Here is a 527500-nt window from a genome sequence, read left to right as displayed (position 1 = left end):
GCCGTGAACTGTAAATCAAGAGCTGCGCTGCAGTGATGTGCTGAAGTAAACCACTGAGAGGTTAAATCCTAATATGGAGGTCTAAAATATGAATGAGCTCCTCACACACAGGTTAGAGTGTTGGAGTAAATAAATGGAGAACGTCTAGTCTAAGATTAGACTGTGACTGGGAAAAAGTTCAAATAGAAATGATCTCAGATGAACTGACCCTCCATTTGGTCCTTGGCAGATTATTTTACTTGTTATTGTTTATTTATGTTATTTCTTGGAATAATTGCATTTATCTGCAAAACAATCTTTCACTGGATAAAATGACTTAAAGCATGTAAAGGAAATAAAGAAAGAGATGAAATAATCTCATAATATTTATTCATAATAAACATGTATTTATTTTATTTGTTTGTTTTGTTGTGTTTTTTTTTCTCTTTTCTCCATACCCTTTGTGAGCACTTTGTTAATGTGTAATCTAAATTGTGGCTATTTTTGTGTTTCTATGTTTTCTCCATCACAGTTGGACAGCCATTACTACACTCTCACGAAAAAAGGTCTCAAACTGTTACTGGGCCAGTGCCCCTCTTGTCACTGCAGCAATACCTTCAAGGGTACATCTCAATACCTTTAGTCAGGGAACATAATTGTTGTATTAAAACATCGAAATTATATTTTCTCATCTCCAGGCTTTTTATTTTATTGTTCTGTTTAAATGAGAAAAACTTAAAACCACTATTGTACCTTTGGGGCTACATTTACATTGTTCGTCCCTTGATGAACAAAGATGTACCTGCACAGAACCTTTATTTCTAACAGTGTATCACATGGTTGATGTATTATTACAATTAAAGTCTCAATAGTCCTCTGATAAGGAGGGCTGGTGGGGAGCCCCTCAAAAAACATATAAAAATGTTACAACACTGTTATAATGAAGAATATTGGCTATATTGGCTAAATTTAAGCTATTTTTATTTACTTAGACATCACTTTTTGCATTGTATGTAAACACTGCACTGTCACTCTTTAACACCAAGCCTTAAATGTCTCCTGTAAGCTCAGGAGGACGTAGATGTACACAGAAGTGAAATCAACCCTTTAGTTCTGCTTAAACTTACCCTGTGTTTACAACCCTTTAAAGCCTCTCCTAACAGTGCTTTTTGGAATTTGTTGGAGGAAATGCTGAAGGCCTTTGCTGCAAGCTGCTTTTTTCTGCTTCTTAAATAAAAGTGTGTGATGTTGATACTATTCTGCAAAGAACATTCTTACGGCACAGGAAATGTGTGGCTAGCTGCAGACATGTTCCCCTAGTAATGTTCTGTGTGTATTTGGAGTTGAGCATGAGTGGGAAGCTCCTGTAGTGTTGGACCAGGTTGTTACCCCTGGCAGTGAAGTGCTCCTCCAAGCACTGTTTGTGGCACTAGCTCTGTCCATATTTAACAACTAATATAGCTGTCTGCTTTGTTTGCCTGGTTTAGCTTTATAAGGACATTGAAGTTGCAAGCACTCGAGGAAGACACTTGCATGTCTCCAAAACAACTGCAGTAATGGATAAACTAATGGAATCATCTGGCTGAAGAACTCAACCGCAGGCCCATTCCATTGTGTATTGCGCCATACTTCCCATCATGCAGTTTACGCATTTTGTCATTGTGCTTGTTTATGATGGTTTTTTTCCCCAATGCAATTTCATGCTAAATTACAGTGGATTTTGCCATGTAATGCAATGTTAAACGACATTTTTGAATGTCACAGTGTGTTCATTGTTGACTTTGCCTATTATGACTTAAGATAAGCGCTCCAAAGCCTGTTTTAATGACTTGCTAAATGTCATGGCAACCTAAAGGCCAATATGTAGGCCTATGCTTCAGTTCCTCACTCTCATAACTTCATAACATACATTTTGTGTCTAAATGGCTAGTGAATAATTTATAGTAGTCACTGAATACATTCTAAGATTAATAACTGAATAACAGGTGTAGAGTTAGAGAGGAATTCTAAAGATTTTTTTAACTCTGCATAATTAAACAGTTAACAGGATCATTCAGAATGGTTTGATGTGAAATGCTCCAACTTGTGGAGTCACAGTGTTGATAAGAGCCAGACCTCTGAAGCATTTAATGCCTCTATAAGCTCTTTCACAGAAAGTTATTATGAAATGGTTATAAATATTTCCTGATGTCTGAAAAAGTTGGCCTTCTGCCCGATGACAGCTGGGATAGGCTCCAGCACCCCCGCCTTGACCCTGAGGGAGAAGCGGCTTAGAAAATGTGTGTGTGTGTGTGTTGGTTATGGCATTCTTTTTTGCAGTGTAAAATGTAGCGAAAGGAAACTCGTTATTTCAAATTTACTGCTATTATACCATTATCAACACTACATATAAAACCAAGAAGACTTGTGTAGGTTCACTGGTCATTTTTGGATCCTAAATAAATTGCCTTTATTTGCACTGTAGGCATTGCAACCCCTGGTTCCTATCACATCAAAATAGTCTTGTAGTTTCTCTACATTAATTATTTCACATGAAATCACACTGACTGACTTTGTTTACATCTGAACAAGTAAACACATCTACTGAGGATGCAACAGCCCTGACTCTTCACACTGCCCTCTCCCATCTGGACCAAAAGAACGCATATGTGGGGGGTGCAGTCGTGGGCTGGAGGTTAGGGATCTAGCCTCGTGACCGGAAGGTCGCCGGTTCGATCCCCAGAGCCGACAGCACATGACTGAGGTGTCCTTGAGCAAATGCGGAGGTGAAATTTCCCCGTTGTGGGACTAATAAGGGTCACTTAATCTTAATCTTAATGTGAGAATGCTGTTTGTGGTCTACAGCTCAGCATTCAACACAATCATGTCCTCAAGGCTCAACATTAAGCTTCGGGATCTGGGTCTGAACAGTTCTCTGTGCAGCTGCATCCTGAACTTCCTGACGGGACGACACCAGGTGGTAAGGATAGGCAGCATCACTTCCCCCTCATTGACCCTTAACACCAGAGCACCTCAGGCTCAGCCCTCTCTTGTACTCTCTGTACACCCACGACTGCTCAGCCAAGCACAGATCCATTGTCTATTGTCATCAAATTTGCAGATGTCACCACGATTGTGGGCCTGATCTCTAATGACAAAAAGGGGCCTACAGAGAGGTCATTAGCTTCCTGATATGCTTGTGCCAGAAGAACAACCTCTCTCTCAGTGTTGACAAGACCAAGGAGCTCATAGTGGACTTCAGGAAACAAGAAAATGTGCACACCCTCATCACCTTCACTGTAGAGAGGGTCAGCAGCTTCAAGTTTCTCTGTGTTCACATCACACAGGTGGTGAAGAAGGCACCTCTTCTACCTCAGACATCGCCTCTTCTACCTCAGACAGCTGAGGAGGTTAGGCACGAACCCTGCATTATTAGAACATTTTACACATGTGCTGTGGAGAGCGTTCTAACAGGCTCCATTACCTCCTGGAATGGGAACTACACTGTCATTGAGTAGAAAGCACTGCAGAGGGTCCAGCTCCCAAACCTCCCAGATTTATAAACCAGCTAAAGGACTCAACACACCCAAGCCACTGCCTGTTCTCACAGCTGCCAAGCAGGAGGAGGTACAGAGAAGCATATAGACCAGAATCAGCCATCAGGCTGCTGAACAGTAGCGCTGGTGTATCAATCTATCGGCCTTTCACTGCACCTCAGTACATATCAAATCAAGTCAAATCAAATTTGTACAGCGCTTTTTACAACTGACTTGTCACAAAGCAGCTTCACAGAATTCCAGAAAAGACAAAGTTTTAACAAGAATGTAAAAACCCCCAGGTGAGCTAGCCAGGGGCGACAGTGGCAAGGACAAACTCCCTCAGAGCTGAGGAAGAAACCTTGGGAGGAACCAAGGCTCACAAGGGACATCCATCCTCCTCTGGTCAAACTACCTACAAATGATTATACTACTAATATTAATAGCAGTAGTATTAGTAGTAGTAATAGCTAGGAGTCTATAACATAGTATATCATAGTTTATCTCATGACCTATTACAACTGTACATTGGAAATAGTGCAATACTAGTGTATATTGTGTATATGTGTATATTTCTATTGTAATTAATTTTACAAGGGGGATTTTCACTCATCTTGCGGCTGTGTAAATGTGATGTGACAATAAATGTGATTTGATTTGATTTGATTTGAAATTATGCAGATGTTTTGAAAACTCAGCTGAGGTCCCCTTATAAATGAAGCTAATAATGACCACACAAGATATTCAAAAACAGCATTATACTTTCCAGTGAACAAAGTACAGCAACTGAAAGCCGCACTGAAGTTAAGCATTCCTTCAATGACTCAAGTAAAAGATGTCAAAAATGAACTTGAGTAAAAAAAGCATCAGGTTCAAACTAGTATCAGTTCCCTATAGGCCTACAAGGGAACGTCTGACAACATGCAACAACTGTCAGCATAGAACCCGAAGTTTGCTGGGTGCTATTCCCATCTTTTTCATATCCTTTTGGTCTAAAATAAAATGACCACTTGAGTGGTGTCTACCAACAGAATAGAACAGAAAGCAATCAAACACAAGAAAAGGAACTAAATGTGAATGATTTAAAAAAACAACTGAGGAAAGTTAATTCTCCTTTTCACACAAAGATATTTATACTATGAGTATTTGTAGAAGTATTATAATGTTAAAATACTTGTGTAAAAAACGTACACGTCAGCTAAAACTCCACTCTAAGTATATACAGGATAACCTACCACACTAGTTTCTATCCACCGCAGTGAAATATTGAAATTGGATTGAAATAATCTTCAGGTCGGCTGTGCTGTCATGCACACAGAGGAGACTTGGAGAGGATTAGAAATGTAACCCAATGCTAACCAGAGCCCTGTCAGGGCCCTCTGCAAAACCAATGGCTCATCTCCACATCTCACTCTTCTTAAAGTATTGATTTGGATTCATTTCTTAATAATGAAATGATGCCATTTTCTTAAATATCAAAGATTTGAAAGATCTGAATTTGAAACTTGAATGATGGTTGCCTACAGTTTCATCTACATGGATGAGGATAACGAGCTATGGGAATGACCATTTAAATGTATTTGATTCAATTAGAATCGGTAAGTGAACTTCATTTGCTCATTTGTGTCCAAGTAAATGTAGTGATCGATTTACTAGTCAGTTTTTAATTAGCAGGATGCAAATAGTTAGTGATGCTATTTTACAATGCTATGGATAGCTCAAGGCACATTTAAGACTTACTATTCAGTAATTGCTGCAGCCCTTAAAATGCTGCCCAGTTATTTTAATTGCACTTGTAGGGGACAGTTTAGACATATTTGTGGTGGGTATTTTGAAGGCCTTTGCTAAAGAGGGATTAGTTATAATTCCACTGACATATTTAAATAATCCTGTCATAGTTTTAGGCAATGGTGAAAGTTCCATGAAGGAGATTTTTTAAATATTCAAAATAAAAGCCAATAGCATTTTCATAATACATTGACCAAATGGTTTACAATGCAATGGTAGTTAGAGACTAAGCCAGTGGTTTTCAGGTCTGTGTCTGGGTACACCTGCCCTGGCCATTTTAACACATTTCCTGTTCTGATAAACCCGAAACAACAACTTGGGCAACTAATAAAACTATCGGAGTTGACGTTGGGTGTATAAGAGCAGGGCTGCTCCAATACCACAGCTGGAAATCACTGGTTTAATGCTCCTCACCTTACAATGTAACCACTGATTGCTCCATCAAGCCACTGACACTTTTCAATGGTTGTCAGAAACTTTACATTTGTGAATGAGTGAAAGTGGTGTCTTGTAGCAATATATAATTATGTGACATGGCCTACACTTAATGGGATCATGTCAGTCTTCTTCTTAACCTTAATCCCTCTATCACTTGTCACCAGTGAACCACTGAACATGTCTGGAAAATGTTGCCTTTTTGATGGAAATTTTGCATTTACTATTGATTAGTGTTTCTTGATCCTCCACAGAGACCCACTGCCCTGGCTGGTTTCAACAATTCCTTGTCCTAACATCCCTGATTCAGCTCACGAAGGACTTGAGTTTATCTATACCATTTTATGCTGAGATCCTATAACCTAAGAATAGCTCAGACAGTTTTCATTGAAGCCACTGTAGTTATTGAGTAGTAAGTCTTAATATCTAACCTTGGATTTTAAGGGGTTAAAGAAGCATCTGTTAAAAGGTTCTTTAGGAAACCAAATGTGATTCTTCTACAGCATTGTGCAAACTACCCTCTTTGGCATCTTTCAAGATTGCACCTCATGGAACTGGCTTGCAACTAAGTTAGTTACACTTGCATACTTACATTCAACAGGTGGAAGATTCTCACAAGGGCCTCTATTAGCAGTCAAATAGCTGTTGATTCTTCAAATCAGCAGTGCTTTGCATCAGTCACATCTTGTTAGAGTATAGATGCACAGCTTTTTCATACTGAAACTCACATCACATAACCTATGTAGCTCTTCTGGACTATAAAATAATTTGAGCTGTTTGATTTCCTCTTGGTCCAGAACTATGTGAAGACTGAAATGAAGATACCTCTGATATGACAGTGAGTCGCCTGCAGACTGCGGCAACTCACTCTCTGTGCAGCTGAGCCGTAGCCTTGAGATGCAACGGCAGCTCTGTGCCTTCTACAGTTTACCTCCAGAATGGGCCGGCAGCCGACACCAGAAACTTAATCAACGTACTTTTTCCCACAAATACAACCATGTCTCCTACTGCTCCACCTGGCCCTTCTGGGCCTACATAGTCCTGCTGTGCTTTCTCCTCTTCCCTGGTTCCTCTGTTGCTATCTTCCGGGTTGGAGTGGTTGGGCCATGGTCTTGTGACCCCCTCTTCGCCAAGGCCTATCCCAGCACAGCAGCACGACTAGCTGTGAGTCGTATCAACCGGGATCCCTCCCTGTGGCCTGGTATCACTTTTGATTATGTCATCTTGGAGGAGGACTGCCAGACATCACAGGCTCTTTCCCGCTTCCTCAGTTACTACACAAGGGCATCCGGCTTTATCGGGCCAGTCAACCCAGGCTACTGTGATGCAGCATCCCTGCTGGGGAAAAGCTGGAATAAAGCCGTGTTTAGCTGGTCATGTTTTAGCTATGAGCTGGGCAACCCTCGTAGTCATGCCACCTTTACCCACACCATGCCCCTGCCTGCGCTGGTGCTAGTGCGTTTCATGCGTCACTTCCACTGGGCTCATGTGGGCATTGTTGCCTCAGGTGATGACGTCTGGATAGAGACTGCCCATGAGCTGGCCAGTGCTTTGCGAAGCCACGGCATGCCTGTGGGAACAGTGGTGTCCACTGGGAATGATTCAGTCAGCATGCGTAAAGCCCTGGCCAAGGTCAAGAAAGCAGAACACCTGCGCTGTGAGTTGAACTCGAACCATAACTTTTCAAAATAAAGATATAAATAGAGTATCTTTATAAATAGGAGTATGAAACCTTACGTTTAGTTTGTTCAAAAGCTTTACATTATGTTTAGGCTCTTTAAGTTTTAAAAATGATCTTCATTATAGAAATCTTTAAAGATCTTTCAAGAAGTGTCAATTTGAAGGTTGCTTATGTAACCAAAAGTAGTTCTTCAGGTAACATTTAATTTTTATGGCTTAGTAACTACTGTACTGTAGTGTAGGCTGAGCAACTACCTTAAAGTATTCAGAAATTAAAGTAGTATGTAGTAAAGAGAATGAAAAACTGAGTTTGGGCCCAATTCAGATGCTTACGGTTTAGAAGCTAAATGAGTCCCTGAAACAAATTTAACTGTAATGTTTAACAAATCAAATCAAATCATGTTTATTGTCCCATCACATTTACACAGGTGGAAAGTGAATGAAAATCTTAGGTGCGTAGCCCCATTATACAATTTATATACAAAAATATATAAATATCTAAGAAGAAAAAGAAACATGTATATACACCAACTCTGAATATGCACATATACACAATATACATTAGTATTGCACTATTCCAATGTAGTTGTATAGTAATAAATTATGAACTAAAACTATGAAGTGTGCTGTTGTACACATTCTGTATGTGCAGTTAGTTTGAGGTAGAATACTGATATAGAAATCTTCCAGACTATACAAGATGGATATGAGATGTACAAGATGTCAATTTTTATGTGTAAGTACAGATTTGCTAGAATGAAGGTGCAGTAAGATCAGAGTGAGTCTGATGAGATGCAAAAATAGTCATAATATGTCAGAAGTTATACTTGACATCTCCTTTTCATCTTTATTCTCTTATTTTTTCTCTCTTTATTTCCACGTTGCTTTTCTTTCATTATTTCTTCTCTCCCTCTATCCTTCCCTCCCTTTAGTGGTCATCCTCTGTATGCACTCAGTCTTGGTGGGGGGCACGACTCAGAAGCTGTTCCTGGAGATGGCACATGACATGCGGATGGTGGATGGCTCCCTGGTATTTGTTCCCTATGACACACTCCTTTACAGCCTGCCCCACCACCACCTGCCCCAGCCTATCCTGCGCAACAACAGCAAACTGCTGCAGGCCTACGATGCAGTGCTCACTATCACTGTGGAGTCTCCAGAACAGCACTCCTTCATTCATGCCTTCACTGAGGCACAGGAGAGTGGAGAGCTGCCCGACAGCTTCCAGCCCCACCAGGTACAGTGTGAGAGGGGGATTAAGAAGTGGCCTGCAGTGGTCAAACCATCGGGAAATGTTTATATTAGTATTTAAATGGGGACATTGTTGTAGCATCAGAGGGATTTCATTTTTTGTAACATGTAAACACAATTTAAAAAATGTAAAAACAACTTAGAGAGCTATTCATAGCATTTCCAGCCTCATGTCTTCCTTTGATATACACTGCCCATCAAATATTTAAGGGCATCGTACCTTCTTCTGAAACTATTATTTGATTGTCCATTTTACTTTTCAGTGATTTAAGATAGATGCAATATTTTGTTAACAATAGCTATTAACATACAGCTGTTTACTAATATTTCTGATATATTTTATAACACCTAGTTTCATTTTCATCAAAAGTGTCTTCTTTGCAATGAGCAGCAGGATTTACTGATTTGACAGTTTTGTTTTCCAAACTATTGTTAAAGGTTTGCATGAGGTTTGCATAATGATTCATGTTCCTCACTTTTTGAAATAAAAGGGTTTGGCATAGTATGTAAACATAAATTCATAGAGTCCATATCCTGTAACTAGGATGCAAAAATAGTCTGTTTTGAATTTATTATTTTTGTTATATCACAAACACCAACACATTTGCATCTATCAGCCTATTCAGACAAAAATATAATATACAGAAAAATATATAGGCCCTTTAAAGGAGATATTTCAAGAGATATTGAAAATCATTTGTCTCAAAGTATTTTTGGTTGAGTGCTGACATTACAGGAAATTATTCTTTACACACACTTCTGTCAGTTCTTCAGTTTTGCAGTAAGTTTCTCTCCTCCACACCAGGTGTCTCCTCTGTTTGGCACTATCTATTCCTCCATCCTGTTGATGGCTCATGCCATGCGAGGTGTGCAGGCTGCAGGGAAGTGGGTGTCTGGGGGGAACTTGGCCCAGCATGCCCATAATTTGACTTTCAAAGGCTTTAGCCACACTGTCCGTACTACACAGTCCGGCTCAGCACTGCTAGATTATGTGGTGCTGGACACAGATGGATTTACTTGGGAACTGAAGCCTTCCTACCGCATAGATATGGAGACGGACATGGTTCACTTTCTAGGTCACTCCATTCACTTCCCTGCGTGGGGTCCACCCAAGACTGACTCCAGTTGCTGGTTCACTGATGGGATCATCTGTAGCGGAAGTGAGAAAGACACACACATACAACCACACAGACAAACTGCAAAAAAAGCCATTTACAAAAACTATTGAATATAACTATTCAAACGTATTAAAAAAGAAAAGTAAACGTTTACATTTACAAACAACGATGGCAGCTCTACACCAGAGCTTTTTACTAAGAAGACTCACTGTAAAAACAGGTCAACTGTATGATAATGTCTGGTACAAGCTACAAATGTCTTTGATTAATAGAATCAGGCAAAAAGGTTATAAAATATAAACAATGCAAAAGTGTTACCAACACTAAGGGCCTAGCACTAGTAATCACAGCTCATCAGTGGTTTTCTGATGTCCATGTACAACCAGACTGAACAGGTGAAATCTCTGCCCACATCACAACTCTGACATAACACTGACTCTTTTAAACTTGTCCTTATTCTGAAAAAATACACAATACAGATATACAGCCCTTACAAAAACATTTGACTGAAGAATTCTTGTAGTGTTCTGTATAAATACATACAATAAACAGTCACTGATGAAAATCAGCAGCTAATGATAGACATGTGACATACGACTTACGCTAAAAACGTTCTTTATCAGGGATGGATGTTTTCCAGCTGATTGTCATCTCCCTCAGTGTCTTCCTTCTGGTCATATCTTGTATTGCCTCTGCTTACTTCATAAGGTAAGCTATAATAAAGTCTAAAGTGTTCTTGACTTACACAGTTGCAATTAAATTGAGGTCTAATAACTGAAGAAAATACCAGTTGTGGATGCAGTTGCTTTACAAAGTCTGCTCACACTCTTAAAAAAAACTGCCAAAACATAGAAGAACTGCTTTTAGTTCCCTAGAGACCCGTTTAGTCATTTTTTTCTTTAAAGAGTTTTTTGTAAATGAGATGTGCAAGAGAATTTCCACAAAATGCCAGTTAAAGGTTTTTCATAGAACCATACAACCAAGGCAAGAAACCTCTTGTGTACAAACCTCTAATTTTATGTCTTCAAGGCGACGAATCAACCAGATTCGTTTAGTTCGGGGCCCGGATAAAATCTTACTAACATTGGAAGATGTCACCTTCATCATCCCATCATTGAGTAACAAGGTAATTTCTTCAAGCGTCCATGCACATATAAAACTGACAGCAGCACAAACTCTAGTAATCTTCACTAATGACTGACACGATTTACTGAAAACAGAAGTTGAGTTTCGATGACTGCAGGACCAGCGACACCAGGAAAAGCTTCTCAGAGCGCAGCAAATCTCCAATGTCGAGTCAGTCACCGGTCACCCATGAGAACACAAACGTCGCTGTCTATGAGGTAAAAGACTCTCACTGTGCTTTTCACACAGAAGATTGGAGCATAACATGACTTCTTTCTCTAGGCTCCCAGAGAAAAGCACATTTTTAATTCTAGGTTTTAATTAATGTTGTCGCTCTGTGGTGAGCTGCTGGTGAACAATGAGGGGTGAAAAGCAGGTGGTGAGAACCCCCTTCTGTCAATTTACATCAATTAAGGCAAATTACACCTCTCCCCAAAGATGGCAGTGCAAAGATAAAGCAGACAGTACACTTCAGCTTTCTTGAACTCAAAAAATGGGCCTCATTCACCAATCGTTCTTAAGAATATATTTCTTCGTAAAACCCCCTCACAAAGATTCTGACATTCAGCTGTGTTTTCTTATTAGGGATTTGTTCGATTTGTTTGTTGTTTGATGTGTTTTAAGAAAAAACCTAGGAAGATATTGGTGAACTGGTGAAGTGGTGATATTGGTGAACCCAAAGTGCACAACTGCCACATTAAAAACAACATTTAAACTCAATTCAAGACTTATGAATGATGTGCACATGCTGCTGATCTATGAGGACGAAAATCCAGTCTGTTCCTGGTTTTCAATCAAAGTTTCTTCCATCAACATTAAGCCTAGTTAAAAAACTGAAGGGCCTCCAAAACAAGCTGATATAATATATAATGGCTGCTGTAAAATGGGTTCAAATGGGTTCAAAATGGGTTAAAATGAGGTTTGTTAATTCTTCCTCTGGTTCTGCAGGGTGATTGGGCTTGGCTGAAAAGACTTCCTGATGGAAACTTTCGAAGCATCAACCCCAGCACCAGTGATGTGTTTGAACTGGTTGGTTGCTTGTACATGTTTCCATTACTGAAACACTAAATCCAGATAAAATATTTGCTTAGCAAAGCCTTTCCCATTTATCTGCTGGAATTCATAGTGTCCTCAATCGTTTACGGTTTCTTCTTCACTTAGTGTCCCATTTTTAATTTATTCATATGACTATTGAGAATATCAAGTGCTTAATAAAGCGAACTAATCCTGATCTGCAGATGAAGGATATGAGGCACGAGAATGTGAATCCTTTCATGGGCTTCTTCCACGACTGTGGAGTCTTCGCCATAGTGACGGAGTTCTGTTCCCGAGGTAGCCTGGAAGACCTGCTGCTTAATGATGACGTCAAACTGGACTGGATGTTTAAGTCTTCACTCCTGCTGGACCTTATTAAGGTAGTGCCCTCTGTGCTAGGACTGGGGTCACGTTAAATTGAAAGTTTGGCATAAAATCAAATTACACAAATAACCCCTTGCCCCAAATATAGATTTCAGCCAAGACATGTTTAGCGTCTGATTTTACTTCATTAGTCTTGCGCTGGAGCTACAAGGCAAATAAATCTAAAGATAGTGGACACTTGTGGCCATATAGCATTGTGTAAACTGCATACAAGCAAGTCTCTCTGAGATTACTTAAAGGTGAGTCATTGTTTTTGGTGGAAGTTAGCTGTAGTTAGTGTTTTTGTTTGTTGTTAGCTATATTAGGCTCGTAGCTCCAGTGCAAAATTTAAAAAAACAAACAGCATTTTGTTTAGGTTTGTTTTTTTATCTTTAAGCTACTGATCTCTGTAGGAAGACTTTGACTAGGATAGGCATTAAAAGGTTTAATACATGTTTGGTTTGTTGAGAAATGTTGGCTTATTCTATCAGGTTTCATGTGATAAATAAAACAGGCTATGAAGAGTTATCTACATATATGAAGATATATGTACATGAATGTTTCTGGCATACAGGGTATGAAATACCTACACCACAAGAACATATGTCATGGAAGGCTAAAGTCCCGGAACTGTGTGGTTGATGGACGTTTTGTACTTAAAGTGACCGACTACGGTTACAACGAAGTGCTAGAGGCCCAGAAATTCCCGTATGTCCGGCCACCAGCGGAGGGTGAGAGCATGTATCTTAACGTCTTTAAACTGGCCAGTGGGTCTAATGCAGAGTTTGTTACTTGTACTGATTTCTTTCACACTTAATTAGCTCATTAGTGGTTTGTGTTTTGATTGCCAGTATCTATGAAGATCAGTGAGAGCTTCTGCTCCTCTGTAAAGTGTCTTGTTGTTAAGTAGCTACTATATAAAAGAATTACTATATAAAAGAGTTACTTGTGTTGCTCATATCTGACTGCTCCACAGAGCTGCTATGGACTGCTCCTGAGATCTTGAGAGGTTCATTCCCAGGGCTGAGTGGGACCCTTCCAGGGGATGTGTACAGCTTCTCCATTGTTATGCAGGAAGTGGTGGTTCGTGGGCCTCCGTTCTGCATGTTAGAGCAGTCTGCTGAGGGTAGGTCACGTAAATAGGTCCTTCTGGCTAGATCACCTGAGGGTTATTTTGACCATAACCAATAATAGTTAATGCTTTGTTTTTGTTTACATTTTTGCTGTCTAAAGAAAAATGTGCCTCCATGACAGTAACATTACAGAAGAAAGTAAAATGTTTTTTAACTCATTTAATGTATATTTAATGTTATTTATTGTAAAGAGGTTTTGTTCCAATTTCAAATGATGTAGCAAAAATATAACAAAGATGAAGATACATTTTTTATTGTTGTTTTTTTTTGGCTGATATTCTTGTACCTATCTGTAAATAAGAACATTCAGTATTGGCCATGGCATGTATTTAGCACAGTATCCCTCCCTTTACAGGTATAAGTGATGTATTGGTAGGTTTGATATGGCAGAGTTTACAAGATTCCCACATTAAAGAATGTACAAATATACCAAAATCGGGCTCCATGTTTGAAATCTATCCTTTTCCATGTATAAATGTATATTCTGTTAGAATCCCTCTCTTATTCCTATAGAAATTATCCAGAAGGTCATGAAGCCTCCACCATTATGCCGGCCTGTTGTATCTGTAGACCATGCTCCAGTGGAGTGTATCCAGCTGATGAAGCAGTGCTGGAACGAGCAGCCTGAGAGAAGACCCACCTTTGAAGAGATTTTTGATCAGGTGGGCCTTCTTAAAAATGACTAAATGACTAAAAAAAATGACAAACAGTCCCAGGAAAAGATCTTTAAAATAGTTCCCTACTATGGTTATGAGTCCCTATAAGGAGTGGGGCTATTTTCAGAGACAATTCTTTTTTATGGCATTTACAAGTGTTAATTTACCAGCATGCACTAGGTGCTTTTGATCAGAAGGGTTTGGAAATGCTACAATATTTGTTACCTCTTCCCTTTTTCAGTTCAAGAATATAAATAAAGGGAAGAAAACTAACATCATAGACTCTATGCTGCGGATGCTGGAGCAGTACTCCTCTAACCTGGAAGAGCTGATCAGAGAGAGGACAGAGGAGCTGGAGGTTGAGAAGCAGAAGACAGAGAAACTGCTGACACAGATGCTGCCACCGTAAGTAGAATGCATCCAGACTCACCTGCAAGCCTGCATAGGCATAATGCATGGGTGCACTCATACTGTGTGTAATCAGTGCTGCCCAAAAAAACCCAAAAAAACATGTATGTCCAAAATGGTAAAAAAGGCTATTTTTACTGGTAAATTCATAATGAAATGTTCAGACAATATAAAAGGCAGTTGCTGTGCTCAAATGGCTTAGAAAAAAACACTTGTGTCTACAGTTTTGGCCTAAAATGATTGTTTGATGAAAATTTATTCTGTTTCTGTTACATCCCAAATGTAGCCCCAAATGATTTGCGGCAAGAGTTGGATGATTTAGGTATCCCGTTTTCATGATGCTAATTAGTAGGATATAAGCTCCTATTACTTTGGCACATTAGCCTCATAGCATAATTAAGGATGCAAAGTTCAGTCTTTGCTCAACTAGATTTAAAAATGATATTTACATTTTTGGTTTTCCAAACTGTTGCTTGAAGCATATACATATTGTATGTATTGTTTTCCTCTGAAATCCTACACTCCTAAAGTTAATAATGTATTTGCTATTGTTGTTCTAGGTCAGTGGCTGAGGCTCTGATGCTGGGCACCACAGTGGAACCAGAGTACTTTGACAGTGTTACAATCTACTTCAGTGACATTGTTGGTTTCACTACCATTTCAGCCAACAGTGAGCCCATCGAGGTGGTTGACCTTCTGAATGACCTGTACACACTTTTTGATGCTGTCATCGGCAACCACGATGTGTACAAGGTATGTGAGACAGCTGCATGGCCAGTGAATGAGAACATCTGGCTCAGTGCTCTCCTTCATGGGCAGTATGTCACCACTGTTACAGTGCACACTAGAGACGCATATATCCACACAGTGCATGACGGCAACCGGTGTAACGCCACCCTGCGAGAGCCCATTTCTCCACCTCCCTGTCACTACCCATGTTCAGCAACTCAGCTGCCTGGGTCAAAAGTAATGTGTAGAGAAGCATCCTCGCTGTGTAACAGGGGGCAGGGCCCAGGAGGTGGGGTTCAGGACAGTCTCTGTGCCTTCATGCCTCTCATGGCCGGCACTGTCGTCGTGGCTCGCAACTCAGAATGGAGCTCAGGCTTTTGTGCTCCACCCTCCACTCACTCGTGGTTCTTTCACCTGCCGTCCTCGCTTGCAGTTCTGCCAGCTCTCATGGCCGTCATCAGGGCCCAGGGGAAAAGCGTATGCCACAATCCTCTACAGAGAATACACTTAAATGTGGCACTTTTTTTCGCACAGGCCACATTTTATGTTTAATGTTTTCCAATTTGTTGTGGTTTTGGGGAATTTGACTTACTGTGAACTATAAAAATGCACAAAACTTCACCATAGCTGAATACTATGGATGTTTATTAGCAAACCCTACTACAAAAAAATGTTTTGGATGCTGATATGCTGGTCAGCCAGCAAGACCATGCTGTGTGACCAGCTAAACCAGCACCAGACCAGCAGGAGACATAAATTAGGATGGAAATCATGTTGGTCTAAGCTGTTTTATTCAGTCTCGTAGCTCTTTAAGAAGCAAAATATGGACACCAAACATGTCTAGGCTGATCAACAAGGTCTAGGAAAAATATAGTTTTGCTTTTTTGCTGAACTATTCCTTTAAAATTTGTTGTTAAGTTGCTACTATATAAAAGAATATGTAAGTTATGTAGTTGAGATTAGTAACTAAAGTGTGGGCTTACATACATTAGTGTTTAAAGGGTTAATATCATATAAACTCTCTGAGTTCAAATTTTCTATTTGCTAATATCCAGGTGGAGACCATAGGTGATGCCTACATGGTGGCGTCAGGTTTACCTGTGCCCAATGGAAACCGGCATGCAGCTGAGATTTCCAATATGGCTTTGGACATCCTCAGTGCTGTGGGGACATTTAAGATGAGACACATGCCTGATGTCCCGGTCCGAATACGAATAGGAATTCATACAGGTCAGAAACGTTCTTCTTTTTCAGTGAGTGTTGTGTCTCATTTCATTTTTAAAAAATGCATTATGCTCCAAAGATTTGGAGTTGACCCCTTAATATTCCTTTGGCTCAGACCAGCTTATAATAAAAAAAGGAAGATTGTACTGTTAATCATTTCTTTACCATACTTTTACATATTGTCCAGATTTACAGCTAAGGGGTCTGTATGTGTGTATGTGTGTCCTCTGTAGGTCCTTGTGTTGCTGGTGTTGTGGGGTTGACAATGCCACGGTACTGCCTGTTTGGAGACACAGTCAACACGGCCTCTAGAATGGAGTCCACAGGGATGCGTGAGTCTCTCAACTACTGCCATATCATAAAATGTTTCTTCATCCCTTTGAACTTGTTGAGGTCTGTTTGTCTTCATAGGTTTTGTTCATGATTTAACTTCTCGGATTCCTATAGCCTACCGGATTCATGTCCACTCCAGTACAGTTAAGATTCTGCTGCAGCTGAAAGCCGGGTATAAGGTGCAGTTGAGAGGCAGGACTGAAATGAAGGTAAGACTTTTTGTGAGCCATTTTGCCCAGGCAGTCAACATGAATGAAATAATTCATCAGTTTGAATGGCTGAATGCTGGAGAATGTACTATTCTATATATTTGTGTATAAAACAGTTTCAGTTATAAAATCTGACTGGCTGTGCAATGTTTGAAGTCATTCTTAAATACCACATACAGTCCTGACCACAAGCATCAGTTGAATTTTGCATTAATGCCGCAAGTATATGCTGAATAATAATCATGTTCATCATCATGTTGCCTGGCAACCACAATCTGTTAATCTGTGTGATTAATAGTAGTTGAATGCATTAGTACTGCTGTATAAGTACTTTCATTTTTTCATGACTTTACTGACAAAGCAAAACTAGAACTATTTATTGTTCCTCTAAAGATAGGGTACTTTGGGGCTCCTTACTGGTACAACCATCTAAGCAGTGGCCCTATAATTGGGGGACTGTGAGTTGTGATCACAAGCCCTGCTAGAAAAATCAGCCTAGACCAGCTTAACCAAACCCAGCACATGTTGTGTTTTGGGTGCTGGGATGTTGTCCAGCCAGCGTGACCACTCTCACCGTTCTGGCCTGGTAAAAAAAAGAAAGTATCCTTGAGTTTACTTAACAACTTGACACAGTTTGAAGCAAACATGTGATGTGATGATTTAGGCATGCAGTTTGCACACTGCTAATTTTAGTGGCTAAAAGCTTCCATTACTTGTTAGCTTCCATTAGCCTTGTAACTCCAGTGCAAAAACCTCAATCTGCAAACGTCTTGGCTATGTCAAGAGTATTTGGGTAAGGGGAAAATTGTGTGAATTCAGTTTTTTGCTGAAACATCGCAAGACAATTCATGAAGCAGAAGGACTGATCTAGGATCTGTTCCTGTCAGTAAAGTAATTACAATTAATAGAAGAAGCTGATCCTAGATTAGCACTCCTACTCTGAAAAGCATTGTGAATGCAGGCCAATATGGCTAAAAGAAAGGCTCAACCAAATGAGAAAATGGATCATATGTGGATGAGATCCTGTTTACTTCTGGTCCCAACAGGTTACATTTCACCCCTTTCACCCCCTTATGTATTATATACTTGCACGTTTCATTTATTTCCCATTTTGTTTTCTAAACAGACAGCTGAATTAATGGGTAGATACTGATGCTCATGTACATGGGGATGGTGTATTTGGAGACACAGCTGCTTTCATCTTTTCTTCTCCACAGGGCAAAGGCACAGAAGAGACCTACTGGCTCATTGGGCAGGACAGCTTCACCAAACCTTTACCCATTCCACCTGAACTCAAGTCGGGGTAAGACAAGGTCGTCCCACAACCTGCGGCCTGTTTGTGTGTATCCCTGTGTCTTTTTCTTTATCCTCTCCAATATATTTTTACAGGCAAATGGCACATGGCTTGCAGCTGGAGGAAATAGCCACATACAAGAGGCGAAAAGCGGAGAAAGAGCTTGCAAAGAAGAATAACTGAGGTAATGTTATGCATGGAGAATGTATAACATTACTGAATGTGACATTTGGGATGGGTGAGGGGGGGACTGGAAGGGTTTGGCATGGGTCACAATTAGTACATCTGTGCCATTATATTTGGATTACATTCTCCAACAATGAAATAACTCAGTTCTTCTACTTTCAAGTTGTGTTTCTCGTGCTTTAAAGGAATACTCCAGCATTTCTCAACCTAATCTCTATCTGCTGCATCTGTAGTGCACAGTTCCAGAACAATAATATCAAGTTATTGAGCTGAACCTGGAAATAGGTCATCTGATGAAAGGCCATCAGATGTATCTTGAACCAACTGCTCATTGGCATCTATCGTAAATGAATTTTTGAGGTAACAAGTGTTGTTACTGTTTTCTAAATAGAGGGGAACGTGTCAAAGTTATTGTTTTTGCCAGTCTACAGTTAGTCTATAAGGTAAACAGACAAATGCTCATGCTCTATTACTTTAGCCAACGCTACTAGCCCAGTCTTTTTCTTTATTGTACCTTTTAGCTGGAAAACAGACAATTTGTTAACATATGCCAAACATGATTAATTCAGTAAACTGATACTGAATCTTTTATTCCATTAAGTGTATATGACTAAAGTACAAAATTAGCTTGATAAGCTGCTTTTAAACTTTCTTTGTGGTATAGCTGCACCTTGTACTACCTGCTATATGTGATGCTACACGGTAGTAGTGGTGTGTGATGGCCTTCTCTGACACTTTTTTTCATACCACCCAGCATGTGGTAAGAGCTTTGAGAACTTATTTTGTGTGTGTGTGAGTGTGTGTGTTTGTGTATGTGCATTTATTGATGAGAATGAAGGGATATTGAAGCCAAAAATGCTAATGATGCTGACAGTGAATGAAAGTGAATAGCCAAAAGTTAGCACTATGTAAACAACATCATGCTAATTGCTAGCTTCTGTTCTTTGCTAGTCAAATTAGCATGTGTGATAAAGCTATTCCTTTAATTTTGAACCATAAATTCAAACTCCTACAAAGATACAAGCAATGACCTTTCTTGCAATAGAACAAAGTCTGTAACCAAAAATCCAATTAAAGTGAAATTAAACTAAAAACACTGATGTGATGTCATACTATGGGAAACTTTAGACCCTCCAGTTTTGGAGGGACATTTTTGGACTGGGAAGACTCATGACTTGTGAAGCCAAAGATAGCAGTTATACATGCTCTCTCCTTTCACATGGCATGGCACTCTTCTGGATAGCTGCGAATGTGGTCAGCTTTTGAAAACCGGATGCCTGGCTATGTTTGGCATGCTGATGTGTGTCTGTTTGCGTATTCTGTCATGCTCTGCATGTCTCGTGTCTTCCTCGTGTTTCATGAAATCAAGATCTTAACATTGCTTTAATTGGAAAAAACATGTGGCCTTTTTGCCAACCCAGGAAAGTGAACGATCACAAAACGTTGCTGTATTAAATAAACCAGGCTGATGGGCCACTCTCTGTTGCTGTGTGGTGTTTTGCAGGCCTGAACCCAAGGACTTTAAGTTGATGCTTCAGAAGGCTGTGAGGAAGATCTCGGCTGTGCGTCAGGTGACCCAGCTTACTATGGCAGATGAAGGCAATGTCATGATACACCATCACTGATGACCCTTCACCTCTGTCTTTTTGACCCGTGCAATGGAGACTTGGGCTGGTCTGTCTATAAGATTAGGAATTCTTAATGGATCAGGTGGTAGAAGACATGCATCATGTCACTGGAAGCATCAAATCTAGTTTATTTGATTGATTTAGACCATGATCTCTCTTGGAAGTCTTCTTAAACTACAACAAGTGACAAGCAACAACAACATGCTCAACACATCCTTCCAGTTCCCATTATGGTATATTCCAAAGATACCTCTCAAAAAGCTTCCAGCTAAGCCTGAGGAAGTGCAAAGCGAAGCCTCATCCTGTTTGTGGAGGGACATGCAGACCTGTTCTGAATATGAAGTACCTGTGACACAAGCTAAAGTCACATGAAGAACTGAAATTATCCCCTGGGAATCCATTACTCAGCGAGAGAGGGATTAGATCTAAGAGAGAGAGAGAGAGAGAGAGAGAGAGAGAAAGAGGAAAAGGTTGGAGGATAGAGTAAAGGATGTCAGCTCCCTGTTTTCATGATATGTGATAACAAGTGACTAAGTGTAAATGATAAAATGGATGAAATAACTGGGGCTGAATGGAAGTACATATAGAGCAGACCAATGTTCTGATGCATCTGACGTTGGTTACCAACAGGCACTATGCATTATGCAGCTCTCGATCACTCTCTCTACCCTGAGGAAGACTTCTCCTCATCCTCATCCTCATCCTCATCGTTCATGCAGGTATACCTTAATGAGGGGTATGTTTAGCATGGACTCCCATGGATGTCAGTACTACACAAACTTTTAGTGATATTCTCATTTTCACTGTACAGCAAAGTGTGATTTCAAATGTTCAAATAATTCAAATGTATCTGTTTATGTTTGTGGTAAAATAACAGCATGTCATAGTTATATAATCTGCTAACTAAGTAAGATTCTCTATGACAAGACTGTATAAAGAGAAACAGAATTTTGAAATGACTAAAAATATTAGATATTTATGTTACCATAAAATTATTTGGAGTGTTTAGTTAGATGTTTAGCTGTAAAAGTTCTGGTACTTTAGATTAGTTGGATGTGAACTGGTGTATTTACCTTAGCTATTTTTAGCCTACACATGATCCCACGCTAAGAAAATAATTGATGTTAACCCACTGAATCAATTATATCAAAATTATAACATTCATTTTGCAATAATGAAAAAAATAATGTTAACAATAAATCTGACTTTGTTTGAGTGGACGTGTTCCTTAGTTTTACAATAGGCTGAAGTCCTTGATTTAAAAGCAGACATACAATGAAACAACGCCCTTTTGTGGTCATTGCTATAAGTGCAGCAGATGGTGACCTAGATGCTGCATGGATTAGGCCAAAGGGGTAGCCTGGCTCTCTATAAGAAGGACACAGTGAGGAGGTCATCCTTAACCAGATTACACATCTCTAAAGCCTGTCTGTCATTTTACACATAGATTATAACTTAACCACATTCTTGAGCATGTCGTTATAGTCATGTGTAATTATGCCTATTAAAAGACTTTGCTAGCCCTGTCAATCAGAAGAGCAGACTGGTAAGATGTATGTTCGTCAAGAGACAGTCATAATGTATCATCTTAAATTTCTTACATGTACTGAGAAGAGTCAGCTTGATTCCTGAAGTGAGTGTAGAGGTATTATTTAAGGCCCTCTCCATCCATAGCTCTGTCAGCTGTATACATTCCTACTCACATCCTACAGCAATGCAACAAGAGTTTCTTGAAGAAATGTTGTGTTTTAAAGACTTCTAATGATGTATTTTGAAAGTGGGAATAACTTTTGAAAAACCACAACAGCTTTAGGGTTGATTTTGTGGGAGGGAGAAATGACTCAACTTGGATGTGTACAACAGACTGTCTTCTTTTCTCCAAATGAAAGGGTAAAAAAGTTTTTTAAAAAGCTTGGCTTGAAAGCAGGATTGGTTGACACCACAGGGATTACCCGTTTTTGTATGCTGTATTTGCATAATGTATACTGCATACTGTAGTGAGAGAACATTTAAAATGAAAACATGAAAACAATATTAAATTATGACTTCTGTCAAGCTGATGAGACTGAGGCATACTGCGATGACATATATTAAACATCAGCTTTTGGCAACTTTACAAGTTTGGATATTAAGTGATAACAGTCTAACTTATGAATTTGACTGTTTCTGTTGTACATTTAGGGTGTAGAGTATGCAGACCCAGTGTTGATTAACTATAGGCTGCAATACTCTTAATCTCAACAAACCCAGCTGTCAACTGTTTTGCAGTTGTATTTGTATTCAGTCTAATTTCTCTATGCAATTTACTGGAGACAGTGTGGTTGGTAGATTGTTCAGGTTGTTTAATCAAAGAAAAAAATGACTTGTATTCCAAATGTGCTGCCCAACAATATTCACTGCTGCATGGAGCCTTTCGATCAGGTCATAGACACTTGGAAACTGAGGCTACAACACCCCTCACCCATCACCTTGGCATTGTGCTAGGAAGCAAATCACCAGATGCAAGACTTTTAAAATTATGGTTGATGATAGGCATCTATAGTAAATACACACACACACACACATTTTCTAAGCCGCTTCAGGGTTGCGGGGGGTGCTGGAGCCTATCCCAGCGGTCATCGGGCGGAAGGCAGGATACACCCTGCACAGGTCGCCAGTCCTTCATAGGGCAGATGGACACACATACCTTTAGTAAATACCTTTTTTTTTTTATTTACTGATTGTACTAAAATTACTTCTGTGGATTGATATGATTTTTTTTATCAGTTTCTATTGAAAGCAGGCTTGAAGTAATTCACATTGTGCACCACTTGAAGGAGCAACTGAGTCATCACTGATGTACATATATTGGCCTTCATGCAGCACTCCTAGATTTGAGTAACCAGGCTGTAGTGAACGTACTGATTAAAGGTCTGTTCACATAGGGCTGCACTGTATGGGCAATGTAAGTCAAATATTTACTGTTATATATTGTGGCTTTAATAGGACAAGACATATGTAAACAGTAGAGATTTCCAGGTTCTACAGTTAAAAACAGCTTTACAGGATTATAACACATTATGTACACTGTAGAGACCACATCGCTGCTTATGACTACCTCTGAGATTTTGTGCATTTACATAGAAATAGAAATGTTACAGTGCGTATTTGTTGTGTACATGTTTAACAAACAATACAGCGTGCAGCCCAGTAATCCACATTACTGTTGAGAAACAATCTGTTCTTTTGACAGCTTAAAGACATTAACCTGCTACTACTGGTTTTCAATCAGGACAGCTTATTTTATCAGGAATTATATGACTACTGTGTCCACTCAAAAAACCAGGTATACTAACTTTTAGAGAAAATTCCCTTGATGCAGACAGCCAACACTATAGACCTTTATCCTGCATAGAATACAGATTTGGGGTTTCATTATTATTATTACTATTATTACTATCATTATTATTATTATTTGGTGGGGATACTATATCCCCATGTAGCATCTTGCTAACCAAATACTAACATTGGTAGCACTGTATTTTAATAATCCACCATAGATGCTTTGTAGATGCTCAGTCTGCCTTTAACTAACTTTCAACAAAATATCTATTGAATGCACCTGGAATTGAAAACGAAAGATTATGTTAAACCTAACCTTAACCTTAGCTTCAATCCAAAACCTAAACCAACTCCTAAACCTGACTCCAAACAATAATGGTGTTCATCATCAACTGAGTATTACCAGACAGTTTGTTAATAAGTATCTGTAGACTTTCTCTAAGGAACCACCAAAATAAAGTGTGGCCCTAACTTTTACAATAAATTTTCACTTTGTTCAGAAAAAAATCCACTAAATGTATTTCCCTACACCAAATACAAATGTGAGGCATTCTTAGATGTTTATGGAATGATACGTTTCAGAGAATAAAGCCTGAAAATGTATTTGTCCAACACTTTTACTCAAAAGGCAGCTTCCTTTTTGAAAGGCTTTAGTGGAGGACTTTCCTCATGTAACAACACAAACACAAAATTTTACAGAAATCTTCACTTGCTGTAGACCAAAAAATTCACCATTATATGTGTTTCGCTCGACATAAATCACAGTAGTGTACTGCCCCTTGTTCCATGTCAGAAAATATTGTACGTTACACTCTTCATGACGAATTATGTTCCACTTGCTTGTAGATTGGCACAGCTCACAAACCCTAGGCATAGTGGGCAGCGCTCTGAGTACAGGACGACCAGCTATGTGTCCACATTTGCAGTCCAGTTGCTATGCAAGTGAATACCTGGCTTGAACACAGCAGGGTATGAAAAATTTGGAATTCTGTCTTGATAGATGCAAACACAGACAGGACAGGCCTAAGTTTGGACTGATGTGGCGTGCTCATGCCACCTAGATAACATGAAGATCAGGTTTCACAAAATTGCAACACTAAGCAAGGAATTTATGGCTGCTGTGCAGGAGTTGAGATGCTGGTTATAGGAATCATTGCTCTAGGGGAGGTTTTTTTTTCAGTTTTTGGATCTTTTTAAACATGCCTTGGAAATGGAAAACTATTATTGTTATGTAAACCTGTACATGCAAGATAAGATCAGCCTACTTTTCACTCAAAGGTTAATATGTACTAGCAAGTCATCAAGTATCACTGACTTGGCACCATAGTGGTGCTTCCTGCAATATCAAATTGCATACATATGTACTACTGCATTTAAAAGTGAAACCTGATAAATCCAGAATATGTTTAAGAAGTCTAATGTTCCACCAATGAAGTGATGCAATGCTCTCTACTAGCTATGCTATTGTTCTCATATGGCAAGTTCTAACAAAGACTAGAACACTGGGACTATTTTACTGATTCAAGCTTGTTTGAAAGGTCAGTGGTGTGTTTCTATGTCACTGACTTTCTACTTTTCTACCTCTTAGATGTAGAAAAATGATAACTGCATGTAGCAAAGCTAGAGAACTAGCTATAGGGCTAATACATATATGATTATCCTAAATACTTTTGGGCATTTAAATACTGATTCATAAATCATATTACAACCCAGGGATATGATGCCCCTGACCTACTTTATGCTCGTGGTTGTACAAGACCATTTGAAACTCTAAACCGAGAGAAGATCCATGTCTTATAGAAGGCTATGAAAGGTCATGTGTACACTCTATTCTAATAAGCAGACATTTGCTCCAAAATAATCACAAATATCTCTCTTAAAAATTCTTAAAACTGGAAAAGAATTGTTTTTTCAAGAAAAATGTCAGAGGTAGCTGAGCGTTTCATTTGACAGGTGGGGATGGTGCCAATGGGAGATAAAACGTGGTGCACACTGATGTAAGACATTTTAGACACCTCGATCAAATACTATGGCTAAACAAGAATTTTTAGAATGTAACATGACCAGGAGCAGGAGAACAAGGTGTGAGCGGTCCATTCTGATTTCAGCTTGGCTTTAAAGCTAAACCGCATCTGTCTCAGGCTACACTGTAAATTTAGAACAATACAGTGGCAACCCTGCTGCCAAACTGAAAAGGACTGCAGGTCCTTCCCCCCCTCAGTAAGTTCACAGACAGAAATACGCCAAGGGCTGGTTTCCCAGGCATGATTAAGCCTAGACTTGGACTAAAGTGCGGTGTCAATTGTTCATCTCAATTGGAAAACCCTTTTAGTCTAGTCTTAGGTTTAATTTGGCCAACAGATACCAGAAGTAACGTTAATCGCAGCTGAACACAGTAAATACCTTTGCTTCGTTTACAACATGATTTTTGCATGTAGTGCAATTTAAAAAGCTTTACACCGGGACTGGGTTAGTTATTCTGGGGAATTTAATACGAACCGTCTTCATAAATGAATGTAAACGGGGTACATTATATGGTTTTTATTGATAAAACTCTGAACACAAGTTGTGAATCACTCAAACAGGTGGGAAGCGATTCGCTACAGATTTACAGACTCTTTCCGAATAAATCAGGCCTCCTGTCGGTCACACTAGTTGCTCACTTAGGGGCAGTTTTGCATTTTGGCTAAAATAAGGCTGACCAACCGGCAGGGCAACTTCAAGTGCTAAGCATTTTCCCAGATACCCGACTCCTCTTTCCCACGGTCTGTGGACTCATTTAAAGAAAATACTGCGAACCCACCCACCCAGGAAACACATCCCAGCGACACTGGCCGCCACCGTGTGAACTTGACACATGGCTTTAGCTTTTTAATGTGTACTGATATTCCTGTTAGATAAGGCTGTGTTGCTCTGGAAAGTGATCTGCTAACGTTACATGATCCACTGCCAACTAGCAGCGAGCTAACGTTAACCACTCGGAAAACTACTCAGCAAACAGCTGCACTTCACTGGTGGCACAAACGTGAGTAGCTCAGCTTACTCGCTAACGTACCAACACCGTCACACCAAAAAACCCGCTTAATGAACAAACACCGCTGAATACGGCTGCTCGAGCTGAAGATCCCAAGCGCTCTGCTGCTCGCCTCTAAGCTTAAACGCCCAGCTCGCTAGCGAGTCTGCAAGCAGGCGAACACCCACCACAGGCAGCCGACCCGCCGATACAAAATAAAAGCAGTCTCAGGAGCAACTATGACTGGACGGAATCGACTTCATTCAAAACGCCCATCCACTGAATGTGGTGCGACTGGGGGACCCCTAACGCCTTCTGTCACCCTATTGGATCACCTAGTTGTCAATCATAAGCGCGTGCCCCTCTCAAGTTGAATGAAACTCCGAGCGCCATCATTGGTCAACCGTATCAATGACGAACGCGGCCGCTGCGCCGTGATTGGCTGAAAACCGCGGTGGACGCTTTCAATCTCACGGCTGGACCAATCGCGAGCCGCGTGGTCTCAGGGTCCCACCTACAGACAAATGAGGCAGAGGTCACGTGTTGTTTGTGCTATGGTCCGTAGAGATGTGTACAGAGGGAGTGAGAAGCAGACTGGCAGCCCCGCTATGAGGATCTACCGATAATAGAAACGGGTAATGCGGTCATGTTGCAGTTGCTTGTCTTGAATTCGGCTCGCACTGGCTGGATATCCGTTTTCATGAAGCGGCCTGCAGGAGCTCATCACTGGAAGGAATAAACTGCGCCGTACGCCGCGCTGCTGTTGCTGGAGACGCGATTTCACCCCCTCCACCCCCAAAAAACAAGAATGGGGTCTCAAATCACAACACTGCAGCTAAGATAAAGTGGCCTTGCGCTTAATTCCTCTAATGGCAAATTTTGCAAGTTACCAAGAGAGCAAAGGCGAAATGTTGATGCTGGAGCCGCAGCAGCAGAGGGCTATTGGGACTAAACCGGCGGCCAACGGCGACACCTCTGTCGGGGAACCCCCTTCTTCTTCTTCCCTGCTCAGTAGCGGTGTAGCTCGCTTCCATCAACACTTACCGCCTCCTCACCACCACCACCACCACCAGGCTACACAGCCGAAGGGACAGCAACAGCCGTCGCAACACCACTACCAGGCGCAGCCACATTTGGATGCCGAAAACCAGCAGGAATCACCGAGGTCCTCCTCGTCTTGGGTTAACCCGGTACACGAGGCCACCGCTGCTACTTCAAGCCACACACAGGCTACCTCAGCTGCCTCTGCTTTAGCTGTGAACGCCGCTGCCGCTGCTGCTACGGACGGAGTGGATGACATTAGAAAGTGCGGTTACCTGCGGAAACAGAAACACGGCCATAAGAGGTTTTTTGTCTTGCGGTCGTCGAGTCATTTAGGGCCGAGCCGACTGGAGTACTATGACAGCGAAAAGAAATTTCGTAGTAGCCTTCGCTCCGCGGTTGCTGCCACCTCATCTGCCGGGGCCGCGGCCGCGGCCACTGCCTCTCCTCCCAAACGGGTGATCTATCTGTACCAGTGTTTCACTGTAAACAAAAGGGCGGATTCAAAGAACAAACACCTCATAGCTCTGTATACTAAGGATGAGTACTTTGCAATTGTGGCTGAGAATGAGCAGGAGCAGGAGGACTGGTACTTGGCCCTGAGTGAGCTAATGAGTGAGGGCAAAAAAGGCCACATGGAGGCGGATGAGCTCGATGACAGCTACGGTGTGGTAACCCCAGGCACCGTCTTCAAGGAGGTGTGGCAGGTAAACGTAAAACCTAAAGGCCTAGGCCAAACAAAAAATCTCACTGGTGTGTACAGGCTGTGCCTCTCTGCAAAGACCATTCACTTGGTGAAACTGAACTCTGAGACCCCATGCGTAAACCTGCAGCTGATGAACATCAGACGCTGCGGCCACTCGGAAAGCTTCTTCTTCATAGAGGTTGGGCGCTCCTCCTCCATCGGCCCTGGGGAGTTATGGATGCAGGTGGATGACTCTGTGGTGGCTCAGAACATGCATGAGACCATTTTAGAGACCATGAAGGCGCTGAAGGCCTTTGCTGAATTCAGGCCGAGGAGTAAAAGTCAGTCTTCAGGCTCCAACCCTATGGCGTTCATTACCACACGCCGCCACCTGGGCAACCTTCCTCCCAGTCAGACCGGACTCCAGCGGCGGTCACGGACTGAGTCTGTAGTGGGCACCCCACCTAGCAGTAAGAGCAGTGGTGCGAGCGGCTACCGGTTTCGCACCTCCAGTGAGGGCGAGGGCACTATGAACCGCCCCTTTCGGTCCGTAACAGGCAGCCTGATGCACCTCAATACAGCCCGTGCCAACTTGAGCAGACAGGAGAGCAGCAGTGGTGGAGCTGGCAATCGATATGTACGAGCCTTACCAGGTGCCAACTACCACGCACGATCAGCCTCTCTTCCAGTCTCCCACTTCCCCTCCACCACCAGTCCAGTTAGTGTGTCCAGCAGCAGCGGCCACGGCTCCGTTACTGACACAATCACGCGCCCTTCGAGTGCGTCCATCTGTGGCTCACCCAGTGATGGAGGCTTCAACTCCTCTGATGAGTGTGGCTCCAGCCCAGGAGACTTCCGCTACTTCAGAGTACGTAGCAACACCCCTGACTCGCTGGGCAACACACCGCCTATCCGTGAGGAGCATTGTCTCAGTGACTATATGGCCATGGGTTGGAACCGAGACATGTTTGGTGGAAGTGCTGGGGAGGCTTCTCGTGATGAGAGCACAGATGAAGATTCGCGGACAGGGTCATTCAGAAGGCGAACTCCCTCATTCACCAGGCAAATCGGGGGTGGCGGCGCAGGTGGAGTCGCTGTTTATCAGAAAACAACTCAGACCAACTTCTCGCTGGACGAGGCTGTGGCTGAGGGAAGCTCACTGGGCAGCAGTGGCCAGCCTGCCTCCACCTCCTCATCGCTTCGCTCTGACTACAGCTCCAGCTCTGAACACAGCCAGGACCGCCCTCCTGCTATGCGGGCTGCGGACTCCTTTAAAGATGATGGATACATGCCTATGATGGCTGGTGTCGTGCCCTCCCCACGCGACACAGACTACATGCCTATGCAACCTAGTGCCCTCCTCTCTGCCTCCCCACAGATCCACTGCACTGCCTCCCAACATGTAGACTCACAAGGCTACATGATGATGCTGCCAGGTGGGAGCGGTAGCACAGACTCCTCAGCACCAGCCAGTCCTCACATCAGTAGCAGGGGTCTCAGTCAGAGAGGTGCTGAGCGCCCTGAGAATGGAGAATACATGGACATGTCCCAGAGCAGGCCCACAGCAGGTGGACGAAAACTGTCTAACGACAGTTACTACACACTGACCACTCCTGAGATGCCCAAATCCTATAGCCCATACTTCTCCCTCCCACGCTCATACAAAACCCCAACAAGAAATCGGAGTGAGCATGATGAATATGTTCCCATGAGCTCACCAGCAAAACCCATCTACACCCCTCCCACTGCCACACCTGAGCATAGTGGTAGGTGCTCCTCTAGTGATGTGCTCCAGCACAATGGCTGTAGTGATGTGCATGTGACAGATCGCCGCGCGGTACGCCCCAACCTCCTCCCCCTTAGCCGGCGCAGTCTCCAAGGGTCGTTCAGGGTTAGCAAGGACGTAGAAGGCCCCTCCAGTCCTGGAGAGTACATTAACATTGAGTTTGGGGACCAGGCCACTTATTCTGCCTGCCCACTCACTACAGAGGATGCCTCTTCTGTCCACAGCACGAGCCAGGAGCGCAGGTGCTCGCCCCTCCCCCAGGACTACATGAGTGTTGAGGTGGACAGCCTTCCACCTAAAAGCCAGTCTCCACGGCCTTCTCTGGTGGCTCCTTGGAACCCACCTACATACATCCGCCCCATGACTTCCTCTTCCTCCCATGGCAGTGGGGTCAGTGTGGGTCGTCAGGATGATTACACTGAGATGAGCTTTGTTCAACGGGAGGGGTCCAGGAGCCATGCAGCTATGCTGCCACACCTGCGTGTTGTGGAGCAGTGTTGTCCAAGCTCTAGTCCCCCTCCTGAGCCAAAGGTGATCCGTGCAGACCCTCAGGGCAGGCGGAGACACAGCTCTGAAACCTTTGTCATGTCTTCAGAAGTAACAGGTGGGAGTGGCCCAAACAGCAGTGCCCCAGTGCCTAGCGGTGCCCCTCAGGTGGGGGGTAGCAAGTGGCAGAGCTCGCCGTCCTTTGACAGCGTGTGGATGTGTGTAGACAGTATGCCGGCAAATGCAGTGGAAGCACCTGGCTTCTCTTCAAACCGAGCTGAAGCAAGTACCTCTTCCATGAGGACTGAAAGGACTCAATCTGCGGAACACCAGAACAGCCTCAACTACATTGCCCTGGACCTGAGAGAGGACCCCCGGGCCGGGAACACCCTCGAAGCCCCTCCCTTGTCGCCCTCTGCTGTGCCCCTCCTGGAAAATGGGGCCTATGCCAGCATAGACTTCACTAAATCTGAGGGAATCACTGCAGTTTCTAAAGGTTAGTGTATGACATTTACTGCCTCACCTCTCTTTGAACACGTGTACGTTTAGGCATTTATATACCTAAGGCTAGGGTTTGTTGCAAGGCCTCAGAGCTTGTGTGTTTTTACTGTTGTAATCTTCTCTTACACAGTCATATGTAGAAGTTTTGGTGCCCCTGGTTAAATTAAATTTTTTGCCTTTCTAAGTGAAAATATGTTAACACATTCTACAGAGAGTACACTTCTGCATGAATTGTGCCCTGTGAAAAAGTTATGGCATATCTTATTTTATTTTTTATATTTTTGTTTTGTCTTTATTTTTTATAAATAAAAGAACCTTTGCACTACAATTTGCAGAAAAATGCCCTACTTATTTATGTGAATGCTGTAAAGGATGTGCTAACTTATTTTTACTTTAAAATTAACCAAAACCTTGTTCACACTGCAGTGAATACTTTAGTTAGTCTTAAACCGAATTCCCTCATAAAAGTGAGTTTATAGGGAGAGTCTTGATCAATTTCTGGAGCTGTTCAGGAAAGTGTTATTTGCAGGAAAAGGGCTGGAATTAGCTGTGATGGCATATTAAGTTAGATATTGAGTAGATGAGGTCAAAGACCCTGTGTCATTGTAGTGTGTGATGTTGTCTGGAGGCAGTGTTTGTTTGCATTGGTTATGGCGACCTCTTTCCACTCACTAGAGATGACACAGCAGGTTGTCTATTCCACACTCTTGTTTCAGTAGCTGCGCTGACCCTTCTCTCAGCTTGGTTAATGCTTGACTTTTAAGCAATTTAAAGTTTGATAAAGAACTCAGAACATGATGCTGCTTTTTCAGTAGTTGCAGACTTTAAAGTGATACTCATTTTCTAGTGGTACAGTGTAGTATTAGATATCCTTCCCTTTTTTTGAGCCATCACTTCTGTCTGACTGTTCTTCTATCTCCCCCATGTCTAGTGCTTCCTGGGTCTGTTGTGTGCTTGGCAGAAAGAGAGACTGTGTGTGTGTGTGTGTGTGTGTGTGTGTGTGTGTGTGTGTCTGAAGAGTGAGCAATAGAATGAGGGGAGAGTGAGTCAGTGTTCTCAGCAAGCCCTGGCTGACTCATTTGTTTATCGTAGAGTTGAGACAGAAGAGAGCGTGAGGGATAGGGAGAGAGAGGGAGAGGCAGCACCTGTGTGTGAGTGAGGTGGTGGAAGGGTGTGTAAGAGTGGGAAGGAATGCGCGTGTGTGAGCGTGCTATCGCATGTGTATAGGAGTGAGTGATATGCTAAAAATCACGATTGGATATTTTATATATGTGTGTGTGTGTGTGTGTGTGAATGAATGTATATGTATGTGTGTGAATGTATGTGTATGTATGTACGTGTGTGTGTGTGTGTGTGTGTGTGTGTGTCCTTTCACCCTTTTCATCCTTTAATTTACTTCAGGCTGAACAGAAGGTGAGGGAATTAGCATGTTTTGTATTGTATGTATTTTTTGTGCTTTATCTGTGTGACAATTGTGGCATACCGGAAAAACATACTGACAAAGCAATTTCCACCTGTATACCAGATGCACCGATATATATCACCTGCTGCTGATCACGATGCTACTAGAACATTTTCACAATTCTCAAGAAACGTCACAATATTATGCTTTTCTGAGATTTTAATAAGTTGGAACAGACAAAAAAGAAGCAGGTTTTCAAAATATACTGCCATCAACGATACATTCAACAGGCTGGAGCAAATGAAGTACTCTTAAATACTGATTATTCTATATTAAGTATAATAACAATGGCTGCAATTTACTGAAGGGCAGCATTTATAAGGCTACACAACACTTGCATAAGCCTGACAGTTGATATAGATCTACATATTTTCAGAGTTTTCAGAATTTGACCATTGTCAACATGTAAAACTCATTAATGTTCATATACACTATATTGCCAAAAGTATTCGCTTGTCTGCCTTCACACGCATATGAACTTGCGTGAGATCCCATTTTTAATCCATAGGGTTTAATATGTCGGCCCACCCTTTGCCCACTTTTCTGGGAAGGCTTTCTACAAGGTTTAGGAGTGTATTTGTGGGAATTTTTAGCCACTCTTCCAGATGTTCATTTGTGAGGTCAGACACTGATGGTGGACGAGAAGGCCTGGCTCGCAGTCTCCTCTCTAATTCATCCCAAATGTGTTCTATTGGGTTGAGGTCAGGACTCTGTGCAGGCTAGTCAAGTTCTTCCACACCAAACTCGCTTATCCATGTTATCCATGCCCAACTCCTGGAAAAACAACCCCACACAATAATTCCTCCTCCACCAAACTTTACACTTGGCACAATGCAGTCAGTACAAGTACTGTTCTCCTGGAAGCCGCCAAACCTCGTCCATCGCATTGCCAGATGGAGAAGCGTGATTTGTCGCTCCAGAGAACACGTCTCCACTGCTCTAGAGTCCACTGGTAGTGCTTTACACCGCTGCATTTGACGCTTTGCATTACGCTTGGTGACGTAAGGCTTGGATGCAGTTGCTTGGCCATGGAAACCCATTCCATGAAGCTCTCTACGCTGTTCTTGAGCTAACCTGAAGGCCACATGAAGTTTGGAGGTTTGTAGTGATTGACTCTGCAGAAAGTTGGTGACCTCTGCGCATAGTGTAGTGTATGACCTGCGCAGGGTCATAGCATCCACTGACCCAGCTCTGTAATTTTACATGGCCTACCACTTTGTGGCCGAGTTGCTGTCGTTCCCAATCACTTCCATTTTGTTATATTACCACTGACAGTTGACTGTGGAATATTTAGTAGTGAGGAAATTTCACGACTGGACTTGTTGCACAGGTGGCATCCTATCACAGTACCATGCTGGAATTCACTGCGTTTCTGAGAGAGACCCATTCTTTTACTAATGTTTGTAGAAGCAGTCTGCAGGCCTAGGTGCTTGATTTTATACACCTGTGGCCATGGAAGTGATTGAAAAAACTGAATTCAATGGTTTGGATGGGTGACTGAATACTTTTGGCAATATGATGTAGGTTATGTCTGTACATTGGAATACACATGGCTATACATTGCAGTCCTGTTTCCAGCCACTTCTGAGTTAAAAAGTTTCTCTACAATGAACCATTTAACATCAGACCACTCAGAATGACTTTAGCTTTCAGTGACTTATTTATGTAGAAATTCAGAAAATTTGGTTGAGTTCAACAGTACATGTATGGTAACTTGTTTACGTTAAGGCACTTGTGTTTCATAGTAGCAAACTGTAACGTAATATATTAATACAATTAGTATTTCATCGTATTGTTGGTCTGTATATTTTCTCTGTCTTTTTGCAGGAAACAGAACAATTACTCAAATACGTATTTTTAGCATTTGAAGGCGGGCGCTTGAAACAGTAAACCAAACATATCCCTATCTCTATATGTGTGTGTGTTTGTTAGGCTTTATGTAGGGGTTGCTTTTTTCATCCTTTTTAGTGGCAGTAGTCATGAACTGTCAGAGTGCTCATAAACTGTTAACTCTTACTCATCCTCTCTCTCCTTCTCTTTCTCCTTCCCCCTCTCCCCCCTCCCTCTCCTGTACCAGGTGGGGGTCTGTTTGTTTTAGCAGAACAGGCATCTGCATGTTTTGCTGACTCGTCCTCTTCTTTCTTTGATGTGGGCTAATTGGCCCAGCGTGCTGTGGCACATGCTACATGTTACAGGAAACACATCAGTGTTGAGAAATGTTACAGTTTTGCTTCCTGTCGTGCTGAGCTTACACCTGGACAGGCCTCGACACAGGGGCAGCACATCTGCTAACGGTACATTTTGGCAGGCTTTGTGTAGTTCACTACTCCTGCTAAACCTCTCATATTATTCGTCTAGTTCGCAATGCCGTGCCCTGACGACAGGCTATGAACTCTGATCCTGCGGGCAGCGTTACTCTGCTGTGTTTGTGGGCTGTTTGGATGCTGCTGCAGTGTTTTGGCTATGGCAGTGTGACAGCCTGTCTGGGTTTGGGGTATGTGTGCTCTTTGTGGTGTTGGAATGTAAATTAGCGAGCGCATAGCTACACAGGAATGCGCCTCCATCGCCACACAGTGCTTTTCACTGCTGACTCCCTGGCTTTCAAGCGGCCTGAGGTAAACAGGCTAGGTGGCAGAGAACAGGACAGCGTATTCAGACTGAAGTGCAGGCTTCTGCCGAGGTGAAAAAGGATAGAAACTAGTTATTTTTAGTTCTGGCCGTGCACCCAAGACGGTTTAATCTGGAGCTGGTCTTGTGCTCTTTTTTCAGGTCGGTAGTGTGCCCTGTGTAGCTTCTTTTGAGCCATTTTGAAGGTGTCTGATCCTGTGTAATGTTGGAAACCCCAAACAAATACTGCACTGGGGCACAATGGGAAACAGACAGCAAGGGGCATGGACAAGCAATCAGTAAGATAAAGGAGGGAGAAAGAAATGACTGAATAATTTGGCATTTACTTGTGCTAGATGATATTTGCGCTACATTGTTGGTGGCCAGTGGGGCTGCATATTGGATAAGCAGTGTTAAATTAATTTATGTTGTTTGAGTCCTGCATTGCGCCGAATTAGTCTAGATCAGACTGACAGAAAGCAAAGCTTGTGGATAAAGCCACAATCGGGAATCCCTGGAACTGGCAGGCGAATCTTTGGGACTGCGACAACAACAGAGACTCAGTGTGGCACAACAGGCTAAATTCCTGATTGGTAAACAGGCAGAGCCACACTGTTCCTCGCTGCAGATTAGACAGAGGCTGAACCTCTGTGCATAAGCAACATGCCCTCTTTGTAGAACGCATAATATCTATATTTACTGCTTTGTTTTAATAGCAGCCGTGATTTACCACTATGACATGCATGCTAATCAGTTCTTGTCTTATAGCAGGAAATGACTACAACAGGTAAAACGATCCTTTTTCCTGTGGAAAAAAAATGCACACAGGCACTCATAAACACACTCACTCCCTTAGTCATGTTTGGACACTCATTTACTTGGTGGGCTTTCTAACCCTTCCATAAACCTTATAATGTGCATGACAAACAACATGAAACCCAAACACTCATGTAAGCACTTTCAAAATAGCTGGAAAAAAACACACATATCTCATGTGACTGACTTCACTGCAGTTCCAGAGTGATCCCTGATGGATGCGTCAAACAACCAACCATATCCTGATATCCTGCATTTTAACCCCGGATTTTCTTTTGCCACTTAAACAGTTTTGTGGTTTCATGTACCAAAACAATCATCATTTATTTTTATTTGACCATTTTCCAACCTCTCGTTTTCCCTTAGAAATAAACAGTTTGTGGAGGCTGAGATACAGTTACTGTCAGAACCAAACCTTGTATCTCCAAAATGGTAACTTTGTTTTTCCCCTCTTCCTGTATTCTTAACTTGTAGCGGTTTTTGCACAACAATGAGCATATGTGAAAATGTAGGCATACACTGATTTGGGAACTGTTGCCAATATTTTTCACGTGCCTATATGCCACTGCCAAAACATAAATATTATAAAAAGAACAAATTGAGAATATAGCTACCTGGATAAGCGTTACAGAGCAATGTCACGTTTATTTCTGTACCGTCATGAATGCAGTAAAATGAATAAAATGCAGTTATGTAAAAAACAGACAAGCATCACCTGCACATTCTGCTCTTCCACAGTAAAATAAATACATCATCAAATATCATTTTGAAATATTGGTCATATCTAAACATCTGTCTGATCTCGTTATTTGTTTTGTAAGCAAATATCTGCTGATACAGATATGATTCAGATACCATTATACATCCCCTGTGAGATGGCCTCTGATTGGCTATACTGACCCTATATGGTCCCTAAAACACTTCTTATAGCTTCAGCGTGAATGGAGTAGTTAAATGCTTTAGGCTGTATTGAATATATATTGAAATGTTGCTTTTTGTGACTGCATAAGAACATTTCATTCAAAATGGGCTGTTTTTTGTAAGATCCATATATGAGTCGTCTGGACTTTGGAGTGATTGGTATGTTTTGAAACCTTAGTAATGCTTATATAGTACTTAAGGCTTTTTTATTTTATATAAAAACAGCGGGGAAAAGTTTTCTGTGATATGGGCCCTTTACATGTCCACGTAACATAAGAATCTGTACAGGCATACTTTCTCGGTTGTTGTCAACTTGTTTTAGTCTGTATTCCATGTGCAACTTGAAACTTGCGCGAGTTTACTGGCATCCTGCGTTACCGATATGCACTGGAACACAGTGGAACTTTGACCCCCCACCCCTTGCACGCACACACAAACATATTTCCCCTCCCTAAAGAGACCTTGACTCCATGTTTGTGTATACAGTGATTAGTGGACCCATGGCAGTTCTAGAGTTGTGTTTTCTGCTCATTACACATGCACACATACGAGCATGCTTTCCACTTCTTGGTCACGGATTCATCATACCAAGCGAGAAGTTACTCAAAACAAAACAGGGGAATATAGGGTGCCTGCACTGACGTCCAGCTCAAACCAGCAGGGTGGATTAGACGGTGTGTGTTTGGGTGTGTGTGTATATGCACTTTTGTGTGTGTATGTGTGTAAAAGCACACAGCCCTGTTCTTAGAAAATGTTTTGCGTGAGCTTTTAAAAACCCGTGACCCCGTATTGAGTTTGAGGGTGACAGGAACAGGTTGGTTCAGAACACTGCGTGCTGTGCTTGCAGGTGTTATACATATACACCAGCACGTATGCACGCCGCTGTGCGCACACACACACGCAATTGCATACACACTTTAACACTCACTTATTATTTATTCAAGGTTTTCAGAAAATCACTGTCACTGCAATATCCTGAGCTGCGGTCACTTCTTGTTATTGCTTGTTGTTCAAAGCCTCACAATGCAGTGCATTAGAACAGCTGTTTAGAGTCAGTATGACACGTTATGATCACCTCATTTCATAGAACAGTTTTCAAATGTTTGAGTGATTGTATTGAATGTCTGAATATTTTGTACATACATGAGAAGTTTAAAAGCAAAGACTCATGCTAGTATACAGTGTTATATGCTGTTCTATTCTGACATTATGAAGGGTTCTTTTCTGGTGTTGTGAATATATATGATGCCTAGTTTAAACTAGGCATCACCTGTTATGAATTTTTATGGCTGATTCTGATTTCTCTACAGCCAAACTGGTCAACTGCTAAGTTTTATTAGCTATTTTTCAACCTGATGTATACACTCTGTGGGTTAAATCAACACATGAAATATTTTTTTCTAATAGCCAAAGCCTTGATATAAATAACATTTATGTGGTCTTTATGGGTCCACTCAGTGGCCATCTGGACAGCACGCCCAGAAAGCCATTACCTGTTCTTACAAGACCAGTCCTATGGCTTTGAATGAGGCGAGACCTACAAACTCAAAACTGAAAGTCACATTATTGTTTCAGAAATTGCTGCTAAAATTTGACAAAAATCTAGTGAATAGTAAATAATACAAAAAGGGAGCTGATTGTCTCCTTTTATTGAAGGGAGGAACTTTCCCATACATAAATGGACGCTACGTTGAGCGTTATGAGCTCATTCATTTTTTAATCAGTATGTTGTTTTCTCATTTTTATGATATCTCTAGGCAAAATAGCATTGTAAATCATTAAACAAAAAGTCAGTTACATATTTAAATGACATCAATGAAATAAAGTGAAAAGTTGAAAAAACAGGCAACTGGCTGTTTAGAACCATGAGTGATGAATAATTATGCTATGATATTTTGGCACTAGTGCGCTTGGCGCTATGGTGTTTTACATAAAATTACTAATCGACCAAAATCAAAATAGTAAATTGATCAATTGTTGACTGCGTATTTGGAGCTGATTCCAATTGTGTGCACTTAGTTGAAACTTATGCACTTGTTCAAACATTTACCATGTTCACAGCAGACTTTATATATTTTTGTCATTCCTGTTCGAGGACTGAGATACGTCTGTAATAAGCTGACTTTTTTAGAAAGGTTTACACTGATGTTTAGCTCTTTTTGCAAACATTAATTGTTTTTGAAGCCATGTAATTGGTTTTTAAGGAGCTGCTGTTTAGTGAGTGAGAGTCAGTAAGAATATTCCAGGTGTGGCAGCTGTGAACAGTGACCCCTCAGATTGACCACCCATCACAGCTCTGTAGCTCTTATGTTGCTCTGCACCAGGTCAGTGGTTTAACTCTAAATCAGGCAATAATAAGTAAACACTGTCTACAAACCTCAGTTTAAAAAAAGTTGAGATTACTCTGTTCCGTTTTCTCTGTTTTAAATTATAAATAGTGCAAAAACCTGTTTTATTTTATTGACTTTACACTTTGTTTTTCAAATGTGATGTCTGCAACACATCACAAAAAGCTGACAAAAGCCTGTTTAGCCTTATGTAACACCACCTTTGCTTTAACAACATGTTTGAATACCAACTTTTATCAGCCAGTTTTGAAAGCAGAATTTATTTTGCCATTCATCTGTTGTACCTGTCTTTGGCAGCTCAGTCATATGGGGTTTTCGACAGGTCTGGACTGTAGGCAGGCCAGTTTAACTTCCATACTCTCTGGTTATGTCACCATGTTGTTGTAACGTGCAGAAGGCTTGGTTTTGTCTTGTTGAAATAAGCATGGACATCTCTGAAAAGATGTATTTTGACCGCTAGCATATGTTGCTCAGAAATGTGTGTACATATATCTCTTCTCATTTGGCCTGAAGAAGACAGTATGTTGCTCACCAAAGGCTTTGACTATTCATAGTACAGTCTTAACCTAGACTTAAAGATGCAGCGACTACTTGTTTTTATTGACAAGGTTTTGTAAAAGCATTCCCAAACCCATGTGGTGGTATTCATCAGAGATGCATGCTGTTTTATTATGCAGTACTGGCTAAATGGATTGAAGGTCACAATCATTTAGTTATAGATTTTGGTCTTACCTTTTGCACACGGACATTTCTCTGGATTGCCTGAATGTTGTATATTGTTGTGTATATAATGTTGATATTTTACACAGTAGAGGATGAAATACCTAAAATCCTTGCAGTTGAATTGAGGATGGTTGTTCTTAAATTGTTAGATTTATTTGCTGATGCATTGTTTGCTAGAGTGACGAGCCTCAATTCATCTGAATGTGCCTTTTAATTTATTTATTTATATATATATATATATATATATATATTTGTATGTATGTATGTGTGTGTGTGTGTGTGTGTGTGTGTGTGTGTGTTTTTAAACATTTCACAACATTTACTTGTGTTAAATTGCACTTGCCCCAACTTTTTGGAAATTTTCATATTGAAAAGGTGGCAGTTCAGGAATTAGTGTACATTTATAAAAAACAAACAATCTTGATGAGGTAAAACATTAAATATGTTGTCTTTGCACTCTGCATTTAAATACAGCTCAAAGTGGATCTATGGATCACTGCTTTCAGGTTTTGTTTCCATTGCACATACTGTCCAAACCTTTTTAGAGTTGTGGCTTATAGGTCATACATACAGTATGTACTGCTATGGTAAAATCAGATGGTTTAGTCTCTTGCCACATATCATATCAGTTCTTGGAGATGACAAAAAGACAATTAACACAGTCAGAAATAACATTCTGATAAAGCTACCATGTTACTGAAATGTCAAGTACATGACAACCTGCTGGCTATACCACTGCAGCATTGCCATTTACATTTAGGAGATGGTTTTCAGCTGACTTTCATGATCTGATCTATTATCCTAGGTAACTAACAGGACAAACCAAAGCAATGGTAGATACTGTGTAGTCAGTCTTTGTACTTATCTGACAAGTCAGGGTTATTTTATTTTCTGCCTTTGGCAATAGTTTGCATTTTAAAACCGGTTCTTACTGTGCAGGAACCGGAGGAATTCTTTGCTGTGTTTGTGACCGTATAATCTCAGATCCTTACGTCTTAGTATGCATTAGCTAGAGTTCTGTCTGGTACACAGAGAAACTGCTTGCCTGTCTGTGGTGCACATGATGCAGTGGTGTGTTTGGCACGTTGCTGAGGAGCATGTGCTGGGTGGTTAAAAGGTGTAGTAAGTTGTGGAGAAAGGTGAGGTTGTTTCAGGTTCTCTAGGAATGTCTTATTCTTCAGAGTAAGTGTGTTAAGTCCCAGAGGCTTGGCCTGCTCTGACACTCCAAAGCCCACACCGAGGCCTCCCTTGGCCCACATGCAGCCTGTGCCATGACTGCATGCTGCTCCTTATCACATCACCTCCGTTCTATTTTATGGATGAGGAAAAAATAAAACCTCTAAAATGTTGGGGAGGGGAGTAATGCTTGTGTTTCCTTTGAATGAAATCTCATTTGTGGTGTAAATGATTCATTGATTGACTGTTGACCATCAAATTAGCAATTGTTTGGCCAATGCTATCAGAGTTGAAAAAATGAATTGTAAATTTTTAAATGGGCAGCTGGCTCTACCAGATAGACCTACTAAAAAAATAAAGGGCAGAGCTAAAAATATTGGTGTTCAGGGCCCAGTGTACCGTAACAAAAGCAAACATCTGCAAGTGATAAGATATTTCGTCCATGTTCTCTGAGAGTGTGTGCTGGTTGGTTAAGAAATCACACATAGTGTGCAGAATTATAGAGAAAGGCATTTTAGGATTTCGAGAGCTGCTGAGGTACATTTGTGCCAAAGCTACTCCTTGTTATGGCATTTATGTCCTTATATATTCCAGTGATTTGTCATCAGTATTTTAGCTTTTGGTCATATAATCATAAACATGTAGTTGTCAGCTCCTCAGTTTAAACAGAACTGGGTGTGTTCATTATTGTTTCCAGCCATTTACTATGTATGCATGTTTAAGCTTGGCCTAATACTACATTCCACAGTCCACAAAAGCAACACTTTTTAATATCTTGGTGCATTTACGCAGAATTCAGTTGATGTGAATATATCAAGTGTTTTTATTATCAGTTTTATACATGGTGTTTTAATGGGTCCTCTCCCTGATTTTTGGCCTGCTGGTTAACTACTAATTGCTGACTAATGATGATCGGCAAAAAGCATTTTCCAAAATTGATGTACTTGAATCTCAGCAATTGAATAATATGAAAAATATTTGTTAGCAGTGCTTCCAGGTTTCTTTGGTGAGAACTGACATAATAGGCTACACATTTGTGCTGTATAGAGCAATCATTACTGATCAAATGAGCAATTACGTTTTCTAATTACTCTAGCCAAACCGTTTAAATAACTTATTCAAACAATAGCAAATCATGCAGAGCCTTTCAAAGACTCCAGAATACTTAGATAAACTAGGCAAACTTTAAAAAGCTTAAACATAGAACGGTCTGGGGGCAAAATGTATGCCAGTAAGTGTCAATCAGGCTGTTTCACACTGTAAGAGAAAGCAGTAGGAGAACTTAAAATATGGGAAGGAGTATGAAACTAGCAGCTTAACAGTTGTAAGTGGAGCCAGTTGTGTCCGGTTAAAGCACTGAGCTGCTCAGCAGCAGGTGTTGCTCTTGGTCACTCAAGGTTTGTGGGGGCTACTCCCTTGATCTCGCTATAGGATTAGAGGGGATACACTGGACAGGAAGAAGTGGTCACCTTTCAAATGCGATGTGGTGCGTGACTTCAGGGATAGTCTCTTGATCTTTGTTACCAGAAATATCTGTTCCCATCAACTAAAATTGTGATCCTTTTTTAAATTGACATTAAGGGTACTCTTAAAAAAAAATGAGTGAAGTTAGATCCTTTTTACTCAGCTTTGTGAACATTGTCTGCATGTGAGTGTCCAGGGTGCACTGACGTGGAATCTGTGAGTTGATAATGATAATGGATAATCAGACACAACACCAATAAGAGCTAGTATAGTCTTTTTTTCATTTTTAAAACAGCTTCACTCTGTAAGCCACATGTGAACTCAGTATAAGATTTAAGCTAAGGTTAAAAGATGATGATAATTGTATACATACTCAGCAGTTGGTCTTAACGAGAGCAACTATTTTGCTTTCTATTTCATTGAGTGTGAAATTAATGGAAACCCCCTCTGCTAGTGTACCAATTTGGCAGTGAGTTATAGTAGTAGGTGCTATAGCCAAAAATGTATGTCACCTCAAATTTATATCATCATATTTCTGGCAAATTAAGTGGTCCATCACCTGCTATACCACACAGAGGTCCAGTAATATACAAGGTGCCCTTTTGGCTTACTTTGCCGTTTAAGAACTTGTGTTGCCCTGTGGTTCTTCAGCTTTCATCACAGGCAGATGTTCTGTGATGCGAAGATAAGGTAAAATTCCTAATGACGCTCATTGCTCAGTTGACAATGGAAAGAGCTCAGTGCTGTCAAGGATGCAAGGGGTCAGCTTTCTGTCATAACAGATTGTGCTGAAAGGGTGCATGGTGTGCCAGAGAGAGTGGGCACTGCCAATAGGGTCAGGGGCAAGCCCAGTGCCTCTGGGTGGAAACGCAGGCCCTAAAATAGTTTCTGAAGTGAAGACAGGGTGGTAGGAGTGTAGTCATTGTTCCAATTATAGTGCCACACTACTGTGGCATTGCTCCATGATGTACTTATTGTGTTCCAGGGGCTTATTCAGTGATGTGCTGGAAGCATGTGTCCACATGTGAGTGGTGACACAAGAATAAGTAAGACAAGTTTAAGTTTATGGGCAGTAAAGGGTTTGTTATGTACAGTGCAAAGGTTGTAGCATTTAGGGATGCCCAATCATATTATAATCACATCCATATTTGCAGACATTGGCTGCATCTGTACCCCTCTCCAGATGAGTTCCAAATTCTACATTTTATTATTGGTATTGTTTATGTTGATATTGGCACTTATGTTCATCAATAATCTTGGATAATGTTTTCACCTTACATTTCACATATTTATGCATCCCTGCACTCATTGGCTATTTTATGAGGTTGTTTTACTGACCATATAGGTTTGGTTTATAGTTTTGCAGTGACTGTTGCCCATCTGTTGCATAATGTGTCAAGTCACGTGTCCCTCAATAGAAAGGGACACCCATAGGACCACCACTGACCAGACTTGAGTGATCTATGAATGGCCAGTAATTATGGATGCATTATATGTCTATCAAGTAGATAGGCAGGTAGTAGGCAACTTGGTGTCAATGTCAGCAGTATAGAGGATGTTTACCTGCATCTCTGTGACACCTGTCATGGTGCCCAGCTCTTTCGTAACCTTTGGCCATGTTGTTGTTGTTGTCTTGATTGCTGGCGTGTGGTGTGGATGTTGTCACGCGTGGTTATAGTAGGCTGGGCCAGGCCGGCCAGGAGGAACTCATGGACCTGTGGTGCCTCAGCAGAGCTGGCCATCGCTCACACAATGGACCAGCAGCATTCTTCCCGCTCCAGACGGCCACAGGCCTGATCGCTCTAAAAGCACCCACATTGTGCCCCCACCACCATTGTTTTGTTAGACAAAGCCTTTTATCAAAAGCATTGCTTGTCCACACAGGGGTCAACCGAGGCTAGCGCATGACCCCTCTGCCTACCAGAAGCAACAGGGCAAGCGAAAGGAATGGCAGGGTAGGCTAGGGGTTACCTTAGGTCAGGGAGAGGTAGAGCAGGTCTGAGAAAGGTAGGATATGTTTGGCTGAAAAAGGTGAAATGAAGTCATTAGTTCTGTTGACCTGTGTAGAATGCATTACTTTAAGTTGTCAGGTAAACTGGGGTGAAGCTTGATGGTCACCTCACCTCCAATCAACATCATTTTGTTCTCAGTATGCACTGGTGGTCTAACCTTTGCTTTTTATCTCTGTTTTTATCTTGTTCCATTTAATCTAGACTGAAAAGCTGCTTGGCTGCATTTGAGTGAATTGAAGTCCCACCCAGCTACCGATGGCCCATCACGCTCTCTGCAGAAACAACACCAGGGGACCCCCACTTTGATTTCACTTTATGTCCTCCCTTTGAATTTATCCTATTTAAAACAGAATCATATCTTGGATCGGTCTCATATGAGTTCAATGCTTTTATTATTTTGCTTGTTTTGATTATTTTTGATGTTGGATTTCTTTTCCATTGCTGCATTAAAAGGGAGGTTTGCTCACTGAGGTGCAGGGAGCCCAGTACCCTACACAGTCTCACCTGGGCAGGTACACCATCTGCAAGCATTAATACGGACTAAGTCTCATTCATTTGCAACTTAGATTTCAGGTGCATTTCTTATGAATTTTAGTGATTTTGTTTTTTTTTTTTTGCTGGACAGAAACACTGCAAGATACAAGTATTCATTTTTTCAGGGGTTCACCTGTGAAATATTATGTTTTTTTTTTTTTTTTTTTTTTTTTTTTTCTTCTTGTGTTTGGAAGTTTTTGGTTTAGTGTTATGCTCACAGCTTGTGTGTTTTGCCAGCCAAGGAGTCCTCCACTTCACACTATCAGCGCTATCCCATAATCCCAGTGCGGTTAATGACGTGTTGGGGTTGCGTCAGCCCTATGCTGGGCTCCTGGTGTGACGTGCTGCACATTCTTCATATGTGACACAGTCTATATGTCCCCTCCCAATCCTTCACTCCCCCCTCTCCTCTCTTCCTTGGTAGGGAACACCCTGCCTCTTCTCCTCTCTGCCAAATATGCTGGATGGACAGAGGGGGAGGAGTAGAGTGGAAGAAAAGAGGAAGCGTCTATTCTGGGACTAAACAAAATGCCAGATGAGGTCTGCTGCAGTCTCTGAACGCTAACAGGGCCAGCATAGGGTCACGGATAGCATTGCCATTATTGACACGAATGAAAACAGCTCTTTGAAATGTTCCCTCAAAGAGGACCTGCAGCGAGAAGCTTTAAGGCCTAAACATGCACTAATTCTGCTATTACCTGAGAATAAGGCGACATTGTGTTCAAGTGTTCAGTATCCGACGACACTTTAAAAAATGGTGTCGTAGGGGGTTCTTTGGAGTGATGTCATGGAAGAACACTTTGGTTCCTTTCAGTGGTTCCTTAAAGAATCAAAAATATTTTTTTTAAGCTTGGAGCAAAGCTCTACATAAGGTAAAATTTCTATACCAATTAAAAGCTGTCCATAGAAACCTTTTTTTAAGAGTGTAGCCTGCACATTTTGATGAGGAACTCCACTGATTTTTTTTTCTTTCTGCATAATTCAGTCATTGAGATGGAGGCAAAGTCGTTTTGAATGGTTTGATGTGAAATGGAGCACTATAGAGAAACTTAGCGAATCAGATTTCTGTTTACAGTGAAAGTGATAGAAACCAGGGATCACGATGTTTATTCAACACAAACAGTTATTTAATTCCCTATTCAGAATGACCAGTGAACCTGCATGGGTCTGAGTTTTTATTTGTAGTGTTAATAATGGTAAAATACTGATAAATCAGAAAACATTTACTTTTGGCCTGCATTCACCACTTAACCGCGGATGGTTAAAAATGCATTTTAGGCCAAAAGCTTGTCTTAAAATGATTTGTAAAACAATATCACAGGCATCATGAAGTGTACTTGTAACCACTTTGTGTAATACCTTCTGTGAGGGAGATTTTAAAAGCTCTAAACCCTTTGGATGTCTGCTTCCTATCACCACCACTGTGAACAGTTTTGACTCTTAAGTAGAACAGTGCATTTCACATCCAACTGTAAATGACTTTGTTTACATTTTAAAGGTTTAATAACAGCATTATTGAGAAACTGACAGAAACTGTTGGGAAGCTCTCCTATCCAAAGGCAAACCTGCCATAGGTACGCTGTTCTAATAAACTCACCCTAAAAAGCCTACAATGTGGGGAAAGGGGTTCTTCAAAGGAATGTCTGAACTGAGATAAAAATCTTTTTTCCTTTATCAGCCAGAACAATTTTGGTTGGTGTTTTTATTTTTCCTTTCAGTATTGTACACATGGTGTGCCATGCTTCGAGTGGGTACTTCCAGTAGGAAGATGTGGAACAGGATTAAAGCTGAATCTTTGCCTTACTGTTTGTGATTTAATGTTGTCTGTGTCAACCTTTTTTATGAAAGCATACTGGAAGAGGGAGAAACAAAGAAAGACAGACGGTACATTATCTAAAGCTTGCAACTGACTTGTTTTGGCTTGCTAGTTGGTACATTAAATAAAAGAACTTTATTTCAGTACATTTGATATAACTGAACCAAATGTGAAGCATTTGAATTGATGCTTGTAATGAAAATTTAAGAAGAGATATATATGAAAAAGAATAGAGATATTTTCATGGTGTGTTGTACAATTGTTGGTACGGGATGTTAAAGAAAATGTGAAAAAAACTCAAATCCTTAGTTGTTTCAGTCCCTTCTGGTTAAGGGCGCTCTTCCTCTGTAGCCCCCCTTCTTTTGTATCAGACCCCTGTCTTAAAGAGCACAGCCCAGAGCATTCAACTGTAATTCAAAGAAATCCACACACTAACAGGCCTTATTTAAGACTGCTCAGTTCTAGGTCTTGGGCACAGTAATATGTGATATAGAGAGAAAGACCACAGCTGTACTTTGGCATATCATACAAATGGTCCAGTATAGCAGGAAAAAATGGGAAAATCAGCTGTTTGCTGTTGTTTTTGCTCAAGTACTTTCGCTTTGTACTGTCACAATTTCTGTTCATTTACCACATTTAGAGAAATTACGATCCAGATATCAACAGGTTCCAATGATAACCTAAACACGATACACACAGATGCACATTCATATGACATTAATATGCAAGTTCAGTTTAGTTTTTGTATGTAGTTTAAACAGCTGAATTGATTTTTTTTTTCCAGAATTGTATGGAATTGGTTTATTGATTATTGGATCATTTTCCGAATCATATTCATTTGCAGGAATTTGGGGAAGTTGGGCGTTCCCTAGGGTGAATAGGCATTTTTTCAGTTTTGTAAAAGATGTTTTTGGTACAGTTGCATTTTGTTTGCTGCTGTGTACAAAAAAATGGAGAAAAAAAAAAAAACGAATGGTAATCTTAATGATGATGATGACAAAGCTGTCATGGTATGTGTGTTTGGTTCATTTGAATGCTGTTATTGGCAGAGTTGAGTTCCTTTATGGAGGAGCTCACCTCCTGTGATCATTACTCTGTCGTAGCGCCTGAAAGGGAAAACCAAGAGAAGAAAACATTTCAACAACTGTTCATGGCTGCGTCCATTGTACATACTGTTGCTTTTTTTTCCATGTTGATTTTTTTTTTTTCCTCTTTTTCTTCTGGGGGGAAAAGGAGAGTGATATCAGATACATTTTCGAGCATTGCATAGTGTTTATATTTATCAGATTTTTTGCTTTCAATAGAGCTATTGCAATAAAAATGTGGTAATGTAACTGTGGCTCCTTTGTAGTCGTCTTTTTGGCCTCCTGTTCTGTGTGTGTGTGTGAGAGAGAGTTGGTAAAAGAGAAGCTGAACTAAAACAAGTCAGAGAATACGAGCCTCCGCTCACTCTGGACTTTGGTGTTTGTTTTTTAAAGCAAATTTAGAGCAGTAGTAGCACATCAATGAGAACACAACAGCAGCAGGTTTCCATTACAGGTCAAATGAAGCAGTCTAATAGAGTTTATTTGTGTTTCATATAAAAGGTGGCCTTAAGGACATTAATGCTTTTTATTACTTTTCCTTACAGATGACATGCCATTGATAATGAGACAGTAATTAGTCTATTATTCCTGCTCACAGCCTTTAAAAATGTACTAATTTTGCTTTTAACCAAGGCCCTTTCTAAAATTTTTATGTCCCCAAATGATGTGCTGCCTGGGGGCCTCCACACCACTCCAATGATTATTTTATGTGTACAGGTGAAAATATGATTGGAAAAAGCTTGGTGAATACTAAGCATTTATAAGAATGTAACAATGACTTGTGGAAGACATTGCTTCTGTCAAGAACCCAGATCCTTTTTTTCCTCTGTGGTCCCCTTATGATGTTTATGTAGGTTTATGTGCCAAAAATAGTCATAGTTAAATTTTACATGACCATTTTGAACCTTTCTTGTTAGTGTGCCTTTAAGATTGATATGATGACCTATTTTCTGATTGCTGTCCTGTACCCTGTATCGCAGTTGTCTGAGCTGAAGTCTCTCTCTCTCTCTCTCTCTCTCTCTCTCTATATATATATATATATATATATATATATATATAAAATATATAATATAAATATATATATAAAATATAAAACCAGGGTATGAGTGATGGGGGACCATTACACGACGGTTTATAACACCATAAAGTTTTTATCTCTGAGATATCAGGAGGAGCACCAGGTGTGATTGTTGCTTTTCCATTGCCTTACATCTCACAGCTTAAAGTCAGTTTGGTGCCACCTATTGGCAACCCTGCCTGACAACATCAAGAGGCCAAGGTCCAGTTTTAGGATTAAACATCCTGCACAACAGAGTGAAGTCCATGACCAGACCAACCAATCCGCTGCATTTGCATTTCTTAGATCTGCCGCTCAGAGGCATTTCAGGTTGTTCAGTAACAAGACTGGTGAATTAAGTCAGGGGCCATCCAGAGAAGGAAAACAATGATACTGTTGCTCTCAAAACTTTGTAATGCCACTTTTTTCCTGGTTATTTATTTTGTACATCATTTTTTTGCCAGCTGCCCTTTACATCACATGAGCATTTCATAATAAAGGGACAAATGAAAAAAGGTCCAGAATGACTTCAAAGTAACAAATCTTATTACATCAACATACATTAAAGTAAGTTTTTTTCTTTTCATGAGATGTTCCCTATTTGGCAATAGGGCCATTCTACCATTGTGGTGACAAATGGGGCATGAATGCTGATATACAACCTAACTATGCAGCAAAAACACTGAATGTATTAAAAAAAAAAAAAAACACTGTTGACCGATATCAGTAATGCTGTAGCTGACCAAACAATGTCACAGGCCACTGACAAAATGACTACAATCTGAGCTTTTCTAAGAAACAGTCTGCTGCCAGTTTAGAGTAACACTGGTGACACAATCTTTTCGCAGTACATGAAGCTGTCTGTGTTCAAAAAAACCAAATCTAAAGCCAAATCTAAAAAAGGGATTTCACTAATCCTGGACTTCTCAGAGTCTTTTTATCCTTTGAGATCCTGTCAAAAAAGATTTTTTTATCTTTCTGTAACACCACTAACAAAATACCTAGATTTATTATCAAAATAAAATGATATTATATGTTTAAAGTAATTCACCATATGATAGACAAGAATTTTGATCATAATTTAAACAGAACAGCAAGCTTCAAAATTGTTGTTTCAGATGAAATGAATGCTCCTGCATCTGTGAAGTCGCTGGTGTGACAGGCAGATTTTAACACACAGCATGACTAAAAATCACTAAAAATACAGGTCAATTCAGGAATAAAACAAAGATCACACACACGTCAACATTCTGTGGTCCAGTCTTGAGCTCATTTTCATGGTTTTAGAGGGGCATGATTTGCCTCTGCAATAGCAGAATGACGCCAGACATTACACTGGTAGCAAGAAAAAGAAAACAAAATGGTTCAGTTGTTAAAGTCTTTAGACCATAAACATCATAGTAGCTTGTTTGACCCCCAGTTCAAATAGCAAACTACACTACATGTTCTTAGGTTTCTTTGCTGTGCTTTTGTTGTTGCTGACCTTTAACACCATTTACCGCTTGATCAGCCTGGGCTTCTACAATGTGGGCCTCCTGATTCCTGCTCTCTTTATCAAGTCAAATAAAGATAGAAGAAGATTGTCAGCTGTCTATTGCCTTTTTCCTGTTTACTAAATGAAACAATAAACCAAACAATGCAATTCCCACACCTGATTCGGTCTCATTAGATACACAAACAAACAATGTTTGTGCCAGCAGTGTGAGTAAGCGGCTTGAGGAAAGCGGATGACTGGTCACTGTAAATGAACTTTTGAATGGAGGTTGGCCTTTCCCAGAAGCACTGCGCTTATGCCCTGTGCGCATTAAGCAAGGCACCTCACCAGGGCAGCCATTATCTCTATAAAGGGATCCAACTGCTGCAGAAATCTGTTAGCCAGCTAATTAACAAGCTGACTGGTTTTCAAAGACAGAAGCCCTGCTCCGGTTTCTCAAGCAAGTCATTCCAGCTGCTTCTCAAAAAGTCAAGCATTCAATGATATTTGAATCTTGAGGACAAGCTATTTGTGGCCAGTTGTGGACACAAGCTGAAGCTTCAAACATAATTTCTAACATCTCAAATACTGTAGCTTTATATGTGAATGTAGAACTGATGGCTGCTGCTCCATAAACAAAAGCCACTGCAGGTTTGCTGTGGTGATGTGTCTACTGTAATTCTCCCTCATGTCTTTGTTACTATGGCAGAACGGTGAAAAGAAAAAAGACAAAGTGAAGCAAGTCTAAGGTAGAGCTTATTTCTTTATCACAATGATTCATGATTACAGTTATTAATCCTTAATCACATTAATGTTGGTCTCACTTAATGCTGTAAACAGAAAAATCCAAAATGAGATTGTTTAGCTCTAGATTGGTGTGTTTATGATTGGTTAGGCTGAGATTGGTCAACCTGTGATTAGTTGACCCAAGATTGGCTAGTCTATTTTTGGTTAGCCTCTGATTAGTTAGTCTGTGATTGGTTGGTCTATAATTGGTTAGCCTATGAGTGGTTAGCCTGTGATTGGTTGGTCTGAAATTGTTAGGCCTATGAGTGGTTAGCCTGTGATTGGTTGGTCTATAATTGGTTAGACTATGAGTGGTTAGCCTGTGATTGGTTGGTCTATAATTGGTTAGCCTATGAGTGGTTAGCCTGTGATTGGTTGGTCTATAATTGTTAGGCCTATGAGTGGTTAGCCTGTGATTGGTTGGTCTTTAATTGGTTGGCCTATGAATGGTTAGCCTGAGATGGGTTGGTCTATAATTGGTTAGCCTATGAGTGGTTAGCCTGTGATTGGTTGGTCTTTAATTGGTTGGCCTATGAATGGTTAGCCTGAGATGGGTTGGTCTATAATTGGTTAGCCTATGAGTGGTTAGCCTGTGATTGGTTGGTCTGTAATTGTTAGGCCTATGAGTGGTTAGCCTGTGATTGGTTGGTCTATAATTGGTTGGCCTATGAGTGGTTAGCCTGTGATTGGTGGGTCTTTAATTGGTTGGTCTATGAATGGTTAGCCTGAGATGGGTTGGTCTATAATTGGTTAGCCTATGAGTGGTTAGCCTGTGATTGGTTGGTCTATAATTGGTTGGCCTATGAATGGTTAGCCTGTGATTGGTTGGTCTATAATTGGTTGGCCTGTGAGTGGTTAGCCTGTGATTGATTGGTCTATAATTCTTTGGCCTATGAGTGATTAGCCTGTAATTGGTTGGTCTATAATTGGATGGCCTATGAGTTGTTAGCCTGTGATTGGTTGGTCTATAATTGGATGGCCTATGAATGGTTAGCCTGTGATTGGTTGGTCTATAATTGGTTGGCATATGAGTTGTTAGCCTGTGATCGGTTGGTCTATAATTGGATGGCCTATGAGTGGTTAGCCTGTGATTGGTTGGTCTATAATTGGATGGCCTATGAATGGTTAGCCTGTGATTGGTTGGTCTATAATTGGTTGGCATATGAGTTGTTAGCCTGTGATCGGTTGGTCTATAATTGGATGGCCTATGAGTGGTTAGCCTGTGATTGGTTGGTCTATAATTGGTTGGCTTATGAATGGTTAGCCTGAGATGGGTTGGTTTATAATTGGTTGGCCTATGAGTGGTTAGCCTGTGATTGGTTGGTCTATAATTGGATGGCCTATGAGTGGTTAGCCTGTGATTGGTTGGTCTATAATTGGTTGGCCTATGAATGGTTAGCCTGAGATGGGTTGGTTTATAATTGGTTAGCCTATGAATGGTTATAAATTGGCTAGGCTGAAATTACTTGAACAATGGGTGGTTACCCCACCACTCGCACCTGCTCTACTTTTGGGAGTCAGAGCAAATCACTAGCTATCTAGCTGCAAATGATGAAGGAGCTGTGGAGGAGATATTTCTGTCCTTTTAATAAACATGCCAGATTAAAAGCTAGGTACATTAAGGACAAAAAACAAACAAAAACCCCAAAAACCAAACCAAAACAAATAAGTTGTAAGATGGAGTTGATAGCACAGGTTGATAACACAAAAGATAACCTAGACCAAACCCTGCCATCAGCCTGGTGTGACCCTTTTGTCATCAATACCTAGAAAACTGTGAAAAGACACCAATGCCTTATCAAATTACTTGGGAGGTCACCCTGATCTTCATCACTGGATAATCAAAGGGGGTGAGCCACTACTTGCGTACTTGTGGACAGATATTTCTGCGTCATTAAGAGGCCAGTGTATATCCAGCTGGCTGTCCACTTCAGGGAAGGGAAAAGAAGAGTGTGAGGACCTTTGAGCCTGTATTTGGTGCCATACGATCAGTGGCAGCATGTGATAGCTGTCTTTAATTTCGAACATGGCTGCAGAGTAATTAGTTGTGCTCCTCTCCAGGGATGTAGTATTTGCTGTAGTGGACTTGAGTTTCAAAACAGTCTGAATGGGCATTTGCCTGCATGGCACTCTCTCTTAACTCATTAAAGCAAAGGTTATGAATGAATGAAGTTCTTAGTTTATCCTCCGATGCCCCAATCCCTGGAAACACGATGGACAACGGCCAAAAAAACTACCCCTCCCCAATTCCACCCTCATTAGGCCTGATCTCCAAACAAACCTGACTAAGCTAGGGTTTAACCATAAGCCCTTCAGTCAGCAATAGCTCTGATGAGGGCCAAGCGCTCTGACGCAGCAAGTGACCTACTGTAAGTTCAGAAGTGGATGCTTTTGGAGTTGCCTGACTATGATATGCATTGCATGTGGGTTTAACAGATACCAGATATGAACTGTGACCAACTGTGTATTAGTGGCACTTAACTAAGTGGAAAGGTTATCTTCCCTGCTAGAACAACCATCTCAGGCCAGCAGAACCAGCAAATGTTGTGTTTTGGATGCTGGTAGGTTGGTTGGACCAGCATAGACTCAGCTTTATCTCTTTTCTAAAGAAAGCTAGATATTTTCTTCTTCACTAAAGCACCTATCTTACACTATATGCCATTACCTTGGGTTTTGGTAAAAATTAAAACAAAAAACAAAACATACAAACTTTAACTCTGCTGTCAGTATGCAGAGCAGGGTCATAATCAGCCACATATTAATGTTAAACAATGTTAAAGTTTATTAGACAATTAGACTAACACTTTTAAGCCTTTAGTTGAACTTTTAGACTTTCTCTGTCAGAATATGTACATGCATATCTGTTCTGTATATAAATCTATCCCCATGTTTTGATCTGTTGTGTAATCTGCATGGTGCTTTCTGCTTAATTCAATGTACCTGCTGCACCTCTTGCACCTCTTGAGCGTCCACTACAACTGTCCATGTCACTCAAGTGGAAGAGATGCGATCCCTGACTGTGAATAGTCAAGCACAGCAACTACTGTTACGCTTGACCCACTGCTGCAGAGGCTGCCAGTTTGGAAAAAAAAGATCATCCAAACAAGTCAAGGCCCTAAACTTGCCCCCCAGTACAAATCTAGAAAATTAAGGTAACATTGTGTTCCAGCTGGCAGCTTTTGTTATCAGGGGATTTTGTTTTCAACAGTGCTGCTGTCTGTCTAATGTGAGTATTTTACTGTTGCTATCAGAATCCCACAGGCTAAACAGGCCCCAAATCTAATATTATAATCAGAACATGACGTATGAATAATAATTTTAGATTAATCATGTGGCGAGCTCTTGTGCAATTGGGTAAGAGTCTCAACACTATGTAGGATTAGGATCATTTCAACCTGAGCCGCTGCAAGCTCTGTACCAGTCACAGCTAACTAATGTCACCTTCCTCTGGATAACTGACATTGGAGATTTCAGATGGTGGGCAGTATCACAAAAATATGATAGCACAGTACTTGAAGACATTTTCATACGATACACGATACGTATCAGGGTACAATACGTACCATTCATTTGAAATGAATGCTCAAAAATATTATTAATAATTCTGAACTTTTCCAGTGTTTCTACAACTACAAACTACTCAGTTTTGACTGCTCAGTTCTTCAGAAAAACAGTAAACGCACTCTTTTGGGACATGCTTACTACAACAGAGTGCTGTGGTAAAGACATTTTAAACTGTTTGAGCATGAATGTTTATACGAATAACATGGTCTGTAATGTTACCTTTGATAGACAATGCATAATATATTAGAATTTAACATGAATATGATTTCATTCATAACACATAAATTAATCTGTTTGACAAGGAAATGTAGAAAACCGCGAATGTGAAGATATATTTACTTTGCTTTTCAATAAATCCAGAGACACCTTGCTTAGGATTTGGCTTATTTTGCCCATGTTGTTTCCACTGAAAATAGCATCGTTTAAATTACATTTAGTAACAATTAATGTGAAACACAATATGTGAAAATGTGTTATTAAACTAATAAAATATTTTCTCTACATCATGCAAAACATGCATTTGCTTGAACTTTTTCTCTTAATGTTAGTGCACATTTTCTATTTAACTTAACATATAAAATAAATAAATAAATAAATAATACAATATAAAATTCACCATACCTTTTGCACAGGCCACATTTTATGTCCCTCAATATCCTATATTCAGCAGAAAAACTGTCCATTAAAGACTAAACTGTGCAGTCTTTTTGTATGTACCTTTGCAAAAACCTGTATACCCAAAAATCCACTGCCAGGACCTAAAAGTGCATCCTTTACTGTGCATCACAACATCCAGTTAAGCAGAACCAGTTAAGCATGCACCCTGCTGTTATCAGGAGTCAGACTGAGTTGAGTGTAACCTTACAAGTCCCTGTTATATCTGTTTTTACAAGTGCTGATGATCAATATTTCTATGCTGATAATATCCACTAATATTCTCATAAAAGCTTAGTGTTATATAAGTTATCAAGATCATTTTATATCGTCCACCCCAACCAGATTTCAGGCTAAAATGGGCCTTTATTAAGACCTCTGTTTTGTTGAGTTGATAAAGACTATTATCATAAGCCAGAGGCTAAGAGATCACTATCCCTGCTTCATGATCCTATTGATGGATTAGCAGCCAAATGTCATGAGCAAGACTCAGTCAACTGGCCCTTCTACAGATTATTAAGGAGCTGCTAACCTCCCTAAGCTCATGGCTTAGTCTGCTTTAGTCATGAACCAATCTGTGGAAGGAAGCAAAGAGAGAGAGAGAGAGAGAGAGAGAGAGAGAGAGAAGAAAAGAGGGGAATAGACAGCGATGACCAAAATAAAAGGTGAACCTTGACATGAAAAGTCAAAAGCGTGATCTGCTCTTTCCGATGCTTTGTACACATCTACTAGTTGAACACAAATCATCTAGAACAAGGCAATGGCGTCTGAAATGTCTGTTCATGTGTAAAGGCTGCACTCTGAAACAGACATTATGTAAAGAAGTGCCTGGGTTGAGGGAACTTGTCTACATGGCATTGTGCACAAGTAAGTTTGAAGTAAACTTCCAGAGACACGATCAGTCAGCAGGACTGTATTGTGTTGCATCCAAATCCTTGTTGACAGAGAGATTACTAAAGTCAGTGGTAAGGTTAAAGGTTAAGCCTTTAGTTGCTAAACAGCAGTCAGGATAAAAAAATCCTTTGTGTACTACAATTAAAACATCAGTACCCCCTCTAGTGGCTCTTGAATGCAAGCACGTTTCTTTCAGCAGGACAGTTCTATGCTAAAGTTAACAACGGTGATATGTTCACTTAGAAAAACAACAAAACATCCCATTTGACCAGGGATGTTCAAACTTTTGACTGTATCTGCCAGTCAGAAAAAAAATTTAAATCAAAATGCAACACTGGCAAGTTACCATGACAACATAAAAACTTTATTGGCCATGCTGTTTGCAGATACTGCAGAGTTTTTGAAACAAGGCAACAATGAATACTGTAGAAATGTTTATGCTGACACAAACATATGTGGACTTAAGATTTTTTTTTTATTTCAGTCTCTTAAAAGTTTATAACAACTTCTGGATAATAAACATAAAAAACAGTATCTGAAATACACATTCTTACACCTATGATGACTCAAATTCAAAAAAGATTTGAAAACAGTCAAAGGAATCATTGTTTCTCTCGTTCGCCATATGTACAATATAAACCACACTGTGGTGCACGGTGACATAAGACCCAGTAGAAACTAAACAAACTCACATTACTAATATTCTACTGATTTTAACAAAGCGTGGTTAACTTATATCTGGATTAGAACAGTAATGCGTGCTTGATCAGGTGTTTAAAAACTCAGTGGGCTTCTAAAACTGGGGAGGAGGCTTTCAAGAAAAATTCTGTCCACTCATATTCAGTAGTTTGTATAGGTACCTGATGATGAGAATGAATTATGATAAGAAAAAATACACAGCCAATTCAAGCTTAGTTACATATATATATATATATATTTGTATAAATATATATATAATAAAATACTGTTTCATTTGAAGCATGTTTACTTTGTACAAATATTTGTGTAAGTGAACAAGTGAGCTAGCATGTGAGTTATTGCGTAAGTAAATGAACACGAGCCAAAGAACCCAAAAATTCATTATAAAGTACCACTTAATGTTTTACACTAAAAAGGTGTTTTACACAATATACACATTTTATTACTTACAAAAAGAGATAAAAGTTCTATAGTTAAAATTCTTGGATATTCAGTGTTAGTACCACCAAGAAGAGGGAAAAAGAAAAGAGTGACGGAAAAGAATGAAAGAATTAAAAAAAAAAAAAAACGCAGTCGCGCTAATGTAACTGTTCAGTGCATTTTTCTCTTTGATGTTCAAAGTGCCGATTTGGTAACAAGGAGACAAATCCACTCCTGAAAGAAAAAGAAAAAAAGAGCACTTCTCTCCAACACAAAAGATTATCTGCGTACCAACATCAAAATTTGATCAGGAAAACAATTTCTTTTGAAGAAAAAAATCTCCTATACAAGAGAGAAAAGAAATGCACTTTTTATCACTCATCCGTCATAGCACCTTTCTGATTTCTTTTCCTTTTTGAGGTACTTCTTTAAAAAAGGAAAAAAAGAAAAAAGACTAGTTATTTTTTCAGTTTTTTGCTGTGTAGAGTTGAAGATAAAGCACCATTGGAATTCCACCTGTTCTCAACATAACTGTTGCAGTTGCCACGGTGATGGCTGATCCCCGGCAAGGGGCCACGTTAGTGGTAGCGTAAGCCTAAGCATCACTATGTTACGTCGTCCTCTTCATACACACAATACAGCGGCTCACGCGCGTCTGGAGGTACCCTGCTTTCAGCGTCTCTGACTGCGGCTTCCTGATAGGAGCAGATGAGGACGAGTCAATGCACAGATCCCAGTGTTAAAGGGGAACTTCACCAATTTTTCAAAATTTCTGCTTTATTCAGTCTCTGAGATGTAAACAAAGTCATATGAGATGATGCACTGTAGAGAAACTCAGCTTTCTTCAGTGTTGGCGAAAAGAACTATGGATCACAATTTCTACAATAATATATCCAAAATGACCAATGGACTGATGTGTGTTTCTTTGAACACTACTGTTTACATGCACTTTATGAACAGCTGCTCTACATACTTGCACATGTAACTTTAATTTTTTTTTTCAACTTTGCACATAAAACTACTTTTTTTACTATTGCTTTTAGTGTTATTCTTATATTTTCAATTTTTTTCTATTTTCTATTAAGATTATATTAAGATTATATTTGGTGAATGGAGGAATCTCTCCATTACAGCTGAGACTAGCTTTTCTCAAAACTATTGTAAAACAATGTCTCAGGCTTAAGGCAGCACATACAGACACCTGGATCCTATCACCACTGTGAACAACTCTAAAAAGGTTTCTCTAGAACAGAGTATTTCACATCAAACCACTCCGAATGACTTTGTTTCCATCTTAAAGACCTACTTATGCAGAAAATAATCAGTATTACAGATGAAGTTCAACAATACTCGCTTTACTGATCATCTGAAGAACTTAGTCTGTTTCTGAACATAAAGTCTACATGCCAACTTTAACCATAGACAAAAGGAAGGAACAGGTAAGAAATGCATGTGTTGGCATCAAAGTAGCATCAGATCTTACTTCTAACTTAAATATGCATTATAAATTCTGCTCCAATTACAAGTGCTGATGTAGGAGCATGTTTTCCTTGCTACCCATACTAGTATCTGCTTCGTGACACAAAACACAGCTTTATTCATCAAAGTTGCAGGTCTGGTAGGAGTGTGTGTAAATTTGAGCATTATACTTTAATAGCCTTATAAAAGCTTGTTTTATGGTTAGATAGTTATTGTCAACAACATCAATGATATCAGCAATAATAGTAGAAATAGAAGATAATGATAATGCTAATAACTGTGCATCCAGAAACCATAGTACTAAAATGGATGCATTTCTTATGTGCACACTTATATTAATAAATGCCAGGCCTATAAGGACTTTTGCTTCACACAACTGATAAACTTGACCTAGTACAGTACAATAAAACACTGCAGCCACATACGACACTGCAACATTTTTGATCAAGGAGCCTGTTTTTTTTTAAATAATCACATTACTCTACCATCTGAAAACAAAAGCTGCAACATGTTATTCATTGTCTGCTTTATTCTTTTCAATTGTTGTCAATTTTAAACCATAAACACATTTAAGGTCTGGCCAGAAGGTGAGGCAGTGCTCCTCCTACTCAACCTCAAACTCCACCTATGAGTTCATGGGTCTGCTGAATACTTGCAATAAATTAGGAGTGTGTCTGCTTCAAATAAATGGGTGCTTGTTTCTATGCAGTGAAGCTGAGTCATCAGCGGCACTTAAATTATCGCTTGTTTTTTTTTTGTTTTTTTTGTTATTATACAACAGTTTCCAGAATCAGACATGGAGTAGTTTGTGCATCATGGTTAAATGTTAACTTGGTTCTATGCAACTTTGATGAATAAGGGCTCATGAGCTGCACAGTGGCAATCAGCTTATTTTGCATCTTATTGGCTACCTGAACATTTCATTCTTGTCAACTGTGGCCAGCCAGAAGCTGTAGGAGTTGCCATAGTAGTTGCAGGTTCCGTGGCCATGGCACTCGATGAAGGGAGACGAGCGGAAATCCTCCAGACAGGAACCAGGAGAGGCCAGGGCCTGACCAGAGCCTTCTGCACCTGCACTAGTGTGCTAGAGAGAAAACAAATGGCAAATAAATATAAGATCCATCTCTGTACAGATTAACTGAACTAAAGAATTTTTTATTGATTTTTGTATAGATTTTTACTATAATAAGCTTGAATTGCATACACTTGGAATTTATTTTATTTTTTTGCAAATTACTGATATGTCTTAATAATAGATTAGTCTAAAGAGAAACATTAAGGCTTGGTATTCCCGGGCAAATACTAAGCCTATTCCTGGACTATGCACACTTCTCCGTTTCTCCTTTCAGAATACCATGTAGGTCAGGAATATGCTTGAAGCCCTATCTAGGAAACCAGTACTAAACAATGCCGGAGGTTTCCAGATTTCCAGCTTCTTAGATTTAAAAAGACAAAATCATATTTAAAGGGTGGTGAAGGATGAGAATGTGTTGCATACCATCATGAAGGAGTAGCCAATCCATAGATCGATCCAATTTTCAGGACACTCTGGCACTTGGATGGTCTGGCTATGCACTGCAATCACCATGGCTGGGGCTTCACATACAGTACATCTAAACACATTCAGTTTTGCTTACATGTAGAGCCTTCTTTAGTAAAGAGACAATAGCATAATAAGCTAATCTAGTAGCAGATTCCATTTGAGCCCAAACTTGTACTGAGGTTTGTTCAGCCCTGCATTCATACCTTAAAGGGTTAAATTCTATTACGCGTAAGTATTCAAAATGTTTGTATATTAAAATCAGGAGTCAACTAGCACTGAGTGATCGACTTTATAGCTGCAGTAAATGTAGAAAATTATATTCTGCACTGATTAAGTCTAAAATGTCACCATCATCTAGTAAATAGAGAGCAGGGTTCAAAATATAATTACATTTTAACACTTTCATGAGAGTGGTTCCAGCTATTTCAGTAACAGGCTTATGTTCCCAGGAAATATGTATACATGTGCTCAGAATGTGCCCAGAACAAAACTGATGCTTGGAACAGGAAACCAGACCCTCTCTGTAACACCTGGAAGACGTATGATACACTCTGTGTGTGATTTTCTGTAAGTGAAGCTCTTGTTACCACTCTGCACTTACCTGCTGATGAAGGGTTTGATGCTCTCTCCCTTGATGGGGGCCATACTCATGGGCATAGGCTCAGGAGTGGACAGCCAGTAGGAGTAGTCGTTCCTTGAGGCAAAATTGCACACATTGTTGATGTTGCAGAACATAAAAGGCATGGTGCTGAAACGTTTTAGACAACTCCCAGCAGTACCTGAGAGAGGAAAAGAGGGGCAGAGAATAAGCAAATCAGTAAGACAAAGAAAAAAAAAAGGGCATAGTAGGCAGTAGTTTAACAAGACATTATAGATGATTATAGTTTCTAATTGTGTTACAACACCCAGGCTTGAAGATGCACAAAAGTGGACCAGACAATTATTATTTGTCTGGATATGTTTTTTTTTAACAACTTTTTGTTAAACATTAGTCCACATTTGTAATAAGCCCTGATATGTTTAGCTTTAGAACATTCTGTTGCAGAAAGAAACGAGACGTGGCCGTGCTTGTTAAACTGATGAAGTTGTACTGCAGCCTTCTAAATATGGGGGCTTAAGAGATTCTTAAAAGTTGAGATTACATCAGTTACTGAAAAAAACACAGCACATAGCTACAGTAACAGTGGCTATTTATAGCCTGTAAACATGCAATAGCAAAATCTGCAAAACTACACCACTACAGAGAACAAAGTTAGCTTCTAACAATATTTCCGAACACAAACAGTTTAAGCACGAAATCACATTAGCATTGTCAATCGATGACAGCTACTGGGTGTGATCCAAATCAAACAATGGTATATTGCACACAATATCACAAGCCTACACTGTTGTGGAGGTCTGTAAAATGTGTAGCAGACCTGATCCTGCCTTTCTGTTTGGAATAGCATCTAGTATATGTGTGTTTGTGTGTCTGTGTGTTATGAATGTTTAGTTAATCCTAGCAAAGGATGAATTTTCAGTTCTCTCACCCAGGTCTTGGCCATGGGCTCTCTCATTGCCCTGCACATAGAGCAGAGAGTAGCCATTGTAGATAGGTGTTGTACCATCTGGGCATCTGGGCAAATCTACACTCTGGCTGTGCCGTGTGATCAGGAAGCCATGTGCAGCTGAGACAAGACCTGGAGCGCCTGGAGAACCCTGAGGGCCTTCTGCACCAGCAGGGCCCGGGAAACCCCTTTCTCCTGAGGATGGTTACAACATGGGGGGATTAGAAGAATGACAGAAATGCAATAAATTGTTGGTGATATAGATATTTATACCTTCTTCACGAGCAATGCTGGTTTGTCAGGATATGACTAAAGGCTTAATGAAACAGACCAAAACGGTCCTTCTTTAGCATGAAATACATGTAACTGCATTACAGTAAATTTGACTGATTCACTGCACATGCAAGACTGATCTATAATACAAGCATCATGACTTCATGTACGATCTAGCCCTTACCTGGCAGCCCAGGTGGTCCCCGATCTCCTTTTCTTCCAGGTATGCCACTCTCTCCTGATTGCCCCTCAGGACCTGGGTCACCGGGGGTACCAGGCTGACCTATGGAAATGATGTGAGATAAGTTACAGACTTAGGCAAACTGTCACTAGTCATGTTGCATTTACTAATATACCAACATTCATTAGGTGCTGCTTGTGACACTGACCTGGCAGTCCGGGCAGCCCTGATGGTCCTTGTGCACCTCGGACTCCTTGGAGGCCTGGGGGACCTGGCGGTCCTTGCTCACCTTTTACAACAATGGGGGATGGAGCTATACCTGGGTTACCAGGAGAGCCTAGCAAAAAATAAAAATAAATAAATAACAGAAAAACATCAGAGAAGCCATTTGGTAAGAAGTAATGATGGCTTTACAAAGAATACACAAGGGTTCACCCACCTGGAGGACCGGGGTCACCAGGCTCACCAGGGGGCCCCGTAGATCCAGGAGGACCAGACAGACCTTTAGGTCCTGCAATGGGCATACATAAAACAGATAACCTTATTAAAAAAACCTAATGCTGTAGATGGACACGGGAATTCACTGCTGTAGTTTGACATTTAGATCCGACTGACCTGGGAATCCACGAACGCCTGGAAGACCTAAATCTCCTTTAGTTCCAGGATTTCCTGGGAGGCCAGCAGGGCCCTGTCCGGAAACAGAAGCCAAATGTTACTTAATTCATGTCAGCCTGCAGTATTTTTAGAGATAACTACTACTGAAACCCTATCAAAATTAAGTTATAAAACTTAACTTAGTCAGTTTTACAAAGTCAATAGCCTCATCCCCACTAAACATTTATCCAGTATCCTTTATACTCATCCTGTAACTCACTGGTGAGCCTGGAAACCCAGTGTCTCCTTTCTCTCCAGGTAAGCCAGGTGATCCAGGAACTCCTTGAAAGCCTTTCTCACCCTTCTGCCCTCCACTTCCTGGAAATCCACGGGGACCCTCTGGGCCAGGAGAACCTTTACAGGCATCATGATAGAATTGGCGTTTAACCTTCTGCTCAAAATTAAATGGCACTAATGACCTGTTTTAGTTTCATGTCAGAACGTCTACAAGTGCCATAACTTGCAGGCACGCAGACAAATGATCAAAATCATACAAACTACATTTTCGTGTTTGATTGCATATGTCTGTATTGGTCTGTGTGAGTAAATATATGTGTTTCTGTCAGTTAGTGGTGTTTGGCAGATCGTGGTTAATGAGTGCTTTATAAACCTCGTCCTTAAAAGAAAGAAAGTCCAAACATTAACACAATGAATGTATGTCCATGCCACATCCCAGACTCTAATATGATAAAACTGTGTTTTTAAAAATAAAAAAGTGCAGAGAACCATAATGTTGGACATCAAATCAAGGAATCTAACCTGGAGGACCTATATTGGTTTCAAAGGTCAACAGGTTCCCAAAATTCCAGAGAGAGACAGAACCCGGCAGCAAAATGCAGATTTAAAACAAGGAGGAGCAAAAGAGCAAAGGTTAGCGTTGCAACATAACAAAAGTGGAATTCCACTGATTTTTCTAAATTTCTGCAAAATTAAAGATCAAAAATGTATACAAAGTCATTCAGAATGATTTAATGTGAAATGCTCCTTCCTATAGAATTGTTCATAGTGATGGTGATAGGAACCAGACATATCAAGGGTTTAATGCCTCTATAAGTGTCATGGTTGGCTCCTCCCACTACTCCATGTGCTTTTTCTGTTTACTTTCTGATCCATGTTCAGTCCAGCCCCCTTGTTGTCTGACTCCACCCCTGATTGTTACCACCTGTTTCCCACCTGACCCTCATTAGCCCTCTTATATTTAAGCCCTGTGTTTTCCTTAGTCTAGGGCTGGTCTTTATGTAACATGGAGCGAGGAGGCAGACGCATGTGCTGAGATAAGTGACTTTTATTAAGGGCAAATCCAGGGTCATATAGCCGACATGAAGAGCAGGAGGGACAGACATAACAAATATGAACACAGAACTCCAAACAGCATAAACATAAAGCAAACAGAACAATCAAACAGTACAAAGACCAGCGAAAACAAAGGGCAAACACAGAGATAACAAGGGAAGCACGTGGAATAACACGTGGAAGATCAAAACAAAGGGGCACATGGATGATCAGAAAGTAAACAGAAAAGGCACATGTTGTACTGGTTTCTATCATCTGAATTATGCAGAAAATTAGAAAAATCAGCTCCATCATTTGGGGTAAACACAAACTGCAAAAAAGAGAGAATTTTTGTTTTGCCTCCACTGAATTGCCTCCAACTTCTTTCACATGAACATTCAAAGTAATCAAACATCACACTCATTTTACATGGAGATTCAGTTAATACATGTTCCTCAAGAGTGGTTTAAATCTAGCTGTACTCCAGATACAAAAACTGAAGAAAAACCCTAAAACATTGACATTCCGAACCACAAATAATTGTCTACACATAAAACAAATTGACTGATTAAAGTCCTGTTATTACACAAAATGTGGGTTGAGATTCCTTAAATTGTTTCCACAGCTCATCTCATGGCAACACCTGAATCAAACTTGTGTAATAGCAAATCAACAAAGTTCCTAGCATGATCTAATGCAGCGATAAGGCTAAAAATTTAATAAAAAAATGGGGTGCAATTGCAGAACAGAGGTCACCAATCTTATCCATGAAGGGCTGGTGTGACTGCACGTTTTCATTCTACTGAAGAAGGAGCACAATTGATTCCTCTCAGTCTTCAAACAACTGATGAGTTATGTGAGGTGTGCTCCTCCTTTGTTGAAATGAAAACCTGCAGCCATATCGGCCCTTTGCAGTGACCCCTGCCATGATCAATTAAGTTATTTGACATGCATGCAAGAAAAATTTATCAATTTATCTCAACATCTTCCTGAAAAAAGAAGGTAAGTATCCAATCATGTTCTGTATATAACAGCAGGAAAGGTTAGTGCTAGACAAAAATGGCTAGACATAAGTCCTGTATTATTTCCACATCAAAAAAACATCAAAAATCAAAGAATTTGTATACACTGAAGAATCTGACCTGCCAGGCCTGTCACCACCAGGAGTCATCAGGATGGAGTGAAGACATGCCGCAGGAAAAAGGTACATGTCATACCCAGAGTGCATCTGAGTATATATTTAGCCAGACACATACTACCCAAAACTGGGCTCTTTTTAGGCTCATTTTTTAGGGTCATTCAACTATTGCAGAAGCAAATTTTCAAGCCATGAAATCGAACACTAGAAGGTTGATGTCTGGGCACTCTTTGTTCTATTAATAATTAACCAACAAAAATGATGAAATGTCTTTTGACTAATGCAGCTAAAAAGAGATTTTTAGTTATATTATGTAAGAAAAACTACGTCACAGTAGTGACTTCACAGATGTTGATGGATTATTATTATATTAAAAAATTTTGATGCTTGTTTTTCAGTTAAATCATAAAAACGCACTTAAATTATTGTTTAAAGTATGTTAACTTTATTTTAATTGTATACAAGATTTGTTTTGGTTACTTTATAAATGTTTTATAAAGATTTTCTTGTCCCAAGATTTTTTTAGAAAACCACATACTTCAGAACAAGAAAGACTAACTCTAAGAGAGTTAGCAGAAAAGTGAAATAACTGTGATGTATTTTATCCGCGTTCGTCTGCGATTCTGTCCGCATCACAAACTGCTTTTGATTACTATAAAATTTGGCTAAAACACTGACAGCTTCATGTGTTACGAAAAGATTATCTACATAAATTGTGACTTTGAAACTAAAATGGCAGTGGACTATATTTTAGAAAAGCTCTGATTTAAGGATTTTTTTTAGTGGTATTGCAGCTTCACTGATGTTGCTCAACATAACATTTTACACTTGGATTATATATCAGCATTTGCACCCTGTTTGCCACTGCAGTGGTAGAAGGACCTGTTTATTAACAGTTTTATGTACTTTCATAAAAAATAAAGATATTTTATCCAAAACTGTTTTGACAGGGAACCAATCTATCCATTAGAGCCCATTAGAGCCCATGAAGTTTAATATTTTAAGTCTACTTCTTATCAGATCACATCAAACCATTATTCTAGTTCATTTTGAATGATGGAGCCCATATTGGACAGTTCTGTGATGACTTTAAATTTCTTAAACATTACAACACAAAACACAGTTCCCATGCAGGTGAGCACACAAACATACATATGCAACAGTTGACATCACATAATTGGTGATCCTGTTTTTAAACGACGAATTTCAGTGTTACAACAGACAGAGACAAAACCCTGTAGAGGCACCATGGAGCTTTCATTCCCCAACAGCAAAGAGGGGGGGAGGGAGTGAGGACACATAAGGAGGGATGGATGAACAAATACACAGAACAAGTAAACAAATAAACAAAAGCGGACACCGTGGATCAATCCATGCTTATCGGGCTGTGGTCAGGCTTCTGTAAAACACACTGGTGCGTGCAAACCCCTCAACCTCACATACATTTCTGAAATCCACAAATAATGAGTATGTGTGCACTGGAATGAGTGGAAAGTTGTGTAATTGTGCAGGACTCTTTGATTTTGTGCTCTCTTTGTTTTGTGTGCAGTGACATGGACGCAAAACACTTTGTGCTGATTTGTGCAACATTCCATGCAAATCAATGACATGATTAAATACATTCAAGAATGCCACTCTACTGTCTGGTTCAATTTATCCAACTAAACTGTTAATTAAAATACTGTAATTTTTAAGGATTTTTGAAGCTCAAATCTACGGTGAGCAATATCTACAGCAAATGCAGAAAACACTTTCGTCAAAATGATTATGTGAGCGCTGCATTTTACAAATGCGCTTCAAATTTATAGACTCAGAAACCACTTTCATCAAAATGACAACACTGACTCTACGTTATATAAACACACTACAAATACAGCAAACACATGCAACTTCAGATTTGATAAGTAAATCACAACACAACAGAGGTGTTTCCGGAGGACACTGAAAGAGGACGCTGCCATTCAGACTTTTCAATTCCTTGCAGCCTAAACATTCAATGTTAACTTTTACTTGAGCAGACTACTACTATCACTGTATCGTAATGGGAATTAGCTGTACAGCGTAACTGTAAAAGTTAAAATATTACTACCAGAGAACTACCAAAGCACAGCTATGACATGTCAGATAGCAATCTAGCCAGCCATATTAACCATGAACTTGGGATGTGAGTGTCCGCAGTTTTATATACTTCTGTCAGTAATTTTCCATCATAGATATTCCATCCACTTTGAGTCTTCCAGTAACATTTCCATTGTTTTGTAGCTCACTTCCATTGCGTTATGACTGGCTTTTGCAGCGTTTCTGAAGTTGCATGTGTTTTCTTAATTTGCAATGTGTTTGTGAAATGTAGTTCAGGTATAGTTATTTTGATGAATGTGTCTTCTGTGTCTGCATCTCATTTATGACTTTGTAAAGTGTTTTTAATTGTACTTGTTGGCCACCGTACACATCTGTCACCAGAAGTATATAAAAAGGTTTACTACTGGGAGAACCAGACTGCAGAGACAATTGACAAGGACCACCCTGCTCCTTGAGAGTTACAGAACACTCCAGGAGCAGGACTGCAAATTCCAGAATGTGTAAATTATATAATAGGACAACTTACCTTGTCTTCCAGGTAGACCAGGAGGACCTGGACTACCTTTAGCTCCCTGCAGGGACTGACCAGGAGGACCAGGAGGCCCCTGACCACCAGGAAGGCCCTGTGGGCCAGGGAATCCTGCCTCTCCCTTTAATCCTGGGTATCCAGGGGCACCAGGCAGTCCAGGTAAGCCAGGGTCTCCTTTTGAACCTGTATTATAATAGAAAGCCTTAGTGAACTAAATTATACACCTTTGTTAATATCAATCTCTTGAGAGAAATAGACAAAAAAATCATGGTTCACTGGTGATAAATCTACAGTTTAGTTTAGAACTGTGAAATGCTTTACCTGGCAACCCTGGATAACCAGGTGAACCCGGGGCTCCAATACCTGGTGGACCTAGATGGAGAAAAAACAAGAAAGGTGCAACAAAATCATGACTAGGTTACAAACAGGTAGATGCAGGCAGGATAATTAACATGTGATTTCTACATCTCAAATAGCTAAACTATTTCATGTTTTGGTGTATGAGCTACTTTGTCTTAAATTTATTATAATACAAATCTTACTATGGCAATCTTACCTGGGTCTCCCTTCACTCCAGCAGGTCCAGGAATACCGTCACGACCAGCTTGACCCTTTTCTCCAGGGAAACCAAGTGAGCCAGGTGCACCAGATTCTCCTGGCCTACCAGGTGCTCCATTTAGGCCAGGTGCTCCTGGGGCTCCATCCAAACCCTTAGGACCAGGAATACCAGGCGCACCTACAGCCAAAAGCAGCATTACACTTTTGTTATGTTGATGATATTCACTTATCTGAGAACAATGTATTATAAATTTAACCAGAGCAATGTATTGCTCTGTAATGTATTTGGTTACACAGCACCTTGTAGTCCTGGGAGGCCAAGATCACCCTTTGATCCAGGGCTACCAGGTAATCCAGGAAGACCTGGAGGCCCTTGCAAACCTTTTGGCCCTGGGGATCCAGGGAAGCCAGGTGAGCCAGGGTCACCCTGTCCACCAAGGGCAGAGAAGTAAAATACCATCAGATTCATCTTCTTTTTTATATGCACCCAATACAAGAAATTTTATGGTACTGTTCAAACACAACAGATTTTTCTTACCTTGGGCCCTGGAAGTCCTGGTTGTCCAAATCCTGGAGTGCCAGGCTCTCCTTTGGGACCGGAGAACCCTGGTGCTCCTGAAAAACCGGGCTGTCCAGGTTGTCCAGGCAAACCAGGGCTTCCTTTAGCTCCAGGAGGGCCTATCATAGAAGGGACAAACTCAGCCTGGCTTCACCATCTCAAGATGCCAACGCCTCTTAGTGTACTTTATATAGACCTGTGTTTCAGGGAAGACCTTACCAGGCAGTCCCATCTCGCCCATAATGCCTTTTAGTCCTGGGGTGCCAGGTGCTCCATGTGCTCCTGAGAGTCCAGGGTCTCCTTTTGGGCCTATGGTTAAATAGAAGATGTTTCTGAGAACTTCCTTGAATATACACACACTAATCTGGACTCTTGCAAGGGCAGAGAGAGGTTTCTTAATTCATGTGAAAGAAAAAGTTACCTGGGGGTCCAGGTAAACCAGGACGTCCATCCAGTCCAGCGGGACCTGGGTCTCCTGGGAGACCAGCAATACCTTTTGCTCCTGGAAAACCACCAAGACCTGGAAGAGGTGGGGAGTGAGGTAGAGAGAGAGAGAGAGAGACAGAGAGGGAGAGAGAGATAGAAAGAGAGAGACAGAGGGAAAGAGAGAGAGAGAGAAAGAGAGGGAGAGAGACAGAGAAAGAGACAGAGAGGGAGAGAGAGAAAGAGAGAGACAGAGAGAGGGAGAAAGAGAGGGAGAGAGAGAGACAGAGAAAGAGACAGAGGGAGAGAGAGGGAAAAAAGAGAGAGATAGAGAGAAAGAGAGAGACAGAGAGAGAGAGAGGGAGAGAAAAAGAGAGAGTGTGTGAGAGAGGGAGAGAAAGAGAGTGAGAGAGAGAGAAAGAGAGACAGAGAAAGAGATAGAGAGATAGAGAGAAAGAAAGAGAGGGAGAGAGACAGAGAAGGAGAGAGAGAGAAAGAGATAGAGAGAAGGAGAGAGACAGAGAGGGAGAGAGAGAGAAAGAGAGATAGAGAGAAGGAGAGAGAAAGAGAGAGACAGAGAGAAAGAGAGACAGAGAGAGGGAGAGAGAGGGAGAGAAAGAGAGAGAGTGAGAGGGAGAGAGAAAGAGAGGGAAAGAGAGAGAGACGGAGAAAGAGAGAGAGACGGAGAAAGAGAGAGAGATAGAGGGGAGAGAGAGACAGAGATAGACAGAGACAGAGAGACAGAGAAAGACAGAGAGAGGGAGAAAGAGAGGGAGAGAGAGAGACAGAGAAAGAGACAGAGAGGGAGAGAGAGGGAAAGAAAGAGAGAGATAGAGAGAAAGAGAGAGACAGAGAGAGAGAGGGAGAGAAAAAGAGAGAGTGTGTGAGAGAGAGAGGGAGAGAAAGAGAGAGTGAGAGAGAGAGAAAGAGAGACAGAGAAAGAGATAGAGAGATAGAGAGAAAGAAAGAGAGGGAGAGAGACAGAGAAGGAGAGAGAGAGAAAGAGATAGAGAGAAGGAGAGAGACAGAGAGGGAGAGAGAGAGAAAGAGAGATAGAGAGAAGGAGAGAGAAAGAGAGAGACAGAGAGAAAGAGAGACAGAGAGAGGGAGAGGGAGAGAGAGGGAGAGAAAGAGAGAGAGTGAGAGGGAGAGAGAAAGAGAGGGAAAGAGAGAGAGACGGAGAAAGAGAGAGAGATAGAGGGGAGAGAGAGACAGAGATAGACAGAGACAGAGAGACAGAGAAAGAGACAGAGAGGGAGAGAGAAAGAGAGAGATAGAGAGAAAGAAAGAGAGAGGGAGAGGGAGAGAAAGAGAGAGAGAGAGAGAAAGAGAGACAGAAAGAAGGAGAGAGGGAGAGAGAGAAAGAGAGGGAGAGAAAGAGAGAGGGAGAGAGAGAGATAGACAGAGAGAGATAGAGAAACAGAGAAAGAGGGAGAGAGAGATAGACAGAGAGAGAGATAGAGAGAGATAGAGAAAAATAAAGAGAGACGGAGAAAGATAGAGAGAGACGGAGAAAGAGATGGAGAAAGAGAGAGACAGCGAAAGAGAGATAGAGAGAGAGACAGAGAAAGAGAGAGAGAGAGATAGACAGAGAGAGAAAGACAGACAGAGAGAGGGGGAGACAGAGAAAAATAGAGAGATACAGAGAAAGATAGATAGAGAGAGAAAGAGAGGGACAGAGAGAAAGAGAGAGACAGAGAGAGAGGGAGAGGGGGAGAGGGAGGGAGGGAGGGAGGGAGAGACTTTTGATTATGAACAGGTAAATAGTGAAAACTTGATATCCAAAACATATGATCAAATACTGACGTCTTAATGAGCCTGTTTGCAGCTTGCATTAATATGTGTTTTGTGTCTGTGTCATTTCAGGATAAACACTGACTGGATTCCATTTACACTTTTTACTAAAATGTGTCTCCGGTTTGAGCAGATGAGATCTGCTTTAACCTTTTATGCATAAAAAGCATGTCAACAGAGAGGTCATTTCTGTTTGGACAAAAGTGGCCTGGGTGCACTCATTGGCCCAGAGTATATGAAGACACTTGGTCTGGGGTTATGTAGTTATATAGAGATATGAAAACACAGTCTGTTTAAACTAGTGTTAAATGTCAAGATCAGTCTCTGACCACTTCTGAATGTAGTTTGAGTCAATCGTAATCTGCTCACAATGTGTCCTGGGAGTGTTTACACTTTTCATGTGGCCAAGCAAAATCTGAATGTGATCTGATCACCATTTCATGTTCTTGCTTCTGCGTGAGTTTAGAAAGTAGAGGGAAAAGGGTGCATATGCAGTGCTAACTGTAATCTACTGTCTATACTGACTGTACAAGAAAATTGCAGGCAAATGTCAAGTAAAATCATTTGCAGTCACCCACACTAATACCTGGCTTTGACCAAGGAAATTATTGGATATGGACTGAGATTTGAATCTTTGTGTTTCAGGATACCTTGCATTTGCCACACAGTTTTACTTGAGCTCTGGCCACTCACCTGGAGGTCCTGGTTCTCCCTTGGCTCCTTTTGGCAAATTTTCAGGACTGATGAAGCCAGGAGGACCTGGTATACCTGCATCACCTTTGTCTCCCTTTGTTCCTGGAATACCTGGACTCCCTGGCTGTCCTTGGAAACCATCATCACCTTAAATTACAGACAAATCATGTGAACCAGGGGTAAACTTTGGATTATGGCTTTTAAGAGTTGGTAATAGAATAAGATATACCTTTCGGTCCAGGGAAGCCTGGGACACCAGGGTTGCCAGGGTTACCGGCAGGTCCTGGAGCACCCATTACGCCCATGTCTCCCTTTGAACCTTTAGTTATGGGTGATGGTTAGAGATTTTAGGGCTTACAGCAATTTAATATTGGCTACAAGTGATATAAATGTGCTATTACAAAGTAAGAGATATAAAAAAAAACAAGATAGCAAATAAACAAATAAATGTGTACACTGTGGATCAATCCATGCTTATCAGGTCCTGGTCAGGCTTCTGTAAAACTCACTGACTGGTGCGTGCAAACCTTTCAACTTCACATACATTTCTGGAATCAACAAATAATGAGGAGAAAGGGGTGGCAGAAAGGCATGCATGCACTGGAATTAGTCGGAAGTCCTCTTTTCCACTTGACCTTGAACAATGAACCTATAAGGAAAAACTTTTTAGATGAGATGGTAAACAGTTCCAGGCTTATTTATGTATTACCAGGGAAACCAGGTTGTCCATCTTGGCCAGAAGGGCCAGGGCTTCCAGGGGGACCAGGGGTGCCTGGGAGACCAGGGAATCCAGGATTTCCTTGGTCGCCAGTCAGGCCTGGGATGCCCACACCTGGGGGGCCAGTATCTCCTTTATCACCTTTCACACCAGGGAAACCTGTGGTGAAGAGAGGGGCACTGAAACTGACAGCATTTCATGTATATTCACAATAAGGATAGCTAGACAGATCAACTACATGTGACCCAAAAAATAAATGTGATGCAAGTAGTTGGTATTTGTAGTTGGTGATGTAAGCAGGTGGTATGTTTCCCCAGGTCTTACCAGCCTTGCTGCACTCTTCATTTGCAGCCTATGAAGGGCTACTGTGGAGGGCACTTATTTTCTTACACACTTACCAGGAGGACCCACAGGTCCAGGAAGTCCAGGGGGGCCAGGGAGACCCGGTAAACCAAATCCTGGTTGGCCTGGAGGGCCAGGGGGGCCCCGTGCACCAGGAAGCCCAGGATCACCTGTGGCAAAAAAGTAAGGTTGTCAATAAAGCTTTATGTGTTTTTCCATATTTATGATATCTCCTTAACTTTGAGAAAGACTAAAACACTGAGATTACTACAGGTATATAATGTAAAAACCGAGCTAGTGTTTGGTCACAGTTTATTTTGTATTGTACCTTTAGATCCAGGAAGGCCATCAACACCTGGTCGGCCAGGGCCACCAGTGCTTCCAGGGAAACCAGAATCACCTTTAGGCCCAGATGAGCCTTTAAAGCCTTTGAGACCTGTGGGCCCCTGAGGGCCAGGGATTCCAAAGCCAGGTTCTCCCTGTGTGCACACAGTTAGTATTTTTGAGGCTTCGCTCAAAAAAATTTGTCTCTGACTTAAATTAGGGATGCAAGACTTAGAGAAAATTCTTACTTTAATTAAATCTTATTTTAAAGTCTTATTAATAACTATTAATAATTAATTAGTGACAGTTGGCAGTGTCTAAATCACTGAAATATATAGTTGCAGTAAATTCTAGGTAAATACCAGGTAAGTGTACTTTCAAATGATGTCCTGCGTGATTTGTTTCCTAAGATTGATCAGTTAACTCATCTTTTTGCTAACTGATAACTGTATGTAATTAGTTTTCTTTATTGTTCACAGTTTTCCTTTCACAGATGCTCACCTTTGCCCCGGAAAGTCCAGGCTGACCAGGCAGTCCATCCACACCTGGTGGTCCAGGGAGGCCAGGGCTACCAGGATTGCCAGCAATACCTGGGAATCCTGGGAAGTGTGTTTAATAGCGTTAATGGTATGTACAAGAGCTCATACTGGATGTCTGGACTGGCTGAACTTATGAGTCTATAGTTAAACTTTGATTTCCTCTTTCATTATTCCTAGCCCTATATCTAACTAATTGTACACTTCCAGTTACGGTGCATTCTAACTTACTGTTAAAAGCAGCTTTATTGGGCTCTCAAAGCTTACCTTTAGCTCCTGGGGGTCCTGGCAAGCCTATACCCGGAAGACCAGGTTCTCCTTTTGGTCCAGGTAACCCTGGGAAACCAGGCTGTCCAGTTGGACCTGGGTTTCCTGTACAAACAAAGAAATAATATTCAATTAACAGACACATCCAACCTTGTTCTGTTACACCATCAGGTCGATATGTTTGTGGTTATGTAATTTTAGATTTTTTTCTTTTCTTATGGGTTTATGCATAATTCTCAGTTTTTCAATGTTTATTATTAAGAAATACTTTGCAATTTCATTACATTTAAAACAACATTGAAATGTTCCAAATCTAATTACTGCATCAAAACATTTAGAGTAGGCCTTTTTTACAACAAAGAAATATAGCCAAAAAAGTCACAGATCATAACAATGTTTATTAAGAATTAATTACGATAGATTAGATACGTTTAAGGTACCCATTGATGTCTCTGTGATACTGAGAAAATTTTTCACTCAATTTTAACATTACCTGTCAAAAACACAGGTGACATCAGCAAATCTTAATATTCCATATAAAGCCTTTAGCCTCTACTGTACAAATGGTAAAATGAAACACTAGAGAGGGAACTAACCAATTGTTTTTTTTTTTTAATACTCACTGCACGTTTTATTTATAGCAAAGAGAAAAATGTTAGCTAACGTTTATGGTGGCCACTGAGTATACAATTTTGTTTAATGCTATTAATGTTGTCAAATTTCAGTCAAATTTTCCATTTATGTCAAAGCAAGTGGACCTGCTCATCTCTGTAAATTCAGCATTTTAAAATAGGAAATAATGTCTGTATAATGGACTGTATAATTTTCAATAAATCTTGTATATTAATTTTAGTAGTTTTGAAACTTAAAATAGTGCATTTCACTGGTTCCTCAAATTAAAGAGAGGTTTTAAATCTTTGACTATTTACCTGGATTTCCTGGTGGACCAGGCTCTCCATCACGTCCAGGGGGTCCAGCTGCACCTTTCTCAGAGATAGACTCACCTGGTTGACCTTTCGGACCTACCAGATGATGACAAAGATGATCATGTCACTGTGATGATGCAAAAGTGAGTCAGCACAACTAAAAATCAAGCAGGTCATATTTTCTTTTTTTGTGCCAGAAAAAAATATTTACTATACTTTCAAATCCAGCTTCTTGGTTGCGCCCTGAATCTTATCTCACCTGGTGGTCCAGGAACTCCTGGTCTTCCTGAAACTCCTTGGATTCCTTTCTCTCCTGGTTGCCCCTGAGGTCCAAATCCAGGGGATCCTGCGGGGCCTCTGTCTCCTGGAAGACCCTGGGCACCTGGCTCACCTGGAGGGCCACGTTCACCTTTAATCTGTAGAGAACCCTGATGGGGACAAACAAGGAAGGATGCTCACACCTAAAAGTACAATAACATTTTTTTCAACCAACAGATGACCAATATAAACTACTACAAAAGTCATAAAAATCACAGATCACAGTCCTGACCTACAGAAGATTTATGTATCTTTTGGATACAATAAAAAAAAGAATTATTTCATTGTACATATTAAGATAAAAGTACCTGCTGTTGATCCAGTAATACTGGGGGAGTATTAAGTCTTGACATTTATTGACAAAAACACAGATGGCATGAGCTAATCTTAATATTCCATTTAAAGCTTTTATCCTTTACTGTACGAATGGTGAAATGGAACTCAGGACACAATTGTCCACACTGCATTATTTTTGTAAATGATAGATTTATACAAAATGGACTCCTTGTTCCTAGTAAAGAGAGGACTGTGGGATAATGTTATTGGAGTTATTGAATATTATTTTGCTTCAGGCAGGATTATTTTGTAGCAGCACATTTCTCTACAACACACAAAGACAATGTATCATGGCTGGCTGCATTCCTGTCAAAGTATATGGATCGTCATCCCACTGAATGATGGAACTTACGAGACTCTGGAAAGAGGGAGTGCAGCAGTGTAGTGCGATAAAAAATGAAGTCACAAAAATGTTTACTGCTGCTCATTGGGGTTATTACAGTTGATGAAAAATATTACTAAAACAAAAACTAGCAGTGAAAATATACACTTCTTAACTGTAATAAAAATGTAATATTTTTTTTCAATTACATGAATGCCCACTGCATCACGAACAAAAACAAAATAGTATCATGTAGAAAAGTATGTCAAAACATAAATAAAGGTCTGGAAATATTTGAGTAAATATTGCAGTCTAGCTGAGCATAATCTACTGCTGCGCTAATTTAGCATTACTGAAATGACAAAAATAGTTGTAAATAAAAGACAGGGTCCAATGACAGGGTGCAGTTTCCAAGAGAGCACTGGCCATTACCCAAAAACCAAACTGAAATAAAGCTGAAAATTACAGAACTGAAAGTTACAAAACTGAAACTAAAGCTATAAATGCAAAAAGTCAAAAGTAAATAAAGCTAAACTCAAATTTAAAACAAAACAAAAAAACAATTAAATTTAAAAATTATGAAAATGACAAAACTATAATAACCTTGCTACTTCTCATATAGCAAAAACACTGAAGGTAACTGCTGGATTTTACTGCAATCCTGCACCAAGAATTATATATGGATCTGTATCTCTCAAATAGATGTGTGTTATAGCCTAGGGCAAATGTAAATCTGTAATATGTCATTGTGAACTTGTTGGACATTGTTCAAGAAATTTTTTATATTTTTTCAGCTCTCATCCTCGTCCCCAGTACTTTTCAATGCAAAGATACATCCATGTCTACAGCTGTTTCTCAAGAGTAAGACGAACCTTGTTATCAGAATCGGTATATCAGTATATTATTTTCAACAGATTCATCTCAGTAACTAGTTCTGCTAATGCAGACAACTGGTGTTATTATCTATAAAACAAAGAAATAATCAAATAAAAAAGCACACTTTTTTCAAAGGATGTTTATAATGTACTGCTCTGATCAGTAGACATAAATACAGATACTCACTGGTCCTCCTTTTGGACCAGGTGATCCGGGATAGCCATCACGACCAGGTCTTCCTTCAAGCCCAGGCAGACCGGGAGGCCCAGGGAAGCCTGTGTCTCCCTTCTGTCCCTTCATACCATCAACAATGATAGCATCACCGGGATCACCTTTCTCACCAGGTTCTCCAGGTATACCCTGCAGTCCTGGTGAACCCTGAGGAGAAACATGAGCGTATATGAACTGGGCCAGCTCTAGTACACAATTTAGACGATATAAAGAACAGTCATGCATGACTTTTCTGGAGTTAAATCAGATTCTCGTCTTATGTTTTGTCAAAGATGATACCAGAGTCATTGATTAAGGAATGAAGCAGAGATATATCTATTTTAAACCCTACTGATCATAGTGACATGATGAAAAAACTTACACAGCATTAGCACAAACTTTCCACCTCAAACTAGATTTGCCTCAGATGAAATCTAGCCAGCATCATGAAACATACTGTTGTTATCCAAAAAAAAAAAACCCTCGATCTGTCCTTTACATGCCAAATTTCATGATGAATCGACCAACAGAAATGGTCCAAAATTACTTCTTGTTACACCTACACTTGACACTTTTTTCAGACAGTGTTCAAACAATCAGATAGCATGAAAAATGTTTACAGTTGACTTGGATAGTCAACATATCTTGCCATCCTGTTTCACATAATAAAGCAAAATTTACTACAACTGAATCTAAAAAAAATTAAATACTGATCCTTCACACGATACTCAAAGGCAGCTGCTCTAGCTTTGTATGACAAACCTGAAGTACAAAATCTGCATGTGATCTTAGAGTCTAAGCTCTGGTTTATCCCGCATGTTTCAAGCAGAACTGATTGATGTATTGCTCTTCTTACAGAGCTCCCTAAGAAAACAAGACATTCTGTACAACTTGTACAAAATGCAGTAGAATGGCTTCTAACAAAAACAAAAAAAGAGATCATATCACTCCTGTTTTTAAAGAACTGCACAGACTGGCTGCATTGTTCAGGATAAATTTTAAAATGTTTTTACATGTTTATTAAGGCTCTAAATGACCTAGCACCCATTTATTGGTGCATTTAGCACCCATCTATGTTGCTATTATTAATTATTATTCTTAAAGTTAGACTATGTGTTGCAGTTTGAGAAGGACCAGACTGACCTACTACGAGAATATGAAGTGCTTGCTTTTCTGTAGCTTGCGTGTGAGTGCAGACCGGTGCAGTGTAAAGTAAAATACTCAATATTGAAGATGTTTTGTGACCAGGTGCTTATGGCTCACAATTAAATAAACTCATGCTGCTCAAACTCAAACTCTTTTCTGAATTTTGTCTCCGTCAAGCCAATTGCAATTAAACAAACACAAGTCAAGCGCCGACCCCAACACCCAAACATGTTAAAGCATCTAGCTTTTTAGAGCTTACTTCTCATCACTATTAAAGAACACAGTAACGAGTTTCTCATTGTTTTCCATAGCAGCATGACCTTATAAAGATAGATATATATAAAGTAACAACACTCACTGGTGGGCCCACGAGGCCAGGGTTGCCTGGGTATCCTCTCTCTCCCTTAGGGCCAGGTATACCAGGATTACCTGTAACAAACACATCAAAACATTCAGCATCAATTTGAGTTCAATCTGCAGTTCTTGTTTTAGCTGGGTAAACAGTTCTTAAAGCTTTCCTATATGTGATTGATGTGTTAACTTATTTTCATGCAGGAAAATCAACAAAAACATGTAATCTGACCAGGGGCACCAAAATAACTGCAAATGACTGTATGCATAACAGAAATACTGTGATGTCAAAAATGACCCATTTTGGCTATGTAGCCTAAGTGCAATCCTCCACTACAAAACAAAAGAGATCATAAGGGACAAATGATTCTTGCCTGGAATTCCAGGAAGTCCAGGAGGGCCCTGTGGTCCTGGGACAGGGTTTCCATTTAACAAACAATTCACACATGTGTCTCCTTTTTCACCTGAAAGATCAAATCAAGTACATGTAATGAAGTTGTTTTAAGCTTGTGAAATATGTGCACCTTTCCATTTCTATCTTAAAGAACTGGCGCACCTTTCTGGCCTATCTCCCCTGGGAAACCAGGGTCCCCCTGAAGACCTTGAAGGCCCGGTAGACCCGGTTGACAGGTCCCATCGCCACTGGATATTCCAGGGGGTCCGGGAGGTCCTGGTGGTCCTTTCAAGCCCTGCAGACCAGGTCTTCCAGGTGGACCTGGTAAAGAGACTCCAGACTGTCCTTCATCTCCCTTCTGCCCTCTCTCTCCAGGGAAACCAGGGGGACCAGGTCCGCCAGAACGGCCAATTCCTATGAGATAATGCAAAGTTTATGAACACAAACACAGACATATTCATGATGCCAGTACTATAGAAAATGTAATAAATTACATCAGTTAATTTGGGCAGAAATTTGTCTCTCACCTGCAGCACCTGGCTGACCGGGTGGTCCTGTGATACCTGGGAGTGGTCAAAAAAAAAGCTTTCAGATTGTATAAAAGAGAGATTTAGGCTGTTTTCATGCATAGCTAATGTTTATTAGAATACATTTATACTACCTGTAGAAGTCTACCTGTATCACAGTCAAAGCAACAAAAATAAACTTTACTTGACTGCTTTGATTGATTTCTATGGCAGTTTTAATCAAATCAGGACACTGATACCTGATCACACCAATCAAAATAGGTTCTGTGGCTATTATAAACAGCAGAGTCTTTCAAGAGTTAAGTGCACAGCCAGAAAAAGTGGAACGCATGCTCTGTTATTGGGTTCCCTGGTTTTGATGCAGAACATCTTAAAAAATGCCTCAAGCAACAAACTGAAAAAGGGATCACTGGCAACACCCTTGATTTTTAGTGGATCATGGTCCAGTGGTCTGCATCCAAGAGGACAGTGTGATAGTGCCCATAAGGTCCAAAGGCAAAATCAAAACTACCTCTATGAGATGTTTTATGGTACTGTAAACTAATACACATAAATACAGTCTATATATATACAGTAGGGACTGGGGCAACATATGCTTTAAAAGTATATTCTGGAGACTTATACCTTGTGGTCCTCTTTCTCCTTTTCTCCCAGGAGCTCCAGGGGGACCGAGGTCTCCTTTGGGTCCTTCATGACCCCCATTTCCATTTAGGCTATTGATCACCTAAATGAACAATAGGACAAGAGGTGAGATCTGATCCTATTTCATTTCCAATTAGAACTTTACAAAGAATAAGAAACAGCAGTGAACATGCACCAGTATGGCTTCTATAGCATCTGTTTACATAAATGACTTTACTAAAAGGTAGCTCTTCAGTAGCTGTAGTTTTGATAGTGAAATGTTTTCTGTTCTTGTTTGATATAGAATTTCAACTGCTCAACAGTTCAGGGTCACCTTTCGGGCAACTGGACCTTCACAAGTTTTACTGCAAAAAATGTCAGAAAACTACACAGAAATACACCAGTGAATTTATGACATACCCTGCCTGGAGGTCCAGGAAGGCCTCGCTCACCTTTATCACCCTAAGAGAGAATGACCGTCAGTACTCAATAGCGTAATTACACAGACCACAGTACTACTTACTACAGCAAAAAAGTAAAAGCCTCATAACACAGTAGCACACTTACAGAACAGTGCACCTAATTATTACTGACACATACTTTTCAAATCATGGAATAAAAGAACCATCTGATATAAAAAAAAGAAATATATGGCCTGCATAATCTTACTCTTTCACCATCTCTTCCTGGAAAGCCAGGACTACCAGGCTCTCCTTTTGCACCCTGAAAGTGGAAGAAGAAAACCAAAAGTACTATTAGCTTTACAAGAGATTTTCCAGTCATGTGCTATAGTATGTTAACTTGATCTGAAGACATATCTCACTGGAATTCCTGGAGGACCAGGGTCACCATCTTTACCGGGCTTGCCCTATGAGAATAACAAGCAATATGGTCAGAAAACAAATTATATATGCCACAAATACAAACACACTGTCTTACTATCTATTATCCCTCACCCTCTTTCCGAATTCTCCTGGCTCTCCCTTTTCTCCTTTCTGACCGCCAGGTGAACCCTGTCAATCAAAGCCAGCCCCATCAGAGCAGATTATTTATCTGCAGTAGCTTCTCATGCACTCAAAAACATTTAGTTTGACTCTTAATATTCTTATAATACAAGAAAACAGCTTCAATTCACGTACAATACAGAATCAGAATCAAGCTTTATCAGAATCAAACTTTATTAGCCAGGTATGCTACACATACAATAAATTTGGTTTTGGTTCCAGGAGCTCACAGTGCACAGTATCAGACAGACATTCACATGTAAACAGTAAGACAAAATAAATATAAAATATAATAAGATAAAAGAAAATAAAACATGCATTCCTACCATCACTCACTCAGACAGACAGACACACACACACACACACACACACACACACACACACACACAAACACACACACACACACACACACAGAGTCATACCTGTAAACCTTACAATGTGCAAAGTATGAGTCTAAAGTTAAAATGTGCACTTGCAGAGATTAAGTATATGTTTAATATAGATTATATAAGTCATTAGGAGATGACAGAATACATACAGGTGGTCCAGGAGGGCCAGTATATCCTGGTGGTCCAGGTGGGCCACGATCACCCTAAAATTCAATTTAAAAACAGTGATTTTTAGAGACCACACTGGAAAAAGTCTTCAGACTTTTTGTGCTATTCCTGACTGTTTCTGTTTTTTTAAATGTATGCATTGTTACCAGTTACAAATAACTGACATGTGTTACCAGAAAGTTTCTGATGAAAATATGTATACATATGGAAACAAAAACAAACAATGTGTGTGTTTTATAAGCTCTACACTTGTAAAGTTAAAGTGCTTCTGTCCTAAATGTCCTGTTTCCTTGTGTATTTTTTATAGTTCCAAAGTCTACACTGTATACTGAAGAACAGAACAGGGAGCGTTAATGTTGCCACCTAGTGGCTCATGTAAAAACAGTATGCTCTTTGCTGTGGTGCCATCTGGTGGTCAAATAAAAGAACACAGTCAAGCAGTAGTACTTCCTGCAGAGGGCTGCTGAGGAGAGACCTTCTCTCAGGATTTGCAGTTTTTATAGAAAGTGCAATGAAACATCCCTAGATTAAGTGTAAAAGGTTTACATTTATGCAGGTTGCTCAACACAATAAGATCAAAGCTAAACTGATAACAGCTGTGCTGATCTTTTTCTGGCCAGCACCTAGTCCATCAAGAATAAAACCGCACTTAAGTAACACTGATATGTCCTATCATTAAAGGCCTGATCTTTTCACCTACCAGAGGTCATTTACTTTTACCTGAGTATTACATGTCTAATGCCCTGCGATGGACTGGCGACCTGTCCAGGGTGTATCCAGCCTTCCGCCTGATGACAGCTGGGATAGGCTCCAGTACCCCCCCGCGACCCTCACGGAGAGGCGGCTTGGAAAATGGATGGATGGATTACATGTCTAAATTCCTTTGCGTGCTAATACTAAGGTAGATCTCACTGCTCCCTAAGCTGAATAGCGCTTTGGAAGGGTGATAACCTAACGCATCTAAAACGCATCTTCTTGGGGAAAGAAAATACTCTCTCAGTCATAAAATGAACCTACTACTCCAAACAGGGAAAACCTGATTGACTCCAGATGCCACTTGATGATCACTTGTGGCAGAGCATCCAGGATATGACAGACCGCAAAGGCATGACCAGCTTCTCTGGTGTTTGTGATGTCTCCTTATCAAGCACACAAAATGACTTGTTGTACACTAGCAACCTGCTCTTGCCCACCAATGAAATTATGAAGACAGGAAGCTGTTGGGTCTGCTGGCAGTGGTCCTAAGGTAAATCATTTTTGAAGGATTTAAATAAATATCTTAGACATGCCTCAAATAAACCACCATAACAACATGTGCTTAAAACGTTACTGACTACTTACTAGAATACCTACAAGGCCTATCACCGGCCTGACTGACTACCGTCTTGTTACTCTACTGCAAGGATCATCAATTCCATTACTGGAGGGCCTTCAGTTTAGTGATTTATATTTTCAGAAACATTTGATCCATCTTATCAACTGAGCCCCTCCGATGAAAACACATATACTCACCATTCCACCCTATTTTAATCAGTTATTTTGTTTTGTATGTTATTTGTATGCCTTATTTACATGCGGCTCCTTCCTGTACTCCTTCATCAATGACTTTGTATGAACTGGTTGTCAACTTTCAGAGATACTGATTTTAACTTAATGTAACTACTGCCATTTTAAACACACTCTGATGACTCCTATGACATTTAATGAGCCATTTGTACTGTCTATTGTCTACTCCTGTTTAATGTTTGTTTTTGCACTGTCTTTTTTATTTTTAATATGATTATGTCTGTTTTATTTTTAATGTCTCAGAATTAAATCCAGTATATGCCCTGTTTAATGTCTGTGCTTGTTGCTTAATGTCTGTTACTGTTTAAGTAGTTTTCATGTCTCATTTAGGACTGCAGACTCAGGATAATATTTGGGTTCTATTCTGTACACATGTGCCATAGATGCAATAAAAAAGCAAACTCTGATTTAAGCATTACTATACCTTCTCTCCTCGCTGAATCACTGTGTCCAGTTGACTTGAAAACTCGCCAACCTGCCCCGGTGGCCCTGGAGGCCCCTTCAAACCAGGTTCACCCTACACACACAAACACACTGAAATTGCTGCCCAAAAGAACTCCAATTCAATCTCATTTTTTGGTAGTTGCTACTATACCTTCTCTCCTTTCGGCCCTTGGAAATTCAATCCCATATTGCCCTATACAGCAGAAGTGACATGAAAACAATAAGATCCATATTTTAAGTATGGTCATCTTTAATTTGTTCATTTAAAAGCAGTATTTGGTCAATATCCATTAGGGATGCACAATCAGAATCGGCAGATTCAAGCTTCAAACTTGCAACTGGCCAGTTGTTTATTTTTATTTTGGCACATCTGTGCTGTAATTTTATGATGTAAATAATGTGCTGTAGTTCACTCATGCTGTATTTGAGTGCTGTTGCTACACTTTTATCAAAATGTCACTGCACTTATTAATTAATTAGCACTTATAATTAGTGAGAAGCCTTTTATGTTTAATGTAGCAGTTTGATTGATACTGTTTAAATTGAGAAGTGTTTTTTCACTCAAAAATGCAAAATATCAGTTTGGTCCAATAAAGAGCAAATAATGTTGTATATGTTGCAGGTTTGGCTAAAAAAACATAGTGTAAGCATAAGAGCTTCAGTGAGCTTCAGTTAAGACTAATTGACAACTTGTCTTAAAAGAAATCGGAATCAGAATCCACACATTACACACATTGACTCTGTATAGACAGTTTATGCTCAGTTCGTGTGTAGCATACTAGTCATGTAGATAACACAAACAAATAAAAGGTGAAAACGAAGCTTACCTTAGGCCCCGGTGGGCCAGGAGGACCAGGAGGACCCTAAAATAAGTAAAGAAAATTGAATCTCATCTGTGTTTTATTGTGCTTACTTGAGAGGACACATTGCTATTGAACAAAAAGTAGTTGGATACAGACAAGCATGACTGATAAGAGTGAGAATAAGAAAAAATAATATCCTACCTGGAAACCTCTCGTGCCAACAGGACCAATAGGACCAGGTAACCCAGGAGGTCCTGGAACTCCCTAAACATGCAGCATCCCACATATGTGTGTCAGTCACATAATTCAAGTGCAAATGCAACAAATTCAAGATGCTTGGTAGATTTTATGGACACATGACTGTGATTAAGGACAGAGTTAACTCCAGAACAATGGAGGACTTGATCTGATATTCAGGCTAAAATCAGGTGAAAACGCTGGATCACGTATTGAAATAAAAAGACAAATCACATCTCATTTTGTAAGAAAGCTAAACTGTAACATATACTGAATTGCCTGTGGCACAGCATAGTATACAGTAAGGTAAGTTATGTGATAAAAGTAGCATATAAGAACAAGTAGCTAGCTTGTAGTATTGTACTAAAATAATAATTCATTTATTTTAAATACATTTTACGCTGTAAGTGATATTTCTGTGTTTTTTGTGGAAGAGTTTAATAAGACAAAAAATGCTGCTTTAAGTGGATCATGTTAGGTGAAGCACTTAAATAAAATGTCACTTTTAAAGGCTTAGCATTTTTTAAAGAAAAACATCAGAAACAGGAATTCAGTCAGAAAAAGTAAGAGGTAAAATGTGGGGTACGTACTCTGAAGCCTGGTCGGCCGGGGTCTCCAGGTTCTCCTGGCACTCCAAACTGGTCTACAGAGATGATATCACCAGGATCTCCCTGTAAAGGCAAAGACAATGAGGCTGAGATAACAACACGTGACCTGGCTGTAAGAAGCTAAGAAGCTTTTTTTCCATTTTGCTTCTAATTTGTGCAATACTGCCTCAAGGTGTTTGATAGCTGTCTATATGGCTTAATACTACAGAGGAATAGGAAGCGTTTCCTCTCTAACATATGGACATGCATTTCTAGTGAACATGTAGCATTCCTGATCAAGTACTGTTAACTATGAGTCATTTTACCTCACTGAAATGTCATATTTACATTTTGAGTATAAAATCAAGCTGATTTAAAAGCTATTGACTCATAGCCTTTTTTGCTTTCTGTAACCATGTCTGGTTGGGCATGGCTTACTACTGCATTGTGAGAAGAACTAATTAATAGAATTTGTAATTAACACGAAAAATTACTGAAAAGTTCCTGGTGTCTGACACCACAACTTGTGTAACTGTCTCATGTATTTCAGTGTACAACTTTCAGATGAAGGCTTACCTTCTCGCCTTGCAAACCAGGAGGACCCTGGGAAGGAGAGAAACAGAAAAGAGAGAAACAAAAATGGCAAAACACAATTTAAAAGACTGCACATGGACTTGAGATAAGCTTAAAGCTTATATGTGCAGGAGTGAAGTATTATCAAGAACAATGGGTATATAGCTGTTTAGGAAAGTCCCTTGAAAGGGAGTTTTACTTACTGGATGACCAGGAGCACCTGGGGTACCTGGACCTCCTGAAAGACCTCTCTCACCCTGAGCCAAACACAACAAAGTTCAAATAAATTTACAATCATTTGATACTGTGCTCAGAGTGGTTTATGTTTACCTTAATGAATGGGCTACCTGTCACTGCTACTCACTATATGACCACGGGAGTCACTGTTCGACCATATCGCCACTCACTTGAAGTTTAGAGCTTTCTACTCCTCTCTGTCCTGATTTTTAATGGAGTATTGGTGGAATTTGTTATTAACTCTGTCTCGTCTTGGTTCCTACGACACTGCCAATGAGCTGGTTCGACAATAGAATTGTAGGGCTATTTCTAACAAGAATTTTCACTGATTTCCATAATTTGATGACGCACCTTTGTGCCGTTACACCCTGCAATTCCCTTCGGACCCGGTGGGCCATCTTGTCCTGGAATACCCTGTTAGCCAAAGATAAAGGACAAAAACAGTCAGAACCACTCCAAATCAAGAAATACAGTCACATGCAAAGGCATGGGCTTTACATTTAATTGATTTTGTAAGTGAAAATAAGTTAACACATCCTCTACACATATTTGAATCCACAATTATTGAGTATTTTCTGCATTTAACATATTGTGGAAAAATAAAACATAAAACGTCACCAGTTCTAAAGTTATGGCACATTATATTTTGTGCACTAAAAAAACGTTTAAGCATTTTCCTTGTGATGTGCACAAAACATGCAAATTGATCAGGGGTGTTCAAAATTTTGCATACTGTATATGCAATTTTAGAGCACGGATCTAAAACAATTTCCAATCCAAAACAGTTTCTAAAACAATATGATAAGTGCATAGATTCCCTGTGGTGGCTTCATACTAATCAAACAAACTAACTCTAGGTTAGTCAGCTTAGATTTATCTGTGTTGTCTGAGCTATTGTTTATTACTAATCTACATACAATCACAAATCACTACCACTCACTGGAATTCCTGGTGTCCCTGGAAATCCAGGCAGCCCGGGAGGTCCCTGTAGAAAGACACACAATTAGTTTGCATGAGCAGAAGACAAATCTAGTTTTGGCTTTATGGGAAGCTGTGTGCAAAGTCTCACTCTTATTCCTTTAGGCCCAGATGGTCCAACAGGTCCATCATCACCCTAGGTGAAAATGAGGATGAGCATATCATTAATACATTCTCTTACTCACTATTAGCCTAATCAATAGTAATCATATAAAACCGAGTAATGAACAGTAACTGATCCATGATTATGAGAGGAAACTGATGAGCAATGTGATACAGAGTTGATCCCTGACCTTGTCTCCACGAGGTCCAATTGGCCCTTCTGGTCCGGGAAATCCTGGTACACCTGGCTGACCCTGCAGTCCTGGGAAACCCCTCTCACCCTGTGTCCACAAGTCAAAAACAGTATAAATGGCCATTTTTTGAGAAAGCAGGTACAATTTCAGAAAGAAAAGGGGGTGAGGGGGACCAGAACAATAAAAGGTGAAGGTGTTGAGGAAAAGGTGAGCTTTAAATTTACAATTTACAAATGCAGTCGTTGAGATGTAAATTAAAGTCAGCCAGAGTGGTCTGATTTAAAATGGTTTACTATAGAGAAACTTTCTGACTCATACTTTTTTATAGTGGTGGTGATAGGAACCAGGAGTCACCATGCCTAGAATACAAATATAGCCATTTTGTTTACTAAGCAAAATAGCCAGTAAACCTAAATGTGTCTTCTGATTTTTATATGTAATGCTGAAGACGGTACGATATATTTTCTCTGCATTCTATTTTGCCTTACAACACCCTGCACATATCTCTCCACTACAGTGGATTTGAAAAATGTTTTAGGCCAAAACCTTTTCAAAAATGTCATAAAACAATGTCTCAGGGTTCAAACAGCGTAGTTGTAACCCTTTTGTGTAAAAGGTTTATGTGAGGTAGCTTTTGGAGCTACTAAATGCTTCAGATGTCTGGTACCTATCATGGCCACTTAAACCAGAATTAGACCTGAGAGTGCAAGATGGTGAGTAGGGATGCAGAAGCTCAGCGGGACAAGGCAGATATATAAATGAAAAGTAGAACTTCATATTTAATTTGCTGAGAAAAAGAAACATGTGGCAGTCACTGTAAATTTAGCACCATCATTTTAAAAATGATGGTCAGAGATGCCTAGGCATGTATCTTGTGGTATGTGCATTGCAAAATATATAAAATAATGTAATGGAACCAGCCTCGTGACCGGAAGGTCTCCGGTTTGATCCCTAGGGCCAACAGCACAAGACAAGGATTGCGTTGCCCACCACTCCGGGCAAGTGTGCTCACTGCCCCCTAGTGTGTGTGTGCTCTCTAGAGTGTATGTGGTGTTTCACTTCACGGATGGGTTAAATGCAGATGTGAAATTTCCCCATTGTGGGACTAATAAGGGTCTCTTAATTAATTAATTAATTAAAAAACATATTTAAAACATTTATTAGTGACCTGCCAAAAGTCTATCACAACACAGCGACTGCAGCAACACTGGCTGGAAAAATGTTACCAAGAACATTTGCATTTTCAAGCTGGGATGCTGAGGGGCTACTATTTCTAACCCCCCAGACAATATTTTAATAATGTTTTTAAAACTAAAATAAAACAACCAATGTAATAAAGTCCCATATTCTGTACACATACATTGTTTTAACCATTACAAAGTCATATACAAAAGTATGAACAAAGTTTGGGAAATTTTTTTTGCCAAACTATAACCTACTATAACATATAATCTATAACTATGACCTACTTATTCTTAGAAAATCAACAAAACATCTAATTCAACCAGGGGTGTTCAAACCTTTACGCACAACTGTATCTCCAGCTTGGTGTGCGCTCAAATATTGAATCTCAGCATGTGGCTTGAGTGGACATGACACAATCTGTTTCATACCACATATCAACAATCTGACTGGTCACCACTCAGCTCATTTAAAGTTTGTCCAGAAGGACACAGTCAAATGTTTATCAGAGGTTTGCTGTGCCAGTTATATGTGTATATTGTCTTCTCTTGTCACATTGCGTCAACACACTATATTTGAAGCAAAAGATAAAAATTAATGATGTAATATTGCGTGATGTCACTGTGAGTTTAAAATTTCAGCACCACCAACTTAAAACACCTTCCCACATGCCTACTTTAAAAACTAACTGCATGGCAGATGGAAATCAAACATCTGAGATATATTATTTATTTTTCTGTGACAATAATTAGTTTCTTATTACACTAAGTTGGCAGACAACAAAAGAAAACAAGAGTAAAAACAAGGGAAAGTCCATGCTTAGAAGCACTCATCTTGAGACATTAGAGTAAACACATGCTCTTGTACACACATTAACACTACACTGGCACTAAAACAGCACAGGAAGAAAACACTCTCCTGGCAGCAAGCCAAAACAGTCAACCACACCTCTTCAAGTTACCTAGCCGTAGGGTACAGTAGTAGGATAAGAGCTTTGCTCAGTCATGCCTCGCAGGAGCTGGAAGGGAGCTCTTCTTATGTGATTTTAACTTAAAGAGTGAAACAAGTGACAAGTGAAAATACAGATGACTACCAAAAAACAGGTTTTCAGATTTAAACACAATCATGAGTGGAAAATGTTAAATAAACAACAGTGTTGCATTGGCATGACATCTGTACCCACATATCACTGTTAATCCTAAAGGGCACATATACTGCCCTTTTCTTGCTTTTATTTATTTCCCTGAAGTCTACATCAGCAAAAAAGTCTATAACTGGGCAGTTGTGGGCTGGCGGTTAGGGAACTGGCCCTGTGACCGGAAAGCTGCCAGTTCGATCCCCAGCGCCGACAGTCTATGACTGAGGTGTCCTTGAGCACGGAACCTAACCCCCAGTTGCTCCCCAAGCACCGTGGATAGGGCTGCCCACTGCTCCAGGCATGTGTGCTCACTAGAGTGTATGTGGTGTTTCACTTCATAGATGGGTTAATGTGGAAGTGAAATTTCCAAGTTTGTGGAATTAAAAAGTGTCACATACTCGTGAAATCTGTAAGGTTTTATGTAATTCATTTTTACATGACTGCTTTCTAACCCCTCTTCTTTTCTTTGAATCAAACAGGTTGTTTTTGTACCTTTAAGACTATTCTATCTAAATGTCCTCTGTTACAACTGGCAGCATTGGTTTTCATGACATGACACACATTTGTGCGTAGAACATATGGTCCGGGGAGTGAATGCTATGTTTAAAAATCTTTATAATGTTTATACACTACATCAATCTAAATAAAATCCAAATTCAGTTTTCTATGACATATGCCCTTTTATTTATAATATTTTCTAATCATATAAAAGTTAGATCTTTGACGTGGTTTTAATTGTTTTGTCATAGATTGTGACCTAATCTGCAATTGAATAATAACCTCCAGCTATTTAGTCACTTGATTTGATTACCTAATAACTGACAGAAAGCGTGTGTGTTTGCGGTAAATGCTCACTCACCTTCTCTCCTTTCACACCAGTGCAGTCGCACTTTGATCCCGTCCCACAGCCATGACATGCCTGAAAGGAAGAGCAAGAGAGAGAGAGAGAGAGAGAGAGATGGATAGAGAGAGAAAAAGATAGAGACAGAGAGAGAGAATGTTAGACATATAAGGATACAAATGTTATTTTGGATACACTTGAACTAGTAATGACCAATTCTGATTAAGGTTTCTTTCACAATATTTCTACATTTCCACAAAAGAAACTTACTATTTAGGCTTATGCATTATTCTTTCAGCACCCACTACATTACATTTTATCACAATTACATACTTTGCGTTGAGTTTTTCAATCTGTCAAAGCTATTTAATCTAAACATTTGTATTGCTGTGTGTCATCAATATTGGTATAACTGTATAGGCAATATATCACTCATGCCTAAAATGATAAATGTCACCAACTGTGCCCCAAAATATTTTAAGTTCACAAATGCTGAAACATTAGAAACAGACTCTGAGTGATACAGATTACTTTCTACTGTAAATTAATAAAGCGTTTGCCTCCAGGATGAAAAATTCTAATATTTTATAACTTGCAAAACAGCCTATGAACATCCTGTTATATGATACTGATCATGTGAAAGTAAATGGGCATTGCCCAGGGAATGTTACAATTCTTGCCCACTAGATGGCAGTGTTTGTCTTCACTCAAGACACTTTAAATATTAAATATATGCTGTTCTGCTTTACAGCATAATTAGTTGTATGCGTCAACCAGGGGTGCAAAATTATGATCTGATATTGTTATAAATATTTTTACCTTATAAAGTACACTAAAAATAATAAATATGATGATGATTATGAAGAAAATACAAGGACTATTAATAACTATTCCTTCATATGATATAACAATCACAGCAAAAAGGTATTGAAACAATTCCAGTGTACTTATTAACACCCCTTATTGCTTTTATTATGTTGGCTGTTGCTCAAAATAACCATTTTATGGACCATGATGTTTTCCTGAAGAGAGTGTCAGTGTTTTGTTGGCGTGCTGTGGCAGTGCATTTGAGCAGTTGTTCTTAATCAGTCTCTCAATTCAACCATCTCCGTATCCCTCAGCGATGAGCAATACCGCACATAACAAGCATAGGCTGACACCACAACAAAATCTAACCTTCATCGTAGCAGAAGAGACAGCACTGGTCACAGGACAGCATGAACTTACATCAACACTGAGTTCTATGCAAGAGACCTTTTCTGTCTGTTGTGTTGCCTTGTTTTTTTTTTTTTTTTTACCAGTCTTCTCTTTTTTTATACTCACTGGCCTGACAGGACCCTTCCAAAATGCTTGAAACAAAACTCAGTCAAAGTCCAGTACAGCAGGGTGGGTACTGAAGGCATTATGATTGAGAACCTCAATGAACAAACAAGGGCCTAAAGCAAGAAATCGATGAGAATGTGCTTATAAAGGCAATCTGACCAAAACGGAATAAAACTGTGGCATCATAACAAATCTAATGCAAACATTATCCTGACAGAGTGCTAATCAAACGCCAAAAAGGCAGATGATATAAGATGATTGGAAACACAAGAAACGTGTTGCTTTATCAAACTATATTCAGTTACAATGCTGGGTATCTTAAAGACAGCAGAGACAATAGCTGTGTTTGAATACCATTATCAAATGTTTCCCAGTTATCAAACTTTGCCAAGTATTTGTACTGTACTTTCACACCATTACGCTATATTCAAATTGCTTCCTTCACCCTTTACTTCTGTTTTCCTTCCCTGCCTGCCAGGTTACAGCCTCTGAATGGGTCTGTGCAGGTTTCTGGCAGATGCTGAGGTTTTGAAAAGGCCATTAACCTCTATTATTTTGGTATGATGAATAAATAAGTATGTTATGAATGAGGTTTTTTTAATCAAAGGACCAGACTTAAGATGGTCATCTAAAAGAGCGAAGCTCAAGCCACTCAACCTGTACAAACCTGTACTGGGTATCATATTGGAGCCATCTTTAGTCAACAACACAAGCTAAGGTTTCCAACTGAAAATGCAAGTAAAGGTACAGAAGGAAGAAAGCACGAATGTGACTTTTTCAGAGTACTGATCAAAACCCAAACAGCTGCTGTCTGTGCTATTAGGCCAAGTGAGTAACCTGAACTACACCTAAGATCTCCACAGCGCCACTTTCTCCAAGTGATGGCTTGTCCAAATGCCAGCAGTATCACATTGATTGCAGTGAGGTATACAGAACAGAACTGCCATCACTGACAGCAGGCACAGCACTGAACCCTGGATTGCTTCCCCAACTAACACACAACTGGATTACAGCATCGGCTAAGGCTAAACAGTTTAGACTAGAAACATACCATCTGCATGTACAGCTTCTCTCTATAGAGTTTGCTTTAGGTTCATGTGACTAGTGAGGATGACAATGTCTAAATAGAACCAGTTTATTTCAGTCACAATGAGCAGAATTTAACACATGGAGTAAAACTGTAGAATAGACAGACATACAGTACTGTGCAAAAAACTGTGGTGATGGTTCATCTTTTATTGAGACCACCCTTTATTTATTTTTACCATCAGGAAAAAATTTAAACAACCTGACAACATACATTCATAGAAAATTACACAGAAGCTTCAATAATTAAATACAATGCGATTTCAGTATTTACTGTGTCCACCCATAGTTTTTCTTTCAGCTTCCATTCTTTTCAGTAGACTTACTTTTTTGAATAGAAATTTAAAAATAAGTGTGCTCTCTGATTTTTACATGGCACTGTACACCTATGGTGAAGCCTCTTCCTCCTATGTAGCAATATGACCACAATATGGTGTTTGTCTACACTGTACTTAAATGTCCAGACGATGAAAGAATGATAGTGATTTCTCTTCTGCTTTACAGATCACTGCTCCCTTAAAGTGCCTCCAGACTTTATTCTTCCCTTCCCCAGCACTAAGAAAAACACTGTGCTTGCTGTTTTAGCCTGTCTGCCTGACTAAGTCCAGCTCTGTACTTCTGTTCTGCCTTAGCCCATTCTAAGACCGCTCTAAGACCCCTCCTTCCTCAACAGAGCAGCCAATGGGTGCCCTCAAAGAAAACAGTGCATTCTAAAGATTAGGTGGTTTTGTTGTGATTCAGAAGAATGGGTGCTTCTGTTGATACTGCAGCTATGTTCTCAAAAAGCCAGACTTCTGACTATTGCCAGAGAGTCTGGTAGGTTTTCTGTCACTTAACCATCAGGGGGCAGTCGTGGGCAGGATGTTCGGGAACCAGCCCTGTAACTGGAAGGTTGCTGGTTCAATCCCCCAAGCTAACAGGACATGACAGAAGTGCTCTTGAGCAAGGCACCTACTGCTCCCCAGACACTGTGGATAGGGCTGCACACCACTCTGGGCAAGTGTGGTCACTGCCCCATTATGTGTGTATGTTCATGAGTGTGTATGTGGGTGTTTCACTGCACAGATGGGACAAATGCAGTGGTAAATTTCCCCATTGAGGGATTAAAAAAGGGTAACTTAACTTGATAGATGATGACGAGTCAAGTTTCTGTTCCATATCTAAATGGATAAATAAACATATTCTGCCCATTTATATTTTAGAGAGCTCACTGATTGGTGGTGTGGGAGCTCATAGCTGGGGCTAACAGAAAGAGGAGGGAAACTGGAGGAAGAAATAACCTAAAAAAAAACTGAGCATGGCAGTAGCTCAGTCACAGCAAAGAGTATCAGGACTGCATATTCTCTGCACACACCACAGAACATCGATTTCAGCTTTCATTCCAATACCACTAACTCAATTTTGTGCTTTGGGATTCCAAATGTAACTGCTGCATGGTTTAAGTTGGAACGTGAAAATTTTAACAAGAAGTTGGCGAACAGGAAGCCCACTTCAGCATCGTAGAAAACAAACTTTTTTGAGCCCAACCAAAGCCTATTTATGGGCTATAGGACATAATAAATGACATCAAAAATATCATGACTATTATAGCTCTTCTTCTCTGTCAGTTGTTCTGTAGATGGTTTTTGATTTATTGAATGATGTCTTGATAATCGTACACTGTGTTCACTTATTTGCTAACTGTGTAAGGTGAACTACCTCTGAAATAACACTAGAGAACAAAGCAAAAAATGTTATAAGTGACTTCATTCATTTAACTTTTTTTTTTTTACACAAATACCTTCATATACCATATACCCTGGTGAAATCTCTGACAGGTATTAAGGTTAGCCTAGCCAGCACCAGTATGATAAACATAAAACCTGCTTTATGGATGTATGTACACATGGACAGATAGCCAATTAGAGTGTAACTGCCAAAATTTAGACAGTTTTGATCATCTTAGCATATAATAGATATCAGATGGTCTCTGTGTAGACCTCATGTGACATGCTCCAATCCTTACAGGCCAAAACAGTGCAGACTTTGGCACAATGCCTTATTAAATACAGCTGATTCGTCTCATCAGATAATTAGCAAGACCTTCAGGAACTGAATTCAGAGTGTTAGGTGAGGGTAAACGTTAATCTCCACCGCACATTAGCTTCCCATAAGGTCCCCAGTTTGAAACAGAGAGATCAAATTAGTTGGGGGCCACCTAGTGGTATGGAAGAATTTTGCCGTCGATGAGCCAAAGGTCCACAGAAACCAATGTAGTAAGCTGTAATGCTCTCTCTCTTTATAGGCGTGACTGAGTATGGGTGTTTGCACAAGCTCATATTAGCCATGGTCTGCTGCCGATGGGTTCTGTCTGCTCCCAGCACTCTCTAGCCCTCAGGCTATACTGGATCAGCGTGCCAGCTAATCCTCTGAGTCCCAGATATTCAGACACACATACACACTTGCTGTGCAATGCCTGGCGGCTGAAATGCTTACAGAAAACAGGCAGCCAACAAGTGCAGTAGACAGTGGAGCAGGTGGCAAGAACATAAGACTTGCTGACATCCAGTTAGAACTGATGGGGCAGCTCATTGATGACCCTCATACAGCCTGGCCACAGTGAGATTCATGTACACTACAATACTACCCTAGGTATGCCACACAAAAGACCTGTTTTTACACAGAAATAATCACTCATCACACACAAACACTACATCGCATTATTACATCACCTTACTACTATTAGCACACAAGAGAAATCAGAACAATAGCCAGTGTCAGCCTGAAAATATTATCTTCCACTACTGTTACTGTGATGCACATGGTTCTTTACATATGCTGGGTGAAGGGGGTGGGGGTGAGAAGGAGAAATAAAGATAGCAAGGGGAAGAAACACAGAGAAAAATAAGAGCTAGAAAGACAGAGAGAGACAGCAGAGAAACAAAAAGCAAAGAAAAAGAGAAAGGGAAAGATATGGAGAAAGAAAATGAAAAGAAGACACAAAGAGTGAGACAAGGAGAGTGAAAAAATTAGAAAAAATGAGAAACAGAGAGAAAGAGTGAGAGAACAGATAGACACAGAAAGACAGATTTATCTACAGATAGATAGAGAGAGATGCCAGATGCCAATATCAGACTGCTCCTTTCATTCCCTTACAAAAGCAACAAATATACACCTTCAGAAGTAAGAAATGCAGTTGCTGACCTCTGAAAAATTATTTTGTCATAAAAGAAAACCACAGTCCTGGAATATAATAAATGCAACTTATTTGACAATTTGTTTCCTAACACAATTACCTTTTTTCAACTCTAAACTTTTCATGTCCAAACGTAGGTACAGATGTGCCTGCACTTCAGAATAAACAAAGTAGCATCCTTACACAGCTATTCAGTCTTGTGGTGTGTAATCACTGCTCTGGGCCCAAATCAGCCATAACAGCAACAGCGGTTCGTTTCCCTGCCCCGAGCACTGTTTGTATAGTGCTGCTTTAGTGCTTTCATCACTGCTTGACATTTTATGGCTCCAAGGTCCGTTAAGAACTGAGAGAGAAATACGACATCCAAAACATCTTCCCTGTGAACCGTTCTGGAAAACAACGCTATTGTTGTAAGCCAGAGCTATCAAGTGAGTGACCCCAAAAGGCCCTCCTCAGCGGGCGTGGGATGGTTTGGATCTGGAAATCCTTTTCATTCCTATTCCTGCAGAGCTGAAGCAATGATGACCTTAGGCCTCAAACAACTCAACAGCAAAGCTAGTAGTGGGACGAAGTGCTTGCCCATGGCCTCATGGGTAGTAAAGAACAGACAACAACACTGGCCACTTCTCTTTCTTTTCTAATCTCCCTGCAATAGGCCTTTCTCTTCCAGGGTTTATGTTTCTAGAACAATCTGGGCAGCTGGTTCATCTGGTGCCAGGTGGGTGAGGCATCTGATTTGCAGGGTTGGAGAACAAGCTGATGTAGCTGTGCTGCACAGGCATACATGGAAAAGCCACTAGCAGTGGAAAACACCTATCTACTACAGCCAGGAGAGAAGACAAGAGTCAAATGCAAAACACAGCAGACTAAACTGACACAGACTAAACTGGGTCAAACCAATCAGCAAGACAAAATGAGTTAGACTGGGACTGTTGTTATTGATTATTTTAGCAATTAAGTAGTCATTTTGAAAAAAGTTTTTAAAAAAGACCAAACTATAAAAATAGACCATATGTAGGCTTTGATTTAAATACGTTCTAGAACAAGAACAATTAAAAAGAAGACAATAATCAAAAAAGATATAACAGCGCTGTGACAAAAAGTTTTCAGGCTCTGTTTACAGTAAAGCAAAGCAGTAACAGAATTTAAAATGTGCATTCTCATCATGCCACTTAATTATTTCTGATTCATCAATTTAGCAAAGATTTGCGATAATACCACAATCATAGCCATATTGGCAGATATTTACTTGAAACAGTATGGCATTGGACAGATGTTCACATTCAATCGATATTTATAGATATGTTTACTGTACTTCAAAAGAGCAGATTATGTCATGCAACTCTACAAACAAATAAATATTTTTACATTTCACATCTTTTTTTTTATTTTATCAGCAATCGGCAGATAGGATTTTGGTATTGGCCCACAATTTAGTTAGGGCTGAAAGATTAATAACTTTTACATCAAAATCACAATTTGAAAGAGGGCAATTTTCAAATTGCAAGAGCAGTTTTGATTATAGTCTAGGAGTTATCTCAAGAAGGTTTAAATTGGAATTTTGAAATTCAACCTAATAACACAGAGCCTGCAAACTATCTGTAGACTAGTCAGACCAATTGAAAGCAACCAAACACCAATGTGCTGTGACATCACATCCACAACTACCAACCAGTCCAGCGCACTATGTTCAGCGCTTAAGCCTCAAGACACAAAAGTGGACATGCTACTCTACTTAGCCAGAAAGCAAACTATAGAAAAAAAAACTTTCAATTGCAAAAATCTAATTGAAAATCACAATGAGATATTTTGCCCAAATTGTTTAGCACTGACTTCCCCCCAGAAAGATAAAGCATAATAAATTATACTGTAGCATAAGGTTACAGTTAGTGTTTAACTGCATGCAAGCTGAGCTGTTTTAGGAGAATGAACTGGATTTGCTGTTGACAGACTGGAATGCTGCAAACATGAAAACAATAAATCTTAGTTTGCAGGTGAAAGGAAGCCACACATCTGTGTTTTTCTAATAACACTTCATTGAACTCTCTCTCTCTCGACACCTGGTTGCGTTCTGTGTGTATTTGGACTCAAAGCGTGGGAGAGTTGTCTGATTAACTGCAGTTGCTTCTCACTCTCGTCTACTTCTCAATTGTTGACAGGCATAGACACTCTAGACTCAAGATCACTGACACTACTCCTTCTGCACTTCCTCTGCTTCTTCTCGTCCTGTCTTCAGTCTCATTCCCACCAATCTCTTACAAATTAAATTCTTTCAGCTTTGGATCCTGACTTTTCGGCAGTCACACCAATTGTATGGATTTGTTTAATTTAACAAATTAAGGACTAAAATAAGGACTCATTAACCAAAACAGGTATTGGATGATAATTACAATTTATTCATGAGGACATGTTCAGAAATGACTAAATGAACACACTGGCATACATAAAATCACTACTTATTGTATCAATGTTATTTGTAGGGATGCACTGATATGGAAATTTATGGGAGATGCGTATATCTGATGTTTTTCATGTACATATCTGACAATGCCCACAGATAAAGTTCTACAAAATGCAGACATTTAAATTACATCCACCTGGATTAGTTTTATTAAGAAATGTAACACATTTGTAAAGGGTTATAAATTTATATGTATTTAAATGTATTTAGCACAGCAGTCCAGCCTAAACATTCTGCCTTTCCAAAGTACAATAAATATATCATAAATCAGTTTGAAATATCAGACAAATCTAAACATATGTCCCATGACAATTTTTTAAAGCAAATACCTGCACCTCTGATATCATTGTGTATCCCTAGTTATTTCTATGTATTCTAATATTAATGTTTTCTGAGCAAATAAATGCTTCTTGTTCATGTAAATAGTGTTTTAAAATATTTTTTTCCATAGCTGCTTAAGACTTTTGCATATTACTGTGTAAGTTCAGCTTGTTTGCTTGTTCTACAAAGAGAGGGAGGACATTTCTTTCTTGCCTCCTACATTTCTCATTCTAAAACCTTCAGAAAAGCTCCACAGGAGAGAGCTGTTTTATGTTTTAGATTAGTGTGGAAGTCTCCTCTGCAGTGAAGGAAGCAGGAGCTCAGCTGTCCAGAGGGAGATCACCTTTCTTACATCTGTTCACCCTTAAACACTGCCAGAACTCACATGTGGAAGCACTTAGCACAGATACACAGTGAATATACTAAGATATACAATACTGATATATTTACATCTATAGGAAGTATATATTGCATGCAAAAAGTACAAACCATCACATTTTACATCTGATCTCAGTGGTGACTTACAAGCAACGTAGGGCTTCCAGCACTAACTTTGTGAAGTTTTTATCTTCACAGAAGATGCAAGTATGCAATTTTAACTGTGCAGAAACTGTTTTATCGAAGCTCAGATCTAAACGTTTTTAACATTATTGCACTGAAGTAGCTTCTTCAATTCTACCTGATATGTAACTATGGAAATATTACTTTTAATCAAATAAACAGATTTTGACATTTCCTAAAACAGAAATAAATCAAAGTTTCCCTGCTTGAACACACCCATTTCAACTCAAGTAGGGCTTGTCTATTAGCTGATTAATTAATTTAGATGGGTTTAAGCAGGGAACCACTAAAACACACATTCAGATTCAGATTCAGATTCCTTTATTGATCCCAGGGGGGAACTGCAGTTGTTACAGTTGCAGCCATTTATGTAAAAATAAACACTTTACTAATAATTTAAGACAATATAGAGAATTTACAGTATGTACACCAGATTTAAGTACTTATGAATATAGTAAGGTGGCGGTGATTGTGATAGTAATGTGAAACATCAGGTATAAAGCAGTTACAATTATTGAAATTATTTAAATTAAGTTAGTGTCCCTCTAAGTTATTGCACACACAATTGTTATTATTGCACATATGAACAGTTTCGTATTGAGTTTGTGAATCACACACTGAGGGAGGAGTTATGGACTCCATGAGCAGGTCCAGAGCAGGTCACAACCAGACTTCATAAAAAACTTTCCTGTCTCAAATTTGCTTAATACTTTCTCAGGAAATAATGTCACAGTATCCAAGTAGACAAAGGCTTGTTCTAGTTTCTCAGATTTATAGGCTTTAAAGTCATACCTTAAAGTGATAAGTAAATAAATGCTAAAATAATAAATGCTAGGCAAAGAGATGATACTCTGATAAGTCATTAATTTCAGACTTTCAGACTAATTAAAACCTCTATGTCTCAGAAACTAATGAAGGCTGAAGCCAACAATCTTGCACGCTGCCTATTTCTGAAGAGTTTTTAACAATTCTGAGAAGGTCAGTTTGCTGCAGAAAGACCTTCAAATGTGATTTTAAATGGTTTGAACCTGCTGCTGACCCTGATGTTCTTTAGGTGAAGGTCTCTTCCTGATTCCCGCAGTGCCAAGCATAATAATATACATGTCATAGAGGACCAGGGCTGTACCACACTAACACTGATCCTGCCAGCTCTCAGCCTGCTGAGGGCACTCTGCTACAGGCTAAAACAACACTGAGGCAAGAAAACACTGAAACACCTCGTATTACCTCCCGGTAGCAAAGGGGACTTTCTTCATTAGAATGAGAAACCTGAGGAACACCTGGTACTTAAATTGAATAGTGCAGTTAAATGACAATATCTTATTTATACAAAGGCCTAGTGTGTAGTATAATAGTACCATGTATATGTAATCCGAGTATGCTGACTGAAATAAAGACACCAGGATCAGACTGAGTTGAAAATATTTTTTCACAGCAAAAATAAAAGCTGCCTTAGTTGATTGAGCTCTACACCCACACCTCAACACATCTCTCCTCTATACGAACTTTTTTAACAGGACATGGTGTTGAAACAGAGTGAGATTGCTTGCAACACTACACTATACAGCTAATACAGCCACAACATAAGCTTGCTAACTCATCTGATGTATCTGCATATATCTGCTAAGTGAACAAGAGATGACACAAGACCACTTTTTTCTGATACGGACATTGAACTCTTGAGTATCAACCGATACCAATACAGCTCTGATATTTTTTCTTTAAAAATGACTAAGCTTTAAAAAGAGCTATTTTAATTGAAGCACTTCACTTAAGATGATCATCTAAAAGTACACACGTAGAAATCTTCAAGGGTTCTTTAGTGAAGAAAATGGCTCTGCATAGAACCAAGAACATGTACAGAACCCTTTGCATGAAAGGATTCTTTGCATCATGAAAGGGTTCTTCAGATTGATGAAGAATGTGTTGAATATGGTTGAATCAAAGGTATCCACCTAGCACCAAAAAGGGTTCTTCTCTTGTGTTGATGTCAAGCTTGTAATAACAGAAGAGCCCTTTTTGGTGCCTTATAAAATCTTTTCAAAAAGATTCTATATAGAATTATATTCAACACATTCTCCATCAGTCTGAAGAACCCTTTCATGATGCACCATTTTGTTTACTAAAGAACCTTGAAACTTGAAAAACCATCATTTAAGTAGAATAAGTATACAGACTATCATGCTCAAACTACTCAAGCACTCAACTATCCCACTGGGCAAAGTACATAGCTAACAACACGTATGTGTGCTATTTCAGGACAGATTTGTTACAGTATTGGATCGGATTAATTTGTTTTTTTCCATCTGATATATGATCCAGCATTTTCATTATGCTCATGCATAACAATTTTTTATGGTGAAAAAAATCTGTAACCAGTACAACACACCCAATAACAGAGATGAAACAACTTTCATAACAACATGGTGACAATATGGTAACTTTGCTGGTGATCAGCATTGCTGGTCTATGTTGGTTGTCCAAGCAGAAGTAATAGAGGCAAAAATGAAGGACATTAGCTTGCTAGTCATGTGTAATAATTTTGCATTAATTATTTAGTACACAGGTAAAAAAACAAGCTCACAAAAAATAAACCATCTAATTGACTATTGAGCTTTCATCATATAAACGCAACTGGGACAAGACACAAAAGCACAAAAGAATCTGCATTATAAACTATTAATGACACAATACAAGATATTTATAAGGCCAACATCTTCTCCATTTCAGTTTTAACAAAATGGAAGAGTTCAGTAGCAGACAGGAAGTTTAATAGGACAAAAGAGCACAAAACAAAACAGTAACTCAACAGAATTAATTGACAATTTCAACTTTTTCACACACATGCACAAACTACTTTGTAGAAAAAGTATTGCCAAAACAAACACAGTCCTATATGGTATTACAAAAATATGCAAAGTTTTACGAAAACTGCAATACAGAATTACAGAATTACAACACAGATTAGACCCTTAGACTTAATAAACTTTGTGTGAATCAAAGGCCCCAATTCAAGGTGCTCAAAATGAAATGTGGCCCTAAGGGCTTCTGCATGTGAATCCATGTCAATCAGTCGGAAGCAATAATCCTCTCATCCACCCAAAACACAAGAAGATAAAGTAACACTGAAAATGTGTACAGCTGCCATGGGGAGAAAGTGAAACCTTCAGGAATTTTCCCTTGTAGCACAGAAGTGCAAGCGGGGTAATGATTACAGAGCAAATTAAACAAGTAAGGTGGAGATAAATAAAACACTTAGGCCTGTTTATCACATTCAGATACGAAACATACCGCAGAGCTTATCTAGGCTCATAATTTCTTCCTAAATATTTGAAGGCTCTTCAACGAGAGCAACTAAAACTGAAGCAAGTTGCCTGTGAGGTACATGTAGTAACCATACTTGACCACATGATGGCACACCCAGAATCATGGTTTGTTTAAATATAACTGCTGCATTTAGATCAGTTTTAATACTGAGTTCTGAATTATTCAGCCACAGAGAGCTGACTTTAGATCTGTCATTAAGGGGCAGAAGGTTCCAGACTAGCACTCAAGATGAATACGAAGCATGTTGCCTCCTGTGCTGTGAGCTGCAGATCAGATTTTATCTTTCATACATGTTGAAACCTGCAGGCCTACTCTGGCTCACGCTTAGGAGCCCTGCACTGCAGAGCTCAAATCAATCAGGACTTCTTGGAGGTCTCTTAAAATGCTTAAAATCATGTTTTTTCAGTTCTTCATTATTCTGACTCATACAAAGATGTTTACAGTCAGTATAGTTCATTAGCGTAACTCAACCAGTACAGTTCATTGAACTGAACTGAAAAAGGTCAAACAGACTCCAGGAGTCTTACAAAAGAGAGAGATGGTATTTAGAATGTCAATGGAAGGTAATGCCATACAACTGTTTCCTTTGTTTGTCTGGCGACAGACACATGTCCGAAATTTCCTGTGTTGTTCCAGGACAAGAGGAGGCTAAGCACTGAAATGCCTCAGATGCCTGAGCGATGTGGGAAAAGCAAGAGCAGGAGAGGTATCCCAAGCAGATAAAATATCTTTCCTGCACTCACAGATTTGTAATTTGCCATAAAGTCTGAAGGAAAGCTTAAAGTAAAACACCTTTACTTCAACTTCTGCACTCCCTAAAGTAAACACCCACGCAGTATGATATGTGATGAAGAACACAGGAAGTTACTATGAAGTTGCATCCCTGTAATGTACACTCCATTAAACCAGTGCTTTGGAGTTCTCTGGAGGACGCTGTGCAAACCTAAACACAGATGTTTTTTAAACTATACATCAAACTCTCTATAAGGCAAGCAGGATAAGCCAAATAACATGAGAGCAGTAGAGCATCACTCAGCTTGAATCAGGCAGATGCTTGCAAGCTTCTTAAGGTATAAACTGTCATACTGTGAAGAATATGCTTATGTGTACAGAAAATAAGCAGTCCTAGACAACTGATACATAAGGACCCAGCCATAGCGACACCCTGACCACTGTTTACAGGAAACAGAATAAATATTTACCTCCTTTCCTGGAGAAAAGAGATCATCACTGCCTCTGCAGCCCCCATGCATGCATTACACGCGTACACGACCAGATTTCCCAAAGTAGCATAGGGGAGCCCCCAGCTCTCTGCTCTGATAGCAAAAGCAGATGAGGGAAATGAAATGAAAGAGTAAAATAAAATCCAGCAGAGGGACAGAGAAATCAAGTAAGAAGAAATTAGTGAGATTCTTTTTCTTTTTGATAGAAGAACCAAAGGCAATACTTCCACAGTTCTGACAGTAATACCTAGCTTCTACATATGGCCAGAAAAGATGACATTGCTACTTATTCTGAACGCATTATGACATGCTGGTCACATTTGAAGCGGTTGAAAAATACATGATATGCTCAGCACTACCCTTTCATTTATTTAATTTCTAGTCAAAATGGCTAAAGCACAATTATTAATTTTTCAGTGTTAGAAAAAAGCAGAAATCAAGAGCCTCAACAAGAGACAGTGGTCAAGAAATGTGTTCTTATTGAGTACTGCATGTATAATTAGCCACATAATTTTGAACCTGGAATGCTTTATTGTTCTAGTTACAGTGTTTTATTGCAAAGGTCAACATGCAATGGTGATTAAAAGCTAATTTAAGTTGATTGATTTGTCTAGACTGATTTTATGCATCTCGCTAAGATCAGTGGAACCCAAGACATCTACACATCCAAACATCAACAGTGGAATAAATAATTACTACCCACATTAAAAGTGGTCTAGGCAGCCAAACACCAGAAACCAGGTATTAAAATGTGACTTGACTTCTGACGCTTGTCGCTCTCCCTGTACAGCTGCGTTGTCTGTTAATGGTAGACAACAACTGTCTAAAATCACAAAGACCCAAAACTCACTATTGTACAGTCAATTTTAAAAGCAAGAAACAACAAGGAATTTAAATTCCATTCCAAAGTGTCCATATAGACTGAAAGCTGCTTGAAGTGAATGCAATAGCACATGGAACTGTACTTAAAAAACACTGAGCAGAGCTAGACACAACAATAACACCTGAAAGTCTGTGTTTGTTCTCCAAGGGAAGAGGTAGAGGAAGGTTGCTCAATCATGACATCACTTCAACGAAAGGACAAAGAAATCAAAATAACAAAAGTCAGCAAATACACTTTAATCGACAAGAGCAATATTTGAACTATTAAGCCATTTTCTTTGCAGGAGAGTGAATAATCAACTCAAAGATCTAAGAGAGAGAGAAAGAGAGAGAGAGAGAGAGAGAGAGGGAGGGAGGGAGGAGATCTCATCTTCTCTCCTTGCAGTTTCTCCACAAGCAGGGCCAGACAGAGGAGGGAAATGACAGACATCTAGATCAAGGTCAACTTTTGACTCCACTCACTACCTGTTCATCCATCCAACAGTTTGTTCTTCAGCTGGCATCTCTCTTTCATTCCTGTTGGGAAAACATCCCAAGCAGTAAAATCTGTGATTCTGATGCCTGCAGTAAGTGCTCTGTCATACGCAAAAAACAAAGAACAAAAAGAGCCTTTTATTTATGCTTTTGAATAAAGTGTAAAAAAAACTATAAGTTAACAATGAAAAATCCTCATCATTGCTGCTAATGTCAATCATTTCAGTAGGACAGAACTGAGCTGATGACAAATAAACAGTTAACATAAAATTAGCTTTATATAATTATAACGGTTCATACACTAAAATAGCCAACATGCCTGTGATATCAATGTTGGAGTTGTTTAGCATGTTTGCTATCTTTTAGCCTGTTGGCTGGCTGACCAGCCTAGTTCTAGTAAATAAAATGTGTTTTCAACACCTCAGTTTAAACAAAAACGGGTTCTTACTTCATCAGTACACTCAGTAATAATAAGGCTGGGGGGAAAGACAGAAAAAGAGGAGAGAGAGAGAGAGAGAGAGAGAGAGAGAGAGCGAGAGAGCGAGCATTGCTAAGCACATTCTGAAAAGAAGTCATGCTGGACCATTAGACCAACTGACCCTGATTCCTGGATCCACTCTCACCAGTCTCTGAATAGCTGATAGCTACACAATATGACTGACTGAACCTCCACACAATGCCTTATGTACACTTATCAGCTCTAGACCTGAACCCAGACCAGTATCCCACAGCCTTCCTCCCAAACGCCTGATTCAGCATTGCTCTGCAGTCAGCCAAAGACAACACTGCCACTATCACATCAATCAGGAATGTGCTGGAACTCCTGTTCTGTCTGCCCGGCTCTCCTCATTCTCATAAGCTGGCAGACCCGATGCTGTCCTGGTCCTCAGGTGAAGCCTCGATGCCAACCCCCTCACACCTTTTCAGACATGTCAATGCACCTTGTCTCAATACCCAATTAACCTACCAGTTTGTGGAGCACCAGAAAAGCTAAATTATTTACATTAACCCATTTAAATCCCAAGGCTTCTACATGGACACTTGCTTATAAGGGGTCCTCCCTCTTATAACTACATAACTTTGACCAAAACATTACGGTTGACCTCAATAATATGAATTCTTCAGTATTTGTTTGTTACATTTAGAGTGACCAGTAGCCGAGGCAGGAGTGGTGAGCCAGCAACTGGGAGGTTGTGGGGACTCACATCCCAGGACTGACTGAGTATTAGTGGTTGTCCCCATGGACAAGGCACTTCAACCCTCGCTCCCCTAGACTGGGCATAGTTAGGTAGCAAAATGACAAATTTCCCTTGTAGGATCAATAAAGTATAACATAATGGAGTTATTAATTTCTATATTTAGTATTAAGATGCTTCACCTTAAGCCACAAAAACTATAGACTAAAATAAATTTCATGACCAAAGGCCATGGGATAGAACAGTTATTGTTAATGTATGGAAAACATTAAAAATGCATGAAGAATTGCTGGTTGAGCATCATAATAGCAGGCAACCATGCTCACTCAGAGTGCAACAAAGTACACTGCTTTCCATGTGGCCACTGAAGCTAAAAGACCAGAGTGGGAGCACAGCATAAGTGATGCGCAATCGACTGCATATCCAACTCAGTTCTGTCACATAACTGCTTCAAGCACAACAAATTAGCTCTTTCATGTCCGTTTCTTTCATAATCACAAGTTTTTAATGCCATTTGAGTCAGAGAAGAGTAGCCAATGCACACTGTTCGCACAGTACCGGAGCTGCAGGGCAACAAAATCACAGCATTTTATTAAATTCTTTTCAATTTTCTTAAATCTAGCTGATACATCTCTTATTTCTCATGTTGAGATTGTTTGAAGCCTACTGTAAGATTACAGTAAGGGCTTATTTCTGGATATTTTTTACTTGTTTTATCAAGTAAAAGTATCTCAGTATATTGGCAGATAATTCTACTTTTTCAAGCATATTTCTTAAAATAACCAATATTATCTGCCAAAATAATTAAAAGTAATTCACTAAGTAATTATAAAACTGCCAAAAGTCTAGACATATGTTAAATAATCTTCTAACAAGCTTAGAACATCTTCAAAATGAAACATATTATATATATCAACTAGGTAGAGAATTTCACTTGCTGAGGTACCAGGTTTTGCAGCATGATGAAATGTAGTTCCTTCAGAAAGTGTTTTCACTGTGAGATTACGACTCCATTTTGCTCCTGGGGTGGAAGTCATTAATAGTGCCCATTTCCAAACCCTGAGACAACTACATTTATACTAAAGGATATGTGGATTTAATGTGTAGCGACTGATCTCATGTCAGCCGCATACTGAGCCTTCAAACTAGCACCCAGTATTCACTGAGCTATACCTGAACAGACATGTCTGAAGTGCTTTAAAAGATTTCATAGCCATTAATGATGCCCAAACACAGCATGCAAGCATGCATGGTAGCCTTTCCATAGCTGTGCAGCTGTGGCTGAGAAATGAACACAATACAAGCGCAGTACAAATACAAGACCTCCAGTGCAGATCTTTGATAAGGTTTGAGGAAATAATTTATTGGAAAAAATGCAAACTTTTCATCTACCAAAGCTGCAAAGAATGCTCAAAGTGCAAAATATTCTTCTAGCATGTGGACGGCATAAGAATGGGCTGAATGACACTACAGAGATCCCCTCATGTTCAGAGGAACATGACCCAAAAGAGACATTTGCCTGAGGGATTCACCTTAAACACTGCCTAACAGCTCACCAGGTGCAGAACAGGAGAGGGTAAAGAGCTGTGTATAATAAAATACACATCTGGAAGTGGTTAAAACAAGTAAAGTGCAACTCAATGTTAGTCTCCATAAATGTCAAATGATAAGGCTATAAAGGTCTGAAGATTGGAGGGCTTTTTCTCCTTGAAGCATGAAAGGGAATATGTTCGTTGAGGCCAGTAATCAAACAGAATTCCTGGATAGAAACAAGTGTCCAATACCCCTCAGCAAGCAGACATAGGCGTATGTATGGAAACATTGCCATGAGTCATCTCAGTTACCTCACCTTCACTTAGTCGCTGTCAAAGCAAAACCTTTCAACACAATCTTTTTCCATTTTTCACACCTTTTGAAAATGTTAGCTGCTTTTACATTGTATGAACATTTCTTGATGATGAATGGACCAGTAAAAACAGTCCAGAATTACTAAGAATCTAAAGCTTAATCAAAACATTAACATTTAAGACTGACACAGAGGTGTTTTATAACACTGTTTATGATCTATTTGTATGTTTTTATAGCATGTTAAGAAAGTATAGCGTAAATGCATCAAGGCAACAGGCTGAACTTGGAGTTTGGACAGCAGACAGATCAGTGTTTATGGATGAACAGCATTTTCAGTGAACCTGAAAATGTACAACCTTTAGCAAAATTTTTGTTTGGGAGGAGTGCCTGATCTCAGACCAGGACGGACAGGCTTCAAGGGACAAGAGTGGAAAAGCAGAAGATAACAGAGACCCTTATGTCTGGAGAAACAGAGAAATCTCTCTTATAAACCCGGATGCTACAGAGAATGGGCACTGCGCGTTCCTGTACTCTGAGATCAGCAGAGATAAGGCTCAGCTAAGAGATTCAACTCACCTGCAGCTGTCCCAGAGGAGAACAAATAAAAAGAGAGGAAAACCTGACTGAACATCTGGTTTGAAACTCTAGGTTATGAGCAAATGTTTATTAAAAAAAAAGAAAAAAAGAAGCTTCTGACAGTATGTGCGCCCCACCTCCACCACCCCACCCTTCACATTCCGCAAACATAGTTCGATGACCTCTTAATCTGTAGACCAAACAGTGCAGATGTGTGTGTAGGGTAACAAACCACCCACTTACAAACACCCAGTCTGTCAGTTTACTCCTAAACCAGGCTCAGGATAGACAAACAGACAGGAAGGGGGGTGGGAGGGGTATCTAGAATGTGAATGGAGAAAGAGAAAACAGAGAAAGAACTGAGAAATATAGATTGAGAAAGAGAGAGAAAACAGATAGACAGAGAGAGAGAGAGAGAGAGAGATGGAGAGAGAGAGAGAGAGAGAGAGAGAGAGAGAGAATGGGGAGAAATAGACAACAGAGACAAAGAGGGTGAGAGAGTAAGATGGAATGGGGGAGAGGGAAAATGGAGAGGTAGAGTTGAAGTTGAATGTGGGAGTAATTAGTTAACTAAACACTACGGGTTTGTAAAAGAAGATCACTGTCCACCTGCTAAGACTAAGTGGCATTTGCAGGCCATTCACACCACACCGTAAGAACCCCTGCCTAACATCCACCCACACTAGTACCCTGGATTGAGTCTCAGCCCATTTATGTTATTTGTTGCCACTAAGACCATCCACAAACACAGCCACACAAAACAACTAGAGCTTAATGTGTGTTACTGCTACTGAATTACAGACATTTAGTGGATAGACAAGGAATTAAATAGACTTAACTGTTTGCTTTCTTGAGAAAACAAGTGGATAAAAAGCTAATGTCACTTTGTATATGCATGCACTGAGTGAGTAAACATCTGAGTATACACAAGTGTACGTGTATGCATATATATCTCCAAGTTTGGGAAGTGTGCAGTGCATTTGTAAAGATATAAACTTTAAGGTAAGATCCTGATATCAATAATCAATTCCATTTTTGATATTTTATGCATCCATATGTTCAAAACTGTCCTGATTTTACAGAGCTCTCAAAATGATATTTGCTACACAGATCACACTGGACCAGAAATATATAATTTGTACATTATAGAGGTCTTATAACTCTAAACAATACAAAAACCTGAACTGCCATCATATCTCCATCTTCAAGTGCCAAAAAGTGTAATATCAACATGTTACATGACAATGGCTTCCCCAGATGTTTACAATTGGCTCATACTGAAACTGATTTTTGGTGATGTATTTAGTTTACTCTGGAAGAACAGAATGTTTAGGTAATGCTGGACTACTACATTAAAATATCTGCATTTGTAAGCCTATAGGAAAAATCTTGTATTTGTCTGTAATGCTAATCTAGGTGGACGTAGTTCCTGATATCGGCATTGGCATCCATACCAGTTTCAATGTTCATTTGTATCTTAATTTTTAATTTTCAATACCGCATTGAAAGTGTATTTGCAATTGAATGTAAAAGGATGTGTAGCTCATAAGGGTCTCTGACTGATGATACTGGTTATCCCAATATAAACAGAGGGCAGGTGAGCCATAAAGGACGTTCCATCTCCACACGAACCTGCGCATGTACTGCTTACACTGTGAGGGACTACAGTGTACCACACACAGTACACACTCCATAAACACATTCCAACTAAGCTTAGGATTAAGCAGAGCAAATGACGTGGAGTGAGGAAGGTCATGGCAAGAATCAGCCAAAATCATACAGTCTTTCAAAACTGAATCAGTAAAATCCTGCCTACATAGGAACAAAAAAGTTGAAAAAGTTGAAAATCATCAAAGAAATGTATGGTCTTGAACACACTATTGACACAGTGAATACATGTTTGAGGAATGTCAGGGCTTGCGAGGCTGTTTTGGTGGAACATGTTCCCTGCATGGATAGATGTGAAAAACAAAGACCCTTCCAGCAAGTGAGAAAACAGCGGAATTTACTTGTTCTTCAACATAGAGAAGTAAAAGGCAAAGAGAAATAGAGATGTATAGACACAGAGAAATAGAGGGAAATGAGAGAAAGAGAAAGAAAGAGTCTTCGCCAGCTGCTTGGCAGCACCACCATAACCTCTGCCCCCCCCCCACTCCAACACCCTAAGCAGGGTGTTCCCAGCCCTGTCTGTCTGCTCTAGGTGGATATCTCCAGCCTGAAAGGATGTTGTGGCTATGCACACAGATAGCTGATGGTAGGGCTGGATTTAAGGACAGGTTCATTCCATCAGGACTGTATGTCATGTACAAGTGACAGTTCAATCAAGAAAAAAGACAAATCAGACTGAACTCATGATCAGAGCACACTAGGGGTGGGCAATTTAATATGTCATTGTTAGAAAAAGAGAGCGATGTCACTGTTACAAGGGGTGGGCAACATGACAATATGTCATTGTTACTATGGCTGCACGATATGACGACATGTTATTGTTACTGTGGGTGGGTGATATGATGATATATCATTGTTATTCAGGCTCGACAAAAAAAGGATTTGTCATTGTTACCACTGGTTGGCAATATGGCACCATTACTAGGGGTATCTAGGCAACAGTCAAATTAAACATTTCAAGCCACAGCAGATAAATAGTGAAAATTAAGACCATGTGAAACCATTTCACAGTTTTTATGAGGGACAACAGATGAGTGATTTATAATCTAATGCCGAGTATTGATGGGGTTCAACACTCAAGAACTTCTCCATTACAGGTTCGATACCACTTAAAAACACAACAACCAGCTTTATGCACAGAATACTGCGAAACAAAAGAAGCAGAAAGGAAAGTCCCCACTAACACAGTGGCGCAATGTGAAGCCTCAGTGTTTAAAATCATTCTGAAATTCCCAAAAGACAGTGCAAAAGTGCAAGGTATAACTAAACAGTAAAGGAATTCATTGCCTTGGGTGACCAGCTATTCTCCATTGTCAAAGACATTTGATTTTGTGGCCCATACTGCAGCCCACATAGTGGAATAATTTTAGCAAAAGATTTTATGTAAATTGTGTTTACTTAATGTCAGCCTTTTTGGTTTTCGGTCTCTTTGCCATTTTGGTCCATCACTAAAAAAATTTCAAAAACTATAAATACAATTATTATTATTCAACGCTTCACACACTGCACTAGTTTAGTATTCACCCCTAACTGTTACTCTGATAAATCAGAGAAAATTAGAGAGAAATGAGGGCACAATGAACTTTGTTAAGAGCAGCACAGTATGCAAAATATTGTATTTAAACATATTCTCTGCTACTTTTTGATAGCATTTTTAAATATGGCACTGCTGGCTACATTATTTCTATGTGTATGTTATGTGATATCTTGATAAATACTGTTGTATGTATCCAACACTTGACATATACATCTACATACAAATGTGCACCCACATTCATTCAGAAAATACATGCATGTGTACACACACATATATACACTGCTGAGGAGAGGAGGTTACAGATTTCTTCATGAGTGACAAGTTCAAAGGAGACCCTCATGGTGTACATTACAGGCAAGCTCCTCTACCTGGCAGCCCAAGATTTCTATCACCAGAGAAGTAAGAAACTCATTTCTAACCCCAAACATCTCATATTACAAGCCTAATTTGCTTTAAAAGCCTGGTCTATAATACAATAAGGTCTGAATGGTGTGAAATCTAGAGAATGAAAAGGTCTTGAATAAAACATTGCACTTTTCTGTCCACACAAAGTTGCCCTTTTTCAGACCTCTAGCACAGAATTCCAGGTCACGTGCTGACAGACTCAGTGCCCACTAGAGGGTGTCGTCTCATGAAGGCATTAGGCTGGAATCATAAGCGGGCATTCCACACTAGGCTGAGTTAAAAGGCTTTGACATTCCAAAAAAAACGGGGGAATTATGTTCCCACACTGTGGGGTGATCCTCACTGGTGGAGAAGGTTGAGACACCATCTCTCTAGTTGTAACAGGACACAGATCCCATAGTTTTCTGAGCAACATCTCTCAATACAAAACATTGAACTTTTCCACTAAGTTCTAAGGGCTTGAGAAGATAGTAGCTTAACGAGTCATCTTTTTTGTTTATACTGCTGCACTTTAAGCCATTACACTTCTGAACATGATAGACCAGAGCTTTCATTTGCAATACATTTTGCTTATTTTTTAAACCTTGTGGGCCTGTCTACTGATCCCCACTTTAGTTCCTCGCTCTCATACTTACATGACATTCGTACTAGTTTCATTGTAGTTACTGTATAACAAGTCTGAATAATGAGTGTAAGAGGTTCAAGAGGTTAGAGCATTCTTGGTTTCTATTCAAGTGATTGCATCTCAGTCTGTTAAAAGCAGGAGTAAATGCATGCTTCACTTCCACAGACTCCAAGCTCCTTGCATGCCTCTTCAGAAGAGAGGGGCCTCCTGTGGTTGCAGACAACCTGAAGTAAGCTACAGTGTGAACAATGCCCGGCACCACAAACTGTCTCCCAGATAACACACACTCATGTCATGCAAACATGCATGCACGTACTTGCGTCGGTATGTATGAAACGGGGCCTTTCTTGGAGGCCTTTAGGGGTCAAGAGGTTGCCTGGACAATAGATAGTGTCTTAAGTCCTTCATTGAATTGACCTGAAGGTCTTGCACTCCTCCAGCTGGGGGATGGGGGTGGCTATGAACCTATATGCCTCTCCCTGTGGGTATTTAACTCCTCCCTGATGAAATGACAAATCTCAACATCTTCAACTGCGAGATGGGGTGGAACCTTAGCAACCTGCAAAGACGCCTGCAGATTCCTAAAGATTTGGTGCATTCCAAGAGCCCATCAACAATGAGGGCTGTTCAAATTACATTCCAAGTCACTGTTGGGACGAGTCCACTACAATGCCCACTGGGAAATGTAGGCATGTATGACAGGATACCGTTTAAGTTAGGGTCATTTTAACAAAACTGTCCCTGCCACTACTGAAACGCACATTAATGCCTGTGGCAATGGGCGCTTCACAGAACATGTTCTCTCCTGTCAGTCTTGCTGTTGGCTAGCCTGACAGTTGGAGATCAGGTCAGGCATTTCATGATAACGCGCACCAGAGAACCAACAGCTGATCATAAATATTAATGCAGAAGTCAACAGATGTATTTTTTCTTCCAAAGAACATTGGAGAAAACTTGGTGGCCTTTCTTTTCCCATCATCAATGACCTCTGGTAGTGTGTCAGCTATACTGGCTTTGTGAATGAAAAAAATTTCAATCAATCCATCCATACACTAAGAATGACATGCACTGACTTGTTAACTTCCAGAGACAGTGTCTGTAGCTGTGTTCTCAAACCAGCACCTCAACTGCACACCACTTGCAGCCCATTCAGGCCACTATAATTTGTCAAACTATTGCTTCAACGTAAAACCATGCCCAGAGCAAGTCATTCAGAAAAAAAACAAGTGACACTTTTCACTACTACACAGCCTGCATGCAGCTTTTCAGCATCCTTCAGCATCTGGCTATGTAAGACCTGCCAACAACCAAAAACAAACTAAACACAACCACCAAAACAAGCTTCTAACTCTCCGTCCAAGAACTAGATGAGCTCCAGGCTCCAGATTCGCGTTCGCTTTTCAGTAAAAACGCTGGAGATAGCGAGGGTCAGCGGGTTTCTACAGAAGTCGCCCCCCTGTAGAAGAAAACTCCGAAAAATGTGATGCGAGTGAGCACCAAGCGCGCACGAGACGAGTTAGCGCGAGGAATCCTCCGCGAGGACGGGCCGTTAGCCGCGCGAGAGACGCCGCGAAGAAAGTGCGATAACGACTTAGTCACAAAACCGAAGAAAAAACCAACAGTGCGGCGCTTCGTTTTAGTCTAACCACGTCTGTTTATAAACTAAAGCCGGGACGCGTGTGTGTGGAGCCGCGGAGACTCTGAGCTAACAGCCCAACTCGAGTTATAACCCACGGCTCTTAACGAGCACCGAGTCGCTCCACGGAGCAAGTGCACGAGTGCAGGAGGGTACTCACCGCAGCCTGGGAGTCCTGAACCCCACAGGAGAGCGTAATGAACAGCAGCACCGCGACAAGCTTCAGCAGACTCTTTAACTTCTTATTCATTCTTCTGTACTGAAAGAACCTGCCCTCTCAACGTCGACAGTTAAGGCTATGAGGACGTATGTAACTTCTCATATTCCTCTTCTAACTCTGTGGTGACTACAGAAGTAGTTTTTTAAAGGTAAAGGCGCATATTCTTCTACAGACTCCAGGCTGCCTAGTGTTAGGACCGTTCACTAACCTACTGGAGCAGCCTTCACTTTTTCTCTTTCCCCTTAACCTGCGCGCCGGACTACTTTCAATCCCTCCGCCTTGGGACAAAATAGTCCCTCCAAAACTTTAGACGACGCTTAGAGTAACTTTTCACAATAAACAAAAAAAGACTGTCGCGCAGTAAACTGGTGAGCTGTGTTTTTATCTATTGTCTTACTTCACGGAAATATTTTGTGTAAATATGCGGATCTTCCAGAGTGAAAAAGAGGACAGTAACTCAGCGTCAGTGCAGGGTAGGACCGCATCACACCCTGTTATCAGGGTTTCCCCCTACATAGCGCGTTCAATTTCTTGGCGTGCCAAATGAGATTTTAACGTCAGTGTGGTCTCGGTTTATGTTTGTACTGCATTGTAGAACAGTTTATTAAATGGGGGAACTAAATAAAGCATTTATTTACTGTGTGGGGTCTAGACTTTTGGACTTTCGTTTTATGTTTATTCGATTTGTTATTACTTTCTGACACATTGGGTCTAACTCATGCGTCTTCAATTCCTTTTCTGGAAAAAAAAATCACCCGCCTTAACTTTCTTATTGAATAAATCATAAGGACAAAAGATCATGGCTGTTAATAAATCTCAGCAGGGCGTTTAGATTAATCATTATTATATGTGGAAGACCATAGGAGCTGTTGTCTGTGAGCCTTTCTACTCTGTTACACTTTTTGCACTCCCACCTGTGAGATTCATTCGAGTCGTGTACTGAAGCTGAGTGAGCCGGTGTGATTGACAGACCGAAGCCCCGCCCCCTGCCCTGCTGCTGAGCGGACTCGTTGCGGTGCGCGGAGTCGAGTTGAGCGCGGAGGGAGCCGTTTCACCGCAGCGTTACCGTGAGTTCAGCTTTTCTCACATTCAGAGCCACTTTAATGCCACGCTGCATTAAAAAGCCGTGTGTACTTTGAGAGGGCGCTAACGTGCTGGTGTGTCTGTGTTGTTGTCGGTGCTGCGGGCTCCGCTCTCCCTCTCTGTCCTTCTTCGTCCTCGAAGTGGATGAACTCGGCGGGTCTGAAGCCGGAGGCTGGTGGTGAAGCGAGGGGAACGACGGAGAGATACAGCGCCTGAGTGTTCCTCCGAGGTGGCACGATGAAGCTCTGGTACGTCCGCTGTGATTAATGTGTAGATAAGATTCATTCCCCCTGCCTGTGTATCTGTGAATGGACTGTGCTTCGTTAACTGGAGAGGTTTAGAGCTGCAGTGTAAAAGTTCTGCGTTGTGCTGAGGTGAGTTGCTCTCCGTGTAGCCTCATGAGCTGATACATGAAAGCCTGTCTGGTTCATTTCTGCAGGATTTGTGTGCTCGCTGTGATTTGGTCGCTGCAGTCTGCACATGCGGTGAGTGCAACAAGTCCCTGTTTCTCATTCTCTCAGTGTGTCAGACTGTCCGTGTCGCGTTTCATGTCTGAACTGTTCTTATAACTCTGGGTAAAATGCTTTTAAACAGTGTGTAGCACTCTCATACATTCTAAAATCACGCCGATCCCGAAGCGCAGGCTTGAAATTGCGTTGTCCCTTTAGTACCTCACACTGTAATGCCTTTACTTGGTAAAGTTTGTTGAACTGGTGCTACTGGTGTCCGGCCACTGGATGTAGGAAAGCACCATAGGCCTGTACCTTACACTCATATCCCACACGCTAGTGGTCACGGACTGTGGTAGGGATGAATGGATTATGTATTTTTAAATCCTGAAAATAAGTTTCATTACCACGTGACCACGTTTTTGACGTTTATGTTTTTGGTGAAGCTCCTAGATCAGGGGTGCACAACTCAGGTCCTGGGGGGTTATGTCTAGCACTATTTGGAGGTTTCCCTACTTAAACACACCCACTAAACCTGCCAATTAACAGATAAATGCAATCAGGTGTGTCTTAGTAGGTAAAACAGCGAACTGTGCTGGACCCTGTCTTAGATGTAGGCTTTGAATTTTTTTTTTCTGAGGGAATCATACATTAATTTTGAAGCTAATACAAAACAGCAGCAGAATATTATTAAAATAATCCAATAAAAATTGTTTAGGAGTTACTTATTTACTTCAGTCTCTGCTAATTTTGTGTCCAGACTGAGATGATTTTATAGTGAGAACAGCCTCATAATAACATGCTTTCATGAATATTTAAATCTAAGTTTAGGACACACCTACTTAGTGATTAGCTGATCACGTGATACTTAGACATACTTAGACAAATGAACTCACATTTTAGCACTGCAATCTCTTTCAGTGGTGTAAAAGTCTTCAGACTGTGCAGTTGAATAATTAATGAGCTTCTAATCTGAAATAAGAAACTAACTTGTGTTATTAAAATGTAATATCTGTAGATGTTAGATTATGACAGTAAGAAAAGAGAAGACGCCACATTTCTTGCTGCAGAGTGTGCAGTTCAGTGGCATCTGGGCTGGAGGCAGTGTTCATTCAGTTGTCAGCAAGGTGCCTTACTTACTATGGCCATGTTTTCTGAGTGCTCGTGTTATAGGTCACTGCTGCTGGTCTTCAGGGGCTAAAACTGTAGATCTAACAGTAAAATCCACTTGTGTTTAGACTGTGTACATATAGTAGGGCATTTTCCCATAGGTCAGGCTGTGGGTGCATGTTCATATCACACTGTTGCTCTTATACAGGAACACAAGGAAACACTATTTAATTCAGACATTTAATTTTGTGCTTTGAAAGGGTTAATTATCTTTGATTGAGAGCCAGACAGTGGTATTGAGTCAATGCTTTAATGGTAACAATAGTCAAGGTGGAGTTCAGAGCAGAAGTGTGAAGAGAACAGCATAGCTTGTTAGACACAGTGAGATGAATGAAGAACACTTAAAAACATCATGAAGGATCATAAAGATTAAGACTTGTGTTTATCATTATAGAAGGGGAACGTTCTAAAGGCTGTTGTGGGACGTGTTTATTTATTTATTTACAGTATAAGTAACCTATCATAGATAATCTTGAGGTTTCCAGTGATAAAGTAAACAAGTCAACACGTTTTTCTTTGAAGTGAACAAGAATGTAAAAAAACACTATCTCATCTCAAATCTCATCTCAAATCTCATTTCACCTCTCTCTCTCTCTCTCTCTCTCTCTCTCTCTCTCTCTCTCTCTCTCTCTCTCTCTCTCTCTCTCATAGCTCTGTCCCACCTCTCTTCTCGCATACTCTCTTTTATCTTTCTCTCCATCCACCAGTCTGTTCTCTCTCAAACTCTCTCTCTTTGTGTCTCACAAACACGCATACTTTATATCTTTAGCAGTGAAAGGAGCTGAGGCATAGTGAAGCTCTTCCTTGTCTTGTTCAGGCACTTGAGATGTTTGCACTGTTCCTGTTGATAAGTGTGGCCTTATCTCTCACTGTCAACAGAATCTCACACACGTGAAAAGTACCATTTATACTATTTTAAATTGACAGGATTTGTTTCATATTGGATCATATATAATTCATATTAATGATCTTTTTTATGCTGTCACAGAACTTGTCCTAATATGGCACTTTAAGTGACCACATAAGAAACATGATAGATAATAAATATGTCTGTATATCATGTCTTTAGAGATGTTGAGGGCAGTAAAGTTGGCTTGAGTAGCTCTAAAGATGTGTTTGGTCAGAGTATGGAGATATGAATTCATTATTGTTAAAAGGAAATCTAGAAAGCGCTCCAGTGTGACATAGCTGTCTAAGGCTTTGCTGTATTTTTGGGAGATCGTGAGTTTAAATCTAACAGCAGATCTAGGGCTACTTAATTATAAGTGGTGCTGCACAGTAAGTAATAAACACAGCTGTTGTACTCAGAGCTTTTGATAGTATTTTTAAATGTGGCATTACTGGTACACTGCATCTCTTTATAAACCCCCAGAAAAATTAAATATTGTAAAACTTTACAAACAGTATTGTGATATTGTATTGCAGACTTGTTATTAACCTTAAAGACTAGTAAGTTCTTTGAGTTCTTTGTTTGTGTGGAGTAAATGAACACATAAAACACACTAACACATTTCCGGTATGTGTTCTTAGCCAAACTTGCTAAATATATATATATATATATCAGTTATAAATATATTAATCACCTATTTAATTAAAAAAAAAGTGCTACATTGAAAGTAAAGGGTAACTGGCTATGTAGAAGCAGCATTCAAATAAAGTGTGAGTTTACTTACCTGCCTCACATTATTTATGGCATAAACTACAACACAGGTCTGTCAAACCAAAAGCCAATGAATTGACAGACTTTGTGTTGTAAGCAAAGATGCAGATTTTGGCTGATTACAATTATGCATCCCTAGTTATTTGGTTCCTGCTATAAACCTAATATGTAAGTCATGGAGTTCTGAGAGTGAGGAATTCATGTGTGGTCTCACATACAGGCAATTACAAATTAACCCTCTAGTGCCCACGCAAAGAAACTGTTAATGTAATCGTCTCTTATCTTTCAGTGAAATGATGTCTTACTGTGATGTCATTTCATTTTGATATGGAAAGTTCAAACCAAATGTAAAGAGTTTTTTTAGTTCACAAATAACCTTTTTAAACAAGCAAATGTGAATAGAAATACACTCTAAAAATAAAGGGGTTCTTTGAAAAAATGCCAAAGAAGACATTTACATGGTATAATTCTTTAAAGTATTGTTTTGTAAATGACCTGCAAGAGTGTGAAGAAGCTTTGGAAAGTGGGAAGAACCTATACATAATGTAAAGGTTCTACAGCATTTTTTTGAAAAATCAAAAGTCAAAGAGGTGTTAGAAGTGTGCACTTCTCACTATAGTCACTTTTTGTTGTTATGTGTATCTAAAAATAAAGGTAACATTGTGCTACTTATATACAGTGATAGGTAATCACAGTCACACACAAAAAGCTCCAGTTCCACATGCACAAGTACTCTGGGCCAGAAGAGTTGGAGAGAGATCAAAGAAAAAGACTCTGAATTAATTGGTGACGGGACATCAGGTTTGATAGGTTTAAGATGCTCTGATGAAGTGCGCCTTTACAGTGGAGCTATAAAGAATGCTTCTCTTGCTTTTAAACAGACCGTTGTGTAGCCTCTCAGTATATTTGGAACAAGTCTAAAGTGCCAGACTGCTTTATGTCTTTTTGACTGCTTCTTGAAAGGAATTGTTTACACAGTTGTCTTGTCCTAATGCTATGAATAATAGCTGAATACTTGTGCTATTGCCTTGCTTTTTGCACGGAAACAAGCAAGACCATATGATGGAAGTTAGGCACCACTGTTTATTCAATCTGAATCCCATTCTAAATAAAAGTGCATGTGAATACTCTCCACAGTTGCCCACCCACACACACCTGCTCATGTGCACAAAGTTAGTGAGCAGTCTGTTGAGAAAGCCACAGTTTAAGGAGGAAGAGGAGAGATAAATGCAAACTCGTAACAGGAGTAAACTGACCTGCACTTATCACCTACACAAAGGCAGTGAGCACTTTCTCTTGGGAGAAAAATAATTGATTAAAATGTTTACGTAATTTCCTAATGAATTAAATGCATTACATCACGACAACTACTGCAATTGAGAAAGTGAAATAAGAAAGTGTTGATGTAATGTACATCATCCATGTGTAAATGAGAATAAATTCAATCCATCTCCTGTTTCAGTCTCTCAGACTTTGTGTGTGTGTGTGTGTGTGTGTGTGTGTGTGTGTGTGTGTGTGTGTGTGTGTGTGTGTGTGTGTGTGTGTGAGACCTGCTGTTCTAACTGTTTATCCAGTGAGCTCTTATCTCTGCAGGCCGTCCTCCCCCCATTCACGGATGAAAAATTCCAGACCTACCTGGCAGAACTTGTTGAATTCTCTCTCTTGCTGCAGGTGTAACTTTCTTAAACGTTCCTCCATGTCAAGCCGAGGCGCTATGATGGCTATGTGATTTGTTAGTGCCACTCTTTGACTGAATTTACTTTTGCCCTAAGGGTACAGATTCTGTTTGAGGCTGTTTTTGAACTCCACCCATCATCCCAGCCACCTAACCCTGGGGGGTAGCTTTTACAGTCCTCTACTTCAAATTAGATTAAGTAGTTATTAGAAATGTAAATCCCTGATCTCACGGTGATGCATCGTAAATCAAATTTCACCAGGATTTGATTTGACTAACTTGGTTTATGATACAAAAATACAGTGAATATTTGAATGTGAGTGCAGGCACAACAGTGAAATATAGACTTTCAAAAATAGTGATTCAGTGATCCGATTCATGGATCAGTACGTGGTCAGATGTGACAGATTCACTATAAATGCTGTTTTCTAGACACCATACACATCAGATTCTCACTTTGTGTTTCATCAGTGGAGCTAATTGCTTCACATACAGTTAGTAATTACTAATGATCACAATACACGCAAACCTGTTTATTTAAGGAGAATAATGTTTCTTTAATAATCTTTCAGTGTTTCTTTGCAATCATGAAATGTGCCATGTGTTTCTCTGCAGAGTCCCTCTTCTGGCGATATTTGTATCAATTTAATATAGGCAAATTGTCAGATTTTATGGATAAAAGGTGATAACTTATATGTCTATAGTGCATTCTTAGGCCTAAAATAACAACAAAAACAACACAAATGACTTTTGGGGGAGGGGTGTTTAGGAAAATATCTTGAGAATTTTATTTTGGCTAAAAATGAGCATGAATTTGAAGGCTATTACCCTTGATCATAATCATTTACATCATGAATGCGCTGGTTTGGGGATGAAGGTGGCGATTTTTGGTGTTGATTTTAAAATGGGTTATTTTATTAGTTAAAGTTCATGCATTTTTACGCCTCTCGTGGTTAGAGCTAACAGCCTGTCAGCTGTGCAGAATTGAAGGTTCTTAATGGAGAAGCAGATTTTCCCTCTGTTTTTCTGTTAAGCACAATTTGAGCCCTGATTTCTAAGCAGAGGAAATCCTTACCTCAGTGCCTTGCTACGACTGGACATTGATGAATTTCACCTTCTTATTCTCTTGCTTGCTCTTTTCCCCCACACATTCACATAAATGTCAGAAGAATCCCTTTCTTTCTCAAACTTTCACTGGATGTCAGCAATAGAAGAAAACCAAAGAGACAATCCTCTGTTTCTCTCTCTCTCTCTCTCTGTGCTGAGAAAGGCACATATAGAGAGCAATGATGTGATAGTTCAACCTCACTGAAGGGCTTTTCCCATAAATGGTTATGTTCTTGTAGAGCTAGGAGAAGGGACAAGATAAAGCTGTAAAAAAAAAGTTTGTGGTCTTTCTTCCTTTCAAAGGGGGGCCTGTCTGTCTCCTTGTTTTAGTTAACTAGGGTCAGATACAGCAGTAATCACAAGCTCAGTGACTGTTGGCTTTTAAGTTTAGCTGAAGTTTTAAGGTTTTCAGGTTTTTTGGTCAGGTCCTCCTGCAGTCAGGCTTTTCAGAATCCCCAACCTTGTTCTACTCTGTTCTTCTTCAGTTTCCCTGTCTCTCTCTCTCTCTCTCTCTCTCTCTCTCTCTCTCTCTCTCTCTCTCTCTCTCTCTCTCTCTCTCTCTCTCTCTCCTCTTTTTCTGTGTCTTACTCTTCCTGGTTATAAAATGTGGGAATCTATAACCAAATTGTCACTCTCATCAGTAAACCTCTTAAATATATGCTAAATTTATTATTTAATTTGAAATTGTCTTGCTTGTGTTCGTTACAATGCAGTTTTTAAACATACCATTTTTCAATTTTCAACAAAGTTTGTGTGACTAAGACATCTCCGTCACTCCCCAACCTCACTGTCAAACTAAAGCGAAAGTCAAAGGGCAACTCATACAAAGGAGATTGGAGAAAGAAGAAAAGCGGTAGCAGTGACAGAAGTCGAAAATTCTTTACTAGTTGATTTATCACACTTGTAAAAAACCTTTTTAGGGAAAAGAGAAAGGATATAGGATTCCTGCAAAGAAAACAGGAGCATTGCTGGAGGAGAATGAGAAGCTTCTAATAAAGCACTGTGCAGCAGAAAAATTAAGGAACAAGCCACATATTTGTCATTCTCTAGTTGTTGATTGTGATAATGAAGTTTTCCATCACAAACAGGTGTTTGTGGCTTTTGTGCCTGGCCTTTCATGGGGACTGAACAGCACAATGATCAGCACATTCCCTCCTTCTCACTCCCCCACCTCTTAAAAGAGACAGTTCAACAACTGTCAGCTCCTCTCCTGCCTCTGCTGCTCTGTTGATCACCTACTGCTTACAGCCCCCCCACCTTTTAATTGATACAGTATATGCATTATATATATATATATATATATATATATATATATATATATATATATATATATATATATATGTTTGTGTATATATATATATATATATATATATATATGTTTGTATATATATATATATATATATATATATATATTTGTGATGTCATAAAAACATCACTTTCATATATTCATCTTTTCAGCCTACAGTAGTTTAGCCCTGCGCATTCACACTGAAGTTATAAGGAGTGTTTCAGCTTAATTTATAAGGAGTGTTTCACTGCTTTTTGAATGAAGCATAAGGTCAGAACAGATGTTGTTTACATCAGTCTTAAAGGCACAGTAACTGTAATACTCAGACAAGGTTGTCAGATGCACATGCAGATAGTCTTTTAATAAAGTCTCTAGATCAAAAACAGCGAATTAACAGGCAAAGAGTCCAGGGAAAAAACAGGAATGCCCAAAACACAGTGAAGGTAACTCGATAGTGACACGGAGAGTGGCAATACCTCGCAAGGAAGCAATGTGAGAGTCTGGGTTATAAAGGGTGCTGATGAGTGGATTGTAGGCAGGTGTGTGTGTGTTGGGAGCAGTCAGCCTCTTAATACTCCAGAGAAGCTGATCTCTGGATGGAGGAATGGCCAGTAGGCATGACAGTAACAAAAACAGATGTTTCATTGTAAGGAATAAATAGAAGTTGGAGAATGAAAATGTAAACATGAGTTATTTAAACCACACAAACATGGTAAGTGGACCTCGGGGGAAAAAATAAAATGCAAGAGTCATGAGAGTAGGTTATAGGCCCTTTAAAAAAAAAATACACAAATAACTTTTAAACTTTTTAATTCTCTTGGAAATGGAAAAAGCACAGCACCTTTGTAAATAGTGCATTATAACATTCTGCAGTGATGTGTCATTATGTGTTGCCCTGTAATTGAAAATCCCACTGTTTTTCCATCCACCTTTATCTTCACCTCCCTCCTCTTTCCCTGTATCCCTCTGTCATGTACACATACTGCTCAGTGGATCTGGAGATTTGTTGAAGCTGTTGCCAAGTGGAATGATGCAACTTCTTTACCTGAGCTGTGTTCAGATGCATGCCTGTTCAGGTGATACTGCACGTTTTATTACAAAGACTGTGCTGGTAGAAATTGGCACTCGACTGAGAAGGAATGTGCCCTCGAAGGGTCTTTCCATTGCACTTGCTGTAATTTGTCACAGATATGACACAACACGGGTTGAGGCATGTGTTTCATTTATTTTTTGAACAACGGGTAAAGTTTTATCACATATAACAGCTAAAACCTTTCACCTTTCATGTTCCAAATTGTTCTGCTCATTCTTGCCGGCTGATCCATGTGTATCAGCATTGCCAGATATATATTTAGTTAGCTTTCATTCCGTAAATGAATGAAATGAATGATAGCCTCTCTTTCTGCTTTCATGGCCAGAAACGAGTAATTAGCACTGGTTGGGTGTGCATTAAAATGTGTGTTGTGCTGATGTATTATATTCAAGCTGGATTTTACTGCTTAAATAGCCTATACAGTCAGGCACAGTAGTGCTTATAGGATAATATAGCCCGGTTTATTATAATGTCCTGGTACTAGCTTAAATCATCATTATAGTTACAGCTTTATTTTGTCTGTAAACCAAAATGTCCATGGTGGTTAAAGTTTCAGTGAAGTCTGTAAAATTTAAGCACCTCTGTGTCTATGTAGTGTTCATAAGGAAGCAGGGTTTCTGAGGGGCTTTAGGCTGGAATGAGGGCAGTTAGGCATTTTCCCCCACAGGGTTAAAACCCTGCAGACACACATTCCCGTGATGGTATTTCTAAGATGGCATTCTGAGATGTGTGACAGGGGCAGGTCTCAGCTTAGTCTGCGACCTTCAGCAATTAGCTGAAGCTCACCTGTGCATTCCCTGCATCTCATTTTCCCACCTCTTAAAGAGAGAACTCAGCAGCTATTTGCTCTATCCTGCCTCGCTGCTTCTCTGTGAGTCACCTCCTGCTTATAATTTCCCCTGTCCCCTTCAAAATCACCTGCCAAGAGAGGAACACACAATGTTACACCAAACTAGTTTGGTGAAAAATCAAGTGTACAATGTCTTCCTGGTACCTCAAATGTAGTGTATTGGCCAAGAAATATACTTCTTAAGTTTAGCATCAGAGTTGTGAGGCTAAAGTAGATAAGCAGCAGTGAGGAGCCCTCAGGGCAGGGCTTCTTACTGAAGAAGTCACTGTAAAACTGCTGCAAGGTAAAATACATGTTAATATGTTTGTTACGAGCTTTAGATAGCTGCATTTAATCAGGGAGAGAAGAATGTTCATGTGAATTGCCATTAGCTTACTGCTTACCAGCATCCCATAAGGGCGCTAGCAAAATGTATCATTTTTTCTTCGTTTTTGGTATTTATGGCTTGAACTGAAGACCTAGCCATAGGCCGTCCTGTTAATATGCAGTTATTTATGAGATTTTACTAATCAGGTCACATTGTGAAAACTGCATGTCTGCACACTTGGTTTAAACCACATTAAGCATATGTGGTTTCTGACACTGTATCACTAATTGTTGTGTATAAGTATGTTACAGAGTTAAGAACAATAGAGCCATCTTGGTGCATGAATTTTGTCTGCTTTTGTTCATTGTAGTCAGTTTTCGTCTATGTTTATAGATCACAATATGTTATACAGTGTCAGAAAAATTGTGGAATTTGTGGAAATTGTTTTTTTTTAATAAACTAAAACTTTATCATCTCTTAATTTTACTCTGAAGGTAGAATACTTGACAGTCTCTCTGACCTTTGAGACACCTCTCTTAGCAATAAATACTGGGACAGCCTTACCTGTCCTGCTCACCTGTTCTCTACTACCCTTCTGGGCGGGTGAAACTAAGGCAGCTATAATAAGCATAAATCGTGACATTTAGATGATGTCATCGACAGGAATGAAAGAAGGAAAGAGAGGTTGTAAATCAATCAAAAGAGAATGATAAATCTCTCTAACCCTGATGTTTTACTAACACTCAAAGCAGTTATTCCATAGATATTTAATGCTGACCGTTCTGATATTTCAGCTTTTCTGATAAACACAGTAGCTGATTTTCCTCACATGTGTTTTTACAGACAGTTGAAATGTAGTACCCAGATTCTAATAATGACCAAGTTTGCATCAGGTCAGGAGATGTTCGTCTCCTCAGTCCTGCAGGAAGGACTACACAGATACACAGCTGTTCCATACACCAGATCACATCTGTTAGACCCCTATTTTACGATCTTTTCACCATGCTTCTCATCTGTTTTATACCTTTCTTTCTTGTTATCACCAGCATCTCTCTAGAGTAGGAGGAGTGATGGGCCTCAGATAGATGATCTGAGGTATTTCCTCAGTCTTATCCCCGGGACCTCTTTGGGTCTGGTGGGTTCTTCTCCATTGTTGTTATTCAGCAGAGTTAAGATCATTAAACAAACCCTCCAAATCCAGTTCCTTGTAAAGTTCTGGGCCTAACCCACTTTTTATTTGTAGTTCATCGTTTGAGATGAGATTAAGGGGACTGAAAGTTTGTCACCTGGATAATAAGATACTGATAAATTGTGGAGCATTGACGCAAGTTTTTTTAAAAGCGATTTGTCCTAAAGAGATTACCATTTGTTAGGGCAGCCCAATTGATTGTCATGTCCAAATTATTACAGTGATGGAAGTTGTTTAGCATTAAGTGTATATAGTCAGGAAGTGTATAGTTAGAATGAAGTGCATACAGCTTGCCTGCCAATGTTCTCCAGATTTATAAACACACTACTTAGTTTAAAACCTTGAGATGGATGTTTTTTTTCAGAGCGAATCTACACATAAATTAATTGACATAAAAATTGTACCTTTTCTTTTTAAAAGTGTAAAGTAAAGAAAATTTTGTACAGTAAAAGTTTATTTTGAGAAATTTAGTGACTATATATTGAAGTTATTCTCAGTGAACAAATTATTTGGTTATGCTAATGTGTCTTTTGAGCTCTGTAAAGTGCATCAGAACCTTGCTTTTAAAGTAAAGGTTTTGTTCCAAAATACATGACATGCCACTTTCATGTTTTTTGGGGTTTTTTTGCATGTTGTTGGGAGTGGGAATTACACCAGTAGGTCTTTCCTAATTTACTTTGACCAAGCCCTTTGATTTTTTTCAGATACATTGTTCACATTCTTTATATTGCAACAATGGATCAACAATGTGTGTTACACCCATCTAGGCCTTATTTATTCCATAAATGATTGCACCTGTAAAAGCATGATCAACAGAAGTTCAGTGGGTCATGGCTTCAGTTGATTGGTTGGTCATTAACACACTTAAAGGAAACATTGGCATATCTAGGCATCAATTCCTCACTGTCGAAAGTACATGCCATACATAGTTTAACTTATTTTGTAGTTTCATAGTCATAGTTACTGAATAATTTGTAGTAGTAACTGAATAATGAGTCTTAGATAGAAAAGGTTAACATCTCCACCAATTATTGCATATGTAACCACCCTTGTTTTACACTCCCATTTTTTCTGTCTTATGTCCCTCAGAAAGACAGCATTTAAGGGTAAAAGGTTGGCCTCAACTTGGGAGGGCTAGTTAAAGAGAAACATTTGTTACTTGTTAACAGTGCCAAGTGGTCCATTGAACTGCTCCAGAGGTTGAGAGTCTCCTTAACAGTAATACAGTCCTCGAAAGCTTCATTGGACTTCTAGATTCGCAAGAGCTCCAATTGGTGTTTAATGCTTCTCCTCTGAGGGTGCTGAATTCTTTGCCTCCCTTTACTGAAATTCCTAAAGTGATGTTGATGGAGCAGACCTCCCTTATCATGAACCTTTTGAGACTCAGCAGTAGTCCAGCAGGTTGGTGTTGATTCTAAATGTTCCCCTTGGATTCTGTCCCCTGCTCTGGTTCTTTACTGGCTCCCTGCTTGGGCTTTGAAGCCACAGTTTTCTCCACTGCTGAGGGGTAGTTTCCTGTAGTTCCTACGATGAAGGACGGCTCTTGCAGCGGGTGGCCCGTTCAGCTCCATTTCCTGAGGTCACCATCAGAGACCACAGCTGTGTGCCTCGGTGCTCACAAACATTGGGCAGTGAGTGTTTACGACATGCATCATATACAAGCATGTGGATGTGACCAGCAAATACCATCATTGTTATGTTGGTGTATAGAAACATAGTTGCACAGCACCATGCATGACATAAACAAATGGCTCGCTCTTTTCATATGCACTGTTGCTGAGATGTTGACATATAAAAGTGCTAGTGTACTTTCAGAAGGTTTTACTGAAGAGATTTGTAACCTTTTAACCAGACCTGTGTTGGCATGTTGTAACATCTCGTGATTAAGTTTGGGGAGCCAACTGTCTTGTGGAGGTCAGTGGTTGTCTTGGAGACGGTGTCTGTGGACAACACAGATTCATTGCTTTCCAGTAGTGTAGGCTGAAATCTGTCATTGCTCACTTCTCTGCCATTGTTCACTTCTTAACTGCTTCCTTACTCCTCACACCAATGAAAGAAAGAACGAAAGAAGCGAAGAAACAAATAATGTCTTTGAGACTTATGTGTAGTTGTAATTGGCAGTATTGTTTTAGATAATTGAGTTAATGTAGAACTCCCCACTGGCGACCTGTCCAGGGTGTATCCTGCCTTCCGCCCAAAGACTGCTGGGATAGGCTCCAGAATCCCCCCGCGACCCTGACGGAGAGGCGGCTTAGAAAATGGATGGATGGATGGATAGAACTCCCCATTTTTGTGCTTATAATTATAGGTTTATTCAGATCAGTTTGCTGTGAATTGTTGCATTGTAGGTAAAATTATTTAGGCCTACATGTTTTTTGCAGTGATGGTGATAGGGACTAGAGATTATGATGTCTGTAACTCAAATATAGCCATTTTATTAACTATCCAACACCACCAGTGAATATACTCCTGTCCTCTAAGTTTAAATATATTATGTGTCACTATTTTGATTTATAAAAATAGTGGGCTGTCTTTGTTTTAGACCAAAAGCTTACTGCAGAACTACTGTAAAACAATGTCTCAGGCATTTGATTGCATAAGCTACGGTTAAGTCTACTAATATTCTGTGATGTAACTTGTAGACATCGTGTTCCTATCACCACTGCTGTGAATACTTCTGACTCAAACTACTTTGATTGGCTTTGTTGACATCTGAACCATTTAATTATGCAGTTTTTTGGAATTTTTTAAAATTTTGCTTTAAATGTGGGAATTTTTTAAAGTACTCTGCAAACATCAGTCTGTGTCTGACTTGAGCAATTATTACAATATTTGTACAGGTATACTGAATGCAGTTGAAGGATTATCTCACCCAAATCTAAACTGAACACAGCTCATGATGAGATAGTAGTCATTGCAGGATTTCTGACTGTATAATTATCAACTAACTCTTCACTTTTACATTTTGAAACTTTATTCAGTTGGATGCACTTTAAAAGTTGAATGAAACATTAATTTCCATTGAAACCATTACAAGAAACAACTAAAAATCAATAATGTATGCACATTCAAGTTTTCCAGTAGTTATATATCATATTGTTCTAGCTGTGTATAATCATCTGCAATTTATTGTTTAGCCTACACTTGCATCTTGTGTATTTTATTTCAAGGGAGAAGAAAATAAATAATCAAGTTATGTAGATCATGATAGGTGAGAGGAGGATAACAAAAATGCTGGCATAAGTAGATATTCAAACAGCTGCCATGTTAACATTACCTTGCAAGTTAATTAGCTAATTATGTAACTGGTTACTAGAAAATTACCTATATTCTTCCAAGAGACCATAATTTTGTTGTTTTGTCCATGATCTGTTGATTGAAATCAATAGGTTGAAAGAACGTTGTTTGACATGATTATATGTTTTGTGATCAGCTTTTTGATTGGCTGTGTCATGAAACTTTTCACAATGTTGAAACGGTTGCGAGTGTTGACACTGAGTTTCAAACAAGCTTCAAATGAGTTGCAGGAGGCTGTCTATTATGCAGTGCAAGTGAAAATTTTGTTTCATATGTTTCCAGAAACTAAAGTTGCATGCAGTTTTTAGCTTAAATTACTGAGCATTGGTATTATTTAATTTCTTAGCTCAACTCAGAAATTTATGAAAGAAGAAAGAAAGTATTTCTTCCAAACAATGACATTGCCCTGTGTATGTATAATTCATGGAACATTTTACCATCCAAGACAAACTCCAAGTAATATTTACATGGCAACTCTCCATATAAGGTATTCAGAGAGTGCTGAAGTTGAGACCAACTCTTTCAGTTCCCATAAAACTCAGTCCCAACCAACTCCCACCCAAGCGGTCTTTATGCCTCCCCAAGTCCAGTCTCCATAGTTTTAGTCATTTTCTACTTTGACACAGGGCTGTGATACTGCTGTGGCTTTCAAGTGCTGCCTTCACACTGGCCAGCCAAGTTCTTCTGTGCATACATCGGCCCTGTAGTCGGCTTGATAGAGGGCACGCCCCAACCTGCCATGACCTCCTCCAACAAAAGAAAATCATCCGGAGGTCAATGTCTGATTTCACCCACCGCAGTGCTCCCCCACACTTATATATGGGGTGATGCAATGTGAGGAAAGATATTAATAACTTCATCTGTCGATGTGTCACTGTTGCTCTGGTTGTCTTGTTGTCTGTGTTTACTAGCACCTGATGCAGTCTTGGTGACAACAGTGTTTATAAGATGACAATATTAGAAACATTATCCTATTCTCTCTCCTGGTGTCTCATCTTCCTGTGTTAGTTGATCTTTCTCTATATCTGTCTTTAGGACTATAATCACGTATGCACTTTTGTCCAGTCTATTTTAATTCCACGTGTTTTTTTGTGACACCAGCTGGGTGCTAAAATTGTGTAGTATTTATGTAAGAAGGCACATAAAGCTGCTTTATATAAACCATAAGGTTCTTATTTTTTAGAGAACAAGAGGTGAGACAAGGACGCTTAGCTTGTAACATACATCAACTTGATAGCGCTTGCAGTGGCCAATTCCACAGCTGATTGTTTTCGCTGTGGCCTTCAGGATTTGGTCATGGTGTCAGCAGTACCGCCCTTCGCCCAGGGCTTTCAAACAGCAGCTGAAGATGTGTTCCAGGGTCCCCCTCTTCAGGCACAGGTTGCAGGCTGGTCTCCACCAATACCCAGCTGAACAGATTGGATGGGCTCGGTAGTACATCGTAGACAGCCTGGATCAGCAATCGTATACGATGGGGTTCTGCTTTCCACAGCTCCACCCTTGAGACTTTGCGGTCCAGTGCATGCTCCCATCTTGCCCATGCTCCCTGCTGCCACATTACAACTGTCCTGCTGGCCAGCTCCTCCTCTACTGATGCCCACACCTCTCGCTGCACCAGTGCTCTCCTGTCCTTCCCCTGCGCCTTATTGTAGCGAGATGTTGTACTGCTACCCAGGCCAGCTCTTCCATGAGTCACTACTCCCACCAGTGCCTTGTGACATATCTGTGACTCAGCCTCATCCACAGCATCTGCTGCCTTCCACCCCTGTCCTCACTTTGATCCCAGCCTGGGAGGCCTTCGGGTCCTCTGACTCTCTGTATCGCAGCACCTCCCTGGCACAGCTTACCTTGAACGCCTCACTCAAGCTGCTGATGGGGAGCTTCAGCTTGTTGTTTTGGCCGTACAGGGTGAGGTTGCTCAGGCTCTGAGGTAGACCCAGCCACTTCCATAGATACCTGCTGACTCTCTTCTCAAAGCCCTCGATGGTGGAGATTGGAACCTCATAGATCAGGAGGGGCCAGCGAATCCGTGGGAGGATGCCATGTTGGTAAACCAAGGCCTTAAACTTGCCAGGTAGGCCTGACTCGTCCACTGTGGCTAGCCAGGCTTCCAGCTCAAGGTTGGTTGCACGTATGGCTGCCATGTCTTTCAGGCTACAGTCGAACACCTTTCCCAGGCTCTTCACTGGTTTCTCAGTGATGGATGGTATCTGGGTAGTGCCAAGTGTGAAGTGAAACTTGTTGGTGACCTTTCCTTTCTTCAACACCACAGATCTGGACTTTTCTGGCTTGAAGCACATGCAAGCCCAGGTGATCATCTCTTCCAGTCCCTTCAGGATCCACCTGCTCCCTGAGACGTGTGGTGTTCATGGCGAGTGCGAATAAGATCACTGAAATGGTGCATCCAGTGATGATCCACTTCTCAGGCCTGTGCCAATCTGATTTTGTAGACCCAGCAGAGACTCTTAGACTGAAACTGTCGTAGTAGTCCAGAATGAGGTCTCTAAACTTGTCTGGGATGTGGTTCTGGTGCAGGGCCTCCTCAACCAATTTGTGGGGTATGGACCCATAGGCGTTTGTTAGGTCCAACCACAGCACCACCAGGTCCCCCTTGTTCTCTCAGGTTTCCATGATCAGCTGGGTAACCACATCTGTGTGCTCCAAACACCCTGGCATTTTTGGGATCCCTCCTTTCTGGGCCGAGGTGTCAATATACGAGTTCCTCAGGAGGTAGTCGGTCAGGCACCTGGCAACAATGTTGAAGAATATCTTTCCCTCAACACTGAGCAGTGAGTTCTGAACTGGCTGATGGTCTTCGACTTTTCCTCCTTAGGAATCCATACCCCTTCAGCAAACCACCACTGGCCTGTGGAATAGCTTCGGGCAGTTCTTGTAAACCCTGTAAGTTACCCCACTTGGTCCCGGGGCTGAGCTTGTTCTGGCCTTCTTGATCACATCCTGGATCTCCTTCCAGCTGGGCTCCTTCCCATCGAAGTCCAGCGTTGGTGCAGCTCTTGCCTCAGCTGGTGGATCTTGTTCGCCCTGTTGTTCATGGTGTAGGGGAGGTTCCCTGCCCTCTTCTCCTCCAGTCCAAATCTCTCACCTGCTAGGCTGACGATGATGGTGGTCATATTCTGGAAACGTCGATCAGCGTCACCATTGGCTATTGCTTCCAAGATGGTGTCTGCGTCTTCGTCAGACTGGAGCCACTCCTTCTCCTTGTTAGCTTGGAGCCATTTTACCCGACAATGTTCTGATATTCTGCATGGGTTTGGGGCTTGTGTCACTTGGAGGTTCTGGGCACTGTGGTTTGGCTCCGGGCCTAGCCTAGCTTGAGTAATTAAAAAATCTCAGACATTTTTAAATTTAATGCCTTATATTGTCTATTCTATTCTATTCTATTCTATTCTATTCTATTCTATTCTATTCTATTCTACTATTTTGACATAATTTATTGCATCTTTTCCCCCAGGGACACGTGATATTAGTTGCTGATAGAGCATTATGCCATTAAATTATGTTGCTATAACTTGTGCTAACCATACACTAGACACCTACTCATATCTAAAGACAGTGTGATGGTTTTTAGTCACAGACTATGATTGTAGACTAGGAATCTTGCAGTGTCACTATTTACAAGATTGCAACTAGATTTTTTAAATTATTCCCCATCAAGCACCTAGTTGAAATTTACAAGCAGATAAACACTTCTCCTTCCACTCTACAGTGGTACAGATGGGAAGATACATCAGCCGGGTGTGCAAAGATCTAGAGCACAGATTAATTCACTATAGAACTGTATATACTGGCAGATCATCACCCAGAATTTTAATTAACCTGAAAATGTACAGATGCATTCTTATTTAACATACTGATTTACACATCAACACAACATGCAGCGATTCAGCATTGTTGATTGGATGCCATGAATTAAAGCATAAGAAACAAACAAAATAAGAAACCACTGTAACAGAAAACAGAAAAAAAAACATTTATGTTCTTCAGTAAGGCATTCTTAAAGTCATCTGCACATTTCTATACGTGTTACAGGCTCAGTGAACCTGAAATATCAATAACATTAATATTAACAGTTTACATTTTAAGTTCATATCTCTCTCTCTCTTGCTTTCTTTCTGTCTGTCTATCTGTCTCTCTTTTTCTTTCTCCCACTCTCTTGCTTTCTCTCTCTCTTTCTCTCTTTCTCTCTCTGTCTTTCTCTCTCTGTCACTCTCTTTCTCTCTCTCTGTGTATCTATCTCTCTCTCTCTCTCTCTCTCTCTCTCTCTCTCTCACTGTCTCTCTCTCACTCTCTGTATTTGTCTACGACAGTGAAATCGCTTTAAAAGTCGTCTGGTGTGAGGCCTGCATTAAGGATTGTTGTTTGACAACATAGAGTAAAACCCCTTTAACCATGGCAAAATCTCTGCAATGTACTCATGTAACTTTTGCATTTGTAAAATGGTGACAACATATAAAATTCTCAAATGATGGCAAAATACAGTGTAGGTAGGCAATATGGCATATATTTTAAATTATAATCTAATACATTATGCTCTCTTTCTAGTGAAATGTGCAAGTGGTGTTCTTCAGGTCCTGACAGTATCCACAATATGCCTTTTATTGGACTTTTAATGACTTTTATTTACATATTTGCTGTAGTCATAACAAATAATTTTCCTAGTAGATTATTGTTGACAAACAATGCAATGGTCAAATGTAATTCCATAAACAGTAGTGTTTTATCTGTTTTATGAACTTCATAAACATTCTGCTAAATTAGGTGTGGGATGAGGCCTGTGTCTGCATGTGGTAGAGTTAGAGAGACACTTAGAGAAGGCAGTAGGAGTGAATAGCATTATGTTGTTCTCATAAGAAAACCTTGAAACTCTGTTGTTTTCAGTTTTTGTTTTTTCACACAGTTTAAAACACCATCTGCCTTGTACGTTGTGTTTCATAACAAATGACAAATAGCCACTACAAATGATTTCCCAGTAATTTTCCATCGTTGTTAGTTTTCACAGTCTTATCTTTGTATTACAACAAACAGAATGTGAATTGTGTGCATCTTAATTAAGTGGTTTAATGGCAAGAATTTGTAAAGAAAGTCAAAAGCACATTTATTGAGCCACATCAATGGTCTTACAAAAACAACAAAGCTTTTAGAGGGCAGCACTGAGTTATGTTTCTTAGAAACTAATGTTTTTTGTCATTACTCAAGAATCTGAACAAATATAAACTACCATCCTTGAGTCAGTCAGGAGGTCACCTTTTCACTCTCCCAATGAACTTTGCAACTCGTGCAATTTATTGCAACTCAAGTGCAATACAGTAGGGAGATGGGGAATAAGCCTCAGGCATGGGGAAGGGTACAGAGAAACTTTGGGAGGTGTTGGAGGTAGAAGGGTGTGGCATCTGAGGGTCTGATCATGTCTGTATACAAGGTGGGTGTGGGGGAGGTGACAGATGTGGGCTCCTGAAAAAAGGGAGGAATTTGGGAGAGGATGAGAGAGAGACCGTGAGAGATAGAGAAAGAAGATTGTAGTTGGGACATTGAGTGCATGTTACTCAAGTACACCCATGAAGGGTATGCCAAGACTTGTTGGTAAAGGTTTGTCTGTTTGTCTTACCTGAGCCTTTCCATCCATTCCTCCCCTCTCTCACGTCATCCAGCTATCATTCGGCTATCTCGACTTAGTTTGATGGACGTATCTTGTGGATTGACATGCTGTGTAGACTCCAAACACCCACTGTGCACTTCAGCTTAGTAGTGGCTAAAGTTTGAAAGTAAATCTCACAACCATATCATCTATTGTAAATATTGATGTTGCATTAGTCTTGAGGCAGTGTCAGCTTATAATACATGTGAACTTGCATGCCACTTTTCTTGAAACGGCAAACTGGTATACACATGGAATTTATTCCCTGAATAGATCACAGTAGCAACAACCTTAAGAGTAAGTTCAGTAGAACTGCAACAACATATGTAGATGTGTCAATTAAATCATAATTAAATGGTAGACACTTAAAGAGGATGCTTGTGCTGAAGACTAAAGGAAACAGTAAATATTTCACCAAGTAATTTTGTATTTCAGAGCTTGTTACTTTTACAAGTGACTAAGGAGAACACACAGACTAGAACTTGAAAGGGGCTATTTTTGAACTACATCAAAGCATGCAAAGGGAAAGCTATACATGTCTTGTATCTATTTAGAGACAACTACATCTCCACTTAGCACTGCCACTATGTTAGAACCTTTCCAGCCACGCAAATTTAGAGCTTGCCCTAAAGCTGAGACAGTGAGCAGAGCGACCTTCCCTGAAGACAATTGGAGCTATTGTTTCCATCTCCCTGTTTGAATATGAAGAGATGGGAATACCCCATTTTCACACCTTTTTCCTTTTGGCATCTCAGTTAACATAGTCCTTGTTCATTACGGATGCACCAATATGAGAATTGTCTGCCAATGCCAATATCCAAGTTTGTGTAATCAATGCCAGTTCATTAACTTTTATACAGTTGGAACTAAATCCCTTTAGAATAACATTACAGAGAAGTAGCACACTTATTTGGATTATAAATGCATTACAAGTAATAAAGCGCAAAACCTTTTGCATAGTATCTTAGTATGGCTGTCAATACCATTATGAATCTGATATCATCGTGCATTCCAATTGTTCATACCTAGTATTGATCCGTCTCTTAAAATCTGATCAGAAGTGTAAAGCAAGAGTTTTACACTGGAATTTCCATGTGTCTTTAGTCTGCTTATGACCGGATTTTGTGACTAGAAGTGTACAGCACACTTTTGCTATGCACATTTGCTCTCGAAAAATGTGCCATGCGAGGGCTGTTACAGATCACATGAATTGCTGATCACATGAATTGGGACACTTTAGCGTATTTACTACTCTGACATAGCCAGTTCAACACAGGAAGGGCAAATTCAACACAGGAAAGGCTGGTTAATTAGCCTCTTAGTTGAACCAGATGTGTTAGAGCAGGAAAGAATACAGCATATGCAGGGCAGGGAATACCCAGGAATAGTGCAAGGAACCACTTTATTAGAGAATCATGGAAAATAGTTGGTTAGTTTTTGATCTGGTCACTTTGTATGCCAGTTCAGTCAAAAACCAATTACTTTATGCACTTATGACTTTAACTGTTTAACCACTGTTTTTCTATAGAGGTGATGCCACAGTTGATTCTCTTACTAATGGTGTAGTATATCAACATTCCAGATTACTTCACAAGAAAAAATAAACTAGGAAGCCTTCTTTGACCCCTTACATGATCAGGGCCCACCAGCAGGCCCAAAGTTTTATTATATGCTTCTGTAACCTAAGAATAGCTCTGCCAATTTGCATCAAAGACCATGTAGCTACTAAATAATATGCTTTTGTATGTGATAATAAGCCTGGGATTTCAAGGGGTTTAGCAAGGAGTAAAATATTGGTTGATTACATATTCATGATTTACTAACATTTGAGCAACCCGTGGTGGGTGATTTTGTATGCAGTTTTCTTTGCCTTTTAAAACCAGGTGTAAATTTGCATTAGGGTCTCAAAAGACACGGTGTTGGGAGACGGCATGCATTATCATCATTGCTAACTTATCATTGCCTATTCATTAAGAAAGTAAATCTTAATCCTTTTTTCAAAGTTATTGAGTAACTGATTAAGTTATTAATCAGTTCATTCTGACAGCCCTAGTCTAAAGGTGTTTGTTTTTCAAATGTTTTGTTATGATATATCTTGTCCCTTCCATCATCCATACATTGTCTGGTTGATGTTAACTGATGTCAATTTTTTTGAGACACTTACTGGCATGCTAAATATTTGTTATTAGCCATTTTCAGAGATATTTGTTATTTGTTGCTGGTCAATAGGCCTAAATGAGTCCTACTTTCCCTTTATGAAGCTATGCAGTACATGCAGACTGTGTGATAAATATACATGTGCAGTAAGTATTTTAAGGTCTCTGCTTTCTTCTGCATGACTCAGGATCTGAATATGGCACTTCTGATTCAGTGGAGCCAGGCTCTTCAACCCCGTTCAAGACCATTTTAGCAGTGACCATTAAATCAGAACTAGATCATTAACACTGAATTAATACTGAGGACGCTTATTCAGAACACTAAAGGTGTCAGTAAATATTTCACCAAGTAATTTCATATTTCAGAGCTTTATTTTTACATGTGGCTAAGTATGGAGAACACATAGAGACAACTTTTGTTGTTGAACTTGTAAAAGCGGACTTATGCGTTACTTCAAAGCATGCAAAGGGAGGGTAAACATAAAATGGGCAGTGTGGAACTTAAGATTCCTGATATGCTACTTAGATTGATCTGGGCAGAAAATGAGAGAACTCCATGTGTGAGACGGGACTGTGAAGCGCTTCTGGCTAACATGCAAGCGCAAATGCACACCATCCTTGAATAGATTTCTGGAAATTATTGCTTAAGAGAAAAAACCGAGAGATGACAGATCAGGAATATGACCAACTGAACAACGTTCTTTGTCTACAATAACATGGACATACACAGAATAATCCAGGCTAACGGGCTGCGCAGTGATAAGCTTACTTACCTGCCATATTACATTACTTATCTGAATGTTACCCCACTTACCTGTCATATTACCCCACTTGTCTGACTTTCACCTCATTGATCCCTGCCACTATCCACTGTCCTTTAACTGCTGCTGCACTTAGCACTTTAACTTTAGATTCATACTTTGCACATTGTAAGGTTTACACATATGAATGTGTGTATTTCTAAGTGAGTGATGGTAGGAATGCAGGTTTTATTTTTTTTTATCTTATTCCCTACATGTGAATGTGTGTCTGAGACTGTGCACTGTGAGCTCCGGTAACCAAAACCAAATGCCTTGTATGTGTAGCATACCTGGCCAATAGCTTGGTTCTGATTCTGAGTTATTTGACAGGGGCTTTAGATCTGGGCCCTATCACATTGTCAACAACTTTACATGCCTCAGACGCATCAGGGTGAAACACCCCATGCAACCATCTCAGAGCGCCGAACAGTACAGATAATTCCAATGCAAGTCTGAACAGTTTCATGCTTCCCACCACCCCAAAGCCAAAAAAGAAAGATGAAGTTTGATTGCGCAAGCTTGATTGTAATGGAAATTCAGAGGGGTAGTAAGAAGGCTTTTATCTGTTGATTCTTTCAATGTCCTCATTCCCATGCTTTTCAGATCTGTCCCTATAGTTCAGCACTTCACCATCTCTTTCTCTGCTTAAATGGTGGCCATGGCAAGAAGACAAACAGCCTGAAATGCTCACTAGACATGCTATAAATCTGTTTCGATAAATTACCCTTTAATGCTGAGGCAAGAATTGTTTGCTGTCTAATATAGTCTTCTACACACTTTTTCAACATCATAAGACTAACAGCTAATTTATAGATTTTTGTGCTTTTTGTCATGAACCACTATTTAGAGCAAGGACACGTGAATAGCAATGTACTTCATACTTACATTGCTCAGTCAATAATACGGCCTTTGCCAGTTTGGACCACACCCCAAACTTAGCTTGAGACTGAGGAGGGGAACTCTGGAAAACTTTGGCTCGGGTTCTGGGTGGCTTTGCTGTGGTCAAGGAAGCTGGGCACTTCCTGTCACTCAGCAAAAAAGAGCAGTTATGGACAGTGGGAAGATGTGGTGGGCTGCAATGTTTTTAACAAGCTGGAGACCACACAGTAAAACAGGTCAGTAAAGAAAAAATAGTGGTGTTAATAAATAACACTGAAACATTCTACAAGGGGATTATTTTACTCCAGGAAAAGAAGTCTTCTGTGAAACAAGATTTAGAGTTGAAATAATATGAAATAATATCATGGTATGCAAGTGCATATTGTGGCTGCTTCATGGCATATTTTGCACCTTGTCTTCTCACATACTGGTCTGCCTCACATCTGGTCCTGAGAGTTTAATGAAGATATGAAACAACATAAGTTTGGAGAAGGACCACGCCCAAAACTCCTCCTCCCTTGCTCTGTCTCAAACTCAGTCTGGGGTATGGTCATTATTATTCTGATGCTAACTGTTCTTTCAGCACATTTGAGGCTCATGCTCTACCCTTTGTGTATGTTGCCCAAATCATGTCTTGATTTTTTTTTTGCGTAAAAGTTTGATTTAGATTGTGAGCTAAATGAAGTTTTAAAACTTACCCTTTGCAACCCAGATCATAAAATCTATATATGGAAACCAAGCTGAAAAAAACTGTTTTGAATGTAAAGTGTTTCCATGAAAATCAACACATTCACATATATCTGTCTACATTATCAACAGCAGTTTAGCCCAGCCATTTCACACTGAAGTTATAAGGAGTGTTTCAGTGCAAACTGCTCGAACTGAATGAGGTACAGGACAGTCAATCAATTACATATATCAATCTGGATGTCAGAGTAACAAAAACAGCCTGTTTAACTGTAAGGGGTAAAGAGAGGTTGGAAAAAAGTAATGTAAAAATGAATGAATTATGACTGGTTGTGGTTCAATGCTAAATTGCCCCTAGGTGTGAATGTTTCCTACCCAGTGACCATTGGGATATGCTCCAGCACCCCCATGACCCGAGAGGCAGCGGCTTAAATACTGTGTGCGAGTGTGTGTGTGTGTGTGTGTGTGTGTGTGTGTGTGTGTGTGTGTGTGTGTTTTTGGTTTATAAAACACAGTAAACTCATAAGGGGACTTAAAAGGAAAAATAAAATGCAAAAAATGTATGATGTGGTATGTATGAAAATGGGCCCTTTAAAGGAAGTCTGTCAATGACACATCATTTGAGACCCTAACACAAATTAATGCTTGGTGTTAAAAGACAGGAAAATCAATGCAATATCGGCCACCATGAGTTGCTCAAACTTTGTGTAAATTGAGCAGAATATATGTATTATTTATTAATATTTATAATAATCAGATGCATGTGACATGTCTTTTTTTTTTTTTTTTAACCTGTCATGTCTGGCCATTTTTGCAATCGGAATGGTAATCCGAATGTACTGATGTACCAAACATATTTGTTTTCACAAGAAAAAGCTCTATAGGTTACTAAAGCCTGTTCTTGTTAAAGTTTGTATTTTATTTGTTTGGCCAGGCCTGACAGGCAATAAAAAAGAGGACAGGAAAGAAAGAGAAGAAGGGAGGAAAGAGGAAAAAACAAAAAAAAGGTAATAATAATAATAAATCATAATAATGATAATTAAATAAGTAAATAAATAAATAGGAAAAAAAATAATAAAAATAAATAAATAAAAAAAAGAAAGAGAAAAATAAAATAAGTAAATAAACAGACAACTAAATAAAAATAAAAATAAATAGATAAATAAGTAAATTAAAAAAAAAACAAAGAAGGGGAAAAAAACAATTAAACAGATATACATACATATACATATTCACATATCTATACATATACATATATACACCCAGACATAATTCTACTATTTGCTGCTACATACATACACATGTTTACATATCTATACATATGCATATATACATATACACCCAACCACCACACACAATTCTACTGTTTGCAGCAATGTGTATATGTGTGTATATGCGTTCACGTGTCATGTGTCATGTGTGACATGTCTACCTACTTTTTGTGTGACCATCACATATTTTGCACAGCCCTCCCTCAAATTGCATATAGCTGCTGTCAGAACAAAACCTCATATCTCCATTTTTATCATTTTTCAGTTTTTGACATCATTTGAAAATGCCTGCTGCTTTTTACATTGTGTGTTAATTTCATGATGAATGGATTCCATTCCACTGGTTCCATTGACTTACATTAAAGTATGTTTTTACTTTCTCCTGCAAAGTTACCAGTTTGGAGATACAAGATTTTGTATTGACAGCAGCGATACATGCATGAGGAAGATAAGTGCATTTTGTGGTTAGAATTAAGTGCCAGTTTCATACATAGCAAGCTGGCAGAGTGCATCCAATTTACAAGTGAAACTGACGCAAAAGACCTAGTACAGCGGACCCAGAATGTTTCAGTTCCACATGCTGACTCGGTTTACTCTGGCCAATGTGGGCATGCATACGTCATAACTACTGAAAGCCAAAGTCTCTGTATGAATCACTGACAAGATGTTCGGTAAAATACGGTTAAGAGCTGGAAAGCCACTTAAAATGGTTATAAAATATCCTTTTTTTCATCACAGATGCTGTCCCTTTATAGATATCTGATCTGTTCTCATTTGCCTGTTTTCTTCAGCTGTTTCTGAGAAGAGAGCACTTTTGTCTTCTGTTTCACAGTGAGAAGGTGGTCATAATGTGGCCATTGGGAACAGCCTGCCGAACTTTGCAGGAGCATCAAAGAGGGGTAGAAAGCTCTGGCTCTGTTATTTTTGATTGATGCTGCTTGGGCTGTTTTGGTTCAAGGCCCCCTCTGTGATATTCATGGGCACTCCAGCTTAGCTAAGGATGGTGAGCAATGACTTAAAACAAGCAGAACGCAGCTGTTATGATGGCATATGCTCACAAAACTGCTCATTTTTTACCGTTGTTGTGGTCTTTTTTTATTTACATGGCAATTAGACTTGTCACATTACAGAGAATCTGCTGTTCGGGGAGGGATCATAGGATTTTTCTACTGTTGACATGCAGAAGTGTGCCTTTGCAGAAACATGTTGAACGTAAATTTGCATACCAGCCTACTGAGAAGAAAAAGATAAGATGAGATAAGATGAATAAAAAGATAAGATGAGGAGATATTGAGAATTTCTGAAGAAGGCTGTTGTTATATTATTATTTATTGATTGGGATTTCATAAAAGTGTATCATGTTCAGTCACAGCAAATATCAATAGTGGGAATAGGACTGCCAAAGTCAATACAGAAGTCTGCTCCTGTAAGAGCATGTTTTTCATTATTATTAGTGGGTGGGATTTCATAAGAACTTTATCAAGATAAGTCACAACAGATGTCAGCAATGGGAATAAGTCTGGCAAAAGTTAAACCTTGCTCATGCATTAGTGTCCTTTCAGGTTCACTAAACATGGACGTCTTTCTTCAGAACGCTTAAAAGACCTTGTTGTGTGTTTGACATGTTTATTTAGAAATAACTGTAATCAAATGATGCATTCTGGTTAATCTATGACTGACAGATCATGTTTTCACCATGTCATGTCAAACCGTGTCTCGCAACCATCTGCTGTTGATGCAGGAGAACATGCATGGCATCCAGAACAAAATAATCAGCTGGAAAGACGATACTTGTTGGAGTAAAGAAATGTAGACAGCTCCTATATGTAGACAATGATTCCTATATAAGAACTACTCATGCCAGTGAATTCTTGTTGAGAGATATTGAAAGGGGTATTTCTCAACCACACTAAATAGGGTGTTGAGTAGAGGAACAATAATTAGAAAGTAAATAGAATAGAGAATTCTTCTCTATATCCAGAATAGGGGTGCACAATATGACCACATTTAATGTTAGCATGATGCATTGTGTCACAGTATGTTTTTCTGAGTACATTGTGGTGTCATCAGAGCTTATACAACACTGAGCGGCATATTTAATTCTAAATAGAGCATAATTAATGTTTTTTTCAGTTTAATTAGATGTTGTGCAAAGCAATGTGTGAAACATTAAAAAAAATCATAGGTTTTTATCGTTCAGTCCTTCACAATGTAGAGGCATTTACATTATTTGTGGTGGAAAGATCATTTGACATAATGTCAAAAGACAACCTATGATACATTTCTTGAAGTGTCAGGAACCAAAATCTTTACTAAAGACATTGTCTTCACTAAAGAACCCTTGAAGAGTCATATTTTTTTAACAGTGTAGCAAGGATAGTAAAGTGTTCAGCATGCTGTGACACTGATGGCTGTTGGAATCTCAGTAAAACGTAGTGACTATAGCATGTGTGTATGTGCGCATTTCTTGTTGTCAGGGGAATGTGCAGGCAGGCAGAGGGTCACAGTTTGTCACAGTAGGCAGCCATATTTCACCAGTGTTTTCCACCATGGCGTGAGGAAAGGCCACTCTGGCATTTTCAGTCCACTCACTCTGTTAGTGTCCAGTCCCCGAACCTGCAGACTTTAAATATCACTTTGGTAAAACTAAACGATAAATAACAACGACCACAAAACACACTTTATTTTGTACCTTGTACACACAGCTTCATGGAGTTCAGTAATTCACTGTGTCACACCCCCCTCATGTTTAACCAGACATGCTTCCATAGAGACTGCTTCTATTTCTCACATGAGGTTCTCATGAGGTCAAGAGAGGGCAAATCTCACGGACACTTGAGGAAACCTCAGAGAAATGATGAGAAGACAGTGGGAGTGGAAAGTGGTCAGTCCACAGCTGTTTGATTTCTTATGACAGCAAAGTAAACAGTTCATCATGAATGAACGTGGAATCTGTCGCTTGCTCACACTTTATATATAGTAACTGTTAGGTGAGGACAAAGTAGACACAAAGTGAAACTGTTAAGCTCCATTTAATGAAAATGCCCATGTGTTGAAATGTGGTTTGCTGTGTTGATACAGTCCTCCTGTTGATACAATCCAGTGGAATGCAGCCACCATCATTACCATATCTATATTACACTGAATATGTAAATACAGAGTCAAACGTTACATTAATATGCATTATTTTACATCAGTTAATCAGTTATTTAATGTCAGTTAACTATGTTTAGTTAATTTAGTAATTTAACTAATCATAATGTCGACATTTCTAAGCCGTCAGTGGTGAAACAAGTAAAGAAATTCTTTCAGAAGTGCACATTGTGAACTCTGAATCAGTACCATAGTTGCAGTTACCACAGCAGCAGAAGAGATATTTTATAGTGATTTGGATTTGATAGAAGGTTAGAAATAAGAAATAAAAGCATCCTTTAAATTGTTGCCATTGTTGTCATCAGTATGAAGTCAATTTGGAAGACTAAAACCTCCTGAATGTACTTGCAAAATGTACATTGAATGTGAATGTGTTTCATTACGTATCTGTTAGTTATTTACTGCAGTACAGATTACATTATGTATTATAAAAATACTTATATAAAAGTGTACTTGTGTTTAAATAGTATGGCTAAATGGCAATATTGACTCAAGACTTTTAAAGGTTAAGAGTTAAATTAGAGATGGACCAGTCAGCATTTTGTGCAGTTGATACCGATTGCTGTTTGTCATTTAACGTAATAGGCCAGTACTGATTCTGATTTGAGGCGGGGGCAATATGATGTGACATTTAACTGTCCAGGCAAAAACATCAAACATGGTTCAAATTGGTTTAACAACTAAAACATTGCAACAAATTAATGTATCACTTACAGCTTCATAGCCAAATGTTTATACGTCTAACCATTTTGTATTGTAACCATCTGTATTTTCAGACACAAACAGCATAAAATGATTGTTACGACAAACTCGTAAGTAGAAGGTCGGCTCACTGCAAGCATGAATCATTTTCAGACAAAATATTCTAGCAGCAAGATAAAATATTTTAAAGCAGAGTAAAGTGCCACAGGTTGTGCTAAGCCTATGCTTTATTTTGTAATAATTCAACCACCATAGGTTTATGTTATAGTTAACATGTTAATGTAGTAACTTATATACTATTGTTAATTTAGTTAAATTGGTAAGATCATTATTGAAGATCTCTTTCATGCTACTCAGTGGAATGCGTTCCAATTAATCAGATCTCTTCAAGGAGATAAGACAGGTCAGTGCTTGGCCACTGCACACTGTATCTCGTGGCAGTCGATTACACCATGACAGGTGTGTGGCCGGTGAGTTGAGACGTGCTCAGGTGCCATTGAGAGTGCACGTTAATCAACAGCCCACAGCAAGCATGAAAGGAATGTTTCCAGGTGACAAGGAAAACCCACAACTTTGATTTGCCATCCATTCAGTATTTTCAGGTACCTAAGAAAAATTTTGTTTGCTTTTTGGCTGTGGTGAAACTCAAAGACACCCCATTTTAGGAAAAATGGACAACATTTTGAAATGAAGGTTACCTACACATCTTCAAGTATATCTTTGTTAGAGTTCATGATAAAATAATGAATAGGTAGAATTTCAAGTCATTACCTTTCAGAGCTGTTCACAGAACACACACTCCTGAACACATGCACAGACTTCTGCTGATTACATTCCAGCCAGAAACCCAGATTTGGGGGCACAGTGTAGAGCTTTGCAGTTTTTGTCCCAAATCCCCTGTAAGCCTCTGTAAAAAGAGGCCCTCACAAAATCCTGCACCCATGCACTGTAAATGCAAGAGACCTTGTAGGGTCTTTCGTTCAGGCCAGGGCAGCTGACCTTTCATCAGCTCTGGTTTAGAAGAGGACCAAGAGATCGAAACTGCAGCCAGCTGCTTGGCATTTTGCTGCCTTCAAGTTGTGATTACAAAATGCTTGCATTATAGTACATTAGCGCTGAAAGATTAGTTGTTTTTAATATTGAAGTCACAGTTTGAAAGAGTGCAATTTTTAAATAATAAAGGCTGTAAATAAAGTGGTCTTAACAAGTTTTAGGTGGAGAAATTTGACATAATAACATGGAGCTTGGAAACTGCCTGTAGATCAGACTAATCAGAAGCAAGTCAGAAATCTGCTATAAACATTTCCAAAGATCAAATTTACACAGATACTAACATGAAGGCATCTGTTCATTTAGTGGGGCTGCATTCCCCCAGATTCTGTGTTCATTGCCCAGTAGGAGAGTCCACTCAGCAGGTCATGAAGATCAGGGTGTTGTGGGAAATGTCTGACATTAATTTATCGTATCACATTCCTAGATCATCCTAGAACTGGCCCTGTGACCGGAAGGTTGCCGGTTGAATCCGAAGGGTCGACAGTCCACTGAGGTGTCCTTGAGCAAGACACCTAACCCCCAATTGCTCCCTGGACACCATGGATAGGGCTGCCCACCGCTCTGGGCAAGTGTGCTCACTGCCCACTAGTGTGTGTGTATATATGGTGTTTCACTTCACGGATGGGTTAAATACAGTTTGTGGGATTGATAAAGTATCACTCAACTATTAGAGTAAGGCTTTCTTTTTGCATGGGTGGTAATTTGCTTTTATTTATAGCTTTTGTGTGTAATGTTGGCACTAAAGTATTGTCTCACACATTGTCGTTTGAAAGGGAAAGAATGGCTGTTATGCTGTTAGACCTCCATCGTAAATCATCCCTCTTCCTGCAATTTGTCTGCTGTTATATGGAGAAGTGAATTAAACAGTCCTGCAAAGTTCTGGATATCTTGCATCCAGCAGTGGTAAAGTGACATGCCCATTAAGCCATTCATCCAAAAAGATTGTAATGAAAACTTTAATTTTTTTAGTATCTTCCTGCCTGTCATGTAAATTCACATTTCATTGCACATTCAAAGATCTCAAAAAGGTTTATGAACTGAAGGTTTTAGCTGTGAACTATTAGTAATGGCAGCCTTAAGCTGGTTTGTCTTAGTGTGTAGTGACACATATCTGGTACCAGTTGGTATCAGCTGAATGCCTGAACATGGCTTATGTGCACCCTAGAAGTGCTGATCTATGTTCAGCTTTTTTCTTTTGAAATAAGAAACATGGAGATCTGAACTTAGATAACTCTCACTCAAAGATGCCTGATGTACTGTATGTGAACACTGATCTTTCAGGGTTGATCATGCAGAAGGTTTAAGCACTGGAGGGAAAATAAGTTAGGTCATGAGCTTATGTCTTATTACAATGAAAAGTGCTCTACCCCTATTTGGAGCAAACATCATAGATTTTGCTCTAGTTGAATGGAATGTAATCCCACATGTGAATGAAGTGTATTTGAGACTTAGTATGTATGTGGCTTTTAACAATAAGGTTGAAACGTATCTGAAGGCATTTTAATTGCTGCTCCTCTGTGGCAGGAAGGATTAGGAGAAGTTCGGAGCTGCTAATTAAAGCCACAGTGACTGGCTGCTCCTATCCTAGCAAGCCGGATTGAACCAGCTGCCGTCTGCGTTCCTGCGCACCTTTTAGAATTCTGCCGAAGTCCACATATACCACCTTATTTCCATGCTCTTCTGTGTGTTTGGGTAGAGGTGATGGACTTAATTACTTTGGAAAGGACCCAGGGGCACATTGACAATAATTTCTCAGTCATCTTTGTCACTAGTGGCAACATTGTCATCATTGTATCATGTCTTAAGGCATGGATATACTGGTAGAGTAAAACTCTGTCACCAGAATGTGGTCCTTAAGACTCAACTGAAGTCTTAGATAATTAATTAAAAGCTTAGTCAAAATGGCATTATACTAGATACTACTTCTCTTTTTAAGTTAGCTTCTTCTTTCAGCTCCATTTTTCAAAGTGGAATTGCCTTTTTCCTGCCCCAGCCCATTTATCAGAACAATGACAAGACCTCCATTAGACTTTCAGTGGCTTCTTTAATGCTTGAAATAGAGTGGGTGGGCAAAATTGTAGGAGACATAGAAATGGCCCAGTGTGTGTGAATGTGTGTGTGTGTGGCCTTACTCCAGCACCTTTGTCCATATGTAACTGTGGGGTAGGAGATTACTAATGGCTGTATATGGTGGCTCTCTAGCTGACCCCCCATAGGGCACAGCTGTGGAGGGGGTCATTGTAATGTAATGTTTTGCAGTAGCTAAGGAAAGCATCCAATTATCATTCTAACGCTCTCATAGAGAGTGTGGCATGGTGGGGGGGTTGGTGATGTTGGTGGAGTTTAACTGCCTGTTCTCAGCTGTCTACCATGGGACAAAGTTCTGTTAAGCCTCTGACCTGCCTAACAGGGCTTCAGTGTCTGGCTGTCTGCAGAGACCCGAGGTCAACCCTGTGACTTGGATGTTCCTGCCAGGCTGTGCACATCGTTTTTCTCTAGCTCGCCTAAGTCTCCTTGTCTCCTTCTTCTTTCTCTTTCCATGCCTTTGTTTTCCCACATTTCTCCATCTCTTTTCTCCATCATCACATTTCTCCATCATCTTTTACCTCCCTGGCTTTGGTGTTCACACCTATCTGCATGATTTGAAAGCAGGACCGGAGTAGGTGGATTGATTTATACATGTTTAAAAGGCTCTTTCACAGTCACAACCTTCTTTTATATGTTTAGAAAAAGGGTACAAACAGAACAATTTTCAATAGTGACGGGCCAAAAGGATGCCAGTCACAAATCCTGAGCTTTTTAGGAGCTCAGCATCACTGTGAGCTGCCATTCATAAGCAAGTCCTTTTTTCCCCTCTCAACTTCTGTCTCTCTAAAATCCTTTCTTTATCACTCTTCCACTCTGTGTCTGGGTATTTAGGGGATGTGATTGTGTGTGTGCGTGGATGCATGTGTGTGTTTTTTTGTGTGTGTGAAGGGAGTATTCGGTCTCATCCCCCTCATTATCAACTAGGCAATAGTAGCTAATCCACATAATGATATATGTAGGACAGGGCTGGGTGGCAGAGTTGCCGTGGGAATAGCTGATCTCTTAGGAATTTATGTGAGAGAGAGATATAAAATGTAAAGAGAGAGAACATTGAGAACTTCCGCTTCTACCTATTGGAAGAAAGCTGTGGTAATTCTCATTCAGGAACAGACATGTCTGCTGTAATTTGCTGAAGAGATGACAAATACCCCTCTTATCTGATTGTAGGGTATCTTTCTTGGAATCTAGGCCATTTCTAAGTAATTGGGTTCAATTCTGTGTGACTTTCCAAACTGCTTTATGCACATTTCGCTTTGATAAAGTATCGCATTGGCAGCAAAGTCAGGCCTGAAGGCTTAAAGGTGACAAACTTGTGTAGGCAATGAAGTAGGCATGTACTTGGGTGTTTCTGCAGCTATGGGCACTTTTGGCTGTTGAAAACTGGAATATCATATTTTTTTAAATGTTTACTTAAACAAACTACAATAAGGACATACAGAAAATATTGAATATGAAAAGATGATTACTTCAGGAATACCTGACTTAGGTTTCCCACTCTTTTATGATTGTGCACTTTTGCCAACTTATGTTTCCTTGGAAACTTTGTCTGACTTTGAAAAAACTTTATTGTAAGTCATTTGTTCAGTGTTGCAGCAATGATATATACATGTGAGGTATTTTAATTTAATATTTATGCAATCTCTCTCTGTCTTCAGGCTATTTTAATGGAAATAATTACATTTTCTAGGCTAGTAATGCCTTTTATGCATCTGAAGATTGGAATGAATGACAAACACTGACATTGACATCAAATATGCTTTATAAATTAATTAATTAAATGTAAAATAAAACAGTTACAAAATAGTTTGTGTGATGAAATGCTATCCAGGTTTGTAGTTTTATCTACAAGCATGATGCTGTTTTTCTGGATCTGACTGAAAGTAAGATTACAAGTCAAATTTTATATGTTTGATATTTGAATGTAGAAATGAGCTAAAATGACAGCAACATGTTACTCAGCAACTGTTGTTACTAAAGTATGGTGAGAAAATGCAGAAAATATAACAGGGTCGAATGATTTTCAACCCACAGATTCCGATGCTGGCATAAGGTAAGGTGCACACCAAATCAGCTTGCTTGAATGAATGTGTTGCTAGTACCTTATTTTATTGAAGTTTGATGATTTCAGCATGATAAGAAATAAAAATAACTTCAGTCATATGTCATAGCTGATGTTCACAATGAATTGCTCAGGTATCGTCTCTTCCTATCTTTCCTTGCTGGAATTTTTTCCTGCCTCTCACAAAGCTCTCGTGTATGAGTGGCTTATGGAATGTTGAGGGGGGGGGGGTTCTTTCTCTTTTATATCCTCTGTTTCTCTGGCTTGCTTTCTCTGTTCTTCTGTCTTGTCGTCATGGAGATATTAGCAGAGACGACGGTGAGCCTTTAATCTCCATGCACGAGACAGGTTTCTCTTTGTTGAAATGTTTCATCCCTTCATACATACACACACGCACACACACATAGTTCCGTCCCACCTACCCCCACACTTGAGCTTATCTTGTTTTTAAATCAACTACCTGCAGGCTATGTAGGTGTATCTTTGTGTCAAACATTTTTCATCCCACTTAGAAGAATCTACTTTCTTGTTCTTTAACAAACCCCTGGAAAGCCTCTGAAGGAAAATGTCATTATAATATATTGTTACGTCTGTAGGCTGAAAACATTAATTGTTGTTTTTCACTAAAGAAGGGAGTTGATAAAGTGATACAAACAAAGAGCTATCAAGAAAAAGCAAAAACTAGAAATGAAAATACTGAGGATAGCATGCAGTTGTGTGGAGGAGTGTGAAAGAGGATGAAATAGTAGGAGTTTCTGATAGGCTTGAAGTTCACAAACATTTTGATTGGCCTGCATTCTCCTGGCAGCCTCAACATCTACTCCTTTACTTTGAGAAGAATTTTGTACACCATCTCTCTCTGGGTAGCTGTAAACCTAAATGTCCTGCAGGCAAGCACATTTCCTCAAGCTGCTCATTCTTTTCACCTGTTTTGATCATTTTTATCATTTTTGTCCTCTCAGCCTAGATGCCTTATGGGAAGTCAAGAGTGTAAATGGGTTCAGACCTAGACTGGAATCCCAGTTAGCACAAATTATTAGCCTTATTCAGGATGGCACTGGGCAGGTGTTGACAGATATAAATGTTTGTACAATCTTGTGGCCAAAATGAAGAATTTGTTTCCGAAATAAACAAAGCATGTTTATCATTCGTACATAGTACTTATAACAATAAACAAGCAAACTTTAACACAAACAGGAAAACAATTAAAATGTAATCTAATAAAGGAAAGTCTGAAATATCTCCACAAGATGGGATTCATGCTTTTGTGTGCATCATTTAAAACATGAATCCACATCAGCAGGAGCAGCTGCAGATGTTTACTGCACCATAATCAGAGGTCAAACAGAGTTCTTTGGAGCAATTTTATAGAAGAACCACGCTTGGTTCCCTGCAGAACCTTTCAGTAGACACGTTCAGGAACCGGTTTTGTAGATGAGATCTGTGTGCATCTGTGAAGAACCTTTTCAAAGTTTAAAAGAATTATAGCAATGAAAAGTATTCTACATACCTTTCTCAGGGGTGCATAAGTAATTGGACAAATTAACATAAAGATAAATAGAATTAATGCTATTGCATGAAAATAAATGAAACATGAAAATTCTAAAATAAATCATTTAGAATTAATGACTGTCATTTTCAAATTTCAGTGTTTGTTTTTAAGGACTTGTTGTCTTTAGTCTTGTCTTCTATAAGTGAAATGCGTACTCATTAGTGTATAGGTTGGATGATTAATTAATCCTCATTTAAGTCCTGAAAAATAGTATAGTTTGTACTTTTTTTGGTTGGATCTGAGGAGTTATGTTGCTTCTGTACATGTGGTGTGCTTTGGATCATGCACTTGTTTTATGTAGAGATCCTCAGGATCTAAGGATTTATAAGCTAATAATGCACAATAATGCACATCCTAGCTTGATGTAGTGTAATTTAGGGCAAAAAAAACATTTTATATTGCTATAGAATAAGATCCTCAATTATATTTAGCAAAGAACAGCTTTCTGACAAGTGAACAGATATTCAAATACCTAAACATTGTTTAAGTGCATATCTAGCTGTGAATATGTAAGGATTCATTGCATTGTTTTGAACAGTTTTTTGCAGACTGCACTGAATCCTTATGTATGTAAAGCTAGGGAAGAGAGAAATGCAGATATGATAATCACATCATAAGTTTGATATTTTGTCCACCTGAATATAGAGCACATGGTTGTTTTGATTTCAGGTAGAGAAACATGCTGCCAGGGCTGTGGTCAGTCAGTCTGTTTTAGTTTTTTTTTTGGTTTGTGGAAATGGTCAGTTTGTAATTCAGTGGGTAATAAAGAGTGAGTGGTAAAGCACTGAAAGTGATGAATCACTGGCTCTGGTTAATTTTTTCTCTCACTGCCTTGACCCTTCAGGGACGTGGTCTGACTAATTAAAGCATTAGAGATAGCACCAGTTTGATGCCAAGTTTTGCCCCCAAGTTTAGTCATTGCCTGTTCCACTTGTAATCTAAGGCTCACTCTAATCACGCGATTCTGCTAGCATCTGCTTTCTCCAAGACGCCCGCCAACCACAAGCCAACCACTGCATCTTTTTGAACTGCTGCTAACACAACCTCAGTGGATAGCTTGGTACACTTGGAGGAGGACGATAATTGCTGATTTGCTTTTTTCAGCTGAATTTGGCTAAATGATGGGGGAGAGGGAGGGCCATCCTACCCACCAAGAGTTTTTTGAGCTTTCAAAAACTCGTTATATCCAAACCTTTTACAAATGGATATACAGCATTTTGACATGAAACTGTACAGTTATGCACTTTTGGATTCCTGAGAATGGATGTCTGTGCCATCACAGCAGATCAAAATTCCATTGTATTTAGACAGTTTTGCCACCTGGGTGCCCCAAAAGTGTAATTCTGTGTGCGTGTTTGCACTCTAAATATGTCTGCAAAATTGCACAATTTGGGCCCCCAAGTGGCATAAGCGTCTAAATATAATGTGAGTTCAATTCCTGGATGAAGTTTTATGTAAGTCATCATCAGAAACGATGTACTTAAAATAAAAAGAGCTCATTTTAAAGCGTAGTAATAAAAACACATGTTGGAACGGATCTGTCTCAGCTAATACTCAAGCTGAGAAAGAGTGGAACGGTACAGTAAAGCCCGGAGCACGAGTATCTTCCTCTGTAAAGCAGAGTTGCGCTTTCAGCCTCATGTACTGTACAGCGAAGGTCTTTGCTTGGGCCTGTGTTTGTGGGCTGCTGTGTGCTGCATTTGGTGCCAATCAACTGTAGAGCAGTATCACTGAGCCATGACTGAAAAACAGAGGCTGCTGGTTGCAGACCAAGAGTGGAATGTGTGCTCATATATCTGACACCCCACCCCAGCCTGTCACTCTGCTTTTCTTGCTCCTCTCCCCTGCTTCTGTGTTCCCACTCTTTTCCCTACTGCCGCACTCCCTCAAAAACAGTTAAAATGTCACAGAAAGAGAAACATGTGAACAGAATTTATCAGGAAGGGATTACTCTTTTCTTTCTCTTCTGTTACTGTGTGTCTCTTGTGTTATTTGGTGATGTAAGTGCTGGAGTGTTAAGTAAAGAGTATAAAGGTGAAGCTAAGATATAGGGAAACTCTGTATTGGATCACTACAGGGTGGATTTTTCATGAAAAATAGATAAGTGATAAAAATTCTGTTTGGTAAGAAGACTTGAATGCTTGATTCAGAAAAAAAAGCACAGGATTCAGCATTTTACTGAGAAAAGCATGTACCGAATTGTGTCTATGCTGTTGTAGGACCTCATTCATGATATCCTGCAGTAAAACAAGCATGTATGCTGGAAGATACACAGTACTGACTGCCCTTCATTTACTTACTTTCCAGTCAAAATGGCCATTGAGAACAAGTTACCTATTTTTCAATATCACTAAAACAGAAGAAAAATGATATTTAACAGAAAGTTGTACAAAAAAAAAAAAAAAATACACATTTAATGATGTTGAGGTCTGGATCAGCAGCTTTTTTATTTGTTTTACAAACAAAAATTTCTCATCTGTTTTGTGTATTTACTTCTCATAGTATCAGATTCTTGACAACTACACTTTCTTTCAGACTCAGTGTTGAGTTATCTTCTTGCAGTGGAAGGATGAACAGAAACACTTTGTCATTTATATTTTTCTGGTCTGAAGCGAGCTTGATTCTCTCCTCTGTCTGAAAAATGAAAGCTTTAGATGGTTCTGTGTGAAACCTTCTAAAAAGGGTTCTTCTATCATAACAAGCCTGACATCGTAACAATAGAAGAACCCTTTTTGTTGTGATATAGAACTCTTCGAAAGGATTCTGTGTAGAACCATATTTAATACATTCTATCAAACTGAAGAACACTCACAATGGGAAGAACCCTTTAATCATGCAAAGGGTTCTTTGAGTGTACCTCTTTGCTTGCGAGTGTTTCTCTTTCCTTGTGTAAGAGGATTATCTGACATAACTAGTCTTTTCATAAACATGTACTAAAAATAATAACTTGCAGTTAAGGGCTGTTTCGACAGGAAATTAAATAAATGAAGGATAGTCTCTAACTTTTATCACATTCCTGGAAGCCACATGTGAACACACTTCTTCACCCTCTAACACTTTATGTCCACTAGCAAAGCCAAACTAGATCCAGATGCCTACAGGTTTACCTCACATCTTGTCTGTTTTAAGAATGACACTTCCTGAAGCCTTACATACCCTTTAACCACCATTCTTGCTTCCTAGAAAATCCTATTATCCCAAAACTGACAGTTCATTTCATCCCCTCTCTGAACCAAGGCACAGACAGTGATTGTTCTGTTGATCTGAGGCTTGGCACACGTTCTTGTTGGGGAGAAACAGGTTGGGGTCACACACCTCGTCTGCTTTGAAAAAGAAATGTCTCACATTAGATGATGCTGGGGTATCCCAAACAATCTATGGCACTCACACATTTAGCAAATCACAGGAAAACTTCAGGTTTTTATGGAGCATCTCTATTTCAGCCTTGCAGTTACTTGTATAGAATATTGTGCACATGCAGGAAGTGTGACCATGCAAAGTGACCATGCAAGGAGGCTCTTGGGAACACCATGTTCATTGTAGGAGAGGCATTCTTTGTAAATAAGTTGTGGTTTAATTAAAGATGTACACATGTTGTTTATGTCTGTGTCGGGATGTTGTGTAGATGGTTCAGTGTTAGTGCCTACTGGCTAGAAATGGCTGACCTGCTATCTCAGTCATTTTGCATTCGCCTTCAAAGTGCACCCTGTGTCTTATTTTGTGCTGACGCCACAATACGCATGGAGGAGACTAGTCCTAAGGCATTAAGCTTCTACAAGCAGAATTTCACTCAGCAGTGGTTAGCCACTGGTGGCTTCTAAGGCCAAACTATTTTTTATTTACTGTTTTTTTATTTGGTTGCTTCCAGCAGTGTTTGAAAGGGAGGAAGTTGCGCTGAGTAAAAGACCGAGTACAGTCAATCTGGGATAACACCTGGTTTCATGAAGGTTGCCTTTCAGAATCCCATCATCTGTCCCTTTTTCCCTTGCTGCTGTGACCTCTCTCAACAATGTATGACCTCCAGCAGACTGGCACATCTGGTCAGGTGTGTGTGAGAAAGTGGTGGGGGGGCTGTGCGGATTTACGTATGCATATACACCCATTAGGAGTGTCAAAATAAAACATTTGTTTTATAATCCATGTATCTATTAGTTTTTGAATGAAACTTGTAAAAATAACAGCCAAAATAGCAGTCAATATCAAGTTTGCTTCAGTAATGGCTTAAGCAGTATACTTTATGGTCTATAGCATAGACTACCATTTTTGATGGTTTTGTACTGAATTTCATGTTTGTTTCCTAACTACATGGATGAGTTTAGAAAGTGTATTGCTGGCTATGCAAAATGTCCCTGTAATCTTCTCATTCTAGAAAAACAGTGTGGTAAGTGTATGACATGACAGTGGTAGAAAGAGTAGGGGAGGAACTTATGGTTTTCTTATTGCTTTTACAGTCTTACTTTCAAGGCATTGCCTCCATAAATCACTTCAACTGTAAGAGCTGCCAGGTATGTCGCTTGTCAAGTCATTACAGCCATTATTTAATTAGCTCTGGTCGTTTGGTCATTTCCTTCCTGCTTTGTTTTCAGTGAACTAGTGATACTATAGCTAGATGTCATGAAGTAGGACTTAACGTGTTAATAATATTATTTTACCATTGTTCTTGGTGTTATACAGCTTTCTAGGTATTTGCAATCTTGGCATGTCTAAAATTTCACATGTACTATGTGAAAATTATGTGAAGTGTTTGAAGTTGTATTAGCATTAAATTATCCAATTTCTTGTGAAGGTGGAGCTCAAAGTACAGCCCCAATTCCAGTGAAGTTGGGACGTTGTGTAAAACATAAATAAAAACAGGATACAATGATTTGCAAATCCTTTTCAACCTATATTCAATTGAATACACTACAAAGACAAGATATTTAATGTTCAAACGGATAAACTTTGTTTTTTGCAAATATTCACTCATTTTGAATTTGATGCCTGCAACACATTCCAAAGAAGTTGGGACATGGGCGTGTTTACCACCGTGCAGGGATGCAAGTACAGAGCAGAAGCAGCAGGATTACTACTTCTGCCTTAAAATGTGTTTCAATTGACACGGCTAAGCTCCTACAGAAAAAAAAACGCATAATAATGCTGAACAAGATGTTGAACAAGATCTAAAAAATAGCTAAAAAGTATAATTCAGAACTTGTAGCCTAGCACAAAAGACATAGTGACTAGATAAAGTAAAAGAGAGGAAAAAAGGATAAGAGGAAATTAAGAATGAGAAAAGTATAAATACATATGCAAATATATTTCAATAAACTGTTGATAAAGTCAGCAATCTAGACAAGCACAGGGTCTGTAACAATAGCTTGTTTAGTGCGTAACTTTAGCTTGCTGGTTGTCACAGCAGTGGAAACTAGCAGCCCTATGGTACATTCATTAGAGCAGGTTCTGTGCGTCCCCAGACTCTAGATGCATAGCTTTCCTTATTACAAATGTCAGGCTGGTCCAGAATGCTCACGCCAGTCATTCTTTAAAATCTTTTCTCATCATCTTTTTATTTTCCTTGTCAAAGACAAGTTTAAACAGACTGCAGTGAGCTCTACTACATTCTGCCCTGTCAAGAGGATGAGATCAAATCTATCCCAAAGCAAAAGTTCCACTGACAGATGGAGTAGAAGAGAAATAACAGCCGTTGTGGTTGTTTGATGCAATCCATCTATAAACCACATGATATGCAGTTCAGTCTCTTAATGGCAAATTCATAGAATTCTGAAAAAATACTACTCCAATTCAGCATGCCAAAGCCCACCTGCCAGTGGATTACCAACTTCCTCACTGGCAGAGAGCAGCAGGTGAGGTTGGGAAAGTTCACCTCAAACACCAAGATCATCACTACAGGTTCTCCACAGAGTTGTGTCCTCTCACCATTGCTCTTCTCACTGGAGACGAACGACTGTGCCTCCATGGACCCCTCACAGATGGGTGGTTGATCAGGTGGACCTTTGGAGCAGCCACAATAACCTGGTGCTGAACACAGCAAAAACAGTGGAGATGACAGTGGACTTCAGGAAGAGCCCTCCGCCCCTGCCAGCATTCACCATCCTGGACAGAACTGTGATGGCAGTGGAGTGCTGCAAGTTCCTGGGCACAACAATCACCAGGGACCTGAAGTGGGATAGCAACATCAGCTACATCATTAAGAGACCCCAGCAGAGGATGCACTTCCTGCGTCAGCTGAGGAAGTTCAACCTGCTCTAGGAGCTGATGGTGCGGTTCTACACAGCCATCATAAAGTCTGTCATCACCAAGTCCATCATAATGTGGGGCAGCTCAGCTACCAAGCATGACCTCCACAGACAGCAGCGCATCATCAGATCTGCAGAGAGGACAATTGGGGTTAAGTTGCCTACACTACTGGAACTGCATGCCTCTAGAACCAGGAAGCGTGCAGAGATCTCCACAGACCCCTCTCACCCTGGACATCACCTGTTCCAGCTCCTTCCCTCAGGCTGGCACTTCAGCCAGATGAGGATCAGGACATCCAGGCTACAAAGGAGCTTCTTCCCACAAGCCATCACTCTCTTGAACAGTTAAAATATTACACGACAACAATATTCCAGCTTCATACTGCACTTCTAAATGCTAAACTGCCCATAGGTGAGAGTGTGTGTGTGTGTGTGTGTGTGTGTGTGTGTGTGTGTGTGTGTGTGTGTCTGAGTGATGGTAGGAATGCAGGCTTTTGTTTTATTTTATTTTGTTGATTTTATATTTATTTTATCTTATTCCCTACAAGCCTAGATAGGTTTCACTGTATTCTTTCAGGTACAGCAGCTACGAAAAATAACAAGACGCATGAACTGACATGAACGTCAACAATGCATGCTCTGGTGCTTTTCAGGGGGGCTGTTTTTTCTTCTTTCTTCTACTGTGGGATTCCTTCCTTTTCTTCTCCTCTCTAATTCTTTTTCCTCTTCCCTCCCTCACTCTCTGTTCCCCTCCTCCTTTCTTCTCCTTTCCTTCCTCACCCCACCTCTTGCTCTATTCAGCGCCTTGGGCGTATTTCACTGGCTGCCATCAAAGGCAGGCTGGCTTAATGGTGTGTAGGTAACTCTGTTGTTAGGCAAAAAAAGAAGAAGAAGAGGAGTTGGTTCCCTAACAAAAGACATGTCAGACAGGGGGATCTTTTAGGCCAGACCACAACCCTTCAGTAGCCTCTGTGAAAGAGGACATTGTTTGGAGGGACATGGGGGAAGAGGACAAGGAGAGGGAGGGATGGATAGTTCTTAGTCTTTTTTTTTTTGGAGAGGAGGAAGGGAAGGTTAATAAAAGTGGTTAGATGAGGACCACCTGTTGAGATAGGGAGACCCTCATGCTTGTACTTAGAAGGTGTGTGTGTGTGCGTGAAGGTTGGCATTTCTTCTATTTTTGTGAGTTCACAGTATATTGTTGTGATATTGATATTTTCATTGCTGCTGTCTCAGAAGTTTGCAATATGCAAGTAAAGCCTTTGATGAATCTAAAGCTGACTTTACATGGTAAAACTTTCGTGCAACTAGTTGTATGTGAGTTATCTGCAACAAAATGTGCAGGTTCACAGTTACATGAGGAATTCAAAAACAAAGTTGCTTGCAACACATTTAATTACTCCACTTTTTAGCCAAATTAGCAGCTTGTATTTTTTGATACACTGTATTGTCCTCACTTAACTTAGTCCTGAGACGTACATATTTTGCAGCATTTTTTTATCATTCTTATGTATTTTTTCAGCTGTCATTTTTCCAAAGGTATATATCTATATTTAATCTGCCTGTCTAGATATCATTACTATATATTTGGCACTTCATTTTATGCATCTCAAGACATCAATGCTGCTCCTAGGACAAAAAACACTGACTGGTAACAGGGTGCAGCAGTAACAGTAATATGGATACCTTAGTTTGGTTCTCATCCCCTACACTTTTCACAATGAAACATTCTTGTGTATAGCTACCAGCTGTCCCAATTATTACATAGTTAATTCATTGCCGTGATTTGAGATGGTCGTATTTCTTTTTTCACAATTGTTAGCTTTAACAATCATCCACTTACACTGCAACGAATGAAATGTGAAGTTTTCATCAACTGTGTTATACATGTAAACAAAAGAAAGTAGACACATTTATTGAGGCACATCATGGGTCTTACGAAACAGGAAAAAGCCATTAGAGTGCAGCAGATAGTTTGACCCAACTCTGTCATTATTTGGAAGCTACGAAGTATTGATGGCATGGAAGCAAGATAGCTAATCAGCCAACTTAAGATTTTTACTTTAATAATTTATTTAACATTTATTTAATATGCAATTCTTTATATGACAATTAATTGTAAGTTCAAAACAGTACCATAATTTATGTAAATACAGTCACAGTACTAGTATTTTGCCCCTTTTGTGTAGCCTTAGCACACTTAAAAAAGCCTTTCCTTCACTGTTATTTGTCCATCCACCATATCGCCCCCTACAGGGAGAAGGGTGAGTCTGCATACAAGTAGCGGCATGCTTTCCAGTTACAAAACTCTCATACGCATTCGCTTGTCAGACGTTTGGCTGGCACTATATCTTGTCTTGTCTGGCATCCCTCCCTGTATTGTCTGTATGATTTCAGCTCGAGAGCAAATGAGAACAGAGTGAGCTCACTGCAGCTGAGTCAGCCTGAACAAGACAGGTCACCTGCAGCTGAGAGAATGTGTGTGTGTTTAAGAAAGAGAGACAGAGAGAGAGAGAGAGAGAGAGAGAGACAGAGAGACAGATGGAGAGAGACATAGAAAGAGCACGAGCATATGGCTACTTTGCCAACTCTCTGTTTGTATTAGACTAGAAGATGAGGAATTTGCCAACTTATCTACATTCTGGCTTTGTAAATGTGCACGTACACACACACACACACACACACACACACACATGGTCTTAAGTGGTCTTGCACAGACTCACATCCGCATTTGCATACTGTATCTACTGTATTTGTACACATATTCATTGACCCTATACTTTCACACCAGTGCACACACACCCACGAAATCTCTGAGTCTCCCTCAGTCTCACCCTCGGCTCCGTTCACCTGCCAAAAAACAGATCACTGAGCGGTGAGACATCCGCTTTCTATAAATAGCTGAGTTGGTGGAGTACAGCCAAAGCAGAGACAGAGAGACAGAGAGAGAGAGAGAGAGGGGAATGCCATGCTCAAAGAGGACACACTCTACACCCTATTAATGTGAACTAAATATACACCTTAGTATAGACCACATATGCAAGCTTGCCCAATGTGAAGACGCACACACTGTATTGTGACCCAGTTCTGTTGTAATGTGGCTAGATTATTTAGAGCAATTTTTTTTAATAGTATTGATATTTCTGTTATTTAAAACCATATATGTACTACAGCCACACAGTTGGTATATCTAGTATAATTTCTGTTTCTGTAAGAGCCTCTTACCGAGTCTGAGATTTTACACAAAACAACAACAATAAAAGGTCAGCTTCTGAAAACATAAAACATAAACACCAACATCTGGCTCACACTCCTGGACGGGCCCGTTCTGAGGCTGAATTGCCCCTCACATCAATCACAAACGTTTGTCTTAAACAATCATCTTTCTTGATGATCCTGTGGTGTGGGGTGTGTCGTTACCTCTCTGTTGTACTCGTCGTCACTGATCCTCTCATGTGAAATGCTGTGCTAACATGCAGGAACGACTTGACCAAGCTGAATGGAGAATCAAGCTGTATCGAAGGTTAAAAGCCATTTATTTTTATTATTATTTATGCATTTAAATCCAGACATACCTAGCACAGTAATCTATCTTATCTAATCTAGACAAATGTAGTGGAAGACAAAAAAAGATTAGTGGAATCTGTCATTGTGTTTGGTATTTCTCACTTTTTCAGCATCAGTAGAATTTTTAAAATCCTCTTGTGTGGGCCAGAAGTAATACAATACAGCACTGCACAGAAGTCTCAATCAGCTCTATAGCTTTGTTATTTATATCAGAACGGATTTATTTTAATTGACTAAAAAAAGTTGTTGCAACCTCTTGATAGATCCAGTTCTCTCACATTCAGAGTGTTCCTTTAATATCAAAATGTCAGACTTGATGTGAAGTTTCCTGGCTGTGAAAAAAACTCCACCCACTGTTTTCTTCTGCAAAAATTGTGAACATGGTATGTATTCCAGTGTGGCAATGGGCTTATACCGCACAGGGATCTCACTGCAGTGTGTGTAAATAAAAACAAGGAGTATAGTTTTAGATCATTGAACAGAGCACAGAACACTCATCATTACAGAAGGGAAGAAAAAACCCCAAGAAATCCACTTTTGCATGGCCATTGTCAGTCCCTATCAAAAATCTGATTATTGGTCCCAGCCAAAAGTATTGTTATGCAGTAATAGTCTCAAAAGTATATTTCTTTATTTGTCTTTTACTTGTATATGAAGAATGAGAATACAATACAAATTGCAAGATTTGTTATTACTGTATATATGAGATGATTGTGCAACATCATACAATCACTGCGCTTCAGAGTTTTTGGTCATCTGTTGGCACTGAAAAACCTGTGTGCAAAGTAAAAGCCTTAATCCTCCAAGGTTTGTTCTTTATGTGTGTACCATAGTGTGCTGATAAACATGTTCCTGCAGGTTGCTTTTTAAGCCATCACTTGATTACTTCAGATTCAGGTGTAGTTTTCACCTTTTCCCTAGAGAGAAACTCTAAGCCAGCCTACCAACTGGAACAAAAAAGAAGCCCATTAACCCTTTAAGACTGACACAAAAACATGCTTTTTTCTGCCATTTAATCTGCTCTTCTCTGTTGATCATGTGATGTCTCAGTGCTGCCTTGGCATTATTTTGGTATTTAAAAAACGTGATCTACAAAGTCAACAATTCAAAGATTTTTATTTAATTTATGTTTAGTTTGAAAGCTACCTCTCACACATCAGTCACATTTTATCATGATTGATAAAATGATGAAATAAGTAACAACCATTTGCTAATCTGAATTGTGATTAGAATGAGCTTGCCCAAATCACATTGCATCCAGCAATAAAAGAGGTCTAATGCATCTTTTATGCAGTGATAGTAAACTAGATAGAAAGTGGCAATTCTACACTCTGATAGTTTTCTCCCTGGCCAGCTTGGAACTGCACACGACAGCAGATTTAGAGGAGTTAAAGATTCTTGGAATGGATTGCCAGTGACTCGCTAGGTTCGACAGGGATGAAACATCAGGACCATCCTCCATTAAGAGCTATAAGTGAGAAATATTAACCATAATTCTCAAGTTACAGCAATCTTTAGGGCTTTCCTAAGTGAAAATAGTAAAAACTGTCCTATCTAAATCACTTAAAAAGAAAAAAGCTAAACAGTTCTTGGCTTGGATGGTATGGTAGAAAAGACTTTTATTAGTGTTAAACCTTTACATTAGGTTCCTTAAACTTTTAAAAAGGTTATTGACATCTCGTTTATAAAGTGATTCTTTAAAGACCCTTTTTTGGGAGCTTCTGTACTTATCTTAGTGAATCTGAGCTCAGACATTAATTTTGTAACAGCATGGGCCCACTTAGTTACGAGCATCACCTTAACGATTTAAAGAGTAGTTACACCACTTACTAAATCCCATGACTGCATGTTAATGTTTTAAAAAGTTTGCCTTAGGGTAAAAAACAACGGACACCTGGCAACCCTGCCATAGTTGATATGTGTCCCATTTAGAGGGGGTTTAACTTCCCCTGAACTGGTCTCCTCACTTCAAACAGCATTATTAGCGCCACACCACTTAGTGCTGGTAATTATAGAGGACTGTGCTTTGCCTTTCATCAGTAAGATTGAGCGTAAGTAGGTAATGTTCACACCGGCAGCCTGGCAGTGGCCTTCTTGTATGTATTCTCCACAGTACTAGGCTGGAACATGATGGCCATGCTGGCATTGACAATCTAAACAATGCACAGTGCAGACCACTAGTAATTGCACTGAATTAAAACAAAGATGTTCTGCACTTTAATCGCATAGTCATAGTCACAGTAACTGTGTCACTGTCCAGCTACTTTTGCACTGCATTGTAGGTGCAAATTATTTTGCAGCGTCTTGAACTTCAGAATCATATTAATTTGTCGTGAGGCTTATTATTCAGTAACTACTAGGAATTATTACAGTGTTACTACAGTGAAAATAATGCAGAGGTTACATGGTTAAAAAAACTTTAGTCAGCTGCCTGTGGGTTGCTTGGCTATACTTCCAGTCCTGCAATTTAATATTTTAATGTGATTTAAATATGGACAGCCATACTATTTCCTGCAGGAAACATGGCAGTTCTGGTTATACTTTCTGAGTCCGCACATTGTTGCTAATTTAGCTACAAGTGAGCCATGCATGTTATTGCTTAGACTTTGCAAAGAATGGATAGGTCGAGCAAATATATATACAATGGATCTAATGAAAAACAGGTGCAAAACAGATAAGACTATTGAAGGAACAGATCCGAGGTGGAGCCTTTGGTCAGTAGTCCATTGACTGATTGAATAGTGTACGCATTAAAGAAATAAAGCCTTTGATCAAATAGTCGAGGCATGTTTCAGCTTTTTTACATCAGCATAAAATGCAGTTGCAAGGAATGTTAACATGTTGTTTCAGTTTGTAGGTCAGACAAACCTCTTGCCTGAGGGCATGATAGAAGGCACCAGTGATGAATGGATACTATTCAGGCTCAAACGGCCTTTTAGGTCTTATCACTCTCACTTAGCTACCCGTATTTTGGTAACTTACGAAAGAAAATAGTTAATGCTGTTTTTATTTTGTTTATTTTGCAGACCATTAGAAACATTGATTAACCTACATTGCAAAAGATTAACCCGTTTGTCAGCAGCATTCCGTCTGAGCGCATATGGCGTCTTTGTCTGGCCTGCCAAAATGTCTGAGTGGGAATGGGAACAGGAAGCTCGTATTCCGACACTATGATATGATGGATGACACTACCAGCACTGTGATCTCTGGGTAGCGCAGCTAAAGTTAGAAAGTCAACAGAGCAGAGACACCATGATGAGCGAGGATCCTCAGCCTAATCGAGATGAGCTCATTGCTGATCACTCTGCTGACTGCCGCCTCTGGGGCTGTGCATGTCCTATTCTAAGAGCAGCATGGATACGTTCATTAACACGAAAGAGTTTTGTTACATGAAGCTTTCGTGTCCAGGTGTTGTTACAATTGACCCATTTATGCTACTCCCACAGATGCATTTTTCATAGAAACTATTGCAAAAATGGACAGGCTGCACAAAAAATGAATTCCATTCGATGTAGGGCAAAACTGTCAAAAAAGGGGAAGTGAGAGCACATTATTCATTTCAAATTATTTTTATTTTGTTGGAGGTCGGACTCTTAGGATAGATCAAGTGAAGTTTTTTCCAACCTGTCTAGTTTTGTTGAGCTATAAACACATTAGTCCTGCTGGGTAGCCTAGCATTTTAAAGTGGAGTTCAAATCTTATGTAGAGAACCTAAACTCTAACCTAATAGGGCCAACTAATGATTACTTTTATAATTGATTAACCCCTTATATGGCCACGGGCCTCCCAGCAGGCCTGGATTTTTATTACATACTTCTGTAACCTAAGAATACTTCAAGCCTCAAGTCAGTGTACTTACTGAATGATATGCTTTAGTATGTAATAATAAGGGATTTTAAGGGGTTAGTCTATCTACTGTTTTTTTATAGTCCAATAATCAAGTAATCTAATGATTTCACAAGAAATTTGAAAATGTCATCCCATATATTGAATATCTTTGGTTTACATAACTTATGTTCAATGTATTTATTACATTCGTAAGAATTTAAACGTGTACATATTGCAAATTTCTCTTTTTTGTTTTAAATTATGAAAGTGTTTATTCTTTTACATAAAATGATTGCAACTGTAATAAGTGCAGTTACTCTCTGGGATCAATAAAGTATTCTGATTCTGATTTATTACTTTGAATTATGCACCATTATCCCTACGTATCCTGAAACAATTTATTACTTAATTATTACTTCACAGGATTGTTGAGATGTTCATCTCTTCCATGAGATAGTTTGTTTTTGTTACATGTTATGTTTACTGCCACTGCATGAGTTACTTAGACTAGTTTGTTACAAGCGCCTACCCACTATTAGCAGAAACAGAAAATGTGAGAGATATTGGGTGCTTGCATTTTGTTTTGTTGTTCAACATGGACAGTTTCTGTAATTGTTATAGCTGACTAATCGTCCCAGCACTAGAATCTAAATGTATTCATTTAAATGCAGTTTGTACCAGCATCAACAGTTGCTACAAAACAATGTGTTTGTGGGCAGTGCATGGAATAGTCATTTGGAATCTTGTGATTGGACAGTCCTGAATAAAACTAATGCAGTGAATCTCTTCAAGCAGTGAAAACAATTTAGCTAAGAGTAACAGCCTGGCTCGCACTGTCAACACACACACATTGGGCATGCTGGGGCACTAGCCTAAGGTATGCAGGTGCTTGGGTTTGCCAAAGGAGAGTGAGCGTCAAACCTATGTATACTGAGCATGCTCAGATGTACACACATGATTGAGTTAGCCTGTGGCAGAATCTCACTCCATCTCTAAACTCCAAGAATTCTCATACAGGTGAGACAGAAGCCCAGGTTAATCCACTAATTTAAAGTTATCCTTGTTTCATCATGTACCAGCCCTTAGCATACACCAGGCATGAATGTGCCACAGTCTTACACGTAGTATTACCGTTGACAAGGTGTATTTGTCTGCATGCCTGTCGGAACATTAATTGAAGCTCATTGTGAATGGAAGAAGAAGTAGTCTGTTCTAAAATAGGCTGGCTGGCTTATCACACACAGGAGATATGAGGTAGCTGGATGTAAAGCGTTGTGGCTTACATGCAGTCTTAAAAATAAAGGTTCAATAAAAATAAAGGTTTGGCTTAGATGTATGGCTCTAGGGAACACCATAAACTACTGTAGAATCTTTACATTTGAATAAAGATTAAACTTTAAACAGGTTCTTCACACTAGGCATCTCATTTATAAGTAAAATTCTTCAAAGAACCATTGAAAGGTTCTTTTTAAGAAATTACAAGTGGTTGTTATATGGAGTGTAGTTTTCTACACCAAACCAACAGCATTAGGGCTCTCAAAACAAAATGTGGCTTTTTAAATATTCATTGAATTCAATAAAAAAATATATAGAAATGTAAATATAGAAAATGTCAATTCAAATGGAGGACATTCTCTGTGTGTGAAATGTTGTGGCTCTGTTGAGCTGTTAGCAAGCAATGAAATGTGAAAGGGAGAAGTTGTTGTGAATATACTTAATGTCTATAAAAAGATGGCAATGCTGAGATAAAATGGACAGCACAAATGCAGCTTTCTTCATATCAAAACATCGTGTATAACTGTTGTGATAAAAAATTAAAATACTTTTTATAAACATTGATTTACCTGCTCATTTATGAAGACAAAAATATAGTTTGCTTCCAGTTGTGTGGATCATACACATTTCTAGCAAAATATATTTCATCTACACTGTTAAGGGAAAAAAATACATTGTTTAACTGAGTGTTTTCCAAAACAAGCATGAATTGCATTTTATTGCTCCTGTTAAAAAATGATTAAAGCTACCTCTGCAACAGCTCCTGGATTGTTTCAGGGGAGTTAGTCACTCACAAAGGGTACCAAAGCACATAAGTACATGCTTTTGCTGATCGGAAGTAAAAAAAAAAAAAAGTTTATTTTGAGTGTTATCCAATAGCTCTTAAGCAACTCAGCCACTCTGAACAACATTTCTACTTTTAATACTAAGATGCTAAATACATGATCTCTTTCTCTCCACAGTTGCTTGAGTTGGCAAAATTTTCTGATAAGCTAAATCTTTAAATGCAGGCGCTCTCTAGCACAATGTTAATATACGTGTACGGCAATGAATTAAGCTGCTGTTTTAGCTGTTTGGCTACATGGTGCTACACACTGCAACAAAGGCTCCTAGCTAGACTTTCTTTGCCTTAACATTTTGCTTGTGCTTCCATTAACTGAGCCACTCACCACTGGCCTGTAATGCAGTATCACTGGCCTATGAAAACCATGTATCTCCATTTTTGTTGATCATTTCAACACATTAGCTGTCCTTTATGTTGTGTAAAAATTTTGTGATGAATGGACTAATAGAAATGCTCTAAAATCACTTGGAACTAAATCTCTTTACATTGACTTACATTGAAAGGTAAGAGTGCCCTCTCCTGTAAAGTTCATATTTTGGAGATACTTGTTTTTCATTGGACAGGATATATAACAATAAGCTTGTGTTAGGCTTTTTGGAAAACCATCCTTGACACCACATCTTTTTTATTTGATCTTTTTCGTAATTTCCTGAAAAACTGTCCCCTTTTTTATATGAATTAATTTTAGATGGAATGCTAACTGCATTTCTTAACCCATTTGAATTGGTATCTTGGTGTTGCTAGTACAATTTATTGAATGTTTATCTTCAAAATTCTGTTTGCAATGCAGTCATTATAATTGTATGGATAGCAATCAGTTACTCTTGCCCTGTGGACGTGTTCCTTCAAAACTGATTTTGCATACCCTGTTTCTTGATTAAATCCCTTTAACACTCAGAAATGTTATATTGTTAAGGTGTTAGTTTTTTTAAAGTGAGTGGATTAAACGCTCATGCTGCATCCCTGTGCTCTTGTTTATGGTTTACATGTACTCAGCATCATGCAGCCAATCAAGATGTGTCCAAAAGCAAGATAAAAAGCTCAGTGGAGCCGGCCTGTGCTGTCAACTTGTTTAGCCTCAGAGTTTGACTGATGCTATCTCACACCCTCTTGTTTAGCTGAGCTCCAGAGACCTGAATCAATGCATGCTCTGCCTATGGGTGGTCTAGTTAGGGGGGGGGGTGGCTTGGGGGGGGTCTAGTACTAGGCTGGCTTGTGGTAAACTGTGGATGTTGGAATGTTCAAACACAGCTGTGAGAGAAGGCCACATTCAGGCCACTGGCAAGCAGATCTTTGACCAAATGTTACCTTTGAGTCAGAGCTATAGCCATCCCACTGTAGAACAGTGTGACAAAGGGCCAAGCAGATATGATTGGGAAAGAAAAATATACTTCACGTTAAATGCCATGGCCCTGTCATTGTTTTCCGTAAACTGTATTCCATACCCTGTGGAGCTGCATCTGCATGTGGGCTCTAGGAAGAGGAGCGAAGGCACAGAGTTGCATGCCTGTTAAAAGTTTGGAGACACCTAGTTTTTGAAAATGTTTTTAATATTAATTATAATATTTTTTGTTTAAATAGAAAGTTGTTTAGAAGTTAAAGTTGTTCTTTGTAAAAGCTGCAAAACTGAAGTACCAAAAAATTACTTGAGTCAGTACTTAACAGGATGTTTTACGTGTTCAAACCACATTTGTAACATAGAGTTTCAGTGTACTTTTTGACTAAATTGAAATGCAAATGTTTTTTTCCAATTTAAAGCTACGCTTTTGGGATGTGGAAACCTCTCTGGTGGAACTGTGTAATTGCATGCATTAAACAGAAGAACCTTTTGTAATAAGTTGTGCTTTGGACTCCTTTCCCAAGCAGATGATACAATATCTCAAGACATTGGACATAATGCAACATCAACACATTTTGCATCATGTTTACTTATGATGAAGACATTTAAATATTCTATCAAAAACTGTAAATACAGTGATTTTTATTTAATGTTTTACAAACTGCAAAGCACCAAATCCAGGTAAATAGGACACATTATGTTCTCTTTGTAACGTATCATATCCAGGAAGAAATGAAATCGCCATGACAATATCACAGTTCTCACTCAATTCTCTTCTTGTTTTTTTTTTTACTTTTTTTTATACACAAAACAATACAGACAAGTAGACAGGTGACCTCAGTGAGTGTTTGCTTAGTACCATTCATGTGGACCCTGAGCCATCTCTGGAAATTGGAATATCTAACATCAGATCATGTTTGATTTACTGCATTCAAGTTCTTGGTTGGCGGACTGAGCTGTCAGATGATGTGTTCAAAATCAGTGCTGTGCAAACACTCTCCTGCTCTCCAGCACTCTCCCTCTCTGTTCTTTTCTTTTCTTTGCCATTCTTTACATTCTGCCGCTCATAGAGATGGATCGCATTGATTGATGCAGGCAGTTCAAGGAAAGGAGATGTGAGGAAATGCTTAGCACGACAAATAATCCCCAGAGCTTGCGGGGGAAGCATGAGCTCAACCTGCATGTGCACACAAGTGTGTGTTTGTGCACGCACACATGCAGGGTGTCATAGTTTAGTTCATGAAAATGTGCAATTATCCCCACCAAACTTCTGGGTTGAGACCTGTTGATCTTGTGAGTGTAGAAGGGCACGTCTAGTAGAAGTTGCAAATTCTAGCTGCTGGTATCAGATTTACTGAAATGTTACAAGTCATTTTAAAAGTTAGACCATTAAAATCAAACTTACATTTTCTCCTCACCACAAACAGGTCAGTTATCCATTACATGTTCAGTATTTGAAGTTTGCTTCTTTAAAGGCATGTGGATTTCAACTGACCACTGTGGGAGACCAGCACTGAGAAGCTTAAATCTACATACTATACTTCAAATGTAAAGCTAGCAAATCAATTTATCAGTTTATAAGTTTTTTGCCAGGTTTTGTTTTATTGCTTGCCACCGAAATAAAATCTTTATCTCATCTATACATTGTGATACATATTTTAGAACAATTGTTTGATAATGATTTATGAAACAATGTAAAGGCACAAGTAAATCAAGGATTATAGTTCTTTAAATAAGAGTTGTGAAGTTTAATTTTTAAAGATGGCACATCAGTATTTTATTTCTGGTTTCTGTTGCATTTAATGCACTTAAAAACATTTAGTGTAAATTTGATGAACTTCATAAGTGTAGTTCACAACACAGCAGCATCATAAACAAATCAGACTACCAGATTAGCTACAGTTTTTCGTGATTTGCAAGACTCAAATTCTTCAACTTGCTCAGATTTCTCAGAGTTAGCAGCCAAGCTAAATAAAAGTCAGTACTGCTACGTAGTTCACAAACCTTGAGTTGTGATCATCCAGTAATGTAGTGTGATCATCCAAAAGTGTCATGCCGACTTGCAAAAAGTAGTACACATGACAGCTTCCAAACACACAGCATAACTGACTATATCATAACAAATATTTGGCTTCAGTTCAAGTTTTGCAATACCATTCTCAGTGAAGTCATGTGTCTGAAAAAACAATAATAATATGCAGAAATATGTTTTGATGTGAAGAAATTGCTCTGCTTTAAGTGGCAGACTTTTTCTGAGAAACTAATGCTCCAAAAGCAGATGTTTTGTAGCGTAGATAGACGGTAATCATGTAGTAGGTGGGGTGATTGGCTGTTGCACTAGCTGCTAAGCGCTGCTGCTGCACACTGTTTTTACAACTTAGTGTGCCAATGATGCACCTCCATTCACACAGCACTCTCTTTCAGGTTGCTGTAAAAACGTAGCATTATTGGTCTGGTAGATTTTTAGAAAATGTCGGTCTCAAAAATATGTCATCAAAATATCGGTTATAAATCCTTTTGCGACAGTCATGTCCTCATTTTCCAGGTTTTTCTTGCATAATTTCAAAAAAGAGGGCACCTGTCTCTCCTGTCTCCTCATCTTATTTGGTGCCAGTGCTTTTTAGGTTTTAGAAAAGTGGACAAAATGGAAATCATCAGACTCCTCCACACAGGGAAGGGATCATGGAAAGTTTCTCTTCATGTTGTGTGCAATTACAGTAGGTGTCCAGATCCCCAGGTCTTACATAGAGCAGCATTATTTATTTATAGAGGTTTAGTTATGGGAGAATCTTTTCTGTAAAAAGTGTCATTTATTCATACAGTATTAGGGTTAAGGTGAAGAGATTTACAGTAGGCTACACGTGTAAAAGTAAGCTACTCATTTAGAAATGTGCTCTGTCTCGGAGCAACATGCACACACAGGTTTCCAGGCTTGAGGTCCTTGAGGTCGCATTCACTACAAAAAACAGTGAAGAAAAGAAAAAGCCTCTGGTGATGTTTTTGCTGTATGTGTAAAACTATCTAATCCCTTGTGTGTTTGTGTGCACGTGTGCAGAGAGATTCCTTCTTAAGTTCCACTTTTTGTCCAATTCCCAGAAGCTCCTTTCAGAGTCACTGAAGAAACGGGAGAGGAATGTCAAGGTGTGGCGTTATGATTGAAAAGCTTGTTGTTGTTCACTGTTGGCTGCTTTCTCTGTCTTACATCGGGAAAAGCTTGTGCACATATACGATTTCAGCCCTGCACCAGATGGGTTAATCATACTGAAAAGAAAGTGACAAAAGGAGCCTTGAAGGGATGGGATCGCTCAGGTAAAACTGAGGGGGTGGGGAATTATCCCTGTCTTCTTTAATACCTCCCTCCCTGACCTACCACCCCTCCCTGCCTGCAGCTCGTTCTGCTGGACACTAAGCTGGAGCTGGAGTGTCGAGGAGATTCTAGTTTACCCATTCATTCAAGCTGTCTGCCATATATGTGCCAGTGTGTCACTCACAGCTGAGTGTTCCCTGTGCTCATTGTTCTGATCTTAAGACTTACTACTCAGTAGCTATTATGAAATTACTAGGGCAGAACAATATTTCACTTATTAATCGTTATCACAATTGGTATCGCAGGAGGTTGCAATATACAAATAAGCCTCCAACCAATCACTAAATGTTTTATTGTGTACTGTGAGCATTCTGACCAGATGTAAATATGAGTGCTTCTTTTGGGGGCTCTGAGAAAACAAGGCTTTCACATAATTCATTTTGGCCAAAATAATGCAGGTCACTCTGAAACCATATCGCCATCACAGTGTGTAGTATTATTACATCAGCATGGCATTTTGCTTAAATCATGCAGTCGTGGTAACAACTGTGGAACTAATCTGTAACTAATCTTCTACACAGTTGCATGGCAATCTGTTGGTGCCTCTGTTCAAATTACAATTTTTGTTGATTTCTGAAAATAAGAACACACTTCTGCACATTTCAGTGACCAGTTGCTGTTCATTTGCTGAATTAAACATGTTGGAAAAAGCAAATACATGCAATTTGGCATGTGCAAAATTTATGGAACATTTTGTATTTAGTTTTTCCAGTATATTATTCCTATATAGAGAATATGTAAATTCCATCCATCCATACATTTTCTAAGTCGCTTCTCCCTCAGGGTCGCGGGGGGGTGCTGGAGCCTATCCCAGCGGTCATTGGGCAGAAGGCAGGATACACCCTGGACAGATTGCCAGTGAACGTGTTAATTTGACTATGAAAATCAATAATGTGTAATTTGATCAGGATCAAGAAACACTTGTTACTGTAGGTATGAGGGTGCAGACCTGAAGTTCAGAACCTTTAAAGGGTTAATCCTTCCTTCACTGTGGTTATAATGGGCTGTAGTCTCTTCTTGCTTTCTGATCACTCGTGCTGTTTATGCTTTTCCATTTTCTTTGTTATGCCAGAGCATATTCATACCCTCTCTCCCTCTTTTTCTTTCTCCCCATCTCTCTTTCTCTCTTACTTTTTGTCCTTCTCTCTCTCTCTCTCTCTCTCTCTCTCTTACACTCACTCACTGTCTTTCTCTCTGTAACTCTGTCTAACCCTAATTCATAATTCTCTCTCTCGCTTCTTTGTCTCCCTCTCTCTCTATCTCCCTCTCAATTTTTCTTCCTCTCTCTCCTCTCTCTCTCTCTCTCTCTTGGCCTGCTTCTGTCAGGCCGATTATCACTATGCAGCAGATCAGAGGCATGAATGAGGAGGGCAATCCCCAGATTTCAAGCCCATTTTCCACTTATTCCCCCTCTTTCCCTCTCTCGTTCTTTCCCTATCTGCTTTATCTCTTCATTTGCACTGATATAACTGTTTTATGTAGTGATAGAAAACCCAAGGCATCCCTTGAGTTAATGAGTTAAAATGAACAAAATTGAAGTCTCTGAATGTATCGACAACAAGAAATTAGGTGGACTAGGGTTAAAGAGACATCATCACTGCTTTTTAAATGTACTCCTTGGAGCCTTAATTATGCTCTTACTAGTTTGGAGCTGTGTTCTATATGACTCTCTGCATATGGAGTTAATTTTGTGCCAAAGGTTTTAAATAAAATAATAAAACCAACAAGCAAAATGTTCAGAGTCAAAATATCCAAAAAATGTTGCAAAAACAAATATTTTTTTCAAGAAGATTTTTGCTCATTTTCACTCAAAGCACATTCTAAAATTGTGCTTTTGCTTCCAACTTGCACTGGCACTTTTTAACAGGGGTCATGTCTAGAAGAGGGTGTTCACCTGCACTCTCTATTGGTCAACTGATTTAGAGTGACAGGTCTCCTGAACAAGTTGCCACTCATTGTAATGACTACTGCTAGGTGCTGTGTTCTGCTAGTATATCTGAAATTGTGAGTAATGTTTGTCATATTCCTTTTACGTTATTAATGTAACACATGTTTAGGTTTATGTGTTGCCCTGTGTAAAACGATGTAACTGTTGTTCTGGACACTGAAGAACATAAACTTAGCAGTTAAAGGAATCTGTATCTCTGTAGTTACTGCAGCTCTGCACATCACCCTCGTTCTTAAAAATGGGGACCAGTACACTGCTTCTCCACTCATCAGGCATCCTCTCACTCTCCAGGATTTTGTTAAACAGCCTGGTTAAAAAGTCCACTGCCTTCTCTCCTAAACATCTCCATACCTCCACAGGTATGTCATCTGGACCAACTGCCTTTCCATTCTTCATCCTTTTTAAAGCTGCCCTCACTTCCACCTTACTAATTCTCTGCACTTCCTGATCCACTATCTCTCCCCCCGTTGTCCTCCTCTCTCTCTCATTTTCCTGATTCATTAGTTCTTCAAAGTACTCCTTCCATCTACTCATCACTCTCTGTTCACTCACTAGTACATTTCCCTCTCTATCCTTTATCAGCCTAACCTGCTGTACATCCTTTCCAGTTCTATCTCTCTGTTTAGCCAAACGATACAAGTCCTTTACTCCTTCTTTACTGTCCAGCCTCTCATACAGCTCATCATAGGCCTGAGCCTTTGCCTTTGCCACCATTCTTTTCGCTATGCGACTAGCCTCACAGTACTCCTGCCTACTTCCTTCATCTCTCTGGTTATCCCACTTTTTCTTAGCTGCCTTCTTCTTCTGAATACTCTCCTGGACCTCCTCATTCCACCACCAACTTTCCTTGTCTTCTTTCCTCTGACCAGACGAAACACCCAACACATTTTTGCCAGTTTCTCTCACCACCTTAGCTGTAGTTTATGTGTTACATTAATAAACATGACAAATATTGCTCATAATCTTGGACATGCTATTGCAGTGCTCTCTGGCAATTCTACACTCAGTACAAAGTGCTCCATCAAGCTTGAGGAAGATGATGACTTTGAGTGTGGGTACATTTTAAATTCTTGTGTGAGAAAGGTGCTTAATGAATTTAAGACTGTTCAGGAGAAGTAAAAAAGTCTGAGTGTGAAATTGTGTTTTTGGAAAAGAACTCTAGCATGTCCACTTTTTGTGACTTGTTGCTTGTACAACTGTACAGTTGTGGTTGTATTGCTATCATTAAAATTGCTGCTCTTGTAGTTTGAAACTGCACTCTTTGAAATTGCGTTTTCTGTGTAAGAAATCTTTCATCTTTCCTTCATAGCCAATGTTTTTGTGTTTTTAAGGTCACCAATTTGCACCAGCGCAGTGCTATCCAGTGTGGCTGTCTTTTAGCTGACATAACAGAATTGGCAGTTAGGCAGACACAACATGTGGTACTGCAGATTTGGCCATTTGGCTAATTCTTGTTTGTGCAGATCTACATAGTAAGTGTGAAACGTGGTAGTAATTGAGGAACTGAGAGCTAATAAATGGATTTTCTGTGTGTGTTTGTGTAGATCAGTGTTGTCATGTGCTGTTATGCTACAGGAATTAGCAATTGTAATGGAGAAGGTATTTAAATTGTGGAATCTGAGCATTGCACAGGCAGACAATAGAGCTCATCACACAGCGCGCGTGTGTGTGTGCATGAGTGTCTGCAGTCACTTATTCGCTAACAGTGTGTGTAAGATGAGTTGTACCTGTGGATGAGGCCTTTTTTTCCAGAGTGGTTGTTTTGGCATGCACTCTGCACCACAGGCTATTCAGCAGGGTGTCATGTGTGGAATGCCGTGCCAACTCCAACTCTGTGATCTCCTATGGGGCCTACAGGGGAAAGCAGTAGATGACAGATTAATCAATCAAGTCTTTTAACACAAAATGCCACACAGCTGTTTTCCTGACGAAAAGGCATTCATGAATAGGTATGTCTTGGTTTAATGTTGTATGTGTGTGCGTGCATGCATTTACATGTGCATTTCACAAAGACATGTATTTGTCTCTGCTGATAAATCTACCTTTTTTTCTGTTTCTCTGTGTATTTTCTAAATTAAGAATAGCTCAGGAAAAGAGGACACTATGTTTTGATTTACCAGAAATTAATTTGATTGTATTACACATTTGCTGCCATTCATTGTTTTACTTTTGGCAGAAATTTCGATTTTTTTTTCCATGTAGAAGTATATAAAAGTAATACTTTTTTCAAGGCATTCAAACTGACGATATTGTTGTGCACAATTCAGTTTTTGTGAAAATACTTAAATTAATCACAGCTGAACTAATTGAAACTAGTCTGGTTAACAACCTGTTTACTATCACATTAGCATCAGTTACATGATACAAAAATATACCTGATCTAGCAACATGACGTCTCTTTAAGCTTTAAAATAAGTAACATGCCCTAGATGTAGGTATTTTAACTTTTCCAGTTGTACACTGAAAATTTATCATTAGATTGGATGGAATGCTTGCCAGAGTTTGTCCAACCTGGCAATAGCATTTGCATGTAGAGCATGGATAGGAAATGTCCATTAAAATCTTTGTCCATTTGAGTTTCATGGCATTGCTTTATATTATTGTGCCATCACATCCCCATTTTAGAAATCTATGCAGAAGGTTCTTCTGTTTGGGACAGTGTAGATTAGTGAGTGTTCAGTTCAGTGACTCACTGTGGGTGAAGTTTTGGTTCTGTATCAGTTGCTCTTAGGCATATACGCAAAGTATGGAGTAGCTTCTGTTACCTCAATGCTTGCATGAGAGGCCACAGGACATAGATTTTAATCTCTCTCTCTCTCTCTCTCTCTCTCTCTCTCTCTCTCCAGGGGACGAAGACGTCTGGACCATGTGCAGGGCGTGACTGTAGTGGGGAAGGATGTCCATGTCTCCCAATAAAAGGCAGCAGGGTGAGTAGAGCACCCACCTTGGAAAACACTTTCTTACTGGAGGCCATGCTCCAATATGTCACCCACAGGGGGCGCTGTGACATGTTTCAATACGTCCTACTGGAAAATAATAATATGACAAATAACTAGTTGGTGTTGATTTTGAGTACTAGAAGGGCATGTTTGGAAAAGGATATATTTGTTAGCCAGTGTTGTTTCTTTCTAAATTAGTGATGAGGTTTCTGGTAAAGAAACCTTAAAGGAATTGCCACAAAGGATTCTTTGAGTAATGCCATAAGAGAACCATTTTTGGTTCCCTAAAGAACTATGTCTGAAAAAAAGCGAGCATGAAGAAACTTTTTAAGCATTTAAAGAATCTTCCGTTTATGCTTAAGTGTTCCATACCAATTTAAGGGCTCTTCCAGGAAACACACCATTATGTAGAAGTTCTTAAAGCATTCTAAAAAGGTTTTTTACAGTCACACAGCTTTTTTTTCCTTTTTAGTAGGCAATCAAAAAGTGGTTCCTCTATGGCATTGCGCAAAGAACCCCTTTTAGCAACTTTATTTTTAAGACCATAGCTCAGCTGAGGCTTCTTTGCTGCAAAGTCTTATAAAACACCCATAGAAAATAAGAGTAGATTCAGTCCATTCAGTTCTATCAAGCCCCTTGTTGTCACTGTCACAAGAGAACAAATGGAACCAAATGGGCTGAATTTAAAGCATATTTGTTCATTCTTAAATGTTGTTGTACTCAAGACTGTATTTGTTTGCATCCTATCCTCTCATTCTTCATATCGCTCAAAAGGAAGTTTCAGGTCTTTTTAAAGCAAGACAGTCTGAGATGCACTGCTTTTCACAAACTGCACAAGCATACATTCAAAATGGAAGCTCCACGCAGGCAGAAAGCCATCTAACTGCACATTAACTGCAGTCAATATACTTCCTGAACCATAGTCACTTTCATCCTCTTGACAAATAACAGCATGTTTCATAGAGAGCAAGAAGGAGTTTTAGGAAGACATGCTAATTAGCTTGTGAAGAGCACATTGTCATATATGTACATAGAAGTGATGCTCTGATTGATACACTGGATCAGTATTAACACTGATACTGACCTTATTAAACAGATCAAATATCAGTCAAATGTCACCACTCCATTATCACTATTGTTTTGAAACAGTTCCTGTGCAAATGTGTAATACACCATGAGTTTCTCTTCAAAGCTCTGCTGTGTGACAAGATAAAAGTCTCTTTGAACAGAGCATGACAGCACATTAAAATAAAAACCTGGTGCAGGAAGGCTTTCTGATTCTGTTGTACTTCAGTCGAGTTCATTAGCCAAAGACTGTTTTTATATTATACTAGAATTTTGCATTTTATCAATTTTAGGTAGGCTAATTATTTTTAGCTTTTGAGCTCTTTTTAAAAATTACCAAAAAAAATGTATATACTATATTAAAGATTGAAATCTTCAGTTGTAGCAGTATTATGTATGCATATTATAAATGTATATATACTCTGAGTTCATGTGTCAGACTTAGTATCAGGAGAAAAAATGATGTTGAATCGGTGCTAGTCTCATGCTGTGTTACATGTTGGTGGTAGATATTCAAAGATATTCACACAAAATGGATATTCCATTGTTTTCAGTGGAGCTGCAACAGAAAATTCTGTTACTACCAGCAGCAATGTTTTGCAGACTGCAGAATTTGCATCGACATAAAGAGCATCCTGACTTTTTCCTTCTTAAAAAGATTTCTGTGCTGGTAAAAGTCTCCTCTGACATTTGTCCTTTTTCACCACTTGATTAGCTGTCACCATGCCAGTATTTACATAGCTTCATGCCACTGTCGCTCACATACTGCTATGAGGTATGGAACACACATCATTAGTGCAGACAACGTATGAAAATTTTAGTTACTGTAAAGTTGTTCAAGACACGCTCAAACACATACAGACATACACACACACACCCACCCACCAAGTATGTTCTGTGGTTATAGATATCCAGGTTTGTGCAGATTTTACAAATGAACAAAGACTGTTTTGTAAATGTGTTGTCAGGCTGAGACAAGCCCTCAACCTCTGTGGATGACATTGGTGTTGCTTGCAAGCTGGAAAGATTGACAGACGACTGGATCATAAAATGTCTGTTCTTTGTGTACTTGTTCTTTGTGTACTTGTTTTTTTACAGGAAAACAGTATAATAAATTACTTGATTTATAAGATTTATGCAAAGAGATTTCAGAATCATTAGTAATAAAATATTAGGTCTCATCATTCAGTTGCTACTATCAATTATTCATTAATTACTATGAAAAAAAGTAAGGTACTATGTAGTTATGGCAGTTAGTGGAGTTAACCAAATGAAATATTAAATTCATTCAGTCTTTTTTGGAAATATGGGTAATTTTAAATACCAACCACTGTTAGTCTTTGAATAGGAAGTGAACAGGTGTGAATGCATCCTCTTTCTTCAGCTGACTGCATATATGAAATTTAATTTAAATTTAATCTTACTAGTTTTCACTGCTTATGTAATTAACACTTTTTTTTAAGTCAGAGAATAAAGATAGTATGCATGATTAGACTAATATTTTCCAAAACATTGATTAGTTAACCTGTACAGATTTGGATTAAGGTAATAGTCATTGATTAGAGTAGAAGTTGTTGATCATCAGCATCATTTATTTCAATATATTAACCTTCAACCATACAGTCATCTTTGTGCTCGTATGTTGAAATTTAGAGGTAAAACATTCTGTATATATATATATATATATATATATATATATATATGAGGTTTTGCTGCTGTCCATGTCGCATGAGACTATTTGAAAATACAAACTTACATGTTACATTGAACTGCACACACAAATTGTAGAAACACCACCTGCCTTCTGATTGGATAAACGCATTGCGTTGGTTGGGTTCATTTACATAATGTTCAGCTCCACCTAACCTTTTTGCTGCAGAACTGCCACAACCTATTGAAAATGAATGTGATAAAGAAATATTACAAAGCTAGTACATCCCAAGAGGAGTTTGGGGAGAAGCATTAAACACGGTATATTTGTGTTGTTTATTTGTGCTGTTTATCAGTGCGTACATTAGTGTTGTGTATTAGACCACCTGTACTGTCCACATCCAACGAAACACACACATGCACACACATACACACGTTCACCCACAAACCACAGTTTAACCCCAAAGCCTTTTCAGACTTCCCTTCTTACTCAGCAGACACTACAGATGACAGCCAAACCACAGCACATTCCTTTGACACACACACACACACACTTACAGGCACAGAGGTACACACACATGCTGTGGTTGTTGATCTCCACTGTCTAATAGTTAAAATATAAACATAAATCATAGGTAATTAAACATAGCTATTGTTTTAGGCAAGTCTGTTTCTGTTGTAGCACTTATTTGGCCTTGCACTACACATTGCATAGTGCTTCGTCGGTTGTGGCTTGTCAATCAAAATAGCAATTTCCATCAAAGTTGACGATTCTTGGCCACCATGAGCAATGAAACCTGGTGATTTCTGGTGGAGCTGGACTGTGAGAATGAGCTAGGCCTATTGTACATTCTCAAGCCATATTTCTAATGATTTTAGATATACCTGCTCACGTTTCTTTTGCTAAGAGTGTTTTCATGGCTGTTGATTTTAAAGTTAAATGCATCTACAAAAAGGCTAAGCATGCTATTATAGTATACAACACAACATCCAGTCAGAGCATGCTTTATTAGTGTAAAAAGAAAAAAAAGGCTACATTCAACCAAATATCAAGAGTCATTCATTGCAAAATACATGGTTCCCAATCTATTCCCTGTCATTTTCATGTCTTTTTATCATTCTGTCCAGCTGTCTGTAAAAACAAACCATGCAGCATATTTTACACCAGCGTATTCTCCCACACATTCATCCATCCATCCATCCATCCTCAACTGCTTATCCGGGTCCGGGTCGCAAAAAGGCCCCAGGCTTCCCTCTCCCCCGCCACCTCCTCCAGCTCTTCCGGAGGGATACCAAGGTGTTCCCAAGACAGTCAAGAGATATTAACCCATCCAACGTGTCCTGGGTCTTCCCTGGGGTCTCCTCCCCATCGGACATGTCTGGAACACCTCCCTAGGGAGGCGTCCAGAGGCCATGCTTACCAGATGCCCGAACCACCTCAACTGGCTTCTCTCAACATGGAGGAGCAGTGGCTCTACTCCGAGTCTCTCCCGAATCACCAATCTTCTCACCCTGTCTCTAAGGGAGAGCCTGCGGCGAAAGCTCATTTTGGCCGCTTGTATCCGCGATCTCGTTCTTTCGGTCACTACCCAAAGCTTGTGACCATAGGTGAGAGTCGGAACATAGATTGACTTTGCCTTCTGGCTCAGCTCTCTTTTCACCATGACGGACCGGTATAGGGTCCGCATTACTGCAGATGCCGCACCAATCCGCCTGTCAATGCTCCATCACTCCATCCTTCCTTCACTCGTGAACAGAATCCCAAGATATTTAAACTCCTCCACTCGGGGCAAGAATTGACTCCCGACCTGGACAGAGCATTCCACCCTTTTCCGACTGAGGACCATGGTCTCAGATTTAAAGGTGCTGATTTTCATCCCAGCCGCTTCACACTCAGCTGCAAACTGGTCCAGAGAGAGCTGGAGGTCACTTCCTGATGACGCCAACGGGACCACATCATCTGCAAAATGCAGACGTGAAATCCTCCAAGCTCTGCCTCCTCTGGGGAAGGATCATTGGTGGGATTGAGAACATCCTTGAAGTATTCCTTCCACTGTCCAATGATGTCCCCAGTCGAAGTCAGCAGCCCCCCAGCCCCACTGTATACATTGTTGGTCGGGAACTGCTTTCCTCTCCTCCGCCTGTCGATAGTCTTTCTCCATGGCCTCACCAAACTCCTCCCACACCTGAGTTTTTGCCTCAGCAACCACCGAAGCCGCGACCTGCTTGGCCTTTCAGTACCCATCTTTTGCCTCCAGAGTCCGACAAGCCAACCAGGCCCGATAGGACTCTCTTCAGCTTGACGGCTTCCCTTACCCGAGGTATCCACCAACGGGTTTGGGGATTGCCACCACAACAGGCACCTACGACCTTGCGGCCACTGCTCCGATCCGCTGCATAGACAATGGAGTCACGGAACAGGGCCCACTCTGACTTGATGTCTCTGGCCTCCCTTGGTATGTGGTCGAAGCTTTGTCGGATGTGGGAGTTGAAGATCTTTCTGGTAGGTTCCCTCTGCCAGACGTTCCCAACAAACCCTCACAACTCGTTTGGGTCTGCCAGGTCTGTCGGGTATTTTCACCCGCCATCTGATCCAACTCACCAGCTCTGCTCCTCTCTTCACTAGGGTGTCCAAAACACATGGTCGCAAATGGCAAGCACAGAACTCCAATAACAAAACACCACTCAGGTTCAGATCGGGGAGGCCGTTCCTCCCAATCACGCCCTTCCAGGTCTCACTGTCATTTCCCACGTGAGCGTTGAAGTCACCCAGCAAGACAATGAAGTCCCCACAGGAGGCGCTTTCCAGTACCCCCTCCAGGGTCTCCAAGAATGCCAGGTACTCCGAACTGCCATTTAGTGCATAAGCACAGACAACAGTGACCCGAAGGCACAGTGAAATAACCCTCTTGTTCACCAGAGAAAACCCCAACGTACAGGCGCTGAGCCGGGGAGCTATGAGTAAGCCCACTCTTGCCCGACACCTCTCACCCTGGACAACTCCAGAATGGAATAAAGTCCAACCCCTCTCGAGAGAGTCTGTTCCAGAGCCCCTGCCATTTGTTGAGGTGAGCCCAACTATATCTAGTTGGTATCTCTCAGCCTTATACACTAGCTCGGGCTCTTTCCCTGCCAGAGAGGTCCTGTTCCACGTTCCCAGAGCCAGTTTCGGTAACCGAGGATCGGAACGCCAAGGCCCCCGCCTTCGGCCGCCACCGGATCCACATTACACAGGACCCCCATAAGAGCCCACACGTTCATATATTTCATATTTATTTGCTCCAGGCCCTTTTTAAGAACACCTCTGTACAGTCTGCCAGATTTGGCACTGAGATTTGAAACTGTTCTCAGGTCAGATTTATGGCCCTCTGTATTCCATTCACAAGTATCAGCTGAAAGATGGCTTTTATTGGGATCAAAACACAAATGCCAGTCCTCACCAACCTGAGGGTATGAGCACTGTGCCATCTCTCTAAAGTATTTATGGCAGACTTTATAGCTTCAGGGCCAGTAGTAAGAGTCATTGTGTGACAATTATAACGTCGCCATTTGAAGGGCTCATAAATCTACCTAAACAAACAGGATGACATTTTAGAACTGAAAAGCTGAGGAAGGGCATGGCTGAGGTTACACTGAATCTGATGTTCGATAAAAACCGTCTTGAGAGTTACAGTTTGACAGCAATCTCCAGCTGTACTTGTGCAGCTCTGTATGCTGCAGAGTTTAATTCCAGCCTTGGTCTACAACCTAAAAAATAGGGAGCATGTGATTATTTGCCATATACTCTTAATAAAAAGGTTCTGTGAATTTATTGGAAAAAATGGTTTGCTGCTGTCTGGAACCATGTAGTAAAAGGTTTCTCTTTAGAGAACTACATACGATAGTTGTTCCATTTCAGAGGAGAACCATTTAACAGTGCAAAGAATTTATTTAAACTTTATTTAAACAAGTCTTTGTGTTGCCATTGTTTTACATTCAAATGCATGCAAAAGTTTGGGCACACCTGGTTAAATGACATGTTTTGTTGATTTTATAAGTGGAAATGTGTTAACACATCCTTTACCGAGAACAGTTCTATACACTTTAATTCACAGTTCACTGTTTATTTGCTGAATTTAACATGTGTACTTGGGAAGATAAACATAAAAGAAGGCCTGTGCAATAGTTTTGTCGTATTTTATATTTTATGGGGTTGTTTTTCAGTTAAACTCAGCACATAAATGGAAATTGTCCACTAAAATTTGCAGAAAAGTGCTATATTTACGTGTGTTAAGATATGTTAACCTAATTTTACTTAGAAAATTGACAAAACATGTATTTTGATGGTGGGGTGGTTTAAATTTTGGCATATGACTGTATAAATATTGACTTTTCTAAAGAACCTGTGAATAACCCATTTTTTAAAGGAACAGAAGAACCACTTTTGGTTCTCTATTGTTGGAAGAAGATATTTGTGAGTGTAAGTAACATTTTAAAGGTTTAATGTAATGTAAAAGTTCTATACCAATTTAAAGGCTCTCCCTTGAGTCTTTACATTTTGTAAACATTTGTTTTTTTTTATTTAAAAGAACATAAAAACATAAAATTAAAGAGCTTAAAATATTCCTTATACTTCCATCTCTTTTACAGAAATGGTTCTCTAAAGAACCATTTGAAAGGTTCTTTAAGAAACAAAAGTGGTTCCTCTGTGTCATTATTCACAATAGCCTTTTTGACAGCTTTTTTAGAAGTATGTCCTAACTATGTAATCAAACTAATCTGAAAGCATGGTGAATTAGAACTAACTCTGCAGAAAGATTGATTCCCAGTGGTATGTGGTGTGGGGTTATGGCAGATGACCTAGCTGATACCTGCTTTTTTACGTCACCATATTTTTTTTCTTTTTTAAAATAATGTTTTATTTTCAGTAATTCCAAATAAACACCCTTCAAAGAGAATTTTGTATTATATAAAAAAAGCAAAAACTAATCGAAACCCAGACTACATGGAAGACGTCACCATGTTTGAGTGCTATTTTAAACTGTGTTGTTTGGAGTAATATGTAGTGGTTTTGAAGGTAGAACAGGCAGAGTAAAGTGGCAGTCTTTATACTTGTATGTGTTGCAGTGTGTAGTGTAAGTACAGGCTGTGGGCAGACACCTCCTCTAATTGTTGTTTAACATCAGATCGCCCATGACAGAGACTTTAAATAGAGCCTTGGCACACGCAGACGCACACATACATATGCACAAGAGCACACAAACACACAAGTTTGTAATCTTATCTTTGTGGGGTATTTCCATTGACTTCCAGTGACTAACACATGCCTACATTTAACCCCAAAAAAGAATGGTTTGGTGATAAAATCAGATGCACACAATTTTCCACTTATCCCAGATATTATTGGTGATCAGTCAGTCAAGACATGTTTAAAGTCCAAATTAGGCTTCTTTGGTTTTAAACTGGAACTATTAGGCTAATTTTGCTAACAGACACTAGAAGTCAATAGTCAGCCAAACCTTTTCTGTAAATATGTTCCCACAATGTTTTGCAGGCTGTATCTAGCACTTTATGATGCACTTTATGAACAGCTGCTCTACATATGTTTGCTCATACGCACGTGTAACTTTAATTTTATTTCAACTTTGCACATACTGTACATTTTTTTTACTTTTATTTTTTACTACTGTTTTTAGAGTTATTCTTATATTTTCTTTATTATTCTCTTAAGATTATATTCGGTGAATGGAGGAACAGCAAAGTAAGAATTTCATTGTACAGTGCAACTGCCTATTCTGCCTATTGCACAGGACAATAAAACTCTTGAATCTTGAATGTAGGTGTTCATTAGGCTTCCTGGTGTGGTTTAGGACACGGTGTGGCTTACTATAAACCAACATATCTTGGCTGATCTACTACATTTGGGGTATGTGGACAATAGTTTGATTTGCATTTTTGCTGACCAGTCTGTTTATTGAAACTTATGCCCTTTTGCCTTTTCTTTCCTCATGGGGACCAGGCATACACAATGCCACACATTTTAGTGTCACTGAGAGCTGAATTTAAACTTTGTTACATTTCAAATATACCATAACAAGTCAGGCTAAGGATGGGCAGTATTACAGAAATATCGCAGTGCTTTTTGTGACAGTGTCATAATTTTTTTTTGTCTTTTATAATTTAAGACAGTGTGTATGATATATGAGAACACATTGTGCTCCTGGTCTGCAACTAACAGCTGATGGGCAGAGTGTTGAGGCCTTTACTGTGCACGTGAGACTTGAGTTTTAGGCTTACTGTGCCATTCTGCTGCTAAGACACAGTAATACTTTAATTAGTCAGACTAGACTGTGCATGATAGATGAGCAGGAATCAAGATGCAGAAAGAGACATTAAAGAAAGTCTATATTATGCCTAGTTAAAAGCATCAACACTAGTGATTCATCACTTCCAGTGATTCACCACTCTCTTTATCACCCACTGAATCACAAACCACTGACCATTTCCTCAAACCACAAAAAAAAACCAAAGCCTGACCGCACCCCTGCCAGCAGGTTTCTTTACTCGTAACCAAAACAGCCATAATCTCGACATGGGGTTGGGCAAAATGGAACATAATGTCACAATTAGAGTATTTAAGACTCTGGTGGCACCAGCTAAATTACTTTAGTACCAGTGTGTAGTTCTGTGTCATTCAGTACCACATTTCAGTGTCTATGTAGTCTTAGCATCTGTGAGCCAGTAAAATAGATTTTTTTTTTTAGCATTAAGTGTGTCCAGCCTTTGCCTTTACTACAACTTCCATTCTTTTGGAAGAATTTTGGAATTTTGCAAGATTTTCAAAGAAATCTGTAAGAATATTTTTCCATGTCTCCAAACTTCAGTCTGAGAAGTTGGTGGCATTTTCTCAAAGATGAAAGCTTTCGGTTTATCTGATGGTGACAGTTTTGGTGGTCTACGAGGTCTTATGTGGTTGTTAGGAGTCCCATTTGCTCTCTTTTTTTTATTTAATTTCCCCCTAGGTAATCTTCTCAAGTATAATCTGAAAATGAATAAATTATTGGTCATTTTGACTGGAAATTAAATGAATGAAGGGTAATCTCTTACTTTTACACAGTACTGTACTGTACTCTTTGTGTTTAAAAGAAGATATATTTTTAAAAAATCACTTTTTAGTATAGACAGCAAGGTGTTGATAGTGTGGTATCTGTATTGGTATAGAAAGATATTAAATGGCACACAGCCCTAATCACAATATTTAAGCAATTTTCAAAATATATGAAATATATGATAGCTACATTAAAGAATCACATGCAGTATATACTCCTCACACTAGGAAAAAGACCTTTCATTTAGTCTTAGAGAAAAAAATTGTACATTATCTGTGCAACAGCCTCTGTTTTCTTCATCTTGTAACACATAAACCTTGCACAGGCACTAGTTTACAAACAGAACAAGAGCCTCCCACAGTATGTGAGTTCTATTAGCTAAACTTCCTCAGGCCTCTTGCAAACTCACCACTTTCAGCTCTGGATACAGCTGTGGTCAGCGTCCACCTCAGAAAAAAGGTGAGATCGTTTGGTTGCCTACTTGGCCATTGCTGTTACCTTTTATACGAGTAATCCTGGGCTACAAAAGCATCAGCCAGTGTTTGCAAACCGTAAAGTACCTTTGAGCCTCACTACACCATCACCAATAGAATCACTGTCCCCAAAACCAACAGCAGCCAGCATGAGATGATGGAAAGTGAGTGGACCCCAACAAGTGCAGTCAGCTGTAGTGGGAAAGTCTGCCATACAGAGAGAGAGTGCTCAGAAACTATCACAGTGCATTCAACAAAAAAGGCAATGTCATGCCTCTTTTGTATAGTGATACAAAACACTGTAGCACACAGAAAGCTCCAGTTTCACATGCTGATACATTTTACTCTGGCTAGAATGGACATGCATACTTCTCATCTACCCTGGAGACAGAATTTACTGAGTTTAGGAAGACAGATCAAAAGTCTCTGAGACACTGATGGGACATTAAGTAAGACTATTACACGTGCTTGCTTGAGGGCATGTCTCGTTTTCTAGAGATTATTTCCATCTATTAATCTCATAACACACCCAGAAGACGTGCAGTGACCATGACCAGCTTTCTGAAGAGCTTGTTCTCCAGTTGGCAAGAGCTCAACATAAACACAAGCCCATATTGGATTCATCTGGACCAATAACATCCATTTCCAGTGAGGTCAAAGGTGACAGGAGGCTGACAGCATGGTTTGTGTTAGGGTAAGCTAAAGGAAAGCAGTGCTATCTTTCATGTGTGGTCAGGGAGCTTAGGAAAACTTGTGCAGGCACACATGCAAGTCTGCTTTAGCTGCCACTATGTCAGCTCTCAGAGCCCAGCAAACATATAACAGGTTTAAAGCTGTGAATTAGGCCTGACTGTCTTCACTCAATAGTCAGTGACAGTTCCTTTCCTCAGTAACGGTTCATGATAGCTACACATCCATTCAGACTCATAGTGTTGAGTTGTCTGTAAACGGTCATAGTAAGATGCATTAGAATTCTTTAAAGAATCTGAGTCATCCTAATCAAATCAAATTATTGTAAGGTCATCTTACAATACTAGTTTTCCCTAGTTTGTGATGTAGTTTATGGGATGGGTCTGCTGCTCCTCAAGCATGCCGTTCTCTCTTAACTGACAAAATAGAGAGAATCAGGCCATGGAAGAGGTGTATCAAATGATTATTTGGATCAGATGGAATCCAGTCCTATTTTATGCTTTCTCTGAGTCTGTGTATCAGAATTTGGAGTTTTTATTCTTTCTCTTTTTCTTCCTGTTTACAATTTTGTCATTTGATTACATTGTGATTACAGAGGATGCTTATGTTTTCATTTGCTGGCCACTACCTGCCTCTCTTTTCCTGCACAAACTACGAACTTAGCCATTTTTACCCTCTGGCCACTAAGCCTGGCAGTGAGAGAGAGAGGCCGACTTTGGGTGATGGCCACTTCCGCTTTGCCTTGGTCCTAATTCACTACACTTAAAGCGATAGACCGGAAAAAAGGCTCTAAATGAATAAGCAAACAAAATGAGAGCACATGTGGAAAGATGACCCGGAGGCACGAGAAGCGTACATGTTGCAGTATTTCTCTTTTTACGGTATATATCCTGCTATTTTATCCACATAGCCCTCTGTCCCTTCCATTAGAAGAAATTCCCTTCTGTTATCAGGTTCCATCACCTTTTAATCCAAGCAGAACCTGGCTGCACAATCAGAACAGTGGTTTAAAGGAATGATCAGGAATCAGTTTTAAACAAAAATTTGTTTTTAGAGCTTGCATCAACATTCCACATCAACGCGTGAACAGTTTAGACTTGTTGATAAAGATCAATTGATGGCTGGAGTGCAAACAGCTGCTCTTGTTTAAACTGACCTAGTGTCACCTTACACCATTTGAACAGAGCACAGGGAGGGAGAGAGAGAGAGTGAGAGAGAGAGAGAGTGAGAGAGAGAGAGTGAGAGAGAGAGAGGGAGAGGGTACAGAATATAACTACCATCACTCAGTTTAGTTGAATAAAGTACACTCTTAAAGAAGGTTCTTTGAGGGAACTTTAGTGAAGAAAATGGTTCTATATGGAACCATAAACACTCAAACAACACTTTGCGTGATTACATTGTGAAAGGGTTCTTCAGATTGCTGAAGAATTTTATGGAGATGGTTCTGTATGGAACCTTTTTGAAAATGCTTATACGAGCACCAAAAAGGGTTCTTCCATTGTTAAAAGCTTATATCATAACAATTGTAAAATTCTATATCATACAACAGATCCATCTGAAAACCCTTTCGTGATGCAGCGTACCCTTTAATCATGCAAATGGTTCTTTGAGTGTTCATGGTTCTATGTAGAACCATTTTCTTTATTAAAGAACCCTTGAAGGCCCATTGTTTTTAAGAATGTAAGGAGTAGGAGATGGTAGTGTAATGTCATTTTTACTGACATTGCTCAGTGTCCGAATGTGACATGTCAGTTATTTTTACTGACCACATGCTCCTGCATCAGTAAAGAGTAAAAAAGTAAAAGAAAAAAAAAACACTTTTCAAATTTTGTAAAGCGAAGCATATAAATGATCTCAGGTTATGTTAATCTTGTGCTAAACAACATGTCAGTAGAAACACTTATATTCCATGTAAGAGGAGTTTCTTAAGTGTGGAGTCGCACAAAGAAGCGTTTACTTATGTTCTCTAAATCAAGCTGATACATACTATCCTCCTCATGTGTATAATGCAAACCATTAAAACTCAAAAGTGACAGAAAAATGTTTGATTTTGTGCAGTGATGTTGGCTGTCGGCTGTGATTGCCCAAGCTAATGACAATGCCAATGACATTATGCACCCACTTAATACACCGAGACGGATGGTTAGGGTCAGTGCAATAAGGGCTAAATTAAATGTTTTGACGTTTTTCTCTCAGCTCATAAATGAAGTAGCCACTCCCATCTCTGCCATTCATATCGAGATTTCTTCTTCTGTACTGATTGGTAATAAACATTACAGTTTGAACATTACATGTCCAATAAACTGACGTTTTCCGACTTCACAATGAAAATAATGATGATTTACAGGTAGATCAGTTATAATAAATGTGCTTTTCATTGTGATTCATGATCTATTTAAACTTTCTGTTTGTTAGTGACTTGGTCTGGCAGTTATGTCTCTCAAAATGTGCTATTCGCTTATTACTGTAAAGATCTAGGTGAGAAAAGGAATTAGCAAAGACATGACACAGCTGAGGAACCAGAACAGAGCATTTTGAATTTGTCCAAATCATATTTATCATTGCTAATGTCATTAGTAATCCTAACTGTAGAGAAAAGTTCAGTTGCTAGAGTTCTCAGGTAAAAACAGCTTAGACAGTAAATGAAACTGTAAACTGTGAAACTGAACACTGTAGCCATGGACTGACTGCTGAAAAAGATTTGATGCATTGAATGCATTTGATTTAAATGTGTACATTTTTATACATTCATAGAATACATCAACACAGATCTGTCTTTTAGTTTGCTTAACTGGAAATAATTATGCTGATGCAATATGCAGTATTTTAATTATATGGAAATAATGTACACATTTGAAACAGTTAAATTCAATGAATCACTCTTATTTTCAGTGTTGAACTGTCATCTAGTGCAGAGTTAGTAAGGGCATTTACTATTAAATTCAGTTATACACATTAGTATGTATATAAGCGTTGATTTCATGGTAGATGACTGCACTGTTCCTATGTTGAAAAAGATGAATGAAAATCTCTTTCCTGGCAGTGTCTTTTCCAGAAAGTGAGCATGCTTTTGAAAGCACAGACTGATTGTGTATATTTTAATGAAACATCCTTTCCTCTCTGCTTTCCTTTATTTTGCCTTATCTGGTATCCATGTGAATCCAAATATTGTCAGCTCTCCCATTTAGTTTAATGAGGCCTTAAGCTACAGATCAGGCAAAGTCAAGGAGAGCAAAAGGATGTTTCATTAAAATATTCAGAATCAGCCTGTGCTTCCAAGAACATGCTCACTTTTTGGAAGTGACACTGCCACCCATTGGGTATTGGTGGAAGTGCAACAGCGATTAGGTAAAAGTAGGAGAAAGTTTTTAACTTGGAGTAATGGAAATAAATTGCTGTAATGATTTGTGCACTTGACAGAAATTGTTTCTAAATTTCTCCTTCATTTGAGTCGTAAGTTTTGCTTGCTGTGTTGTGTTTTTCTATTTTTGAATCATGCTTTATAGCATTCATTACAAATAAATCTGCTTCATTCTGAAGAATTATTTTGTCATAACAGAGAAAAGTCAAACATGGTAAGACTTGCAGATGAAATTCATCTTCCTTATCCATGAAAACTTGTAGTTTTCTTTAACTTTCAATATTTCATAACTTGCCCTTTCACACTAATCTGGAAACAGTGTTTGCTTTTCAAATGGTTGAAATTGTTTTTTAATGTGGAAAGGTCTATGATGTAGAACTGTGGTAACTGTATGTGAGTTTAGAGTATGTAAACACTGGTAACCATTGTTACCAGTTATAAATGTTTTGGCAACATGTTTTTTAAGAGAAGTGTATAGAGTTGGATGCACAAGTTTGGACATCCCTGATCAAATTACATGGCTTTATTTTATAAGTGAAACTATGGAGTACACACTTAAAAATGACAAATTGTAGAGTGTAACATATTGATGGCCACATTTTATGGCCACCCACCCCCATTATGTTAGATTCAGTAAATAAACAGTAATTGTATACTAAAATGTGTAGAAGTGTGTTCCCTATAGAGGATGTGTTAACTTATTTAAATTAAAACGAAACATCAAAACATGTAATTTTACCAGGGGTGCCCAAATGATTGCATGTGACAGATTAAGAGGTTAATTATGTATGTCTTTGCTAGTAATTTGTTAATTCAGTGATAGCATTATGTTTCTAAGTATAGTAACTGTTGCCAGCAACTATTGTTCATCAGAAGATTCATTAAGTATATAAATATTATTTACAGGGTATTTACTTTCTTATTATTTTATTGTATTATATATCTGTATATAACGTTAATTAAGTGGAAAGTATGAATGATGACGTTCAGTAAAAGGACAAAAATCAACAAGAACAAGTGTGTTTATTCTCAGTTAGGCTTTCTCAGTCAGTGGTGTGTGTGGGAAAATCTTGAAACAAGGTGACCAGGCCTGCACTCCACATTTTATCAGTGTGTTTTCAATGAAGAACTCTCACACACACACACACACACACACAAAGTCAGATACACTCTCATCATGATGTCTAACGTATTAACAAAACACACATAGGAGTCCAGATCTCCAAGCTAAACACAGCTGGACTGTCCCTCCTCCTGCTGCCGAGTTATCTCTGAGGCATTTGTATTTGGAATACATCCTAACCCTAACATTAACCCCAGTGCTTTTACCTTTACAGTGTTAAACAGTGAAACATAGAGCTTTTGTAAAGAAAACACTTTACTTTGTTCATGTATGTTATCACAGCATTTGTTTACCTTTTCAGGTGCTCGAATAAAGAATCAGACAAGTAAAGTAAAAGATTTAGGCCATAGAAATGACCACAGATAAAAAGTGTGACGCTTTACATCAGTGACCCTGTATGCCATTGTTTATGCATACAATTATGACATATTTTTTCTTTCTAGTTTGTTGAAATCTAAGAAAATACAGTTAAATCACCATCAGTATAGCCAGCATCACAAGCCTTGTCTGTAGCCACATTTCTGAGTGAGAAAGACTTGTTTGTATTTTTTTGTCCTTTATTCTGCTTGGTGCTGTTGGCTCAGTTGCCCGGGACCCTAGAAATCGGGTTATCAAGGCTGAATCAATCAAACTTGGCTGTGCCCTGCTCTGAGGTGGTGCTGAATGTTTCCTTGCACCGCGCCCATCACTGCTGCCACTGAGCACGCGGTGTGACAGTTAAAATCATCTCCCGGGCCTCGCTGCCCAAGAACAATGGGTCCCAGCAAATCCTCAGGGCTAGCAGAATGGAGCGGAGTGATCCAGAGGGAATCTGTCGGCTCATGGATTCTCTTGGCTGTGCGGACAGGAAGTGAGGTACGCACTGGGTAGCCGGGCCGGTAAGGCCGGGTGGCTTAAGCACACAGAATGGGTTCTATTGTGTCCATTGTGAGGAGGGGGATTTGTGCCACAAATGATGCAGTCTAGTGCACGTTAATGTGGCTGGAAGTCTTTTTTTTTTTCAACTGCATAGAAAAAAGAGCCATCTTTTATGATAAGGGTGGGTACAAGGTCAAAAAGTTCTGGGGTTCTGATTACGAATGCTCTAGGACATGAGATAGAACTGACAATTGCACAATACCACTGTGTTCTCATAGTTTAAAACACAAAGCAAGGGTGATAGCATATTAAGATACAGTTTGTTATGATTAACAGTTACAAGACAATACACACTATGAATCAGAGTCACATATAAAGAGTTAGATCTAGAATGTTATTTTCCATATATTATAGTTTTTATTATAGATACAGTTGTATGCAAAAGTTTGAATACTACCAGTCAAATGACATATTTTGTTGATTTTCTAAGTGAAAATAGGTACACATCCATAGTAAATGTTGCATTTACATGTTGCAAATTTTAATACGTGATTTCTATTTATTTGCTGTTCTTAATAGGGATGCATTGATACTGGTATTGGATATAGGTCTGATACCATGCTCATGTACTGTACATTAGTGTTCACAGACTCACTTTAAATATTCTGCCTTGGAAAATTCTCACCAGGAATACGTTGGGTGATTTTAGACCATTTTTGAACACACAAACATAACCATAGCTAGCTAATGCTTCATTTAAAATCAGCTAGATTTTAATTATTTAATTTTTAAAATACCATCCATCCATCATCTTCCGCTTCTCCGGGGTCGCGGTGGCAGCATCTTAAGCAATGAGGCCCAGACCTCCCTTTCCCCAGCCACTTCCACTAGCTCTCCGGGGGGGGGGGGACTCCTCCCTGGTGGACTTGCCTGTGACACCTCACGAGGGAGGCGTCCAGGAGGCATCCTAGCCAGATGCCCGAACCACCTCAACTGGCTCCTCTCGACGTGAAGAAGCAGCGGCTCTACTCCGAGTCCCTCCCGGATGACCGAACTTCTCAGCCTATCTCTAAGGGAGAGTCCAGACACCCTGCGGAGGAAACTTATTTCGGCCGCTTGTATTCGCAATCTTATTCTTTCGGTCATTACCCAAAGATCATGACCACAGGTGAGGGTAGGAACGTAGATCGACCGGTAAATCAAGAGCTTTGCCTTGTGGCTCAGCTCTTTCTTTACCACAACAGACTGGTAAAGAGCCCGCATCACTGCTGACCCAGCACAAATCCACCTGTCAATCTCCCGCTCCCTTGTACCATCACTAGACCCCGAGATACTTGAACTCCTCCACTTGTAGCAAGAGCTTATCCCAGACCCAGAGAGGGCTCTCCACCCTTTTCTACCTGAGAACCATGGTCTCGGATTTAGAGGTACTGATCCTCATCCCGGCTGCTTCACACTCGGCTGCAAACTGATCCAGCAAAAGCTGAAGTTCACGGCCTGATGTCCCCAATAGGACCACATCATCTGCGAACAGCAGCGATGTGACCTTGAGGTCACCAAACCGGACACCCTCCATCCCCTGACTGCACCTAGAAATTCTATCCATAAAAATTATGAATAGAATCGGTGACAAATGGCAGCCCCGACAGAGTCCAACTCTCACTGGGAATGAGTCTGACTTACTGCGGGCCATGTGAACCAAACTCCTGCTTTGTTTGTACAGGGCCTGAATGGCTTGTAGCAAAGAGACATGTACCCCGTACTCCCGAAGCACCTTCCACAGAATACCCCGGGGAACACAGTCGAATGCCTTTTCCAGATCCACAAAGCACATGTGGACTGGTTGGGCAAACTCCCATGAGCCCTCCAGAATCCTGGAGAGGGTGAAGAGTTGGTCCAGTGTTCCACGACCAGGGCGGAACCCGCACTGCTCCTTGGCCTGTTGGTACTTGCCAGCTGCCTCTGGTGTCCCACAGGCCAACCATGCCCGGTAGGACTCCTTCTTCAGCTTGACGGCATCTCTCACCTGGGCTGTCCACCACCGGGTTTGAGGATTACCGCCCCGACAGGCACCAACTACCTTGCGGTTACCTCAGCCGCTTCAACAATGGAGGAGCGGAACATGGCCCATTCTGAGTCAATGTCCCCCACCTCCCCTGATATCTGGTCAAAGTTCTGACAGAGGTGTGAGTTGAAGATCAATCTGGTTCTGACCTGTTTTTTTGAACTGCAGCCTAGGGTGTCCTAGTGCCATGTGCACTTATGGACATCCTTGTGTTCAAACATGGTGTTTGTGATGGACAAACTGTGGTTTGCACAGAAGTCCAAAAACTGAACACCACTCGAGTTCAGATCAGAGAGGCCATTCTTCCCAATCACACCCCTCCAGGTCACACTGTCATTGCCCACGTGAGTGTTGAAGTCCCCCAGTAGGGCAATAGAGTCTCCAGGAGGAGCACTTTCAAGCGTCCTTCCCAAGGACTCTAAGAAGGCTGGGTTCTCTGAACTGCTATTCGGTGCATAAGCACAGACAGCAGTCAGGACCCGTTCTCCAACACAAAGGCATAGGGAAGCTACCCTCTCGTCCACCGGAGAAAACCTCAACATACAGGCAGTGAGTCGAGAGGGTATGAGAAAGCCCACACCTGCCTGCCGCCTCTCACAATGGGCAACCCCAGAAAAGAATAAAGTCCAGCCCCTCTCAAGGAGATTGGACCCAGAGCCCAAGCTGTGTGTTGAAGTGAGCCCAACTATATCTAGCCGGTATCTCTCAACCTTGCGCACCAACTCAGGCTCCTTCCCCGCCAGTGAGGTAACATTCCAAGTTCCAAAAACCAGTCAGCAACCGAGGATCAGAACGCCAAGGCCCACGCCTTCAGACACTGCCCGATCCACAAAGCACCGAACCTCTACTACTACCACCGATGGGAGGGGGGACTCATGTAACCCCTTCGGGCTGGGCCCGGCCGGGCACCATGAGTTAATGCCCGGCCACCAAACGCTCGCTGGCAAGCCCCTCCCCCAGGCCTGGCTCCAGGGTGGGGCCCCGGTAACCCTGATCCGGGCAGGGTACACAAGTCTCGTTCTTTCATTATTTTCATAGGGGAATTTTGGATCACTCTTTGTCTGACCTGTCACCTAGGACCAGTTTGCCATGGGAGATCCTACCAAGAGCTTTGCTCCAGACAACATAGCTCCTAGGATCATTCAAGCATGCAAACCCCTCCACCATGATAAGGTGGTGATCCATGGAGAGGTATTTTTAAAATACATTGCACTCATTTACACTAATGACTACCCAATTCTAAGAAGGATACTCAGTGTGGTATCAGACTCAGGATCAGCGATTACATCGGCCTGAAAAACTGATATCAGTGCATCCCTAGTTTTTAACATAGGACACACTTTGTTTTATTTTTTTCCTCAATATGTTAAATTCACCTAACTCAGCAGAACAGTAAATGTGCAATAAAATACAAAAGTGTGTTCTCTTTAGAGAGCATGTGCTTATTTTCACTTAGAAAAACCACATGATCGATTTGACTTGATCGCATGACTCTTATACATTTTGTATTATATAAGATGTCTTGGCAAAGTGGAATGAAATCTATATAAGAACACAACTGGGCCAAAAAATAATAATAAAATTAATGTTAGCATTTCTTTTTACTTATAAAGTGAAAATTATATCATGGTGCAAAACTGTACAAATTAGTGTTGCATTTCTAACACAAACACATCGGTGTTAATGGTTATTTAAATAGTTACTTTGGTATGTTTGCATCAAAATTACCTTTCAAGATACACCTGAAATTTTAGTGACCGTTTCAGTATAGCTTCCAACTAAATCATCCCAGAAGAAATTAGTAAGATGGAGCCAAATGGCAACAATTAACAGCAGGAACCTGAACAGATTATTTTGGTTCATTGCTCAGGTTGTAAACCAGAGTAAATACCTGAACAGTTTCAAAATATGTTTCATAAGTGATGTTTTGGAGTCCCCCGAAGCGGTGTGTGTAATGAATTTAATAATCAGACATGGTGAGACATGCAGGCGAAATTTATCTTTCTCAATTCGCCACAGAAACTCTGGAGTTCTCTGCAACTGTAACTACAGCATTGCTGGAAGGTGTTTTGTACAACTGATACAGGAATGTTTTTTATTCAGCCAAAACAAACAGCATAAATGCAAATACTTACATGTTGCTATATAACCCACTTCATCACTGTCTGTTGCTGCTTTTTTTTTTTTTTCTGGAAAGATTGTTAAATCCTGGGTAGTTTCTGCACATCTCCTTAACCAGGACTTATCCCATGTAATGCTTTGTATACCAATGCTGGGCTGAAGGCAATAAAGCAGTGGTTCAATTTTATTACAGTCAGGAAGAAGATTTATTTAAAGACATCACTGTGAAAGTATCACTGCAGTACATTTGTGAATTTGGTCATGGCATCTAACTAACATAATATCTGGAATACTGCTGGATTTTTTTCTTATTTTAAACAAAGTCAAAATGATTTACAGAGATTACACAATAAATGAGAGCTCGCAGAACAAAAAGGCAAGATGACATATAGCATAAAGTATAAACTGATAAGGTAGTTATGTATGAGACTGATGAAGTTTGTTTCTTCCTCAAGAGTTTGCCATTGCTGTTGACAGCCTTGTGAATATTTGCCCCTGTATGGTCACCATGTCTTCTCTGTGGTATTTACAACCACAGACAGCTCAGGGTGACCTGAGAACTAGGGCCAGATGATAGTTTAGAAAAACTAGTAGATTAAAGAAGCAACTAGATGAGCTGTAACAGCACATATAATTTGAAAAGTCTAATGCCAGAAGAAAAGTACACTGATGTAGGCAACCAGTTACCAAGACTCTCTGCAGGTTTTTAAAAGAAATTCTTCACAATGGCAGCTGTGCCTTGGGGGTCATCATTGTGTAATGACCCAGGTTTACAGCCAGGTTTGAGAGTGGCTCTTCCAGCTTGAAACAGAAAGAGAATAATAATCCAATATCTGAATATGGGCTTATTCTTTTTGTCTTTAATGCTTCTGGAAATGTTAGTCCATTGTTTCTACTTGCTAAGTTTAGGCTACGTGTTTTATTTTTTTCCCAGTATGTTCAATTCAGCAAAATAGCAGTAATTGTGCATTAAAATGTGTTCTCTGTAGAGGCTGTGTTTACTTATTTTTACTTCGGCATAAATATTTTATTGATATGTCAGTATTATCCACATTCAATGTCAGTAAATTCAGTGTGTTGCTTTCTTGCTAATGCATGTGATGTGAGGGTGTTAGAAATCCAAGCTCGTCAGGTGGATACACTGTGCCGACGTTCTGTGTCTGCCTTGCTGTGTTCAAGCTTGTTAAGCATTTATCACACCATATCAAGAGGCAGTGTTTATTGAGGTAATTTAGAGGTCTGGTTCAAGAGGGAGCTTCTCCCAGCTCTTTTCTCTTTCTAGTCACTGCACCCTGTACTATAGAAATGGGAGTCATTGTTAACAGCTGAGTCATCTGATGAAGTATAGACAATATGCAAAAGTTTCTACAGCTTGCTACAAGAGTCTTAGTCAAAGACCATCGTTTAAAACTGCTTGTTTGGGTTTAGCGGATCAATTTTTCAATTTTTTTTAGCTATATTTATAATTTGTTTATATATTTATAATACATCCAAGGTGAAACATGCAATTTACTTCTAAAACATATTGGGTGCAATTGAATGCAATGAACGACTTTGATGTCATGCAGGGGTCCTAAGGCCTAGAGCTAGGCTTGAGCAATATTGTTACCATTATTATCATGTTGAATTACATCATAATGCACTGTACTGTTTCGTTGGTATCAGAACCTCAATTAACAGCTGTCTGTGTACTAAAGAGTTAAATCAGTTATAGACAGTCTATAGACAACAACAAATAGTGCATAATAACAGTGTAAACTACATACGTAGTAGCAACTCTTGGTATTAAAGGGCCCATATCATGGAAACTCTAATCCACCTATTCAGTTTAGCAGTTTGGCCCCATCCACTCACATTGAAAGAGTTTTTCACCTCTGAGTGCTTTTTGAATGAAGGGCAGTCAATCAGAACAGAGCTCATTTATCTTAAATCAGTCTTAGAGGCACAGTAACAAACACAGCCAGTTTAATTCTAATGGATAAAGAGAAGTTGGAAAATTATTGAAAGAAGTTGAAAAATGTAAAATATGGGTCCTTCACTATATTTTTATCAATTGCTTGACTTTTCCCCCTGCTCCTTCTTAAATAGTTTATTTTTTGCAAATTAACAAAAATTGTTGTACTCAGTTTTTCACAAACTGCAGAAAAGCAAACTTCATGTTACATATCATGTATTGTGAAAATGTATCACTTCATATGTTTTGCCAAGTTATTCTCTCTCCCAGTGTTCTCCCTGATCTGATTCACACCAAACTCAACTTATCTGCTAATGATCAAGCAGTCATGAAGCTGTACAAGACTATGGGCTGTTGTGTATCTATAGTAGTGTATCTATAACTACTTTGACTATATCTATAACAACAATATATTTGTTGTGTACTGTTATGCAAATCATGGACTACCTCTCTTTTTTTTTTTTTTTTAGAAATAATGTTGATTTCATGCCGTAGGTTTAATGCAGTGAACCCAGCAACACTACCGAAGGAGAGAGCACATTGTGCACTGGAGCTCATTTTCAAAGTCAGAGTCAGGTTGCAGGGTGGTAATTGTGAGTAATGGATGGTCTGGCGGGATTGCTGTGACCAGGGCTTCCTCTCCCCTCCTGGCCTGTGTGTCTGGAAGCTCAGCTTGGCCCTCGCTGGAACCAGGTGGCCCTTCAAATTACACCTAATTCTGTCTCTCCCTGCCAGGCATTAATTGTAGGGTGTGAATCTCTTGTAGTCTGTGAGTTTAGTCTTGTGTGTGAGAGAGAGGGAGACAGAGAGAGAGAGTTTATGTGGAATGCACCCACTCCTCTTTGACAGGCAGACATGAGTGAAGCCTGACAACAGGTCGTCCTTAGTGACTCCACCTTCCCTCCACCCTACACTCACACACTCTCCCTGCCTTAGTGTGGATTTCAAAATGAGCTAACAAGCATCTGTCAGTCTTCACTGCAGCTCAGAGAGAAACTCCCAACAGCAATAAATAACCTCTCACTTTTATTGCTGCATGTCAAACATGCTTTTAGCAGGAGATGCTGTGTAGGAAAATTATACTGTTACCTAATATCCCCACCATGTGGTAGGGTGTAGGAATTACAAGTGGTTTCTCAACTTTTTTTTTTTTTTGCTTGCATCAGGAGAGTGTAGCATATAACTGCTGGCATCAAAAGCTCATATTCATTTATTTATTTATTCAATTTATACTGCTTGCATATACTAGCCACTCTTTACATTTTGTGAATAGACCAACAGAAATAGAATGTGTTACATTGATGTACATTCCGATTACAAGACCATTATTTTGTTCTCCAGTGAAGGAAGCATTTTGAAGATATGAGGTTTTGACTTTGGTGATGTGATATCCATATATCATTAATTATTAAAGACAAAATCCTTGTGAGTGAAAATAATAGCAGATTGTACTCTGTAGTTTATTCAGACAAACTACACAGATCTTTTTTTTACCTCATTAAAGGTAAATTCCCCATTTTTCAAAATGATGGTGTAATATAATCGCTTAGGTGTAATTAAAGTTTTTCCGAGTGATTTGATGAGAAATGGATCACTGTAGAGAAATTAACCAGACATTGGATGTCTTTACAGTGGTGGTGATAGGAAGCAGATTTTGCTATGTCTGCAAGGCAAGTAATAAATAATAATAATGTTGATCATGGTAAAATACTGGTTGATTAAAAAAAGCATGAATAACTTTAAAAAATATGATTTAGGCCGAAACTTTAACTCAAAAACAAAATAACATCTCAGGTACCAGGCAACATATATCCATAAATGTGTCATATCATAATTTTCAGTGATGTAGCTTTTGGAGGCATTAAACTCTTCAGACATCCTGTTACCACCACTGCAGTGCTCACTGTTTCTTTAGAATGGAGCATTTCACTCTGATTGACTTCATATATTTCTTAATTTAATTATGTAGACATTTTGAAAAATTATCTGAATACCTGTTTATTTGCATTCTGAACACACGCTCCCAAAAGGTGACGAGTCCACATATGGACCCTTAGAGTTTAAGAGGAAATTTAATATTCGTGCCAGCTGGGCAAGTTACTTCTGTAGTAGTTCGAACAGCTATTGAGCTATAGTGATCCACTAATATATCAGTTAATCTTTTGTTTGCTGCAACTTTAGAACAAATCATAAATCATTACACCCACCACCATTTGAATCAGACAAAAGAATAACTGCCAGTTAGACAGACATAGCTACAGTATGTAAGACAGGAGCCACTCTTTTATCTTTGGGGGCCATCACAATGCCATAATAAGTGGACAGTGCTTTTTTGTCTGGAGGACACCTCAATCCAGGTGCTCTGCTGTGACCTCCACACCACACTCATGACCTCCAGCATTCCTTTTACTACCAGCTATCAGAGACATTTAGTCTCACTGCCACAAGTGCAGACAAAAGCACTTGTTAATTCAGTGTGTGTGAGTGTGTAGATGTGTGTGTTCATGTGTGTCTGCAGGTGAAAAAAAGAATCGGGCTTATTGAATTTTAAAGCATCATTGTAAATCAAATCATATATATATATATATATATATATATATATATATATATATGCATATGTATGTATGTATGTATTTGAATTTTAACTCCAAATAAATGCTTTTCTCTGATTAATTTCAAACCTGTGAGAAACATCAACTTTAATTAGCCCTGTGTTGCCACAAATGATAACTGTCATGCCAAAGGATAGATCTGCCTTATAATTGAGTACAAAAGGCTGTACATTTCTGCGAGGATGGCCCCCAGAAGTGATGACAGATAATGTCTCCCAGTTAGTATTATGGTGTAGCACTGTCAGGACATCTAGATATGTGCTTGAGCTTGTCCCATGTATTCAACAAAAAAATAACAGAAAGCACGTTCAGTAGCAAGCTTTTTCTCTGTTTTGACCTGTTTTCTCTTCCTGTTAGGGTCGCCCTGGGCCCTTGGGGCCAGTGGGACCCGGTGGACCTGAGGGCCTTGGTGGTGCACCAGGGCCTGTGGGACCTAAAGGAGAAAGAGGTCATGTGGGTCGATCAGGGCCTTCTGGACCAAAAGGGGACAAGGTGAGATCATCTGTATATGGAATACACAGCTGCTGACTCACTAGTGTATTCACTTACAGGATATGTGCCAAGAGAGATTTGTCATTTTTATATACATCCTTCACGCGGGACCTTTGAGTCTTGTTTGTGTGGAGTGTAATTAGAAGCAGTTTATGTCACACATTTCTGTGAGGCTGTTCCTCAATACCTGATTTTACATTTTTTGGACAGGGTCCGATGGGTGTTCCTGGATTTCCGGGTACTGATGGTGTTCCAGTAAGTAAACATACTGTTCTCAAAATGCAGATCCAGGATCTTGTCCCAATTAACTAAGATAGTTAAAGGAATACTCTAGCATAGAGTTGGCGTATCAGTATGGGCCTGATGTCAGTAGGAAATGCTGGATTGGAAATCATAAGATATCTGATTCAGTCCTGTAAGAAATCTTGCCTGATAAAGCACTCACTCACATTGTATGAAGTTGTTAGTTGTGTATTTCTTTTTGGATGGTAATAGAGAGTTTGAGTAGTTTGAGCAATACTACTACTTACGTTTAGAAAATCATCTTACGTGAACTGCTTCAAATAAAGAACAGCTAATTTTAAAGCTTGGTAGTCTTTAAAGAAGAAATATCAGACCAGTATGGGCCAGTACTCAAGATTAACATCAGTATCAGTTTCGTAAAAAGAAAAAGTGGTTTGATGGGGTTCCCTGATCTCAGATAAAGAACAGAGCATATTTTAACTGAAAACAGTCCATTGGCTTATTTGTTAAGGGTGTTTTGAGTTAACAGGTTTTCTGTTGCCTTCTTGTACAGGAAAATGATAATTGCCCATATACTACTAATGTGGCAGAATGCTGTATTCCTTTAGGTACCATCCCACCTCTCTTAGCTTTAATTTCCAGACAAGCAGCTGCACTAAACTGAAATTTGCACTGCTATTTGCTATATTAAAAAGTCTTTCACTTCTTGCAAATTACGTAGCCACAGAAGTAAAACTAATGAGTGGACACTTTATTTAATTGTGTACTGTGCTTGGAATCAGTCAGTCTCTGCCACAGTGATGGTCAGACCTAAAAAACACCCAGGATGGCAGCAGTCCAGTTCCGGAATCATAGTTTAATGCTTCCACAGGGTCACCCTGGCCAGGAAGGGCCACGAGGACTTCCAGGAGCTGATGGCTGCAATGGAACACAGGGTGATCCCAGCTTTCCAGGCTTCCCAGGCCTACCTGGCAGACCTGGAGCCCCAGTGAGTATGCAGAGTGGGCTTATTATAGTCATTCACTGTTCAGGACTAGTTCTTTTCACCCACAACTCCTCTTTTTTAATATCACATAACAGCCTTGACGGTTCTTTTTCTGTTTGTTTGTTTGTTTGTTTGTTTTAGGGTTTACCTGGCATCAAAGGGCAAAAAGGAGAACCCGTGTATATTAATATAGACATCACGGTAACACGCCATTCACAATGAGCACTTTTTTTCTTACTGATGCTGTTTGTACATTAAAGTTCAGGTTCATACCATCTATAAGCTGATGTGCACACTACAGTTGCTATTGCTCCAAAACAAATTATAGTTTGTTAGATGTCTAGTTAAGTTTGTAAAAGCAAATGAATACCGGTAGTCATGGAATAAGGCTGTCACAATTACTCAATCAAAAAATCACTCAGTGAAATTTACATTCTCAATGAATTGGCCAAGATCTGTTGGCAAGTGGCATTATGATAAGGAATATTTTGACTTCTTCTGCTGCTCTCACAGTAAGAACCAGAGTCTGATGGACCCATTTATGTGCAGTTTTTGTTTTAATTTTATATAGAATTTATTCTCTTTTTAGATAACTGGATTAATCATTGAAATAATTAATTGGTTATTCATTTACTAAAATAGTTGATAGGGACAGCCCTAGTATCTGGAATACTATAAATCTACTGGAGGTCCACAGGTAATTCAAAAAATGCAATACAGTAAGAACATTAAATCTAAATTTTATCTCATTGTGCTGGTATGTACTGGACTTTCCACACTTACCTCCATCCAACTTGGTTTTTGCTTTAGGGTCCTCCTGGTGCTCCTGGTCCAATTGGTCCAATTGGTCCCACTGGTCCCATCGGTTACCCTGTATGTACCCTATTCTTATTTTGCTGGGAGAGCACAGCCATGCATACCAGATACTGAGATAATTGCCTATTATATCTACCTGTAATATCGACTAATACATGTGTTCTCTCTGTTTGTCTCTCTCTCTTACTTTAGGGCCCTCCTGGTCCATCTGGTCTTCCTGGGCCAACAGTAAGTTGTAACTTTGCATTTACCTCAGTATTTGAGTTTTTCTTTGAGAATCTAATGACAGCTGCACTGCATTAAATTAATCCACACTCCTTTGCCCTACAATTCCTCAGTGGGTGCAACCTAAACTAAGCTAAAACAGTTTGCTCGTTCTAATTCAGGGCCATAGTCTTCTGGATGGAGATTGCATCATTACAGAGCTTTTCTTAATGGCCTTTCAGAATGAAGAGAGTGTAACTTAATAGGTGTGTGAGGGATGTTGTGAAAAACAGGTCATATATTTGAGATCTAAAGCTGTTAGAATTAAGAATATACAACATAACATACTTAATATACACATATAGTATAATAACAGAACATAACTTACAGAAAAAGAATGGAATAGTGATACAAAGTGAGAACAGACCTACCTGCAATTTCCAAGAGTACTTTCATTCTAACTGAACTGAACATATTACTCCTTAATATTAAACGTAATGTTACATTGTAAACATAAAATTCATTCTTCTACAAATCATAGAATATCAGTGTGCTTAAGTCCAGCTTATTGCTTGCTTCTGATGCTTAGCTTCCTGTTTTTTTCCCCATACATTACAATTGCCCTGGTTTTCCAGAAGAGGGCGCTAAATAATTAAATAATAATGTACAGGACTAGTGATTTATGAACAAACAAATTAATTTTAGAACATGTATTCATCATACTGTAGTTTCAGTCAAACTCATTAACAGACTCTTCAGTAAAACACTGACATCTAGTCACCTTGTAAGCAAATGTAAGGAGAAGAAATCCAACCATAGTAATTGTACAAAATGATTACTCATAGATGGGTGTCCAACCTTTCTGCTTATTTTCTAGGGAAACCCTGGCCAGGGTTACCAAGGAGAGACAGGAGAGAAGGTAACTGTTTTAGTCACCAACGCCAACAAACATCTCATCTGTTTTGATAGATTTACCATTTGACTTTTTTTGGATTTGATATACTAACTGTCTATTTCTTCATGAGCTGATGTGTGCAGAAATCTTGAACTGTATAGGGATGTATTCATGCATGAGTGTGTATGTGCTTGCTCAGTGTATTGGCATGGGATGGTATTGCATGTGATGTAAATTATTTTATTGATACCTTCTTTGTGCACATAAACCATCTGCCTTTGACCAATCAATTATTCAGAGACTACAGTGTGTCAGCTTTTCAGTTTCATCATGAAAATTGTCTTCAGTGAGACAGCTTCTTGATGTGATAAACAAAGCTCAAATACCAAAGAATAAGATTTATACCAGGCTAATTAGACTTTTAAATAGTATATTTTAGTGATTTATGTTACAATTTAGTCCTATACTAGGCTTAATCCATGTTCATGAAACCGCAATGAAAATATGTGTATTTGATCAGGGTTTCAACCAGATAGCGGTAATGTGGGGACTGGTGAATGAAGGCAAATGTTACCAGTTTGCATGACATCATGCCAACTGACCATTAACTGTCTAGCTTTCATTCAGTGTAGGCACATTAGCACTTTTGGTTCAGTCTGTTTAAGGGAAGCATCAGGGCTGCTCTGATTGAATCTCATGCATGCTAGAATGACACTTTCCTTCTCTGAACAGTCTCTACCATACATGAATCACCCTTCCTCCCTTGTTTTCAAGCAGTTTGCTTATGACTGCTGCTTTTAACGAATGTAAAAGTGTAACACTTTCTGTGAATGCCATGCATATCTGAAGTTAACATGATATTTAGACAATTGATAGATATGAATTGGTATATATATATATATATATATATATAGGTATTAATGGACAGTGTTACTAAATTTTCTTACAGTCATACATGCAGAAGAATACCTGCAGTGTTATTGGGTTTTGATACAATTTAAGTGCAGCACATACAGTATTTGTACTCAATTTTGTACTCAATCAGTAGCACTGCAGGCAACAAGTGGTCATTTTTTCCTTCTGTTCCATGGCAGTTCAGAGATTCCAAAAAAAGAAACAAAAAATTTAAAATAATATTTTTCCTTTGACAAATGGAATCATTGAGCTGCTATAGGGGTTGAATTTTCAGTTAGTCTGTGCCTAAGGTTGCCAGCTCAGACATAAGAGTACAACATCAGTAACCCATTGACTGAGATTTTTTCTGTGTTTGACTTGTTACTGTGTTGCATTTTTATGAACAGTCAGCCACCTTACTGTGCTGGGTCTGGATTCACTCGCTCCTACTTCCTGTGTGGCTTCATTTCCTTTGATCTATCGGAAGAGACACTCTTTGGTCATGGGGCAGCATGGGAATTGTAGTTTTTTTGGGGTTAGGATTTTTTCCCCAATAAGAATGAACACTAACAATCATTATAAGAAAAGAAAAAAAAATCTGCATGCTTTCATCTCTCAAATCAAGTCGAGTCTTAATGAATAAAGTGTGTCGAATAGGCTTATTTCATTCATCCATGAAACTGTGACGTGATACATTTTTGGATTAACTGGATTGAAATATTAATGAGTGAAATTTTTGACCTCTTTATGATTGGTTTAGTAAACATGTCATATGAAGAGTATACATTCAAAACTGAGCCCACTATTTCTATCTCTTGTCTTTTCTTTCCGAATGACTACCTTTTCTTTCCTTTCACTCTTCCCTCCCAGAATCTTCATGTCAACTGCTGATCACATTCCTGTCTCTTTCTGTTCCGCCCCTTTGTCGCTTTCTTTGCATACATTTTTTGCATCTCTTTCCGTCTGACACTGCTTCTTTCTTTCCTTCCTTTTTCACCCTGACAGACTCTTGTCCCATTTAACACTCCTCTCCCTTCTGTACTGCAAAGAAATGGTATCTTGGCAAATGAAACATGTTAAGTGAACACAGTGGGGCAAATTTACTAATTTTGCAACATCACAAACCTTGTTTTGGATTTACAAACTGACTGTCGTGATTTACCAAGCTTTACCAATTTGTATAAGTTTCTTTCTAAAAGCACAAAACACAGGGAGGACTCTATTACAATGAACCAATTACTATGATTTCCCAAGATAGATATTAAATAATATCTTTGTGCCCGTTAAAGCCAGAGAAAAACTTATTTGGGCGATTTCCCAGCTACTACTGTTTGTGCTCAAAGACAGAGAGAAAGTTCCTTAAACAGACATTTGGGGTTTTTTTTTTTTCAAACTTGTTTTGTCACATTATTTTTCATCTAAAACCAAATAATTTCAATAAATTGATCTTTTAAACTGGTTCAGTGTATTTTACAACACTCATCAAATTCTCTTAGGAGTAGATTTGCCCCAAATAAATTTATTTTCCAAACTTTGATGAACTGCACATAGTTAAGAAACTACACTCATCACAATTTAAAAATCATACAGTTCCTAAACAAATAGAATGCATTCAGTGATAAAAGATAATAATAAAAGATTTTAAAATATTGTAAGCCAAGCCATAAAATTAGTTTTTATGTTTTATTGAATTTGTCTCATTTTCTAAAATGAATGTCAAAATCTTCACATACTTTTTTTTACTTACATCAAAGTATAAAAAAGCATGTCTCTGTTCATTTAAATAAATGTTCTAAGTAGATAAGCCACTAAATTGGCCACAAGGCACAAAATGACAATATACTGTCAGTTATTAGTGCCTCATTTAGTAAAATTGTCCCAGTATGTCAATGATTTCTCATTATGAAATTATTGTAATACTGTAAATATGTAAATTATGCAATCCACTTATAGACCTTATTACGTGTTGTAATTTTATCTAGTAGATGTCTTATTTAAGTTGATTTTGTAAAAGAATTACTTAATTTCAAAGATAAAATTACTTTTAAATCATCTAGAAATTAGTTATCTCATCATGACAAAGCATGTCTGTTAGATATGCTAAGAAATTTTTCACTTGCTCAGATATCACTTATTGCTGTGCTCTGCTCTCTCTCTCCTCTTTTTCTGTTCTTCCTTCTCTCTCTACCTCTTTCTCTCTTTCTCCCCCACTCTCTTGCTGTCTTTCTCTCTCTCTCTCCCTCTCTCTCTTTCTCCATGCTCTCTCTGTCCCGCACTCTTGGGCTCTAATGTGTACTCTATGTGTCTTGTGGATCTCAGGGGGATGCAGGTCCACCGGGACTCAGGGGCGCTCCGGCTGCTATGTTAGGCTCACCAGCTATAAGCACTATCAACAAAGGAGATAAGGTAACACACAGGGGAGCAGTGATACCAGCCCAGGGAGGGGCTCTGCCAGGGCGAGAGTGAGGCATGCTGGGAGAGGACAGGGCTGGAGAAGCCACTAAATCCTTTATGAGCCTCACCATAAACTCTCGAACTTAGAACCTTCTGCTGTGTAGGCCAAGCCATCAGACCTACTGATCCCAGTTTGCCTCTAGATTACCAAGAGCTAATACTGTTTAACCCCTTAAACTCTAGGCTTCATATTCAGTCGTAAATCTTAAAGGTGCATTAATCAAGATTCAAAATAATCAGCATCTACATAGTAGTTAAATAGGTGAACTACAACAACACCTAGGACAGTTACTCTTTGGATCTGCTTCCCATTCCCACTCCTCAACACAAAACCTGTCAGAGTTCATTTAGAGTTTGCCAGCATTGCCAAGGATTGCCATGACTTCACTTTCTAGTGATGAGGTAGGTTGTTTATTAAGAGTATGGCCTTCTGTATTTAGAAATATAGTATGGCACTAAGCTAACATTGTTTGAGAGGGTATCATAATGCACAATGTGTCATGCATCTCAATACTGCACATTGACTGCAGTCCCTCTCGTAGCTAAGACAACAATTTCTGCTCTCCTCCCTGGTGGAGTATTGGATTGCTGTACTTGGCGAAGTATGTTTACAAAATACAATTACATTTTGCTTGTTCAGGGGGACTTTTCATCACCACAAAATTATAATTAAATATACTGTTACTTATTATATGCTTGTAGTAGCTGTATTTCACCAGTGCATGCATCAAAGTTTCTTGTTTCTTTTGTCCAGGGGATTATTTCCACAAGGAAATTTAACTGTTTGATAAAGAAGCTAGTAGCCTATAAAACTAGCCTATAAAAACTTAGCATTGCTACTTTTTTGTAGTTAGCATCATTACCTGTAGTTTGAAAATACAGAGTTAGCTGAACAGATGGAGATGGGGTGGAGTAGTGCAGTAGTATTACTGCAGAGTGTCTTATAAAATGACTAACAGACGGTCAGGGTAAACACAGAGAAGCTCTGCACTACACCCTGCAGTTTAACCTAATACGCTTATGGTGATGCTATTGTTAAAGCAATTATTTTTGTCATGTTCTACATATTTTCAGGTTATTTGTAGTAGTAGAAAACAAAAAATCGCCTAATGCACCTTTAGGACTTATGATCCAATATTCACTGTAAATTGACCTATCCATGCTCCACCTTCGAATGTGTTCTTCATAGCAGCTGTGGCTAGGTTGGACACCTGTTCCAGAACATTAACTGGAAACTCACTGAATTGTGTGCAGTTGTTTCTTATTAGATGGAATGGGATTTTTTCAATGCTCTGTAAAGCTTGCCCAACATAGCAAGAATTGCTACGAAAGTACCCATTTGTGGACAAAACATGGATAGATGAGACCTGTTGTTAGAAGAGTGAGGAATAGACATCTGGACATGCTGATGGGAATGTAGACTTTAAGGGGTTAAGAAGACTAAGTTTAGAGAATGGTCTAGGTGTTGGGGTAGCATTATGCAAATATTCTGAGTTGATCAGTCAATCAGTAAAGTCTCTGCCACTCTCCCTCAAAGCCCGCTCTCACCCTGACCTCCCCACCACCCCAAACAGGGGTCACAGCTTTTGAAATTCAATCTTACACCTACAACCCCCCCAAACTCTCACCACAATCCACCCCGCCCCGTCGCCTCCGCCTCCACCATCCTGTCTCGTGCAAAAAAAAAAAAAGAAAAACTCTCTCTTCCTTGGTTGCCGCATCCAGGGAGACGTGGGGCCACCCGGCGATCCAGGCCGGCCACTGGTCAATGGAATTGTGGAGTTAGTTGGATTTCCAAAAGGAGACAAAGGAGCTCAGGTTTGTGGGATGATACTGATCAGAGAGATCAAGAAGGACGTGTTCTAAATAAGGAAGCCCTGTCTACCAACAGTCCTTTTATTTCTACAGTCACTTCCATCACCCGTCACACTGAAGCCCAATACTGCCCCAATATATATCCACTTCCCATCCACACTAATTAGTTACACTCTTAAGGCATGTTGTGCCTTTTTTGAGTAGTTAAAGCAGTGGATATATATTGAACCATGACAACTCAAGGAACCATATATAACAGACATGTCAAACTGGGGACCTTCCAGGCCACATTGCATTTATGCTCCTCTAACCCTATGAATTCAGTACATGATGGCCAAGGTAGTTAGCTGATGAGTTGAATTAGGTGTGTTTAATAAACCTGTGTGCTGAAGTCTGCAGTGTTTCGGCCTGCGAGGACTGAAGTCTGACACGTGACTTAAAGGTTTATGTTATTATTCTTTATACAGCCATATTTAGTGGGTCCTCCTTGATGTATTATATGTTTTGTTATGTTCTAGCTAAAAAATACTACTGCCCAAGTTAATGGACAATTACTGTTTTATTTGCTGAATGTATTGGAAAAAATAAAACATAAAATGTGTCCTGTACAAAAATTGTGGCACATTTTATGTTTTAGATTTAATTTTTGTTCCAGTACTCAGCAAATGTATAGAAAATGTACACAGAATGTTTAGAGAAATTCTGTAAATTTGTTATCTTTAAAGAATGTTAGCTTATTTTTATTTAGAAAATCAACAAACCATACCTTTTTTAAATAACTGTAATATTATTTGTATTATATTCTCTATTGCATGTATTATTGTTCTTGTTGTTGCTGTATTTATTATTGTTTTTGTTATTGTTGTGTTTATCTCCATGATGGAGAATCTGTTGTATATAGTTATTTAAAGAGCCTTTTTAAATGGTTCTATGTAGTACAAAAAAATATTCCATTATTGTTGCAAGTCATTGGCTCTTTTTCCAAATTATCTTAAACCCTTTTTTCCAAGACTTGAGGACTAACAGGGCTTGTTTTTCCCAAACATTTAAACAAAAATATTTCAGATGTTTTAGTTTTAGGTATTATATGATTTTTGTATGATTCTGTATTTGTTGTTTAAAAATACTATCACAAATATGTACATTTCATCTGTTAGTTTTGATACAGCTCTGGCAACTGGACTGTCTTAATATATATTTATACCATCTGAGACCTGTCCCCTCTGTCTCTCTGTACTTCTTTTTCTCTCTCTTGCTAACTTACAGGGTGATATTGGCTATCCCGGAGAACAAGGATTCCCAGGAAGACCCGGACCACCAGTACGTAACCTCTTTGTGGGCTCTTTTTTATTTTCATGGTGCTGTATTTTTAACTTTAAATTAACACCAGTCAGCACTGAGCGCTCTTATCTTAAATGTCTCTAAAATTGTATGTATAGATAATTAATATCAATATTGATTATATAGTTCTGGGCAGTTTAATGTGAATGAGGGTAGGAAAAGATTATGCCATGGTCATAACTGTGTTGCACTTCTGATTACATATAACAAGTAGGTAAATCAGCTTCACATGCTGCATTGCAATTCTAAGAACTTTCATTTAAAATTCTCCATTGAAAGGTTTAATCACTGACCTTAATCACTGATCATTAGTAAGGAAAACTTTTAGTCAGTGTGTTTTCTCCACTTCCAGGGCCCTTTTGGCTTCACTGGGGAATATGGTGAGAAAGGAATTCCCGGCTTACCAGGTTTACGAGTAAGTGCTCTTTATGTGGATAAAGAATAGTATCTTTTTACAGTGATTGTTTAGAATTTTGTCCCATGGAGCCACAATTGGTTAATGTCTCTCACTAGTAATGCAAAATGTTGTTTTATGACTTAGTTGTTTTATTTCATTTTGCAGGGACCTCCTGGTCTGAATGGACCACGTGGAGAAGATGGTACAAATGTAAGGCACAAAGATTACTTGAATTTCAGCTATGCCATGTACTTCTTCTTCACCAAAAAGAATGACCATTGCTATTTTTACTATAGGGATATCCTGGGGACTATGGCTTACCTGGACAAGATGGCTTTCCAGGCCCTAAAGTGAGTATGAACCTTGACACAGTACAGGAGTTTAAAAATATATATGTTTACAAGCATTTATATCATCAAGCATATACATCATCAGCTGCATGAGCATTCATTATGTTGACTTAATGTCTGCAGTGTAGAATGAACATCTGCAAACTTCATTTAAAATGAAATGCACACAAGTGAATGTGTAGGACCATGTAAGAGTTAATTCAACATCAGTGATTTTGTTGTGGATCTTTTTTTTTTAGGGTTACAGAGGAGACATAGGTCCACCAGGGCCAACTGCCTATAATGGTGAAGGAGGATTTGTGAAAGGTAGTTGCTGGACTATTTTCTGCACATATATATGTATATTAAAGGGGAATTCCAGTGTTTTTACAGAATTGAATTTAGTTCAGTCATTGAGATGTAAACAATGATATGATGTGAAATGGTGCATTATAGAGAAGCTTACTGGCTCAGATATTCAGATATACAATGGCAGTGACAGCAAACAAGGTTTGCAATATTTACACCACAAATATAGCCATTTTATTTGCTGTCCACAATGAGCATGAACCTGTATGTACTTTTCAACATTTTATGTGTATTGTTGATGATGGTAAAATAGTAAATCTTCTTTTCTTTGGCTACCTTTTTTTGCCTTACAGCACCCTGCTTGTACAGCTTATAAAATCCTCCTTTCTCACTCATTTAAGTAGATGCACATTTGAAAAAGACTTCTGATTTCTGAAAGGTCCTAGAGGTGATCCTGGGTTTGATGGCTATCCTGGTGAGGTTGGAGATTTAGGTCCAGAAGGGCTTCCTGGAGAACCTGGTGCTCCTGGATCTTCTATCTCAGGTGCCAGTGATATTCCACAGTGATGTGTCTCTGCTTCAGTATTTATGAAATATCATAAATAAAAAAACAGTAAATCAGGACACTAGGGAATAAAAGTCAGTAACATAGAAGCAATTGCACACTAGCTGTTGACACATTGGGTAGTGGTAATAAGTATTTTTTCTCTTTTCTCCTTTGCTCACTGCAAACTTCTTTTGTCCATTCAGGCTCTCCAGGACTTCCTGGGCTGCCCGGTTCTCCTGGGTTTAAGGGAGAGAAAGGAAACCCTGGTCGTACAACCTATGGTCCTGAAGGGCAGCCTGGAAGTCAAGGTTTACCTGGACCTCCAGGCCGCCCTGGACCTCCAGGTCGCCCTGGTAAGCCATCTCAGATTTTTTGTGGAGACTTTGTTTTTCCTCCAGTAATAAAAAAGTTTTAACTATAGCCACACATTTTTATAATGTGCACTGTTATTTGTTCATATTGTACGGTTCAACATGTACTGCGATATGACTTTTTTTTTCCTTGTTTTTGAAATGTCAGTGCTTCTGAAGGCTATTTGAAGGATTGAGCTGTGCTTCAGGGTTAATAAGAGGCTGTGTAGATATTATCTGCCTGTTACTGTAAAATTTAATTCAAATCAAATTGATCCAGTTCATCAAAACAATATGTATCTAAGTCAGTTTACAGTAAGAAGACCAGGTCCATGATTGATGACCACAAAGTGTACAGATTGACCAGTCTACGAATTTTAGGCATATAATAATTCAATGACCCATCACTGTTCTTCTTTTTTGTTGGTGAAGCTTGGTGGTTTGGCCCATGCCTGGTGGTGAAAATGGGGTCTAAGGGTCAAGTAATAAAAGGTAGTCCATAATTAGTGGGTATATTGCAAAACTATATTGCAATAAACGTACCTGAAACAAACTAAATATATAGATATAATCAAGAAATCAAGCTTATAGCCTAACATTCAAAGCATGCTTAAGTAAGTGTCTACCTCATACGTGAAATCAGAAATGAAGAGGACACTTGTTGCAAAGCATGTTCTATTTTTCTGTCTCTTTCACCAAAAGTTTTTAATGGGGCTCATTTTTAAGAACTTGACAGATTTCCATCTCTAAATTAATGGAAAGAGTTGCTTTCATTCACTATGAAAAACATTTCTGGCAGAAAAGGTGCTTTGTTTATTCTGCATTTGACCGTATTAATGCTAACTAACCTTACCTAAAATATAACAAACAATTGAAGTATTGTGTGGCTACACAGTCAATTCCTTCTCTGTTAATTTCATATGTGTCTTTAATTACTAAAGGAACACTTCTTATTGGTTGAGATTTGGAAGCAGTCAGAATAATTCTCAATCATGATTAAACTGATGTCTTTTGCTTTCCTAAACTTGTCAGCACCCTTTGGACCATTTGAGCCATCCAGCTTACCTGGGCCACCAGGTCCTAAAGGTGTCAGAGGACCCCCAGGAGAAAGAGGTTACAACGGATTTAAAGGTGAGGAACACTGCATCACCACTTCATATAGTCACACGTGTTGGTGTAGAAACTGGATGTACATCTGAGCATTAGTTCATTTAAAGCACTGCTTGTTATATTGTTTTGCAGGAGAACTTGGAGACAATTGCAATTGCTTGGGTGGAGGAACCTCTGGTCCACAAGGTCCACCAGGGTTTAAGGGGTTCCCTGGTCTCCCAGGAGTAAGTGGACAGAAAGGAGAAATTGGTGACCAAGGATTTCCAGGACTTCGTGGACAACAGGGCCCAAGTGTAAGTGACATCAACCAAGAATTCTCTGTTGATTGTGCTACAAAAGAAGACAATAATAGAGTGCTCTACAGTACAAAGAGGTACCAGGAAGGGTACTTTCTTTAGTATGGAGAGAATCCCAAGAAAATATAATTTTGGTTCCCTAAAGGCTCTTTCAGTGGGTGGTTCTTGAATGAATTATTTTTATTAATGAAACGTGTGTTTAAAAAACCATGTTGTAACTTTTATTTTTAGGATTGTTAGGGCCAAATTTACATCATATCTGTTAACATCTGTCTTATTTCAGGGTCGTCCTGGAGATCGAGGCTTTGCTGGGCGGAAAGGAGAGAAGGGGAACTCTTACTTTGCTGGAAGTCAACGACAGAAGGGTGATAGGGGTGAGCCAGGACCTCTTGGTCCCCCAGGTGATATTGGCAAACCTGGAAGAGATGGAGTCTCTGGTTTCCCTGGACTACCAGGACCACCGGTGAGGAGATAGGATGATAGTCAACTGCCCCAGTAGTTCCATGAAAGGACCTAAATCTATGACTTATATACACCACATCATACTCAAAAAACCAAATAATGCTTCACAGAGAGTATTTCTTGTGTGAAATCAGAAATAGGGACATTTCATTAGACTGAAAGATTTTTTTGGCTGAAAATGTGCATTGGATAATGATAATTATAACAAGTTTTTCTAACGTATAACCATGTTTTTCATTGTTTTTTATTTTTCACGTAATTTGAAAACACCAGCTGATCCTTTAAATTGTGTCAGAAGTTCGTGATGAATTGACCAACAGAAATGCCCCAAATTGCTTGGAATAAAATATTTTCCATTCATTTCCACTAATTTCACCAAGGTAATACAAGATACAAGGTTTTGGTCTATCGTAATAGACACCAAGAAATATTGCTTAATTGCTGTGTCATTGATCTCTTTGCCTGTAGGGAGATGCTAGTTTTGGGGTGCCTGGAGACAGAGGCTTCCCTGGGTTTCCTGGAAGAAAGGGCCTTCCTGGTCCAGTCGGCGAGGCTGGCATTGGCTATCCAGGCAGTGCTGGTGTTCGAGGTTTGCCAGGGGACCCTGGCATCAATGGTTTTCCAGGAGAACCTGGACTTCAAGGGGCACCAGGTAAGTTCTAGATGAATTAGGTGAATGTCGTTAGCTAGGTAGAGTTACCAGAAAAAAAAGCACATCTTTGTATGTTTGTCAGTGTGGATGTGGATACATTATATACTGTATGTATACATTTGATCAATTTACATGTATACATGTATACATGTGCACATGTATGTCCATGTGTGCATACAAAGTCCTTGTAGTTTTTCAAAAGCTGCTGTATGTCCACAAGCTAACAATTACACAGAAACTGTTTTTACCTTGCATACATCATTTCTCTGATCAGGTAATAATAATGCTTTTTATGAAATTTGGTTAAATAATTCAGTACTTAGTGTAGGACTGAAAAGCACAATATTCTCACCACCAAAAGAGCAAAATGTGTGAAGGGTAGATCATTTAAAAGAATTCACTGACATGCTCTGCTAACTTTATCTTTAAAGAAGCAATTTTTTTCTCAGTTCTTTTTCCTTTCGAACAAAAAATGCATTTCTAAGTCTGAAAGAAGTTCTTAATTGATTATTTCACATAACCAAGGATGTGACAGCATCAGATGATAATGATTTGGATTGCAACAACTTAAAATGCATAATTTTCACATTTTTTCAAAATTAATTTCTAGCTCATTTTGACCAACCAGTGTAGCTGTTCATATGAAATTGTTCAGCAAAACAATTAGCAGGAACATTTGCTTTTTGTTTGTTTACATAAGTGTCAGTATACATGTGTTTGTGTACGTCGGTGTCTGTATTCCTTTGTCTGCGTGCCGATTTCTTGTTTTTCATTTTGCCTGTGCTAACATTTATGCGTATTCTGCTTTATGGTTAATCCATTCACTGAGAAATTGAGAGCTTTTGTAAATTAGCCCTTTAAAGAAAAATCACAGTTCTGAATGAACAAATCCTACCAACTAAAATTGCACTCACACTCTCCATATCTCTCTGTAATGGAATGGTGGAATGGTTTAACCACTCAGAAATGTATCCTCTTCTCTCTTTTGCTATGCTTTAAAGGAACATGCCTGGTTTACTTGGATGAGCTATTTTAATTCTCTGCTAATGATATAATCAATTTCACGCTTTCTGCATTAAATCATATGATGATGCTGCCCGAATTAATTGATTGATGGACTGATTGACTGACTGCTTCTCTTGCAATCTCTCTTGCCCTTGCATGTTGTCTGACTAGGTGACAGCTGTGGGCAGGCAGGGCTTAATGAAGCCTCTTTCGGAGAGGGAGGTGAGAAGCCCAGAGCTGTAGCAAATAGAATGTTTTCAGGGTGCTCATTGGATCAGACACATCAAGCCTGGCATCCCCTGGCCACACCTACTTACAAATCACACAGTTTTCTTTTCACCACAAATGTAGTTGATTAGCAAAGACATGTTTAGTGTCTGAAGTTTGCTTCTTTAGTTTTGCATGCTTAAATTTGTAAGGCCCCTAGATGTGCGGTTATTCTCAGTGTGACTCAAACTTATTTTAGTCAAAGGTTCTCACATTTATTAGCAGTGCATCTCAGTTTGGCGAACAATACAGTTTAAGCTCCGTTTCTTCATTTTCACAGCATCATAAGTCCAGTGCAATTCTAAACATGCAAATTTGAGGTCTTGCCATTAACTGCATTTGGGGTAACCAGAAAAGTTGCATAAATTAAGTTTTTTGAACAAACCATCGCTTTTAGGCACTGTGTCTGTCCCAGTCAGCTTTTGCCCATTATTGGGGGATCATCGAAAGCCTAAGCGTGCTTGTTGGTTACTCTGGAGTGAGCTGGAGCCACAGCAAGTGGGCAGGATATGCTGTCATTAGGGGAAAAAAGGAAATAAAAACAGGGTATGTCACAGCATGAGTGGTCTGCCCTGCTTCAGCAAATATATCTGCCACTAGGTATCATGGTCATATTCTTGCCAGCTGACTCAGTGCACTTACTCTGCCCTCGCTCCTTTTGTGTCTTCAGCTTACGCCAATTCATACGAAATGCGCACCCACTTACAGTGCATCAGCTCTCGTTGGCCAGTCAGCTAACTGAGCCTGCCACATGTGATCAGCCCTGCGGAGGAGGGCATGATAAACCCTGACTACAGGCATATAAATATTCCATTTCTGTTAGTTGGAAAGACTGTGTGAATATAAAATGACTGTGTGAATACAAAGCACTTTAATCTTGCCTATTACAACCATTTAAAAGATCCTACCTGTGTTTAATGTTTATTTTGCTGTATAGGATTGTTTAGCATTTTAGTAAAGCTGGTCTACAAAAGTGTAAAGTTCAGTTTGTTTACACTTTTTCAGCATAAGAATGATGAACATAATCTTTGATGATACTAACTTGCATTAAACCATTTCTAATACAATTTCATTACATTAGCAGTTAACACTAACATGTTTTAACCTCATTCCTGATTTGGCTGCTCAAATAGAAAAAAGGTTTTCTAGATCTAGTAAAATTACCATTTATTTCTCACAGTAATGCATGACGTTTAACCTTAATGCAGTCAGTTTGGAGGTTGAGGCAGTTTTTTTTGCCTGGTGTCACCTGTTTGAGCATATCTGAATGTAGTGAATGATGATATGGATCCCCACAGGACAGACACTGCCCTGCGTAATTCCAGGAGAAATTGGAAGTCCAGGATTTCCTGGCCTGCCAGGAGTGCCAGGTAACATTTCCTAGCCATATTTGCATTTAAAGAAAAAGAAGATGCATTTGTTATGCCCACCTTCAATAAACGTGAATGTATGTGTTAGGTCCAAAGGGTCAGCCTGGTCCTCCAGGATTAAGTGGACGGCCTGGTCTTGATGGTATAAAGGGTGAGAGAGGAAGTCCAGGCTTTGGAGGTCAACCAGGTCCACAAGGTATGGTCACAGCTGATACTGTAATGTGACAGAATCACACAGACACTCACGGATGAAAAAGGCAAAAAAGGCTTTACTGTTGGAATCGTCAACCAAAAAAATTGTCAAGAAACAGGCATAGGTCAAATCCAGTAAGGGCAGCAAGTAAAGACAGACAAACAGAGCAGGCAAAAAATAATCCAAAGGGGTCAGGCAAAAGCAGGTAAGTCAAAACACATAAGATCAATCAAAACCAGAAACCAACACAATATATAAACACTCAGTAGCTCAAGAAATAAGCAATACCTCACACAGAACTATTCTAAAAGCCCGGGCTTTATACTAAAATTAATGAGAACTCAACAGGTGTTACAGATTAGTATTCAGGTGAGAGACATCTGTGTTTGGAGCATGCTGGAGGGTCAAGAGTCATGTGATCTCCTAGAGGATTCTGGGAGTTGGAGTCCATGGAAACCTCCGAGCCAGAGGGACGTGTGACAGACGCTAATGCTTGATAAAGCTGCTGTACAAAATCTGTCCAGGGCAAACACTGACATACAAGTATATTTAATGCTACAGGATTAACTATAGAAGAAAGTGTGTTTCAATTCAATATTTTTACCAAAAGGCCTCCTTGAACAGATCATATCTGTATCAGAATATAATTTCTTAAAAAAATATATTGGCAGTGGACATATGTTGAATTTGATCAAATTGATCAGATATTTAAGTATGCATTTACTTCACTCTGGAATAGCAGACAGTGTATTTGACATTGGGTTACTGTGCTAAAATAGCTGCATTTTCATATTAGTGACTAGAAATTGAATTAACGATTCTCTGTAATGACAGTCCAGGTATATGTAGTCCCAATTTCTACATTTAATAAATGCTTATGCATCAGTATCGACACTGGCAGATATATACATGAATAACATCACATATCACCATTAGTCCAAAATCTGTGCATCCATAACGTGATGTATGATTTTTCAAAAATGTTTTATTAATTTATCTCCATACAATGGATATCACAGGCTTCTCTGGACCAAGAGGAGATCCAGGTTTACCAGGCACCACTGTCAACGGCTTCCCAGGTATTCCAGGAAAAGCTGGTCGTCCTGGGCTGTCAGGAGTAAAAGGAGAACCTGGTGAGGCTTTGGGTGCCTCTCCAGGAGTCCAAGGATTTACAGGGCCAGTTGGAGAGCCTGGAGATAAAGGTCAACAAGGCACCCCTGGAATACCAGGCCAACCTGGTAGGTTTATTTACTGTACTATTTATTACTGTTTATTATTTATATATCACCTCAGAGCTATCCTTACTTAATATCTGAAATGCATAGTTACTAGCACCCAGTGAACACCAGATCCAAAAGCAACAGCTTTGGTTTTATATTGGTTCAATGTTATTTATTGTTTTTCTGTAGCAGTAATGATGCAGCTACAGTTTAAAAGAAAGAATAACTTTGTTTAACTTGTATGTAAAATGCTTCTGCTACTGCCTAGCTCAGGATTAACAGCTCTAAGACAGCAGAGGAGCTGTGACAGAAGTGACCTTTTATATGGAAAAATTTTCATATTTAGGTAACTACTTATGTAATTAATCATGTAAGTACATACGCATGATTATGTAATATAAATCGAATATTTAGGCTTCTAAGGGCTACATTTATCTCAGTTAACTCAACCAGGGAGTCAGGCAGGTATGTTGATGCAAATAAAGTAGTTTGTCTCTGCATGTTGCCATTCCCAGCATTGTGACAACAGAAATAGATAACTGAAAATGTCTACAGTAAGTCCTTTGTCAACAATAAATCTGTAATTTTTTCCTTTTAGGTTTCGATGGGCGCATTGGTGTCCCAGGTGTGAAGGGTGAACGAGGTGCAGCTGGTTTTCCAGGCATAGAAGGACCGCCAGGCACACCGGGTTATGTCCGTCCAACTGCTCCAGTTCGAGGGCCACCTGGCGATCCTGGATTATCCGGACCACTAGGTAAGAAAGAAAATAAGAGTGTGTTCAATGATTTTTTTGTCCTTGATCCCTTACACCTTCACTTCAGTTAGTCTTTTTGTTTTCGTTGCCACGTTTGTTCTTGTCATCCTTTAAAGAGAATTCACTGTTTCAGATCATATGCCGAAATCATTTCAAGAGTCTAATCTATTGTCCTTAGTCATTTTATCTAATGCATCTCTTCTTGTATTTCTTTTGCCATTGGTAGGTACTGGTCATAAGGTTAGCTCCAAAAGCACAGTTGATGCTAGATTTTTTTTAACCAACTGGAGAGACTTTGCAAAAGATATGTAGACAGATGCACTGTCCTCCAGAATTATTAGCACTAGAAAAACAGACAAGGTAAAAAGACCATGAGAATGTCTATGTTGTTTATCAGAAAATAAGTATGTGCTAGAAAAAAGGGTATACAACTCCTAAAACAATAAAAAAATATGGGAAAAGGGGAAGTTTGGACAAGAAATCCTAATTAACTAGCAAATGGACTCATACAATAATACAATAGAGACTATAAAGTAAAGTGATCTTACAAAACTATGAACATGTTGAGGCAGGAGGTGACAGGACAGGAGCTTTTGGGATTTTGTTTGATTTGTTTATTCTCTGATCTTCTCTTTGGTGTTTGACCTGCACATTGTTTCACATTTTGTTTTGAAATAATCAAGCAAAATATCTATTTACTTTGGGGCTATAGAATGCTTTGTGTTCATAACAGGCACAAATATAAGGTTAGATTTCTCTCATATTTTCAGTGTTAGATTACACTGCTAAAAAAATAAAACCAAGATTTTTTTTTTTCATAAAAAAGACTGTTATTATTTCTGGGAGGCACACTAGCTAACTAGGTAGACAGATAGACAGACAGACGTATTGATTTATTATGAATGAAGTAAGTAAGTTAAATAATTAAAATCCGTGTTCTCTAATGCTATTTTCTTTGTAAGTTCTCTCCGAGTCTCCACTGGGCCCTTTTACTTACTCACAGACACGTCATTTCATTCCTCTCCTCTCCTCCTCTCTTTGTTTGTCATCACCTCCATCATCTTCATCTTCCCATCCCTTCCATTTGTGGTGTCTCGCTCGTCTGTTCTTGGTGCTGGGTCACCTGTCTAGGCTGCCAAGGTGAGAAATATTGTCACCCCCCCAATTTCCTTCCCTTTAGTATTAAAAGTTTGTCTAACAACAACAACTCCTTCCCCTCTCAATATTCCTCAGTGCTCCTATGAAAGTAGAGCAGCTGGACCTCCTAACCAAAGCACTGAGTGAAGGGGAGTATGCTTTAACATGCTGTGGAGAGAGATTCTGTCCACTTTCTGTACCATTACAACAAATCAGATTTGGCTGTTGATGTATTTATCTTTTAATTGCTAAAAGCTAAAATTATGTATTTGCATCAAGTTACTACTTGTTATCAAATGTTCAAGCATGATCTCTCATTCTCGGAGTGGTATAAATCATGTGTATATGTACCGTCCATTGTGTGTTTAAATTAGTATGTATATGTGCATGTACGTACAATGGTATGTTTTTTCTTAAAAGATGGTCAGTTGCCAGCATTAAAATTCATACTAATGTAAATAAGCAATACTAATTTAGATTTCATCTATCTGCTCTACTGCTGTAACCCTAATGTGCTTGTGTGACATTAACTCATAATTCATCTGTCTACAAAAGAGCCTCTGCAGAAGCTTCTAGTATCCAGCATCTGTAGACATTTTAGAGTGTAATATTTCAGATCTCATTTAGTTCTCATTTAGTGCGTATTCAATATTTTGAATGGAATGTTGAATCACATCTCATCATGATTCATGAAAATTCCACTAGGAATATTACAGTTTGTAACAAAAATGTCAGTTGTGAGGCAAAACAATATAAATATTCTTGATATTAATGTTTGGTGTAAGTACTGCACAAAAATCAGGGACCACCATTTTATTTATATAATTTCCAGTCAAAACATCCAGTAAGTACAAGTTATTTATTTTTCATCATCCACGCTTTGCCTTTTATTAGTGCTTCCATTGTGTATGGCAGTCCAGTAATCTGCAGGGATATTTTTCCACACTTCCAAATTTCAGTTTCTTTACACCACATGTCAGATATCCAGTTTTCCACAAATTATCTTCTATTCTTAGTAACAGCTTCCTGACAGCTGCACATTCCTTCAGACTCATAGTGTAGAATTGTCTTCTTAGAACTATAGAAATATAGTGACACTTTTGGTGGTCTGCTAGGTCTTGCAGTTGTTAGGAGTCCTGTTTTCTCTGTAATCTTTTAGTGATGTTCTGAAGTTATTGAAAGTCCTGCTTTTCACTTATTTTTCTTTAACTTTCCCCTTCCCTATATATGTGGATTATCTTCTATCTAATCTCCTCTGAATCTCCTTTAGCTATTTTTGAAGCACATAAGAAAATATGTGCAAGGCAGCTAAGGTGTGTTTAGTTGCTCGTGTAAATGTTAGTTTCTTTTTGAAGGGGAACGTAATGTCAGTGAGAGCTTTGAGAACAACCCATGTTGGGGGGACACAGCTGTAACTTCAAGGTTTTAAGATTGGAAGGATGAAAGAGTTAAGGTGACAGTAGGGTGCATGAAAGTAAAGTGTTGACAAATTATCTACAGATAGCTTTGATGTTATACTTAGTGTTGGAGATATTTGTGTAGCTTTCTGCAGTGATTATTATCACTGCTGCAAAAATAATATTGGTAGATGTTAAACATTCTTTAGCATATCTGGACGATCATTGTCATTTGAAGCTTTGGGAAAGTGGACTTTGGATAGCTTATATCATTTGATTAAGACTATTTCAAATCAGTTACTGGACAATGCAGTTTGATTTAATGTTGTCAATAGATGGTCCAGATGAATGCGCCTGTGTTACCATTGTGCATTTTTGTAAATATTGTTAATCAGTTTCCTCCAAACCGCTCAACCATAAATTGGGGTAAGTGATTATCACTAGCACAATGCTATTCCTAATGTTAAAGAGTTTCTTGTTGTACATGTAATGTGCTATGTATTGTATAAGCTAATAAATTATATACAAAGAAAGAACAATTGATATTTGAGATTGATATTACTGTTGTATACACCACAAGCTGTGTTTGACCTAACATTGGTGATCCCCAAGGTTTCCCAGGGCTGAAGGGTGAAAAAGGAGATCCTGGACCAGGCCTTCAAGGAAGAAAAGGTGCTGCTGGACCGTCTGGACTTCCTGGACCCCGAGGAGAGACGGGGCGTCCTGGAGCACCTGGTCCAGCACGTAATGGAATACCAGGCAGACCAGGGCTAAAAGGTATAAAGTTGTAATGCTGAATCTCTAAGACATCATTGGTAGTACCCCAGCGTCCTATAGAATATCCAGCATGGATTTGGCAACTTAACTTGCTTCTTACCTATTCTGCCAGTCTCTGTCATAACCTGTTAAAACTCTAAAGACCCATCCATGGGTCCAGACTAGGGTGACTAGATCAGAACTGTTAATTTGCTGGACAGTATGGCTTCTTTAACAGTATGAAATGCAGAGAGCTGTGCAAAGGGACTGTAAATGAGTTTAGTTCATTTATTTACCTTGATGCAATGGTAGAGCCTAATTTTGTTATTTACCTGCTGTAAATTCTCTGTAAGAAATATTTAAATTCATCAACACTAGGGGTCACTAATTTTATGTGCACAGGGATGGTGTAGCTGCAGATTTTCATTCCAACCAGGCAGGAGCGCACCTCATATAATTAATCAGTTGTGTGAATACTGAGAGCAGTGCGAATGTAAAAGGTTACATTGCATTATATACCAGGGGCAGAGAGCACAAGCAGCTCAAGGCTGGCATAGTGGAATACGTGGGAGGGCGTATCCCATAGTGAGACATGAGAACCAATGCTTGAAAGAGAATTTACATATTAGCTTCATAGTAGTTACTGAATAATTCATAGTAGTTGCTGTACAAAGAGCTTTAAAAAACAGCTTAAAAAAAGTTGATTGAGTTCATTTTCATGATAGTGATTTTTTTTCCAATAGTACTTGATTCCTATTGTTATTTACATGCTCTTCACTGTTCAATTTTTTCAGGAGAGAAGGGTTTGCCAGGGCTGGTGGGGTTTTCTGGAATTCCAGGACGTGACGCTGGCACTGGACTCCCAGGGCGTAAAGGTCTGCCAGGAATCCCAGGACGGGATGGTCTATCTGGAGAACGTGGAATAAAAGGATTCAAAGGTACAGAAGAGCCTTAAAACATATTAGCAAAAGGGGGAACTCTAGCTCTTCTTTTTTCAGGACTAAAAATAAAAACAAAAAAAACTACACAAATAGTGTTGCTCAAAGTGGATTTTGGTGTATTTTTGTGTGCCTGTGTGTTTTAGGGGACCGTGGTGAGCCAGGTGCACGAGGGTCTGCCATTCCATTCACTCCATCTGGTCTCCTAAGGAAAGGGGATCTAGGAGAGCCTGGAGCTAATGGCCCACCAGGGTTCCCAGGCCCAAGAGGTACAAGAAAGCAGCTACTACACTCCCATGCCATCTCTTAATATAAAAGATTTTATATGAAATACACAGATAATAGTGCATTGTTCAAACATGTTGGTCCAGACTATTATAGTTTTGTGAGAATCACAAGTACAAAGTACAAGTGTAAATAAATCATCTCATGTTGGTCTTCCTGTAGCGTTTTCTTTGAATTTCCCTAAGAAGTATTGTTGTTGTTTCAAATGAATCTTTTATCTCCAAAACATTAACTGTATAAGAGAGGGGGAAACATTCTTAACATTTGTTAACTTAAAAACTAAAATGTTCAAATTTTCTGTTGGTCTGTTCATTGTGAAATGTTCACACAGTGTAAAGAGCAGCTGTTGTTTTCAAATACAAAATGTAAAACATGGAGTTACAAGATTTTCTTGTAAGTTTTCTGTTTATATTTCTTAGTGGAAACATTAAAAACTGTCTTTCCTAACAGGTGATAAGGGATTTCCAGGGTTGTCTGGTCGTCAGGGCTTACCAGGTCAGCCCGGAGATGCCTATCCAGTCAAGGGTCTACCTGGCGATGCAGGATTTCCTGGGCGTCCAGGTTCTGCTGGCTTTCCAGGAACTAAAGGGGCATCTGGTGTTCTGGGCTTCCCTGGAATGCCTGGACCCAGGGTAAGTCTATTTCATTTGTGCAACCAATACATTTAAAGGATGGTACTATGGTAAGTATTCAACAGCATAAGATCCAACAGATTCAGACCATTGTTAAGGTTCTTCTAAAAAAGCAAAAGTCACCAAACAACTCAGTACAACTTTGGTCATTTATATTTGCAGTGCATGTTTGTGAAGTAGGCCTGAAAGATCAATACTGGTGTTTTTGTGTTGCACTTCCCAGAGAAATTTCCACTGCAGTGATAATGTTGTTAATTTCATTTAACCTAATTTACTATGTTTTACAGGGTGATAATGGAGACACTGGTTTACCTGGATTGCCTGGTAGTCCAGGGCGGCCTGGCATCAAAGGTGGGTTGTGACTAGTTGATATGTTGGTAAAATATGTTTGTCAAAAAAAGTCCTGAACAGAGGCATAGTTCAGATTAGGCTGTTTTCTACAGCTTGTTGTTTATTGTCATTTAGCAGATCATTGTGGATCTGACATAATGATCATCTTATGTAATTTGTTGTAAAGGTGAGAAAGGTGATGCTACTGGAGCCCCTGGGCCCCCTGGAGCAAAGGGATTGGTGGGAAATCCTGGATTCCCAGGTGAGTTCTGCACTATGCTTTTCTCTCCTAAAGAAATTTTGATATTGTCTGTAGTCTGCTTCTACCATTTTAGATGAGATTATGATAGGTATTGTGATAGGTATATGGTGATTGTTCATTGTTCATATTCTGTCTCTCTATCTCTCTTTCTCTCTCTATATTATACTATATTGCTCTCATTCAAAGGAGAACAAGGTGCTGCTGGTGAACTGGGTTCTCGTGGTTTCCCTGGAGTTCCTGGGGTACCTGGGCAAAAGGGTCTACCAGGAGATGCAGGAAGGGCAGGACTCAGTGGTAACCCACAAATTACATCTTTGACCCATAATCTTTTTAAATTGGCTAATTTAATACCAGCTGAATCTTTAAATCTGTGCCACACATCATGTTTTTTCCCGTGTGCTTTCTGTTAGGTTTGCCTGGACTCCCCGGAAGCATGGGTCTTCCTGGTTACTCAGGAGAGAGGGGTCGCAGTGGTGAGCCGGGACGCCCAGGTGGTCCAGGCCGAATAGGAGAGAAAGGTCAGTCTGGTCAGAGCACATTAGTTCTCCCTTTTCAGACATTTCAGTCAGCATGTCTGTTTATTTTACTGCAGATAGGTAACAACAGCATGATATTGTTATATCAATAAATTGCATCATGGTAAGTTTTTCTTCTTTGTGATCAATATTTTATTAATAAGTAAGCATATAGATCACAAGAACTAAAATCACAAAGCCCAAGATATGCCCACAGGATTGTTTACAATAGTGGTAATATAGAGTTAATAGTTATTATTTGTAACGGCTGAGGCATGGAGGCGGGATGCAAATGTAAGTTGCTTTTATTGAAATAATAATCCAAAGTAACAGAGGTTTGGGAAAAAAGACATGTCCACAACAAAAACAAACTATAAGATATGAGAAAGCACAAGACAAGGTAGCATCCACAATGCAAGACAAAGACTGAACAAAAACAGGGATATAAATACACAGAGGAAAATGAGGGGTGGAGCACAGACAGGTGGAGCAGATAACAAGGGGGCAGGACCAGGGAGGAGACACAGAACAGCAACAAAAACACATGGTACTAGAAAACATGGCACATGGCTACCACAGAGGGGAAGAAAGGGACACTCAGAGGGACATGGGGAGAATATGTGACACTATTAGAGACCAATAACAGTAATATTAGTGATGATAGTAGTGATGGTCAGTGGTCTCACATCAGTTAACAAAAGTCATTAAGCACTCCTTATTTTCTTCTTAAGTTCTTCTTAGTATTTGACCAGGATACCATGATAAGTTTTTCTAAGTATATTTTGGGTATCATCAGGACGTAAACAACAGATCAACTGCATATTTTTACAGAAAATTTAAATACAGAAAATATATGTATTGCAAAATCAAATAATGTATTGCAAAAATGAGTTACCATGAATTATTTTAATCTCTTATTGCTCACTTGTACTAACAGTATGTAAAGAAAAGGTTGTAGATGTGGCCAAAAGTCATTACATTTTAAATGGGATAATTTTGGAAGATTACAGGACGAGAATTTTATCTTTTAAATGATATGATGAATCATGCTAAATATAACCAGCCAGGAAGAAAATGCTCAAGCTTTAGAAAGCTCAGATTTCTGTTATCTAGTAATGGTATTAATGTTTGTGTAATAGAAGCACTTTTAAAACACCTTACTTAACATCTCTCTATAGGTTTACCTGGCTCCCCTGGTTTAGATGGTCTCAATGGACTTCAAGGACCCAAAGGTCAACAAGGAGTACCTGGTGAGTATCTTCTCAGCTACAAAGACAGTGTAGCACTGGCACATTTCAACTGAATCAAAACAGTAATGAATTGTACTGGGATTCAAAGGGATATTGTTTAACCTGTTTCTAGGGGTGACAGAGGGTGGTCGGCCAGGAGCACCTGGAATGAACGGTCTGAAAGGGGAAAGAGGCTCATCACGGCCAGGACAGCCAGGATTCCCTGGACCAAAGGGGAGCAGAGGAGACGCTGGTGAGTACAAGAAGAAAACTGTGTTTATCATGCATTTTAACTAATGATTAATGTGTAAGGAGAATGTTGAGAATAAGGTGGTCCACTTAAAGCAGTGCTTCAGTTTTCCACTTGCTCCAACTGTAGTTGATCAACCAAGACATGTTTGGTGTCTGGCTAATGTAGATAACCAGTAATAAAAACTTACAGTCACCAGTTAAGCACTCTTTAACCTGCACACCTAAATCATCATTCACTTCCCTCAGTTGTAAAGTAATCTGTAGACTTCCTCATGTGTTTTTGACAGTGGATACCATACTGTTAAATAAACTGTCTTAATGAACAAAAGTTCAGAGAAAATTCAGGCTTCAGCATGGCGCCAGGTGTTGGGCGCATGGTTATGTGGATACAGAGTAATGTGTTAAGTAATGTGATTACTTTTTCCTGTAACATAGTAATTTAGTTTCATTTATTTTAATTACAGTTTAAATTCTTGTAGTGACATTACAATCACTGATGTAATAAGAATTGTGTTGCTTGTAGAGATGGACTGATCTGTGTTTCTGGGGCCTATACCAATCACCTCTTAACATGATCTGCCTATAGCCAATACCGTTCAAGATTGCGGCTGGAGGCCCAATATAAAGGCGCAGTAGGCGATTCTGCAAAACAATTGTTGTTTTTGAATTCAACACCAAAACAAATACCTTCAGAGCTCCTTCAGACGCTGTGCACCCACCCCCCCACATTCATGGACGTACATTGCCGAGGCAAGCAGCACTTTTCAGGGCATTAAAACCCTTCGCAAATATACGTTCACACAGCAAGCAATGTTGCTAAGGTTAACTACATTGTGGTTTAGCAAAGTATCATTACAATTGCTGCTGCCAAGCTAACTAATTGGGATTGGCTATCTCAAATTAACAAAGAGCACAAAACAATACTGACCTATTGGTTCTGTAAAACAGCAAAAATACATGAATGTTCCAGAGCTAACTTCTCATTTCTTTTCTTGCCTTTCAACTCTATATGAAGCTGAAGTCAGCTTCTTTTTCTTCAGCTCCTTGTTCCATTAAATGCTGCAGCAGTTACATTTTGGTGCCTCAGACTACCATGACCATTATAATAACTGGAGACTGTGCAGCCAGCACAGCTAGCGGGTACAAAACAGTCCTGCTGTTTCACAGATCGGTTTTTAATTGTACTGAAAAGGCCAAAAGGGCTAACATATGGCCACTTTTGCAGTTTTACACTTTATTTTTATTAACTCTGCCAAAGCTGTAAGTCATGAAGCTAGTGCAGTGTAAGCTAAACTAAGATTCCCGCTCTAATGCTAATGTGCTAGCAGAAATGAATCATCAAAGCTTTAACAATAAATCATGTCAATTACAGCTCTACACTCTCACTTAGCGAGTTTTCTGTGAAATAGGAGCCAAATGTGTAATAATATACTTCAGGAAAAAATGTCTTTCAACAGTGAAAAAGAAACAGAAATGACAAAGTCATAGTTCTTTTTTTGCCAGGTTCTTGTTCAAGTTTTCCCATTCCACCTTCAGTGCTGTAGCAGGTACATTCTGACACCTGAAGCGAAATATGACTCATGACATCACTAATCAGCTCTCAGGATTGGCTAAGTTAGAGAAATATCGACCTATACCTGTACATAGCTGATCAGTCCATTCATCTCTAACGTATATAATTTGTGCGTATGTGCTGCTTGTTTGGCAGTTGTTTTTGAACTGTTTGTGCTGGCTAGTTTCTTGGTTTTCAAACAGCATCAGACTTTCATAACCTGTGTCTCATTAAAAGGCAGATGCTGACATGTATTTCAAATATTGAGATTGACTTTTTCTTTCTGAATTTCCAAAAAAGTGTAAATAAAAACAAAATGCAATGATGTGCAAATCATTTAAACCTATATTTAGTTGAAAAAAGTGCAAAGACAACATATCAAATGTTGATACTGAGAAATGTGGGACAGGGGTAACAATACGCTGATAATGCTAAAAACACCTGGTGGTTGATTGGTAACAGGTCAGTAACATAAATGGGTATAAAAAAGCATCCCAGAGAGGCTGAGTCTTTCAGAAGTGAAGACAAGGAGGAGATCGCCACTCTGTGAAAGACTAATTTAGTATTTTCCTTTTTAAAAATGGTTTAAGTGATTTCCGAATTGTATTTTTATTGACATTCTGTGCAGTGTCCCAACTTTTTTGGAAATAAGGTTGTATATGGTTCTGTATAGAACCTTTTGCTATTTTCAAAAAGGTTTAATCTGAAGAACCATTTCACCATGAGTATTCAGAGTTCTATATGGGACCATAGTCTTCACTAAAGAACCCTTGTAGAACCATCTTTTTTAAGAGTATAGCTTTTTAGCCTGTTATATAGATATGGCTGCTGACTGTGTTCTTTCAGACAGTGCGTTGATGTTGTTGTCATGGTCTTTGTTAGGTGCTCCTGGTCAGCCAGGTTCCCCAGGTCCTCCAGGCCCTCGTGGGCCATCCACTTCCTCTAATATACCAGGTCCAATTGGAGATCCTGGTCTGCCTGGACTGGATGGTGGACGAGGTATGTCTGCTGTTTTTTCATGACTGTCCACTTTACCTAAATCATCCACTTGAGCTTTATTTTTAGAATAAGCAAAAAAGATTCAATTCAAATTAACGCTCGCCTTGCTTTGTACAATGCCAATTCCTTCCATATTGTTTTTTCTATTCATTCAGTTAACTGTGAAACATAGATATGAGTAAATCACACTCTCAGATGTTGTTTGAGTTGTAAAATTTGCCTTTCTCTTTTGTAGGTGTTACTGGCCCCCCTGGTCCTCCTGGTCCGGCAGGCCCTGGAACAATTCAGGGAGACAGAGGAGATCCAGGGATTCCTGGATTCCCTGGAAGTCCTGGAATCCGTGGTGATCCTGGACTTTCAGCAGGACTTGGATTACCAGGCAGCCCAGGACTTAAAGGTGCTTTAAAACTTGTCATAGATCTTTGTTATTAACCCTTTGAGGCTGACAAACATGCCAATGCATCAGATTAGCTATTTCTTTAATACCTTTGTGATAATACAGTCCAGAAATATGGTTCAAACCTTTCAACCAATTCCATCTTATAGCAAGATCTTATGTGACTCACATCTGGAGTTATGAGCCAATGAAGCTAAAATTCGTGCCATCTGCCTCTCGCTTGTAATTTCTAAATTCATGTGTCTGTTTATATTTAACTTTCAAATGACCAATAGACACTCGCTAGGGACAAGGGGAATCACTAGAGACTTACCCATCATGTCAGAAACCTTTAATATTTCATGCAGTCACCTCAAACACAGACAGGAAATGGTGTGTAAAAAGAATGCAGCTGCTGAAGTTGCTGCAGTTGTTTTGGAAAATAGAGATGAGGAAAACACTCATTTACTATCTTATTCATACATTCATCTACTTTTCTGAATCTAAGAATTTGGTGAACATATTTTAAGCACCAACACAATTTGTCCACATGAGTAAAGCTATGTTTTCACAAGAGATATTAAGAATCCCTAAAACTTCAGTTTTTCAGCTATAGGGCTGAATTGTCAATTTACGCAGTGCTCCAGGTCTAAATGGCTTTATTATAGAGAGAGCTGAGAGTGTTCCAACATTTTAATATATATGTGGGTATTTTTTTCATATGCTAGTACCTTTAAAGGCACATTGAAGAATATATGCCTATCTAGAAAATGCCCTCAGACCCACGAGTGTCAAAGAGACCTGTATTATTGTAGACATGAAAAACCTGTTCAGGTCACCTTAATAGAACCTCTTCATCAAACTAGTAATATAACAGTTTATATATAACAAAATTCAGAAACAAGTATATTCATGCTTTTACTCAAGCAACAATAAGTGTACAATATTTTCCACTTTACTCAAGTAATATTTTACCAAGAGTACATCTACTTTTCTCAATTGAGTTGACCCACATAGTGCATATGCCCACATATTCCCTGTGTCTCTTTCTATCTGTCTTATTTTTTGTGTCTTCTTTCTCCCTCAGGAGTGAGAGGTGACCCTGGAATTGGTGGGATACTAGGACCTCCAGGATTTTTTGGAGATCCAGGAAGTTATGGGAACAGAGGACCAAAAGGAGTACCAGGTCAGTAAATATGTAGCTCGACTTAGAGAATGAAGTACTAAAATTATGTTTAAAAAAAGAACATAATGTTTTCATTTTTTTGTCTTCTGTTTATTGAACTCAGTGTGCTTAAATCCACTGCTCTCTCTTTCTCTGCATTTCTCTCTCTCTTAGGTAAGCCTGGCAGTCCTGGACTTCCTGGGATTGTAATCGGACCACCACGTGTGGAAAAACCGAGAGGTGAATATGGCCCGCTTGGATTTACTGGTCTTCCTGGTTTGAAAGGATCACCAGGCGAGCCTGGCTCACCAGGACGTCAAGGTGAGCTCTGCGTTATAGCCCATCGTCTTTAATTCTTCAATTACTTGGAATCCAAAAAATATTGTCCATGTGTTAAAAAGAATCAATGTTGAGTTGCTTTATTTGCTCAAAAACTATTTGTTTTACGACATTCTTTTTTGTGTGTTTTTGTAGCAAATCAAAAATAACAAAATATATGAATATTGACTTGACGTTAAGTCTCAGAAATTACGACCACAGTGGTACACAGACTCTCTGATTTTATTATACACTAAGCTGATCACAACTCTCATTTTTGTCATTTCATTTCTCATTGGCTGTCAGGCATCCATGTGTATGCACGTCTATGCACTTACTTCAAACTTACTTCTTCACTTAGAGACGGCTGTAATTGGCTGAAGAAGTGTCAGTTTTTATTTTGCAAACAGTCCATTAGCTTTTTAAAGGACTTTATTTGGATTAAGTTGAAAAACATTTGTTTACTTAATTGTGCCATCTATATAAAAATGGTTTAAATGTGTAGGTTCTAAAGGAAGGATTGGAGCAGTGGGGAAACCTGGGCACCCAGGTCATGCTGGAGCTCCAGGATTTACTGGAGACCCTGGAACCCCTGGATTCCAAGGACTTGATGGTTATCCAGGTAAACTAGGAGTGATTGGAGGGTGTTGTTTAAAGGATATATATGTATACTTTAGAAAAAGATACAAGATTAGTGTCTAGGTAAGAGAAGTGGGCCACCAACGAGATGATTGAGGGTTCAAATCCCAGCACTGCCAGGGTATTCCTGGTTGTGCCCTTTGGCACTTAACTGCCCCAGACAGCACAGCTCTGCTCGTGATACTGTGCTGCTTAATTTCAGGGATATTTTGTTAAATAAGGTGTCTAAATTGTACTCATTTACCCTTCCATATACTGTGGATTGTAGGCAAATGTCTCTATGCAAAGGTTTTTTGACAGGTACTCCATCTATCTAACTTGTGGTTTTGTTCTTCCTCTGCTCCTATTGACATCACATCCTCTGTTCCTTTACTTTCTCTCCCACCATCGTTTGATATTTTTCAGGATTTCCTGGTAAAGCTGGCTTACCAGGTCGTCCAGGTCTACCTGGGCGCAGCATTGGGATTGGCTACACTCTGGTGAAGCACAGCCAGTCAGTTCAGGTGCCCATGTGCCCTCAGGGCATGGCCAAGCTATGGGAGGGATACAGTTTGCTTTATGTAGAGGGACAGGAGAAGGCCCATAACCAGGACCTGGGTAAGACAATGCAATATAATGTAAAGTATAGCCATCAAACACATGCAACTCACTATAGATACAGTAGAAAGAGTCATTATTAATCATAACCAAAGTTAGAGCAGCAACAAGAGAACTACATACTGTAAATATATTAAGAACAGTAAAACAGTTTAGTTAATTTACAAGACGGTTACAAGAAACTGAAAGAACATTTTTCAAAAATATGTTCTTAACTAGCAGTGAAATCTCACATATTATTTAAAGTAGTTATTAATGAGATTTTTAATCATGTGCAAGTGATTATATACAGTCCTATGCAAATGTTTGGGCGCCGCACTTTTGCACATTTTAATGCATAGTTACTGTTTATTTGCTGAATTTAACATTATGGCAAAGTTAATATTTTATAATTATTTTTTTTTAAGTATTTAAGTTTGTTCCTTATACAGGACCCATTTTTTTTTTTTTGCTTAGAAAAGCAACAACACTAACTTCACCCAGAGTGTTTGCATTGTTTTAGGCTGGGTATTGACAGAATAATACTATGTTTAACCAGGACAACATGAAGATAAGTGCAGACTACTGTTACCAATAATGTGATCATACCGCACAGCTCAGAGCTGTTCAGTCTGTAGTATTTAAATATATGCTTAGGTCAGTGCTTATAATTTTATATTTATGACCATCTACAGTTTTTTAAGTCATTTTTCTCATTTTCTCATTTTTTTTTCTTTGCCGTCCCTCTTACTTCCTCTCTGCTATTTTAGGATTGGCTGGTTCTTGTCTGCCTCGTTTCAACACCATCCCCTTCCTCTACTGCACCACCAATGAGCTCTGTTACTACGCCAGCCGCAACGACAAGTCCTACTGGCTGTCCACCACGGCACCCATTCCCATGATGCCTGTGGCAGAGCAGCAAATCACTAACTACATCAGTCGCTGTTCAGTGTGTGAAGCTCCTTCTCAGGCAGTTGCCATCCACAGCCAAGACTCCAACATACCCCCTTGCCCAAATGGGTGGAGGAGCCTGTGGATTGGATACTCTTTCCTAATGGTGAGACACAGATTCACCCACTCTCTTTCACAGGCACATATACTGTATGTCCAAATACATTCAGACACCCCTTCTGATTAGTGAATTCAGCTTATTCAGCTGCACCTATTGTTGGAAGAAGCTTCCAATAGCACATACACAGTTTACAAAATCTTCACTGAAATCATTGCCAATAGATTGAAGTGCTCTAGAGCAGCTTCTTATGAGGTTAATTGGCACCATGCTCAATACCAAATGTCAGCTGGAGAAATATAAAGCCCCCAGCTAGAGGAGCCTGAAGCTCCCCCATATCTCTGGAGCCACAATAGACACTTTATTATATTTAAATATACAAGTGGCTACATTTTAAACATTGTTTGAAGTTTAAATATGCATAGTTTATTGGGGCTTATTATTGTTTTGTCATTGTGCTGTTATTTCATTTAGACCATTACTTTATCCTTACAGTGTTTTGCTTGTCTTTCTATGTAAAGCACATTAAGATTTTGTAAGTAAAACAAAAAGTGCTGTATAAATAAACATTTATTATTATTATTGTTGTTATTATTATTATTAGTCTAACTGTGTGTCTTTCCTCTGGTCAGCACACGGCTGCAGGGGCAGAGGGAGGTGGTCAGTCTCTGGTGTCTCCTGGCTCCTGCTTAGAGGATTTCCGTGCCACGCCCTTCATTGAATGCAATGGGGCCCGTGGCACTTGCTTCTTCTTCAACAACAAGCACAGTTTCTGGCTGACCACTGTGGAGCAGGACAGGCAGTTTGTGCAAAGTCCGGAGTCGGAGACACTGAAGGGAGGCAAGTACCGTGACCGCATCAGCCGCTGCCAGGTCTGCATGAAGATCCTGTAGCCTGAACAGGCAGGAGAGAGGGACTTTCACAGAAGGAGTGAAAGAAGAGACTAGAGAGAGAGTTGAGAAAAGGAGAGCATCGGAGGGATAGGATGTAAATGTTGACTGACTGACTGACTTTATTCACCCCCTCTCTTGGAGCTTTCTACAAAGTTGTGTTATCGAGTGCAGGTAGAGCCCCTGCTGATAGAAGTTGCAATGGGAAGAGGTTTGAATTCTCTCCCCTCATTTATCAACACTGGTGCTACAGAAAAATGTTTATTTTATTTGTATTTGAATTTCTTGTCACCGTTTTTGTCTTACGTATTCACGGCTACCTCAGAGAGTGTGTCCCAAATCTGCTATGGACAGCACTGAACCGTTAATGTGCGACTGCAGCCATACATAACTCCTCTGATTCAACTGGTTACAAACTTTGACCCCGTTTACACCTGGTTGTTTTTTTGTATTTTAAGTATCAGGATGATATCTATAGATATATATTATACACATAAATACGCTGCTGTAAATCTACACCAAAACATTTAGAACAGATTGAAATCTGGTTCCGACGAGCTACTTCAGGAAAAGTTAATCACAAATGATAGTCAATACATTTGTCTCTCCGAACCAAGTTTGGCAACCGCAAATTCATTACATCATAATGCAAGTGGTCCATGACTGTGATGACTTGAACAGAAGGCTAATCATGACATGGTAGGTGCACAGGAAATGGACAGAGCCCTAGTTTTGTCATTTTTGACTCAGAAACCATCTTTCGCATAGAACAGGAAAAACTAGAAATGAAGTACACCAATAATCGGTTGTTATGTTGAGCGATTTGCATATTACATGCCATTAAGCAGCTGAATTTCACTCAAACTAACTGGAGATACAATTATTTTACTTTACAAAGTGTAAATGTATTTTCTTAAAATCTTAACAAATCTCAGGATACAATCCAGATATGACCAGATGTTGATGGGGCCATAATTTAGAGTTTTGATGCTTCCATGACTGGCACAAACCACATTTCTCATATTTAGAATTATAAGTGGCATTTGGTTAAGCCAAACTTTTGTAAGTGATATTGTGCTTAATGAGTAACGTGTGAAATCACAACTCTTTCTACCCCCAAACATGTATCTTTAATGTATTGCACTGACGTTCATATCTGGGTTCACAATGCAGTAAAGTTCCACAATGTGGCTCAGACGCACAGATCACTCAGTTCAAAACAGAGGGATCTGGGCTTGATATACAACAACTATAGAAAATCCACTCCCACCTTTTCCCTTTAACAGGTGCCTTTAGCAAATGTCATCATAATAAATACTCTTTATTTCCTTTTGCCTGAAAAACTGAATAACATCTCATTCTCTGTAGACATGTGAACAATTCCATTTCCATATTCATTGTCATCATTATTCCTTCCACTGGCCAGAATGAAAAGACATAAGATGTTCATCCCTTTCCAATACTGAAAGTATGAACAATGTCTGTTATCTCAACGTTAAGTTTGTTTTTCCAGATTGAGTTTGTGTTTTGAGTCTCTTAAAGAGACATCGTGATATGTAACCACTATAGCCACTAAGCCTCTTAACCTCTCTTTGGTAGCCTTGAGTACATGCTTTCCGTTTGTAATGTTTGTATGTAAACAGATAGGTTGCTGTTTAGTTGCTTCATCGTATGACAGGAAAGATGTGAAAAAATCTTTTTTTTTTTCTTTTTTTTTTTAACTTGTACATTTTTTAGAATAATAAAAACTTCTAGAATGTTTCTAGCATTTCAGCTTATTTTTAAGGGTTGTTTGTAAAGGCCTATATACACCTATGTATGTATATTACAGGAGTATTTGCATTTTGTCTTACATTGATGCCCACAGATGTACAATTTAATAGCTCAAGAGGATTTTTTGTTTTATTGTGTAATTTTTTAAAATTTACTATACACATTTTTACTCACATCACATAGCTGGACAGATGCATTACCAGTATTACTGCAAATGCTTTATCAGAATGGTTCCAATGTTTAATAATGATGTTCCCTATTAAATAAAGTATTGAAATTAAAGTATTGAAAATGATCCCACATTGAGTTCTCATTTACATGGCTTGAAATTTTTATAAGTAGGGGTCTTAAATTAATGGGCCTGACAACTTCCTACTGTCTGGCAAATATTTAGTTTTTTCCTTTTCAGTTGAATCAGTTTAATTCAATTCAAGTTTATTTGTATAGCGCTTTTTACAGCAATGTTGTCACAAAGCAGCTTTACAGAAGTTTGAAAACACACAGTTACAACATGTATCCCCCAGTGAGCAAGCCAGAGGCGACGGTGGCAAGGAAAAACTCCCTCAGACTATAGGAAGAAACCTTGGGAGGAACCAAGACTCACAAGGGGAGACCCATCCTCCTCTGGTCAAACAGTATTTACAGTTTAATAAGCTAAATACCAAATAGAAGCTAAGAGGATCTCAGTTTGAAGACTGGATGGTAAAGCTTTAGAAACTGCACTGGTACAGGTGGTCTCTGACTGAGTCTATAAACAGTGGGACTGAGCTGAAACGGTCCCATCCTATCTCAATGCCGGTACATCTGGATGGCACAGTGATGTAATTGAGGGTGTTGCAGTTGGCACAAATGAACAGGAGAGCAGGTTGGTGATGGTGAGGAGGAGGCCCTGATGGTCAGTCTTCCAACCGTTCAGCAGGATGGGAGGGCAGTCATTATCTCAGGAAGAGTAAAGGATGGGAGGGCAGTCATTATATCCAACATGCATATCTTTTTTTTTCTGCAATAAAATATTTTCATTTGATTTGTACATTTTTGCTTCACCCACTAAACACCACAGCTGGTTATCCATTGCTATTGTTATTAATAACAGCAGTAGTGATTTGTGGTGACAAAACTGACTAAGATCCACGTGTATGCTATGTAAAAGTCATACTGAGAAGTCACATATTTTAGTTTACAACACTGTGTAAAACTTTATGTAGTTAAAATTCATGCTTACAAAGAATGTTTTTCAGACTCTTCCTTACGAAGAGCTTCTGTTTGTGCTGATGAGCCTCCAGAACGGTAGACGGCGGTGTGACGCTTTGGTTAACAGATACTGCAGCGGCTGTAGCGCTCATATAAACAACCCTCTTGCGACAGACCGGCAGCGAAATAACATTTTCTCCTCTGATCTGGTGCACTGAAACAGGTAAAGACGTGCGGCTGAGTTCGCACTGCGACCGACAGTCGTCCAAACAAACAGCCTGCTGTCTTTCGTGGCGTTAACGCTGCTCAAACCTGCTGAGCTGTTTGGGGACTGGAGGATTCGCAGCTCCCTGGCGCCTGTTGGTGAAGTAGCGTTAGTGAGGACTGTTCTGGGACGGAGCCTTTAATCCGTGTCTTCCCAATAATTCAGGACAACCACAGCTTGAAACGAGCACTCTGACTGCTCGGAGGAGCTGAGACGGCTGACTCTGCGCGCAGGTCGCAGAAGTAGCTAGCTAGCTAAGCTAGAGGTGGTAATGATGAGCTGCGGGTAATGTTCCTCATTTCTCTGCCCACATCGCTTCATCTCAGGTTTTGCTGCTTTAGAAGACTGAGATTAAGGAATTTAGTGTCCTGTGCTGCCAGTGAACAGATGTCTTCCCCTCCTCTGGTGGTCTTAAGGGCCCATGTAACAGTTACTACGTTTTCTTGTATTTTGTTTAATTTTTCCTGTTGATCTTTATGATGTTGGTGATTTAATATATACATTAAAAACATGTTTTCCGCCTCGTTTTAGCTAAACTAAAGTTTTATGGTTACTGTACCTCTAAAGGGAAATATCAGCTTCTTTAAAAACGTCTGTAATTAAACGGCTAAGATGTAAAGCACGTCCTTCACAGTGGTGCTGAATATAGTTAGATATCTGAGAAATTGAATGAATCTCTAAACTACATCACATTACGTTACGCCGTGGGCAGGAACGCTCCTCCACAAACTCCGGGGGGCTTTTCTAGCCCTGATTTGTGACTTCAGATGACGTCATGTTCCACGCCCAAATCCGCCGGTGTTACACGCCGGGATTTTATAATCTAAAGCGTGTAACTTCAAAAAAGTCGAGCTCTCAGATCAAATATGTGCCCTTTTTTACACCGCGTGGATGAATAAGGGCCATTGTGGTCTCCTCCCTATCACTACTATTATTATACTATTAAGAAATCTGTGTTTCTCTACAGCACCAAAAAAAGCTTCTTTAAATTTGACATATGTAAATTGTCTTTGTTCTGATTGGCTTCACTGAATTGTACCTCATTAAAAAGGCAGTAGGGGTTGAAACACTCTCTAGAAGCATGTATGGGCAGGGCTGAACGACTTCAGCCTGGTAGTTTTCCATGATATGAGCCCTGTGAGGCTGTTGTTAGACCAGTGATCAAGCTCTGAATAAAGAGTTTCTCTAAACAGTGCAGATTCAGTTATCCAGTCACAGAATATGCTTTATGTGCATGACATGTAGAAGATGGGTGCAATGATATGCAAATTTCATCATACGATATGTATTGCCATTTAGCATCGCAATACAATACAATTTCGCTACAGCATTAGATAAATTCTAATTTAACAGAAACTCTAATGTTATCACTTGTTTTTGTATTTACATATTTTTTTATTATTTTTCAAAATGGTGTTTTTGGCTCAATCAGTCTGAGCAAACTGTGACATGCACAACTGAGTGTGGAAGGATGAACTTATGGATGAATGAAAGTATAGATGGATGAGTGGGGTTAATTGTAATGTACGTATTGTGACACCCTCAGAACATGGGGGTCTTGAGGTGTCTTGAATGTCTTTTTGATTAAGCATGTAATTATTGTGTATGAGTTTATTAGAGCTACAGGTAAACACACGGCACAAACATAGGTCATTCTTCTTGGAATGGACTGATATTTCTTGTTAAGAATACCAAACCTGCTGTAGTTTTTACTGACCCATGTCATTTTCCTGACCTTTGCAAGGTACGCTGGAATTTTCAGAGACCCACTCGGACATGTCATATGTCTTCATCAATGATTCATCACAGACCAGTGTACCGTTACTGCAGGCCTGCATTGATGGGGACCTAGCATTTGCAAAGCGCCTTCTGGAGACAGGCTGCGACCCCAATATCCGTGATAACCGGGGCCGCACCGGCCTCCACTTAGCAGCAGCTCGTGGCAATGTGGAGATCTGTCGCTTCCTGCACAAGTTTGGGGCAGATCTGTTAGCCACAGATTACCAAGGCAACACTGCTCTGCACCTGTGTGGACATGTGGACACCATTCAGTTCCTTGTCTCCAATGGCCTCAAAATAGACATCTGGTGAGTTCTGGTGAGAACTTTTTAGATGCCATTAAAATTGTTAGCTTATAGCAGGCTATGTGGTCAAGTTTTAAAGTACCTCATTGACCACAGCTATCAATAGCTCAGTATGTCAATTTCAGTAGATCCACCATCAATTAAGTCACCATCTGACTGTGTTCTTGTGTTTAAATAGTAACCATAATGGATCAACTCCTCTGGTGCTGGCCAAGCGGCGAGGGGTGAATAAAGATGCTATTCGACTGCTGGAGGGCCTTGAGGAGCAGGAGGTGAAAGGCTTCAACAGAGGTGCCCATTCCAAGTTGGAGACCATGCAGATGGCTGAGAGCGAGAGGTGAGTATGATGAACGCAGGATGTTGCCACTTCTATCTGGTTTATTTTGTGCAGTTTTCAGGCAAGGCTGCTCTTTTTAGACCTCCACACCATGCTACATTCCAGTATGTGTCTTCTTGATGGGCTACCTGATAGTTACAATGTAAAACTACTGTAGTATACTGTATTGTAGGGCTCTGAAAAGACATTTTGCTACCAAACACTGCAAGGCCAAAATGTGACAATGCTCTTGCCTTTATGGGTGATATGTGCTGCATTATATTACTTGTGCTATCTGATACAGTAGCATCATTTGAACGTGGTCGCAAGGTTGCTGTCATCTGATTACAGCACATTCAGTGTCCTACATCATGCTTGCAACTTCATCAACAACAGCACGTTCAGTGTCTAACACCACAATCATTCCTAACCCTGACTGCCTCTGTCAGTGTCCTATGCCATTCCCAACTCCATCCTCATTTTTCTTCATTCCAAATACTTGCATATTTGTTAGATTTCGCAATAACTTTCGGAAGACAAAATGTGAATTGGATGCCTTTTCACCAGTTGCATTCAGTGGTGGACGAAGTACACAAACATCACTAGACTCTTGCTTAATAACTCAATAATTGAATTCAGAACCATCAGCCAATTGTGTTTGCACACTGTGGAATTAGACCTCCGCGTTTTACCCACCCGTGCAGTGAAACACACACATACATGCACGCTAGTGAACACACACCCTAGGGGCGGTGAGCAAGGTTGCCTGGAGTGCTGGGCAGCCCTATCAATGGTGCCCGGGGAGCAATTGGGGCACTTGAGTCATGGACTCTGAGCTGAGAGGATCGAACCGACAACCTTCTGGTCACAGGGCTGGTTCCCTAACCTCCAGTCCATAACTGCCCTATTTTAAACTCATTTTAGGAGAAAATACTCTAGTGTCACTCTTGGTAAAACCGATCATTAATAGAATGTCATTAATTAGTGACGCTGATGTTGAATAAAATGATCATAAACACAAAACACTGAAGACAAGCAATTTCGATTAGGTAGAACCAAGTGGCTCTGAAATAACTTGTTTCAAACAAGCAAAGTTTCAGTTTAACATTTATTTGCAACTTCATTACAAGTTTAATAAAAACTTGCTTTAATCACAGCTTCACAAATGAGTTTTACTGTACTATATTGCATCTGTAGGTCTTTGCACATAAACATAAACTAGCCAAAACAAATTTACTATAAAGGGAAATGTGTTTGTATAAATTCAGAAAGAAGACACATGCCAGTCACAACTGCATATATACATACATATTTCTATATTGTGGTCTATTTACCCACAAAGTCGAGAGCAATATGTTCACTAAAATCTATTCACTAATTCTTTGATGTGTGATTGTTAGTCAGTTAGTCATTAACCCTGTCCTGCTTTACCTGCTAATGTGACCCGAGTATAGTGTGGACATGTTTACAGTGCGAACTACACCCTGATTGGTGTGTTTGCTTTGCGCTTCGTTCATTTTATGTGCACAAAAGCCAAAAGGAATGACAGATTTTTCATATTGGAGTGGAGTAAAAATTATGACTTTGAAATGTAGTGGACTATAAGTAAAAAGTCACCAAACTGGAAATACTTCAGTAAGGTGCATGTACAGTAACGAATTACATTTACTTTGTTACTGTCCACCACTGGTTGCATTGAGGCAAGTGCATTTAAAAAAAGAAGCCAGATGTATTGAAACGTGGGTCTTACAAAAACCGCTCTGGCTTTTGATTAGCGCTAGAACACTTATAGAGGGCAGCAGTGAGTAATGTTTGTGTATTAGAGCTCAAGCTGTTTCTATTTGTCAGCGAATTTGGCCACTTATGCTTATACATTAATACTAGCATACAGTGAACAACTAAAGACAAATAATTTGGTGATCAGTTTTATTAAAAATACAAAAATTTGTACTTGTACAATGAGAATATATTCTGTTTATTCCATATTGCATTGTATTTGTTTTCTTTAATATCCATGAGTTAACGCTGATGCCTGATTTCTAGTGCAATGGAGAGCCACTCGCTACTGAATCCCAACCTGCAGAACAGTGAGGGTGTGCTGTCCAGCTTCCGTTCCACCTGGCAGGAGTTCGTGGAGGACCTTGGTTTCTGGAGGGTTCTCCTGCTCTTAGTGGTTATCGCTTTACTCTCTCTAGGCATCGCTTACTATGTGAGTGGTGTGCTGCCCTTCTCTGCCAGCCAGCTGGAGCTGGTCCACTGAGAGCCACACTTGCTCTCCTTTAGTGTCAAATGTAGTTTCAGACCCACCTTACAGCTGTGTTTTGTACAATTTATTGGTTTTCTTCATATGAATGACTTCCTTTTATGCTGCTCGTTGCTCTGTCTGACAGTACTTGCACCATCAAAATAAGAATATCAAAAGTCAAGGACAGCTTTTGCTATTCATAAAACTTTTAGCACATTGTTTTAGCTTTTAAAATGTTAACTATTAAGAGCATGAAGATGACAGTCTTTACACCTCTGTAAAAGCGAAGAGGGTTTGTTTTGATTTTATGGCACATTGTGAACAGTATTTAATATGTTACTGAATGAACCTGTAAGCAGTAAGTTCTGTTTTGTGCACATTAATTGGAGCATCTTCAATTAATTATTCTAAAGTCGTTAAAAGGTTTGGGAGAAACTAGGGTCGTGGGGGTTTTCACAAGCGTTGATTAAGGTATTCCTCATCAGATATAGCCATGCTTTGTATGAAGGAGAACACGTTGTTTAATAGAATATATTCACTCTAAGAGCAATGCATTTTGTCTAGTCCCCAACAGACACATATACCTGTGTGCTTTACCTTTTATAATAATTACAGAATGTGGTCAAAATGGACATTTTCTTTTTCATTTTTTGAGCATGCAAGTCTTTCATGGCAGTATGTTATATGGAAATATCAACCATAATTAATTTTCCCAGTCTGTGTGTATGAAGATGAAAGAGTGACAATCCATATAAAAGGCCAAGAAGAATTTCTACTTGTATTTATTCGCTTGAGGGCATTTAAGGTCACAGGTGTTCTAGTGTGCACAAAACTTTCTTTTGTGTCTTGCGTAGCTAATATGTAACGCATATTGATGTCATTTCCATTGTATCTGTGCAAGTGTCTCAATGTAATGCTCATTTGCAATGCCCTATTTATGTTGATGTTGGATTTACTGGAGATTTTTAAAATAAAAATATAACTGACTCATGTTTTTATTGTATAGTTTACCTTTCAGCAATGTGTGCTGCAAAACCAAATGTGGTGTATATTGCACTGATGTCACATTCGAAACTGCTTTTGACCAAGTTTTAATTGATCCCAGTGTTTTTGTGAGGTTACATTATTTTGGAAGATATCGCTTATCGTTTTACTTCTCCTTGTAATATTTTGTAAATGTGTATGAACTTCATTTGGAATTACTGTTTTCTCCTAATTACAAGTATTAAACCACAAATAATTACCAGAGTGCCTTGTTACGTATTTATTAATAATGTGTTTAAACTAGTGGCAACTCATTTGCTAAAACAAGTTATTTTCTTAACACCCTGCAAACAGAAAAGCCCACTGAAGTTTAATTCTGGCTTTTTCTTTGGCTGAATACCAAATGGCTCCCTACTCCCTACATAGTGGACCACGTAGGTCAAGAAGTAAAGACCTCTACACTCAAACAGCGAACAAAATACCGTTTAAATTCAGCCACGAGCTACACGACCGTCCTGACAACATTTTGTGCACTATTTAGGTGTAGGAGTCGCAGTTTTATGGCCTGTGAAGTGCACTACGTAGGGCGTAGGGAGAGTCCGCTTCTGTTGTAAACAACACGGCGAGGCTTTTAACTTGGCGGTGGTTTCCTCTGCGTTATCACAGCGGAAACAGTAGCGCAGCCTTTACAAACATTCTTGCTGGGTCCCAAACCCGATGGATTTGGTGTCAGTTAAGTGGTTATTTGTTTAGCAGTAATGGTTTAAAACGCGCAGTTATTTTATTTGATCATGAATCTTAGAGGGCTGTTCCAGGATTTTAATGTCAGGTGAGTGAAACTGCTTGTTTAAGGTAGCGTGCTGAAGAAAGTTGGCCTGAAAGCTAATGCTGCTAACTAGATTTCACTTTCTGTTGGATGAGCTCGGGTGTCTCGCAGAACAATGTTTTGTATTAGAGTGATTTTGCTTGAAATATGACAACGTTTTGTGACACGACAGTAAAAAGTCTTGAGCCTGGAACCTCATAGAAGAAACTGAATTAAATATATAGCGGTCATATATTAACTGTGTTAAGCGTTGAGATGCGGTTGACATGTTTTTAGTATCATATTCTCTTTTCTGTACAGGCTGCTTTTGATGTTGAAGATTTTACTACATTATAATTATCAGCTGAATGGATTTTAGCTGTTTAAGTGCCTCAGACACAAGGGTGGTATTTAAGGGCCCATGTTTTGATATGAAAGAGTTTGATGATGTATGTTAACAGTGTTTTAAGTCTCTAAATGTACCACCTGCTCTTCAGTCCATGCAGTACTTATATGGAAACTAAGCTGCAAAAGCAGTTTTTAATTTATTGTGATTCATTTTAATAACGTCATGGTCACTTACATGTCTACCTATTCAGCCTATAGCAGGTCAGCTCCGCTCATTCCCGTTGAAGTTATAAGGGATGTTTCAGCTGGGACTGTTTCTGACTGAGGCACCGTACAGAGCAGCCAGTCACAACAGAGATCATTTAGATATATCAGTCCTGAAGGCATGATAACGAAAACAGCTTGTTTGATTCCAACCACAAAATGAAAGGCTGGAAAATGATCATGCAGAGGTGAAGTACAGCTGTTTTTGTGCCTAAACCCAAACAAACATTTAAGTGGACCTGGCGGTAAAAATAATATACTAGCAAAATGTAGGATGTGGGCTCTTGAATTGCTTAGTTGGCAGTGTTGGCTCCCTGAATGTCATCTCATTATGCTGTGTTTGTCTGCCCTGCAGCAAATTCCTCATTTATGCCTCCTTGTTGTTGTTCTCTGTGCTGCTGGCTCTGAGGCTGGATGGAGTTATCCAGTGGAGCTGCTGGGCTGTGTTCGCTCCCATCTGGCTGTGGAAGTTCACGGTCATCATCGGTGCCGCTGTTGGTACTGGTGTGTGGGCTCACAACCCACGTTATAGGTGTGTGACCAGTCAGTGGACTAACTCCATTTGCGTGTCATGAATCCCAACCTTATAAAGTGCAGTACTTTTGCTTTTATGCATTTTGTCTTTTGTTATAAACATGGTTTCATTAAAAGTGCATGGGTGAGGTTTACTCAATTGTTGATAGTTACTCAACTGTTGTCCTCAGTTTGTGTGTGTGTGTGTGTGTGTGTGTGTGTGTGTGTGTGTGTGTGTGTGTGTGTGTGTGTGTGTGTGTGTTCGTTCAGAGCGGAGGGTGAGACATGTGTGGAGTTCAAAGCCATGCTGATAGCAGTGGGCATCCACATTCTTCTGCTGATGTTTGAAGTATTGGTGTGTGACAGAATTGAGAGGGTCACTTCTGAACACGTCTGGCTGCTCGTCTTCATGCCTCTCTTTTCCGTCTCACCTCTGTCAGTGGCAGCTTGTGTGTGGGGATTCCGCCATGACAGATCACTGGAGGTCTGAAACAGGCAAACACACACAAATGCATTGTTACATTAATACAGTGAAGTCCAGAAGTCTTAAACCCCAATGGAAATTTCTTAAAAGTAAAAAAAAGAAAGTGAAAAATTAACTTTGTATTTTTTATCATAAATTATCAGCATAACAATTTGATATGAGAAATATTTACATGCATTTCTTAGTATTTGATTGAGTATTTGGTAGCACTGTTCCCATCTATTTGTGTTGTATGTTTTTCGTGCAGTGACACAAAAGTCATCATGTGTTTTTTGGTCTCTCTCTTAGCTGGAGATTATGTGCTCAGTCAATATTCTTCAGTTCATTTTTATTGCCTTGAAGCTGGACCGTATCATCACTTGGTCCTGGCTAGTAAGAACACTTTTTACCTCATCTTTATACTTATATGTGCATCTGAGTGCAGTGTTCAGTGGTTGTTTCATTGTTTGGTGAATAACAAATGTTTCAAGCCATAAAGCTCCCACTATCCACCTTTTTTCAGTCATCCTTTTTGTTATTTCCTAGGGGTCTTTTGAGAGTACTGTCAAAATGGCTCTTGTGAAGTTCATGAAATTATACAACATGTCCACAAGTATCCAGATATAGTGTAGGATGCTCTGTAAGCCCCTCATCAGTGGGCTGTAGAGGAGTGGAACAGTGTTCTCTGGAGTGATAGAGCTCCCTCAAGTACTTTTAGGATGCACTCCAGTAGCATTTGTGATCTGGAACTAATCATCCAATATTAGAACCTGACCTTACTAAAGTTTTTTGTAGCTAAATGCAATCAAATCTCCACATCAATGTTCCATCTAGTTTCAGGATTCCCTGAAAAATAGAGGCTATTCTTCCTATTAATCCCTATTAATCCTATTAATACCCATGATTCCAGAAAAAACATTGGATGAGCAAGTGTCCCAGACTTTTGGACATGTAGTGTATTATGCTGGAATAATACTTATAGGTAGTAAATAATATTGTTTTTCTGCTGTTTTGCAAATTTACTGTAATTCAGCCATTAACTGTTACTGTTATGTGTAGGTGGTGTGCGTGCCGCTCTGGATCCTCATGTCTTTCCTCTGTCTTGTGGTGCTCTACTATATTGTCTGGTCTATGCTCTTCCTCCGCTCCGTGGACATCATTGCAGAGCAGCGTCACACATACGTCACTATGGCTATGAGCTGGATGACCATTGTGGTGCCACTCCTCACCTTCGAGGTCCCTTGCTTTCTTCTGAATTTACACTATATGTCAAAAAGTGTGCAGATGCCCCTTTAATTACTGAATTCAAATACTTTGACGTGCACCCTTTGATAATCTCCATAATCAAGCATTGCCAGTAGCAAAAAGAGTACTATATGTACTTTGTACATATAGGCTACACATCCCAGTGACATTCAACATTGGTAGTCTGCAAAGTGTCAAGGTTTTTTTTACTGCAGTTCTTATGGATGTCTTGACAGTTCACATTTGTGCTCTGTTTTTGCCCCCAGCAGAAATGGTACCAGGTATTTAGTATTGTGGATAAGGTCAGTTAGGAGCTGCTGTCAAGAAAAAACAGCCCTGTCTGGAGTAACTAAGGACTGAATATGCAAAAAACACTGTTATATTGCTGTTGGTAACATCAAATTCCAGTTTGAAAGTACAATTTCAAATTCTTTAATTTTTATTTTATGTACTAGAACTTTAGCAAGGCTTCTTGCTAACAGTGTTCAGAGTGAAAGCTAACTGAAAGTTTTGGGAGCTTTCTGACCTAATAAGATCCACTCTTATTGAAAGTTAAATCGCTCTAAGTTGGATTTTCTCACCAGACATCCTTTCTGAACCACAGGCACCAGACTGTCTGCGACTGCCTTCATTGTGAATGTATAGTTAACCTTTTTTGTTTTTTTCCTCAGATCTTGCTGGTTCATAAACTGGATGGACATAGCGGCTTGAAATATGTGTCTGTGTTTGTGCCTTTGTGGGTCTCACTGGTCACTCTCATGACCACCACCTTCAGACAAAAGGGTGGGAATCACTGTGAGTAAAATGTATAATCCATTACTGCCTGTAGACATTGGATTATTGTATTCATACTGTTTAATTGTAGAATTATGGCTATGACATCAGAGCTATGTATAACACAGCATAGTAGCAAGTTTGTTGATTATAATTGACATAACTCCTGACATCTTCCTTTGCACAGGGTGGTTTGGCATCCGCAAAGACTTCTGCCTTTTCCTGCTGGAGCTCTTGCCCTTCTTGCGAGAGTACGGCAACATCTCCTACAATCTGCAGCATGATGAATCTGAAGCCTTTGAGGAGACACTGGCTGCACCTGAACCTCTGAAAATTGCCCCCATGTTCCTCCACAAAGAGGTGGAAATCATGCCAAGTCCTGGGAGATATTTTGACCCTCCCCCTAAACTGTGTATAGACACACCAGACTGAAAGTAGCTGTGCGCTCTCAGAACTGTAGAGATTACAGCAGAAGACTGGGAACAAAGACTCTGATCTCTTTCCAGGATCTGTTTTCTGACAATTTTACAGGGGTACTTGATGATTTTTTGAGGATAAACGATGAAGAGGATATTATAAAAAGACTTTCAGTAGTGAAGGTACTGGTATCACTACTACATTTCCTGTGGCCATGATTTTTTGAAAGAGTGCCCGCCAGCTGAATGCCAAATATCTGTAAAATGTAACAGTGAGGCTGATTCCTCAGACATACAGACAATATTTTGTGCAGTTGTGAAGGTTGAAATCCCCTGTATCACCAGACAGTGGGGAAGGTGTGTGTTTATCTATTTGTTTTTTAATCCTGAAAACAGGATGGCACTTTATGTCATTGATATTGGCACCTGCTATTTGTTGAGCATATAGACAGCAGCTCTGTTATCCAGAAGCATTTATATTACTTATTTCTTCTCATGCAACCGCTGTCTTAGAGCCTTCAGAATGCTACAACACTGAAAATTGCCAATATTTCAAGCCTTATTAAGTTATTCTTTTTCTGTAGAGTTCCTTAAAATGCATCACAGATTTTTTTTGACAGAATGTTGCTTTTTCGCATTTTGTCCTGGGCCCAGTTTCCCCAGAGCATTGTAGTGTGAAAGTATTAGTAATGATTTACTGCCATCTTTAAATGATTATTCTGGTTGAAGATTTTTAGGAAACTTGCCACTGGTTGATGCCTCAGTTGTAGTTGTTTAAGCCCCTCATGTTGCAGGATAGACTGAAGGTGATTGTGCTCAGCTGGCCTGAGCCTCATCATTACAGTGCTGCTGTCTTTAATTGGATCAGTTCTATGATGTTCTGATGATTGTTTTGTAAGCCCCTTTATACTCTTTTTCAATCAGTATCAGTTAACCATCTGTTAAGAAATATTGATTCTCATTGAACTGACAAAGTGCTATGCATGTGTATTTTTAAGCTGTACATTGTACTGCTGTACATTTCACTGTATAAAGATTTTTGTAACAGAACTCTTTGTCTGAGTGTATGAATACACTGTTTCTCCAAAAGTATCCAGAGGCCTCTTCTAATTATTGAATGCATCTGCTTCAGCTAATATTGAGTGCTTCACTGTAATCTAGTGTTGATTTTTGAATATAACAACCTAAAATTGATTGATTGAAATGGATTATTTTAAGCACAACTCAACATTTAAACCCATTTTTTTTTGTTTTCCCACAATCTCTGATTGAAGTGACTGACTTCTGCCTGCCTTGAAAACCTCTCCTGAGTTCTGATTACACAGAACCACAGAAGAGGGTGCCTGTGAGCAAGAAGACGCTGGAGCCAGCTCTCACAGCAGAAGTGAGAAAGATTCTGAAAAGAGTAAACCGAAGAAAACCAACAGGCCCAGATGACATATTTTTATGCACTCAGATCACGTGCAGCATCTTTGCTAATATTCAGTCTTTCTTTAGCACATGTTCTAATTTGGACTCTCTCAAGTTTGCATATTGACCAAGAAGATCCACAGAAGACGCCATTGCACTGCCATTCACGCAGCTTTAGAGAGTAAAGACAGCTAATGTATGTGAGAATGTTATTCACTGACTACAACTCTGCATTCAACACATCACCCAAGCTGACTAAAAAGCTAAACACACTTGGACTGGCACCCTCCTTGTGCATCTGAATTGCCTGACAGGTGCACTCCATTCTGTCGGGATTGGAAACCAAAACTCCAGCACACAGATTATAATCATAGGGACCCCGAGGGCTGTGTGCTGATTCCTATGCTGTACACCCTGTTCACTCATGACTGTGTTGCCTCCCATACCACCATCATCAAATTTGCTGATGATACCACTGTCAAAGGACTGGTCACTGGTGGGGCAGCCTATAGGACGGAGGTGGCAAAGCCGACGCATGGTAACAGGTCAACAATTTTTTCTTAAATGTTGACAAAACAAAGGAGATGATTGTGGACTGTCAGAGGAGGGCAAAGCAGCACAAACCACAGGGTGAAAGTGAGTACCTTGCAAATGTCTTGGTGTCCACATCAGTGAAGATCTTACCTGGTCTCATAACACAGCACAACTGGCTAAGAAAGCACAATAAAGACATTTTCTGAGAAGGCATGCAAGTGTCTGCAGAGGGTGCTCAGGTCAGCCCAGACAATCTCAAGAACGGCCTCCTCACCACTAAAGGATGTTTGCCATTCCAGGGTCCTCATAAGGGGCCAAAAAATCATCGATCGTGAAGGACAAAATACACTCTCAACAGTCTCTTCACATTTGTCCCATAGGGCAGACACTACAAAAGCGTGAAATCAAGAACCATCATTTTACAGTTTGTACCTGCAGCTCTTTTACTGCCCTGTTGTGGCTTCACAGAACAATTAGATATTTAGATAAACATAAAATAATCCTCCTTTGCAGTATGATAAAGCTCTGCTGACCATGAAAAATATTTGAGTTGATTTCTATTCCACTGGAGGGATGGCCACAAGGGGGCCTGCAGAAAGAGCTTACAGTGAGGTGTGAATGGACAGTATTGCATAAAAAGTGCGTGGGTGTGATAAAAGATGTGTGTGAGTGAGTGGATGAGTTGTCAGACAGGATATTCTAGATATTGTACAAAAAGAAAACAATTCTTTCATTGCTTTTGGGAGTTTCAGGAAGAAGGTTACAAGCAAGTGAGCATTTTACCTTGAAGTACGTATTATATATTACTTCAAATATCAGTTAAACTGTGTGTGTGTGTGTGTGTGTGTGTGTGTGTGTGTGTGTGTGTGTGTGTGTGTTTGTTTGTTAAGAGCAAGTTGTTTCAGATATGATGCAAATGTGATCTTTCCGTGATCTTGAGAGTACAAAGTGTGCGTCTGTTGCTGCCTCTTCTCTCCTGCTTCTGTTTTTGTTGTGTTTCGTTGCTGCTGCTGTTCCTTTTTTTCCATTTTGGCTTCTCTGCTTTCTGGATCTTGTCTGTTTTCTGGTTTCACGTTGGAACTTCTCCCGCGGCTTCTTCACCCGGCACTTTTCATAGCCTGCTAGCCACGCACGAGCCCTCTCCCTTCTTCCTCCTACCCCTCGAGTTTCTACCCCTCACTAAGTTCTGTGGATTAATCTGGGGTACTGGGCTGCTGGGTCGGGGTTGTAGGTCTGGCTGACGCGCTTTAGTGGTGTTAGCGGTAGTGCCGTGTATGCTGTGGTTGTCCATCAAGCCTGGATAGATCATCATGCCTTGCCTTGGTTTACGACTGACTGGCTGCTCTTGGATGTGGATTACTGTTTTTTGGACCATATGATTACATATTCAGCAACGGAACTAAAACGTTTTGACACTCGTGCTCGTCTGGACTCTTCGACATTTCGTTTATGTCGGAGTCTTGGGTTTACGCGCCGACCCAGGTGTATTCACCGCTCCCATATCTCTCACCGTGCCTCGACCCGCACACATTCGGAGGCGGATCTTCAAGGATCATAAACAGACGCGTGGAATCATTCCTGACCATCTTCGCCCTCTTACGGAATCTAGCACTTACTCCTCCCTTGAAACATCCATCCATCCATCCATCCATCCATCCATCCATCCATCCATCCATCATCTTCCGCTTCTCCGGGGTTCGGGTCGCAGGGGCAGCATCCTAAGCAATGAGGCCCAGACCTCCCTTTCCCCAGCCACTTCCACTAGCTCCCTGGGGGGATTCCGAGGCGCTCCCAGGCCAGCTGGGCGGTCTTCCCCACGGTCTCCTCCCGGGTGGACTTGCCTGTGACCCCGAGATACTTAAACTCCTCCACTTGAGGCAAGAGCTCATCCCCGACCCAGAGAGGGCTCTCGGGCCTCGGATTAGGAGGTACTGATCCTCATCCCGGCCGCTTCACACTCGGCTGCAAACCGATCCAGCGAAAGCTGAAGTTCACGGCCTGATCTGCAAACCTGTGACCTTGAGGTCACCAAACCGGACACCCTCCATCCCCTGACTGCGCCTAGAAATCCTATCCATAAAAATTATGAATAGCAAAGAGCCATGTACCCCGTACTCCCGAAGCACCTCCCACAGTATACCCCAGGGAACACAGTCGAATGCCTTCTTCAAATCCACAAAGCACATGTGGACTGGTTAGGCATACTTCCATGAAACCTCCAGAATCCTGGAGAGGGTAAAGAGTTGGTCCATTGTTCCACGACCAGGGCGGAACCCGCACTGCTCCTCCTGAATCCGAGGTTCGACTATAAGCCGGATTCTCTTCTCCAGTACCCCTGCATAGACCTTACCAGGGAGGCTGAGAAGTGTGATTCCCCTGTAGTTGGAACACACCCTCCGGACCCCCTTTTTAAAAAGAGGCACCACCACCCCAGTCTGTCAATCCAGTGGCAACGCCTTCGGACACTGCCCGATCCACAATGCACCGAACCCCTACTACTGTGCCTCCCACCGGTGGTGGGTCGATGGGAGGGGGGACTCATGTAGCTCCTTCGGGCTGGGCCCAGCTGGGCACCATGAGTAAATGCCCGGCCACCAGACACTCGCTGGCGAGTCCCTCCCCCAGGCCTGGCTCCAGGGTGGGGCCCCAGTTTCTTTTTCTCAGGCCTCTGTTTCACTCTCACCTGATAATTATCTCTCTGTTTTCTCCCCTGTAAACTCTTCCACTGTCTGAAGATGTCTGAGATTATTTCCAAATCCTCTACTTGTACATCTCTGCTATATCCTGCTCCTACAGTTACTCTTAAGTCTGCTTCCTCTGTTATTGCTCCTCTTAGAGCTCATATGATTAATCTATGCTTTTCATTAGGCTCTGTTCCTCCATCTCTCAAAATAGCTGCTGTCACTCCTATCCTAAAAAAACCTGGGTTGGACCCATCCTCACTGGCCAACTACAGACCTGTCTCCAATCTCCCTTTCTTAGCTAATGTTGTAGCCTCTTGACTGCATGACTTTCTATCCTCCAGTAACCTCTATGAGCCTTTTCAGTCTGGTTTCACCCTACACAGTACTGAGTCTGCCCTTGTAAAAGTTGTAAATGACTTGCTGCTGTCTACAGATGCTGGATTTCTTAACATCTTGATTCTTAACATCCTGAACCTCCAGCAGCTTTCAAAACTGTTAACCATAATCTTCTTATATGTAGATTGTCATCTGTTGGCATTACTGGCTTTGCCCTTCAATGGTTACAGCCATACTTTGCTGATAGGCATCAATACATTTCTATGGGCTCCCACAAATCTGGTATTGCTCCTGTAGATCGTGCTGTACCCCAAAGATCTGTCCTTGGCCCTCTCCTCTTTATCATTTATATCTCCCCACTCAGCCAGATCATCCGCAACCATGGTTTTAACTCTTACTGCTATGCTGATGACATTCAAATTTATGTCAGCACTACTTCCCTCTCTGCCTCCACCCAGACCTTCAGTTCTTGTGTCAGAGATTTGAACGTTTGGTTGCAAACTAATTATCTGAAACTAAATGCTGATGAAACCCGAGGTTCTGTTAGTAGGAGCTAAAACCTCACTTTCCCAGGTATTGAACTTTTCAGTCAACATTGATGGTGTTAATATTAAGCCAACCCAATTAGTTAAGAACCTTTGCTGTCTTCTTGATTCTTCTCTTACTTTCAAGTCTCACATTAAGCTTGTCAAGAAAGCTGATTTTATCATCTGCGTAACTTTGCACACTTACGCCCTATGATGAGTGAGACTGATGCTAAAATGTTGATCAATACCTTCATCTCCTCTCGCATCGATTACCGTAACTCACTTTTCTATGTCCTTAAAATTAAACTAATCAATCGTCTTCAGTGCATCCAAAATTCAGCAGCCAGGGTTCTTACCTCCACCAAGCGCACTGCTCATATTACTCCTGTTCTCCGACAGTTGCTCTGGCTTCCTATATAATTCTAGGATTAAATACAAAATCCTTCTTCTCACCTTCAAGGCTTTACATGGTCTGGCTCCGACACCTTTCTGATCTCATTTCTTTATATTGTCCCTTGTGTGCTCTCCGACCTTCTAATGCTGGACTCCTCACAGTTCCCTCAACTAGACTTTCTACTATGGGTGGCAGATCTTTCAGGGCTGCTGCCCCCAAACTCTACATTCCACTCTTCGAAATTGTTCTTCTCTGTCTTCCTTCAAATCCCTACTAAAAACCTTCTTTTTTTCCTCTCTGTTGTCTTAATTTTTTTTTTTTTTATGATGTAAAGTGTCCTTGGGTATGTGAACAGTGCTATATAAATTGAACTTATTATTATTATTATTATTATTATTATTAATGATGATCAAATGCCTTTCAGGGATGAGGTTTATTTATGTGGCGCTAATACTTCTATTCAGCTTTACAACATTAAGATCAGGTATGTATCCGCATCTTGTAAAATGTTACTTAATTTAAAGGGATAGTCTACTAAAAGACCAATATGTAATATGACCTCCTGTCACACGTAGGAAGGTGGTTCAAATTTAGCTACTGATATTTACTTTTAAAAGAGATAATGGTTCCCTGGATTCATATTACATTTACACTTTGACTCATCACAATTTTTTACATGAGTCTTAACCATCTCCTGCAGTCCTTGTATGCCTCAAATGTAATGTAAAATAATGTAAACATGCATTGCTGCATACGTTTTAAATGCATTGCACTTCTCTGGGCCCCCCTTTACCACCACCCTTACTGAATTGCATATATTTTACTGATTGTTAGTATTCAATAATGGACTAACTCAGTTGCTGTCTGAAACTAATTTAATTTCTTATGTATTGAAATATTCCATATAACTCAGGTATATAACCCAAATCTATATAATTTCTTATTACAGAGATTTTTAAGGTGGTTGGCCCATCTCTTCCTCTGACTGCTGTAGTTGGTGAAGACCTCATTCTGCCCTGCTCCCTCCAACCCAACATCAGTGCAGTGGGTATGACAGTGGAGTGGCTCAGACTAGATCAGGCAGATTCAACAGTGCATCTCTACACAGATCATGAAGACATAAGCAAAGAGCAGGCTGTGTCATACAAGGGGAGGACAGCTCTGTTCAAAGAGGAGCTATTGAAAGGAAACACTTCCCTCAAACTCTCAGACATCCAAATTTATGATGAGGGAACTTATAAGTGCTTAGTTAAATCTGAGAACTGGTTTGATGATGTAACTCTTGACATTCTAGCTGAAGGTAAGAGCCTTTGCACATCACTGCGAAAAGAACCTGCAAAGTTGATTAAATATAATAGATCTGAATTGTTATATATGATTGACAAGTATCAAATTAGAACTTGTGTTAACTCACATGTATCCACCTGTACCTTTGTTGTAGAAGAACTGTTGTGTTTGAGAATTCTTATTCAAATGCATCATCTTTATAGCTACAGGTAGCGATCCAGTGATCACTGTGGAGGAGCTTGAGGTTTCAGGAGGAATTGGTTTAGTGTGTGAATCTAAAGGCTGGAATCCTGAACCAGAAGTTGAGTGGTTGGACAGTGAAGGAGCTACTTTGAATGCTGAAGTTACACAGACACACAGAGACTCTGGGGGCTTCAGTGTGAAACACCGTGTCACTGTTTACAACAGTCACTCCAACAGGTTCTACTGTAGAGTCAAACAGAGACATTATATGAAGGGGACAGAGGTCATAATCTCTGGTAAGTGATGGTGGGCATATGTAAATGGTCATATTCGGTGGTGAAGCGTGGCTGTTAAAGTTAGGCCTTCAGGCCATAAATATCAAAACTCGAAAAGAAAAAACACCTGGCCCACCTCTGTGATCTCTTCAAATGTCCTGGTTTCTATGTTCTTTAGAGAAGCCAGGTAATTGGAACAAATCCTGGAAAGGATTTATAATTTCTGCACCTAAACTACCCACTTCTGTGTGTAATAGACACATAACATTTTAACCTTATATATTGCAGTAGTACAGTGAAAAATTTCTGGCATAGAGCTACTGCTTTTTTCATTTTACCAACTGACTGAAGCCCAGTGGTTAGGCTGCTGCTGGTATTCACAGTCAATCACACATTTTCTCATAAAATTGATCCCATCCTCTATAAATCAAAATGTGATTGGTTGATTCCTCGGTCACTTCCTCATGATGTTTGTAGTTAATCTAATGTGTGAGGATTTTGGTCCCTCTTGTAAATGTCTAACCAGTGGTAAAAACGTCTTGAGTTGTATCTACATAGATACCATAGGATATAACTATCTCTGAGGTTCCTGCTCACAATTTATTCAAATTTAGCAGGTGGTTTGAGAATGAAATAACAGAGTTAGAAGCTGTGGGTATTAGGCAGTGGCTCCCAAAGTCAGTCCTGAGAACTCATGCTCTGTACATTTTTTGTTTTAGCTGCTCTAACACTCCTGACCTGGCACATAGGCAGCTTGTTAATTAGTGATGTTGAATTAGGTCTGCTAGATGAGGGAAAGAACAAATATGTGCATAGTGTGGTGTCGCCAACACTGGGATTAAGAACCCTTTGTATTACAGCACAACGTGGTCATTATTACTTTTCAGATGGTAGCTATATGTAAAGGTACAATCTAGGACATTATTGACATATTAAATACAAAATTCAATGATGGTATTGCCTAATGCAACTCACCACAATAAACTAATAATAAAACAAGTGTGTAGTATCAGCAACCCAAAAACATGCAGGTTTTGGGTGTAAAGTGAATTGGTGCTGGATTGAAGTTCATATCATCTTAATTACATAGTAAAATAAATTCATGTTTGTATATATTGTGTCTTTATTTTTTGGCACTTTTGTGTAATTCATGTAATTCGTACTTCTCCAGATAAAAACTTTAGAAGGTGGCAGACCAGTGTCATCTTCAATTTCCTGTTTGCATCAATTATACTCATTGGGATGACTGGAGCAGTTTCACTTGTCTATTATAAGAGAAGAGGTACGCTCACACACACACACACACACACACACACACACACACACACACACACACACAGCAACATATAAAAAAAACATGAAATAATGATTTCTTCTTGATATATAGTGTCTTATGCTGCTTATCATGAGTTTATAACAAAAATAATGTTTTACTCACTTGTGTTTCATCAGGGAGAAAAAGAAAAATCCATACAGGTATCTTTGTCTTAATTATATTATACAGTGCCTTACAATACCATTTATAGATGTATCTGTGCCTTATATTTACTTCATCTGTTTAAAATTCTGCAGGCATTTTTCCCTTTTTTGTCTGGCTTTATTACTTATAAATGTTTTACTTTTTCTATTCATAATTCTGCTATGAAATATTTGTGCAGTAGATTAGTCTTGTTTGTTAGCATTTGCTGGTGGTTACTGATCAACTTGATTTAGGGATTTAAGATTAAGAGACCCTTATTAGTCCCACAGCAGGGAAATTTAACCTCTGCATTTAATCCATCCATGAAGTGAAATACCACATACACTCTAGTGAGCACACACACACTAGGGGTCAGTGAGCACACTTGCCCGGAGTGGTGGGCAGCCCAATTCGCAGCACCCGGGGAGCAGTTGGGGGTTAGGTGTCTTGCTAAAGGACACCTCAGTCATGTGCTGTCGGCTCCGGGGATCGAACCAGCGACCTTCTGGTTCCCTAACCTCCAGCCCATGACTGCCCTTTACACTGTGCAACACTAAGCATGCCTTCAAATAGAGTACTGCATCATGTCGCAAAGCCTTCAGGATGTATACACTGAAAATGTAAAATGCGGCAAGTCAAAATGTAAACAAACCGTAGACCTATCAGAAACAAGTTGAGGCAGCTGAAATGTGTGGATACCTTAGCGATGCGATTGTGTTGGGTATGGTTTTATCTGCTAAGTCTACTTAGCTAACTAGATAAGTTTCCTTATCAGTCAGTGAGTTAAGTGAACTCAATTAGCTTGGTATTCAATTAGCTTTTACTCTCCAGCCTTTTCTCTCCAAGTTCTTTCTTTTAACACCCTTCCAATATTTACTGGAAGGGTTGTACAAATCCATCCTTTTTAACAGTTTATCCATTTTGAGGAGAAATTTATGCTAATTTCTAAATTCTATACTTTTGCTACATATTCCTTAATACATTTACTTTAGTATACTACAAACATCTACAAATTGGGTTAGTGGGTTAGTAGGTGCTGTACATTAAAGTAAAGTTGAGGCTGATCTACTGTCTTCTATACAACATTATTTAAATCTTTTTTTTTACAGAGATAGAAAGGAACAGAGCATATACAGGTCAGTGATGTAACCATGTGATTCTGTGTATGAAATCATGTTACATTTTTCTGTGATTTTTACCAAGCTTTCCTTGATAAGCAGTTATTTTAATATGAATAATGGGAAATACTTTGAAACAAAATCTCCATTCTTCCTGATCTTTTTCTCTCCTCAATTCCTCTACACTCTTCTTGGTTAGAAAAAGAGCAGCAAGAAGGGGAAGCCATTTACGTATCATGAATGCCATATGTTGCTTCAGAACTGGTGTTATCCCAGTGGTGTGTTTAGGGTCTGGCTATTGAGCTATAGCCATGGGTCTTTTCTCCTGTAGCCGCGCGTCTATTTTTACTGCCAAAATGCTTATTATGAATATTAATTATGGGCTCATACAGCCACTGAATCTTCTGTGGTAAACATATCCCTGCTTCATCCCTGCCTAAGCCGCTAGACTTTTGAGACCCTTTCTTCACTCACCACAGTAGACTAGTGTATGATTGTCTGGCACGATTTACAAAGTTAATTATTTGGCACCCAAGTTCATCAGTCAGCTTTCACCATAGTTTATTACAGTTGCCATAGTCAAAATACATGAAACTCAGAGTGTACCCCCTTTTTCATTTCATAAAAAACAACATTGTATATTTTAATGATATACTGACTCACCCACAGATACCCTCTGGTGATTTGCAGTCATGTTTTTGATATGACAGGAGAAATAAGAAGTGGCCAGGCTGCCTAGAAGCTGGCTCTAGTATAAGGGGTGATTATACTACACTTAACAACATTGTCCTATGGACAACAAGCCTGTCTTTAACCCATGGAGATAACGTTAGACCCCCCGAAAACTCAAATTAAGCATATGTGGGGAGTACAAGAGAGAACTTTTGTATTCCTTGCAAAACTGTTTGAAATGTGAATAAAACAAAAAAAAATTAATAATGTTACAAATTTTGGACTTCATAGTGGAAAATTTTGAAACATGTAATTTATCATAATTTTCTCCATTTCTTGCAGTGGATGTGACTATGGACATTGAGACAGCTCATCCTTATCTCAATCTGTCTGATGGTGGCAAGCAGGTGATCTATGGAAAGAAGCGTGAGGACTATTGTGATGGAGAATGTAGCTTTGATGACTTTGTTTTTGTCCTCGGAAATGAGGGGTTTGAAAAGGCATTTTACTTTGAGGTGCAGGTCAGAGGGAAGACTCACTGGACTTTAGGAGTGGCCAAAAAGACAGTTAGGAAAAAGGGGGAGATTATACTGAAACCTGAGTTTGGATTCTGGACTGTGAGCAAGAAGAATAATGTATACTCCCCAAGAGCCAGTATCTTTCTGAGACATAAGCCCAAGAAGGTGGGAGTGTTTGTGCGTTACGATGAAGGTGTGGTGTCTTTTTATGATGTGGATGCCAAGTCTAAAATTTATTCCTACACTGATCAATCTTTCTCTGAGAAACTCTATCCAATATTTAGCCCTGATTTCAAACGTGGGGGTAAAAATGCAGCTCCTTTAATCATTACACCTGTACACAACACTCATCCCCACCAAACTGATACTGCAGGACTCTAATGCTAGTAAGAAAAAAAAAATCATTATGTTGCATCAGTTTACTGCATTGTTGTCTGAGTGGACTACTTGACAGGTTATTCTGTTCAATAGTTTATCTGCACACAGTCACTGCAGCTGGTTGACCAAATCACTGTTGTTGTTGATGTTTGAGCATTGATGGTTATAGTTCCATCGTAATTTGTTTGTTTTTCAGGTATGCGCTTTTACACTTTGTGCTGTGATTTGTAAATATTTTTCATGTATTCTCTGCCCCCCCCCAACCCCACCTTCTACCTGTGTAACTCCTGTCTCTGTCTTATCCGTAGACATTGTTTTAAAAGTCTTCATGTAATGTACAGTACACAGAATGAATAAAACACCCATGAAACAAACAGATCTACACTTAAGTCTTTTGGTCACATAGGACTAATGATTTTAACAGTAGACGTTTCAAATCAGTTTTTAAATACAACCATGAAATTGATGTAAAAGGCAAAAAAGGAGTCATACATATACGTTTTATCATTATATCACTTTGGACTAGGGGTGCCCAATCCTGGAGATTTAGCACTCTGGACAGTTCTGGTCCAATACGTCTGGCACCTGGACACCCCAGCATTTTTTCTTAGACTGCTGTATAAATATATTGTTTTCTAACTGTACTGGATGTACTGGACAAAGCAGTTGTTGGATATGAATGGGTTTGCATCAACGTATATTATAATGTTGATAAGAAAATGGTGCAATGAAGCCTCAACATAAACCTTTAGTTAAGTGAAAAACAAGAACAGGTTTCCGTTGTCCCCGTGCCTGAGGGTTCAGCAGAAATCTTCTTTCCAGTCTGACAAGGTGACTTCACTGTTACTTGGCAACGACATTTTTGGCAATTAAAGTAAACTAAAGGTTTGTATGTTAGCAGGCTAGTAACTGTAACTGCTTGTTTGGATTGATGGGTCATTTCTGAGTTTTTAAAATAGATTTTAAAGAATACAAAACTGCAAAAGCCAGAGACCGCCCTTTTATTTTTTTGGTTTATTGCCATTAAGTATAACTTATACATTTTCCGTGTCAGATAAAAAGCAGGAAATATGTATATTTAACAATTACACAAAAGGCTCATACAATGAGAAGAATATGAGTTCTATCAGTATTTAATTTGTCCATCCTTTATTTTTGCGCACACAATTGTCACTTTAGCTCTTTATCCCTCCAATCTTAAATCCACTGAGTTACAGCTGGAGTTTCCAGAGAAAACGGGACTCCTAACAGCCATGCAAGACCTGGTAGCCCACCAAAACTGTCACCATCAGACAAACGGTACTTAAAGCCTTCTTCTTTGAGAGACAGGAATAACTCAAGCGCTACTGTTGTTTCAGGTCTGTTTCTGTCCTCCTTCCACTGCGAGAAGACACCTCAGCGCTATCAGTCTTTTCACATATTCACTTTAAAAGAACCGAACCGAGTGGACCAGGCAGGGAACCAACTGCACATGACCTCAGTTCTTTTTGTGTTCACATTGTAAGTGAACTGTAAAGAGGACTCAGTTTTCTTTCTGGTCCTTTGGGATCTCAGGCCACGTTTTGTTCAGACCAGAACTCGGACCCCTTTCACAACACAGTGAGCACAGCGCCCGCCGAGTGGGCAGCGTTCTCTGATGAATCCGACCAATCAGGTGACGAGAAGACACACTAGACCCGCCTGCTGCTCTCCTATTGGCCGCGCAAAACTGGAAAAAAGACCCGGCGACGTTTCAATCAGAGTGAACGCAGCTGAAAATCGCGGTGCCAAGCTGGAGCCTTTAACACGGTAAAACCACGCGAGCTCTCGCATCTGATGGCGGTAATATGTCAGCGCTGCTGTTGGTCTCAGATCACGGACAGACTTTATCCTGAGTAGCGCCTCATAAATGATCCCTGGTCTGTTTTACCCGCTGAAGCGCTGAAGACTGGCTGTGTGCGCGCTGAGCCTCGAGGACTTCACCGTAAAGCAAAGCGGACTGGGGCCGTTTTGTTTTCACAGGGCACAAATTAATCGAGCCACAAAACAAGCTAGAAACGAACCTCGACAGGTGGTTTCAGTTCGGTTCGTTTTGGGGGCCGTTTCGAGGGGTCAGAGTTCACATATGCAAAAGAAACCATGACTGAGCGGTCAAGGTCCACCTCAGACGCTGAAACGGCCCAACTGTGAAAACGCCCTGAAAGGATGTGCAGAGCAACGCACTGTCAACCCCAGACCTCCGGACACCAGTACTGACTTGTACATAATGTTGTACCTGTAACTGCATGTTGGCCCTTATTGTGGCCACAACCACAGGAATTTTACCAGCTGCAGTCTGATGGCTATCAGCTGGACCCTGAACATGTTCTTCTGACTCAGATCTGTGCAATGTCCACAGTCGCCTTCCCTACACGTTGTCACTAGATAATACGATAATACATGTCATTTGACTTTCCTGAAATGCTGTACTTCTATACTGTGCATAAAAGTAGTAAGCAGGAGTATTTAGTGTCCAAATCTGTTCACCAAGCCAAATGTGGTTGATTCCCCAGATGACTGATATTCTGAAGTATGGAACCACAGCATCTTAAACACAGTAAGCTATATTCTTGTTTTTTAAAGCCTAACTGATGTAAAATTTCATAGATTGTCAGAGAATGCCTACATTTATGTGCCATTAAAGTTTTATGATGATTGGCCAATGTTAAGCCTGGCAAATTCCTGCTGAACTCCGATTGACTACTGGCAGCCACATTCCACTTACTAAGACATCCTTAACAAAATTTTTACATTTTTAGCTTAAGTGGAATTGCAGCAGCAGAAGAACTGTAATTTCCATTTTATATCACCTCCTCCCATCGATACCTGGAACCCTATTACACTACAAAATGGAATCACTGTCATGTACATTCACAATATTACAGCAGAGCTCTTTGAATTTCTATTTAAAAATGTTCAGACGTGTACCCAAGACGCGGTTTCATCAAATCAGAATCAGAAATTGATAGTGTTCTGTGATATTACATGCACAAGGAAAGGTTATGGTGCTTTAATATGCAGTATAGACTAAGTTAACTGTTTGACGCAGGTTAGCCTAATATATGCTTTATCTGCACCAAGTCATTGTAAAGATGAAGCCAGTCGTAGCTGGTTTTGCCATTCGGGTCATTGTAACAGGCCTTAATTTATCACAGTATGTTGTGCACTTTATTGAAATTTGTTTAGACTAACCATATTCAAAGTATTGTATTGGAAATTAGTACAAGTGTGATTGACATAAAATATTTTAGAATGTGTATGTTTATGAATATTTCAGGTGTTTTGTGTTGATTTGATCAGTTTAGGTTATCAGGCAGCTTGTTCTCCTTAACCTCCAATTTGTAGAGTTGGTCTGGGGATCTTGTAGAGAGCAGGTTGATGTGTCTTTGAAAGACAGACGTGTTGAGGGAATCTGTGTTAAACTAGTACAATTATGCACCTGGAATTGTACCTATTGGTGATCTGGGTAATGGTACACCATTAGACTGTGTGCTACCAGTTTTTTTCTTTGTTGTCAAACTTCAGTCAGTTTTAGTTTGCTGTAAATGAAGAGTTTATATATCATCTGAAAGAACAAACTGTTTTTATTGTTTTACACACACCTATCAACTACGTATTGCTTTAAACAGACAAATAGTAAAAATGCTATAATACACTGTGAAAAGATGCTTTTTTTATTTACTTCTTAAATAAAAGAGTCTCAAAGTGAAGGCTGAAGCCAAGGTAGCACCGGTGTGCATATATTTACTCCTCTTTAATGCTCATCCTTGCAGATTTAAGACAACCTAATCAGTGACATCGCCAAGAGATGAAGGCTTCCTCTGCTGCTGAAATGACTTGTGCTCTTCTTCCTAATTCACAATGCCTGTCCCTTGAGGTGTGATGGTGGATAATAGCTCCACCTTCTGGCCGTCATAATACCAGTCAGAGTGAAAATGCTGAGGAAAATGTAACCAAACAAAACATAAGCAAACTGGAAGTTCATTTTTTAGCAAGTCACGAATAGATAATACTTTCCACTATAATCATTAGCATTACACACAGGGCAAAGGATCCTTTTTTGGATACATCTATTTCGGTGACAATAATTAAAAGTAGCTTTTCTCTTTCTTCTTTTTTTTTTGGCTGAAAAGTCTTTTAACAGGTCCCATTGTTTAGACACAACAGGTATTGTAATGCAAACGATGCATCTTGGCTAGAGTAGCTAACATACATGGAAGCAAATTAAAATCCTATTATTTCTCTGATCAGAGTCTCTTGTAATTTCTCTTGTAGTTTGTCCTTTTTCAATTTTTTGTTTTTGAGTTGACCTCTCCTAGACGTGCAGGAGCTGGTAACTTCTGGTCAGACTAGTGACCGTTTTGTTAGGAAAAGTAATGATGCTGCATGAGCGTACTATCTAGTTACAACCTGAGAGGAATAATTTACACAGGCACAGTAAATAAATACACTTGTGTGTGAGAGACATCTCCCTCTTAAGATGTGCTCTCCTATCATTTACTGCTTATTTTCAAATAATGAATGCATATAGATTCATTATTTAAAATATAATTATGTGGTTTGTAATTATTAAATCACATAAAGAGGAAATCTTGCATAGTTAAATCATTAGTATGTTATTCAGAGTGGTTTGTTGTGACATGGTCTTTTAGAAAAACCTAGTAAGTCAGAATTGTTCTCAGTGGCTCCCTCAAAGCTCCCTTTTAGGAAACTATGTTATAGGAAAATAAATGATTTATACAGTGTGTATTCAGATGTTACCCAAAACGCTGTTTTATGATAGTTTTAGAATAAGATTTTGAAGGAAGGGACCCATTTGAGAGGCGAATCTGTTCAGTTACATCACTTTAAATGACTATTAAAGGAACTTAACCTCCCTGTATATTTGGGATTTAGGCACCAAGTTGCCTTGGATTTGGATTTATGAAACAAACCACCAAAAGTCATTTAAGTTGGTGCTAAAAGAGTTTTTAAAAGAATAGGGTTTGAAAAAGAAGAGCACACTCTTATATTTAATTTTAAAATACAAAAACATAATTTTAGGGCTGGATATATTGTGAAATTTTTATTACTGATCTGATTTCAGTGCTGATATCAAAACTGTACTGTTTTCCTATATTTTTTCCTAACTGTGCCAATAAACAAGGGAAGTAAGGAAGCGTTATTAAGAGGAAGATTAGTCAGAAAGCTGCTTGGTGAACTGTTGACTTCTCTGCTAATACACCTTTATTTTGAATATTTTGTGTGTGTATTTGGTTGAAGTGGCATCAATAGAATAGAGCTGTTTTAATCCAGTCCAAAACTTTTCTTTTCTCTTCATTTTTTCATCAGATTTGACAGAATACTTGACTTTGCAACTATTAGTTTTAAGCATGTTAAACACTGTAATTATCAGGTGTCAACCATGCTAGGATCCCAGAGCAGGTTCTTAATAAGAAAGAAAGAAAAAAAAACATTTAAGAATAAGCAAAGGGGAAAACAGACTTAGCATTTCAAAAGTGGTCATTTTAGCTAATGTTGAGCAGAACTCAAATGCTACCCAGTAATTTGACCCATAGACACAGTTTTGAACAGTTGTACACACATAAAACCATGTTATTTTTCATTAAAACACAAAAAAGGCCTGAAGAGGGCAGCAGCGATACACCAAGTGACTAACAGAGTAATTATTTGCTGGACCAAGTCACATGCCAGAAGTGAACGAATAGCTTTCATATATTTGTGCTTAGCCAGTGCTCTGTCCAGAGTGAAGGGGTGAGGAGTCTTACCCAGTACAGCAGAGGGAGTTTTGACCTGTGTGCAAGGCAGTAGGGTTATCTACTAAGCTATAGAACCTCAAAAGCTAATGTTGGAAGTATGTGTGGATTCAAAACATGTGCTTCACTGACAAGACAGATGGGAGATCTTTGGAGGATGGCCACAAATTCAAAAATGCCAGAGTGAGGGGAAATGAGTTGAGGAAGTTGACACACAAACTGAGTGTTCCACAATTAGAACATTACTAAATATTTGTCAGGAGAAATCCATCACTGTTAATAAAGTAATGATTACAGTTGTATTTTGTAAATAAACAGCAACAAACACTTGCATAGAACATTCAGAATCAGATATTTGGAAGCGCGGCGGATAGGAGGTAGGATTACTTTATTTAGAAAAAACACGATGCATTCACACAGTCATCCTCACACAAACAACTGCAATAAAACAAATGTACAATTATTTTTATTATATAAATTATAAAAATAAAACCTTAGAATATAACATCTGTACATCAATTAACAATATATTTCTTTATTGAAAGTGAACAACGAAGGGAGTGTAACACGCAGTTCAGATGCAACAGGCCTATCTGTAACAAAAGGGCAGTGAGATTTTGCAGTTGAATTTTAATGATAAATATGTACCTGTGTTTATGCTACTAAATGCTGAGAGTAGACTATATCTGTAAGACAAATAGGCTATATACATCACTCTGACTGCTACTTTCCCTCATGTTAAAAACAAAAACACAAACTGAAGAATGACAGACATCTTTCCAAAGACAAATGGCAGTGACATGCATTTACAACAGCCAAATATTTAGATTGTTAAAGTGACAACTACTTCTGGATTGACTGGAAAAAGAACAACAAACAGGACACTGCAATGAGAAACAAAATATACATATACAGACTTTTGAAACAGATATCATTATGGCTACTGAACATACCACGCTCACTAAGAACGTAGCCTTAACCACTTAGAATCATATCCTTCCGCATCACTGTTTTTGGACATAAGCACTTCTCTTCTGAAAATCCTCCTCCAATTACTTTGGTGGTTACAGGTGCAGCTTAGACAAAGACATTCTCTTTCCAAAGAAAATCCCAAAAGAAACATATGCTATAGTCCTTTTTTGCTCTGAACTTTACTAATTGTTTTTGACAGAGTCCTTGCTGAGAGTTGTGCTGTTGCAACCAGCATGCTGTGGTCCATGTTGAGTCATTCAGTCTACACATTTAAATAATGTGGAAACTGTCAGTTAGTAGACGACCAAAACAAGCAGAAGTTAACGCTTCTGATTTGAGTTTACAAAAACATTCCACACCCCCTTCCTTTAATTTAAGTTATATTAAATTAAGACATTTAAAAAAAAACTTCATTGATTCAGCACTAGCCACCGTCGGTTAACTAGCATCTCCATTTCATGTAATATGTTCTTCAGTAGGAGGCTGACAGACTCATTGCTTGGCAGCAGTAAATGTACAATCAGTTTTCACCTTTCATTCAATGGTCTGTGCTGCCTTCATGGACAACCAAAGCAGAACTGCTACATGGTGCCAACAGAACGATAGAGAACACCTCTTACTTTATTTCATGAGTGAATTAGGCAGAGGCACTTCCTTCAGCAGAGTCTTCTGATAGTCCTTCTTCACGTCACTGGAATAAGACGTCTACAGTCCAGCCTGTGCCATCTGTGGTTGCGGTGGGATGCCATCTCTGTCCGAACTGCAATCTGAACACTTTCACTGTCCATCAGTAAATTTTTGTTTTAGATAAACAATATTTGAGTCAGCCTAGGCAGCTCTTTTGGTGTTCAGTAGTCAAATGGTTTGGTCCACTTTCAGGCTTCCAGCATCCAGATCTGCTATGATTTGAATGACTCAGGCCTGGGGTAAGATTAGAACATGCACACAGCAAGTACATGATATTCATATGTATGATTGTTTGTATGTTTTGGAGATGGTAGTGAGAGCTGGGAATGATCATAAGCTTGCACACACCATGAAATATCAAACTCATAAACACACAGCGCTACATACATATGAACACAGACCAGTTCACAAGCTTAAAAGATAGAAAAGAGCTTCCAGAAACAACCAGATACACAAGATGAGTATTTGTGTATTTGTCTGCACAGGCTCCAAGCATTTCTATCTGTAATGTATGTACAGTATCTGATCATTAGAAATGCTTGCTCTTCCAGCCTTTCTACACACTAGTACACAAACATATAGGAAGTGATGTAGGTGCATTTGTGCAGTGGCAATAATATTTCCATAATGTGTCCTCAGATTGAGCTCTCTTCACACTGTGCCAATGGCGCACCTCTTAGCATGTGCAGCTTAGCCAGTTCTTCCTCCAAACCTACAAGTCCATCTCCCATCTCGTTAAGCCCTTCCCCCAGTCCTTCCTCCTCTTCCTCCAGCCCCGCCCTCTCTTGGCCATCCAGCTCTTCTGCCAGGTTGACCGCTGACTCCTGTAGCTTGAGTCCATTGGAATTAGAATAGATGTGAGTGCAGTTGTGCCCGACTATATGCCCGCCATGGCCTCCATGTCCATTCAACGTCCCGTTTCTTTTCTCCGTAAATGTCACTGATTCTGAGAGCAGACTGGCGCTGCTGGGGGACTGGGGTGTGTCTGAGGAGGGCAACAGGTCTCGCCCCTTTTCCGAGGTAGAAGAAGAATGACCACCTCCCCCTCGTTTGCCACGTCTCCAGCGAGTTATATAGAACACAGAACAGGGCAGGGCGAGGCCCAGAAAGAAGAACACCAGATATCCAACCACAAACTGACGGTTTCCCATTCGGGCAGCGCTGCTACTAGTGCTAGGCTCTCCAAGGGTCAGGTGGTACGCAGCCCTGCGGCAAGGGGGCTGATCCCGACCAGCTTCCTCACACAGACACACATAGGTGCCCAGGCTCTCTTGAGTGACCCGCACCTCCAGGTCAGAGTGGTGGCGGCGAGTGTGTCTATGGGGGGGGTGTTGCCAGTGGCAGGGTCGAGGAGACACTTGCACGCAGGACAACAGCACACGCAGCCCTTCTACCACAGGCAGCTCAGTTGTTGCAGGAGAGCAGCGATCTGTACCGAGAGAGAAAGACAAAAAGGGAAACTAAGCAAATGCAAAATTCTGTAATTTCTTATATGTATCTTATTTGTTAGGTAGCAAAAAAACTCAATAAATGATTTTTACATGATTTTTTCTCAATCTCTCTTTATCTCTTAGAATTAAGTCTGTTTTTCTTGCTGTGCCTTTAAGACTGACATATGGAAATGGACTATGTCCTGACAAGCTGACCTCTTTGCAGGTGAAATGAAGCACATGAAGGTCAAAAAGCAGTCCTTGGCTAATATGTACAGAACACGCTGTAAAATTAGGACTGAAATCCTTAGGAAGACTCGGGAAAATCCAGCCATTTCTTTTGCAGATCTGGAATCTTTGCAATGTGAGATTATTTTCAAGAAATCGAGATCCAGGCCTGTTTTTTGGCCAAGATGAACAGCACATCCACTTTTTATAGCTGAATGCTGTATTTAGTGTACCAGACTGCCAGATGCAGTTGTGATGTTGTTTAGTTGCTACTGATTGGTCTTACTCATCTACAAGTGGATGGCAAGCTTTGTGTGGTTAGGTTAAAATGGTTCACTTAAAATGTAAGGCACTGGGATAATTATGTAGGCTATAATAAAAAACTGCAGCATTTCACTCTTTTGAATCGCAAGTTTGATATAAAACAACTAAACTTTCAGCTTCATGTCATAAACTCAAAATGAGCTGTTTTTGCAGCTTAATTTCCATGTATGGATTATGTGGACTAGGAAGTGAACGGCATGTTTTGAAACTTTAAGAGTATTTACATACTCGATTGACACTTCAACTACTTATTTCAAAAAAGCAAAGAATTTTATGTTATAGACTGTTTAAAAACTATCCTTACAAGAAAGAATTATCCTAAATAATAAGCACTTTCTATGTTCACAGTACAGCTTTTGAGGTTTGGCAGGGCTTTTACCATTTGTACACCTTTCAAAACAAACACATAGGTGTCCATGTAAATCAGGATTAATCAACATCATAGTAGCACTGAGAAATACTAATGAAACGCACCCTCACCACTTCCACACTGGCTGTCCAAGTCTTCAGGCTTCAACCCCTCATCAGGTCTGGAACACAAATGTAATGGTGATATTAGATGATGAACAGAGAAAATGTTACACTGTGTTTATGTGTTTGTGGGAGTGACTCACTCTGAGACAGCTAGGTCGCAGGCACCCTCTTTTTGTTTCCACACACAGCCGAGCATACGTGCTTGCGCACAAACTTCACAGGTAGTGTATAGAGAACAGCCTTCTGCAGGTAACTTTGCCAGAGAGAGAGGAGAACCCACCAGAGCCTCATCCTGAGAAAGCAGAAAACAGTATACACTTGTACACAGTAAATCTTTGAGTATATATATGTGTATATGGTGCACTTTAAAAGAAAGCACAGAGGTATGGAAGGCCTCATTCATACTTGGTGTTAACATGCATCCTGGGTAATCCAATTATAAGTGGGCAACGCTGAGTACAGGTGTGAACAGGGTACAATGCTTGCAGACATGTTGTGATCCAAGCACTCAAGCCACATTCAGAGGTGGTCAGGGTTGCACACGACCACTTAACATTTCCAGTGTGAAGGTTAAAGTTGAAGAACCTCCTTAAACAACTGCATTAGCACAGCAGAGACAAAAGCTCTAGGCATAGCTTCATTTTTTGCCCCGTTTACAAGTCATAAACATGTGGTCTAAATATTTGTGACAACCCTTGCGATTACATGAAGATGGACTCTATAAAAGCTATATTTTTGTCTGACAATAAATGCAGGGAGAGACGGACATAGTAAATGTCAGACGTATCCTTTGTCCACTCACAAAATCTGAAGACTAGAGACACATTCAAGACACACAGAAATATCAGGTGTGAACGGCTACACGTTTCACTGACACTTATGATCAGATCAGACTTATAATCGCATATTAATACCAAATGTGAACAGGGCCTACGGGTAAAGTGGGTTGTAGCTGGAATGTAGTCTATCACAAAGCTTTGTGTAGGTGTGTATACTTACTTTGTGGAGCAGGATGTTGTTGATGGGTTCTGTGGCATGAAAGAGAGGGAGTTCTTGCAGAAGAGTTGCATTCTGACCCATTACTGCAACTCTGTGAAGCTCACCACGATCTATAGACATGCATTAAAAAGAAGCAAAAGATATTATAAGGACATATCACATGCATCACAGCTGAAGGCAGTTTGTGCAGTTTAAAAGCACAATTTTCATAACTATAAAGATATCTTGACATGTATCTTCATGAGTCATGTTGGATGAGCATCTTAGGTGGCTCATGAAGCTGCTTGAGAAAATGCAAAAGTGAGCTAATTTCTAAAAGAATCTAGAAGTGAAGATATTTTGATTTGTTTAACAGTTTGGTCACTGCTTAATTCTTTAATGCTTAATTAAACACTCTTTTTTTCTCCTCACCTGTTCCCAGATGCAGTACAGTAGCATTTTGCCTGATGTTGCCATTGGAGACAGTTGTCAGGGTGACACCAAGTTTGGTGTACGTAACTCCACTCCTGATCAGCAGGGGCACCGATACTACGCTGTCCTCCATTAGAGGGTGGTCTCGCATGAACGTCAGCACTTTATCAGGCAGCTTCAGTGATGACTCAAACCCCTCTGCTTTTAGAGCATTATTCAAACACTATAAAACGAGAGTGAGAAGACACTGACATTAAGATACTGAGTACTGAATTTTACAATAAATTGGATCACAGAATGCAAGTTCATTCAGCTGTTTTGGTTTAGGATAGCATCACCAAGTATAACATTAGTCTAGTTGTGTGCCTGGCCAGGGGCTGGGATGTGCTCTAGTGTTGGTTGTCTATACAGCATTACTACAATATTCCTATATTAGTACTGGTGAGATGCAGATAGTATAAGGTGGTATATTACTGTTACTGTGTAGTATGAGTATAGGTACGTACCTGGCCTGGTCTGGGCAAGGGCACTGGGTCTGGATTCATCCAGGTCTCACAGCTCTTCTTCAGGTCTTTAAAGGGACCATCCATCACCTTAGAGATCTCCTTCAGACTGTACACACACACTGCAGATATCTCCTCCCTCTCCCTACACACAAACACAAACTCACCTCAGTTATATCAGATATGAGAAAATATAAAAGGTACTCACTCATTAAACAGAAGAGAAGAGAAGAGAAGAGAAGAGAAGAGAAGAGAAGAGAAGATTGTTCAGATAAAGGTAAATGTGATAGGATCAACTGATTCTCACTGACCACTGTGACGTGAAAATGCCATAGAAGTGGGTGCTACTGGGGTCTCCTGGATGGTGCTGTTTGGTGAAGACATCATTAAGAACATTAAAGCGCTGACCACTCGCTCGGTCCTCACACACTAGCTGGGCCTTGAGAAATGTTGTCCAGCGCCTCTGTAAGGTCTTCATGCCCCCAATATCAGACTGAGAGAGAGAGACAGAGCATGTTTCTCAATGAAATAAAAGGTGATGGTTTAGGAAAAAAATGTAAGCAGCATGATCCTGGATCCTACCTTACACACTCGAGCCACCCTGGGCACTTTGACCTTGGTGTAGAGGTCATATTCTTTGGCCACTTCTGTAAAGAAGAAGTAGATCTTATCATCCTCTCCTGTTGGGTTGTTCTTTGCATCCTCTTGGATGAAGGCAGAGCTGACAAACTCTGGATCTGGGTATGACAGCAGATATGACAGCAAATATAAGACCATTTCACAGAAGTCTCATAAAGAAAAACATGTTTATTAATATGTGCAATACATTTTCAAATAAAGTGTGTTTAATTCCAAAATGCGAAAAGGTACAATAATGTTTCAGCCTTGATCGCTTTTTGAAGGAGACACAACACAAAGCAGCCAAAAAGAACATTTATTTATTTACATAAATCAATCTGAAAACAGCCTGTCAATCTAAAATCAGAATTAATTCTAGGCAATTCATACAAGTTAGAAAATGGACATGTACAAATGAATTCTGACTGTTTTTTCTATGAAATCTCACAAGCGTTATAAAAGGACTTCAGGGGCAAAAATTAAATATTTAGGATACGGGCCCTTTAAATGTTAAGTAGTGTTTTAAGTATACATTTAGATTTTTTTAAAGTACAACTTATTTGAAATACATTTTGTGTCAATGCTATAACATTACAATGTGTCAAAGCTTTGTAACTGAACATAGATTAAAAAGTGCATTAAACAAAATTTTTAGTGATTTTCCTACATTGCATAAATATGCATGTAACATTAAATTCAATTAAATTAATTTGGTTAAAATGGGAAATCTCCATTCCAGCTGTTTACAGTTCTACAAATAATGGATCTGATACAATATGACTCATGTCTCCATGGCTTTTCAATTCAGCAGAAGGAAATGGCTAAGTGGACATGTTCCCAATCGCTCCAGGATGGAATTCTTTTTGATGGTACAGCATACTTGTTGCCTATAAACAAGGCAGCATACTGTTGCCTATAAACTTGGACAATAGGACAAGATACCCTGTGCATCTTTTGCCATTCATTTGTTCATAGGACACAGAATGCTTTGCTTTTTTCCTGCATAGGTATGTGTTGTGTGTGTGTCTTACCACTGAGCCAGGTAATCGATTGCTCCGTCCGGATGCGCTCCTGCTCAGGGCCTGTTGCCCTGGAGATGTCAAACTGCGTGCCCAGGAAGTTACTGGTGGCAGCAGTGTACAGGATGCCCCCTGAGAGAGAGAGAGAGAGAGAGAGAGAGAGAGAGAGGGAGAGTGATAGAAATAGAAATGAAGTAAGCATGACGGAAGGGGTGAAATAATAATAATAAAAAAAACAAGACATTTTTACTACTTAAACTCTAATGATACTATTGCTGGTGCTGGTGAAAAACACTGTTCTGTGTCTCATCTCACAGAACTAACTGTGTGTTTGCTGAATAACTATCCATCCTGAACAGTCTGATGCTGTTGCTTCATCTACCTTGATTGGGTGCCCACTGCTCGCTTCACCTGCATGAACTGACCCTCCTGATGATATTGCTGCTGCACAGACTCAAATTATTTATAGCAATTGCTTCAGCTGCTTTCCCCTTTCTGTATTCTAATATTTTATACTAATGTTAAAACTTCTCTGTTCCTATGACTATTTTGTTATTGTTTGCTAGTGTTGACCAGAAGAGGATGGGTTCCCCTTTTGAGTGTTGGTTCCACTCAAGGTTTCTTCCTCTTGCTCTTAGGGGGTTTTTCCTTGCCACTGTTGCTATTGGCTTGCTCACGGGGGCTTGGAACCAGCTTTTCTTTTTCTGTAAAGCTGCTTTGTGACAACACCTGTTGTAAAACAGTGCAATATAAATAAACTGACTTATCACAGGAGGGGTTTAGCAGTGTAGATAAGGTAGACAGTATGATATCCTGTACTTTTGTATTGTTATACAATACTGGCCTCGCCTGGAGATCAACAGAGAAACTTTTGGAAACCAAAATCCATTTTAGCACCACAGTTGATGACAAAAGTTGGGAAAATGTAACTCCTGATGGAACATTCCATGGACCACAGTGACACACTGCCATTGCCACTGGTGGTGGCAGAAATTTCCATTGCTGCTCAACTAAAAAAAAAAATGGAATACGCAAATTGCCATCAGCCACCTACCACCAGCATGTGAACAGCAGCTAGCAGCTATGGCCTAGCAACATTGTTATAGCAAGGGTGGCAAACACCAACTAGTCGACTTCATTATAACTAAACAATTGTTTACTTTGCATTAAACGTGCTAACATCAGTTCCTGTAATAGCATCTGTAGCAGGCAGCATGCCAAGACAGTTAATTTATTTATTTGAATATTGAGAACGAAAAAAAAAAACAGCACCTTTGCAACCATTTTTTCGCAACTTGTTTTTGACAGTCAGACATCTGTGGGGTTCAGAATGGGAGGACTAGGCCCCCTTTGGCCCCCCTGTAGCTGCACCATGGTGTGAATGTTTTTGTGTCATACCTGCCATGACTGCAGCATAGTGTTGACTGGGCTCGAAAGGGCATTTCCCCTTCCCAGTCTCCATCCTCACACTGCCATCCTCTAATGTTTCCAGAGAGAACGTGGAGATGTTCTGAATAAATAAAATAAAATAAAAATATCAGCTGTTGTTTTGTTGTATGAAAATTTCATGTTAAATAGACCAACAGAAACACTTATAAATTACTTCGAAGAAATCTGAGTTTAAGAACGGCGTCCTCACAAGCAGAGTTACCATTTCAGAGAAAGTTTTGTTGCAACACTGATGATAGCAAACAATATACAAAGAAAAAAAGAAAGAAGGATGCATCATGGATGTATAACACCTTTCAGTTTGTGTGCAAACAGGCTTGTTCGTTTGTAGCATGTTTATCTGTCACTGTTCTTTCACACCTCTGAGCTTTAGCCGGATTACCATCATGCATATGTCTGTTTATGTACTTGTCACATCTACTATACCTGTCTTATCAATGTATCCATGAGCTTGTGTGTCCTTGTGTATGTATGTTCAGCTGTCATGCACTGTAATGTGCGTGTGATGTGATGTGTGAATGGGTGTGGGAGCATGCCAAATCAGTTTAGCCGTGGACAGATGAACACACACACACACACTTACCACAAAGGCACATTGGGGTTCGAAGGCATACGTCCCGCAGGCATAGATGCGTCCATCTCCCAGAAACTCCAGCAGACGAATGTAATTATTGCAGTCGGCCTGAAGAGGGCAGCAGAGACAGTCAGCATGACTAACAGAGGCCAATAATAATGTGTAAGATGCACCACAGTGGATCGGGGTCTAGACATTGTACAATTCATCAGTGATTGAGATTAATGTGATGAAAGTTGAGCAACAGACAAATAAAATTAAAAGAACTCAAAGCAGGGGCGAGCACTGCATATAAGGTCCTCATACTGGGTATTTAATAGTAACACCTTCATTTGATAATAATATATTTTCTATATAACATAATTTATAAGATATTCTCTGTTTTATTATGCTTTTGTCTAGAATGGTATGAAACATTAAAGTGGAACTCAATATTAAAAGCTTTTTGATAATAGGGCATATGAATCCTGTATATTGTCAGGGAATTTATCATTTTATGAACCATTGATTATGCATTGCAATTCATTAAATACAATATTAATAGCAACATATTTTTAAAAGCCAGAATCTAAGACTGAAATAATAATGCATTATGTTAAACCAAAACATGTAAACATGAATATCATAAGGCACAATAACCCAGTTCTTTAAATACTTTTTGTTTAAAGGCACTCTAGACTAGACAAATACTAAATCCTTGAAAGCACGTCCAATTAGATGATAACAATACTGACTTTAAAAAAAGACTATAAAAAACACTTATACTTCAACAGATGTTCACAGTTAAGTGACCCTACACCACTTAAAGACAGTAAAGACCAGACGTCACTCTTAAGAGAAATTAAGTGTTTTAATACAGGCTATCATAGGGTTAAACGCTCTCTGGGGAAAATGACCCATGTTTATTCAACAAACCAAAACATCTCCTTTTACCATTTTCTGCATGTGATTTAACTAAAATATTTGCTAAAGCCTTTCATGTTAGTAAATATTACACCAAAACTGAGAAATAATATTTTCTTATCTGAAATTATGCTTTTCTGATAGCAAAAGAACCCTGTTCCATTATCTGGAATATTACCTTTCGTGATCAAATTTAGTGTGTTTTGTAGTTCATGCTAAACAGAAAGAGAACTAGATAAACATCTTTTTAATATTATTTTTGTCAGATAAGGAATAATAACATGGTTTTATAATATTTTTATAATATTAAATAATTAAATAAATGTATGTCCTATAATGCATATCGTCACTGTCCAAAGAAAAACATGTATCTCCAAAACAGTAACTGTACAGGAGAGGGCAAAATGTACTTATCTTTAAACACAAGTCGAAGGTAAGAATTTTTTCTAAGCAGTTTTGGAGCATTTCTATTGGTTCATTCATCATGACCTTTTTACACATTATAAAGAACGGCTGCTGTGCTGAAATGATGTAGAAAAGTAATGATCACAAAAATTGGAGATGCATGTTTCTGCTCGAACATGTATATTTATTGGCTTGATAAGGTCTTACAATGTTTATAAGACATCATCAATAAATATTTTATCTGTAGAAGATTCATATGAAGTTTTTACAACAAAAGGTAAAGGTTAAGAATCTGATCTCACAGTGAGATGGAATCCTTGCATGATCTTAACTTATAAATCACACCTTGGGAAAAACAACAGCAGATGTCACTGTCAATGTGACAACAGCATGGGTGTGACCCTAAAGGCTAAAGAGGTGCTGCCCAGAACTAACCAGAGAGGCACAAACACACCACTGCTCAGAGCAGTGGAGCTGACAAACCCTGTGCATATTCATATGTTCATAGGTCTGACTCTGGTCTTCCAGTTCCCTTTAAAGAAATATCTCCAGTATTTCTCAAAGTAAGCTTCATTCACTGCACATGCAACGTGATCGATTACCACAGGCAACAATTTCCCTGCAGTAAACTCTTTTAATAGAAGTGATTGAGAAGATGTTTCAGCATCTTCCCACCGATCTCTACTTTGTATTTCGAGTGAACAGGTTTTCAGTAAGTAGAACTTAGGCAGGAAAACCTGTATAATGTAAAACTTCAAATTTTCATGAAAAACACAATTCCACCAATTTTTCACATTTTCTGCATAATTTAGTCACTGAGTTGTAAGCAAAGTTGTTTTAAGTGGTTTGATATAAAGTAGTTTAGTGTAGAGAAATATACTGACTTGGATTTATTTACAGTGGTGGTGATAGAAACCAGTGGTCTTGATATCTACAGAACAAAACTTAACATAAAACATAAAATACTGTCTCAGGCATCAGAAGAGAACTAAGAACTTTCTGTGAGAACTTTCTGCGAGGGAGCCTCTAGAAGCGTGAAACTGTTCAGATGTCTGGTTCCTATCACAACCACTTTGAACAATTCTGACAGTTTCTCTAGAACAGAAACATATCTGAATGTCTTCGTTTACATCTTATACATTTGATCATGCAGAATTTCTGAAAATGTTATGATTTCTTCTTTAATTCACTTCCTTGCAGCGTATAGAACGTGAGAGTGAACAACGGGTCTGTTTAATTAGTGTTTTTAATGTGTTTCAATCAAAGACCAATCAGGGTGAAGCAGATCCTGATTTTCATGTAATTTGAATGAATTGTGTATGTGTGAATGTGATTCAAATGAACAGCAAGCCTAGCTCTACCACCACCCCTCTCTCTCCCCCTGTGTCTCTATCTCCTTGTCTTTTGTTTGCTTAATCATACCCTTTGATCGTCACCCACTGGGGCCATGCCCCACCTGCCAATCATCCGCAGCCCCTCCCCCTACCACCAGCATGGAACAGAACGTGGGTAAAAGGCAGCCACTAAGTGGCCTAATTAACTCTCTCACACACATACTGGCCCCATGTGCAGCTTCCCACAGAGAGAGAGAGAGGGATAGAGATGGATAGAGCAACAGCAGGAAGAAAGGAGCATATTAATTATGTTCTCTTAATTAAGGACAGCAGGTAAATTGTGTATTTATGATGCAGCGGTAATAAAGGGATTTGCAGTCTGTGTGTCATATTACACATTCACTGTAGAAACACACGTGTGTACACACTCCTTCACTATTCATGCGCACAAGAGTAAACACACTTCAAGAAATGCTTGGATGCTTCCTCTTCTGTCTCCTCAGGGGAGAATAAAGAGAGAGAAAGTGAAAGAATACATACAAACAGAGCCCAACAAACAAACACACACAGAGCACTCACCACTGTCTTTCCTTTACCCACACAAGCCGTCCTCTTATCCTCTGGAACACTCCATTCAATCTAGAGAAAGAGAGAGAAATAGAGAGCAGAAAAACAGAGAGAAAGAGAGAGTGAAATAAAGGGGAGGGAGAGAAAATGAGAGAATAGTTTTAGAGAAAGAGAGAAAGAAAGAGATAGGGTGGTGAGACAGAGAAAAGAGAGGGCGAGAGTAGAGTTTAAAAAGAGAAAGAGAGAGAAGTATTGTGAGGGAGGGAGAAAGAAAGAGAGAAAGAAAGAGATAGGGTGGTGAGACAGAGAGGGCAAGAATGGTGTTTAAAAAGAGAAAGAGAGAGAAGTATTGTGAGGGAGGGACAAAGAAAGACAAAGACAGAAGGAGAGAACAGGGTTTAGAGAGAGAGGCAGATGAAGAGAGAGAGTCAGAAAAGAAGAGGTAGATAGAGGGAGAAAGAAAGACAAGGACAGTGAGTGTTTGAGAGAGAAATAGAGAGCAAGAGATAAGGTAGTAAGACACAGAGAGAAGACAGGGAGCAAGAAGGAAAAAAGAGAGGGGGTAAAAGAGAGAGGGAGGGAGAGAGGGAAAAAGAGAGAGAGAGAGGTAGAGTGAGTGAGAGACAAACAGAGAGAGAGAGAGAGAGAGAGAGAGAGAGAGAGAGAGAGAGAAAGAAAGCGAGGGGGTTAATGCTTTGAACTTAGGCTCAGAGGTCTGGCACAGGAGTCCCCAGTCAAAAAAGGAAGGAGAGTGTGCCCTACATGAATATGCAAATGCTCATTTGGCCCAATAAATACATTAGGGATAATTACACAGGAGCATGTGCAGGCAGCCCTCATCACATGCTATTTATTCATTTATTCATCAAATAGATCTGCATTAGGGCTAAGCACTAAATGCATAATTTAAAAAGTTTAGAATATTTGACCCAGAGACTTTTATATATGATAATGATACAAAATATGCATCAGTAATATAATATAACCTGGTTATGTCTTCATTGACAGCAAGCAGGATGTTCCTTCCTCTCAGGATTAACTATCCAGGAACTAACTTAAAACCATATCAGTGACTGTACACTATTTTTGGCCAGGGACTATTTTTGCCACTACATTAAATCCAGACCGTTTTGCTTTAAACATAGATAAAAGTTAAAGGTGCTTTTTATAAAAGCACTCTGGCGCATTACTTTAGCTCTAGACTCAACATTTAGGCTACTCCACCCACAGACCGTCTTAGCTCCTGGTGTTTATTTGAAAGGACAGATCTTACCTGCAGGCTAATGTACCAGACAAGACGGTGAAGCTGCTCTGACTTCACTACAGTGGTATTGTTAAACCTGCAATATGATATTTAACGCAATTTGATATCAGACAGAGTCATACTGCTACTAAGCATGTGACTCAGTGCACACTCAGCAATACAGAGAGTGTATACCTGCCCCTAATACACTAAGAAATAGAGTTAAAGGCCATATACATGTACACACAAGGTACATGTGCTAGTCTGATCTTAGCCAGCCGGGCTGTAATGGGGAAATCAGAGTGGATGGCGATAGGGGTAATTTGGTTAGAGAAATGGAGCAGGCAGAAGAGATGAGGTCATTGAGTTGAGGAAGCACAGATTTCTAATGAAAACCCATTTGGCCTCTTCAGATTAATAATCTTTTTCTGGCAGTATTCTTACCCTGGCAACTATCAGGATGAAGTGTAGCGTATAACAGCACTTCCGCAGATAAAAGCCTTACAGAGAGGAGTTCGTTTTGCTACAGCTTATCATCACCCGTTTTTATTTGATATGGTATTTGCATTTAACCTGATGTGAGGTAATTTCTCACTTGCTCTATTAGCCCTACCCCCATGTTTTTGTATAATCCAATGAGCAGAAAGGAAATTTACCTTGCGTCTCTTTGATAGGTTGGCAGTATCCACAGCAACAATTGCATCTCTCGCCCCCAGGTAGAGCATCCCAGACGACTGGTCCATCAAGAAAGTGCTGAAGTTAGCCACGCCCCCAAAGTCTCTCCCACTCACCATAGAGCTGACTGCTGAAAGAGAAAGAGAGACAAGATAGACATTAAAGCAAACCAAGAATAAAATCACAGCTTTCCATACTTCATTATATGTAGTCATCTGCGCAAAACCACAGCCATGAGGTGATACCATTCAATTAAAATGAAGAAATGAATAAATCATAAAAGAAAAAAAACACTTACTAAATAAATAAAACAACAAACCCCCTCTGCTGACATGCACAGCAAGAGCCAGAGAAAACTCTCTTGCTATTTAGCGAGGGAACATTAGTAATTCTGTTGCGACGTGTCAGTAGAAGTGTTGATATTGTGAATACATTAGTAGAAGTGTTGATACTGTGAATAATTAATGGTGTTTAAATTGAAGATGCACTGTAGTGCAGATGCCCAAGGACAGCATAATGTAAAGGCTCCACCGATCTGTTCACTTCCATTTCAAAACACATAACACTCCAATCAATTTGGAGAGATAACAGTGACCCAAATAGAGAACACTCCTTCTTTGAAGTGAGAACATCTCCAGATATATGCACACACACACTCATTCACGCACACATCTAGTCTCAAAGGAAATTATTCATGCCACTCAAGACCAGCACCTTAGCCCTACGCCTGCTTCAAAAATCCACTTCCACAGCACACTTATCAGACAGAGAGCGGGAGGAGAATCGGGGAGAGAGAGAGAGAGAGAAAGAGGGGGAGAAAAGAATGAGATCACACTCATTTATTGTGGGCTGAGCAGGAGGGAGACATGGAGCAGACTAATATACAAAAGAACACTCGACTATGATGTATAATTAGGCATGTGTGTCTTTGTCCACACATTAACAGATGCCCATTTCCAAGCCCACCGGCAACTGAAGTTGGCTCAGGTTAAAGCCCTCTTTTCTCTCTCATAAAGCATTTTAAAGATTCACACATGAAACAGTTCAAATGGTCACAGGAGTTTTAGAGATGCAGGGAAAATCAATGTTGAACCTTTTTAAATGGGTCACGATGTAGATAAAATAATGTGGGCACAAATGGCCTGTGCAAAAGTTCTGACACATTTTATGTTTATATGTTAAACTATGGTTACATAAAAATGTCTTTGTTCCCAGTAGAGGTTTATAATATATATATATATATAATATAATATTATAAATTAAGTCACTTAAATGTGATACTGTGAATGTGATATTGTGGTACTACAAAATACACAATATGTATCACAATATTTGATTTTCATGAAACTAAGGTTTGCTAAAAAGCTAGAATAGACAAAATTTACACAAAAAATAAAAAAAATGTATGATGATCTTCATTTTACTAATAAAGTATATTAAAATGCAGATTACTGCTATGATGGTAATATATCATCATATTACTCACCCCTATGCTAACATGTTTGACCTTAATACAATGCATAGTGCCAGGCTGCTTACTAGATCTCTGTTCCAGGTCCAGTGAAGCTCACAATGAGGAGGATCTGATGAAGGTTCAGTAGGTCTGTGAGTGTGTGCAGTGACCCTGCAACCCACCAGACTGCAGTAATTAAGGGTCAGTGTGTGTTTGCATGCACACTGTCTGCCACACATGGAACAGCATGTGTGATGGGATTAATCAGTTCTGTTTAATCTCTCTCCACACTTTGTTCCATCAGTTCTTCAAATCTGTCCTGCATTTCTCAGCACCACAACTTAACAAAGTGGACTTGTTCAAAAGACAGTTCCACACCCCCAGCATTCTCTGCAGCAAAAGGCAGCATTGTGTGTTTCTATGTATGTGTGTGTGTGTCAGTGACAGCTGCCTGAGGACAGGCCAGCTGTATGCCACATTTCTACTGGACGCGCATGTGTTTCCCCACCAGTCTCTCAGTCCTCAAGGTCTGCTATTGTCCTGCTTTCCTCACCAAAACAAACACACAAATAACTGCATTTACACACCAACACACATATACAGTACTGTGCAAAAGTCAGAGACCCCCCCTTAATTGATTTAATTTCCATTCAGAATGGCCACTGAGTACACACACACACACACACACACACACACACACACACACACACACACACACACACACACACACACACACACACACACACACACACACACATTCTAAACCGCTTATCCTTCTCAGTCACAGTGGGGTGCTGGAGCCTATCCCAGCTGTCATTGGGAGGTGGGCATGATACACCCTGGACAGGTCGCCAGTCCATTGCAGGGCAGCCGCTCAGTATGTTATTCATTTTTAGCAACAGGAAAAAAAGCAAGAACACACAAGTCTCAACAGATAAATATGATATCAAGATCTTCAGCATTTCTTTAGTATCAATGCTTTGCCTTTATTATAGCTTTCAGTCTTTTAGAGAAGCTTTTTTTCAGTTTTTCAATTAAATCTCTTTGTCTACACTTTTAAAGTTCAGTCTCAGAAGGTGGTTGCATTTTCTCACAGCCCAAGTAATCCCAAACACATTCAATTATGTTGAGGTTGGGACTCTGGAGTGGTCAGTCTATTGTACAGCTTCTTTTCCTTGTTTCTTTCAGATTCATAGTTGAGTTGTCCTTTCTCAGTGGAAGGATGGACTGAAACATCTGTGTTTTTTCAGATCTGAAGCATAGGTGGAGTTTGATTATCTCCTCTCTCTCAAACATGAAAGTTGAAGGACTGTTTATCTAATGGGGACTCCTGCTGTTAGGAGTCCAACGTTTTCTTTATCTTTTAAACATCTTTTGGCTTCCGTTTAGAAAACTCCTGTTTTAACATTTATTTTCCATTGACATTCTCCTTCTTTATGCAAGTGGATTTTCTTATATCTTTTGCACAGTGATGTGGATCATTACACAGCAGTCGTTAAGTAAATAAAGTTGATTATACAAGCCTCCTACTGACATTAGAACAGCACTTGACAGAGAGCATGCTGAGTTTGTTCTGTCATAAAGCTAACTTAATGCCAGACTGTCACGCAAGCACATGTCAATATTTGCCACCAGTGACATGTTAACATTAAAGGGCCCATATTCTACATTCTTCTTGTATTTTATACATGTCTGTCCTTAATGCCCACTAACATTTGGGGTTTGAGTAGCAAAAAAAAACAACAACATGTCTTTATCCCTTTAGCTTAAACTGGCTGCTTTTGTTACGGTGCCTTTAAGACTGATATGTAAATGACTTTTGTTCTCATTAGCTGTCTGTATTGTTCCTCATTGACCTCTGAAGTGGTGCTGTCATTCTGTAGTTGCCTTCACGCCCATATTAAGAACTCTGAATTACTTTCTCTGAATCATCAGATTGTTAAGAAGTCAAAATACGAATATTGCTACATGCACGCTAACACTGCTCCACAATGAAGTGACATTACAAGACTGGCAACATCAATAAAATACTCCACAAAAACCAGTGGGTTTTGTCATATGTCAGTGAAGTTGCTTTGGCAGTAGCAGTCTACAGTTTAAGTAACTGATGTTATAGCTGGTGTTGCTGTGATAGTGCTAAACTGAAATAGTGGGTATCCTTTCTTTCTTTTTTTCTTACTTTTACTTTTTGTTCCATGTGCATAAGTGTTAGCTAGCCTGTGGCATGTATGTAATATTATTTGTATTTTGACTTTGTTTACCACAGGACATGATGCAGCTTTTGAAGAGGCCATTCGTTTTTCTCATGAAGAAATCTACTTAAACCCAGAGCTCCTAACACAGGTATGAGGCTGACTACAGATTATGTTTGACTTCAGAAGCTGATTTAAAAAGCAGTCCAAGCTGGAGCACTTCTTGTCATTTCAATGTGAACTGCTGCAGACTGAATGGGCAGATTTATTTAAATGCGCTGTTGTGACATCACAAAAACAATAAATACAAAACAGACTGTTTCTGAAGCTAAGTTTTCATATGGACCATATGGAATGCAGAAGATGGGGCACATTTTGAAACTTAAACAGTGTATTTACGTACTACATCAAACTCTTTTTTTCAAGGAAAATTAGATTTTCCATGATGAGGCCCTTTAAATGTATTTATGATAAACTACGTATTTTGATTTTGGACAAAGTGATGCATAATAATTCCCCATTCAAAAGCACAAATGGATTTTAGGGAACAGGCCAGAGCCCACAATATGAGTAGCAGTATGTGCCAAATCTAAAACTTCAAAGAACCATGGAGGGGGCTGGTTTGTGTGGTTTGGATGCATGAGCAAAGGCAAGCTGTTTGCTACAAGGCTTCAGTCGAGAGATTTCATTGCACACTCATGAATAGTATGCGTGATTCATCAACAGCAATGCAAGCAATCCACCGAGGAATGTGGACGTGCATGTCACCAGCTTTCTGCAGAATCTCTTTGGGCACAGAGAAATGTACGATGATAGCTGTTATTCTTACAGAACCGACAGCGAGAGCGAGAAATATTTCAGGGACCGAATCAAAGTAACAATTTGATTCAAGTGTGCCTTAAAAACTGCTTTAGATATTCATCCCAGCCATACAAATCCAAAGAGATGATGAAACATCTTTCCCTTTCTACTCTTGATTCCAGATTCTGCCATTTCTCCCTCCATCTGTCCCTCAAAGGCTTGCCAAAAAGACCCCCCCATCCCTCATCTTCCCTCATCCCTGGACTTTCGTGGAAGATGAGTGACAGAGACAGAGAGGGAGAGAGAGAGAAATGGACAGACAGGCAAAAATACTGGGCCTTGGGGAAGGTCCTGAAAAATGTCCTTGTGTTACGCTTCTTTCTGTCCCCCCAGGAATCTGTCCCCCTGCTGTGTGTGCCGATGTGGTGTTAAGTTCTTAGAACTACACCATCTGCCCTGTATCCCACACAACCAAACAGTGACCGCGCCCACCAAACTGTCTGTCAGCGCTCATTCATACAGTATGTGATAAATGTGAGAGACATCTGAAATGCTTCTACAGTCTGTAAATGCTTCAAAAATAGAATCATATATATACCAGCTAGGATCTAACAAATCAATGCCATCATCAATACTCATCTACTGCACATAAGCAATGTACAGTAATAATTAAGATGCACAAGGATTTTAGAATCATTTAATTACTGGCAGATAACATAAAAAACATTGGCATGAGCCAAATTTTATATATTTGACTGATATTTCAAACCGATATTTGATGATGTATTTATTGCATATTTAAGGAGCAGAATGTGTAGGCAATGCAGGGATACTCCACTAAAATATCTGCATTTTCTTCATTATTTATTCATTATTTTGTAGTCTCTACAGATAAATATAATATTTCTTTATTTACATAAGTATTATAGTCTTTATATGTACAGTTTACTGCCAGTTTACTGGCATCGTCAGATAAGTACATGAAAAATATCGGACATCAACACCAGCCATAATCCCTATATCAGTGCTTCACTAGTAAAATCAGTGCATCTCTTTTAATCTCTAATGTTATGAGACAGGGTTAATTATGTTCTGTATGCAGCCGTCCAGTGAATGCACCACTGATCCCAGTCCAGAAAGTGTCATTGTGGTATTTTAGTGTCCCAAACTGCCTTTCCGAACAGGAACATGCCTGAATGGAGCAAGAAGTCACATATAAGTCGCATTCTATTATTACTCTGGTAAAACAAATCAATAATAAGAGCTCACTCAGAAAGAGATCACAGCACATCCAACAATAAAGGAAATTTCTAGCTTCAAATTACATTTTACTGCCCAACATAGACATGTACATATCAAGACTACTTTGGCAGTAAGTTTAAATGACTTGAAGGGGCCACTGCCTAAGTCTTTGAATGTACCGCCAGTAAGATGTTTGGTGTGATAAGGTTAACACAATTAGTTCACTCATAGCGTATATGCTTCAAAAACATTCAGTTTAATTACTTCTTACTCATAGCTCCTCGAAACAAGCAGCAGAGTTCTGTCAAAAATCAGATCTAAACTTTCAAACAAAACCAAATCTGTGCTTGTACGCATAGCAGAGATATTATATGATGATATGAATTTATGGCATTACTGTATATATTTTTCTTTTGAATACGAACAATAGTTTTTGTTTTTTGTTATTGTTTGAAAAAATGAAACACAATCAGAAAGCAGAATGTAAACTGAAGGTAAATGTAATTCAGTAAGTAATTAATCCTGTCATTACTTATAAATAACTAGTGATGCCTAGATCCAAAATTCTGGGTTAGTATTGTCATTGATACTCTCCATATTAAACGGATTGGATATCAGTCGTATGTGACCGATCCACTCTGGATACAGTTTCTTAGTCGTGGTCCTTACAAAATTGCACCAGAACTGCTAAATAAATAAATACATAAATAAATAAATAACTAGTAGATTAAATGTATAATGTGTTAGTATGTGTTAGCCTCTACTCCAATTTATGTTTATGTACTTGGCTACTACAAAACATGAGGACCTAATTAGTTATTTAATTGTAATTTTTCTGACCAATACTAGAACTGTGACTTAAAGTGCTATTATTTTCTATAAATTAATACTTCACACCTACAGGTCACCAGCTCAGTTTATTAGGTTAATTATCAGTGCTTAAAGCTTATTAGCAGTGCTTAAGACAACACTGTTGACAATATAAGCTAAAGTTTAAAATGCCATGTTTAAAATTGCGATTTCAGTACATGAAAATGGTTAATCTTTTAGCCAAAGGTAGGAATTGGTACTGTTGTACAGAAAAAGTTGGATCAGTGTATCTCTACAGTAAATGTTAATCAAGTATATAGTAAACCAACTGCTTCTGAGTGTGAACACTATTAACAAATATGTGGAGATGCTCAGCAGGCGCTGCACTACAACAGATAGGCCTCAAACCCCTTGTAGTCTCCTGTGACAGCACAGGTACCCAGTTAATACAGTTTACAGCACAGGGCTACGATGGCAGAAGCACAGGGAGATGGCACTGGCCTGCTAAACCCCAGAGTTGGCCGGCCATTGAGGGACAGCCAGCCAAAGCCTGCCCTACTCTCCTCATTAATCATTCATTCAGTCTCACTCCATTAATCATGAATGAAAAACAAGTGCTAGAGAGAGAGGGAGAGACAGGGAGAGCGCGCGTGCGAGAGAGAGAGAGAGAGAGAGAGAGAGAGAGAGAGAGAGAGAGAGAGAGAGAGAGAGAGAGAAAGAGAGATGAGGAACGGAAGCACGCTTGGAGTTATGGCAATAAACAGCAGTGGGATTTTATCTTTTTCCCTTTTCCCCTCATTTTATCATACACCTATATGACCTACCATCATCTTTCTGAATTGCTTTTTCTTTCTCCATGTTTTGTCTGTATCTCATGCAGATTTCACCTGATTCTCTCTTTCTCTGCAAAATGCACCCCACCCCCACACCCCTGCTGTTCTGCAAAGCCACACAGCAAGTTGAATGTGCTGTATAAATGCTCTTTGATTGGCTCCAGCTGCTTGAGGGAATGATATTGGCATTAGCAGGAGGAGGGGTCCGCCACTTCTGAATAATGCACCTCAAACCTGAACCTGTCAATCACACAGAGTGTATGAGACTAATCAGCTTTGCAGCTTCTCATTGGTCCTAATTGCTCCAATACTCTACTGTCTTTGTTCATCAGTGTGGCGCTTCTTCAGCCACGTCATGCCAGGTTTCATTATATAAATCAGTCCTGATTTCAGCCATCTTGAGTTCTACAAGGATGTCAGGATTGGTATAATTTCAGTGTGTCACTGAGTGAAGTGATATTACACCAGTCACGTTCACCATTAACACTTGAAAATGGCCTTACTGACATCAATAAACATGTAGATATCATGCTTCCTGACAGTAGACAGTCACATCAGTGTGGTCATGCAGATGTCTAGAAGACCTACACTTGAAATGTTTCAGAATCTTCAAAATGAGACCTGATTCAAAACACTAGCAGTGTACATTCAATACTTTTTCAATACAGCATCAGGTTTCTTTTATACACTAATGAAAACATTTCCACACGCTAGCTAAATCTTCCCAAATCACACAATGCTACCAGGGTAGGAAGGGTAAAGGCTAGAACATGCTTGCTTTGAGATATGTGAAGCCAATACATCTTTTCAAACTGCTGCCAATGCAATTTCTGTATACAGATGATTGCGCCTGGAGGAGAAAGCTGACAGTTGGCTGTGTTGGTTAGCATTGAGAGAGCGAGGCCTATTATGCTGTCTTGGACTCCTAACAACGGATGGCTGTGGCATCGCTGGAGACTGAACTCGTGATTCAAAGATGACAGGGCCAATGCTTGTTGAAGCTCCAGGTCTGAATTATTTTGGCTGAAATAATTCACTTCTGTTGGACTGCATGAATATCTTAATTAATAAAGACACCAGCAGTAGGAGTGGGCAATGTGACAATATTTATCATTATCCTGCTAAATTACATCACGTTATCATGGCACATTTTGCCTTTGTGACACATATTGTGAATCATCATGCAGTGATGCAGTGACTTACTGCAAGAGAGTATAACTGCTCTGGTTACACTGTATTTAATGCTATATGGTATGTAAAATGTAGAATAGAAATGATTGTGGTTGATTGCGGCTGCGTCTATAGTATTTTTTAAAACATGGCACTGCTCGTGTTGCCTGGTCCTACTTATCAAAAAAATAAAAAAATACTGTCACACAGTTTATCATGTATTGTGGAAATGTCTTTGTCATAATGTCATACTTTTACTACACTGCCTACTCCCAACACAGAGTAACACTCATCTGAAGCTGTGATTGCTCAGGATGCTGATGACACACAATAAAAAATCTTTTCATTGTAAATAAGTGATGTTAGTATTTTTAAGGCCAGTCTAGATCTAGCAGATCAGCCAATGTACAAAAAAGCTATTTATTATTAAGGCAGTTACCCCTAAACTAGGAAAAAGTGAATATATTTAGTGGCACCTGATGCTGCTTACTGCTTACAGTGCATTTCAGTCTGGAGATTTAATCAGCAACACAACAGAACACCCCCCTCCACACACTATCTATACAGATAATTGTTTCATGGCAGGGTGATCAGTCACTGACTGTCACTTTAGTCACAACTCAGCAAAAAACATGCATTTCCTTTGGGGAATTTTCTGGCACTCATCTGATTTCCATTGGAGCATCAGGAAGTTAAACATGCCTGCAGCAGCCCGGATTGATTCCACATGATCAGTCCCTGGTTACCACAGAAACAGGGGATGCTGCTGACAAGGGTTGAATGAAAGGAGTGGAAGGAACAGCAGGATGCATTTCAGGAAAAAGGGATATCTGAGAAGAAAAAGAGCAGCACAGTCTGACTTGTAGGTGGAAAAGAGGATAAAAGGTGAAGTCTCAAAGGAGCAGATGATGTTTTACTCCTCCTTAAAGCACTGAAATGCTTCTGAACAAGGTTCATAAACTCTCACTACTAGAATATATCATTGCATCTTTGCTTTACTAGACACAAACATTCTTGGGCCTATAAAGTGATGTATTAGATTTTTTTTGGTCCAACAACCTTTAAAAATGAATAAACCAACAGACATTTTCAAAATACTCACAAACTGAAACTATATGGACATTAACTGCTACTTTATGTTGAGATAACAAAGTCATGAGGAAGAGGTAGCCCGGCTGTAGACACGAGATACAAAGGCTTTTAAAGAATGCATTACATCACCGGCTGCTGTCACACAACCTGTTTTTGTGACTGACCGTAACAGAGCTGTCTCTAATAACAGATTAAAGTAAATCTCCTGCCTGCCGTATTCTGCTGAAGTTCTAAAGAAGCCCTAGAAATTGTGTGGGTGTTTGTGTGTTTAATTCTGTCACCCTGAACTCAAAAACACAGAGCACAAACAGAGATCAAGCAGCAGTGTGTGGATGGGTAGCGTGTGCACTGCCCACTGCTCCACCTATTTCCATCACTGTCGGCCACTATCACACACTTCTCCATTCCGCTGTCAGCATTACTCTTTTTCTGGACTTCAATGTCACAGCAATTTTCTCACCTTTTCACACTTTTCACTTGAGTAAATCTTTGAGTCACACTGTGCACTCAGATTCATCCTAGGCTTGTCACGATTACTCAAACACAAACTCCTTTGAAAAATTATCAATTCAAATTTACACTGTCTGTGTAGCAATAAGTTACATTAGTTGGCAGTTTACAATAAGAACCAGATCTTGAAAGCTAAACAACTATCAAGTATTCAGACTTTGGATATTTACAATGACTATATTATGATCTGTTTAAACCCAAAGAATATTATTGTTTGAGGTGGTAACATGTAAAACAAATGTACAAAATCATTATTTATAGGTTTTTTATTGGGATGTGGCTGTTCCAAGCTCCTAAATATCAACTTGTGAGACTAACATCTACATTTTATTTTTATATTTTTGTAACATTTTTAAAAGATCTTTTTGATTTCTTTTAAAGTGAAGACTGGTCATTTCACTACAGAAACACAGTTTTAGTCCATGGGCAGAGCCTTTGTAGCTACACCCCTGCATTTTAGACCAGGAAGTGAGACTGGATCCCTGTCCCTCAAGGCCACATGGTGAGTCTGAAAGTCAGCATGTCACCTTAAGCATGGACACTATCAAAACATATTCTCTGTAATTAACGTTTATTGTATTTTTAATTTAAAAATATATTTTATTTGGATACAGCTGTTCAGAGCTGTGTCTGCTAGTCATGGGAAGCGTTTTTGTGGTATGCTGAAAATGAGCTAAAATTGTCACTATTTGGTAAAGTTTTGGTGGTGTTGGAGGCAAAATTATTAGTTTTTGAAACAAAATTGATCCTTTTTGGAGTGCAATAACAGGGGGAAAACAATACATGCAAAAGAAGTCTCAATGATTTTTGGTAGTCTAGATTAATGCATTAACCTCGAGCTACATATACGCATTTGGGTTTAAGGTATTACTATCTATGCCAAGGTGTATATCCAATTAAGCATTTTGGAATCTTTGAAAGCTTCTGATTCTATTATTGTTCAGTTAAGAATATTTTTATTATTTAATTAACTACATTATTATTATAAATTATAATATCATATTATTATTATAAATAATCAGTGGATCCCTCACTGATTATTAAAGTTAATAACGATGGCCCACCATACTTCTCTCTCTCTTCTGTCTGTCATCTGCTGTTCCACATTTCTTACCCCCTCCCTGCCCTTACGCACAGAGCAGAGGGTAAACAAGGTCTTCAGTTCACAATTAGAGCTGTCAACTTATGTTACACAAACACAAACACACACATGCGTCCCTCTCTCTCATGGTGATAACCTGCTCTGACAGCAGGTCTGGTGAGGAGGCTATAAAAACAATAGGCTGGTGCCTACCAGGAAGTGGTCACTCTCTGGGCCAGCCGGTCAGTCTACAATCAGTAGGTGTGGTCGATGCTCCAGATTAACCTGTGAGTGTGTGTTTCAGTGTTGGGGTTAAGGAGGTCAAGGGTAACCCCACCAAAAAGAAAGGGAGGACAGCACTCAAATGTTGCTAGCTTAGCAAAACAACATGATTGAGTAGCTCTGGGTCAAGGAGAGCTAACAGTGTTCTAGACAAAGACAGAGTCAGTTAGGACTGGCGTGTTTACTTACTTAAACGTGACTACTTGGTGCTAAAAAACTGTAAAATTCTGTGAATAAACTGGATATGATCGGTTGGTGGTTTGGGTGACCATAATGCATATTTTAATTGAATTATTGTTAATAAATTATTGTTAATTTGCTAAACATAGAATATTGGAGAAAAAGACTGTGGTCTGTGCAAAAGTTATCACACATTTTATATTTTATGTTTAATGTTTTTTCCACTGTGTTAACTGAAAACACTGCAAATTTTGGAGAAACAATGTCATATAATTTTGTTCCCTGCAGAGGATAAGTTAACTTATTTTCACCAATAAGTTTGCATGTTCTCCCCTTGTTTGTGTGGGTTTCCTCCCATTGTCAAAAGACAGGCCAACTGCCACTAGGTGTGTGTGTGTATGAATGTATATGCCTTTGCGTCTGCCCTGCGATTGACTGGTATCCTGCCCTCTGCCAATGATCACTCCAGCACCTCCCCCATGACCCAGAAGGATAAGTGGTTTAGAAAATTTCACTTCATGAAATCATTAATTTACTTATAATTAATACCTAATAATAATCAATGGTGACAGGCCTAAGGTCAGTACGTGAGGCAGGTAACAAATGTCTCACCAAGAGTGAACACACAAACACATACACAGCCATGTGCATACACACACTCTCAAAGCCTGAAGGGTAAATGCACCTTTAACTGTTGACTCAACAAGTTCTGTATAAGCCTTAGGCTCTTCCCTTCAGAGTAATAAGCACCAGCATATGGTACACAGTCCACAAGCACCACTCATAACAGCTTTAGAAAATACAGCTGACTGTGAAGCTACAGCACAAACTACTGCACAATAATCTCTCTTCCTCTTTCTCTCTGTGTGTGTGTGTGTGTGTGTGTGTGTGTGTGTGTGTGTGTGTGTGTGTGTGTATGCATGGTTAAAGGTGGCAGGTTGATTCAGGAGGGATAAAGAGATAAAAACTCCAGGAAGTGTCCTCATCTGCAAGCCAGAGATATACAGCTCAGTAATGAGAGAGAGAGAGAGAGAGAGACAGAGAGAGATAGAGAGAGAGAGCGAGAGAGACAGAGAGAGAGAGAGAGAGAGAGAGAGAGAGACAGAGAGAGATAGAGAGAGAGAGCGAGAGAGACAGAGAGAGAGAGAGAGAGAGAGAGACAGACAGACAGAGAGGACACAGCTGGTTTAGAGATGGATGTAAGGTCCTCAAGTCCTGAATGGGTAGGAAACGTTTTGTATAGTTTCACAATAGAGAGATCAGCACACAATATAACTGCAAGCACAACAGTCCTTACTAGTAAAGACTAAGACTAAATCTAACAGCACTGCTGTCATACAAAACTCACAAGTCACTCTCTTGCTTGTTTTCTCTCTCTCTCTCTCTCTCTCTCTCTCTCTCTCTCTCCCTCTTTGGCTCCTCCTCTCTTGGAGCTTGCTGGAACTTTTCGGTAAAGTGTTTCATGTGTCCTCTCACCAGATCCACTTTTACTCTCCCAAGTAAAAAGCACACTTATGTCGTTTTCATTTTACTTCCCTTTACTCTCTGCCCGCTACTGCACAAATCAACAAGCTTAGCTTAGATGTTTTCAGCCCAGAGTGTATGAAGACAGTGGGTTCTGGGAATTATGCCAGCCTTGCGTATATATTCCACTTTGAGCATCCTTGTTTATCCTCCACTTATATGACTGTATGTGGATATAGAAAACATAATACATTTACACTTTCACAGTCAATTTCCATTTCTGACTGCCTCCAAATGTGGTCTGTGTGATCCGATCATAACCCAGTCACAATGATTCCTACAGTTGTTAAGTGAAATCTCAACCTTTGCCAAAGCACCATAACATAATACTATGTCACACATACTGAGCAGTCATTTCTACTCCTCTTCCACCAAACACACTCACACTCAGCTACTGTACTGTACACACACACTCTAACAGCATGTTGCTCGGTAGTTGGCTGGCCATCAGTCACCAAGCATACAATACAGTGTAGGGACAAAGAATGACCTTAAGTGAACACACATACACATCAGTGTGCTCTGCTGCTCTTCATCTCCTGCCAGGTCTGCACAGGAATAAAATGTGAATGCAGTGCCAGATCTGTAAGACTCTGTAAGACTTTGATTGAAAAGCCAAAAGTGCAAAGTGTGTCTTTTTGTGTTTATGCATGCTGTGTGGTGTGTGTGTGTGTGTGTGTGTGTGTGTGTGTGTGTAAGAGAGAGAGTGACAACATGTGAGTCATTTCTTTACATCTTTGTGTGTGTGTGTGTCCATTTACGCCTGTAATTCAGCTTGAGGTCACAATGTGAAGGTGGTCTTTAAACTACATAACTGAGACAATCAGTGATAATAAATGTATATTTTCATTCTTTGAACTAAACAAAAAACATGCTATTTTTAAACAACAACAACCATAACAAAGATTTGCTCCAAAATGCAAACTGTGATCTGATGCCAATCATAAAGTAGGGTTACACTAAAGCTGTGGGGTTGCAGTAAAATGAAGAAAATAAAAAGGCACATGAGAGAATGATAATTAAAAAAGCTATTTAATTGTGCGGTAAGTGTTTATTTGGTCAAATGCACTTTTTGTATTTTAGAACAAATAAAATTTACACAATAACTGGCATTTTATGCATGTCAGTGTGCTCCATCAACCATTTCCAAACCTCTCCTTGAAAAAGTGTAGTATTAAGCCACTATAATTCAATAACTGGTATGAAAAAGCATTACTTTTTAATTAAATTAATGCAACATTAAATTTAATCAGGTGTTAAATTTTTACAATGGGTCATTCTGGAACCAAACCTGTGTTCTTCTAAATATCAACCTATATCTACAATATATCTTCTGTTTCGAAAACAAGACGTTCTTGTTCATTTCTGCTGTTTATGTGTTTATTTGTATCTATTCTAAAGTATTTTTACTGGCACAAATTGCCCAGATAAAAGGATATAAACAATTTTTTAGGTGCCAAAGACTTTTGCAGAGCACTGTACATCATCAAATGCTGGTGTGAAATATTGGTGTCATTGTGCAATACTACTGAACACAGTAACATCTGCCTATCCTGTAAATTAGGGGTGATGTGGTAAAAATAAAACATCATAATATTTCAAGACTTTTCTAACAATATGTGTGTTGAAAATGACTTTTCATGATGTATGTGACCAAGTTAGATTCAATTTAATAGAACTGTTAAACATTTTCATGATACATGTTCTAGAAGTACTGATGATAGCCAGAATAGGCTCAGAAAAGTTTATTAAAATAACAGTAATATATCTTCATGTTGCCCACTCTTATTCTAGATTGTACAATCAATTTGATCAAATTGCTAACATAGAAATGTGATGGAGTTTTGAACCATGTTATAACTATAATTGAATTAAACTGCTGTGAGATTTACATGCTTGAGTTGAGGTTGTTTGAACAAAACTAAACTGTACATATAGAAATCTATACCGATGATCTTTAGACACCCATGATCTTCAGGAAATGCAACTTTAAGAAGCCAGTACTTTCTGCTCTGATTAAAGCACCTCTTCTTTAAACTACAGAGAGGCACACGCTTGTTCCAGTGCCAGTCTCCACACACTGAGCTGCTATGTGGTCTGGCACCAGCAGAGAGAGCAAACCACTTCAACACATTGACCAACACCATATTAGCATTCCATCGATCACTATACCCACAACCACTGAAGCTACACCATTTGCTGCTAGCACTCAATGCTGAACTTCATGCTAGCTTTAGCTTAGCGTTACAGACTTCAAAAGCTCAGCACTCTGACGCTGTGTGAGCCCACTTTGAATCTGTTTCTAGTCGGGGCAGTTAGCGTCTCCTCCAGAGAGCAAGGATTAACAGGCTTTAGACTCAGTGGGAGCAAAAGAGAGGGCAGGGGTGAGAGAGACATAGAGATAGGGGGAACATAGATAGAGACTGAAGACAGAAAACAGACAAGAGAGACGGAAAGAGAGAGAAACAGAGAGAGAATAGGCAGAAAGAAAGAAAGAAAGAAAGAAAGAAATAAAGAAAGAAAGAAAGAAAGAAAGAAAGAAAGAAAGAAAAAGAGAGGAACAGGAAGGGAGAGAGACATTAATGACAATGGACGAATGAAGCTATGTCTTTTGGGTTAAAGGGGGGCTGTTTCCAGTCTCCTTCCTACGTGCCCTGTTTTTCCTCATCTTGTTGTGCTGCTGTAGAGACCTGTGTGTGTGTGTGTTTGTGGCTGTGATAAGCGTGCAGGCCGTCGCTAATCATGCTTGCCCTAAATTCGCCCGTGCTCAAGAGGATTACAGCAAGGAGCTCAGCCTACAGCTTTCATCACACACAACTCAGCAGGAAAAGCTAGCCTTCTGAGACCCCTCACATCACCTCTGTGAGTGTGCAGTCATGAGTGTGTGTATGTGTGTGTGTGTGTGTGTATGTGTGTTGATTCCAGAGAGTATTCATAAGCTCTCTGGACTGCAGTGAGTATAGCTGGAGTATAGCTAAGCGTAGTCTTCATGATCAGATACAAATAAATGGAAAAGATCTGTTGTGAATACTGGTTCTTCAAGGCTACCTCAAATATCACATATGACCCTTAGCTCTCAACATCTCAGGGACAGACTTGTCCTAATGTTTTGATCCTTACATTTTGAATGAGATGGAAATGATGAGTGAGAAGACAGCCTTTCTCTGATATTTTATGACTATGAAGCTCTCACTATTGATTCATTCTGAAGGCATGTGATTAAGAGTCATGAGCTGACTTTAAAGTTCATCTCATGCACAAAATAACCAAGCACTCTCAGTGGACGTTATAATGGTATAAAAGTGAATTTCAGCATGATGTTGTCTCATGCTAGGTATTTTGCTATACTGTTAAACTGTGCCAGACTCAAAAATTAACAGCCCCACCCCCAAGACAAATGTAACATGAACCTCAAGTCTATTTTGCGCTGCTTGCTGCATTTCATTAACAGTGTTGTGGTAGTTACTCAAAAACATAATCCATTATAAATGTCAAATTACATCTCTGAAACTGTAGATTACTTAAATTTTACAAAATTTTATTAAGTGGCTGCCTTTGTTAGCTGCAACAAAACACAATAAACTGCTCTTTTTTTCAGTAGTCTATTATTTTTATTATTATTAATTTTATTATTGTTATTGCTGTGTATCATATTGTTGTATCACTTTCGTCCAAATAATCAAAAATATCATAGTATAAATTTGAGCTCATACTGCCCACCCTCTAATTTACACACATCGAACCTAAACATTCCTACTCATTAGTGAGTGAGTCTTAAAGTGATACATATTGTGCATCGCACCACCAACTGCTCTTAATCTACCTGAAAACCATATCATCTCGCTTGCCATGCCTCATTAGGAAACCATAGTCATGTAAGACTACAACAGGGTTACAGAAGCACCAGCCAAAACATGCTTAAACTGCAATTATACACAATATGATCAATGCTCTTCCTTTATGCATATTACCCACAATGCCTTGGGCTGTAAACCACAAGGATAAATGGTAAATAGGTCACTGGCAACAGAAGAGCAATGAGAACAAGGTTCAGAATTTCAGAATATTCCTGGCAAGATTTAACCTGACCCACTTGCTGCTTTTTAATCTTCTGACCAACATTCCAGATCTAGTATTTATGAAGTGGATGCCTGTAAACCCCTGGACATGATCAAACCATCACTACTCCCCTGTCAAAACAGGATATTGACAGCCAAACCCAACAGTACACAAGAGTGTAGGTCAATCAGTGCACACAGAAGGACTTAATGCCCTTCTCCACACTAATGACTTTGCCACAGCTGTCAATCTTATGTTAAGGTCATCTGTGCAATTTGGCATGGCTATAAGCATACGGGGAAACAGGCAACATGCAATTCCACTCAAAAGTTTGGGGTTTCTTAACTGATTTCATTCATTAAAAAGCTATTTCTTTGAAGATATATGTATAAAGTGATTCTTCAATTAAACTAAATTCTTACAAGTTTAAACCTTTGTACTTGTATAAAAAAAACATTTTTGATGATATATAGCGCTGTAAATGATTTCATTTACAATGCCTCATATTTGTAAACTGCTAACCATCCATCCATCCATCCATTTTCTAAGCCGCTTCTCCGTCAGGGTTGCGGGGGGATGCTGGAGCCTATCCCAGCAGTCTTCGGGCGAAAGGCAGGATACACCCTGGACAGGTCGCCAGTCCATCGCAGCTAACCAAATGTCACTAATTAAATAGCTATTCATATTATTTTTGTGACAACAAATTCTAATAATAGAAAATTGTAGCCTATTATTTAATAACACTTCCAGATATATGTTGTCCCAAAATACTGTAAACTGTGAATAAACTACAAGTTTAAGTTTTGTTGTCTAGTTTAAAGCATTTCAGTCTACAATGTATAAGGTTTACTAAATAACAATTATTATCATGACAAGTGTACCCAAACCTTTTACCAACAACACAGACAACTGATGCACTTTTATAAGTGGTAAAGTGTAGGAAAAGAAGCATAAACAATAAAAAGAGGCATAAACAATATGTCTTCAAAAGTATACGAGCTGTGCAAAATTCAGTTTTTAAGATGCTGCTACTGTTTTTAGACATGCAACGTTTGTTCATTTTTAGAGATACCAGTATCAGTTTCAGAAACCACACACAGGGAGAGAACATCTACATGAGATAACCCCATTGACTAAAATAGCTACTCCCAGTGTTCAGCTACATGCTTCATTTTTATACTTCACAGGAAGTCATACTTGGTCCTAAACCACATTGACAAGCCTCAAATCCTTAATGAAGTGGGTTAAGATGTTTTTTCTGCATGTATTTACAGAAAAGATTTGGGTGACTACTGACTTCTAGCATTTCTTAGCAATGTTGTAGCCATGTAGCTTGAGTGCTAAACTAACAAAGTAAAATTTGGAGCCTAAACATGTCTTGGCTGAGCAACTATATCTGGGGTAAGTAAAAAACTGAGTAAATTAGACTTTGCTAAACCAGTCCTTTAATGTCTTGATGCAATTAGAGGCAAGCATGTGATGATTTAGGCATGTAGTTTACACAATTCTAATATGTAGGATATAGGGCTAGTTTCCAGGATTAAGCCCTAACGTAGACTAAAAAAAGATTTACAAAGCTGATTCATCATTGGTTGCAATTTACTCCAAGACTCACTGCAATGTATTCCAAGGCTAGGCTTAATCAGTGTCCAGGAAACCATTCCATTGTCTATTAACTACATTAACCCCTAATGCCTCCAATCATGCAAGTCAGACACACCTAGAGCGAAATAAAAATTAAAAACGGCCACCAAATATGTGTTGCCAGGGTTTTGTCCAGGCTTAAAGCGAAGAAACAATAGTAGGTCTTCACTGGGAAGCTTTTGTGGTCATCTGTCTAAAGAACTTTTACATTTTTATTCCTCTCCAAAGATCAGACAGAACAGGCCCTACAGTGTTTGATGGAAGTGACTAAAAATGGTGTACCACCGTCACAGTCCGCTTATACAGCTCGACAGCCTCAAAGTCATTTTCCGTTCCTCTGAAGAAGCCCTGTAAGCGTTTGGAAATAAGAGAAAGCTTTGTGTGTGCTTAAATGCTTCTTTCCATGTTTAATGTTCTTGGGTGAGTGGTGCAACAGGCAACCAACAGGTCTTAGCTGATGCTGTAAGGCATGTAAGAAGCAAGTGCCAAATTGAATGTGACTGAAATGGATAATGATGATACCCTGAAGAGAACAGCTCAAAATCTCACTGGCCTAAATCTTTTTGATGTCTATTTTTGGGCCACAATCCTTCAGAAAGGCCCAAAGCGACAAGAGCTACACTCCTTGTTGCTGAGCTCTAGTCTCAAGGCACTGGACCCCAGCACTCAGCCCTGAAGCTTTGCATTTCTGTCCCCTCGAAGCACATCACAGCAGGCTGAAGATGAGCTTAGGGCAGTGACAGTCACCACAGCTTGTACTGGAAAAAAAAAAACAAGTGGCAGCTGTATGGTCTGAGGTTTTAATGACCTACAGCTAGCATGACAAAAGTAAGTGCACTATGCTGTTAACCAGAGTGAAAATAATCATGAAGCAGAGCAGATTTAACCACTGATCCGCCATTTCCTACAATCTGATCTAAAATCTGAACAGTATCAATTTAGCCTCAGTAACAAAGGCTTGTGTGAAACACCATAGACTTAAACTTCTTCTGAACAGATATACAGTGCCATGTGAAAGTAATCAACCTTCTTAAAAGTCATCAGCATTTTCTGGAGTACATACTTTGCGTATAGTTTGAATAGTTAAGGCAGCCAGTATGTTTCAGTTTTATCTTAGATATCTGCAAATGAACTACTATTTTAGCTTTGAAAATTTATTGCGTTGGCCATAAAAAATGCTGATTGAAAAAAATGTTGATGCAAATGACTGAACACTTCTGCAAGGCATTTCAACATAAATCATATCACATATGCACATGATAATTTGGAAAATGATATTATCTGTCCAATATTAGAATTACAGCTGGTTATTACTTCTACCACACATGGAAGATTGGCATGTGACTATTAGAGCCAGACCATCATTAAATAAAAAGACATTTATTTTTTTAATTCTGAGAAGGCCCACAAGGCCCCGAGGGCTCCCCTCTGAAAATTAGAGGTTAATTTCTCCATCCAGTCAGGAACGCCACTGCTACACCCATAAGAGTGTTCATTTAAAATTAATATTAATTTTTACTTAACATCATAAGTAACTCTGAATGATTTATGACATTTAACTTTACTTAATTGTACATGCACACACACACACACACACACACACGTGTATATATCATAGTGTCAACTGTATCATAATGTATAATGTGTGAAGTACATGAACAAACCCCCTTCCCAAAACAAAAGGAAAGCCTGTCATTTAAATCTGCCTCCACAATAGTTTATCTCATGCATTTTGCCATTGGCAGCAGTCATGTTATCGGTTTAAGCATGTATAACAAGAATTCTCTGTGTGATACTGTGTTTCTTCTACTTTATAAAATATGCATGAAGCTTTCTTTATTGTTAGATGTGCTTTTTTAATGACAGCACATTGAGAACACAGTTTGGATTGCAAAGAGCTTCTTATTGTTTCTTTAATCAGAGTAGTAATAAAGCAATAAAGCATCAATGTGTTTCTAATTTGGTCCTAAATGTTTGTCTGTGAGACAATCTGAGTAAAATCTATTAATTTTCAGCTTTGTTAGATGTTTTTTGCATATTAAAATAAATGCAACAATAGCACTGAGAAAGTACATTATTAATGGAAAAGAAGGGTTAAATATATATAAAAAATGTTTAATTGTTGGCTATTATTATTGGTGTCAGCCAGCACAAGGTATTTGTTACCGGTTATCATTGTCTGCCCAGAACTTCTACATTGATGTATCCCTACCCATAACTGAACAAACGATAATGAGGTCACCTATATGGCCTAAAGATGTAAGGATACTGCACCCACACACAAGACAGGTATTGAGGAGGTGTTGGAAACACTACCTCAGCCTTATGATGTCATTAGGGTGAGTCCACAGTGACCCGACACCACAAAAAGCACATCACGTCTAAGGAGTGGCTACTCGTTCTCTCCATCAGTGTAAATTATTTACCTGCTTCTGTTCCGCTCTGCGCCCGAGTTGATGATGCCAGCGTTAAGTACACAAACTGACACACACACCCACAGAGCAGATGGGCCTTCGTGTGTGGCAATGACTCAGTTTCAGGATCAAGGCCCAATCACATTGTCCCCCTCCCCCACCTGTCTCTGCTCTCTCTTTCTCATTCTGTCTCTCTGAAATGCAAAGAAATTCTGCCAAAAACTCACTTGTTCAAAAATTGGTCAAGTGCTCCAGTTGGCATGCATATAAGATTATAAAGCTTCTGATCACAAAACTGATTATCTCCAACTCATCCACTCATTAATGACCTCCATGCCCTCTGACCTCTATCTATCGAACACAGGAAGTGGTCAGATGCTGGCAGGAAAAGGACATTGACTCACAGCTTTGAGCCTGTAGGCTTACAGGCCCACAGTAAAGGTATTAGGCTCTCAAAACGGAGACATCAAAAGCTCAAGAAGCAAAGAGAGGCTTATCTTCTACTGACAGCACAGAAAGGAAGAGAGGGATTTAAGAGAACAAGAGCAAGAGAGGAAGACACACACACTGAGAGAGGGTGAGAAAGAGAGAGGAAGATTGAAGAGAGAGGAAAGGAAGAGAGAGAGAGAGAGAGAGAGAGAGAGAGAGAGAGAGAGAGAGAGAGAGAGAGAGAGAGAGAGAATCACTGAAGCATGTACACCCCCCAGATTATATACACTAGATTATAACTCCACATCCTTCACGCTGTGCACACATAACCTTCCCACTCAAACAACGCACTTACCCTCTGTTTGAAAAGGGTTAGCTTCTCTCTTAGACTCTCAAGCTGAGATAAACACAGATCAATTCTTTCTAAGTCTGAATTACTGACCTGTAACTTTCAGCATTTCTATGCTCTCTCCACTCCATTAATGTCCACAGCTCCGGGCAGAATGCACCTTATTGATTTATTGAGTATTGACAAGCTGAGCTTTTAGGACCAATTACTGACTGCCTGGCCTCTTCTGCTCCCTCACATTATATCCATATTCATCTGTGTTCCTTCTGATCTTGTGTCAGAATATATGCATATGTGTGTGTGTGTGTGTGTTTTGTATCTCCAAATGGTCCAAAAACACTTGGGGGGGAAAATCATGTTACTTTAACATTACAAGTTCAGAGGGAGTTGTTCCTTCCACTGTAAAGTTAGCATTTTGGAAATTAAAGGTTTTGTTCTGACAGCGATGATACACATACAGCCCTATGCAAACATTTTGGCACATTTTCCCATATAATGCCACTATCAGAACAAAAAAAAAAAGAAAATCCCAAATGACTCAAATGTCCCAGTGGTAACCAAATCTGACCAAAATGATTGTAAAGAGAACTATAGTGTATATACACATGTAGTATATCATAGACATATGTATAAACATACATATACTGTATATACACATGCTTACTTTTATCATGCACAAAGATATTCATTTGTTTTGAATGGTTACTTACCTATGTAGTCCACAGAACAAAGACACACATGCAAAGAAAGAGAGAGAGAGAGAGAACGTTAATAACCTGTCATCTTCACTAATCAGTGTTTCTTGTTATTAGTGTTTTATGTTTTACAGACATCTGCGTTCCACTCCTGTTCTCATGTCTGTATAAAATCTATAGGTTCTATGGTTTTATGGTAAAAAAAGCCTTTAAAACAAATAAGTGTCATGATAATAAGTAGAAATTATGATGTGCAAATATTCAGCCTTTTTGTTTCAAACACATGATCATACATTGAAATGTGTATTAGAGTGTGCAGTGACTGAATGTTTCTAGAATGCACAGTTAAGCTCTAGGAAATATTTGGCTGGCAAAGTCTGGACTAATAACATGAACATCTTTCCTTAGCCCCAAACTGAAACCCAAACTCCCCAAACTTTCCATGCCATTTTACTTGACCTTAAAACACACACACACATGTGCCTCTAGACCTTGTGCTGAAATATAGGGTTGGACATCTTAGATAAACTGAAGGATGAGTCAGACAGACATAACAAAGACAGAGACACATACGCACAATGAGGTTTCCATTAAATAGGTGCGCATACACACACACACACACACACACACACATAAAAGAGACACAAAATGAAGGATAGACAATACAGACATAACAAAGACACACACATACACACACACATACACACACACACAGACTTTTTATGCCCCACTGTTTTTTTTTCTTTTTCTGCAGAGACAAAACACTTTTTTATACCCCTATAAAACAATTCATACTAGGGATGAACTGATATGGGAGCTGTAGGAACATTCTTGCTGATTTTTTTCACAATTTCTACTTATTTGCTGAATTTTACATATTAGAAAAAAACATAAAATATAAAATATTACATAACTTTGCCACATTTTATGTTTTATTTTTTCCTACATATGTTAAATTCAGCAAAGAACCAGCAATTGAGTGTTAATATGTGGATGCCTATTTATTTTTATTTAAAACATCAACAAAACATAATTTGACCATGCCGAAACAAATATTTTATATGTTGGAAGTAGGATTACATCTAACTATACATAATACTTATTTATAGGTTGCAAAGACATGTATTTACAAAAATAATCAAATATTAGTTTAAAATGTTAGTCAAATACAAACTAATATAAACTGTGCAATACTAATACATATAGTACTGTGCAAAACTTTGGGCATTTGAGTAAATGATATGTAAAACGCTATTTTACTGGGTGTAATGAATGTCACAATAGACACAGATAACATGCTGTGTGTCAATATGATGGGAGCAGTCATGGGCTGGAGGTTAGTGAACCGGCCCTATAACTGGAAGGTCGCCGGTTCAATCCCCAGAACCAACAGCACTGAGGTGTTCTTGAGGAAGGCACCTAACCCTCAACTGCTCCCTGGGTGCTGTGGATAGGGCTGCCCACCACTCTGGGCAAGTGTGCTCACTGCTCACTAGTGTGTGTGGTGCTTCACTTCACGGATGGGTTAAATGCAGAATTGAAATTTCCCCATTGCGGGACTAATAAGGGTCTCGTAATATCCTAGTTTAACCATTTTGAAACCTCTCCTCAAAGAAGCCCAGTATTTCATGTAGTCATTATCCAACACCTGCTTTGACTACTCAGTATTTGACTATGATAATCCCTTAAAATTCCAGCCTTATGACATATTAAGGCTTATTATTCAGCATTATACAGGGACTTCAATGCAAACTGGTTGAGCTGTTCTTAGGTTATAGAAGTGTGTAATGAAACATTGGGTCTGCCTGTGGGCTGAGACCATTTAAGGGGTTAAATTTAGTGTGTTGGTGATGGAATTTCAGCATTGAAGAGACATCTGGAACCAAACTTTCTTCTTCAAACTAGCTAGATATCGATTACTTCTTTCAAAATAAGAAATTCTTGTTACTTTTACATATGTAGGTTTAACTGAATTTATTCTAATGATAGAGAATGTTTTTTTTTTACAGGCAATTAAACATTTACTGCAGAGATAAATGCTTTAAACAGTCTGCTTAGGTGTCTAAGCATTTTGTTCAGTACTGTATATTTTTTAAGCCGTTATGATTACAATACGATATGGTTCCAGTGTTATTGTGCATCCCTAACTCGCACAAACTGCAGCTGTCTTTCACATACACAGACTCAAACTCTTGTAAAATAATCACATCAAATCAAAAGCTGTCACATCTGCAGCACATTTTCACAAAGCTCCTGTGCACACGCGTGTGTGGTGGAAAACATCTTTGATCCATATGGGACATTTTCCACACACTCTGTCTGGGCGCTGTCTGGCACAACACTCTCAGTCAGACTGAAAAAGAAAATAACTGCAGCACATGCCCAAGTCTATTTGTGCTCATTTACTTTAGTGTGCACGCATGCGCGTGCGTGTGTGTGTGTATGCGTGCGTGCATGTGTGTGTGTGAGTATGCATAGAGGGACAGCTAAATAGAGAAAAAGAGAGCGTTATGAGATTGAGAGTGATACACAGTGACAGCAAGAAAGAGGAAAAGGAAGAGAGAGTCTGATTCAGTTTGGTAAAGAGAGAAATAAGCACGTTGTTGACCATGAGTAAAAGAACAGTTCTGGAGATTTTCAGTGTAGCGATACGATTACCATAACCTAAAATGATCACATACAAACTAGGACTGTACAATATGAGAATATATATTATCATAATAAATTATGCCACAATACAATACTATATGCTTTTTTGAACATGCTGAGGATATAGTTAGTACTACTGACCAACTGCCTCTCTCATTATAAAGAAAGCAAAATCAGGCCCATTTAAAAAATGGAAAAATTTAGTGAAACACAATATGCAAGATTTTAAATAAAAATCTTAGTGTTTGTAGTTTTTAATGTATTTTAAAATGTACTGATCAAATGTCTGAAAAAAAATAAACACTGTTACTTATTGTTTATCATGAATGTTTTGACATATCACCCACCTCTAACACAAACACACACACATTGACACTCATGGTAAAGCTCAACAAGAACTCTTAAAATGCATTAAAAAAGTAATGTAGTAATCTTGCATTAGGATAATAACTGAAAAAACAAGAGTTTCCAAAAACTGCAGTTCAAAAAATATTATAAGATGGAGAGAAAATGGGACTCAACTGTAAAGACCAGGTAGAGCAAAACCATCACCATCAGATAAACAAGAAAATTAAAGAAGAAAATCTACATTCTTGCTTCAGATCTGAAAAAAATGTGACCAAGAAAAGCAAATAGATGAAAAAAATAATGCACATCTAACAAAGAAGCTTCCCAGAAGCCCACATGCAGACCCAAAGAAGCCCATCCCAGACTCCAGATCTCAACATCATAGAATGTGTTCATGGATTGTAAGAACCAAAAACAGTAGTGCTACAAAAATATGCCTGCAGATTTCTTTAAAAAACTGAAAGCAAGTTTCCCAAAAAGGACAAAAGCTACAATTAAGGCAAAGGCAGACATATTAAATAATGAAAAATTCAATATTATATTCAGCTGTTGAGACTGTAGTGTAATTTTCTGTTATCTGTATATGTTTTCTGCTTTTTTCATGATGCTGAAAAATGAAGAACTAACAGCTATTTTTGCCGCTTCATTGAATGAAGGGTGGTCTCTGACTTTGCACGGTGATATAACTGTTTTACAGGTAAGCAGTAATCTGCAACCCTCCCAGCCCTGTAAATAATGAAATAGCAAATAGCACATTGATTCAATGCATCAGTATTTCAGTGTAATCCACTGTTGAGTTTCAGAGAGAACAGAGTTCTTCTGTGTGTGTGTGTGTGTGTGTGTGTGTGTGTGTGTGTGTGTGTGTGTGTGTGTGTGTGTGACCCCTAGGAGAGAGAGCAGCACTGCCCATTAAACACAATTTTCCAGACATTTCATGGATCTTCTGTTCAATAGACAGTCACACATCAGCCACCGAGAACAGACAGACACGTGTGCATGTGCATGCGTGTATGTTCATGTGTATGTCAATACTAAAGCATATCTCATTTAGTTCCAGACCATAAAACCCAATCCAAACATAATGAAACCTCAGGGTGTGCAAAATGTTCTCTTCCCTCCATCCTTCTCCATAAAACAATGCCATCTCTTCACAACAAACCAGTCTGAAAATCTGGCCAACTCAGCCCACATAGCAACAGCCTGTTCATCATGTGGTGAGCACAGGAGCCCTCAGGCTCAGCAAGAGCTTAAAAATACTACCTGTATGTGTTTTACAGCTGTGCTAATTAGAAAACATATGGTGAAACACTATTAGAGACGGTACCTGTCTTGTCAATCCCAGCGCATTAACGGTATCACAAAAGTTACGCTCTATGTCTAAGCTGCACTACATACTTCACTAGCATACAGCATTGCCTGTCTAGGCCTGTCTATTCCAGTATAGTCGTACTCAGTGACTACTACTCATTATTATACTGTTATTATTGCTACATTTAATGTCCAAACCTTTGTGCACATGTGCTCATCCATGGTTTCTGCTAAAATCATGGGTGTTAATAAGGATTTTTTCCTCCCTTCACTGCAGTAACAGCTTCTACTCTTCTGGAAGGCTTTTCACTAGATGTTGGAATTTCTAAGAGTAATACTTTCTAATACTTTCAGTGGAGAATCTCTATTTAGAATGTTGTGTAGTCCAGGACTAGGCTTGATCCTCATTTAGGAAACATGCCCCTTGAGTATTGATCCTGTGATATCATTGTTATATGCTACTTTACTCTGTCCAATGCACTAAATGTCACTAAGTATTTTATGTTTACCTTATTGCATCTTAAGACTGATGAAATAAGCTTTTCATTACACTGTAAAATTATAGATCTTTTACAGGAGAATTAGAGTGAAATTAGTATTGAAATGAACAAACTTTAAGCCTTTAATTGTTTAAGGTCTATTTGCCTCAATTGTGAACGATGACAGAATGAAAGATTAATCAGGAAGTTAAAATTGAATGCCTGTTTATGTGAGTGTATAAGCCTATATATGGTCTGTCTGTCTGCCTCGCTATATCTGTCTCTAAATGCCCCTATAGTAATCTGTTTATGTCTGGCTGCTGGTTCCTCTCTTTAAATGACTCCATACTGTTAAAAACAAAGGTTCCCTAAAGATGTGGTTATATTTGAATTGTATAAAGTGCTGGGGAAGGATTCACTGTGAAGGTTTGGGACTGTACAGAGCATTGCTGCCCTAAAGAACCTTTCAGTGGTTTCAATTGAGTTTTAAAGAACCTTACATTCAGAAGTTGTTTGGGAACCAAAGGCTGTTCGTCTATAGCAGGAGCAGAAAACTTCAGAACTAGAGGACCTGATTCCTGCACAATTTGCTGATTGTCCTGCACAAACACACCTGATTTAGCTCATCAGTGTAGGAAAATTAGAAATGAGCAAACTGTGCTGGGCTTTGGTTCTTAGTTCCCCACACTCTTTTAAAGCATTGCTCCAAAGAACCCTTCTTGGCACCTTTAAATTAAGAGTCTTATGTGTCTAATTCTGCCTCTCTCCATCCACTTTAGCGTTTTGTTATTTTTCAGTCTGTCTATCTGTGTGTCTGCCAGCTCATTCCATCTGTCTCCCTGATAGCCATTCCTTTCACCAGTTTAGTCCTCTCACCCTCTCCAGTTCCTCTCCTGCTCTTCTCTCAGTCAGCCGTGTCCACTCCACACTGCTTCTCTCTTCACACTGTCCTTCTTTTAACACTTTCCCTGCAATTCTGACAGGCATTATCCCTAGACGTTCTCTCTCCCAGCAGGAAGCAGCCTTTTGGGAATCTCATCCCTGTCCTTCATCAAGTTATTCACTATCCCAGACAAAGAGCTTTGGAATACTGTCTGGGATAGGAAAGGAATTGGCTGTTAGTTCTAGCTGGTAAAAATGTGAAGTTCTTGATGTTTTTTCAGGAAAACTTTTGTCTTCGCGATCCTGTGAGTGGAGGTTTGAGGACATATTCAGTCAATCCTTTAGTCGCCCTCATTCAGTGCTATTGAGCATCTTGGAGGACAGAAGTGGCGTGGTCAGGGAGCATGCTGAGAAGACAAGCAGTGAGTGTCACTCAAGAGTGAGAAAAGAGAAGAACAGGCCAAGCGGAAGAGTGAGAAAGAGAGAATGCAGTTCACACAGCAACTGCAGTGCAGGTTACAGTTTAGGGTTACAGGATTAAATGTGTGCTTTATGGGGAAGAAATACTGTGAGATGCCTAACTTCCTGACTAAGTAAATACTGCTCCCCTTTCTCCACAATGAAATATGATTCTGAGTTGTCACGTATACAAAATGTGAAATATTATATGCGTGAGCTGAATGAAATATGATTCTGTGTTGTCGTGTAAACAAAACATTTTGTTTTTGCTCTGTTTCCAGCGTGCACTTAAGAGGTCCACTACATCAATCTGAAGGTGGCAATTGACCTTCTAGTTTATTATATTTGGTTATAATAATATTCAAAACTGTAAAAGCTCAACTTTTATCAAAAATTTAAGTCTCCGGCTATTTACAAAAATCTTATAAAAATGCTTGGTGTATAATCATATAATCATAGTGCACACGAATTAAATCAGTTTGAGATTATATCATCTATTCATTTGTTTCTTAAAGAGTCATAAGCAAACCCCTGCTAAGGTCAGTGATTTACAGCCCTTCTACATGGCCTACATGGAGGAGTGATAAAACAAGAAGCCTTTTAATTTCACACTTTTGGTCACTGTCAGACAGTTAGCATGTACAGCGATTCCTGATTCACTGCTACATCACCTGAGAACAGTGCGGATTGTAGAGATGGAAACCCTCTGGGTGCAGTTTGATGGTTTGACATTAGACCTGCCCTGCACCCGGGTGAAATAACCACTGACCTACTTATGAAGAACAACGTATATTAAATCAACACAAATACAGGATGTGAAGTGACTAAACTAAGATGTGCGTGACACCAAACTGTTTGTTCCTTTTACTCATTTCTCTTATCACATCTCAATTTCAGAAGTAATGAATCCCCCACATCATGATCCCTTTGTGTACATTTTGCTGGTTTATTTGAGGAGAACAGGAAGGGCAAAGCCTTTGTCGGCCCAGGCCAGGACAGGGATGCACCAAGTTTATACTTTCGCTTGTCCGTGAAGTCTTTGCCAAGTCTTTAGTTTTCGTTACCTCTAGAATAGACTATAGTAACGCTGTCCTCTACGGAGTCCCTGCTTGGGGCTTGAACAGTTTACAGTGTAAGCAAAATTCAGCAGCTAGGGTTGTTACCCATAATAGACACTGGGATCACATTCACTATAACTTAGTACATTTACACTGGCTCCCTGTACATTTCAGCACACTAAAAGTACAAATTAGGCTACTTTTATTTGCTTTCAAATCCCTCTATGGCCTTATCTATACAGTTTACTTCAGTTATATTCTTTGTTGTTCTTCTAAACGTTGCTCTAAGAAAGAAGCCTCACAAGCTGTGCTGTTGTACATCTTTGTCTACTTTAAAATCTCATCTCAAAACATGTTTTTCAGGTGATTTCATGATTTCATTATTTACTTTGTTCTGTCACCTGATTTATATTATGTGATTTATATTTTTTCTTATCTTTTTTTGTATTTTATTCTTCATTTCTCTATCTTGTTGATAGCCTTGTGATATTCATAATAGTTGTCTCTACTAACATATGCCTTGGGAATGTGATGGCAGCTTGCGATGACTTTTTCCATGGAAAAAAAAATCCAACACAGAAGAGTAAACAGGTTTAACTGAATAAATCTGAATAGCTACTCTCTGTTTATTCTTTCATATTTCCTTGTGCCGACCAATTTTTGGCTAACTGACAACAGCAGACTCAATTTAAACATTTGGGCAGCTGCTAACACGCAGAGAACTGGAGCTGTGGGTGTTAGCATCATGTTTGCAGTTAAAATTGATGATTACAGCTGTAAGCTAATTCACACCATACAGCATTTAGTGTTTTTAGCTTATTTAACTACAAAGTCATGTTTTTGGTCTTTTTTGTGCTACCTATGGTTTCCATTGGTTTCCTTAATATGTACACCTTCTTAATGGGTGCTGTCAATATTTAGTAGAAGCCATGCAACCATGTAAAAACTAGATTGTTTGGTGCAACCTGCTTTGATTTAGTGATGCATAGACTTACATTTAGTAAACACTTACGTTACAATCAGCTTATGTTTGACCTTACATATAGATGTTACAACTGGCCCTAGGTGAGGGATTAAGATAAAGTCAGCTATGCTGCAGAGCACTGTGATCCTTTCATAAAACACGTCCCACACAATACATACAGACACTATACCTATGTTAGCCACTTAAAGATGCCATACAGTAGAAAACTGGCAAAGTTAAATAAGGAGAACTGACATACTGTGAATCTCAAACTTTACTGTCTCCTGCATATGCAAAAAAGGGGCAGTAAAACAGCCCAATTCCAGAAATCCTAAACTGTATCCTACACCGAATCCCAAATCTAAATCCTAAAATGAAACAGTCTTGAGTCATTATTATTTATGCTCCTCAAATTTACACAAACCAAGCAGATTAAAAAGGAAACAGGAGGTTTTTTTTCTAGAGCCATATCATAGGGTTGTTAATGCCCAGATCTGCTCATTTTTCACACCAACTAAAGTCACATACCTTCTATGTAGACCTCAGAGAACAATTTAAAATGATGAATAAATGCATTCTATGGCACATTTAAGCCATCAGTAGCCATCCAAGCAGTGCTGATTTCAAGATGCTGCTGAGATGGGTAACAGGTGGAGAGTCACACATCAACAGAGGCATCTAAAATAAACTGTCAGGTATCAGTTACACAAACAGTTATCAGTAAACAAAAACAGATATATATTCTTAACAGTCAGATAGCCTGAAGATTAACGTATTTGTAATTAACCAACAGCATAGACTAAGACAGAAAGGGGGAGAGAGAGAGAGAGAGAGAGAGAGAGAGAGAGAGAGAGAGAGAGCGAGAGAGAGAGAGAGAGAGAGAGAGAGAGAGAGGGAGATGAATAGTACAGCGTTATAAAAGCAATGAACTGAAAGAGAAAAAAGAAATAATACAATAGCACACAGCTAGAGGTTTTCTTAGATAATGCAGCAAATTTCCTTATTTGTGCATCTCTCATAAAAGTAAATCCCAAAAGATACTCAGGTCTTGAATAGGGTGTTTTTAATGTCAGTTTAACCTTTGCTCTAAGAACTTGCTAACTAAAACAATAAAAATGAGCCATATGATCACAGGCTGTTTATGAAACATCACATGAGATGCAGGTGTGCTATCACAGGGCTTTGAAAATGAAAACAAGCACCCCGTGGGGCATGAAGACACAGGAGTCTTTGTAAGAGCGCTTCAAATGGGCGCCTAGAAAAACACACCTACACACCCGCTTGTTTTTATACGTTACCAGACAGAGGTTCATACATATTGTCCATATACAGTATGTTCTTTCACACATACACACACACACACACACACACACACACACACACATATATATATATATATATATATATATATATATATATATATATATAAATAACTTCAATCTTATCGTCAGTGACACAGAAGTAACAGCTTTACCCTTTAGGTTTTAACCAAAGAAATATGGACTTTTTGGGTAAAAAAAATACTTAAGGACCACATTGCATTTCCTACAAAGTGAGGACATTCTTGTCCTCAAAATGTTTGAAAACAAACCCAGGCAGACACACACAGACTACAGACTCAGCTACATCTGTGTCATCAGCTGCTGCCTTAAGACTTATTAGTCTTGTCAGTGCCTCTCTTTTTCCCTCTTCCGCAGTCTCTCTTTCTCTCAGCCTTTTGCTCCATCTGGTATACACAAACAAACACATGATGCACACAGACGCAACTTTCTTAGTGCATCTGTCTGGATTTGATCCCGTTCCTCTCCTTCAAGTTCCAGACACCTAAGTATTCCCTCTATCCAGAGACACGGTAAACCAGACACTAACAAATGAAAGTACAGACATGGGTAGAGAAAGAGAGAAAAGAGAGTGAAAGAAAGACAGAACGAGAATGAGAGGGAGAAAGAGAGAGACATTTACCAGTGTCTTAATCATCAATCACTACCTCCTGTGTGCTAAAGAGAAAAGATCAGCTTACACTCCGCACACAGCACATCACACAAATGAGGTCAGAGCGGCTGAGGTGTTTGATTCAGCACTACAGGCTAAAAGCTCACACATAAAACACACACATGCTTTGAGGTCTACTAGGCCTCTCTGGGAAGTAAATGAGTATTTCAGTCAATTTTGATATTCAAATACATAAGGCATTATTCAAAAAATGCTTGATGTCAACCGCCAACCACCCCACCTCCAAAAAAGGAACCCTATTTGGAATAAGAATCTTAAATCCTTCTAAGGACTAAACAGATATGAAACGCTGACCACAATATTAGACACAGGTTCTTCACTTCCCTGAAGCTAACAATTCATATCGATAACAATTCATATGCAATGTTTGAACTAACTGAAATCAGATCTAATATTATTTAATAATGCATTAAGGCTATGTTGAAAATTAAGACTGAGCTCTTGGTGATTTGCAGATTGATACAGTTATGGCTGTTATTATATTTCTGAATCTACATTTGCAGAGAGTGTGTACAAGTCCAACTGATACAAATACATGGCAAATCCACCTAAACTGTAATGAAGATAAAAAAAAAAACACATCTTTGCTGAGCAGCTGCTCAAAGCTGATGTTTGGGTAAATGTTTGCATGTTGTATCTCGATACACGTACTATGATTAGGAATGCACTATAATATTGGACTGAACTGGTATCGTCAAATTTATTTAACAATTTTAAAATCGTTAAAAATATTTGCTTAAACAATATGAGTGCCGGACAGACTTTTAGATTTGACCAGTGTTTCAAACAGATATTTGATGATGTATTTATTGCACTCTGGAAGAGCAGGTGATGCTGGGGTACTGTGATAAAATATTTTGTTCATATTTATATTTATTCATTTTACTGCACTCATAACCCTCTACATTGAGTGATTTGTAATGCTATTCCATGTAGATTTAGTTCCAATTTCTACTTTTTTTTTTATATAAATATTTATGTATCAGCATTGGCAGATATGCGCACGAACAACATCAGATATTGGCATCAGCTCAGTTCCCATATCATTGCATCCCCATTTGTGATGCATATTGTGTCATGAGTTGCTACCATAACTCAGCCCTACAAAATAGGCACATATTTATCCTCAGATAAATAAGGCTTGATTATTAATATACAAATATTATTTGTATTATCTGTATCCCACCACTGATTAAATACTTCTTCCAGTCACATCTAAGTAAATTACTCTATGAAGACTCACACCACAATAATCTAATTCAATCAAATGATGGTGACACTTCAAGAAGCACTAAACATTTCCTAAGAATCTGCTTCAGATCGAATCCCCTCTATTTTTAGACGGTTATTAGTACAGATTATAGTGTCTATACGCATATCATAAGAGATTCTATGTAATCGGTCAAAATTACTTCGCAAGTCATTGTGCATTGTCAATGTGTCATCTGCATGTTCCGATTCTTCAGACAGCCACAGACGGTCTTTGTCTTGTTCTCAGATGAAGAGCTGATGGCTGGCTATGTTCATCCTGCTCGGAACAAAACCTCTTTCACATATTAATGTCTATGACACTCAGACATAGACGCAGAATGAGGACCGTGTTGTGTCTGAAATTGTCTCGGTTGTAAAGAGACACTGTGACCATTCTCTTCTCTCATCCACTCATTAAAGTAGTCAAAAATCTAAATGACTGGGGAGAGAGAAAAAAGAGCAAGCAAGAGAGAGTGGAGATGTAGTGGAAGAAAGAGAGAGTAGAGGGAGAGAGGAGAGAAGGAAAAAGATTTCTCTGTGAAATATTTAAGTCTAACTGCAGTGGAAACTCTCTCTCTCTCTCTCTCTCTCTCTCTCTCTCTCTCTCTCTCTCTCTCTCTCTCTCTCTCTCTCTCTCTCTCTCTCTCTCTCTCTCTCTCTCTCTCTCTCTCTCTCTCTCTCTCTCTCTCTCTCTCTCTCTCTCTCTCTCTCTCTCTCTCTCTCTCTCTCTCTCTCTGGCCAGATGGAGAGGGGTCTGGTGCTGACAGCACAGCAGAGGCCAGGATGCAGACTGGAGGAAGGGCAGCTGCAGGAGGGGAGGAGAAAGAAACAGAGAAAATGACAGAAAACAGACAGAGAGAATGACACCATAACTACACTGACTGTAGATCAATGTAATAGATTTTATTGTCATGATCATTAATATTGCTTGGTGTATGCACTCTTGTTGCACTCAATATTTATAACCGTTATTCTGTGTCAAAATGAAAAAAGCTGTTCACAAAAAAAAACCTTTATTATTCACAGGAATGGAGGAAAGGTTAATTAGCCACCCCAAATGCATTTCGGCCTTGTAGTCACGCTCACTGATGAAGGCCAGCACAAAAAGATGTTGCTGGAGTGGCTTTTTAACATTTTATCCTTAGTCAGGATACATTAAAGGCTTTTTACCTTCTAGAAGAGGACTGTGGTAACACTGCTGCTTTGCATTTCAGATGTCTGTGCTTAATCCTCTTTGCTTTTTTTTAGATAGTTTTGATAGTCCTTTTATTGCTTCTGCTACAGAGCCAGTAGGAGTAAGAATATTAGCCTTTTTGACTCTTCACTAACCTGACAGTGCCCTCTCTGATTGGTGGATCTGTCTCATCAAAGGGATAAAGTTACAACAATGGGGATTAGCCATGACTAACCCTGGAGACAAATACAGCGACAAAGGACTAAAAAATACAAGCAGAGCAGAGCTCCCTGCAGCACTGATGACCCATCATTAAGAGAGGGATGTCAGACGGAGACATGTACTCTAGGTCTGCCAGCTGGACACTGGCCAGGGACATGTCTGTCCACACACACATTCACTCTGATCAACTCTCCCAAATAAGTAACAGGAACACTGCAAAACAGGGAGAAACAGAAAGTTCCTGTAAATTCAAAACTGAAAAGTTCAGAGATGATGTGGACGAGGGCATGTACACACCAGTCGAAAGTTTGGACACACTAAGATATTTTGATCTAACAGTTTACGTTTAAATGCACATGAATTTAATGTCCCCTAATAAGTGGTTTTCAGGAACAATAAGGTCCCAGCATATGTGTGTATTACATACACTATATTTCCAAATATTTGCATATATCAAAGATATGCATATCAAAGATCAGGCATAACATTATGACCGCCTCCTTGTTTCTATGCTCATTGTCCATTTTATGCTGGTACAAGTGGATCAGCACTGCAGTTTCTGATCCACTCGTACCAGCACAACACACACTAACAATCCATCACCATGTCAGTGTTACTGCAGTGCTGAGAATGATCCACCACCCAAATAGTACCTGCTCTGTGAGGGTCCATGGGGGTCCTGACCACTGAAGAACAGGGTAAAAGGGGGTAACAAAGTATCAGAGAAACAGATGGACCACAGTCTGTAATTGTAGAACTACAAAGTGCACCTATAGAGCAAGTGGAGCTGATAAAATGGACAATGAGCGTAGAAACAAGGAGGTGGTCAGAATGTAATGCCTGATTGGTGTATATGCATCAACATCAAAAGGTTCTTCTGAAATAAAAGGTATAAATAGGGAGTTTCTCCTTTGCTGGAGTAACAGGATCTACTCTTTTGGGAAGGCTTTACTCTAGATGTTGGAACATTGCTGTGAGGATTTGATTACATTCACCCATCAGAGCATCAGAGGTCAGGTGAGGATGTTATATGATTAGTTCTGGGTTACAAATGGCACTCCAGTCCATCCCAAAGAATGCAGTTCCACTGCTCCACAGCACAATGCTGGGGGCTTATAACCCTCTAGCCCACACTTGGTATTGGGCATGGCAACCTTTAGGTCCCAAAGAGAGGATGTGTTGTCCTAGTGGTAAAGCTGCATCAAGACAAAGAAGGGCTAATTTTTTAAAAGAACCTACAAAAGAATACATTTTGATTTGATTTAGATTTTTTCCCTGCATAAGTCCACATGTGTATGTATTTGATGTTTCACCATTACTGTAATATGGAAAAACGTTCTAGGAATAGGTGTGCCCAAATTTTTGACTGGGTGTGGGTGTATCTGTCTATTATCTTTGCGCATGTTTGCGCGCACACTTCATATTAGTAATGCATTGCCTTTTTTACAACCATTGCTGAATGTTCATCCACTGACGTAGGTACGTTACAGGCATCTCGCCTGTCATTGTATGGACAGGTATGGGTGTGTTACACTGCTGAAAAAAGACAATACAAATCATGTATATACACAAGATCAAGATGACAGTGTACATGTGCATATGTGTGTACGTGCGTACGTGTTAGCTGAAGGTTCAGGTGCACAATAAGATCACACTGTTTCTTCTGTTGTAGCACTTCATGCACAATTTTGTTCAATATAGTCTGGAGACCTAAAATGGAAGCTAATGGATTCTGTAAAAAGGAGAGAAAAAAAGGAATGGAATTTTCATCCTTCTGCTTATTTTTCTCATCTCTCTCTCTCTCTCTCTCTCTCAAATGTGCAAATTGTTGCTGTCATATGAAACACATAATTCCATTTTTTTTTACATTACTTGAAAAAGCCAGATGCCTTTTACATTGCTTTAACAGTTCATGATTAATAGAACAAATGGTCCAAAATTACAAAATAAAATCTTATGTTAACATGCTAGGATTTTATTCATTCGCCTACAAAGTTACTGATTTGGTAATGTTTTGATAAGAATGCAACAGTATAAAATGAGGAACTTGTTCAGGACAGCAATTACATGCACTACATGCATGTAAGCAAAAAGGTGGTTATACAAAGCTGAAGGTATGCCGGGGAGAGATACTGGGAGATTACCCTGAAACACGGCACTTCAGTGGGGCTAAAATACTCTTTGACCTCCACTGTTGTGGCAGGACATCGAGATAGACAGCTTGTGCTGTTATTACAGTTCTAACAGCTATGAATGCCTAAATTGGGAGGCTTTGATAAGAGAGATTAAGGCAAAAGATGAATCGATAACTACACTCAACTTGTCCTGATCCTATTTATTTCACACTAAGAAAGCAATGCATTGAATTCTTATGTACATTTCCATATACAGTACAGTGCAAAAGTCAGAGATCATCCTGGATTAATTCTATTTCCAGTCAAAACAGTAACACTAAAAAGGTTTTTACTTTTCACAGAACAGTAAAAAAAACGATATTTAACAAACAACTGCACAGAAGCCTCAAACAGCTAAATATAGTATCATGTTTTCCAGTATTTATTGTGCCCACTCTTTCCCTCTATTACAGCATCTGTTCTTTTCAGGGAACTTTCTTTTCAAAGAAATGTGTGGGCATATTATTCCACATGTCCAAAGTTCAGGCTTAGAAGTTGGTTACATTTTCTGCTTCTCACAATCCAAGCAATCCTGGTTACACAATTAGACTCAACAGATCATAAAGCCTTACGCCACATCTCACATGTTCAGTTTTGATGTTGTAGTGCAAATGTTCTTTTCTGCCCACTACTTTTTCTCATTAAGAGTGTTTTGACAGCTACACATCCTTTCATACTCATACCACTGAGCTGTCTTCTCATAGTGATTTTTTTCAGATTTTCAGATTTCTCAAAGATTAAAGGTTTCTTAAGCAAATGGATTATCTCATTTCCTATTTCACCAAAAATGCCTCCTGAAAAATTAATGAATGCAACAAAATGAAAAGAAAACGGTCTCAGTACTATATATGTGTGTGTTTATGTAATATATCTCATTAATATAGAAGTGACAGAATCAAGAAAAGTCAATGTATTACATTTTTCAGTCACATATAGATCCTGTCAGAGGGTCAGAGAGAGAGGAGTGTTGACCAGACTTGGGCAATTTAAGAGTTCATCAAAGCCTTTTTCAAAATTAAATGCAAAAACTCGGCCAAACCACTCTCAAAATTAAACTTAGCTCCAACCTTTGATGAGGCTCTTGCTATGGTCCCAGTTGATTAGGTCTCCATATGTAAACAGGCCTTTTGTTTAGTGACTTAAGCCAACAAGGATTTACTGCTATAATAAAAGGCCTTTTTATTACACAGTGCCTAAAATTAAGCAAGAGGTCCTTTGATTTATTTCACTTTAATTAATTTGTTGATTTAAATTGCCTTGGATACTCTGGCCTGATCAACACAGCAACCTAAAGTCTAGAAAAGCTATCAAGCTTTAAAATCCTGCATGAGCAGTGTGCATTCTCTCATAACAGGAGAAAAGCAGGGTTGTTTTTGAAAAGGCAGTTTTCATCTCAAATTGGTAGGCACCATCAGAGATTATTCGGACAGTGGGGGAGAGCTGACAGCGACCAACACTGGGAATAATTGTCTAAAAATGAAAAAGAAAACAGTGCAGGTCAATGCACATTTTTCTGAGAAGGAGGTATTTCTATAAAGTTTGGTCTTTTTAAAACTCTTGTCTCACAGCTGTCAGAATGTATGTGCCATAACCGCCAAAGTATAAAGGAAAACAAAAAGATACTGAAAAAATCTCAGGAGGCACTAAGAGGAACTCAGGCTGTGTGAATTTCTATGGACTGTTTAAAATGAACTGTAATGAACTAAAATTGTATTGAATTAAATGGCCTATAGATGGGTGAACCTGCAGAGTTATAAAGCTGCTAATGGCTATTTTATTCAACACTCTGAAATATCATAGACAGAAGAGAAAGAGGGAGAGAGAAAGAGAGAGGGATGAATAATTGAAACAAAGAGATGGCCCATTTCCAGATGGCTGTACTGATCCTGCTGAGTCACGTTCACAGGCAGACGGTGATGAAGGTGATGACGATGGTCTCAGTGAGACACAGCTGAGCCTCTTCAGGGTTCAAACAGAGAAGTTATTTTAAGAACTTCATATGAGAAAAGGCCATTAACATTTAAACATGGGGCTTAAATATAAAAGCTAGGTTGAAAAAAGTGATGTGTGTAATTCACTTGATTCAAATGTATATTTATAACTAAAATGCATTACATCAACACAGTTGTGTCTTTCAGTTCACTAACTTCTGGCAATAACTTACATTTACAGCATTTAGCGACTTACAATTTGATCATTTTTACACAGGTAGGCCAAGGTGGTGTTAGGAGTCTTGCCCAAGGACTCTTGTTGGTATAGTGTAGGGTGCTTGTCCAGGTGGGGATTGAACCCCAGTCTACAGCGTAGAAGGCAGAGGTGTTATCCACTACACTACACCAACTTATTGTCTGATACTGATACTGAAACCCTGAATACTGGCCAATACTGATCCAATATTTCTTCTTCTAACATTTTTCATACAGGACATTCATTCCAATATTGGTTCAATACCCAACAACACAGATACAGATATACCTGCCATGATCTAATATATTTTATTCATTTGGAAACTATGTACATATTAGAATCATGTAAATCAACACATTTTTGTCAATGCATGCTTAACCAAACAGCAATGCAAAGAATGACTCAAATCTGATATTACTTTATGCACCTCTCTGCTGTAAAGGTCAGTACTCCACTGTAATAGGATTCAGAGCACCTGGCCAGCTTCAGCTTTGCCATTTGGCTAAGGGACATCATGCTCTGTCACATAGTGTGAAATTACCAGCTAACGCCTAGAGAAATTTGGAGACATGTCAAAAAAGTGGCTGGATGGCAAGCATAACAATACAACCAGCAGTGCTACATGTCCACTAGCAAAACTAGCAATGCTCAGGCACCAGCAGTTGTATAATTTATGCACAACAATGGTAGCAGTGAACTATTCAGATTAGCCCTAGCAGCAATAATAGGTTGCAATTGACATTGTGGTGGTCTTTGTGTTTGTAGGGCAACTAGTAGCTGTGATAATAACAGGTTAAGCACAGGCAGCAGGGGCACCAGTGTAGTAAACAGAAAACTGAGAACCTTCATTAATGTACAGTGAGAGAGAGACAGAGAAAGAGAGAGGAAGGCATTTTCTGGAAACCTTCCCGTCGATCAATAAAGCTTTCCTTCAACCTAATCCTCCATAACACATGACCTAAACGTGTAGTTCAGTTCTAGAGCCAAAAGTCTGTGGAAGAATAATGTGGGTGGACTTGTTGAGGAGGTAGAAAGAGAAAGAGTGGGGAACACAGAGGAGTGCATGACGTCCTGCATCTCAATACAGTCTTCAACATTTAACTAGCCATATTTTTTGTTATGAACAGTTTGCACACAATCATACCTCAGTTCCAGAGAGCCTTATTGTAGATAAGATTAGCAGGCAGCCTATAAGCAGAGGTAAAAATTCTGATTACCATTAATGAGTTCCCAACTCCTGTAAAGTGCACAGAGCTTATGGTGAGGTCAACATCTGTGAGGTCAAGAGAGATGGAGAGGAAAGTGTACCTAGAGGCCAGAAACATCTCTGTAGACTACACTACCCACACACCCTCATACTCCCACACATACAGAAGGCCTGATAGTCATTCTAGTGGACTGGTTACTCCAAGACTGTTCTGTGTAGACATGATGGCTGTAATGATTACTTTACTGAAATCAATAATTCAAAACATCTTATTCTAATTAGAATTTTAAAAATGTGTTATATGGTACTTAATATATATTATATATATTGCATAATGATATAACAATAATACATAAATAGTCTAAATAATCAGAGTCATCTATTTACCTATAAATATTTTTATTACATTATTACATAATGTGTATATCCATACATTATACATATATATGTATACACACACACATACGTGAGAACATAATTATGATAAGAGAACAATAATTATGTTTGTTACATTCTGTTAACTTACTGTTGGCCTTTAAAAACTATTAAAGGTCCACATTCTGAAATCAGTCAACATTGAAGATGGCAGATTGTTGCTACAAACAAGCAGTCAGTTTATTTTTACAATACTTGCTGATCTGCTGTAGAAATTCATGATTCACCTCATGTTATCATGTTATCATCAGTTACTAATATATACAGGATAACAACAGCCCTAAGTGAACACACACACACACACACACACACACACACACGTGCATATGCATATGATAATATACATATATGTAGTAATTCACACATAAAGTGACATATAGTGTCAATTCTCATCAATCAAGTATGACAGGAACCATTTCCTACCATCTCTCACAATCACCCTCACACACAAATGCTGACTGGGCTAAACACACACTACTTTCAGCAAATGGCTGGACCTGACTGAGTAGGATTCCCACAGGAAAATACACACACACACATGCTCATATACCCTCTGGCCTGCCACAGGCTTATAGCCAACTCTTTCCAATACTTGTCCACTTATCTGACCTATTAGCAGGCAAAAGTCATTAGCTCACAATATAGCGCTGAAAGCAAAAGAAAAGTGGATCTTATATCCCTATACTAAAAGCATAATGACTAAGGCGGCCTCTGCGCATTCAAAACAATGGATTCCATTTAGCTAAAAGCAACCCTCAATACATAAACGTATACTCTCCCATATGATCTATAAAACATGCACAAACCATAACTGTTAATGTACTTCCCTAAAGACAATCTGCTCATGTAAGTTTTTTAAGACCATTTGAAAAAAAGCCATCTGTCCTATGAATGCTTCATTACAAATGGACCAAAAGAAATGTCTTAAAGCTTCATTAACGGAAGTCATGAACGTTTCTTCCTTCCTCAATAAAGTTACCTGGAGATACAACATGTTTTCACAACAGCAACGTTATGCTAACATCAGCAACAAGCTTAGTCACTGGCAGTTGAGTTGGCAGACCTGGTCACAGGGTCACACCATGCTTCCCACGATGCCCTGGCCCTGTGACATCGTCGACACGGCAGGCAGCTGGATGGGAAGTGAGAAGGCGGAGCCTTTTCCTTCCTGGACGGTTTTCAAACACAATGGATGAACTTCCTAAACACAGAGTAAAATACTACACCACTATCAGAACCGTCAGAGGAGAAGGCAAACGGGAACTCTACTGCTGAGCTTAGAGTGACTGAGAGGGGTAAAGCCTAAAAACACACACTTTAAACACAAATACACATATTTGCTTTTATACTTTGGCAAGATGTGTGCATATACATATACACACTCATCAAGCATTTTATTAGTCACAACTCCTTGTATCTGCATTTGTCCATTTTATCATCTTTAATAATCATATGTGCACTTTCAATTCTACAACTGCAAACTGTAGTGCTTCTCTTTCTCTGCAGGCATTGTTAGCCCCATTTTTCCCTGTTTTTCAATGGTCTTGACCCCCATAGGACCACCTGAGAGCAGGTATTATTTGGGTGGTGGATCATTCTCAGCACTGCAGTGACACTGATGTTTTTCAGACTCCTTTTAATAACTGAAATCAATGGAGAAGAAAGGGTGAACAGCATAATTGCTGAAAATGATATATTAAGTTGTTGAGGCTTTTGTGTAGTTTTCTGTTAAATCTACATGGCAAATCTACAAATGCTCTATTTCTGTTTATGACTATTATACACACACACACACACACACACATACATATATATATATATATGTATATATATATATATATATATATATATATATATATCTCCGCGACCCTGACAGAGAAGAAATGGATGGAAAATGGATGGATGGATGGATGGATGGATATATATATATATACACACATACATATTTGTGATTATTTTAGGTATACTGAGCATTTGAATAATAGCTGATGTATAAAGGAAAACAATTAAGGTAGTACTAATCATAATAAAGCACTGATATGTTTTATATGTGTAAAGCCCACTCCTAACACACAAAAGAAAAACTCTCAAGTGCTCTATATAAGGTGTTTTGCAAGTAAACCCTGGTTCTGCTTTTTTTTTGCTACTGAAAAATTAATAACATAATAAAAAAGTGAATAATATAACTCATCACTATATTGACTAGAAATAAATGGTGATCTCTGACTTTTGCATAGTATTGTACATGTAATAAGACTTTTTTTTTAGCCTAAACTTAATCCCAGTAACAAAGATGAAATGCATTTATCCTTTGATTTCAAACAATTAAATATTTAGGGCAAGGCAGATCTGCTGTTTTTTCTGCATTGTCAAGTTTTTCATGTCCTGAAATTTTAAAATGAACACACACACACACACACACACACACACACACAGCCCCACATCAGTGACCATCCTTAAAAAGTATTTCAATTGATTTGACTAGAGACGGCTCTCATGAAAATGAAAGCACGTGCACCTGTTGGTGGCGTTCTATGTAATCAGACAGGTCAAACAGGTCTGTCTGCCTTGCCAGATGCCTGTGGGGGAAAAAGCCTATGAGCGCAAAGCACTGCCTGAAGTACTGGCAACCTCCGTTCCTACTTCACACAACAACATTAACCTGAGGGACCAGTTCTACCTCTGTAACACACATGCATAATGAATGTGTGAGTGTTCATAGATTGTGTGCAATCATGTGTGTCTCTTCTGTATATGCCCAGTTCTGTAGACAATAACCCTCTTGGCGAGGGGGCCAAGCACCAGCAGCTTCATCCATCTGCGAGTCTGACTGAGGGCTTTTGCATGTGTCACCACGCGTGTGTCTTACATAACCAAAGCAATGCAAGCCAACCAAAAGCCTTCATATAAGCAAAAGACAGAAATGAAAGCACATTCATATGACACCTTTTAAGTTTAGATTTAGATAAGAAATCTGATGCTTGTGCCCTAAAAGCCAAACCAGCATACTCAACCTATAAATATGAGATTCCATCAGATCAGGGTACAGATAAACACACCAGCTCAGCATAATCACTCACAAACAGCCTACAGGAGTGTTTTAATTGGGGATGCACAATGATATTGGAATCATATTGGTATCAGCAGATAATTGCTTTAAATGATCAGAATTGGATTGACGTTTAGATTTGACCAATATTTCAAAATTATGAAAGTGAGAAGCGGCCATACAAACAGACTCTTAGAGTTAAACAATTTAAAAGAATACAATTCCAGACAGAGGATGCCAGATACAGATGTACAGATGTGGTTTTCTGACCAAGATATATGAAGCATGCACTGCTTTTGAATTGCCACTAATTTTGCAGCTCAAGGTGCTCAGAGAATATTGCTGACAAGTCTTTTATGTCAGTTAACAGATGCCTGGGTTGGCTAGCTTCACTATTCACCCAGAGAGAGCGAGGCCAGATATGCTCTCTTGGACTTATGGAGGCCTGTGGCACCACCCAGGACAGGGCTACTGTTACACAGTTGCAGGAGCCCAGTTACCAGGTTTGATGATATACTGTGGTACGAAACCCAATACTAATCATATCACATCAGTTCCTCTAACCATGTATAATTTTTTTTAAGTCACACTGGAGTTGTTTTCGCTTTCGTTTAATTCAAATTCATAGACAAAGCTTATATATAGTGTCTGTATATATGTGTATATATCTGTATATATATGTTTAATTACTGATTATATACTGATATATATATATACACACACACACACACACACACACACACACACACTATATATATATATATATAGCTCTGATATTGTGAAAGAATATTTTCATACTGTCCCATCCCTACATGGCGCTTGCTCACACTCACTCTTCCTCTCACTGCTGCTCAAACAATGTCTTTCCCAGTGGCCACTGCACTGCCATTCCAGATCAGTCCATTAACTGAGCAGTGGGGGGAGTGGGATGGTGCTTCTGTCCGATCAGATTCAATTATACAGGCTAGACAGAGAGCTGAGTTCACCCTAAGCTCACCCCCACACTGTCCCCACAGTGGACTCCTCCATGCACCCAGGGGCAGCAGGGCTACTGATGGCCTGCTGTAAATGTCTTTCACACAGATATGAGAGAGACACAAAAAAGTCAATCACTTCTTATTTCTCCCGTGCATCCATTGCTGTATCTCATCATACACAGCAACACTGAGCCACGAAACAGAGCACTTTCAGAAATCAATGACAATATGACAGTTTTCTATTGTGTTTGTCTAAATACTCAATTATGAGTGTTTTTATTCTGTCACAACTCTGGAAATAACATCTTCATATTTCTACTGCCTTTTCTCATTACATCAAATTGATACTCTGGCTAAAATGAAAAATGTAACCCTTTCATTTTCTCTCTAGCTGGCTAACGCAGGAAGAACTTAGACAGCTCACTGCGAGGAAGCCAAATATCACATCTGAATTTATTAGCCTTTTAATTTCTTCATCACCATAGGAGGTTCCCAGTGGTTGCATGACATATTTGTGCAATGCTGGGTATTATAATGAGAGAACACTGATGGATGACAATGCAAAAAGGATGCAAAATCATGAATTCTGTCAAATCGATGTGGCTAAGGGATACAATCCTGCACTACAGAATATTACAGAACATGACAAATAAATTATTAAATGCTAGTTTTATGCTACAATGCCACTTTCAAACCTTTGGGTTCAAACATCAAAATCATCGTACTGGAAACGGAAGTGGTACTTGTAAAAAAAGTCATGCATAAAAACAGGCTTTTATGTCTATCTGGGCTAGAGGTTGACATATTCTACCAATGTTATGTACAAAACTGGTGTAGGAGCTTAAAGGATGTGTTAAAGGGCTTAAAGGGACTTCCCTCCCTTATTAGAAAAGACTGAGTAATAAGCAGAAGCCATTCTTTTAAATGCTATGCCTCACAAGCACAGTGCTATTAATAGGTGGTACTATGAAGATTTTGCATGATTAACTACAGCCAGTATACTGAACGTTCATTTCAGATGGATTCTGTGCATCTACTGCAGCTGCATGAAGTCACATTTTACATTGTACCTCCTCATGTACATGCATGTGGTCCTGTATCTCCTAGCCATTGCCTGTAGTTTTGTTTAAACTTCTTTAGCAAAACCTATCAGTAAACCATGTTATTGCTTTAGCTCTTTCCAAATCTGTGGGCATCATACCCTCACTTGATTTTTGGGCCGCTGTCTCTAGGAAATCTCCAAATCTGTTCCCTAATCTCTTCTTAACCCCAAAAGCTCTGAAGCCTTAACCTCTCTAACCCCTCCCTAAAAAACATAATCACTTCACCCCTATCCTGCACCTCAGCCCCAGTGGCGATACGAATCCTCTGAAATTCTGAAGCCCACTGTCCCCCCCTCACACCCAAACAGGCTTAACCACAGGGAGGTCACACTTCTGTTGGGGAAATAATGCCATAAGACTTGGCATTACACAGCAGGATTAAACAAGTATCTCAGAAGAAACACAAGATGGTTGATTAACATTCAGTAAAATAATTATGTATGTTAACAATGACATTAATAACTATTAAGGTAAATAATTAAATTGTATCAAATATTTTTGCAGTTGCATTTCTCTAAGCTGGTGCTGTGGACATTGAATTGAGTTGTCTTCACTGTGAATCACCATGGAGGAAAAGAGACAGTCTAAAAAGGCAGAAAGGGATGATAGAAGGAAAGAAAGAAAGAAGGGCAGTGTGTAGCTGAATGTGTGTCTCCTCGAGGACTTTCTGTGCGTGTGCAGGCCAGTTTACTCCTAATACAGGCTAGCACCTCTTATACAGCAAGATTAATGACACTGAGCTCATAGCTGGCACTGTGTGTGTGTGTGTGTGTGTGTGTGTGTGTGTGTGTGTGTGTGTGTGTGTGTGTGTGCGTGCGTGCGTGTGTGCACATGGATGTGGGTTTGCAGTACGAAGGGTTTGCAAATGTCTGTTTATTTTATATATCTCTTTATCCGTATATTTATATTACTAGTGAAAAACTGTAATTAACACTTACGTAAATTATTTCATTGTTTTCTGCTGTTAATCCCTTTATAGCTGGGTATCACAGAAGTATGTTGCAATTCATTATACTGTATAGTCACAGAATACCCAGAATACACAGAATAAGTTAAAATGGTCAAAGTACAAGTCATTAATTTTTCAGCATCTGGAAAAAGCATAAAACACCTTTATAACCATGTTTAACTACATAGCAGCCTTAAAAACGGAATCTAATATCAAACCTTTCAGTATTTAGTGTGTTTGTTTTTTGCTCTTACAACAGCTTTCATTCTTTTCAGGAGACTTGTTTTCAGTTTTTCAACAAAATCTGCCTTAAAAAGTTGGATGCATTTTCTGCTTCTCATGATTCATATAATCCCAAACACATTCAGTAATACTGAGTTCTGGGCTCTGGGGTAAACAGTTCTGGGCTCTGGGGTAAACAGTCCATTTTTTCCTGATATTTAACTTTTAAATGTGCAGACTGTCCTCTCTTTAAAGGGTATGTACTTTTTCCACTTAGAAAATCAACAAAATTGCTATTTGACCAGAGTGCCCAAACTTTTGCATAGGACTTTATACCTCATATGTGTTTGTAACACAAGAGGAAATCTGAATTTGATGAAGTTATCAATGTACCTGCAGTCTAGTCAGTAGTTCTGCATATAAAAACCATGCGCTTTCATCATTCATAAGGTCATCAAACTGTTTCTGCTGATGTACATATGTGTAGGTTACTGAGCGTTATTTATTTACATGGCAGTTATTTTCACACATTGAGTGCCCTGTTAGTCTTTATCCTGTAGAGCATGATGATAAGTAATACTGATAAAATTATTTTCCCACCATCAAACAATGGCAAGCCTGGCTGTGTGTCAAATGAACAAACACAACACAGTTTACACGCACACACACACACACACACACACACACACACACACACACACACACACACACACACACACACACACACACACACACACACACTGTTTAGAGGTCAATGTGATCTGTATTCTGCATACTAATCCAAGCTCCTCAGTAAATTAAAATGAATTAAACATTATACATGTACATATAACATAAAACTATATGACAAACACATTTCCAGGTGCATTTCTAAATTCATACTGCTAGACAAAAACAAACAGGCTCTGAATCAAGCTTTGTGCTGACATCCTGTAACACATTATAAAGGTTATTCCGAGTGAATAATTGACTAGACCATTAGTTCAGTGCTTCACTCGTCCTTCCTCTCTCTCTCTTTCTCTTTCTTGAGGAGAGTCCCTGAGGGTAGATTGCTTTGCATCACTGTGTTGCTGTGGAACAGCAGCAGAAGAGGGAAGGGTGTGTGGCTTCTCTCTCTAATGCACACTTGCACACAGTGGCAGTGGTATGATTGGGCCCAGCAGGAATAAGCCCAGCCAAAATGGCCACTCACATATCCAGTTGCATGCAGAAGTTTAAACACCTCCAGTCATATTACATATTCTGTTGATTTCTAGGTAAAGGTAAGTTAACAGGGGACAAACAACTGGCAGGGGACCAAAAGCACAAATACAATACTTGTGTTGATGTGACACACTGCATTCATGCAGACACAGGTCACTGGAAAACTCTAGAGGTAAAAGATTTACAAACGCGCATTAACTCCCTCCACTGGTGTCCTTGTCCTTTTCTGTTGATAAACGACCTCCCTCATCACCCTCCCTCCACCACTGAGTCTCTGATTGTGCTTGTCCTGCACTTCACCTTCAATTGCCACGGTGTGTTTATTGAACACACGGTGTGATTGAACAAGAGAGCAGAAATAAAACCAGTCGTGTGTGTTGGTCACACCTTCGTATAATGATTCCCTCAGTGACTAGGAAATGTCAGACACCCATTCACATATTCAGAGAAACAAATGCTGTATGTCACACGAACACACCCACAGACTATTTCAGACCTGAATAAATCAAAACAAAACTGAAATCACAAACTGCTTTTGTACTTTGGTGCCACACCCCTATAGTAAATATGGTCAAAACTGGTATTTTCAGATTTTGCCCCAAGGAACAAAAATCTTACATTTAACAAATCAGTGCAGACACGTTTAAATGGTTTGAGCAGCAGCAAATCAACAGAGGTGATAAAAGTCATTGTGCACTGATTTCACAGTTTCTGTGAAGGACATCTGTGTTCATTCCAAGCATCAAGAGTGGGTACAGCACTTCAGAACTGCTTCTTAGATTCATTAGATGTAGAATACAGCAGAACAACAGAAGCATGAAATAAAGTCACTGCTAGCCCAATGGTGCGATCTATAGCCACAGGTTTTAAAATGATGAAAAAATTCACAAACAGCAGTGCCAAAGTGCAACATGTAACTAAACAATAAATAAAGTCATCACCATCATTTTCTATTGTTGAGGACATTGGCACATTCTGTAGCCTACAGACTGTAATAATTTTAGCAAATCTATTTTTAGATTTTTTTTGTAAATTGTTTTATTTTCAGCTCACTTTTGTCTTATTGAAACCAGATTTTATCTACAATAAAAGTGTATCTTCTGTATTACCTTAAAGTTTTCCTGTTTATGTTTTATTTAAAAAAAAACATAAATCAGCACATTAAAAAATAAATACATGAAAAACTTTCAGTTTTTGGACTCTGACAGTTTGTGTCTTGAATTTCCTTTTCAGTTTTGGTCAAGAATTTTAATGTTGTTGCATCTTCAACAGCACTGTATTGCTCTTACATATCATTGCTGTCATATTAGAATTTCTGACAAACTATTAACTTCTCAACAGAGAAGAGAGAAGTGGTTACTGAACAAGTGAACTGTAGTTCAGGTGCTAGCACTGGCTGAATCAAGTGCATCGCTGAACTGGAATCAAATACCCAATTATAAAGACAAGTCATCAACAACTGGCACAACACCGAGAGGCAGTGAGATCTGCCACTGACAAGCAAAGGTTTTTGCATTGTTAATAATGAATGGCACCAATCAGGTTTGCACAGTTCCTCAGTGATACTGTACTCACTGAATTATAGAATTAACATGTCCTTGTGGAGCTCTTATGAAGCTGATTAATCCTGTCCTACCTATTGTCTCGTCCACCAATATATTTAGTGTCTTTATCTCCTTTAACTCATCAAAATGTGTTTCTGGAGTAAATGTGATGTGTGTACATGTTAGGCAGCAAAGTCGATGTAATAAATGTTATATTAAGACACTTCAATCTTACAAACTTCTATAAAGCTACATTCAGAGCTATAAGGTTTTAAGACAGCACTGCCATGTAAGCACAGAAAAACCGACATTTCTGTTTTCCTCAAATATTTCATGTGCAACCAAGACATCCATTTGTTTGTGCTCATATCTGGCGCTGTGTTATTTACAGCCTGTTTTTGTACCTAATCACAAATCTCAGCTGACTGTTGTCAAGCAACGTCGCCTGGTGCCTTCGGACACCGAGCTATGACGTATTACAGTATGGCCTAAGACGGCTAGAGAGAGAGAGAGAGAGAGAGAGAGAGAGAGAGCGCGAGAGACAGAGAGGGAGGGAGGGAGGGAGGGAGAGAGAGGGAGAGGGAGGGAGAGGGAGGGAGAGAGAGGGAGAGAGAGAGAGAGAGAGAGTTGTTTGTCTATGCAAAACAAAAAGACAGCATGTAGCTCAAATTCTATAGTTAGTCTAAGATCAACTTTAGTACTCATCCTCTAAAACTAAGTATTTATTTTTTAACCATTTTTGTTAAAGTGTGTCATAGTGATCCATGATTAACTGTAAGCAGAAGGACCCGTTTGCTGAAGAACTGTCTATATTTTGCACTTTATTATTTCTTTAGCCTTTGTGCTTTGAGTAAATGGCTCTTTGCCACTGATTGCCACTGGCAATATGTATGCATTGAGACCATATGAGATTTAGTGGGTCACTTGCATTATGGATATTAACAGTCAACATCAAAGTACAATGACACTGCCTCACCATATGGAGCAAATGAATATCTAATTATATTTTACAATAAATACTGTATTAGTAATATACGATTGGAAATACTGCAATGGGAAGCACTGCAGTGGTGTAAATGGAGTCACACCATAACTAAAATTTAAGAGAAAGAGTACGGCTGCCTGCATTCTAGCTATTTTCTTGCCAAATCTTCACTATCCCCTTCTGCAATTAATTTTCACACTCTTACCGCTCCCTGTCTTCTTCTTGTTTTCAATGCCTCCTACACTCAACTCAAAGAGCTTCAGAGAAGGGAACGTGGCCTTTTAGCATCAAGCAGAGCCGCCCAGGCCTCCAGCCCAAATTCTCTGAGTTCTCTCTTCCTCATAGTTTCACAATTACTCCTCCAACCACAATTGATTAACTGAAGCCATGATCTGAACAAAATAGATGTTTGAATTAGAGCTTTATTTAGGTCTGAAATTGGTTTGATCCAAACTTGAATGTCTGATGCCCATGTCTGCCCTGACCCCCAGCACTCAATCAGAACCTGACTGTAGCTTGTTCAAATCCTCAGTGGAGCAAGTACGATGGCAGCAACACAAGTGACTCCAGTGTGTGAAATAAAACCTGTTTGAAGACGAATTCCACCAACAAATTTCAAAACTCCATAATTAAATTCCTGAGTCATAAAGAAAGTCATTCAGAGTAGGTTGATGTAAAATGTTTCATTGTAGAGAACTGAATTCAATTTCTGTACAGTGGTGAAGATGCAAGGAGTAGAGGTCGTAAAGGTGGATGACTTCAAATATCTTGGGTCAACCATCCAGAGCAATGGACAGTGCAGAAAAGAGGTGAAGAAGAGGGTGCAGGCAGGATGGAGTGGGTGGAGACGGGTGTCAGGGCTGATGTGTGACAGAAGGATAGCAGCAAGAGTGAAAGGGAAGGTTTACAAGACAGTAGTGCATCCTGCTATGATGTATGGTTTGGAGACTGTGGCTCTGTCTAAAAGACAGGAGGCTGAGCTGGAGGTGGCGGAGATGAAGATGCTGAGATTTTCGTTGGGAGTGACAAGGATGGACAAGATTAGAAATGAGCAGATCAGAGGGACAATGAAGGTGTAGCAGTTTGGAGATAAAGCCAGAGAGGACAGGTTGAGATGGTTTGGACATGTGTTGAGGAGGAATAGTGGATATATTGGTCAAAGAATGTTGGAGATGGAGCTGCCGGGTAGAAGGAGAAGAGGTAGACCTCAGAGAAGGTTTATGGATGTAGTGAAGGTGGACATGGAGATGGTTGGTGTAAAAGTAGAGGAGGCAGTGGATAGGGTAAGATGGAGGCAGATGATCCGCTGTGGCAAACCCCTAAAGGGAGCAGCTGGAAGAAGAAGAAGGTGGTAAAAGCAACCAGGAGGTCACACTTCATGTTCAACACAAATATGGCCATTTTACTTAATGTCCAATACTAGCAGTAAACACAGACATGTATTCTGAGGTTTTATATGTACAGTTCATGGTAAATGATAATAAATCTTAAAATATTATCTTCTTCTATTTTGGCTTACTCCCTGCAAGCAGCTCTCCATCACAAGTGGATTAAAAACATTTTAGGCCAAAACTATGTCAAAAGGCATAAGTAAACATACTAACAACCATTTCAGGTAACAGCTTTCTGTCGGGTAGCTTTCAGAGGCAACTTTTTATCATCATAATTGTGACGATTTTGGCATTTCACATCACTCTGTATGCTTATGTCTTTATGGCTTTGAAAAATCTGAGGAATTTCCCTTTAACGTAATAGAAATAAGAAGGAAAAAAACTTTAAGGTAATGGAAAAAAAAACTTCTAACTCCTTTTTTTGTTGTTTTAATTTTTAAACCCTTTAAAAATACCAGTTGCCCTTTAGATTACATGGACATTTCATGACTAATGGACTAATAGAAACAGTTCAGTATTACATATTAATGGTCCTATATTACAATCTAAAATGTCTTTTCATTAACAGCATTACATTAAAATAAAATTTCTAATAAAAAGTTCTGGTTTTGGACAAACAAGGTTTTATGACACATAACAATAAAGCAAGGAGATAAACTAAAGCAGGGGGAAATGCATTAAAGATGGGAGATGGGCTGTGAGAAACAGGCTGTGAAATCTGAACCACACCCAAGCCCTTGGTTTGAGAAATGACATCCAGACCTATCGAGTCAAGACCAAAGTTCCAGTTTGAACACAAATCTAATTGTCCAGTTTATTAGTGCTATTTTGATCAGACTTGTTGCTCAATCATCAAAGTGAAATAAAGTCCAGAGGTCCATGTGCACAGTCCTGTGAAGTGTTCAGGTTAGCCCTGATCTCCTTACTGTCAGACACTTGGACCAGCATCAGTCCAGCCAACATGCACCTGCTGCTCATGTTTCTCAGTTCAAACAGGCTCAGACTGAAACATCTGGAAAGTGGAAAAGGGTGTTCAGTTTGAATTCCACAGTTAAAAGGAATCAAACCAAACCCCACTCACATAGGCCCACTTTTCCATGGAAAGCATAAGACCAACCACAAGTGCTGTTACTTTGAATGTTAGTCATCAAAACAGAAACATAGGTGGGTGATTTCCTGTGAGAGGAGTGACCTAACACCACTATGGGTTTTCCACTATTTTTGAGAAGCAGCAGGTTCCAAAAACTCCATCAACAATCATCTCTTTTTGCACAACAATGGAAATGTGTCATTAGCTAACATGAGGATCAGCTGATGCTGAAATCAATATTGCATCAGGCCAGTGGTGGTTATGGCAGCGTGTTAGTGAGTAGGGTGTGTGCCTAGCACTGAACTAATAGCAAAACCCTATGAGTCAACTAACTTACTCACACACTCACACACTGGGAATAAACTCTTACCCTGGAGCTTCCTGCAGAAAACATAGGAGTAAATGCATTTCCTGTATTCGACAGTGTGTGATGATGAGTGTCTGAGTGTGTGGGGTTGGTATGTGTGGTAGGAGGTGCTGACAAAGATCTGGCTGTTACACTGAAAAGAGCTGATGTCGATTTACAGTTTGCTGTAAAGAATGTCTCATTCTGGGAGAAGAATGGTTAGAAACAGCTCAGGTTTCTTGTCAAAGAAGTTAAAATGATGGATTTTATGGAAATTAACTGTTATTCGCAAAGCACGCAGGTACATTGACCAATACTTTGTACAGTCTTGAGCAGCCTCCGAATATACAAGCAGTCTCTAAATATTGCAGTGAGGGGGGCTGAGCTTCCTAGCATTCCATGTGGTTTTATTAGTTTTCATTAATTTCCTTTATTTGTTTTTTCCTTTCAGTTATTAGTTCATCCTAATGTTATTTATAATTTATAGATATTTGGTTAATGTTGTGTTTGCAGACTTCAGAGTTCATGATGTGACTGAGAAACATAAGTCTGCTGCTGTAAAAATGTGTATGTATGTGTATATGAAATGTGCATATGAATGATCAAGTGATGTGAAGGTAGCTATATTTGTCCTGTTTGTCTATATGTTTACATATGGTACTACATAAAGTAGCAAAAGAGAATTGTAGATACTGTGAATAGAAGAGTACAGGAGGAAAAACTATATTCAGTTTTGGAATTGTATAATATAGTCGGACTACTGTAAATAAACAGTAAACTGCTGGAGAATCAGTTGGCGCTGAATTACTACAGCTTTACACTATGTCTGGGAAGCAAAAATTCCTTAATTCCTTAAAAAAACATTTTAGGTCATTGGCAAACATGAAAAAGTGTGTGTCTTCACACTAGAGCAGTGCTCATGGTTTGCCAGCAGAACCAGGTTAAGCCGAGATAAAACAGAGTTCTTCCTATGGCTGAGTTTTCCAACTTTACTGCAGGATGTTGGATTAAGTCCTGTGACCTCCATCAATAATCAAACAGACACCACAGAAACAGCTGTCAGCCAATCAAAATCAAGCAAGCGCTGCTGCTGACCAATGGCGTGTGTCTACAGATATTCCTCCTCATCCAGCATGTGTAAACAAGAAAGAGGAAGTGTGTAACAGGTGAGTTGACTGGTGAATAAACCACAGCTAATACAGGTAACGTCTAGCCATAAAAGATGAAAGGATCAAAGAAAATGTTCCATTACTAGTAGAGAGACACTGATCTATTACCTGGTGCCAGTATTGGGTGGATATCAGCAGAAAAGTGGAAAATGCTGGATGCGGTTTCGGAGGGTGAAAAGGATATATCAGATCCAATCCTATAACAAATACAGCCTGAGGTCACACTGTGTGATGTCATGCATTTACAGTCATGTGTAAACATTTGGGCTCCTTGCTCAAATTACCTGTTTGGTTGATTGTCTGAGTGAGTTTCCATGTCCTCTACATTTCCCTGGATATACAACTTAGCAAATAAATAACAATGTGAGCTAAAAGCTTTCAAAAACGGCATATTTGAGAGGATGTGTTCCCTTATTTTCTCTTAGTAAATGAATAAAATGTCCATTGATGGATGAACTGTTCAGTAAAACTGTATATAGCCATGTGTTTGAGTAGTTTGAGCATGATGGCCTAATTTAAGATGATCATCTTATGTAAGATAGTTCATTTAAAAATTTAGTAGCTTTTGAAGAAAATATATCAACAGTAAAGTGGTGTTGTGTCATTATTATTAACATTATGTTACATTTGGAAAAATGTTCCAGCTCCTAGAACCTTGACAAAAATAGGTCTATATAAGTCTTTTGACTATGACATGTAGCAGAACCCTTTTTAGGGCTATCTAGATAGTTTCTTTAAAAAATATACAATCTGACAGGAACTAACAGGTTTTCTATCCCGGAGATCACATACAATATTACTAAAACTACTACTACTAATATTAATGACAGTAAAAATGATAACAACAACAGGCCTCATTTACCAACTTACCTTAGAAGAAACCCACTTACACAGCTTTCACTAAGATCCTGACATTCATCAATGTTTTCTAGAATCTACACACACTCAAGAACACAAAGGTGTGAACAGTTCTGTGAACATGTCATGAATCTGACCTAGACTTTTTCTTAGGACCTTTCTCAAGAACACCTCAGGAAGATATTTGCCAATGAGGTCCATAATATTAAAATACAGACTAGAACATTTGTATTTCTTCTGATCATCACAGTTCTGTGGCAGCAACTACAGAAGCATTAGGATGATGCACTTTAATGCCGACCACTTTCTGAACTGCACAGAGCCATTTACAAATTGTAATGGCCCTTCTGAGTTCTTTGAGTGGTTCTATATTTAATGGCATTGCTATTTTAATAGCAGAGCATGTTCTGCCAAAGAACGCCATTTGCTAGGAGTATATAAAGTCCCATTTTGGAGATAAAATATTTGACAGTGAAAACATACAAAAAATGCTGATTGCGCTGCAAAAACATGCACAGTAAAAGAATTCCATTCTGGTGCAGCCCATTATCTTTGCTGATGCACACTCTACCTCTAAAAACAGTCATTAAAAGTGGCTGATATCAAGTTCACCCTCTGTCTGGGCTCTCTGTCTGTATGAAAGGAATGAGTGCAGTTTAAGCAAAGATAATGCATGTGACGCTGCGGCAGGAACAGACGGGCCAGATAAAATCCTATTAATGGATAACATTAATAGCACTGAATCTTGTATGATTAGAGTCACTTCTGCGAGCCCTCTGATCTGCCATTCTCTCTCAGCTGCACTCACCTGTCTCATCCGTCCACTCCAGTTTCCTTCCCTTTTTCTCTCATAAAGCTTTCAGTTAATGTGGCCCCTCCTGAAGTTGTAGTATAATATCAAAGGCTGTGTATGCGTACACTCACTCTGTCTCCTCACTCTTTCTCTCCCCATTTCTCTCCACTTTCTCCTTGTTCTTTTCTCTCCTCTCTTCTCTTTCATCTTTCTGTCTCCTCTCTCTTATCTATCTCTTCCATCTCTTCTCTTTCACACTCTATTCTCTTTCTCTAATCCTCTCTCTCTCTCAGTCTCTCTCTCTCTCTCATCAGGTCTGGCACAGTACCCACTCTACACTTTGCCAGAGTTGAACACTTCAATTACTATAATGGGCTCAGATGATGATGCTTTCCAACCAGACTGCTTTTACCGAACACACACACACACACACACACACACACACACACACACACACACACACACACACACACACACAAAACCACAGAGAGGGATACTGTGGAAAACACACACATAGAGTTTCCTGCCACACTGTATTCTTACAGTGGCCTACTTGGCACAAGTCCAAACCATTTTCATTTGTTAAAAAGCTCTAGAAGAGCATAATGCACATGCATGAAAAATCATCTATTTGACAGATTTTTTTTCATTCTCTCAAGAGAAAGCCAAAGCTTTCAGGTTCATATGACAGTGAGCGAAAGAGAATGAAAGTGAGCACAGCATCTGTTGCACAGCCTCTCGATCGCATGCTGAAAATCATTCAGCATTCTGCTTTTATATGCCCGCACCAACAGAAGCCGCAGTTGTTTCAGGTTCATTTGGTGTACAGTGTTTTGTGCACCCATATGGACGTGTGTCTGGATGAAGCCTGGATAATTTGGCAAAAGCTACCTCAGGATACACAATATGTATCACGAGATTTAGTTTTTTCTTTTGCAAACAAGTTGAAATGGACAAAATTCACTAGCAACCAGTAGTGCTGCACTACTAGCAAAAAGAGGGTCCTTACAGTACCACAACAAAAAGGTTCTAGGACTTTTAAGCAACCTCAAAGAACCACTTTTTTAGGGGGTGTACATTTAAAAAAATTAAAGAAAAAATAGAAGTTTACTGTTAATACAAATGGTTCTAAATAAACCATGATCTACATATAATCTTTGGAAATTTTAAGGAAACATTGTTCTTATATATAAAATAAAAGAAGAACCTTTTTTGGTGCTATAAAGAAAAAAATATGTTTTTTTTGTCATAGAGAAAAACCATTTAACCATGCATTCAAAAAAAGAAAGAAAAAATCAGATGATCTAATTGTTATTATGCAGTATATGCAGTTATAAACTACAAAAATAACCTACAAAACTGATCTATGCACCACCCACAAATGCATTCTTTTATAATGACTGCTGCCAGGTTGGACAAATCCCATTTCACCTAATGAAGCTGAATTTCCCATCTAAAGTGAATGGAAACTGATGTTGTTGTAGATTATTTGTGGTTGGGGCAGAGATTAGTGTATCTGTGAGATAATTCTTGATAGCCCTGATATACAACAAAGTGTATTGTGACATAATTTAATAATTTACCATAATAATGTCAGCATATCGCTATATTGGCCACCCCTTGTCTGTGTATGTAGATACCAGTTTACCTCTTCCTCTTACACAGTCACAATAGTCAGACCTGGCCCCAGACTAATATAACAACTGCTACCAGATGCCTATGAGGCACATATGAGGAACCCTCATCTTCAGCCAAATGATGGGTGAAAAAGAAAGCAAATTTTACTCTGGTTGACTACTGAAATCCCTCCTTAGTATTTCACAAGCCTCCCAATTTTAATTACCACCACAGTCTCCAATTAGAGGCCAATAAAAGAGGGATGAAAGAAAGAGAGCAGAGACCTAACGAGGGGTGGATTTTACACCCTTTGCTTTCTGCAACATGAACACATACACACATCCAGCACAGACACACAAATCCATTAGTCAGGGCTTTACTGATTTAAACAGGGAAGCAGTGTGAGGGTGTGTGTGTGTGTGTGTGTGTGTGTGTGTGTGTGTGTGTGGAGAAAGCGCTCCACAGCTTTCCTTTGTTCTCTCAAGGCTGCATCCTGCCATTAAGAGCTGAATACACAAGCTGGGCTTCCTTACTGGCACTGCTGAGTTTGGAGCGGACCCCAAACCAGAGATAGAGAGAGAGAGAGAGAGAGATGGAGAGGGAGAAAGAAGAGAGAAATAGGAGGGAAACAGAGAGAGATGGAAAGAGAGACAGGAGAGAGGCAAGGGAGAAAGGGAGAGAAAGAGGGGAGAGAGAGAGAGAGAGAGAGAGAGAGAGAGAGAGAGAGAGAGAGAGAGAGAGAGAGAGAGAGAGAAAGAGAGGGGACAGAAAACTAGGGGAAAAGGAGAGAGAGAAAAAAGAGAGAGAGAGGGATGAGGAGGACAGAGAGAACGAGAGACAGAAAAGAGTAAGAGACTTAGGCCAAAAGCAGACAGGCAGATGCTAGAGGAAAGTGGGCAAAACTAATTTAACAAGGCCAAAGCAAACCACTGCATCCTGAAGCGTTCTTGAAAGATCCACTTCCAGATCAATATGCATATATTCCTCAGCCTCATCATTTCATGCCTATAATCAATATCCTCCCATCAGTAGCTGCTGAGTTCAACAGCTTCTTAGTTCTAAGCCCAACCCGCTGACCCACAGCAAGTCGCCTCATTCGTCACTGCTGATGGCTTAATGTAATATTCATTAGCTCAGAGAGTGGTCAACCAATCAGTGCAGGCGTGCATTTAGTGGCAACTGTGAGATATGTTCACTGCAACCTTCTGCAAATGCAGCATCTCTGTGATTTAGGGTGCTGAAAAAGGCCAACAGTTGAGAAGAGCTCTGCAGTCGAGCACCTGACTGCACCGATTTTCACACGTTCTGTGACAAAACCCCACAAAGCACATGATTTTGACGTAGACTCACCATACTGAAAGTAAAACCTCACTTGTGAGAACATTTATTATTACACAATGTATATACACTCACGCACCTCAGGCTCAGGCAGTAAGACTGATGCAGCTGAGGAGTGCCTCAGTTACCCAGACCACCAGAGAGGGAGTGACTGTGTGTGTTTATTACTGTGGAGGTAGTCATTTCCTCTCCAGGTGTGCCAAATATTCACAGTCATATACACTCACTACCTGCCTACTACACTGCACCTTAAGCCTTGTAAAGCTCCGCCTACTCACAGATGCCTGCTATCCAGATGCTGCTGGTGTGGGTGTTTTTTTTTCCTTCTGCCTTCAATGAAGGGTGGAAATCCTGAAAATGAAAATTCTGAAAATCATACTTAAGAAACAGCACTGTGGTGATAGTTTACTTGAGTACAAGTAAAAGAATTAGCCTTTTTGGCTGAAGTGGATATTTCTACTGTTTTATCTACTCTTTTCCATTTATAATATATATTCTGAAAGCTTTTGTTGTGTTTATTTGATACGCAAAATCAAATCAAATCTAACAATGCCAAAAATTCTGAGATTTTTTTGTGTCACGAACTACAATTTGAACACATGAATGAGAACATCAGTCACACATCAGTTTCACTTGATTGTTACTCTGATTAAGTGAAATAAAAATAAGCACGAATTGATTGTGTTCTGAATGAACTCATGCCCTCACCTGGAAACAGAAAGTGCGTACAACAAGAAAAAGAAGCCTTGTGCTACTTTAATGTAATGATAGAAAACACAGAAGGCTCCAATTCCTCATGCGGATACATGTTACTATCCAAGTCTCTGAGAGCATCACCAATGAGATGCTAGGTAAGAGGTTAATCAGCTTCATAAGTGCTCAGCAAAGACATGTCAATTTCCATAATATAGTGTATGTATTGTTAGTGAGGAGCTAAAAAGCATGAATGTAACTGATCCATTCACCATATTGCCAAAAGGTTTGTGTGATAGTGTCAAATCCCACTGCCTCTTGGTTTTGCACTAGTTTGGTTTTATTGACATGTTTTTGTAATGATTTGTTTTGAAAAATTGCTGTAACCAGATCACTGTTTAACCCCTTACATGGCCAGGGCCCACCAGCAGGCTCAAAAAGTTTTATCGCACACTTCTATAACCTAAGAATAGCTCAGCCAGTCTAACCCTAACGATTCCTCTGTTCCTCAGAAATTCTGCAGTGCCAAGTTGACCAACATCAATTTCACAACATATCCTTAGTAACTCCACAGAAGAGGGAAAACATGTTCTCAATGTTAATGTATGTTAATGTGAAGATGTATTATGGACCATTTCTATTGGTCCAATCATCATGAAATGTTCACCCCATTGTAGGGAAGCTGGCTTTGCCAACAGTACTGCTTTAGTGCTACATAAAAGAATCTACTAAAGTGCACAAACACTCCTCTGCTGATTGTTAAGAGTATTCAAAGCTTCTTAACAGCAGAATTTGTAACTGAATGTGTATGTCCATGTCCATGTGCAAGTGTGTGCATTTCATCATACACTCCCTACCCCCCAAAATACACCAAAGCAGGGTGACAGTTATGCCACAACAGACAGAGGTAAAGTGAAATAGGTCAAGTGAGAGACATAAGCCATGTCATGGCTTCTGCTTTTTCACAAGCTTCTATAAATGTTTCCACCAGTAAAGATTAAAGAACATATCATCTCATGGCTAAGCATGACATGAAATGCTCTGACCTACAACATAAAAGCATGTGGCTTATCACCCAGTGTGTGCCAGTGTGTGTGTACGTCACACGTGGGTGAACGATAGTGAGTTATGAATATGTAGAAGGAATGTGGTCATAATGAGTCATCAATGAATGCGTGCCAAAGAAGCCTCACAGTAATGGTTAGCATTCTTTGTCACCTGTTTTAGCTCCAATTGGCCAAGTTATCAAAAACATGTGGCAGCCAACAAAATCATCAAGGAAATGACTAGTATTATAATGAATGGATGCACAGTGATAACACAACCCTGACAGTATCAACAGATAGTTGCTTAAAAAGTGTTTTCACCCATATTTGATGTATATATTACACTCTCAAAGATCAAAACGTTTTGGTGACACTTGGCTGCTGGGCTAAAATGGCAGTATTTTATGCATTTCACTGCATGAGTAACCCAACAGAAACTTTTCCCCATTTTAAAAATGATTTAGGTATCAGCATCAGCAGATATGTACATGAAAAATACAGAACACTGGCATCACGCACAATTCATATTCTTGTATTGGTGCATGCCTAATTAAATAAATCTGGGAAACAATTTGGTAAAAAGGTTAAACTTTTTCAGCCCATACAACAGAAACTGCCTAAATTGATATGGAGCTACAGGTGGGCAATATGATGATAATTATCATCATTTCTGAGCATACATCAGATTTCACTGTAGGAACCCTAACCAACTGCATGTTTACAAACAAACATGATTACATAGGCAGTTCCTAAATAAGCGGAGTTTGTAAAATAGTAGTCAGTACTTTTAAATGTGGTAGTGTTGGTGCACTCTAAATACCATGAAATGTCTTGAAAATGTCTTAAAGTATCATGACATTCTATTTTTGCCATACTGCCCAACCTACCTGGAACAATATCTCAGTACATTAGCACACACCTAAGCGTATTGTTTTCTCCTCCTACAAAGTTACCATTTCATAGATAAGAGGTTTCGTTACAACAGCAATGATATTCACATTCACAGACAGAATGACCCCTCTCACCTGCCAACTATCCCCGTGGACATTAGAGCAGCACTGCTATTCAGCTCCACTCTGTGCAAATAAAGCAAGTGTGCCTACACACTAGCCTCCCATCATTACACATCACACAATTACTGCACTATTAGGACAGGCAGACAGACAGTAAACACTGGCTACCTGCAACTTCAACTCTCTTTGGAAGAACACTACTCTGGCTTCTAACTCTTAGTAGTTGCTGTCATAGCCAGCAATAACAGAAGCAGTGTAATATTATATTCACTATATATATATATAAAATTCTCACTCATAGCTCACTGAACAGATGGTGAGGCTCCACTGAAAACTGTCAATCCACATGACATTCGTTATTTGAGAGATTTTTTAAAGAATTTTAATTTGATACATAGACACATCTGGTACATAGACCTTGTTGTATATACTGTATTTTTCTGCTGGGAACAAAATTCCTTTTGGAATTTGGCATATTTCTTTTGACATCAAAACTAATGGAATAAAGTGAGAAATATAGACTCGAATCTGTCAATACAGAAAAAAAGTGTGCCTTTAACTTCCATTTAATTTTCAGCATGCTTTATTACCGCCTCCTGTTAAATCTGCTATTGTGGAGATAAGAAGTCGACAGTGAAGACATTCATGACAGGTAATTACATTGAAGTTACTGTAAATCAAACGTATAACAAAATGACAGTAATAAATCTTCAAAGGGTCCAAAGGGTTGGGGCAGTGTGGCCACAGCCTGTGGCCATTAGCTGATTCTGGATCAGTGTGGCCTTCCAGCTAATAAGGCTTTAGCTAACAACTTACTTAAATCTCACTGCAAGGACAGTTCAAGTTAAGCCAAAGGAAACATGACAAAGGCAGCTCAGGACAAAATCCCCAAATCAATCTGGACAATCTGTTCACTGAAGCACAATGACCCTTGACATCTGACCTCAGTTGTCGGCGACCCTCCTCTTGACCTTCTTAGTCTGGAGCCCTCCCTTGTTGTTATGCTTACAGGGCATGTTTTTTCCTAGTCGCGTACAGGCTAATAAGAATATAACCTTGAGAAAAGATAATCAAATCAAAATAGCACTGATTCCCAAAATCAAATTAAGGCGTGAGAGCTCCCAAGAGAAAAGCTGTGAAATATTAACGCCCACCAAAAAAACATTTTCAGGCGTATGCATTAAAGTTTAAGCCGCAAAGCTAACCTTGTACCAAGCAATGGATCTATTCAGTTATTCAGTGGGAAGCAGTGCATCTTGAGAGTAAAGAAAGTCAGCGGATTCTTGGAGCACATACTGTATGAATAAACCCTCACCCTCATGACAAACTCCACACAGAAAATTGCAGTGTTTGGCTCTTCATTTAACCCAGCAGGCAAAGCTCTGCTTACGTTAGCTGTGGCATTTCATGCCAAACAATCCATGAGTTCATTGTAAGAGGCACTGATTGAAATATGCTTTCTGCTGATGAATAAGTCTCCACCTCCTACAGTGAAGGAGTGATGCTGGTGGAGAATGCACAGGTCAAGACCCTGAGTGGGCTGAGGTGGAACTCCTCCTTTTTCATTGACTGGGAAAAACAGCCCATATTCTCCTTGCGAGACAGCAGACATTGTCTTTCATATATGGTCTGTAACAGACAAATGGATCTCACAATCATTTGGTGCTTTACAGAAACATATATTTGGATGTAAAGAAAATGCACAAGCTGTTTACAGAAATAAAGGTTTGATGTAGCCATGTGCATCATGCACATAACATCTGAAAAAGGTAAAAAGTGGAAGGATATAGAAGAAGGCCAGTGAGGAGGCCACACACCACAGCTCTTGTTCAACAAGCTCATATGCCTCCACAAAAATGAAGAAAGAGAGCCACGTCTAGTATAAAGATGTGGGGTGTGTGTGCTGCCTTTTTCAGAAGCATCAGAGCTGATCCTAACTAAGGACTCTCTGGAGATCAACCTGAAGATTCATTACCATGAATGGTGCCTAACATGGTCCTGCTGCAGAAATATATTCCGTTTGAATAATAATTCAGTTATAAAGAATTAAGATTAAGTGACCCTTATTAGTCCCACAACGGGGAAATTTCACCTCCGCATTTAACCCACCCGTGAAGTGAAACACCACATACACTCTAGTGAGCACACACACACAACTAGGGGCAGTGAGCACACTTGCCCGGAGTGGTGGGCAGCCCAATCTGCAGCGCCCGGGGAGCAGTTGGGGACAAATAAAGACAAATATTTAAATTACAAAATCATAACCGACCAAAAATTGTTTAAAATTTACAAATGATCAGTAAACTTATTGAATTAGAAGGGACAGCCCTAGAACAAATCTTTTACTAAATCTAGGCACTGCAGCAAAATTTCCTGAAGTTTCCTCAGGCTTTGAATAATTTCCCATCTCATCTTGGTAAAGTACTGCACAAAACATTGTGCTGGTCATGCCTCATAAGGTTGCTCCACTGTGGGTTTTGATGGCCATTGTGTTGCAGCTCCTAATCAGTGTCATGTGAGGGGTATTAGAAACACAGCTAGCCAAAAGCAACTGCATACTACACAAGGAGATCAGCGCAGTTCTGTTCCCACACACAAGTTGTGGCAAGCTCAGTGTGGTTAGGTAAAACTTGACGTTTCAACTATGGGACCACACACTGAAGGCATCATGAGCAAGTCTGCCACTGCAAAACTCATTATGACTGCATTAAGGGGCATTTGGTAGTCGTTATGGAGTCCTAGGTTTCACATGTGATCCTTTTTGATTTTCAGATCACAGTGAAGCAACATTAGGCAAGAGTGAAAAAGATTTTAATTGAAAAAAAGCACCACAGGCATTCTAGTTCCGTCCAAGGCTAGGCTTAATCTATGACCAAAGATGCCCCTAAATGTCTAATTATACATCTTTTATTAAATATTTAAGGTGTGTCCATTGCTGACATAGGTGTTACAGTGCACACAGGCAGACATATAATTGCAAAATGTAATAGAAATGCCAAGCCCAAAACCAAGTGACGGCTAGAGGGGCATAAAGCGCCCCCAGTATTGGGCTGTGGAGCAGCAGAACTGTGTTTCCTGAAGTGTAAGAACACCAAAACCTTGGAGTGGCATTGACAAACATCAGTTCCTAACTTCACTAATGCTCTGGAGTTGGAATACAATCAAATCCCCACATCAACATTTAGCGTAAAGCCTTCTCAGAAGAGTAGAGGCTGTTACTGCAGTAAAGAGGGGTTCACTCTCTATTAATACCCTTGACTTCAGATGCAATGTTGGATGAGCAGGTGTCTTATAGCCACAGTGTACCACTTTATCTTTAGATAAATTGCTCTACACACTTACTACATGAATCACGAAGACAGGTGTCAATCTCAGTGACTAAAAACTCCATCTGTTCTGCAAATTATTGAGGATTTGTGCAATTTATCAGATATAACACATCACAACACTACGCCCACAGTACCTTTACACCATGCATGCCTGGTCACATGGAGGATTTGGCCTCGGCCGTGACCATATGGCCACCACTAGGGATTTCTCCATTCAGCACTAAGCTTTAACAATAAAGACGCAAACCAGGATTGATGTCTGTCCTAACAGATAAACAATGAAACAGTCCCAAACCTCTTACACATCCTTTTTCCAGAACAGCAAGAGAGAATTAAGTGTGGCCAACAGGGCCGACCCCTGGGGGAGTTACACAAAGAGGGGATTGTCAGAATTTATGCTGTACACATCTTTATTACACAGAGGAGAACTTCTGAACTAACTGTAAGAGCTGAGTCCTTAAAAGCTTCCATATGAATAAAGTGCTGTAACTGCAAAAGACTAACAATATGAATGATGTTCAAAACTTTTCACTTGTTGCTTTTGGACTAGATAAGAAAATGAATGATTCCAGCTGGACTCATATAAACACGGTAGGTGATAAAATTCTGCTGTGCAGCAAATTCGGTTTATTATCTCCTCATTATAAGCTAAAAGCAAAAGAGTAACGGTCCTTTTTACTGCTGCTCCTCACACTCAACCACACAAAGCAAGACTGCTTTACTGCATATAATACTGTGTTATTAGTCTACAGTCCATGCTGTCTTATGAAAAACAGTTCAGATTCCTTGCAACTGCTCCAAGAAACACTTGTTCTCAGCCACGCAAAATGAGTTATTCTGTTATGCACCTGCAGCTTTACATTCCACTCACTGTAGGCTGGACAATGTAGTATGACCACAACATAACATTTGACACTTCCACTTTAAAACATCTCTCCACTTTCTGAAGCCCAAAGCGAGCAGCTGAAGCTGAGCACCTGCTTCCTGCCCAGAAACTCAATGTTTGCGTTTAAAAAGCGAGTCTCGCCACTTCACTGAGCTGCTCAGCCTCTAGTGACACTCCGGCGCCTGAACTGTTTTAGCTGGACTCACCTCCGTGGTTGATGGCCGCTGCCCGCGCGCAGAGGGCCGAGGAGAACAGCAGGAGTCCCGCCAGCAGCAGCAGCTCTGTGAGCGGCCTCATACCGCTCCGACCCGAGCAGCTCAGCCACATTACAGAAAAGTGGAGAAGCGTCCAGTTTCAGCTGCAGCTCATCGTGGTCAGTCCGCGTTTACCTGCAGCTCAGAGCCACCGCACCAACACGGCTTCAGGGAAATATAGAGAAGAAGCGTTTTCCAGAAAGAAAAAAGCAGCAATAGAGCTGATGAGTGAAAGGCTATTGTCCTCTTTCTCCCTCCGTCTACTTTGGAAGGTAAACACACCGGGCTGATGCACACAGAGCTGCTGGGTTTGGATTCGCCGCTGATTTCCTGCCGAACAAGGTGCGAAAGTAAACGAGCTCAGAAGCGGATAAAACCGTGTAACGTCCTCTGTTTTAAAAAGTCCAACTTGTCCGGAGTTGATCCCCGTTTGAGCGCAGATCCTCCGGTCCAGTCGCCGCACAAGCGCTTATGGTCCTCTATCAGGTCCGGCAGAAAGCCCACAGTATGTTCCTCAGCGCTTCTACAGCGGCTCAGCGCTCAGAATCGTCAACAGCTCAACAGTAGAGACGCAGCAGCAGCAGCGCTCATAGGAGCCGAGCAGAGACTACGAGAAGGGGACGTGTAGGCGGGGCCAGATCAGACCAAGCCACGCCCACCAGGAGCTTCAGGTAAGACGTATCACGTGACCTGCCCTTATTTTACATCATCGTCATTATTCACATTCACAGAAGTAAATTATCAATTCAACAAAAACAACAGTAGCCATGGTACCTATTATTACTATTATTATTACGACCGTGTTAGGTATTAGGCCTGTATGTGAGTTCCGTTATTATAACAGTAGTAGTAGCTGTAATAATAGTAGTAGTTATAATAATAGCAGTATTAACGTTTATATTATGTTATTATTATATGTTATTATATTATTATTACTACTGTAATAATAGCAGTAGTGCACTCTTAAAACATGTGTTAAAAACAGTATTCTGTCAAATAGACTCATCAGTGTGTTCAGTTGGAGACGACACATTTTGGGTTACTTTTAATACAGAATTTGGTAAATCAGAAACTATGAGACAAAAAGCGTTAAAATGGCTAATAAAAGGTAGTGTGTTGTTATTTACCATGTCACTTAGAGTGTAGTATTAGTAGTAGTAGACTATTTATTATTTATTATCATAATTATTGGTTGTTTTGTTGATGTTTTGTGGCTCCTATTTAACATTTCAGGGATTTAAAGCCCAGCAGTCAGTAGATTAGATGTTTTGAATGGAGGCTTCATAATACTCTACGGTGCTGCCACAGCGCTGCTGAAGGATTGTAAATGACGGACGAGGTGAGCTAAATGGAGAGTGCGCTGCTTTCCTCTCTCTCTCTCACACACACACACACACACACACACACACACACACAGCTCTATAACCCAGTGGCCATCTGGATGTGTGTAATACGAGAGAGAATGAACGGCCTCAGAGCAGCCTGGATCTTCAGGATTACCACACAGACACAGGGACAAAGGGCGGGTCTGCACAGCACTGAGAGAGAGGGAGGGGGGGGGGGGGGGGAGAGACACAGAGAGAGAGAGAGAGAGAGACACAGAGAGAGAGAGAGAGAGAGAGAGAGAGAGAGAGAGAGAGAGAGAGAGAGAGAGAGAGAGAGAGAGAGAGAGAGAGAGAGAGAGAGAGATGAATAAACCACACACAGAGCAGTTAGGAAATAAAAGTGGGTCAACAAACCTAACCCTCATTTACTGAGGAAAATAAAAACAGCCCCCTTATCACTAAATACAGATACTAAAATGAACACGCCACGTAAAGATCCAGCTTTATTGTTTAGATTTTACAACCAGGCGCCCTCTTCTGGACAGGTGAATACTGCAGCACTTTCACAGCTTCAGAAACTGGACATGCTCACATGTTGCAGCAGTGTGTGCTCTCCCCAAGCCAGGTCCTTTGGTTTTACTCTTTCCTCTCTCATCAAACTGTAGAAAACAACACTGTTTACAACACTACACAGTAAAGGGTATCAGTCTGAAATTCACCCAATGTTTATTTATGACTAGTTGGACTTTTGGTAACATCACAGGTGTTTATTCAATGTATTACCTTTAAAATAAGAGACTCTTCGAGGACTATTTGGCAAAGGGAACAGTTATATACAGAACCATGGCAAATCAAAAAATCATTTGAATGCTTCAAAGGTTCTTAAAGGCTGTCATCTATGATAGAGAATTTGTTGCACATGGTTCTTTAGAGGTTCAGTATTCACTATATCTCCAAAAGTTTAGTCCTGCTTATTCAAAGTTTCATCTGAAGTGAAGGGTATTAATAGGGAGCTTGTCCATCTGTACTGCAATTAAAGCCTCTACACTTCTGGGAAAGCGTTATACTAGATGTTGGAACATTGCTGTGAGGATTTGATTGCATTTGGCCACAAGAGCATTAGTGAAGTCAGGGACTGATGTTGGATTTTTAGTTCTGGATCAGAAACACCATTTAAACCCATCCTAAAGGATGTTGATGGTGCTCCATCATTCCAAAGAATGCAGAATGCTTTATGAGAGATTTTTGCTTGGCATTGGGCACAGTGACTTTAGGATTAAGAACGGCTGCTTCAGATCGTTCCATTCTATCATCGATGCTTTTCAATGAGATTTTACAAAGCGTGAATACAAAATTAAACGTTGATGTCAGTAATGGGAGCACCTTAAAGTAGCTTAATTCACTCATTCGAAAGGGGTGTCTATTGTCAAGAGTATAGATGACAACAATAGGATTTTGCTGTGTAAATAGTCCCTTCAAGCCAAGAGACAAAAGACAGCACGTATTGTCAACAATGATTAAATAGCAGCTTCCCCACTAATAACTGTTTAGTATTAGTGTCCAGCAGCAAAACCTAAGACCTCTTACCTTATGAGAAAAAAAAACAAGCTCATCTCTGATCAGCTATTGCGCACGTCTCTTTTAATTTCCCTCACATGCATCATCATGTGAGGGAAGTTAAAAGTGCACACATTTACAGCGACACCAATCAGTGAGAGCAGGCTAAAAGAGACTTAAAAGGATTGTCACACAATTTATCTGGTGGGGTGCATTATTATTCTCCTCCTGATCTGAGCAAGCTGCACAACATGAGGTCTGAACCCTGTAAGAGAGGTCCCGCTATCCGCTGTGCATGAACAAAAGAACAGAGAGGGTTTACACAGAGAGCCCTGCACTGGACAGTGAGTGGGGCACCACTGATATCTTAATGGGAGAGGGAGTGTGTGCGTGCATTTCCATTTCTATCAGCTTATTGAAACCTGGTTAGACTGCCGCTCATATTCACAGTCAGTGACCTTCACAAGGCCTAGCGTGATGTTTTTTTTTTCCCTCAGAAAAATGGACCCACCCATTTTAAATTTAAACGTGATTGGCTGACTCCACTTTCAGCTGCTTATTATATAAGTGAGTAATCCAATACATTAAGCCTTCAGTTCAGCTCCTGAAGGCTTAACCAATGGGAAAGCGCACTTGGCTGTATCAGCCTAGATGCCATGTTAAAAACAATTTTTCCAGAATTTAACCCTTTTGTTTCTAACTAAAAGTGTACTATTCCCTCTGAGTTTAAATATAACAATTATGATGATTGTATTAAATAAAAAAGAACTAAAAATTACAAATATGTATTTTTTATTTCACAGAAATAATGCAGAGAAGGCCTAGAAGGCCATATGATGAGCAGTGACACAAAAGTCAAGGAAGAGAGGGTTTTATGGATTCATAGGTCTGAAAGAATGAACAGTAATATGACTTGGTGATGGTCAGTGAGTGAAAAGAAAAGGGGATGGAAAAGGTTAGTTAACCAAGCTTTTTGCAAATATTTCTTGAAGAATGGACCAAGTGAAACGCTCCATTATCCACCCACCAAGGTTAAGAACATATTTTGCCTTTTAAAGTTACAATTTTGGAGATTTTTTAAGACAATGACAATATCTGTCTGAATGCAAACCACAGGATTAACACTGAGGTAAATTAACAGGAATGTGTGAATATTTGTGAATGAAAATGAAAAAGAGACCAACACACTAAAAAAAAGAAGCAAACTGTTGATGGTAATTGCAACTGCATTCTGTGTCGAGGTATAGTCTGTATATGCTGACTCTATTCAAGTTTATTATACAGAAATGCCATTTTTGTGAAGAAAGAAAGAGGGGCCACCACCAAGTGTAGGGGGCATACACTGTATCAACATTGTGTGTGTGTTCTTGTCATGCCAGTCCTCATCAGTCTCACTCTTGGCGAGGTGACCTTGAAGCAGTCATTCCCCAGCTGTAGAGGAATGCTATCAAAATTGGATTAAATGTTTATCTGGAGCATGTACTAGCCAGCAGCTGAATGTGAAGTATTTATGTGTGTGTGTGTGTGTGTGTGTGTGTGCTTTGTCTACATCTAGTTGAAGACCTTCCAAAACCTACAGAAGATAATGAGCACCCAGTGCCTCTACATATAAACATGTATGAGACTGTACATTATATATTACAACAAAGCATCTGCTCTATTCCTCTAGGAGGTAAACATGTGAAAGTACATCTTTATCTCAAAACATATTTAATGTTTAATATTCTTATTTAATATTGCATTTAAATAGATACAGTGGCCTGTGTTCATGAAGCTCCTCAGAGTAGGAGTTTAGGATCTTAATTACACTGAAAGCTTCGCAAACACAGATTTCATGGAATTACACTGAACTGTCTTATTTTTCAGCAAAATGTTACTTTTATTTATCAGTCACCCTTTGTTTTCTCCTTTTGCATTTTAATTAAATGCATTGTTCTGATCACTCTGTATTTTGTTCCTTGCCAAATTGTCTTTTGTTTCTACAATTTTGTACACTTTACATAGAACCAACCAAAGAGTGCACTGTGACAACAGTAGAACCCGTTTGCAGCTATCTTTAAAAGAATAGTATACAATGGGTTCTCCGTAATAGAGAAAATCCACTTAACCATGCAAAGAACCACTTAAGCATTCAAGCGTTCAGGGTTCTATATCACCACCACATTTACCAAAGAAACTTGCTTCTTTTGTTTTAAATCACTCTTACCACTCAGTAAAGCACTCTAATTATGTTGGATTAAAAACGTTTGACATCCATGCTATTAACATAAAATCTGTTATTACAATTATGATAGTTATGTGTCCACAACAGCCAGTCCCCAGAGGCTTATGGATAAGACCGTTATCAAACAGCTTCCACAATCTTCACATACCTCTACACCAACACCCTTTGGCTCAATACGCATCCAGGGAAAGCCTGTTGGACGGACAGGAGCAGTATTGGGGGTCATAATGTCATTAATGTCTTTCAGTCTCCACCCAATTTGTAACTCACTCCAGGCTATTGTGCCAGCAGGATACGGGTGGGGTGATACCATCTCTAAGACCCTCTGAGCTTATGTCTCTCGCCCATTTCTCCAAATTGGTTATCTGGTTAGTAGCCCCGAGCTGACGGACTTGTCAGGGTGGATTTTTTTTTATACCCACACTGATACCACAGTGCTGTGACGGGGGGATGGTGGGACTGTAATATACACCTCTCTCTCCATCCCCCCATCCTTCAGCAAGAAAGAAATGAGGGCTGATCTTTAAGTGGGGGAGAATGGTACTGAGATTCAGTGGTACATGCGTGGGCTGCACATGAAAGAGAAAAGGAGGTGAACGTGTGAATAAATAAATATGTGTACATTGACTGCTCTTATCTTTGAGTGTGTGTGTGTGTGTATGCGTCGTCATGTATAGATTCAGAACGCTTTCACTCGCTATTATGTTAACATATATAGGAATTTATCACATTCAGTACAGTTTATATCTATACATAAACCAGTAAATTCTATAATAAAACAAAACACACAGCATTATCATAGAGGTAGAGCCATAATTGATTGTACTCTTCATAAAATGAGTAAAAAAGTCATTAAAATATTGTTGCAGTTAATTAGCTCCATCTCAAACTGAAAATATAAGATAGAAATCTGATCTTTAAGTTTAGTATAAAAAACACATCAATATTTTAACAAAATCATGCGTCACAGTTATCACCACCCTTGCTTTTAGTACTTTGTGCAAACTCCATTAGCAAACATAACACGTCTTCTCTTATAATGCTCGATGTGTGGGATACAGAGCAAGAAATCTGAGACCACTCCTCAATACTCAATCTCTCCAGATATGGTCCTACATCCTCTTTTGCACTCTCCTCTTCAGCTCATCCCATAGGTTTCCAGTGGGGTTTAAGTCATAGGACTGTAGTGGCCATGTCAAAAGCTCAACTGTGAGGTTAATGAACCATTTTATGTACTTTTGGACAAATGCTTAGGTCACTGTCTTTCTGGAAGATTCAACTACAACCCAGTTTTAGCCTTTTGGCAAATGCAGTCAGGGTTTCAAATTCTCCTGGTACTTCATATTCATGATGTCATGTCTCTTAACAATGTTCCCAGAGTCTTTGGAGAAAAAACCAGTATGGCTCCACCATACTTAACAGTGGGGAAGAGGTTCTTTTCACTATAACCATCCTTCTTTGTAAACCTTAAGTGTTGCCAAAACCTTTTTTGTCTCATCTGATCACTGAATCTGGTTCCAATCAAAGTTCCAGTAGTGTTTGACAAACTCCAGGTGCTTATGTTTGTGGTTAGATGAAAGTAAAAGCTTTTTTCTGGCACACCGTCCAAACGGTTTGTTGGCATAGAGTGGGCTAATTGTAGTTTTTGAGACTCTGTGATCCCAAAATACCATCTTTTGCAAATCTTCAGCCAAGACCTTTTGAGAAAGTTTTGCTTTCTAACCATCCTCTAACCACTGCGGGGTAAAATAAACATGCACCTTCTTTTAGGTTGGACCACTACAGCTCCAGTTCTTTTAACCTATAAATTATTGTCCTTACAGTGAAAACAATCATTTTGACAAGCTCTTTGAACTTTTATCTCATTTCATTTGTGTATTGTAAGAAAATTTGGTCTCTGTGTCTCCTCTTATTTACATTACAATAAAACAGGAAATTCAACATGGTAACAACAGATAAAGGAAAAATATGTTCAATGCTGATGTATGTTAATGTAATAAAATTATATTTTTCCTAAGTAATTTTAGGCCATTTCTATTTATCCATGTAAAATGAAATGTTTATATAATGAGAGCAGCTGGCCTTGCTAGCATGAAGCACACTCACCATTTTTTTGCCACTCCAGTTATGGGAAGTGAGATAGTCAGCTATCATCAATAAAGTAAGGAAGTAAGCCTGTGTGAACGGTTATGCTTTACAATGAAAATTGGGAAAGTGTCTCACTGTGACAGGCTAATTTGATTCCTTCAGCTGGGCTGCTCAGTGAGCTCCATTACAAAATAGGGAATCTGATGGTAAGATGGGTTATCTATCAAAAACCTGTCAGCTATAATTGCTGGTGATGTCTTAGTTAACATTAACATTGTTAAAGTTAACATTGTGCACTGAGAAAAAAAAGGAAGCATAGATTTTCATTTTCTCATGAAAGAATAAAATACATTACATCAACACAGAACACAATCAGTTTACTCACGCAGATTCAGTTATGTGCAGAGAGAAACAATGCACTACTTTTTTGCATAATTATAAAGTAGCACTATTTTTATTTATTTATTCCAAGCAGTGTGCCACCGCTACAAAATCTCTGGGTCTAACCTGCCCACCCCATTCTGAACTGCCTATTATTAGTGCTGGCAAACCACCACATAAACCATCCAATTAAACACAATCACAAACAAGTCTGTTGATAATTTATTGTTTAAAATGCTAGTAAACAAAGTACTCAATCAAGAGATCAAGGACCCTCAGTTATCCACACATGCACATGAAAACACACGCTCTTTTGCGAACAACAGAAATTCCAAAGCATTCATGAGGCAATATGATGTTAAACCAATACCTTGGTTTAATAGCACAGCTCTGCAGAGACATACATGAGACCTGTTTAATGAATAACATAAGCAATCTCCATTCATTCAATTACACAGACGAACCTCCCACTTCAACTGATTAGCTTACTGTTAACAGGCACGTTATTCAGTTATTTGTTTTATAACAGGATGTCAGAAAGTGGAAATACATCACATATGTATTATGTATATACAGTATATGTTTGCATGGGTATACATATACATGCATACATACATATATATATATACACACATATATTAGCTATTTGTAATCATCATCATCATCATCATCGTTAACCGCTTAGTCCAGATAGTCAGTTATTTGTAATAATAATAAAAATAAAAATAAATTCCATATCCAGAGAAGGAGACTTGAGTCGGCAACTCAAACTAGAGTCATGTGCTGACGTACACTGACCTACCTGAGACCCCACTGCACACTTTTTATTAAATGATTTCCAAATGTCAATCATTTGGCAGAGATTTGGTCAAATGTATTCAGTTCTCGATACTTCACGAAAAAAGACAAAGGTGAATGATTTCTGAGAATTAGCCAACTCTTAGCCAAATTTCAGTGGTTTATGCAAAAATAGCCTCTATGGGCTTATTAAAATCACATACTTTTTCATTTTTCACTTCACATTTTCACTTTATTGATGTCATTGCTTTGGTTCTAGTAGCCAATAGAAATGAAAAAAGCAGTATATCCTTATTTTCAACCAGCATAATCCTGCAGAATATCCTGCAACAGACAGCAGAGGGAAGAATGTAGCTTCTACAGCCCCAATAGGCCCATGTCAACCTTCTCATGTTACCTTGTTTCCATTTATAAAATCATAAGTGTGGTAAGCTGTACCCCGGAGATGTGTAAATAATCCCTACAGATTCCATAGATGTGCAGTACATACAGCAGTCAAAAATGGATCCACCGTGCATAAAATACAAAAACATTTGTTGCATGCTGTGCAAAATGTAAATAAAAACAGAATGCAATGATGTGCAGATTGTTTGAACCATATATTTACTTTTTCTGAATTGATGCCAGCAACACGTTTCAAAAAAGTTGGGACAGAGTAAAAATAAATAAATAAATAAATAAAACACATGGTGAAAATTTACACAAGAGCATCCCAGAGAGTCTGAGTAGTTAAGATGTGGAGAGGTCAACCATTCTGCAAAAGACTGCACGGGCAAATAGTGCAACAATTTAACAATAACATTTCTCAACATAAAATAGCAAAGAACTAACATCATTAAAAGATTCATTGAATCTGGACAAGGGACACAAGGCCAAAAACCAATACTGAATGGCTGTGATCTTCAGGCTCTCAGATAGCACTGCATTAAAAACAGACATATCTGTGGTGGAAATCACTGCAGGGGCTCAGGAACTCTCCCAAAAATCATTATCTATGAACAAAGTTTTTGCTGTATACACTGATGCAAGTTAAAACTCCACCATGCAAATAAGAAACCATATGTAAACAGATGCAGAAACGCTGCCCCTTTTGGGCTTCTGGGCCTGAGCTCATTTAAGATGGAATGAGGCGAAGTGGAAAAGTGTCCTGTGGTCTGACAAATCAACATTTGAAATTCTTTCTGGAAATCATGGATGCTGCACCCTCCGGGCTAAAGAGGAGGAAGACCATCTGGTTTGTTATCATTTTCACACAATGTAAAATGCAGCACCTTAGCTGAAATGATGGAGAACAGTAAAAATGAAACTGGATGAAAATGTTTTTCACTGGACAGTGACGATATACAGGTTTTGGAGCATCATCCAGATGACGTCTTTTTCAGGGAAGGCCTTTCTTATTTCAGGAAGACAAAGGCAAACCACATTCTGCACATATGACAACAGTAAGGCTCTGCAGTCAAACAGTCTGGATGCTAAACTGACCTGCCTGCAGTCTAGTCCTGTCACCCACTGAAAAACTGTTGCAATATGAAACGAAAAATATGACAAGGAAGCCTCAAATCACTGAGCAGCTGGAATTCTATATCAAGAATGAGAAAACATTTCACTTTCAAAATACAGTAATTGGTCTCCTCATCTCCTAAATGCTTACAGAGAACAAGAGGTGATGCAACACAGTGGTAAACATGCCCTTGTCCCATTTCTTAGAAAGGTGTTGCTGGCATCAAATTCATAATGGCCACATATTTTTTCAAGAAACAATAAAATTTCTCAGTTTCAACATTTGACATATGGTTTAAATGATTTGCACATCATTGTATTCTGTTTTTATTTACATTCTGCACAATGTCACAACCTTTTTGGAAACTGCTTTTATAAAGGTAGCAAAATACACCAGGAATGGATTGGGTCTCTAAGGTTTAATGACTCGAGACTTGACTCTAACTCAACACTTAAGACTCATGAAATTTCAGCCTGAGAAAAAAACATGAACAAAACTGGTTAAGACAGCCAAACTTTATGTATAGATCTCAGACTTGAGACTCGACTTGGGACTTGAACCCCAGTGACTTGAGCCTCGCCTTGGACTCCATAGTAACCACAGTGACCAAAAAAGACCGTATTCTCAAAATAAAACATTTACATTTTGCTAAAAAAACAAGCAAAACATTTTGCTGGTGTTTATATTATAATTCTGTGGTTTTCATACAAGGTCAGGCCAATGTCATCCTGACAATGTACAAACACGGGTAAACACACACAAAGGCACTCACACTTGGAATTGGCTTCAATATATGCAATTTGAAATCAGACTCAAACACAGCCCTCTCCCAATTTCTTGGTCCTTCACTCATCTATATGTCTGCATCTGACAGTAATCTCATTTGATTAAAGAGACGGTGGAAAAGTGCGAGAGGATGAGAAGACAGTGAGAAAGATTGATGAAATAAAATGTCAAAGGAAGGATGAATAAAACAAGAACAAATGAAAGATGAATCACAGAAATAAGAAATTAAGGATGACACTGTAACAGTAGAGTGAGAGAGAGAGCAATGAAAAATAATGATAAAATAATTTTACCTAAAATGATAAAATGGTACAAAGCACCATCCTACTTCTTGCAGGCCGGTACCTGAAACAATTCTAATGCATAGCCTACAATAATAGTTATACAAACTGAATGATGGGTCCATAAATATATATTATTCCACTAAACCACAGTATTTCACTATTCATTGCACATGTCAACGTTATATTAAATTTTAGCATAATTTCCCTACAGACAAAAACTGGGAGTTAAGAAGCCACGGTGGGGGGGTGAAATGATGGCAGAGAGGACCCTCATCTCACGCCTCAACTACCAGCCAAAACCTCCCACAGACAAATCACTGATTGCCACTGAGCAAGCAACAGACCCTCACAAGTCTCCCGGGAGCCAATAAACAAACCACTAGAACTCATGATGATGATGAAAATTCTGTACCAACATGCAAAGAGTACTGAGATATTAGGCCAGAAATAAAAGTAAAAGTTTGGAATCTCACAGCTTTTGAAGATAAACTATCTTGAGGAACCTTCCTAGAAAGTTCATAAAAATGTATAAATAAATAAACACATAAATAAACAAACCCTACCCCAGCTGAACATAGCTCATCGAACCTTTAATACATGGGGCAGGTCCTCTCACGGCTGCCTCTTCAGCTTCCATTGATTTCTATAAATTCTTCATGAAGTTTCATTGTTTGGTTTCACAGCAGTTACTTAATGCTGCCTACACTGCTATGAAGATGATACACAGGGTATAATCCTCTTCCAGAATCCTGTGCATGTTGGTTACAGATTAGTAGAGAGGTTAAATTCAAACTGCTGCAGAATTTGACTAATCAATTGTGAGGAAGCAGAGGTCAAGCAGGGTTCATTTTCACTGTGTTGAGATGTATGCACATTGTAAAAAATAAGAATAAATTAAAATTTAAAGTCAGGTCAAATCGTCAAAGTTTCAATCAACTTTCTGCATAGCTTTTTTTCTCAATTGACGTTAATCAAAAATTCTCTTAACTTACAGTTAATACTGCATATGAGTTAGTACTACAAAATACAGTTCACATAGCTCATGTCAAGCTAACTCAACAGTACAAAAATGCAAATGCAATCACAAAAATGAATGTAGTTGCCTCCTTATGAGCTGAAATTGTTTAAAGTTCTTATTGGACTTCCCTAATTTAGTCATAGCTAAATTCCCACCCACAGGCTATCACACACTGGGGGACCTCTAACCACAGAGGGCTGAAGATTCAAACTCATGATCTCATTGTCTGACAATCAGGCAGCTTTTTTTTCTGATAGGCCTCTAACAGCAGTTATTGGTTATCACTGCTTAATCTAAACACTTCTGTCAAATACTTACCCTTTTCACTAGTGTAAATGAATTTTCAAATTTGATCCTCTATACATTTTGCACTTGTGTTTTTGTTTTGTTATCTGAGGTTGACCAGAGGAGGATGGGTTCCCCTTGGTTCCTTTCAAATTTTCTTCCTCTTGCTCTTAGGGAGTTTTTCCTTACCACTGTTGCCTTTAACTTGCTCATTTGGGGCTTGGGTTTTCTGTAAAGTTGCTTTGTGACAACGGCCACTGAAAAAAAGTGCTATATAAATATATTGCGAATGGAGTCCAGCTGAACAGAGCAGGAGGAGTTGTTTAAGCAGAGGTCACACTGCTCTGAAATAATTCATCTTTATTTTCTTTCTTGGACTCAAAAATGTAAGCAACTCTGTAGCTCCTACTGTCTACCTGCCTGACCATCAAAAGACTTTAAATCCTGATAATGCCACTGCCCTTCCATGGTCAGAAATCTGAGAGGAAGAAATTCTGAATTTTGACTTCAAATTTAAAGTTGACCTTACTTACTTTGTGACAGTGCAGCAGGTCTATAAGTATCTTTATCTTCATTAAACAGAATGGGATCATAAAGTTGTATTCAAAAGTCAAAAAGTGAAAATACATTTATAGGTTGTTTAGAGAACACATTTCTGCACATTTTAATGCACAATTAATATTTATTTGCTGAATTTAACATACAAAAATACTTTTATATTATACACTGATTTCTTTCAATACGTTAAGCAAATCAACAGATATTTTGCACTAAAACACCATATTTAAGGATGTTCCCCATAGAGGATGTGTTAACTCCTCATTCCTTTGCACACGACTGTGTATTAGTACCAAGAACATATATGAAACAGATATTATACAGTGACAGGCTGGTGAAAATTCCTTGCCCTTAACATTCTTTAGCCAAACATGCTTTTTTGAGGTCCACTGAATTACATACTAATTAAATCAAAGCTGAAAGTACAGTGGGGAAATTTGTCTCAAGCACAAACATTTTGAGACCAGATGCTTCATTCAGCCTCTAAATGCAGATCTGTCTGGTCAGAGGGGGCCAAACATTTCCAGAGTTGTGAACCAAAATCTGCCTATTCTGCCAACGGTTAAATTGAACAAGAACATTTAATTAAGTTCTTTAGGCTACCAGCTGTCACACACGTACGTCACCATTCAAGACACAACTGACCAATGAAGGCAAGCTCCCGAATCCCGGCAAATGAATACGAAGGAGCTGGATAGATGCATAGATTAATGATCTGGGGCAAAGAAGACAGGATTCTGCCTGCAGCGTCATTAGCTTATTTAAGAAGAAACAATCATTTTATTTTTGGTAACATACCATGAAAGACCTGGTCCCAAATGGCATCACTATTGCAAAACACATCCCTCAGGGATCAACATAATAACATAATGCATGATGAATATGCATGAAGGAGGAGAGGCAGAGGAAAGAAAGACAAGAGGGAGGACAGATGATGAGGGATGTAATAAGAGGCTGTTCACGTGTACGTCTCTATAGGAGGAATCAGAGCTGTGAATGATAATCGTGACAAAGCTGATTCCCCCAAAAACCTCCCTGCACTGGAGGAAGAGAACTGAGATTAACTCTATAAAAACATACAGAGAGAGAGAATTTCTACTTGAAACTGAAATCAAATTGAGAGACAGAAAGACTAAAAAGTGAGAGAATAAGAGAGAAAGAGGGACAAAAAACAGAAAGAGAGGGGCAGAAAGAGATAAGACAAAGAGAGAGCCAGAGAGAGAGAACAGAGAGAAAGAGAATGAGACAGACAGACAGAGACAGACAGATTGATAGAATGTAGAATGTTTAGCGAGCCAAGCAGGCAAACCATACGGGCTTTAAATATATAATTATGCAGTTTTTAAATGATTTTAGAAAGTGTTTTTGTCCATAAGGCAAGGATTTAGGCAGATGGCTGCTTCTGGGATCAAGAATCCCCAAATACACTTCCAACACTGCACGACGTCCAAGCTCATAGAGCTCTCCAGAAAAAAAGGGCTTTCGTTCTCTGAAAAGCTGCTTAGAGAACATCTCAGTATGATTACAGGTCAAATGGAGCCATGTTAGTCACCGGAGCTCAAGAGAGAAGAGCGAGTGTAGAAAACTCTACTGCTCTTGCGCATGATACTGTAATGGTGGTGAGGAAATTACTAACACAAAACATCTGAATTACGGATGATTATAGAATGTGATGCATCTGTAACATGAACAATGTCATAATAAAAGAATACACCAAAATTGTTTTGTTTCCAAAGCAAAAGAATAAATGCACTTTGTTGCTACCCTGCACGTACACACGCACTTGTTTGTATACCTTGTCACATAAAGTTGACATGTGAATCAGACACAGCAGTGTTTTTAAACACCTCAATGTCACTGCTGGACTGAGAATAGTCCACCAACCAAAAATATCCAGCCAACAGCATTCTGTGGGCAGCGTCTTTTGACCTCTGATGAAGGACCAGAGGAGGATCAACACAAACTGTGCAGCAGCAGATGAGCTACTGTTTCTGACTTCACATCTACAAGGTGGACCGACAGGGTAGGAGTGTCTAATAGAGTGGACAGTGAGTGGACAGTGTTTAAAAACTCCAGCAGCACTGCTGTATCTGATCCACTCAAAACCAGCACAACACACACTAACACACCACCACCAAATAGTGCCTGCGAGGGTCCTGATCACTGAAGAACAAAGTAAAAGGGGGCTAGCACAGTATGCAGAGAAACAGATGGACTACAGTCTGTAATTGTAGAACTACAAAGTGCACCTATATAGTAAGTGGAGCTGATAAAATGGACAATTAGCGTAGAAACAAGGGGGTGATCATAATGGTATGTCTGATTGGTTTTTTATATATATATATATATATATATATATATATATATATATATATATATATATATATATATATATATCCATCCATCTATCCATCCATCCATTATCTTCCGCTTGTCCGGGGTTCGGGTCGCGGGGGCAGCATCCTAAGCAATGAAGCCCAGACCTCCCTTTCCCTAGCCACTTCCACCAGCTCTCCAAGGGGGATTCCGAGGCGCTCCCAGGCCAGCTGGGCGATATAGTCGCGCCAGCGTGTCCTGGGTCTTCCCCGGGGTCTCCTCCCAGGTGGACTCGCCTGTGACACCTCCCAAGGGAGGCGTCCAGGAGGCATCCTAACCAGATGCCCGAACCACCTCAGCTGGCTCCTCTCGACGTGAAGAACCAGCGGCTCTACTCCGAGTCCCTCCCGGATGACTGAACTTCTCACCCTATCTCTAAGGGAGAGTCCAGACACCCTGCGGAGGAAACTCATTTCGGCCGCTTGTATTCGCGATCTTATTCTTTCGGTCATTACCCAAAGCTCATGACCATAGGTGAGGGTGGGAACGTAGATCGACCGGTAAATCGAGAGCCTTGCCTTATGGCTCAGCTCTTTCTTTACCACAACAGACCGGTAAAGAGCCCGCATCACTGCTGACCCAGCACCAATCCGCCTGTCAATCTCCCGCTCCCTTGTACCATCACTCGTGAACAAGACCCCGAGATACTTGAACTCCTCCACTTGAGGCAAGAGCCTATCCCCGACCCAGAGAGGGCTCTCCACCCTTTTCCGCCTGAGAACCATGGTCTCGGATTTAGAGGTACTGATTCTCATCCCAGCCGCTTCACACTCGGCTGCAAACCGATCCAGCTAAAGCTGAAGTTCGCGGCCTGATGTCCCCAATAGGACCACATCATCTGCAAACAGCAGTGATGTGACCCTGAGGTCACCAAACCGGACACCCTCCATCCCTTGACTGCGCCTAGAAATTCCATCCATAAAAATTATGAATAGAATCGGTGACAAAGGGCAGCCCTGACGGAGTCCAACTCTCACTGGGAACGAGTCTGACTTACTGCCGGCTATGCGAACCAAACTCCAGCTTTGTTTGTACAGGGCCTGAATGGCTCGTAGCAAAGAGCCATGTACCCCGTACTCCCGAAGCACCTCCCACAGAATACCCCGGAGGGAACACAGTCGAATGCCTTCTCCAGATCCACAAAGCACATGTGGACTGGTTGGGCAAACTCCCATGAACCCTCCAGAATCCTGGAGAGGGTGAAGAGTTGATCCAGTGTTCCACGACCAGGGCGGAACCCGCACTGTTCCTCCTGGATCTGAGGTTCGACTATAAGCCGGACTCTCTTCTCCAGTACCCCTGCATAGACCTTGCCAGGGAGGCTGAGGAGTGTGATTCCCCTGTAGTTGGAACACACCCTCCGGTCCCCTTTTTTAAAAAGAGGCACCACCACCCCAGTCTGCCAATCCAGTGGCACCGCCCCCGATGTCCACGCAATGTTGAAAAGGCGTGTCAGCCAAGACAGCCCCACAACATCCAGAGCCTTGAGGAACTCAGGGCGGATCTCATCCACCCCTGGAGCCTTGCCACCAAGGAGCTTCTTAACTACCTTAGCGACTTCAGCCTCAGTAATGGACAAGCCTATTCCCATGTCCCCAGACTCAGCCTCCTCACTGGAGAACGTGTCGGTGGGATTAAGAAGGTCCTCAAAGTATTCCTTCCACCGCCCAATGACGTCTTCAGTCGAAGTCAGCAGCACACCATCTCCACTATATACAGTGCTAGTGGCACACTGCTTTCCCCTTCTGAGTCGCCTGACGGTTTGCCAGAATCTTTTCGGAGCCGACTTAAAGTCAGTTTCCAAGGCCTCACCAAACTCCTCCCATACACGGGTTTTTGCCTTGGCAACAACTGAAGCCGCAGATCGCTTGGCCCGTCGAAACCTGCCAGCTGCCTCTGGTGTCCCACAGGCCAACCATGTCCGGTAGGACTCCTTCTTCAGCTTGACGGCATCTCTCACCTGGGGTGTCCACCACCGGGTTCGAGGATTACCGCCCCGACAGGCACCAACTACCTTACGGCCACAGCTACAGTCAGCCGCTTCAGCAATGGAGGAACGGAACATGGCCCATTCTGAGTCAATGTCCCCCACCTCCCCCGATATCTGGTCAAAGTTCTGACGGAGGTGTGAGTTGAAGATCAATCTGACAGGTTCTTCTGCTAGACGTTCCCAGCAAACCCTCACTATGCATTTGGGCTTGCCTGGTCTGACCGGCATCTTCCCCCACCACCTGATCCAACTCACCACCAGGTGGTGATCAGTTGATAGCTCAGCTCCTCTCTTTACCCGAGTGTCCAAAACACATGGCCGCAAGTCCGATGACACGACTACAAAGTCAATCATTGAACTGCGGCCTAGGGTGTCCTGGTGCCATATGCACTTATGGACATCCTTGTGTTCAAACATGGTGTTCGTGATGGACAAACTGTGGTTTGCGCAGAAGTCCAAAAACTGAACACCACTCGGGTTCAGATCAGAGAGGCCATTCCTCCCAATCACACCCCTCCAGGTCTCACTGTCATTGCCCACGTGAGCGTTGAAGTCCCCCAGTAGGACAATAGAGTCTCCAGGAGGAGCACTTTCAAGCACCCTTCCCAAGGACTCTAAGAAGGCTGGGTACTCTGAACTGCTGTTTGGTGCATAAGCACAGACAACAGTCAGGACCCGTTCCCAAACCCGAAGGCGTAGGGAAGCTACCCTCTCGTCCACCGGAGAAAACCCCAACATACAGGCACCGAGTCGAGGGGCTATGAGAAAGCCCACACCTGCCCGCCGCCTCTCACCATGGGCAACTCCAGACAAGAATAAAGTCCAGCCCCTCTCAAGGAGATTGGACCCAGAGCCCAAGCTGTGTGTTGAGGTGAGCCCGACTATATCTAGCCGGTATCTCTCAACCTCGCGCACCAACTCAGGCTCCTTCCCCGCCAGTGAGGTAACGTTCCAAGTTCCAAAAGCCAGTTTCAGCAACCGAGGATCAGAACGCCAAGGCCCACGCCTTCGGACACTGCCCGATCCACAACGCACCGAACCCCTACTACTGCCCCTCCCATTGGTGGTGGGTCGATGGGAGGGGGGACTCATGTAACTCCTTCGGGCTGGGCCCGGCCGGGCACCAATGAGTAAATAAATTCAAGCACGCAAACCCCTCCACCACGATAAGGTGGTGATCCAAGGAGAGGTATATATATATATATATATATATATATATATATATATATATATATATATATATATATATATATATATATATATATATTTTATACACTTTAGCTACTGTCGATGTGAAAGTGCATGACTCAACTATCAGAAAGAGGCTACACAACTTTAATTTTCATGGAAGGTGTGCAAGGAGGAAAACTTTGCTCTCTAAGAAAACCATTAAGGCCAGACTGAAGTTCGCCAGAGAGAATGCAGACAAAGACCATGATTTCTGGAATAATGTTCTTTGGACAGATGAGTCTAAAATTGAATTATTTGGACACCAGAACAGAAGACATGTTTGGTGTAAACCAAATACAGCATTGCAAGAAAAGAACCTCATACCAACTGTGAAGCATGAAGGTGGAAGTGTCATGGTTTGGGGATGCTTTGCTGCAGCAGGACCTGGCCAGCTTACCATCATAGAATCCACCATGAATTCTACTGTGTATCACAGGGTGCTTGAGGAACACGTGAATCCATCTTTAAAAAAAAATTTAAGCTGAAGTGGAACTGGACCCTGCAACATGACAATGACCCAAAACATACCAGTAAATTCACCAAGGACTGGCTGAAAACTAAGAAGTGGAGAGTCTTGGAATGGCCAAGTCAAAGTCCGGATCTTAATCCCATTGAGATGCTGTGGAGTGACTTAAAACGGGCTGTACATGCAAGAAACCCCTCAAAAATCTCACAGCTGAAAGAATTCTGCATTGAGAAGTGGGGCAAATTTTCTTCAGATCGATGTCAGAGATTGGTAGATGGCTACAAAAATCGTCTCACTGAAGTCATTTCAGCCAAAGGGGGCAATACTAGTTATTAGAGGGTAGGGTGTCCTAACTTTTTCCTCCATTACAATACGCATTTTTGTTCATATTTTTTGCTTCATGCATAAAACGTTGGACATTGATATGTAAACATTTCTTAGTAAAGAACCAACTATGTAATGGGGTGGCCTAATTTTTTCACGACACACACATAAAATAAATAATATATAAAATAATACATACATACATACATATAAAATACTCAAAACCAGACCAGCCCGTCTGGCACCAACAATCATGCCACGTTCAAAGTCACTTTAATCATCTTTCTTCCCCATCTGATGCTCGGTTTGAGCATGTTGTCTTGACCACCTCTACATACCTAAATGCACTGAGTTGCAGCCATGTGATTGGCTGATTAGCTAGGTGTGTTAACAAGCAACTGAATACTGTACCTAATAAAGTGACCTGTGAGTGTGTGTGTGTGTGTGTGTGTGTGTGTGTGTAATATACACACACATAGACCATGGTACATATACACTGCTATACCTCTATCGAGAAGGGAAATGTCAAATTAGAAATAAAACATCAAAAACAACAAAAAAAACTGGAGTTCAAAATTTAAGGAGACTCCTAACAACCATGCAAGACCTGATCGACCATCAAAACGGTCACCATCAGATAAACAGTACTTAAAGCTTTAACCTTAGAGAGAGAAGAAAATCAAGCTAATCCTGTCCATCCTTCCTCTGTGAGAAGACAACAACGAGTCTGAAAGGAAGTGCAGCCGTCACGAAGCCCTGACTTAGAAAAGGAAATAGAGAAAAAAAAAAAAATGTAATATGTAATAAAGCTAAAAGACTCGACCCACTAAATACTGAACGATTTTGAGATTACATTTAACCACTAAGACTTGTGTATTTTTTATTAAATATGTTAGCTGCTTTTTGTCTTAACACTGAAATATGAACAACTTACACTTCAATATCTGTTTGAATTAAAAAGTAAATAAATGAAGGCTGATGTCTGACTTTTACACTGTATTATTATATTTATATAGCCAACTCAATATTTTAAAGAATCTCAGTTTCAGCTGTATATTACTTAATACAAATGTTATTTGTATTGACCTTCATTAAACTTTTTTTCCTGATTAAAGTGAATGAAACAGTTTCTCCTTCATTCTGTCAAACAAAATAACATGATCATGTAGGGTGTTAAACAGGATCTCCAGATATTTAGAAACTGTCCTGCCTGTCAGGACCACTTAACCTCTGTTTGGGTCTAGTTTTTCTGCACAGTTAGGATTTTTTTCTCCTGAAAATGCACAAAAACATGCACACATACCCAGACAAAAGTTCAGGACTTAAGACTACAAAGCCTTTACTGTATGTATGTGCATGCTCCATCTGTCTGTGTGGTGAAAGAAAGTACCCAAGCCAGCACTCCCACCCTCCTCACATGCTGTAAGCCACCATGGTGGCTGCTGATAGATCATACGCAGCGCTCTCTCATCTGACACACTCCATTCAACAGCGAACAAAGAAACTCTGCCAAAACGAGATCACAAGGACGAGAAAGATCATACGGGGAAATTAAATGCGCCGTACCATCAGCAGTCACAAGCAATAGCTAACTAGGTCTCGAGAAAAGGAAGAGGGGAGAAAGAGAGACATCCTAAATCTGTGCCTGTCCCTCTGCTCCACAAAGCTGTGAATTAACAGAAATAATTACATTAGTGTTAGACCCAGCCCTTTTCCCTTCTGTTCAAACTGTTAGTTAATTGATAATGCTCAGACGAACTCTCTCAAAGGACAATGCTTTCCCAGAGTGACTGCAGTCTTAACACTGCTTCCCTTCCAAGTTAATTCACGAAGGCAGAAGAATGGACAGAGAGAGAGAGCGCGAGCGAGAGCAGTTATAATTGGTATTGGTATAATTGAGCTTTAAAGCTTTTATAGTCCACCCCCGCCTACCCAGTAAAAACATTCTCTTTGACTAAGACCCTCACATGCTTTTCACACATGGAGAGCCCTCACTCGCTGCTTTGTTCCGTCCAGCCGCCTCTCTCATGGTTGCCATGACAATATCATATACACACTGGAGAGATGTACAAGCCGCCCGACTCAGGTTGTTGCTCTGGTCCTGTGTTACATGAAAAGCGAATGTGTGGCCAAAAATCAAATTTAAAGATTTTTTTTTTCCGTAACCCCAATTATGCTCCATCAGTCAAGACATGCCTGGTGTTGGAAGAAACTGCATTTCCTAAATCATTACACACACATGTTCAGTAATATCAAACAGACTTGCGTCTGCAGTTTATCACACTGAATAACACTTATTTATGAAAATGGACAAAACTATTGAAAATTATTATAAGGCTTCAAGAAGGCTGCACATTTTGTAGATTTCTGAAGTAAAAATAATAAAAATTAAACACAGAACACAGTGTTAGAACACAGTTTCTATTTATTTGTTCAATATACTGGAAAAAAATGTAACATAAGATTTGCACAGGATACATTTAGTTTTTTTTTTTATTACATTAAATTCAGCAGATAACATAATTGTGCATTAAAATGTGCAGAAATGTCTTCTTTGTAGAGGATATGTTAAAACACATTAATTTAGAAGACCAACAAAAAAAAGTTATCTGACCAGGCACCCAAACTTTTGCATGTGACTGTTTATGACACAGTAGAAAAATTCATCCATTTTGTAAAGAGCTCTAAATGCAACAATCTGTTAGTTTGGAAACCTTTTTTCCCCTTTAGTACATACACTCCTGTGGAAATAAAATGGGCCTAGCACAAAATATAATGGTTTTCAATGATGGTTTCGGACTTGTCAGAGTCCAGATTTAAACTCTATAGAGAATATTTGGTCTCATATTAAACAAAACGCAGCTTGGTGATGTTTTTCAACTGTCTGAAGCCTTAAATGCTGAGTGGAAAAATTTAGACTCTTTTTCTGTAAAAGGTTGTCTGCAAGTTTTCCCACAAGACTACAAAAGGAAAAATATATGTATTTGTAATATATACTCGTTTAATGATTTGTTAAGAGCTTTTAAAGCAATAAAATATAAATATATAAAATAAAATAAAATAAACACACACCAAATACGTGATTAGAAAACAAAGTACCAACAATGTTAGACAGCTAACATTAAGTAAATACAGTTATATTCTGATATAGGTGAGGTTAGTTGGCACATCTGTGGAGGGCTACCGTCACAAACAAACCATACTCTACAATTGTACTGACTAGTATAAAATATGGTTAATAAGAAGTCTGCGTAACTGTGAACCCAAACTTCTTATGTATGAAATATGAATTTTTGAAGATGAAATATAAATAAAAGCATTTATTACTGCATCCAAAATCACACACGCACAAGTCTATTTCAGATTACCTAAAAACTAAATGAGGTTTAAGGCAGGTGGCACAGTTTGCATAATACTAAACTGAAGCCTCACAGCTTCAATGCAAAACTACACAAGCAAACACTGGACACCAAACATGTCTTTGGTGATCAGGATAAGGGGGAAAATATGTAAATGTGATTTTTGACTGCCACTCAAACAGAGCTTTAGGACCCCAAGGCCAGTACACATGGCCCATCTGCCACCACGATGCTCAGAGCCAGCAATAGAGACCCACGTTGCAGGGCCAAAAAGGTGGGATTGGAACCCACAGAAATGTAAAACGCACTAGTTGAGGGCACCAGGTGTTATGTGTATGTGACATCATCGACTGGAAGATGGGGCAGGAGAAAGCAAGCTGCTGCTCAGGGTGTGTGTGTGTGTGTGTGTGTGTGTGTGTGTGTGTGTGTGTGTGTGTGTGTGTGTGTGTGTGTGTGTGTGTGTGTGTGTGTGTGTGTGTGTAGGAGGAGGAGCAGTGTCATAGCTGGAGGCATCTACAGCATATTCTGAACCATGAGCGAGTGCTTTGAAGACACCAACCAACTCTAAATCCCACCTGACTCAGAGTAGATCACTGGGTGGTATATGACCCCAAAATATATGCTCTTAGCTTTCAGATTGCTATTCAGACTGCTGGAATTCAGAGGCTTTAGCACGGAAATTCATCCTTAACGATGTGTCTCCCATTGCGCATACTCCTATAGACTTTCTTTTCTTCTCATGTTGTTTAATTGTTTCTCACTTGTAGGTCTCCACCAATGGAGAAATTCTGTCAAAAGCTTCGACACTTTTAATTGATATCCTATATATTGAAACGTCTCACAAAGAAAGATGTGGGAAACACTCAGGAGATATCTTTTTCGTGAACCAGCAGCAGTGGAGCATCAGTGTCCAGCGCTCACTGAAGCCACCGTGAAGCAGGCACCAACAGCCACACATCTCCCGTACGTTAGACACCAACACTGCCAACAAACCCCACCATCCAGCAGAGGATGGCACAACCAAGCCTGCTACGCAAATGATGTCCACACAAACACATACTATTTACAAATTAAAATCTCTTACCACGCTCAAGCCACTTTTATAGGAGGCTCTGCATGTCCATGGCCAAGCAAACCAACAGCTGAATGTTACAATATGTAGCTAGGAGCTAGATTTTAGATAGAAAATGAATATTTTACTATGATTTGAATCCAGTGGCAAGCTGTGGCTATTAAAAGTTGGGCTTTCACTTAAGTGTCCATAAATGTCAAAACTTGTTCAAAAAAAAAAGGGGGGGGGGGGGGGGGGGGGGGGGGGGACCCCTACGACATTTATTTCTACCAGTGCCCCATGTGATTCTAACAGTATGTTAGCACTATGCCAGCTATAATTAACATTCTAGCTTAAACAGATATTTGAAGCTCATATTTGAAGTTTGTAACAGATTTTATTAACAAGTTACTTTTAGCAGTTTTACAGTGAGTTCTTCAGTATATTCTGTATAGGGGTTCTTTTGGCCTCGCGCTCTCTGGGTGGGTAGGATGGCCCCCCTTTCCCCATCAATATGATGCCAGTCAGCGCAGGCATCTGTTAGGTGACGTAGTAGATCTGGCAGTTGCCGCTTTCCTCCAAGCTCGTTCAGCTGTCCAATGATGCTGCGTGAGCAGCAGTTCGAAAAAGATGTGCTGCCACTTCACTGGTCTCGGAGGAAGCCTGTGTTACCCTTCGCCCTTCTAAGTGTTGATAGTATCGTGTCACTGGGGGTAACTAGTGTATGGAATTGTAGAGAAAATTGGGTTTTAATAAAAAAAAAAAAAGAAAAAAAGTGTGTCACTGTTTAAAATTGAAACAATAGGACAAAAGTCAGAAGTGCAGGACAGAATCTAACCATGCAGAATGTAAATCCCATGTGCATGCAATTAACTTCATGTAGGCCTAGCACACTATGTAATAATTATGTAATTACATTTAAACTGAGCTTATCAACTGAGTATGACATGTACAGTCAAAAGAGTCATGACTCTAGACGTCTAAGGGTTGAAGAGAGGAACAAAATTGGAGTCTAACGCTAACATTTAGATGGATCAGTCCTTTGAAGACTAAAGACTTGTTTCATGTCTCATATGAGAATCAAATCACCAAAGACTACTGAGGCTGAGGGTGCATGAGAATAAGCAGGACTTGGTTACCAGTGACAAGAACAGAGGCAGACCTAAGTCCTATTGTTATAGGATATGAAACCACAAACACTGGCTTTATTTACCCATAAACAAAGCAAAAGAAAACTCATCTCTTTCGACTTCTATCAGATCAAAGCCCAAGAGAAAGAAGAGGGAAAAGTCTAGAGAACAAAGGTGCTGCATCACTGTTTACCTTGAGAAGTGTTTAACTTAATTTGTGCATGCTATAATTTGAGCACAACTGCAGAGAATCAAACAAGAGCGCTCCTCTTAATGGCACAGCGCAAACTGCATGACAAATACAAAGTTATACAAAAGACTAAGACCATAGAAATAATTCCTAAATGGTTTTTGGTTTGCGTCTACTTCTTTATTTGGTAATGTTTTTGGTATATTGGTATCTTTACACTATGTTAAATTACTTTAAAAAGGTGCATCACATTTACAAAAATCAATCCATCCATTAACCAGTTTCCTGAGGGAACCAGAAGTAGTTCTTCTATGGCACTGTTGCAAAGAACACATTTAAGGACATTTATTTTCAAGAGTATTAGATGGAAACAGCACACCTCTGGGGTAAAACACATTGAGTGACATAATTACAGTATTTCTAGAATTTTTAGCCTACCACCTTTCCTTTGTTGTCTGCCTGAATCACAGGACCTGAATCTTTTGTCAGTAATGTCAGTTAACCTCATCTCGTCTTTCAACTGTTTGTTGAAACTGAACAGGAGGTGTCTGAATTTTCAGGGTCATAAATAAGGGATTATATGCAAAATTGTATCATAATGCTGCGATATTGCTAAACACTAAAGCTGCATCTTCTAGACACCACAGATTACATGTGTAGACATCTTTTCAGTCAATCTGCTGGAGTGTAAAGCTGGAGATCATCTGACCCATGCAGAGAAACACAATCCTTGAGCCTTACAGTCAAAACGAAGAGATTAAATCCATGTTTACCAGGCAACCCTGACAACCTTAATGGGGTGTAACAAGACACTTCAGGTTCAGTACAATTTTCAAGTTTGAGTCAAGATTAGATTTTTGACATTTTTTTATTTTATATATTTTGTGGTTCTACAATACTGCATTAAATGGTTGGCTCAGCTTTTCAATCTTTGATTTTTTCAATTATCTTGAATATTGCAATATTTTATAACAATAAAAGACATCCAATTCTTTTTTTGGTTAGATTTTATGAACTGATTACATTATGAATTGTATTAATTTATTTTGCTTTTTCATAAAATATAATTGGATATTACAAGATAATGAAAAAAACATTGCTGTTAAATAATTATTTCACAGCAAGCTGCTGATTCTACTCAATCCCAGCAACAATCATCTGGCTATATTAACTAAAATTATGAACAGAAATGTGAAGAAATAACAGCTTAAAGTTATGTCAGAGACAACTATGTATGGTGTTATAGAGATGCCTACTGAAGTTAGCATGCTAACCAGCTAGCTCCAGCCTGTCCTGTTCCGTAATACCACCTTGCAACTTAAGAGATACTGAGTCACTGGAGTGTCCAGTCAGTCCAACACGAGAGGATGAAGAAGTAGCTCATGTTCAGTAGCAAAGAAAATAAGTGATATAAAGAAAAGCAAAACAAGAGTTAATAATGGTGTTGCTTTCTACTGCTAGAGACAACTCCTGGCAAATAAAAGGATGATGTTTGACACTGAACTCGCAATGTTTCTTCTGGACTGGTAAGGATGGGGAGCAGTGAAAAGGGAGGAGGAGGGATAGCATTTTCTTACGATAGGGGTGGACAAATTTCTGGTGATATCTTGCCCTCTATTGATTTGGTGTGTGGAGTATTGACAGGTTATATCATCTTACATATCACCCCTTTAATCATCCTTTTAAGAATGAAAACTTTTTGGTGAACTCTTCTAAATGAATAGGGGAGATAACTAGTTTTGATCACAGGCAGTGATTTCCATGTAAACGGCAAATAAAAGGCAATCAGAATTGTCATGCCTAAGGCTCCACCTCCTCCCTCTCTCCACCAACCTACCGATCACAGGCTCCATAACCCTTTTCAGCTCTGACTCACAACTCGACACTCTTTTCCTTTTTATTTACTCTCCTTCATATACCCCTCAGTCTGTGCCTTATTTGTAGCTGACCTCTGAGCTGCTTATTTCCTTCAAAGTACAAGTATAAAGTGTGCTATTGAAGGTGCTCAATGGAATGAATGTCCATGACACTCTTCATTTAATTGAAACCTTTTATTTTAGCTTTACTGTAGTCTTTATTGCAGCTTTAGTCTATTCTGGTTGACTTTTACCTTTGATTTTCAGGCCTGTGTGCCCTCCAGTAGCCTGTTTTGTTTTTATCACTTGCAAGCTTCTTTCAATAAAGTCTGTCTACAATTGCATCCAATCTCCCCTTTGTTCATGACAGGACAGGCCGAGTATAATATAATCTTCGAATACTGTACTGAAACCATTATACTCTTAAAAACCATGGCTAAATCCAAAATCACAGACTACCACATAAAACAGTATCAAAAATAGTACACCAACAGTAGTGCTTCCATTAGTATAGTATATGTAATATAGTAGTATGTGGTTTTGGATGCAGCCAATGTATATCATTTACAATGTACCCACCTGGTTATTTGTAGTCCAATTGTTCTGTAGAGTTGCTTTTATTATTATTAAGCAAGTATTACGTCTCCTGAAGGCCAGTTGATACTAAGCAGTTAAAACCATAAACCGCAGCCTTAATGAGAACAAATATATGTCTCGTCGGGGGGTCTCTGTATGTGCTGTTGCTGAAAGGGATCACATATCCAGTAATACGACAACATTCATGCAAATTATCTGAAGCTGTTTGTTCTCATGTAGGCCACTCAGATTAAGTGAAAATACATCTTCTCTTGACATAATCCATCATCTCACCACTGAGATAGGAATAATTTCCATCAGCGTGGGAAGGCTTTTTACACAGACACTAAAGGGATATTAGGGTATTTGTCTCCTCAAGATGCCCATCAGCGAGTGAAAGCTGACATTAAACTGCTTGTTGTCTGCTGGATTATACTGATGTATGACATTGTGTAGATAATCATTTACTATGTGCTATAAACATTTGAAAAATATTGACAAAATACCCTGATCAGGCATAACATGACCACCTCCTTGTTTCTACACACATTGTCCATTTTATCAGCTCCACTAACTATATAGATGCACTTTGTAGTTGCACACTGTAGTCCATCTGTTTCTCTGCATACTTTGTTAGCCCCCTTTTAGCCTGTTCTTCAGTGGTCAGGACCCCCATGGACCCTCACAGAGCAGGTAGCATTTGGGTGGTGGATCATTCTCAGCACTGCAGTGACACTGATGTGGCGGTGATGGTGTGTTAGTGTGTGTTGTGTTGGTCTGAGTGGATCAGACACAGCAGTGCTAATGGCACCAACTAAATAGTACCAACTCTGTGAGGGTCCATGGGTGTCCTGACCACTGAAGAGCAGGGTAAAAGGGGGCTAACAAAGTATGCAGAGAAACAGATGGACTACAGTGTGCAACTACAAAGTGCATCTATATAGTTAGTGGAGCTGATAAAATGGACAATGAGCATAGAAACAAGGAGGTGGTCATAAGGTTATGCCTAATCGGTGTATATTATTCCTGCTGCTTTCGAGATCTAAAAGAGGCCACAGATGTGTCATTGATTGTGTTATATTATTTTAATATAAGTCCATTCATTTTATATTCTTCTTGCTTATCACTGTGATAATTATATATTGTATTTTACTCCATTTGAAAAGTAATAGATGATCTTTACACTGTGTAAATATTTCATGGTTTGTTGCTCAACAGATTTGGTTCAAAATGACCTGAAATAAAAGTTGAACTGCCTGTTTTTAGGAATTATTTTTTAAAGAATTATTTAAAACACAACAGAACCATAACATGTTGCACAATGAGAGGAAGCTATACCAGTTGAGTGGCGGATTAAAACTAGTAATCCTGGATCATAATGAAAGCACGTCTAGATTAAGTTAACCTCACAGGGTCACAGAAGTTGAGCAGCATCTAAAATAAATCCATGTTCAAAGGCAAAATTGGGTACAGATTTACAAAGCATTAAACAGCCTTCACATTTAATAAAGAAAATGGAACAAATGCTCTCTAAAACTAAAATGTCAGCTCCACATCAGGTACCACATCTGCCTGCAGCCGTTAGTGCTCGACCACATGCTTACTGAGTGAACAACAGGGAGCTACTGAGCCCAGGTGCATGACCTTTAAAAATCACCATCATTCCCTCTAAGCACTGACACAAACACAGCCTGAAAAGTGCTACTGGCTCTTGTCCACAATCATATGATCAATGTCTGTTGGCATTTACTGTCCTCAAATGTCTCTCACTTGTGTGCACTGAGATACAGGCTGAGACTCCGCAGCTGTGGGGAAGAAAATTCAAGAAGAATACTAAGTGACCTATTCAAATACCAATAATACACAACCATGCAACTGTACAGTCTGAAAAATAAAAACTGCACTGAGAGATGAAAAAGGCTATATGCTGTTTTGGAAAGCCATGAGTTTTCCATATCCACTTAAAAAATGAAAGAAGTAGAGAGGTTCATTTTAACCAATTTACCCAATTTTCTTCCCAATTTAGGCATGGCCAATTAAACCTGCTAGCAAGGTTACTTGTACTGCATGATTCCATCAGGCTGGGAGGGTGACGCCAACACGTTTTCTCAGAGGCAGAAGAAGCGGCACTGCATCTTTTCAAACAGCTGCTAACAGAATGACATTAGACAGCTCAGTATGCTTGGAAGGGAGTGCTAACTGCCAATTTCGTTACTTTAACTGACAGACACAGAGAGGTCAGTTATGCTCTCTAGGACTTCCGGCCACAGATTGCACACACACACACACACACACACACACACACACACACACACACACACACACACACACACATATAAGTTCTAATATATATAGATTATATCATATATTAGATTAAATGCCCCTTAGTAGTCCCACAATTTCACCAATTTCACCTCTGCTTTTAAGCCTTCCATGAAGTGAAACTTGCCTGGAGCAGTGGGCAGCCCTATCCGTAAGCACCCGGGGAGCAGTTGGGGGTTAGGTGCCTTGCTCAAGGATGCCTCAGTCACATACTGTCTGCTCTTGGGATCAAAATCGGCGACCCTATATATGTATACATGCGCACACACACACACACACACACACACACACACACACACACACACACACACATATATAGCAATTCAGGCAAATTGTGCATTTTTTTCCCATGCACTCTGTCTTCACTTTATTGTATTGTTGTTTTAGGTAATGAAAAGATGAACATGTGTACCTTCCCCTGTAAAAAACATCACCACCCTTGTTGTTCATTTGAGGGAACACTCATTGTATCTTCATGAACAAAAATGTACTCATATACGCAACTTTTTTCTGACAGTGTACAAATATATTCCTTCTGCCTTCACACTGTAATAAATTTTCATGATCAGTGGACCAAGAAAAATGATGAAATGTGACTTGGAATTTTTTTTCCTGGAGGCATACTCTCTCATGTAACTATCCCTCCCAAAGCTTTGGCCATATCAGGTCAATCCTGCTCATAAATAATATCACAATATCATAATATGTGCTTTCCTGTAAAATTTGAAAGCAGATCATCATTAAGGTAAGTTAATTATCTAATTACAGGAAGCTGATGCATTATACCTGCATTATTAGAAGATTAAGAGATTGGGGAAACAGCCAAACAACAGGGCATTCCTGTTTAATCCCCTCTCCAAAATGATACACAATCAAATAATCTGTAAAGTGCTGTTGGTAAACCAGGGGAAGGAAATGCATTGTTGAGACAAAACAAAAAGATTTAGCTATTACTGCTGTACTGCTACCAAGAGATTCATAGAGTGGTACATCTTTATCAATTCAGATTTATCAAGCATGTGATTTACTGACTACGAAGCACTAATGGCCAAAATACGGAAGTCTCTCGCTCTCTAAAACTGACCTTCTCTATCTGATTGAAACACAATGGCATTCTCTCCAAACCACTCTCTTTTAGTACTCTCTTCAAACAATACACTTAATGGCCTGATTTCCAAGTGAGGAAACAAAATAATTAGATCCACAGTACTGTTTAAATGGTTAATTTTCAACTTTTACGACAATATGGTGTACATATGCTGCAGTGTTCTTGGGGTGAAAGGTCTACCAGTATGAAAGTTGTTTGTATGACGTTATTCTGCGATATGGAACATGACTGTCAGTTCTGACTATACAGTCTAATTGGCTGAAAAGCGTTCTACTTGTGTTGTACCTCACTGCAGCACATTTTTCACCATATTTCTATCACTCTGTTGTCTACCAGTTGCTAAGTAACAACAATCAGCTCTTAAAGCTGCTAAATCTAGTTTTTAGGCAGAAGAAATATTAAAAACATAGATTTGACCCAATAGGATTTGTTTGCTTTACTTCATTCTTTACTTTGCAAAAGTCCTGTATAGCAACAGAATAGAAGGTCACAGTCAAATAAGAGCCATTGTGTTATTCGCAACACTTCATGTTCCACTGATAAACCATACGATATGTACCATGATGTCATCATGATGTGTAACTATAGGTGGAAACACCAGCAGAATTTTTCACCAGACGACAACCCTGCATGTGTGGCAATATGAGGAAGCTACTAGAGTGCAGGCTAGAGTTAGCATTTTCACAACAATGAAAAGACAGCTTGTCTCACCATGTTGGGTTTCATAGGGTCAAAAGGGACTTTGTATAATTTTTAAACAATATTTTTCAAAATTTCTGCATAATTCAATTGTTAAGATGCAAGCAGTCATTCAGGGTTTGATGTGAAAGATTCTGTGTCAGAATTGTTCACAGTAGTAGTGATGGGAATCAGACATCTAAAAGAGTTTAATGCCTCAAAAACCACCCACACAAAAAGCTATTGCATTAAATGGTTATAAATTCACTGGCTGATACAGGAGATACTGTTTTATGATCATATTTAAATTACATTTTGGCATAAATGTGTCCTAAAATGCATTTCATAGTGAAAAGGCAAATAGAGGACACTGTTAGGTAAGCACTTTCCAAATAAATCTTATTTCTCAGATTTCAGATTTATTTTTATCTTACCGTTATTGACATCATATATAAAACTCAGAAGACACATGTAGGTTCACTATTTTTTTTAATAGTAAATTAAATGGCTATATTTACATTGCAGATATCACAACTCCTCACAACATCATCACCACTGTAAAGAAAATCTGACCGTTTGAGCTTATCTACAATAAACCATTTCATGTGAAACCACTCTGAATGACGTTATGTACGTGTGAGTATGACATCCCACTCTGGTAGATCTAATTTTCCCAAATATACAATCTGTTTGTAACCTCAGCAGTGATGCATTCTTTCTACATTTTTCATATTAATTGATTCAATAAAGTACTGTAAAGATTTCTATGTTGTCTCTTCTGATATATGTTTGCAATAAAGAATAATTTGATAACTAACCATCTGATAAATAATAATCTATAAACAAATAATTTAATTTTTTTTTTACCCTTTTCATAGGTCATTGTATTTAGCATGTTTGGGTGTCTATGAGGCATAGACATATGAGGCAGCAGATTAGGTCATGTGAGAGTAATCTAGGAAAGCTTTAAAATCACAGATTTTACCACATTTCAAGCTATATTTGATAAACTAACACAGTCTGTATTATTTTAGATGCACTTTTAGATGTTGGGACCAGTCTGGGACTATTTCCTCTTTATCATCATAATAAAATTGCCTTTAATAATAACTGCATAGTTTGAACTTTGAAAAGATTAGATATTGGCCTGCACGGTAAGTCACTCATACCTCGGTCTAACAGGTGAGCTATGGGACTAAATTATGTTTACCACTGCTCCCAATCAGCCGAGCAACAAAAAAAAGCCGCTACTTCCAAAAAAAAACAACACATACAGACACAGAAGAGCTTGTTATAACAATAGTACCTTCTATGTGAATTGCTAACACAGCTAGCAACTACGCTTTTGGGAAACACACACCAGAGGGTGGAAAATATCGCAATACAAATTTCAGTTCATATCGCTCACCTCGTGGATGTTCCAATTTGGGCAGTTGGCCCAGGAGCCGGGGCATTTTCGCCTACCACAGCCTACAGAACAGCTTAATACAGAGGTGCACTTCCAAGTGCACTTCCAAGTGCACTTCCAAGTGCACTTCCAAGTGCACTTCCAAGTGCACTTCCAAGTGCACTTCCAAGTGCACTTCCAAGTGCACTTCCAAGTGCACTTCAAGTTAATGACCTTTACTGGGGAGGTCCCACTGAGAGCACAGGGCCTGAGAACAATAGAGAGCAACAGACCAATGAAAACATGCACAGCACAATGTAAAATACTAAAGACAGAGAACATAAATGAACTTATAATAGGATCAGAGATAAGAAGGATAGCAAAAAAAGGCAGACAGAAAAGAATGAGAAGGAACAAAGGGAAATAAAAGAGTGTCGGCTTTTTGAGGGATGTGGCAGGTTCCTCTGTATGAACGTGATGCTAATGAAGCACAGCCCAGAGGGAGACCTGAAGCAATCAAGGAACACAATGACCTTACAGAGACAGACGTTCAGTCACCCAGGAGACAACTGAGATCTCTGCTGGGATCTACTCAGTGATGTCATCTCTCTAGATTGGGCCAAAGCCATCGGACTAAGAGGTTTGGCGGGGGGGGGGGGGGGGGGGGGGGGGCACCCTCCTCTTTTGTCCTGTTGGCGAAGTATTAGTTTAATTAAATCATGTTCAGGTCATTCTTTTCCTGTTTTCTCCATTCATTTCATTTTGAGAGTTTATTTAAGAGCTTTAAAAAGTACAAGCACACAAGGCAAAGATTATAATATGAATATGGAGCAGAGCATGAACCTCTCTGCAGTGGGGGGGGTGAGGTGGTTTTGAGTTAATGCTGAAGAGGAGAAGATCTGCATTTGGCCTACTTATTGAAGTATGCCTGCTTTCATGGAAAAGCTTCAATTTCACATTCACTTTGAGTCTGAATATTAGAGGATGAGACAACAAACTGACATGGCATCAAGTTGACAAAGGACAACTTCAAGTTAAGTGCGAGCCTGTGTGTGTTAGAAGGGGTGCCTCTGCACTGAATGACCTGCAGGCTATAATGCTCATACATTCAAGCACTTGGGCTACTTAATGCATGAATGGCTGAGTCAGACTTCAGCCTTCAGAGTTACCCACATCAGCAACAGCTCAAACTGATAGCCCACTTTGTGGGGACAGAAAAAGGATAATGCAAATCATATCGAAATATGATGACTTACAGACACTGTCTCTGCACCATTCTCTCACAAAGAACCCTAAAACAGCCTAGAGTTCATATGTCTCTATGTAATTATTACATAAACAATATTTACACATTTGACATGAAAAAACTGGAAAAATGTATAGGATTTTCTTTCTGAAAAACAATACTGTACTACAACACACAACAGCTTTTCATCAAATACAAAATATAATAAAATACCCCCTGTTCTATTCACAACATAAATGTAGTACTGAAAATTTAGAATCAGCACTTTCAACACAATTAAGCCCCTTTAAAATCAGTGTATTAACAATTCTAACCTTTTTGAATTATCAAATATTTTCTATTTTATTTTGTACAAATTTACTTTAAGACACCAAACTTTGTTTTATTTAGATTTTAAATGCAGGGCATCAAACTATGCCATACCACGCCTGTATGATCTTTACATGTCATACACACTGTTTCTGTTGCAAGGGCCCGATTACTCCTCTTGTTCCTATGAGCTACAAATGAGAAACAATTAAGTTCAGCAACAGAACATGAGAAAGAGGTGGCTTTATGAATTATATCATGCCTGTGATTTCATCAATCTGGGCAAAAGTGCAAAGCAAGACACGATAACACACAACCTTGAGTGTCCTTTTGCTTTTATACAACTGTTCTGCTAAATAAAGAAAAGTAAAGCAAAGAAGTCCTGAATGTTGCATTAAACATTGAGCTTTAAGCTTTACTTGTAATGACATCTGTCAAAAAAGTAGCTGCCTTTGCTATACAAAGCCATAAAGCAGTCGCAGTATCAGGTTCAGTTGCAGGACTAACATCAATATTGTTTTGTTCCAGCTGGTCTGTAAAACATCTCACAGCTCACCTTGTTTGCTGAACTGTGTTGTGTTTGTTTCATGATAATTTCAAGTTTATTTGTTTGTTCTGTCACAGCTGCCAGCTGAAAAAAAGCTTGAGGCCAATGACATTTTTGAATTTGATGCAGACACAGACTGTGTCATCAAAATTATCTGTTGTATAAACAAAATTGTAACATGATTATGTTAATGAGATCTGGAACTTCTAAGAGTTAACTGTTTTAATCATGTTTTAAATAGAATATGAAAGCACTTAATGGAGTAATTACTTGTCATTTTCAGCCAATGCAGCCCAATTCTGAGGGTATTCTGGAACTTAGAGTGGACGTTTCCAGGAGCACACCTACAGCATACTACATCATAAGGTTTGCAGACTGGAAGACAATTATATAACCTGCTGTTAAGCTGAAACTAGACATGCAACACCCTTTCCTTCCTAAGAGGAGCTCAGGATACTTGAAACTGCCAAAAGGTTTGCACAGTTTCTCAGTGTATGCACATTTATGGATATTAACCATGATGTGGATATGTTACTGTACTTTATCCTACATAACATCTATGCTGTGCATAGAACAACCAACTGTGCAAAGATTAGTTATAAAACAATCCAAAGTATAAGAAAGGTAATAAAAAGACAACAACGCTAGGGGTCTGAAAGGATGTGTAGCTGTCAACGAAGCCGTTACTAAAAAAGGAAAATAGAAGATTTGCAAATCAGACAAAGAAGCAGCCCCCCACCCCTTTCAGAGTCCACCACATGTTTGGGATTACTTTTATTGTAAGAAGTAGAAAATGCGACCAACTTCTAAGTTTGAACTTTTGAGATATGGAAAAATATCCCTGCAGATGTTTTTGGAAAAGTGAAAGTCTCCAGAAACGAATGAAGGCAAACAAGGGACACATTAAATACATAAATATATATTTTATTGAGACATCTGTTAAACAGGTGTGTTCTTCTGACTCTGAAAAATGTATAACTTGTGCTTAATGGCTGTTTTGACCGAAAATAAATGAAGGGTCGTCTCTGACAGTACAGTACTGTATCTAAAGGGTGCGTTGCTGGATTTTACTCCTCGTGTACAGCAATTGACACGGATACAGAGTAATTTCCTGATTCAGCCAATGTTGCCTAGAGTGGTTTTGGGCTTAGCTTTGGTGGCTGTGACTCGTGGCAGAAAAGCTGCTTTCACTGCCTTCCTCTTTCATCTCATCTGTGCTGCCTAGCCTCGCACAGCCAGTCTCGGCCTGCAACTTTCTCAGGGAGGGCCATAAGGCCGCACAGCTTGAACACGGAGTGGTGTGATGTCACGCTGCATTAGAATGCTCAGCACCAGTTGGCAGCCTTTCCCTGCCGACACATTTCACTGTGCCTGTGACAGAAGTGCATATTTTATAGAAGTTTTGATATTCCCTTTTGCTTTGAGGTCATTCTGACCACACAGCAAGCATTCCAAGCATGACCACAGTCTTCCAGAGCACTGCAGAGGGCCATCTGCTTCTTGCAAAAATAGGTGCCTGACGGAAGCGAAGGTTTCTGGGAAGTCACTTATGTGCACTTTCTCCTATTGCTCATGGGAGACCACAGGACATGGAGAGCTAAAAGGACGGAGGTACGGCGCCTCCCACCTACAACATTTCAGCAGTAATGGCTTTGATGATTAGTCCTCTCTCACTGCCAGAGCAAAGCTCAAAACCTCAACACCTCAAAACTCAAAAAAAAAAAAAGGAACATTATTCCAGTCAAGAGAAGGAAAAAACATTTTTGACATCTGCAATGACATTTTGGATTTTGTTCTAAGAAATTTTGGACCATTTCAATTTGGCCACTTGTTAAAAAATTTTTATACAATGTAAAGAACAGGTGCATTTTCAAAATGAGTACAATTAAAAAAAACCAAAAGTTTCTTATGGCTGGGGCACTACCACAGTAACCTACACAATAAAAACATTCTATAAAACATTTTTTTTTATTTTTGCCTGAACCAGAAACCATCTACTGTAAATTATACAAGGAAAATTGTTGTAATTACTGCACCTCCCTGCTGAGCTGCAATGTAACATGTATTTGGAATATATCTTCAGAATACAGAAATCAAGCATGTGTATTGAGTACAAGTTGCATTTTGAAATGGTAGTATTTATAATAGTTACATTTTATATTCTAGGAAAATACTTTTATAACACTCACCAAATAAAGAGAAAACATGGAATCTTTAAAAGAAACACCATCAATGCTGCTGTATTATCCATTTAAAATCAGGGCTTGTGTAGGAAACATGTTTGTTAGATGGGCTCTACAGAGCAACTCAACAAATTGCTTCTTTAAAAATACTGAAGTTCCTGCTAAAGTCTGAAGAACTGACAATAGAATGCAAGGAGTCTTATTTCTCTCGTCTTAAGATCTTTTGAGGGATAACTGAACGGAACAGTCTCCTTAGTGCTGGACATGTTCACAAGTGATAAGCTTAGTATCAGTTTTGTACTGGACTTTGTTTTGTAGCACTATATTACACTTATAAACTGAAATTAATTGAAAATTCACATAGCTACTAACTTTATAGTCAAATGAGTAAGACTGGACATGAAGAATACTACCAATCAACAACATTGAGAGAAAGCATTAAATTAATGAATAACAACAGCAGAGTTATGTGGTCTTAATACGTTACTGTATGCATTTAGGACAGTGTTTTCAACAATCAATATTTTTTCTACGCACTTTTCCCAACTCTGCCTATCAACAGGTGTATTTAGTTCACACAAAGCCTTTTTTAGTTCAATGTTATTTTTACAGCACTATTACAACTGACGTCAAAATTGTCAAAAGTTCTATAATCCAGGTCTAGATTCCAAATTAGTGAGCAGTTTAAAAGCTGCATAATTTTTCACAGTGTATAGGGAAGAAAAGGCATGTCTCAGAAGTGAAGCCACTCTCATCTGGAGGCTCTGGACAGTGATACAGGCTGCATAGATGATGACTGATGACAGCTCATTTCAGTCTAGAACATTACACTTGTGTTTCTCAGTAAGGGATGTTTGCCCTTTTTGGTGATGAATAATGCAATTGATTCTTTCTATTCATTTTATTCAGATCATTCCACATTGCTTTAGGGCAGTAATCTGATGGAATGCAATTACTTGATGGGCAAGCTAAAATGCACCAGTTCAGTGAATGGCTAGATGCACACACTGACAACAGACAATCCTTAAAGCAAATGTTCATGACAATTTAATGGAGGTTTTATGTAAACCATATATTTTTAATCCAATACCTCTCTTTGTTATGTTAAGCATCTCATGCTAGTTTCTTTTCCATGCACAGGGCAAACACAAAGTGTATAAAGTTTCTCCTTAGGACAGCACCCAAAACATCAAAGAAATATTTTCTGGATATTACGAAGCAACCAAATGAGTATTTACCAAAATAAAAAAAAATAACAAAATATTATGATCGTCACATTTTTTAAAATTACATAACTAAATTTGTATGATTTTGTTTGGGTTTGTTCTTCCAACAAGGCTTGTTACCTCATAGACTGTATATTCCTTTTCCCATCAAACAGACCAGGTTTTCACACTGTCTGTCATTCAGCTTCTCTAAAGCTCTTTGTTTTCATGCACTCTCATTAAGTTCTTAAACCTCTAATGTCTTTGAATGAGTGGGCTGTGTAAAACAGCTCTGATCCACATCCCCCAATGAGATGTGCAGACAGTAAGTTTTCTGTTCTTCAAAACGCTTACATTGCCAACATGTGGGACCAGGCAATAATGCCCACATTGCCTCTCAGGGGACCAGGCTTAGCTTCTCAGGCTGAAGACATATGTAGTAATGGAGCTTTATGCAGTGAAGCCTTCCACTTAGACAATGTGTCAAAATGTCAAACCAGTTTTGTAGCATGTACTCGTTCAGGTATTTCAGCTATTAAATACATAAAGGCTCCAAAAATTCTTTGAAAAGGTTCTTTGGATACCACAGAAGAACCACTATGGACTTCTGAGATAAGTCTATACCAGAGACACCAACAGCGGGAACAACATACTTGGCCAAGAAAACTGATTCTGATTTCAAGGAAAACAAGTAACACCAAACCATGAAACATCCTAAACTACATGCTACCATGCAATTTAGAAAGTGTTGCTGTTAGTATTTTTTAATAAATGCATGATTTATCCTGATTTTTCTCAGATATGCTAAAAGCCCTTTGGCACGCAGGGTGCTCACCCAAGTCATCCTGATGGTAGACTCAGCCTTGGTTCTATTCCAACATAAACCTTTCCTTACTAAAACCATACATCTAAAACCATTTATGAACCATTTCATTAATACACATACATTTACACATACAGCTCTAAAGAATCAGCTGGTCACTCTTGCATACAGAAGACCACATCATTAAAAATTTGGAATTTATTTTCTTGATACTGAGACTGATGTCAGTGATATCATGTCAAGTACACTGACATAGCCCACTGGCCAGTCATCGCAACTTATGATGCATTTGATTTTACTTAAGCCTCCTGCCACTCACAGGTCTCTCCTGAGCAAAAGATCTCAGGTAACCTTAGGTAATCTCACATGCATCTCCTCTTGAGTTTTAGTAGAGTCAATAAATTAAAAGTAAACTTAGTGGTGTCCAATAAAGTCACACATTGTGCTCAGATGCTCATCTTTCTTCTGCAACTAAACTCTAACCTCTCCTTTATTTCCAGTATCTACTGTTTTCTTCTTGAGATGGTACTAATGCCTAACGCATTAAGGAATTTTGAGCGCATTACCATTATGTCTCCTGAGCTATTAAAAAGCAACATCCAAGCAATAAAATTTTCCTCTGGATATATACAGATGTGTGGATAAGCAATCAGAATACAACTGACAAAATTACAACAACTGTATCTTACACATATCAGACCCTCCATATACACAGGAGCATAAACATGAGTGTCTGAGGCTCAGACCAAGCTAGTATTGACAAAACTCACACAGCACAAAACTAGAAGTCAGGTTGGTGTATATATATATATATATATATATATATATATATATATATATATATATATATATATATATATATATATATATATATATATATATATATATAATCATTGCCTAATATCGAGAGTTGAGAAGTTTTAAAGTATTAGTTCCAAATGAAAATACTTGGCAGCCTTTCTATTTCCAGTACATCTGGAAATAAAAAAGTCTGTGGATCCACTTAAACTAATAAAGATGTCTCCACATCGCTAATAGAAATATGTCTCCATATCTTTTCATTTTGGAAAACTCAGCTTCAGAAAGACACTACAATTGTTTGTAAAAAGGTAGGCACCAAGTTTCTTTCTTCTGCAGTCTGATCATGGTATTGCCACGGTCTTACTGCACCTGCCACACAAGTGGACCAGAGGACCAACGGCCCACGTGCCACTTACAGGGAACATACTGAAACAACAAACGGTGTGCTTACTTGGCACATTAAGGCCAAAGTTCCAGGCTGTACAGCATCAGTGCCTTTTCCCTGTTGTTTTCGAATGAGAGGATGACTCCTCTTCCTGCCCTCCAGCCAACTATCAACCCTACCTGCTTCCTGTGCCTCCAGGAAGAGGGGAAGACAGAGCAACTGCCTGTCCAAAGGTCACCTGGCAACTGCTTCCCTCCCAGAACTCATTGCCATAGAGACATACAGCCAAACAGTGATGTGTTTTTGGGAAAGGAGAGAGTAGAAGAGTAAGAGGTTCCCTTAAAAATACATTTAGATTTCTCCAATAGAAGAAAACCTATTGGTAAACCATGCACATGCAAATTAGGCCTTACATTTTTTGTTGTTGTGGAAGGAACCCTCTGCACCTGCAATGCACTCAACACACAGCATGCCCTATTTCAGTACAGTAATTAGCTATTACCACTGACCTGTTGCTCTCATTCTCTGTGCCCTTCAGTCACAGCCTGAACAAAAGCATGTTAGGAACATCAGAGTTACAGGCTGCATTTAATACTTCCTTATCTTTTCGGAGACAGGCTTGTAGTTTGTACAAGAAACATGAGAGTGATAAGACAGCTGAATTATAGAGGGAATTAAAGTAGCTATTTTCAAAGCGTGTTTGATTCAGTAACAGCACTTGAACTTTAAAGCAGTGACTGCTTGTAACCAAATGTAAAAAACAAGAAGATAAGAAAATACATTATAACCCATCGGCTAGTCTAAATGATGTAGCCCTGTTTATTGCAGTGCAGTTTTTAAGAGGAGAAATAAAAGACACTTCCAATAGATGACTGGTGCGCATGCGCACACACACACACACACAGCACAGCTTTTACACATTCATGCTCCCTATCTTGACCCATGCCAGTTCTTGTTCTTTTGGTGGGGGGGGGGGGGTGGGGGGGGGCTTTCTTTTCATAACACTAAAAGTTAGGGGGAAAATACATACCAACAACCAACAACACAGATTCCCTCCCACACATCCACCCACTACACCATGAGATGCTAAGGTAGCTCAAGAGTTCAAAGCTCAAAGCAAACCGTGTCATGGTAAGATCAAGGAATGAAAACTCGATCCAAAGATACATATTGTATTCTCGCTTTTCAGATTGGCTTGGATTCTGTTTTCACATGTGCGCTGTGTAAGAGCTCTCAGTATTTCTCAGAAGACCTCAGGTCTCTAGATAAATGCAAGTTTATGTGTTTAAATGAGGCTCAGTGCAGCTGCAGTCCAGCAGGTGCAAGGTTATGGGCTACCGTTCACATGCCTCTTTCCTCACCTAACGAAGCTCCAAGCTGAGCGGAATCTTGAAAATGTTTAACTTGTATTTATGTTTATAATGAACCAGTAGGAAAATAACTCATTTTATAATGAAAGCAGGACAGTTGTTTTGGGTAAGCATGACAAAGTTGTGGGTGGAATGAACCCTTTCACTACTGTGGACGAGTGTCAGAGGCAAAAAAGGCAAAAAAAAATAAATAAATAAAAAATTCATAGCTGAGGCATTTGCTAAATATTGTTCAGAGTACAGAAAACTAAAAAATAAAAATAAATAATAAAAAAAGAACAACCACAAAGTCTTATTGATACTTTAATATGCTTACAATTTTTGGCATTCATGCCTTCGGGGTTAATAAGCTGGTTGATGACCCACATTCAGATAAGGACAACAGCAGTCACTGTGTGCTTGGCTACTTTTGTGTTTAAGAACAAACTGCTCCTAATCCATAAATCCATGTAACTGCCCCTCCACATTTATCTCCAAAATGCATGCAGCATTACTGCTAATGCAGGACTCAATAAAAACTGAAAATTGCGGTAGTTTGTGTTGGTGGCTCAGTGGCATGCCTCATGTACATAGTTATAGTTGTATGTGAAGGTTTGGACATCCCTCAAATTGCAAATTCTGCTGATTTTCTAAGTGAAAACAAGTTGACTCAACCTCTACATGGATTAAACTAGGGCTGCGCAATATGGCCAAAAAATATTTTATGATAAAAAAAAGTTCATATATATTAGTCATTATCAACAATTATCATTATAAATATCATTATTTCTTTCAGGTTTAAAAGCTGATTTTTGCTTTGTTGTTGAAGACACTAGATGGTTAATTGTAAAATATTTGTTATTGTCAAAACACAGTAAACACTTGCCAAACAGATGAACATTTAAAATCTGTGGAGGGCTAATAGGAGAAAGTTTCCCATATTAGCTATTTTACCAACTGGTTAAAGCAGCACTCTCACACCCACAACACAGTCACAATTTTTGTAATATTCATAATTTAAAAACAAAATATAATTTTTAACTAACTGATGACAAGAGCTAGGCTATCTGTTTCCAGGTGCTCAACAACTTCAGCTTAGTACAAGCAGTAAACATCAGCTGGTTTGGTACGTCAATGATGGATCACACTGCCTTACTACTATTACTCCCACCACATCTACGTCATATCACAGTATTCAAACACAAGCTGTTGACTGTCGCTGTAACACACAGACCACTTCGGCTGTGGTTGTGTTAGATGTTAAGACAGAAGTGAGTTTGCTCTGGGCCAGTACAGTTCCAGGCCACTTATCTAGTCACTCACACTTGGTCACACTACAGATCGCCGAGCGCTCCACTCAAATAGGGAAACCCTATGTTTCAGACATCCACAGCCCCTCCCTCGTCATGTCGAAAAATGCAGAAGTTGACTCTTACAAAGCAAGTGAAGACTACAAAAAAATATCAAAACACTTTCAGAAATACCATTAAGAAATGAGAGTTAAGGAGAATTATTGAAGTCATGTCTCTAATAGAACTGGCTGCAGACAGGGCAGGTATGCAAGGCAAAACCTCCACATCACTGCAAACTACCTACAGAAATATTTGACTAGCACAGGACGAGTGATGCACTGGCCTGCTGTATATGTAGGCCAGTGCACCAACATCACCTACATGGACCACATCAATTAAATATCAACAGCCAATGTCCCACAGCCAGTGAAAATCTGAAGCTGAAAGGAGGCTGCCCATTACAACAATACAATCATCCAAAACATACATCAATCAAACGATATTAAGATTTTGGAATGGCTCTTACTGTCCTCAGACTATTGACAATCTGTGGTTAGATGTCAGATCAACACAACAACCTATGAACATTTCTGAAGTAGATGTGTTCTGCAAGGAAAAGTCGGGGGGGGATCAGGAATGGAAAGACTGTGTGGAGGCAGGAGAACTAAGTACTGACCAAGAAGGTGTCAACATTTCTGTACATGGCACATTTTATACTTATTTCTTTTTCTATATATTAAATGCAGTAGACAAATAATAATTGTCCCTTAACAATTGCTGTTACATGTTATATTTAAATTTGTTTCATGCAGTGGTGGTAACTTTTTTCACTTCTGACAAGGTGTGTCCAAACTTTCACATTCAAATGTATGCTCACTGGTTGAATTAGGATTTTAATAGGTCAACATCCAAAAAATGAAATTTCAAACATGTCATACATGTCTAGTGCATGCATTTTCATTGTGTCTATTTTTGGGATATCATTTTTAATTAGACTGTAATGTTGAAAGTAAATCTGAGGTGTCATTTTTGGGTGGGCCAATGACAAAAGTGGGTAGACTCAAATGCAGCACCTCCACTGTAATGAACTCTACATTTTAAAAGGATTGTTCCCTTTTAATAAATTCACATTTAAACACGAGTTTTACTTGTTAGAGACACAACAATTGTGAAATAGTGAGAATGTGCTCTTGTACACTTTTTATCTCTAAATATTCCAGCAATTCTGCAAAAAGTGCATCTTCAGACAGATTTGTGAGAAACCTACCTTTGTTTTAAACCTACCTATAAAATGACTTATTTTGCAAAACCTCTAATACACACACTCCAACACTTCTTCTTGGAAAAAAACAGAACTTGAAAAACATTATATCATGTTCTGAAAGCTGTATCTTGTTTGAAATCGATCATAAGAGAGGTCTCTTCAAGTGTTCTGCAGTTAACTGCTCCTCCTACATGACCACTGCTACACTGAGCAATTAGTCTTAAATGCTGAAATTACAAAATGGTGGTTCTTATTACAAAGACAAGCACAGGTCAATCAACAGGTCCTTGAAAGGTCAAGCTGAAATATCCGACCTGAAGAACTGAAAGAGAAAAACCCCAAACCATTTTAAATAGAAAAGTGGTCCCTTTTGAAAAAAAAGGGTCTGTGGTGATTCAACTCTACTTCTAAAGCTAAATGCTAATTCAGCATTTCAAAATAAGGCATCAGCTTTCCTAATTTTTCCCCTTTTCTCCTCCTTTTTCACATGAGGAGATTACGACTCAAATCCAGCCCCCTCAAATTCATCTTTCATAAGAGACTATTCAACAGCTACGTTTGAGAGGGCCATTTCCATGACAACAGGACAAGATTAGGTTGTGTGGTGGGGGGGTAACTGCGATTGTGCAGGTCCTTGATTGGGAAAAGCACTTAAAGATTTGTGAGGAGAGAGCACAGGGGGCGAGTGGCTCAGTGAGAAAATGGGCTGGCCCAGGGAACAAAGGAACACATGGGGGGAAAAAAGCAGAGCATGTGAAATTCATGGGCAAATTTCAAAATACGAGCAGCGTGTGCAATTCAATTTTAAACCTTTTATCTGGTTCTGACTGAATGAATTTGAAAAAGACTACTCATACAAAGCTGGGTGCATACAAAATTTTTTCCCTTGCGAGAAAGGTTTGAAAATTTCAGCAGCTTTCTCTTCCTTTCTGGCTTTTCACCTGAATTCTTTCGTAACATATTCAAGTAGCATGACAGAGATTCATGAATAAGCTAATGAGTTCATACTCCTGTGGCCTCCTTGTTAACTACCCTTCCTGTTAGTGCTTCCATTCAACCAATGTGCAGGTCCCTGATGCAGAAATGTCACTGTCAATCACAAACACACACGCGCACGCCCCTGCATGTGACCACGGACTTAGGGGCTTATGAGTAGTGACAGACTTTTCACACCCAGTGAGCAAAGCAGAACATTTTCTGCACTTCAGTAATAAGAGTGTGAATGTATAAATATTTCAGGTTAAATATGATTTTCAAATCTGAGGTCAAGATTCAATTTGATTTTCAAAAATTTAAAAACATCTTGATTCTATAGACCTGATATATATATGTGTGTGTGTGTGTGTGTGTGTGTGTATACACACACATATTCACTGTTGTCGGAACAAAACCTTGTATCTCCAAAATGTTAACTTTACAGGAGAAAGAAAAAAAACCTACTGTAGTTATAATGTATGTCAATGGAACGCCTTTCCAATTAATTTTGGGTCATTTCTTTTGATCCGTTCATCATGAAATTTACACACAATGTAAAGAACAACAGGTCCTCTGAAAATATGTCCAAAACTGAAAAATAACAAAAATGGAGATACGAGGTTTTCTTCCAACAGCAGTGTGTGTATATATGTGTTTTGCTTTTGCAGCTTTCTTATATGTACATGCTTTTCCAATTCATGTTCAGATTTTTTGCAGTGGAAGCATATGATTTTTAAAGCCACAAACTGTGAAACAAAACTGTTTCATATATATATATATATATATATATTATATATATATATATATATATATATATATATATATATATATATATATATATATATATATACACACACATATACATCTATATATATATATATATATATATATATATATATATATATATATACACACATCTATATATATATATATATATATATATATATATATATATATATATATACACACACACACACATCTATATATATATATATATATATATATATATATATATATATATATATATATATATATATATATATATATATATATATATATATATATATATATACACACACACACACACACACACACACACATATATATATATATATATATATATATATATATAAAATTTGCCCTTACAGTGTGAACAAACATCTCACCTAACAAATGCTGCAGTCGCTCTCAATCCAGGTATTGGACTGCCACTGCCCTGCAAGTAGTGCTTTCCCTGCTCTAACACACCTAGTTCACCTCAGGAACGGCGTATTAATTCCTTAATTAGTTGTATCGGGTGTGTTGGGAGCAACAGAAACTCTAACATGTTTACTCTATGGCAAAGATTTAGAACAATTGAGAAAGTACATTAAAAACTTATGGATTACTCAAAGGGGCCAGCATATGAATGATTTTACAGTTACTAGGTTGAAGTTGGCAGCAGAATCTTGTCAAGCACAGTTAACATGTGAGCCAGCCACACAAAAATACGCTACTGTAGCAAACCCTGGTCCATTAATCTAAAGTATGTAAATCTCACACACTCACAAATCTCACACACTTATGCTTATCTAAAAAAACAAAAGCGGTTCAAACTGTCTTGCAAATCCATAAATCAACATTCCAAGATGGGTCTAAGCTACTTAGGCACAGTCTTGGGAAGATCTGTGACCCCAACAATGAGACAGACACAAGCTGGAGTCTCCCTACAGCACCTACTGATGATGTTATTCCCCAGCAGGCCATGCAGCTGGGCTGAGTAGACATGTACTGGATAAACCTTTGACTCAAGGGAAGACGAATGGGTAAGAGAGATTTACACTTACACATAGTTAGTATCTGTCCTTACAGAATTAATGAAGCTAATCCATGATAAACTAGTCCAGATTTACTGCATCTAAACAGCTTCTGCAACACTGCTTTCTGAACAATTACCGTTAAAGACATAATCCAATTGCAGCCTCACTATTACTAGTATCACAACAGGCCACCAATGCATTTTGTTTTTTAGCTAAAATCAGTTAATTCAGAGGAGCTTCAGGCCTACATAAGGAGTGTCCAATCTTATTCACAACATGCGGGTGTGGCTGCGGGTTTTCATTCCAATCGAGCAAGAGCACCAGTTTCTAGCTGTTAAATCAGTTGGTCTCCGTCTTTGAATCAGGAGAGTTTCTGCTTTGTTGGAGTGACAACCTTGGACAACCTTGGCCTGTATTATATGTGTGTATGTGCGTATAAAAGATTGATCCGATTTCAAAGTGCCATATTTTTACAATCGTGAGGCACCTAGGAACCAATCACATACCAATTGAAAGAGGGGGTCATAGAGTTTCTGACTGTGAACCAAAGATGGCTCTCTTCAGTCTGCAAGGAGATGCCTACCCCTGAGCAGAAAGCGTTTTGTTATCTGTATGTCAATGAACAGTTCAATTCAACAGTGAATCCATCATAACTGTGCAATGTGATTTTCGTCAGCAGTGAACCGGTCAGAGCGTTCATCACTGGTTCCACAACATAGGATGATCTCCAGAATCTCATTGAAAGAGCCATGAGTACAATGACATTCAATAAGCTCAATCGAGTATGGGCTGAATTTGACTATGGTGTTGATGTTGTCCTTACAGCTGGAGGAGGTGCATATTGAGCACTTGTAATATTACTTGGATTAATATGTTCGAATCACCCTATAAAATATATAATATATATATATATATATATATATATATATATATATATATATATATATATATATATATATATATATATATATATATACATACACACACACACACACACACACACACACACACACACACACATCACATACACACATATACTTCTACAGGCACTTTGGTTTTAGATTACTTAAATTGTACATTGCTATTTTCCTATTTACAGTTCTATTTTTTCCATTTGTTTCAGTGTTCATTACTTTTTTAAACTGCTTTTGAATTCTGTCACAAAATGTCATGTTCAAGTTGTGTTAGTTTGTGCTAACAAAGCCTTTGGCAGTTATTGCAGAATCCAGAACAACTACAGATGAAACACTATTCATCCAGCCTTACTGAAAGACATCATTTGAAACACCAGTCTAAGTATTAGCAATACACATTCAGAGAGGCTCTCTCAGTATGCACTGAAATCAAACAGCTTTTAAATCCATCTATTGAATTCAACATCACAAGAATAGCATGGCATCACTAAATGGGGATGTTTATCCCATCTATGTGCACCAGTACATTTCTGAGTGAGCTAAATAAGTGGTATGGTTCATAGCTGCACAGATTTATGATTATGAGGCTTTGAGGTAATGGGAAAGAGATAAACACTGTGAGAATGTGAACTAATCTCTTGAAATGTGGCTCAGCAAAAATAATGGCCCTCAGGGGCTGTTGTGCAAGAACACATGCAAGAATACTCACTTTCAGTATGCACTGTATTAGCCTATGGGTCTTTATAGAACATACTCAAATGTGAAACTCACAGTCTAATGAACTACCATGCACATTGATATGCACAATATTCAAGCAAATGTGAGGTCTCATACAATAAAACGTATTAGCGGGAAGGCATTATCAGCTAGTCAGAGTGCCACTCATATCCCACAGATGCAACATGCACTTTTCCCATGAAATGTGCCTCTTTATCACAAAATTGTAAGGCTGTCTCTCTGCCAAATAAAACAAAGGGATTTATGGTGGAATCCCCTTAAGAGGTGTAAAAGCATGTCGGCTCTTTTCGGAGATGCTATTACATTCAAAATCCGGATACTGCTGCAAGCCTTTGTCCCAAAGAGCCGTTACATCATAAGAAAAGACACCATGATGACATGCAGGGACATTGCCTTTGTTTCGTCTAAGTGTGGGTTTCTGGCTAATGCCTACCAAGCTAAGGCTAAACAGCAATTACTTTACTGCTCTGCCTCGAATTACTGTTTACCTGCTAGGCGGTGCGTTCAATATAAAATGATATGGTGTACACTATATGTCTGCGTCTAAGTAGTGACTTCAGCTACTTTAAATGAACCAATTGTGCACTCAATGCATTTGACAGTGTACGGCTTATACCGCAGCAAAGCATTTAAGCAGCAAAAAAAAAAAAAAAAAAAAAGGCTGTGGTCCAACTGCATTCTCTGGATTTATGGAGCTCCAACCAGTATCTTTAGTTGGAGTTGGAGTGGAATTTGTGATCCAGAATTAATCATCTAGCATCAGTACCTGACTTTACTAATGCTCTTGCAGTTGAATGCAATCAAATCCTCACAGCAATGTTCTAACATCTAGCATAAAGTAGAGCAGAAACTTAAGAAAGAAGAGAAGAAGAAAAGCAGAAACTCTTACTGCAACAAAAGTGGATGAACTGCCCATTTGTACTCTTTGTTTCATAAGAAATGTTGGATGAGCAGGTGTCTACACACTTTTAGGCATATATGGTGTAGGAATTCTGGTCAAGTCCAAAAAAAGAACCTTGGTATTGATCTTACTGGAATCTGATAAGAAATATTAGCCTAGATTAGATATTAAAACTGTCTGATAACCAGTGAAGTTTCTAAAACGTCTCTGGCATTTCATTCACATTTCCTTACACCATGAAACAGCAGACAGGCACACATAGATCAAACATTTGCAAGCATTCCAGAGTTGGGCCTTCCATTTTAGTCAATCCTGCAGAGACGGTCACGTCAGATTGGAGCTCCACTGCGTTCTCCCTTATCTCCACAGAACAGATGCACCAGCTTCATGTTAATTCCCGCCTGCACAGGACAAGCAGCACGTCGTCATACGTCAGGTCTGATTTCACAGCCCAGCCGTCAGCCAAAGCCTCTTAAGGCGCAGAAATGAACCCGCAACAGTGGATGTGCTTAAATAACCACCCGTTTTTATTTTGGGGAAGATGAACAGAGTTTAATTTCCTAATATCTCTGCAGGCATATTTCATGAAAGTTGTGGTAAATCTGAAGAAAGGATAGCTTTAAGCTTGGCAGTAGTTGGGAATGATGGACCCAGGTTGCATCATATGATGTACAAGGCCAGGATGACACACACAGTTGAAAGGTCTATTCATATTATTCATTAAATAGTAAAGTTTATAACTTAAGAGCAAGAGCAACAAGCAAGTTGTGATGCTCTCCTCCAAACATTCTCAACTATTGAGTGTCCAGCAGCCGAGTTTCTATAGATGCAGCAACTGGCTTATTGTGCTTTAGAGGGTGCATGAGTAAGCTTTCACCCACCTAGAGTGGAGGTGCTTTTGTGCAACAGGAAAGAGACCTATAGAAATAAGAAGGCTTACACTAATGGGAGAAAATTCAGGGAGAAATTTTTAAGTCTTTGTAATGGTAGACAATGTACTGTCAAGGCAAAGCCGGCAAATCTACTGCTGTGTATTAGCTGGACCTCGGCTTGGTAATATTACTACACAGTGTACTGTGCAAATGTCAGTACATACCATATTTTTCCATTTTACCCACCCTCACCTGGGTTGTCAGAACATCTAAAAATGTTTTTTTTTGTTTTTGTTTTTTAAACATACATCAGTCTTGGCTGTACATACATCTTATTCTGGTGGATAATACTTTAACCCATTTACATCAGTTTTCTTGAACATCCTAATGCAAAGCAAAAATATAGAAAATATTTTTCCAGTTATTAAACATGTTTTAGCCCTGCCTGGTATCACAGCAGAGGATCTAAGCCAGGGACACATGATCACTTGAGTTCAAAATGCTCAAGTCATCAAATCATTACTAATATATATCCAAACGCTTAACTTACTGAATCTCAGTCAGGAAATGAGGCTCTTTTGGAGCAAGGTCTCGGCGACCTCCCATTTTTGTTTCTGTTGTTAATTAGCGTTATATCAAAGATTATGGTACGTTAAAATCACATTTAGCTCATATAGTGCCGATTCCTAACAATGACAGCTGGTCAGTCAGTCGGCTCCTACAATGTAAACGGTGAGCAGTGCTGGCCCGGGGAGATGGAGGGAAAGGCAGGAAGCCACTGTTTAATCTTTAAGCAGCCCAGCACATTCATAAAATCTCTACAGGCAGTATGAAATGTTCAGGCGCTTACTGCAGCCTCCGCAGCTTATTGCAGAACCATATTCTTCTCATGCTTTACTCAAATAAGACTTCCTAACCTTGGAATTTCCTGTGAAAAGTCCAGAAGCTCTTCTGCAGTAGTTAGAAGTAGTACAGCTACTTCTGCTGCGTCGCGCGCAGAGCAAACTGAATAAATGGTCTTAAAACCGCCGAAAAACGGGTGTAGAACAGTTTAGCTCACATAGCTAACCAGCTGTAACGAACAGCGACTGACACTAGGGAATAAATGAAGGATTACGTTATCCTAACATTTCTAGACAAGCCTGCTCTACCTGAGACCGACCTGAGAGCCGCGTGACTTACCTGTAAACCTTCAACGGGCGGTAACGTTAGCCGTTTAGGCTAGCTAAGGAGCTTTGAATCCCGGGAACGTTAGCTAGCTAGCTTGCTAATTAACGTTAAAACAATCGCATTCCTGTACTAATTACAAGAGGTAAGCTCACCAGAAACAAAAAGGAAACTTCAGGGAGCTGGTTAGGTTAACGATGCTTGGTCAAGACAACATAAAAGTGCTTTACTTACTCACTCACTCACTCATTCACTCTCTCATTCACTCTCTCATTCACTCACTCACTTCTAGCTGGGGTGATGCAAGAGGGAGGCTTTCGTCTGGTCCAGAAAAACGTCTAAATCGGCCACCACTGTCCGTCCTTTTGTATTTACGTCGCACAGTGACATCACAGAGTATTTATTGTTGGAATTTTTTAGTTTATATTCATAGACAGTAGCATTTGTCACAAAATGGGTCCTAATCTAATGGGCTTTCATGTAGAGTCAAAATGCTTTTTTGTGCTAAAAAAAGGGGAAAACGAAAAAGTAAGTATGGCTCCTTAACACCCTAAGTATGACTTTTTTTCTCAGAACTGTGTAAACTTGAGGTTGAAAGCTGTCTGATGATCTTGGTGCTCCTTGTACAACTTTCTGTGTCTGTTTAATGCCTCAGTGATGTCTTGTTTATTCCAGGCAAATCAAGCTAGGAGGCATTTATCTGCCCAAGGATAAAATCCAGCTGAGGCAGAAGCTTTTCTTACAGGGAGCTTTGATTACAGGATACATAGACCTCCTAACCATACAGCTACACAGGCCCATAAATAGATTTAAACATATAGGTTACTATGTATACAACAATGATAACAAAGCATGTTCTCTTCACAGTGTATGTTATTCATTTATTTATTTATTTATTAATTTATTTATAATTTAGTCCATGGAGCCTCTTTTTTTACACTAATCAGTTACATAAACTGAAGTAACCAGGAAGCACTGCTGAAGACAGTTTGAAATAATAATTGGAAAATACTTTTACAGGACATGTAGAGAATGCCTATTAAATTCTCTTCCTCCTCCTCATCATCTCTCCTCTCCTAGTGTTATGATCAGGTTGCTTGCTCATCTAATGACACTCAGTCTGTTGTGCCCTTGGATCTGAAGCACCAGGCTGTTTTAGAGGAGACAGTATGTCTTTTGTTGTGAATGTTGTGCTGAAACAGACGAAAAAGCCTGAAGCACAGAAGGATCCAGAACGTTAGCTTAGTGAAAGGGTGCTGTTGTGTAGTGAAATAGCATTGATGAGCCCATAGATTGCAGAGAATTATAGCTATATTTAAGCAGTCTCTCCGTTTGATGTAACCAACAGTGTGTGTTGTATAGCCGTGGAAAAGGTTCAGAGAATGTATTTTTTTCTTTATTACCATGTCCCTCTTTGCTGTTGACTGTTGTGAAATTTTCATGGAGCTTGTTGGCAGTTGTATTAAAAGTTTCACTACATCATGTTTTGTTCATATCCTGTTCTGTAGATTCGAGAGGCATGAGTGGCAGAAACCGCTCTGGCCCTTTAGCCAGCCAGGTGTGCTGTGCCTTGTCCTTCTGCAGACAGCCACCTCGTGTGCTTATTGTGGACACATCGCCACCCTGGTGGTCAGAGACATGTTCTGTCCTGTGTGAAGCACTTGAAAACTTCTTCTCTCTAGCAAGTGCTCTGGGGGGACCAAGCCGAGTGCCTCTGCTCAGTCTGTATGCAGTGAATCTACAGCTGGAGTGCCTGCTGCCATTTGTGGTGAGATGGAGACCATATATGCCGACCAAGCACTTCATTAAGTACACCTGGCTTATACTCTTTGTACATTTGATCAGGTCTGTTTACCATATAGTTTCACATTGTAGTTCTACAGTTACAGGGTAAAAGCTGACTAATAGTATGCAGAGAAACAGATGAACTACAGTCTGTAATTGTAGAACTACAAAGTGCTCTTATATGGTAAGTGAAGCTGATGAAAAGGACACTGAATGTAGAAACAAGGAGGTGTACTTAATGAAGTGACTGGTCGGTGTATGTTTTGTCTTCATTTGTTTGTAGACTACAATAGAAAAGCAATGTGGCTTACTCTATGTTTAACTGTTGCCAGTGTCAGTGGCATTCATCATCTGCTGTATGTGTTTCATTTATTAATCTTTCAGCAGGTGAAGAGTAATCTTGTACGCCTGCATTCATGTGTGGAGGAACTGCGCTCTCTGCCTAAAGAGGGCTGCATTCGACCGCGGCCCGAACTACTTAAACAGGCAGTACTGGACAGCCTGCAGCAGTTCAAGCACTACGTTCACCTTTCCTCACTGGGGAATGACCTCAAGAGCAGCTCTATAGAGGTGAGAACCCAATACTCACACTACAGTGTGAGTTTTCTGGTATGTTTTTTCAGGGTCCAACTTATCATTGCCTTGCTGCTCAATCAATCAGGGTATCACATTACTGTTTGAGAGCATGACCTTTGCCACATGTCTGGTGTGCTGTCATTATAGCTAGATAGATAGAACATTATTGATCCTGCAGGGAAATTGCAGTGTTACAATAGCAAGACACTTAAATGCACATAAACGTACATATATTAGGCAGAGGTGAAATAGAAATAATAATAGACATCAATTAGTCAGAAATGAAAAATAGACATAGTATGAGAGTAGGAATATTAGTATATCTATTTGCATATTTACATAGCATATAAGACAGATTTGTTATCTGAGAGCAGGCTTTGCAATAAATGGTATGGGATAGTTTACAACACAGTGAGCATAAACATTACTAGGAATAGCAGCAGTATTTACAGTCTAAAGTGCGCAACATGATACAATGATACACTCCAGTGAAACCTCACAACAAGCTGAATGAAGTCCCACTTCATTCAGATTAGCTTAGTACATATTTGAATGATTTGGCTAAGGAATTTGTAAATTATTTTATCTCTGTTACCATTCTTTAATGTAGCTATGAACATCCTGACACATACCACATGGCCTGTCGTGGCTTCTCTGTTCTCTACGGGCTCCATTAAAATCCAGCACTAATGTTCTCCATGCAGGAAGCTGAGCAGAGGACAAGTGCATTTAATTAGATTGTTCAGATTTTTTTTTCTGCTAAATGAGACTAATGTTACAATTTGAACCCAGTATCTCTCTCATTGTAGAGTTAAACAGCTGCAAGAGAGCACTGAGTGACTGTAATTCAAACAGATGCCTGCATCTTAGAGGTTTAGTAGCTTGTTGAAGCTGTGTGCTACATATAATGTGGTTGCACACAGAGCTGATGACTATCATCTGCTTCCATCTGTGGTCATTAGACTAGGAATAAAGTACATAAGACTACTTAATCCCAGGAACCCATTATATAAGCACTATATAAAAATATGTGCAAAATATTTGGATGATTTATAGAAGAAGACAGGGTAATGATGTTTGCTAATTTGATCTTTTTCTATTTTTCACTTTCATCAAAGCTAAAGTAATTGACTTCTTAAAGGCTTGTCTATAAGGCATGTTATATAAACTACACTGAATTATCAATGGTTATGATATTTTAGCATTCTCCTTGAATTAATTATTTCTTTATTTTTGCAGTAGACCGGATTGTTTTGATATCTTGAACTCTAAAAGACAGATTTCTGAAGAACTGCTTACTATTCATTGATAAGCTTTTCAGTAGTTATCAACTACTAGATTGTTCAAAGGCAGCTTTCTTATTGTGATGAGCCTCAGTGTTTGAATGGCCATTGTGAAGGTGACGGTGATGAGCAGTAAGCCAGGCCAGGCTGTACTGAGGCAGCTGGAGCAGGGTCTCAAAGACTCGGACTTGGTGAGTCTGCGCCGGCTGCTGGTGGTCCATATCGTTGTGGAGCAGAACCTTCCAGAGAGAGAGCTAGTCTGGAGCCCAGAGCCCTGTTCTACAAAACACATGGATGAGCCAGAAGGTGAGAATAGTCATCTAGATTGAGGCTGGTTTTCTCAGAAAGCATCTTAGCAAAAGCATGATTCTTAAATGGTAGAGCAAGCATCACATTAAACATCTGTCAGTGTTAGGATGATATTAACTCTAAGATGCTTTTGGGAAACTGGGCCCAGTTCTGTTCAGCACTCACAGATATTGCTGGCCTTTGGGTCCCCACTATAATGAGTTCTTACGGGAAAAACGCCTCATTGTGAAATGTTCTAGAGTATAGTACTGGAGCAGTTTACTTATTAACTTATTATTGAGCATCTGTTGTAGATTGCTTTTTGTTGCATCTTTAAAATGAATCTCAAGCCAAAACAGCAACAGAATGAGTGGTTTTATACATGAATTCCAGTCTTAAGCCCTCTACGTGTTTACGTTAATTAAGGTTTTGTGGTTAGTCTCAGGCTCACTTTACCACAGGCTAACTAACAGGAGGTTCCCATGGAAAAAGTAAATAAATATATGAAAAAAACAACAAAAAAAAAAAAAAACACCATGCTTAAGACAAACCAAATACTCATTTGGGCCAAAAAGAGATGTTGTCATATTGACACACATCAGGAGTAAGTGAAAAGTGTTCTGGAACAGGAGAGTAAAACACAATAATTCAGCTGTGGGTGTGATCTGACACTTGACCTTGCAATATCAAAAAAGATCAAATGAAATCATACTGTACTTTAATGAAAACATACTTGGATGGAACCAGAAATATTTCCAAGACATTTTCAGGGTCATTTCTTTTAGTCCATTTATCATGAAATTTTTATACAATGTAAAGGGTATCAGGCATTTTCAAATTATGTCAAACACTGAAAAACATCAAAAATGATACAAGGTTTTTTCTGACAACAGAGATAAGAGGAATAAAATTAAATACTTCCTAACCATTGTACAGGATTGATTACCAGCTACATAGAGGGTTCATTTGAAATTACTCCTAATAAAAGATCTTCTACTAGTTACTAAACATATGGCTGTTTTTTTTTTCCATCAACAACCTTGATAGCAGTTGATGCAGAAATTTTTTTTTTGCGATCAATTCTTTATTATGTTTAACAAAAGCAGTAACCAGTACCGCAAAAACACATAACACAAATCTCAAATATACCCATACACCAGAGATACCAACACAAGCACAGATAGAACAAAGGACATAACAAGACCATAAAATAAAATAAAATAGGGGGGAAAAAAGAGGGGGGGGGGTTACAACATATCTTTCAGGGTTTCAATTGCATCGTACCAAATATTAACATTAGCTTCATTAGCACCATTAACTCGGGCAGTGGAGAGTTCCATGTACATTATGTGCAAGAAAGAAAAAATCCAGGCTGTAATTGAGAGAGAATGAGGAGGTTTCCAACGAACTGCGATCATTTTCTTTGCCGCAGTGAGTCCAGCCAGAATAATACGTTTTCCACTTTTGGATATAGAGAGTTCCAAAAAGTCATTAAACAGTAGAGTAGGTATGATGGGGGATATCTCCAGCAAAACAAGATTTGAAAGCCTAGAAGCAACCTTGTCCCAAAATGATGTTACAGGAGGGCATTCCCAATACATGTGAAGAAAAGTACCGCAAGCCTTTGTAGAACACAGCGTGCACGTAGGGTTGTTGGTGCAGATATTTGACTGTGAAATTTATGCACGCTTTGTTAAAAAATAGCATTCTCATGAATTAAATAAACATATTTTGTGAGCCCTTCGTATAGTACCAAAGAATTTGTAAAACACCACTGAAATTTATGAAGGAAGAGCAATAGTATGTAGTTATCTTAATGGTGGTAGCACTCTAGAGCTAAGAAGTACCACCCTGTTTAGACTGGATAAGTTACTGCTAATATCTGAAGTGTGGATGGTAATTAGCCCAGCTGTATTTTATCAGTCAGAACAGTTCAGGGTGCCGGAATGTTAATTGGAATGTTAAGTTGGAGTGCTAGGTAGTGTGATCGGATTTGAAACACATGCTTCATTCCAGATGCTCATCTTTGCCAGCATTCTGTGCTTTGTGTCCTGCTTTGTGTATTTACATTAGCACAGGGAGTGTGTAGACTGGGTGGAGTACTGTTCAGTTTCCTCCTCTGAGTGAAAGTGAGGCAAAAGCTTTTCTGTCTGGCCATCCCTCTCTCACAAACTCAAAGAAGTCTGACCCTTGAAAAGTCTTTAAATTGCATAACAGCTGATAAAAAAACTATATTAGCTATTTCGGAGAATTCTATCATCACAGCAGAAGCAAAGGGAGTCAAACCAACCACAACTAGAACATTGCTTTCTAAATCACAAAGTAACTTTGTAAAACTTTCCCAATCACAAAGTAAGCTTTCTTCCATTGACATAAGAATTCAGAGTGACTGAGGTCATCTGATTTAATCTGCTTAAAGCGGGACTGTTTCTTAGGCAGGGGTCATATAGTGCACTGCATTTGTTGAAATTCATACTAACTGAGTAGTTGAGTGTATATTGAAGAGGAAACTGTGCAATTCTCTTATATCGAATATGACAATCAAATGAAATCTTTACCTCAATAACAAAATGAGCCCCAAAAATCACAGCCCTTAGAATGTATAAGCAACTTTAAAAAAATAATCTGGTTGCTTGAGTGTGAGTGCATGTATAGCAACTTCTCCCCACTCGCTTTATCCCTCCAACGTTTACTCTAAGCTGCACTCAGATGCCTAATTTTGATCATTGACTGTGGATTCCATCAAGAGAACTTCAGAAGAATCCAAGGGGCATGGAAGCGATACGGTTTTAATCTCAAAATACTGTTTTGAATTCTCAGTTTTTCAAAACAAATGAAATTGTTACAAATGGTTTGGCAAACATCTACACAATTTTCCATTTACCCCAGATCAGTCAATCAGCCAAGACACCTTTGGTGTCCAATTTTTTGTTCTTTTTAGTTTCGCACTGGAGCCCAATGCTGGAGGCTAATGCTGCTAACAAACGCTAGAAGTCAAAAATCTTTTCTTCAAGTACATTCCCAAACTGTCGCTCAATTTGCTTAAGTTGGCTGCAGTGTTCAGCTACATGTAAGTTTTATTATTTTTTTTTTTACAGTTCACAGTAAGTCATACTGTGTGTCCTATGCCACACTGACAAGTCTGCATGAACTTAATCACAATCTGGACATAGTTTGAGTGAGTTGAGAGATGTTTTGGGTATGTATTTACATAAGAGCTTAGAAGTTACTATTGACTTTTTAAGCCTCTTAGCACCAGTTTAAAACTAGAGGAGTAAAATTTGTGTAGATTTTTCTACAAACAATTCCTTTGTGTAGAGATATATACACACCATCTTATTTCCAGTCACAGATCCACAATGACCTCCATAACCCAGGGCTGCTCACAGAACAGGCAGACTATAGAGCTGTCCAGCATCTTTCGCTCACTCCCTCCCTCACATCCTGTTTTTGGGTTTTTTGGAAAGACTCAAACAAGAAGACCTCATGATCAGCTTGCTGGAAGGCGTTGTGTGAAAGGAAGGAAACATGGGAGCGTGTGTTTGTGTACAGTATAAGTAAGTCAGAGAGATTGTGTTAGTGTTTTTGGTCTTGAATTTGAACATGTGCACAGACAAAGGTACCACAGCTAAAGTGTGGACAACATTAATGTCATTGTTATCTAAAGACAAGTACAGTGTCAAAATCCTCAGGTTCATGTGAAGTCAGTTGCTTTTTAAATGCTTAGAGCCAAAAACAAAATTTCTTTCAATCTATGAAACCATGTGTTTGTCAGAATGGTGTCATTATAATGCACCCTCATGCATTTCTACCTGGGCTTTATGCTGTGAGAGTGAATCATGGATTCTGGAATCTCTCTGCAATATTAAACCCTTAAAATGCAGAGAGTAGGTTCAATGACCCATTTAGATGACTATATTATCATGGCATTACCTTCAAGTATATGTTCAATGAGCACGTTTACTCATGATTCTGCTTTTTTTTTTTAAAACAGTGTTGACCTCTGACATTCAGAATGCTTATACAGCTGTTTAAACCTGCAGTGCAGATCAGATCAAAGCACTTATAATCAGTAATGCCAAAGGACCTGAAAGAAATAATGCTTTTACAGAAATGCATAATTCATAACCAAGCTGTAATGTCCTGTTACTCATCAATAATCATATCAGTTTACCTTGAAAATTACCTGATGAGTTGAATCACATGGACTTTAGCAGAAACTTTCAAATCATGCAGTGCCATTGTTTTCACGTACCGGATCTGAGTTAGACTGCTGTAATACTTGTTTCCACTGGGGTTTGATTACTCATTGTGGTCGTGCTTTACCTATGGAAGTAGTATAGGACCTGGAGAGAATTAGCAGCTATTCTTTTCAAAGGGATTTGCTCAGTGGTGTATGCAACCCCAGAAGGATGTGCCTTGGATGATGTCTTCACTTCACTGAGACTTTCTTCCTGCACCAAAATTTCACTTAGCTTACCAATGTAAACAATGCTTACCGGCTAATGCAGCACCTTCAACTCAGTGGTCATGACAGCCAAACTTATTTGCTCTGAGCTTGTGCATGACCAATGTTTGGTTCTTTTTGCTGTTTTAAGTGCCCTGCAAAACACATGTTCTCTGGAAAAAGAAATGGCGATTAAAACAAATTTGAAAAAAGAAAGTTTATGGAGAAACCTGCTTTTTCACACCAGGTAAGATTATACCAGGTAAGATTTGGCCACAAATGCTAGAAAGGTACACTTGCGCAGCCATACCGAGCCCCCCTGGCTATACACCTTGACAACAAGAGTTTAAGAAGTTGAGACTGATTTCTTCCCAGCCCATGGGTCTTGTAGTTACAATTTGCTTGCACTGAAATTCCGACAGCAACTCTGGCTCTCTATTACATTGCACGTTTTCCCTGTGACAAGTCAAAACAAGGCCACCCAGTCTAGTCTGTCTGTCTTTCGACTTCTCAATCAACTTCTCCTTTACTCTTTCTCTGTGGGCAGCAGTAACTCAGGCCTGTAGTTTCAGAGGTGGCAGATTTAGTGCTGTGATTAGGGAGGGGTATGTGTACAAGAAGGACCTGCCCTCCACATTTCTTTTTCTCTCTCACCCCCTGTGGCATTACCATAGCGACAGGATAGGATGGTCAAGGAAACAAGCTTATGTGAAGAGTAGGGCCAACGCTAATGACTCTCAGACTGCTATTGGAAAAGATAAAGTGCATGCATGAGTAAAAGCAATAATTCTCCAGGCGTCAGGGAGCTAACAGCTATGTAAATAGGTCTCAAGGTTAGTGTCTGTTGCTGGTTTGGGTTGGGACCAGCACAGGCAAACTGATAAGCTGTTTTTAGTTTTGGAACTGTGCTGAAAGGAAGTGTGTGTGTGTGTGTGTGTGTGTGTGTGTGTGTGTGTGTGTGTGTGTGTGTGTGTGTGTACCACTTGTATTAACACCTGCTACTCATGAAAATTAGATACCTTCATTCACCTCTTCATGTTCCACCTAATGCATACTTTTGTACACACTTTATATAATGTTGGCAAAGTACCCCAATCAAACTAATTGTAACATGACATTATTGTGAAAATACTTAAATTTTGCATTATTAATTTCAAATTATTTATTGTACATGCTTGTGTAACACTAAAGGTAACACTGAGTGCGTTTACATGCAGTCAATAATCCGATTACTGCAGAAAATTAGATTTAATCAGTAATCCGATGAACATATTTACATGTTCTTGAGTAATCAGACAATGAGAAACTCCCCAACTACATGAGTCAGGCAGTAATCAGATTTCTGCTTTGCAATCGGCCAGGAAGCTCACAAAAGAAGACGTAATGTAAAAATTTGAACTTCATGTCGGTTTTATTTTTAAAACATGGTGCCACTTTACCTGAAAATATGAACATTCACCATCTAGAAGATGAAGAATATTTTAATCCTTTCTTTCGTGTTTTGCCATCTCACAACATCCACCGTCTGTCCTCCTGTATGCGCATGCTGTGAAATCCGATAGAAATCGGACTATGAGTATACATGCATTGAGAAATCAGATTACTGAGCTAAAATCCACCATTTCTTAATCAGATTTCTAGATCGGAGTATGGTCTTTACATGTTCATTTGAATAATTGAATAACTTCAGAAATCCGATTATTGTCAGATTAATGAATGCATGTGTACGCACTTACTGTTAGATATGATAGGTCAAATCTAAAGGATTCCACAGTGTTGAATTCCACTGTTCAGCTATGCGGTGAAGTTTTTTCCATTTTATGATTCGCAGTAATGTCCTCTGAGCCACATTCAGAGTGTGTACGTGCACTTAATAATCCGATAACTACAGAAAAGAGTAATTAATATCAAAATATCTGCTTTGCAACCAGCCAAAAAATTCACAGAATACGATGTGATGTAAATCCATGTAAAATTTAAACTTCATGCCGCAGTTTTTTGTTAAAAATCATTGTGCCATTTTACCTGAAAATATGAACATACATTGCTGTACTGAGAAATCTGACAACTGAGCTTAAACCCGCTCTTTTTATCAGATTTCTTAAATAAATTTCTAGATTTTACTCCGATGTAAGATATTGTAGTGTGCTGTTTACATGACCATTTGAATCATCAGATAACTACAGAAATCAGATTATGATCGGATTACTAAGTACATGTAAACACACTCATTGACAAGTCTGTGAGACCTGGATGGTGAATGAATGTGGTTTGAGCAGATTGAGAGAAATTTTGGTCATGTGTTTTTGGAAAAGATTTGGTTTTATATTAACTTCTAGTGTTAGCAATGTTAAACTTGTAGCATCAGTTTAAAACTAAAGAAAAAAAATTGTACAAAAAACATGTCTTGGCTGGTCAACCACATTAAGGGTAGGTGAAAAATTTTATATATTTAGTGACTCAAAACAAAAATTGCTACAATTTCTCCTTTGCAACCATTGCTACAGAATTCCATCTTGTAGATCTATTTTTTCAAATGTCCATGTCTTTTACGTGAGAAGAGGCTAAACATTGATAAATAACAAGTAGGCTGTATTTCTAAACTTTCTTCTTGTAACTTTTGGCATGTTGTAAATGTAAAGACTGCAGTCTTGAATCAACACAGACTTAACATCTTTCTACATGTGGATGTCAAGCATCTATTTTTCTGTTAATAGATTTAGCATGTCTAATCTGTCTAGACCTAGACAGTCTGCTGTTGCACTGGAGTCACAGAGCTGCAGGAAGGAAAATGATGGATAGCATCTGTCACATTCCCTCATTTTCTATCTCGCTGCCGTGTTCGAGAAGCACCTGGCCATCTCTGTTTATTGCCCATTAGAGAGTGTGCACTATATATCTCTCATGGCTGACCATGGTGTGTCTGAAATTTAGCCTAATCTTCTCGGGTCATTCCAGGTGACAATGTCCTCTCGCGCAGTCTTTATCATTAAATCTAAATTAAGCTGTTTAGGCTACCGTATCCTCAACTATTTCCATAAGAGCACAATCATGGATATTGAAAACAGGCCAAAGATAATCTCTGCTCTGAAAGCATTCAGTATGTCTAATCTCAAAATGACTTCGTGCCTTGCACACAGTAGGTGATGCCCTGTTACTTATCACTGAGCATTGCACAGTTTACCATGAAAATTACTTGATGAATCAGATTGACCTAATCTGAGTAACACTGCTGTACTATAGTGCCCAAACCAGTCCATACAGATCATACTTGTAACTGGTAATCACTACAGTGTTACTGTTTAACACCTAAAGCTTCAGCCTAAGCCCTGACACCAACATCTTAGCCTAATTAATGAGTCCCCAAATTAATTACCTAAGTGATGCTCCTATGGGGAAATCATTAAGCGAATAAATCAGATTAGAAGAGGGGTTTGGTTTGAAGGGTTAACAAGCCTTTTTAGAATAGAAGACGAGAGGGGGAGCTGGGAAAGAGGAAGAGAGGGAGCCAAAATAAAGAAAAGGAAGGAGGAGAGAGTTGAAGAGCAGCAGGTGGAAAGAGAGAGAGAAACATAGAAGAAAAAGTCCTCTCTCTACCTGGACAAAGGCTAAGCAATGAAGAGCCAAAGAGAAGAAAGTCAACGGAAGGTGGAAGAAAAGAGAAAATAAGAAAAACTTTGGCAGACTGAAAGAGCAGAAGGAAGGGAGTGTGTCCAGACTGAGGCAGTGTGTAAGAGAAGGACAGGGGAAAGGAGAGAGCGTTGGAAAAATGAGGGTGGGCTGGATGAGGGGGGAGGCAGAGTGAGAAATAAGGAGGGAGGGTGTGAGACTGGCTCCAGCATGCAATAAAAGGAAACAGTATGTGGCATGAAGGGTGATATCAAAAACGTCGCTAGCTCCAGGGTTAGCTGAGGAACAAAGCCACACCATAAACCCTTATTCACTCTCTCAGAGATTTAGCAACATGACTCATCACCATAAGCCGCTCTCAGACCTTCAGCTGGCATATGCTAGGAAATGCCTTTTAGGTTCAACTAGAAGCAGCTGTTTCTTGCCAAATTCTGACGTTAAACTGCTAGAAATAAAACCATAAAAACAATCTCAGTTCTGATGAGAAGAGCATCTAATGCCTCAGAGGCTCTCACGTCTTATTCACGGAAGTGATTTACGGTTCGAGTAGACACTGTTACTTTGAGCTTTCCAGCGTTGCTACTTTTTCAGACAAATTGAAGGTCACTGGTGTGAAATAGAAATGTCAAGAGGAATAATAACCTGTGCACACTTTTATATTGGTTGCAGGTGAGATGGCACAATGCTACTTTACCGATATTGGTACTAATGACCTAATAAAAAAATGCTAAGCTTAAAATGAAATATATACTCAACATTTATATACCATGCTCAAACACTAGTACACAACTCTTACTGTTATTATGCAACATTAACTGTTGTTACAATGTGATTTCCTTAACTTCATTTTACATTTTGGTGTGCAAGCAATTCTTTGGTATTTCAGGCTAGATTTGTGACAAAATCAGATTAGATTAATTATTTTTTCCCTCTGATATCCAAACCAGTCCAATACTGATACCCAGTATTGGATTGGTACCATCTCCGGTTGTAGAGTATATAAATATTTATATAGGTCCAAAAGATTTAAAAAAAAATGTAATATTACATTTATATTAGATTTTCAGTAAATAGTGTTTCCCCTCCTTTCCTTTTTCGCTTTCAGTTTTTCAAAGAAATCCAAACATTTCCGTGCTACTAATAAACACCTCCAAAGCTCAGTTTTAGAGATCGGTTGCATTTTCAACTGCTCACAATCCAAGTCATCACAAACACAGTTAATGATAATGAGGTCAGGGCTCTGTCCAGTTCTGATGTTCTAGAGTATTTTTTTCTTTTCCCAGTAACATCCTCTTTGACAACTACACATCCTTTCAGACTCACAGCATTGAGTTGTCTTCTCACAGTGAAAGGATGGCTAGAAACATCTTTGGATTTTTTTCTGATCAGAAGCAAAAGTAGAGCTTGATTTTTCTGTTTTTTCCTAAAGATAAAAGCCTTATGTAGTGTTTATCTGATGGTGATGGATAAAGTGGTCTGCCAGGTCTTGTATGATTGTTATGAGTCCCATTTTCTCCTTATCTTTTAATCATTTATATTCATATTGTTGAATATTTTACAGACAGAGGATTTATTACAGAGCTGTGGTTCTGTTGAATGTTTCTTGCTTTTGTTCATGTATATTCTTCATATCTGTATGCAGCTACCTCATTATGTAACTATATAAGGACACTTGCTGTAAAAAAATTTTAGAACTGCGACCTAAAGGTCAGAGAGTTGTCGGTATTCACATTGCTTGATCATAGATGGAATGAAACAGGCAGAGGATGTTTTATACAAACAGTGTTGTGCACAGCTCCGTTCCCCTGCATTGCCTAATCACTTGGCTCTAGGCTAAGATAAGCATATTATCCATTTTAAAAACAACATGGGTTGTTTTGAAACTGAGATGTTGTTGCTGTCTCTCTCTCTCTCTCTCTCTCTCTCTCTCTCTCTCTCTCTCTCTCTCTCTCCTTTACTGTCTGCTGGGCTTCACTAAATTGGAGATAAACTAGCCCTTTGAAATGGGCGGATAGATGTTTGTGTGAGTGTCCTGTGTGCAGAGTGGAACTGGCATGGTGGTCCATCCCCACGCACTGCAACACCATCACTTATTGTGTATTTTCTCATGAGGATTTGGCCTTGACTGATAGTGTTTGCAGGGAATTAAGAGGATCTTTCTCTATTTGTCTGCCTCCTGTCTTTTTTTTCTTTTCTCTTTTGGAAAAGGAAAGGGATTTTCACTGTGAGCATACTCACCTCCGCTATCCTTATAGTGCAGTGATGAAAGAATGAGTAAACTCATGGGTAGAAGCATTCAGCAATGTTGTTGTTTTTGTGTGAGAGATTAAAATTATCAAACATTATACCTATTTTCAGTTTGTAGGCAAATAGTTTATCAAATTAGCTTTTTCCTGAACATCCCACATTCGTGTACAGGAGCTACAACCACAACAATCCAGTGTTACTCCAGTGTTTTTCTACATAATCTATCTCTGCTGCAAAGTTGATTGCTGCAGAACAGTATTTTTATCTTCCTCTCTTTAGAAACGAAGAGAAGACCGGTTGACTCTAAACATGCTTATGATAGAAGCCGGTGAGCACCTGGTGTACTTTAAATGAGATTTCTGTATTTATTAAAATAATGTTTCCCCCCAATTTTAACTGTATCCCTAGCCCTCAAGATCCGCACCTTGTTTTTTTCTGCCTTTCGCTCATTAGCATTACCAAACTTTCATAAGTCATACTTGTATGTAAGTATATACTGTTTGTACAGTATAGTGGCCCTATAAATCTGATCAACATTTGTAGAGTTACAGATTCGTAACTCTACAAAATCTAAATTTTTATGTAATTTTTCCATGCTGAGTGCTGAAGTGGAAAATCATGTGGAGGCCACTGTGCTTGGACAGTTCAGGAAACCCGTCAACTGTTCTGACGGTGGAAAAGGTCCTGAAAAGGTCATACTGTTTCGGTAATGACGTTAGCAGAATACTGGCAGGTGTGCATGTACAAGTGGATATCACTCATCATTTGCTAATAATGCAGATTTTATATTAACGTTGAGCAGACTGTATGTTTCCACACTTCAGCTTTTTTCCTACGCTCTCCTCCTGCCATGACTCACTAGCTGTCCCTTTTGTTTTTTACTTTTTTATGCTTATTCCTTTTCTTTTTGTCTTTTGCTTTCTTGCTCTTCTCTCTCTTCATCACTCTCTCTCTCTTTCGTCTTCTCTGTTCATCTTCTCTGTCTCTGTCTGTTCTCCTCCTTCTAACAAGAAGCTGTCAAAGCAAACAAAATATCATGTCAACTCTTGAGATCTTTTTCACCTACAACTTTTTTTCTTTGTTACTTTTGAAACAGTCACAGTTGTAAATGTGTTAATTGAAATCCATGGCTTGAAAACCCCTACAGACCACATACAGCACTATCAAAGACAACAAAAAATCCCCTTTTTTGGGGAAAAAAATCCCTGCTCATAATCTATTATCGGGATCATAACCTTTTTCACCATTACCTCATAGGATGAGACATGAGATATAGAGCTCATATCTAGCACAGCATAATGAGTCCTAATGGTTCAGTAGTCATTAGGTGCACAATACATGTCAAGCTAAATTTTCCAATCTCTTGGCTGCAAAATGATCAATTACACCCCATTAGTTTCTCTCAAAGAAGACAGAGGATTGCTCTTTCTAGGCCTGGCTGGTACTCTGATGTCTATCTACACTTATGATGGAGAGAAAGAGAGATCAAGAGTGATGGAGGGAGGATATGAATGCTGCGTGGTTTCCGTGCAAATGCGTTGGAGATGAGTGCTAGTAACCACTCAAGCTTTTTTTTTTACTGACTTAGAGGGAATGTACCAGAGGAATAAGGACTAGATTAATATAGTTGTGTCCAAACGTATTTGGACAGTGACCATTTTTTGAAAATGTTCCTTTATACACCACCACAGTGGATTGGAATGAAGCAGTTTAAATGTGACTAAAGTATAGATTTTTAGTTTTTATTCAAGGACTTTACAAAAATATTGATTTAACCATTTAGGAATTATAGCCATTTTTTCCATTGAGCCCTCCATTTTCACAGGCTCAAAAGTAATTGGGCAGTTAATAAGCAGCTTCATGGCCTGATGTGGCCTGCTCCCTTGTTATTTCATGACAAATTTAAGGAGATAAAATGTCTGAAGTTGATTGTGTATACGTGGTTTGAAGATGTGTTGATGCATTGTGTCACTGTCCCAATACAAATGGACCTGACTGTATAATATAGGAAAGTTTAGGAAAGATAAGGAAAGTAATGTGGATAATGTCAAACAAATTATGCTTCAAAAATGCTCAAATTAATTGTTCAAAAAAGGCAAGTATCATCAAAATGGTAACTTTCTAGAAGGTACACGGTGTAAAGATAATTCCTGAAATTATGTAAAAAAAAAAAAAAGGAGTCACTTATTATTCAACTGAATCAAACTGAATTATCTGAACACAGAAGGAGAGAACATGTAGGGAGATATAGAAATGCCTAATGAGATATAATGTGTTAGCAGGTGATGTGGGGGTTGCTCTGCATCTGTCACTGCTATCTACCCAAAGCTGCTATGCCTCCTGCTTTCCGCTTTCTCATCCACACCTTTCTTTTGCCCACTCACACCATCTGGGTGACATTTACTAGATGAAAAGTCTCAGCAGTGTGTAGAGGTGCACTTTCTTTAAAGTTTCACTTTTACATTCATTGCACTTTTTGCAGCTATAGCCAATTACATTTAAATTAACCAACAACTCGTTTTTCAAAATACTGTGCATAAAGTATGGCTCTGTGTAAGACATCAGGCTTATGGGATATGAAACATGCTTTTCTAATGTATTATTATTATTATTATTATTATTATTAAGGAAGAGACGGTTATTTCAGAGCTGCCTGTATTTAATGCTGTTTGGAATTATGTCATCACAAATCACATGTAATTGATTGTATTAATCATTTGTGGATTTAAATACTAACTTTCGACGTGGCTTCAGTGTCCTTGTGATGTGTGAGCAGGAAATACAGTCATGTTGATGTTTGATCAGATACAATGAATTAGCAGGTCTGCTTCACTGATGACCTGGAAAAGCAATTATTGCAGAACTGCTTTAGCGCATATAGTTGGTCTTAAAGTGCCCTAACGTCTCCTCCCAGCACAATTCCCAAGACAGCAGTTGCATGCTAGGGATTGCTTCCATTTATTCTTCTCTAACACTTTATCTCCATCCCTTCTCTCCCTGCCCCCCCCTCTCTCTATCTCTCTTGCTCTCTCTACTAAACAATAAAAATTTAAACATGTCCACTTGGCTCCCATTAGGCTCTTCAGGCCCTATAGAGGTACATGAATAATTGAAAACAGCAGTAGCTCCAGAGGAAGAGTCCATTTATGCTGAGATAGTCTTATCTCGGACAGATTCAACTCCACAACTACATTCATGAAGAATTATTCTCATTAATTCAAGTATCTACTCTAAAGCGTTAAAGAACCATGCCATATACATTAAAGACAGATATCTAAATATGTGAAATGAGTTTCTTTAGAAAAAATATGAATTTACTATTAGTTCAGAGTCTAAAAAGGACTTTGTATGTCCAAATAAGTCAAGATTTAGCTTACTCTAAACATTGAACAGCAGTACAGGCCATGTCTCATTACCTAAATAATTACCACTCCTAGGGAATATAAATTTTAATCAGTAGTTCTCATGAATTATAATTTTAAAAAATCACACATATAACCACACACGTAACCACACACATAGTTCTGGGTATAATTCTGGAAACATTTCTTTTTGCCAAGCCCAAAGGAAGAGTTGATTAAAACTTGCGGTCAACTTTGTGACATTTTGAAAAGCAACAGTTGTGCAGCTCCCTCTAGTGGTGATTTGAGATTGATACAAAAGCTTTTTACTTTTTCTCCGTGCTGATGTATCTAACTAATCTCTGTCTTTGTAGAGGATCTGATGTTAGGAGCAGAAATTGATCTTCAGTTAGTGGAGAACAGTGTGGTAGCAGTGGAGAATGTTCTAAAAGCATGGCTGCATGACCAAGCCGGAGAAAGAGAACAGCTTCAGCTGCTCTTACCTGCACCTGGACAGGCACTCAACCCGAAAACCAAGCCTTCTCACAGGCCTAACCCTGGTAATTCACATTTACATTCACAAGTGGACTCTTTCTGACACTGAGAAGAAATCCTTTCTTACTTCTGAAAATCTGACATACTGAATATGTTTGGAGGCAAGGAAATAAGTAAAACTGTGTATGTTTGTAGTGTGTATAAAGTGTGACATGCAGGAAAGACTGGTGAGTCCTGCCCTTCTACCTGGCACACCTGACCTCGTGGGCAAAACTGAGAGCGTCCGGGACTTCCAGCCCCCTTCCAAGAGCCAGTCCAATCAGAACCCCCTACCTCAACGACTACGAATTGTCAAGTATGGTTGAAGTTAAACTGAGTTCCATTGTAGCTGTGCCAAAGTGTAATTACTATAGATCAGCCTGAGGCCTGCAGGCAGCCAGTCACATTAAAGTTCTGCCATAAATAGGGCCATTGATTGACTTCTGCACTATCAGCAGCTCTTGAAAACTTCTTATGCCATTGAACATGATTTTGAGAGGATTCTTATAAAAAACCTAAAGATTAAAGACTGTTATTTGGCTTATATGTAATCAGGACCAACATGCATAGTATTTATATGTAAAAAGTTATGTAAAAATCAGTCATCAACATCAGTCTGTGTTTTTAATTAAACAGAAAAGCTTGTTTAGTAAGCAGTTTATCTTATTGAGAGCAACGCACAACCTAGCACGTCTTGGTTTTTGTTAAATAATATTAAAATAATTTGAATGTTAAAGTAGTATCAAATGTATATGAATATTATATGTCGTATTTGAATATATATATAAGGAAAACAAGCTATAGATTTTCATTGCTATACTGATGACACATAATTAAACATTCGCATTCCTTCTCAAGAATCTTTTGACTAGCTTACAGCTTTTCCATCAGATATTTCTCAGATTTTCACAAATGTTTCTACAACTAAATTAGGAAAAAACTGAAAAACTGATCCTTGGTACAAAAATTCAGACCGTAGCTCCTTACACCAAAACTGAAGTATGAAACCTGGGTTTAATTTTGGATTTGGAGTCATTTTAGATCCTGCATGTAAACACTGCCACCAAAGTAGCTTTTTATCTTTTGAGAAATATTGCTAAAGGTCAGCCTTTTCTATCTCCATGTTGTGGAGAAACTACAACTTATACAGCAGCACAATCCTAACAAAAACAAGAAGAGAGCTCATATCACCCCAGTTTTGAAAGAACTGCACTGACTACCTGTATCTTTTAGGATAGATGTTAAAGTTCTTTAACTACTTTTTCAGACTGTTTAGCTCTAAATGGCCTTAAAGCACCTGTGTACCTCACAGAATGTCTATTCATGTTCCAGCATCCGATGATCTCCTGCAAATGCCATCTGTAAAATACAGAAAATATAACTTTATTATGCTTTTAAAGCATGGAACTATGCCTTTTGTTGGGCATTTAAGCTTGGTGCACATTTTTAAGGAACATTTGAAAATGGAACTCTTTAATTGAGCTTTTAATTAAAATTCTACCTCTCTTTAGGTATTTATCTATTTACTTTAATCTGTTATTGCTTCAGATTGCTTAGTATTCTAAATACTCTAACAGTAACAGTGATACATACTTACCATCTGCGGACAATTCAGCTGAAAGAGGATTGAGCGCAGACATCACTTACCCCACAGATGGAGCAGCTAGTTGTAACAGTTGCTAAAATGTCTTGTCATATCATGCAAAATAGGCAGACAAGCTTTCCGAACTAAACACATAAAAATATATTTATCAAAATAAAATTGATTGGTGAAAAGAGGCGTGTCAAGTGGCGAATGCGTCAAATTTATTTTTGATCACAAAGTATGAGAGAAACATCTGCACAATTTCTTTGACATCTGTAGTATGTTTTTAATTATTGTGTACATAAAAATTCCTAAACGACTGTTTAGAATTTTTGTGGCAATGTATGTCCTTCTCCTATTGTTTACTTTAGGAGGCTAGGTGCAACACTGTTAAAACTAACCTCACCATGTGAGGCTGTTCATAAGCTTCAAAACAGCGCTATATTACAGTTACCAAGAAGATGAGAAAAATAATGTAGGTGTGAAAAAGTTTTATGGTATAAAAACAGTATTTCATGTGAATCTGGAGAAATATCTGTGACTGTTGTTCAGGGATGACGACTTATACAAGGATACGACTTAAAGCACGTCCTACTGGAACCTGTTTAACTACGTAAAATATTCATGTTACATATTACCTTGCTTAGTTTGTGCCATGCATCTCCCCAGCAAAATTTAGAACAGCATCTTTGCCCACAGCAATACAGATTTTCAATGAGAGATGTATTGAATACCGTTTAGTAAAGTTTAAACATTAAGCTGGACAAAAAGTGACCTATGGAAAAAGGGACTGTAAGACAGAAACCAAGAAACAGAAATAGAGAGTCTGAGAGGCATATAGAGAGTGAGACTGGAGAGTGGATTATGCAAAAAGGGCATCAGTGTCATGCTGAACATGGGTATGAGTCATGTTCTAAAGTGGTATGGAACAACTAGACAGTGGTTTCAGTGTGTGAGGCAGACACACTGCCATACATTGTGATGACTTGGGGGTTTTGCATGCGTTTTGCATGCTCGTGAGATCATTGATCTGAGGGATTTTTGAAGCGACAGTGAGGGCATTCTTACCTTGCCATTATGCAGCAAAACGAAACTCATTTGCTTTCTGTCATCTCAGGTTTACTCTCACTCTCTCTTTCTGCTTGCATGATTACTCATCAGGTGTCTGCTTTACAGTGTTCCTTCATTCACTATAGGTGCTTATTGTTGTAACGTTGTAAAAGGTACACACGACTAGTTTTTATTAATTTATGTTTAAAGCAGTGATTGAACACAAAAATCAAATTGAGCACAATTTTCCCATTACCTCAAATGTGAAATGAAGTTGTTTACTAATCTTAGTTTTGCACTGGAGCTATAAGGTTAATATAGCTAACAAGTAATGGAAGCTAAGACTTCGCTAACAGCATAATGCAACCTGAATATGAAAGGTTTTGTTGCAAATGCATTATAGACCATTTACAAAATTGTTGTTTTTTTCCTGATATACGGTGTGGTGAGTGTGCAAAATATCAGTGCTGTTTTATGATTAATACCTCCTTTACTTCCTTATGCTTTTCAAAAACTCTCTATGTTTACAAATGGATATACAGCATTTTGTAACTAAATTAGCCATTACACACTTCCCTCAAATTATACTGAGCTGTTAAATAATCTCAAATTCACTAGCGACTGTGGTTTCTGACACTATGCAAGTGAACCAAAGTGTGGACAACAATTGGCAATCAGATAACTGCTACTGCTATTTTAAGCTACAGTACTCTGTAACCGTCATTTGTTTAAATTCCAGTCAACACAGTCATTAAGTTTTCAATAGATATTTCTCAGAAGATCAGAGTAAGACTTTACTGCAGGGCAGTGTTCATAAGTCTACATGAAACATAGACATGATATAAACCTACAAAAACATTCATAAACTTATTCCAGCTTGTTCCAATAGGTGTAATTTATACTAAATACTGTAGCATCAAAAAAGGAGAAGACCTGGAAACATTGTGTGTACAGGCGAATGTTCTTTTATTGAAAAGGCAGCAAAGGAAAACTCAGCACTGATCAACACAGCGGGACAGCAGGGAATGTCACTTTTGCCCTAGGACTCCTCTCTGTTGTAGACACAACTACCACATAGCCCAGCACAGTAAAGCACACAACACGTAAAGACATGTTACACATACAACCACAGCTTAACTACATAAATGTCTCTCCTACCGTGAGCGCGGCATCGCCCAAGAACCTCTTAGCATGGCCTCCCACGCTATTAAGGCAGCGCAGCCAGTGGCTGGTCGCCACAATATTGATACATTTAGTTGTTGGGGTTTCTGTGAAAATCTGTTAAGTAATCTATATAAATGTTTTCTGCTTTTTTATATTTTTAGGTTATTTTACATTAAAATTAAATAAACGAGGGGTGGTCTCTGACTACACAGTGCTGTTTATGATGGATGATTTAGGTGTGCAGATCGCACAGTGATAATTAGCTGCAGTGCATAGCAAACTTTGCTGACTGATCAATTACATTTGGCGTAAGGGGAATGTTTTGTAAATGTGATTTATAGCCAAGCCATTGCTTTCATTCAATATGTGTGTGCCTCAGAGCTCTGCGGGCAGATGGAGTGTGTCAGTCTGTGCTGTACGGCCTTCCAATGATCATCAGACCTACCACCTGCTGGCAGCTAGACTGGGATGAGATGGAAAAGAATCACCAGACCTTCCACGCTCTCTGCCACACACTCAGAGTCAGTCCAAAGCGTCTCTGTGCGCAGGGGTACACATTGTCTGCATTTGGCTGCTAAAATGCAGAGCCTGGAATCAGAGTGACCACTTGCCTTCAATATTAACAAACCTTTTTGGTCAGACATGTAACTAATCAGACAAATCCAATTCATCACCTGTAACCAACACAATACCTAACATGGTGATTGTTGTGGTCCCCCTTGCTAAGCTGGTCCATCTGTCAGTATAGGTGCTGTTCCATTGGATGCTAATATTACTCTATTAACAAGGTTTTAAATAAGCTAGTGTTGCACCAAGAGGCTATCACTGCAGCAGCTAAACAGTACCTACTGAAATAACCTAAATTGGATGACGTCAGGTCGGACCAGCTTGCCATACTACCAGTGTTCTCATTAATGTAGTTTTTAGTAGTTTTTTTTCTACTTTCAGAGCAATGTCTGACTGGTTTTTAATACTGAAGCATGTTTGTCAGTTGAGAATACAATGCACGTAGGACAAACAAGTTTTGCCCTGGCCAGTCAGACTGGCAAACCAATAAATTTTGTGGCTGAAATTCAGACAAATGTGGCTAACCCGTCTGTGTGTAAAGGGAACACAGATTCATATTGTTGATGAGATGTAATTCAGTAGTTTGAAATATTCTTATTGCCTTCTCAACTTAGTGTTTTAAACTTATTTACCTCCATGTTGCATGTTGATTTGTTGTGTCTCCAGACTCGTGACTGGTCTCTCTTGGTGCGTTTGGAGCCAGAGTTTGGTTCTGGATCCTCTATGTTTTCTTACTACATACTCCAGTCATCTGCCTCGCTCTCTCTGTTACTTAAGCCTATCCTTACACGAGAACTAATGCTGCCCTGCAATCTGCCCACCACTAATGAGGATCCACCACTGAACACTCTCACTGTGGTGCAGGTATTCTCTCATACTGTCTGTCTCTCACAGACAACACACACAGGCCAGGCAGATTTTTACACAATTAGTTTCTTCAGTTGATCTCTACCATTCCAAGGCAGCACAGTCACAATCACACTGTTTTTTCATTTAACACTTGCTCTATATACGTAGCAACAATTTACAGGTACAAAACTCTTTTTAGCAGTGCAGGACTTAATCATGTAATTCTGTACTGTAGCTCTAATTGTAAAGGAAACTAATAACTCAGTAATTTTTGGGTTTCAACGCCTACTCTCATATGTGTCATTTCCTCCTCATCATGGAGCACATTGGCAAAAATATCTCATAGGTAAGAGCATGATGAACTGGTAATATCAGTAGGTCATGTGTTATGAATGTGGTTATAGAATGCACACACATAGAAACATATACAAACATCTATGGGACCTAAAAATGCTCAGTTACTTAAAGTAGCAACATTCTTTACCTCCTTGATCTCCCAGCGCCATACCAAAGTCTATGATAATCATTATCAATAATTTTTTTTTATCTGGTTTTTCTTTATGCTCTTTACTCAATTTAGTCATCTGCAGGTTTTGTTTCTAGCAATCGCTCTGCACAACAGTACTAAAAATTCATTTGAAGCCCAAAATCACCCAGATTTGTAAATCTTGGAGCTTATTCTTGAATATGAGAAAGGTAGTCTATACATTAAACTTACTATCATCATTATTATTTATTGGTAATCTCTTTAACTGCCTCTATGCCTCCCAGAGATGCCTGGAGCAGCTGGAGGAGGACCCCGTGTTTAACCCTCTGTGTCTGCACGCTAACCTCTACCCACAGCTGAAGATGAGAGGCCTGGTGTCTCGCTCATACGGCTCTCATTCACAGAATCAGGGACGAGGCCAGCGCAGAGAGCGCCCAGCAGAGGGCTCTACACCACGGCAGGTCAGATACTCAACAGCAGCCATGCTCTGCTACTGTTTTTTTTTTTTGTTTGTTTTGTTTTCCCTGCTCTAATGTACTTCTTTAAACTCATCAGCTCATTTTCACTGAGATGCATTAGGTGTGTTACATTAAAACATACAATAATGTTAAGTTTACAGGGCCTCCAGGATTAGGACTGTGAAACACCACAATACAGTATAGTACAGAGAGCAGTCTCTGAGGTTTAGCCTAATGTGTGTCTTGTACTTTCTTCCAAATGGTTTTATGAAAGCAAAGAGCTTCCAACTTCTAAGTGCAGTATTTGGCTAGACAAATTTATTCCAGGGGCCAGTGTGGAACTTTGTTTGATGATCAATCACCTTAACCTAATTAGATAACAACCTATCAAGACACTTGGGCAGCTTAAATGAAGTGCCTGCGTTTTATGGAGCACTATATTTGCTTATCAGCATAAATGTAGCCTACACACACACAAAAATGCAAATAGGTCAAATATGGTCTTTGTACTGTTTTTGTAAAATATCCTAACTATAAAGAAACACTGTGTGGGTGTGTCTGAAAGAAAGACAAAAGTTAGAATAAGGAAGCATTGTCCATGAGGTCACTGACCAAACACTGACCTAATATGTAAACACCTACACAACAGGAGACAACAGTTAGAGAACAATGAAGAACTCTAGATAAAATATTGTTAAATATGGAACTGTCCACAGCTATGCTAAACATGACAGGCTGCACACTTGTACACACACACACACACTTTTTCTTACCAAAGCTACTAACTAACCTGTATCTTTAACTTATTAAACATATTAAGAATTCAGCACAGATGTACACACACATACTGTCACACAATACAAGAGTCTCAGTCTATGTGGTCCCGGGCAGAAATACAGAGACCACCCTTATTTTACTTTCCAGTTAAAACAACCATTTTTTTTTCCCAAGAGATATTTCTGCAGAGATTAGATATAGGGTAACCCACTTGCATAAGGGAAGGGAATGTAAAAAGAAAAGTGAAAAAAAACAAGTTTCCAAAAAATAATTCAATAATATGGAAAATAGGACTCGTAACAGCCATGCAGTATCAGGTAGACCACCAAAATTGTTGCCATCAGATAAACAGTACTGAAAGATTTCATATTTGAGAGGAGATAATCAAGCTACACTCTTGCTTCACATCTGAAAAAAGCTGTTACAATAAAAAAGGACACAGAGCGAAAAAGAAAATTAACAGATGTTGAGTGAAGTTTTATGGATTAATGGAGTTTACATAAGGAATTCGGATTACTTTGATTGACAGAAGCAGAAAATGTAACCAACTTCTCAGACTGTGAACGTTGCATGTGCTTACAAGAAGCTTGAAAAAATATACTGGCTGATTTCTTTAAAAAAGTAAAAGCAGGTTTCCTGAAAAGAATGGAAGCTGTAGTAAAGCAAAAGTGTGGGCAATACATACTGAAACTTTGCTATTATATTTACTACTTGAGGTATCTGTGTAATTTATGTAAAATGCATGTTTCTGTTTTTCCTGACACTGGCAAATAACTTTGTTTTGGTCTTTGGCGTTTGCACAGTACTTTATAAGGCTGTCTAAAACTACTTTTCAAAATAGTGTATGAGAATGCACCACATGCACTATTACAATTAAGATTATTACTCACATTGGTAATACGGTTAATATAGGCTGTGGAACTCATTCATAGTGTTGTGTAAAAGGTTTAGAACACCTTAGGAAACTGAAAGCATTTATGTGGGCATTACGCATTTATGCTCAGAAAACACAAACATTACTTCAAACATTGTAACTTAATCAAACATCAGGTGGTGGTGGAGGAATTCGACAAATCTAGGGAATAACCCAAAATGTGTTATTCTGAACATAATGTAAGATTTCAGTAATGGTTTTGCAAACAAGAAATTCTTGTTACTTTTTACTTCAGTGATGCTTATTTATTGTAATGATAAGTGTTCTATATGAATAAAAAAACTCACTTACTGCCCAGATAAATAGTTTTAAACATCTGGATGGCCCTTAAGACTTTTGTACAGTACTATATAGTGAGGTGTGAAAATGCTGACCCTCTTGTTTTGCTCTCTCTGACTCCAGCAGGGACGTGTGAGAGCCACTGTGGCCCCTCTTGCTTCTGCCCCCCCAAGTAAGATGTCTCGCCCCCCTCTGACCTTGAGCCACTCCCGTGCCTATGCCCCTTCACTCTGCTTACTGGTCGACGATGGGGATAATGATTCGCCAATATGACATAAGAGAGATGGCAAGAAAGAGCGGTGCAATACTGAACCTGTTGGTAACCAGTATGCAAAACTGTTTCATCTGAATGAGAATATTTTTGGTCAGCCTACATAGGTATCAACTGACAAACCGCATTGCACCACAGATGCAACCTGATAGATATATTTATAGTTTGGAAACACTAAACTGCAGTACTCATTTTTGTTTTTAGTTTTTTTTAGATGTGCAAATTAGCTCTCCTTCATATCTTTGGTGTCCTGTGACTTTTCTGACATGGTTTATTTTACATCAGTTGCTAGAGAAAAGATATTACTTATTACATTTTCATGTCTTACAGATGTCAGCTATAAAAAAGAGAATGGGGGGGGGGGGGGTTACACATTTACAGCTTTGAGACTTTTAAATATGCTGACAACTTCAGGATTAAATCACTACCGACAAAAGAAAAACCTGTTATTTAGGCAATTTAGGAACTATTTAAAATAATTCCTAAATACTACAATAGTATTCAGTTCAATTCATTAGTCCCTGTAAGCTACTTGAGTTTATTGTTGGTCAAAGCAGCATGGCAGCCTCACAATGGTGCACACACCAACTGTTTATATCTCTCCACAGCTGTAAAGCATTACTGAGCAGATAAAACGCCTCATTCTTCCCCAAAGGACTCCAAAAACAGCATTACAGTCTGTTAACTTAACGCCCATACTTCAGATGGCCAGGAGACATAAACCAAACCTGTTTTGTTTCCCAAACGCCTACAAGTAGAAGCAGTTCTCACAATGCTTAATTAGTATGATTTCACATACAGTATTTTACAACTGGCCTATTTACTCTACCAGCAACTTGACCACAACTGGGAAATTCACACAGATCCAGGCTGAAGTGCTGAGGCAAGGAAATAAGTAAATAGAACTGCAGAAAAATTAAGGACAAAAGTGGTACAAAAGCTGTTTTAAGGAGAGAACAAGTACAAGAGAGAGTACAGCTCTTTTCAGTGCTCTGTTCTAACTGAAAGGGTCTATCTGTAGAGTGTTAGGGTGCAGGGGAGAGGAATGGAACGGAGCACATAAAGATGCAGAGGCATTGCAAGCCTGCACAACGGGCCTCAAAGAAACACACTGTACTCAGCTGATGAGAAATTCAGAACAAGGCCTCAATGAAAGAGAGCAAAAGAGAAAGAGAGAGCGCTCTGTTAAGTCCTGGGGCAATAAAGCCTGGCTTTGGAGCCATCGTTGTAGGGTTTGGGGCATAGATGCGAGAGAAAAGAGCTCTGAAACTGAAGGAAGGTCAGGGCTGTCATGTTGCTCAATGGAGCTCTATGACCAACGCCAATCACGGTTGCTTCATTAAGATTTCCGCCATTCCGCCCACCTAGCATGGCCTACGCTATGGTATGATGACATCATTTTGATGATGGACATTACGCAAACTCACACAAAATCAGGCCGCTGTTTATAAGCAAGCTCTTACGTCAATGGCATTTTGTTGAGCATTGGTTTCTCAGCATTTCAGATACTACTTCTCAGAATTGAGTTCCTGTTATTTTTGTGTTTATTTCCATACATATTCTGAAAAAAACACTATTACATACTTTGAGTGAAGTGAAGGTTTTGCCTAAAATGTGTTCACATCCCCATTTAATGGCCTGAGCATGTGTTCTCTCTTGGGCCAGACAGGCTGTTGGATTGTAATGTCTGTGCAGTGTTTAAAACCCCAGTTAAACTCAACAACAGCTGTATTCTCATTAAAGTAATTCTACAAAATAACTGAAATCTCACAGAGATTCTCACAAGCGCCTGGGCGTTGTCTCTTCTGGGACAACAGAAATGCAGACGAGCTTAACTCCAGAAAACTGTTATATTACAACAAACAGACTTCCTACCTCATACCACTAAAGAGGCATTTCATAATAGCTACTGCTTAGTTCATTTGTGCCATTGTAAATATATTAGTGCACTGATGTTTAGAACTGATTAAATACCATTTAAGTGTATTGATGCTATGTATTGTGCCAGTTTTACTTTTGTGGCAGTTTGAAGAATTTAAAATAAAAAATATGAGTTAATTTTCACATGAACAGGCCAAGTTTTTCTCCAAAAAGTCTCTGTGTCATAACAGCTGATGTCTGTGTTAAAAACAGAGACAGAATCTGGCAAGGACCAGGAGGACTGATGCTGCTTCCATAAATAGGAATGATTAGCTTTGGGCAAAAATATGTTTTTTCTGAAATATATTTTCCAGCCTTCCACAGGTTTTCACTTACAAAATATCCTATAAGTATAACCAAATCCACAATATCAGAGCCCATGTATCTGAACTATTTAATACATATGCTTACATGTGCAAACACACGCAGTGAGCAGTGACTCGGTCATGTCATGATCAAGTCAACACCCAGCCAAGTGGTTATGGAAGTATTTTATGTATTTTAGTATGGTGGCAGTCGTGGGCTGGAGGTTAGGGATCCAGCCTCATGACCGGAAGGTCGCCGGTTCGATCCCCAGAGCTGACAGCACATGACTGAGGTGCCCTTGAGCAAGACACCTAACCCCCAACTGCTCCCCGGGCGCTGCGGATTGGGCTGCCCACCGCTCCAGTGTGTGTGTGCTCACTAGAGTGTATGTGGTGTTTCACTTCACGGATCGGTTAAATGCGGAGTTGAAATTTCACCATTGTGGGACTAATAAGGGTCACTTAATCTTAATTTTTCCTCAAGAAACTTTAGAAAAGCTAACAGCTTTAGTATGTCAATCTGTTCATCATGGCACACGGCAAGTATTTTTCATTCTTAAATGGCTCGTATGCATCAACCTGACATACATTAATTGACATGATAAAATCTAGGGCAAAAACAAAAACGGTTCAATATGCAAAAGACAAAATATGATCATGGTAAGAAGCATTTTCAGGTAACAGCTGTACTTCTGCTCTGCTATTCAGAGAACAACGACACAGTTCTGTTTTCCCCCCAGTTATCCAAGCATAGAGATGGGGGGTGGAATGAAAACAGAAACGGAACATTCTAGAAAAGGGGAAGTCAGGCAAAATGAGAAATACATCCCAAGTGCAACCCTTTTTATAGGCCACAGAATGCCAAAACTGAAACCACTGAAAATGTTACCAGTTAAATTAACACTATTTAAAGCTTTGGTGAATAAATATGACTTATGTTTTAGCTGCCTTGCATTCTAAAAATATATCAGAAGTAAGAAAGATTACCCAAATGGTGCATAAGCTTTATTACAGTAACAGTCTAGTTGTAATCTAGCTGTAATTTGACAAAAGAGGGTGCTATGACCTCTTAATGTCAGCAGCTTTGAGAAGAAATTAATGTATCCACCACCATTATCCCTTCCTCCTCTCCTTACAAACAAAAAGCCAACTGAAAGTGAGCACTGGATACCCTTGAAGTTTATCAGCCACGGCATAATCACGAAACAGAGATCTACTTCAAAGTGTAGGTTAACATCAGTGATTTAAAATGATCATGATAAATAGCAACACTGTAAAGCTCAGGAAGTATGCGAGGCAGTGAGGGGAAAAGACACAACATTTCCTCATTACATTGAGGCCACAGCCTAATGACTGCTGTATATTTGAATTATGCCCAGAGAAGTATCAGCTGAAGAGGCAACTGTAGGTCATCAAGGGTTCAGCACATATGGGTTATGTATGGGCAATCAGCTCACAGAAGGTTATTACTGTGTCAATATTTCTACGTTGGACACATTTAGAGGAAGCAACAAGATGCATGAGTGCATGCAGTTATAAATGACCGCAGACTAAATTCAGAGGAGTAGTTTGGTATTTGGGCCAAAATGTTTCTGTAGTGTCCAAAGGAAAAACATTAGCGTGAAGGACACGGCACTGTCTGCATTTTAGCTTAAGAAAACTGCATATTGAAAAAGTGAGGCACAAAGTGATGAATAGATCAGATTCTGGCAGGCCAAGAGGGTGGCCAAAAAAAAAATCCCTTCAGACAGTGGAAGAAAAGAGTGAGGGCGGGGGAATGAAAGGAAAAGAGTGAAGGGGTGAATGAGAGAGAAAACAGGACAAGGAACAGCCTGTACCTTCAAACAGAGACAGACAGACGCGAATTAATTTAGCCAACATTTAAGCCACACTTGAAGTAAGGCCCTATTTTACGCAGCTGGTTAATATTCCCTAGGCATCAGGGAGTGTTTTATCTGTTCTGGCAGTATTCAGCACTCTAGAGGGGCAAAGTAAAGGAGTGAATAAAGGACAGTGAAAGAGGAAAAGAGCATTCAAGGTAATTTCATGCCCTCCTTGTGGACTCACCAAAAAACAAAAAAAATCCAGATTCAAGAACACTAGATTTTACTAAAATACTAGGTACTTCCAAATAATTCATAAAAGCAATTTGTTTTCCTATGAATCTTTTTTTATTGTTATCACAATTTTCAACCATACTATCAACAGCACAGCTGTTTTTGACTTCTTCCAACACACACATAGCAGTGGATTAGTAAAATGCTACATTTAGAATCTCAATACAAAACAAATGTGGATGTGTGCAACGATTATCCCCATGATCTGTTACCGCTGACCATCCAAGATTTAACTGTCAGGCATAGTAAGACAATGGGAAACTATTCCCTTGTCTTGCATTTTTGATTTCTGACATGCAAGTGCTTTGCAGCCTCTAAAATACAAGTCACAGACTCATTTTGATTCACAAAAAGGAAAAACTGGTAAAATAAGTGCAAAACTATAATATCTTCTAGGACGAGACCATGTGGATAACCCACATGTAAGAATTGTGTTTTACAAGTCACATTTATTTTCTGTGAAATCTGTAGTTCAAGTGTCCTCCATAGTGGAAAAGACCTCCTTTTGTCATTGTGTCACAGGTCAGCGACCACAGTCCATTATCTATGATGCCAGATATTTGTGACACTAGATTGTGTGCACTTACTCTTTCATCAGGCCTTGAAGTAGTCTTCAGATTTCTCTAGCAAGCGAGGAAGACTCCAACTAGACTCCAGAGAATGCTCACCTGACCTCTAGGACTAAGTTTGTATGTCAAAGATGGGCCATCAGAATGCAATTGGACTGTCAGAAGGCGTGCAGTTTTGGGTCAGATATCACCCAAGTTGTCGTAGATGATGTCCGGGGCTTGCATGGCAGGGTGCCAAGCATTGACAGGGGGCTTATGCTTAGACACTTTACTATAAAGCTCAACCTGCCTCCCTGCTTTTCCTCCACCACTCCATTCACTTCCAGTTCCTTCACCACCACCGTAATAGTTACTGGTGCTGCTATTGTTGTTGTTTAGGTTAGCTTTACCTTGGGGCAATGGAGGAGGATCTTTCCTAGGAAGTGCTCCCTTACTCGGTTTGGGTGCTGTGAGGGGCTTCGGGCCTTTAGGCCTGGCCACAGCCTGGGGTAGAGGTGTCTTGCCAAAGGCAGGAACACTATAGTCATCTGTACTGGGGTTGTAAGGCACTTCATGACCCTGAGGCTCTTCAAGTCCTCTGGTTCTCCATGGTTGGCTCTCCAGCCGTGCCTCATCATATAGAGTGATGATGGGCTGGCCTGCTGGAGGACCTGCTCTTCCCTCAGGTTCATCATAGATGTGCTCTGATGGGATTCCTTCTGCAGGGCGTCTGCCCCGTGGCTCAAGTCCTAGTGCTCCTGTTCTTTGGGTTAAGTCTAGGGTCACCCGGTCATAGACATCTGCATAGAAAGGCTCAGCCTTGTTGCCTGGAAGACGGCCTCCCCCCTCATCTCCGAGTGGACGTAGCCGTGGGTTGGGGGTTGGTGTAGGTTTGATGCTGTCTACAGGGTCAGAATAAAGACAGTCTCCAAGATTAGGTGGTAGACGAACAGAATCAGCAGGCTCTGAGTACAGATTAACTTGGTCCTCCAATAAAGGTCCACTTTTTGGCCCACGAGGCATAGGAGACCGTGGTGGCGTGCTTGCAATAGGTGCAGGGGGCTCTGGTAAGCTACGCCCCTTTAAATTCTTGCTTTCACCTTCCCTCCGGCCAATGACGCCATCTGCAGATCCGGGCTTGCTGCCACCAGAGTCTCCGTCTGGCTCTCGGCTGTTTCCCTCAGCAATGGCGGCACGAATCTGCTGCATGGCAGGACAGTCACCATCAAATGATGGACAGCTCTGGTGCCGGTCCTCAGCCTGGGCCTTCTGCTCCCGAATTGCGCTCTCCACAATCTGAAAGATCTCGTTCCCTTGCTTTGTCTCAAAGGTGAAGTTCCCTGGACCAGATTCACAGCGCCGGCCAGCCTCAAAAGAGAACATCACCTGCACAAGACATCAGAATGAGAGAGGTGATAATGTGATTTATGATGTGTTGTTTTGGGGTTTTTTTTGTTAACTGAAATGTCAAATCAATGGTGGCATTTCAGTTTAGTGGTATAAAACTAAGCTTCTATTTCTCATCTTAACTGATGTGTTTGAAAGCAGTCCTTAATATTTTGTGTAAGCATGTTACTATGTGACCAGATCGAGATTGTGTTTTTAGCATATCATCACTGTCCAAAGAAAAACATGTATCCTTTTTTTAAAATAACTTTTCTACATTATTGTGTGAAATTTTGCAAAATTTTCATCAAGCACTTTTCTACTAGTGGATCAACAGAAATGCTCAAAAATACCTGGAATAAAATCACATAAATTTACATTAAAAGTAAGTTTTTACCTTCTACTGTAAAGGTAGTATTTTGGAGATACTTGTTTTCCTTTGGACACCAACGATACTCTGCTTATTCAGATCCTCGAGCGGTATCATAAGCTTGATATCTCAATAGTTATTTGCCACCTTAACCCTGCCTCCCACCCACTCTTAAAGGAGAGAGGAAGGCCAGCTTCCTGTACCAAACTAGTTTCTATGGTAACAACAGGAAGCAGAGTTGGAAACAACCGTGGCCTCAAGTTCCTGCTAGAAGTGTCAGTTTTAGCATGAGGGCAGCTGTCACTAAAAAAGCAGGGTGAGAACAACTATGAGATTATTTTAAGTTCACATCATTTGGATGTTCACACATATAACCAAGTCTGAGCACTGGTCAGCATTATTCTTCACTGCTCCAGTTCAATTACGTTATGCAGTGGGAAAACTGTTCAGGCCCATGTGAATGCAACAGAAGTGACGTATATTAATACCTTAAACAATTCAACACATTCTGTTCAGGAAACTCAGAAAGTTGCAGGTAAGATTCTTTGTATACTGCTAAGATCAACCTTAAAATGGACTAAAACTTACTCTATCTCTGCCATAGCGACGCAACAGTTTGTAGGGCCACACCAGTAAGTTCCTTTTAGTCTTAGGTTCCTTCAATATCAGGCTTTCTCCATCTGCTTTAAGCCAGTAATTACCCGACAGACCACAACGTTCAGATGCTTCTGTTCTTTGGATGCTCACCCAGAATTCATTGACTACAAAGAGAGAGAGAGAGAGAGAGAGAGAGAGAGAGAGAGAGAGAGAGAGAGAGAGAGAGAGACAGACATGTAGAGAGAGTACATTAAACATTTAGCAACATACTGATATGATACTGATACTGCCCACCTTTTCTGATATGATTTGGGTTTTCTGTCAGTCATCTGAAATCCTTGATAGTTCAAATGGACGTAAATAAAATTATTCTGGCAAATCCCAAAAGGATGACTAGATAAAACAATGTTTTGGCCTATATTCAGCATTGTAAGTCAACCTTTTGCTGTGGTAATGAGCATTACATCTTTTCCTTGACAAATCTTTTTAATTGCACCTCATGTATAGTTAGTAGAAGCACCCTTTTCCTTTGTTTGGCAAACCCAAATAAATAAATGAAACAGAAAAAAGCGCAAAGAGCACTTTTGCATCTAAATTGAATATTGCAGAGTTCAATTATTACAAGCTCAGCTTGATTAGGTGAAGATATTTCAGTGATTTCCGAAAACAGAGCTTATAGGAAGTTCAAAGGCAACATTCTTTTGTGTTTCACATGGTTGTCTGTCACAGGAAATTGACAGACATCAATGCCTTTGCAATATCCCCATATGTTGCATATATAACCAAGTTATTTATTTGGTACAGTTGTGCCCATCAGTCAGTCTGCTATATCATAGGCCTGTAGAGCGTTGCTCTGATCTGCTAGCTTATCGGGACCTGCAGATGCTCACAGTTGTTATCAGTGGCTTCACTTCAGAGAGGCTCTTAAAATCCCCAGAGGCCAATGGAAAATTCAATGTCTGTAAAAAACCAACAGTTAGTGTTGCAGAACAACAGTGAGATAGTGTCACTTCACATGCTTGCTTGGTGTCACTGAACTGCAGAACTGAATAAATACACCCACCACAGTGCATATGATGCTCACACACCCACTCATGCAATGAAGACATGGAGTGAGTGTGCCAAGACTGCAAAGTCACAAGCCTCTTAATGTTTGTGCTCACTCACAGCTCTTTGAGGAAGTCATAGGAGCCCTTATGAAAAACAGAAGTGTTCATGACCTCCATTTCCCTAGAAACATTCGGATTCTGGATGAGGATTCAGAGAGAGAAAGAGAGAGAGAAACTGCTGCCTTTACTTTTCACAAATGTAAGTATCTGTCTCTATGCCTATCTACTTCTCTCTCTCTCTCTCTCTCTCTCTCTCTCTCTCTCTCTCTCTCTCTCTCTCTCTCTCTCTCTCTCTCTCTCTCTCTCTCTCTCTCTCTCTCTCTCTCTCTCTCTCTCTCTCTCTCTCTCTCTCTCTCTCTCACACTGATATTTGAATGCTGTGGATGGCTAAGCTGAAGAAAGGGGCTAAATGCCTGAGATTCTGTACTGCTCTGTACAGCTCCTTTGTTTTGGTTAGTAACATTTTTCTCTTTAACTCAATCACTTTTAACTACCCTAATAGCAGAAATGGTATGCAGCAGAGCATGTCTTTCTGTGTGTGCATGCGCATGTCTGTCACAGTAGGAAGCAGCTCTCCTCTCTATACTGTCTAGTGTAAACACATTAACAGGCACATTTTTCCAGGGCTGCATGCCTAACATGTGACTAAGGAAAGTACCCTTCCGCCTCTTGCAGCCAGTTTTTTGCCTTTTCTCTTACATGGTTATGCGTTGGATGCTGACATGGCTTGACCTATATCAACATCAAAAAAGGGCAGCTTCCACACAAATTCAAAACAGTGCCTGTGCTACAACCAATCTAGGACAGGAAAAGATGTCACAAGGCTCCCTTGTTTAGGAATTTGCACCCAGAGGCATATATAATTCCTATCTCTATCTACTGTTTGTGGTAATGAGGACTTTGCTCCTAAAGCAAGCACAGCCATGACTTTATTTTATCCAGTAGGGAGAGTATGAAAACTTTCTTGATTAAGAGCCATGAGGGAAAATGAGAAGGGAAATAGGAGGAAAAACAACCTTCTACTGGCTATAGTGCAGAGAAAATCTGCATTATATAACTCCGTAAAATGGCTAAGATATGACAGAAATATGGCATGTGTACTCCCTCACTTTCTATTACCTTCCTCTCTGGAGTAATAGATCAGGTTCTCAGCCATCTGAAGTTCCTGCTGTCCATTGGAGTCAGGACTACCAAGAGATCCACTCCCACCCTGAGAGCCAAAGGGACAGAAAGAGAAAGAATTGGAGAGATGCTGAGTGTGCACAGGAGGCAGCTGCCTTTCTGATTCCCATAAAAGCTTACAGTCCCCTTTCCTTTTGGAAGTTCCCAGCATGCATCCGGACATGCCTAGACATTCCAAGTTAATGTTGTATGCAAACACAAACACCTTAAGATGACATAAAATATACTTAAACAACAGCAGGCCAGTACATTTTTCTTTTCACCAAATTAAAGAAGAATTAGAATTGGCTTTAAACTAGAGTGCTTGTATTGTATATTTCCTTAATATGCTGATCCTTACTAAAACAGAAAATTAGAATACTAGTATGTGGCCTTCTTGTTCCCCATTCATCAGGTAAAAATTTGCATTCATTTAAATGTGCAACAGCACTTCATATCAATTTCAGTTTTGCATTTTGTCAAATTCCGTCAGCAGCTCAGTTTTAAAAAAAATGAACCCGTGTTCATTTTGTACACCGATTCAAAAACTTCTGTGAACCATTAAGTGAAATATAAAATCCATTAAAAATCTCTTATTGTGACATCACTGAAAGACAGACCTTGTGAGTGTGAAATTATTAAGCATGCTCCACAGTGCCTCACCTGAAAGGCAATCTCACACATCTTCTCCACCCACTCAGTTGTGACATGTTTTTCGGCTGCAAACACATGCATTTTATCATTGGTCTCCACACAGAAGGCGGCCATGTTCTCTTTGGGGCAGGTTTCGGTAAAGGCAGGAAGGATGCTGATACACTCTGAAAGGCGGATGATCTTTTTGTCCAATTTTTTAGTGCTGGGTTTTTCAGTGCCACTGCCTCCGCAATCGTAGAACTCGAGCCGTGCGATGCCGTTCTGACTCGCAGGATATAGCACAAACCAATTTTTCTTCCATTTCTGAAAAGAGATTTAGTGCATGAGTAAGGAGATAAGACATCAAGACACTTTAGCATTCTTTGATCTTGAAGCAACAACAGACAGACTTGGGAGCCTTTAAGCTACACTTCAACTGATAGATACTTATTAAGTCACTCTGTGAGTAAAGAGGGAAGTTATGTTATTTGAGGAGTATTTGACTCAGAGGTCAAATACACAGTGGCTTATCTAAGTTGGCCTTCATATCTGAGTTGGGCCAGCAGTGTTTAAATTGCTGCTGGCAAAAAGATCCTGAGTCATTTGGATTGATGATTTACATATCGCAGCTATCAGATCAAAACATGTAACTCTTTATTCACTGACGGAGAATATATATATACACATATATATATATATATATATATATATATATATATATATATATATATATATATATATATATATATATATATATATAAAATAGTATGTCACTGTAACAAAGCTTACAGATATACAGGATATAGACCTTATAAAGCTTACTAAATATACATGAACTGAACGTATGGTATGATTTATTTGTTTTCCACTGTGCTTTGGATTAACCATGAACATATGTGGTAAGAAACAGTTTTGACACAAATTTCTTTAGATTACTGTACATTTCTGTGTGTATTTTTCCCTTACATTTTACAATATATTTGGTTAATATGACAATATGTTCTGAAATATATATTTTGCAATGCATTTTGGCATGGATTGTAATGCATATGAAATGGATTTCAAATATCTCAAAATATATATCCATATATTCATATCATAATTCACTGTACTGCAACTTGATTAGCTGGCTGTAGAAAGAAGAATGTATCTCCAAACTTTCCCTTAGATTCTACACAGTACAAGCCTGTCACTGTTTAGCATGATATCCATAAGAGGGACTTATTTACATCACACCACCTTTATGTAGAGTCAGGGTCTGCTGCGTTAACTGTAAGGAAATGTATGATGCTAGTGAGTATCAAGCTTCTTCCTCCAGATGCACAAAAGAGGGAAGGAAAGCTAGGAGATTACGCAAATAAACAAAATGAGTGACCGAGGACACCTGTGGAGTGGTGTGTGTGTGTGTGTGTGTGTGTGTGTGTGTGTGTGTGTGTGTGTGTGTGTGTTTGTGTGTGTGTGCGTGCGTGCGTGTATTCAAAGGTGAAAGGTTCCGTCCTCCTAAGTTTTAATGCGAACACTGAAGTATGTAAGCAAACGTCTTAGTCACCTTTATAAAACTGTTTCAAAGATATAAAACTGTTTCAAAGGTACAATTTTCTTTCAGTGAAATGAACGTCAGTGCAAGTAAGCATACAAAATAAGAGAGTAAAATAAGTACAGGCTGTACTGAGAAGATCCAGGTTGAGCCTGGTTACAGTGTTGAGCAAACTAAAGGAGGTGGGAAGGTGATAATTCAGTAATAGTAATAGCCTGAACAGAATAAATCAACTTCAGTTCCATTCACAAAAATATTTTGGTTGTCTTGACTACAGGACGGCAGGCAAAACATGTGGCCTTGATGTGGTAATGCTTTCATTATTTCAGTCTTTATTCCTTTACACCATTTGAAAATGCCAGCTGGCCTTTATATTGTTCAAACACTTCATGACAAATGGACCAACAGAAATGGGCTTATGGTACATTACCTTTAAGATTTTTTTTTTCTTTTAGAAAGTTAGAATTATCTAGTGCTTTTGGTACTGCACTGACAATGTACTGGGGCATTACAGAAAATGTATATCTGGCAGTAGATAAACTATTTAATATCAGTATCTTTAGTCACAGTAGATTTAATATATAAACATCATATAAACATCTTTAGTCTCACTAAACTAGAGATCCTAATATAAAAAGTACACTGCATGTGTATATTACAGTGTTGTGCATTAAAACAACTCTGATAGATGTGTTATGTGCCACCATACAAAGAGAATGTTGTAAGGACATTCAGGCATCTGGGGGCCTTAATCAAGTCTTATTCCACAACTATGCACTTCCTGTGACTTCATGTCTGCTGTGCCATGGAACGCAGAGATTCTAACGGTCAAAATGCCACAAAAGGTCTCCATATGAGTGACAATACAGCGTACTCAGAAATGGAGGATGACTGCTGTCACCAGTAATGACATAAGGAAAGAGGAGGGGAGAATTTCAAGGTTACAGGCAAAATCAGATCACTGCAGTCACTGCTTCAAAGAGAAATTTGGCTAGTTGTACACTATGGGTTAGTACTGGCTGGCATTGATAAAATTCAATATCACAAGCTTTTCTAAATATCTTAGAGCATCAGTTTAAGTTTCCATTAATAAAATTGAACTCATGCTTTCTGAGTACTGGTATGTAATGCTAAAAATGTCTTACAGTGCTGACATAACTGTTTTGATTGGACTTAATCAGTAAGTTTTCTTCTCTTAAACACAGAAACTTATCCTATCGTTACAGTATCATTGTGCGACACCAATACTAGTATACTGGTACAGACAACATACTGTCCAGCACTGCTATGGGTTATTCAAATCTAGTGTGCATGTGCATTTATCAACATGGCAAAGAGGAAATGTGTGGGATTACCCAATGTGCTTTGCTTCCTCCAACACACTGCAGGTGTACAGTATGACTGTTCCATCTGCAGATCTACTCTGGGCCTGCTTTCCAAAAAGCTCCACAGACTATTTTAACACATGCACACTTACAGAGTGTTGAGTGACGCGCACATTTACAGAGTGTTCAGAGTAACAGTTCCCTTACAGTCGTACGATATACAGCCATTAATAACCTGTTTGCAGTGATGTTTTTGGAGAAAAAAGGTGGGCCAATTCAGACAGCAGGAAATATATAAACACACCTCTACAAATCTTATGTGTGAGAACATTTAGAGTCATGATACATATGAAGAAGGATATTCAGAACCCAAGCATCTTGCAAAATAAAAAACAATTGATTGTTAAACCAAACTTAACCAGCTGAATTAATGACAAAGGCCATGTCAGATGTAATTTCATCACAGTTACCCCACCGACTCCATATAAGGTAACAGTGTACTTGAGAAATATATTACACAGGATGGAACTTATGCAAATAAGCCAAGAGAGAGTGACTTCCTCAAATCTGCATCCCGACCTTATCAGAAGTAATGCTAGTGTAATACACATACACATGCTTTCTCTTCCCAAACACAGGCATTAAGAGCATTCCCAGAGTAAAATATGACCACAAAGACGACATAACAGTATATATACTGTAGACACAGTATTAAAAGTTCCTAACAATAAACATTTTTTAACTGAAAAAGCAAAGCTTAACACTCGATGCACATTAATACCTCTACTATCCTCACACTAATCATTTGCATACTAACCACACACTTGGCTTTTTGGATTAATGTGTAGCCACAGAAGACGGTGTTAATAACCGATCTGACGGCTCCTCTTTTTAGACAGCGCTGTTCACTATTTTTCACATTTTCATAAATTAAAGATTAACTAAGCTCTGAAGAAACATAAATGTTTCTGTATTAGAAACGTTCCATTAGTAACAATCAAAATGAGTGATTAGAAGTTTAAACATACATATGTAAATGTGTGCCCTGAAAAAATAAATACTCTAATTATGCTCTATTTAAAAAAAAGGATAGTCAAAAATAAGGCTATTGTTTGACCATTACTAAGTCCTTAAAAATTCTTGGAAATAAAATACTGCTCAGAATTGACGTAAATTTACCCAAACAGTTGTCTCGCAAGCCAGACTTCTGGCATAATGTCTGGTAGCTTTCTTCACTTGGTGTGACCAAAAACCACCTACATTGACAAAGAGGGCCTTTTTCAACTAAATACAAAGCAATCATAAGTGTGACATATGGGACAGGCTAATTCTTGTAGATGTCAGCTGACTTCCAGCTAAATATGAACAACCATTTCCAGTTTCCATTCATTTGTTTACATCTGGCGTAAACCATAAGAATGCTCAAATGAACCGTTTCCTTGACTTAAAAGGGCTTAAAAGCAACACTAGTGCACAATAAGTATCAGACACTTTATGTCATATGAGTGAAGCATCTGATAGTGAGACTAGTTAAACTGCCTAAAAAAAAGCACTAGAAGTTGAAGTTCTCAGTGTTCTGTGTTACTCAAGTGGAAAGCACATTCTATTCTAGAACAGCTCAGCCTCAGTTCTTCACCTCAGCGCTTAAAATGGTGCGTGTGTATCTAAAACAATTGTCAAGGTGAGGGGACCGTTTTAAATTACTTTAACAGTAATATAAACATATAACTGCATTATCGTAATGCAGACCACAAAAGGCCCAACCCCTGATTGTAAAGGATCATACAGGCAGTACCTTCTCTGCCGTACTGCTTTGTGAGGCCACCTTCCAGATTCTTGCAGCTGCAGCCAACATAGTGGACAGAGGCCCAGGGGGCTGGGCCAAAGTCAATATCCCTCTACACTCCAACATTACACAAACACCAGTCTCGGGTGATGGAGAAGTTTGGCAAGGGTAAACTTTGTCGTGTTTTAAAGCATGTCTCACACAAACCTACACAGACACACTCTGCATCTGTTGTCTTTTATCCAGAGGTCACTTTTAAAGGGCTTGGTAAAGGTCAAATGTCTGAGGCAACTTCCATCTACACCTACCAGCCAAGAAATGTCTCAGTAATGAATGACTGTTTTTGAGTCACTGAGAGTTAGGGGTACATATTGCAATATGCCTTGCAACATATTCAGAATGCACTGGTAACTCAATCATGTGGCATAGCCAAAGATTGACCTTCATTCAACAAAACACACATTCGTGAAGAAAACTGATCTGGAACTGTGTGAGATGCTCACAGAACACAGTAAAGGCTTGCGTGGTTAAACAGCCCATTTGCATTTTTAGCTTTCTGCAATATCAGTTTTGCAAAAGTCAGAAAGGTCATAATAACTTGAAACCAATATACCAAGCACTAGGCCTATAAATGTATCTATTGTAGCATAGCAGTCATTATCACGTGATGACTTAAGTAAACCAGGGTCTAGATCAGAGGGTAATATCTCCCACAAACCCACTGAAACAATACCCAAACACAACCTCACCTCCAAATATGAGCCAACATTGAAACCAAAACAAGTCATATTCTGGAGTTTTTTTAAATAACCTTATCACTCCCACTCTCCCACTCAACACCTAACAAGCAAGGTCAACTTCTTCAGCCCTCAGCAGCCAGGCGCACATTCTTCCAAGTCATCACAGTCTTCGTATTAGCTCATGTTAATTCAATTCAGTTTTATTTGTAGACCACTTTTTACAATTACACAACGTCATAAAGCAGTTTTATCTGGGTCCAGGCCCTAATGAGCAGGCTGAGGGTGACTGCAGCCAGGAAAAAATCTGTAAGAACATGAGGAAGAAACCTTGAGAGGAACCTTAAGAGCTTGTGTTGATCTTTGTATTTTACCAAGAACTTGCAACAACATAAGAGCATTGGTCTCAGAAGAATGCTATTTTTGTCATGGTCATAACAAGACATGATATCTTGAAAAAGGTAACTTTACAGGAGAAGCAAAAAGATGGTATGAACTTGAATGTATAATCATGTCAAGAGATTTTATTACAAGTAATGTGTACCGTCTCTATAGGTCCATTCTGCATGAAATGTTTACTTAATGTAAAACAGAGCTGCTTTCAAATTATGCAATAATCCAAGAGTCCCACAAAGTGCAGTCTGAATTAAAAATATACACATACATAAGTGGCAAATCTGAAAAGCTACGATGGACCAGACAATTTCATCCAAATCTAAAAAAATTACAGAAAACACAAGGTTGCTTTGCTGACCAGCAGATGTGAAAGTTAGAAAAAGATCACTTTATGAAGTAATGGACTGCTCTCCTCAGCAGCCATGAGTCGCAGCTATTGCCTTAGCGATGTCTGCTCATATTTTTACTTAACCAAATCGGGAGAATGCTTTCAAAAAACACATTAAAGAGGCTATAAGAATAGATCAGGCGTGAGCGATTTTTAGGTCCTTTAGTGCCCTTGGCTACAATTTACGAGAAGTTTTGCATGGGGTCACATGATTCATGTCGATGTGAAATGGTAATAAGAACAAATTGGCCTGAAACAGTGTGATTTGCCTGTACTACGCTGCTCAGATAGAGTTTCTCACTTTTGTGGTTTGGCCTTCTGATGAAAAGACAAGGTGACACATTTTCTATCACATGCAGAGGCTTTTGTAAAAGTGACTGAGACAAAAAACAATGTGTCTTTATACTTGTTCCGTTTCAATACTATATCAACAGTGTGATTAGTCATAAATGTCAAAGAAAGAAAAATAACTGCTGCTGAATGCTGTCCCAGCATGCTTCAGTCCTCTAAGAAGGGGTATGGTAAAAGGTGAACAGTGGGCAGCAGGCCTGCTGTTGCATCTGACTGTTATTCATTCATGTGACTATCTCATGTCACAGGAAAGAGAATAGAGCCGGACCTCACAGCCACAACATTAATGCATTATGATGATCAGACACAAACTCTTCAATGGTCTGTCTTCAATCAGTCAGTCAATCCATCTCTCCATCTTTATCTTTGTAAATAACGTGGGATTATTCAGTCAAAAGAGCACAGATGGGGAATAACTGATTACATTTATTCATGTGTAAAATGCAGACGGATTTCTTTCCTGTATTATCAAATCTTTCTATAATTACAGTCCTCAAGCATATTTGTGAGAAAAGAAATCTACTTTTGCTTAGTTACATTCACAGTGCTTTAACAGTCAGTCACTAATTGCTTTTCTGCATTTAGTTTCATTATGTTACATTGCTGACAGTGTGATTCGTCACACCTCTGACTTCTGGGTTTATTTTTGATTTTAGACCAAGACAGCAAAAAAGAAAAAAAAGAAATAACACGCCACAAACTTCAGGTCTTTTGCTGGATGCACTGGTGAGTTAGTTCCACTGTAGTTCTAACATTTCTCAGTGCTTATTTTTAAGCTGGCACTTTATCTTTTTTGTAAGGTTCTTTTTGACTTTCTCTTGTGTCATTCTTCCAAAATAACGTTAACAATACTTCCACTGTGGTTTCAGGCTACTCTACTGACCTCTGCAAATGAGCACCACAGAGGTGACACTTGGCTGTAAGTAAGTTCGAACACTGCCTGCCTGTCTGTCCTCGAGCTACACAGCAGTAAAGCGTTCCGTTCAGTTTGTGCTCCGAGGTAGAAACGACGTTGTCTCACATTAACACCACAGCTCAGCTCAGCTCAGCTCAGCTCTGCTCGCCGGGCGAAGTCACGAAACAGTAGCTTACCTTTCCAAACTTCTGGTGCTGGACATAAAGTTGTCCTTCTTTGACGTGAGTGTCCATCTTGTACTGAATCCTCCTCTGGAGTCTGAAGGAAGCCCAAACTCGTCAACACGCGAATCTTCTCTGTATCTCAGCCTCTCACTTCTTCACACTTCCTTGAGCGCGAACTTCCGCTCGCCAAACTTCACCAAATCGTCGCAGGGAAGTCATTTAAAAAGCTGTTATTTATTTCTGTGTTTATTACATAACCCTGGATCCGTTGAGAAACTCTTCTCTCTCTCTGTCTCTCTCAGGGCACGTTCAGCCTCTGAAGGTGTCCGGGGTTCACGCGCAGCACCAATGCGCGCGCACGAGCTTTCAGACTGCAGCTACCCACCCCACGCTCTCTCTCTCTCTCTCTCTCTCTCTCTCTCTCGTTTTCTCTTTTGTCTCTCTCTCTCTTTTCCTGGTCTTTCTCTCTTTCACTTGTTTTCTATTTTCTCTCTCTCTCTCTCTCTTTTCCTTGTCTTTCTCTTTCACTTGTTTTCTATTTTCTCCCTCTCTCTTTTCCTTGTCTTTCTCTCTTTCACTTGTTTTCTCTTTTGTCTCTCTCTCTTTCACTTGTTTTCTCTTTTGCCTCTCTTTTCCTTGTCTTTCTCTCTTTCACTTGTTTTCTATTTTCTCTCTCTTATCCTTGTCTTTCTCTTTTGTGTCTCTCTCTTACACACACTTGTTTTCTCTTTGTCTCTCCTCTCTCTGTCGCTCGTTCTCTTCCCTCCTTCCCTCTTCTCCCTTCTGTGTCGCTTTCTTTATTTTCTCTGTCTTTCTCTTCTACTTGTTCTCGCTCTCCTCTCTCTATCGCTCCCTTTGTTTTCTCTCTCTTTTCCTCTGTCTGTCTCTCTCTCAGCTCGTCACTTTCCTCGTGTTGTGCACTCATGTGGTCAAAAAGTACATTCATGTCTAGAAATTTCCGGTCGTGTCACACGTGCCTGTTAATTCATTCTGGTACCGCTGTTCTGCGGCTGTGCTTTACCTTGCGATGTCCGTTGAGAGGTGGGAGACACGGCGAACCAAACAACATAGACGCAGTATCAGGCATTTTCACGACGCACATCACGATCTTTATTTTCATCTTTCCTGATGATTTGGAGAAGACAAAAAAGAGCCAGTAAAACCTCTCAGCATCGAATGAAACGATCAGTGTAGTCGATTCATTTTGTACTGCTGAAATCCGCGATGTGCTCAAACAGACGTGACGTGACGTAAAATATCACGGTAAATATCCTCATGTTGCTCTGTTAAGCTGCGTATGATGTTAAGTTGCCCCTGTTCAGAAGGATGTTCAGTGATGGTCACCAGCAAAACCAGCACAGGTTCTGTTCTGGATGCTGGTGTGCTGGTCAATCAGCAGGACCACTCTGAGTGACCAGCGAAGTCCACACCAGACCAGCATAAACCAGCATAGAATTCATGCCGGTCTATGCTGTTTGTTTCAGCAGACGTGCAGATGTCATACTGTCCTACAGTACTCAAGCATTTGACTTCTGTAAGAAGTCATCACATATAAGCCACCCATAAACCACATGTCTGAGTACCTGTGATCTCTCTCTCTCTCTCTCTCTCTCTCTCTCTCTCTCTCTCTCTCTCTCTCTCTCTCTCTCTCTCTCTCTCTCTCTCATACACAGCCAATACTACTGCCATTCTCTGACATTATTATTTGGCATTTTGGCTGAGGGAGGCTGAGTGTTTCTGTTGGTGAGAGAATGTGGTTTTCAACAAACATAGTGAAAGCAATTCTGCATTGTGCTAATGGAAAAAGATTCTCCCCTCATCACGCCCACTAGACAGGCATGTTTACAGACAGACACACAGACAGTATGGGCCTAGTTCAGAGAGGACACGCTGCACTAAGTCTTTACATGCTCCTGCAGAGCCGCCCTCAGACAAACGTCACTCAGGTTGAGCACAGTAGGTCAAAGTAAAAGTCAGACAAGAGTAGACTTCCCCCTCTTAAGGTGGGAGGATATCCCTTGTGATATCCTCTAACCTTTGAGTCCCAAGACACAGCGAGTTTCAAAAAAGAAATGTGAACAAGTCACCTGATGATGGAGAACACACTTCACAAACTCTGCTGTCATCATTTTGTGAACACCTGTCATTATGTCACTCTGCATTTTTCCACAATGGGTCCACCTTAATGTACAGAAGGTTCTTCAAGGGTTCTTTAGTAAAGAAATCGGTTCTATATAGAACCATGAACACTCAAAGAGCATAATTAAAGGGTTTGTCAGATTGGTGGAGGATGTGTTGTGTGTGGTTCTACGTAGACCTTTTTGAAAAGTCCTATATAGCAGCAAAAGGTGTTCTGTGATTGTTACAAGCTCACATTAACAGTAGCAGAAGCCTTTATAGAGTTCTATATGTCTCTATGTCTACGAACGTTTGAAAATATAGTTTACATAGTAATAAATCGTCTTGCACACTGAGGAAGACAGTAAAATCACGTGAAAGAAAAATGTTTTGAAGTGTTGATGCGAAGAAAACTTCTTATAACTCACTGGGTGAAAGTGGGCCTAACGAGTAACAAGTACAATTGAAAGGCACACACCGCCACCTACTGGCAGATTAACGACTTCAACTTTTACTTTATTTAACGTCGATGCCTTACATTTGCAGCATTTCTTTTGCAAACTACAGGCAATTTCACAAAACCAGACGTCAATGAAAGAGATAGGTAGATATATAAACATATATATATATAGGATACACCCTGGACAGGTCGCTAGTCCATCGCAGGGCAGACAAACAGACAGACATTCAGTCACAGACACTCACACCTAGGGGCAATTTAGCTTGACCAATCGGATTAACTGCATGTCTTTGGACTGTGGGAGGAATATATATATATATATATATATATATATATATATATATATATATATATATATATATATATAGTATAAGCTAAATCCTAATTTGACAACATGATGTAATTGTAACATGATACATATTTCTGAGTGAGTTCTTCGTAGGTTCATGGTGATAACATGCGAAATCAGTTTCTGTAGGAAAGAAGAAGGGAAAAAATGCAGTAATTTTAAAGAAAGTTAATTTATAATTGCAGGGGAAGCACAAAGGGGAAGACAGGAGCATGATAAGAAAGGCAGTTAAAGCGAGAGCAATAAAAGAGAGCAGTTAAATATTTCAAAGTCTGAGTTCAAGCGGTTGCGCATGCAATGATCTGATTGGTTGAAAATTATTCGATCACGTGTTTGTCACATGACAGAAACGGGAAGCGATAGAAATGAGTGCGGTGTACGGAGGAGTAGAAGGGTGAGTTACTGTCAAAAATACTGATTATTATCATTTTTTATTTTAAAACCTCTGGCATTTATTTGAATCACATCATAGTCCAAAAATACAATAATGTGCTTATGTGCTTCTGTTAAGACGCGCTGGCTCTAGTTTGTTGTATGGCTTTTATTATGTGGGAGTGGAAACCACAGTGAATGTGGGAGATGGGTTGGAATTAGCTTGTTAGTTTGGCTTGAACTGATCTGACCTGTACTCATTTTGCTTTAACTAATATTTCTGGTCCTCTACTAATTTGAATTTCACTGATTTCTGATCCTGTCCTAATTTGGTTTGAACTGATATCTGGTCCTCTATCAGTTCTGGCTATAGCTGTTTACTGATCTCATATTAATTATATATTAATTAAAATGATTTCTAATCTTTTATTATTTTGTCTTTTCCAACAGGGGTGGGTCTCACTCCAAAGCAATGCTGCTCTCTGCTACAGGGGACATTCTTGCTGAGACAGATGGACCTTGCACCAACCACTGGGTGGGTGAGAAAATAAACTGTTACCTCTGTGAAATATTTTTGAAAACACTGTGTGCATACCTGTGCAAACATACATTTACATATGCATGTATTTCAAAGCTTTGCCAGCTGAATTTATCTCTGTTCTATTCTGTAGTTGGTTGGTGTTGATAAGTGTATTGAAGGTATTTACGACATGGTCCAGAAGGCAAAGATCAGTGCAGGGCTGGATCCAGACACACAGATTCATTCACTGGTGAGTGGAATCTAAACTCTAGTCAGTTTGGACTATTTATGTGTACTAATGTGCACTTCAACTGGTTCTAACTACAATTGTGGCACGTTTATTTGTCCCTGTCCATAGGGCATGTCACTGAGTGGTGGGGAACAGAAGGCTGCCATTCAGAAACTGATTGATCAGATGTCAGAAAGATATCCCAAACTAAGCCAAAGTTATTACATCACCACTGATGCCATTGGTGCCATGGCAACAGCTACTGACCATGGTACTGTATCAGTTAGCAGTAGTGATATTAAACTTGAAAGCAGCATCAAATTAACTGATTAATTTACACTCAATTTGGGCAACATATTATACTTTGTTCTTAAAAATGGATAACAATTACTGTTAAGTGTTTGGGCAAGACAAAAAATGCACAGAACTCTCATTCTCTGTAGGTGGCATAGTGGTGATATCAGGCACTGGTTCTAACTGTAAGCTGGTGAACCCTGATGGCACTCAGGTGGGCTGTGGGGGATGGGGTCACATGATGGGGGATGAAGGATCAGGTAACTGTTACAACAACACTTTGTTATGAAAACATCATTATTGTTTACTGAGATTTCCTGATTTTTTTTCTATTTCTTCCTTTTTTTTAGCATTTTGGATCTCTCATCTTGCTGTAAAAACTGTATTTGATGCTAAAGATAACCTGGCCAAGCCTCCACATGATATCACCTATGTTAAAAAAGCCATGGACGAGTACTTTCAGGTAAGTGATAAGTTTCAGGTATGTAACTCTCTGACCTCATGTTAACCAGTGTATCTCAAAGTGTGAATTTCACCACTATTTGAATGGATTATGTTGTTGTGTAAAAATATTGGATTATAACGAAAAACTGTGTGGCTGGAGGAGCTGTTTATGCAGTAATAGAATATAAACAAATTAATACACTAAGTTTTTTTTTCTGAATTGCACATTTTAAAGCATACTAAAAATATATTTTGGGCATAAATGTGAACAGATCTTATTTGATATTATTATAATTGATTAAAAAAAAATATCAGTACAGTTAATTTACCGCTTTCAATTTGACACTTCACAGTTCATTTTAGACCCCTCATCCCTTATTTATTTTTCGTACCATTCTGTTCCCTTGTATTCACCTCTAGGTGTCAGATCTGATGGGCATGCTTCCCCACCTGTACAGAAACTTCCAGAAATCTCACTTTGCTGGGTTCTGTAGAAAACTTGCTGAAGGTATTGTGGGGAGAATGTGAATGAGCTTCTTATGAGACAAATATTCTGCCATACCTGAATACGGAATTGCATCGGCTAGACTGTCTCTCTCTGTATCGCTGCATATATTGTATGTCTGTCTGTTTCAGGTGCCAATGCAGGCGATGCTCTCTGTCAGTATGTGTTTATTCAGGCTGGTAAAATCCTAGCACAGCACATTGTAGCAGTGCTGCCAAAAGCACACCAGGTTAGACATGCTGCCCAGCTGACCAACTGAGCAAGCATTCTGCTCATGAGCATGACCTACACTCAAGACACACAGACTCTGACTCACTCTCTCTGTCTGCCTCTTTGTCTTGAAGGAGCTGTTCTCCGGTGAACTGGGCTTGCCAATTCTGTGTGAAGGGTCTGTGTGGAAGAGCTGGGAACTGATGAAGGATGGTGAGTGTTGTCAAAATAGGTCCTATAGCAGAATATGATCACGGCTACTTCTTTCTGTTAATTTGCAAAATATTTATTTTTAACAAAAGCAGGAATACCTCAAAACAGCTCAAAACCACACTGACTAAGCAAATGCTGACCAGTTGCATATACACGTTTTGAAGTCATTGTATAAACTTTGTTCTTGAGATATGTGCTAGGATATATTCAGAACTGAATGCATGTGGGGCAAAAGTCAAATGACCAGTGTGACCACAGAAGAAAAGCCTGTTTATTAAACATAGACATGTCAAAACTACATTCAATTCACAGAATTTTGTGGTGTTACTGTGGTTTCTTTCTTTTACAGGTTTTACTCAGGTGCTTTCTCAGGCCCAAGCAGCTCACAGCCATTTCCAAAAGTATAGCCTTCTCACCCTGCGCCATTCATCTGCTCTGGGGGGTGCCAAGCTGGGGGCACAGAATGTAGGGGCCAATCTTCCTGTGGACTACTCCTCTACTGCCAATGTGTTCTTCAGCCACTCTTTCACCAAGCAGTGACTGATACAAATGCAGACCAATGAAGACTGATGAAGCAATCAGACTCTATGTGGAAGTCACTGGGAGCAGTGCTTGTTGTTTCACAGTTCAGTAAAATCTAAAACACCTTCCTTTTTTTTGGATTTTTCAGACTTCCCCTAGACACTTCCACTTTGGAAAATACGTCTAGTCAGAATACATATGGCACTTTCAAATTGAAATGGCATCTGTGAATTTCAAATAAATGCCATTTGTTGGAAATTAATAGGTGCCATGTCATGTTCAGTTACAGTTCACCAATATCATTGTTGCAAAAAGGAAGCTTTCCCATATATGCAGGGAAAATATGTATAGAATATCACTGACATTCACAGTTAATTGATAGTCTTGATTTGATTTAATAATAAAAAAAAATGTAAAAATGTGAATGATTGTTCAGGGTAACAGAGTATGACTGGCTTGTCATGTGGCTCAGGTGTGTCTGTCACTCAGAATTGTAAAATGCTGTATGTTTTTGGTATTTTTATACAGTATACAAACCTTCTCATAATAAAATTGCGGTCACAAGACTCACAATACACAAAGCTTATGTAATGTGTTGGGTTATGCTGAAGTTTTAAGCAAAAACCTATCCTAAAGCATTTCATACAGTTAGCAAATGACCCTAATTTACACTGATGTTTTGGTAGGGAGTTACTATAACGACAGCGACAGCACTTATGAGCCAATCTTGTGCAGACATTGATATTCTTTTTAAATTTAAGAAGCACTGGATAACATCTGCGCATAATTGTGCAAAAAAACGTCCTTATTTTATTTGTTAAAAGATATGTAGATAGTAAAGCACAAAAAAATTCAAATCAAGATGATTTATAAGGCAAATCCAGCATGTGTCTGCATAAGGTTTAGCTGTGTCTCTCCAATTGTTTTTTCTTTGGTGACTGAATATTGATGTGAATAGGCATTATGACATCAAGGAAATACAGAACACTACCATATTGTGACAACATTCTCAAAATTCAACATTCTACATATAGCTGCTCGCATTCTACATACAGCTGAGTTCTCTAGTGCAGTGCTTTAGAAAATCTGATCTTGGAGAAAATGTGATCTGGACAGGTGATTTCTAGCTTGAAGAACTGTAAGGTAAAGCATACCTAAAGTACTCGTGACAGACTGAAACACAATTTTTCATATAACCGAGTAAAGCTAAAAGGTGGAAGAATTAAAACGAATAAACAGCATGTTTAAACCTTACAGCAGGATTTAGGATTCAGCATTAATCTACATAAGACCAAAATACAGCTTATCTAAAAGTCAGTATCATTTTATTGGACAGTTCTCACTTTGGCTGAAGTTATCCAGCTTTACCAAGAAATCCTGCTTTGTGATATCGTACTTTGGAGGAAGCTACTGTGCTTCATGGACAGTAGAATTATTTTTTCTGTCTGCATTCCAAAGGGTACATTTACCCAAGGCCCTTGGTCAAAGGCAGAGCTACAGAGCACCCACAGAACAGACTACAAGCCTTACAAACAGCATTCACTGAAGTTGTACCAGCCTGACCCCTGGACTTGCCCCAAACCAGGCAGCCCTGTACTCAACAATGAGCCTGAAGCAAGCATACTTTAGCACATACAGGAAATATTAGTTTTGGCATGCATGAGCCCATTGTGTGGTCCTGTTGCAGGCTAAGTAAATACTGTCCTACCAAGAGACAGAAAATAGAAAAAAATGTGCATTATCTGAAATCAACTCAGTGTCTGGAACAGTGAAAAAAGAGATAACTGTTGTGTTTCCTTGTTTCAGCCCTACTATACTGTCCTCCTATTTTTACATTTATGAATGTAATTCAGTACAGACTGAAGTCCTGTTTTCTGAGGGAGGAAGCTCCACATGCATAAAGGTTACTTTGCATAAACTGGAAGATGAAGGCTAATTAAACAACACATTTTGTAAGCTGGATACAGCTCTTCAGCTTTGTTTTTACAAAGCTGAAGAGCTGTATCCAGCTTACAAGTGATGTATGACACAATAGCATCATTATAATAAATGTAGGCAAAAATTTGATTTCTTGAAATAATCAATTTGTTTATAGTTTTTTTATTTTAATTAATTATATGAAATGTATAACTGCATTGTTTTTTGGTTGTTGTGAAATAAATGTTTACTTGAAGGGACCATGTCCTACATTGTATTTTCTTCCATAGGTCCAACTATTACGGTTACTGTACAGTGTTGTGTGTCTGCTACTGGCTGCTAAATTTCCTTCAGGATCAATTGTCTGTCAGACAGACAGACAGTCAGTCAGTCAGTCAGTCAGTCAGTCAGTCTGTCATGATTCATTTTTGTATGCCTGTTTCCTCTGTTTGTTACTGGGCCTTTAACACTGATGTATGTAAATAACCCCTTTTTTGATTGCTTCCCCTGTTCCTTGGCCTCATGAAGCAGTTGAAACCCTTCTTATTACTGCAGTGCGAACATGTGCATATACAGTGCCCTCACCAAATATTGGCACCTCTGCTAAACATGAGTAAAACCAGTGGTAAAAACATGATTGTTTAAGATCTTAATCTTTCATTCAAAATGTATTCAAAAATAAAAAACCCTGAAACTTATAAATAAATAAATAATTTCTCGAATCTCTCTGAGTCACAATTGTAAGCAGTCTCCCTTAGCAAAGGTAACATCTCAGAGTCTTCTATAACGCTTAATGAGACTGTAGAACACATGGTAAAAACCATTCCTTCATACAGAACCTCTACACATCCTTCAGATTCGCTTTGTGGAGTCTCCTTTTCAGCTCAGCCCACAGTTTTATTTTGGGTTTTTGGTCAGGTGACTGAAGTGGGTATGAAAAAACCTTAATTCTGTGGTCAGTGAATCATTTTTGGGTTGGTTTTGAGGTGTGCTTTATATCATTTGCCCAGTTTAAGCTGCCTGGATGAGACAGTGAGGCTTCGATTTTATTTCTGCTGGAACGTGATGGAGTCTGCAATATCATGAAGCCAAAAGAACTGTCCAGGGCCTTTGTAAGAAAAACAGACCCACAGTATCACAGCTCCACCACCATAATTCACAATGGGGATAGGTACTTTTCTGCATATCTTTGTGTCCTCATCAAACTCCCCTCTGGTGTTTGTTGCCAAAAACCTCTTAGTAGTGAGGTTCCTCTAGTAAAATAGTCTTGCCCATAGAACACAGCCCCTCCAAAAGTTCTAGTAAAGTTCTAGTTCTAGTAACATTCGGCAAACTGTGCTTGATTTTTTTCATGACAAGATTTTTTTTTCTTTCAATCAATATAATTTAAATAAAGGTTAGATTTTTTGCTAATATGTTGAATGAAAGACCAAAAAAATAAGTAATTAGGAATATTTTACAGATCATTTTGCTCACTATTAGCAGAGGTACCAATGTTTGTGGAGGGCACTGTATCGTGACTGTTGCAACAAAACCTTCTATCTCCAAAGTGGCAACTTCACAGGAGAAGGAAAAAAACATTCCTAACTTTGAATGGAAGTTGATGGAACAAAATTCTTTTCCAAGTAATTTTGAAACTTTCATTGTGACATTTTAAAACAATGCAAATTCTGTAAACAATAAAAGTGGAGATTCGTGTTCTGGCAGTGATGGTATGTCATTGGGTTAGTTTTGAATGACAAGAACAGGTAGTTCAAAACAGCTACTTTTGCAGTTCAGTGTCCATATATGTGCTGATTAATAAAAGATGAAAGAGAAAGCCATGAAAATGCACCCTGGGTAGTGAGTACATGATGACACAGAGTTTGCATATGTCATCAAATTCTTTTGTTTCAGAAAAGAGAGGAATTGATTTTTTTGTTTCCATGAAATGTGCCGGAGAAGAGATTAAAGAGTAACAGGAATGGCGCTTATTGGGTATAATGAAATTGGGGTGTTAAATTGGTGTCAATGTACTTTTAGATTGACCATGACACACCGGAGAGATTGAGCATGTTCTGCAAAAATATGAGCAATAGTGTTTACGCATCCTCTACATTTGGACAGGTGAGCCTGCTGTCTATTTAATCTTTGAAATAACCACAGAACAAATACAATATGTATATGTAACATGATCTTGGACTCATGGTCACGGCCATGCTGAGGCACTAGTTCAGCGTTTGCTTTTGCTCTGTTGTGGTGAATGTAATGTATCAAGGCTTTTAAAGAGATTCTCCACCTTCCAGTTTCAGTTGTTCTACACCCCTTCTGCTTTTTGATAAAGGAAGGAAGATTCATGGGTGGGGTATTGCTACTTGTAAGTAGTCGACATGGCAGAGCACACTTGAGCCCCTAAATTTTGATCATGATTTATGACCAGTGCTTATTCTGCTAATAATGAAAGAAAAATACAACTTACAGGCTCCTCTGTCAGTCTTGTACCAACTCTACATAGTGCCAGCTTGAGCTGTTGGCTTCATCCAAGGTTATGATGTAAAAGATGGCATGTGCAACACATAAAGAAATGTTGTTGCAGTAGCACTGCTAAACCACTAGAGGGGGAAAACTAGGCAGATGCAATTACTCTTTCATTGCATTGCAGACCATTACTGAGCTCTTTTAAAGTGATCACATTCTGGTCTCATGAACTGCACATATTACAGCTCATACCGAAAGGTCATCTGAGCTGCCCACATATTATAAATCAAGTAATCATCTATGCTTCACATGCTTGTGAGGCCTAATATCATTACTGATTAGAATTGTGTTCTCACAGAAAGGTCAGTCCATGATAGCCACTCTCCTGGAGCAGGACAAGACCCTAAATATCAGTGGGGCAAGAGGTGACCAGAGCACCCTGCCCCCTCTGGAAAAGCCCACCACAAGCCCTCTATCTCAGGACGTCTTTTCCTTACCTTCTGGAGACAACAAATTGCCATCATGTTCTACATCAGTCCCTTGTACACCTCACAGTGTACGCTCCTCTTGCCTCTCTCTGTCCCGCACTCAGGCTGCCTCACCAGTCACACCCACCACCTCCAGTCACTGCAGCCCACCCTGCCACAGGCAGGCAGGGAGAGGAGTCACAAGCGTCAAGGAGACCATGCCAGTTGTTAAGGAAACTACGGCAGACACTCGCAGGCTTCTACACATTGGAAGTGGTCAAGGTAAGCGTAAAGTCAACATTGGCCTGCAGTTGTAGGGTAAAGGCTAACACTGCATCAACAGAACAAATGTTCCATTGTATTTCACTCCATCTGGATATTCAAGACCATGAAACTGCAGTGCAGCACACACTTTGGTCCTGTGAATCAGTCCATGTTACTTTGCTCTGTCAAAAGCAATAAAGCTCAAAATAAACTGGATCAAGCAACCATTAAATAAAGTCTTGTTATAGTCCACAATAGCATCATTTAGGATGTTTAAAGTCTGAGAATAAATCAAGGATTTATGTGGATTATTGAGAATAACAATGAACAGAATAAGTACATTTGGAGTAAATCCATGACAAAATCATAGAGAAATCCAGAGCGATTATCTGATTTTTGGAAGATGAAGGGCCAGTTTACCAAACTCACATTAAGAGTAAACCTAGGCTAAAATGAAATATCAGTGGTGACCCACCAGAGGCACTACAATTTAATCCAAGACCAAGCTTAATCCATGTCTGGGAAACACATCATATGTGTTTAAACTGAATGTTACTAGTGGTTCATTTACAGCAGGGTCTAACCACTTTAAATAGTCCTTTCAAGTTATATAAAAAAATGTTAAAAAGACAGCGTCATTTATGCAAATGGAAAATGCTATTTGGGTGCTAATTGCACTCACTTGTTGAGAGTGAGTGAGTGATAAATAAATCAAGAGTTAGACTGTTAGATGAGGTGTTTTGTGTGTAAAAGTGTGCTAGATCCACCAGCCCCAGAGCTGAGGTTTACATTTCCTAAAAATAGCGATTTCTACAGCATTATGCAAATTGCATACCAAATCATCTCATTATGCACTGTATGTTAGTTTATTATCGCTCCAGTGCTGTAGGTTACTTAAGCTGTAACATCTGAACTCAAAAGCTCTCTTGGCTGCCTTTGCAGCTTTTAAAATTCACTGTAGGCCTGAGTTGACTTTGCAGGCTTGTTGCCAAACTGAACTACATCCAGATGAACTCGAATCTTTGCTTATTTTGCCATTCAGTACAAGTTTACCATCTGATTTTCTAGGTCAGTATCAAGGGTGAACTGAAGGTCATTATGGATGTTGAAGTATGTAAGAATAACAGCCAAGAAACACAGCAACCTTTGAAGAGTTGCGCAATACCTTCGATACAGTCTCTTTAAGGAAACAGCAGTACAGAGATATGGAGTGATATTTCACAGGAGTGTAGGAGTCCAGCATTGTTTTGACTTTGACAGTTATCTGTGTCTTTACAGGAAGCAGCGTCGTGCTCCAGGAGCAAGGAGAAGGGCAGAAAGATAACTCTTATGAGAACGTCCTGCAGGACCTCTGTCTTTCAAATAAGCTAGAATGCCTGCTTAACCGCTACTTCAGCTCCCGATCAACACACTTTGGGAAAGGTAGTGACGATAAACACACACACAAATAAACAACAAAAGTAGTCTTTTTTATCTCCAATTAAATATCCAGCAGGAAAGTAAGCATCAGTACAAACCAGTGAGCACACACTCACATACACTTTTAAGTTTTAATCACTTTTATGGAGCGATGCCATAAAACACAGTTCTTCAGTGCAGGTGTCCAACACAATTAGGTGATTTCTCCACTCAAATCAATCTATGTCAACTAATCTGTTGATTTCCAGCTTTATTAGGTCACTTTGAGCAGAATAACTGTGCTGGACATTGATCCTCCAGCTCTGGAATTGAAGATTTGTACCATTGAACAACAATTTTTATTTCCTTATGAACCCTGAAATGGATGGTTGTTTGAAGAACCATTTTTTTAATGAAACACACAAATGTGAAGAATCTTTTTAAAGACTAAGAACCGCCACATCATGTATTGGTTCAGAACCAAATAAAGCCCCCTCCCCCAAAAACAAGAACCACTAAGGATGGTTCAGGATTTGGATGCATGCTTTATGTTTGAGTGTACAGGATGCTATTGTTCAAAAGTTTGGAATCACCAGTTTTGTTGCAGATGCACATATAGAGTCATGATAACAAAGTGCAACTTCATAGGTTCCGAATAACTGAAAGAACAAGAATGTTAGATAATTATCTAACACGATAATTAATGTTAAACAAGAAATGTTAGATCTGCTCAGATTGAAAAACAGAGCTGCTAACTCCATAAACTCCATAAAAAACTGAAAAATATGTTTTGATGAACTGAGATTTGAAAATACTTTATAATAAAATTACCATCCAGAATACTTCCCATAAAGCCTGAAGACACATACTTAGTAAACTAAATGGGTACTTACAGTATATAATTGATCATTTAATAACTCCATGGTCTTTCCATAAATGTTGTTATTGAATAAACATCTGAAACTTGCTTCTGGTGTCTTAAATATTTTGATCTATTCTGTACAAGTTATTATTAAAGAAAAGAGTAATTAATATAATGTGATTCTAATCTTTGTAACTGTATTATATATGCATGGTAACCCTCTCTTTGAGAAAACTTCATTTCACTTTCCTAAGAACATTACTTACAACTTCAACTTGAATTAATTTCCTAGTAAAAAAAAACCCACAGTCAATCGTATTGCAACAAGAGTAGATTTCACTTTTGACTGGAAGTGACGTTGCTTTTCATGAAGATATGCTTGGAGATTCCAGCTGTAGTCGTTGATTGGAGATGCAGCGTTGATTACTTGTGGTTGTTCTTGAAGGAGGGATATCCCAGGACAATGTCACCACCTACACAAACTGCTTCATCGCCCATAAGGAGAGTCTGAGGCACAGACAGTCTTGTCCCCTCAACAAACACAGCGTACTCAGGTAGTTTCTCACAGAACCGGCACAATCACTCCTACTCAGTGAGGGGCTGATAACTTGCTGATAATCAAAGCTAATCTGGGTCAGATTTGATAAAGCTCAGACTCCCCGGTTTTAGGATGTGAAACAATTATACATATATAATCACATTTCATCATTGTCCCCTCATTCACTCTTCAAAGTTGGAATCAGTATCAGAAATCTAAAACATATAATCTAAAACAGTGGTCATCGATCTACCTTGTAGAAATTTATTAGCAATAATTAGGTGGATCAGCAAAGTTTGAGGTTAGTTAGGAAGGCAGATCACCACAAGCAGGTGCTCACAGGTTTCAAATAATTGGTAGAAAGCTGTTAAAAAGAATAATATATAATATTATAATATACAATATATATACATATATACACATGCAGATAGGTTGAGTTGCACTTACAATGATATATATTCTCTGTTGGAAGAAAACCTTGTATACACAAAATACACACACACACACTCTATACTGTGTGTGTGTGTGTGTGTGTGTGTGTATATATATATATATATATATATATATATATATATATATATATATATACACACACATACACACACACACACACACACACACATATATATATATATATATAAAAAACTTCTCTTACCATGTACACCGAACAGGCATAACATTATGAGCACCTCCTTGTTTCAACACTCAATTTGTCAGCTCCTCTTACTACATAGGTACTCTGTTCTTAAGTGGTCAGGACCCCATGGACCCTCACAGACCAGGTAGTATTTGGGGGGTGGATCATTCTCAGCTCTGCAATAACACTCATGTGGTGCTGGTCTGTGTATCAGACACAGCAGTGCTGCTAGTGTTTTTGAACACCTCAGGGTCAACGCTGGACTGAGAATAGTCCACTAACTAGCAATATCCAGCCAACTGCGTCCTTTGACTACTGATGAAGGACTAGAGGATGACCAACACAAACCGTGCAGCAGCAGATGAGCTATAGTGTCTGACTTTACATCAACAAGGTGGACTGATAAGGTAGGAGTGTCTAATAGAGTGGACAGTGTTTAAAAACTCCAGCAGCACTACTGCGTCTGATCCACTCGTACCAGCACATCATACACTTGCACATCAACGCCACGTCAGTGTTTCTGCAGTGCTGAGAATGATCCACAACCCTAATAACACCAGCTCTGTGGTAGTTATGACCATTGATAAATGAGGTAAAGTGGGATAAAGTATGTAGGGAAATGGAGGGATTGCAGTCTGTAATTGTAAAACTACATAAGTGCTCCTCTATGGTAAGTGAAGCTGATAAAATGGGCAAGACCTCCAGATACAAGGTAGGTGTACTTTAAAAATTGCTCATAGAGTATAAAATAAAAGATGAATATGTTAAGTCATTTTTGAACTTTTGAACTGTAGCGTTTGCCCAACAGAACTCGAGGTCTTCCGCTCTCTCTTCTCTATGGCAGGTCTCCATGGGTGTCAGAATATGCAGATAAGTTTGGCTTCCTGCAGAGGGTCTACCCTCCCCGCGTTCCACAGGACACTGCACCCCCTCTGGCCTCGTCTCATTCCACCATCAGTGGAACTCCACTCACTCGCAGGAGCCTCTGCACAGAGTACCAGGCCAGCTACAGCAACAAGGTCATAAAAAAAAATAATAATAAAAAGTCAAATGTAACCCCTTCAACCGCAAGAGCCTGTATACCAAAATTCAATTACGTATGCTTATTTATGTCATAGTGGTTATCAATCAATTTATAGAAGTTACTGAACAGTAATTCATATAATCACTAAAAAAAAAAAAAATCCTGCAGTTGAACTGTATGTGCAATAGACTAATCATACTCACACTGGAGGTTACACCCAAACAACCACTACATGCACAATATACTTTGTCTGGCACATGCACAGATGCAATGTCTGAGAGTAATCTTCTGGCAACTGTTTCTCACTCGTTATCCTAACTGTCTTCTCAGCAGATAAGGAGCTGCAGACCTGTCCAGTGCCACAACTGCTGACCACTCATCAGCTTCAGCACTGAACCTGTTTTGGACTGTATTTTTATAATACTACAGAACTTAAAGAATAACATTTTTTAATTTTGACACACATTGCTTTACTGTAGTGCCCAGGAAAGGATCTGGTTCATGGAAAAATCCAATCTTTTTCCTTAATTTTCCCCTCAAATGCTTCCCAAGTCTTATTATATCAGCCTCAGAACTCCACCTTGGACACCAAACACGTCTTGGCCAACTGACTATGCTTGGGTTTATTTTTTGGCAAACTACTCCTTTTGGTATTATGATATCAAAAGCATACCATTTTACAATAAGACTGCCCTTATTAAAATGTTTATAAAAGTAACAAATGTTTAATGGTTAGTTACAGGCCTTAAATACCTTATTCTTTAATAAACAGTTAAAACACAAAAATAAAAATAACAGTGAGTTTTATCTGATGAAGCTGACATGTATAATGCAGACTGGTGGAGAAGACAAAGTAAAAGAAGTAACCAGCAAGATCAGATCAGATTGTAACAGCTTAATGATTTTTTTTAAATAACCATTAATAAACTAAACCATTCAAAAACTCATTTTAAATGGCAGCCTTATTGCAAAGTGGTACTAAAAGTTTGTTACACATAAACAAAGAACCACTAGAGCTGACCAACAGATTCTTCTAGCCAATCAGTTGTATTGGGAAGAGGTCCAGCTATGCAAGTGTCCTTGCTTTGTTTCTCTCCAACAATTAGAAGTAGTGATGGATATTTCTTATTATAATGGCTGCCAAGCCACGTGGCCATGGAGTCAATTTACCAATTAAATGCTGTCAAGAACATAATAGAGTAGCCAATCTGAACTGTGCCCATTCGAAACAAAGAACACCAAGAAACATTAAATGAATTTTCACACTGAATAACTGACCGATTAGCACTGGAGTGTCACACAAGTTCTTTAGGTGAAAAACACGGAAGACGCAGTGTTTTTCCTGCCCCAAGCAGTATGTGAAGCGCTAGAAGATCAAATGTGGCATCGCTGGGGGTTTTAACAACATTGATGTGCAAATATACATTCAAAAACAATAAATAAATAATTCAGGCTGAACGGAGGTCAGCTGCAGCTGAATAAAGATCAGTGAAAAATCCTTGAAGTAGAGAGCACTGCAGTCTAAATTTCATAAGCAATTTCAATACGAGTCAGGAAAACAAAACTGCAACACTTGCTGAAGATCCCCTGACATTATGTATTTATAGATATGTAAAAACAACTTGCCCGATATGATGGGTGATGCATATAAAACACAATGTACAAAAGAAATGGCTCAACCGGGTACCAACATTTTGAACCTTTATTTACTTTTTTCTTCCTTTTTCAAATGAACTTCATTCTTACATGTAAGAATTTCTACTAAAAAAAAAAAAAAAAAAAAAAAAAAAAAAAAAAGTTCTCATGTGAATTCCTCCCATGCGTTCTTACCATTCCACACAAACTGCCCCCCCCCCCCGCCCCGATTCAGTCACAAGCCCCACGACGCCCCCACAATCTTTTTGCCCATACCAGCCTCACTTGCAGAGCAGATACAACCCACCCCACTGAGGGACCAGAAAAAAAAAAAAAAACCCACACACACACACACACACACACACACACACACACACACACACACACACACACACACACACACACACACACACACACACACACACACACACACACACACACACACAAAGAAAAAAACAAAAAGACAGGAAAGAAAAAAGTAAACATCTGTGAGGCACAAACTTCTAAACAAGAGCTGATGTGATCGGTCCTTTTGTCTTATTGATAGAAGCAAATAAAACGGCTTTGTTTTGAGTATGACGTTAGGCTGCCACAGCGCCTCCTACAGTCCGAGTCTAAACTCCCTGCCCTTGGTTTATATGTAACGAATGTAAATAAAAAGCTTATAGATGAGCCTCCCATCCCTCCCCCCAAAAAACCTCACCCTCGTCTGTATTTCCAGCTCTTCACAGCTGCGTGTGTGGGTGTCTGTGTGTGGGTGTACATTTGAGTGTATACATGACTGTTGTAATTACAGCCAAAAAAGTCTTTGTATGTGTGCATATGTGTATGTGAGAGGGCAACTCCAGAGGGTGAGGTCGATCCCTAGTATTTCACTCCCGGGACAAATTCCTTGGCCTCAGGGTTTAGGCTGCTCTTGCGCTGGAAAGAGGAGAGAGAAGGAGAGAGAGAAAGAGAGACAGACAGAGGCAGACAGACAGACAGACAGAGAGACTCCACATCAGAATATAGCTCATTTCAACGTACTTTTGGATTTGAGCCAGTTTAACAAAGCTTAAAAGATGCACCAATTCCATGAAAGCCCATCAAATGAGTTTGCAACCTGATACACCATGAGTACTATGGATTAAGGAAGCATTCATTTTTCCCCCCAGACAGAATCTTTTTTTCCAACTCATCAATACAGAGACCGATACCACACTGAATAACCTCCATGGTAGTTGGTAGTGTAAACAGTGTAACAGTTCAGTTATTGATATATAGCCAATTTCATACAGGGTGTGTTACATACATAAATACATGCATGCATACGCGCATCTTTTGTTATCTTGGACAGAGCAGCGTTGCAGTGGGTGGGTTTAGTGAAATGGCAGCAGGAATTATATCCAAGGCTAAAGCATCTGAGCTGCTCTTGTTTTGTGTTGTTCTGTTAGTCTTTATGGCTGGGTGAGCTGTAGTTGAAATGTCCTCTAAAGCCAGGCATACACTGTGCAATTTCAGAAATCTTGTGCTTTGTTGATTCACACTGTACGTTTAAATAGTGCATCATGTACAGTCGAAGCTCACTCAGACTGACATGCTACGTGAAACACATTCTCTACACATGGGTATGTCTGAACAGTTTCAAATAAAGCGGTTCATACTTTGTGTTACTGGATAACATTACAGAGCGAAGTCTGCATTTACAGACTTCGGTACTGCAAATGACTTATTTTGCCTCTGTTTTGCTAACCTGGGCATCTGAGCTTGCATTGGTCAAGTGGTTGCAAGTGACTGTGGGTGCTTAGGATAAATGGATGGGCCTATAATGAACTTGTAAAATCCCACACTTGAATAATTTTAATATTAATGAAGATGAGAACACTAAATGCTGTTTGTTCTTTGCACTCCTTCAATAGTCAGTTCACAATAGTTTTAGTTGCAGCAGATCAACAATGAACACGCTGGATGTGTGGAACCATTTTATGCTTTCTACAAAGGACACTGGATAAGTGATTTACAATCCCTGCTCATGCCCAGCATCAAGGGAGGGATAAAACACACAAGACCTTACCCATTACAGGTTTGATACCAATTAAAAACATCCTGCTTGACACACAGAATTCAGAGAAACAGAAGCAGAAGTTTTTACTTTTTGATGTGCTTTTGTGGTTCTTCGTTTCCGTTTTCTGCTGATCGTATCCTGAATTTGTTTTTGTTTCAGCCAAGGATTTCCATTTCAATGAGTCACCAATTAGCATATGCATTAACTAGTCAGTCACAACTTGATGTAATGTATACATTTTATGACCCCTGTGAATAGCAAAGAACTGTAGATACATTGCCACAATTTTGCAATTGTGATATTAGTCGCAATAAAAACACATTGGCAAATTACACTAGTCTACAATATTCTATCCAAAACTTAAGTGTTTTTAGAGAAAACAATGTGAAATGTCTTAAAATGGGCAGGAACATTACAGCTGACTAATTCTTTCATTTATTAAAAAGGGCTTACTTGAATATTACAGCCTTCTGTGGCATCCCCATCTGTTAATACTGCAAATGACTGACTAACAAGAGTCCCGCTTCCTACACATGTGGACTACCTAGCTCAACCAGTTAGCACTCCAAGTTAAATAAGTGAGAGTTTCTACATTTCTACAAGGTTTAAATCTTACCACAATGTCATCTGCATTGTCATTGACCGAGAGGCCATTGAGCTGCTGCTGAAGCTGCCCCACCCCTGGGGGGAGGTCCCTTGCTGGAATGAACCAATCTTGGTCCTCTTCATCCAACATTTCCTGGAAACAGCGCTCCAGAAACTCTTGTTCCAATAACTCCTCCTCTACCTTAAATACAATATGAATAAATGGAGAAGTATGGAGATAAAGGGAGTATGGAGGAAAGGCAAAAGCAGTAAGAACTTGCAAGGCAGTGTTTTCATAACTAAGCACACGTGGGTCAAGATATTGCAAACAAGCCAGTGCTTGTCAGTAAATGCAGTTAAAAGCTGGCTAAGCGAAACACTGGCAGAACAGCCGTGAGGGAACAGCAGTGGAGCATGTCAGTTCTGCCATGAACATGCAGGTGCACTGCCTTTAGACTGATTACTAACAGGGTGAGGTGCTCATTATACACGAAGATTTAGCAGTGTTTCTGTGAAGTGAGAGTGCTGAAAGTGCCGCACACCCCCTGCTCTTAGGATTGTTTTACTGTTCTGAAACTACAACAGAGTATTACAGAATTATATCTAGTATTAGCAAAATGCAGATCTGTAAGTGTGTAGGTTTATTTAATGTTTTATTTACATTTTCAGTCTCCATCAGTCAGTCATATTGTTATCCTGTAGCTGTGGGCACAGTCATGCACTGTTAAAGCTAACCTCATCTGCTATATCTGTGACATGAATAGAGCGGCACTGACGTCCATCTCTGCACCATAAATGCATCAGGATTACCATCCAAGTCATTTTTCTGTTTTTATGCAAATTATCCAAACTATTCACAAAAATGAAAAATAAAAAAAAAACCCATCTGCCATAACATTTATTAACAAACATGCACCTTAATATTTCTGCACCCTCAACCTGAAAAGATTGTGTGACCAGGGTTGCCAAATTGGGTGGACCATCACTATTTTGGTGCGTTTTTAAAAAAAATAAAGTGCATTACAAAATAGTTCAGCTGAAACCTGAGTACGCCTACACATCCCATCATTTATCAAGACTTTCCAACATACATTTTAGTCACTTGTTTGAGAGTAGGCCCTCTGCCCCACTGATCTATACTGTTCACAATGGACATCAGTAGCCAACACGCCCAGTGTATTATTGTGTATGGACGAATGGCCAGTGATCAGTTCAGCAGCGTCTATAAAAGGTTTTAAAAGATATTTATGAGGAATAGTTATGCTTGCAATACTTTTGATATTCATTTGCCTTTCTTACTGCATAGGATCATTTCTCCTGCCATATATAATGCATCAAAATAGCTGAAGAAAAAATAGAGTTTGTGCAAACTATGCAATTTATGGATATAAAATACAGATACAAATCAAATTTATTTTTTTGGTCATTACATTTAAAAACAAAAAGAAGAAAAACAACCTTTTGGTTCTTCATGGCAGACAAATTACACGCATTTGTTGAAAATGGACAGTGGCATCAAGGAATATCTTAAATTGTATCTGCAAACATTGACAGTACGTTATTTGCGGAGGTGTTCGAAAGTCTTAATGATTTCATGTTGGTTAAATGCTGTATTATTTTGAACTATGGTTAAAATGACCTGTGGCTGTTTTCGATGTGTGCTTTTTGGATAGAAACTACAGAAGCAATCAAACAACCCAGTACGTGACCTGTGTGTGAGAGATGCATGAGTGTGTAGACCTGTCGGTTGTACTCTTCTTCGTTCTCCATCCACATGTACTCTGCAAAGGGGTTAGCCTCTCCTTCTGCATGGCCATTGGTTACAGAATCTTTTCCCTCTTTTCCTGGAGCCCCACCCCCCGGCGTCTTCGCTACATCAGGCCCACTCATGTCTGCTGGCTCTGAAAAGAGAGAGAAGACCCAAGTTACAAGCCCATATAAAAACAATTAAGTCAAATAATAAAGCAAATCAGCCAAAGTCAAATTTCACCTACTTAAATGAAGATTTCACTACATGGACCCAAATAATACAATAACCGATTAAACCACAGGTTACAGTCCAGCCTCTGTGCAGCTCTATACTTCAAAATATAGCATCTGAAAACAAACAATGACTGAAATTAACCTGAAGAATTTTAACTGGAAAAAGGTTCATTTCAAATATGTTTATCCATTTTATACATAGTCTTGCAAGTAATGAATCAGGTGGCTGTTCAGTTATTTCTCGGCTGAGTGTGCATTAGCTGCATCATCAGTTCATGGACAAGCAGACTACCAAAACATCCAGAGTTGATTACAGACAAGGCATTTGAGTCTGTGACTTGGAATCTGTTGCTGCCTTCTTAAAAAGACTTAAATCAATGCCAGTAAAGTAGGTCATCAAAAACCATTCAGAATAAATTAACCAGTGTTAAATTATTTTGGATTCATAAGTCTAAAACTCTAAGCAATAGCAAAACAACTTTATACACCATGAAAGACCACAGTTGTTGATTTTCCAGCTGCAAAGAAAAACCTTTTCAGTAAGTGAGGTGAGCATGACCTCAAGAGGCACAAGATGCAAACCACCAATAAACCTCTAGAAGAAAAAGTTACTTAAAAAGAAGAGCAACTTTATATAAAAACAGCTGATCATTTAGCCAATATCATTAACACACCTAACACACATGACAGAACAATGAGCATCCAAAACAGGGATCTGAAAGCACAAATTCTAAGACAGCAGTCACTAAACCTCCATGAGATTCACTTTCCAGGACAGTTTAGGTCCAACCTTCATCCAACATGCTGCCCCCTTATGTTAAAAGAATGCATCAGATCAGTGACTAATGCATTAGCTGGAGGGATTGTGGCAGATCGTGGCTGGAACTAGACCCCAAAAAGAAGGTAGATCGCCAAAATCTAGGTCGGTATTCTAAACAATACACATCCAGAGTGGACACGAGAAAGTGCATGTGTAAGTCATTTTGTCCTGACTGATCACATAGAAGAAAAAGTGAACACAAGCATATAGGTTTGAAACCAAGGCTGCACAACTAATTATATTTTTTTAATTAAAAACAAACAAACAAACAAACAAACAAACAAACAAACAAACATCACAATCCTAATTCCCTTCTCAATGTAATCTGCATGAAGAAAAGCACTAAACCTGCAGCAACTGCACTTTAATAACTAGCGCATAAAACTGAGCACCCATTTACATAAACGACATTTGGCAGACACTCTTATCCAGAACGAGGATCTAGAAGGTTTAAGTTTATTATTATTATTTATTATTAATATTTTTATTTATTTATTTATTTTTAAGCAGGGGAAGGTAGTGTTAGGAGTCTTATCCAATCACTCTTATTGACAAAAGAGTGCTCGTTTAGGTGGGAGTTTGAAACCAAGTGCAGTGTGAGGGGCAGAGATGTTACCTACTACACTATAAAAGCCTACTGCCCTTATGCACAGCGACCAATGTCCACAGCCATAGTGCCACATAACCACATTTGTAATTCATTTGTAAGATCCTCCTGATCTTAGGGTTTTATTTATGAAGTTACCTTATATGGGGGGTATAAACAAAGTTATTATATGCAGTTACAAGCCAAAAAGTTGTGACTCCCATTTATTAAAATATTATGCCTTACTAAACTGATGTTACTACTAGAGTCATGAAGCCCATAAAAATGTAGTAGTTAGAGAAAATGAGCCGCATGGGGACCTGATGAGGAAAAATCCTCACTCACACACTCAGTCAGATCTTGCTGTCTCTTATGTATGTCATGACGTCAGGAGTGGTGAGTAGCTCTTGTTGCATAAGCAGACAGACGGATTAAATAAAAGCAGGGCAGACTGTATCATCACGAAACACAGACAAGACATTTCTACGTTTCCCACCTGTCTCTACAGACATGCACTCAGACATGATTAAAAACAAATGGAAAGAATCAGTCTTCCAAGTGTGGTCAAACCAATATGCTTAAGCACCCATATTTCCTTCATTTTTCATTTGATGGATCTGAACAGCGGAATACAATTTTTCTTTAGTGAGAAAGGCCAAAAACACAAACAAACCCACAACATTTCCTCAGTGTTACTCATTATGTGCTCGAATGCCCTGGAAAGTGGAGTATTTTGTGGGGTATTTTATCTGTGTAATCTTACGCACAAAAGAAAAAAAAGAGTCTGCATTTTTAGTGACAATTTATATTATTGGCTAATCTCTTCCATTTAGCACCCACCAATACCCGTGCTAGCCAAGTCTGCTCCCTCAAATACAGGAAAGAGAAAAACCTTCCAAATCTACAGCACTCCTGCCTATAATCAACCAGTCTGTTGCACACATGAGCCAGAGATATTTACAGCTTCATTATAAACATCCTTCCAATCACCTTTGCTTGGGTTTTGGCAATTAACACAAGTTAGAAAACATCCATGCACCACACGCGCCATATTAACCTTTAGTTCAAGCCTTGGAGACCTCAACATGAGCTTATCAGATAAAACACTTTCAGGTCATTTATTATAGGATCAATCATGTGGGCAATAGAAATTCATAATCTAAACAAACAAAAGGAGGTCACAAAACAGTATGATGTGCTCATGTTTTCATCAAAATTAATCAAGAAAGGAATTAAAAATAACCTACTTGGAACAGTGAGTACAACCTCAACTTACCATTTGAGCTAGCTTACTGTCTGAGATATTTCAGAATGTTCACGACATGGCCAAAAGTATGTAGACAGGTGAACATTGCATCCACCTGCAGGTTTGTCGAACATCTCCTTCCAAAGGTTTTTGTCAGGGCTCTGAGCAAGCAAGTTCGTCCTCACCAAACTTGGCAAAGCATTTCTTATGGACCTCACTTTGTGGTCCTGAAATATAAAATAAATACTTAAGATGACGGCAGAGAAAGACTTGTGATTTGAAATGTATTGTTCACAACTTACGCTGGTTTGTTTTAGTCAGTTAATAATAAAATGGACAAATGAGATTAAAGTTGCTTTAAAAAAAAAAAAAAAAAAAAAAAACCTACACAACACAGGAAGGGGGGCTCAAAGGGGAAAAGTCTGAAGATGTTTGCTCCAGAATGTCATTGTATGCTGTAGCATTAAGATTCAATATAATGATTGATGTTCATTGTCAGAGGCATTGTCTGAAAAGCAAGATCAAGGTATGTGAGCATCATGATATGCTGGTATAGTTAATACAGTTAAATGCAATGGTTTAGGCACCCCAGGCCAAATTAAATATTTTGTTGATTTAAGTGAAAAGATATTAACCTCTGAAGCAAAATGCTTTAAATAATATAAAAGGGTAATTGCAGCATGTGCAAACATTTGCACAGCCTTCCAATAGTAAAGTCTCCGAACTTAACTCACTAGGCCTTAATTGACATGTTAGGATTACGCAGATGAAGAATGGTCATTAGGAACCGTCAGCTGATGGAATTTCCAGAGCAAAATAATTTCTCAAATTCCTCAAACTTTCTGTTAACACTCAATAACCATGGACTCCTCTAAGCAGCTGCCCAAGGACCTGATAAAGAAACCAACATGCCGACAAAGCAAGGGATGTCCATAAAAAAGAACGTATTTAACTCCATTTATACTGTCCAAAAAGGTCATTAAGAAATGGCAGTTAATGGCAACTTTGGAAGTCTAGGAAGATCTGGAAGACCAGGAAAAAACTCCAACTGCTCGTATTCTGGCCAGAAAGGTAAAGCAAATCTCCAATATGACAAAGGCTCAGCTGACAAGAGGGGTGCACTGCTTGCACAAACATGATCGGCAAGAAAGTCATCAGACGGAAAATTTTACCAGCATCCTCACTACAAAAAGTCAAAAAAACATCTAGACAAGCCAGAGACTTTTTGGAAGCAGGTGCTATGGACTATAAATGGAACTCCTTGGCCACAAATCACCAAAGGTATGTTTGGAGGGAAAAGTGTGGTATTTGATGAAAAGAACTCCTTGCTAACTGTTAAACATGGGGTGGATCAATCATGCTTTAATGTTGTGTGGCAGCCATTAGCATGGGAAAGAAAGCATGGGTATATGAAAAAGGCTTCCACTAAACATCAGGAAACTGGGGTAGCAAATGTGACCGTCAAGTAACTGAAGCTGAAAAGAGGCTGGGTTTAACAATAGGACAATGATCTAAATCTGCATAACTAAAAGAGGAAAGGAAGAGTAAGCAAACATTTCTAAAAGATTTAGACATTTCAACTGACCCTAGCCACTTACAAGTTAATCAAATTACAGAGGTTGGCAATTGTAGCGTTGAGTCGTGCCCAGTAACTTATTTTTGTTGAGGTGCGATGTGCTTTCCCAGGTGCTGAACCAAAACCACATTCTGCTGCATGTAGGGCAGTGGTATTACCTATTATGCTATACCAAACCTAAAACAGGAATAGAAAGACTCCTAGCTGGCAGCAAAAATTGTTTACAGGCTGTGCCAAGTAATCTTATTAGGATGTCTTTGCCAAGTCATGCAAAGTTAATCAATTTTAATTCATTAATCAAATCAATAAATATAAACATTAAATACAAACATTAAGTTTGCAGAGGTTGTCTTTTCACTTTAAGAGCCAATAAAGGTATGTAATTAGGCCAAACTCTTACATACAACTGTGTGTGTGGCACCAATTTCTTCCATCTCAAGCACTCAAGAGTCAGGAGCACCTTCATTTGCACTACAAATCTATGAACAACAAAGCAGAAAATTTGGTAATCACCATCAAAACAGAGAACAATATCACTGATCAGGTCTGCTGACATTGTGACAGTATTGTTACATTATCTGAGCCTAATGGAATCTCCTTATGGCTCTGTGTCTAGGACCAGAAAGAAGAAATTACAACACACACACGGCCACCATAAACTCAAACCTTAAATCTATGTGTTCAAGCAAATAATAGGTCCAGTAACATAAGACGACATCACCTGCATTTCCACACAATGGGAGGGCAAGCAGTCACAGCCTCAGAGTGCTAGAATATCACATGGGTCTTGGGCCCAACACACATCTCCAGACAAGTGTTGCTTTAGGATCAGATCCCCTTCAAAACAGAGCTGCAGTCACCATGATACTAAAAGCAAGAACTTACCCGAAATCAATCTGAAGCATGCAGCTGAATCTGTGCCAGTATCCTGAGGGGAATCTCAGCTGCCAGACCAAGAGACAGACAAGTCTTCAATGGGGGATGAGGAATCACCATTGCTCAGTGACTTTATGGATAGATAAATGTCAGAGAGAAGGAAACTATCAAGCTGCCTGACTTATAATACAAAATAAGCTGTGCATCAATATTGTTATATGATTGTAGCTATTAGTGATGCTATGAGTGACTGCCTGTTACACAACCACCTATACAACTGCTAGAATACTACCCAAAATGTGTACATTTGCTTTGTATTGCATTGTCACTAATCTACTTCCCATGTCTCCAGAGAGTCTGGTAGGTCTGGTCACTCAACGTGAAAAAGAAACCTATTTGGACAAGAAGAAACCTTCTGGCTGACCAACCACAGACTGCCGTTTTTGTGTGACTTATAGGGGCAGTGAAAACAGTGCTATAACTATAAACAAACAACTTCAAAAAAAACTTTTAAATAAGACATGCTAAAAATATGTCCATGCAGATTAAGGGCCTAATTTATAAAACTTTCACATGTACAGATTTGATCTTAAAATTACTGCATATGAAAATCCAGGTTTAAGCAGCGACTCAAAACTTCAGTGTGAAGGTGTGCGCACATATTTAAATATGCAAGTTACCAACCTGGTGTAGGAACACGCATGCCAGTGTGCGGCAAGCATTACAGTGCATGATTTAGGAACCTTACAAACTACTTCTAAAACCAAGTGTATGCAAATGTAAGTTATTTTTTATTTTTAATGAGATTCATGTATGTTTTACAAATGAGGCCTTAGATCTTCCTTCAAAAGGCTCCAAGTTGCCACAATTGATAATTTAATGTAGGCTATCCTTGAGTGTCCTCTCAAGACAGAGGAGAAGCAAATCATGGCGTATTGGCAAACAACAAAACAGGCATATCCGAGTGGCAAAGGGGAGCATTATACAGAATCTATCCCAAATCAGCCATGTTTGAGGTTTGGCCGTGCGTAATGTGCCATAACAGGCCATGCTGATCTTTTTGCTGTATCCTCAGGACGTCTACGGTTTAGCTTCTGGTGGACACTGCTTGAAGAGCGGCCAGCACTTTAAGGCAGATCAGACGTGTGAAGATGACCTATTTCCACACCTTGGGTTAAGCCATATGAGCTCAGGTTAATCGCTTTTCCGCTGCTCCTTCTATGCTTCAACCAGACAAACGGTTTCGCTTTTGAAAGCAAAACATTCACACACCATGGTGGCCATTAGGCCTACATGGACTAAAAGAAATGACAATACAAATAATACATCAAATCAATGCAAATCTCCAACAATTATCAAAAAATAAACATGGCCTTACACATGCAGGGGCAGCAACTACAACTAAGATACTGATACAACTGATATTAAGGATCATTACTGAAGATGACTTCCCCTCTGTTAACCCAGAGCTGCACAATACAGTATATTCTTTGTAAATCATTACCACACCATTGCTCTCTAAAAGTAGGACAGCGCTGAAGGCAGCAATGTGCAATTTACCATACAATCAGATAACAACTATCTGCTGTGTATTATTTGGGGACACCAAATAATCATGCCCCTGATGAAAATGTCCCTGATGCAAGAGATATTTGTCAAAATCATGCCATTCTGACTTTAACCATGCAACACGTGGAACATCAATTGATGGCATGCATGTCTTATTAATCCTGACAAGTTGCACTCCAATATTCTTTCCAGGTTGACTTCCAGTGCATCACCTCAAGGGCATTATCTGGCAGTATGCTGCAGTCTTGAAAACTAACTTGCTCTGATGGCCAATATTCAGTTCAAACACAACCAATAATTATCTCACAACCTCATAATCTTTAATCCTTTGTTTACAGTTGATGGATGGAACAGGAGGAGAAGGAACGTAAGCATTCCACCACTAATTAATGTCTTGTGCATTACCTAAGAAGCTAACGGCACACTGTCGGTTTAAGGTCAGTCTGTCAGTTGTAGCACAGAGCCTGCCAGGGGAACTTTTGGCCATTAACAATTCACTCGTCCCTGCCAAGAATCTTGCTCTGTCTGTGCTTGTCCAGAACCATCGACGGGTGACAGACATGCAGGAAGGGGGTGGGAGTAATGGAAACCAAGGGGTCGTACGCTCATCTCACCTTTCCACCTTCGGCGGGGATGTAGTCGTGAGCAAACATTTGCCAAGAACAGCCTGTACACTTATTCAGTAAACTGTTCATCTGACCCTTCCAGTAAAATAAGGGATATGTCCAAGACGTTGTTTTGAAATAACATAAGTGGTTCCCTAAGGGGGGAAACAGTAATAATACAGCTCACTGAAAGAGTGTAGAATAAGGTCTTAATACAGACCGCGTTATGATTGTGCGCTGTAGGACTATACAGAAGGAGGCACTGAACTCCTCTGTTTTAAGAATAAGGTTAGTTTTTTTTTTTTACAGAATGCTCCATCACAGCAAACAGGGTAAGTGTGGTGTAAGAAGTGGCCAAGATAGAATTACATGGCCTTTAAATTCAGGCCCGAGCTCTATAAAAACAAAAAAAGTGAGCTGGGTCAAAAGATGTCCGTAGGTCAATTAATAACGACACAGACAGGTGCATTTATAATGCAGTGATTAAGCAGACAAACTAAACTGACTTGAAGGGGAACATTTGAGCGCTGTGATTCCAGCAGAGAAGAGCAGAGGCTTTCCAAAGCAGAGTAAATATTGCAGGGCCTACTTTCAAGCTCACGGCTTGACACCACTTTGCCCCGCGTCCTCTTCGTCCAGCTCAGCTTATGTAACAAAGGAAACCGCATTTCCCCACATCTTACACACGGCAGCCATGAAACCGGGACGAGGGGATGAAAAGCATGTCGACCGTAGGTGGACAATGAGAATGAGGCTCGCCTGGGAAACAAGAAAAAAAAAGCAAGAGCGCGACGGGGCACAACAGAGAGTGAGGAGGAGGACGAGCTGGGGCTCTGGAGAAGACCGTGAAACGTCACTCGTGTCCCCAAACATACGTTTTTAAGCTCGTGATCAACACCAGTGTCGATGCATCTAAACATGGCGCAGTGTGAAAAAGGCGCTCGGTCTGGCTCGGCTCGCAGTCCACTTGGCCAAAACACTGCTCGTCAAAACAAAGAGCGAGCTGGCTAATGGTCTGCTCTCCGGCGTGTGCCCATATGAAACCCTACTGCTGCCGTTATGTAAGAGCAGATCTTTTGTGAGTTACACTGTAAAACAACTGCAGGGTGAAGTAAGAAGCCCCGTTAAATGGCAGAAACACACGAAGGGGCGCCACGCACATTAGCTCCAGACAATAAAGGTTAAACTGACGAAAGGTCGAATCAAGTGAACGAAACATGTACAGGACTCCTGCTTTGAGGAGACCAGCCTGGCATTTCTAGTAAAAAGAGTTAACCAGCTCGCTGAAAGACATTACGGCACTAGTAACGGGCCTAAAGGAGCTGGGACGGCATGTACTAGGCTTAGGGCGCAGAGCAGGAGTTGTGTGTGTGTGTGTGTGTGTGTGTGTGTGTGTGTGTGTGTGAGAAGCACCTTAGTGCACACGACTCTCTGAACACAATAACGTTAGACTAACTGAAGTCAACTCAAACACTGCCCTTCACCGAGGAAAGCAGCGGTTGGCACATACGTGGTCTTTCCATTCAGCCTTGTCTTTTTCTTCAGGGAGCAATGACCGAAATCAAGCACAGCTATGAAGCTGAACTTGGCTTTCTCTTCGCTGCAGCGGTTCCATTCCGGCGCCTCCATTTAAGGTGGAACGGGAAATTTCGAACAAGAAAAAGCCTGACCTCAGCTTCGTGCCAAAGCCAGAGTTGGAGAAGTCCGGTCAAACTCAAAGCACGCAAACACGGACCGAATAGGGTCAAAGGAGCAAAAATAAATCCCACGCAATGCGGAAAACATTTGAGACGACATACCTGGCATGGTGTGCTCTCCGGTCGTCCGTCAAACTCCGTAAAACCACAGTTAAACTCCAGCACAGCGCGCTGAGCGGTAATTCCTCCACTCGCGGTGAACTGAGAAGGCTGTTAGCTAAATACATTAGGAGCAGCGCGGTCACGTGGTCTGCGCGCAAACAAACACCCACACAAGCCCTCCTCCCGCGCATGCGCACCAGTGGCCTCCTAACGGACGCTGCTGCTGCTCTCGCAAAATCAAAACAAACTGGAGAAGAAGGAGCCTGGGCGAAAATGACAGCTGTGTGCGTTTTAATGGTGGGTCACACTCAGAGCTTCATTTCTAATCCCTTAGATCAGGGGTTCCCAACCTTTCATGTCGGCTGAACCCCTTCATCACTTGCCTTAATTACCCCACTGAGATTTCGAGTGGGCTAACGTTAAAGGAAACCGTTTTTTAATTAAATCGTTTCATTGCCTAGTTTGCATGATTCGCGTCCAAAAGTCTTTTCAAGAAAGCTGACTTGGTGCTTTAATTACAACACAGCATATCACCTACTCTGAATGATTAAGGTGTTCTATTCACACACACACAAAAAAAGATTTACCTAGCTAGTCATTAACCCTAATCTCCATCAAATGTCATATATAAGGCAAATCTTCATGAATCCTCTCTGTCTGCATTAAAGTGTCAGGTGATCACAACGTCACATGACATGATCCATTCAGTAATTCCTTAACTGATTCTTGAATCATCTTATATATAAAATTATATTTTTACATTTGTGTTTGATTCGAGAATGACATTTCCATCCCAGTCTCAGGAAACAGTGCACCACCAACAGAAGGGAAACAACAGTGGTGCCTCATGAAAAGAAAAAAAAATATTATAACCACCTCCTTGTTTCTACGCTCATTGTCCATTTTATCAGCTCCACTTACTCTATAGGTGCACTTTGTAGTTCTACAGTTATAGACTGTAGTCCATCTGTTTCTCTGATACTTTGTTAACCACCTTTTACTCTTCAGCTCTGCAGTGGTCAGGACCCCCATGGACCCTCACAGAGCAGGTACTACTTGGGTGATAGATCATTCTCAGCACTGCAGTAACACTGACATGGTGGTGGTGTGTTGGTGTGTGTTGTGCTGGTCTGAGTGGATCAGACATAGCAGTGCTGTTGGGGTTTTTAAACACCTCAGTGTGGCTGCTGGACTGAGAGTAGTCCACCAACCAAAAATATCCAGCAAACAGTGTCCTGTGGGCAGCGTCCTGTGACCACTGATGAAGGATTAGAGGATGACCCAACACAAACTGTGCAGCAGCAGATGAGCTATCATCTCTGACTTTACATCTACAAGGAGTGTCTAATAGAGTGGACAGTGAGTGGACACGGCAGCACTGCTGTGTCTGGTCCACTTGTGCCAGCACAACACACACTAACACGCCACCACCATGTCAGTGTTACTGCAGTGCTGAGAATGATCGATCACCCAAATAGTACCTGCTCTGTGGGGGTCCATGGGGGTCCTAACCACTAAAGAACAAGGTAAAAGGGGGTTAACAAAGTGTGCAGAGAAACAGATGAACTACAGTCTGTAACTGTAGAACTACAAAGTGCACCTATAGAGTAAGTGGAGCTGATAAAACGGACAATACACATAGAAACAAGGAGGTGGTCATAATGTTATGCCTGATTGGTGTATTTCAGTACTGCAGATTTATCTAATGTAGTGGTTTACTAATGTTGCCGTCCTTTTCCGAGCTCCTAAGCCCCATAACATCCTAACATCTGAGAGACCCAGACAACAAATGCACACTGCACCTCATTAGGGCCCATTGTAGCAATGCTTCCAGTCCAGATCTGCACAGCAGACCTGGCCCAGTGTCTTTATAAACAACGGCCCACTACTAAGGTGTTTTACGGATCTGTGCCAAAAGAGATTTAAAACAGGCCCAGATGAGCAAAGAACAGCATCACATTCGGCCTTGAACTGATGCAGGTCTAAGTATTATTTTTATATTTAGCCCAAATGTGGCATGGACCCAGTTCAGAAGAGGTTCAAGCTCAACACAAGCAGCTCTCTGTGGAACGGATCCGGCCCTGACTAGTTGGATCCGAACTAGATCCGTTCTAGACTCAGCTACAGCCCCATATCCTGTATAGTCATTGACATGAAATAAGAGTAATAATAAGTTATTGTTCTAGTTTGAGCTCCAGTGGCGGAATGAGTCATTTGAGTGGACTGAATCGAACTGATTCGTCTAAGTGTGTCACTTCGCTTGTTCAGAATCAGTTGGCTTGTAGAGTTTTTCTCTCAAATAAGTAAACAACACAAATCCGCTATTAAAGTAATCGTGTAATAACTGCGTGTGGGGTTACAGTGTCGGCGCAGAGCCTCTGAACTGGAGCAGAAAAGCTGCGTGAACAGATTTCAGCGGGGAAGAAGAGAGCGTGTTGGGACTTGCAGTGCGACCGCACCGCCACCTACCGGCGGACTGAGAGCACCACAGATGACAGCCACTGAACTGAGCCCTGAGCGAACTGGGCGCAGTGTAGCGCGAACTTACCTGCTTAATAAAGGCGCTGTACCTTGATGAAAGACAATCAGTGAAAAATGCTTATTTAAAAAAAATTTAACGTTTATTTAGAACAATGCGCAGACTTTAAGCCTACCACCATAGTGTGCATCATTCTGCAGCTCAGCGCTGATCCAGAAGGAGGCCACTCAACAAGTCAGACGTAAAGCCCGTGAAAGCTAACGAATCTTCCCAGTGAGTGACTTGAATCGATGGCCGCCGCTGTGCGTTTTTCTTTGTGGCCAGCAAGGGGCGCAGTGCGGACACGGCTATTGAGACGCCTTTAGAAAGAGGGAGGGGTAATTGGGATCTCATCGGCCCCGGTACAAAAACAATGACCCCTCATCCACAAATATCTAACGGTAACTTGATTATTCACAATAAGCTGGATCACAGAATTGTATGTCGTGTTTAGTTGTCAGATGTGCCATATATTACCTGAGAGCTTTCGCTGTGCAACATACATATTTGAATTCATTAGATCTTTTATGATTTCATGATAAATTATGTACACGTTACATTGCAGACTGTGAAGGACTTTTCTGAAAACAGTTAAAGGTCTTGAGGTAACTCACCATGGATGAGATGGATTATGAATAAGACGGCGATAATTGGACCTCAGGGCAGTTTGCTCAGTGTTGATGGAAGCTAAGAAAACTAGGTATGTTGTTAAGATATTGGATCTCTCTGTAGCTTCAGTTACAGTAGATGAAGCAGAAAGTCTAGAGAATGAAGCTGGTGCCCTCAACCACCAACACCTCAGAAAATCACTTCCCAAGCTTTGTAAGCCTTCCTTATTGCTCCATTGAGGGGGTTATTCATACTTTTACTGCTCTCAGTGTGTTAGGGGCACACTGGGGTAGCCACCCTGCAGAAATGCCTCCCAGAAAATTCACATGTCATTTGACCCCTGATGAGTTACCACTCTTTGAGATTTAACACAGAAGTTTGTGGAGTCTGAGGGGAGTCTGCTGTGAGAGAAAGCTCATATGTAACTGTATCACAGAATTCTTGCTGTTCTCCAGTGGGGTAGAAAGACGGGGCTTCATGATTTGTGCTGATTTATTCTGTTTCTGCCGAGGGGGCCCAGAGTGCTCCCTGTAAAAGTGGTCAGTTTCATAATCTCTGTGTGTGCCCCCTCTCTCCCCCCTTCTTAAGAAAAGCCCTGGGCTACTCTGGGGAGCTTTACAGGGGTTAAGGTGGGGGGTGTGGGGGGTTGGTGTCTACTTATAGGTGCTATTTTTCATTCTTGGTGAGCCTTTGTGTGTGCACGCATACACATACATCCTGGACACCATGACTGCACAAAACTCTTAATGCACAACGCCAGAAAAGACCCACGCTGTGCCCCATGCATACTGTACACCCAGAAAACACAAAAGCTGTCTCATATTCCTGGACACACTCACACATTCACATACAGTGAAACTGCATTTGATCAGTCACGAACACCATCCTGCAAGTCATTTCTCTTTGGCAGATTGGGGGAAGGGGAAAGAGGAGGTCCCAGGCGTTGAGCCAACAACTCTCCACCACCAGTCCTGCAAGTCCAGATTGCCTCTTAACTTGTGGATGGGCAAAGAGGAGAGTGGCATTGATCAAAGGATGAAATGAATAGCCCTGAATTAAGGTTAACATGATACATTTTTGTTTGAGATACAAAATATAAGTTTGCTCAATACCAAAATTATACTATGGAAAAAAACACTCTTTTTAAATCCAATAAATAAATCCAATCAAAAGAAGTAAATAAACTTGGGTTCATGTTCTGAAGGGAAGAATAACAATGAAATAGGGACATAACTAAATAGGACTAACTTAAGGAAAATAGGAAATAGGGCTAACTTTCACCTCACAATGCAGAAGCCATGTAAAAAAAAGTACCAAACTGGGTTATACCTTATGTTGACTGTCTCTGGAGAATGACATCACATACAGATGTATGCAAAAGTTTGAACATCACAGGTCAAATTGTTTATTGAAAAATCCTCTGAACAACCTTAAATATGGTATTTGTCCGCACATTTTAGTACTCAATTTCTAATTACTTGCTAAATTTAACTTAACATAAAAAATGTGTGATAACCTTTAATATTTTTATCATGTTAACTTAGCAAATAAATAGTTATCATGCATTGAAATGTGCAGACGTTTCCTGTAAAGGATGTGCATTTATTTTCACTTAGAAAATCATCAAAACGTAATTTGACCAGGGATGCCCAAACCTTTTCATATGACTACTCACAAGAGGCAAGTTATGTGGTTTTATTTACTTTCAGGCAGAATACAATGGCAATATAGTGTCAGCTTCCTTAAAGAATGTGCATTAAAAGCAGGATAAAGTATTGAATTCTTTGCCACAGTGTAGTACTGAAACTTTTGTACATTATAGAGCACAAACCTAAATAGCATATTTTAAGTGAAACAGGATTGTGAGTATGTGTGTGCATGACATGTGCGTTGTGTGCATGCATTGTGTACATGAAGGAAGGTGGTCATACCTCCTTGCGGGGTGGAGAATCGTTACAGGAAGGGCAGGGGTGGAAGCCAAGACAAACTCTCACACACACACACACACACACACTGCATATAGGAAAGTTCACATCCATATGTAATCTCAGGCATACAATACATGCATGCTTGTTCAGGAAGGAGCAAATTAGAGTAGACGTAGACCTTTAGACAATTGATTTCCCTAAGCATGCATTCACACACACAGACCCCATCAATACTATAAAACCTTGTAACTCATAACTTAGTAACTTTTTCATAGAAATGATCTAAAATTACTTACAATAAAACGCTCCTTACACTTCGGTGTGAATGGGCAGTGCTAAACGGTTGAATAGGTGGGTATACACTGTATTTGGACACTGCTCTTAAAGATTCAATTCAAGTATTTTAGCCTCGCATTGCTAACAAGTGTATAATAGCAAGCGCATAGCCGATCTTTATTGACAAAATCTGGAAGTAGAATGGGTTGAATTTCTAAGCTCAGTGACGTGGTACTGTCATAGCATGCCACATTTACCACTAGTCAGTTTGGGATATTTCTGCCATGTTAGACTTTCACCGGTAAACTGTAAGTGCTATTATTGTAAAATGTAACTGTCCATGAGCAACAACAGCTCAGCCACAAAGCAGTAGACCATTCAAACTTACAGAGCAGGGTTGTTGTATGCTGAGGCAAGTAGCAAGTAAATTGTATGTTTCCATGTTCTAAGAGTTCCAAACTACCTTTGAAAGCAACATTAGCACAAGAACTGTGCATGAAGTGGGTTTCCATGTTTCAGCAGCCACACACAACACACAAGCCTGAGTTCACTATGCACAATGCCCACTGTCGACTGGAGTGGTATAAAGCACACCAACACCAGACTGTAGCAGGTGAAACATTCTCTTGTGTGATGAATCACTCTTCACTATCTAGCAGTCTGATGGACTAATCAAGTGTTTGCTGTTTTTTCAGGGTTTGGGCCACTTAGTTCCAATGAAGTATAATGTTAATACTCTACTATACAGTTTTAGACAATTGTAGGCTACCAACTTTCTGGCAACAGTTTAAAGAACACCCTTTCCTGTTCCAGCGTGATTGTGCCCAGTGCATAAAGTGAGGTCTATAAACACATGGTTTGACAAGATTGGTGTGCAGGAACTCTGGTGGGCTGTACAGAACCCTGATCTCTGCTCCACTCTATCACCTTTGGGATGAACTGGAACACAGACTGCAAGTCAGGCCTTCTCACCCACCATCAGTGTCTGACCTCACAAATTGTCTCTTGACTGAAATGGAACAAATTCTCAGAGACACACTTCAAAATATTAAACATTTTTATGCTCATGGTTTGGGAAGGAGTGTTGTCCACATACTTTTGGCCGTATAGTTTACAAAATCTGCTGCTGTCAGTGGAAAACCTAATTTGAAAATGCCTGCTGTCCTTTATATTGTCTATAATTTTAAGATGAATGGACTGAAAGAAACGGCCCAAAATGAGCTGGAAAGACGTCTGGTTCCATTGGCTTACATTAAAATTAAAGTAAGTTTTTTCCTTCTCCTTTAAAGTTATCATTTTGGAGATACGAGGTTTTGTTTCCGACAGCAGCGATATGCTACATTATGATTAATGCCACCTTTATAAGAGCAATAAAAAATGTTAGCTGTCAGTTGTTATTCTTTCAAAACCTCAAATGTAATCTAAAATGATGAAAACACAGTATTTTGGGAAGAAGGTCTTCATATAAAGATTATGTGGAATGTGGAATGACTTATGTTTTGAAACTTTAACAATGTTAACATACTGAATCAAACTCTTTTATTTCAAAAAAGGGAAGGGAAATTGAGTTTTGTGTGATATGGGCCCTTTAACAGTCGGATGAGGTGTGTTTGCAAGGGTGGGGGTTTGGAATTGTAGGTTTGAACAGCACTAGCTAAGAGGGTACATTTCCTTATTTCACTAGCAGCTATAAACAGACATATGTACTAGAGCATTGCTCACCAACTTTCCTCCTTAAGCTTTAATGTCAAAAAATGTTTTTGTACTTAACAACACAAAGGTTATAAGACCTCAAAGGAAAAAAGAAAAGAAAATGTAGGATATGAAGCATTTACCATGTGTCATTGTCTACCAGCTGAGGTTCTTTTATTTATTCATATATCTAACTGTTGTAGGGTATCAGGGGTCCTTATCTTCATGAGGGGAGTTGGTGAGCATTGGACTACAGGAATCTGTTTTCAGAAGCTGCAGTGTGAAAGGAAACACTACCAGTGTGGAGTACACTGATGTGCTACACTGCTGCACTGTACAAAGGCTGGCCTGAGTGCACAGTTACTCCCATTGAAACTAAAAAAAAACAAAAACAGGCTGCACTTATTCTTCTGTGTTTCCTATTTGCAGAGGAGAACATGTTCCAGACAAGTGTAGCTCTACCATGGGTGTTGACCATCCAATAGCGGAAGGGCGGTGAACGATACAGGAAGGCTTTCGGGTGTGTTTGGGGTCAGAGCCAAAATGCTTCCTGGTTTGGCATACAGCACGAGTCTAGTAGGGGGCTATGTGGAGCACTTCCGGTCAGCTGACTCATTGACTTCCTGAGCCGGAGGAGTCTGAGTGTTTATAGATGTAGATGACTAAAACAGAATGGAAAGTTACTTTTTGTGGACTGACTAATCGAAATAGATAAAGCCAGTTTTTTATTACGCTCACAACGCTAATAATGGAGTATGGCTTTTGACTATGACCATGGATTTTGATTTAGTGATACTAGTCACTGAACAGATAAGAAAGATGCATACAAAATGTAACATATTGAAAATATATTCCAAAATATATACACTATAGGTAAAAGTTTGTTGACACCTGCTCATCTAACGGGTCCTGAAAGGGTATTAATATGGAGTTTATCCCCTTTGCTGCTGTAACAGCCACTACTCTTCTGTGAAGACTTAAGCTCGATAGGGTATTTTCACCTCTAGCTGCAGGGAGCCTTTGCCCTCGACAGTTTCAGCTGTTCTCCAGATCTTTATGAGCAAGTCTAATCAAACTTGTGAAGGACTTTATTTAGGTGATGAGTTGGCTTATGCATACTAGAGCAGGGAGGACTTAAACTGCTCAGGGCAGTGGGTCCCCAGGACTGATGTTGAAAAACCAAGCACTAGATGTTGGAACATTGCTCTCAGGATTTCATTGCATTAAGACACAAGATGATTAGCGAGGTCAGATACTGATGTTGGATGATTACTTCTGGTTCACAAAAGTCACTCGAACTCATCCTAAAGGGGTTGTATAGAGCATCACCAATCCCAAAAATGCAGTGTTGATGCTCCACAGTCCAGTGCTGGGGGGCTTTATACCCCTCTAGCCGGCACTTGGAAGTGGGCATGGTGACCATCAGCAAGGGTTGTCTCATCTTATCCACAAAGGACCAGTGAGGCTACAGGTTTTCATTTCAATAAAGAAGGAGTTCATTAGGAGCCCATTACCAGTTGTTAGAAGACTGAGACCAAGTGATTAAACAAGTAGAATCAGTTGTGTGATAGCTTCTTTGGAAAGAAAACCTGCAACCAAACCGGCTCTGTGTAAATATGATCGGACACCCCTGCCCTCGAGAGTGTCCCATTCTTTTGACTGTTTTTCTATGTATATTATATAGGCTGTGTGCATGCAATTCAACATGTATACTATAGAACATGATAATATAATATGATAATATTGTTTATAGTGTTTTTATGTGGAAATGCAGACAGCAAGTGGACTGTAGAATAGGTTTACATCAGCCCTTTCTGCTCCCCTCACAAAATGCCATTCGAAGGAAAGAATGGAAGAAAGAAAGAGGCAGGTCTGGATGTGATTGAAAAAGAAAGTGTAAGAGAGTAGGGTAGAAAAGCAGGGGTACGGGGCCCCTTGCTGGGACCTCTCACGATGCCATCACAGTAATCGTTTCCAGACTTGGCCAAAATAAATTGATTTGGAAATATAACAAAACCAGCAATCCACAGAGGCTGTTTCTCAAAGTGTTGTGTGTGCAAGTGTGTATGTGTGTAATCTTTGAAAGTTTCTCCACTCAAGTAATGACTCCCTCCTGCTGAGACTTTACCTACTCGTAAATCACTACTGTCAGAACAAAATCCCACATCTCCAAAATGACAACTTTACTGGAGAAGGAAAAAAACATACTTTACTTTTTAATGTAAGTCAATGTAACCAGAAAGTTTTCCAAGTAATTTTGGCTGTTTCTTTTGGTCCAATCAACATGAAATTTACACACAATGTGAAGGACAGCAGGCATTTTCAAATTATGCCAGAAACTGAAAGACGACAAAAAAATGGAGATATAAGGTTTTGTTCTGACAGCGGCAAATGTTATAAACGATCTGTGGAACAATGCCATAGAACCATCACTTTTGGTTCCCTAAGGCGGCTTTGATAGCACTTTACTCAAGGGTAGCGTTCATAGAGCTACATGACGCCTACAACTTTCATGACAACTGAAACCTACAAATACATATGTAAAGTTTATGACAATTGAGGCTTGTTGGAACAAGCCTTTCGAAATGTGTAAGCAATAAAAAGCTTGTGCAGAACCATTTGTTGTAGCTGAGATAAAGTGTGAAGAACTTTTTGAAAAATTTAATGATCTACACATAATATTCAAGTTCAATATTCATTCATGCTTTTTCCTGGAGCACGTTCAAGACAAGATCTTTTCAGAGCATGTGAGGACACTTGTCTATATGACAACAAATGTTTACATGTTTGGAACAACAGTAGTTTCAGCGGTGCTTACAGCGGTACTCCAGCAGGCAGATTCCCACTTGGAGTGCATATTAATGTTTTAAGGTTTTCAGGAACACCTGAGACATGTCTTCAAAAGCTGTATGTAGATTCATCATGTCAAATTAAAGAAGGGCAATGTTTAGAACTATTACACTTAAAACCTCTTGAAATAAACCAAAGGTTGCAAAAAAGGTGCCACAAAGTGTTCTTTGAGTGTTGCCATAGAGTAACTACCTTTATGTCTTTGCAGAACCATGTTTGGAAAAGAGATTCATGAATATGAGAACCATTCAGAGGCTTAAGGAACCTTCACATTTACTAATTTAGGTTTCTTACTAGAGCCTTTACATTACACCGGTTTTTTAGACTTCACTGTAAAACATATTCAGTGTTTTCACCTGAAAGTTTGAGTTCACTGAATGTAGTACATTAACAGAATGTAAAAAAAAGATTATTATTCTGTCAACTTATTAACATTTTAAGGCAACCAGGTTACTCTTTAGGTTAAAATGAATTCCTGTCATACAGTGTTTTAAAAGGTTCTTCACACTCACTCAAAAATGGTCCTCTAAACAGCAGTCCATTGAAAGATTCTTTAGGGAAACAAAGGTGGTTCTTTTATTTGTTGAAAGATGATAAGATGTTTCTGGCTCTATTATTGTTAAGAGTGAAGTTGTAAAGGAGCAAGGCTACAATGGGAAACTCTTCGGCACAAAGACACAGAGGGAAGGGGGGACTGAATGGTATAGGATGAGGAGGCGAAGAGGGCATAACATGAAAGTAAGGAGAAAGCAGGAAGAGAGCAGAGGAGAGAGAAGAATACGGAGGAAGAACAGAGAGTTAGGTGATGGGGTGTGGAGGGAGGAAGAGAAGAGGATCGGGGCGGATGACTTAATCAGTGTTCTGTCACTCTAAATGCACTCCTCCCTCCTCTACACACACACACACACACACACACACACACACACACACATACTCATACACAGAGTCAATGAATATGCTTCCCAGTGAAGTCACTTTCCCCTCCCTCTTCTCCTGCGCTACAAGACCCTCCAGAGCCAACTAATATGCATACATATGTGTGTGTGGCGCCCTCTCTATCATTCTTTCCTCCCTGACATTCCAGTGCTGTTGAGGGATTGAATGCTTGGATACAGACACAGGAGGGAACATACAGAGAGAGAGAGAGAGAGAGAGAGGGAGAGAAAGAGGAATTCTTTCTGGGCTGGACTTCAGTTTGGAAAAACGTTTGGAACTTTTTCCTTTTCCTATTGCTCAGAGCACGCTTCCATTCTTCTTTTCTTTTGTCTGTGCTGCTGAAATCTCCACCTGGGAATTTTGTCACTCCAGAACCTCCGGTAGCCACAGAAGCATCCCTGGAAGTTTTTGTACTCGGCTGTGGTCTCTGGACTTCTGCTGGACTTTAAACAGAGCGGGAATTTGTTGGTCAAGTAAGACCAAAGCATTGTTTCATCAACGCAAGGGTGAGTTGATTTTGTTTGAAAGCTTTCATTTCCACTGAAGGATTGGACAGTTCTGGGATGGTTCTTGGATGATACAGTATGACATCACTGGGAGTGCAGTTTCACATGTGTAGTCAGGCTTTTACCACTGAGGGCATTGTGTTACACGCTAAAAAATAAAGGTGCCCTAAAGGGTGCTTTGGAGCTATGCCAGAGAAGAGCCACTATTGGTTCCCTAAAAACTGTTTCAGTGGAAGAGCCATTTTTTTTTAAATGAGAGGGCAAGGGAAAGTATGAAGAATCTTTTAGAAATTTATGAACACTTTGCATAACTTAGTGATTCAATGCTGTTTTTTATAGATTGGTACGTACACACCGAGAACTGTTTTTGAAGACAATGATATTGTAACTGCAAACAGGACGGATGTTAAGATGAAGATGTCTAAGGTGGAGTGTTTTAAGAAGATGGTTGGACCTTTTTTGATTTGAACTTGAATTGATTTCTTGCCCTTTTGTTTTCAGTTTGTTGTATAGATGAACAGGACATTGTGAGATGGGTGGGGAGAGATAGTAAGGTGGGGCACTTCCACCAATAGCTAGTATGATTTATGTCTTCTGTGTTTTGCCATATTTAGACCCACATGTTCCTGCAGGACATAGTTAAGAGCATTTCCTTCATGCTCGAGTGATGCTACTTCAGCTTATGTGTATCTGAACTGGTGGAATCCCTGTGTGGATCAATGATTTTCTGATTAGGAAGCTCTATAACATAAAAATATCCAATATCCAAATGTCCAAATCCACACACTGTCATGCTAAATAGTATGTCAAAAATAGACACTTCCAAGAGAGGTCCATTCATTAGTATAGCTAGCACATACAATATAGTAGTGTGCAGTTTTGGATACCATACCTTATGAGGAATGGTAAATTTGCACCTATATGAATCACCTGAATCGGTGGGAGTATTTCTTGCTCTAAGCCGAAGTCCTTGAGATGTCATACTATGCACATATTTGTGCTGTGTCTCTTGTAGCACACCTGATTTAACTCATTGACCTATTAACAGGCTCCTCCCATTCAGGTCAGAGTAGGGAAAAGCAAAAATGTACAGAATATGGGGTCACCAGGGTTGGGACTGGGAAATCCTTCTCTTAGCAGTATAAGCAGTATTGTGGTGTTTGTGTTAATCATGATATTGATCACCACTTAAACGTGCTATTTAATTATGTATTTAATTTATTTACTCTATTTATTTACTCTTATGATTTTTTTCTTAGTTCTGTGGTCTATTTATTTACACATCACAGAATTTCTCTGTTAATGAAGTATGAATTTTCTCTGAGTGTATATATGGGTGGTTAGAGGGTAATGTTCTAGAAAAGTGGCTGTGAGTGAAATAAAATACATGTGCAACACACACACACACACACACACACACACACACACACACACACACACATACAGACACACACATACACTGGATCTACCATATGTTGCAGACAGCATCTCTAAAGTGGCTGTGGTGTAGTAGGGACGCAGATGTGGAATGTGCTTCTCTATTGTGATAGAAGATAGAAAACCAGAGCCTGAGCTCAGACCAGCTGGAGATTCAGATTCGTTTACTGTAAAAGCAGATAAGCAGAGTAGGAGTCATTAGTCATCTCTCTCTCTCTCTCTCTCTCTCTCTCTCTCTCTCTCTCTCTCTCTCCCTCTCTCCTCCCCTTATTCTATTGTTCTAGTCCCTTATATCTCCACCACATGGTTCCATAACCAATGTAAAAACATAGAGAGTGAATAGAAAAATAGACCATAGGGAAAGGAAGTGAGAAAATGGGGGAAATATTGGAAAAGGGGGGTGAAGAGAAACAGCTGAAAACAAGAGCCCTGGGATTTTATACTGATGGGTTGTACTTTTCATTGGGAATCACTGAAGATCATCAGTCTTAACTCTTTTTTAATGTGATCTTACATTAAAAAATACATATTTATATTTACTTTAAACATTTCTGCTTGTGCCAAAAAAAAACAGTATGTGTGAAGGTTCATCTTCCATTTTTTAAATTTCCAGTTGAAATCAGAAAAATAATACTTAATGCTATAAGCATTAATTCTGTGGATCTGAAAAAATCCACAGCTGCTTCTGTCAGTTTTTCCACCGTGAGAAGACAACTTAACAGTGGATCTGAAAGGTTGTGTAGCTGTTCAAGACCCTGATACTATGAAAAGGAAATAGACCAGAAACAGAAAATTTGCTAATCAAACAAAGAAGCTCCTGGTGTTCTCAGAACAAAAGACTGACCCCCTTAGTGTCCAGACCTCAACATCACAATGAGTTTGGATTTACTTTGATTGCAAGAAGCAGAAAATGGAACCGACTTCTTCTTTTTTTTAATTTATTTTTTAAATTTTTACCCAATTTTTCTCCCCAATTTAGTCGTTTCCAATTCCACCCACTACTTAGGACTCCCCCAATCATACAATACTACCAATGCTAGGAGGGTGAAGGCCAGCATAGGCTAGTGTCCCAGAGACTGAACTTTGGAGGTGTGAAAAAACATTGATCTTGTTTCAAACAACAACTTTGAAAACCTGAAAGTTTCCTAAAAAGAATGGGAGTAATAAAGGTAAAGATGTACACTCGGAATACTGAAAAAACATATTCTTAAAATTAACTTAGAGGCTGTTTTGACTGGAAATAAAAAAGTTAAAGGATGGACTTTTGGACAGAACTGTATGCTGGGAGAAACTTCAAACATAAATATACAAAAAATGGAAAAGTAGTTCGTATATATAAAATTGACTGTCGCTATTATGGACCTCGTGGGGTTAAAGGAAGTTAGGCACTGTAATTACAGAGTTATGCATTTTTGTTTATCAGATCAGATGCCTGTTGAGGAAAACACGTGGCAGCAGTGTGTATGTATGCACTTGTTAACAGTCACTTTCTACCCAGGAGAGATGAGAGCAAGAGACAGCTGTTGATTATGAATGTAATGTGCTGTTTGTGTCCTGTAGGCTGTGAAGGCCCTGTCACCTCCAGAATGGCAGCGCTCCTGCAGCCCAACACCAACAGCCTGCAGGTCCCAGGTACCATCCTATACATCTTTATACCAACATGAAAATCGGTTAGAAAGACTGTCATTTAGGCATTTCTAGTATTCAGATTCAAGGCTTGTGAAGTAGAGCATCAGAAGTAAACAACACATTCACAGCAGCAACACTAAAGAGACAGAGAACACCTGGTAAGAATTCCACTGAGTCAATCAACGTAGGTTTAGCGTATACAGACTTTCTTCCCCCAACATGAAATGCAGTTGCGATTAATAGTCATATAATTTCAGTTTTTAAGTCAAACAACTTCATTTTTCAATTTAGTTCTTGAGTGAATTAAACTGGTTTGGGATGTTAGACCCTAGAACCTGAAGCAAAGTGGCCTTCCAAAATCAAATGTTTGGATTTTAGTTCTCATTATTATTGGAAAATATGCTGGTGTTGTGCTATTAGGGAATGATATGGTCATTCCTTTCTTTTCTGTGGCTGTGGAGGACATGGGTGTGGCCCACCCTTATCTCCTCTCCCCTCTCCAGGAAATATCTGTGTGCGTGTGTATGTGCGTGTGTGTGTTTGGGTTTGAGAACATTCTGAGCATGCCCATGTGTGGGCTTTCCATTTTATGTATGCGACTGTGTATGTGTCCTTCCACAAAGACTTTAAATATCACACACGGATGGTCACTATGACGATAGTGTAATCACCATGACGATAAAAGAAGTCTGAGAACAGGTCATTCCCATTCCTTTATGACTTTTGGAATTCCGGAATTATTGGAATGCTGTGCTCAGAATTCCTCTTCTGCGTTTGGCACTGATATGGGTCTCTTTAGAGTGAAAGTGCTGAAAGCTTTCCCAAGATTAGGCTACACACTGACAGCTCTGATAATCAGAAGACTGACTTTTCTAATGGCCTTTCTAATGGCTGTCAGATGCCAGAGGCAAGAATAGTGTGATGGAGAAGTGCTGATCTCCTGATATACAAGTGTGAAATAACCTCACACAAACACTTCTGTGGAAAAAGTCTATTTAAAAAAGGTGCCAAAAACTACTTTTAGTTCCCTAAAGAACTTTTCAATGGATTTCTTTAATGGGCTCTTTAGAGGGGTGGGTTTCAACTCAAGTCCTGGGGACCCGCTGGCCTACACAGTCTCAACTATTCCCTGTCCCAACACACCTGATCCAGCTCAACCTAATTTTCAAGCAGGTCATGAGCTAGATCAGGTGTGCTGGGACAGGGAATAGTTCAGACTGTGCTGGTCAGTGGGAGCTGAAACCCACTGCTCTGAAGAATTCTTTATGTGTGGTTGTGAAGAACCTTATTAAAGTTTAAAGATCCACAACACAACGTTAAGCTTCTAGGATTGACCCATAAATTGCTTTAGAAACTTTGCATTATGTGAAAGTTTTTCCATACTCACAAATCTCTGTTTCAGATGTGGATCTTAAGGAAACCAAAAATGTTTTTCTTACATTGCTAAAAGAACCAACTGTGGCAACTTTTATAAGGAATTGAGGGAGCCCTATATTTAGTTACCATTCAATACATAGTTAAGATAAACAATTCTTCATTAAAGTAAATCAGGTGAGTTGAATGATGATGGAATTAACAAATCAATATTTGTATATATTGTATACTGTATATATATACGATACTGTATACATCAACTGTTGTGATGTGAAATACTGGAACTCAGTTGCTACTTATGCAAACAACAAAAACCTATAAACTCAAGCAATGTTTGAGTTACAGCTAATTTTGCTTATCATTGCTGTCATATTAAAACCATCTATTTCCATTTTTCTGACTTTTATTTGCTTTTATTTGAGCACTCAAGCTGCATTTTACACTGTTTGAACATTTCATGATGAATGGACCAATAGAAATGCTACAAAACTGCTTGAAATAAAATCTTGTTACATTAATTTACATTAAAAGTTAAAAATGTTTTTGCTGTCTTCTGTGAATTTTGGAGATAAATGTTTTATGTGGGACCACAAAGTTTTAGAGATTCTTTTAAAATCTTGTTATACTGCTGTTATATTGCTTTACACCACTTTAAAAGACATTTTATGACCAAACCTGGACTCAGTATGAGTGCCAGGAGAACCAGTCTGAAACATTCCAGATGCAACTCCCTGACGTCTTGTAATGACGTGTTGTTCTGATTGACCAAGGGCATGACCTCATTATGAACTGCGCTTTGCTTACATTCAAATAATGGGTTGCTCACTTGTTTTTATGTCTCTTCTCTTCTCCCAGGCAGTGACATATCTGTGTCCACATCTCCATCCAGCTCTCCCTCTCCATCCCGAAATGAGTGCAGTATTGCTCCTCTCACTCCGTCCCCCTCTCCGGTATGACCCCACATACTGAAACACAATCATATAAACAATGTTTTTGTTGTTAACAGTTATAAACTCTTTAAAATAAAGGTTCCTATAAGACTCTTAACTTTGACATATTAGGAAACTTAAGTTAATAAACTTCAATTGGTGTTGAACCTGTACATTATGTGTTCCTTAAACTTTTAAAAAGATTCTTCATACTCACACATCTCATATACAAACATGGTTCTTGGAAGAACCTTCAATTGAAAGGTTCTTTAGGGCAGTGGTTTTCAAAGTGGTCCTTGGGGATTCCATGACAGTTCCCATTTTTGCTCTAGGTGCTGGGAGCAAACAAGTGTACCAGTTTGAGAACCACTGCTTTAGAGAACTAAAAGTGGGTTTACTATGGTGTCACTCCAAAGTACCTCTGTTTACAGCTGACCTCAAGCCTGGGACATGGTCAACCTCTGGAATCTTTAAAACTCAGAAATGGCAAAGCAGGAAGTGGTGTCTGCACATGTCTACAATTACATCTCTTTACTTAGTGGGGCTGTTAGACCAGAACTATCTTAAATAAATCCTGTATTCTGCTGACGCACTGCAGTCTGTGGTAGGTTTGACAAGGCCCTAAACCTGACACTACCTCCAACGTGGATTAAGAAGATATCCAACCACCAAACACACCCTGAAAAATGAGACCAAGTCTGGAATGTTATTTTTCTGTAAATATGGCATTCTACAGGGTCAGGGTGAGGAGAAGGAGATAAAAAGGTGGGAAAGAAGAGAGGGAATGGAAGAGGAGAGAGAGGAGGCTGTTCATGTCAGTACCAGGCAGAGATCTGTTAACCATAACCCAGAGAGCTTTCAAAGACACTTTCAGGAAGAGATTTCCTCTCCCTATTTCTGTCCATCTTCATACACACACACCCACACATGCATCTGTTTTTATAACTTTTCAGGAAGAAGGTTCATATATATTCATTTCATGACTTTTCTATACTTAAACCTTAACCTCAATAACTTAAAAGACATTGTGTACAAAGCACCTTCTATAAGTCAGACTTTTGTCTTTAATATTAAAGGGGAATTATTAAACTATTATATTATTTTATATATTAGAAAATTTATACATATTTTTCAGATTTCCTTTACAGTGGTGGTGTTGGTCACAATGCCTTTTTATTCACTAAGCAAAGCAACCAGCAAGACTGTGCATATTTTATATATGATGTTTATCATGAAAAATATCAATAAACAAAGTAAAATATGATTTTTAAGGGACTATTTCACCTTAGAATGGCTTGCATTCCTTTCCATGCACAGATTAAAAAAATATATTTTAGACCAAACCTCATAACAAAATGCACAAACGTTACGCAATGGTAGTGTATTTGTAAACAATGTAAAAACTTTCCGTGAGATTGGTTTTAAAAGCATTATACTTTTTAGATGTCTGGTTCATAAAGACAACTAGTCATATCACCACCACTGTGAACAATTCTGGCTCATCTGAATCTAAATATGGAGAAATTTTGAAAAATTGGTGGAATTTCCCTTCCTTGTCATGACAATGAATACAGATTCATCTTTCCTTCATCCTTATCCATCCTTCCTCTCTCTCTCCCTCTCTCTCTCAGAGGACGGAGTTGAGGCCGCGTGTAGCTCGTCCGTTCTCTGTAGTCGTGGCTATTGATTTTGGAACCACTTCCAGTGGCTATGCCTTCAGTTTCACTGAGGATCCCGAGGCCATCCATATGATGAGGTAACTAAACAGCCCTTATTGATTTCATATTAATCACTATTGAGTAGCAGTGTAAAAACCCACCAGTGCATTGTGATGCATCAACCTGAAGACAGCGCTGGAAAGAAGTATAGAGAAATGATTCCTAGGTGAAAGAACAGACACTTTGTCAAAATCTAATTTATTAAACAGGTGATGTATAGAGCCAAAAATATAACTGAGTGAAAATCAAAAACATTCAAATATACTCAACTACATTAAAGTAAAAAGTAAATGTTTTGAAAGATCATTAGGAGTTTCTTTGTAGTGTTGAATTTGGTTGGGTGTTTTAATAAACAAATGCACTGGAGCTCAACTGATCTGCAAGAGCAAAAATGGCTTTGCAATATGTAAAGAGTGCTTTGAAGGTTTAAATGAAAATGTAAGGAGTGAAATGTGTTTTATTCTCTTTGAATCTTAAAAATATTCCATTTTCAGGGATACTCAAGATAAGCATAGATAAAAACAAACCAAAATATGATTGTCAGCCAATTTCAGATGTAAAAGTCAAAAGGTGTGTTTTTTATTGTCTATATATATATTCACTATATATTTTTTCCCAACACATTTATGTTTTCATTGTATTGGGGATACACTGCCCTTCAATTCAGTGCAAACAGACTGTTCTAGCACACCTGGTCTCTCACTGTGCTCTGACTTAACTCAAACCCTTCATCTGTCTGCTGCATCTCCACAGGCGCTGGGAGGGTGGAGATCCAGGAGTGGCCAATCAGAAGAGTCCCACCTGCCTGCTGCTGACCCCTGAGCTGCGCTTCCATAGTTTTGGCTTTGCAGCCCGAGACAGCTATCATGACTTAGACCCGGAGGAGGCCAGACACTGGCTCTACTTTGACAAGTTCAAGATGAAGATCCACAGCACCAGTGTAAGAGATCAGCCATGAGCTACGTACAAGCTTATAACATCTGATCAGTATTTAGTGTGTTCATTGAAAGGAATAAGGTTAGTCAAACAAATTGTGTTAGTTTCACTTATGTCTAAGCACTGTGGAGACTGGAGGACTTATTCACTGAAAAAAAATACACTTAATTACTTAAAAAGTCATGAGACTGAGGTGGAAGTTGAAGCAGCATTTCGTCCTGCTTCCATGTAGGACCTCACCATGGTGACGGAGTTAGAGTCAGTGAATGGCCGGAGAGTCCGAGCCATTGAGGTCTTTGCTCATGCTTTGAGATTCTTCCGGGAGCATGCTTTAAAGGTAAAGTAGAAAAATCTTTCTTTTTGTGTTTCTCTCCATTTCATTCTATCATCATACACATTTGTTTATTCATAAAAGACAGGAAAGAGGATATGCTTAATAAAACGTGATGTAGTGAGTTTACATTATTCAATTCCATACATAATTTCCACATAAATAAAATATACAGTGTGCAGCATATAGCTGTTTCTCTAGGTCGTAACCACATAACATTAGAATAAATGCAAACAAACATCAATGCAGTAAAAGTAACAAGAATGTAATGTTTTCAAAAAATATATGTTACCATTTGAGCTATTTAGAATAGCAGATCAGGTCTGATTACAGATTTCTAATTGACTTCCCCTGCCGTTGCTTGGATTTGTTAAATTCCATCACCAGCTGTCCTGCCTTAACCTCAATCTGCAGCCCCCCAGTGGTCATTCCACTGACTGGAATGGAAATCAAATTAGATATTAGTTAATGAAACCATATCAAATATGTTGACCTGTGACTTTGTTATCAGATTTACTAGTACACTGTTGGCTCCCTGTGCATGAAATGTTGTGATTCTGCTAGTCAGCTGCTAGTGAGCAATGAGGGGTGAAATGAGGGACGTGAGAACCCTCTGCTGTGAAAACAATTCACGTCTCTCCACAGAATCTGCCATGTCAAATTAAAAGAAATAAAACTTTTTTTTGCTTGCCCACCTACAAAGACAAATATCCAGTTTACTTCTCGCTTTGTAAAATATACACATTTATATTGAAATATATTCCACCAATGTGAAAACAATACATAGTTTACCTGAGAGACCACCAAAACTGGCAAAAAGATTTAATGAAGCACTGATTGAGTAAAACCACATATAGGACAATATGTACAATTAATACTTGGCTTCATTAAGGAGAGATCCGGAAATGATTAAACGAACACACTGACGGACATACAAGCATTACTTTTGAAGTAATGTCATTTGTATTTATTGCGATATAAGTTATTTTTGCCGAGATAAATAGCTTTTCAATTAACTAAATAGCTGGAGGGTAGCCTAGTGGTAGGAGAGGTGTGCTGACAACTGCAAGATCACAGGCTGTAGTCCCAGGACTTACTGGGTGTTTATGGTTGCAGCTTTGGGCAAGACACTCAACTACCTGTTGCTCTAGGCAGTGTCACCCTGTTTCTAAGCTGTGCTGCTGTCAGATCAGATCAACAAAATGACAAAATTCCTTTGTAGAATCAATAAAATCAATGATAATTGATGAGGTAAGCTTCACTGTAGTAAAGAATTTACAGCAGTGATAATCTATAGCTTAAATATAACAGAATGCTGTAAAAGAATGGTGAATTCAGGGAGATATGGATCTAACTTATTTTAGCTATATTTTGCTGAAAATCAATAATATGTAATATTATCCTGAATCCCATGTCAGCAGTATGGTATTTCCAGTAGATTTGCTTATACCCTACCAATTAGCATTGTGCAAACTGCGTGCCTAAATTGCCTAAATTCTCAGTAACATCAGTTATGTTACATCAGCCTCATAAATTGACAGTAAAACATGTCTTGGCTGATTGAATGCAATCAGGCTAAGGAGGCACGCCATGAATTTGATTTTAAAAATGAATCTGTGCACATGTGTGTGTATCTAGGAGGTGAAGGATCAGTCTTCATCAGTGCTGGAGGGGGATGAGGTGAGATGGGTCATCACTGTTCCAGCGGTGTGGAGACAACCAGCCAAGCAGTTCATGAGAGAGGCAGCTTACCTGGTAATACACTACAGCTGAGGCCACGCCCACTTTCTGCCTGAGCATGAAATCATATGAACACATTATCATTCAAAATTTTGGGTAAATTGTTTAAAAATGCCCCGCGACCCTGACGGAGAAGCGGCTTGGAGAATGGATGGATGGATGTTTAAAAATGTTGCAGATACAAAAGAATTTAATAATTATTTAGAATTAAAGTATTACAGAAAAATAATGCTGTTACTCTACAGCTTTACAGATTTCAGCTCATCTGTAGAAAGCTATAAATGATGATATATATGATATATATGGGGCAGTCATGGGCTGGAGGTTAGGGAACCAGCCTCATGACCAGAAGGTTGCCGGTTCGGTCCCCTGAGCCGACAGCACATGACTGAGGTGTCCTTGAGCAAGACACCTAACCCCCAACTGCTCCCTGTGTGCTGCAAATTGGGCTGCCCACCGTGCCAGGCAAGTGTGCTCACTGCCCCCAAGTGTGTGTCTGCTCACTAGAGTGTATGTGGTGTTTCACACGGATGGGTTAAATGCGGAGGTGAAATTTCCCCGTTGTGCGACTAATAAGGGTCACTTAATCTTAATATATGATGGTATAATTAATTAAAAATTAATTATAATTAATTGATTATTAATACCTCTTGTTTGAAGCATGGTGATCAGATCTTAGGTAGATAACATATCAAGAAACAAGAAAAATAAATTCAGTTGAATTAAGAAATTACACATGAAATGACAAAATAAATATGAATAAAATGCTTTCTGGTATCTATCTTATAGCATCCCAGTCTACACAAGTTATTACTGAATAAAATAACAACATGACAAGTGATTTCCAGCTTTTGAACACTAGTGTAGATACAAATCATATAGACAGAGCATGCGGCCACATTGTTTCCATCAAATCCACACATGCACATTCACACACAGCAAGATGACGTTATCCACCCAAAGCCCCAAGTACAGTCGAGGCTTCAGGAAATGTGCGTGTATAGAAAGGAATGCTTCAGCCTAATCGCTCCACACATCAATGGGAACGTGGCGAGGGTGTGTTTGTGTGAGAATGTGTGTGTGACGCCACTCTGACACAGTGTCCATCATATGTGGTGTTGTGTGTTATTTTCCTTTTCTCTCAAACTCTTTTCAAGCCGAGACTAGTGTGAGCTAAATATCCAAAAAACAATGCTAGAAGTTCAGTCAAGGGCAACACAGTAGAATCAGCAGGACTTAAACATTGTAGGTCTTCAGTCGAAGGGGAATTCAACCGATTTTTTCAAAGGTTCTGCATAATCAAATGGTTAAGATGTAAACAGAGTCATTCATAGTGGTCTCATGTAAAGTGCTCCATTCTAGAGAAGCATACTGATTCTGAATTGTCCACAATAGTGGTGATAAGAACCAGATATCTGAAGACATTGCTTTATGCACGTTTAGAGATTAGGGTTTGGCCTTAAACCCTCAAAATACCAGGCTTATGAGATACTAAGGCTTATTATTTAGTAACTACAGGGACTTCAATGCAAACTCATTGAGTTATTCTCAGATTGTAGAAGTGTGTAATAAAACTTGGGGCCCACAAGTTAAACAGAGTTAAACATCATTTTTAAGATTCATTCATGGTGAAGAGGTACATCTGGCTCTTTGTGAGGCAAAATAGTCCCAGATGAACACATTTCTTTTCAAAAGGACCCTTGACCATATATATAATATTGGTCAAATGTTTCCTTGACCAATATTATATATAAAAACTGGTGGTTGTGGATAGCAAATGAAATGGCTATATTTGTTTTGTAGACTGCAGGTGTTTTGTAGACTGTAGGTGACCTCTTCCTATCACCACCATTATAAAAAGTCCGTAAGCATCTTTAGAATGCAGCATTTCATATCAAATCACTCCAAATGATTGTTTACATCTCAAAAATTTCAATTATGTATCAATTTTACAAAATTAGTGGATGGACATTTTTTTAAAAATTCCAACTTTAGAGTTTGTAGTTCCATTCCTTCTCAGTCTCTCTTTGCATTACACAATTGTGGTACCCCTCTTCAATGGGTGCAACAATTCCTTATTGTAGATCTCTGGCTGCATACTTTGCAGCGCTGGTGAAAACATGGTACTCATATAATTTCAAATATGTAAATTACGTAGTTATGAGAGTGAACAACTGAAATGTGGGCCTACATACAGACTCTTAAGGTTTAACATGTTAAGCTAAAAGACACTTCCTTTTACCATCAATCAGTTCGTCAACCTCTAAGATGCACAGGGTGTCCTTTTAGTCAGTTAGATGTGATCACGGCTCTGGTGGTTTGATGAGTTATTGCCCTGCCCGCTCTGGACCTCCACATGCCCCTCCACTCTCCTTGCGTCTAGAACAGGTTGAAGAGGGGCGTAGTTTCCTCCTGCTGGTGTCATTGGGTTTGAACAATGCTTGAGACCGGCACACAAACACAGGAAACCACGCCTGCTCCCGCCAAGCGAAAGAGAGCGAGATAGACAGGGAGGGGATAGAGGGATGGAGGGAGGCAGAGGAAAACTAGCAGCTTGGCCCTAACCCAATCAGACATTTAACTGAGTGTTCAACTTTCACCTGAAGCTTTGTGTCCTGCCTCTTGGGAAGCATAGCTCAGCCAAGCAAAACTGTGAAAAAGGATTAGCTTTGTGTCTTTCAACTAAACTTGTCTGATAACACCTTCATTCATTCATTCATTCATTCATTTTTTCTTTCTCCCTTTATTGTCTCACATGGAGGATGTTGCTTTGCAACCATCCGTCAACGATTCCTTAATCCATGCAAGGAACTACTGGTTACATATTCTATTTTCTTCATATTGTTCATTAACAAGAGTGAACTGGGAATAAATTAGTTATTACTATCTTTGGAAGTCTATATCGAAATTCAGAAAGGTGAAACTGAAATTTGAGTGATGGCCTCATAATGGAATAGATTTGGATTATTGGATTATTTAGCATTAAAAGATGCTTCTATTATTAGAAAAATAACCTTCCATGTAGATTTAACAGATACTAGAAAAAATGGGTGATATACTCTATATACTCTTATTAAGAGTGGCATAATGACTGGGTGGGTTGGGGTGGTTGTGGTGGTGGCTTTTGCGGGGGGCATCAACTGTTTTAACATAACAATAGCAAGTTAACAAGCGCATGATATTATAATTTTTTTCATTGAAAACAATTAAAAAGCCATTTTTTTTCATCACCTTAATGTGTTTGATTACAGATTATTGCATGCCTGTATGACTTGCTGCAAACATCTCACCCAAATACTGAAAATATACCTAAAAATAGTAGCAGTGTGACGCTTTTAGTTGTATAATGTATATTATGGTAATCATGTCTTTATCAATAAAATTAAGTTGAATGTTTTTAAATGTGAAAAAAAAATGGCCTAATTTAGGGAGTGCCTCAGAAAGATGGCCACTAATTTTAACAATATTATTCAGTCAAGCAGACGCAACAAAACAGATAAAGGTTAAACCATTAATTTCCCCCCTCTATCTCCCTATCTTTGTCTCTATCTCCCTCTCTCTGTCTCTATCTCCCCTATCTCTGTCTCCCTCTCTCTATCTCGATCTCTCTCTCTCTCTATCTCTGTCTCCCTCTCTCTATCTCTGTCTCCCTCTCTCTATCTCGATCTCCCTCTCTCTATCTCCCTCTCTCTATCTCTATCACCCTCTCTCTGTCTCTATCTTCCTCTCTATCTCCCTCTCTCTGTCTCCCTCTCTCTATCTCTGTCTCTCTCTCTATCTCTATCTCCCTCTCTTTGTCTCTCTCTCTCTCTCTATCTCTATGTCCCTCTCTCTATCTCTGTCTCCCTCTCTCTATCTCGATCTCCCTCTCTCTATCTCTATCACCCTCTCTCTGTCTCTATCTTCGTCTCTATCTCCCTCTCTCTGTCTCCCTCTCTCTATCTCTGTCTCCCTCTCTCTATCTCTATCTCCCTCTCTCTATCTCTATCTCCCTCTCTTTGTCTCTCTCTCTCTCTATCTCTATGTCCCTCTCTCTGTCTCTATCTCCCTCTCTCTATCTCTATCTCCCTCTCTCTATCTCTATCACCCTCTCTCTGTCTCTATCTTCCTCTCTATCTCCCTCTCTCTGTCTCCCTCTCTCTATCTCTGTCTCCCTCTCTCTATCTCTATCTCCCTCTCTCTATCTCCCTCTCTTTGTCCCTCTCTCTGTCTCTATCTCCCTCTCTCTATCTCCGTCTCCCTCTCTCTATCTGTTAAGGCTGGTCTGGTGTCTCCAGACTCTCCCGAGCAACTGCTCATTGCTCTTGAACCTGAAGCTGCCTCCATTTACTGCAGGAAGCTCCGCCTCCACCAGGTTATTGACCTCAGCCAACGACCAATGATGAATGGCCTGGACCTGGACGGGTCCCGCCCCTTCGACTCCAGCTTCAGGCAAGGTAATGGAACTCTCTTTGTTTCCCCATTAACATTTTTTTCTTCCAAGTTAATGTGTTTTTTTCCTCTTAATGATAAACAATGTTATACAAGTAGAGCTCTGGGCACAAATCCAATAAAACAGAGTGTATCACTTTCTTACATTAACATTAAATGCAAAACATATCCAGGGTCTGGGGAATAAAGCTAGGCTTTCATCTCTCAGTGGGGTTTGTGGTTTAGTAGAGGAACTATTGTGTCCTTCTATAGTGTATCAGTGAGTGTGTGCGTAGAGGGTAGATGTAGAATTAGATAGAGCTTTAGGGGGTTCAATCAAAGTAGTATGGTGAGAGAGCATATGGTTTATGTTAAGAGAGAACAAGCCAGAAAAAGAGAGAAAGAATGAATGAGGGTCCAAACTGCCATTCTTTTTACACGCGCACTCCCTGAGGGCAGCCCACTAAAATAAACCATCATCCGTGTCTGTCATAAGACAATACAATTCTCTTTGTTTATTTAAACTCTAAACAAGAAAGACCATCATTGATTTAAGCTTTTGAACTCATTTTAAAGGAGTAGTCCAGCATTTTTCAACCTGATCTCTTATTTGCTGCATCTTACCATAGACAATAATTAGTAATTGCAGTAACTTGTCCCGGAGTTATTGAGATAACAACACTGAACTATCCCAGAATGCCCAGTCTGATTGTGACATATGGGCTTGTGAACAACTTTTTTAATTGGATGTACAGTTTTTACATAGATCCTGATTAAAGTTGGTGGAACATTGTGACCCGAAGTTTGTATACACCTTATATGTCATCATGATAGAAGTACACCATAGTGACACTCTACCAACTACTTGGAATGCCAAAGCTATCACCTAACAACACCTTAGCAACCACATGTAATACCATATTAACATCTTAGCAATATCCTAGCAACCACTTGGGACACGATGGCAACCACCTAGAAATTGAACAAGATACCATAGCAACCATTTAGCAACACCCTAGCCACCACCAGAGATAGCATAACAACTACCTGGAATACCACGGCAACCACCTAGCAACACCCTATTAAATACCTGGAACACCTACACTGTTAGAAATAAAGGTACTGTTCAGGTAAACATTTCATTCATTAAGGTACAAACATAAATGTACCCTCAAAGCTACAACAATGGCCTTAAGTTCCAATTGTGAACCTTCAATAAGCTTTTTCCCAGGTGAAGTATGTATTTGTACCCTTTCATAACCAAATGTTTCAGAACAGAACAACAAAATAAAAAGCCTGGAGATGAGATGGGGTGTGTGGAATCAATACAACTTCGAAATTATTATTTCAACGGAATATGATACAATTATGATAGCTGACTAAAGGTACTGAGATGGGCCTTTGAGGGTTCCACCCCAGTGACAGGTTCATACCTTTATTTCTGAGAGTTTACAAATACCTCCAATACTGTAGCAACCACATTGTAATGCCTTAGCAATTAGCTGTAATACCATAGCATCAACAGCAACGTCATATATCAGCTATTTGGAATACCACAGAAGTTGTCAAGCAACACCCAGAGATCCACCTGCAATTACCATAGCAACCACTATGCCAGGGAATTGCAATGTTCTCCCATTGACTCTGGATGTGCAAGTAAAAGAAGTAGGCAGACGGTAAAGCACCTTCCTATTATATGATACGTGTGATTTCAGTCAAACGTCAAAATACAGATAATCGCTGTCCATGATAGTCAACCATACAGATGCAGACAGGGATCAGGTTGGGAGGACTTGGGCTATTTCTTTCATGATACAAATACAGATTCAAAAGACTTAAACACTCATGTCCACTCGCACACACACACACACACACACACACACACACACACACACATATGCACACTAGTAATTAGAACAAGGTGCTGTTGGACCATGATCTCAGTCTTCTGGTCTGTTCAAACACTTTATACTTACTCTCTTTTGCGCCCTCTGTTTCTTCCATTCTTTAAAAACTCTTAGTGTTTGAATGACAGCTCCTTGTTCTTTCATCTTCCAAAACCTGCTTGACATTGAAACTGTCCCAAGTTTATCCTCTCTTCTCGTCCAAATCTTTTACTCTCAAATGTGAAACACATTTGTTCATCGCTGTCCATCACTGCCAAGTCGACTCACGCTATTCAGCGCCAAATAGCCTCCCAACTGAAAGCAGGAAGCAGACGAAAAACTTCACAACTTTCCACCTACTTGACTCCTACTTGGCCTGATTGCATGCATATACACAGAGGACACCAGTACTGTAACATCTAACATAATCCACTTAATCAATTATCAATTATCTTAAAACAAAGGCACAGAGAAAGGGATCCTTGGTGTGATGCCATAAAAGAAGTACTTTTGGCTCCCTAAAGAACCTGACAGGCAATGGTTCTTTTAAATTTACTTTACTTGTGAATATGTAAGAAACCAATGATCTGATTTGTCATCTGAAACTTAACGAATGATCGTAAAGAATGTCACTGACTACTCTCCTGTGCCAGCACAAAGGTTGCCATGTTGCCAATTAATTAACTTACTATTATTGCTATTAATATTATTATTATTATTAACTTTTATGTATTGTTTTGTACTTAAATAAGCATCTTCTAGCTTTTTGGTGTAGAACTGCAGGCAAAATTAAAATAAAAACACTGAATAACGAATAGGTTGTTTTAGTTCATTTTGGGCTTAAGTTTAAGTTTAAATAGTACCTTAATTAGGAAGAGTTTTGGGAAACACTCATTAATTAATGAATATTCTCATGATTAATAAAGTACTTTACTTTACAAAGTACATTACAAAGCTTTTGAAAATGCAGTCCTGAAAAGGTTCCTTTGGAAACCAAATGTGGTTTGTCTGTGGCAAAAACACTTCTTGGCACCTCTATTTTTAAAAGTGCAAACAGACACACACACATGCACTCTATGTCTTCTGGTATTGTGGCTCCACCTCAGTGCCATCTTTATACAGTCTTCCTCAGCTTTTGTCCCCAGTGACATCAGCTGGCTTGGAAGTTGTTACTTTCTGAATAGATTTTTTTCTTTTCTTTTTCTTCTCTAATGCTGTTTCATAATGTACATGGTTTCCAGACAGGGTCTAAATGCCCAGTGCTGAAGTATACACTTTTCTGCTCTGAAAATCTGGCACACGCAGCGAAGATTTGCGACTGCTTGATTGCACCAATTTGACTTGGTTGACTCCATTCCAAGAACAAGAACCTGAGTGCGTAAATGGACATTTCACTATTAAATGTGGCACATAGCCATACAAAGCCAGCCTGGTCACAATATATACAGGCCGCCATAAATGAGGAAATGCTTTGTTTTACAGCAACAATAAAAATAATCCCTTGAGAATAAAGGCAGGTAGAAGCATGAAACAGAGATCATTCCTAGTCCGGAAGGTCATCATGAACTGTACACTTTAAAACTAATGCTCCAAGATACGCTGATCCCTTTATTGTGTATCATTTCAGTTAAGCTGAAACCAATGGGCTGGCACACAGAAGAGTTATAGACAGAAGTAGGGTTTGTTATTGTTCCAGAACCCCCCTCTCCTCTTACATGGTGCTGTAATGTGTTTTTTGTTAATACAGACCATGTGCTGGTGATTAGTAATGATGCTTCTCAGATTAAAGAGCGATGGATGTGTGTGTGTGTGTGTGTGTGTGTGTGTGTGTGTGTGTGTGTGTGTGTGTGTGTGTGTGTGTGTGTGTGTGTGTGTGTGTGTTGCAGCACGCGAGCAGCTTCGCAGAGCGAGACACAGCCGTACATTCCTCGTAGAGAGTGGAACTGGAGAGCTGTGGTCTGAGATGCAGACAGGTAATAAACACACAATCACACACAGACACAGTTATAGGTAAAAGCTTGAAGACCAGTGGTCAAATAACATCTGCTGATTTCCTAAGTGGAAATAGGTTAAAATACCATTACAGAGAACATACATGTTCACATCACATAAAATGGTCTGTGCACATTATGGCACAATGTTTTAGTACTAAAATGGAGAGAAAGTAAGAAAGAAAGCAAGAAAGAAAGCAAGAAAGAAAGCAAGAAAGCAAGAAAGCAAGAAAGAAAGAAAGAAAGAAAGAAAGAGTAATAAACAAACAAACATGGCCGGGCTAGAGGACTATGCCAGAGGCCTTCGCAGGCGAGAGTTCATGTCTTTGAAAGCGGCAGGCAGGCAGGCTGTAATTACAAAGAGAATGTGTTGGCTTATTTACAAAGCCAATGAACAGAACTGTAACCAGACCTGTGAATGTTTTATTTTAACGCAACTACTACAGTTCAGACCTCCAAAGCACAGTCATTTCAACATGATACCAAACCAGCCAACCAAAGCCAATAGCCCACACATGCAAGCTATCACAATGCATGGCTTTTCGTTTTCTAAGTAAAATGGCAAGATTTCTCAGTCAATCTACAATGCCATACGTGCACAGAGTACACAAGGCTGCTCCTTTTCTCCATACCTTCTCTCTTCCTTACTGCCTGATGTTTAACTGCTTAATTATTGCCTATTTAACTTAGTTCAAATACATTTGCACTTGTTTTATGCAATTATATCCAGTAAAATAGTCTTATTCTCCTGCCAGATAATTCTGCTTGTTTTAGGCATTATTTCTTGTAACAAGCACAATTATCTGCCAATAGAATGAGATAATTGAGATAATTTCTCTAGATGAAAAGACTTAAAAGTAGCAAACATCTCAATATAGGTTGAATATTTTTTATAGTATTCTTACCACAGTCTCCTAGGGAGAAATATTAGATATATTAATTAGATTGAAGATGTTTTTATTTGCCAATATATTATTTTTTGCAGTGAGCCATATATACCCACCAGTTGCTGTCTGGATATCGTGGATAATGATCTTGATCTGCTCAGCTGTTCTTAATGACTGAAAATGTTTCTTAGTTATCCTAGTTTCTTAGTTTACTGTGGTCTCCTGTGGTCTGTCAGGGTGTTTACTGTTTACTGTTACGCTGAACAGAGTGGTCTTGCTTCTTAACCTTTTTTTATTCATTTATTTGTACCCAGCCTTTTGGTCTCAATGCTATCTGCTCTATACTTATTTGGAGCTCATGTTGAAGTACAACAGCAATAGACTCCAGATGCCATGAACCCACTCCAGGCTTTTGGTTTGCTCTTGTGTGTGAGCTAATGGTGCAATGAGACACAAGTACTTGTAGGTAAATGTAGGGACTTCGACTGAAAAAGTCTGTGAGTCCTATATAGTTTGCCATGTGTGGATTTACATACTGTTGAACTAAAGCTAAAACACAGGACATTAGCTTTCTTGAAACTTCAAATCCAATGTGCTGAAGTACAGAACCAAAACGACAAAAAACTGTATACCTGCCAAGTACCTGTGGACTGGAACTGAAATTGCAGTGCACATTACTGTAAGCTGCTCGTTGTTGGGTAATCATTTGTATGTTTTTACTGGCTGGAAAGGCTCTATGCATGGCCTTGTGTGTGTTTTTGTCTTTTAAAGCATGCTGCTCTTTGCCAGGCTCGCTGAGGAGGTCCAGGGTCAAAATAATCAGTTTTTCAGGTCCAGATGTTTCCGTAGAGAGAGAGAGAGAGAGAGAGAGAGAGAGAGAGAGAGAGAGAGAGAGAGCGAGAGAGAGAAGATATAGCATAAATATTTATGCTGTTTCACCCATGTTTAAAGTGGTCCTAAATGGAGAGTACTCTTTGACTCAGTGCATGACTATTCATGAATAGCACCTTTAAAAACGCATCTGTGTGCTTGTAGGTGATAAGTACATTGTGGCAGACTGTGGGGGAGGGACAGTGGATCTGACTGTGCATCAGATTGAACAGCCACAGGGGACACTGAAGGAGCTGTACAAAGCTTCAGGTAAGTAGAATATGAACCAAAGACAAACCACAGCCATATACAGAACTACATGTACATTACTTACAAGACTAATGTATTTTACATCTGCTATGCAAACCCCTGCCAAAAAATGTTTTGGGTCAAAAGAAAAAAAAATTAGAACAGGTTAAGACCACAGATTGTGTTACATGTGTTATTAGAGACGGCAGTAATCCAACAGAAAATGCTGGATCCAATACTGGAGTAAAAAAGAACAAATCGGATCCAGTTATATGCCTCTCATAAAAATAAATAAAGACATCAATACTAATGGAATTAGTTTAGCCAGAAATACTGGCCTTCTACCAAATGGGGCTATGTAGACCCTGCCCTTCCTTGTCACAACACAACTGATTGTATACACACACACACACACACACACACACACACATATATATATATATATATATATATATATATATCACACTCCAATAACACATCCTAGATCTGAATGAATGAAATATTCTCATTGAATACTTTGTTCTGTACAAAGTTGAATGTCCTGACAACAAAATCACACAAAAATCATCAATGGAAATCAAATTTATTACCAACGGAGGCCTGGATTTGGAGTCACACACAAAATTAAAGTGGAAAAACACACGACAGGCTGATCTAACTTTGATGTAATGTCCTTAAAACAAGTCAAAATGAGGCTCAGTGTTGTGTGTGGCCTCCACGTGCCTGTATGACCTCCCTACAATGCCTGGGCATGCTCCTCATGAGGTGGCGGATGGTCTCCTGAGGGATCTCCTCCCAGACCTGGACTAAAGCATCCGCCAACTCCTGGACAGTCAGTGGTGCAACCTGGCGTTGGTGGATGGAGCGAGACATGATGTCCCAGATGTGCAATCGGATTCAGGTCTGGGGAACGGTGTATATATATATATATAAACTGCTCAAAAAAATAAAGGGAACACTTAAACAACACAATATAACTTGAAGTAAATCAAACTTCTGTGAAATCAAACTGTCCACTTAGGAAGCAACACTGATTGACAATCAATTTCACAGCTGTTGTGCAAATGGAATAGACAACAGGTGGAAATTATTGGCAATTAGCAAGACGCACTCAATAAAGGAGTGGTTCTGCATGTGGGGACCACAGACCACTTGTCAGTACCTTTCTGCTTTCTGGCTGATGTTTTGGTCACTTTTGAATGTTGGTGGTGCTTTCACACTCGTGGTAGCATGAGACGGACTCTACAACCCACACAAGTGGCTCAGGTAGTGCAGCTCATCCAGGATGGCACATCAATGCGAGCTGTGGCAAGAAGGTTTGCTGTGTCTGTCAGCGTAGTGTCCAGAGGCTGGAGGCGCTACCAGGAGACAGGCCAGTACACCAGGAGACATGGAGGAGGCCGTAGGAGGGCAACAACCCAGCAGCAGGACCGCTACCTCCGCCTTTGTGCAAGGAGGAACAGGAGGAGCACTGCCAGAGCCCTGCAAAATGACCTCCAGCAGGCCACAAATGTGCATGTGTCTGCACAAACGGTTAGAAACCGAGTCCATGAGGATGGTATGAGGGCCCGACGTCCACAGATGGGGGTTGTGCTCACAGCTCAACACCGTGCAGGACACAGAGAACACCAGGATTGGCAAATTCGCCACTGGCGCCCTGTGCTCTTCACAGATAAACGCAGGTTCACACTGAGCACATGTGACAGACGTGACAGAGTCTGGAGACACCGTGGAGAGCGATCTGCTGCCTGCAACATCCTTCAGCATGACCGGTTTGGCAGTGGGTCAGTAATGGTGTGGGGTGGCATTTCTTTGGAGGGCCGCACAGCCCTCCATGTGCTCGCCAGAGGTAGCCTGACTGCCATTAGGTACTGAGATGAGATCCTCAGAACCCTTGTGAGACCATATGCTGGTGCGGTTGGCCCTGGGTTCCTCCTAATGCATGTCTGGGAGGAGATCCCTCAGGAGACCATCCGCCACCTCATCAGGAGTATGCCCAGGCGTTGCAGGGAGGTCACACAGGCACGTGGATGCCACACACAATACTGAGCCTCATTTTGACTTGTTTTAAGGACATTACATCAAAGTTGGATAGCATCAATTAGGTAATTTAGTACTTTAGTGTGATGTTAGTATAACCATTATACTAGAATTGCAGTTCCTGTTTTCCTATAGTTGCATTTAATAATTCATATTTAGCCTAATTTTTTTACATTTTGTACTGTAAATGATATTCAATAATTCTTTTGGCTGCTCCCTTTAGGGGTCGGCACAGCGAATCATCTTCAATACTGTGTTTTCAAAAACTGTTTTGATCATGATAAATGGCATCAATTATCAATTCCAGTCAGTACTCAAGGTGTCAGTATTTCTATCAGAAAGGGAAAACTGTGCTATCTTTGTGATTTTACATAGTAATGTGTAATAAAAATGCCATATACAGACTAGGCTGTACATTTGACTACCTGTCTACTCTGTGTTTTAGGAGGTCCCTATGGTGCAGTAGGTGTAGACTTGGCTTTTGAAGCCATGCTGTGTAAGATATTTGGTGCCGACTTCATTGAAACATTTAAAGCCAAGCGTCCGGCTGCCTGGGTGGACCTGACCATCGCCTTCGAGGCCCGCAAGCGCACAGCTGCGCCGGGCAGGGCCAGTGCACTCAACATCTCACTGCCCTTTTCCTTCATTGACTTCTACAAGAGACACTGCGGTCAGAGTGTAGAGACAGCACTACGCAAGAGCAAGTACGGGGCAGTCAGTACTGGAACAAAAAGAGGAATATTTCTTGCAATAATATAGAAGGAATTTGTGAGGACTTACTATGTTTCACAGTAGCAGCAATACTGTATGTAGTAGGAAAACTGTTACATTCACATTACTGTATACTGTTACATTTTATGTAATCAATGACTGCTTAAAACTTGAGACATCCCCAGATGCTAGGTATGTACTTTCGTGATGCTCTGTCAAGCCTACACTGCAGCTGTTTTCAGTTTTCTGGTGTAAGTAAAATGAATGTTTATTGGGAATCTAAAATGGCCAGTCTACACTAGGCTGCATGTTGAGGCTCCATCCATTGAGCTTGGAGGTGTTTGGTTGGATGCCAGAAGTTAGACAGTTAAGATGTTTCTACACACTTCAGAATTCATTCTGCTGCTGGCAGTAAAATCATCCGTAAAGAAAAGCGAGCCAGCTCTCTAGTCAGGTCTCTTGGCAAATGAAATCCTCTTGAATCTTGCTGATACACCAACCAGGCGTTTTATTAAGAATAACTTGTTGCATCTACACCCACTGTCCAATAAATCAGGTTCACTTACCATGTGGGTGCACTTTATAGTTCTACAGACTGTAGTCTGTCTGCTTCTCTGCACTCTGTTAGCTCCCTTTATTTAATTATTAAGCGCCTGGTCAGTGTATATCTGATGATTCCTGTTTTAAGATTGTTATAAGCATATTATATGACTATTCTAAGTTATTTCAGCACTTTTTTTACTTGTTTTAAGTTTTGATCAACTGTATCCTTAACTCAATGGAAATTAAGAATCTTATAATTTGGGAACAAAATTGTCACTTTATACCCTAAAAAATGGCTTTTTAAATCATGTATCCTCACTATTGATGTCTTGGCTGCTAACGAAGCCTCCTGTATCTCTTTCAGTATGAATATAGTGAAGTGGTCTTCTCAAGGCATGCTGAGGCTCACTACAGAGGCTATGAATGAGCTTTTCCAGCCGACCATCAGCAACATCATCAAACACATCGGTAAGACAAAACATTCTCCACCAGGGGTGACACAAAACATATATTACTACTCCTTTCTCTCCCCTTGATTCCCTTGGGGGCTGGTAAATCAAACACAGTTAGCTTTCATACTAATACTATTTGTGAGAGAAAACCTGACACCAGGTTGAGATGGAGAAGAGTCCATAGACCCGGTGAGTAAAGAAAAAACATTTATACTCTTACTATTTATACTATAGTCTGGATCGTAAAACCCGTGTGCTACACCTTTCCTCTCCACCCTTTCCCTCGCTCTGAGGGACACCTGGACCTCTGAGCAGCTCTGTGGACAGTTGTGTAAACCCCTTCATCTCTCCTCAGAGAAGCTGATGCAGAAAGAGGAGGTCAGGGGTGTGCGCTTCCTGTTCTTGGTAGGCGGCTTCGCGGAGTCGCCCATGCTCCAGCGGGCGGTCCAGAATGCACTGGGGCAGCACTGCCGCATCATCATCCCGCAGGATGTGGGTCTGACCATCCTGAAGGGGGCGGTGCTGTTCGGGCTGGACCCCACCGTGGTGCGTGTTCGTCGCTGCCCTTTAACGTATGGCGTCGGGGTCCTGAACCGCTTTGTGGAAGGTCGACACCCCCGAGAGAAGCTGCTCATCAAGGACGGCCGCGAATGGTGCACCGACATACTGGACCGCTTCGTTTCCGTTGACCAGTCCGTGGCTCTGGGGGAGGTGGTTAGACGGAGCTACACCCCTGCGAGGGTGGGGCAAAGGAAGATCATTATCAACATCTACTGCAGCCCCAGCGACGACATGCTGTACATTACAGACCCAGGGGTTCGGAAGTGCGGCGCTATAACCTTGGACCTGCCTGAGCCGGGCGCAGCGGCAGCGGGCGGCGACGGGGCCGGGGCCGGTGACGGGGCCGGCTCCGAGCGCAGGGAGATACGGGCCACCATGCAGTTTGGAGACACCGAAATCAAAGTAATGGCTGTAGATGTGCTGACAGGGCGACAGGTGCGAGCTTCTATCGACTTCCTGTCAAACTGACTCAAGAACAGAAAAAAAGACAGAAAAAGGACAGGGACGGTTCAAAAGACTGATTTGGGACCGTCCATAAAAGGTCCCCAGTTCATCCTGACATGAGAGCTAGCGACACATCCTAACAGAAGTTTAGTTTACGAAGAAGTCGATTAAATTTTATTTTTGTAAACCGTTATTATTGATGAGAATCAATAATCTAACACATCCAAAACTGGACTGCAAGCATTTGTTTTGCTTTTTACAACCAAGGACGTTGGAGGCGCCACCTGGTGGTCATTTCAATATGGTGTAAAATAAACTGATGAGGGAAATGAGCTGTTCATTCATCATAAACTGGGACTAGAGGTGCATCACACACACACACACACACACACACACACATCACAAACCTATTTATAAAGTACTAAGTTTTAGATAAATGATTTAGATAACAAGATCCTACTGTGATATTTGATTTATAATACACTGATTTATTCAAGCAAACGTACATAGAAAATATGCTATGCATTAATGTTTTATATGTACCCAATAAACATGTAATTAAACCCTTCTAATCCCTGTTTTCATATTTGGTGAAACCATTTATGTTGACATAAGCTCCAGGAGTGTCTATGCATGCTTCTAGTCGGCTTGATCACGATGTTATAAAATGGCAGCAGTGAAAGAAAGAATCAATAAATAAAGAAGGCAGCGGATGAAATGTGAAAGTTCTGAATTTAATGGTCCAAATAAATAGTTCCACTGAATGACAAACTTGGGAACATACTGCAGTCTGGCTTGAATGCCCAACATCAGTGCGTCTACAATTTCACAAACCAGACAGCCACCTTTCTGGGTGTGTTGTCTCAGACTATTACAAAACAATCTGCCTCCACACAACCACAGCTAAAATCCTGCCTTACTCACAATTCCCACATATACAAGCATCAGTAACGCAATTACCAAGGTGGACTTTCACTGATGCTCCACAGCCTGGAGTAAAACGTATTTGGAGAGGGACAAATAGGCGTTTAGTAACAAGTAAGTAAAACAGGACCAAAACTGATGGCTTCCATGTGAGCTTCCAACAGTCCAGTGGCTACACTTATAAAGACCTGGACTGGCCAGGACTGGTGTGTGTTAACGAGGTTCTAGTGGGCATGGGGGGGCCTCCCACGACCCCTACCCCTGCCAGCAGGTACTGGTGGAGCATCAACGCTGGAGCGGGGATTCTTGATGGTTTCGTCCACAGACAAGATGAGGCAGGCAGCTTCTGAGGCAGCAGTCAAGGCATTAATGCGCACAATAGCAGGCTCCCACACGCACGCCTGAAAGTTATCAGCGATGTCTTCATTGTTCACGTCCACACCATACCACATTCCTCCCTGAGAGACAAAAACAATTAGTTAATGCATAGGCACTGGAGCAAAATGTGTTTATGACCATATCCTTAAAGCTTCACAATGCAAGTTTGGGGAATTGGAGATCTCTCTAGAGGGAATGCATGCAATGTGAATCAGCAACGCTACTTCATTTAATTAAAAAAAAAAAAAAAAAAAGTAAGCTTAAGTACATTTCTGGATACAGGTCATAGGTTCCTAGTCAAGGTACAAAGGTAGGGAACACATCCCAAGACCAGGGTGGAGAATCCCTGCATTACAGGCTAAATGCACTTTACGTAAAATACATTAAAATGTAGACAAATGGTGAGAAAACGGTGAACCATTTATCTTGTAATGTCTATGTACTTCAAATCTTTGTACCAGTGCTAACTTCTGCTACTAGCAGTATTTTAGCTCAGGGGTATACTCAAGCAATGTGTACACTTTTTAAATAGCCAAGTACTTCTGTAAATCACTCTGCAAAAGAGTGGCTGCTGTAAATGTAGTTCCCACAATTTATGAAAAAGCCAAAAGGTGTGCTCATTTATTCATGTGTCCATTTACCTGCTCTAGGGTTTTAATAATGGTGCTTGTAGCTGTATCTGCATTTGTACCTGTGCATGTTTAGCCCGGAGCTTGTTGAGGATATTGGTCGCATCAAATCCTGCATTATCACACAGCTGCCTCGGGATGACCTCCAGGGCCTTTGCATAGGCTCCAATCAGCAGTTGCTGTTTGCCTGGGATGGTTCTGGAATAATCCCTCAGGTACTTGGACAATTCCATCTCAATAGCACCACCTCCAGCCACAATAGAGTCATTCTGCAGTCAGGAAATTAAAAGAGGAATTTTAACAGGCAAGTGTGTGGGGGATGAAGCATTTTGTTCATCATATCCATCTGGTAAAAGGCAACTAGCATTCAGCAGGTTTTCAAATCTACACAGCTGTTCCAAATATAGGCAGCTCAACCCACCTTGATGGCTCTGCGTACAATCATGATGGCATCATGTAGTGATCGCTCAGTCTCTTCCATAAACTGCTCAGCCCCACCCCTCAGGATGATGGTGCAGGTCTTGGCCTTTGGACAGCCTTTGAAGAAGTTGTACCTAAAAAGAAGAGCATACATACATATTCACACACACACATGCATGCACACACACACCATTCACGACAGAAATGTGTAAATTGTTACTACTGTTAAAGTCTTCCTTTGATGTACTGTGGGTTAATTTGGGCCAGTGGGCACCTTTGGATTGCTTGAATGGCAAGTCCTGGTACTGTAATTTGATGGACATGCAAACTCCAACACAGTGTAAAATGCAATTTTACTACAATTATTTTATGTGATAAACCATGCTGATAAATGATTTCTACAGTTACATATTCTATGCTCTCCCAAGGTTTTTTTTTTTTGGCCAGCACATGTTTTAAATGATTTTTTTTTTTTTTGCTAGTTTAAAGGCTTTAATGAAATTTCTTTTTCAGAAAAGAACCAAAGATATCCTGAGATGCAGTCTGCAGTAGTGTGCATAAGCAGAGTTTTTGATCAATAATGCTTACCTCTCTCCTCCAACCTGCACCTCCTCAAACAGCTCACACAGACCCAGGACATCATCAGTGAGGGAACCAACGCTTGTCTGGATAGAACCCCCGCAGGCCTGGAGGAGACATCACATTCATTTAACATGCACAGTATGTAATAAAGAACTACTGTACAGGCAGAATATTTATATAAAGGAAACCAGTAAAAAAAATTACTGATGGTTTTGGCCTGGACATAGTACAGATTTAAACCCTATAAACAATATTCTGTCTCACAAACTAGCAATATTATTCAGTTTGAAGCAATCAATGCTGAATGGAACGATACAGAATTTCTGTAAAAGGCTGTCTGTCCACGACTTAAACATTTATAGAAATCAAAAAGAAAAGCTATTCCTTATTAACTTTATCTACTTGTCTAATTTTTGCTAATTTCCTGACTAAAACCTTATGACCATTAAAAACGTAATAACTTAATGTTTTGCCACTTTTGACTTAAATTAAATCATTAAATGATAAGCCTGCTGCATTACTAAGAAGCAGTGACATGCAAACAATAGGCCTGAATGCACATTTCCACCTCGTGGTAAAAGCCACCTGTTATGAGCAGTCAGAAACACTTAAAGAGGAGAACAGTTTATAGGAAAATGAGAATCTTCCATACCATCATGGTTCTTTTCAGATCCTCCTCCTGAACTCGGCCAGCACAGAAAAGATCTCTGTCAGCAAAGTACTGTGTGGCCACATCCCCGATAGGCAGTTTGGACAGAACCACCTTTGCACCAGACTTATAGATCTTCTCCAGCTTGTCATACAGGATGTTCCACTCAGCATCAACGATAGCCTGGTAGTCCTGGAGGAAAGAGCACATGCAAGAAGTGTGAGGGAGGCTTCCACGGCTCAACCTGGCTGAACGTAATACAAACATGTTATTTCTAAGAAACACAAAGAAAATTCATAGTGTGAAAAATTCCTCTATGTCCCTTACTAGATTAGCAGAGTTCACACTTTTTGCAGCAACCAAGATCATAAAACTCAGCAGTAAATGACTCGCAATTAAACTTCTGACATGTTCTACTGCAAACAGGTCATATTAAAAAGGTAGTCCCAAGGTACACAGTTAACTAACAATGGGGAAAAATGACATTAAAGCCTGGTGTCGAGATATTGAATCAAATGTCAAATCAGCATGGAAGTCTAGTTTACTGGACTGAAAGGAGAGCACTGTTTACTGACCTCCACATTGTTAACACGAACTTCAGCATTGTCCTTCTCTGCTTTCAGCTCCAGCTCGATGTTGAGGAGGGCAATCTTTGGGTTCTCATATCGTTTGGGCTGCATCTCAAAGCCAGCGTAAGAGAAGGTCTTCTTAAAGGCCACACCAGCCACTAGTTGAGAGTCCTACAGGGAAAAAATTGGAAAGACTTCTCAAAACAAACTATAACCCCTATTTCAAAAATAACAATAATTAAAATCCCTAAAATCTACTTAATCATTTTCACTTAACCATCTCTATAATATATGACTTGCGAACACAGAAAGGCCCAGGCAAGCTGGCACCTTTTAAACAAGTTGAAGTACTTAAGGAAAACAGATTCATGATAAGGTGGAAAATACAGATTTTCCCTTTGCTCAAACATAATGAATCTCATATAGAGGCATCAGTAATAACAGATATAAAAACATTGACTGCCAGCACATCTGCTTTTTCTACATTTTTTCAAAACTACTTTAACAACCCCTCACCTCCAGAGCTCCACCCTGAACTTTCTTCATGCCAATCATCTTGAGCTGCAGCAAATCATCCAGCATCATCACTGCGTCAACCACCATCTTGGAAAAGAAATCCTTCTGACCAGCAATTAGCTTGGAGTTCAGTGCTGTGGCAGCACACTTCTCCAACAACTGCCTCTGTTCCCTGAAAATAAAGAGACAGAGAGAAAGACAAATAAGAGAAAAATCTACAACTTGCATATACAGCAATGGGAAAAATTAGGACATCCCATTAAATATTTAGCTCTATTTTAAGTATCAGACATTATTTGATCTTCATCCAGAAGTGATGTAACTGCATCATCTCTGCAAAAACAATGACAATTTGACTTTGAGACAATTTGTTTAACAAAAAAAACAAAAACATTCCCACTAAGGAAAAGTCAGGACATAAGATGCCCTAATAGTTGATATTACCCCTTTGGCAGAAATAACCTCACTTAGACATTTCCTATAGCCTCTACCAGTTTCTGACATTGACTGGGAAACTGGAAAGTTTTTCCCACTTCTTCATGGAGAATTCCATCATCAATGTAATGTTTGAAGGGTTTGTGTATGCACAGCCCATTTCAAATCACTCCTATAGAGATGTTGTCAAGTAAAATCCAGGCTTTGACTTGGCCATTCCAGACTGCTCCATTTCTGTCATTCAAGACAATTTACTGTAATGTTTTGAGTCACTGTCAAGTTGCACAGTCCACCTCTGCCTCAGCTTCAGTTTTTGGACAGATGGTCTCACATTTTCCTCAAGTACCTTCTGTTACAATAAAGAATTCATAGTGGATTCTCTGATGCAGAGTTTGCCAGGCCCTGTTGCAGCAAAGCAGCCCAAAACTCCAAATGACATTTCCACCGCCACGCTTTGCAGTCGGTATGAGGTTCCTTGTGCTCAAATGCTGTGTTTGGTTTGTGTTTTCTGTTACTGTGCCCAAATAATTCAACTTTGGATCTAGCTGCCCACAGCCCGTTGTTCCAAAAGTCCCGGTCTTTGTCTAGGTGTCCTCTGGTAAACTTTAGTCTTACCCTCATTTTCTTTTCTGGACTTGCACACCTCCCATGAAAATCAAACTTGTACAGTCTCTTTCTGAAGGTGGATGCATGCACTTTGACATCAACTGTGGCAAGAGCTACCTGTAGGTCCCGTGATGACGTTTTACGATGCTCTTGTTTTGAGCTGTTTTCAGGCCCATTTCAGACTCCTATGCCTCTACAACCTTCTTTCTGAACCTTGGAATGGTGATACCACTCACAACGAAGAGTAAACCACAATAAATGTCTGGGGTTTAAAATGGACATGCTCCTCCAAAATCCTCTCTAATGGTGTTCTAATCATTTGCAGCTGATGCGGTGCACCTGATTCTAATTTGTCTTTTTAAACAATAATAAATGTATGAGTGTCCTAACTTTTTCCATCCTTGTTTATTTATATTACCTCCACCTCTCAAAAAAAAAAAAGTCTATATATTTTAATATGACAAAGGTTTTTCACTAGGATGTCCTGATTTTTTCACACGACTGTAGCTGAACTCTTAGAGCATCCATGTTAAAGCTAAAGCACTGTAAAAAAATAATTAAATTATCTACAAACCAAAATGAACAGAGCATTTGCAACGGAGATCTTTAAACAAACATGGTCCACTCTTCTACTCAGCAGCTGAAAATCGCTAAAGTAAATGCACATCAGACTCACTGCTTGTCATCCTTTTTGATAGTGACAGCAATCTCTTTGATCTTTTTGACAGCGAGCTGGGTTGCAATGCGGAATGCTCGGATAATGGTCTGGGGATGGAGCCCTTCCTCCACATACGGCTTCAACTGCTTCAGAAACTCGGCCGCAAGCAAAGTCACTGATGTGGTGCCATCACCAACCTGGAAAGATGTACAGTCATTAATCATCTCGTTAGAAACCTTATTTTATACACATTACAAAGTAATGCAAACACAAAATGCACAAGAAGTGTCAACAGTTGCAGAAATTAATTAAACTTAATTTAAAAAACATGTACTACTTCTTCTTGCTCTCATACACATCGGTCATCAATCATTAAGTCAAAAGAACAACTCTAAACAGACATGCACATCATCTGTGATCACAAAGGCCATGACTAGTTAATACAGCTTTACCATGTCCCTGATTAATTAACTTACAAGGAGGAAATAAGTCTCTCACATCAATGAAATACACACTGTACACTGTCTCTGGAAATCCAAGCTTAGTATACATCTAAATTTGTGAAAAACTGACGTTATTCGAGTGTAACTCTGTGTAAAATGAGAGCATAGCTTATAACCCTGACAGTCTTGGACAAATCAGCAAGTGATAAAACAAAACCTTGACTGAAACAGAGGCCTCACCTCAGCATCTTGAGACCTGGCGATGTCCACCAGAGTTTTGGCTGCAGGGTGAACCACATCCAGCAATTTCAAGATGGTGGCACCATCATTGGAGATAGTCGCTTTGCCTGCAAGCAAAAACACACAGACACAAACAACATAAGCACTTCTACTAAAATCATATTTGAGCCTTTGCAAAAAGAGACTTGCCCTGAAACATGCAGAGCGACTCTAACTCATCATCTTCATATTGCTCCCCTCCGTCTGCACTTACCTCTGTTGTCCACGATGAGCTTATCCATGCCCCGAGGGCCAAGAGTGGTCCGCACAGCCTCAGCAATGACCTGACAGGCATTAATGTTACTGACGAGCTGGGGGACACCCTGGGAAGTGTCCGTCCCCTCCTTCAGCAGAATTACTGGAGTGGGCTAAGAGAAGAAGAGGGTGTCATCTGAACAAAACGCCTCAGTAGCGATATGATTTAGACTCGCTATTGCTCCCCCCACCCCTTCACATGACAACAGTGATGGGCACCAGTGGTGGGGTGATGTCTGGGAGAGCAGGGTAGATTTAGAAAATGCCTGCGTGTCCATTAAGGGTCAAGAAAATCACAATCTAACGTTACATGTCCAAGGAGCAGCTGAACCCAAACAGCTTCATCTAGTTAACGCCTCTATTAGCTACACTGACCAGCGGGTATGTGCGTGAAACACTACTACACCGCAGATCTCCAGTGCGCTAAGTTACTAGACACGTACTAAGACTTGTTCGTGGATGAAAGCTCGGCTGGTGAAACCAAAGCCAGCGACAGTGACCGGCTGTAATCTCCGCCAGCGCTACTGTCAGCTAGCCGTTAGCCTGATATCCGTTAACCATCCACTCAGGGTGTTAGCCAGCTAGCCTAGCTGGTTACAATGGATAGGAGGGGCTTTCAGTTCAGCTCATGGCATCAGCTTAGCTTCAAACAACAAACGGACGAATATTTTGCGTATAATGATATTTTCAAAGGCGAGTGAAAACTAAGACTGGCCACCAAAGAGAGAAAACCCGCTACTGGACCAGATATAAAGAGCCACAAGTCAAATCCATCAACCACTGTCTGCAGCACAGGCAACCGGCCAGCTAGCATCGCTTCAATGACACCGTATTCATATTTCTAAACACCCAGTGGCGAAATATCGCCGCGTGGTAAAACAGCACAATGTCATCTCGGGCTGTAACCGTGTAGCTAAGCTTTTGGGGCGACTGAGCAGTCAGATGGAGGAGGATTTCTAATGAACAGCATGACTTCGTACTCACCATCATCTTTGCGGCGAGAGGAAGACCTGCCGGCTCCCACAATGCACTCGGGAACTCTCTAGAACAGGGGCCGTGCCGATTCTCCCAGTGAACAGCAGGGGGCGCTGCCGCAGCTCCGAACACGGCCGCTCTGCACCGCGGTACGGAGGTAAAGCAGTGATGAAGCGTTTTCAGCGAACAGTCCGTTCTGTTGTAGCTCGTAACCTTTTTCATCCACAAAGTTGAAAATACAGCTCCCTGTGGACCTAATGTCAGCAAACGGACCCATTCCAGTGACACTACACATTTTTAAAATGACAAATTCAGTTTAAACAGACAAACCTACTGCTAAAGTACCGTAAAGCATGACATCCTGACGTGTTTTCGTATAGTGTGAATTATATTTGTAGTAGGAATTTAGGAAAACAAGGCGTTTTCCAATTCATTTTAACTGGAGGAACTATTTTATACTAATGTGAATTCCATTTTGACATGTGGTAATTCATTTTACAAGTAAAATTAAGACATAACCCCAATTGTTATACGTTCATACCAAATGCATATAATTAATATGTAAACAGATCCTCCTATTAAAACGAACTGGGGCCAGCCAGGTACTTTTTAGTAGTAACTGAGTTGTTAAATTTTACAACAGAAAAGTTTCAATTTAACCTGGTAAATTTCTGTTTTACATATCAAAACATATGTATTTTACTTGTATTAATAACATTTGTACTTGCTTAGTTCATTGTTTCCTCGCACTCCTGGCTACTCCAGACCAGTTCACAAGCACATTATTAAGCCTTGGTGTGTGTGAAATGTTGTTTACATGTGCCTGTGTTTCCCTCGGTGTTCACTGGAGGGCGCTATATGACAAGGCACGCGGTATCACGGCCTAATCTCTGGTCCTGCACTTCCATTTCCTTCGTTTCACCCTTTACCCTCATATCTGGATCACACGAGTGCTGAAGTGAACGTTATAATGATGAAAAGTGGTCGAGCCTTTTATATGAGGGGGTTTTGAGACAAATCAATGTGAAAAGTCTTTTTTTTCCACATCAAAGAAGCGTTGAAGAACCCACTTTTTAAGAGTGCAGGAACAGCGCTTTCACTCGGGAGTGAGTCCCATTTCACCCCTTGCCCCCAGCACTTGGGCCACAGCCCTCTGTTTAGCGCGTTCACGTCTAGGGTTGGGGTGTCCCAATGTTAGCTGAGATGGCGGGGTAGGGCGAAGTGTTGGGGCTATATGGCCCTCCAAACGGAGCTTTTTCAGAGGCTCACTACAAACGGAGTGTGGAAAAAACAGGAAAACCGGCAAGATGACTGCGCGAGCGACCAAAAAACCCACAAATGTATATTCCCAGTTAAAAAATACGATAACCAACGTCGTTTCAACGTATTATGGTCGTTTTCTTCGTAACAAGCATAAAAATTCGCCAAAAGTATGCTAATGTCTCGGTAGCTAGCGAGCTAATTTTCCCGTTCCACCTTAAATAGTTCGGCAGTATTGACGCCTTTCATTGCAATTCAACTCTGTTGCACCGTTTAAGGTGGAAATGGACCATTCGAACAGGAATAGCTGATTTCAGCTTCGTATCACCAATGAATTAGCGTTAGTCGATAATAAATAGTTTTATAGCCCCTCTTGCAGGGTATTTAGGGTATATTACCCTAAATGGATCTAAAGCCCAGCAGCGAGGTGAACTCTTCCCTTCTCTGCGATCGCTGAAGACGGGCCGGGTCGCCTACAGAGCAGCTGATGATGAAGCCATGTGTGTGGTTTGATTTTTTTAATTTGAGGGTTGTCCCATTTCGTAGGGCAAGATTTCAACCATCACCCTTGTAACTCCGTCCCAAGGGGTTAAGGTGACATTGGAAAACAAGGGGTAGGGGTAAAAAGAAGAAATGGGATTGGGCCAAAGTTCACACAGTGTAAGAGTTATTAACTTACTACTTGAAACTCAATAAACTAAACCAGGTTATTATTTTTTGACCTAAAACAGCAAAACATTTTAACACTGTAAACAAAGAGGGTCTTTTTAAACATTTTAATAGTGTACAGACTATCTAGGCTCTTGTGTGTGAGAAAACGGTCATCTCCAGCTCTCTTTCTGTCCCTTTCTCTACACACACACATAAAACACAGACTAACCACATGTTCACATCCTTCTCTGCTCACTGCATATTCCTCAGAAAATGTAACCCCCATGTCCAACTGGACGTATGCTATTTTCCCCCAGTGTAACTACAGGCTTTAGTTACTGTGGTTAGTTAACGTAGCCTGGGCTGCAGGGGCGGCGTACACTTCTCTCTCTGATGCGTTTACAGTCTGTGGTTGAGCTCAAAGCTCACAAGGTTCACTGCTTTTAGACACATACAATTATCAGACATTTATACACATACGCAGCCTGCCTCGCCCTTTCGGAGGGTAGCCTTTAACATAGATATTTCTGGATACATTGGCAGACGACCCACCTACTGCTGTGTTCATGCTTACCATGGCTGGTTAATGGAAGACAGCTCAACATGTTTAAAATGTTAAGGGGTATTCTTCCTGTCTCAAACAGGATATTGATCACACAATGAAGTCTCAAAGAGTGAATCATTACTAGACATTCACTATTCTGAATGAAAAGGCAGAAACAAAATAAATAAAACAAAAAAATAACAATCATTTTGTGCCAAATAAAAATAAATGTCCCAAAAAGGGCTCTGTGGAGTGCGGCTAAAGCAGGCTGCCCAAAGTGTGGTCATATTGCCCTGTGATGACGTTTGATTTGGCCTGCTAGAATAACCCCAACCCCACCCCCTCGTCCAATTACGAATACGTTTTCATATTATACATAACTTTCTTAATTGAAACAAATTTGTAGTATTTTAGTAATAAAATGTAGTGCAATGCTAACACACACTGTACATTTCACTCTGGCCATCCCAGGACATACAGTGTGGGCTCCCATATCATAGAGGAGCCACTTTTAACCGTTTCCATTTCTGTGAATAAGATGCACTAGAGGTTTTAAAAAGCTTCAAATAATGTGAAAGTTATGTACTTATTAAAGGTTTTTTCTCAAACTATACATCCAAGAACCCTTTAAGAATGTAATTGACAATAATTGAAAGTCAAGCCAGCTCATGATAGGAGTCACTGTTAGAGACAAATATGACACTTCTCATCCAGCATTTCTTCTAAAATCAAGGGCATCATTAAGAAAGCTGTCCACCCTCTGCTGCAGTAACAGCTTGTACTCTTCTGGGTAGGCTTTACACCAGCTGTTGGAACATTGCTCTGAAGATTTGATTGCATTCAGCCTTAGGAGTGTTTATAAGGTCAGGTACAGATGTTGGATGTTTAGTTCTGCATCACAAACATCCTGCTCTTTCTAAAGCTACTGGATGGAGCTCCATCATGCCTCACTTCAGTTCCACTTATACAGCTTAAGTCAATGCTTGGCTTTGCACATGGTGACTTTAAGCTCATGTGAGGCTGCTTGAGAGCCCACTGTTGCCAGTGCTTTGCCTTGGAGATTATACAAGCTGCATGTGTGCAGTTGAACACCTGTGTCAGTAATGAGTGCACCTTTAAATAGCTGAATTCATAATTGGAATGTGTGTTTGGGCACATTTCAACATATACGGTATGTTTAAACAAATTAGACCCATAATGAAGATTTTTTTAGTTCAGCAGTTTTTTTTTTGTTAGCTATAAGTTGGTGTGGAAATGAAAACCCGTCTTGAATGGTTTCACCATGCCAGCTCAACTCTGCACTTATAGCTATAAAATTACAGAGATCCTTAAATCTGCCCTCCGTATAACTCTGTCTTTACCTTCTCACTCTCTGTCATTACCTTCCTTCTTCCTTTGGCCACTCCTCGACTCCTCCCTTGGTGTATGCTTTAATGTGGATGTGGGGTTTTATAGCTCTGCGTATGTGCCATGTGTGATGGAGTGTATGTAGCACTCACAGTTGTTACAATGTTACAATGCTACATGTCATACAGTGGGATCCATATGTCCGTGATGTCTGCTTCCATTTAACAATCTTTTCTAATATACAATTATAAATTATAGTATCAGCTTAACAGCTTAAGTGAAAATGAGAATCTTTGACTTTTTACATGAATTTCAGAATTTCATTAATATTTGGTATGTCTCTCATTTGCTTGAGAGTGTTATGGCTTTGGCTGAGTTGTTGATCAGTGACTGTGAACAACCACTTCACAATTAATCAGCCTCTTCACAGGCCTGATCAATACACTCACACTCAGAGCATCTTAATAGCTACTTTGAGATCGCATGAAATCTCAGCAACATAAAAGTGTGTGTGTGTGTGTGTGTACACCTTTAAAAAAACACCCACCTCTTGCACAAAATGAGCATGCATATATATTATAGCCTGCATTGCAGTAAAAAAGTCAGCTGTCATTAACAGAAATGATTTCAACAAGTCGCTGCTGTAGAAAACAATGACCAATGATTAATGATGACGTCAAATGAAAATCAGTTGTTCATTAATTATCAGTAGTGGTTAACAGAAAGGTGGTAGAGCCACATTTTAAATCTGTTGCAAAGGTTCCTTTTCAA

At 39.5% G+C, this 527500-nt stretch overlaps 14 protein-coding genes and 1 long non-coding RNA gene across 30 annotated transcripts; 10 read left to right on the top strand and 5 right to left on the bottom strand.

Moving 5' to 3' along the window:
- The first annotated feature begins 4833 nt into the window (after positions 1–4833).
- gc2 (guanylyl cyclase 2) lies at positions 4834–21304 on the top strand. Of its 5 annotated transcripts, none has more exons than XM_017684671.1 (20): positions 4834–5092; positions 5972–6286; positions 6515–7374; positions 8330–8634; positions 9454–9808; positions 10390–10474; positions 10796–10892; positions 10987–11109; positions 11840–11920; positions 12130–12306; positions 12864–13020; positions 13266–13415; positions 13936–14084; positions 14320–14483; positions 15047–15239; positions 16271–16445; positions 16673–16771; positions 16887–16981; positions 18199–18284; positions 19966–21304. In XM_017684671.1, exons 3-20 carry the CDS (start codon positions 6615–6617, stop codon positions 20084–20086), a joined length of 3372 nt encoding a protein of 1123 aa, XP_017540160.1. In that variant the 5' UTR covers positions 4834–5092; positions 5972–6286; positions 6515–6614; the 3' UTR covers positions 20087–21304. The 5 variants fall into 5 exon arrangements, with proteins under 5 accessions (XP_017540160.1, XP_017540162.1, XP_017540163.1 ...); XM_017684673.1 differs by lacking the exon at positions 5972–6286 and adding an exon at positions 18371–18459 and having other exon boundaries at positions 19966–20052; XM_017684675.1 differs by lacking the exon at positions 5972–6286 and having other exon boundaries at positions 4842–4916; positions 5021–5092; positions 7225–7374.
- Positions 21305–26971: 5667 nt separating this feature from the next.
- On the top strand, positions 26972–48140 carry LOC108412586 (insulin receptor substrate 2-B). Its single transcript, XM_017684676.2, has 2 exons — positions 26972–30917; positions 44653–48140. Exons 1-2 carry the CDS (start codon positions 27293–27295, stop codon positions 44655–44657), a joined length of 3630 nt encoding a protein of 1209 aa, XP_017540165.1. The 5' UTR covers positions 26972–27292; the 3' UTR covers positions 44658–48140.
- An 8517-nt stretch (positions 48141–56657) lies between these two features.
- On the bottom strand, positions 56658–115579 carry col4a5 (collagen, type IV, alpha 5 (Alport syndrome)). 2 transcript variants are annotated; one of them, XM_017699682.2, is made up of 52 exons: positions 115298–115579; positions 90832–90891; positions 87650–87739; positions 87448–87492; positions 87319–87363; positions 86730–86792; positions 86345–86398; positions 86145–86171; positions 85572–85652; positions 84946–85008; positions 84769–84804; positions 84093–84134; positions 83922–84014; positions 81913–81966; positions 81327–81383; positions 81194–81238; positions 81040–81093; positions 80791–80832; positions 80374–80473; positions 79750–79785; positions 79385–79636; positions 79203–79292; positions 78836–78906; positions 77308–77499; positions 75529–75697; positions 75273–75365; positions 74344–74448; positions 74042–74139; positions 73545–73695; positions 73273–73386; positions 72866–73033; positions 72386–72475; positions 72157–72303; positions 69668–69766; positions 69466–69555; positions 69226–69365; positions 68988–69114; positions 68686–68865; positions 68451–68501; positions 68127–68312; positions 65526–65534; positions 63871–63879; positions 63332–63465; positions 63073–63145; positions 62897–62968; positions 62666–62794; positions 62461–62559; positions 61986–62198; positions 61058–61235; positions 60412–60526; positions 59825–59997; positions 56658–58129 (listed from the first exon to the last, which is right to left on the bottom strand). In XM_017699682.2, exons 1-52 carry the CDS (start codon positions 115385–115387, stop codon positions 58045–58047), a joined length of 5079 nt encoding a protein of 1692 aa, XP_017555171.1. In that variant the 5' UTR covers positions 115388–115579; the 3' UTR covers positions 56658–58044. The 2 variants fall into 2 exon arrangements, with proteins under 2 accessions (XP_017555171.1, XP_017555172.1); XM_017699683.2 differs by lacking the exons at positions 63871–63879; positions 65526–65534.
- Positions 115580–116325: 746 nt separating this feature from the next.
- On the top strand, positions 116326–239709 carry col4a6 (collagen, type IV, alpha 6). 5 transcript variants are annotated; one of them, XM_017699676.2, is made up of 48 exons: positions 116326–116424; positions 116582–116688; positions 116880–116925; positions 177832–177912; positions 203342–203476; positions 203687–203731; positions 204591–204707; positions 204846–204905; positions 205515–205577; positions 205713–205748; positions 206602–206643; positions 209833–209919; positions 211693–211785; positions 213049–213102; positions 213476–213538; positions 213686–213730; positions 213817–213870; positions 214110–214176; positions 214598–214702; positions 214909–215058; positions 216088–216186; positions 216298–216458; positions 216745–216924; positions 217392–217575; positions 218752–218802; positions 220146–220217; positions 220306–220413; positions 221430–221648; positions 222229–222384; positions 223516–223524; positions 225531–225695; positions 226469–226612; positions 226759–226881; positions 227348–227529; positions 227817–227880; positions 228047–228121; positions 228308–228415; positions 228532–228639; positions 229815–229886; positions 229999–230118; positions 232552–232668; positions 232904–233065; positions 234132–234230; positions 234384–234530; positions 235033–235149; positions 235572–235763; positions 236513–236799; positions 237384–239709. In XM_017699676.2, the coding sequence occupies exons 2-48, from the start codon at positions 116678–116680 to the stop codon at positions 237642–237644; spliced, it is 5136 nt and encodes a 1711-aa protein (XP_017555165.1). In that variant the 5' UTR covers positions 116326–116424; positions 116582–116677; the 3' UTR covers positions 237645–239709. The 5 variants fall into 5 exon arrangements, with proteins under 5 accessions (XP_017555165.1, XP_017555169.1, XP_017555170.1 ...); XM_017699680.2 differs by lacking the exon at positions 209833–209919; XM_017699681.2 differs by lacking the exon at positions 211693–211785.
- A 979-nt stretch (positions 239710–240688) lies between these two features.
- Positions 240689–246763, top strand: ankrd46b (ankyrin repeat domain 46b). The gene is made up of 4 exons (XM_017699675.2): positions 240689–240828; positions 242615–242957; positions 243133–243291; positions 245314–246763. The coding sequence occupies exons 2-4, from the start codon at positions 242647–242649 to the stop codon at positions 245528–245530; spliced, it is 687 nt and encodes a 228-aa protein (XP_017555164.1). The 5' UTR covers positions 240689–240828; positions 242615–242646; the 3' UTR covers positions 245531–246763.
- A 390-nt stretch (positions 246764–247153) lies between these two features.
- Positions 247154–252419, top strand: LOC108428587 (transmembrane protein 185A-like). Its single transcript, XM_017699674.2, has 7 exons — positions 247154–247328; positions 248272–248448; positions 248700–248913; positions 249202–249285; positions 249952–250128; positions 250809–250932; positions 251099–252419. Exons 1-7 carry the CDS (start codon positions 247291–247293, stop codon positions 251341–251343), a joined length of 1059 nt encoding a protein of 352 aa, XP_017555163.1. The 5' UTR covers positions 247154–247290; the 3' UTR covers positions 251344–252419.
- Positions 252420–253961: 1542 nt separating this feature from the next.
- Positions 253962–263476, top strand: LOC108428585 (butyrophilin subfamily 1 member A1-like). The gene is made up of 8 exons (XM_017699673.1): positions 253962–254060; positions 257637–257696; positions 258162–258512; positions 258703–258978; positions 260129–260239; positions 260410–260433; positions 261526–261552; positions 262549–263476. The coding sequence occupies exons 2-8, from the start codon at positions 257639–257641 to the stop codon at positions 263103–263105; spliced, it is 1404 nt and encodes a 467-aa protein (XP_017555162.1). The 5' UTR covers positions 253962–254060; positions 257637–257638; the 3' UTR covers positions 263106–263476.
- A 5850-nt stretch (positions 263477–269326) lies between these two features.
- sema4f (sema domain, immunoglobulin domain (Ig), transmembrane domain (TM) and short cytoplasmic domain, (semaphorin) 4F) lies at positions 269327–351684 on the bottom strand. Of its 2 annotated transcripts, none has more exons than XM_017699672.2 (14): positions 351069–351684; positions 283673–283818; positions 281786–281845; positions 278574–278672; positions 277940–278051; positions 276554–276673; positions 275487–275641; positions 275216–275397; positions 274908–275049; positions 274402–274624; positions 273991–274100; positions 273132–273283; positions 272992–273047; positions 269327–271964 (listed from the first exon to the last, which is right to left on the bottom strand). In XM_017699672.2, the coding sequence occupies exons 1-14, from the start codon at positions 351187–351189 to the stop codon at positions 271171–271173; spliced, it is 2472 nt and encodes an 823-aa protein (XP_017555161.1). In that variant the 5' UTR covers positions 351190–351684; the 3' UTR covers positions 269327–271170. The 2 variants fall into 2 exon arrangements, with proteins under 2 accessions (XP_017555161.1, XP_017555160.1); XM_017699671.2 differs by having other exon boundaries at positions 283673–283821; positions 351069–351683.
- On the top strand, positions 351651–380753 carry LOC108428584. Of its 2 annotated transcripts, none has more exons than XR_005129086.1 (3): positions 351651–351787; positions 352350–352455; positions 380496–380753. It is a non-coding gene; the product is annotated as an uncharacterized LOC108428584 (long non-coding RNA). The 2 variants fall into 2 exon arrangements; XR_001857941.2 differs by lacking the exon at positions 380496–380753 and adding an exon at positions 355554–355639.
- Positions 380754–402606: 21853 nt separating this feature from the next.
- Positions 402607–429307, top strand: LOC108428540 (meiosis 1 associated protein). 2 transcript variants are annotated; one of them, XM_017699594.2, is made up of 10 exons: positions 402607–402879; positions 404243–404502; positions 404904–405089; positions 406495–406684; positions 420706–420891; positions 421022–421181; positions 425044–425185; positions 425898–426095; positions 426852–427028; positions 429142–429307. In XM_017699594.2, exons 2-10 carry the CDS (start codon positions 404254–404256, stop codon positions 429286–429288), a joined length of 1635 nt encoding a protein of 544 aa, XP_017555083.1. In that variant the 5' UTR covers positions 402607–402879; positions 404243–404253; the 3' UTR covers positions 429289–429307. The 2 variants fall into 2 exon arrangements, with proteins under 2 accessions (XP_017555083.1, XP_017555082.1); XM_017699593.2 differs by having other exon boundaries at positions 429139–429307.
- A 4352-nt stretch (positions 429308–433659) lies between these two features.
- Positions 433660–447449, bottom strand: dok1b (docking protein 1b). The gene is made up of 5 exons (XM_017699668.2): positions 447045–447449; positions 439463–439756; positions 438758–438848; positions 436521–436693; positions 433660–435562 (listed from the first exon to the last, which is right to left on the bottom strand). Exons 1-5 carry the CDS (start codon positions 447099–447101, stop codon positions 434378–434380), a joined length of 1800 nt encoding a protein of 599 aa, XP_017555157.1. The 5' UTR covers positions 447102–447449; the 3' UTR covers positions 433660–434377.
- nagk (N-acetylglucosamine kinase) lies at positions 435461–453843 on the top strand. Of its 2 annotated transcripts, XM_017699670.2 has the most exons (13): positions 435461–435588; positions 437699–437837; positions 446609–446678; positions 446822–446871; positions 450782–450866; positions 451003–451101; positions 451210–451351; positions 451524–451634; positions 451725–451837; positions 452239–452326; positions 452455–452552; positions 452668–452746; positions 453096–453841. In XM_017699670.2, exons 5-13 carry the CDS (start codon positions 450804–450806, stop codon positions 453284–453286), a joined length of 984 nt encoding a protein of 327 aa, XP_017555159.1. In that variant the 5' UTR covers positions 435461–435588; positions 437699–437837; positions 446609–446678; positions 446822–446871; positions 450782–450803; the 3' UTR covers positions 453287–453841. The 2 variants fall into 2 exon arrangements, with proteins under 2 accessions (XP_017555159.1, XP_017555158.1); XM_017699669.1 differs by lacking the exons at positions 435461–435588; positions 437699–437837; positions 446609–446678; positions 446822–446871 and adding an exon at positions 450269–450353 and having other exon boundaries at positions 453096–453843.
- Positions 453844–464720: 10877 nt separating this feature from the next.
- LOC108428580 (polyadenylate-binding protein-interacting protein 2B-like) lies at positions 464721–478314 on the bottom strand. Of its 3 annotated transcripts, XM_017699665.2 has the most exons (6): positions 478157–478297; positions 471762–471958; positions 469091–469193; positions 468837–468997; positions 467128–467298; positions 464721–465388 (listed from the first exon to the last, which is right to left on the bottom strand). In XM_017699665.2, exons 4-6 carry the CDS (start codon positions 468984–468986, stop codon positions 465332–465334), a joined length of 378 nt encoding a protein of 125 aa, XP_017555154.1. In that variant the 5' UTR covers positions 468987–468997; positions 469091–469193; positions 471762–471958; positions 478157–478297; the 3' UTR covers positions 464721–465331. The 3 variants fall into 3 exon arrangements, with proteins under 3 accessions (XP_017555154.1, XP_017555153.1, XP_017555151.1); XM_017699664.2 differs by lacking the exon at positions 471762–471958 and having other exon boundaries at positions 478157–478298; XM_017699662.2 differs by lacking the exons at positions 469091–469193; positions 471762–471958 and having other exon boundaries at positions 464722–465388; positions 478157–478314.
- A 10720-nt stretch (positions 478315–489034) lies between these two features.
- On the top strand, positions 489035–515181 carry hspa12b (heat shock protein 12B). Its single transcript, XM_017699660.2, has 13 exons — positions 489035–489471; positions 492469–492540; positions 494767–494861; positions 496472–496596; positions 497312–497498; positions 497727–497831; positions 499464–499580; positions 503824–504001; positions 507748–507834; positions 509775–509879; positions 512344–512602; positions 513517–513620; positions 513960–515181. Exons 2-13 carry the CDS (start codon positions 492495–492497, stop codon positions 514631–514633), a joined length of 2082 nt encoding a protein of 693 aa, XP_017555149.1. The 5' UTR covers positions 489035–489471; positions 492469–492494; the 3' UTR covers positions 514634–515181.
- A 141-nt stretch (positions 515182–515322) lies between these two features.
- Positions 515323–523039, bottom strand: cct7 (chaperonin containing TCP1, subunit 7 (eta)). Its single transcript, XM_017699661.2, has 11 exons — positions 522937–523039; positions 521912–522065; positions 521659–521765; positions 520994–521172; positions 519277–519448; positions 518767–518931; positions 518195–518383; positions 517549–517646; positions 516962–517094; positions 516603–516809; positions 515323–515991 (listed from the first exon to the last, which is right to left on the bottom strand). Exons 1-11 carry the CDS (start codon positions 522940–522942, stop codon positions 515758–515760), a joined length of 1644 nt encoding a protein of 547 aa, XP_017555150.2. The 5' UTR covers positions 522943–523039; the 3' UTR covers positions 515323–515757.
- Between the last annotated feature and the right edge of the window lie 4461 nt (positions 523040–527500).

The sequence above is a fragment of the Pygocentrus nattereri genome, chromosome 2, assembly GCF_015220715.1.
Source record: "Pygocentrus nattereri isolate fPygNat1 chromosome 2, fPygNat1.pri, whole genome shotgun sequence".
In the NCBI taxonomy this organism is placed as follows: Eukaryota; Metazoa; Chordata; class Actinopteri; order Characiformes; family Serrasalmidae; genus Pygocentrus; species Pygocentrus nattereri.
Note: the sequence above shows the minus strand (reverse complement) of the source record. Positions and strands in the feature narration are given on the sequence as shown.

Bases quoted from the DNA above. Each gene is read 5' to 3' on its own strand.
- ankrd46b (XM_017699675.2), top strand. From the start codon at position 242,647: ATGTCATATGTCTTCATCAATGATTCATCACAGACCAGTGTACCGTTA. The intron at 242,958-243,132 runs GTGAGTTCTGGT...GTGTTTAAATAG, and splicing joins GGCCTCAAAATAGACATCTG to TAACCATAATGGATCAACTC. The intron at 243,292-245,313 runs GTGAGTATGATG...CCTGATTTCTAG, and splicing joins CAGATGGCTGAGAGCGAGAG to TGCAATGGAGAGCCACTCGC.
- LOC108428587 (XM_017699674.2), top strand. From the start codon at position 247,291: ATGAATCTTAGAGGGCTGTTCCAGGATTTTAATGTCAG. The intron at 249,286-249,951 runs GTAAGAACACTT...TGTTATGTGTAG, and splicing joins TCATCACTTGGTCCTGGCTA to GTGGTGTGCGTGCCGCTCTG. The intron at 250,129-250,808 runs GTCCCTTGCTTT...TTTTTTCCTCAG, and splicing joins TGCCACTCCTCACCTTCGAG to ATCTTGCTGGTTCATAAACT.
- sema4f (XM_017699671.2), bottom strand. From the start codon at position 351,189: ATGTGGCTGAGCTGCTCGGGTCGGAGCGGTATGAGGCCGCTCACAGAG. The intron at 281,846-283,672 runs GTAAATTTCCTT...CTCTTTCTCTAG, and splicing joins ACCTATCAAAGAGACGCAAG to ATTGAATGGAGTGTTCCAGA. The intron at 273,048-273,131 runs GTGAGTCACTCC...TTTGTGTTCCAG, and splicing joins TGCGACCTAGCTGTCTCAGA to ACCTGATGAGGGGTTGAAGC.
- dok1b (XM_017699668.2), bottom strand. From the start codon at position 447,101: ATGGACACTCACGTCAAAGAAGGACAACTTTATGTCCAGCACCAGAAG. The intron at 439,757-447,044 runs GTAAGCTACTGT...ATCTCTTTTCAG, and splicing joins AGCACCAGAAGTTTGGAAAG to AAATGGAAGAAAAATTGGTT. The intron at 438,849-439,462 runs GTGAGGCACTGT...TTTGGCTCTCAG, and splicing joins TGTGTGAGATTGCCTTTCAG to GGTGGGAGTGGATCTCTTGG.
- LOC108412586 (XM_017684676.2), top strand. From the start codon at position 27,293: ATGGCAAATTTTGCAAGTTACCAAGAGAGCAAAGGCGAAATGTTGATG.
- col4a5 (XM_017699682.2), bottom strand. From the start codon at position 115,387: ATGAATAAGAAGTTAAAGAGTCTGCTGAAGCTTGTCGCGGTGCTGCTG. The intron at 72,476-72,865 runs GTAATACATAAA...CCATAACTAAAG, and splicing joins TGGACAACCTGGTTTCCCTG to GTTCAAAGGGAGACATGGGC. The intron at 69,366-69,465 runs GTAAGGTCTTCC...CTTCTATGATAG, and splicing joins GGGCGAGATGGGACTGCCTG to GCCCTCCTGGAGCTAAAGGA.
- gc2 (XM_017684670.1), top strand. From the start codon at position 6,615: ATGCAACGGCAGCTCTGTGCCTTCTACAGTTTACCTCCAGAATGGGCC. The intron at 7,375-8,329 runs GTGAGTTGAACT...CCCTCCCTTTAG, and splicing joins GAAAGCAGAACACCTGCGCT to TGGTCATCCTCTGTATGCAC. The intron at 10,893-10,986 runs GTAATTTCTTCA...TACTGAAAACAG, and splicing joins TCCCATCATTGAGTAACAAG to AAGTTGAGTTTCGATGACTG.
- LOC108428580 (XM_017699662.2), bottom strand. The intron at 467,299-468,836 runs GTCTACACACTC...ATTGTATTTAAG, and splicing joins AAGAAGAGTACAACCGACAG to GTAGAGGAGGAGTTATTGGA. The intron at 465,389-467,127 runs GTAAGATTTAAA...TCCTCTTTCCAG, and splicing joins ACAATGCAGATGACATTGTG to CGCAAGAGCAGCCTAAACCC.
- hspa12b (XM_017699660.2), top strand. From the start codon at position 492,495: ATGGCAGCGCTCCTGCAGCCCAACACCAACAGCCTGCAGGTCCCAG. The intron at 504,002-507,747 runs GTAATGGAACTC...TGTGTGTTGCAG, and splicing joins CGACTCCAGCTTCAGGCAAG to CACGCGAGCAGCTTCGCAGA. The intron at 513,621-513,959 runs GTAAGACAAAAC...ATCTCTCCTCAG, and splicing joins CAACATCATCAAACACATCG to AGAAGCTGATGCAGAAAGAG.
- nagk (XM_017699669.1), top strand. From the start codon at position 450,325: ATGAGTGCGGTGTACGGAGGAGTAGAAGG. The intron at 450,354-450,781 runs GTGAGTTACTGT...CTTTTCCAACAG, and splicing joins GTGTACGGAGGAGTAGAAGG to GGGTGGGTCTCACTCCAAAG. The intron at 451,635-451,724 runs GTAACTGTTACA...CCTTTTTTTTAG, and splicing joins GATGGGGGATGAAGGATCAG to CATTTTGGATCTCTCATCTT.
- LOC108428585 (XM_017699673.1), top strand. From the start codon at position 257,639: ATGAGGTTTATTTATGTGGCGCTAATACTTCTATTCAGCTTTACAACA. The intron at 257,697-258,161 runs GTATGTATCCGC...TTCTTATTACAG, and splicing joins CTTTACAACATTAAGATCAG to AGATTTTTAAGGTGGTTGGC. The intron at 260,434-261,525 runs GTATCTTTGTCT...TTTTTTTTACAG, and splicing joins AAAAAGAAAAATCCATACAG to AGATAGAAAGGAACAGAGCA.
- LOC108428540 (XM_017699593.2), top strand. From the start codon at position 404,254: ATGAGTGGCAGAAACCGCTCTGGCCCTTTAGCCAGCCAGGTGTGCTGT. The intron at 420,892-421,021 runs GTAATTCACATT...GTATGTTTGTAG, and splicing joins TTCTCACAGGCCTAACCCTG to TGTGTATAAAGTGTGACATG. The intron at 425,186-425,897 runs GTCAGTCCAAAG...TTGTGTCTCCAG, and splicing joins CTCTCTGCCACACACTCAGA to ACTCGTGACTGGTCTCTCTT.
- cct7 (XM_017699661.2), bottom strand. The intron at 518,384-518,766 runs GTCAGTAAACAG...TCTTTCCTCCAG, and splicing joins TTCGTGTTAACAATGTGGAG to GACTACCAGGCTATCGTTGA. The intron at 517,647-518,194 runs GTATGGAAGATT...TGTCTCCTCCAG, and splicing joins ATCTGAAAAGAACCATGATG to GCCTGCGGGGGTTCTATCCA.
- col4a6 (XM_017699676.2), top strand. The intron at 203,477-203,686 runs GTGAGATCATCT...TTTTTTGGACAG, and splicing joins CTGGACCAAAAGGGGACAAG to GGTCCGATGGGTGTTCCTGG. The intron at 213,103-213,475 runs GTACGTAACCTC...CTCCACTTCCAG, and splicing joins CAGGAAGACCCGGACCACCA to GGCCCTTTTGGCTTCACTGG.